Source organism: Hyperolius riggenbachi, chromosome 5 (genome assembly GCF_040937935.1).
Source record: "Hyperolius riggenbachi isolate aHypRig1 chromosome 5, aHypRig1.pri, whole genome shotgun sequence".
In the NCBI taxonomy this organism is placed as follows: Eukaryota; Metazoa; Chordata; class Amphibia; order Anura; family Hyperoliidae; genus Hyperolius; species Hyperolius riggenbachi.
In genome coordinates, this window is record NC_090650.1 from 99,513,316 (window position 1) to 100,073,430 (window position 560,115).

Here is a 560,115-nt window from a genome sequence, read left to right on the forward strand (position 1 = left end):
GAACTCGTAGAAGCACCTTACCCAGGTGCCTCTCTACTTTTAACGATTTAATTGTACTTTTGTGAGCGACCGATCTCACCATACTTACCTATAGGGACTGTCCTCTTGGAGTGAGTGAATCTCACAGAATCGGAAGCAGGAAAAGAGGGTGCCAGGGGCTAGTGGACGAAAAAGGCGCCGCCATAGACTCTAATGCATTTATCGTTAATACGGCACCCAAAGCAGAAAAAAGGGCGCCCGATAAATATCATTAACAACATTAGAACAAGTTTTAGAAATTTTTTAAAAAACTTGCAATATTATACTTTTTGTCATATTATATCGTTTGTACAGATTTTACATTATCAAATATGTTATCGCTTCTATGTGTGTAAGGCTATTTGTGCAGGTGGGGTGGTTAGGGTTAGGCACCATCGAGGGGGTGGTTAGGGTTAGGCACCACCAGCGAGGTCTAAGGGTTAGGCACTACTAAGAGGGTGATTAGGGGTAGGCACCCCCGGGGGGGGGGGTTAAGGTTAGGCACCACCAGGATGGTGGTTAGGGTTAGGCACCACCAGGGGAAGATTCTATGTGAGAGTAAGGCTAGGTTAAGCTGTATTGTTGAATTATGTACATGATTTTTAATGTTAATATCTTTCCCTTTCATCTCCCGTCTGTTTTAAAACGGTATTTATCGTTAACCAATTTCATTAACAATGTTTATCATTATTGAGATTTCGTTATCCACCAGCACCAATTTGTTATCCAGCCAGGCCCTTTTTTCCTTGCACCCTTTTTTCATGCACCCCTCTGATCTGTAGCTACAGCCCATCTCTGTGCAAAATATAAAACTTTACCTGTGGGTAAAAAAGTTTATCCCCCCCCCCCCAAACATGTGATTGGGAGTCTTCAAGGATGTCTGCCTGACCGATAACAGACTGGCTTCCATTCCCTTCTCCGAGGGAGAGTGCAAGTCTGATCAAACCGATTCAACTGATGGGAAATTGAAGACAAAGATACCGTTAAACAGTTGTTAAAATTCACCAAGATTCACTTTTATTCTAAATTGTTAGGAGCTGCATATGATCTCTTACATTGTAAGGCAATCTTTCAAATTGACTTTACATACAAGGACCATTATCACTAACAAATTGTAAAATGTAAAATATGCATGTAAGCATATAGTAAGTACATCTATCCCAGAGTAAAATGCACTAGAAATTACTTTTTTCTATGTTGCTGTCAATTACAGTAGGTTGAAAAAAAAATATTTACAAGAGCATTCTGTGGTAAGGACCTTATACAAAATGATGACAAGCCTGCCGAGTGCCTACTCACATACACACTATGCTGGAAGTAAGTCTGTGCCATTGCTGTCCAGGAAATTATTTTGAAAATGGAGGACTACCAGTGAATCCCCCACGAAGCTGCCACATAGTTAGCGGTGAATCGCGACGGTATTCGGACGGTGTCCATGCTCCACATCTCCCTGCGACTTGTATCTGTGGGTAAGCACCAGTGTTCCTGCCGTATTCACCACACCGTTTGCACTTTCTGCACTTTTCTTATGCATCTTTGCACACTTTTTTCTCCCTAAAAACAGGACTTTACACACATTGATACATTTGTATTTATTGCTTATTTTGCACAGTATATTTATATGCACTTTATGTACAGGGTTCTGGTGTGACCTTATATTCACCATCCATGTTGATGGGGTCATTTGGAACAGTGTTCAGTTCCTTATGGCCATTTATTGTATAACCTTGTATGTGATATGGGAACTCGGCCATTTGGCTGATATTTATTGTTATTTATGTACATTGGTGTTAGAGTTCCCTTACATGGCACTCCTTGCTATTGTTTTTAAGTGTTTTTATCCCCTTTTTTGTGAATAAAGATGAATTTATAATATTTCTGGAGTGGTGTTGGTCTTTGAGGGAACCTCTGTTCTTGGGTTGTGAGTGCTCTTGGATTGTTTTTTGACCCTTTAGTTTTCATTGGTTTCTATCCTTAGCATTGTCCTCAGCAGTTTAAGGGCATGTTTAATTTGCTTGAGGTCATGGGTGAGGGCGTTTGCCTTGGTCATTAAAGAATATTAGACCTTTTGCCCTTCAGAACCACAGTATGATTTGGGTCATTGTCTATATGTACTGTGATACTCTATTTTATCAGTTTTGCAGCACAACTCACTTGCAGCACAACTTACTTGCTTATTCTTTCAGCTGTGATCTCATCAATGAACACTAGGGACCCAGCAACAATGGCAGCCATACATGTCCATGCCACAACACTGCCTCTGCCACATATCTCAGATCAGGCCCCTGGGCTTTATTCAATTCTCTTTTTCTCCTATTTTTTCTCCTAGGTGGTATTTTCACACCTCAATAAAATACATTTGAAGCCACCAGTAAGCAAGAAAATACTCAAAATAATTTTGACAATACATTTTCACCTACTTTTTGGAACTTTTTCAATTGCAGGGTGCTAAAAAGTTATTTTAAACAGAAGATAAAAAAATTATCTCTGAGGAGAAAACCTAGAGAAGAAAAAGTGAATTGGACAAAGGGTCATAATGTACAGGGCCGGTTTGAGCAACAATGGGGCCCCAGGGCAAAATAAACCTGGCCCCCCCCCCCCCCAACAGATACCCCGGAACAAAAATCGGCATTAGGGGACCTTTTTTGCAGCTGGTATAGTCAGGGTGTGAAGTCCCAATCGGTCAGAGCTCCACATTCTGGCTAACCCAGCCTGCATGGGGGACAAGGGGTTAAAAAGTTTCAGGAGGGGGGACCCCACATAATTTAAAAAAAAAAAATTCCCACACTCTAAACATAAAATAAAATTGGGAAAAAAAGGAAAAAATGCCAGGGATCTTCATACAGCCATATTGCGGCTGTATAGCGATCCCTGGCCAAAGCGCTGCGGCTGCGTATAGACCCCCAGGAAATCCCGTCAGGAAATTTATTGCGCTTTCGTTTGATGCATGTAAAATTACACTACCGTTAGGCTTGCTACTAAAAGTGACATTTACCGCATTTAAAAGTATACTTTTTTCCTTTGAAACTTTAAAATCGATTTTCTCAAAAACTATAAGGTCTTTTTGAAAAATTGTTTTTTCTTCTTATTCCTAATGATCTCCTTAACATATCCTGCAAATTTAGGGTTTCTAGCATTTAAGGTGGATTTGCTATTAACCATTAAAGTTGGCAGGTTTTTAAATGTGTATTTTTTTTCCTTTGAAACTTTAAAATCGATTTTCTCAAAAACTATAAGGCCGATTTGAAATTTTTTTTCCTCTTGTAGCCACTGGGGGCCCCTACAAGCTCTGGGGCCCTGTGGCAACTGCCTCCTTTGCCTCTATGGTAGCGGCGGCCCTGATAATGTAGTATGCTTTAAATCATGAGCTTGAATTTTTCCATGGACTTCGTTTCCCATCATTCTGGCACCTGGTGATCTTGATTTAATCTGTCCAAAGAATGCTGTTCCAGAAGTGAGCAGCTATTTTTGGATTTTAAACTCAGACAAAGAAGAAAGGAGTTGAACAAAAACGCTTGCCTAAAATAAGAATGGGGTTTAACAAGAGAATAACAATGTGCATCTGCTACATTATGAGGAATAGTAGTGAGCTTCTAGACATCAAACAGGGTGTTTTAAAATGCTACAATTGTATTAACGCATCAATTTAAAAACTTTCCAAATATCTAATAAGAGATTTCATCTATAACAGCAGAGAATATCCACTGTATTTATATCTAGGACCATGGCAATGGCATTTACAACTACAAAGTTCTAAACTGACAGTGACATAAATGATCCATAATGGATAGTAATTTAATAATGGCTATATCATGAAAAAAAAATCCTTCCAAGGTGTTAACATGAAATAGTGACAACAAATTTTAAAATATATTTTATACAATTATACAATAAAAGACAAAGACCAGTAAAATCATAGTTTGTATCCTTGCAGGCTAGTCGGACGCATGTTTTGGCGTATTAAAAAATGCTTCCTCAGAAGCTTTAAGAGAGGTCATTAAATTCACATTAAGAAAACACCCTTTGAAGAACGTCAGCCAGTGCCACAACATATAGTTTCAACCTAAACAGGAACTTTAACCAAGGACTGAACATCATTTCAACCAGTAGCTGATACACCTTTTCCTACGAGAAATATTTACCTTTTCTCAAGTAGATCATCAGGGACATCTGTATGGCTGTTATTGTGGTGAAACCCCTCCCGCAGCGTGATGTCATGGCCATGGTCAGGGGCGTAGCAATAGGGGTTGCAGAGGTAGCGACCGCATCGGGGCCCTTGGGCCAAAGGAGCCCCATGGGGCCCTTCCTAAACCAAAGTATAAGCTGTTTATTGGTCCTGTGTTGGTAATGATCACTTCTATAGATGCTTTGAATGGTAGTAATCATTAACACGCTGTTCCCCATCCCGTCTGGCACCTCTGACACTGTAGATGACCTTGGCAGGTTTTGTTGCGCCGTATCAATTGCTACGTATAGAGTTCTTGGGGGGCCCCAATGTAAAACTCGCACCGGGCCCCCGAGATTCATAGCTACGCCACTGGCCATGGTCATGACATTTTCCTGTCTGTGAACCTTGTTGCATTGTGGGAAATAATGGCTGTTTCCAACTGCCAAGCAAGCAGTATCTCCCTGTGGATCAAACATGAATAAATAACATGGCTAACATCAATTTTTTTCTTGACCTCTCTTTTATTTTTTAACTTCTCCCTTTGCAATGTTTTATTTTTTTCCCCTACTACTATTTTTTAGTAAAGTTCCTCTTTAATTCCTTTCTAACTGCTCTGACCATGATATCTTAAATATTTTGCCTCAACATAATAAATTATGTGATGACATCCTAAAGCTGGCCAAGTTTCAATTGTGATTGTTCAATGGCACTTTAGATCCAATACAATTGCTGTATCATGGCAAAATAAAACTGACAAGTTACCAATTGAGTACTTTTGATCATTTTTGATCAATGTGATGCCATGGGCAGTTTTCTAAAGCTTCTGCAGCACGGTAGCCTAGGGGCACAAATAGGTGCACCTGCACATACAGATAAATATACACACATACAGTACGTCATATTTACAACTGCACATACACACAGACATACACTTCACAAAGTCATTCACTCACAAAGCACCAGCAAATAATCAGTTGAATGATATGGGTTCTACCTCACCTGCCACTGACAGCCCAGAACATGCCCTGCCTCCTCACCACACACTGCCTATTCTGCTCTTACCTCTGGCTCACAGGATCAGGAGCCAGTGAAATTGACTGTTGATCGTTACCACCTGTTCCTCTGTCCTGTGCCTCGGGTTTCCATGGCTTCTGGAACAGAGAGGGCTATATGGAGGGGCACCAGTCTACCTAATTCTGGGGATGTAGACTACAAAATATCTGGTCTGGGGCACGCCACACACCAGGCTAGCATATTCCGATTTGGTGGGGGGAGCAGTTTAGGCTACGTATTTCTGATATCTGAGGGGCGTCTTGCTAATTAATTCTGACATTTGGGGTAAATGACTTAATACTGATATCTTTAGTCACACGGCTGATATCTGGCTTGTGGTAGGCAGATGGTACCTTTCACTAAATTTAATAAAAACAGCGATATTTTTAATTAAAACTGCTATCTTGCCTATGGCTCCATTTTATCTTAATCTTTTTCTGACAAACACACATACATGCACACACAAATATACACACAAACATGCACAGAAGGATACATACACAAACACGCAGACACACACACACACACACACACACACATAAATAAATACACACACTGACAAACATACAGAGAAAGAGGCAAAAACAAACACGCATACATATACACACAGACACACTCACACATAAATACATACACAAACACACACGCACAAACAGAACACATACAAGCATACACAGAAAGATACATGCACAAATACGCATACATTACACACAAGCACACATACAGAAACACAAATACAGACATACACATTTACATACACAAACACTCATACATACATACAAACACAGACACACATACACAGAAGCATATATACAAAAACACACATGTAGACACAAAAACACGCATACATACACATATAGACACGCACACATTCTGACACCCATGTATAGTGTTTAAAAGAGAGTCCTGTGTGACAGAAATGAAGATGGGAAAATGATGATAGCTCAGCAAATTATTGTTGAGGATTTCTGCATTTAACCTTTAAAATGAGCATAGAAGCAAATCTCACCCTCAACCTCCCTCCCTTTTTCTTACTAGAAGGATGTTGATGAGGAAAATCACAGTGAGCCTTTTTTTTTTTACAAGAAAGGTCTACAGCTGCTGCAAAGCCTCTTGGGAAGCACCAATCATAGGGCTGCTGCAAGATAATAGGACAGCAGTAGAGGTTTCCTCTCCCCATGTCTCTCAGTGAGGATTGCTGCTGCTTTGATTTACTGATAGTTTGATATCTGGGTCAGTGGGAGGCAGACACATTTTGTCAGTCAGCCTCTAGACTGCCTGCTCACAGTGACTTCTGTGGTCACATCCAGTCAACGAGCACAGAGACATGAATATGTAGTTTGTATTTCAGAGCACACTGAACACAGTGCTTCACTTATAAAGTCATGCTTTTTTTCATGAAAACAGACCCTCAACATGAGAAAAAAGTACTAGGCACAATACCTCACACTTCTGGACAATAGTTCTGGGTCTCCATAGCCTAATCTGTGTGCCCACTATCACAAGCCCTATGTATAGAGCCATCCATGTCCCAGCTGTCCCTCCCTACTTTGGAATGACCACTAATTCAGCAGAATTTCAATTTCAGATCAAAAATCAGCTTTCCATGGCAGAAATCGGTATGTGGATATTGGAATTCCTCGGAAATGCCGCATTACCAAGATTCACAAGGCTCAGAAGCATTGGACCAATCAGAACATCAGTATTGTGCAGTGGAAATGAGATTACTGCAGAAATTTTAGGCCAGTCAGAAACTAGGAAGCATTAGGCCAATCAGAGAAGGCAGACGTTTACTGCTGTTGCCATTTGGATATGTGGATTCCGCACAATAGCGTACATCCGCTGAAAGAAAATTTCTGAAAAAAAAATCATTTTTACAGTTAACTAACTTCATTGACAAAAATAACATTCTGCAGAAATCGGTAATCATAATGACCCTTCTGGGCAAGCAGAATTCTGTCAGAATCGTCAATCACCATTTCTGACCATCCCTAATGCAGATTCATATTCTATGTCAGGTTCTGATTGTGTGTCTCCTGTTTGTAATATACACCCATTTCTGAATTATTGTCTGATTATTATATAACATTGGCCTCAATTCTGGTAGGGTTATCAAAACATTACCTCATGTGAGGTAATTTACCTCATGAGGTAATGACATTCAGCAATTCTGGTAGATTTTAGTCATGTTTTACCTATGAGGTAAATTATGAGGTAATTCATGAGGTAATTTGCATTAATATTACCAAAATAGCTATTCTCATGGAAATTAGGGGGCATGTTAGCACATAATTTACCGATCAATGTAAGACCTGCCAGCACCTGGGGTAAAGTCAATGTGTATGCATTTTGTAGTTTTTAGTGGAGTTCCCATTTTTAGGCTGTGTAAAGAATAGTAGAAATAAAACTCCAAATATTTACTGGATTTTTTTTTTTTTTATAAGCGATGCCTATAAATATACTTTTCATAGGTTGCTACATAATCATATACACCTTCCCCCATCAAAAAAAAAAACGTATGGAAGACAATTAAAGACTACTATTATTTATTTACTGCATGCTTGCCGCTGAAATATCTCCTGTTTTACCCCGCTTTATGCATTTACCTCATGTTTTAACTCATGTTTTACCTCATGTTCGGAAATGGAGAAAAATCTTTTAGAATTGCTAAAAAGAGAGAAAAAAGAGGAAAAACCTCATGAGGTATTTTACTTACAAAAAAATATTTACCTCACAGAGCTACCAGAATTGAGGCCATATGATATGTTGGCACATCTTAGAAATGAAAACAAAGAATAATAATAATTCCAGTTAACTAAAAAAATAGATATCCTGAACAATTTTCTTTCTGCTATGAGTTGTTACAGGCCTTCTCCAGGTCAGTTAGTGGGATGTTTGTGGCCTTGGAGACTTGGTAGACTCTTCTTGCTCCTGCAATTCGGATGTGTGACAAATTAATGCTTTGCTTAGGGCCCTTTCTCACTGAGACCGTTGGGTTGCATCACAATGGACAATATCACTGCATTGCAATGTAATGCAATGAGACATTCCAAATCGAGTGCAGTGCAGCCAGTTCCAATGCAGTAACGCACAGCGTGCCTGAGTAACGTATGCATTTACAGTGGCAGTGAGGTATACCTTCAATGTACTGTTTCATTGCCTCACTGTATGGTCCCACTGCAGCGGTAATGCGCGATGATACGCCGATGACACACAGCTATACCTGTCCTTCAAACCTGGTGCAACAGACCCTACTCCAAAAATAAATTCTTGCTTAGCCGAGCTACCGGCGTGGATGAATGATAACAGGTTGAAACTGAATGCTGACAAAACTGTGGTACTTTTTGTCCAAAGCCAGCGCTCGCCATCAAAACAGCTCTATCCTAAATCAACACCAAACAGCATTGGGAATTCAGACAAACAGCTCCAACCTTGTGCGCAGCCTTGGTGTGCTAATCGATGGGGAATTGAGTTTCAGAAACCAAATTTCATCCGTAGTCAAATCTTCCTACTTTCATCTAAAGAACATTGCAAAAATTAAACATCTGATTCCCCCAGAGGATCTTCCAACCTTAGTTCACACATTCATGACATCACGGCTGGACTACTGCAATGCCCTTTATGCAGGCCTTCCCAAAAAGGACCTGCTCCGCCTGCAATTAGGGCAGAATGCTGCTGCCAGATTGAAAACAAACCAGCCTCGCCACTGTCACATTACACCGATCCTTCGCTCACTGCACTGGCTACCAGTAGAATGGAGAATACTCTTCAAGATCGGACTGCTGACATTCAAATCACTGCACAACTTGGGCCCTGGATACATGAAGGACCTGCTGAAGCTGCACCACACCCCTCACAACCTCAGATCAGCAGGATCCATAAACTTGGTCACCCCCAGAGTGCACCTCAAATCCTCTGGAGACAGAGCTTTCTGTCATGCTGCCCCTACTCTTTGGAACTTCCTACCACACCTAGTAAAGACAGCCTCATCCCTGAAGTTATTCAAACCCAGACTGAAAAGCCACCTGTTTAGCCTGGCTTTTCCGGACTTATAGAATTCTTCCTCTGTACCACGATTTACCAATCAACCAATAATTGGTCTGAGCCATGCTTATGCGCTTTGAGTCCTACGGGAGAAAAGTGCTTTACAAATGTTATTTGTTGTTGTTGTTGTTCGTCTACACTGGGTTGTGATGAAGCATCAATAGGAGATGAAGGTGGGGAGAGTAGCGCTAGAGAGCAAGACAGGTGGAAAAAGAGGGACTCTAGCTTTCACTAAGAAACAAAATCTGCTTTGCCTTGGGACTGTTCCCTTGGCAGTTACATCTAAGGCAGGGACCACGCTTGCTAAAAAGCTCCTGCAATTTTGAATGATGCCAAATTGCACATCATTTTCATCTATGGGACATGTGCATTTCTTAGAGAGATTTTTGATCTTACTTACGTTATTCCCATTCATTTAAAGAACTCCCTGCAGCATAATTTTGCACACCACAATTGCAATTCCTAGATGCAGATGTCAGCAGCTGATGGTGGGTGATGTGCGCATTAAAATGAGCACCATAAGTGAGAAATCGTTTGTGAAAAACTGCAGTCCTTTTTTACAGACACAAGTGTGGTCCCTGCCTTGTGAGCTGCAGGAGGTATCTCAAGGTTCTTGTAAGTACCGTACTAGATTTTCTTATGCGATCTAGAGATCTACAAGCTAGTGAGATCATGACTGCTGGGGACTAAGACACATGATCAGGATAACATAATCTGGATGTGGCTTAGGTCTAATGCTACGTACACACATGCGACAACGATCGTTCGTTGAGAACGACGAACAAACTTTTAATTGATGAAAGAACGACCTAAGTAAAGTTAGTTTTTAAATGTGTGTAACGATCTGATCGTTAGAACGAACGTTACATCACGTAAAGAAACTATTGCGCTTGCGCATAAAAATGAGAAGTTTCATGGAGAAATAGCGAAATGCGCATGTCAAGCCTAGTACGAACGACCGTTTCCAACGATGTACTACTTTTGCAAACGATCGTCGTTGGAAAAAATCCGCCCAGCTAGATCGTTCGTTTTTAACGATCTAGCTCGTCCATCGTTAGACTTAATGATCGTTGGTTGCTTTTTTTTTAAACGATCGTCGCTTGAAACGATCGGGGAACGATCGTTTCAAACGACTATAGTCGCATGTGTGTACGCACCTTTAGGCTTGGTTCACACATACAGTAAATCTGTACATTTCCAGTACAATCCAGTCCTGTCAGTTTTGCATCCGTTTTCTATCAGTTGCACCTGACAGGATTGGAACTGTACAACTTTTATGTGTGAACACAACCATACAGGTTATGTTCTGGGGGTTTGTTTGTAAGTTTAAATTATTTGTAAGTTCAGTCCCATGTTAAGCATGGTGAGATGTGGATAAATAGTTTATTCTGACGACTGTTTTCAACTTGCTTTTAATTTGTTATAAACTATACTGTAACAAGCAACAACAAAAATAAGTAATAAAAAACACTCATGTACATTTTGAATATGGAGACAATTTTGTTTGTATGGATGAAAAATCGTAACTCGAGCCATTTGTAAGTAGGGGACTACCTGTGTATATAGATTACTCACATTGCAACTGAATTTGTTGATGTGGATGTTTGGGTCTTCAAAGCTTTAAAGGGGATACTCAGTATATAAACGATCATAAATTTAGTCATAGTTTGTTTATTATAAACATTTTATTCCAACATCTTAAAAAAAGAGCAGAGATACAGACACATTTAATGTGTAAAATACAAAATGAATGCACCATATTGGTTATTCCATAGCATATTCAATGTATTGCACCTTACATTCCCAATTCAGGTATGTTAATTCACCTGTCTTGTGTTAAATATATTTTTATTAAAACATTTCTTTACCTAGGAGCAGAAGAATCCACCCATCTCAATTGAGTAGGGAAGGCATTAAATGTCTGTCTACAGTTCAACTGGGAGGTTACAAATCATATACTGTATAACACATATGTTTTGTAAAAATATATTTTTTTTTAAATTAGACATGGGGAAGATAAGACTTTCTGGGCATTCTGTACTCCAAATAATACACTGTCATTGTGGCTGCAAAGATGTTAAATTTGAAAATTCTGTCAGTATGATAAAGTGATAACCGTAGACTGAAATTGACATTATTATTTATGCATTGATTAATGCTATTGCTGTTACACTTTCAAAGATCACATAAAAAACTATAGACTGCTTCCAATATTTGAAGCCCCTTTTTTCACATGTTCAGAATATTGCTAAATTTCTCCAAGTCAGAATAAGGATGCTGCTGGTGTGATATCAATGAATACATTCTGTTTTGACAGCAGCACTGTACTTCTTCATTGTGCTCCTAGGCCAGATGGCAATGGAATCATTTACTTCACCTTGTTGTGCTTAATTACTACAATCAACACACTATTTTCCAAATTAATCATAACAAAGTAATTTCATTAGTAACGCAGCAGGCTGTTGAATTATTAGCATCATAACAGGTTCACAAACAATTAAACTTTATTTGAACCTTAGAAATTTGCAGGGTGGAACACTTAGGCAAGGAAGCGCAGTGCACACAGTACACAACATCACCATGACACTGACATTTAAATATACCGCATTTGCTGGATATAACTGAGAAAGTTTTTTCCCTTTATTTCTGTAAAATGTGGAAAAACATAATAACAACGAATTACAACAGTTTAATAACAAATAAAATGCTCAAGAGATTTATGTTCAGTATTTTTCGGGGCTTTCACATTGAAGGAAGGAGTTAGATTCTGAAACGGTTTGTGCTTGGTCACGTTTAGGATTAACAGATAAAATCGGAAGTCATAAACCATGTTGGGGAGGGGGACTGGAAATTAAAAAGTGAACCAAAGGTCAGGCTAGAGAGACAATCAGTTGGTGAAGGACTCCCTCTCCTGGGCATCACAAGTAAAAGATAAACATAGATTTTTGGTAGGGGAACTACATTTCCTTTTAACTATGCACCTATAAAATAAAATAATAGGGTGGGGGGATGTTAAAAAAAAGACAGACTCACATTTCTATCAACCATCTGCCATCTGCTGGTCATCACGTGCATCAATGGAAAACATATCTCAACCTGCTATGTGTAAAACAGGAGTTTAAACAATTTTAACACCCACAGTTCAAACTAGATAATCATTTACTGTAATATATGTTTTGTAATGCAAATTACACATTTAATAAACGACCACTGACATTATTACAGTGTGCACAAGAAATAATTTTATTGTTTTTCAAAATCAAACATCCCAAACGTAAATAGAATGAGTGCGTTTACCCATCATACCACATCAACATGATTATCCTTCACACTTAATTAAATTAACAGAACAATAAAAACTGCCATAACACACAGTAAACATGCAGATGTGGGAATGACAATGTATACTGTATGGGAGGTACTGTTATAAACATTAGGCAACTGATGTCTGTAGGACATAATAAATAAATGATGCAAGTTGGTTGACAAGGCTTGTAAAACTTACAACCAAAGAACTAAAGTTAAGTGCTTGGTGAATCTTAAATCATTCTGAACTACCTAGGTTTAGGGCAGCATTCAGATAATAACTATATCTGAGATTGAGTATTTGCTGGGCACTAACAAAAATGTACTTAAAGGAAATCTGTATAGAATTTGGATTAATTTTTACAGTTTATTTTATAGGTTTAGTGCTAAAAATGTGTTTTTAAAAATATTTTTTATAATCTAAAGCAGAAAAATATTAAGTACTACTAAGATAAGCTTTATATTTTTATGGCACACCTCCTGTTGGTTTCATTAGTGAACTTTGTAAGTTTGAAAAGGTTCTGCTGTACTGCTGTGTATGGTTGATAACAATACAGCTTAATTGTTAGTTACCAAACAAGCACACTTGGCTTTTCTAACATTATAGATATTTCTCTGATTTAATAGATGAACGAGACACTTCTCTTAAAATTTTGCCAGCCAAAGAAGTCCTGAAAAAAATGACATCTTTATTTGTAATATTTGATATGCTCCTAATAAAAATCCTTCAAAGTATTTGGAAATATATTTTTGGGTAATAAACACAGTAAATGAAACAAATGTGCTAAAAACACAATCAATTCCCTTTAACAAATGTGGTAAAAGTGATTAAAAAAAGAGAGTGCATAAAGTGAATTTCTGCTTTTGTTAAAAAATATTATAATTAATGTTTAAATACAAACACAGGGAAAAGTCTTCCTTAGAATTAGCAATGACCAAACACTGTTTGAACAGAATATATTGTCTATAAAAAGGTGTGTAGATGATTATAAAATATGACAAACATAGGCGACTTTATCAATAGGTACCGTTTTATGCAATATGCTATAGGAGTCTGTCATATTTTGTATACTTCTAAGTTTCACACATTTTATTAAAAAATAATAATACAAAAACTATTCTTCACAAACTAAATAAAATATTCCAGGCTTTGAATGATAACTTTGTGCTGTATGCACTTTGTGTGCATTGTTTCCCATAAAAGACGGTTCCTGGTGAGGAGAAAAAAAACGGATAAAATTGATGTGAATGCAGAGAAACAGATGCAATTGGTTTATCGAAAAGATCGCAGTGTCCAAGACAGAAATTAATTATAATGTTTGATTGAAGGCAATATACATAGCAAGCTGAGGAAGAGATAAGCTCACCGCTCTGACATTGCAATGTGGGATTCTATTGCATGCAGACAACTAATGGAGCAGTATTAATTAAGGCGTAAAAGCTATTTTTTGCAACAGTCCTTAAGTTAATATAACAGCAGCAGAGGTTTTAGGAAGGAAATGCTTATAAAACAGAGAACAGGAGAACACATGAGCCATTATGGTAGATTGGATTAAAATGTACTTACCCAGGCCTCTCAAATATCATACATCTCCATTATGAACGCTGCAGGCACCAGGCCAATGGATCCCTTCATTTCTCCTACCCACCAGCCATATCTTTCGTACTCCTAATTCAAAACAATAAGCTGGATTAACCTTTTGCCTAGCACAAATGTAATATCATTTAATGCAACGCTACTTTTAAATGTTTCTGCCCTATGTTTGGTCTGCTAATAAGGCCTGTTTGAGACATGTTCGGAGGCACCTTTTTACTCCGCTATTGTTAGATAAATTCCAGCAGTGACTGCACAGGGGCAAACGCAAAACAGTCCACATTAACAATGTTTCTTATCACAAATATTATTATTAGTATCATTACAGCACACATTAGCATACATTACATCTTTCATAGATGTCAATGCCGTGTTTAAATTTTGCTTATCCACCGCTCTTATGCTTCCGTATAATTGCAATACTATTTTGGAAGACTGCGGCTGGTAAAAAAATTACAGTGAAACGCAATGAGATGTATGGGCTGGTCTATGTTTTATTAGTATTTACAGACAAACATACACAAAAGTATAAAGAAACTGTAAAAATACAATTCACAGGAGACACAAAACATACTCAAAACATCTGTGAGTACACAAAGGGTTTGACAATTCACAAACTAGTAAGCTGCCAACAGGACACAATGAACCATGAAATAAAAAAGTGACTGGATATATATATATATATATATATATATATATATATATATATATATATGTGTATATATATATATCTATATATATCTATATATATCTATATATACACACACACACACACACACACACACACACACACACAAACAAACAAACACGCAAATACACACATACACACACACAGTGTATCCGTATTGCGTTGTTGATCTATGCGTGAATCTATCCATGCATTTCATTAAAAATATATTTCATTAATAAATACTTAACTTAAAGTGGACCTGAACTCTTGCACAGGTCACAAGTGACATTCAAAAATGCACCCTGTATGTATTCAGAGAATTTAGCCAGTCTAATTCCTCCTCATCTGTGACTAAGCAGATATTATAATTTGATCCCTCAACTATGTCAGCTCCTGCCACGGCAGAGATCTAATTGGTAAACACAGGATGTAAACATTATGTCTGCTACCATGAAAGCCAGAAGTAAAAACACTGCAGATTTATTGACGGATATGTATCAGCTGTAACAAAGTAATGTTTTTCTTTAAAGGTTATTATGCTGCTCCTTATCTTTAGAGCAGAGAGGAAGTTCTGAGTTTAGGTCCACTTTAAATACTTGTCATTGCACTCAAAGCATCAGGTTTTATGGGCTCATGTTTGTTGTGTAAATACTTGAAATGGAAGCCCATGCATGCTTGACAAATACAAACAACACAGTTGTCATAAGTGAACTCTATTGTACTGCATCCTTTGTGGTTTCCATAAAAGTCATTGGTCCATTTCTCTTTTTCTCCTATGTTTTCTTCTAGGTGATATTTTCACATTATAAATTAAATTCCTTTTAAGCCACCAACAAGCAAGTTATTTTCAACAGAAGATAAACTTATCTCCTAGGAGAAACTCGGGACAAAAAGGGAATTGGATCAGGCCCATTGTAGTGCTCATTTTTGCGATTTTGCAAAAGCCCAGTATTTACATTTTACACACTCATACAGCTCTGACACTCTTGTTGCTGTGCTTTATAGAGAACAATGGTCAAACCATAACACTTACTGATTCCCAAAGGGTATCACAATCAAAAACCGCTATCACAGCAGAGACCTGTTTTTTTATTAAACCTTATGAAATGTTTTTGGTTTGTGGAAAAATAGAGCTGTGCCATGTTAGCCTGGAAAAATCTGTATAAAAATATGCATGAAGAAGGATCGTTAAATCTCTGAAAATTTGTACTTTTTAATCATCACATTACAGCATTTTACTTTTTGTTGTTGTGTAAAAGAAACTGGAGCAGCTAAAAGAAACACAAAACAAGAAAACCCTAAAAAAAAATCTGTGCATATGGTATCTATGGTGAGCTGCAAGGCCAGAGTCCAAACCATGTAAATAGTCAATTATTATTGACTAGAACTAAATACAATACAAAAGAAATGTTTGTGACCAACCAGTATTCGCCCTAAGTTTGGCCTAAATACATCACTGAAAATGTTTCCTATTTATCAGGTGTTTTATTGTTACTGTTCACTTGTTATTATTGATTTATAAAGCACCAACATATTCTGTGGCGCTGTACAGAGTAAGAAATTAAACATGCAATATATAATAATACAATGGGGTGAGAGAGCCTTGCCCCTGCAAGCTTCCAAACTTTGCCACTAAAAATGTGGGGTTTTCACTGTTTCACATCAATTGCTGTTTTATTATTATTATAAGTCCTATTTTCTACAAATTTGCACCAAACTGTCAGACTACACAAAAACTACGCTCACACCCTATGCAACTGTTATAGATGCTGAATGAAGTCCAATACAGAGAGACAAATTGACCTCAATTAGCTTACCGGTGCTAATCAGCAGCGATGTGACTCTCACCTCCATTATTAGCACCTTTCGGGGAATCAAATGTATGTACTTTTACATTTTCTTCCAAGAACAAATGAATGAAGACATTTTTGAAAAGATATTTTATGGGTTTTTACAGAGTTTCTGCCATCAACAAAACAAATGTGCTTGTCCTGTAGCAAGTCAGTAATCAGACGATGTATCTGCTAAGTGTGTTGGTGGATTGTCACTCTGGATAAATGTTACATTATGAAACATGATTCGCTGTGGGTGCAGACATGGTGCATATTGATCTGCATTGTCCAGACAGAGAGCAATGGTTAGAGCGCCAGTACTGAGCAGTTGTCATGCTATTTTCTGTTCTAGTGCAGGGACTGAAAAACTTTCTTTCAGATTTGGCCCTCTCTATAGCAACATGATAGCAAATTACCGTGAACCACAGACAATTTACTTTATATTTACTGATGTAACTGAATACCACTACTGTGTTTGCAAATTAATCATACATCTCAACTAAGAATGAGTATACAGTATTCATTACTTAATAAACTAAATGAATAAACTACTAAATACTGTTATAAACCTGAATTAGATCAAAGCTATAAAAGATTATACAACAACCCTAGTAGGCCATTGTCCAAGGGGTACCCAGTGTGCCAAACTCATAGGTATTTCAGTTTAGATGCCAAAGCCCCAGGTAAGTGGATAAAGTGTGGTAATTTTCCCTTTGTTGGCAATACAGGGTGCTCATATTGGCATCTACATGGGGTGGAGAATTGGCTCTGGGTACGGAAACTCAACTGTAGACAATGGAATGTGAGTATTGGTTAGACTTAAGTATTGGTAAGGAGGGTTAAGGACACGGAATAGTGAAGGGATGAGCCAGCAAGATTTGTAAGTTTCATCTTGCAGTGAATCAGGCTTTCTTGCTTACCGAAGCTTTCCACGAGAGGCCCAGTGATTTGCCATGCGTATGCTTTCTCAGCAAATGAGCATGGGCAAAATTTCCGCTGAAAGGGTGGAGTGGGTGTCTATTGAGCAAATCATTTGCTCTCAGGATACACAGCAAAGCTCAGCAGCCAATGAGAAGAGATCCCACCACAGGCAGGTAAAAAGGGGGAGGAGGGAGGGGTTTTTCACTCCATCTTGCGTTGTCTGTGTGATAGCAACTAGAGACACAGACAAGGAGAGAAGTGTATGCTCCAGGTAGTGAGAGCTTGTAATCTGGTCTGTTTTCCAACTTAGACCTGTGATTAATAGGGTGTAATGCGTGCAGAACTGTTCTTTGTAGGATTAATTGTGTGCTGAAGTGGTTAGGTAGAATTGTGTGTAGTTACATTACTTACACAAGCTTGTTAGCTATCTAGACTGTATTGCCTGCAACTGAGAAAATTGTTAGCTATAGGATTTATTCAGTGTAGATTTGCATAGGCCAGAACTGTATGGACAGCAAGGTATATGTAGTCTCCATAGTCCAGCTTGTTTTTGCTAGCTTTTCTGCACCTAGTACTGAGAAACTAATTGTCACCTATAGCATTCCTTCAGTGTTGACTAAGTAATTTAGGTAGAACTGTGTGTAGAACTAGGTAGGTACTGTACTACTACTGCAGGGTATGTGCTGCAGGGAAGTGTATGTACATTTCAGCAGCAGAGAAGGGTTGAGGTAAACCTTCTCTGAAACTAAACTTTGGAAACAAAGCCTCAGATCTAATTCATAGAATTTAAGTTATGTCACCGAACATTCAGTAAATTATCAGTATCAACATCATTAGATGCACAAGCTACTGCTTAGCTGCTCTGCATTGTACTGTCATCTCAGAAAGTTCCCAGAATAACTTTTCCCAGCAACAATTACTGAAAGTAGCTGAACACTTTAAAGAGGACCTGTAGTGAAAATAACATAATGAATAAAATGGCTTAGTCTTTACAATATTTACTTAATGATTATTTAGACAGTGTTTGCCCATTGTAAAATCTTTCCTCACACTGATTTACCATACATTCGTAAACTTATCACTGGCAGTGAAATCTTTATTTCTGCCTGGTAATCTCTGCATAATGTTCGTTTACCGAGAGTTCTATGCGCAGAGGGAGATATTGCTTGCTTGGCAGTTGGAAAAAAAGCCCTTATTACCCACAATGCAACAAGGTTCACGGACAGCAAACTGTCAGGACCATGGTCATGACATCACACTGTGGGAAGGGTTACAGCACAATATCAGCCACACAGACCCCCCCCCCGATCTATTCGAGAAAAAGATAAAGATTTCTAGTAGGAAAGGGGTATCAGCTACTGATTTGGATGAAGTTCAATCCTGGGTTGAAGTTCATCTTTAAAGCAATTCTATGAGAAATCTGAGCAATAGAGCCTGGCCATATGAAGAAAAGAATGCATAATTAGAAGCTATTGGCAGTTAACACTGCTTGTAAAATAATCACCAGTTCCACGTGTTTGTAGCTAAAGTGGAACAAAAGTGAACAGAGCTCCTCACCTATTATATTCAGGGCTGATTCTCACTATGTATGGTATAGTAGGATACACAGTACTGTCCAGTATCCTGGTTCATCAGAAGGTTTCAGACAAGTATGTGGAGCTATTGGGTAAGTTGCTGACCTTCTATGCCAGAAGAGACTTCATCTGCAGCTGGATGGGTAATGGTCTGTCGGCTAGCTTGGCTGAAAGTAATAAATCACATCTTTCCCCTTTAAAAACTCACCGACAAGAATACAAACTGTCCTTGAAAGTATTGCAAACAAACCAAAAAGGCTGTACAGGTAAATGAACCGCCACACTTGGTCCGTAAGGACTGAACCTATTTGTACCAAATTGTGGTTTATATGTACAACATGTAAAAGTCACAACTTTATTCAACGCGGTTAAAAGTGTATTATATACAGTGCAGTGTCAACTCGACATGTTTCACCCTAAACGTGCTTCGTCAGGGGTAAATACCACTGCCGCAAAATAAACAGTTGATGAGGAAAGGATCAGTGGAGTAATGGCCCATACTCACGGGCTACAATTGTCGCCGCAACGCGCCACGTGTTGCGGCGACAGGTCACCCGTGAGTATGAGGCGTTGCACGGGCGCACACCCCGAGCCGGCCCTCATCGCTGATGTCGCCAGGCGATTGGCGCGGTCAATCGCCTGGCAACTCCGCCGCAACTGTCGCTAGTCCATGTGAGTATGTGGACTAGCGACAGCAACATAATTGAAAATAGACAGCGCTTCCGGCGAGGGGGAGGAACGTCGGCGACAGCTTCCGTCGCACAGCTGTTCCCTCTTCCGCGTGTTTACGTGGAGGGACCTGGCGACGAGCTGTCGCCGGCCTGACGCGCACACGCTCACATGTGCTGGCGACAGGCCACTTATGTAGCCCGTGAGCATGGGCCATAAGTGTGTCTCCTGACAGATATCCCCCTTTCCGCTCCTCATATTCCCATTTTTTCCCAGACATTTCAGACACCTTTACAGCTACGCATTTTGCGCCCAAGTACCTGGTGAGACAGTCATGTTAAGACATTTATTTTTGCTGCCCTTATCTAGGATTTGCAACCTGTTAACTGCTGGTGGTAAGAATAATGTCAAATGACAATCTCAAATAAATACGAAAAAGAATGTTTGTAACCTCTAACATATTTTTACCACATTTTCTTTTGTATCTATGTTTAATAAGAAAAAGTTCAATAACATTTTGCTCTTAAAAAAACGTGACATAGGAAACAATATCTGATATTTCCATTAGTGACGTTGAAATAGCCCCACAGACCCCACAGGGTCGGTATGGGTGCTATAATGGCCCCCTACTTCTCCTATTCTAAGTAAGTGCAGTGAAGCAGTGTAATATTTACCGGCTTCAGTGCTGTATCATGTCTCCTCTTGTAGCATGCCCACCTCCCTGTACATGTCACGTGATCCGGAGCTGGACATGCGATATAAAGCATGTGGTTGTCTGGAAAAAGAGGAGACCTAATGCAGCATTGGATCAGGTAAGTATAACACTCTTCCACTGCATGTACCCTGCAAGGTAGTGAGAGGGTGTTGGGGAGGGGGTGGGATGAATGTTTATGTTAGTGGTCATGTGTGCAGGGGGGCTGGACAGTTTTCCTTGAGGGCCCGAGGTGGGTTGTTATTATGCCCCTGATTTCTGCTAACGTCTTATGCTGCAATGCATTTAAGTAACATGCTGCTGTATGCACTTCGGAGTCACAATGGACAGCACTGCAGGTAACCGGAATGAATGAGGTGATTGTTACAACAAGCAACACTAGGATCAGGGCTGGTGCTTCCATAGAGGCAAAGGGGGCAATTGCCTCAGGGCCCCAGAGCCTGTACAGGCCCCCAAGGTGTGTCCCCTCCCCTCCAGCTATGGTGACCCCATACATGCCTGCAGGAAACGTGGAAGAGAGGCGCTGTGGGGAGGAGTCTGTGTAGAGTGTAGACCATGGTTCTGTGTCCTGTGTCCCACCTGGGCTAGGTAAGACCCCGCTGTGAGTACACTCTGCGTTTGTAAGGGAAAGGATGGGAGGAATAATGGGGTCCCCAACTTTTAGGGACATATGATGGACACCTAATGATTTTGTGGGGCTGGGAGTGTGGTGGGATGGGTCCTGGGAGTCGGCTCGGAGGCTGCGGGGGGGGGGGGCACTGCTGGGGGGACCCCCCAAGTTACTTTTGCCCCAGGGCCCCATTGTGGCTAGAACCAGCCCTGACTAGGATGTCCCAAACAGGGACATAGGCAGCAATAACAACTGGCATATGTTCTCTGTTACTATATCCAAATCTAAAAAAATAAATGCTTTGATTTGAGATTCACTTTAAGACCAATTTGGTCAGAAGTCAGCTAATCGCCTTATTAGACAAAGGTGTAAACTACTGTGTCATCAAAGAAAAGGTCTTATAAATAATAATAATTAAAAAAAAAAACCTTTCTAATCATTCTTCCTAAGCAAGAAATAGTGTGGTAAAGATAGCAAGTGCAGGTGTGCTAGAATTCAAGGAATGTTTGCTGGAGGTGGATGATTTAGTGCAGAGGCACATTGCCTGGAGCCGGCTGCTACACATTTACTTGATCTTAGAAAGCAAAGCAGAGAGTACTGAAGAACGCCTGCCCATAAATTGTGAGCAGCAGACATGTGATCCCAGGTTTATGGCATGCCACAGAACATCTGGCCAGTGGGTGCTTCTCTGTTTCTTATTTGTTATACACTCAGGCATGTAACATCACTGATCAGAAATCCTGTCCACAATGCATATTGGCATACGTGATAACATCGCATGCTGCAGAAGGCATGTGTGCACCTAAAATTCTTACAAAGGCTAATAATGCTGTAATGCCAAATTTACTATTCTACTAAAGATTTAAAGTATTACAGAAATCTTTGCTGAGTAATGACATAACCACTAGGGGGCAGGAGATCTTTATTTACAAAGGAACCAGATGCTTTGACTACAATCCACACATTTATTAAATTTCTTACTTAAAACCTTTGTCTGTCTCACTTTGACATTACCAGTTCAGTGTGATCACTTTTATGCTACATTCAATAGATATATTTTATAATACTGGGGCCCACTAGAAATCGCAGATCACAATCAAAATCATTTAAGCGATTTTGTAGAGATTTTTGCAGTGTTTTCCAAAGACATTTCTGGTGACTGCAGCATTTTTGAATGTAAACCATTTATATAATCATTGCAATTCGTGATTTCCATAAGCGCCAGACATTGTGAGTAAAGCAAGTGGTTTTTGGTAGTAAAAGCGCAGCAAAATCTCTTTTTACAGTGAGTGAAAAGCGATTTTGTGGCATTCCTATACTGTGTATTGAAGTGCAAACACTCCAGAAATGCTGCAGGCGCCGCAATTGTGATGGTGGGAAATCACTACTGTGGGATCACCTCCATTGCCTTTCATTACCTGGAGCTCTTGGAATCGCTGGCGATTCTAAACTGCTGCTGAAGCCTTCTAGTGGGCCCCAGGTGTGAAGGTTATTGTACTGTAGTATTTCAAGTAAGAATGGAATGGTCATGTCTATGTTTTTATTTTCATTAATTTTTATTTGAATTGATTGACATTTATTGTAATTAACCTCCTTGGTGGTAATCCTGAGCTAGGGTATGGGCGGAAAACCGCAGCTCAGAGCGGTAACCCCGACCTGTGCTCAGGGGTAGCCGCCGGAGGCTGTGTGCAGAGAAATGCGCGCAGCGGGCATTTCTACATACCTCCCAGGGGATCGCGACGTCAGCCTCCATTCTTCTTCCGCTCATCCGAGGCTCTGCTTTGCCTGGTGAGATGATGACAGCCCCCAAGCTCACTTTGGGGTTGCAGCGCCATCCTGGAAGATGGAGGGAAAACTGCAGCGCTGGAACCAGGGAGGTGAGTCATTGCTGGAACTGTTCCAGATCTCCCTGGCAGCATGAATTTTTCCATGTTTTAGGGTCTGAAAAGGTGCAAAAAAATTGCACCCTATTTAGATCCTAAAATCCGGAAAGAATCATAACGCCAAGGGGGTTAATATTTCCATTAACAGGGCTAGCGCTTCTATTAAGACAAGGGATGCAATTGCCCCAGGGCCCCAAGTGCTTCTAAGGCCCTCAACCTCCCCCTTAACTTTTCTGTGCCCCCCCCCACCGGAATGTTGACCGGCCCCATGCTGACCTCCCCCTTAGTTGTTATCCGCTGAGTGCACGATATCTGCTATCGGGGTCCCTGCACGATAGCAGCATTGTATTTCACCTGTCCCGGCTGCTCTGTTCATGCTGCACCCCCATCTTCATCCCATTGCCTGTGTCTTGTGACCAGGCGCATGTCATGTGTAACAGTGTAATACAATGCTGCCATCGTACAGGGGCCCCGATAGCTGATTTCATGCACTCAGCAGCACGGAACAATTAAAGTAGAGGTTGGGGATCTGGCAGTGCGTGTGTGTGTGTGTGTGTGTGGGGGGGGGGGGGGCGGTGCACCCCCAGCAAGCACAGAAACGTTAAGGGGATATCGTGGTGGGCAGCAGATGGCTGATTGCAGAATTTGCAAGCAGAGGGGAGTCAGGGGATGGTGGCCCCAGGTTACCTTTGCCCTGCCCATTAACATAAGACTTGTGGTAGTTCATATTGGACCATATCACCCATACAGGGGAATGCTGCGGAGTGAACTGGTATTTACAATCGGTATTACAAATAGAAAAATGTAACTGTTCCTTCAAAGCTTATTTTTTCTGTATTTTCCTACTACTAGCTACCCTTTTTTATATATTTTAACTTCACAAGGGGAATAAACATTTTTTTGCAGCATAGCATATACTAATATTAACCCTTTGAATCAATTTTATTTTGGTTATGCTGTACAATATTGTAACATTATGTTATAATGATACTGTGTAATAATACCGGTAATAATAATGGTGAAGTTTTCTTGCAGTGTTGTGTGCAGTGCAGGATTAGTGCTTGTGCGGGTGCCAATTAAACGGAGAAAGTCTTGCCAAAATTAACTTTTGCAAAATGCTGCATTTTTTTTGTAAATGAACCTGAAGTGAGAAGCATATGGTGGCTGCCATATTTATTTCCTTTTAAATGTTGCCAGCTCACTGGCAATCCTGCTGATCTCCTTGGCTGCAGTAGTGTCTGAATCACACCTGAAACAAGCATGCAGCATAGGTCTCAGAGCACCTGATCTGCATGATTGTTCAGGTGAAGTGGTAGGCTGGGTGCACACATAACAGAGCGTGAAAGGTTGTGTTTTCTGTCACGTTCGGGTTTTTTGCGTGCGTTTTAACTGTGTTTGCGTTTTTTCTGCAGATGCGTTTTTCAAGCATTTTGCATGCATTTTTTGCATTGCGTTTGGCATTTACAAAACGCATATATGCGTTTTGTATGCGTTTTTCAATTGCGTTTTATGCTAAACACTAGGAAGACCACTGGAAGCGGATATACATCAGAATTTTTTTTTATAAGAACGCATATAAAAACAGATGGAAAACGTATTGACTTTCATTGTGTGCGTTTTTGAATATTATGCAACAAAACCTGCGTTTTAAAAAATGCATGTTTGAAAGCGCATAGAAAACGCATATGCGGTTTTTATGCGTTTAGACTTCCATTAGCGGCAAAAATGCAGCGTTTTCCACAACGCTTGTGTTTCTGCTAAGTGTGCACCTAGGCTTAGAGGCAGAGGATCAGCAGGACAGCCGGGCAATTCGCAATATTTGAGAGGAAATCAACAAGTCAGCCTCCATATTCCTCTCACTTCAGATATCCTTTAAATGAATATCCTCCATTTTTGACTAACATTTCTAATGAACATCAGAGTACAAAGGGTTAAATATGCACAACTTGTGTAATTGGGCTTTGCCGTTTAGCACCGCCTCTAAGCCAGTCCGTTTAGGTGTCTTGGGATTTGAACACAGTTGCTCATGTATGTGAATAATTGTTTATGCCTGTTCTTGCTACTATGGGGTGATTTAGCAGATTGTGATGTTCAGTGTTAAGCCTCATCTACACGCGTAGATGACGCTGGAATCCAACGGCTCGATTGGCCGCCGGATCGCCTCTTCCGCGTACCCGCCGCGTACCCACTTGACGCGCGTGAGTCGGAATCGATCCGCCCTCGTCCCCGCCCGGCGCCGCTTATCTTCCGCTCGATTCCCTGCCATTGTCCCCTTGTGGGGAATGAGCAGGGAATCGGCGGTGGCAAGATCCACCCTGTCGGATCTTATCAATCGAGCCGCATCAGCGACTCGATTGATAAGTAACATCGGAGCGTCATCTACGCGTGTAGATGAGGCTTTAGAGCAGATCTGTTCTAGAAAAGCTCCTGTGGGTGTGGGCCTGTAAAGCTGGCCACTAATGGTCCAATTTGTAGCGAAAAATCGTTCGAGCGATCAGAAATTCTGATCGGATTGGTTGTAAATAATCTCCATTGGTGGTCACAATCGATTATGAACGAGTGAAAAAAATGTCGCCCGAATGATTTTTCGTCGAACGAAAATTTGGATTTTCTTGGCGGTCGTGATAGATAGGATGCAATGATCGGTTAGTTGATGGTGTAGTGAACGATTTTTCGTCCGATCAGAATTTCTGATCGCTCTAACGATTTTTCGCTAGAAATTGGACCGTTAGTGGCCACCTTTAGAAAATGTAAGAAGAATATTTCAAGCAATCTCCAAAAGGCATTATCTTTAGGAGCAGGAATTAGGCTATTGCTTGCTTACATTTGCGATTTACACCAATAAGTACAAAACTGCAAGAACAGACATCTGATGTATAGTAACATAGCATGGTTGTAACTTTACAAATACGAAAAAAAAATCAACATTTAGACCATATTCACAAAAAACATGGCAAAGTTGCGATACACAGAGAGCGCATGGCCATTTTGCGATTACTTACAGTGATAAGGTAGTGTGCAATGCACAATTAATGCAACCCACATTATCTAGGCAATGCTAGGATAACATGTGCACTTTCATAGCACACTAACAACGCTTGCGCTACCTAAGTCATGTTATGGTTAGGTAAAGGGTTGTGCTAATTGTGCAGTGCATGCTAGCTGGTCACTGCACATGGCAACTTGATCTGTTTTTATGAATATGAGCATTAGGCCCTTCCCCTTAGGCTTTTCCCCCAAAGGGCATGTTTAGTGATTTTCGATAACAGGAAATGCAGTGCCACTTATTTATTAAAGAGAAACCGTAACCAAAAATTTAACTTCATCCCAATCAGTAGCTGATACCACCTTTCCCATGAGAAAACTTTTCCTTTTCACAAACGGATCATCAGGGGGTCTGTATGGCTGATATTGTGGTGAAACCCCTCCCACAGTGTGATGTCAGGACCATGGTCCTGACAGTTTCCTGTCTGTGAACCTTGTTGCATTGTGGGAAATAACAGCTGTTTACAGCTTTCTCCAAATGCCAAAAAGCAAGCAGCATCTCCTTCTACTCACATCACCTACCAGCAGTAAACATTTCACCAATCACCATGTGATAAATGTCAGAATGTAAATCAGGGAGAAAGATTTTACAATGGGCAATCACTGACTAAATCATTTATACATAATTATTGTAAAAATGAAGCACTTTTTTATTACATTGTTTTCACTGGATTTCCTCTTTAAGTGCTACTCCCGGTGGAGTAATAATGGCCTATACTCACGGGCTACTTTCGTTGCTTGTCGCTAGCACACGGGAGCGTGTGCGCGACAGTTCGGCGACAGCTCGTCGCCAGGTCCCTCCGCATAAACATGCGGAAGAGGGATTAGTGCAGCGACGGAAGCTGTCGCCGACGTTCCTCCCCCCTGCCGGAAGCGCCGTGCTCTGGCTATTGGTTGCTGTCGCTAGTCGGCATACACACGCGGACTAGCGACAGTTGCGGCGAAGTTGCGGCGGCACTGTCGCCATGCGATGGACCGCCGCCAATTGCCTGGCGACAGCAGCGACGAGCGACAGTTCGGGGTGCGCGCCTCATACTCACGGGCGACCTGTCGCCGCAACACACGCGCGCCACGTGGTTGCAGCAACATATGTAGCCCGTGAGTATGGGCCATTACAGTAGAGGTTGCATCGACTGTAATTGCACCAGGGTCCACCTAGCTCCCTCATTCAGTTGCAGTATTAGCTTTCATTGCTGCTGTCATGGTATTGATCACATTTATATAGTACATGCTGTGAATATAAGTGGTTATCATTAGCAAACGTTCCCCCCTTCCACAAAATCAGATTTTAGCAGTGTGTGTTCTGCATTTTTTACAGTTACAGTTTTAGAAGGGCCCAGTGTAAAATCCACACTTTGGCACATGGCTATGTAACTACATCACTGGCTACTACTGCTACCCCATGGCAAATATAGCCTGGTTTTAGACTTGCCACCTGCAGCCTCAAACGCCAAGCGTATCCATGTATTCCTCCATGTCATCAATCCTCTTGCATCGATGGCAAGGGAATTGACTTCCTCTGGGTTTAGTAGAAAGTATTTGTGACTTCCTTGTCATTATGTGTGCAGATAAGGGGCAACACCATTGTGTTTGTCCCTCCTTTACTTTGGTGATTATGGTTAAGTTTGTCTTTGTACTGTATGTTCCAAACAGATCAACATTAGTTTGATTTTGCCAAATACCCTTTCCTTGAACAGGTCCATAGCTGGTACTCGGCACTTTTTCTTCCCAGCAGGCACGGCCTGGTTACACTTCTTTGTGAGAGCCCAGGTTTTGCCAGTGTAGGTAACAAAAGGACAATTAATGGTTTTGTATGTAACTTCTTCACTGCCTCTTGACAGGAGGTGTGAACACAGAAGGTGTAGACTACAATAGCTTCTATTACCAGAACTTATACATGCTTGTGTCTCAGATTTCCTTTGGTGATAATACAGTTCTTTGAAGATTGCCACTCTTTCATACTCTTCACTATCAACAACAAGAGGTTCTCATGTCATGTCACTGCAATCGATCATTACAGTGTATTATGTTTTTACAGCTCTCATGTATAATTCGCCTTGATAGGAAGCTTCCATCAGTTGAATAAGACTTTCAAACAAATTTCCAGTGTTTCTGCTTAACAGGTCTATATTATCAGTAGAAGGCAGGTATTGTGAAGTCCGATTTAGTAATGACTCACCTGGGTGTATTCCAATCCTTCAAATTATTCTTTCTAGTAAGAGGTTAAAAAGTATACAGGACCTTTATACAGGTGTCATTTTATATCCCTGAATCTCCTTAGAGCAAGCCTGTAGTGGCTGGAGAACATAAAGTTAGATACATTCCTAGATAGAGGGAAGCCTGAGGATGGTCCAGAGTCCAGAGGCTTCCAATGTCCTCCATAACACCACAGCTGCTGGCCAGGACCTTCTGACAGTTTGAGGTCACGTTCCCCTTCGTGAACCAGCATGGCTGCACAGCGCTTACACAAGTACGGGCGCCCCTGAGAAGTAGTATGGAGCTGCTTGTGGTTGAGCTGCATCGTCTTAACGAGCAGGCGCTGCTGTACTTGCACTAATACATGGTAGGGAACGCAGCCTTGAGAACATAGCTTGTCAGATTTGTGCAGCGTGTCCAAACGTGGCAACAGTGGGGGTTGAGCCTCAGGATTATGCAGAAGCTTACATCTACCTTGATAAGTATCTAACTTTTTGTTCCCAGTTCAGTTTCACTTTAAATTCAAGGTACAGCTCATTCTGCACTTTTACTTAACATCTGGAATAGTATAATGTTATTCTGGTGTTGTAGTGAATAGCACTCTAACCAAGGTTTCTAGTTTGATCTTTTATGTTCTGCTTGTAGATTTTCTCTGGCACTCTAATTTCCACCCACATTCCAAAAAGATACAGATAAATTCATTGGGTTACCCAAACATCAGCCTTAAACTTTGATGGACATTGGACTATGGATGGGCTTAAATTCTGAGCTCTTCTGGGAGACAGTTAGTGGCAAAATAAGATACTCTGTAAAGGGCTGTCGAGGATGTGAGCTCTATATAAATACTAAATACATGAAATTAAAATTCTAATGAGTCTAGACAAATCAACAGGTATGCTTAGTTCTTCGAAGGTATCATTATCTCCAGGCTTTTTTTTACCCTTCTTTCTTTTCCTTTCTTTTCTTTCATTTGCTCTGCGGTTGTTCATGGACTTTACTTTGGTAAGGACTCTTTAGTCCTACAAACAGTAAGACAATAAAGAGAATCTGTGACTCTATTTAATAAAAAAAACCTGATACTTACCTCGGGAGGGGAAGCCTCTGGATCCTAATGAAGCTCCTCCTCAGCCAGCCTGATTCAGGGCTGGCACCCCGAACAATCCAAAACAATAATTATAACAGTGCCTGCCTGCACGGGTGCACTACTGGCTTGTGGCTTTCCGCTCAGCCTCTGGTGGAAATAGCTGAGCCCAATCAGGTCTTCTCTACTGCGCAGGCGCAGAAGGCTCGCACCTGTGCAGTAGAGGGAGTTGATCAGGCTCAGCTATTTCCACTGGAGCCTGAGTGGAAAGCCGTTAGTGTGCCTGCGCGCAAGTCCTTGTCGCTGAGTACTCGGGGGTCCCACCGCTGGAACAGGACTTAAGGGGAGGATGAGGGAAGCCTCTTAGGATCCAGAGGCTTCCCCCTGCCGAGGTAAGTACCCCCTAGGGGCACTTTTTGTCACTTCAGGGTCACTTTAAGGTCTTTTTGTGTTGAACCCTGACTCCCAGAATGATATTGGGGAGACAGTATTTTAAGTTTTATATGTTATTTTTTTCAAACGTTAAGTTTAGTAGGTATTATTACAGTTTAAAGAGAACCTGAGGTGGCTTCTAAGAATCCAATTAGCATACAGAGGCTGGGTCTGCATATAATACCCAGCCTCTGTTGCTATACGGTTTCCCCAGTCTCCCCCCACGCTCTGCTGTGCCCCCATAAATCAATCACCGTGCTTGCAGCACGCAGCGTGTCGCCAGCCGGCTGTTTACATGTGAAGTGTCAGTCTGCCGCTCCCCGCCTCCTGCATAGCACCGGTCCCCGCCCACGTCCCTTCTCTCCAATCAGCGGGGAGGGAAGGGACGCGGGCGGGGACCGGTGCTATGGCGGAGGCGGGGCAGCAGCAGACTGACACTTCACATGTAAACAGCCGTCGCTAGCACGGCGATTGATTTATGGGGCATAGCAGAGCGCAGGGGGGAGACTGGGGGAGACGGTATAGCAACAGAGGCTGGGTATTATATGCAGACCCAGCCTCTGTATGCTAATTGGATTCTGAGAACCCACCTCGGGTCCTCTTTAAAGTCTTATGATATCCAGCACATAAAGCTAGAATGCTGCTGGCAATTGTATTTATTTTATTATAGTAATACTTGACTGTAAGACTGTATGCCAGAAATCATGCATTGTGTGTCCCCAGCATAACGTAGTTTAGGAGCTCTGGGCCTCAGTCCGAGTTTTACATTGGGCCCCCTCTAGCGTTCTCTACATACAGTAATTGATATGAAGCACCAAAGTCTGCCAAGGACAGCTGCAGAGTCAGAGAGGTGTAAGAAGGGGCAGAGAACAGTCAATTCATGGTTACAACGAATCAAAGAACATTTAGAGGTGATTATTACCAGCTGAGCACCAATAAAGAGTTAATAAAGGAATTGAAGGAGGGTCGCTCTAGTCCCCTCTAGTTCAAGGGTCCTGGTGCGGTTGCTACTCGCTACCTCTGCATTACGGATGATCGGAAATTACTGTTGGAATGAAAATTTCCCGATCGGAAATCGGTAATCACCATTCGGCAAGTAATTTATGCAGAAATACGATTTACCACAACTCGGTTAATTTAGTTCAAAGAACGCAGAAGCATTGAACCAATCAGAGAATGCTAATTCGGAAAATCAGAAATACTCAGTGGTATTGGACCAATAAGAAAATATGGTGATTTACTGCAAAAATTGAAAAATGGTGGAAATTTTAGACCAATCAGAAGACTCTAAAAATACTCTGTAGTATCCGAGTCTTGTGATTGGCTATAATTACCGCAGCAATCTGATTTTCGCAGACAGAGTCTGCATTCTCTGATTGGTCCAATGCTTTCGAGTTGAAAGTATTAGGCCAATTAAAGTAACAATTTAGAAGTCTTGGAAAGTCAGAAATCGGATTACCATCGGTATGCCGCGGTATCGGTAATCCAAATTTTTGGAAATCGGAATTTACGCGGAATCAGAAATCGACATTTCCAACCATTCCTACTCTGCATCCCCTATTGCTGCGCCACTCCCCATTATAAACCAGTAATGGCCACATTAATTTATGAAAACCTAGTGATCTGTTTCACTACAGTTGATTCTGGAATCCAACTACTACCAACACATTGAACACATGCAGTATTTAGGATTGCATCATTATTTGTGTCATGTGATTTTCATTCATAACTTTTACTATTAAAACAAACATGTCGTTTTAAGTCCCTGGCCTTGACAAAGGAAGACTGATTTATGACAGTATCGGTTTAGGGCTCTTCAGGGCTAGTTGAAACAAAACCTTGTACATGTGAAAGAGATCTATCTTCTGCAGACTTGTCTGACAGCACATAATTGTGCAGATTTACTCCTGTGGATGTTTATGTCCATAATGTATTTGGTTACTTTTTATGAGCTTTTCTGATTTAGGAGTAACTTTACAGCAAAATTCACAGTTACCTCTACTTAGTGTGCTGCATGCGCCTCTTACAAATATATGTTATTAGTTAATCTCAGCATCAAGTAGGGCCAAGTAATTTGTTGCCCTTGGGAACTGATCTATGTTTAACGCTTCTCACATGCCTGTAGTTTCAAAATATTATTATTATTTAGCATTTATATAGCACCGACATCTTCCACAGCGCTGTTCAGAGTACATTGGGCATGATTCACAAAGCTTTTTCACCTGTATTCCTCTGTTTCACCTTGTCTGTGTTACATTTTGAAGCTCCCAAAGAGCAAAAATATAATTAAAGGAATACTATCGATACCCAAGTATTCTAAAATGACAGTGTGCAAATAATGTCTAAGTAGCTGTGTAAACATTTTCCTACTTTTCATGTTAAATATCAGAGGCAAAATCTGTAATTTATTGAGGGTAGGATTTAGCTATATTGGGACAAATCAATTGCAGAAGGGGTGTCTGCTTCAATGCACAGCCAGAGTTGCATATCAGACTACAGAAAGCAAATATCTAACATATCAAACTCTGAAAGCAAAAACCGTATGAAAAAGCTGTGAGAATTAGTTACATTTCCTCTGCTCTCTTCAGACAGGTCAGTCAGAAACACAGGACACAGAAGCTGCAGCTGTTGGGAGCTCTCTCTCTCTGTCACACACAGAGCTACACATAGAGTTAACTGATCAAGTGTGAGGGGAATTTCCCCTCTCCTCATGGCTCAGTCAGCCGTCAGTTTTGGCATCAGTAAACTTTGAATGTATTTTGATAACAGTAAACAAAGAAGTTGCTACTAAAATGTACACACCAGTACTTAGCAGCACTTCCCAAACAATTCCTGTGTCAATTGAAAAAAATATGTGAATCGATAGTATTCCTTTAAGGTAAGAAAGTAATATTTAAATCAGGGACAACTTACATTGAGTAATTATTTTGTTTGTAAATGTGCTGAAAGGTTATTTTTATTAATTAGGTGATAAGTTGTGTATGAGAAGTTTTGTGAATGGAGCCCATTGTCTTGTTACTAACTGTCCCTCAGAGGGGCTCACAATCTAATTCCTACATTTAGTTCTATGTCTATATTGTGTAGTGTATGTATTGTAGATTGCATGTTTTTGGGATGTACTGATGAAGATCAACCAGTCTGAAACAGTCTGTATGCATTCTGGATTACTATGGCTCTGTACAATTAACAAGCTGATACATCATTGCATTCAAGCTGTTCTGGAGGTGCATTTAGCTTTCAGAAGTGGCGTAGCAATAGGGGTTGCAGAGGTAGTGACCGCATCGGGGCCCTTCCTCAACCAAAGTATAAGCTGTTTATTGGTCCTGGGGTGGTAATAATCACATCTATAGATGCTTTGAGTAGTAGTAATCATTAACACACTGTTCCCCATCCCCTTCTTGCACCTCTAATACTGACCTTGACAGGTTTCGTTGCGCCATATCAAGTGTTACGTATAGAGTGCATGGGGGGCCCAATGTAAAACTCGCACCAGAGCCCAAAGCTCCATAGCTACGACACTGGCTTTCAGGGAAAAAACAAGATGATTTGCATATTCAGCATTGATGCATCCGGGGAGGTATCATATGCTCAGCCCAACCTGAATAATCTCAAATGTCTTCTGTTTTAAAAAGGCAAAATTCTGTCCTTACAAAGAAGGCATCCATCCATAACCACTGGTTTATAGCCATACAATTCAATGTGCAGATAGTTGTTTTAAACAAAATAGACAGGAAGTTTGTTTGATTGGTCCAGTTTCATAATGCATACAGTTTACATGAAGTCAGGGCCAGATTTAAAGGGGACCTAAACTGAGAGAGATATGGGTGTTTCCTTTTAAACAATACCAGTTGCCTGACAGTCCTGTTGATCTCTTTAGCTGCAATAGAGGCTGAATCAAAGACCTGAAACAAGCATGCAGCTAATCCAGTCTGACTTCAGTCAGAGCACCTGATCTGTATGTTTGTTCATGGGCTGTGGCTGAAAGTATTAGAGAGACAAGATCAAAAGGAGAGTCAGGCAACTGGTATTATTTTAAAAGGAAAAATCCATATCCTTCTCAGTTTAGGTTCCCTTTAAGGCAAGGCCACATTGGCCAAGGCCTATGGCAGCACAGGATCAACAGTGGTTGGGCAGCAGGCTATACTGGGTTGGGGGGCCTGAAGGGTCACCTGGTTACCTACACTGGAAGAGGGGGGGGTCATTAGGCTATTTATACGTAAGAAGAAGTGTCATCTGTCTTCTTATACTAAAGGGAAGGGGTCATCAGTCTACCTATACTGGAGGGGAGAGGCGGGTCATCAGGCTATCTATTCATAAGGGGGAGTGTCATCTTGCTTCTTATACTAAAAGGAAGGGGGAGAGGTCATCAGTCTACCTATACTGGAGGGAAGGGGCGGGTCATCAGGCTATCAAAACTGGAGGGGCGGAAGGGTTATCTGGCTACCTGTACTGGAGGTGGGGTGTCATCTGGCTGTCTATACTAGAGGGAAGGGGCAACGGGCTACCTATACTAGAGGAGGCAGCTACCAACAGCGGCCTTGGGCGGTAAAGAGTACAAATCCAGCATGAAGTCGAAATTATTTGCATCTCATTAACCATTTTTGAAGCTAAAAAAGCACAGGTACCTCCTATTTTCCTATTTGAGGAAGACAAAACTAGTTGGAGTAGCTTATTCAACGGTGGAGCATTTGGGTACCATGTTACCCTCTTCCAAAATCCTAGTGATTCTGATTCAAGAAAAATGATTGGTTACCCTGTATCATCACAATTCAAAAACAGAGTTGTACGTGTAATATGTTTTTAAAAAGATAAACTTGACACAACAATGCTATAATATACTTTCCATTCTACGCAATATTAAAAAGTCTACAGGGATGCAAAATTTCTCTGCAGAATTAAAGCATTGTACTCCTTTTAGGGGAAACAGCCGAGAGATTTATAGCGATCAGCAGGCAGAGGTTAAAATGTGCCCAAATGCCCCTGCAGCTTTGAAGGATGGCAATGCATGCTGTGCCAGAGGCTTATATACACTCATGTAACAGCCAGTAACTCTATAAGGTGAAGGCAGAGGGACATACATACTTGAGCATTTTTCAAGAAAAACACACATCTTTCATGAACTAAGACAACATCCCCCAAAAATGAATCTACTCATACAGGGCTAATATTACAAATAGGCTGCTTTAGATTTGTTAAATAAATACCATATGAATCCGCCCGTTTGGCCTTTAATAAAAACTTCATAAATGTTTACAAAAGCCGCGGCCGCTGACAAAATGTTTTTATTAAGCTAAAAATAATTTAGCCAACTTAATGTACAGATTATATATGTTACATTTATCTGTAAACAATGTCTGGATGAATTATGTACACGTAATACACACTAAATACATTCCTTATCAGCGGCGGCGTTTCGCATGGACGCGGTGAACACTACCGCGGTGGAGGCCAAATAATGTATTTGCAAAAAAAATAAAAATGTAAGGGGTTTTAAGTGGCCGTTCCCCAGCAAATTCTTCATGTGACTTAGAGGCTCATTTATCAACTGCACATAGTCTGTTCCCGGCTATTCCCTTCTGCATTGTATATTGTACTGAATAGGAACGCGTCATGCGCTCTGTCAGAAATCTTGCTGATGCATTCAACCTTAAGCGTGCAATAATTGCTTGTAACAACTTATCAACAACATGGTTTTGTCATGATTCATTTCTGCACATGGCTGACACTTGATAGGGAACTATAGCCAATTCCAAAGAAAGAAACGTACTTCCGCGTTTTTGCCACTAGATGGTGTAGAACATAACGTAATGCACCAAAAAGAATGTTTAGCTCGCACCACTGAAAACCTCACTTAAAGTGGACTTGAATTCTTGCATGGTACAAAAGGAAGACAGAGAAATCACCCTGTATGTATTTAGCGAGTTCAGCTTGTATAATTCCCAGTCATCTGTGAGTAATCACCACTGTCAGTTGATCGCTCAGCTGCGTCAGCTCAGGAATCTTCTCTACCAAAACAGAGCAGCCAATTTGTAAACACAGGATGTTAACAATATGTCTGCTTCCATGGAAGAAGGAAGAAGACACACTGCAGATTTATTGCAGGATTTGTATCAGCTGTAACAAAGAAATGTTTTTCTTGAAGCCTCTTTCACAGTAGGACGTTGCGTTTTGATGCGACGTTAACGTCACAACGCAAATTACAACGCACCACCCAAAAAAAGTCGCAAAGCAACTTATCGTCGCATACAGTAGAGCATACAGGCAATGAAAAGTATGCTTCCAAGTCATTACTGAGCATGTGCAAACAGCCTAACACAGCTAATAACGTGTATAACACACAGCATGCAGCACTTTCTAATAACGCTACACGTTGCACACAAACGCAACGTGTGCGCTGTGAATGTCGCACAGACTTAATATTGCTGTGGATTAGTCCGCGTTGAAACTTGGTATAACGTGCAACTTTAACGTCGCACTGTGAAAGAGACCTGAAAGGTTATTATACTGTTGCACATCTTTTAGAGCAGAAAGGAAGTTCTGAGTTCAGGTCCGCTTTAAAGTGTACCCAAGGCGACATAAACTGGGTTTATTTAGTCTAGAGAAAAGACGCCTTAGAGGAGATCTAATTAACATGTATAAATACATCAGAGGGCAATATAATAGCCGGGCGGATGAGCTTTTTGTCCCTAGGCCTTCTCAAAGGACTAGAGGACATGAGCTGCGCATGGAGGAAAAACGTTTTAGCCATTTATTTAGGAAAGGGTTCTTTACAGTAAGAGTGATTAAGATGTGGAATGCATTGCCACAGGAAGTCGTTATGGCAAACTCTATACCTGCATTTAAAGGGGGCTTAGATGCTTTCCTTGCGTTGAAAGACATCCATGGCTACAATTACTAGGTAATGCCTAATGATGTTGATCCAGGGATTTTATCTGATTGCCATCTGGAGTCGGGAAGGAATTTTTCCCTTTAGGGTCTAATTGGACCATGCCTTGTAAGGGTTTTTTCGCCTTCCTCTGGATCAACAGGGATATGTGAGGGAGCAGGCTGGTGTTGTACTTTATACTGGTTGAACTCGATGGACGTATGTCTTTTTTCAACCAAAATAACTATGTAACTATGTGACATGATGAGATAAACATGTGTTTGTACAGTGCCAAACATATGAATAACCAGGCTGTTTTACTTGTTTTGTTTTGCTGCCTGAAAGAGTTAATTTTTTAAGGCTGGAAGTGACAGCTTCTGTCTTGTCGGTCCCTTGTCAGGAATATAGTAAACATAACTGATAAGCAATTTTTCTACATATTTCATGTTTCTACATATTTCTGAGAGCAGAGGGAGAGAGAAAGGGGTCAATATAGTTTGTGTTTTTCATTTGGGGACACGTAATAGACTGCAACTGAGCAGAGACAACAAAACATTCAATCTACTTTCTATATGTTTAAATATAAAATAAAATCCTGGGATGTCTAAAAAGGTCATTTTTAGGAGTAGGAGGATAAATACAATTGTTTATCTGATCAGTTTATTTTCACCTCGGATTCACTTTAAGTTTTGATGAATAGCATTTAGGTGCATTCATTGTAATAATGGTTATACATCTTTACAGAGCTAAGCTTTGGTATGGCTCTATAAGATTGGGGTTCGAGTGGGCTAGTACTACTTAATGCCCAGATAGCTTATGGTGATTCAAAACCATTAGGAAAGTGCATAGACATGCAAATTTGATTGGCCAATCACTGGGCAATCTTACCACCTCCATGTAGTGTTTGGGCTAACAGATTTTGAACACTATGAACAGATTGTGTAAGTATGCTCTCATACTACATGGAAGTGGAAAAAATGGCCTTTAATTGGCCAATCAAATTTGGATGGTTGTATGCTCCCTGAAGCCTGGTACAAAAATCAAATTTCGATTGGCCAATTTTACTACTCACAAGTAGTATGAGAGCTTACCTACACAATATAGTCATAGTATAAAAAACTGGATATGTGTACCTGGCTTAAGCCTGGTACACACTTTCAATTATGGTTGGCCAATCACTGACCAATTTTCCCACCTTCCTGTAGTATCAGGGTTTACCTACACAATACTACATGGAGGTGGTAAAATGAATCAGTGATGGCAATCATAATTGAAAGTGTGTACCAGGCTTTAAGTTACCTTTTAAAGAGACCAAAAAGCCCTCTTGCTAAAAAAGCTATGCTATCTACAGGTAGTCCCCGACTTATGAACGCCCGAGTTACGAACGACCCGCCGATACGAACGGCATGGATTCTGTGTTTCCATGGGAACAAGTCAAATGTTTTTTTTCAAATTGGACTTTTTGAGAAAACCGATTTGAAAAAATTCAAAGAAAAAATGGCTTTTAAACTTGTATAAGCAGGTACAGAGAGCAGAGGTGACACAGAGGGGGACACTGGAGGCACAGAGGAGGTACAGGGGACAGAGATGACACAGTGTTCCGACTTAAGAACAGATTCAGGTTAAGAATGAACCTACAGTCCCTATCTCGTTCGTTAACCAGGGACTACCAGGGCAGCACGGTGGCATAGTGGTTAGCGCTCTCCCCTTGCAGCGCTGGGTCCCCGGTTCATATCCCAGCCAGGTCAACATCTGCAAGGAGTTTGTATGTTCTCCCCGTGTATGCGTGAGTTTCCTCTGGGCACTGCGGTTTCCTCCCACATCCCAAAAACATACAGATAAGTTAATTGGCTTCCCCCCCCCCCCCCCCCGTGCTAGACCGGGGCCGGCGGCGGGGAACGGCAGATCGGAGGAGGACGGTGTGGGACATAACAGCTACAGGGGGCTGATAGAAGCCCCAGGTAAGTGGTGGTTTTTATCCACAGGAAGCCCCTACAGAATCCCTTTAAGGCCCATGACAATTATGCAATTTTACTGATATTGCATAACATCGTTTCACAAAAATCAATTAACCGGTTTTAAGATGTACGCCACCCCCGGCGATCGCTGTTTTTGAACGTCCGCCATGTCCGATTTAATCACATAGGATCGTTCTGATCCTTATTGACTTTCGTGGGTTTTGGTGTGATCATTTAACAATCGTTTAAATGATTGTTCATTTACACCAACACCAACGATGCTTGCAGATTCCACCAGATGGACGGGGAAATTATCGTTTTGTCGGCAGAGATCCCCGATCCATCTGGCCGTGATCTGCCTGTGGGTATTTAGATTCAGACTCGGTACTTAAAGTTTTGTTGCTTCTTATTATGTAAATTAGGTTAATACCTTACGCCAGTGTCCTGTTAGTTGCGTAGCATAACTATGCCTTTTCGCACCACTGATAACTATGACATGTGTCATTGTTCCTTTCCCCACCGATGACCAGGGTCAGATTTACCATAAGGCACTGTAGGCACATGCCTACAGGCGCATGATGATGGAAAGGCAGCTTACTCCCCTCCCCGAGTGCCTCCCTCCCTCCTTCCCTATGCAGAGTCCTAAACAGAGCGTAAATGAGAGGTTACTCACTCAACTCTCGGCATTCCACTGATGGGATCTCCCATCAGTAGCTACTTAATACTGAGGGTACCTCTGGCTACCTAATACAAAGGGACACCTTTAGCTATGACAGGCAAGGGAAGTAAGGGAGAAGTGACAGCTGGGACAGTCAGCACACTTGCAGTGCGGTTCAGTGGTGGTTTGCAGGTTCATGGAGGGTGAAGTCTAAGGTGACAGGACATCTGTGCCTATAGGCTCCGGTGAGGTAAATTCGGACCTGCTGATAACTATGACATAACTGTGCCTGCCCTCACCACTGATAAGTACGACATGCTAAGGTGGAGGAACAGCTCTAAACAGTTCTGACTGTAAAGAGAATTAGAAACCATAAATAATCATTCCGTTTCTTTGAAAGCATTCTTGTTTTCCTGAAGTCACATCGGGTTTATGTAGCGTGATAGATCACGTATATAACAATTTAGATGTAGTCTTTCATGCACTGATTTAATAGCACGGCACAACACTATTATTAACCTCTTTTACCTCCTCCAATTCATAACTGCATTTACAGCACATGGTGTAGTTATAGTTTATGATGCAACCTTTGTTTCCTTATCTGGCATGTAAAATATTCTCTTACTTAACACTAGGCCCTGGGGAATGGAGCTATGCGCTCATAAATTTCTCTTTTTGTGTAGAAAATAATGCACCCCTCACAGCAATTTTACAAAGACAATAAAAGTGAGGAGATCAATACCCATATAAAAACGCTACATTTTGATAATATTTATACAGGTAAGGTAACTCTCATCTTTATGAATGATTGCATACATTAGCATTTGCATTCACCTGTCCATTGATGGGTGGAGTTTGTAAGGTAAATGCGCAGTGTTGTTTTGGCACACCTGTCCGCCAAGCGTACCTCCTCCTCTTCCACTGGGGGTGCTTGTACCCCGTGACCCGGCCGAATGTACGTGACGGGAATACAGGGAAGAGAAGTCACAGAACACAGGAGGAGTGCGCCAGCCAGGAGGTGAGCAAAAACTACACTGCAGTGCTCACCATGGGTCCAGGGGGTACACATTAACACATAACATATGGGGGGAGATCAGCTGGGGATTCGTCGATGGTTGGGAAATTGAACGCTGCTACCACTGCACACCCAACTGAGTGATTTTGAATAAGATTTTTCCAGCATGTTGGATTGATTAGAACGAACGATTAGGCAGCCACATTGCAGCATCCATCTCTGACAGATTCAATCATGATAACATTGGCAGATCAATGACGAAAATCTAGTAATCTATGGGCACCTCTAGAGATTGACCCATATGAACAGACATTGATAGGCAGCAAACACTGATAGGCAGACTTGAAGCATGGAAATGGCAGCACCATAGGCTTCAATGATAATAGCCACGATTAGCAGCAATAGGTGGAAATTGAGGCGCCCAATAAAATAATAGGTGCCTGGGCTGCACTAGTGGCTCCCCATTAGTATTGTGGCAGTAAGGCTGTGTACCAACCTGCAGATCACGGCCAGATGGATTGTGTAAACAATCGACAGTGAAAAGTCAATGAGGAACAGAATGATTCTCTAGAATACAAAGGATCTCTGCGGGTGGTGTGCGTTGTAAAAAATCGTTTAACTAACTTTTGATAAACAATGTTGTGTAACATTGCAAAAAAATCGTTCAATGCGCCAAAAACAGCACCGATTGGTCAGAATGCTGAGGTTTATGATGTGATTGTATTGTGCATTTCGGAGGTAGTTAGGGCACACACTGACAGGTGGCCATCACATTGTGACAGGGTGCAGTGATTGACTGCTTGATGGGCACCACAGCGTACGCTGTATTGAGATGCAGCCCGAGATTTGCCTGTTTTTTTCATTAATCTTACAGATCATATAAACTTCGTCTGTGAGATCCTCTTTGTATAAATCTTTAATTTTTATTATCTTTTTTTTTCATGGTTCAAGAGCGCTGAGCTGCTATTATAGCTGTATTTTCTAGTTAACCTTACCCCTGTTGTTGAGAAGTTTTATGTTTACAGCTCTTACTGTTGTACTGAGCTAAAATTACAGAGAGGTTGTATTCTTGCTGCCTGTCTGAATGGTCTCTCGATTTTCTGCTTATTCCCATCAGTGAGCGCTGCCATTGGAAGAAGAATGAGGAAAGTCTGAAGGCTATATACTGTATATACCACCTTCTCAGCATAGTGTGCTCCATGCAGGGGCGTAACTAGAGGGAGGCAGACCCTGCAATCGCATGGGGGCCCAGAGCTGGGTGGGGGGCGCCCAACTACTAACCTTCCCTTCCTCTGATACAGGAGAATATACTTCAGATCAGGTGTTTTGTGGCTACACTTGTTATGGGTGTGATGATGATGATGGCCACACTTGTTTTATGACCCTTGTGAGATGGGCCCCAGGACGAAAACGGCATCAAGGGGAGGCAAGGGAAGGGGTGTGACTATAGGGGGATCTCAAAGTTTCTGTGAATTGTGGTTACGCCACTGGCTCGATGCATTTTTTACCAGGTAGAAACAAACCCTTTTTACCAGATATTTAGGGGAATTATTATGCCCTGCTAAATTCCGTTAGGGGACATTAACTCATGATTGGCTGCTGTCTTTGGACAAGAACAAATACAAATTTCTTTACTTGAATCTCTGATTTTTTTTAAACTAGGAATTAACTCTTTTCTTTTACCATAAAGACACAGACAGTGTTGGCAGCAGCCTGTATGCTCCTTACACTGCGGAATAATGAGGAGAGAATAAACCTGTGAAAGCATCTGTTCCCTTCCAGCACACATGACCACTATGATCACAGCAATCTGATCACATGACTTGTAAAGCAGCTGTGCTTGTGGTAGCTTTGGGACTCGCCTATGGTGCAGCAGTGGGTGTCATAGCGATAATGTGGCATAGGCAGTGATTGGCTGCAGTAAGGGCCAGATCACACTAACGGACTGTTTTCCAGAGAGGTTGGCAGCACAACAACATCAAGACGATGGACTCTTTCTTAACCTTCCTGGCATGTAAGCCCGAGCTGAGCTCGGGCTATGCCGCGCAGGAGGATTTCTCAGGCCCTGCTGGGCTGATTTCCATAATTTTTTTTTTTTGCTACACGCAGCTAGCACTTTGCTAGCTGCGTGTGCACTCCGATCGCCGCTGCGCTGCACCGATTATCCGCCGCTCGCCACGCCGCCCCCCCCCCCCCCAGACCCCGTGTGCTGCCTGGCCAATCAGTGCCAGGCAGCGCTGAGGGGTGGATCGGGACTCCCTTTGACATCACGACGTAATTCAGAACGGGATTTCCGGACGGGCTTGATCGCCGGTGGCTGTCATGTAGCTAGCGCTAGGCTAGCTACATGTTTAAAAAAAATGTAAAAAAAATAGTGCTGCGCTGCCCCCTGGCGGTTTTAATTAACCACCAGGAGGGTAGGACTCGTGAGGGGAGATAAAAAAAAATTTTTTTTTACTTACCTGGGGCTTCTTTCAGTCCCCACAAGTGTCCCTCGCCACAGACTTCCTCTGTGTCCCGCTGGCAGCTTCTGAAGATCACTGACCCCTGGATAGGTCGGCATCTTTTGCGCATTTGCAGTCTTGCACCCACACACATTTGTTCAATGTTTCCTCAATTATGAAAAAAATGATTAAAAACCCTGAAAAATTGCTTGGGTCTGTACATAAAGAAGATGACAATCTACCCTACACCATTCAATTTTCATAAAAATTGATCTGAAAAATCCACCACTCCCAATCTTCTTTTATCGAAGACAAACTGAAAGTTTGATCAGATTTCTCGAACTAATGAAAAAAAAAAAAAAAGCTTTTAATTTCTCTGTACAACTGATCGTTTTTATCAAATAGCTGTCAAATTGGATCATTTTATGGTATCATGTGTGGCCACCTTTAGGAGCACAGTCACACAATGCATTTCCAATGGATACAGGAATGTCTGTAGTGATATTGCTAATTCGTTGGTAGGGGATGCATACGCATATCCAAGAATATGGCACACTCCAGATGGTTCAGCATGGTGTGACCCCATGTTAGCTGCATGGCATTTTAATAATAAACTGTGGAACACAGCAGACATTTGTGCACCATTTTAATATTCTAGCAAAGTAGTTAAGTATATTTTCTTAAATTTGGAGCCTGGTCAATAATGCAATATTATTAGATTTAAAGCGACACTGAAGCGGAAAAAAAAATGTATGATATAATGTGTATGTGTAGTAAAGCTAAGAAATAAAACACTAGGAACAGAGACATAAGAAATATGTTGTTTCCAGTACAGGAAGAGTTAAGAAACTCCAGTTGTTATCTATGCAAAAGAGCCATTGAGCTCCCTGACTTTCAAAGTCGCAGAGAGCTCTGTCTTCTGAAGCTTGTTATGTCAATTGTCAGTCATTGTATTTTCTTTTTCTTTGCAGAGAAGGTGTTCAAAAGTTCACTGGCCTCTGTAAAATCTCTGTAAAATCATTTAGAATGCTGAGTAGTGTGTATTCTGAATATATTGGAGAATGATGCAATGTTATAAAAAAAACATAACTATAACTGAACATAAAAAAATGAGAATATCTTATCCGTACTACACAACTAGTGTTGGGCGAACACCTAGATGTTCGGGTTCGAGAACGTTCGCCGAACATCGCCGCGATGTTCGGGTGTTCGCGCCGAACTCCGAACATAATGGAAGTCAAAGGGGATCCGAACTTTCGTGCTTTGTAAAGCTTCCTTACATGCTACATACCCCAAATTAGCAGGGTATGTGCACCTTGGGAGTGGGTACAAGAGGAAAAAAAATATTTGAAAAAGAGCTTATAGTTTTTGAGAAAATTGATTCTAAAGTTTCAAAGGAAAAACTGTCTTTTAAATGTGGAAAATGTCATGTTTCTTTGCACAGGTAACATGCTTTTTTTCGCCATGCAGTCATAAATGTAATACAGAGAAGAGGTTCCACGAAAAGGGACCGGTAACGCTAACCCAGCACCAGCAGCAGCACACGTGATGGAACAGGAGGAGGTGCAGGAGGAGAAGGCCACGCTTTGTGAGACACAACAACCCAGGCCTTGCATGAGGACAAGAAGCATGCGGATAGCATGCTTTGTACCGCCATGCAGTCATAAATGTAATAAAGATAAGTGGTTCAATAAACAGGGACCACGCGGCAACGCTAACCCAGCAGCAGCAGACGTGATGGAACAGGAGGAGGCGCAGGAGGAGAAGGCCACGCTTTGTGAGACACAACAACCCAGGCCTTGCATGAGGACAAGAAGCGTGCGGATAGCATGCTTTGTACCGCCATGCAGTCATAAATGTAATAAAGATAAGTGGTTCAATAAACAGGGACCATGCGGCAACGCTAACCCAGCAGCAGCAGACGTGATGGAACAGGAGGAGGCGCAGGAGGAGAAGGCCACGCTTTGTGAGACACAACAACCCAGGCCTTGCATGAGGACAAGAAGCGTGCGGATAGCATGCTTTGTACCGCCATGCAGTCATAAATGTAATAAAGATAAGTGGTTCAATAAACAGGGACCACGCGGCAACGCTAACCCAGCAGCAGCAGACGTGATGGAACAGGAGGAGGCGCAGGAGGAGAAGGCCACGCTTTGTGAGACACAACAACCCAGGCCTTGCATGAGGACAAGAAGCATGCGGATAGCATGCTTTGTACCGCCATGCAGTCATAAATGTAATAAAGATAAGTGGTTCAATAAACAGGGACCACGCGGCAACGCTAACCCAGCAGCAGCAGACGTGATGGAACAGGAGGAGGCGCAGGAGGAGAAGGCCACGCTTTGTGAGACACAACAACCCAGGCCTTGCATGAGGACAAGAAGCGTGCGGATAGCATGCTTTGTACCACCATGCAGTCATAAATGTAATAAAGATAAGTGGTTCAATAAACAGGGACCACGCGGCAATGCTAACCCAGCAGCAGCACACGTGATGGAACAGGAGGAGGCGCAGGAGGAGAAGGCCACGCTTTGTGAGACACAACAACCCAGGCCTTGCATGAGGACAAGAAGCATGCGGATAGCATGCTTTGTACCGCCATGCAGTCATAAATGTAATAAAGATAAGTGGTTCAATAAACAGGGACCACGCGGCAACGCTAACCCAGCAGCAGCAGACGTGATGGAACAGGAGGAGGCGCAGGAGGAGAAGGCCACGCTTTGTGAGACACAACAACCCAGGCCTTGCATGAGGACAAGAAGCGTGCGGATAGCATGCTTTGTACCGCCATGCAGTCATAAATGTAATAAAGATAAGTGGTTCAATAAACAGGGACCACGCGGCAACGCTAACCCAGCAGCAGCAGACGTGATGGAACAGGAGGAGGCGCAGGAGGAGAAGGCCACGCTTTGTGAGACACAACAACCCAGGCCTTGCATGAGGACAAGAAGCATGCGGATAGCATGCTTTGTACCGCCATGCAGTCATAAATGTAATAAAGATAAGTGGTTCAATAAACAGGGACCACGCGGCAACGCTAACCCAGCAGCAGCAGACGTGATGGAACAGGAGGAGGCGCAGGAGGAGAAGGCCACGCTTTGTGAGACACAACAACCCAGGCCTTGCATGAGGACAAGAAGCATGCGGATAGCATGCTTTGTACCGCCATGCAGTCATAAATGTAATAAAGATAAGAGGTTCCATAAACAGGGAGGGACCGGCAACGCTAACCCAGCAGCAGCAGCAGCAGCACACGTGATGGAACAGGAGCAGGCGCAGGAGGAGAAGGCCATGCTTTTTGAGACACAACAACCCAGGCCTTGCATGAGGACAAAAAGCATGCGGATATAGCAGCAATGCTTTTTGCCGCCATGCAGTCATAAATGTAATACAGATGAGAGGTTCAATAAACAGGGACCAGAAACGCTACACCATCCCAGATGTTCATTGGTCATGTTACTTGGTTGGGGTCCTGGAGTGTTGCGTAGTCATTTCCAATCCAGGATTGATTCATTTTAATTTGAGTCAGACGGTCTGCATTTTCTGTGGAGAGGCGGATACGCCGATCTGTGACGATGCCTCCGGCAGCACTGAAACAGCGTTCCGACATAACGCTGGCTGCCGGGCAAGCCAGCACCTCTATTGCGTACATTGCCAGTTCGTGCCAGGTGTCTAGCTTCGATACCCAATAGTTGAAGGGTGCAGATGGATTGTTCGACACAGCTACGTCATCTGACATGTAGTCCTTGACCATCTTCTCCAGGCGATCGGTGTTGGAGGTGGATCTGCACGCTTCCTGTTCAGTGGGCTGCTGCTGCATGGGTGTCAGAAAATTTTCCCACTCCAAGGACACTGCCGATACCATTCCCTTTTGGGCACTAGCTGCGGCTTGCGTTGTTTGCTGCCCTCCTGGTCGTCCTGGGTTTGCGGAAGTCAGTCTGTCGGCGTACAACTGGCTAGAGGAGGGGGAGGATGTCAATCTCCTCTCTAAAGTCTCCACAAGGGCCTGCTGGTATTCTTCCATTTTGACCTGTCTGACTCTTCCTTCAAGCAGTTTTGGAACATTGTGTTTGTACCGTGGATCCAGAAGGGTATAAACCCAGTAATTGGTGTTGTCCAGAATGCGCACAATGCGTGGGTCGCGTTCAATGCAGTCTAGCATGAATTGAGCCATGTGTGCCAGAGTCCTACCAGAATCCTCATCATCCTCTTGTGAGCGTTGTGATAGTTGTTGTGATGCATCATAGTCGTCACCTTCCTCCTGGTCTGCTTCTGCTGACCATTCGCGCTGAATTGTGGAAGTCCAACGTGCACCGCTCTGGCCCTTGTCAGTGGTGGCAGGAAATTCCTGCTCCAACTCCAGCTGTTCCTCCTCCTCTTCTTCGTCATAGCTGCTGGGGCCAGCGTTCCCTGAGGCGGATGGCCTGATGTTGGTACCATCACGCTGATCGTTTTCTCCTTCAGATTCCCCCAGTTGCATCATGACAGCTGTTTCCTTGATTTTCAACATTGACCTCTTCAGTAAACACAGCAGTGGTATGGTAATGCTGACTGAAGAGTTGTCACTGCTCACAAGCAACGTGGATTGCTCAAAATTTTGGAGGACTTGGCAGAGGTCCAACATGTTGGCCCAATCGGATCCACAGAAGCTTGGCAGCTGTCCGGATGCGCCTCGGTACTGCGCCGTCATGTACTGGACCACTGCACTCTTCTGCTCGCAAAAGCGTGCTAGCATGTGCAGCGTAGAATTCCAGCGCGTAGGGACATCACACAGCAAGCGATGGTGGGGGAGATTGAAGCGCTCCTGCATCTTGGCGAGTGCCCCCGAAGCAGTACTGGAATTTCTACAATGTTTGGCCACTCGACGCACCTTCAACAGAAGATCGGCCACGCCTGGGTATGTCCTCAGGAACCGCTGAACTACAAGGTTCATCACGTGCGCCAGGCAAGGGATGTGTGTCAGCTTAGCCAACCTTAAAGCGCGAATGAGATTACTCCCATTATCACACACAACCATGCCCGGTTTCAGGTCCAGCGGTGCCAGCCACAAATCCGTCTGTTCCTTTATTCCCTTCCAAATTTCCTCCCCTGTGTGCTGCTTATCCCCAAGGCAGATCAGCTTCAGCAACGCTTGCTGACGCATGCCAACAGCTGTGCTGCACTGCTTCCACGATCCTACTGCTGCTGGGTTAGCGTTTCCGGATGAGGTACAGCTTTGAGATGCGTTGGAGGAGAAGGAGTCAGAGAGGAAGGTGCTGCTGTTGTTATCCAGTGGGAGGGACGGCGGTGCAGCTGTTTGCGGCGTGGGCAACACCCGCGCCGTAGCAGGTGAGGAATCGCTGCCAGGCTCCACAAGGTTCACCCAGTGCGCGGTAAGGGAGATGTATCGACCCTGGCCGAACGCACTCGTCCAGGTGTCAGTGGTGAGGTGAACCTTGCAGGCAACGGCATTCTTCAAGCTTCGGGTTATTTTGCTGACCACGTGCTCATGCAACTCAGGCACTGCAGAGCGCGCAAAGTGGTAGCGGCTGGGAACCACGTAACGTGGGATGGCCACTGACATCATGCCCTTGAAGCTGTTTGTCTCCACCACTCGATATGGCAGCATTTCGCAGGCCAGAAGCTTGGCTATGCTGGCTGTTACTGCCACGGCCCGGGGGTCATTTGCTGGCAATTTCCTCTTGCGCTCAAACATCTCCGACACAGACAACTGAACCGTAGCGCTGCACACGGAAGGGCTGTTGGTTGTTGTGTTTGATGAACACTGGGAGACCTCAAGAGCACTACTCCGGAAAGTGACAGTGTCAGCGTCGTCTGATGTTTGTGAATGTTGTGAACCACGCAATGGCTGGGCTACCGCTGCTGCTGAGGCGGGTCTGGTGGTGAGTCTGGTGAACCCAAGGGAGGCAGTGTTGCTGGTACCCTGTCCTGCCGAGTTTGCCCACAGAGTGGGATGTTTGGATAGCATGTGGCGGCTCATGCTGGTGGTGGAGAGGTTGTTAATACTTTTCCCCCTGCTCAGGCGGGTCTTGCACACCTTGCAAATCGCCATGGTAACATCCTCAGTGCAGTCTTCAAAGAAAGCCCAGACTTTGGAGCACCTGCCTTGCTGGCGATTTCTGTTTGCTCCTCTTTTGCCTCTCACTTGAACTTCCACGCTTGTGGTGCCTGAAATTGCGCGCCGCCTACCTTGTGGTACAAGGCGAACTCGTGCAGCAGTGGGTTCTTCAACAGACTCATCTGTGCTGCTGCTACGACGGCGATGTTCTCGTTCACAAACAAAATCTGGGTCTCTGTCCACATTGTCCATACCCTCCTCTTCCATCTCCTCAAACTCGTCATATGTCATTGTGGGGGGCCGCCGCCGTGGAGTAGAGCTCCCCAGAACAACCTCTGCGCAGCTCACTCCAACGTCGTCTTCCAGATCTTGTCGGCCGACCTCCTGCAATTGCAACCCCTCCTGCCCAACTTGCTCTGGGATTTGGGTTTCCGAGTCCTCCTCGGACTCGCCTTGTATTTCAGTGCGCGGTGCATTTCCCACAGTTAATGGTTGTGAATCCGGGCACAACATTTCTGGCTGTTCCTCCATTGACCTTTGAAAGGTGGAAGTTTGTTGGGCTGGGAATAGCTCCTGCGAATACCCCATTGTGTCCTGAGGTAATTCATCGGACTGGTTATCTGGCAGTTGTGTGCGTGGTGTCGCTGCCGGTTGTGTCAGCTTTGTGCCCACTGGCTCCTTGTAACTGGCTGAGGACTCGGACCTCGTGCGTGATGTGCTGGTGCTGCTTAACCCACTGCTGGACGCTTGAGAGGTCATCCAAGTAATTATCTGGTCCTGTTCTTTTGGATCTGTGAGGGTTGTTGTCCTGGACAACATGAGCGGTATTGAGTGGGTTTTCTTGGGTGCTCCCCTGTGGCCTGTACGTGAACCGTCAGGGGAAACACCTCTTCCCTTGCCCCTTCCTCTTTCACCGGATTTCTTCCTCATTTCACTTATCCTTACAGTACACGCTGACTGGCAGCAGTACAGTGGCAGTACAGAAATGCTATACAGTACCACTATTCCCAGCAGCGACACAGAGCACAATGCTATACAGTGGCGGGTGAGCGGTGTACCACTATTCCCAGCAGCGACACAGAGCACAATGCTATACAGTGGCGGGTGAGCGGTGTACTACTCTTCCCAGGCCCAGCAGACACAGAGTGGAAGTAAACACAATGCTATATAGTCTGGCTGAGCCGTGTACACAGAGTGGCAGTACACACAATGCTATATAGTCTGGCTGAGCGGTGTACACAGAGTGGCAGTACACACAATGCTATATAGTCAGGCTGAGCCGTGTACACAGAGTGGCAGTAAACACAATGCTATATATAGCGTGGCTGAGCGAGGTGCACAGTGGCAGTACACACAATGCTATATAGTCAGGCTAAGCCGTGTACACAGAGTGTCAGAAAACACAATGCTATATATAGCGTGGCTGAGCGAGGTGCACAGTGGCAGTACACACAATGATATATAGTCAGGCTGAGCCATGTACACAGAGTGTCAGTAAACAATGGTATATAGTCTGGCTGAGCGGTGTACACAGAGTGTCAGTAAACAATGGTATATAGTCTGGCTGAGCGGTGTACACAGAGTGGCAGTAAACACAATGCTATATATAGCGTGGCTGAGCGAGGTGCACAGTGGCAGTACACACAATGCTATATAGTCAGGCTGAGCCGTGTACACAGAGTGGCAGTACACACAATGCTATATAGTCTGGCTGAGCGGTGTACACAGAGTGGCAGTACACACAATGCTATATAGCCTGGCTGAGCCGTGTACACAGAGTGGCAGTACACACAATGCTATATAGTCTGGCTGAGCGGTGTACACAGAGTGGCAGTAAACACAATGCTATATATAGCGTGGCTGAGCGAGGTGCACAGTGGCAGTACACACAATGCTATATAGTCAGGCTGAGCCGTGTACACAGAGTGGCAGTACACACAATGCTATATAGTCTGGCTGAGCGGTGTACACAGAGTGGCAGTACACACAATGCTATATAGTCTGGCTGAGCCGTGTACACAAAGTGGCAGTACACACAATGCTATATAGTCTGGCTGAGCCGTGTACACAGAGTGGCAGTAAACACAATGCTATATATAGCGTGGCTGAGCGAGGTGCACAGTGGCAGTACACACAATGCTATATAGTCTGGCTGAGCCGTGTACACAGAGTGGCAGTAAACACAATGCTATATATAGCGTGGCTGAGCGAGGTACACAGTGGCAGTACACACAATGCTATATAGTCTGGCTGAGCCGTGTACACAGAGTGGCAGTAAACACAATGCTATATATAGCGTGGCTGAGCGAGGTGCACAGTGGCAGTACACACAATGCTATATAGTCAGGCTAAGCCGTGTACACAGAGTGTCAGAAAACACAATGCTATATATAGCGTGGCTGAGCGAGGTACACAGTGGCAGTAAACAATGCTATATATAGTGTGGCTGAGCGAGCGGTGTACTACTGTTCCCAGCAGCGACACACAATGACTGGGGGGGACCCTGGCTAGCGTGGCTGGAGAGCGAACTACCCTGCCTGCCTACCCAAAGCTAAACCCACAGACAAATGGCGGAGATATGACGTGGTTCGGGTATTTATTTACCCGAACCACGTGACCGTTCGGCCAATCAGAGCGCGTTCGGGCCCGAACCACGTGACCCGTTCGGCCAATCACAGCGCTAGCCGAACGTTCGGGGAACGTTCGGCCATGTGCTCTTAGTTCGGCCATGTGGCCGAACGGTTTGGCCGAGCACCGTCAGGTGTTCGGCCGAACTCGAACATCACCCGAACAGGGTGAAGTTCTGCAGAACCCGAACAGTGGCGAACACTGTTCGCCCAACACTATACACAACCAATTCATTATATCATATTTTTTTTTTTTGTCATTCAGTGTCTCTTTATGCAAAATGCCATCTACAGTAAACAGTAAATGTCAGCTGCATGCATGCGTGTAGTGGCGCCACCTAATGAGTTGGGTGCCACTGATAGTAAAAATATTGGTAATCTGTTCTCACCAATATTTTTCTGCCGCCCTCCATTCTCACACTAACTGCCCACCGCTGCACGCACAAACTATTCAACGCTGGAGGGGAGCGCAGACGGGAGAGCCCGAGGTGAGGGGGTGGGGGACCGTCCCCCCTCCCCGCCAAAGTGCAGCATGGCTTTCCCCTCATGCTGCGACCCCTCCAGCCCCCAAAAACGGCCCCAAGCGGGCCCCGGGGGGGGGGGGGGTTGAGCTGCTCAGTATTTCTGCAGGGAAGCCCGTTGGGACCTTGTCACGCCCCTGCCCTTATATATCTGTGTGGGGATCTGCATCTGCCTCTGTTCCCCACTGCTGCTACACAGGTACCTCCTCTCCAACCCATAATGAGCATGCAGGTCAGGTGATTTGACTCTGGTCTGAATATTCCTCACCTGTTCAGGGTTTGCTGCTTTTCATGGGTGATCTGCCGACACACAGAGCCTTTATTGTAACGCCCATTTCACACTTCTTGCTTTCTGTTGCAATGCGATTTTTCTTTGATCGCAATGCAACGATTACAAAAAATGGCATCGCACCTTAAAGAACTTCAGCCTAATCAAACATATTGTCATTAAGTTACATTAGTTATGTTAATTAACCCATTCGCGTTCCGTCGTTTTCACTTGAGCAATGTTCACCTCCCATTCATTAGCCTATAACTTTATCACTACTTATCACAATGAACTGATCTATATCTTGTTTTTTCCGCCAACAATTAGGCTTTCTTTGGGGGGTACATTTTGCTAAGAGCCACTTTACTGTAAATGCATTTTAACAGGAAGAATACGAAAAAAACTGAAAAAATTCATTATTTCTCAGTTTTCAGCTATAAGTTTTAAAATAATACATGCCTCCATAATTAAAACTCACGTCTTCTATATGCCCATATGTCCCGGTTATTACACCGTTAAAAATATGTCCCTATCACAATGTATGGCGACAATATTTTATTTGGAAATAAAGGTGCATTTTTTCTGTTTTGCATCTATCACTATTTACAAGTTTAAAATAGAAAAAAATATAGAAATATTCCATCTTTACATTGATATTTAAAAAGTTTAGACCTTTAGGTAAATATTTACATGTTTTTTTTTTATTGTAATGTATTTTTTTTTTTATATTAAACATTTTATTTGGGTAGTTTTGGGAGGGTGGGATGTAAACAATAGATTTATAATGTAAATGTGTGTTTGAGTTTTATTTTTTTTTACTTTTAGTTGTAGTTTTACTTTTTGGCCACAAGATGCCATGAGTTTGTTTACATGACGTCACTCTAAGCGTAACATACGCTTAGAGAGACGCATGAGGGACGCTACAGCCAGAAAAAGCGAAGCTTCCAAGCTTTTTCAGCGGGGGAGAGGAATCAGTGATCGGGCACCATAGCCCGATTCACTGATTGCCTGGCTAACGAACCGCGGCCAGGAGCGCGCATGAACGCGCGCAATCGGCCGCGGGAGCGCACATGGTTCCTGGACGTAGTTTCTATGTCCAGGAACTAAAATAGGTTAAAATAGATAGGTAATAATCTCTTAATCTCTGTTTTAATAGAACAGGCAAATGTTTGTGATTTCATGAGGGCAGCCATCTTTTTGGTTGAAAGAAGGTGACAGGGAGCATGAGACACAGTTCCAACTGACCTGGGTCCTGATCACCCCTCCCAGTTTCTAGGCAACAAGAACAACATCAGAAAACCCATCATGCTTTGTACAGCATCAGGGGAAAAATGCCCGGGCAATTTTCTTTTACGGGGCGGAGCTTAGCTTCTGTGCAGCTAAAAATGTGGCTTTGGTAAGAAAAACAAAGTTCTGATGCTGTGAAACTGTTAAAGAAACACCAAGCCTTTTCAGTGCTGCTGAGTAGATTTTTAGTCCGAAGGTTCACTTTAAGCAGGAGTGTATAGTGAGGTTTACATTATCATGAAAATAAGACTCATTGGCAGTGCTTCATCCTGTATTGCAGGAGTATTTCTTGCATAGCCCCGGCAGCAGGTGTCGTATCGCACCCAATAGTGCTAACATTGTTTCTGTGTTGCTATATGCAGATTTTGTGTGACACAGTGGCATAAGTGTGAAAGGCGCATACAGCATGTTAATGGTTACTTTGGCTCTTTGTGCACTTTTTTTCTATTTCAGAAAAAAATATTTTTAATCATTTCATATTGTACTTGTTTTAAAAGCTCAGTCAAAAGTCATGTTTACTTTTTCAGTTGAATGTTTTGCTACTTTTCCATGCTGCTGATTTTAACCGCAGTTCATGGATGTTATTGAAATTATCCTCATTCTTAAAATGTAGAAATCATTATTACCCCAAAAATGTCTGCTAGATCAGTGTGCTGCTAATTTCAGAGTCTCCTGTGAGGATGTGGAATACAGACTTGTCTTCCTCTCATGTTTCTCTTCCATCTCACCAGGGTTGTTGTTTTTTTTAAGCTTTAAGAATTTTTTCTTAATTTGGATACATTTATATTACAGATTTCAAAAATCATGAAAGGTAAGATAGCATAAAAGGACAGTGTGTGTTAAGACAAAAAAATAAAATAAAATAAACTATATACCGTCACTCTCCAAAATAAAAATAAATACATCAATAGACAATGGTCAGTGTGAGAGTATAACTGGAACAAACCTGAAAAATCTGCTATTTTTAATAGCTATAACTTTACACTAACCTCTGTACACAAGCTAGACAGACCTCAGCTGGCTTGAGGTTCCTTTCACACTGTGCAGGTTGTATTGCGATTAGATATGGACAGTGCACTTATATAGTATAACACAGGGAAGAATATAGTACAATGAAAGTATGCTTCACTGCCACACGCTTAAGGCACAGCTGCTGGGCGTTACTGTGTCGGAACCCAACGCACCACAATCGATGTGAAAGCACCAAAGGAATATTATTGCAACGTGTTGAGATGTTGTCCAGTGCGTCTGAAGGGGACCTTAGCGGCATCTCATCTGTAAATCTGGTGTGTGTACAGGTATTCCATGACCTTGCTTAAAGAAAACCTGAGACAAAAATCATCTCAGGTTTTATACTCACCTTGGGCTTCCTCCAGCCCCTTTGAGGCTGCTCGGCCTCTCCCCAGGCTGCTCTTGACCCCTGCTGGATGGCCCAGTACTCTGGCCGAGTTGCGCTTCGTGGTACATGTGTGGTCCAGAATTGATCTGCACCCACGCAGTAAGTACGGGGAAGTGCAACTCAAAGTATGAGGCCACCTAGCAGGGAAGAGCAGCGGCCTGGGGAGACAGTGAGGGACCGAGCAGCCTCAAGCGGGCTGGAGGAAGCCCCAGGTGAGTATAATACCTAAGACGACTTTCATTTCAGGTTCACTTTAAAGGTTCAAGATGCTGGTTCTCTAAGCAACACTGTCTAACACTGTCAGGATAAGGGCAGTGCTCTCAAGCTTATTCTCCCCATCGGAAGCCGCTCTATCGTGCACTTCCCCATCGTCCCTTTTCCCCTTCCCATTGTACAGTACATACCCCTCAGTTATGGCCTAGAAACGTGTCTGTATGGCACTTTCCCCCCTCCCCATGTCACCCTAACGATCGAGCCACAATCGTTATGACTAAAGCTCAACACACACCATACAATCTTGGTTGTACAGATTTACCAAATCTATGTAGTATAAGGGCCAACAGATTGAAAATACCTTTAATGATTGATTGGATAAGCTCTTATACTACATGAAAGTGGTAAGATTGAACAACCAAGATTGTATGGTGTGTGTTGAGCCTTACACTGATGGTGCGTGTGTACATATCGTAGACTCACAAGCGGTAAGGAGTCAAGAAAAGTGCTTACACAAGATATAACAGCTCTAACCTGTTTAATTAAAAGACGACTAAAGCAGAAATCGGAATCCAGCAAGAGAAAAGGGGAATGTTGTATAGAAATTACTGCATCAAAATACCAGGAAACAGTGAAACCATTTCCAAGACTGAAAAGTTGTTGGATATTAGTCTGGCCACATGGAAAGCTATACTGTGTGATTTATGTGACTGGAAATACACTAGCAGAGCCCCAAACTCTCATGGTGAAGATATTAATTTATAGTTTACATTAATTTATAGGTCCCAAAGTTCTCTACAATCTCTCTCCCCTGTACATCACTTCCATAGCTTCCAGATACCACCCCAAACGCAACCTCTGCTCTGCACACAACTGTCTTCTGTCATCCTCTAGAATCACCTCCTCACATTCACGTATACAAGATTTCTCAGGAGTCTTACCCTTCCTCTGGAATACTTTTCCAAAACACATCCATCTCTCTCCAACCCTAGAAATATTTAAGTGCACTTTAGGGACATTCCCCTTTAACCAGCCAAGTTGTGGTCCTTATTAAATATAACCTAAAAACACACAGCCTCTAAGTAAACATATTGTATACTACCCCCACCCCTTGTTTCTTCCCAGCTCACAAGGGCAGGGCTCTCTCACCGTTTTGTGTCTTGGAATTTGCAATACATTTTTCTCATCATGTTCATTTGTCACTATAGTTACTATGTCTACCAATTCTGTATTATGTCCATTTTGTGCATACAATTGTCTATTATTAATTATCTAGAAGATACTGTGCTCCACTGGAACAATATCGATCACACTTATTTTCAGGGGATCGCAGCAATGATTAGGGCCACTCCACCCTTAAATAGAACTATATCCACAAACAACCACTGCGCTTACTTGTACCCTGCAACAAGATCAAAGAATGCACATAGTGCCCAGTACTGTTTGCAACTGGCTACAATGGACACCCCGTGCCGCACTCCAGGGGGTAGTGCCACCACCAGGATAAAGGTAAACTTTCAGCTCCCCCTTTGTGGGTGCACTCACCAGAAGCACGTCTTGTTGTTTTGCATGTCACATCCACCTCTATTATCCAGCCAGCTAAGGAGTAGGGACATCAGATAGCAATAAAATCCATTTATTTAAAACCTTTTCAGTTTAAAATGCAGGCTTACAGGCTTTTCCGTCACCGCTCCTACCGCGGATATTATAGAGCAACACGGACACCTCTGCCTACAGCTTCCTTCTCTGACGTCAGCGCGCCTCCAACTCCGCCCTACGCGTTTTGTCACGCTCCGTGACTCATTCAGGGGCTGGAGGTTGCAGTCAACGTCAGACTAATATACGCACACCGCGCCTCCTCCTCTCCGAGTCCTGCCCGCCGCACCGCCCTCTACCTGTTGCTAGGTAGTGTTGGGCGAACAGTGTTCGCCACTGTTCGGGTTCTGCAGAACATCACCCTGTTCGGGTGATGTTCGGGTTTCGGCCGAACACCTGATGGTGTTCGGCCAAACTGTTCGGCCATATGGCCGAACTAAGAGCGCATGGCCGAACGTTACCCGAACGTTCGGCTAGCGCTGTGATTGGCCGAACGGGTCACGTGTAGTGTTGGGCGAACATCTAGATGTTCGGGTTCGGGCCGAACATGGCCGAACTCCGAACATAATGGAAGTCAATGGGGACCCGAACTTTCGTGCTTTGTAAAGCCTCCTTACATGCTACATACCCCAAATTTACAGGGTATGTGCACCTTGGGAGTGGGTACAAGAGGAAACAAAAATTTAGCAAAAAGAGCTTATAGTTTTTGAGAAAATCGATTTTAAAGTTTCAAAGGGAAAACTGTCTTTTAAATGCGGGAAATGTCTGTTTTCTTTGCACAGGTAACATGCTTTTTGTCGGCATGCAGTCATAAATGTAATACATATAAGAGGTTCCAGGAAAAGGGACCGGTAACGCTAACCCAGCAGCAGCACACGTGATGGAACAAGAGGAGGGTGGCGCAGGAGGAGAAGGCCACGCTTTGAGACACAACAACCCAGGCCTTGCATGAGGACAAGAAGCGTGCGGATAGCAATTTGCATTTTGTCGCCATGCAGTCATAAATGTAATACAGATGAGAGGTTCAATAAACAGGGACCGGAAACGCTAACCCATCACAGATGTTCATTGTTCATGTTACTTGGTTGGGGTCCGGGAGTGTTGCGTAGTCGTTTCCAATCCAGGATTGATTCATTTTAATTTGAGTCAGACGGTCTGCATTTTCTGTGGAGAGGCGGATACGCCGCCGATCTGTGACGATGCCTCCGGCAGCACTGAAACAGCGTTCCGACATAACGCTGGCTGCCGGGCAAGCCAGCACCTCTATTGCGTACATTGCCAGTTTGTGCCAGGTGTCTAGCTTCGATACCCAATAGTTGAAGGGTGCAGATGGATTGTTCAACACAGCTACGCCATCTGACATGTAGTCCTTGACCATCTTCTCCAGGCGATCGGTGTTGGAGGTGGATCTGCACGCTTGCTGTTCTGTGTGCTGCTGCATGGGTGTCAGAAAATTTTCCCACTCCAAGGACGCTGCCGATACCATTCCCTTTTGGGCACTAGCTGCGGCTTGTGTTGTTTGCTGCCCTCCTGGTCGTCCTGGGTTTGCGGAAGTCAGTCTGTCGGCGTACAACTGGCTAGAGGAGGGGGAGGATGTCAATCTCCTCTCTAAAGTCTCCACAAGGGCCTGCTGGTATTCTTCCATTTTGACCTGTCTGGCTCTTTCTTCAAGCAGTTTTGGAACATTGTGTTTGTACCGTGGATCCAGAAGGGTATAAACCCAGTAATTGGTGTTGTCCAGAATGAGCACAATGCGTGGGTCGCGTTCAATGCAGTCCTAGGCCGAAGAGGTCATAGCCTAGGGTCACAAAACCTGTTTATTGGGCAATTTCAATGGTGGCGAGTCTGACGTACATAAATCGCAGCAATGGCCGTTAGCAACGTCTGAATCTCACGAAATGTCTCATGCAGGTAGAAGACATATTGTTAGACTTGGGCTCCAAAGATGGGTTCCCTACATCTCTGCAAACCAGAGTTACAGGGCTCCAAATTTGGTAAAATCCCCCATAGGCTTTCATTGGGCCTCCTATTTACAGTTCCAAAATCTCACATCTTTTCAAAGGGCAATTACTCAGCAGTGGCAAATTTTCTAGCATTGTAGGGACCCTTAGGGGGAACATGACTGGTGAGTTTCGGGCCCCTAGACCAAAGAGGTCATAGCCTAGGGTCACAAAAACCTGTTTATTGGGGCTATTTCAATGGTAGTGATGGTGACGTACATAAATCGCAGCAATGGCCGTTAGCAAAGTCTGAATCTCACGAAATGTCTCATGCAGGTAGAAGACATATTGTTAGACTTGGATTCCAAAGATGGGGTCCCTACATCTCTGCAAACCAGAGTTACAGGGGTCCAAAATTGGTAAAATCCCCCATAGGATTTCATTGGCTCCCTATTTCACTTTCCAAAATCTCACATCTTTTCAAAGGGCAATGGCTCAGCAGTACCAAATTTTCTAGCATTGTAGGGACCCTTAGGGGGAACATGACTGGTGAGTTTCGGGCCCCTAGGCCGAAGAGGTCATAGCCTAGGGTCACAAAAACCTGTTTATTGGGGCTATTTCAATGGTAGTGATGGTGACGTACATAAATCGCAGCAATGGCCGTTAGCAAAGTCTGAATCTCACGAAATGTCTCATGCAGGTAGAAGACATATTGTTAGACTTGGATTCCAAAGATGGGGTCCCTACATCTCTGCAAACCAGAGTTACAGGGGTCCAAAATTGGTAAAATCCCCCATAGGATTTCATTGGCTCCCTATTTCACTTTCCAAAATCTCACATCTTTTCAAAGGGCAATGGCTCAGCAGTACCAAATTTTCTAGCATTGTAGGGACCCTTAGGGGGAACATGACTGGTGAGTTTCGGGCCCCTAGGCCGAAGAGGTCATAGCCTAGGGTCACAAAAACCTGTTTATTGGGGCTATTTCAATGGTAGTGATGGTGACGTACATAAATCGCAGCAATGGCCGTTAGCAAAGTCTGAATCTCACGAAATGTCTCATGCAGGTAGAAGACATATTGTTAGACTTGGATTCCAAAGATGGGGTCCCTACATCTCTGCAAACCAGAGTTACAGGGGTCCAAAATTGGTAAAATCCCCCATAGGATTTCATTGGCTCCCTATTTCACTTTCCAAAATCTCACATCTTTTCAAAGGGCAATGGCTCAGCAGTACCAAATTTTCTAGCATTGTAGGGACCCTTAGGGGGAACATGACTGGTGAGTTTCGGGCCCCTAGGCCGAAGAGGTCATAGCCTAGGGTCACAAAAACCTGTTTATTGGGGCTATTTCAATGGTAGTGATGGTGACGTACATAAATCGCAGCAATGGCCGTTAGCAAAGTCTGAATCTCACGAAATGTCTCATGCAGGTAGAAGACATATTGTTAGACTTGGATTCCAAAGATGGGGTCCCTACATCTCTGCAAACCAGAGTTACAGGGGTCCAAAATTGGTAAAATCCCCCATAGGATTTCATTGGCTCCCTATTTCACTTTCCAAAATCTCACATCTTTTCAAAGGGCAATGGCTCAGCAGTACCAAATTTTCTAGCATTGTAGGGACCCTTAGGGGGAACATGACTGGTGAGTTTCGGGCCCCTAGGCCGAAGAGGTCATAGCCTAGGGTCACAAAAACCTGTTTATTGGGGCTATTTCAATGGTAGTGATGGTGACGTACATAAATCGCAGCAATGGCCGTTAGCAAAGTCTGAATCTCACGAAATGTCTCATGCAGGTAGAAGACATATTGTTAGACTTGGATTCCAAAGATGGGGTCCCTACATCTCTGCAAACCAGAGTTACAGGGGTCCAAAATTGGTAAAATCCCCCATAGGATTTCATTGGCTCCCTATTTCACTTTCCAAAATCTCACATCTTTTCAAAGGGCAATGGCTCAGCAGTACCAAATTTTCTAGCATTGTAGGGACCCTTAGGGGGAACATGACTGGTGAGTTTCGGGCCCCTAGGCCGAAGAGGTCATAGCCTAGGGTCACAAAAACCTGTTTATTGGGGCTATTTCAATGGTAGTGATGGTGACGTACATAAATCGCAGCAATGGCCGTTAGCAAAGTCTGAATCTCACGAAATGTCTCATGCAGGTAGAAGACATATTGTTAGACTTGGATTCCAAAGATGGGGTCCCTACATCTCTGCAAACCAGAGTTACAGGGGTCCAAAATTGGTAAAATCCCCCATAGGATTTCATTGGCTCCCTATTTCACTTTCCAAAATCTCACATCTTTTCAAAGGGCAATGGCTCAGCAGTACCAAATTTTCTAGCATTGTAGGGACCCTTAGGGGGAACATGACTGGTGAGTTTCGGGCCCCTAGGCCGAAGAGGTCATAGCCTAGGGTCACAAAAACCTGTTTATTGGGGCTATTTCAATGGTGATTTTTATTGTAAAAAATATATACAAATTTACAGTACAATAAATAATATAAATGAAAATGAAAATATAGTGACCAAAAATGACCACACAAATCAAAGAAATCACATACATCTGCATAAACATAAACCTTTTACACAAAAATATGTACAAAACTCATAAAGTCAAAAATGACTATAATGCATTTTCGCATATTCTCTTATATACAAAGGGACTTTTACGCCCAACATAAGAAACCAACTTCTCATATCGCAAACAATTATTTCCAAAAACAACCCTATGTCCAAAAGGACATCCACAAGGAAGCATAAATCCTGAACAGGAGAACCATGCATTTGCTACATCTATACGACGCAAGACTAGACGACATAAACCACCACCCTACACCAACCCACTAGTGACCAAACACCAGACATATAACAAGATGTAGTCATGCAGCAACCCACTCACACCAGGAAGGGTAACACACACGAGACAAAAATAATCAAAACTGTAACAAGACAAAACAAAGAACCCCCAAGTAAGCTGGAGGGAAGACTTCAGTTATGTCTGCGGCCGAACATAAAAAATATTGAGAAAATAGTCAAAATCTAAGCAGGGTGAGTTAAGGAGATAGAAAGCCCACCCAGGAGAGACATGGATGAGCTAAGGAGGCCCGACATTCTGCCAAGCAAGAATCCAAGCACTCCTGCCCAACCTACGCCTCTCCGAGCACTGAATCCTGGACACCTCACCAAGAACATTGTTCACCACCACCTGGACAGGGATGGATTTTTGTCTAATAATTAACTGACACCGTGCCAACCATGTGTGCTGTCTAATGGCTAAACTGACTAAATATAAAGTGCATAAATCATAACCCTGGTAGGACCTGAATACTCCATATGCCCACTCAGCGTAACTCAGACGCTCCAGAAAAGGGATACCTAGGATCCCACCCACCTGTTTACACACCTCTATATTAAAGGGACAATGAAGTAAAAAGTGGTCCATGGATTCCTCGACACCACCACACTCCTCACGAGGACATCCACGTGTATCCACATTCAAGTACTTAACATTGCTCCTAACATAGAGCTTGCCATGGAAGGAAAGCCAAGCAATATCCCACAATTTATTTGGAATGCGTGGGGAATTAATCATCCTCAAACCCTCTTCCAATTGCACGCCTGGGCAGTCTCTTAAGTCCAGTGAGACATGAAAATGAGAATCTATCACTCGTTTCGTTAGGTCACGCCTCCCGACCGATCTGACATCCTCCACCGTCAAACCCCACTGTCTCAATTTTTTCAAACACGTGACAACATAGACCGGGAGATAGTCCTGACGAGACCCCAGACTTTTCACTGAGCCACCGCTTTCCCAACTCGTGAGCGAAGTCCCGAACCATGCCCGGAAAATGCCTACCCAACCAGGTGGGTCCTCTGCAAGCATGCTACCAAGATTGTGTTTAATAAACAGCAGAGAAAAGAAAACAATTGGATTGACCATGTCTAGGCCACCTTCCCGTCTGGTTTTGTAGGTGATGTTCCTGCGCATAATGTTTAATCTGTTTCCCCAGAGCATCTGAAAAAACAGACCACAGATCCTCGTGTACAGAGATTGGGGCAAAATTGCGACATAGCTGACGTAAAGCAATATTGGAACCAGATGACTCTTGATCAGGTCCACCTTTTCCCTGAAGGTCAAAGACCAATTCTTCCAGCGTGCTACTTTGGCGTCGACATCATCTAGCCTACACACCCAATTTTGATGGCCGTAATCGCCAGGACCAAATTCGATGCCAAGAATCTTGATTTTCTGTTGAGGCACGGGAAAGGAGCCAGGAAGCTCGAAGCTCTCACCATCATTCCCCATCCAGAAAATTTCACACTTGTCTGGATTGACTTGTGACCCTGATGCCTTTGAGTACAGCGCAATCTCCGAGACCACTACCTCCGCCTCCTCTGTCCCAGAAACTATCACCGTCACATCATCGGCATAGGCCACAACCTTTAGGGGAGGCACATCAGAAATGCCCACAGGAACTCCACTGAGCGCACTGCTCTCTAGCCTTCTTACGAAGGGGTCGATCGCGAATACGTACAGGAGGGAGCTCAGCGGACACCCCTGACGCACTCCAGAACAAACCTTGAAAGATTCGCCAACCCAGCCATTTATAAGCATGAAACTCTCCGCCTCTTTGTACAAAATGCGAAGCCAATCAACAAACCTTTCCTGTAGGCCATACACACAAAGTAGTCGCCATAAGTACTCATGGTTGACACGATCAAAAGCCTTAGACTGATCCAATGCCAGCAAGTACTTTCCCCAACCCTCAGCCCTGCATCGTTCCAGGACTTCCCGGACAGACAAAAGTGCTGAGAAAGTGCCTCTACCTGAAATCGAGCAGTGCTGGTGGTGGGAAAGCAGGGATGTCACCTGGGATAGACGCCAGAATAATATTTTTGCCAGAATCTTTCTGTCGATGTTGAGAAGGCTGATGGGACGCCAATTCTCAATCATCTCAGGATCTTTGCCTTTAGACAGGAGAATGACCGCTGACTTTCTCATGGAGGGTGGTAAGTCACCTTCAGCAAGACACTGATTAAACATATCTGCCAATTGAGGTGCCAGAAAGGTCTTGAAAGCTTTGTAAAACTCGGCTGTCAGACCATCTGGACCCGGAGACTTTTTGGGCGTGAGACTATCAATGGCTCTCACTACTTCTTCAGCGGTGATTGCTTCTGTCAGGCTTATGTCAGAAACATCTGCATTCCCCAGACCTGGAGTTGAGACTAGAAAGGTCTCCATTCCTGCCTGGTCAATCGGCTTGCTCCCAAGCAAATCAGCATAAAAATCTCTAGCGATGGATAGGATTCCGTGCCTGGATTTTTTCACAGAACCCGATCCATCTCTGAGCCCAGTAACCGTTTTAAGGGCTGCACCTTGTCTGCAGTTCTGATAGGGATCAGGCGAGTGGTATTTGCCATAATCCCTCTCTAAATACAGAGAGGTCAGACGGTCATATTGCTGTTGCTTGAGTTGGGCCCTGACCTCAGAGATCTCCCCCTGATCTCCGTTCTCCGAGACAAGGATCTCAAGCTTTCTTCTCAGTTGCTGGTAAGCAATATTTCTACCAATCTGTTTCTTCCTGGCTAGGCCCTTGAAAAGTCTGATGACACGACTTTTGACCACCTCCCACCACTCTGACCTGTTGTCAAAGCATTCCAGGATAGTGATCTGTGCCTGAAAAAATTCCTCAACAGACTGTCTCACATTCTCTTCCAACAGCAGGGACGAATTTAACTTCCAGGTACCCCTACCCCTGGAAGGAGCACAGGACGCACCCAGATCCACCGACAGAATACAGTGATCCGAGAATTCCACTGCCTGGACCCTAGGGGCTGAAGCAGTGCAATTCTCTGTAACAAAAAATCTATCTATTCTACTCTGCCTTCCTGGCCGCTGAAAAGTGAACCCAGTGAGGCCTGGTGAATGCTGAACATGAACATCCACCAGACCCGCCTCTTTAACTATCTTATTTAAGAAAATGCTATCAGGACGCAACCGAGTGTTGGTACCTTCCCTGTCCATTACCCTGACAATGGTGTTAAAATCACCACCAAACACAATCGGTTGCGTCGTAAAAAGGAACGGCCTGATCGCTGTGAAAAGACGTCTCCTCTCCCAATAAGTCTGTGGTGCATACACATTAATTAACCTGAGGTTCTGTCCTCTCACAACAACGTCTAGTACCAGACATCTCCCCATCTCTACCTCAATTACTCGCCGGCAAGTTACCATTTCAGTTCTGAAAAGCACTGCCACACCACTGTAAGGCTCGGCCGCAAGAGACCAATAGCTCGGACCGGATCTCCAGTCCCTCCTGGCTAGATGGATATCAGCCAAGGAGGTGAGCCTAGTCTCCTGCAAAAACAAAATGTCAGCATCAAAACTACTGAGAAAAAATAAGGCCAAGTTACGAGCTCTTACTGATTTAATACTGGCGACGTTAATGGTCGCCAGTTTAAGTGGTGGGGAAACAGCCATTTGAGTAATTGAAATAGCGTCACTCCAACTTACTTCACACAGTACAAAAAGGAAAAAAAAAACAATCCACGTAGACAACATTTAGGATGTATTCTCCTGCCCAAACTCCTCTGCCTCCATACTTTCCTCAGAAAGTGAGTTTCCCTGCTCACTACTTAAGGCACCAAACCTATTTGCCAGTTGATGAATGAGCCTTTTGGTTGCCACCTCACTTTTCTTTTGCACACGCCTATCTTTTAGTGTTTTGGGCCTCCGCTTTTTTACATTCTGAAGTCTCTCCTCCAGATACTTTAAGTCATCTGGATGAAGAGACTCCAGATCCAGCTGTATTCTTTCTTCCCTTCCTACAGAAAGGGAAGCTGCCGTTTTTCCTGATCCAGAGGGTTGGGCAGGGGAGTGTGTAGAAATTGGGAATACATCGGGAGGAAGGGGGGGAGGTGGATCTGGGATGGGGAGTGAAACAGGAGGGGGGGACAAGGATGGGAGAAGGATTGGGGAAGGATTGGGATTGGGTTGGGAAACCCTCGGAGATGACTGAGTTTCGACCTCTAAACCCCCTTTAGCTGCGACTTGAGATTTTTCTCTTCTCGGAACCTTTTTCTGGATCCTATCTGGCGGGGGACTATCTCTTGAATTTTTCAGAGATCGGGGCTTAGACTGCTCTTGGAAAGTACCCGCTCCCTCAGACTCATTCACAGTGCGGCGTTTTCCCCTGACTCTCTTCACTACTTGCCATGCAGTTTCAGGGGCCCCACCAGATGGTATGCTGTCAGAGGAAGGGACTGTTACAGAATCTTTACATGACACAGACACAGGGTTTGATATACCGGGAATAGGTACTGGCGGAGCAGACTGGGAATTGGACTGTGAGGAAAGGGGCTGAGGGGATAACACAAGAGGTAGGTTGGAAACATATGACTGTATCCCCTCCTCCTCCATTTTTGACAGTAGGGCCTCCTTTACTGAGTCAGGCAGATTTGACCAGGAATTTGGACACACGCTACAAGGGTGCCCAAAACTATGGCATAGGTTACATTTGATAGTATTACAATCTTTTGCGTCGTGTCCAAATTCCTGGCACAAACCACAACGAGGCTGCTTGCAGCCATAACTGTAGTGTCCCCTCCCTCCACAACGGTTACAGATCCTGGGCTGACCTGGATAAAAAACGGTAATCTTATCTCTGCCCAACAGGGCCGTACGAGGAACGTGCAAGTAAGTACCGTTCTTATATTTCATTTTAATGGAGACCTCGTAACCTCCCCACCAGATATCCAGGTCATCCAGGACCCTCTGAGGAGAGGACACTACATCAACATAGTGAGAGAGCCAGAGGACAATATCCTGCACTGGAATGGACTCGTTTGTCACCATGACGTTAGCCTTCCTCACCAGGGGCTGACCAGATATATATGAGGCCACAAAGTGCTTCCATTCTGATCTCCTTTTCTCCTTTTCTTCCATAAAAAATTCTTGGCCCCCTGATGTAAGAAAACTAACGTCATAGTACTCGGGGGGGTCACCAGGAGCAATGATGGCATATATGTCCTGGGCTTTCACACCCGTGCCCAAGAGGAGACGGGCGAAATCCTGTTTGTTGGGAATACGTGATTCCCCCGTCCATTTCAGCCTAACCACATTTCTCCTCCCCCCAGACACGGGTGCGTCATCCCCCTGTTCCAAGGGAGCGGGCACTCTCTTCCCACCAAGTCGCCCCCCACCCATTTGACCCATGGCCTGAGCATATGATGGAGTTTTGGGCATTTGGGCTTTAGGCTCAGCTACCGGTTCACCACCTCTGACAATGGAAACTAAACCGGGCATGGAAGATGAGGTGGACATAGTTCGGATAGACGGGTGACATTCACCCCTGCTGCTAATAACTTCCATAAACATCTCCTTACCCTCTTTATTATAACAGAATATGACCTCATTCCTTATTAGGAACGAGAAATCTCCTGCTTCAAAACTGGCTTGTTTGCCTAGGTTAGTATCACCTGCTCCAACAGATGCAATTTTGCTTAAATTTGCATTTCCATGAATGGGCAAAAATTCTAACAATTTACAGGTTTCTGTTTCTAGCACATACATCAAATCTGGTTCAACAATGTAACGTTTGTTACCTGCAATAAAATCACCAATAATCTTTATACTCATCGTTTCTGGTTCAAACACTGTACCTTTAACATTACTATTACTATTTTCTCGTGCTACTGCTTCTGCCACAGAACGATTAGAAGCACTTGGGCATCCACTCGATTCTATAGGATTATTTATATCAGGCACAACCACCGAGATATCCTCTACCACATGATGTACATTTGTTACAGAAATGTCAACCTGATCTTTATCCACCACTTCAACCTTACTTCCTATCAGCACTTCACCAAAAATAGTATCAACCTTTTTCACCGTTATATCACTTGCAGATCCATTTGCTATTGCCATATCATTACATTTATCTTCTACCAGGGATCCACTGGCCCCTGTTGTCATAATACCAGATTCATCTGTCATAGAAACAATGCAATCATCTTTCTTATTATGAGTCTGTACATTTTTGTTAGCAGTATCTGTACTTGGTACTAAAGGTGTAGCAATAACTGAATCCAAGCCACCGCTACTCACCTCCATTACAGCCATATGACTAGCCTCCTTATCATTATTTATATCAGTGGACTGTCTTTCACTGCTGTTGTTTGCTGCAGTGTCTATTTTACCTGCTGTTGTCTCGTTGTCACCTGGAAAGTTCCTCTTATTCCTGCCCTGCAGCAACACCGAGTCATCAGGCTGCAGCGTGACATCCCCCTTGTCTGTGGAAATTTCCTGGCCACATGGTCTCTCAGCGTCCCTCTCCACTGCCTCAGACACTGGAGGTATGTCACCTGATTCCCCGCGCTCAGCAACCACCATGTCCTGTCGGAAAGCCGCTGAAGCGCGTGGGGGAGATGCTGGAACGCACGCCGGAGTTCCGCTGACGTCACTTCCGGTGACGTCACTTCCGGTTTTCGCTCCTGTCGTTCCACCCTGGCTCAGTGCAGCGGCAAGCTGCCTCACAATACCAACAGACTTCCTTACGTAGCTGGACTTTCTCCTGCCGCCTGCATTGCTTCCCTTCTTCCTTCTTTTCCTTGCAGTAACTTTGCTTTGCATGCTTTTAGTTGTAGCCTGCGAAGCCTCAGACTCTTCCACCTCCATTTCTATTTGGTCTGTAGACACATCAGGCACATCTGTGCCTATGGAATTTTCCACACCAACACTTTCTTTTGCTGCCAGTTCGTCTGTCTTTTCAAGGTGAATTCTTTCAACTTCTCTTTGATTAACACAGTTATTTTTATCTCCCTTATCCATTTTAGCAAGGTTTTTGGTTTCACTGGAGACTTTATCAGTTCTTGTTTTTCCACCATCAATCTCCGCATGCACATCTGCTTTAACAAGCATGGTGCGAGAAATTTTTGTAATTTCAGCCAGCTCGTCACTTTTTTTGATTTCTTTATCATTCTTCTTGGTGTCTTTCTCTGTTGCCGTCACTGTCACCACCTCCTGCCCACTTCGGGTATCACTGGGTCTTCTGCCCTCAACCTTACCTGCGGGTCTTATGGATTGGGTAAGTGTAGGTTTCACAGCTACTGGTCTAATGCTTTTCACCGCATCTTCCACCACAGCATCTGCAGACATTTGGCGAAATCTCGCAGCATTTTGGCGGGTTTCTCGAAAAGGCCCACCTTTCCTCTCCAACTCCGAAACCACTCTCCATTGGTTTGCTACCTTCTTTTGCAGCTCGACTGTCACCGGGTCATCTACCAGGAATTCTGGCCTCCATTTGACTCCAAAGCGGTGGATCCTCTGCTTTAACTGTAAGCATAGCTGGTCGTACTGATCAGTGTGGAACTTAATCAGTTTATTCCAGGCTACCACATCCGCAACAACATCATGGGTTCCTCCATCACAAGTGCTCTCCCCTTCCCCTAGGTAAGATAGGTCAGGGGGGGTATGAGCCGACTGCTCCATGGCTGGAAGCAGTCGGTTAGAAGTAGGGAGGCCCCTGCAGGCCAGGCCTGAGCAGGGACCTCTAGTAGTCCAAAGTACCCAGAAAACCTCCTCTCAAGCTGGGCCAGGTATAAGCCAGCAATAGGGTCTGGAAGTCCACAGGAGCTCTGGTACGCACAACCTCTCAGTTCGGGCCCCTAGGCCGAAGAGGTCATAGCCTAGGGTCACAAAAACCTGTTTATTGGGGCTATTTCAATGGTAGTGATGGTGACGTACATAAATCGCAGCAATGGCCGTTAGCAAAGTCTGAATCTCACGAAATGTCTCATGCAGGTAGAAGACATATTGTTAGACTTGGATTCCAAAGATGGGGTCCCTACATCTCTGCAAACCAGAGTTACAGGGGTCCAAAATTGGTAAAATCCCCCATAGGATTTCATTGGCTCCCTATTTCACTTTCCAAAATCTCACATCTTTTCAAAGGGCAATGGCTCAGCAGTACCAAATTTTCTAGCATTGTAGGGACCCTTAGGGGGAACATGACTGGTGAGTTTCGGGCCCCTAGGCCGAAGAGGTCATAGCCTAGGGTCACAAAAACCTGTTTATTGGGGCTATTTCAATGGTAGTGATGGTGACGTACATAAATCGCAGCAATGGCCGTTAGCAAAGTCTGAATCTCACGAAATGTCTCATGCAGGTAGAAGACATATTGTTAGACTTGGATTCCAAAGATGGGGTCCCTACATCTCTGCAAACCAGAGTTACAGGGGTCCAAAATTGGTAAAATCCCCCATAGGATTTCATTGGCTCCCTATTTCACTTTCCAAAATCTCACATCTTTTCAAAGGGCAATGGCTCAGCAGTACCAAATTTTCTAGCATTGTAGGGACCCTTAGGGGGAACATGACTGGTGAGTTTCGGGCCCCTAGGCCGAAGAGGTCATAGCCTAGGGTCACAAAAACCTGTTTATTGGGGCTATTTCAATGGTAGTGATGGTGACGTACATAAATCGCAGCAATGGCCGTTAGCAAAGTCTGAATCTCACGAAATGTCTCATGCAGGTAGAAGACATATTGTTAGACTTGGATTCCAAAGATGGGGTCCCTACATCTCTGCAAACCAGAGTTACAGGGGTCCAAAATTGGTAAAATCCCCCATAGGATTTCATTGGCTCCCTATTTCACTTTCCAAAATCTCACATCTTTTCAAAGGGCAATGGCTCAGCAGTACCAAATTTTCTAGCATTGTAGGGACCCTTAGGGGGAACATGACTGGTGAGTTGCGGGCCCCTAGGCCGAAGAGGTCATAGCCTAGGGTCACAAAAACCTGTTTATTGGGGCTATTTCAATGGTAGTGATGGTGACGTACATAAATCGCAGCAATGGCCGTTAGCAAAGTCTGAATCTCACGAAATGTCTCATGCAGGTAGAAGACATATTGTTAGACTTGGATTCCAAAGATGGGGTCCCTACATCTCTGCAAACCAGAGTTACAGGGGTCCAAAATTGGTAAAATCCCCCATAGGATTTCATTGGCTCCCTATTTCACTTTCCAAAATCTCACATCTTTTCAAAGGGCAATGGCTCAGCAGTACCAAATTTTCTAGCATTGTAGGGACCCTTAGGGGGAACATGACTGGTGAGTTTCGGGCCCCTAGGCCGAAGAGGTCATAGCCTAGGGTCACAAAAACCTGTTTATTGGGGCTATTTCAATGGTAGTGATGGTGACGTACATAAATCGCAGCAATGGCCGTTAGCAAAGTCTGAATCTCACGAAATGTCTCATGCAGGTAGAAGACATATTGTTAGACTTGGATTCCAAAGATGGGGTCCCTACATCTCTGCAAACCAGAGTTACAGGGGTCCAAAATTGGTAAAATCCCCCATAGGATTTCATTGGCTCCCTATTTCACTTTCCAAAATCTCACATCTTTTCAAAGGGCAATGGCTCAGCAGTACCAAATTTTCTAGCATTGTAGGGACCCTTAGGGGGAACATGACTGGTGAGTTTCGGGCCCCTAGGCCGAAGAGGTCATAGCCTAGGGTCACAAAAACCTGTTTATTGGGGCTATTTCAATGGTAGTGATGGTGACGTACATAAATCGCAGCAATGGCCGTTAGCAAAGTCTGAATCTCACGAAATGTCTCATGCAGGTAGAAGACATATTGTTAGACTTGGATTCCAAAGATGGGGTCCCTACATCTCTGCAAACCAGAGTTACAGGGGTCCAAAATTGGTAAAAATCCCCCATAGGATTTCATTGGCTCCCTATTTCACTTTCCAAAATCTCACATCTTTTCAAAGGGCAATGGCTCAGCAGTACCAAATTTTCTAGCATTGTAGGGACCCTTAGGGGGAACATGACTGGTGAGTTTCGGGCCCCTAGGCCGAAGAGGTCATAGCCTAGGGTCACAAAAACCTGTTTATTTGGGCTATTTCAATGGTAGTGATGGTGGCGTACATAAATCTCAGCCATGGCCGTTAGCAACGTCTGAATCTCACGAAATGTCTCATGCAGGTAGAAGACATATTGTTAGACTTAGATTCCAAAGATGGGGTCCCTACATCTCTGCAAACCAGAGTTACAGGGGTCCAAAATTGGTAAAATCCCCCATAGGCTTTCATTGGGCCTCCTATTTACCGTTCCAAAATCTCACACCATTTCAAAGGGCAATGGCTCAGCAGTGGCAAAACTCACCTGTCATGATCCCCCTAAGGGTCCCTACAATGCTAGAAAATTTGGTACTGCTGAGCCATTGCCCTTTGAAAAGATGTGAGATTTTGGAAAGTGAAATAGGGAGCCAATGAAATCCTATGGGGGATTTTACCAATTTTGGACCCCTGTAACTCTGGTTTGCAGAGATGTAGGGACCCCATCTTTGGAATCCAAGTCTAACAATATGTCTTCTACCTGCATGAGACATTTCGTGAGATTCAGACTTTGCTAACGGCCATTGCTGCGATTTATGTACGTCACCATCACTACCATTGAAATAGCCCCAATAAACAGGTTTTTGTGACCCTAGGCTATGACCTCTTCGGCCTAGGGGCCCGAAACTCACCAGTCATGTTCCCCCTAAGGGTCCCTACAATGCTAGAAAATTTGGTACTGCTGAGCCATTGCCCTTTGAAAAGATGTGAGATTTTGGAAAGTGAAATAGGGAGCCAATGAAATCCTATGGGGGATTTTACCAATTTTGGACCCCTGTAACTCTGGTTTGCAGAGATGTAGGGACCCCATCTTTGGAATCCAAGTCTAACAATATGTCTTCTACCTGCATGAGACATTTCGTGAGATTCAGACTTTGCTAACGGCCATTGCTGCGATTTATGTACGTCACCATCACTACCATTGAAATAGCCCCAATAAACAGGTTTTTGTGACCCTAGGCTATGACCTCTTCGGCCTAGGGGCCCGAAACTCACCAGTCATGTTCCCCCTAAGGGTCCCTACAATGCTAGAAAATTTGGTACTGCTGAGCCATTGCCCTTTGAAAAGATGTGAGATTTTGGAAAGTGAAATAGGGAGCCAATGAAATCCTATGGGGGATTTTACCAATTTTGGACCCCTGTAACTCTGGTTTGCAGAGATGTAGGGACCCCATCTTTGGAATCCAAGTCTAACAATATGTCTTCTACCTGCATGAGACATTTCGTGAGATTCAGACTTTGCTAACGGCCATTGCTGCGATTTATGTACGTCACCATCACTACCATTGAAATAGCCCCAATAAACAGGTTTTTGTGACCCTAGGCTATGACCTCTTTGGCCTAGGGGCCCGAAACTCACCAGTCATGTTCCCCCTAAGGGTCCCTACAATGCTAGAAAATTTGCCACTGCTGAGTAATTGCCCTTTGAAAAGATGTGAGATTTTGGAACTGTAAATAGGAGGCCCAATGAAAGCCTATGGGGGATTTTACCAAATTTGGAGCCCTGTAACTCTGGTTTGCAGAGATGTAGGGAACCCATCTTTGGAGCCCAAGTCTAACAATATGTCTTCTACCTGCATGAGACATTTCATGAGATTCAGACGTTGCTAACGGCCATTGCTGCGATTTATGTACGTCAGACTCGCCACCATTGAAATTGCCCAATAAACAGGTTTTGTGACCCTAGGCTATGACCTCTTCGGCCTAGGACTGCATTGAACGCGACCCACGCATTGTGCGCATTCTGGACAACACCAATTACTGGGTTTATACCCTTCTGGATCCACGGTACAAACACAATGTTCCAAAACTGCTTGAAGAAAGAGCCAGACAGGTCAAAATGGAAGAATACCAGCAGGCCCTTGTGGAGACTTTAGAGAGGAGATTGACATCCTCCCCCTCCTCTAGCCAGTTGTACGCCGACAGACTGACTTCCGCAAACCCAGGACGACCAGGAGGGCAGCAAACAACACAAGCCGCAGCTAGTGCCCAAAAGGGAATGGTATCGGCAGCGTCCTTGGAGTGGGAAAATTTTCTGACACCCATGCAGCAGCACACAGAACAGCAAGCGTGCAGATCCACCTCCAACACCGATCGCCTGGAGAAGATGGTCAAGGACTACATGTCAGATGGCGTAGCTGTGTTGAACAATCCATCTGCACCCTTCAACTATTGGGTATCGAAGCTAGACACCTGGCACAAACTGGCAATGTACGCAATAGAGGTGCTGGCTTGCCCGGCAGCCAGCGTTATGTCGGAACGCTGTTTCAGTGCTGCCGGAGGCATCGTCACAGATCGGCGGCGTATCCGCCTCTCCACAGAAAATGCAGACCGTCTGACTCAAATTAAAATGAATCAATCCTGGATTGGAAACGACTACGCAACACTCCCGGCCCCCAACCAAGTAACATGAACAATGAACATCTGTGATGGGTTAGCGTTTCCGGTCCCTGTTTATTGAACCTCTCATCTGTATTACATTTATGACTGCATGGCGACAAAATGCAAATTGCTATCCGCACGCTTCTTGTCCTCATGCAAGGCCTGGGTTGTTGTGTCTCAAAGCGTGGCCTTCTCCTCCTGCGCCACCCTCCTCTTGTTCCATCACGTGTGCTGCTGCTGGGTTAGCGTTACCGGTCCCTTTTCCTGGAACCTCTTATATGTATTACATTTATGACTGCATGCCGACAAAAAGCATGTTACCTGTGCAAAGAAAACAGACATTTCCCGCATTTAAAAGACAGTTTTCCCTTTGAAACTTTAAAATCGATTTTCTCAAAAACTATAAGCTCTTTTTGCTAAAAAAATTTTTCCTCTTGTACCCACTCCCAAGGTGCACATACCCTGTAAATTTGGGGTATGTAGCATGTAAGGAGGCTTTACAAAGCACAAAAGTTCGGGTCCCCATTGACTTCCATTATGTTCGGAGTTCGGGTCGAACACCCGAACATCGCGGCCATGTTCGGCCTGTTCGGCCCGAACCCGAACATCTAGATGTTCGCCCAACACTATTGCTAGGCAGTCTCAAAAGCGTGCTGGCTATAATATCCCGCGGTGTACATCACTATACATTCTGCGCACATATCAAGGCTCCTTTCATGGAAGAATTAACAATTCCCTCCCCTCCCCTCATAGTACATAGATTTCTGCATATAACACAGATTAATATTAATTCATATATCAATATCCCATTACTAATTACACCTATAGTGAATTCATCTAACACCATTATTATATCTATAACCTCAATCGCTATAGGCAATTACTACCTACATTTAAAGTAACCTCACAGGCTCACAAGTGCCACACTACTCTATATATATATATATATATATATATATATATATATATATATATATATATATATATATACACGAAGCAGACACTACACTGCTTCCCAAACAATACCTCTATACCCCTTCACTTTTTCATCGATAATGCCCACTTTGTCTGTGCTCTACCCTTAACTTTTAAAGACCCCCTTACCATTTAATGTTACAGTGGGCTAATTAAATGCCCACTGCATAATTTCCTCAGTGTATACCCACATTGTAAGCCTTATCACCCCATTATAACAATGGACTAGCCACTGCCCACTGCATAATTCCTCAGTGCAACAACTCACTATACTCTATACCTTTACAAGTGTACTATAGTGTCTAATTAGAATATTCCCTTCAACATCCCAACCTCCCCTCAATAACCATTAATAACCACACGTTACTTATAACATTTGTGTACCACCTATTTAGATGGTTATAAAACTAATATCAGTGCCAAAAATTCCACTATATCTATCACATCATCTCACAATCAATAATATTATGCCCCCCTACACCTTAGATACACATCTTATTGCAACTAACAATTAATATACCACAATTTCTTATTCATTGGAAATGTAACAATTAATGTCCAACTCAATATTGAGTCGTCTCGGAGCAAGAGTCCCCAACCTATATATCAATTCCAAGAGAGACGGAATCCATTGTTATAATGGGGTGATAAGGGGTATAATGTGGGTATACACTGAGGAAATTATGCAATGGGCATTTAATTAGCCCACTGTAACATTAAATGGTAAGGGGGTCTTTAAAAGTTAAGGGTAGAGCACAGACAAAGTGGGCATTATTGATGAAAAAGTGAAGGGGTATAGAGGTATTATTTGGGAAGCAGTGTAGTGTCTGCTTCGTGTATATATATATATATATATATATATATATATATATATAGAGAGAGAGAGAGAGAGAGTAGTGTGGCAGTTGTGAGCCTGTGAGGTCACTTTAAATGTAGGTAGTAATTGCCTATAGCGATTGAGGTTATAGATATAATAATGGTGTTAGATGAATTCACTATAGGTGTAATTAGTAATGGGATATTGATATATGAATTAATATTAATCTGTGTTATATGCAGAAATCTATGTACTATGAGGGGAGGGGAGGGAATTGTTAATTCTTCCATGAAAGGAGCCTTGATATGTGCGCAGAATGTATAGTGATGTACACCGCGGGATATTATAGCCAGCACGCTTTTGAGACTGCCTAGCAACAGGTAGAGGGCGGTGCGGCGGGCAGGACTCGGAGTGGAGGAGGCGCGGTGTGCGTATATTAGTCTGACGTTGACTGCAACCTCCAGCCCCTGAATGAGTCACGGAGCGTGACGAAACACGTAGGGCGGAGTCGGAGGCGCGCTGACGTCAGAGAAGGAAGCTGTAGGCAGAGGTGTCCGTGTTGCTCTATAATATCCGCGGTAGGAGCGGTGACGGAAAAGCCTGTAAGCCTGCATTTTAAACTGAAAAGGTTTTAAATAAATGGATTTTATTGCTATCTGATGTCCCTACTCCTTAGCTGGCTGGATAATAGAGGTGGATGTGACATGCAAAACAACAAGACGTGCTTCTGGTGAGTGCACCCACAAAGGGGGAGCTGAAAGTTTACCTTTATCCTGGTGGTGGCACTACCCCCTGGAGTGCGGCACGGGGTGTCCATTGTAGCCAGTTGCAAACAGTACTGGGCACTATGTGCATTCTTTGATCTTGTTGCAGGGTACAAGTAAGCGCAGTGGTTGTTTGTGGATAAAATTGTCTATTATTATGTACCCCATGTTTGTTTCTTACTCTGTACAGTGCCATAAAATGTATTTATAAATCAATGACAATATTATAATAATGTATGCAATTCTTGTTTTTGTGTGTATTGTTTTTATCTATCATGTATATACGCAAATATAAGTCGACTTTGTGTATAAATAAACCCAAATATTTGGCCCTCTTAAGCTGCATTTTTTGATGACTCAAGTCAATTATTATTATTATTATTTAGCTCCCGGAGACACGAGCGGGAGTGCGCATTATTCGTCTTGTTAGACGAATAATTGCCCGGTGCCGGCAGCAAGGAACGAGTGATTGGAGGAGGACGGTGCGGGACAAGACAGCTACAGGGGACTAATAGAAGCCCCAGGTAAGGTCTGTTTATGTTTATTGAAGCACTCCACAGAACCCCTTTAAGGACTTAAAGAGAAACTCCGACCAAGAATTGAACTTTTTCCCAATCAGTAGCTGATACCCCCTTTTACATGAGAAATCTACTGGTATTCCTTTTGACAAACAGACCATCAGGGGGTGCTGTATGGCTGATATTGTGGTGAAACCCATCTCACAAAGAAATTCTGAGTACGTACTCTTGGCAGTTTCCTGTCTGTGAACCTTGCTGCATTGTGGGAAATAGCTGTTTACAGCTGTTTTCAACTGCCACTAAATCATGCAGCAGCTACATCACCTGCCCACAGTAAAATGTCACCATTTAATAAATGTCAGAATGTAAATCAGGGATTTAAAAGATTTTACAATGGGCAAACACTGACTAAATCATTTATACATAATTATTGTAATAATGAAGCACTTTTTTTTACTACATTAGTTTCACTGGAGTTCCTCTTTAAGTCCTCAAATGCAGTTCCCTGTGGCTCCCAAGTGTAGCTATTAACACAGCCAGTAACAGCAGAATTGTGCCTTATAATACTGCATGACAAAAAAGGGGGAAGGGGCTGACTGTGAGTCAAATAAAATATGAGTACTGCTCAACCAGCAGTATTAAACATTTTACCATATTATATATTGTTTTCAAAAAAGCTATTAAAACTGCCAAAAGTGCAGGGTAAATACAGAGACACACAGGCAATAATGGGTGCAAAAAGCCCTAAACACAGCTCCAGCATATAGAGGTGCACCTGTAGATTAAAGCGTACCATGCATTTACCCTGCACTTTTGAAACTTTTATTAGTTGTACTTTTAATAAAACCACTGTCCTTCCATTCTACTGTGTCCCTGTGTCAGTTGTACCTGGTGCGCATGTGCGGCACGCAGGCAGACTTCGGATAACAGTGGGGGATGGGTGTGCGCGGGTCTTGAGCATGCACTTGTTGAAGGGGGCGCGGCCTTTTCACTAGTATGCAATACCATTTTATCTATCCAGCAACATATAGTGGTAGACTGCTCTGTCTGCACTGACTCGGTCAGACAGTTTGTTTACCAGCAGTGCTGACAGGAAGACACGCTAATGGGGAATGGCACTGTGTGAAGGGGCGGGGTTTAGTAGTGCAAATTGTCACAGTAGAACCTGCACTTTACAGCACTATAAGTCAGAAATTTAGGTCTGACCCGTGTATAAGTCACCAACCAGGAATTACTTTAACAAGTCAAACCTTAATTTCTAGACTTATAGTCGAGTATATGTGGTATATGCACTTGTTTTTAATTTTCCTGTTCCTGTCCGCCACCTTTTCAGGCTCCATTTTCCAGCTTAGGTGTCCTATACCTAGTGGCTTCACAGATAATATACAGACAGCTAATATGTCAACAGGCAAATTGGCTGCTAGAATTAGCATAACATTCTGCCAAAGAATTATGATAATAATAGTAATTAAAAATAAGTAGTAAAGTGATATAATAAAAGTGTCTAGAGAAGATATGTAAGTGGATTGGAGGTGATTGAACCCAGGCATTTTTTCATTTTGATGCCAGTTTAATTAACAATCAGAATGTCAGGAAGTGTATGCAAAATGACAGCAATTACAACATTTCCTATCATAACATTTATGCTACTGTAGCATTCTTCTTCTTTCCCTAGAACAAATGATGGCTTCTTGGAGCTGCCAGACAGGCAGTTACTGAATCTTCTCTTCTTCAGTTCTTTGTTAATTAAGTTCCCTGCATAAGTGGACAGTGCCAAAGTCTTGCACAAAGCTCTGGACAATTGTCTTGTCATGTTATTAAGATTTAGTAAAGCCCTCACTCAGCACAACACAAACTACCAGGGGTGACAGAAGGGAACTGTGTGGCTCTGGCCCTGGACAAAGATTTGTAATCATCATTATCCTTCCCAAAAGCACCAATGGTCCGTCCACACTGTACATGTGTTATGCTGCATCATCTGCCACAGTCCCAAGCATCCTTGTAAGATGTAATTCCAAAAACCATCAAAAATGTAGCAGCTTAATCAATATAATTCACTAGCTAAAACCACACAGGAATTTGGACATTATTTGGGAGGACCACTACAATAAGGACACCTAGCATTATTATTTTGGCTTTATATAGCTCCTGCATCCTCCATGGCGCTGTATAATGGAGAATACAAAGAGAAGACATGATTTACATTAGTGATGGTCAAGTAAATGCAAATAACTTTGAGTTGCTGTAAATTTATGCACATTTTTATGAACATGTATGCAGCTTGAAAATTAACCAATCCTGCTGAGGAAAAATTCGATTGGTTCATTTTCAAGCTGCATAAAATTGCATAAAAAATTGCATAAATTTGCATCAACGTGAAGTTATTTGCATCTACTTGACCATCACTAGTTTACATGATTGATCAAAGCAGCGATGCATCGTACATGGAGTGGTAAAATATGAGAAAGGTGATCTAGTGCACTATAATGGTTGCGCTAAAATTTGAGGACATTATTATTATTATTATTTATTGTATTTATAAAGCACCAACATATGTACTGAGGAGTACTATAATATAGGTACCACTTATTATTTCTAATAAACTTTATTTATAAAGTGCCGTACAATACATAGGGAAGACACAACAACAACAAAACATTTGTAAAGCGGTTTTCTCCTGTAAGACTCAAAGCACATAAGCTTGTCTCAGTTCAGTACATAGCGATGTTGAATGGGGGAAAAGTTATGTGATCATAAATGCCAGACGAAACAGGTGGATTTTCTGTTTTGATTTAAATTTGTCCAGGGTTGGAGCTGTCTTTACTAAGTTTGGCAAGGCATTCCAAAGGGTAGGGGCAGCATGACAGAAAGCTCTTTAATTGGATACTGGGGGTAGTCAAGTTATTGGATCTTTTTGATCTGAGGTTATGGGAGGTGAGATGCAGTTACAACAAATCCTTCAGGTATCTGGGGCATAGGTCGTGTAGGGATTTGAATGTTAGCATGCTAATTTTGAAAAGGATTCTTCATTTTATGGGTAGTCAATGTAGTGAGCAAAGGATTGCTGTTATGTGGCAATGGAGTAAGTCTTGCGGCAGCACTCTGTACTAGCTGTAGGCAGTGTAGGTCTTTATTTGGAAGGCCTGCATAGAGGGCATTGCAATAATCCTGCCGTGATGTGATGAAGGCCTGAATAGGGTTGGAAGATCCTCCGAAGGAATTAGGAGCTTCATTTTTGCAATATTCCTTAGGTGAAAGAGGTAATGTTTCACAATAGCTGAAATTTGATTTCTGAAGTTTAATTCCCCATCAACCAGTAAACCCAAGGTTCACACAGTGTCGGAGCTAGTAGTAAGGCCTGAGTTCTCTACCCTCAGTGGTGTTGACATTACAGCGTTAGATAATTACAGAGTCACCGAGTCCAAAGGGTGGTGGAGGAGAAGAGCACATGGGGAGGGTGGCCCTGCCAAATAGGCTTACAATCTAAGGAGTGGGGGAAAGGGACACATAAGGGGGGTGGAGTGTAAATCCAAGGGAGAGGATGGGGCCATGAAGATAGCGGGTAAGCATTGGTGAACAAATAGGCCTTTGAAGCGGTATAAAACCCTGACATGACATTCAATAAAAACCTGTTCTCCTACTTTTTATATGCCATACGGTTATCATACTTGCTTTTGTGCATAAGTATTATTAAGTGTATTAAGTATACTTTTTTTTGCTTAGAGAGCTGACTTTGCATTTTATTCATAACTGGTTTTTTTTTCATCTTGAAATATAAGCAAAAATACTCGGAGATGTATGAAGGGGAGGTATGTTGGATGCTCTATGATGTGGAAGGTAATAATGGGTATGGCACTACAGAGAGCTTATAATAGGGCGCAGCACTATTTACTATTTGGGGAGCACTATAGTGAGAACATCACTATGATAGAGAGCACTATAATGGGAATACAGCTAAGATGGAGAAAAGTATAATAGGATAGCACTATAATCAACATAAAGGGAATACTTTCTTGAGTAACACTATAATCAGAACACTATGATGGTGAACACTATGATGGGGACACTGCTGGGATGGAGAGAGCACTATACTGGTATACTGTAATCCCGAGGACTATAAAGGTAGTACTATAATGTGAGCCCCATATAATGAAGACACGATAATAGGACATTTTTAAATGACATCTGCAGTAGACAGTACAGCGAACTAACTAAAAACAACACTGAGCCATATATGAAAATAACAGAATTGGACATAATGATAGGAATGCCCATTATTGAGTGTTTCTTTAGTTCTTCTGTAAAATATTTTGAATTATCAACAGTAAAATGTTTTTTGTTTTTTTTTCTGATTTAGCGTAATATTTACAAATAATACTTTAATTTTATTGAGATTATTCATCAGAGGTAACTTTAGGATGGGCGGGAGAGAAATTTTCTTTTTTGGCAGTGAGAGGTATTTAACCCAGAATCTGCCCTGCTGGGAGTCTTGTTTACATATGCTAATGAAGCTCTGGAGCTGGCTCTGCACTAATCCAGACCATCTCTAGCTGCATTAATCTCTGTGCCTGTACTTATCTCCAGAGGAGGCCAATATCAGAGAAGCACAGCTAGAGGAGAGGTGGTGGACAATTAACAAAGTCTTCACATTTAAGGTGCGCACACACCTTTGATGGATGTTGCATGTTGGGTAACAGAACTCGATCTCCTTGGGCGACATCACTGGGCTGCACAGACGAGTGTCAGATGTGTAGCTGATGATGTGCTTTGTTGCTATGCAGGGAGGCGGAGGAACAACAGAGCGGTGTGTACGTGAGGTCACGTGGTGGGGGGAGTTGATCCGCTGGGTGGATCGCTTGCAGGTTGGGGTCGGGAGCCGCTGTACACATGCCTGGATATCTTAACTTTAACCAGATATGTGTACGAGCCTTCAGGCAGGGCAGTTTTATACAGGCAATTAGACACAACCAGATAAATTACATTTAAAATGCATTCTGCTGGTCTACCCAATCACAGGCTAGCAATAGTGTACACACTCACAATTAGGACAGCCTCTGCAGACTTCAGGGGTAACGTGTATTAATGCTAGAGTCCCGACCTAGACGGCCCTGACTGGCTGCCGGACTAGAACTCTCTAACTTTAGTGCCAGCCTTTTGGACCTGTTTGTACAAGGGCCAAATGCGTAGCGAATCTGTAGTGGTTCCCTGCAGGCGAGTCAAATGGATAAACGATGCCATGGATAGGCAATTCTGAACGGCATGCTGCAAATTCCCCCAGCATGGACTCGAATCTCTATAGCTGTGCATGCCACAGTTAACTGACTCAGATCGCTTGGCTTCCTGACATACTGCAATAGTTTGCTCCAATTACTGCCTGATGAAGCAGGATTGAACCTGCGAAACACGATACATTGTGGAGTATATGAATAAAGCTACCTGTTGACAAAAATCAACAGAATTGTGTCTAGTTTGGGGAGGAAAGTCCACCACTACCTCCTCTTTTAAACGTTTTTTAATACATTTTATACTTGTACTGGCGCCTCTGTTCCAAATTACAGTTCCAATGTGTACTCACATCACGGTCCTTGCCAGCGTGCGTCCTGCAAAATGCAAGCCAGCTCAGTGGAAACCGGTCCCTAGGGTCAGAGACTATAGCATAGTATTTATGTATTGCAGTTTTTAAATATGAATTACTGGATCTAATAAAAACAATTATATCACTGGTGCATCAGCGGTCATGTGACCAAAATGCCTAGTGCTTTCATGACGTGACTGGAGCCTGGTGCTATGCTGTCTGTAGAAAATGGGAAGGATTTTGAATTTCAGGAGCATTTATTTTAAGTGAGAGTTATGCTATGATCGCACTGGGGTATTATGGGACGTTGCATCGGACAGTATAATTGCATTGTTAACACGGTAAAATTATATTGCATTGGTTCATTCACACTGATGCGTCAGTGATACGTTGGTTTATCACTAGTAGATAAACCTATAAGCTAGACTTATTTTGAGTCAGTGGCCTTTAGTTCTATTTGTTCTTTTGTGATTATTCAGAAAACCACAAGGGGAAATCAGGGAAGAGAGAGGGAGAGATGGAGAGAGATGGGGAGATCAAGGGAAAAATAAAAAGAGAGGTGTCTGCACAGGAGATTATTTTGACAAGCCCCTCCCACTCATGTCCTGTGACTAGTGATGAGCACAAATTTTGCATAGTCGTAATTATGCATCGTAATTCGCAATTACGATGCAAAATTTGGGGAAAATTTGTAATAAATTTTACATGTAAACATAATCCATCCATAATTTTGCGTAATTTATGCAAAATTTTGCATAATTTTGTGCCGAATTTGGCAGTTAAAAGCATAGCCCCCATACATGCTATCAACACCAAAATTGCCACGTATGTTAAGAGGAATGCTGAGAATAAGTAAAAAAGAAGGAATTTTTCAAAAAAATTGGTTTTAAAAATGCAAAGAAAACATGGTTTTTAACCATTCCTGCCGCCTGGACGTGATTGTCACATCCAGGCGGCTGCTGCTTTGCTGTTGCGCACGTCTGCGCGCTCCCGCGTGCACCTGTGCCGCCCCCGTTAGCCCGGAGATCAATGAACAGTTACCATTCAGTGATCTAAGTCCCCGGCACAAAAACCGACGGCTTCTCATCAGAGGCTGCGGTCCTTCTGATAAAAAAAAAAGTTTCCTGTACTCCTTATGCTTCCTGGAAGTGAGAGCGTTCACTTCCAGGACCGAAAAAAAATTTGGGACTGTAAAACTACATCCACATACATTTTTTATTAAATAAACACATATTATTACATTTAAAATCAACTGTTTACCTCCTACACCAGAAATTACCCAAATCAAATTTTTTAAGAGGGAAGAAAAAAATTACAATTAAAAAAAAAACATAAATAGTTACCTAAGGGTCTGAACTTTTTAATATGCATGTGAAGAGGGTGTATTGCTATATTTTTTAATTATAAGCTTGTAAATAGTGATGGATGCAAAACTGAAGTATACACCTTTATTTCCAAATAAAATATTGGCGCCATACATTGTGGTAGGGACATAATTTAAATGGTGTGATAACCGGGACAAATGGGCAAATAAAACACATAGGTTTTAATTATGGTAGCATGCATTATTTTAAAGCTATAATGGCAGAAAACTGAGAAATAATGATTTTTTTTCAATTTTTTTCTTCTTATTCCTGTTAAAATGCATTTTGAAAAAAAATAATTCTTAGCAAAATGTACCACCCAAAGAAAGCCTAATTGGTGGGGGAACAAACAAGATATAGATCAATTCATTGTGAATTAGTGATAAAGTTATTGGCGAATGAATGGGAGGTGAAAATTGCTCTGATGCATAAGGTGAAAAATACCCACGGGCTGTAATGGTCAAACTGTCATTTTTTGGAGTTTAAGAACCCTTTTTTCCTTGCATTTTTCCAATCGATTTTATACAAGGTCTTTTTGAAAAATTATTTTTTTGACTTGTTCCCAGTATTCTCTTTAACTTATGTAGCAATGTTGGTGTCAATAGCATGTATGGGGGTTATGCAGTTCACTACTAAACTCGACACAAAATTATGCAAAAATTACGCGAAATTACGAATGTGTATACGAAATCACTTGAATATACAAATCGTAATTACGTATAGGTGTAATTGCGAAAATTTACATTGAATTTTGGGTAATCGTAATTAGCTGATTACGATCATCACTACCTGTGACCTCTGGTGAATCCCCACCAACCACTTATCTTCATTTACAGCGAATGGTTGGATATCTTCATGGGATGTGATGTGCTTTGCCCACTACAGGACCCAGAAAAAAACACTGCTGCACATCAAGTTTCTTTATACAAAGAAAACTTTAACCCTTTATTAACCTCCTTAGCGTTACTGGACGAGCTGAGCTCATCCAGTAACGCCGGAGGGCACCGCTCAGGCCCTGGTGGGCCGATTTGAATATTTTTTTTTTTTAAACACGCAGCTAGCACTTTGCTAGCTGCGTGTTTCTCCGCTCGCCACCGCTCGCCGCCAATCCGCCGCTACCCGCTGCGTAATAGGGTCCCCCACCCCTAGACCCCATGCGCAGCTTGGCCAATCAGTGCCAGGCAGTGCTGAGGGGTGGATCGGGACTCCCTGTGACGTCACGATGTCGATGACATCATTCCATTCATCCCCATGGCGATGGGGAAAGCCCTGAAGGAAATCCCGTTCAGAACGAGATTTCCTGATGGGCATGATCGCCGGCGGCGATCGGAAGGGAGGGTATGATTCAGCAGGGGGGGGGTATCATGTAGCTAGCGCTAGGCTAGCTACATGATTAAAAAAGAAAATTAGGTTAAAAAAAAACATAATCAGAACGCCAGGGAGGTTAATCCGTTTAGGTTTCTCGTTATGAAGAGCTGTGATGTGCAGTGAAGAGCAGAGATTTATAAACGGACCCCTTGGCCTAAGCGCACACCGTAGATTTTTTGTTTCCAAAATAATCATCCAGGACGATGTAAACTAATGTTAGTGACCTTCCCTTTAGTGACTGGCCAGGGTGGAAAACCCATGGCCAATACTATTGTTGTGCACAGAATTCACAGTCTTCTCCACCACTCTATAGAACAAGAATACTCTGCTCTACCTGGAGCCAAGTAGCATTTCTGTACAGTTATCAAGGATAAAATGTCACCCAAAACAATCAGATATTATTGTTTTGGGAAACAAAAATCTGAAATTCGTATGTAGTTTTAGTCTCCTTTACTATATCCTGCATGCTTGCCTTATACATAATAGGAAGAGCATGAGCACTGGAAGAGATCCCATGGCCATAAAAATTAAAAACTGCTGGTTTTTATTATATAACTAAAAAAAATCTATTGCCATAAATAACAAAAGCATATAAATTCCAAACTATTCCCACAGTCAGTTATATAAAGATCAGATACATAAAGTGCCTTATAAACACTCAGAAGTTCATATGTCAGTAGATACGACTAGGCCTGACAGTCGACATGCCACTGCTGTTACTCGGAAATGTACTCCTTTATATATATGGATTTCATTACTGAAGGTCATACATTGCTGAAACGACCTACATGATGTTTATTTAATTCCTACTTACACAAATAGTTTTTTGCAGATCTGCACATTACAGAGGATGGCAAGAAAAATTAGCTAAAGGATAACACTGAGTGGATACTGTTGATAGATCGGGGATTATTGGAGAAGCAAACTGTGGCGACACAACATGTCATTGCTAATACAGACACTGTAATTAATGGGCGTCCTATTGTGGGATCTGGCACATGGCAGCGAACATGGTAGAAGTATGTGGAGTTGATGTCACTTTATTGTAGGAAGTAAACCACTTTGAAGATCACACAGTCATATTTCATAAATCACAGTCACGACGGCATTGAAGGGAGAATCACAGGCAAAAGCCAACATGTTGTTCACAATGAACATTTGACGGTTCTCGAGTGTTTACCTAGTACATTCTTTGTTCAATGGGAAATGAAGAGGGTTCATTCCCTTCAGCTAAAGTTCGGCACAGTAATCTAATAGCCATGCAACTTATTTTATCAGAAAATGTGATCCGCCAGAGCTGTTATGTTGTATTATTTGGCCAGGGACTTTTTTGTCAGTTGCCAAGCTAAAATTATTTGGTCAACTGAGATGGTCAATAAGGGCTGGGGCACACCCAAAAAGCACTAGCGTAATCGTTTCTCTAAGTGATTCTAGGCATGTACCTAGCGATTTTCTAGTTAAGCCTAGTGCTTTTTGGAGCGTTTTGGTGTAGCAATTTTTTATTTTTTGTACGGTAGAGCTGGAAGTGTACAGCTTTTTGTAAAAAAAAGCTTGGAAATTCGCTCTGTTCTAGCGCTTTTTAGAGCGATTTTCCAGTTTCCTATACTAAACATTGAGGCTGAATCGCCTCAGAAATGCTGCAGGACCCGCGTTTACGTTTGAGAAAAAAAATCACATTGCTCTGGTGTGATCCATCCCATTCAACTACATTAGCCAAGCGCTTTTCAAAGCGGGTCTATGAGCCGGAAGGCGCGCAACAGAACACCCGGTAAGCTTTATTTTTAAAAAACTCATTCCCCCCCCCCCCCCAAATCGCGTTTGAAAAGTGATTTAAAGATCCAAAAGTGATTTTGCAGCCCTCGTATCTTTTATTATGGGGTGCAATTGCTCCCAAAATGCTGCAGGACCCGCAATTGCGATTTGCCCTACTTTTAATCAATGAAATGGGTACCCCTCAATAAATTTGCTTTGGCAAAACCTTTTTTGGTATCGCCAGTGATTGTCGGCAAACCGAAAAACCTATCAAAAGCACTAAAGTGTGTCCCTGGCCTACAGACCTAGTACTGTACACCATCTTGGTTAATATCCCTGAATCCGGTTGAAGACTGAGAATCTGCATGCAGTCAATGGTAACAAGGTCTCAGTATTATTATTATTATTATTTAGATAGAGCCAACATCTTTTGCAGTGCTGTACAAGGTATATTGTCTTGTCACCTAACTGCCCCTCAGAGGGGCTCACAATATAATTTCTACCATAGTCACATGTCTATGTATGTATCATGCAGTGTATGTATCGTAGTCTAGGGGCAATTTTAAGGAGAAGCTAATTAACTTATCTGTATGTTTTTGGGATATGTTTTCAGCATAGCTATGTTCACTATACTATTTTGATTCGGGGAATAAGACACAGTTAAAATGATGCCATTTAATGGTTACCCAGCTATGGTATTATTTTTACAATATCTTTGTTTCCCTACCAACATAATTCTCCGGGTTGACAAGGTGCTTGTCTAACATGGTACATAAAACATTTACTTTTGCAGCTTAGGCTGTACTAATCATTTGTTAATGTATTATTACACATATGTAATACTAAAGCAGTAGACATTGTTTAACAAGTAAAAAAAAGAAGTCTGCGTCTGGCGAAGCGGTCTTATGTGACCTTTTTTGTGTTCCCCGTTTGAGAAAAAAAATGTAATCAGTATCATCTACTCTGAAAGGGAAGCTAAAACATAACATAGAGCACAGAGATAGGCATTGGTGGGCATCTCATAATAATGGTTCACTTTCCAGGCTTTAGATTGGGCTCGAGCCAAATCCGAAGGCATAAACACACTTTTAACTTGATTCCTGTTATTAGGCTCTGTTTGCAAATGTGATTGTGTTTCATAGACAAAGGCATTCATTACTGCGTCTGTGAGGACAATTTCTGTGAGAGACAGACGTTTAGGTAGCACATGCAGTACAGATGAGGATGCCAAGCACGCCCTTGTGGCATTTATCACACAACAGCAGTGCACAGCCACTTTTTATGACAAAACAGTGCGTTAGTGCAATCATGTAACCTACCCGGCTGAGAATGTATATGACATCACCGTGTTTAAAGGAGAGTTCATCAGGGTGATCCGCTGTGCAGTCCCATAATCCTCTGTAATAATTGCCATAATCTGTCTCTTTTGCTGCAGGAAACAAGAAACAAATGATCAAAGTTCACATACTAAAGACATATTAACTAAACACACAATAAGGAGCAGTGACGTCACATCTACATTAGTCATGCAATCTATACTTGCTGCGGTGAGTCTGTAGAATAGAAAGCAAGGCCGAGACATGGTGTTGTGCAGCACATAGCAAAACAAACAATTTAAATAAGCTGCCCTGATTAACTCTTTAACATGTAACATGTAACATGAAATTTAACATGTAATTCAGAAAGATCAAGCTGAGTGGATAGAATGCTGGAGCAAGGTTGCCAGATACTCCAAGTTGGGCTCAAAAAAGAAAAAAAAGTGGGCTAACAGATCCGCGGGGCTGAGCAGTTCAGGTAGCCGCAAAAAACGCCGCTCCCAGCTGCTCCTGTGGGCCGCAATGGCTCACTTTCACTTGCGTGACCTCTGGGTCACAGCACTGCACTGAGAGACTGTGCTGTCTCATAGCGTGCAGGAAGGCAGGAGAGCGGCAGGGGGTGTGGCCAAGGAGAGCTGCTCAATGGCAGCTCAGGAAACCCTGAAGTAACGCCCCTGGCGGGCGTTTTAAACAAGGAATTCCTCTCCCCTGTGTTTACTTCCGAGTTAGCGACAAATCCTGTCACTAAACTCGGGGGGCTATAGCGCGGCGGTGGGGGGGCAGAAAGTGTCGGTTGGGGGGCACAGCCATGTCATTAGGCAGAGGACATGGCTCTGTGTACCATCTGCCCCCGAAAATCCACCTCAGGATCTCTTTAAAGCCTATGGCCATCTCATAATTTTGTCCGCGATTCTTCTTACAACCGGGAATTTTTCTGCAATCTCACAACGTGGGTATGAGTGCGCGATTAGGCGGAAGACACTTTGCGATGTGTAGGGATAATGACCATCACAGCGGGTTGGATCTTTAAGATCCCATGCAAAGTCCTGAGATCATTTCCACTCTCGTTTGCGTCTGTTGTGTGCCATCGGGTGTTCCCTTTGCAGGTAGATGGATTGGGGAGCGCTCGTCGTTGGGTGGACGTTGCTGTGATCCATCTTCCTGCTTCTTCAGGTGAGTATTGAGCTTTAAACCTCGAATTGCTTTGAATAGCTTATAGATGTACTGATGAGGTGGTATATGGTCCCCTCTAGACTGTCTAAATGATCAACGTCAGATTCTTGATGTTTTATGGATGTGGATGGGAGAGCACATTGTAACACATTTAGTGGTCATGTCATCAATTTTGGCATCGTACAATCCCGATTTCATGTGGCTATTAGAAAGGATCCTTGGGCTGTGCTATTTCATGGCAATATACTGTAGATTCGCTAACAGAGAATCAATTCAAACTGGCATCCTATTTGTTTTTAGCAGCAAATATGAATCAGTTCAAGAATCGGAAGAAGACCCCATTCAACTTCTCCATAGTTAAGGCTAGGAAGAATTTATTTTCAATATTAATTTATAACTTATTTAGTCAGTGGTTTCCTATTGTAAAACACATTGGGCAGGATTCACAAAGCTTTTTCACCTGCTTCCCTCTGTTTTCACCTTGTCTATGTTACTTTTTTAAGCTCCCAAAGCACATAAATATAATATAATTAGGTAAGGTAAGAAAAGTAATATTGAAATTAAGTTAATCAGGAACAACTTGCTGTGAGTGATTATTTTGCTTGTAAATGTGCTGAAAGGTTATTTTTATCAATTAAGTGATAAATAAGTCATTTATGAGAAGTTTTATGAATGGAGTCCAATAGAGAAATATTTGCGCGCTCCGTGTTACAACCAGGACTAAAGTATATTCTGCCCAAAATGAATCAGTTCTCCAATGCCAGTGTCAGACAATGGAGGGAGGAAAGGCAGCATCCAGTGCAGCTCTCTCAGTGGTGGGATTGATAGGTGTCTGTCTCAGAAAAAGGAGAGAGAAGAGAGCGCCTCTATGGTGGAATACCGTTAATGCAGTTTGCAAATTGCAAAAGAAATGCACGTACAAGATTGCAAAAATTTGCAAGCATAACTAATATGCCCAATGTTCCACTCCTTGGATGTCAACCGTGGCCCTGGTCTCTGATGAAGCATGCGAACAGCTGTCAGGCCGTTCACACTGTACTGTTTTGTCATTTACTGGGGATGTAAATAAAATGGTGATGTGCTTTTGAAGCTTGGACTGGTGCTGGATTTCCTCTTTTGTCTACTTACCGCATTGAATAATTGATTAAACAGAGGGACAGCTATACATCAAAATAACACCAGGTGCTGCTAAATTAGGTATCTTGTGCCAAGCACCCCACTTCTCTACTGTGGTGCTTTTTATGAAGGAGTGATAAACGTTCTTCTGAATACTAGCTTCGAAGTTCCAGGCTCCTTTGGGATGGACATATGTACTGTATATATGGAGCTAAGTGTGACCATTTTCACACTAACTCTCATCCCCCTGGGCTGGTTCACACTATGACTTTGAGTATCTGAAAATGCCAGGAATCACTCAACAAAATCACTCACAAAAGAGCTTAGCGCTTTTGATTTGTAGTGTGGACTAAGCCGTACTCTGGATTTCCTATAAAATTAGTTTGCTTGTGTTTTAACGGGAAACCCTATTTCCTAATTATATTTGTCTAAAAGGGGAACTATGACTCATGATAATATACTGAATATATTAGGCCTTACTATCATCACAGTAAAAATCTTTTTGTGCAAAGCTGCAATAAGTAAATATTGGATTTATAAAGCTTAACGAAGAGTGTGTGTGTGTGTGTTTGTGGGGGGGGGGGGGGGGGGGGGAGACATAAGGGATCACCTTAGGAAAAAAGCACAGAGACAACAGGAGCCCAATAGCACAATATGTCACTATTAACTGGAATAAATGAATCAACAACATGAAATATACTCACAAAGGTGAGTTGCAGTGAGGAACAACCGACCACTTGAAGCAGGTGGAGAGAATCAACCCTCGGGTAATCGGGTAATCCAGTATTATCCGGATGGGAGTAAGTCACACTTGAAAAGATGTATTAAATCAGCTAGTGGCCACTCCACTGCTGACTAAAAACACAAGCCATCCCCCCAAAAAAACAGGGGGAGGTAGAAAACTCACCACAAACAAGGGTGAAGAGGCGCCCAGGATAAATAAAACTTTGTTAAGAACACAATGGGAGGTGGCCTACCTTCCCAATGACATTAGACATTTATTTAGGAATGGGTTCTTTACAGTAAGAGTGATTAAGGTGGTGAACGCATTGCCACAGAAAGTAGTTATGTCAAATTCTATATCTGCATTTAAAGGGGGCTCAGGTGCTTTTCTTGCGTTGAAAGACATTCATGGCTATAATTACTAGGTAATGCCCAGTGGTGTTGATCCAGGGATTTTATCTGATTGCCATCTGGAGTCGGGAAGGAATTTTTCCCTTTTTGGGGCTAATTTGACCATGCCTTGTAAGGGTTTTTGTCTTCCTCTGGATCAACAGGGATATGTGAGGGAGCAGGCTGGTGTCATACTTTATTTTCTGGTTGAACTCGATGGACGTATGTCTTTTTTCAACCCAGATAACTACAGTGGGATGTGAAAGTTTGGGCAACCTTGTTAATCGTCATGCTTTTCCTGTACAAATCGTTGGTTGTTACGATAAAAATGTCAGTTAAATATATCATATAGGAGACATGCACAGTGATATTTGAAAAGTGAAATGAAATTTATTGGATTCACAGAAGGTGTGCAATAACTGTTTAAACAAAATTAGGCAGGTGCATAAATTTGGACACCACAAAAAAGAAATGAAATCAATATTTAGTATTTCCTCCTTTTTCAGAAATTACAGCCTCTAAATGCTTCCTGTAGGTTCCAATGAGAGTCTGAATTCTGGTTGAAGGTATTTTGGACCATTCCTCTTTACAAAACATCTCTAGTTCATTTGGATTTAATAGCTTCCGAGCATGGACAGCTCTTTAACTCATACCTCAGATTTTCAATTATATTCAGGACTGGGGACTGCATGAATGCGTTAGTGAATTTTGAGCAGTGTTTAGGGTCGTTGTCTTGTTGAAAGATCCAGCCCGGCGCAGCTTTAGCTTTGTCACTTATTCCTGGACATTGGTCTCCAGAATCCCTGCTGATACTGACTGGAATCCATGCGTCCCTCAACTTTGACAAGATTCCCAGTCCCTGCACTGGCCACACAGTCCCACAGCATGATGGAACCACCACCATATTTTACTGTAGGTAGCAGGTGTTTTTCTTGGAATGCTGTGTTATTTTTCCTCCATGCATAACCCCCATTGATATGGCCAAATAACTCAATTATAGTTTCATCAGTCCACAGCACCTTATTCCAAAATGAAGCTGGCTTGTCCAAATGTGCTTTAGCATACCTCAAGCGGCTCTGTTTGTGCTGTGGGCGGATAAAAGGCTTCCCCTGCATCACTCTCGCATACAGCATCTCCTTGTGTAAGGTGCGCCTAACAATGCACAGTGACTCCATCTGCAGAAAGATGATGTTGTAGGTCTTTGGTGCTGGTCTGTTGGTTGACTGACTGTTCTCACCATTCAGCTCTTCTGTTTATCCGAGATTTTTCTTGGTCTGCCACTTGGAGCCTTAAAGTGAACCTCTGGGCTAAAAATCTACTCAGCAGAACTGGAAAGGCTTGGTGTTTCTTTAATAGTTTCACAGCATCAAAACTTTGTTTTTCTTACCAAAGCATCATTTTTAGCTGCATTTTTACCTAAGCTCCACCCATCAAAGAAAAAAAGGGCTTTTTTTCCCTGATGCTGTGCAGAGCATGATGGGATTCCCTATGTTGTTATTCACGTTGCCTAGCAACTGGGAGAGGTGCTCAGGACACAGGACAGTTGGAACTGTGTCTCATGCTCCCTGTCACCTCATTTCAACCAAAAAGATGGCTGCCATCATGAAATCAAGATTATATTACCTATCTATTTTAATTAACATAACTAATGTAACTTAATGACCGTATGTTTGTTTAGGCTGGAGTTCCTCTTTAACTTGAACTGAGCCTGTGGTCTTCCATTTCCTCAATATGTTCCTAACTGGAAACAGACAGCTGAAATCTCTGAGACAGCTTTCTGTATCCTTCCCCTAAACCATGATGGTAAACAATCTTTATCTTCAGGTCATTTGAGAGTTGTTTTGAGACCCCCATGTTGCCACTCTTTAGAGAAAATTGAAAGAGGGTAGACTTACAATTGACCCCCCTAACTACTCTTTCTCATAAATGGATTCACCTGTGTATATAAGTCAGGTGTCACTGAGCTTACCAACCCAGTTTGAGTTCCAATAATTAGTTCTAAAGGTTTTGGAATCAATAAAATGACAACAGTGTCCAAATTTATGCACCTGCCTAATTTTATTTAAACAATTATTGCGCACTTTCTGTAAATCCAATAAACGTCATTTCACTTCTCAAATATCACTGTGTGTGTCTCCTATATGATATATTTAACTGACATTTTTTATTGTAACAACCAATGATTTATACAGGAAAATAATGACGATTAACAAGGTTGAGCAAACTTTTGCATCCCACTGTATGTAACTAACAAGGATAAACAATAAAGATTTCTATTTTGCCCAGGCAACCTGTCTCACTGGTACTCGTTTGTACTGAAGAGTGTGGATCTGGATTTGGAGTGGGTGCTTCTGGTTTGGGATGCTGCACCTTGGAAGTGACTGTGGTGCTTGAGCGGTGTTCTTGAACACTGTACAGAATGATGGCTTGTATATGTCAGGGCTCGTGCAACCATTTGTACATGCACATCTCTGAAAGTTTAGCAAATCCATTGCACTACAGAATAATATAATCATTTTTTCTCCATTCACATATTGTATTAGGTAATTCCTTTTTGGGCAACATTCCACGTAAAGACAACAGACAATCAGCATTTGCTTGCAAGCATAACGTTGCAACAACAGAGCGACAATGACTGCAGAGCTAAAACTGCCATACACACCATTAACTGATTGATGAGTTAGCACTCATTCCCTCACCGGCAGGATAATATATGGATCCCCTCGCCCCTGCTATCTCACTGTTACTAGCACAATTCCGCATGAAAAACACCATTATATTATTCTTGTGACGAGAAAGGAAAATGTGCGTTTCGGACCACGATGAGTTAATGCATAAATGGGAGACTGGCATTAATTTGAAAAATAATCTACATGCCAAATATTTTGACAAGATACCATGTGTTTGACAATGCGCTGTGCATGTAAATAGCATCGTTTGATGTTGATGGAGGCATAAATACAGGCAAGGCTGTACCGCCAATCTATGGTTGTTATATGATCTTTGAACAGCAGGTCTTGTGGATTCCACGGCACTTTACAACTGAAATGTACATATCATTAGCAAATTTTCAGCATAATGCATAACTCAAGGATTGATTGCATTAATGCCACTTTATTACGTGCTAAAAAAAACCAAAACACTGTGGTCAGGTTGAATACATATTGTGGTATTTTAAAACATCTGGGGTCATATGCAATTCACTTTTTCTCCTAAGTTTTCTCCTAGGTGAAATGTTTATATCTTAGTAATAAAAAGCAAGAAAATACTCAGAATAATTTTGATAGTACCGTATTTTTTCTCCTAAATTTTAGTACTTTTTCAATTGCAGGGTGCTGAAAAATTAGTTAAAACAGAAGATAAAAAATGATTTCCCCGGAGAAAACTTTGGAGATAAAGGGCCTGATTCACAAAGCGGTGCAAACACTTTGCACGCCAGTGAAAAGCCCTTTATCACGCCTAAACTCAGTTTAGGCGTGATAAGAAGAAACTCGCGCGAAATTCCCGGGTGCAAAGTTTTGCGCGCGCGCAGCCGCGCAGCGCGAAGCGCCCATTAAACCCTACGGATGCTGCGCGCGGAATTGCACGATTGCGCGCGCAAAGTTTTGCACACGGGACTTTGCGCGCGATAAAGAGCACAAAGCGGTGCTAACTCAGCGGTGCAAAGGTTATCACGCCTAAAGTCTTTTAGGCGTGATAACTGAGTTATCACCGCTTTGTGAATCAGGCCCAAAGTGAATTGCATAACGGCCCTGGAGAGAAACATTTAATCTAAGGAAGGCCATGTACTGGTAGGTTGATTTGGCAAAGCAGGTAATTTGGGTAGCAGCACTAGGGTAATATGGCCGCTGCATAGAATGCAATGTTAATTGTGGCTATAGTGGTGCCCAGGGGTAATTTGGATGCAATGGAAACCTGATAAAAATATCGTAATTACACAGCCGGCACCCATGTATTTAGCAAAGTGGATATCAGCGAGGTTATGGGTGTCAAGGCTGCCCAATAAATATATTGTAATTTGGCAGCTGGTGCCTCGGAATTTAGCAGCAAAGGCAGTGTGGATAGCGGGGTGGGGGTGCATTTGCTCAGTAAACCACCTGTACTCTTGGTAAATATGGCTCATCTGATTAGAGTCTGAAGTTTTGAATCAGGATGATATTGGCTAACTTAGAGGCAAAAAAAAAGCTTTCAGCTAATAAGCCTTCTTCAGACTTAGTTCCTGTATACTGACAAGATAACATAAATAAATTCATTAGATGCCTTAATTACAACATCAGGAGGGTCTCACAGGGATGCTAAAACTGTGTCCCTGTAAGCAGAAATGTGTGGGCACGCGCAGTATGTACATACATTGATTGTTTAGTTGGTCGGTGTGCAGAGAAGACAAGTCGTTTCAACAACTTGTTAAGTCCGCAGTTGTGTCCGCGGTCGTGTCGTGTACTTTTTTGGCGTGTGTACTTTAGACTTAGACTTTAGAAAACTACAGAGGATTATGTCGAGTAGTTTGAGGTGTAGTCAACCATCAGCACTGGTGAGCAGGGATGCTCACAAATTCAAATTCGGATGAAATTCGAATAGGGTTATTCGAATTTCATCCTGCTAATTGCAGCACCTGTGCGGGTGGGCGAGGGGGGGTTAATCTTACCCCATCAGCCGTCTGCTACGCTCGTCCCTTGGCGCCTCCCACTTTGCGTTCCAATCTAGGGGTCACGTGATTACAAACACTTCCTCCTTCCGGGTTGAAGGAGGAAGTGTATAGTCACGTGAATTTCAACTGAATTCGAATTTGTGAGCATCCCTGCTGGCGAGGAACTGGGGAAATAACTGAATGAATGTGTTCAATAAAATAAACATGCCTGGACTGCAATAGATGACTTTTACTTCAAAATTAAAATATCATACAAATTATACTAATAATGGGCACGACTAATCATGGAATGTAAACTACTTAGTATCCCCTATCAGAAGTCAAAATTATATTATATTATTATTATTATACTAGTAAAAAGGCTCACCCGTCAAAAAACGGAAGCTAGGCCACGGCTGCTAGCGCCCCCCGCAGTTCGTGCACAGACGCGTCCCGATTGCCCATCCCCCACCCATCGCTGTCCAAAGTATATGCACGCAGGGAGATGCTTGTTTGGCAGTTGGAAAAAGCTGTTATTTCCCACAATGCAATGAGGTTAACAGACAGCAAACTGTCAGGTCTGGAAGCAGGGAAACAGGGACACAGGGACAGGACGCAGTGACACTTAGGTATTATTATGTAGGATTATATTCAGCGTTACTTTTTAGTAAGAGGGCTTTTCAGACTCTTTTAGCCCTTTATACTTTCCTAGTGGTTCTGGGTCACCATGAGCTATCTGGGTGTTCTGCAGTGAGGGTAATAGGACTCCTCTTTCCTAATTAGAGTTGTAGAGATTAGAGCACTAATTTGTGACATATGCCAAGCATACTCATAGGACTGGCATGCACATGCCTATACATAGTGGATCTTTTGTCAGTCATATTATAAGCTGATCCCATTACATGTATATATAGATTGGTATGAAGGGTCTATAATTGTGAGCAGTAACAAGCAATGATGGAAGGAAATACTTCTCAGCTGGTATTCCTTACAATTAAGAGGTTGAAATATGGAAGCCACTGACCGTAGTCATTCATCATCCTTCAATCACTTAGAAAGTGAAATGAGGAGCCGGCTTATTAGGTGTGAACAACTTTCTGTTGATTTTCTTGCTCAGCTGTTATAAAATCACCCCAAATAACTTTATCAGCTAGAGCAAATATTTTAATAGAAAAAGTGAATTAATTATATTTGCTGTATGAACAGAAATTATTATTCCCCTTGGTTACGGCTAAATAGACTGATAGGTCATTTTACTCCACAACCACTGTCCATTGGCTGTGGTGGCCACATAGCTCCATGTGCACCATGAATGAAGGAGCGCAATGGTGCAGTATCGTTAGGTATAGGGAGGATAAACGTATATAAATATATATTCACAAAGGTGTGTTGCAGTTCGTGCAACCACCGTATAGGCCAGCAGGGAATTAACCGTCCCTGCTTTGTACTCCAGGTCCTGCTGGATACTAGATGATCACTCTACTGTAGTACGATAGACTTTCCAAAAACAACTGCAAAGCTATTTCCTCCCAAAAAGTTCTGACTGGTATTGGGTAAGGTGGAGACGCCCTCTATGAATTCTATTTTAGTGAGTTTTTTGTTTTTAATTATAAATAAAAAAGAGATGTCATCACTGGAAAAAAAAGTTGATTCAAAAAACAATCTGATGGTCAGATTATTTTTTGAATAAACTATTATTCAGTTCAATTGGTGTCTATGACATCTGGAGAGGTAAGTGATTACGTCTCTCTTTTTTGTTTATAATTTAAGAAAAAAAAACTAAAATAGAACACATTAAGGGCGCCTTCAGCCTACCCAGTACCAGACTGCCATTTAGGAAATGCTTAGGAAAACAAAGAAAATCCTAAGAATCTTCCAGAAGGAGATGGACTATTCCAAATCCTGTTGGTTCTGCTGGATTTAAACTGCTTTTTTTTGCTGTAGTGGCCCTTTAACACTAAGCAAATACACATATTAAAAAAAACAAGTTTGGTCTGAATCTTCCCTGCCTAAAGATGCAGCCCCAACCTGCAGTATGTTGTACTATATTGCTAATACTCTCATCCCCCCAGTCCCCACAGCAATAGCAGGGAATGTTTCTTTCAACAAAAAAGTCCTAGCTAGCTAACTAATGTTGTCATTAAAGAACAAGTGACACACAGTGACAGTACCATAGATAAATACTAGTTCTACTTACATAACAGATGTATTGCACTGTCCATGTTATGATTTCTATTAATTTTATAAAGGAAAAGCTGAGATTCATATTCTATACAGTTTCCATCTTGGTTAACTTTGACCTCCTGACATCATTTCCTACCTCACTCTTTTTTTCTCCTCTTGCTAATGGTGTATTCATTACCTGCCCTCCTCCAAGAGTCTTCAGACAGTCCCACTGAGGTCTATACTAGGAAGTGCACTGTCTTATGTCATTAGAAGGAGGGGGAACTAAAGGGAAGAGGAGGAATATATTATAGATAAAAAGACCCCCAGCATGCAACTGTTTGGCAATGGCAATTAAAGGGCCAGTGCTCCTAAGGTATGTTATAACTCCAAACTATAACAGCAGGAAAAGTTTTGAATGCAGGATTAGCATATGTATCACTTAATACACTCAGACCAGCTGCTGTTGAAATTTGATTTGATTTGGTGACAATCCCACTTTAACAACATTATGTGGGTAGCTAGATTCACTTCCACTTTATCATGGCTGCTGGAAGGCCACATTTCTCCTCTTTTATAGGGACAATGTGTGGTCAAATACCAGTAGTAAACCTCCCAACCATAGTGGCTCACCGACTCCTCTTGTTCTTCCTGGTGACTGATTGGTGAGCCAGGGCATTAAGAATGGTAGTCCACCAAGTAATAGAATAGATTTAAAATAAATTGTACTATCAGATGAAGTCTGCTAATAGCACGGTCCTGTTTGCACAGCTTGGACATTTCCATAGAAAAAACAACTAAAGATTTCAGGGAATATAGAAAAATATTTTACAAAAGTTAGGGCCTGATTCACAAAGCTTATCTGTTAAATTATTTCACCTAATTTATTAACTCACAATGTATCTCTCCTTAAATGTCTTAACTCATGATTTACCTCTCCTTATCTAACTTAACTCAATGTTTAGCTCTCCTTATTTGACATAACTCACGATTCAACTCACCTTATTTGACATAACTCATGATTTAGCTCTCCTTATTTGACATAATTCATGGTTTAGCTCTCCTTATTTGACATAACTCATGGTTTAGCTCTTCTTATTTGACATAATTCATGGTTTAGCTCTCCTTATTTGACATAACTCATGGTTTAGCTCTCCTTATTTGCCATAACTCATGGTTTAGCTCTCCTTATTTGCCATAACTCATGGTTTAGCTCTCCTTATTTGACATAATTCATGGTTTAGCTCTCCTTATTTGACGTAACTCATGGTTTAGCTCTCCTTATTTGACATAACTCATGGTTTAGCTCTCCTTATTTGACATAATTCATGATTTAGCTTTCCTTATTTGACATAACTCATGGTTTAGCTCTCCTTATTTGACATAACTCATGATTTAGCTCACCTTATTTGACATAACTCATGGTTTAGCTCTCCATATTTGACATAACTCATGGTTTAGCTCTCCTCATTTGATATAACTCATGGTTTAGCTCTCCATATTTGACATAACTCATGGTTTAGCTCTCCTTATTTGACATAATTCATGATTTAGCTTTCCTTATTTGACATAACTCATGGTTTAGCTCTCCTTATTTGACATAACTCATGGTTTAGCTCTCCTTATTTGACATAACTCATGGTTTAGCTCTCCTTATTTGACATAACTCATGATTTAGCTCACCTTATTTGACATAACTCATGGTTTAGCTCTCCTTATTTGACATAACTCATGGTTAAGCTCTCCATATTTGACATAATTCGTGATTTAGCTTTCCTTATTTGACATAACTCATGGTTTAGCTCTCCTTATTTGACATAACTCATGGTTTAGCTCTCCATATTTGACATAACTCATGGTTTAGCTCTCCATATTTGACATAATTCGTGATTTAGCTTTCCTTATTTGACATAACTCATGGTTTAGCTCTCCTTATTTGACATAACTCATGGTTTAGCTCTCCTTATTTGACATAACTCATGATTTAGCTCACCTTATTTGACATAACTCATGGTTTAGCTCTCCATATTTGACATAACTCATGGTTTAGCTCTCCATATTTGACATAACTCATGGTTTAGCTCTCCTTATCTATTTATCTTATGAATGATCTCTCCTTATTTGTTTATATTATGCATTAGCACTCCTTACAGTTAAGGTGAAAAATACATTTGTGAATTTAATTGGGAATTAACCCCAAAGTGTCCTCTGTGATTGTGACAAAGATGGTTATATGTATACAGTTAAAATTAACATTTTTCCACGAAAGATGTCCTTTAAGGAGACACCAAAACAACATATAGTAGAAAGGAATATATTATTCAGGAAAGCACTTCATATCCCAGATCTACATATTGCTACACTGTATGTAACCCCGCCCTCTCAGTGGTGTTTAGCCAAGACTATGATGTCATGAAGTCTTCTTCTCCCAGTGCACTCTGCGAGAACAGGTGTTGTTTCTTCTCACTTCAGAACACACATAAAACAAACATTTTACTGTGATACACCTACCAGCAGTAAATATGTTGCTACTTCTGATGAATGTAAAAATGTAAATCAGGCTGACAAAGATTTGTCAATGGGCAAACACTGACTAAATCATTTCTAAAGTAATATTGTGAAAATTAGCAATTGTATTAATTAAGATATATTCAGTCAAGTTCCTCTTTAAAGGGAGCCTGGAGTGAGAGTGATATGGAGGCTGCCATATTAATAACTTGCAAATCATACCAGTCCTCCTGATCCTGTGTCTCTAATACTTTTAGCCATAGACTTTGAAAAAGCATGCAGCAGATTAGGTACTTTTATCCAGTAAAACCTGAGTCAGCTGAGTCAGACATATGCTGGTTCCGGGGTTTTGACTCTTCTTATGCCAGAAGATCAACAAGGCTGCCAGGCAACTGGCATTGATTACAAGGAATAAATATATTCATATCCCTCTCATCCCATGTACCCAGAATATGAATTGTGTTCTTTTTATTATTAGAAAGAGGCTAAAAAGTATGTACTATTTATACCATTTCACCTGCCATCCTGCAGATCAGTTTAATGCTATTTTGAATCTCAGTGTTGAGGATTACAATATCATAGAAAAAAACAAAAACATTTCACTGGGAATTTGGTAGACAGACAGTCATACCGTTCAGACTGACAGAGAATAGAAAGCAAAGCAAACATTTTCCAGAGCTGCAGCCTGTCACACTATTTTCTGCACAATGATTCTGGCGGCCTGCAATGGTGACACGCTGTACACTGTGATGTGCTGTTTCCTCTCTGAAAAACATAAAGCCAACCTAAACACTTACGGCAACCTGTTTCTGCTTTCCTGTGCGGACCCTGAAATCAGCCTTTTGTTTCCTGTCCACATGTCATACCAGCAAAGGAACGGAAAGCAGCTTCCTGATGTCGGTCGCCATGTCCACCCTTCTCCTGACAGGAGGGGTGAAGTGATGTATGCAGCACGTACAGCTGAAGGGGTGACCCAGACTGCATTTCCTTACAGGACATGGTAAAGATAGGACCCCCATGCTTATGCTGCCCAGAGGTGCTAAGTCCTGATAAGAACCACATCGTCTTCAGTTCCTTTGTCATGTAATGTCTGCTGTACTCAATTCCAATACATTCATGTAAAACTTAACCAAATATTGATTTATTTATTTATTAAAATGGATCTGAAATCTGAAACGGTACAGAAACTTTTTTACTTAAAATGGATCTGAACTCTTTCACAGGACAGAAGGAAAACATAGATAAATGCACCCTGTATGTATTTAGAGAGTGTAGCCTGTCTAATGCCCCCTCATCTGTGACTATTCACCACCATAATTGGATCTCTCGCCTGTGTCAGCTCAGGAATCTCCTCTGCCATGTCAGAGCAGCTAATTAGTAAACACAGGATGTTAACAATATGTTGGCTTCCATGAAAGCAGGAAGTAGACTCTGCAGATTTTTTTTGCAGTCTTTGTATCAGCTGTAACAAAGGAATGTTTTTCTTCAAAGGTTATTATGCTGTTGCTTATCTTTTACAGCACAGAGGAAGTTCAGGTCCTCTTTAATCAGTTGGCGTGTTCATATCTCATGCAAATTTTCTCATATGGGGAAAAAGCCTGTTGCATCTATTCGAAGTAGGCGAGCGTTTTCTCTATTTATACATTAGCTGCTGAGGAAAGACACAGGTCCACTTTAAGTGAAGTAACAGACTTAAGACCAGTAAAAGAAACAAGTAGCTTTTCTTTCAGAAATTCCATGGTTCTTGTGCGTAAATTAGGTCACAACTTTGCTGAGTGAAGGCAGGTCCTGGTGACTTTTAGGAGGTTTAAGGCTTTGCTCACATCTAAAATAGCAACCACTGAGGCCAGCATTTCGCGCTTTTGTGAGTGCTTCCCCCCCCTCCCCCGGTGCTTACCTGCGCGCTACAATTTTTTTGTAAAGCGACTTTCTAAGTGATTTTGCAGAGCGAGTTTGTTTTTTCACTTCCTGACGTCAGCCAGGAAGTGAACTCTTTCATCCGGAAATGAACAAATACAATGTATTTATTCATGAAAGCGCGAACGCAGTCGCCGCAAAAAACGGTTTTGTGAGCGTTTTTCCTATAACTTCCATTGTAGGAAAATCGCCCTAAAAATGGTACAGGCAGCGCTTTGCTGAACGGAAAGCAGACGAAACGCGCTGATATGAACTGTCCCATAAGGATTCATTGCACAATCGTTTTTAGGGCGATTTTTAAAATCGCCGGCACTAAAAAATAGGCGAAAACATCCTAGGAGTGAACAAGCCCTAAAAGTGTGTTTCTGAATAGCAACCTCTAGTGGCAAGAGAGAGCAGGGCCCATATGAAATTCACTTTTTCCCCTGAGTTTAGTCCTAGGAAATATGTGAAAAAGTACTATACAAATTATTTTGAGTATTTTTTGTTTGTAAATTGTATAAAAGGCATTTTAGTGACAAGGTGAGAAAATATCAGCTAGGAAAAAAAGTGAATTGCATATGGGCCCCGCAGCAGATTTCTATCAACAAATCTGTTGCAAGCTATAGTGCTGCATTCCTGCAGAAAAGATACCCAGCTGTATAGTTAAAAGAACGCAAGGTGGGGCAGTAAATTAAGAAAAGATTAATGCTACCTGATCCAGGGGGCTAGGCGGATCAGGTAGCTGCAATCCCCGCGGCTCTCCTCCGCTCCATTTGCCTGCATCCCCTTCCTTTCGGTTTCGCGAGCCCTGAGATCACGACGCTGGAAGAGCTGCTCTCATAGAGCAGCATGCAGGGAGGAGCGGGAGCAGCAGGGGGCGTGGCGGGGAGAGAGCGAGCTGCCCAATGGCAGCTTTGGAAGGCCTGCAGGAACACTCCTAGTCGGCATTTAAGCAGGCAACAACTCTCTCCTCCCTTACCCTTTGGAATAGCGACAATCATTGTCATTAATTTTGGGGGCTATAGCGTGGCGGTGGGGGGGAAGAGAGCGGTGTGGGGGGGGGCATAGAGGCATGTCCTGCAGCTGGGAACATGCTTCTGTGTCCCTTCTGACCACTCCCCCCCCCCCCCCCCCCCCCCCCGCACGCCGTGAGCATTCTTTAAGGCTCTGTCCATATAGAAATTGAGGTATTGATAAGGTAGTATCATCAACCTTACTTATACATCTATAATAGCTGCTCTCCAAACTGAGCCGTGGACTATGGCTGGTTCCCTCTTAGGCCCAGTGCACACCAACAACCTCTAGCAGATCTGCAAGACGCTAGAGGTTTTTGAAGCAGATTTCAGAGCAATTCTAGGCATGTTTACTAAACATGCCTAACATTTTTTGGAGCGTTTTTGTGTAGCAGATGTCATATTTTGTTACAGAAAAGCTGTTACTGAACAGCTTCTATAACAAAAACGCCACTTTCCTATACATTAACATTGAGGTAGAAACACCTTAGAAATTCAAAAAATGCTGCAGCCCCCGAGTTTGCGTTTGTGGAAAAAAACAACCGCTCTGGTGTGCACCATCCCATTCACTTTTATTAGCCAAGCGGTTTTCCCCCTGCAAGCGTTTTAAAAAACGCTCCAGAACCGCTCTGGTGTGCTCCAGCCCATGCAAAGGGAGTTGGAGGATATTAACTATGTTGACCCCACCCGCTTCCCCAGGTGAATACACTCTGATCTCTGTATTGCTGCAGAGGTCTGATTGTAACACCAGAGGGCAGCATGCCTGTACATCCACTACCCAGCAATGTAGGCAGAAGCAGCAGGCAAGCTATTTGTTTTTAAACTAAAATGTTTTAACTCTATTGAGTTACACTTTTTTATTATTATTGTTATTGATTTATAAAGCACCAACATATTTCGTGGCACTGTACAAAGTAAGAAACAAACATGAGGTACATAATAATACAGACAATGGTGTACACCAATCTACAAGATACATAATTAGTGACAAAATACAAAACATGATACAGCATACAGAATACAAAATATAGAATTGGTAATGACAGTGATAAAAGTAACATGATGAGTAAAATGTATAATGATTTCCAAGACACAAAAGGGTAGAGAGCCCTGCCCTTGCGAGCTTACAATCTAAAGGGAAGAGGGGGAAACAAGAGGAGGGGTAGTATACGATACAATATATAGAGGCAGTGTGTTTTAAGATACCTAGTAGGAGTGCAATTTGGTCTTTAAGCCCTGCAAAATATTCACTTACCCATGTTGCATTCAGTTGTGTTTGCACGGGATCCTAATCATTAATATATTCCACTGGCCTCATTTCTCTGTAACTGTGCTACATTTTCCTCATCCTGCTTCACAACACAAAGGCACGCATTGTATCTGAAGCTGTCATAACAGCAGACCACAATAGTTTATATATTGTGTTACACGTGTACTTTATACTGTCATAATGACAAACTACAACTGAGTTTATTTTCTGCAGCAGATGTTAAATGAAGTCATAGGTACAGTTGTCAGTATTTTAGTGTACAGGCCTGTCAGAAAATGTTTGGCTTTAGAAAAAGGTGTTACCTATAGCAACTAATCAGATTTCAGCCGTTATTTTTCTTATGCAGTTTTTTTTTAAAACAATATATTTCTATAACACACCCTATTTAATAAAAAAAAAAAAGAAGACTGATGTAATGAAAAAAAAGTCTCCTGCACTCTCTTCCCTTCTGGCTGTCAGGAAAACGCCCCGCTCACCTGCCCACTGCCCCCATATACTGAAGGATAAATGAGGGTGGGTAACAGAGTATGGTCATCTTTCCCAGAATGCACCAAGAGAAAGAGAGTGAGCAACCAATGGCAAGCTCCTCCCCATAGAGAACAAAAGGGTGTCATTGCAAAGATTAAACATCTGATTCCCGCAGAGGATCTTCCAACCCTAGCCCACGTCTTCATCACATCACGGCTGGAGTACTGCAATGCCCTTTATGCTGGCCTCCCCAAAAAGGACCCACACCACCTGCAATTAGTGCCGAATGCTGCTGCCAGATTGCTAACAAACCAGCCTCGCCACTGTCACATTACACCGATCCTTCGCTCACTGCACTGGCTACCAGTAGAATGGAGATTATTCTTCAAGATTGGACAGCTGACATTCAAATCCCTGCACAATCTGGGCCCTGGATACATGAAGGACTTGCTGAAGCTGCACCACACCTCCCACAACCTCAGATCAGCAAGTTCTATAAACCTGGTCACTCCCAGAGTGCACCTCAAAAAATCTGGAGATAGAGCCTTCTGTCATGCTGCCCCTACTCTTTGGAACTCCCTGCCACACCCAGTAAAGACAGCACCACCCCTGAAGCTATTCAAATCCAGACTGAAAAGCCACCTGTTTAGCCTGGCAGTTCCGAACTTATAGAATTCTTCCTCTGTACCACGATGGTCTGAGCCATGCTTATGCGCTTTGAGTCCTATGGGAGAAAAGCGCTTTACAAATGTTATTTGTTGTTGTTGTGTCATTGATGTAATGACACCCTAAGGGCCTGTACACACTGCTGCACTTGCGCTGCATGTTTAAAATAGCATGCAATTTTTAAATCGGAAAGCCTCCATGAACATAGAAAAATCACATCGCACCAGTGTGTACAGGTCTTCACGATTTTCATCATTTTTTAAAAGACCTTGTGATTAAAAAGTGCATGTAATTTTAAAATCGCAGTTCAAGCGCACACCCCCTAAGTGTACAGGCCCTAACACAGGAGAGTGGATATGCTGCCATGTTGCCCTATTAGGTTAGGTAGATTTTCATCTTATTTCATGACAAGAATGGCTAAGCATCATCCACAAGTCTAATATAACATTACTGCTAAAGCTTTTACTGTCCAATAGTGACATTGGTTGAACAAAAAAAGTAATATAATTAAGGTTTGAGGGTGGCTTTGTTATAAAAAAGGATGTCATTTTGGTGTATTAGTAGTTAAAGAGAACCCGAGGTGGGTTCTAAGAACGCTAATTGCACACAGAGGCTGGGTCTGCATATACTGCCCAGCCTCTGTTGTTATACTGATCCCACCACAGGCCCCCCCTGCGCTCTGCTTACCCCCCATAAATCATACACTGAGCTGTCGACACACAGCGAGTCGCAGCCAGCTGTTTACCTTCCATCTGTCACTCTCACTGCTCCCCCGCCTCCTCCATAGCTCCGGTCCCCGCCCGCGTCCCTTACTTCCAATCAGCGGGGAGGGAAGGGACGCGGGCGGGGACCGGCGCAATGGAGGAGGTGGGGGAGCGGCGAGAGTGACAGAAGGTAAACAGTCGGCTGCGTGTTGACAGCTCGGCGTATGATTTATGGGGGGCACAGCAGAGTGCAGGGGGGCCTGTAGAGGGGATCAGTATAGCAACAGAGGCTGGGCAGGTTATTCAGACCCAGCCTCTGTGTGCTAATTCGCATTCTTAGAACCCACCTCGGATTATCTTTACAGCAAAACAGAACTGAAAATAAACTTCTAAGATAATGAACTGTAAGTGTAGTACCAATAGTACTAATGGTAAATAGAACTTTCCTGGAGTCTCATATTGTATATTCAGTTTAAAGAGACTCTGAAGCGAGAATAAATCTCGCTTCAGAGCTCATAGTTAGCAGGGGCACGTGTGCCCCTGCTAAACCGCCGCTATAGCGCCGCTAAAAGGGGGTCCCTTCACCCCCAAACCCCCCACTGCGACACTTGGTCGCAGACTTGGTCGCAGACTTGGTCGCTCCTGGAGACAGGGCTAACGGCTGCAGCCCTGCCTCCAGTCGCGTCTATCAGCGGCGCATCGCCGCCTCTCCCCCGCCCCTCTCAGTGAAGGAAGACTGAGAGGGACGGGGGAGAGGCGGAGATACGCGCTGACAGATGCACGTGGGGCAGGGCTGCGGCGGTTAGCCCTGCCCCAACCAAGAAGCGCTCCCCCCGCTGAAACGAGGGGATTTGGGGATGAAGGGACCCCCGTTAAGCCGCCGGATAGCGACGGTTTAGCAGGGGCACATCTATGAGGTCTGAAGCGAGATTTATTCTCGCTTCAGACTCTCTTTAAGGACAGTATATCTAAAGTGAATTCTAAGCAGCAGTTCTGACAGTCTAATGTAAAATCAACTTCATTCTACTTCATTAAGCTGTAAAACAAAGAAATAATAGCTGTTTAAACTTCACAGCCCTGTCTTATTATTAGCGGTATTTACTCATCAAAACAGAGGTGTATTACCATCTGTTTACTTTTCAGGAGAGTTGGAGCTGCATTTGACAGCTGTCTCATTTGCATAGATAGAAGCATTGTTTTTAATTCTTGCAATGCAAAAAACAAAACAAAACAGGAACCTCAGACAAATTACTAGTGGAACTAGTACTACATGTACCCATGTTTATCTCATCATGACACATCATGTATGCTTTAAAGCTACATACACAATAACAACCGCCATGGCTGAGAATCGGGAGTCAGACTAGCTTGTGTAAAGTGGCCACATGACATCTGCTACAGCATTCCAGATCTTTAGCAATCCCCGAAGCCAGGACACCACAGGATCACATTGTTTCCACACCCCCTCCCAGGAATTTGCTCTGGCACACCTCGCCTTAGCAACAAATGTGCTGCTAGCTTGGACACTAATGACGCATCTGTACAGCGTCAGTAGGGCTTTTTTGCCCGACAGGTATTGCTACACAATCCCTCAGGCAACAGAGGTCTCATGAAGATCCATCTCTGTGTAAAGGGGCAAACTACTGCACAGATAGTACTGCATAGATATTAACATTAATGGTGTGGCAAAATATCCTCCCTGCATGCGTGGTGTCTTTCCTTCACCAGTCTCCAGTTTACAAATCAGGTCTGTGCCAGGAGCTGGTCCTCTTTTTTTTGTAAATGGAATGTTCTCCACTATAATCTTATGCAATGAAGATATGCATGACCAACATTTAAACAGGCTGCAGATCAATTAGTGGTCTTAGGTTTATCTGATTTTTATCACAGAAGACAGAACTGCAGGTCGATTGTCAGAGCCTGTGTCAAGTTGACCTTTTCACAGACGTCTACATTGCCAGTCCCCTGGGCTACTTGTTGTCCCCTGTCAGCCTTTGAATGGCACTAGTCTGTTCTGCTCAAGCACAAAGTATACACAGATGTCTATATTACATTCTCATAGGTGTGACAGCGACTGCATGTTGTATCTATAAACTGTCCTTTAGCCGTGACACTTCCTCAATGATGATAAGCTAATTTATGCAACTAAATCTCCTTTGTGCAGAAATGAAAGCTAATTGAGTCATTACAAAGTAATTCAGGAAGGAATGCCTTGTATAAACGGGCTTACTTAAGAAATCCTTCTCCAGTGTGTTCCCTGCATCCTAAATGGTTCTAAGTAGCTTAGCTGCCACCGAACATTCAGCCCAAAACAAACAACTTTTCAAGATGTGAATAAATTACACACGGACAAATTAACACAACATTTTAATTACCAGAGACGTTGCTTGCAGGAGGCTGGCTTATGGGCGCCTTGACTGGTTTGGGGATCTCCGGCGGTGCATTTTCACTTTCCTCTGAAATAAAGAATGGATGGTTTTACTTGGATCGCAAATGAGGTTCACAGTCCACAACATCTGAAGTGATCGTGTCAGACATTCATGGCACAATAAAAAAACACACTATGTATACAAGGTAAACTTATAACAATAATGGGCTAATAGCTTTGAGATGTTTACGGTTGTTTAAGAAACTTCAATATTCAACGTCCTCAAAAGCAATCTATACAAAGGAGGGGAAGTCAGTTACACAACAGGTAAATGTACAAACAGCTGCAACGCAAACATTTTCACAACGACCTGCCAATAGGACTTAATCTGTGACTCTCGTGGTGACAGATTGGTTGGCTTCCTTTGCCTCATCAATCTTTGGCCTTCCTTGGAAAACTGTCAGCAAGACTGACAACTTTCAAAAAAATGGAAACCACAAACTTATTTCACGTGGCTTCAAGGAGGAGGCAACGTCTCTGGTTATTTGGAATCAATGATCTGCAGATAATCATGATAGAAAGTCAAAAGCATTACAAAAAGCTGCAAGGCAAAGCAAATAGCGATACTGCAGTGAATGCCAGTTGTCAAGTCGTGCCTCTTCCAGCTCCATACTGCTCCAGGTATTATATACACATACAAAACTACGGTAGATATTGTATAAGTATTATATACATAGTACTTGCTATGTTTGGGCAATGGTGTAAAATAATGTATAATAGATACAAATAAAAATAGATAAAATAGATAAATACATAAAATAATAAATACTACAATGCAAATTACATAAACCAAGATTTTAAGTGATATTCCACCTGTGTTAAAAAATCAATGTGGAAAACAAAATCTGGTGATTTTATAATTTAACGTTATTAAAAATGATCGTTCCTCTTCAGTTAGCTACCAGTTCTACATGTCTAATATGGCCATTTATTTGAAACTGCAATTACTGTATATACTCGCATATAAGCCGACCCATGTATAAGCCGAGGTACCAACTTTTTCCTCAGAAACCAGGAAAAAGTGATTGACTCACGTATAAGCCTCTCCCCAAAATAGCCCCCTCTACATTAGCCACATGTTCCCCCAGTACAAGTCAGCCCCCCTGCCCATAGCCAGATGTGCCCCAGAATCATACAACTGTGCCTCAAGAAGCCACTAGATCGCTTCATAGATATGAGACAAACAGCGACTGCCACTGTCTTGAGCAGCACACTCTGCACACCATATTGCAAGGTATTGGGGGCATGGACACAGCAGGACACAAGCTGGTAAGAGCAGGCTCACTAGTGCACAATCCTTACGCTCCTCTGCCATTAACAATACCTGCTCCACCATCTGTTTTTCTCCACTGACTTGTATATAAGCCGAGGGGGTAACAATTCAGCACATTTTTATGCTGAAAAATTAGGCTTTTACGCCACTATATACAGTATTTTCCAATCACGAGATCTTGGAGACAGGAAAGTACATTCTGCTTAATAACAACTGTAGTAACTCCTATTTCCCTGCATGTAAAGTAAATAGCTGCAAAGAGCAGGAAGCATTGCAGCTTCAGAGCAATCAACGGCAATAATCAGAAAAATGACAAACCTAAGAACTAGGTATTGTGCAAGCAACTGTGTGGTCCCTGTTTACCAATGTTTGATGAATACACCCAGTTGTTACTAGGAATTGTTTTATAAGTAAATAGCCTTCCATGTTTGTTGAGTAGTCTCCAAATGCCAAGCTGAAGAAGCAGGTGATTTGGGCGCGCGGCTTGGCACATGTCTAATTGGCAGCACAACTGAGTATCAGTAATCGGGCACCTGATGCAGAAGTAGCAACTGATTGGCTACATAACTAGATGGTTGAATACTGCAGTATATAGGTTTGCCTAGAGCAGCGGATCGGCTTCAGATAGCGGGCGCTGGAGGGGGACGTTAGACAACACAAAAATGTTTTTACATTGTGCTTTTCAAAGCTCTTGAGCTGCAGCCACTAGGTCACACTCAGTAGGAAGTAGCAGCATTAGGGAATCTAGCCCAAGGACTCCTTGCTAAATAGGTACTGGCTTACTGAACAGGAAAAGCTGAGATTTGAACCCAGGTTAGGTTTAGGTGTTCATTTTAGGCACTAGGAGGGGAAATGAGGTTTAGGCATTAGGTAGGGTGGGGGTTGTTTTAGGCACTAGGAGGGTGTATTAGGGTTATGCATTAGGTGGGGGGTGTCATTTTAGGCATTAGGAGGGGGATTAGATTTAAGCATTAGGTGAGGGCTTGTTTTAGGCACTGGAAGGGGTGATTAGGTTTAGGCATTAGATGTGTGTGTGTGTGTATGTGTGTGTGTGTGTGGGGGTGTTCTTTTAGGCATTGGAAGGGGGATTAGATTTCAGCATTAGATGGGGGCTTGTTTTAGGCACTAGAAGGGGTGATTAGGTTTAGGCATTAGGTGAGTGTGTGTGTGTGTGTGTGGGGGGGTTCCTTTTAGTCATTGTGAGGGGGATTACATTTAAGCATTAGTTAGTTGTGGGGGGTAGTTTTAGGCACTAGGGGGGGCGATTAGGTTTAGGCATTAGGTGGAGGAGGCTCATTTAGGACAAAGGAGGGGGATTAGGTATAGAAAAAGATGGGGAGATTCATTTTAGGTTCTAGGAGGGGGATTAGGTATGGAAATAAGTTGGTAGGGTTCAATTTAGGCACTAGGAGTGGGGATTAGGTTTCGTCATTAGGTGGAGGGGGCTCATTTTATGCCCTAGGAGGGCTGATTAGATATAGAAACAAAGTGGAGACTTTCATTTTAGGCACTAGGAGGGGGGATTAGGTTTAGAAACAAGGTGGGGAGGTTCATTTTAGTCACTAGGGAGAGGGTTCAAGTGAGAATGGACACTGGGATTGTCAATAACAACATTTATATTACTAATATTCTTACTACCGGCAACTCCTGTGCACCCAACTCATGCAGTGGTTCAATGAATGTCTGTGTGTACCTTGAGGAACCTACTAAAGTCCAGGCACACAGTCTTGGATCTCCAAGTTCCCTGTATAGTTGATGGTAAGTCATAGTACGTTTAATGACAACTTTATGCCAGTGCCACACACAAAGTAGCTTACACAGGTATTGTCTGGTTAGGCTTCATATAGGTGTTTGTGAGTGTGTGTTTGTGCGTGCGTGATCCTGCTGTGACATGTAAATGAAAACAACTCTTAATGCACAGATGGTTGTGGGGTTTTTCATCAAATAGTTTCCATGGAAATTATACTAACAATCTGTAAGATACTTGCAAAAAAGCAGCTTGTATTTACATGCCTCTCAACTGCAACGTGTAACTCGTCACTTATTATTCAGTGCACACAATCACCATAGCCAAATGGATACAAGCTGCCGACAATACAAACAGGGTACATACCGTATGTGTCTATATACTGTATACATGGTTGGGAAGGTAGGGAAGTGTTAAATGGGTGGGGAGAGTAGGGGATCTCCTAAATATACTTTTATTGCATAATTTACTGTCGGCTGTGCAGTTAACCACTTGAGGACCTAGGGCTTTCTACCCCTTAAGGACCGGCCACTTTTTTTCCATTCAGACCACTGCAGCTTTCACGGTTTATTGCTCGCTCATACAACCTACCACCTAAATGAATTTTGGCTCCTTTTCTTGTCACTAATAAAGCTTTCTTTTGATGCTATTTGATTGCTCCTGCGATTTTTACTTTTTATTATATTCATCAAAAAAGACATGAATTTTGGCAAAAAAATGATTTTTTTAACTTTCTGTGCTGACATTTTTCAAATAAAGTAAAATTTCTGTATACATGCAGCGCGAAAAATGTGGACAAACATGTTTTTGATAAAAAAAAAACCATTCAGTGTATATTTATTGGTTTGGGTAAAAGTTATAGCGTTTACAAACTATGGTGCAAAAAGTGAATTTTCCCATTTTCAAGCATCTCTGACTTTTCTGACCCCCTGTCATGTTTCATGAGGGGCTAGAATTCCAGGATAGTATAAATACCCCCCAAATGACCCCATTTTGGAAAGAAGACATCCCAAAGTATTCACTGAGAGGCATAGTGAGTTCATAGAAGATATTATTTTTTGTCACAAGTAAGCGGAAAATGACACTTTGTGAGAAAAAAAAAAAAAAAGTTTCCATTTCTTCTAACTTGCGACAAAAAAAAATGAAATCTGCCACGGACTCACCATGCCCCTCTCTGAATACCTTGAAGGGTCTACTTTCCAAAATGGGTCATTTGTGGGGTGTGTTTACTGTCCTGACATTTTGGGGGGTGCTAAATTGTAAGCACCCCTGTAAAGCCTAAAGGTGCTCATTGGACTTTGGACCCCTTAGCGCAGTTAGGCTGCAAAAAAGTGCCACACATGTGGTATTGCCGTACTCAGGAGAAGTAGTATAATGTGTTTTGGGGTGTATTTTTACACATACCCATGCTGGGTGGGAGAAATATCTCTGTAAATGACAATTTGTTAATTTTTTTTACACACAATTGTCCATTTACAGAGATCTTTCTCCCACTCAGCATGGGTATGTGTAAAAATACACCACAAAACACATTATACTACTTCTCCTGAGTACGGCGATACCACATGTGTGGCACTTTTTTGCACCCTAACTGCGCTAAAGGGTCCAAAGTCCAATGAGTACCTTTAGGATTTCACAGGTCATTTTGAGAAATTTCGTTTCAAGTCTACTCCTCACGGTTTAGGGCCCCTAAAATGCCAGGGCAGTATAGGAACCCCACAAATGACCCTATTTTAGAAAGAAGACACCCCAAGGTATTCCGTTAGGAGTATGGTGAGTTCATAGAAGATTTTATTTTTTGTCAAAAGTTAGCGGAAAATGACACTTTGTGAAAAAACACAATTAAAATCAATTTCCGCTAACTTGTGACAAAAAATAAAATCTTCTATGAACTCGCCATACTACTAACGGAATACCTTGGGGTGTCTTCTTTCTAAAATGGGGTCATTTGTGGGGTTCCTATACTGCCCTGGCATTTTAGGGGCCCTAAACCGTGAGGAGTAGTCTTGAAACGAAATTTCTCAAAATGACCTGTAAAATCCTAAAGGTACTCATTGGACTTTGGGCCCTTTAGCGCAGTTAGGGTGCAAAAAAGTGCCACACATGTGGTATCGCCATACTCGGGAGAAGTAGTACAATGTGTTTTGGGGTGTATTTTTACACATACCCATGCTGGGTGGGAGAAATACCTCTGTAAATGGACAATTGTGTGTAAAAAAATCAAAAGATTGTCATTTACAGAGGTATTTCTCCCACCCAGCATGGGTATGTGTAAAAATACACCCCAAAACACATTATACTACTTTTCCTGAGTACGGCGGTACCACATGTGTGACACTTTTTTGCAGCCTAGGTGCGCTAAGGGGCCCAACGTCCTATTCACAGGTCATTTTGAGGCATTTGTTTTCTAGACTACTCCTCGCGGTTTAGGGCCCCTAAAATGCCAGGGCAGTATAGGAACCCCACAAGTGACCCCATTTTAGAAAGAAGACACCCCAAGGTATTCTGTTAGGAGTATGGTGAGTTCATAGAAGATTTTATTTTTTGTCAAAAGTTAGCGGAAAGTGACACTTTGTGGAAAAAAACCAATAAAAATCAATTTCCGCTAACTTTTGACAAAAAATAAAATCTTCTATGAACTCGGCATACACCTAACAGAATACCTTGGGGTGTCTTTTTTTCTAAAATGGGGTCACTTGTGGGGTTCCTATACCGCCCTGGCATTTTACGGGCCCAAAACCGTGAGTAGTCTGGAAACCAACTGTCTCAAAATGACTGTTCAGGGGTATAAGCATCTGCAAATTTTGATGACAGGTGGTCTATGAGGGGGCGAATTTTGTGGAACCGGTCATAAGCAGGGTGGCCTTTTAGATGACAGGTTGTATTGGGCCTGATCTGATGGATAGGAGTGCTAGGGGGGTGACAGGAGGTGATTGATGGGTGTCTCAGGGGGTGGTTAGAGGGGAAAATAGATGCAATCAATGCACTGGGGAGGTGATCGGAAGGGGGTCTGAGGGGGATCTGAGGGTTTGGCCGAGTGATCAGGAGCCCACACGGGGCAAATTAGGGCCTGATCTGATGGGTAGGTGTGCTAGGGGGTGACAGGAGGTGATTGATGGGTGTCTCAAGGTGTGATTAGAGGGGGGAATAGATGCAAGCAATGCACTGGCGAGGTGATCAGGGCTGGGGTCTGAGGGCATTCTGAGGGTGTGGGCGGGTGATTGAGTGCCCTAGGGGCAGATAGGGGTCTAATCTGATAGGTAGCAGTGACAGGGGGTGATTGATGGGTAATTAGTGGGTGTTTAGGGTAGAGAACAGATGTAAACACTGCACTTGGGAGGTGATCGGACGTCGGATCTGCGAGCGATCTATTGGTGTGGGTGGGTGATCAGATTGCCCGCAAGGGGCAGGTTAGGGGCTGATTGATGGGTGGCAGTGACAGCGGGTGATTGATGGGTGGCAGTGACAGGGGGTGATTGATGGGTGGCAGTGACAGGGGGTGATTGATGGGTGATTGATAGGTGATTGACAGGTAATCAGTGGGTTATTACAGGGGAGAACAGATGTAAATATTGCACTGGCGAATTGATAAGGGGGGGTCTGAGGGTAATCTGAGCGAGTAGGCGGGTGATTGGGTGCCCGCAAGGGGCAGATTAGGGTCTGATCTGATGGGTAACAGTGACAGGTGGTGATAGGGGGTGATTTATGGGTGATTGATGGGTAATTAGTGGGTGTTTAGAGAGTAAACGCTGCGCTTGGGTGGTGATCTGATGTCGCATCTGCGGGCGATCTATTGGTGTGGGTGGGTAATCAGATTGCCCGCAAGGGGCAGGTTAGGGGCTGATTGTTGGGTGGCAGTGACAGGGGGTGACAGGGGGTGATTGATGGGTGATAGGTGATTGGCAGGTGATTGACAGGTGATCAGTGGGTTATTACAGGGAAGGATAGATGTAAATAATGCCCTGGCGAATTGATAAGGGGGGGTCTGAGGGTAATCTGAGCGTGTAGGCGGGTGATTGGGTGCCCGCAAGGGGCAGATTAGGGTCTGATCTGATAGGTAACAGTGATAGGGGGTGATTGATGGGTAATTAGTGGGTGTTTAGAGAAGATAACAGATGTAAACAATACATTTGGGAGGTAATCTGACGGCGGGTTTGCGGGCGATCTAATGGTGTGGGTGGGTGATCAGATTGCCCGCAAGGGGCAGGTTAGGGGCTGATTGATGGGTGGCAGTGACAGGGGGTGACAGGGGGTGATTGATGGGTGATAGGTGATTGGCAGGTGATTGACAGGTGATCAGTGGGTTATTACAGGGAAGAACAGATGTAATGAATGCACTGGTGAATTGATAAGGGGGGGTCTGAGGGCAATCTGAGCGTGTGGGCGGGTGATTGGGTGCCCGCAAGGGGCAGATTAGGGTCTGATCTGATAGGTAAAAGTGACAGGTGGTGATAGGGGGTGATTGATGGGTGATTGATGGGTAATTAGTGTGTGTTTAGAGGAGAGAATAGATGTAAACAATGGATTTGGGAGGTGATCTGATGTCGGATCTGCGGGCGATCTATTGGTGTGGGGGGGTGATCAGATTGCCCGCAAGGGGCAGGTTAGGGGCTGATTGATGGGTGGCAGTGACAGGGGGTGATTGATGGGTGATTGACGGGTGATTGACAGGTGATTGACAGGTGATTGACAGGTGATCAGGGGGGATAGATGCATACAGTACATTGGGGGGGGTGGTCTGGGGGGGGGTCTGGGGAGAATCTGGGGGGTTGGGGGGTGATCAGGAGGGAGCAGGGGGCAGGGGGGGGTATTAAAAAAAATAGCATTGACAGATAGTGACAGGGAGTGATTGATGGGTGATTAGGGGGGTGATTGGGTGCAAACAGGGGTCTGGGGGGTGGGCAGGGGGGGGGTCTGATGGGTGCTGTGGGCGATCTGGGGCGGGGGGGGGGGAGAAAATCAGTGTGCTTGGTGCAGACTAGGGTGGCTGCAGCCTGCCCTGGTGGTCCCTCGGACACTGGGACCACCAGGGCAGGAGGCAGCCTGTATAATACACTTTGTAAACATTACAAAGTGTATTATACACTTTGTATGCGGCGATCGTCGGGTTAACATCCCGCCGGCGCTTCCGTATGGCCGGCGGGATGTTGCGGCGAGTGAGCGGCGACAGGCGGAGGCGGAGGATCGCGTCACGGATGACGCGATCGCTCCGCCCATGCCCAAACAAGGACCGCCGCATTTTGTCAATACGGCGGTCCTTGCGGCGTCTGCTTCCCGGCCGCCATTTGTCTATACGGCGGTCGGGAAGTAGTTAAAGATGACGTAACGCACACAACAACACTACAATAGCACAGGCGGATAATAGCATGCTCCCACAGATCATTTGGCAAGCACAAGGGCAGCAGAGGTTTAAGGTGGCCATACATCTAGCGATTTTGCGGCCCAATCGACCATCCAATTCGATAATTTTATCAAGTTGGATCCAAATCATTGCCCAGCAGGTATGCCTGATCGATGATTTGACCGATTTTGGGCCGAAATCAGCAGAATGTATCGATAGAGCAAGCTGGGAAATCTCAGGCCGCCAAATGGGTGTGAGGCCGTAATGGCGTAATAGCGATGACCGATGAATGCAACGGAAACACTGTTCTGCTGTCACCCCAAATGTTAATATGCCCCCTGGTGCCTGTGCATTAAAAATTCTCACATGCGTGCTATATGTAGCAGCCATGTGTGGAACAAATGGAGAAGTAGGACAGCTGGACACTCACGATAGCTGGACAGGTGAGAGATTTTATTGCATGGGCACCAGAGGGGGGAACAGTGGCAGAGGTGGCAGATGTGCCATCATGAGACCGATTCCCAAGAGATTTCTTGAACAGATCCTAAGTTTAACATAGGTTCCATTGACATGTTTATTGATCTGTTAAAGGGATACTGTAGGGGGGGTCGGGGGAAAATGAGCTGAACTTACTCGGGGCTTCTAATGGTCCCCCGCAGACATCCTGTGTTGGCGCAGACACTCCCCAATGCTCCGGCCCCGCCTCCGGTTCACTTCTGGAATTTCTGACTTTAAAGTCTGCGTTGCCGTGTCCTCGCTCCCGCTGATGTCACCAGGAGTGTACTGCGCAGACACAGACCATACTGGGCCTGCGCTGTGCGCTCTTGATGACATCAGCGGGATCGAGGACACGGCAATGCAGGCGCAGTGGTTTTCTGATTTTAAAGTCAGAAATTCCAGAAGTGAACCGGAGGCAGGGCCAGAGCATCGGTGAGTGGCAGCGCGGGCACAAGATGTCTGTGGGGGACCGTTAGAAGCCCCGGGTAAGTTCAGCTCATTTTCCCCCGACCTCCTACAGTATCCCTTTAAGGTTTGTTCCAAGAAATGAACCATTCTGATGTCTAGTAGGAACCAGCTCTTAGGGCTTGTACCCACGGCGTGAGTTTTGTGGTGATTTTTTTGGCGACATGTGACTTTTACCATGACCAGTAAGAGTTTTTTGCAATTTTGCGACATGGGTACGTTTGCGTGATGGCTTTCACAGTGCACGCTTATTACAACCGTCACAATGGATCACATTGTATAGAACTATTGTTTGCGCCTGCCTGGTGCCACTGCTTCTTCCCGCGATAGAAGGTGGATTGTGGAATGCTTGTTCATCGGGTCGCATTGCTGTAGGTTCCCTGATCCATCTTCTGGTGAGTATGTAGATTCAGGCATCACCCAGAGATTTATATCACCCAGGTGACCAACTGGAATGCAGTACTCAGTCCAGCCAAGTGCTCTCAGAGCTTACAGACTTTGCTGGTTTCTCAGGAGGAGAAGACTGAAGTCAGGCAATATTTCCCAATCTGTTAAACTATATCTACTCTGCCTATAGGAGTTGTCCAGCACTGACAGCATTGCACTTACTAACATGAGATAATCACATCATCTGTTCAAAAGAGCAGAAAGCCGACTTGTGGTATGGATTACTGTTTTGTTGATTTTTTTTGCAGTGTTATTAGACATGCCAGTATGTATTATTGTGCCATTTGGTGTTGCAAACAGATAAATGGCCTGCTTCCTCTGTAGTAAGACTGATACTGGTGCTAAGAAAAATATTTAGGGAGTTGAAGCTCCACAGAGTTTATCTTAAGCAAGAATCTGAAGATCACAAGGAACTCACAACCTGTTTTATCTCAGTGTGTGATGGCTACTGAAGAGCAACATTTATAAAGCTCAGTGGTGTATGAGATAGGATTGTTCTAATAAGAAATGCTACATTCCCGCAGATTATCACAGCCAGGTACAAAGGGCAAATAGTCAAGCTATAGAATGCAAGCAAAAGCTTGATAAAGTGTCAGCATATTATACAGTGATGTACATAAAGTAATTCTTTAAGCATATAATGTATGTTATAAAAGCAGTTAATGTTAGATCTTAAAGCACACCTGAAGTGGAGATAAAATATTTATCTCAGAATGGCCCCAAATACTTACATTTCCCATGTGTTTCTTTCTGGGTGTTAAGGTGCACATTAAAGGCTGAGTCACACTACAAGAGCTTTTTAAACGCCAAATATTTTAAAAGCTCTTGCTAATGCAATCCTATGGGAGAATTTTACAAAATCACATCGCTCCAGTGTGAACATTCACATAAATCACAAGTGTTTAGAAAAGCTCTCCTAGTGTAAATGAGCCCTTAAAGCCAATGGGAATGCCTGTTTAGATAAAAAAAAGTCAGATACTCACCTAAGGAGAGGGAAGGCTCAGCTCCTAATGAGCTTTCCCTCTCCTCTCCCGGTGCCCTCCGTGCTGCGCTGCTCCCCCGTTCAAATCCCCCGCCGGGGGGAATTCGGAAGTCTTCGGGAGCCGAGTCCTCCCGAAGACAGGACGGCTCCATACTGCGCATGTGCATTTCCAAAGCCTCCCTTCGGCAGGGAAACGGCAGTATTTGACCGAAACGTCGAATACCGCTACGGGGGAGCCAGTGCAACAGCGGGGACCGTGAGAGGAGAGGGTATGCTCTATGGGACTCAGAGCCTCCCTCTCCTTAGGTGGGTATCTGACTTTTTTATTTAAATATGGGTTCCCATTCACTTTAAGGTATAATAGATTCCTCAGATGCGATAATTCAGATTTTTATGATCAAATTGTACAGAAAACAAGAGAAATAACATTTATATTGCGCATTTCTCCTGGTGGACACGAAGCACTTGAGCTAAAGCCACTAGTAGGCAATAGCAGTGTTAGGGAGTCACTATCCAACCACTGCATTTTATGATTGTATCTGAAGATAAAAAATGCCTGTTTATGGGAATAAGTGATAATTACCCTCCAATTACTTATGATCCTGCAAATCTGATAGAATGATCGCGTCTGGGGGAAATATTGTACCGTTTACGGGCACCTTTAGTATAGTGGAGTAATCTCCTTGACCTGGATGCTGTGCCAGCCTCCGCCCCTCTGTGCCAGCAGTGGGATGTCATCCTTGTCCATCTTTCCCTCACCGCATGAATGGTCTGACTGGTAAGAGGACAGTACTAGGCAAAGATTGACATCACATTATATTACAGTGAGGTAGAGGCTGTATTCCTCTATTAAGGAGGCCACTAACAATACAATTTTTAGCAAAAAATCGTTTGAATGATTAGATAATTCTGATCGGCAGAAAAATCGTTCACTACACCTTCAACGAACCAATCTTTGCTTCCAATCTATTACAACCAACAAGAAAATCAAAATTTTGGTTTGAAGAAAATCCATTCGGACAACTGTTTTTATAATCATTCTTAATTGATTGTGCCCATCAACGAAGATTATTTACAACTAATCCGATTTGAATTTCTGATCACACAAGCGATTTTTCGCTAGAAATTGGACCATTAGTGGCCACCTTTATATGGGGCTATACTTAGTTTGATATGCTTGCCTCCACTTCAAACGCACATCGCAGTGCATTGCATCGCACTGCTTTGCTAGACATTAGACATGCATCTGTGTCCCATTTGCCCTCCCTGGCCGCCTTGGATACACTTTAAGCAGTGGTCACATACCTTTGTGCCATCTTTGGAAAATGTGCCTGACCAAGAAATGAGAAGGTTCTGTCAACAACCAGGGACAGCATTTTCCCGTTTTATCTGTCTCTCAGGACACTGATAGAAACTAATATCTGAATTCCATGTTCCTCTATCCTGATCTTAACACCTGGATAGCAAAATGTATCACGGAAATGATGATGTAGACCTCCCGGTCAATCAACACTCTGCAATAAAAAACACCATCTGGGTCTGGGTGTATCAGGGGAAGGGGGTGGAGAGAGAAAGAGAGAGAGCGGGGAGCCTCCCTCAGGGCGTGTCAGCAAAATAAAGGCACCAGGAAATTTGGGTGTCGGGTAATAGTAGAATATCCATGACATCTGATGATCATCTACTATTTTACAGCGGTAATTCCAATAGCAAAATATCGGTAAATGTTACCAATACTTTACTACAGCTAAACCTCACTCTCAAATAGAACCCTTCACCTACAATGCCTAACCCTAATCAACCTCCCTGACATACATAGGACAAGACTAGCCAACTCACGTAGAGACCTGGCGTTCATTAACCAAGAACTAGTTTGGTTAGTCTGCCCAGTGTGTGGATGAATGTTCTTTTAGCTGATTTGTTTCATTCTCTCCTGTCACTTGAAGAAACCATCATGTGGCCTTCATGCCATATGCAAATGTATTATTTAACTATGTCCTGCTCAAGTATATTAGGGTAGTGGCTTTTCAGAAAGAGATCAGAGTTTTAAGCAGGACTGAAGGCTTCAATGGGTGCCAAGTAAACCTTTCTTTTAAATGCATATTGTCAGGCGTATTTTGTCCATGCCAAACATACTATTGTATTAGATTGTATTCATTAAATATTTGTAAAATTGCCATGTGCAGGGAGTGCTTGGCAATTGTATTATTATCTACACTGACTAAGTAGTTGGGGTAAGTAACAATAAAAGTGCAGTGCTACCTGCGCATGGCAATTTAACCTATATAATTGACTATGGATAGGCAGTAATTCCAAATAATATCTATGACATGGCTACAAAAGAAGTCAGAAATTCTTATTATAGTTTGTTTAAAAAGTTAGAGAACCCTCTGTACAGAGCACACCCAGATATAATTTAAATATACAGCTGAATGCCTATGTTTGGTAATGTTGTAAAGGTTAAAACTAGTTTTTACAATATACATAAATGTATTTTAGCACTTGCCCTACATTTCGTAGGTTGAATAATGTTAGTGCTTTAGATAGCATGGAATATAATTTAATGTCTGCATAATATATGGTTTGGAAATGCCAATGACCCCTTGAAATTGTCAGGAGCAAAGAGTTTCTAAATAAAGTGAAAGGAAGGAAAACATGGCATTCAGGGCAGAGATATGCAATTTTATGGTCAAACATCAGATCCATTAATTATCAAGAATATTGTTACACCTGCGATTCCAGAGAATAAATACGAGACTTACATCCAGACATTACACTTAATCGTCAGGATTAAGATTTCGTGATAGTATCATCTAAGTGTTACTTTTACATACCAGTTTTAAATGAGATTTGTATTACAGTATATCATACTTAATATTGAGCTTACATGTTACTGATAATGCAGTTCTTAATAGCTAAATATTTAAATTAGATCCGGTGGTTCTATTTTTTTATGTGCACTTAGGCACAACTGGATGTAGCATTGTTATAATAACTGCTTAAATCCAGTGCCATTATGAATGTGTATTCTAAAGTAATTATTATTCATTTCCTTCTGCAATAAAAAAAATCTATGCTTTCTTTCTAAAAAAAACTTTACTAGCAATGCCCTTTGTTGGCTTCGTTTCATTGATGATGTCTTTTGCGTGTGGAGGGGGTCACATTCGAGCTTACAACAATTTGTTGATAACCTTCATGAGCAATGTCCAGCTATTAGACTCACTATACATAGTGATTGCCGGGAGGTGAGCTTTTTGGATACAATGGTGTGTGTCACAGAGGGTAGGTTGGGCATAGACCTCTACATTAAACCTACGGACACCAATTCAACATTGTGTTTTGACAGCTTCCACCCGGCTGCCACTAAACGTTCTATTCCAGTAAGTCAGTTTCAGAGAATTAGTAGGATAGTAGAAAATGAACAACTTAGAGAACAACGATTAGATGAGATTAGATGAGATGCAGGACAGGTTTATTAAGAGACAGTATCCACAGCGAGTGCTTAGTAGAGCTAGGACCAATGTGGGAACAAATAGGAGTCAACATATTCGTCGTAGACTAAACAACTCTAAGAGAGTACCATTTGTGAGCCAATACAGTGTATATAGCGATGCAGTGGCGGGCATCATACGCAGCAATTGGAATATTCTTAAAACTGCTTTTCCACATATTGAAGAGTTTCAGAGCTGTCCACTGATGTCATACAAACGTGCCCCAACACTACGGGATAAATTGGTGCGGGCGGATATGGGCACCCAGAGGGGTGGGGGTGCTCTTTCGGCTCGACCCAACGGCACCTATCCCTGTTTAAATTGTGTCCATTGCCACAGTGTTATTAAAGGTGACTACGTTTCACATCCCCATTCGGGTGCTAGGTTTGGCATCGGTGGACAGTTCGATTGCAACTCACGTTACGTTGTTTATGCATTAAAGTGCCCGTGTGGTCTTCTCTATATTGGGCAGACCACACAACCCATGAAAGTTAGACTATCAGCACATAAGAGTACTATTAGAAATCATGCTAATGAATTGGCAGTTCCTTCCCATTTTAGTCATGCTAATCATTCTGTTAGCCAGTTGAGGTTCCAAATATTAGAGCAAGTTCAGCCACCTAGACGTGGGGGTGATAGAATTAAAAAATTATTATATAGGGAGGCTATCTGGATACGCAGACTTGATACACTTGAACCTAGAGGCATGAATAGGGAATATGATATGATGCCATTTATATAGTAACATTTATTTATTTTTGCTGTCTTCTTATTTTATTTTATTTTTGCATTGCTGCATATGATGCCTCATAGCACTGAGCTATGTATTGATCTGTGGTGTAGTGATCATATACTTTCTCTTTCTCTTTTTCTTAGATGTTTCCCTTAGATGGATTTCCGCTGTACGCTGCTGCAACTGAGGTAGACAGCGCCGTGCGCGCTGGCTGTGGACGCCTAGATGGTTGCCTGGTGACGGTGGGAGGGGCGGACTTCGTTCGCCCTTCACACATGTCACATGACGCTGCCCATAGGCGGAGCTTTTTCCGTCTTACGGAGCGCTGTCCCCCATCAGGTCCGCTCTTCTTAGGGGCGGTACCTGATGTGATGCCATCTGGGGAGTTGCGCCCGTATTGGTCGGCGTCCGTGAGCGGCCTTCTGGGCTCCACCCCCGTGCGTCGCACGGCTGACTGTCCGTGAGTGCTCTGCTATTGGAGCACAAGCTTGTGCATATTAAGTAGCAGTTCCCCATAAGGTCCGCGTGGCGGACGTAAGGGGATTGGTCGCTAAATTGCGACTGTGCAAAGCTGATTGGCCAATTTTGAGATTAAGCTGTATATATATTGCAACATGTTATGTGTTTCCTTAGATGCTGGTAATACTTGATAAAGGAGGCTAGTCCTCCGAAACGTTGTAACTATGCCAGTACCTTGCTATTAAAGTGAAAGAGCAAATCATTGATGGTGCCGGATTTCATCTTTATACTAAAAAAAAAAAAATCACACAAACGTCTTTTTAGCATCACACTATAATGACCGTCACGGCAGATCGGATCCTTAAAGGGATACTGAGCAAAAACACAATCTGCACTTACCTGGGGTTTCCTCCAGCCCACTGTAGACTGGGAGGTCCCCAGCGTCCTCCTGGCTCCTCTCCCGGTCCCGTTGGCGGCTTCATTAATCGGCGACTTCAGCCTGAAGTCGCCAGTACAAGTCTCCGCTGCGCACAATATGCGTCACCACGCCGGCCGCTACGTGTCATCACACCGGCCGCTGTGTGTCATCACACTGGCCGGGATGAGAGTCCTGCGCTTGTGCACATGCGCAGGACTCTCCCACCAGCCAGCATGATGATGTGTAGCAGCCGGCGTGATGATGTGCGGCGGAGACTTGTACTGGTGACCTTAGGCCACGCCGGGGGACCTCGCGGCCTACGGTAGGGGTCATGGGTGTGATGAATACAAGGGTGGAGAGTCCAAGCTTTTGTCATCACAGAGGGGTATAAGAATCAATGGGATCTATGATCCCAGGTTGGGAAACTTTATGTATGTCAATGATAATTATGAGATACATTTTGGAATTATACTTTGTTTATTATAGAGTCACTTGACTCTTGTTCCATGACTGAAAAATGGTGCATGACTGCCAATAGTTGGTGTATTGCCAATACATTTGCTATCTCCTATAACTTCTGAGGTCAACTTAGAAAGGAAGCAGCATTTGAGAAGAGAGTACTGCTATTCACAAACAATGCCATCTTTACTATTCAAAGACACAACAACAGCCACTTTATGATGTACTCTTGGTCATGACATCACAACACAGTGTCAGGTGTAATAAACATATATAAATCATCTAACCAGCAAGTGAACTCACGCACACCTGCCTCAAACATGCTTCCTGGGTCTCACAAGGTCCATCCTGCAAAATAGCATGCAGGGAGAAAAAAGACATGCACAAGCCCTACTGGCACCTACACAGTATGGCCACACTCGTACACATATAGGAGCTTAGCTGAAATAATATATTCTACTAGCTGTTGTCAAAAAAGTCTGGAGGGTCCCAGCGGTGCATTGATGTGGTCCCAGCACTGGGGGCATTGGGGAAGCCTTCTGGATTATCTAGAGGCTACCCACTGCTGTGGTAAGTATCTAACGTTGACCTTTTTTTCCTCGGTAATCTTTAATACAGTGGTGTGAAAAACTATTTGCCCCCTTCCTGATTTCTTATTCTTTTGCATGTTTGTCACACTTAAATGTTTCTGCTCATCAAAAACCGTTAACTATTAGTCAAAGATAACATAATTGAACACAAAATGCAGTTTTAAATGATGGTTTTTATTATTTAGTGAGGAAAAAAAACTCAAAACCTACATGGCCCTGTGTGAAAAAGTGATTGCCCCCTTTGTTATAACTGTGATAACTGTGGTTTATCACACCTGAGTTCAATTTCTGTAGTCACCCCCAGGCCTGATTACTGCCACACCTGTTTCAATCAAGAAATCACTTAAATAGGAGCTATCTGACACAGAGAAGTAGACCAAAAGCACCTCAAAAGCTAGACATCATGCCAAGATCCAAAGAAATTCAGGAACAAATGAGAACAAAAGTACTGTAATTGAGATATATCAGTCTGGTAAAGGTTATAAAGCCATTTCTAAAGCTTTGGGACTCCAGCGAACCACAGTGAGAGCCATTATCCACAAATGGCAAAAACATGGAACAGTGATAAACCTTCCCAGGAGTGGCTGGCCGACCAAAATTACCCCAAGAGCGCAGAGAAAACTCATCCGAGAGGCCACAAAAGGCCCCAGGACAACATCTAAAGAACTGCAGGCCTCACTTGCCTCAATTAAGGTCAGTGTTCACAACTCCACCATAAGAAAGAGACTGGGCGAAAACGGCCTGCATGGCAGATATCCAAGGCGCAAACCACTTTTAAGCAAAAAGAACATTAAGGCTTGTCTCAATTTTGCTAAAAAAACATCTCAATGATTGCCAAGACTTGTGGGAAAATACCTTGTGGACCGCCGAGACAAAAGTTGAAGTTTTTGGAAGGTGCGTGTCCTGTTAAATTTGTCGTAGAAGTAACACAGCATTTCAGCAAAAGAACAGCATACCAACAGTAAAATATGGTGGTGGTAGTGTGATGGTCTGGGGTTGTTTTGCTGCTTCAGGACCTGGAAGGCTTGCTGTGATAGATGGAACCATGAATTCTACTGTCTACCAAAAAATCCTGAAGGAGAATGTCCGGCCATCTGTTCGTCAACTCAAGCTGAAGCGATCTTGGGTGCTGCAGCAGGACAATGACCCAAAAGACACCAGCAAATCCACCTCTGAATGGCTGAAGAAAAACAAAATGAAGACTTTGGAGTGGCCTAGTCAAAGCCCTGACCTGAATCCTATTGAGATGTTGTGGCATGACCTTAAAAAGGCAGTTCATGCTAGAAAACCCTCAAATAAAGCTAAATTACAACAATTCTGCAAAGATGAGTGGGCCAAAATTCCTCCAGAGTGCTGTAAAAGACTTGTTGCAAGTTATCGCAAACGCTTGATTGCAGTTATTGCTGCTAAGGGTGGCCCAACCAGTTATTAGGTTCAGGGGGCAATTTCTTTTTCACACAGGGCCATGTAGGTTTTGAGTTTTTTTTCTCACTAAATAATAAAAACCCTCATTTAAAACTGCATTTTGTGTTCAATTATGTTATCTTTAACTAATAGTTAATGGTTTTTGATGAGCAGGAACATTTTAGTGTGTGAGAATTTCAAGATCAGTCTTATGGCAAATTGGAACGAATTGCTTACTGAACATTTTATAGAAGTGTCCAGCTAAGATTACTTTGTGTTTTTGATTTACTTAAAGTTGCCAGCTGATCTCCAACACATTTTTGTGAAATTGCACTGAAGCAAAACCCCCTACAGGCTATCATCACGAAACTTGCTTGCTAGGTATCTTAGGAAGAACAGTGGGAACTAAACAAATATATTTCAAAAAGACCTTGTAGTTTTTTGAGAAAATCAATTTATTTATTAAAATAATTTTTTTTAAATGTGGTAAAATTACAGATAGTGTAAACCTTACCCACAGAGTATAGAAAATGAAGTGCAAAGTGTGGGAAATGCAGTGCAGAGCGTGGGAAAGGATGTGCAGAGTGTGGGGAAGGGTGTCTAGAGTATGTGAAAAGGTGTGCAAAGAATGGAAAATTATGTGCAGAGTGTGGGAAATTATGTTAAAAATGTGTGTGTTTTGAGGGGGCGGGGGAGGGGGGTATGAGTGGAGTGTGGAATGTTGTGCAGTAGTGTACAAACTAAACAGCAAACCCAGCAAATCCACTGCTTATATGTACAGATGCAATACCTAAGGTTAAATTATATGTCATTTAATCGCATTTAAAAAACTATTTTCCTAACATAGATTTTCTCAAAAACTACAAGGTCTTTTTCAATAATTTTGTTTTTTACTTGTTTTCACTATTTTCCTTAACATACATAAAGTTGGTACCATTGGCTTCAATTTGATTCACGAAACTGTTTAGACAAAAATTTAAGAATTTAAGAAACCACCAAAAGATTGCGGACATTTTCCTAAAAACGTCAGCCACCTTCTCGTCCATCCTTGCTCAGTACCACAGCAAAATGTTATTTTAACAACTTAAAAAAAAAATCTGTTATTTGAACATTCTAAAAGCAATTTTCTCAAAAATAGTCTTTTTGGAAAAAAATGTTTTTATATGTTCTTTCTAGCCATTACTGACAATGTAAAATGGTGGAATTTTGCAGATTTCTACAAAAATGTAGTGGAATTTTGCACCAAATTCAGAATTACTAGGTGAAACAATAAAATAATTGAGAGTTTAAAGACGTGACATACTGTAGAATGTAGTTAATCTATTCAGGATGGCCACTGTCATGTATGATACGGAAGTCGAGGCAATTATCGATTCCGTATCGTTCTGCGAAGTAGAGCAGAATGTCAGTTCTGTTTTAAATGTACAGCAGATGTCTTTTTTCCCTTCACTCTGAATTAGAGCCCCTCACCTCTCCACTTCCTTACTAGTTATTCACACATAGGTGCTACGACCAAATGCTTGCCATGGAGTAGCTTCAGCAGAATGAGCAGATAGCGATCTTTTGGTTCCCTCTCAAAAACTTCCCTCTGAAATGCTGCATCAGAACAATAGTGAGATCCCATTTATTGATAATTCAAGATGTGGTTATCGCAGACAAAAGACAAATATATTTCCTGGTTCCTAAAAATCAGCCTACTAGCTCACCCAATTTATAGCAGTCTAGTGGCTCTGGAAACAAAGTTATTCGGCATTCGCTGAGCGCACGTTACCCTACTGGTATTTGGTGTCAGTTGATCAAACATCGGCCGCAGGTTGCAAATCTGCCCTCGGATTCGCTGTGCGCCAATCCAGACAGAAATGGCACAGATTATTGTGTCAATCTGGACTTGTACAAACTCCTGCCTATCCTGCTCTGCAGGAGGTAAAAACCGCCCATGTTTTACTAAAGCCAGCCCCAAAACTCAGATGGTATAAAAGCAGGGCTGTGGGGTCGGAGTCGGGGTCGGGGCAATTTTGGGTGCCTTGAGTCGGAGTCGGGAAAAAATGCACCGACTCCTAATGAATTTAAACTGTAATTAAAATAGAAAATATGATAAAATGTTCTATTTCTCAGATAATAGTCATCATAAATAATTTATACATACAGTAATAGCTGTGCTTAGTCCACAAAAATGAAATAAACCAATCAAAATTAGTTACTTGTGCTGCTTCAATAAAGCAGTCCCCGTATTTTTAAAGTCAGATATACACATCTGATTGTGACTGTATATATGATGTGTACACAGGAATCTCTTATATATACGAAATAATATCTATGCTGTAAGTATAAAGCCTGATGTGTAGCCGTGTCACTAATAGAGATGGTCAATGAGATGGAAATAATTCTGCGTTGATTCTGATTTTTGCTCATGAAATCAAATCATTTGATATGTTGTTAAAATTTGGTTTGGTGACTACGAATTAAATGGTACCTGAAAAGGATGAAAAGAAAAGTTTCTTCCAGCCCCCTTCAGGCTAATCAGTCTCTTGCTGTCCACCTCCCCCACCTGGATCTTCTTCTATGAGTCCTGGTAATTCAGCCAGTCAGCGCAGTTCGGCCGCATGCCGCTTCCACAGCCAGGAGCGTTCTGCACCTGCGCAACAGTGCTGCACAGGTTTAGTACGCTCCCGGCGGCGGAGTGTGTGCATGCACTACACCAGACTGGCTCAAGTACCTGGACTCATAGCAGAAGATCCAGGTGGTGGAGGAGGACAGCGAGGGACTGATTAGCCTGAAGGGAACTGGAGGAAGCCCCAGGTATGTATAAAACTTTAATTTCATCTGTCTCAGGTTTACTTTGTTACACAGTAGTACTATACTCTACAAATGCACTCTCCACAGAGCTGCAGGGAATCCACTGAGAATGTTGTGCACATTGAACACAGAGGTGTTGTCTATCACCCATAAACCTGGTTCAGATTGTGCATGAAGAATGTATAATAGAGGAAGAATCTCCTTATTCCCCTGCAGAGTACCTGCACATCACTCTTACATGTACCCACAGTTACATTGCCTAGGGCCTGATAGATGTTCTTTGTTCCGGCCTGTACCTTTTACAAGTACTCGTACCAAGGACTAGTTTTAGTCTAAAGGGAATAGATATAGTAGTCTCCATATCCTTCTCACTTCAGTTGTCTTTTAAAATTCCTAACCGTTGGCAGTTAAGAGACGAATTTCATGTTACATACTTTCAATCAACAAGATTGTAATATGCAAATTAGAGGAGTCGGAGTCAAGGAGTCGGAGGAATCCTAAACTGAGGAGTCGGAGTCGGTGGATTTTTGTACCGGCTCCACAGCCCTGTATAAAAGTTTGGGCAGAACCGACCCCTCCCAGTTCTCCAAATTCCACCGACCAGAAACTGTCCTAGAGCTGAAAGAGCCTGAGGTGAGAGGTCCAGGCCCACCTGCACTCCCCTCCAGGTATCGCATGCTGGCTTTGGGGCCCCGGCCAGTGGGAGAGGTCCGGGACCCCTGGCCATCGTGCGAACCAATCGTGTGTTTTTAAATGTTTTCTTTCAGCTCTAGGACATGGCGGACAGGTGAGCGGTTAGGGAGGGACCCCTGTGGGAGGGATGCCTGCACGGGGGCAGTTCCTGCTAGCGACGCAATCTTGTGATGGCGTCCAACTGAAGCCTCCCACCTGAATGCTAATGGCTGCTAGATGTGGTATGGCAGGTAAAGGGTGTATGACAGTGCATCCTGATTGGCTGACGAGCACCTGCTGACCACTTAAATGTAGCTGGATGCATGTACTGCTGTGTTCTATTGCTTGTGTGTTGAATTTAGCATTCAGTATGGAACCGGTGTTGGTGGGTTTTCTGGATGTGAGAGGTCCAGAGCCTGGGTGTGAGAGGTCCAGGCCCACCTGCACTCCCCTCCAGGTATCGCATGCTGGCCTTGGGGCCCCGGCCAGTGGGAGAGGTCCGGGGCCCCTGGCCATCGTGCGAACCAATCGTGTGTTTTTATCAAACTAAAACCCTTGTAAAAAAAAATGAAAATGACGGTACCGTATTTAAAAAAATAAATAGTTACATTAGGGACTTTTTTTCTACTATGTATGGCATGAGGTTATATTACTTTTATATTTCTGCATTCAGTGGAAAGATGCATGGTGATGTCATTACAGAAGTACAAGATGTAGGCTCTACTATTTTTTAAAATCTGCATAATAATGTATTGCACTCTTGTACAGTGTGTGCCTTTCGTGAGTCCTAAAAATGGGATTATAATCGCTTTCTACTTCATCCTTGATGAATCATTTTATGCCTCTAGTTAAACGTATGGCCAGCTCTCCAACTTACTGGTCTAAAAAAATGATCAAGATATAAATAAAGTAAGTTTAACTTATTTTTGTATATTTTAGCTCAATGACATACTGAAATAGAACAGAGCTGAGTGCTTTATCCTCCAAATAGTACAAAAATGTGAAGCATCTACAAGCTGTGCTTAATTTCAAAACGTAATTCCCTCTGTATACACAGAGACATGGAGATTTACACAGAATGGTTAGGTAACTGCGGTTACTGTACACTGATATAAACTTGGCTCACTTGAAGCCAGTGCCTGAGAAGGTAATTTATAGAACATGACCAGTGAGGGACGGTCATCTCACTCTCGTACACTTTAGAGAACGGAAATACAGTTCTTGGCAGCTTCTACAGGAAAAGTCTGGCTCCCAGATGCTTCTTTCTATCCCTCAGTCGCTGAAACATAGTTTACACAACAGACTTTTTATACTTACTGCTCGGGAGACCAGCAGGCAAAGAGGACTAAGTGAATTAAATGCAATGCTGTGTTTAAAACAAAAATTGCTAACCCATCATTTTCATTTTAAGCAATTAAATATAGAAGTCAAGTGTTTTATAGATGTGGTTTGTTGTAGTCATAATATACCCTCTGCACTGCTTTCTTCTTTTACAGGGTGAATGGGAAGCTTTGGTTTGATTGTTTTTTTTTTCGGTTTTTTTTATTAATTTGGACTGGTGTCTTTTTCTTAGTCCCCTACTAAAGAACAATGTAATACCAAACCTCGTGCTTAAGTGCTATGTGGATTAAAGTCCTCTAACCCACAGTTCCCCAACCATGTCCTCAAGGCCCACCAACAGTGCCTGTTTTGCAGAAAACCACAAACATGCACAGGTGGGGTAATTAGTGCCTCAGCAGAGCTGATTAACCACCTGTGTGGATTTCCACAAAACATGCACTGTTGGTGGGCCTTGAGGAAAGGGTTGGGGAACACTGCTCTAACCGATATCAAGCCTTACGGTCCATACCATTGGGGTACTTGGGGAGACAATAAGCTTTTGCCACAAGGAGGTGGAGTAGGTGTCAAGGGTGACATATAGTGGAATCTTGAAGCACCGGTATCTCTCATCCCTTACTATAAAGAGTTAAATATAAATAACACATCAACGCCTTAAAAAATAACCTGTTTTAAAAAATAATGAATTTTTTCTAGGTTCTTTCAGGGTTGCCAACTCATCCCTTTAAATACTGACACATCTAAGTTATACAGGTTATGGGGCTTCTCACAGATAATCAGTGCCTAAACTGCATCTAACTAGCCACAAGACATGTATAATTCATAAGCGTCCGTATTTAAAGGGATAAGTTGGCAACACTGAGGTCCTTACCACCAGGGCAGACCTTAACCCCATCCCAATAAGCTATGCAGGAGGAATCACAGTGGCCATACTGGTAATGTATGCTTGTAAAACAAAAAGAGAGATCGTGAGCCCACAATAGTGTAGTATTTGTGTAGTGTGGGTGAGACAAATTGGGTGTGAATAAATACTTACAAAGATGGGTTACCTCCAATGCAACCACTGTATAGGCAGGTGGGGAGATTAGACCCAACCCCACTCGGGTTAAGAATAAGATGTCACTCTCTGTAGATCAGTAAATAGAGGGCAACACCCTTCCACCAGGGGTGGACAGCTCGTAGCTGATAGAACGGAACAGAGGTGCCAGGACAAATAAAATACACTAAATACTGTTTAGAAATAAGAGGTAAGGGTGGACTTCCCTCCCCGCTGAATTGTCTGTATCAGGAAAAAAAAAACTTTATTGTATACTTCAGATACAGACAATTCGAGTCATCAATGGGGAGGTAAGTCCCCCACTACCTCCCATTTTTAAACAGTTTCTAGTGTATTTGATTCTTCCCAGCACCTCTGTTTCAACTATACTGGTAATGTAATTAACCATTTATTCTGAGTATTTTGTGTAGAATACATACAACAAAAAATATTTTGTAGAATCATTAATACAAACTTTTATTTCTGCCTGTGTCATTTGGAGTTTCCAAGTACCAATCAGAAAATACAAGAATGGTGTGAGGGATGAAGCAGAACTTCTGAGTACTTTAGGTACTGAGGACCACATGTATCAGCATCGGCATACCAAGCAGTAAGTATCAAAATATAAGTAGGTCAACAAGGTCAGAAGAGTTTTAGGTTCAAAGGGCTTAGTCTGAAGGTCACTAGGTCTCGCCAGGGATGGTTAAGGTTAAACTAGGTATATGGATTAAGTTTAGAGGAAACAAGGGTAAGATTTTAGTTCTAGTTGTTGTTAATTTGATTTAATTGGATTAGGCAAGGGTGGTGGGTAGGACTAAGCATAGTAAAGGGTGACAATTAGATGTAGGACCAGGGAAAAGGTAAGTGGGGTTTAGTGGTTGGCTAGATACATGGGGAGCTAGGGAGTGGTTGGATACCTCACAGAACTTCTAATACAGTGTATTGACAGAAATCTTAATTCAAATAGCCAGACATTCATACTGGGTGCCTAATAATAGATATGCCTTGACAGAACCTTCCCACATACCTATTATTTCATAATATAAGCATGTAATATCCTATTGTCGAAGCAGGTGGTTTTGGCGCCTGGCGCTCTGCTCCCAATATCAGCAATGTAATGCTACGTGGGGCGGGTAAGGGTAATTCAGGGATCCGGCGGTTGCTAGACCCCGAATTACATCTTTTAACAACTCGGAGAGGGAATAGTATTTAACGCCACCGGTGAGTTTTGCGGCAGCAGAGAGAGCAGTCATTCAGCTCTCCCTGCGCCCAACTCACTGGCGATGCGCACATTCGTAAGCCTTATTTTTATTTACAGTAAGAAAAAGGTGTAGGTCTTTGATAGACAATAATTTCCTCCTTTTATACACTCATGGAAGTACTGTATAATATGTCCTTACTGCATACATGCAGGAAATGCATTTTTCTAAGTACCTCAGCTCTCAGCCAAAGCTGGGGGGCAACCAAGATCACAAGTCTATTTGAAGAAAGCTATAGAGACATGATATTGCTTCATCCTTCCTGTTACTGCCTTTAAATCAACCGGTTCTAGAATGGTGTTATAGGTTAAACTAAAAGATGTCAGGTTTGATGGAAACAATCACAAGAAACATATTCATACTGGATCAAAAGGTCCATTAAAACCAGGTACTGTCATAAATATTATAAAAGACATCAGTGATGTTTAACTAACATCATGTCCTGATGAATGAGCTGCTCCTGGGTTAAAGTTTTTTTGTTACTGATTAATAAGTGGCGTGTTTTATTATGAGTACCTGGTGTTAAATTCTGAGGTGCCCTTGACACACTGAGCATCACAAGTGGCTTGGCCATAATGTTTCATTCATGTCAACAAATATTAATTATAATCCTCACATTGAATGGTGTTCTTAGCTTGTCCGCATCATTCTTAACAATTCCCATATCTATCAAAAGTGGCTGGAAAAGCCAATAACGGTGGCAACGAGGAACATGATGGAGAGTAAAGTAACACGATATTCCACATTAAGGTGAAATTCCACTTGCATAAAAAATGCTATAAATGTATTAATTGTAGACAAGTCTTTTGTAAGTCAAAGTAATTAAAAAATATATCTTTGCATCTCAATATTTCAACCAGCTATGGGTTTGTAAAATTGTCAGAAATTAAACTTTTCCCTTCTTTGTAACCATGACAACTGGGCCACAAATCGTCCGGCATGAGTAAAGGCCTGTACCCACCACGCAATTTTCCCAATGACTGGTGATTTTTCTGAGCACTGAGCGCCCGCTTCTGCGATACAGGCACGCTATCATGCGAACGACGTTTAGCGATGCTCGCTGATAACGACCGTCAAGGCGGATCGGATCTTTAAGATCCCTGACGACTCTGCACAAAGTACCGTGGTCACTTGACTTCCCTTTCGTGCCTGTCGTCTAACGTGGTGTAAAATCGTGAGCAGGAAGAGAAGTCGTTTAACGCTCGTCGTCAAGGGGACATCGCTGGACCCGTCGCGTGGTGAGTACTCAGCTTAATAATCTGTACAGCAGAACAACTGCACAGATTTTATGCCATGTCCTCTTCCACTAGCAGCAGGGTCACTGTAGAGTGGCTGGTTGTGTTAACCAACCTCTTACATGTGTGTTCGATTATACACCAATGGCAGATCAGATCAAGTCCTCTATCTTGAGAGAATATTAGGAGCAACAATACCATGAAGTCCAAAGAATACACCAGACAGGTCAGGGATCAAGTTATTGAGCAATTTAAAGCAGGCTTAGGCTACAAAAAGATTTCCAAAGCCTTGAACATCCCACGGAGCACTGTTCAAATGATCATTCAGAAATGGAACGTGTATGGCACAACTGTAAACCTACCAAAACAAGGCCGTCCACCTAAACTCACAGGCCGAACAAGGAGAGCGCTGATCAGAAATGCAGTCAAAAGGCCCATGGTGACTCTGGACGAACTGCAGAGATCTACAGCTCAGGTGGGGGAATCTGTCCATAGGACAACTATTAGTCATGCACTGCACAAAATTGGCCTTTATGGAAGAGTGGCATGAAGAAAGCCATTGTTAACAGAAAAGCATAAGAAGTCCCATTTTCAGATTGCCACAAGCCATGTGGGGGACACAGCAAACATGTGGAAGAAGATGCTCTGGTCAGATGAGACCAAAAAATAACTTTTTGGCCAAAATGCAAAACGCTATGTGTGGTGGAAAACTAACACTGCACATCACTCTGAACACACCATCCCCACTGTCAAATATGGTGGTGGCAGCATCATGCTCTGGGGGTGCTTCTCTTCAGCAGGGACAGGGAAGCTGGTCAGAGTTGATGGGAAGATGGATGGAGCCAAATACAGGGCAAACTTGGAAGAAAACCTCTTGGAGTCTGCAAAAGACTTGAGACTAGGGCAGAGGTTCACCTTCTAGCAGGACAACGACCCTAAACATAAAGCCAGGGCAACAATGGAATGGTTTAAAACAAAACATATCCATGTGTTAGAATGGCCCAGTCAAAGTCCAGATCTAAATCCAATCGAAAATCTGTGGCAAGATCTAAAAACTGCTGTTTACAAACGCTGTCCCATCTAATCTGACTGAGCTGGAGCTGTTTTGCAAAGAAGAATGGGCAAGGATTTTAGTCTCTAGATGTGCAAAGCTGGTAGAGACATACCCTAAAAGACTGGCAGCTGTAATTGCAGCAAAATGGTGTTCTACAAAGTATTGACTCAGGGGGGCTGAATAATTACGCACACCCCACTTTGCAGTTATTTATTTGTAAAAAAAATTTGGAATCATGTATGATTTCCGTTCCACTTCTCACATGTACACCACTTTGTATTGGTCTTTCACATGGAATTCCAATAAAATTGATTCATTTGTGGCAGTAATGTAACAAACTGTGGAAAACTTCAAGGGGCCGAATACTTTTGCAAGCCACTGTATAAATGTAGCTCAAAAGATCACTAGCTAGGCCAAGAACCAGCGTACTGATTAGTATCAAGGCCAGTGAACGACTGAGAGCTCTGGCCTTAAATACACAATAGACAATTCCCAAAACCACTCCCCGATTGGGAGCCCCTCCTGCATAGTGATGTCACCTGGTGACATCACCTTCAGATCCGCCTCCTTAGCCTATAAGGTACAACAGATCTCGCGTGTGTCCATTTAGGCGCACTGCGCACGCGTGCGCTCGGATTTACCGACGCACGGGTACTGGGGACGCCGCCGGAGGATGACAGCGTGGAAACTCTATCACCTGCACGGATCCTGCCAGAGACGCTGCGGGACCTGCCGCTGGAAGGTAAGATTGTTACAGCATCGCTACTCAGGACTAGGAAAAGAATGTTTGTGCCTCTAGTTGAGCTTCATGTCACCTATTAGCGATGTACTATTTCTCCAACCACAGCAAATTTTAGCAACCGTTATCCAAAATGTGCTGAGGGATCAAGCAATGTGTGGCCATGTTCCTGGTAAAATTTCTGCAATGTAAGCAAATATATGTCACTGATGACTAAATCAAGGTGACTGATTTTACTTTTGCAGAATGCAATGAGCATTATAGGACAAGGGTTGCTATTTAATATACAATGTTTCCAGGAAGGCTTTAGTACTAGCATAGGATGACAGATCCACTGGTTCATGGAAGTCATTATATTAGAGTAGGTAAGGGACTGAGAATTCCCATAAGCGCTGATCCTTTTCATTATAATGGCTTCATTTGTGTCATTATCTAAAACTGGTTGGGCTATATTCTGAAATATAAATACCTAGCGTTTATCAAGAATATTTTATTAATCCAATACAGTCTTTTTGATACCTCTGATAGTTCTCTGCTTATCTTATTTATATGAATCACAGTGATGTACTGGATACAGATGTCAGCTAATTAAGCACACGAATATGCAAGTAGCACCAATCTGACAGTAGCACGATGTGCCCACTATGAGAGGGTCTGCCCTTAGCAGGATTCAGCCATACAATTGTTACAGTGTGGCAATGTCAGTGATAATGAAATAGCAGTAGTTACCACATCCACTATGGTGCAAAACAAAGTCTCAAGATCCTCCTAAAGACATGCAGTATTCCTCTCAGGTAGTCAACTCTGCAGTCACCTAGTCACTTGACGCCAAAACGTCGGTAATTGGAGAGTGGGCACTTATACACTATTCCAAATGTGGTTTTACGTGTACTTTGTATGCACAATACGCTTTTTACTTCTGAAGGGTCCCTGTCACAAGAGCCCACAATGTGAGTATTGTATGTGAGTATTGTAAGTTTTATCCATCTGTATGCAATAAAAGGGCACATTCTATTTGATTAGATATTTGACTGTCGTTTTGCTTCTTCCTCTGGTGATGGTCACCTTGTATATCATGCTTTTTGTCGTTGTGAGCACTGGGTGACTGCAGAGTTGACTCCCTGAAAGGTATACTGCACAACTTTAGTGCTGAGGATCTTGAGACAGTGATAATGAAATGACATTCATTTAAAACATTCACTTGCAAACAGAAACTTGCAATGATCTACAGTGAGTCTCCACTCAAATTTTTCCATGACTGGATTCACACAATATTGGAGCCATACAGCGTCCATATTGACAAATGTGCTGTATCTGTGTCAGGGTCCTTTACAGTGTTCCCCAACCCTGTCCCCAACCCTGTCCTCAAGGCCCACCAGCAGTGCATATATTGTGGAAATCCACTAAGGCAATTCATCAGCTCTGGTGCAAGAGTTATTAAGATGTGGAAGGCATTGCCACAGGAAGTAGTTATGGCAAATTCTATACCTGCATTTAAAGGGGGCTTAGATGCTTTCCTTGCTTTGAAAGACATCCATGGCTACAATTACTAGGTAATGCCCAGTGATATAGATCCAGGGATTTTATCTGATTGCCATCTGGAGTCGGGAAGGATTTTTTCCCTTTTGGGGGTAATTGGACCATGCCTTGTAAGGGTTTTTTGCCTTCCTCTGGATCAACAGGGCTATGTGAGGGAGCAGGCAGGTGTTGTACTTTGTTCTCTGGTTGAACTCGATTGACGTATGTCTCTTTTCAACCCTATGTAAGGCCCAGTGCACACCAAAACCGTTAGCAGATCCGCAATACGCTAGCGGTTTTGGGAGCTGATTTCAGAGCGATTCTAGGTATGTTTAGAGAGGTTTTCTAAACATACCTAGCGGTTTTGGGTGCGTTTTTGTGTAGCAGATTACACATATTGTTACAGTAAAAGCTGTTACTGAACAGCTTCTGTAACAAAAATGCCTGGCAAACCGCTCTGAAGTAGCGTTTTCAGAGCGGTTTGCGTTTTTCCTATACTTTACATTGAGGACGAAACGCTTCCGAAATCCGCAAACGCGCAGCAGGAGGCGCGTTTGCGGCTTGGCAAAAACCTCAAACCGCCGGTGTGCACCATCCCATTGCAATACATTAGCCAAGCGTTTTTCCAGGCGGATGCGGCCGGCTGATCGCTCCAAAAACCGCTCGGTGTGCACTAGGCCTATCTAATTACCTTACCTGGGAATGTTTGTGGTTTTCTGCAAACATGTACTGTTGGTGGGCCTTGAGGACAGAGTTGGGGAACTCTGCTTTACAGGGCATGCAGCCAGAGCTCCCAACTGTCACTTTGTTGGAGGGACAGTCAGATGTCCTTTCAGTTATATCTGAGAGTAACTGATTAAAGGACACCAGAGGCGAAAATAAACAAATAAAATAAACAATTGTATCTATCTTCCTTCTCCTAAAAATGACTTTTTAAGGTATTCCTCAGTTTTATTTTATGTTTAAATCTACTTTTTAAGTTTTAACGTTTTTTTTTTTTTTGCTCAAGTATGCCAGAGCTAAAATCTATGAACTATTGTCCCTTTTTATCTCTTTCCTGCTCTCAGAAGCCCTTTTCTGCTAGGAAAGTGTTTTATAGTTGGAATTTCTTATCAGTGAGGGTCACACTGTAGTCACTTCCTGTCTAAGTCAAGACTGAGTCAGCCACTTACATACCTGATATTTAACTCTTTTAGGCAGAGAAAGAAAAAAAGGAACACGGTATAGTTATTTGTGTGCTAGGCACTGTACATAACCATGTCTATCTCCTGTCTATCTATCTCATCATGTCACATGTCACCTCGGGTATCCTGTACGTGTATATGGGGCCTTAGGGTGTAGTGAGGGCGGGACTAGGAGTGTGGCAGGGGCATGTCTTAAAGATGTCCCTCTGTTATCTTAAACATTCTGGGAGTTATGCCTGCAGCCATTCAGGAATGCTGTGGGACATCAAAAAATAGTGCTATAGGGGAGGAGACCACCAAAAAATAATAAATATGAATCCATAGCATACTATACCACCCCGAGATCCACAAATTGGGCAACATTCAGGGAGTGTTTGAGCTTCGCTGATGATTGGAATCCTGTTTATGTAATCCAGATCATTATAGTCACTGGTAAGACACAAGGGGGTTGATTCACTAATAGACGTTAATATTGAAGTGCACAGACAGAGCTACATGACAATATAAGTAACGTATTTTTCGGACTATAAAACGCTCCTGACCATAAGACGCATCTAGATTTACAGGACAAAAACCAGGGGGAAAAAAATATGCTAAACCTGGTGCATCCATGATGCAGGGACATCTTGAGGATTATGCCCCTTTGTACCTCATGCCCCCTTGTACCTCTTGTGTCCTCTTCTGTCTCCCTTGTGTCCTCCTCTGTCCCCTCTGTGTCTGCCTCTGTCCTCCTCTATGCCCCTTTGTGTCCCCCTTGTGTCCTCCTCTATGCCCCTTTGTGCCCCAGTGTCCTCCTCTGCATGGGCACAGTACAGTAAGTCTTTGCAGCGGGTTGGAGGTTCGTATTGGCAGGCGTTTACAACTCAGGAACTCCCTGCATTTGGACTATAAGACGCAGTGACTTTTTTACCTCACTTTTTGGGGAGAAAAAGTGAGTCTTATAGTCCAAAAAATACAGTACTTACATAGAGTGACCAGACGTCCCAGATTCGGGGTCCGCTGTCCCAGGCAGCATGAGGTCCCGGGAAATGTCCCGCTTTCAGCAGCGGGACGTCCCGGCCTCGGGACTCTGGTCACTGTATCCTCATGAACTGGCAGCGGCGTCTATAGACGCCGTGCCAGTTCATTGCCCGCAGCCCCGATCCAGCCTCCTTATTGTCTTCCGGTGTTCCGACACCGGCAGGCGAGCAGGGCTACGGCAAGATGGCTGCCGGAGCCCTGTACTGGAGACTATTTGTGTCTCCAGTACAGGGCTTTGTGCGCCATCTTGCCGTAGCCCTGTCAGCGCAGGAGACGAGCAGGAGGAAGGTGGTCCCGGGAGCAGCGTGCCAGAGGCCGGAGACTTCTGCCAGGTGAGTAAATGCTTTCTTTTCCAGGTGAAATGTTTGCCCGCATTGCGTTTATTTTCTGGTGCAATGTTTGCCCGCATTGCGTTTCTTTTCTGGTGAAATGTTTGCCCGCATTGCGTTTATTTTCTGGTGCAATGTTTGCCCGCATTGCGTTTCTTTTCTGGTGAAATGTTTGCCCGCATTGCGTTTCTTTACTGGGGAAATGTTTGCCTGCATTGCGTTTTTTTTCTGGGGAAATGTTTGTCCGCATTGCGTTAATGTTCTGGTGAAATGTTTGCCCGCATTGCGTTTTCTTTTCTGGTGAAATGTTTGCCCGCATTGCGTTTCCTTCCAGGTGAAATGTTTGCCCGCATTGTGTTTATTTTTTGGTGAAATGTTTGCCCGCATTGCGTTTCTTTTCTGGTGAAATGTTTGCCCGCATTGCGTTTCTTTTCTTGTGAAATGCTTGCCTGCATTGCGTTTCTTTTCTGGTGAATTGTTTGCCCGCATTGCGTTTATTTTCTGGTGAAATGTTTGCCCACATTGCGTTTATTTTCTGGTGAAATGTTTGCCCGCATTGCGTTTATTTTCTGGTGAAATGTTTGCCCGCATTGCGTTTATTTTGTACTGACATGTTGCCCGCATTGCGTTTATTTTGTACTGACATGTTGCCCGCATTGCGTTTATTTTGTACTGACATGTTTGCCCGCATTGCGTTTATTTTGTACTGACATGTTGCCCGCATTGCGTTTATTTTATACTGACATTTTGCCCGCATTGCGTTTATTTTGTGCTGACATGTTGCCCATTACGTTTATTTTCTGGTGTCCGGGGTAACTGTTACTGCATTTATTATTTAATGGTCATAGATGGCTATGTTTGCTGCTTTGTGGTTACGGTATACTATTAGCATCACACAGTTTCTGCACACCCATGATGCAAAGTCTCGTTTGTCCACATCATGGCGTAAACACTGCTTTCTTATGCCTCACTGTTACATCATTACTTTAGCTCCGCCCATACAATGTCATGTCCACGCACACCTTTGGTCACCCCCCCCCGCGCTCCCCGTACCAGGTTGGACCCACAAAAATCTGGTCACTCTATACTTACACCTGCAGAATACCACTCATTGTCCAGTTAGGGGCATAGTCTGTACAAACATGGGTAACTGGAGTATTAATATAGTAATGTATGCTACACGACTGAACCGTGTTATATAACTCCACCTTAGCTGAAGCAAGCCAAACAAGCATCAACTTTCCTGCTTATTTCACAGCAGATTCGATCACCCTGATCAAAGCTGCCAGAAATCTTTTGCAAAAACATGTTCGATTGAATCAGTTGTGATTGGAATTATTGATCAGGCAGCATGGAAAATGTATGTCGCTTAGAGGCGGGGTAGGAGAGGTGGTCGTTTGATGGATCATAGCATTGGTCTGCATTGAACAGTGCAATGGTGCAGTTCGATTGATTTTTAATAGATTGATGAAATATATTGAAAATCGATGTACTGTGTTTGGTAGGAATCAATTAAAGCAGATTCTAATTAGAGAGCGAGTGATTGGTTTGCCGTATTGTATGTGTGGGGAGGAGATTGACGAAGCAGGTGGTGCTCTACCTCCTATGAGGCATGTAAGGGTAATTAAGGGTTCCAGCGATTGCCGGACCCCGAATTACTCCTCCCTCCTAATTGCTACAACTCGGAGGGGGAATAGTATTTAACTCCTCCAGGGATTTGAGCAGCAGCAGGGGGAGGCGTCATTTGGCTCATCCTGCATCCAGCTCACCACCAGCGTACTAATACGTACGCTGGTATCCAAAGGTCAAGGAAGTTCCATCTTTGACTTTTGCCACCAAGAAGATTTATGTTCAGCTTTTGTGGCAGTTTACTTCATTTACTATATGGTGCCATCACAAGAACAAGAGATACTGTAACTGAAAATCTCTCCAATGGAGAAGCAAAAAACAATGAAAAAGTCTGGGTTGGAGTTCTACTTTAGCGACTTTTCTATCACAGGTTATTTCCTCTTAAAAATCAAAGCAATTTTCACAATTCTTGTGCCTCCCATTCATTCACCAATAACTTTATCGCTACTTACTGTATCACACGTAAATGATCTATATATGGTTTTTGCGGGACAAACTAGGCTTTCTTTGGGTGGTACTTTTTGCTAAGAATTATTTTGCCCTATTTTAAAGAAAATAAGAAAAAACTATTGAAAAAAAATCATTATTTCTCAGTTTTCAGCCATTATAGTTTGAAAATAAAAAGTGCTACTGTAGATAAAACCTACATATTTTATTTGCCAATTGTCCTGGTTATTACAACACTTAAATTAAATTATGTCCCTAGTACTATGTATGATGACAATATTTTATTTGGAAATAAAGGTGTATTTTTCTGTCTTGTGTTTTTTTTTTTATACTTTATCAATAATTACCAGTCCTTAATTGTAAAAATAATAGTAAGATCGCCTCATGACATACATATTAAAAAAGTTGAGTCCCTAAGGTAACTATTTATGTATTTTTTTTAAATGCTGTATACTTTGCGTGTGTATGTTTACTTTCATTTATATGAATGATCACTGGCTTCTTGCTGATGCCAATGATCAATCATTCACAGGTAGTTTGATCGGCTTTGGGAACACGTTTCCATTCACCAATCAGAACTTGACAGGACAGCAACGGGGGATGCGCATGCGACTAAAACAAGACAGTGCTAATATTCACCCCTAATCCCGAAGTGAAGTTTACAGAGGCATATACTGTGTATGTATATATATATATATATATATATATATATATATATATATATATATCTGTACCAAGGACTCAGAACTGCTTAAATACTGTATTCTCAGACATCATTTTTGATTGTTAATTTTCTCTTTCAAGTTTTTTTTTAAGGGGAAGATGATCTGAAATGAGATTACCTGGAAGTTCTTCATATATATCATCATTTTCCTCTTCAAAAGAATTATCACCAAGTCCAGGGGAGGAGCGAGAAGGTTCTGGCTGGTTCACATCATCATACAGCTCTTCACCTGAAAAACAAAAATCCCATTCTATTAATAAAGTAGATCAGTTTAAAGCTGCTGCATCATTTGCAATGGAACATAGAAAATGATAGCTGCTTCCCAGAAAAATCACATTCTGGGTGTTACTTTCCTTTTTGAAAATTAAACTTAGTTGATGCTGGCATCTATGTAAATAATCTTCTGTCTTCCTTCTAATTTTGATCAATCAGGCCAACTGGCAGTGTTTGGCACACACTAGACAGCAATGCAGACAACAAAAGATCTACCAACTTTAGTTCATGCCTTCATTACCTTCCGACTGGACTACTGCAATGCTCTCTACACTGGCCTTCCAAAAAAGGTCTTATACCGCCTACAGCTGATACAGAATACTGCTGCCAGACTGCTAACCAACCAATCAACCCCGTCACTGCCACATAACGCCAGTCCTGCACTCCCTTCACTGGCTACCTATAGAATGGAGGGTCCTATTCAAGATCGGCCTACTGACATTTAAATCCCTGAATAATCTGGGCCCTGGATATATGAAAGATATGTTGCAGCTGCGTAGCAATCCCCGCATTCTCAGATCCACAGGTTCTAATAATCTAGTCATACCCAGAGTCCACTTGGAAACTTTTGGTCCCAGAGCCTTCTGTCATGCTGCCCCTACGTTTTGGAACTCCTTACATCAACAGATCAGGACAGCTCCATCCCTGGACGTGTTTAAATCCAGACTGAAAACCCACCTGTTCAGTTTGGCATTTGCAGAAATATAACTTTTGTTGTGTGAATACTTCACCCTACTACGAATTACTGAATCTGAGAGAGCCTAAGCGCTTTGAGTCCTACGGGAGAAAAGTACTATAGAAATGTTATTGTATTGTATTGTATTGTAACATAGATGGCCACAGTGGAACTGATGTACGATGTTCTGTTTCTGTGCATTCTTTTTTGAGTGACTGCTGTAATAAGCATGTCATACTGTAGATAGCATGCTACCTATGACATGTCTGGAGGTCCGGTGTCTGGAAAAGTCAGTAAAGTGGACCTGAACTCTTGTACAGCACACAATGAAAAGTCTTTATTTCACATATAGTTGCTGAAGAAATTCACTTCTCTGTGTTCTGCATTTGTTTAGGGAGATAAATGTGCCTAATTTCGTATTATCAGCAACTGTGAATAAACTGCAGGAGAGTTCTGTCAAGGCCATATAGTAAACACTGAGGCTTAACCCTTTCAGTGCCTTCTAGAAGAGCGAAACCAAGTAAAACTTCAATTTTTTTTAGGCTTTCCATAAACTGTAATGGGGATTTTTTTCCCTTAAAGGTTATCGTGCTGTGGCTTATCTTTTAGAGCAGAGAGGAAGTTCAGAGTTTAGTTTTACTTTAGCGTTGGAACTAATGCTTTGGATACCATAGTCTGTTTGCCCATTGTGGTCTGTTGCAAACAACGGACAGATTTGCCCTCCAGTGTGAACCTAGCCTTATTATTTACACACTGGTAGGGCTGTTCTAAGCTGGTAGGTTCCTATTATATACAAAACTATTTGATAGAGGACTCAGTATACACAGACTAATTACTTGTGGGCTTCCTAAAAAGTGGAACTATGTGTGGCCTGCTAAAGGGGTAGTGCGAACCCAAACACATGCCCCAAAAAACTGTGATGTGGCATTGTTCCTAAGTCAGACTAGATGTAAGTGCAATGACTCAAGCAGCATTTCACATTCATATTCATTTGCTACAAAGCACACCATACTCATCTGAAGGACTGTGGCAGCAGCTGTGGCAACATTTCAGCAAAAAAAAGAAAAAAGAAAAGAAAAAGAAAGTAAATAGTTGATGACTTTGCACCCACATTTCTGCACTCACACTGGATTTCTTAGTGGTCTTTAAGGATGCTCATTCCGATTCTGCAGAAATGAAATGTCTGCTCGGAAGAACTCGGAAGCATTCTTCTGCAAAAATCGGATAAGCGCTGTAATTTTAGACCAAGCCCAAGACTGATTTTCCGTTTTTCCGATTTCTGTTTTTCATTTTTTTTTTTACTTTTTTGCATGCAAAAAATTACTAATATAATACTCCTCAGATATCAGAAAAACGGAAATCAGAAAACGGAAAATGGCATTGGAGGAAATCAGAATTTGGGCAGAATCAGAAGTGGCCATTTCCGACCATCCCTAGCGGTCTTGACATCACTCTGGTCCTCCAGCCAGGCCTGTCACTACTCGGGTCCCCCTGCCATATGGAGTTGCGGTGTAGAGTATACAGGGAGAACATTGTCGCTGTATACCTAACACTCATTCAAGCCGCCAGGTCTATTCTGTCTATCTGCTGCTCACCTGTGGGATCCCCTCTTCTGTCTAGCTTCACTGTGGGAGCCCCTCTCTGATGCCATTATTTAGCCACATTGAGGACAAGAGCAGTGGTAAGCCTGACCTACAATGTGGCTTATCGATATATTAGGCAGCAGAAGACACTAGCGGTGCATGGAGGACACATGGGTGGACAGTGGCTGACAAGAGGTGACCAGCAGGGCTGGGCCGAGGCAGAGGCAAGAGAGGCTCCAGCCTCAGGGCGCAGTGTAGGAGGGGGCACACAACTCACTCAGCTATTATCGCTGCACAGAGAATTTAAATGTGTGCATTAAACACCAAGTGAACACCTGACATAACTGGCTGAGCAAATTTGGCCTAATTGGCTATTCATGAGGCAATGCTCATGCAAATATGCATTTGCTTTCGCACGCCAACTATTGCAGGGTCCATTGAACCAATGCCGCAAAGCGGTTTGCCCTGCGGGAATTAGTTCATGCTATACAGCACTATCCAGGAGCGCCTCGGGGAGGCTTCCCAATGCCCCCATACAACCGGGGGACCGCGGGGTCCCAGGCGCTCTCACTGCCTGGGAACCACAGCAGCACCCCGGAGGGGGGAGGCTGGGTGGCGCAGGCGGCCCCCCCAAGCGTGGCCAGCGCCGGGGAGAGCCATCCGCACCTTTCACCTCCCAATATTTAAAAACAGGCACTTACCTTAACATCCATTGCGTTCTGCTGCTGAGCATAGCTTGGGTGCAACACATTTGAAGAGGAAAGGAATGAGGCATGGGTCGCACCGAGCCAATCAGGCCAAATTTGCCAATCAGGCCAAATTTGCTCAGCCAGGTGTCAGGTGTTCACTTGGTGTTTAATGCACACATTTAAATTCTCTGTGCAGCGATTTGTGAATTTCTTTCCCTTGGAGGCGGGTGGCGGATGGCTCATTCCAGGTAGTGTGAGTCCTGGAGTGGGCTGTCAGTGCCTGTCCTCCACCCCCCTTGGAGTGCAGTGTGTGAGCCAGCCCTGAGCTCCAAAGCTCGGTGCGACCCATGCTTCATTCCTTTCCTTTTCAAATGTGTTGCACCCAAGCTATGCTCAGCAGCAGAACGCAATGGACGTCAAGGTAAGTGCCTGTTTTTAAATATTGGGAGGTGAAAGGTGCGGATGGCTCTCCCCGGCGCTGGCCACGCTTGGGGGGGCCCCCTGCGCCACCCGGCCTCCCCCTCCGGGGTGCTGCTGTGGTTCCCAGGCAGTGAGAGCGCCTGGGACCCCGCGGTCCCCCGGTTGTATGGGGGCATTGGGAAGCCTCCCCGAGGCGCTCCTGGATAGTGCTGTATAGCATGAACTAATTCCCGCAGGGCAAACCGCTTTGCGGCATTGGTTCAATGGACCCTGCATTAGTTGGCATGCGAAAGCAGATGCATATTTGCATGAGCATTGCCTCATGAATAGCCAATCAGGCCAAATTTGCTCAGCCAGTTGTGTCAGGTGTTCACTTGGTGTTTAATGCACACATTTAAATTCTCTGTGCAGTCACTCAGCTATTATTCCCCTATCGTGTTTGAAGCAGAGAGAAATAAGAAAAGGAGATACATGGCTGAAACTGCAAGCCAGATAACTAGAGAATAAGGTGTTGGGGGCCCTGGGGTGCTTATTAGTCTAATAGCAATCAGTGTGTCATGGCTCTGGGGTGGGAGGGATGGGGGGCACAGCCTTGAGTGCTGGATGACCTTGTCCCGGCTCTGTGACCCAGCAGCTTCAATTGGGAAAGACAGCTTTACTAATCCTACTATCCCAATTTCCACTCCCCCAGCAACATCTACTGTGCACTCCATAGGTATTAGCTAAGAATTTTACGTCTCCAAATGTCATTTTATATCAAATCCCAGCTTACATGGGCCTATAAATCTTGGTTTATATTCAGGTACATGTAGTACATGAAGTCACTTTCACATGTCCAAGTTGTCCATAATGAATCTAATTGTGTGAACAGATTTTAAAGTGAACCTCCGGACTAAAAATCTACTCAGCAGAACTGAAAAGGCTTGGCGTTTCTTTAACAGTTTCGCAGCGTCAGAACTTTGTTTTTCTTACCAAAGCATCATTTTTAGCTGCATTTGTACCTAAGCTCCACCCATCAAATAAAAAAAGCCTGGGCTTTTTTCCCTGATGCTGTGCAGAGCATGATGGGATTTCCTATGTTGTTATTCACGTTGCCTAGCAACTGGGAGAGGTGCTCAGGACACAGGACAGTTGGAACTGTGTCTCATGCTCCCTGTCACCCAAAAAGATGGCTGCCATCATGAAATCAAACATTTGCCTGTTCTTTGAAAACAGTGTGGGTAAGAGATTATATTACCTATCTATTTTAATTAACATAACTAATGTAACTTAATGACAGTATGTTTGTTTAGGCTGGAGTTCCTCTTTAAGCTAAATGTGTCCCTCTATTGAAGAAAGTCATTCCCAAAAATCGCCCACCCTCAGTTCTGTGTTAGCACTGACAGGATTTCAGTGAAAACGTGTAAATTCAAGTATAATGACTTCAAGAATTTTATAACAGGAACATATGAAATCTGGCCTTAAAACCACAGAAGCCCAAACAGCACCCCTACCCATAATGCAATATTTCAGAATGGGGGGGGGGGGCAGAGCTGTGCAATCACTCCTGTTTACCTGTGTGAATCAGGGATGTAGCCTGAGCCACTGGTGTGCAGCACACCTATATGCCATAGTTATGCAAAATCATTCATCCAAGCTACATATATCTGTTCCAGGGTATTTTCCACTCAAGATACGTACTCTGTATGTGGAAAGCCTTGGAGAGTTGTTAGAGGGCTCCACATTATGAAGATCCAGGACCACCATGATTATATGTAGCAGATAAAAAGGAATCTAAAAGCTCTCTACTAAAAGACTGCGAAGTACATTATTAACCTCCTTGAAAGAGAAGGTAATTCAAAATACTGCAAAGTACAATCTTACCTCCTTGAAAGAGAAGGTAAGTACATGTTATCAGTTTATTGTTGTCTAAAACGTAACAACTAGCATGCATCCCTCCCTGAAGTGCTACAGTCTTAAAGTGAACCTGAGGTGAAATTAAACTGACGAGCTAAACAATTGTATCTATCCTCCTACTGCTAAAAATTACTTTTTTTTTAAAGATATCTCATGTCTTTATTTTATGCTTAAATAAATACAGGGTAGATTTAATTTTTTGTTTTATGGTCTCTGCTCAATGGCAGTATATTAAGTGTCCCAGAACTAAAATACATGAACTATTGACTTTTTTATCTCTCCTCTGCAGTCAGAAGTTGCTCTCTGCAGGATAAAAGTTGTATGGCTGTAATTCCTTATCAGTGAGGGTTACCCTATAATCTGACAAGGTACTGTGCATACACGTTTATTTTATCATGTCAAATATCACATTCGGTACCCTTTAAAGGGACTCCGAGCTCAGAAAAAAAAGGAAAGTTGTACTCACCATGGGCTTTTTCCAGCCCAGTGCTGGTTGGGAGGTCCCACGCCGGCGTCCTGGCTCCTCTTCTTCACCCCGCTCCGGAATGGCTGGCAGACCGCAGCCCGGGCGACACTCTCCCGAGTGTCGGGCTGCTTCTTCCGCATATGACGCGGATTACGTCACACGCCGGCCGCCTCGCGTCATCACGGCGGCCGGCGTGAAAGTACTGCGCATGCGCGAACAAAGCGCGCATGCGCAGTACTTTCACGCCGGCCGCCGTGATGACGCGAGGCGGCCGGCGTGTGACGTAATCCGCGTCATATGCGGAAGGAGCAGCCCGACACTCGGGAGAGTGTCGCCCGGGCTGCGGCCTGTCAGCCATTCCGGAGCGGGGTGAAGAAGAGGAGCCAGGACGCCGGCGTGGGACCTCCCGACCAGCACTGGGCTGGAAAAAGCCCCTGGTGAGTACAACTTTCCTTTTTTTTCTGAGCTCGGAGTCCCTTTAAGATGCATAGGGTGGTATATGTGTAACAAGGAGTAGCGACTACAAATAATAATTACTCTCTATTTTATACTGTTTTATTTTGTAACTTTTTTTTTCTAGAAGAATTTTGGGTTTATTTCAGTTCACTACATAAAATCCTGGTGAACTTGCGTCACGGTATATTAACTGGGTACCCCCTATCATAGCGGACAATAAGTTATTATAAAAGACTAGAAATCATTCATCTCTCATATATAGTGTAAAGCATATTCAACATGTTGCCAAACTTCATAGTCATTACATATGAGTTATTCTATAGGCAGACCATGTAACCATGGTTGCAGTGAACGCACTTTTCAGCAATCACGACTAATTGCAGACTGAACCGCCAATGTAATATCTAATCACAATAAAACACATCTGAACTGAGAGGGATATAAAAGCTGACATGTTTATTTCCTTTTAAACAAATCAGGTTGCTTGGCTGTCCTGCTAAACCTCTGTCTCTTAGCCATAGACCCCAAACAAGCAGGCCAATCAGGTGTTTCTAACTAAAGGTTGCCACTAACGATCCACTTTCTAACGAAAAATTGTTTGAGTGATCAGATAATTATGATCGGAAGTAAAATATCGTAATATATTGTTCACTATACCATCAACTAGCCAATCTTTGCTTCCTATTCATCACAACCAACAAGAAAATCCAAGTTTTGGTTCGACCAAAATCCAATCGGACGACTGTTTTTATAATCGTTTATAATCGATTGTGCCCATCAACGTAGATTATTTACCACCAATCCGATCACATCCGATCAGAATTATCTGATTGTTTAAACGTTTTTTAGCTGTAAATTTGACCGTTAGCAGCCACACTGGATTAGCCACATGCTTGCTTGTGAGTCACACACTCCTGCAGCTAAAGAGATAAACAGGGCTGCCAGGCAACCGGTATTGTTTAAAAGGAATAAATATGGCAGCCACCATATCCCTCTCAGTTCAGGTGTACTTTGAATTGCTAATTTGTCTTTTATGGCAAATATATTATTTTTTAAATCATTTTGTAGTTTTATGTAAATGTAAAACACTTACCTTGTAAGGAAATAATTGTGCTCACCCAGTCATCTGCCTCCTTGGGGGTCGATGCTGCAAACTGTAAGAAAGCAATGGGAAGCAAAGCTAGTTTGCCAACTGAAAAAAAGAATCTAGCATTCATGTCATTCCCACATGGAAACATTAACAATTCTTCACGTGTCGACTGATACTTTTCCGTGCAAGGATGCTTCTTATAATGTACAGTTAATTTTGACAAATTTACGTAATTGGAGCAGAGGATGATGGATTTGAAACTGTGATCAGCAGCTGGCAGCTGTGAAGAAAAAAGCTGCTTCTCTTCATCAATGTCAGAGCTGGAACTGATGAAGGAAATTTGCCCTTGACAATTAGGAGACACCCGTGAATATCTTTAGACTGCTGGGTATAGTTTTCTTAAAAATGTGCTTGTCAGACGCCAACACGTTACCTGACAACTTAATTAAATGATTTTCAAATGCAATTTCAGATCTTTAAAATGTGTTAAAGTTGCATTCTGTATTGATGTCGGCATGATAGGGCGTTGAAATGCTCCGCTGATAGGAGTGCTTGGCCTTCATTCAGTGATGCCCCTGGTGCCCGCGCTGTGATGCCGCATTCAAGTTGTACTCAAGATGTTCCTATTGATAAATCTACACTTTTCTGCTTGGGGATTCTATTTTTTAACATGTCAAACAAAACTGATAGCACTAAAATATAAAAATAATAACATCAAAACACCAAAAACTTGTATGTAGAGATAAGCTTTTTTCTTCCAAATTTGAATCTGTAATATTATTTTATTTATCCATTTTCATACAAGGGTATATGTGATCTGCATAAAGCCAAACTCACAGAAAAAATATTTTGCAGGTTTTGTGAGATTGTTTGTAAAGGTGAGTCCTGTGTTATATATGGTGGAATGTGGATACATGATTTACTTTTAGACAACTCTGGATTTGGACATAGTGTATAAACTATGTTCTTGGTTGTAGTCAATGTGCTTCTAAAGAGAAACCGTAACCAAGAATTAAACTTCATCCCAATCAGTAGTTGATATCCCCTTTCCCATAAGAAATATTTTCCTTTTCTCAAACGGATCATCATGGGTCTGCTATGGCTAATATTGTGGTGAAACCCCTCCCACAGTGTGATGTCAGGACCATGGTCCTGACAGTTTCCTGTTTGAGAAACTCATTGCATTGTGGGAAATAGCTGTTTACAGCTGTTTCCAACTGCCAAAAAAGCATGCAGCATCTCCTTCCACGGACATCACCTGCCAGCAGTAAAAATGTCGCCATGTGATAAATGTCAGAATATAAATCAGGGAGAGGAAAGATTTTACGATGGGCAAACACTGACTGAATCATTTATACATAATTATTGTAAAATGAAGCACTTTTCGATTACATTATTTTTACTGCAGTTCCTCTTTAAAGTGTTTTAAACTAATTATAACAGTTAAAGTGGGGACATTTATCATGAGTGTCCGAGAACAAAATATTGGTAGGTTTTTAGAAATCCCTGCAGAACTGTCTCAGTCATCTTATGAAATCAGCTAATAGTGCAGTTTCCTTCTTAAACTGCTGTAAAATAGGAGGAGGTATGAAGATTTCCCAGACAGTGCAGTGTGTGAGGGAAATTGCTGTTGCTGAGGTAACCAATACATCTGCTGTATTGATACTGGCAGGCTCTGAGTGAGGAATTCAGCAGGGGGGAGGAGCACTTCACAAATCATGTCTAGTCTACACTGCACAATCTGTAGAAGTGCTATTAAGCAGCCGCTTCCAATACCTGGCCTGGACATTTTGCCAAAAGAAAAAATTAATTACTGATTGTCTTGTTTTTGGGTGCCTTCTACCCTGCTGGGAAATGTGTATCGTTTAAAAGGAAAAAAATATGGCAGCCTTCTTATTCCACTCACTTCAAGTATCCTTTAAAGTCTTACCAAAATCAAATGACGGCTAAAAAGATGGTACTACTGATGTGGTGAAAATAAGTCTTTCTATATCACTGCATAAATGATATATGGGGGTGATAATGCCTATGAGATGGTGCTGAACTAGCCAGCACTACCTAATGCAGGAATCGTTGGTTGTAGGTTTAGTAGAATTTTCCAGTGAACCCTGGAAACCTGGCCGGTTACACACTCAAAACGTGCAGGAGAACGGCTCCTGCAGGCGTTGCGGCGTGTCGTCGGAATCTGCGGTGCGACGCTGAGTAGCGGTGGTAGTAGTTAATTTACCCGAAGGGGAAGCGCCGATTCCTGACGATAAAATGCGCTGGGATGCGTTGTACCGCAACGCATCGAAACGCAGCGTCAGGTGTGAAAGGTAAAAGGAAAGTCTATGGACTTTCCTTTTACCTTGGTTAACGCAAAGTATAGACTTTGCGTTAAAACGCCAAAAGAGGGCTCTGGTGCGAAAGAGCCCTTTGGACTAGAAGTTGGAGGCAGCAATAAAGACTTCAAGTGTTACATTAGTTAGTTGGTCCTGTGGGGGTTCTCCCAAATGGGGATACAAACATTAATAACTCCAAAATAGGTAGGTTCTAACCCCTTTCCATACTATTAGAACTAAAATATTTTTCCAAGAGTTGGACTTGAAAATCATGGTAATACTGCCTTGCACAGACGGTACACCACAGTATTACCCTTATTTCCATCTGTAAGTATTGCGAGTTACGCTATTAGCGTGGCCCACGGTACTCGAATAGCACGCTGTTGCTACGGTAACACACGTTACTAACAGTAATGCTTATTTGTAACGCATGTTACCATAGCCATGGTCATGCTACTCGAGTACAGCAGGTCGTTCTAATAGCATAACTCTCAGTACCTTCAACCGGAAATAAGGGTAATGCTGCTGTGTGCTCAGGCCCGGATTTACATAACAGGAGCCTATAGGCACAAATGTCCTGGCACCTCAGATTTCTCCCTCCACGCACCTACAAACCCCCACCGAAAGGCACCGCAAGTGTGCTGGCTGTCCCAGCTGTCACTTCTCCCTTACTTCCCTTGCCCGTCATAGGTAGCTACAGGTGTCCCTTAACATTACGCAGCCAGAACTACCCTCAATATTAAGTAGCTAGAGGTGCCCCCAAGTATTAGGTAGCTAGAAGAACCTCAATATTAAGTAGCTAGAGGTGCCCCCAAGTATTAGGTAGCTGGAGGAACCTCAATATTAAGTAGCTAGAGGTGCCAACAAGTATTAGGTAGCTGGAGGAACCTCAATATTAAGGAGCTAGATGTGTCCCCAAGTATTAGGTAGCTAGAAGAACCTCAATATGAAGGAGCTAGATGTGTCCCCAAGTATTAGGTAGCTGGAGGAACCTCAATATTAAGGAGCTAGATGTGTCCCCAAGTATTAGGTAGCTGGAGGAACCTCAATATTAAGTAGCTAGAGGTGCCCCCAAGTATTAGGTAGCTGGAGGAACCTCAATATTAAGTAGCTAGAGGTGCCCCCAAGTATTAGGTAGCTGGAGGAACCTCAATATTAAGGAGCTAGATGTGTCCCCAAGTATTAGGTAGCTAGAAGAACCTCAATATTAAGGAGCTAGATGTGTCCCCAAGTATTAGGTAGCTGGAGGAACATCAGTATTAAGTAGCTAGAGGTGCCCCTGACTGAAGAGAAATCTCGTCAGTGTAATGCCAATAGCCGGATGAGTAAAATGAGTAACCACTATGCTCTCATCAGGATTCTGCATAAAGAAGAAGGGTGAGAGACACTCTGGGAGGGGAGGAATGAGCCGCCTTTCCATCACCAGGCGCCTGTAGGCATGTGCCTACAGTGCCTTATGGTAAATCCGTCTCTGAGTGCTCTGTCTGTGCATGGCAGTATTACCGCGATTATGTTAATCAACCCCCATGCCCATTGCATCACAATGGACAATGATATTCCCATGAGGCTATCACATTGCTTGTGGTGCGGCCTGTTCCATCAGGATATTGCATAACATGTAGTGAATTTACAGTGGCAGCAAAGCATACTTTCATGATATGTATGCCTCTCTGTATGGTTGCAATGCTACTGTGCACGCCACTTTTTGGCTCCATTGCGTTGCGATCTTATCACAATGCAACGTGCACAGTGAGAACGGCAACTGAGTCATTGCTCATTGCGCTACCTCACATATAGATTTTAGGAACAGTCTATAGATTGTTATAGAAAATGCACAATAACAAACAAACCAGCACAAACTTGAAAACTATAGCAATATGACTTTCAGGTCAGTGGCGTAGCTAGAGATCATGGGGCCCCATAGCAAAACTTTCACGGGGCCCTCAGATGGAGGCACTCCTATGCAATGCGACTACCCCTACTCTATGGATAAGAGTTCATTTGGCAATTTACATCATCATGCAATCAAAACTGCACATAGTTCATTGGCAACGAGACAGCGAGCTTGATTCACAAAACAGTGCTAACCGTTAGCACGCTGTGAAAAGTGGTTCGCGTGAAATTTTGCGTGATAACGGTTATCGCGCACACAAATTTCTGTTAGCGCGCCAATGCACATTTTTCACACGTTAATGATCGCGCTCGGGTGATAAATTCACGTTACCGCAAGAACGCAAACATTAATGCACTAAAAATTTGCGTTGACGCACGCACACAATTAACCGTTTTTCGCACAAAAACGTTTTTCACGTTAAAACGCGTGAAAAGCATTGCTAACAGCCATGCTAACAGCACCGTTTTGTGAATCAAGAGCAAAGTCTGAGGGTGGAGAAACACAAAAAAGGTAATGGTGAATACATTAAGTACACTCTGGGCCCCCTATGCTCCTGGGTCCCATAGCAGCTGCTATGGCTATTGCTAGTCCCCTATTTAAGGTTTGCGTTTGCAACCATAACTCTAAATACTTAATTGCTAAAAATCCATTCTAGCACTCTTTTTAGGGCTCTTTCACACCAAGACGTTGCGTTTGATGCGACGTTAAGGTCGCATAACGTGCCCCTAACGCAATGCATGTTAGTGTTGAAGTTGGACGTTATATTGAACTGCGTTATGCATCTCTTGATGCGTACTTTTTGACGCATACTGATAGAACGAAAACGGCGCATGCGGCACATTTAAAAAAAAAAACATACATTACTGAGCATGTGAAAACATTCTAACGCAGCTAAATACGAGTATAACGCACAGCATGCTGAACTTTCATTTAACGTGCAGCGTTATACTCCAACGCAACGTGGGCACTGTGAACAGCCCATTGATTTTTCATTACTGTGAGTTGTTCTGCGTTACAGGCTGCTCTAACGTGCAGCTGTAACGTCCTAATGTGAAAGCAGCCTAAAGGTGGAATATGTGGACTTTGGATTTTATGTCTTAATATGCATATACACGAAGGCTCAGTGCAGATATGTCTTGCGGTGCCGTTTCAAACCAAATGTTCCTCTTTCCTGACACAGCCTGTAAAACAGCTTTATCAACGTAATTTATACAGAAGCACAAAAAGTACAACCTGATAGACACGTTTATCAGGAGCGTAGACTTCGAAACAGCAATCTTTCTTTGCGTCCTTGCGGAGAGTATTATTCAGCCTGGCGCTGTATCCATCCAGAGAAAATTCACCTTTCTGCTGTTTGTCTGCGGAAGATAAAAGAAGAGGAGCACCAAGTTAATTCTCCCGTGGCTGCCTGGGAAATGGCATCCCTGCCTAGAGCTTTTAGGGAATCTCTGTAGAATTCCAGTCAGCAGACTGATGGTAGTCGCATGCAGATGCTGTGGGTTCATGGAGGCCTCTCTCTTTGCTTAGAGAGGCCCAGCTGTTGCTATGTACCGTTCCTATGTAAATAAGCACGGGGCCACATTCATTATCAGGCACATTCACTGCGAGTTTGTGCGCCATGATGCCCAGAAGAGAACAAATAAAATGATCGCCATGATGCCAATGGCGTTTTTATAAAGGAAAACGTGGTTCAGACCTTGGCATAACATCTGTGCCATCTGCGAGGAGGCATACTATCAATGTCAGGCAGAGACAATCCTTTAATCAGATATATTGATATATATCTAGAGTGCAGATGGGCATCACAGTGTACGGCACCAGCAAATCAGCCTAGTGGGGCGGAGGCCAAGCTTTCATTAATGGTACTTACAATTACGGTCACAATGGAGGACTTCCAGTATAATCTATTATTATAGTTTAATAATGGATTGGAACATTCAACAGTGTTTTAAAGGGGAAAACTTTAATTCAGTTTGTGTACACCTGTATTGAGAGAAATATGTAGGTTCCCACTGTTTTTACATCTTTCTAATTTCAGAAGCTCTTTGTTCTTAAAGACTAGCCACTGCATGATAATCTTTATGAGAGAAAAAAAATCTTCATTACAGTTTATAAAAATCCTAACAACAACCTGAAGTTTTACTAGGTTTCACTTTCGTTGGGAGCACTGAAAGGGTTAAAGTGTACCTGAGACCAAAAAAAAACCGCTCTGGATTTATACTTACCTAAGGTTTCCTATAGCTTCCTTGAGGCCATTCGATACCTCACTATCTCCCTGTGCCATCCTGGTTCCCTGGTCTGGCCCCCACTGGGTGGCCTGGTACTTTGACAAGCAGGTACATAACGCCCCTTGCTATGAAAGCGTGCATTTGGCTGGGCTGCTCATGCGCAATGAAGTGTGACTCGGTCAGAGAACCGGGCTGCCCAGCGCGGGGCTGTAATGACCCAGGGAGATGGCAAGGGACCAAGTGGCCTCAGGGGAGCTGGGGGAAGGTACACTTTAAGCCTCAGTGTTTACTGTATGCCAGAGCTGCCTTGGCAGAGCTCTCCCGCAGTCTATTCACAGTTGTGGATAACAGCTATTTAGACACTTTGAAACACAGAACAAAAAGAAGTGAATTCTTCAGCAACCATGTGTGGGATAAAAACATTTCAATGTGTGCCGTGTAAAAGACAAGGCACAAAACATTTATATTGCGCTTTTCCCATGGCGGACTCAAAGCACCAGAGCTGCAGCCACTAGGACGCACTCTACAGGCAGTAGCAGTGTTAGGAAGTCTTGCCCAGGGTCTTCTACTGAATAGGTGCAGGCTTAGTGAACAGGAAGAATTTCTAACCCTGGTCTCCTGTGTCAGAAGCAGAGGCCTTAACCATAACATTATCCAGCCACTACAGCTCCTATGGCGAGTCCCATGTGATGGGGTGAGGTAGTGGCCTTTCTATTGGGGACCAAAGAGTGTGAAGCCTCTCTGAGGGACAGTTAAGTGACAAGACAATATACTCTGTACAGCGCTGCAGCAGATGTCGGTGCTATATAAATACTAAATAATCATAATGAGCACATAGAAAATGAGGGAGAAGTCAGAACAACAATCAATTCCCATTCCTCTCTTATATCCGTCTGAACTTAGCCTGCGAGTGTGGTGAGGGAGCTGTAGCCCTGTTAGAGGGACACTGTAGTGACAACAGTGACCACAATGAGGGCACTACAACTATTACAATACTTCATGCTAAGAGCTGGATATGGTTATCATTGGTGTCTGTCCCTCAATTGTAAAACATTATCGGTTCCACAGTTAGGTCTACAGAGCTTTGCCTGAGACATGTTCCTTCGCCTCACACTATGCAATATGGACATGTACTGCAGAGAACACATTGTTCCATTGCTGTGTTACAATGATTAGACAGGAGCACTTTGCCGCTGTCTTGACAGAAATCTTACACATGTTCTGTGAAGCTGGACTCACTAGCTCATACATTAGTGTCACCCTGGGATTAAGGAGTTAGATTTTTACTGGATAGGAACAATAAAATCCCTTTGAACAACATACCTTTGTCACTTCCATAATAGTAGAAGATGAATTTGCTTATTACACACCAACGTTTCTGCCAGTCGGCCGCAAAAAAGTTGTGATCTGAAAGAAAAAGACATGATCCAGATTGTAAGTAGGCTGCTTTATACCTAATGTCTAAATATGAGATTAGATATTTGAAGGCTATGTTAGACGGCCTTTGTGCTGTACCTCACAGTGGGTGAATGCACAAAACTGCATTAAAGAGAACCTGAGACGAATGGAACATAAGGATTTATACTCCAAGTAAGTAAAAATGGTACATACAGCAAGTAGTTAAAAAGGGTGCCACATAGATAACAATGTTATTAGCGGCTTTTGCTGTCCCCACAGGATAAGGGTGCACAATATTTTTTAACGACGATAGGAAGTCTCAATTTGAAAATCATATAAAAATTAATATAACAGCAACAGGAGGTCTCAATACGAAAATCATATAGACAAAATCTCCATATGATTGCTCTTAATAGATTGCGACAAACTCCCAAAGAACCTCCAACCAACTATTTGCCATATTATACTAAGCGCTCTACAGCTAATAACCATTAAATGGAAGATTCAAGATCAGTTTGATATTGCACAAATCATAGCTATTACTCAAGCTAATTTGCTCATGGAAAAAAAATAAGGATAAGGCTTTATCTGCCACATGAAAATTTTACCCTCCCTAACTCTTGGCTCTCTACACACCCTCCATAAAGAATGTACCTCTCTGATAGTTCCTTACCAAGAAGTTTTGAATCAGGATGATACCATTTATTGACTAACTTAGAGATGGATAAACAGTGATAGTTCCTTAAACAGGCCTAGAAGCAAGGTTTATCAGATATCTTTTTTCTTTTCTGACTTTTCCCAAGTGGCAGGGGCGTAGCAATAGGGGTTGCAGAGGTAGCGACCGTAGCGGGGCCCTTGGGCCAGAGGGGCCCCGAAGGGCCCTTCCTCAACTACACTATTAGCTCTCTATTGGTCCTGTGCTCATAATAATCACTTCTATAGATACTTTGAATAGTGGTAATCATGGCCGGCCTTTGACCTGAGCGACCGGAGCGGTCGCTCAGGGCGCCAGCTTACAAGGGCGCACAGTATAGTGTCGCCGCTCTGCCGCCCGCTCTGCCTCTGTCTCTCCCTGCCGTCTGTCTGTAATTAGAGTGGGACTACAACAAAATGGCCGCCGATGTCCACAAATGCGGACATCGGCGGCCATTTTCTTGTAGTCCCGCTCCAATTACAGATAGAGAGGAGGCGGGGAGAAGCGGGGAGAAGCAGGGAGAGAAGAGTGACGTCGCCGCTGGAAGTCTGCAACGTGGATGACAGGTGAGTAATTCTCCGCCTGCTATCCACAGACACTATCTGGAGGGGGAGCGCAGAAACTAACTGAGCAGAAACTGGGGGCAACTAATACAATACAAATACTAAATAATAATAATAACTATACTAGCTACATAAGCTGGCGAAACTACTACCTATTCTGGGGGCAACTATACTAGCTACATCTACTGGGGCAACTATACTATGCTTGGTTACTTATACAAAGGGCACCTACACACTGACTTCCTATACTGGGGGCACCTATAGCTGTTTACCTATACAGAGATCACCTACACCTGACTTCCTGTACTGGGGACACCTATGCCTGGTTACCTATACAGAGGGGACCTACACCTGACTTCATATACTGGGGGCACCTATAGCTGGCTACCTATACTGAGGGCACTCTAACCTGGCTACCTATACTGGGGACACCTATGCCTAGTTACCTATACAGATGGGACCTACACCTGACTTCATATACTGGGGGCACCTATAGCTGGCTACCTATACTTAGGGCACTTTAACCTGGCTACCTATACTGAGGGCACTTATGCCTGGTTACTTGCACAGAGGGGACCTACACCTGACTTCATATACTGGGAGCACCTATAGCTGGCTACCTATACTTAGGGCACTTTAACCTGGCTACCTATACTGAGGGCACTTATGCCTGGTTACTTATACAGAGGGGACCTACACCTGACTTCATATACTGGGGGCACCTATAGCTGGCTACCTATACTAAGGGCACGTTTGCCTGGTTACCTATACAGAGGGGACCTACACCTGACTTCCTATACTGAGGGGCCTTTCCCTGGCTACATATACTGAGGGCACCTACACCTGGCTACCTATACTGGAGGCACCTACACTTGGCTATCTATGGGGGGGGGGTACCTACACCTAACTTCCTATACTGGGGGCATCTATGCTTGGCTACCCATATTTAGGACAACTGTGTGTGTAGGATGACGGGGGGGGGGGGGGCGCCAAATTCAGGTTTCGCTCAGGGCGCCGTGAAACCTAAGGCCGGCCCTGGTGGTAATCATTAACAAACTGTTCCCCATCCCCTTCTTGCACCTCTGACACTGTAGATGCCATTGGCAGGTTTTGGTGCGCCTTATCAATTGTTATGTATAGAGTGCTTGGGGGGCCCCATTGTAAAACTTGCATCGGGGCCCACAGCTTCTTAGCTACGCCACTGCCAAGTGGTGTCAATTGCGCTCACTATAAATACTTTGTGAATACAGTAACTCTACTATTTTGGTGGAAACCTTAATCAGTACCACAATATATGGTTTCATTTTTGTTTGTTTTTGTTCCTTTGTTATAGTCTGTATCCTTTACGTTCCGTTGTATTTGAATGCTCATCCAGTTGGCTTCTCAGGCGAGCCAATAAATCTATGATTGATGTGTGTAAACCAAATCTGGTGGTGGCCTAGTTCCTATGGCCATCTGGTTCCGCCGGATTTTCCTAGACCTTTGCTCCTGCCTGTCTGCCCTTTGGGTTGTGTAAATGTCAGTTAAGGGGCAATCCAAGTATTCGATGTCAAGTAACTAATGTTATTTCACTATTGTACACTGAGCTTTATTCTTATGTATGTTATCAGACTCTTAAGCTTGCCTTGTTGTACACATGTATGTTTTTCATTATCTATTTTCACTAAAATACTTATTGATGAAAAAAAATCTCCATACGAAAATCATATGGAGATTCAAAAATCAGCAATAGGACGTCTCAATAGGAAAATCATACAGTTGAAGTCTCCTGGTGCCTAAATTGTCTTGCAATGCCCTTCACCGTGGCTTTATGGTAGGTTAGGCATTGGTAGAGGGAGAGTTAAGGGCGGCCATACACTTATAGATTTGCAGCAGTTTCGACCATCAGATAGATTTCTGGCAGATGTCTGTCAAGTACAATCTGACAGGAATCTATCTGATGTGTGCCACACACTAGGAACAGATTTCCAATAGATTTCAGAATTTAATCTATTGGAAATGGATCTAAATGCATTATTGCACCATTAGATTCAATGCAACTCTATGGGCCATCGATCTGTTGCCAGCAGCAGATCGACCTAGGTTTTCAATCCTGTCAGATAGATCAAATCGATCGAAATGAGCCGCAAATCGATCGAATGGGGAATTCTATAGAATCAATCGATCGATCGATGGCTGAAATCAACCAGTGTATGGGCCCCTTTAGACATTGGTAGAGGGAGGGTTCTGTGTGAGAGCATGGTTAGGTTAGGTCATATTAAAATATTGATAAAGATGACCGATATATTACTATCAGAATTAAGTAGTAGAATATAGAAAATTTTACTGATATTCTACTAGCGGCAATATCCAGCGCCCTTTTTTCATAGGCAGCTTTATTACATGTTTGCTTTATACTTACCTGGGGCTTCCACCAGCCCCCTGTAGACCATCTGCTCAATCACACTCCTCCCAGTCCACTCCATTCTCCCACACTCTAGCCCAGTAAATTCACGATTGTCTAAGTCGCAGGTCACACCTGGGGGTGCACACATACCCAGGAGAACGCAGGGGATCGGGAGGACAGCGATTGATCAGACGGCTTATAAGGGCTTGGAGGAAGACCCAGGTAAGTATAAATCCTTATGTTCTATTCATCTCTGATTCTCTTTAATGAGCTGGATAGTGTACTGGTTAAGGGCTCTGGCTCTGACACAGGAGACCTGGGTTCGAATCTCGGCTCTGCCTGTTCAGTAAGCCTGCACTTATTCAGTAGGAGACCTTGGGCAAGTCTCCCTAACAGTGCTACTGCCTATACAGCGCATCATAGTGGCTGCAGCTCTGGCGCTTTGAGTCCACCAGGAGAAAAGCGCAATATAAATGCTCTGTGTTTGTTGTTTGTTTGTTTAATAATGTGCCTAAAGTCTAACCCCACGATGAGGAGAGCGTAATGCAATACCTTACATGCAATGCATTACACTCTACTCATTGCGTGTAAGACTTTACTCATGCTTAATGCTGTTTAGTACATACAACCCATAGTGTGCAACTTGCACATGGTAAAACTAATCCATCATACAATGCCTAGAAATACTACTTCTACAAAAGCAACCTGATGCTGGTTTGCAGCCTGATTCGTGCTACACATTCCTTTTATTCATTCCGGACTTTTAATATCACACATGGATATAAACCCAGTGGTATGGTCAGACCACCACACCATCCACTTCTCTCTGACAGCACCAGCGATAAAACACAGAGGGAAATAACTCATAAAATACCGTTCACTGAAAGATGTCTCACCCCAGCACGTTCAGAATATCCTCAACTTCGACGCATTAACCAATCATTGCGCAGACCCAGACTCCATGGTCCTGATTTACAACCATGCAGTGTCATCTGCCTATGACGCCCTCGCTCCAGTTCGCATCAAACGATCTACACCACTTCACCATGCACGGTGGTTTGACAGCTCACTAAAGGACCTAAAGAAAGAAGTGCGCAGACTAGAAAGGAAGTGGCGAAAATCTCAGAATTCAAAAGATAAACACACCCTTGTCTCTCACCGCGAAAGCTACCAAAATGCGATCACCAAGAAAAAATCCTCCTACCTATCACAGGAGATCGCAAAGGCCGCCAACAGACCAGCCCAACTATTCCGCACAGTTGATAGACTATGTAATCCATCCTGTCTAAAACCCACTATAACTCCCTCAAAGGAGCTATGTGAGAAATTTGCCTGCTACTTTGCTGACAAAGTATCTTCTATTCGGTCTCTCATTCAGTCCACAGCACCCAAGACTCATGCAACTAATGGAAATAGCTGCAAAAACAACCTAACACCCTGGACTGATTTCAAAAGTATTAGTGAGGAAGAGATCTCAGACACCCTCTGTCGTCTCCGCCAGACAACCTGCGACCTGGACCCTGGACCAACTAAACATATGCTGAAATGCCCTGACCTGCTTGGTCCAGCATTTCACAAAATAGTAAATTGCTCTCTGCAAGCAGGGAGGTTTCCTACCTCTCTAAAAGAAGGAATCATCAAGCCCCTTCTCAAAAAACCTTCCATGGATCCAGATGCTATGAGCAGCTACAGACCTGTCTCCAACCTCCCCTTCTTAGGTAAAGTTATTGAAAAGGCTGTCTATCTGCAACTTGAAACTAGGCTGTCAGTAAACAACATCCTGGACCCTCTACAATCTGGCTTTAAGAAACACCACAGCTGTGAAACAGCCCTCATCCAAGTCTGCAACGATCTGCTCATGGCAAGGGACAGAGGGGAATGCTCCATCCTAATCCTGTTGGATCTCTCAGCTGCTTTTGATACAGTTGACCATGAAATCCTGCTTAACAGACTGCAGGAGTACTGTGGCATCAGTGGATCAGTCCTCCAGTGGTTCAGATCATTCCTGACTGACAGAACACAGAGAGTATCCCTAGGACCTATAATGTCCAAACCTGCACCTCTACAATTCGGAGTGCCACAAGGATCAATCCTATCCCCTCTGCTGTTTGCAATCTACATGTTGCCACTCGGTACACTTATCCAACGACATGGCCTGACGTACCACTGCTACGCCGATGACACACAGCTATACCTGTCCTTCAAACCTGGTGGAACAGACCCTACCCCAAAAATAAACTCTTGCTTAGCTGAGCTTCAGGCATGGATGAATGATAACTGGTTGAAACTGAATGCTGACAAAACTGAGGTCCTGTTTGTCCAAAGCCAGTGCTCGCCATCAAAACAGCTCTATCCTAAAGCAACACCAATCAGGATTGGGAATTCAGACATAAACAGCTCCAACCTTGTGCGTAGCCTTGGCGTACTAATCGATGGGGAATTGAGTTTCAGAAACCAAATTTCATCTGTAGTTAAATCTTCCTTCTTTCATCTGAAGAACATTGCAAAGATTAAACATCTGATTCCCCCAGAGGATCTTCAAACCCTAGTCCACGCCTTCATCACATCACGGCTGGACTACTGCAATGCCCTTTATGCTGGCCTCCCCAAAAAAGACCTGCGTCGCCTGCAATTAGTGCAGAATGCTGCTGCCAGATTGCTAACAAACCAGCCTCGCCACTGTCACATTACACCGATCCTTCGCTCACTGCACTGGCTACCAGTAGAATGGAGAATACTCTTCAAGATTGGACTGCTGACATTCAAATCCCTGCACAATCTGGGCCCTGGATACATGAAGGACTTGCTGAAGCTGCACCACACCTCTCACAACCTCAGATCAGCAAGTTCTATAAACTTGGTCACTCCCAGAGTGCACCTCAAAAAATCTGGAGACAGAGCCTTCTGTCATGCTGCCCCTACTCCTTGGAACTCCCTACCACACCCAGTAAAGACAGCACCATCCCTGGAGCTATTCAAATCCAGACTGAAAAGCCACCTGTTTAGCCTGGCATTTCCAGATTTATAAAATTCTTCCCCTGTACCACGATGGTCGGAGCCATGCTTATGCGCTTTGAGTCCCACGGGAGAAAAGCGCTTTACAAATGTTATTTGTTGTTGTTGTTGTTGTTGTTGTTTATAACAAAGTCATCCGTAAATTTCTTGTCCTCCCCCAACGAAAGGCCAGACGAAGGCTGCAAAGCCGAAAACTTGCTTATTCTTATTCTTTTTAGTTAGCCAATAAATGGTATCATCGTGATTTAAAACTTCTTGCTTTTACTGATGGCTAACACGGTACAATACCCTACTGCTACTACCCAACGAAAGAAGGCATAATGTTGAGTCTTTGAAACCGCAGTGCATGTGCAAAACCACCAGATGTGTATGGAGTATGCTGGGAAACATCTGCAGTACAATTCAATACAAATCAATACAAATGAAGTCCCCAGCCAGAGCACTATCTGCAAGGAGTTTGTATTTTCTCCTCATGTATGCGTGGGTTTCCTCTGAGCACCCTGGTTTCCTCCCACACCTTAAAAACATACAGATAAGTTACTTGGCTTTCCCCTAAATTGGCCCTGGACTACAATTGACATATGACTATGGTAGGGATTAGATTATGAGCTCCTCTAAAGGACAGTTAGTGACAAGACTATGTACTCTGTACAGCACTACGGAAGTATATATGTATGTATATACATTTTAAATAATGATAATGCTTTGCTCCAGAGGACTGTTTATGTTCTGATGAATATTTAAAACAGTCACCAGCTCCGTTTTAAACATTTCAATTATTTTAGCAAAGTTTATTTTAGGTCCTTTAAGTAACATGGTACACAAAGTAAATCAGTGGGTTAATTAATGCAGTTTTATAAGTGAATAAAAAGTGTCAACATATGACCTGTGTCAATGTGGAATGTCCTGAGAAACTAGCAGAAAGCTTTTCCTCAGTGTGTTCCACAATTTCCCTTGGTTGTTGGGCTGCATACTACGGAACAGAGCCTCGCCCCTCCCATTCAGCTGATTGGTTACATGTTGGGAAGGAGGATCAAATAGCTACAAGGGTCTTGACATTTGCGAATGAATGATTTTTCCTCAAGACTGTAAAAATCTTTTTTAATACAAATTATTAAAGAAAAAAGACACTATTAGGAAATTTACAAACCTTTCCTGCGTTTTTCCAAATATCCCGCTTTTGTAGACAAAAGGTCCTGAGCAGCAACTGCCTGATTTCCTAGAAAATTAAGAAAAAAAATATGTTAATATCAGTGGCTACCAGTGATGTGCAGGCTATTGCAAAATAGAAAGTTAGCAATGTAGGAAACAGGAGCGTCGCTAGCCCCAAAGCTCAGTGGCACGTGCCATGGATCTAATCTGGGGTGCTCCAGATGTCTCCCAGGCAGAGTCAGAGCTGTGGAGCCTCTATGGTGGCATGCTGGAAGCTGTGGTGCCTCAATGGCGGCATACTGAGAGCTGTGATGCATCAATGGAAGGTACAGTTGTGCTCAAAATTATTCAACCCCCACTGAAATTGAGCGTTTTGGCCAGTTTGACATTGATTTTGATCATCTCAGTCATCTTGTTTACAATTAAATCAAAGAGGCACTTGTAAGTCAGACAAATATAACATAACATTTATAATGAAATAACCACAAATGTATTTTCTGTGCTCATATCATTATCAGTTTTATTCAACACGCAAGTGACATTCATTCTTAGTACTTAGTACACCATACTTTTCCAGTTATAACAGCTTTTAAACCTAAAGCATAGCTTGACAACAGTGTCTTGCAATGATCTACGGGTATCTTAGCCCATTCTTCATGGACAAAAGCCTCCAGTTCAGTCACATTCTTAGGCTTGCGCGCTGCAACTGCTTTCTTTAAGTCCCACCAGAGGTTATCAATCGGATTTAAGTCTGGTGAGTGTGATGGCCACTCCAAAATGTTCCAGCCTTTAATCTGCAACCGTGCTCTAGTGGACTTGAAGGTATGCTTGGGATCATTGTCCTTTTGAAAGGTCCAACGCCTCCCAAGCCTCAGGTTTGTGACGGACTGCATCACATTTTCATCCAATATCTCCTGGTACTGAAGAGAATTCATGGTACCTTGTACACGCTGAAGCTTTCCTGTACCTGCAGAAGCCAAACATCCCCAAAGCATGATTGACCCCCCGCCATGCTTCACAGTAGGCAAGGTGTTCTTTTCTTCATAGGCCTTGTTCTTCCTCCTCCAAACATAGCGTTGATCCATGGGCCAAAACAGTTCTAATTTTGTTTCATCAGTCCACAGAACACTATGCCAAAACGTTTGTTTTATTTCTATCAGATTCGATTAGAGATAAAAATTGTCTCTTTGTCGAATCTGCCCATAATCTTTAGGTCTATGGGCACCTTAAGGCCCCTTTCAGAGGGGAGTTTGTATGGTGTGCTTGCCGAGTAGTTCAGCATCCTGTCTGCCCAACCACGAGCACACCGTTTGGGAGAAATTAATCCAGTCACTAATGTAGTGCTTACTGCATTTTTCCTGCATTTGGAATTAGGCTAAATAAACGGGAGCACACAAAAATCCCATTTAAAAATGTTTCTCATTAGGAATCGCAACCAGGCCCCTGATCACATCTATGATTGTGTCAAAACACTCATTTAAAACAAGTAAAAATCGTGATCCCAGCTCACCACAATTGCGATCACAATTTTCAGTGTGGAAGGGCGCTTTGTGGGTATCAGGCAAATCAGGCACATGCTGCTTCTGGACAAATTGGGCGTTGCCATAGACTTTAGTTTAAAATATCGGCAAGCCAGCACCAAAAAGGAAATTAGGGCATCAGTTTACGCCCCAATAATTATAGTTTTTTGTGCATTTGTTCTCTGGTTTTAAGTCATCGGCAAAGTGGAAATTTAAATGTCAGACGGCACACGGTAATTATAGATTTTTCGCTTTTGTGCAGGAGAGGCGTCAGGAAGGGGGTTTGTGCAGGGGGCTGGTTAGGGTTAGGCCCCACCCAGAGGGTCTTATGGTTAGGCACCACCAGGGGGGGGGCTTAGGTTTAGGCACCACCAGGAGGGGTCTTAGGCTTAGGCACCACCGGGGGGATCTTAGGGTTAGGCACTGCCATAGGGGGTTAGGGTTAGGCATCAGTAGTACAGTACAGGATTCTGTGTGAGAGTAGGGTAAGGTGTAGCTATTGTAAACTATCGGTAACAATTACCAATAATTTACTAACGAAAATTAACACTTTAAATAGTAGAGTATCGGTAAATTTACCAATATTCTACTATCGCCACTGCACCTGCATACGATTTTCCATGCCGCCCAAAATTCACGTGCACCCTTTGTGGGAGTATGAGTGCAATTTTGGATCACTTTTTTCTACCATGCATGTGTCAGATTGGACTATTATTGATTTTTTTAAGGGCTGCGCAGCCTCAGTATTAGATTCATGTGCACATGAGTTACAGCTCCATTGGAAGTATTTGTGGGTATTGATTAAGGTGGTTCCAAGGTTGGGGGCGGTAGGAGATGGGACAGTTTGCGGATGTGTTTTTATATACAGTAAATATATATTTTTCTGCAAGTGGTAAATAAAGTTTTGTACTTTTACATTAAATACATCTGTATTCAATCGGGCCACACCTCTCCCATATTCTATCTCAATAGGTTTTTCCCCTTTGTGGACTTATCTTAATTGCTAGCTAAACCCAAGCTCCATTAAACTCCTGCACATGGTAGAAAATAGATTCACGACAAATATGACAGTCATGTATGACTTCTTAAGTGAAAAAAATGTTGGTACTTCATCAATATGCTTAGCACTTTAATCACAATATAACAAATAGTTCTTCACTTTGTGGAAATGTTTTACAAAAAAGTTATCACAAAATGACAGCTAGGAAGAAAAAAATAGACGGGCGGTTCAGCAAGGTCTTCAGGACACATCATCTAAATTAGCCTTATTACGAGAAGCTGTAGCAGTAAAATAAGAAATACAATGAAAACATCGTAATTCGGGAGCCATTTTTTAACTCGGCAAGACAGTAGCTGCAAAATGAGCATCGGGGAGATTAATCTTTCTTAATAACCTGTGCCAAGAACGAGAAAATGCACTCTGCTCCAAAGGGTCTATCAGATATTTTGAATATTGCGCTGACTGGGTTTCCGTCAAGTGGGAGCGGACGTACTGTGACATTTCCTGCTTTTAACACTGCACAAACATATCTTTAATGTTAACAGATAACAATACAGTATCATTGTCTCTGTTAACAGCAAAGATGCCCTTTTGGTGACAACTGTCTGGATTTTTTTCCGCTTTGTTTTGCTTTGACGTATCCTAGCCTGCTGAAAAGTTACTTCACATTGCTTGCAAGACAGTGCACACACTCCAATCATGTTGTCAAAACTCCCCAATACGTTTACTTTATATTCAAATGAATGTGGATGTTTTTCTAAATGTCTTAGGTTTTTTGTACGTAAGTGAATCTAATTAACTAATACTTTTTTTTCTCTGTCTATAATGAATAATTTCTGGAACTGCTGGACTTCGTGACCATGCCATTTCCTTAAAGAGAATCTGTACTGTGAAAATCTTACTTAAATAATTGTACCAGCCTGTTTGTTGTCTTCTCCTAGCCCCCTCTGTGACATTTTTTGCCGCTCCCCGCTGCTATCTTGGTGATAAAATCACTGTTTTATTCATTGTTTTTGTAAACAACGAAGATGGCTGCCAAACAGGATATACATCATCAGAGCAGGTGCCCGTTTGCAGTGGCTCCTCTCCAGCCTGACTTGATTGCTGGAATGTTACTCCACTTGTTGCCTTAGCTGCTTGTCTGGGCTTTGAACTCATCTTTCTGCACTTACGGCTGTTCACAAGGTCACAGCTCCGTGAGCCTCACAGACAGGCTGGCTGTGAGCAGAGACCTTGCCTGTGACTCATACACACAGCACACAGGAGAGCATAGGGGGGCGTGGAGGGGGCATGCATAACTTCTCCCTATCACAGCAGAGGCAGCACATTCCTCCCTGGGTCGACAAAGCTTGACAAAGAAAAGAAGATTAGATACATTACAGAGACAGTGCAACTAGAAAAGGCTGCAGTAACCCAGACCTGATTAGAACAGGTATAGAAACTTACAGGATCGAAGAAATAAGGCTGAAAATTTTGTTTCAGAGACTCTTCAAAACCCAAGTAATTCCAAAATATTTTGAAACTGCTTTTTGGCTTTATATGTCCTTGCTAGATACTTATGTAGGGTGAGCTACTGTGGTTACATTGATTTATTGTTTGTTAAAGTGTATATGAGGGGAAAACAGTTAAAATATATACTTACCTAGGTGATCTATAATCTCTTCAGGTACACTCTTTATTGCGTCCCGCCTCCCCTCCATCTTGCAGCTGTAGCTCCATTCGTAGCTGCAATTGGGACCAGTCGGAGCTTGGGGCATGTGCAGTCCAGTCTGTGCAAAAACAGGTAAAAATGGTGCAGGGAGAGCTTCCACTAAAAAATGGCCCCACAATGAACATGGCCTAGGGGCCGTTATTTATCGATAAAGATGTCGCGAACATAGAATTTTCTGTTCACGAACTTCCGCAAAATGTGCGCGAACAGGCGAATTTGGCGAACTGCCATAGACTTCAATGGGCAAGCACATTTTAAAACATACAGAGACTGTTTCTGGTCACAAAAGTGATGAAAAAGTTGTTTCAAGGGGTCTAACATCTGGATAGGGGCATGCCGGAGGGGGATCCATGCTAAAAGTCTAACCAAAAATTACGGAGTTAACGTAAAGTCGGGTTTTAAACCCTAATGGGCAGAAATCACATTATGCACAGCTCTGGGTGTCAGTGGGCTGTCGAGTGTCACACACAGAGAAATGCAATAGTACTATCAGAATACAGTGAAATAATAATGCATTGGAGTGGTTCTGTGCTGCAACTTAATGAGGCAACAGCATTAGTGTGCACACTGCTCTGGGTGTCAGTGGGTTGTGGAGTGTCACACACAATAAAAACACAGGAGACCCATGTGCTAGCCTTCAAAAGGGCTGTTTGGAGCGCTTTCACAGCAAGTAAGGAACAAGAACAGGCCTACCTAATACTTTCCCTACCTATCTGCAGCAAGTCTGACCCTGCTCTCACTAACAGTCAGCAGCCAGCAGAGAATTAATCCAATATGGCCACCACAACTGCTTTTTGATAGGGGGGTGGGGACGGAAATCGGCCTGTAGTTTATGGGCAGCTTCAAGCAAGAGATAAATTTATCTCTAATCAGATTTGATTAGAGATAAATTTGTCTCTTTGCTGAATCTGCCCATAATCATGAGGTCTATGGCCACCTTTAGGCATTGGGGAGGTTATGGTTGGGTACCACCAGGTGGGAGCTTAGGGTTAGGCACCATCACTGGGATTTTAGTGTTAGGCACCACTAGTGGGGTCTTAGGGTAAGCACCATCAAAGAGGTCTCAGGGTAAGGTATCTGTATGAGAGTAGGGTTCAGTTAGGTCATAGTAAAATATCTGCAAACTTTACCAATATTTTAGAATATGAATTAAGTAGTATAATATTGGTAATTTTACAGATATTATATTGGCTATTGCTTGCGCCATGTTTTAATGGGTGCCTTTATTAAATATATGCTTCATTCTTCTATGACTGATTCTCTCTCACTCTGTATAAGCAGATTAGTCAAGGAACTGTGAGTCAGTGACCTACATAGCCTGAACCTACAAAGAGGAAGCATAGCATGTAACAGAGGAAGATCTTCCTAATTATGTGAAAGTGTGGTTGGAAACCTCCATGGCAAAGCAGCAGACTCATATGCAGGGGAAAGAATGATGGACTAGTTTGCAGTCTGTGTCCATCTCTTCCCCAGGTCACACTGATTCCATCCATGATGAATTGGCTTCTATTCAGGCTTTTAGGATTGATCATACAGTCATTTCTTCCTCAGTAAATAAGGTAACTTTGTTAGTGCCTGCACATAAAAGTTTTATTAATTCAGCAGAGCATTATGTGTCAAAAATGTCCAAAACATGCGCATTAAATCCAAATGTCATGTGTCTACACATTGCATGACATTTTCATAAATCGATCTTTTCCTCCCTGCTAAATATCACGTTTATTGCAGTAATTGCAGTCCATCCTCTAGACAAACATATACATAAACAAAGGCAGAGGGGCTTTAAATGCATCCAGTCCCACCACTCTGTGCATCGGAAAGGGGGAAATCTGCCAGAGTAGAAAAAAAAATGTCATGGCTTGACAGAGCATTAAATAGTACAGATGTTCCTTAATATAACTCCATAAGTTTGTGTAAGGCCCATGTGCACAGTACTGTCTATAGGGATCACGCTGTCATAACATGGATTAATGTCCATAAATTACAAGTTGAGTACACAGTAAGCACAAATACAAAATTAAACATCATACATAGTATAATTTGTGAGACGTGGGTAAAGATGATTGTATTTTAATGTACCACAACAGCATAGATGTGACTAAGTATATTCTACATTAAAGTAGATGTCAAGGACAAATATAAATTTGTTTCTGTCTGCAATGCCACAACTGGCATGATTACTGAACCTTATACAATAAAGCTTGGTTTCATGTGCAGTAACAAGGATGTGTGTGGCTTAAAGGGAACCAAGCGCCACTTTTTTTCTGCAGTTTTGCCTGTTTTCTAATAGCCATAGAAGCTTCTATGTTTTCCCCTCCCATTCTAGCTGCATTTATTTATCTGGGGACAGGTGTGAAGATACCATCTGTGACTTCTTTAAACTCTTTAAAGGTGCGTACACACAAACTACAGAAGCCAACGACGGGTCCGTCAGACCCTCCCGCTGGGCGGACTTTCAGTAGACAGTAGTGCGTGTGTACGCACTGTCAGCGGACTGATAAGGCTGATCCTGAACCCGCCGACAGTACGTACACACGCACTACTGTCTGCTGAAAGTCTGCCCAGCGGGAGAGTCTGACAGACCCGTCGTTGGCTTCTGTAGTGCGTGTGTACGTACCTTAAAGCACAGTGTCTTATCTCCCCCCTCCCCTTCCTCCTGGCTGATGAAAGCTTTTGTTTGCTTTTTGCTAATGCATACAATAAAATAATGACATCAGTTCTTATCTGCCTGAAATTTTTCCAGTCAGGCAGGCCTTGGAAGTAGGGTAATAAAATGTTCAGCTACTTTTTCAAATTAAAAAAAGAATAGATAAAATTTAAGGTTTTTTTTAATAATTAGCCACATTGTTGTTGTGCTACTGAAATGCCCTGGTTGCTAAAAATGGTGCTGGGTTCACTTTAAGAGAGACCCATAGCCAGCAAATCACAGCATGAGGCGGGCTTGAATAATAATTTTCATAGTGTAAAATCTCTATAGCAAATTAAATATCATTGCCATCTACTTATAGGAAAACAATCAAACCTTTGACTGAGAGGACAGTAAAGCTGCATGCAGACACTCAATCAGTGTTGACTTTAAAGCATAACTGAGCCGAGGCAAAGCATCCTAAGCTAAGCACAGAGGTATGTTCATGCTGGTTCCCCATACCGATGCATTGTCCATTCCTCTTCTCGTTATCCCCGGTCCACGTAATCTGAAAAATCTGACTCTCAGCTAAAGTCACATTTTCAGACAGGAAGAGGCAGACTTGCTGCAAAGTTCCCTCCTACAGGGGCGTATCTGGGTAATATAGAGCCTATAGCAAATAATGAAATTGCACCCTCACCCCCGTCAAGAAAGCATCCTTCTCGCATACATGTGTTATGGTTGCCTGTGTTTTTTAGCTCGGGATATTGCTGAAGTTACTTTTTTGGAAATCTCTTCTTATACCCTCTCTGTCCTTTTTTTATAACATTGAGCCAAGTGCAATCTACATACATAAATTAAGTAGCCATGTTCCCCAGATAACAGAACTAATCTTATTTCAGGTCTGAGTAACGGGGAGGCACGTGGGCAGGCATGGCAGTGCAACACAAGAGCAGGCATGGTGCCCATGGTTCTGTGGTGTCCATGGCATGAGTGTTGCCTGCACCCCTCTAGATACGCCTCTGTCCTCCTATCACCACCCATTCCCTCCTTTTAAGGTGATTGGGGGTGGGGAGAGGAGGGAATGGGAGGGTGATAGGAAGGAACGAAACTTAAATTTTTCAGGAAGTGACTATGGGGACCGGGGGAACAAGGAGAGGAACGAACAATGCACAGAAGAAGTATGTGGAACCAGCATGAACATATCTCTGTGTTCACCTTAGGTAGATTTGCCTCGGATCATGTATACCTTAACAGTTGTTGCTCGATTGACTGTTTGGATGACACTGCGGGGAAAAAGCACTGTACAGACATGCTACTCTTCTACAGCCGAACAGTGTGTTCTTCTCTATAAAGAGGGGAGGAGGGACAACAGATAATGCAAAACAGATTGGCAGAGCAGGGTATGCAGGAAAATAAGGCAAACATTAGGGTTGTTTGAGCTTTTTTCTAGAATATGTAAATTGTATTTGGACCCAAACACAAATACTCCTGAACAACAAGGGTACATTAAAAAAGAAAACATTTCAAAGTATACAGAACAAGATATTTTTTTTAAAAAAAAACGGTCCTCTGTATAAAGAATATTGATATAGGAATCTACAGTATTGATCTATTCAGGCAATGTTGATTAGATCATTTTCCCTAAAACATTAGTAGATTCTATTTCTAGGTTTCATGGCCGTGTTTTCAAATAACTTTTTCAATAGTTGTTCAAAATATGCTAGAAACCAACATACCTACTTATATTCATAGTGGACATACCTTTAAAGTGAGCCTGAGGTGAAAATAAACGGATAAGATAAACAGTTATATTTATCCTCCTACTCCTAGAAATGACTTTGTTAAGTAGCCCAGGGTTTTCTTTTGTATTTAAATATTCACAAAGTAGGTTGAATGTTTTAGGGTCTCTAATCAGTTGCAGCATATTAAAGCAGTATAAAACCCTGACATAATATTCAATAAATACATGTTTTCCTGCTTTTTATATGCCATACGGTTATCATATTTGCTTTTGTGCCTAAGTATTGTTATTCATTTAGAAATGACAAGTTCCCAAAGTACAGTTTTTTTGCTCTGAGCGCTGCCTTTGCATTCTATTCATAATTGATGTTGTTAATTTTGAATTTTGAGCAGAAATGCTTTCTGAATGGCTGTCTGTGTTCAGGAGAGTTTGTACAGTCAGAGAATGTGTCACATTCCTCACTTGATACAATTAAGCAAACACAAGATAACATTATCTCCAGTTCGATTGCTCCAGCTTTCTCTGCAGGGAACTTGTAAGTTCTGTGTTTAACTAATTGAATGTTGTTCTAGTAAAACAAAAATGGTGGTAGTATATAATATGCTGTAAATAATCTTTTAGAGCAAAGAAGAAATGCTGGGTTTCATTCCGCTTTAAGTGTCCCAGAGTTAGAAAAGGGTCAATAGTTCATGTATTTTATCTCTTGCTGCCCTCAGGAGTTGTATTCTGCCAGGAAAACTTTTATGGCTATAATTTGCTTATTAGTGATGATTACTATATTCCTAACAAGCTACAAACAAGACAGAAGCTGTCACTTCCATGCTTAGAAATTAACTCTTTCAGGCAATAAAAATAAAACAAGTTAAACAGCCTGGTTATTAATATGCTTTGCACTCTACATACACGTTTGTCTCATCATGTCACATATCGCCTCAGGTACATTAAGGAACCAGACCTGGGATGGTGGGGAAAGATGGCGTGAGGGATATTCTATTGCATTCAGTTAAACCCTCATTATTCTCATAGCTGTTGATCCAACTCAAATTTTTCTTTGATACCAAAAATGGACAACAAGAACTGTTATAGTCTCAATGCCACAGATGAAGGAATGTGAAAAAATTACAGATTTCTACATAGCTTCAGTAATTTCTCTGTAACTGCGAATGGCCTTCAGACACATTCCTTTTTTGGCAGGCAAAATTGTACAAAGTCAGGTTAACAGTTTTTGAATGTTATATGAATAAACCTTTTTGAGGGATACATCAGGAGAGAGAGTGAGGGCCGGTTCACATTACAAACGCGGATGGCCACGCATGCGGAACGCAACGCGTACGAACGCACGCCATCCGCGTTTGTATGCATTGCGTGGCTGATCCCATCACTGAAAAGTGAATGGGACAGCCGCGCGTTTTTACAAAATCTGCGTGCAGCATGCGTTCCCGGACCGCACAGGTCCGGAACGCATGCAGTGTGAACATCAGACAGTGCACTCTATGCACTGTCTGATGTCGTGCGTGTCGGCCTCCTGCACGCGTTTCCAAAACGCGGCTGGAAACGCGTGCAGTCTGAACGGGCCCTGAAAATAAGCCATGACCCCTGCTCAATAAAACCTCTCTGGTGAGGACAGCTGTACATGTGTTTACATATCATTACCATAGCAACAAACAATGTATTACAGCAAAATTAAGCCTAAACAATTATGACCCAATCAGCATCTATGATAGTATGGCCCACCCACCAGAGATTCCAAGAAAATTCTGTGAAATTTACACATAACTCTTTTGAGCTTTTCTGAACAAACTAAACCGACAAAATTTCAGATGAAAGGTCTATATACATTTGATGGATTTGCCCTTTTGTGCCTATTGAATAGGTGTGTACATATACAAATCCTAGTTTATTAAAGCTTGAAGGCAGCTGGGTTGACAACTGTAGACTTTGTCTGAGCAAGCAGTGCCAGAACCTGAGAAATATTAAACATGAAAAGACTAAATAGAAATAAAAGCTCTTCTAGACCATATGTTGTGGATTGGACATGAATGTGTAAAATGTCAGTTGTAGATAATAGAGTAGGACCATTGATAAGATGACATTTCTGGCCCAGTCTGCAAAAGTGGACTTATTACCTTCAATAAAAAAGTGCATGAATAGTTGAATGTCATATGTCAGTATACTGTGTGCCAACAATATTCTTCTGTCAAGCAACAGTGTATAACGTTAGAAAAAGGTAGCCTTGGAGTTTCCATTATATGGCTGCCCCCATCGTAGAGGAGTCACAGCAAACATCAGGGATTATTTCCCTCTACATTTATGTTACATTTCTTAAAGTAAACCTGAACTGATAATTAATTATATGTGCAGTACTAATAGTAAATATAGTAAGTATAGTAAAATAATATAGTTTACAAGAATCTCATATTGATTTTTTTTTTCAGTTTAAGGGCTGAATTTCTAAGACTGAATTCTAAACATCAGCCATGTCAGCATGACAGGGGCGTTGCTAGCCCCAAAGATCAGTGGCACATGCCCCTATTCTGAGGTGCCCCGGATGTCCCCCAGGCAGCGGGCGCAGTACTCACCTCTGCTCGCTTGGTCTCTAGGTTCTGCAGACATCTTCTCTTCCGGGCTTCTCCCCTTAGTGTCTGAGATTAAATCAGGTGCTAAAGTTCCTAGCGTTTGATTCTCAGATGCCAGGGGGGGAATTACCAGCTACACAATAAGGTGGTCATGGGGGAGGAACAGTGAGGACACACACAACTATGCATGCTACCTATGTAGGCTCCAGGCATCACAGCTTCCAGCATGTCACAACACCCAACATACTCCACCGAGGTACCACAGCACCCAGCATGGCACCACATAGCACCCAGAATGTCCCATATGTTTAAGTGACACTGCTTATTTATGTGATATGCTGCATAATATTTTTTCTGTATTAATGGAGAGGGGGGCTTCATCCAACATTTTGCTGGGCAGGCCTACTTACACCACTGTTAAGTTCAAGTAAATTTGGCCCCAACCATGACCACACCCACATTCTGGTGCATGGCCACACCTATTTTTTGACTGGAGTGCCCTGGATCTCATAGGATCCTAGCAACGCCCCTGCAGCATGACCTAAAATTTGATTAGTTCAACTGAAGAAGAAAAGAAATATCGGTAATAGCCTTGTGAACTCTCAGATAATTAGACGTGTTTGTTTTTTGTCTAATTTTCAGGATAGCCAGGGCTGCATTTGACTGCCTTATTTGCATAAATAAAAGTACAGGTTTATTAACTCTTGAATGAAAGAAAATAAATAAAAAGGGATCTCAGACAAGTTCATAGTGGGACAAGTACTATATGTCACCTGTCAGTTCGGGGATGCATTTAATTTGGTCTTTTCCGCAAGTTTGATTTTAAACTTTTCCTAAGATAGTATAGGTTTACCTTAAAGAGGAACTTCAGCCTAAACAAACATACTGTCATTAAGTCACATTGGTTATGTTAATTAAAATAGATAGGTAACATAATCTCTTACCCACCCTGTTTTAAAAGAACAGGCAAATGTCTGTGATTTCATGGGGGCAGCCATCTTTTTGGTTGAAAGGAGGTGACAGGGAGCATGAGACACAGTTCCAACTGTGCTGTGTCCTGATCACCCCTCCCAGCTGTGTGCTCTAGGCTTCAAATCTCAAATTCAAAATAAAAAAAAAACAAATTTGCGCCAAAACAGCAGAAGGAGAACAACAACATCAGCAATCCCATCATGCTTTGCACAGCATCAGGGGGGAAATGCACAGGCAGATTTCTTTGATGGGGCGGAGCTTAGCTTCTGTGCAGCTAAAAATGAGGCATGGGTAAGAAAAACAAAGTTCTGATGCTGTGAAACTGCTAAAGAAACACCAAGCCTTTTCAGTTCTGCTGAGGAGATTTTTATTCTAGAGGTTCAATTTAAGTCTTAAATTATTATTATTTAGTTTTTTGTTTAAGCTTTTCATTGCCACTATTTTTATTTCACTAATCCAAGCAAAAGTCCAATACAGGCACGCTGAACAGACTATCCCAGGCTGTCTAACACGTCAGTAGGCAAAGCCAAAGTTTGAACACAGATTAGCCTTGAAGGAGGAAAAATAAAAATAAAACATAACTTTTGATGAAAGATGAGAAAAAACGTAGTAGCGCTGCTAACAAATACTAGTTTGGTGACAAAACAGTGGAAGATGATACTAATGAATAATAATATCCTCAACTAACATTACAAGGGATAAATTCACTACTCTCACTGCACTGATATATACAAAATACACTCCCCTACATAAACAACAAACCCAAAGTTTCGCCAAACTCACCCTGGAGAACTATAAAATGGCATGACTTCAAGCAAGACAGGTAAGACATTTGCCTTTTGCTTTATTTCCACATAATTAGAGTGAGCCGTAGTTAACTCATAGAAATCCATCTCAGCTTGGCATGGTAATAATACAAGCACTTATTTACAAGAGTTTAGTGAGCCAATGGTATTTTCCGTCATTAAGTCTGCAAAAACAAAACACAAAATAAAGCCACGCCCCTATGACTGCAGTCCTTGATGGAGGTTATGCATTAAACTGAAGATTTCAGCGTAATGTTGGTAGAAATGTGGGCATTGGGCAATGATGAAAACATTTCCAAGTGTCTTGCATCTACTAGGAGGAGCTAACCTGCTGCCTCCATTAGGAGGTTGTGGTTGTCTACATAACACATCCAATATAAAAAATGAGCCTGTAGTGGTTTCCTTCTCATGGGACTCAAAGTGCCCAATTACAAGTTTTCTCCTAGCAGATAATTTTTCATCTTCTGTTTAAAATTACTTTTGCACTCTGTAATTGAAAAAGTACCAAAAAGTAGATGAAAAGGTAGTGTCAAAATTCTTCTTCTTGCTTGCTTGTAGCTTAAAAGGCATTTTATTTATAATGTGAAAATATCACGTAGGAGAAAACTAGAGAAAAAGTGAATTGTATAGGGCCCAAAGTGTCAAAAGCCCGGTGGCAGGCAAACAGATACTGTAACTGAAATGATCTCTTTACAGTGCATTGCAGTTGTATCCTTGATGTATGCCACACAACTTGCTATGATTGTTTTAATGAAAAATGGTCATAACTTCAAATCACGAAGTCCCCTAGCAAAACTTTGTCAGCCCCCCCCCCCCCCCCCCCAATTCACACCCCTTGCCTAAGTGGTGACCATCACAGTCTAGGGCCCAACTTTCAAGGGTTATAAAAAAAAATGTAGCTGTCGTTATCTTCACACACAAAGCAAGTGTAGCAATAAAATCAGCTGATCTAGAGGATGGACCCCAGTACCAGATGGAGGGTAGATTAGTAGTTGGGAACCCCCACAGCTCTGCCCCCCCTGTGATCACAGGGGCTGCTCTCCCCCTGATGACAAACAAAATATGCCATACTGACCGCCCACTGCAGGGTTCCATAACCAATAGATATCAATGTCTGCCTAATAAAGAACAAATGAAGTGAGAGGGATTCATTTTTTGAATAAAACTTGTTGTAAACCTTGTAGCTAGCACTAGGCTAGCTACCTGTGTCCCCCAAGTCCCTCCGCACCTCTCTGATACCCCTAATCGCCGGCGCTTATATTTATCCAGCCGCGGTCCCGCAAGAGCCGCAGCCTCCCCAATCAGCTTCAGTTGTCGCCATGGCGACGATCGGACATGACGTCTAACGTCATCGACGTCATGCCCAGTCCCGATCCTTCCCATAGTGAAGTCTGGAGGTGATTGGTGAGGCTGCGCTATCGCGGGATCTGGGGGGTGGTACGTATAATGGCGGCGATCGGGGGGGGATTGGAGCAGAGCAGAGGGACTTGGGGGACACAGGTAGCTAGCCTAGTGCTAGCTACAAGTTTTACAAGTTTTATTCAAAAAATTTCTCCTGGGGCCATATAATCCTCTGCGGCGGCTACCCCGAGTGTAGGTCGTGGTTTTTGCCAGGAAGGTTAAACAATGCAGATTGTTTGGCTGTACTGCTGATCCTCGGTCTCTAATACATTTAGCCATAGACCCCAAACAAGCATGCAGCAGATCAGGGGTTTCTGGCATTATTGCCAGATCTGACAAAATTAGCTGCATACTTGCTTCTGGTGTGATTCAGACAGTACTGCAGCCAAATAAACCTGCAGGGCTGCCAGGCAACCGGTATTGTTTTAAAGGAAATCAATATGGCAGCCACCTATTCTTCTAACGTCAGGTGTACTTTAAAAGTGGCAGCAATCCTTCATTACAACCAATCAGATTTTAGCCGAAATTCTCAAGACTGGCATAGAGAATGAAATCACATTTAATTCGAGATTTTTTACACACAAACAGCAATTTTACTTTATTTTTTCTCCTCAGGCTGAACATCTGTACATGAATCTGTTAGGTAGATTTTTTTCCCCTTTGCTGAAAATTGCTACATTCTCCCCTTTCAAACTTAAGAAATCATGTGTAACATTACAGCTCAAAAATGTAGAAATGTACGCTTTGCCCTAACGGAGTCATTTATCATATAATATATCTGTCTATTTCAATAATACTCATGACAGGAACATTGGTGTGAATGATGAAAACTTCAGCCAGCACCCAGTCCTGCAAGTGGGAGCTGTTTCATCTTCTTTCAGAGTAGCAAATCAGTAATCAATATTTGTAAAAGCAAGCTAATCCTTTGTAAAATCACTGCTGCAGTGACTTAAATTTGCTCAATCTACACAGTTAATCCCTCTTCATCTGCTTGATCCCTTTATTTATTCTAACCACTTACAATACAAGCTATGTCAGATTAATGTATCTCTGTGTGCTACATGCCATTTGACAGCTCACACAGCTTATTGATGTCAAGGTAATCTTTGTAAACATTGCCCTACACTTAGGCCTTCCTTCCTTTGCGTCAGCCTGGTTATATTGAAAGTTTACAAACAAGCAAGCTTTGAGAATAGCATGCTCTATAAAGGAACAACTTCACTTTCTATTTTGGGGAGAAGAGTATGGAACTTAGATGTTTTCCGAGCTCGGGGTCTAAACTTTCATTCTTTGATGTAATTAGGGTGGTCATATTTTGGCATGAGCAGAGCTGGGCGTAAAGCGATGAGCCAAAAAAGCACTTTTACAAGGATACTTCTAATGCTGGGTACACATGAGGCACAAATGTCTGCTTGCAACTGCAGACAAGCGACAAAAAAAAAAAAAAAAGCAGCTACAGTTTGTCGCCAGGTCCCTCTGTGCAGCAGCCGTACACACGGCGCACAGAGGGACAGAGATGCGGCGGAAGCTGTCGCTGTTAGTTGCGTCCCACAGCCAGGAAGCTCCCTCCTGGCTGTGGGTAGCTGTCGCTAGTCCGCACAAACACACGCACGGTACGCGTGGCGGACTAGCGACAGTTGCAGAGACAGCCTGGAGACCTCTGAGGGACCTCAGATACTACAGGGAACTGGAAGAAGCCCTAGGTAAGAAGCCCTAGGTAAGTAAAATTCAACTTTTTTACCCCGCTTTAGTTGTCATTTAAGTCCATGCCGAACTCCTAGGCAGGCCACTTCTGTGGCACTACACTGACAAAAGTTCAATCGCACAGCGACTGCTTTCTCCAGCGACAGTCCGGGGCACGCGCCTCATACACACGGGGGGACCTGTTGCCGCAACATGCGCGTGCCACGTTTGCGGCGACAATTGTGCCCCGCGTGTATGAGCCATTACAGAACTTTACCATTTTTTGGCTTATGCCTGTACAGACCACTGCAGATAAAGCAAATATATTTAAGTATCAAAGTCACCAATACTAAGGAGCACGTTTACATGAAGAGTGTATCCTTACATACCAAATATCTCCTTTTCTTCTACACCAGGGGTGTCCAAACATTTTGGACCAAGAGCTATATAACCATTCTTGATATAGCTAGGGGCCGAACTTGCAAAATTAAACAAATTTTTTTCTGATTGCCGCAAGAGGTACAGTATGTCTATTATATTTTGTCAAATTCAACATTTCCTCAGGAAATAAGCCATATACAATGTGTGCTGTCACCATGTCCCCTTCAGTGGCAGTTACTAATGAGTGGCTGCTGTTGCTGACATAGTGGTGGCTGCTGATGGCATAGTTGTGGCTACTGCTGGCATAAGTGGCTACCCAGTACTTATCCAGTCCAGACCCATGTCTCTGTTGTTCTTCCCCCTCTGCTTTTCCTCCTCTTCAATCAAGACTTCTGCAGCCATCTTCCTGGGTCCCATAGTAATCACTTCAGGACTACAAAAATGCCAGATATATTTACCAGTGGATACTGAGTGTACACTCTGGTGGTCATATCTTTGTAGTCTAATAGTAATTCCTATGGGACTACAGGAGAGCGAGGAGGATGGGGGGGGGGGGGGGGGGGGGTACAGGTTGGCTCTAAGAATTGATGCATGTAGCACCGCAGCACGGTCTATTGGCCCAAAATCTCTTTGAGGGCCATTGGAAAAAGACTCTGGGGGTCACGTTTTGGCCTTCGGCCAGACTTTGGACATCTCTGTTCTAGAGGCTCTCTTTTACTCTTTGACAGTGTAGTGCCACAGAAGTGGCCTACCTAGGAGTTCGGCATGGACTTAAACGACAACAGGGTAGAAAAGTTGAATTTTACTTACCTAGGGCTTCTTCGAGTTCCCTGTAGTATCTGAGGTCCCTCAGAGGTCTCCGGGTTTCCTCAGTTCTGCTGCTGTCACCCCCACAGACTATGGCACATGTGGTCCAATTTTTTCCAAGCATAAGGGCCCATTTCCACTAGCAGGATGATGGCATCCAGCCGTGGGTACTTCCGGATGTCTTACGAAAGCCCGGATGCAGCTTCCTATTAGAACTAAGGGGAATCAGATACGTTTTGCGAGAATCGGCAGCATGCATCTGATTATTTTCCAGGGTGGCATCGCGAATGAAAATTCGCAGTCAATGGTAACTACTCCACTGGCTTACATTGGTTTCAGTTTGGATCATCGCATCGCGACTAGTGGAAACGGGCCCTAAAGTTTGTAAATAAAAGACAGCCCAGTAAATTGCAAGAGCTCCCCTGTCCAGGTAGTATTGCAACTCTGGAGAAGTATCATCTGCAATAATAAAAAATCTGACACACCCACATATGAGTACATCTAGAAAGGGCGCCATGGTAATTTGGGCGCCAGAGATAGCTGCTATTAAAATATCGGTAAAACTACCAATATTTTACTTGGGCAGTGGTAATTTCTATAGAATCACAAAATCCATTGATATTTAACACTAAACCTAACCTTACTCTCACACTAACCCTCCCTCTATCGATGCCTAACACTAACCTATTCCCGGCGCAACTTCCACTGATATCAGTGTTGCCTTTGCAGTTAAATACTCCCTCTCTTCCATTGTTTCTCAGGTGCTGGCTGCCTAATCCCGATTGGGCACCCGCAGTGTCCAAATTACCTGCTTCGCCCAGTTGTGCCTTTGCTGACAGGAAGGCTGAGCTATGCATGTAGCTGTCTCTTCAGATAAAACCAAGGTCACAAATTTGAAATAATGTTAACTGAGTGGACTGTTTTTTGTCTTTTTGTTTTTTATCAACAAGCATGGAATTTCAACCAATTTTGCTTATATAAGCATGTTTGCAGTAAGCTGAAATCTAACTGGTTGCTCTTAACCTCATAAGAAATAATTTATTTCCTTTTCTCACCCTAACTTGCCCCTTTCTGTATAATCTTTAAGAACAAATAAGCAGGGAAAAAATAAAGTACCCCTAGTTTATAAATGCAGCTTATACACTGAACATTGATGTTCTCCTTCATTAGATGAATTGTATTGTGTTTAAAGCATTAGAACAGGAATTGTGATTTTAGGTCAATGTACCTATCAAGTTTGTTACACTCATTAGTGTTAAAAATGCTAGAAAGCTGTAATAAATAAATAAGGCATGTCAATACGATTTATGCGGAGAAGCAATATTGATGTAAACAGCCACATATAATTAAAGCAATATTTGTTTTAATGCTACTTTCATAAAAGGGTTTATTTAATTGGTGGGGACAGCGACAGCACTTTGAGTCATTGATTGCTAACTGGAAACCTACAGCAATAAATGAAAGCCGTGTAGAAATAAAATATGTTTGTACTTTAGTTGAACTTTTCAAGTTGGAAAAAAAGTAATTTGTAGAATAATTTAGCGCAGCATTGCATCAAACCACTATGGAAGTTCTCTGATTGATGGAGCTCCAGTATGCCCAGTCAAAGCTATTGACTGTTGGTGCCGATCAAGGACATAATGCACAATGAGACGCAGTGGTGGAATCTGGATAGAAAAAACCCTGAATTTGAAGGTTGTTTACTTTTAAAAGATTCTTCATGGGTGATTTAATATACCCCTAATCAATAATGGAAATAGTTGCATTATTGATTTTGCCCCGTTTACCAAGTTTTGCACAGTAGGGCCAGCACCATTGATTACACATGGCTGATGGAATGGCGTCTGTCAGCCAGGGTCTCTGTCTTCCATCTGCACTCTGAAAAGAGCCCATATGACCAGTAAAAAGAATCTGCATTCATGCTCATTAACCTCTGCGGCTAAAAAGAACCGATACAGTGCTAAGAAAATGTTAGAAGTAAAAAGACCCAGTTGAAGAAAAACTCCATGTGATTGCCCCTTGAGCTGCCATGTTGGTTATTCTCTTGATTTTTAAGCTATCCTGGCATCTATAGTTACCTGCTGCAGATGACATCACTCCTCTGCAGAGCTCCTGGGAAGAGGACTTAGGCAGGGTTCATAATGAAAGTCAATGGGAATTCACATGCAATGTGCAAATGTATGCTGCAAGATGCAAGTTCTTTCACGAATGCAAAAACGCAGAGAATTTCGTGAATTTTAGCAGACTTTCAGTGGATGTGCGGCAAACTTGTTTTCGCACATTCACAATTCACATGCGAATTTTAAGAAGTGTGAGGCCTGCAGTCCCCGTTTTGAATCCCAGCCAGGGCACTATCTACATGGAGTTTGTATGTTCTCTGTGTCTGTGTGGGTTTCCTCCAGGCAAACAAGTTTATTCCTACATCCAAAAATCATACAGATAAGTTGATTGGCTTCCCGCTAAAATTGGTAAGTAGCAAAATAAGTGTCATCCCTTAGGGGGTGCCACGTATCAAAAATTGCTTCAACAGTCAAAAAGAAAAACATCCCCCCAACCCACTAAAAACATTTAAAACCAGGCTGCGAAGCGCTCCATACACCACTCACACTTACACTCATGCCAAACCACACGCTAGAAAGATTTTGGTGCTGTATAGGTACTGGATAATAATAATAATAATAAATGTTCTAGCAATGATCTAAAATATATTCTAACCGCTTAGTTATCAAAGTGCTAAAATGTTACTCTTTTTTGAGTGAAATAAGGCTTCTGCAGCTATGAATCCTGTCTTACAGTTCTGATCACATGACTAGAAGTTGATGGAGTAAGTGAGTTAGCTTCATCCTTAGTGGGCAGGGCTACTGCTTGGTTTGTACCATCTTGTTGTTCAGACTGAAAGGGGTAGAGCACAGACTGAATCCCTCTGAGATGACTGCAGCACACAGCAGTGGCAGTGTATAGAGCAGGTAGTGGCCAGTGACCGACTAAGGACTTGTAAAGTGAATTCAATGACATCAGATAATCAAGCTGGAAGCTGCTTATACACAAAAAAAAAAATAATTCTGCAACTAAATGTGTATATAAAGCTAGAAAACCATTTCTGCGTGTAGTGGCATTTTAAAGATTTTCTTCCAGTAAGGCAAAGTACTGTACCAAAAAACTGCAGGGCTGGTAATCTTCTCTTGAAGATTAGCCTTTTTAAAATAATGTTGGTATAGTGTAAAAGTAATTGTAGACACCACAGCTGAGTTTCCATCTATAGGAGAACAACTGCCAAATAATTGGAATGGTAACTAGTGATAAAAAGAAAACAGTACAAAAATGGTGAAGTGCCATTTACCACCCTTATCTGCACAGGAAACTGGCATGGAGAGCACTGCTCAAGTCCACACGGGATTGCCTTGGACAGCACTGATTGACTAGTAATTGCTGCTAGCTTAGTGATGTAAGTAGCAATATCAGAAAATGCTAGGGCCATTGAAGCTGACATCTAAAGAGCGTGCTTTGGTTACCACTGTTAACTGACAATATAATTGTTGAGAGGTCTATCAGGCTTCTATATGATGGATAATTAAAACATATTTCTGTTATGTTTAATCTGGAAAAATACTGGGCTTTCTTAAACCATATTGTGCAGAAGCTAGGCTTGAGCTCTTCTGCCTCTGCTTTGGGTAGGAAGGATGGCTTTGCAGACCTCTATCCTGATCCACTATTTTAAAAAATCTACCCTGATATCACAAAAAGTACTCATTCCTATATAAAGTCAAGCAGGCAAGATAAAAGAGGCGTTGTAGCAACATATAATAAAAATGCAGTAAAGTATTCAGGATTACCACTATTACAGTAAAAAATAAATAATAATTCATTACATTATTTTCACTACAGTTCTTTTTTAAAATAAGAATCCTTTAGTAAAAGGAGTATGGAAACCGCCTGTGCTACTTAATTTTTCATGAAAAAAGCAAATTGCCAGGCTGTCAGGCTATTTAGCTTTCATGGAGTTTTCTGGGCCATTGATTCAGAATATATTAAAGGCAACAGCTATGCAACAGCTACTTTTTTATAGCAGGAGGCTAAGAATGAAACCCTATTTATTTGTAACACTAGGTTTCTTTTAATAGGCTGCAGAACAAAGTTATACAAATGTCAAATGTCGGAATTTCTGTGCAGGTGCGAAAAAGATCAGTAGCTCTTTCACATCATTGATTTTTTTTTTCTCATTCTTTTAAGTTTAGTGGTCCTTTAAATCTATAGCTGGAAAAGAAAGCCAAGCACAGCTCAAAAATTGTATACATCAAAGGAAATTGCATCATGACTGCTCTTCCTGACCCCAGAGGAGTGACTCCTCTTACACAGTTATCGTTATATCCTACTGTTTATGTTATCCCAAGTGAGCTTCAAAAGTGGAGGAAATAAACATTGTTTCAGGATGTAACTTACCACCAGTTCCGTGGCCTCATATGATAAAAACTCAACATTCATCATCTAGGTTTATATTTTTGCAGTTAGTGTAAGCTGACAGGTTGAAAGTTACATTCCTCTATCTGGAGTAAAAAGCAATACGGATGAGGGGGTGTTAGGACTGGAGTAGATAATATTTATGGTGAAGCTGTGTCAGGCGTTCTTTATTGATCTTTCTCAATCAATTCTGCAGAGGATATGGGCAAGTTCACACCTAGCTAGGTGAATCCCAGCTTTCACAACAAAGAATTTACACTGATATTGCTGCTATGGTATCCCTGCTACTTGTGATGATCAACTGGTTAACTAGATCCTAGGTTCTCAACATATGATCCATATACCCTAGAGGGATCATATGGTGTGGTGGACTCTTGGGGTACCTGTTCTTACCACAGTCAATCCATTCTAGTATGTTCTGAGATTAAACAAATGAACTCTTTTGAGTTGATGAAAATCATAAATAAATGTCTGAAAAGCATTTATTTTCAGAAAATACAAAAGCACTACATCCAATGTGATAAAAATATACTGTATATATGTGCACAAACAAAATCAGTGTAGTGATTCTTCAATATCACCAATAATAGATAAAATAATAAACCAATCTTTATTATCACCTACATTATATTAGCAATAAATATAAACAAATAAATATGCTCATGTAGGCTAGATGGGTCGCTAGTGTACTGGGTTGTTTTCCCCTTAAATGACAAACTCCAAAATATTCACTTCTACGCTCCAAGCACCGGTGAATAGAAAACATGTATTAGCACAAGTCAAAAAACGTCCAAAGTGTTCAGTTCTAAAAGTCTTCATGTGAATCCAGGAAACCGTAAACTCCCAAATGGAATCAGATTCACCTTCTGCTAAGATCTCTGTTGGATAGGTCCAGCCAAGCAGCTGGGATCTTACAATGTGTCCCTCCCCCAACCTTGTGGCAGCTTTATAATGAGGTAAAATAATAAACTCTCCATAGCGTGATAGAGTTAAAACCAAATATCCTTTAATTTGTAAAATACACTCACACATTTCAAGGTATTGTATTGCACATAGAAGCCCATATGCAATTTGTTTTTTCTCCTGAGCTTTCTCCTAGGTGATATTTTTAACTTGTAAATAAAATGCTCTTTAAACCCCCAAGCAAGAAAATATTTAAAATAGTTTTGATAATACTCCTTTACCTCATTTTTGGTACCTTTTCAATTGCTGAGTACTAGAAAGTTAATTTAATAGAAAATAAAAAATAATCTCCTAGGAGAAAACTCAGGTGAAAAACTTAATTGCATACAGGCCAGAGGGCCATATGCAATTGCCTTTTTCTCATGAGTTTTCTCCTAGGTGATATTTTAACAACTTGTCATAAGATGCCTTTTAAGCCACCAGCAAGCAAGAAAATACTCAGAATACATTTGATAGTACTTTTTCACCAACATTTGGGTAGATTTGCAATAGTAAAATGCTGAAAAGTAGGTTTAAAGTGAAGCTGAAAATTATCTCCTAGGAGATAACTCAGGTGTAAAAGACAGTTGCATATGGCCCATATGCCCATATGCAATTAACTTTTTCTCCTGATTTTACTCCATGGTGATATTTTTAAATGTGTCAATAAAATGCATTTTAAGCCATCAGAAAGCAAGAAAATGCTCAAAATAATTTTGATAGTCCTTTTTTATTTACTTTTTGGTACTTTTTTAGTTGAAAAGTGCTGGAAAATTATTTTAATTTGAAGATAAAAAAATATCTCCTAGGAGAAAACTCAGGTGAAAAAGTGAATTGCATATGGCCCATAGGGCCATATGCAATTCACTTTTTCACCTGTGTTTTCTCCTAGGTGATATTTTTAAACTTGTAAATAAAATGCCTTTTAAGCCCCCAGAAGGCAAGAAAATGATTAAAATAATTTTGATAGTACTTTTTCACCAACTTTTTGGTACTTTTTTAGTTGAAAAGTACTGGAAAGTTATTTAAAATCAAAGATGAAAATGTATCTCCTAGGTGAAAACTCAGGTGAAAAAGAGAATTGCATATGGCCCATAGTCTCTTAGCGAGTGCCCCTGCTGATTCAGGAGTATATGATAAAACATGTTGGATGGAGCTTTTGTGCTAATTAGGAGTAGCCACATTACACAAGAGAGTTAGCATGGAATGGGATGGACGCCAGCCAGACACCTACCCAGGAGACGCACAGCCTGTCACTCAATATAGTATAATAATATTGAAAAATGCTGGATTAGAGGTCAACATAATCTTCCCTCTATCTCGGAAGCCAGACCCAAGTTGTTCCCCATTTTAGGGGGAAAGGGAACTTGATTTATACGAATCTCTACTTTTCACAATATCTACATTTTGGCCAAGTTAGGTAGATATTCTTCAATGGGCTCTGGTGATATAAACACGGACAGATCGATGTCTCATTGTCTGTGGCCCTTAGTGCCACAGATTTCATTAGAGTTAAAGGAACTGTATTAAAATTAAAGAATGCGTAGGTCAAGGTCTTACAGCTGCTCACCACTTGTGAACTACGAGTCCACACCTCCTTGTAGACACATGAGGCAGATTTATCAAAACCAGTGGCAGGAATAATGGGGCAAAACTAGTCTTAAAGAAGTGGAGGTATGGAGTAGATACAGACGCGTCTTAGTACTTAAAGTGGGATGAAACTCCATAGAAACTGAAAAAAGAACATCCAATAAGAAATTATTTATTTAGCTTACCTATCCTGTTGTTTTTAGTGTTCACTGTCAAATTTAAGAGAAATGTGATATGAAAAAAGAAAATAATATTTCTGCTGGTTTCCATGATCTATAGTGTTTCTCTGTGATGACAAAAGTGTCATTACTTCTGCCCTTTTTTTTAACCCAGCTCAGTGTTAATGTACTGCCTATTTTAGAGATTACTGTCCCTCCAACAGCAAACATCATTCAGATAATTGAATTACATCACTGTGTAAACTAATCAAAAGGGGGGAGGGGGATTCAATTACCTTCTGGTCATAGTGTCCTTATCATATCTGAAATGGGAACTTTCTGTTATTTGCATACTGAGACAAGCTTGTTACTATAGCTAAAAAAAAAAGACTTCCCACAATCCTGTTGGCACTGCACAGTTTGGCACAGTTCAGCAAAAGCTCAAAGACCAGGTAAAAAAAAAAGATAAGGGACATATAGGGACCTATTTTAGAAAGAACATGGTTTAAATATATATTTGGGCCACTAAATATTTTTAGGCAATTGCAATTTTTCTTTTTGGATGTTACAGTCCCCTTTAATCTGGGCATTTGCTCCATCTTTAAAGCACTCTAATCATTATTGCACCGTTTTCACTATAATGCAAGTATCCTGGCAAAGTCTGGCATTTATTTATTTATTTTTGTGTGCAACATGATTACGCTTCTTTGATCCACAAACCAGCTGACTTCAGAGAGGAGAGGAAATTATTTGTGTTTGCCAAATATATTTGGCCTGTGAAACAGGTATTCTGTCTACCACTTTGCTTCTATAAACTGTTTATATTCATCTGATTGCTAATAGAGTATGCTTGTCCTATTTTGGGGTTAGCTGGACTCATAACTTTTTGACCCTTAAGTATATAATATCTCCTCAACACTAAAATCAAATGAGAAAAGTAAAATACAAAATCATACAAATAAGTTAATTGCCTTCAGACTACAATAGGGATACAAGGCTATGATTATGATTAGATTGTGAGCTTCTCTGAGGAACACTTACTGACTAAATACTCTGTAAAGTGCTGTGGAAGATATCAGCACTTTATTACATACACACTAGCAATAATAATAATAATAATAATAATAATAATAATAATAATAAAAAAATGACCAAATAACTTAAAGAGAAACTGTGACCAAGAATTGAACTTCATCCCAATCAGTAGCTGATACCTCCTTTTACATGAGAAATCTATTCCTTTTCACAAACGGATCATCGGAGGTCTCTGTATGGCTGATATTGTGGTAAAACCCCTCCCACAAGAAACTCTGAGGACCATGGTACTCCTAGCAGATTCCTGTCTGTGAACCTTGTTGAATTGTGGGAAATAGCTGTTTACAGTTGTTTCCAACTGCCAAAACTGCCAAGCAGCAGCTACATCACCTGCCAGCAGTAAAATGTCCCCATGTGATAAATGTCAGTATGTAAATCAGGGATTTAAAAGATTTTACAATTGGCAAACACTTACTAAATCATTTATACGCAATTATTGTAAAAATAAAGCACTTTTTAAAATTACATTATATTCACTAGAGTTCTTCTTTAACTTGGTGATTCGTACTATGCATGAACTAGATTTTTTATGGTACTTACTCTTGTCTATATTACACTCTGTACAGAGCCACGTAAAATGGTACAATTCAATAATAATTCAATAACTGGAGGCAGTGCATGGATGATAGAGGCAGACAAGGGGGGATTTCTGGAAAGGTCATAAAGCTTAGTCGGTGGTTGCCCATGGGGTCAGCTTGCCAAGTAAAAGTGGTTGCTGAACATGAAAGAGAAACCTGCAAATGGAAAAGGGAGGCTTCAAATGTGTGGGGGACAACCAAACATACTGTAGATGCTACACATAATAAGGGGCTATGCATAGTGTGAGAGCAACAAGAAATGTGGCCTAAAGATGAAAAACAGATAAATTGGCCCAAGACCATGATGGACATATGCTGATGGTAGGGATTAGATTGTGAGCTGACATGAATGTATATACTCCTTACAGCACTACAGACGATGCCAGCACTATATAAAAAATACTAAATAGTAAAAAAAAATAATAATAAATAAAGCTAAGAACAGACTTTCAATTCATGTTATCAGGGATTGGGGCTCAATTCCTTGGGCAACAGATCATGGCAGAGTTCTATACAAACGTCCCAATAGCCTATAGAGCTCCTGTTGCTATAAAGGGGGGCAGAGGGACAGCGAGTGTGCATGACGAAGCATTGTAGCTTGCTAAAGATCTGGCACGCCGGATTCATAGGTAAAGTTGGGTGGCTGTTGTACACATACGCACTAGATGCACGCACAATCCTCAAAGACGCAGTCTGTATAAGCTGCCTCGCCCGAGTATAATCTGTTGTGTGTATAGCTTTATTATTGCTGCAATGGACCCAATCCTGAGGGTGATGTGTAAGGTTGTGATGGGGAAAAGAGGAGAGACAATGGTGTTGTGTACTTCAGAGCAGGCAGGGTAAGGAGGGGAACATTGTACTCGGCCTTTTTACCTACATTGCTAGACCTTTGAACAAGCTCAAGGACACCTGTAATTTTGCCGGAAGGACATGAGAGGGACCCCGAATGGGTGAGTTCAGTCTAGAAGGTGTAAAAGGCTTCTGCGTGCCCCTATAGTATACAGCACATAGGGGGTAGCTCACTATGACATCTGTGCCTCAGGTGCTAAAAGGTCTTGTCCCAGCACTGACAAAATTACATGGGACATAAGTAAAAATTTGCACAAGGGCTATGAAATTTGTTTACATGCTTTTGGAAGTAGCAAAACTGCCCTGAGTCTTCATGCAAAATATGTACCAAAGTACAGCAAAGTCCCCGTTATCCAGAGCTGGAAGTCTCAACTGACCGGCATGCCTAATGGATAACAGGGACTACAGGTTTTTTTTTTTTTGGGGGGGGGGGGGGGGTTGGGAAGGTCTGGAGGCCTTTCAAGTACTTACCGAGCCTCCAGCGATGTCTAGCAGCCTTTCTGCAGTTCCTAGGGGCTTTCGCGTTGCCATGCGCGGAAGCTGGTGTGTCGCAGGTCAGGTGACACGCCGACTTGTGTGCACGGAGGATGCCCAAACGCCATAGTAGCCCACTGGGAGCTACAGGAAGGCTGCCAGACGTCGCTGGAGGCTTGGTAAGTATTATGGTGGGAGGATCTGTGCTTTTTCATTCAGTTGCTCAGCTCAAGCAACCGGCAAGCACATGTATCTGGCATCAGGTGATCCCCGCCAGTGCTGGACATTGGGGACTCTGCTGTACTACTCTGCCTCATAAGTGATTGTAACCTTATTCCCGCAGCACTCCTCCTCATGTGTTCCTCTCCGCCACCATATAGACTCAGTGACTCGCCAGCTATATTCATTCCTACATTGCATTCTGCGCACCATAGTGTACTGTTACAAAACTATTTTGTGTACTGTTGTTTACCACTGTTAAGTCTCCATGTAACATTGTTTAATGTTGTAATGTCTCCCCTAGATTGTGTACAGACGTGTGTAATAGGTTTGCGCTCTGTAAATTAAGTTTAATAATAATTATTAGTGATAGCATCCATTTCACTCAAATAGTTCCCTTAAAAAGACACAGAAGTGAAAATAAACGTATGAGATAATGAATTATATGTGTAGTATGGATGACAAATACAGTAGAACAATAGTAGCACACAAAATAGTCTCATATTTTTATTTTCAGTTTTTATAACTTTATTTATCATTATCAGATTGCATTAGATTGTCACTGTTGCTTTTAAGAATCTACACTCTGCTTTGTTCAGCTGAAAGGGATACAGAACAAATGACCCTTCAAGGTTTCCTGCTTGAAGGGTCATTCTTATTTCATTGTTTCTGGACTGTTTTGGCTTCTATTCACTATTCAGGAAACTGGTCTGAATACTACAAGCTGTTCGAAAAGCTCAATTCCATACATAGCAACTCAAGTTTTTTTAATACTTGATGTACTTGAAAACAGAAAGGTACTTCTGATAATTTCTTAGTAGGGATAGTACTATATGTTCATCTCATGTCACTTCAGATAGGCTTTAATACAAAATCATGAAATTTGGTGATCCAGCTAGTCAGACAGGATGGACATAACACAAATATTCATAATTCTAGTGTCTGGTGATAGCTTTTAGTTCAGCTCTCCTGATGTTTGCCTTTATTTTCAAAACTCCTGTAAAAGTATAGCACGTGAGTTCTTTCTTGCTTGCTGTGGCATGCACACAGTTCTGTTGCATAACTGTACTGTACAAGGCCCACGGTGATGGAACAGCAATACTTTCTATTATGTTTCCAGTTCCTGCCAACACCATGAATGAAAATGAAACTTTATGGGTAGCTGGACAAATCACAGAAATTACAGTTACCCTTCTATTCATTAACTAGCCAAAATGACATTGCCAGCAGCCAGGTGTCTCCTGAAAACCGGAACAGATTGCATGCTTAGTGCTATGTCATATAATTAATTTACTTTCAATCTAAATGCTAATTGATTTGTTTATCTACTCCGAATATTTTCCTCTTTAGAACTCTAAAAAAATATAATAATAATATTCCTCATTACTATTGTCCAGAAAAGGGGCTTACGAGGGAAAAGGATGGATAAATGAAATGGCAATTGAAGTGGCTATAATACGAAATTGTTCCTTATTTAAGAAACCAGACTCAACCTACATAATCTCTAGTGATTTTGCTTTAATTTAATTGCCACAGGATATCGCTTATGTGTTGCACTGTAGCAAATGATCACTGACGCAGTTCGCTCTGACCCTTGCCTCTCCCCCATAATTCACTGCATTGCTGAGCTATGATCGTATATATTTGCATGCTTAGCCTCAGAATATTATTTATGTTTGCATAAAAATATCTAAAAAAGTGCATGTCTTTTATTAATCGTGGCCAAATCAGACAATTTAACCATCTGTCAACTGGCCGGGGTTCAGCTAGCATGCGTCTGTAGTTTTAGGTCTAATTGTGTTTAATGGTACACTAATTATTTCAATTGGGAATAATTTTGTACAGTCAAAGTTGACTCATTTTATAAACTGGAAGATCCACAGCCATAAATTGGCAGGTATCATCCTTCATTTCTCCTAAGCGCCGTGCCAAAGGGGAATAAGTATATGGTTGCTCTGTGACCAAATGTCATGCGCTGGGCAGAAACATTGATCCTGGCTATTAATCACTCTGCAAGCCCTCCCAGTAATCAAAGGGCACAGCTGCAGTGATATATAACCAGTGTCAGAGCAGAAAGCCCTTTACAAGACGGCATGCCTACCAACTGATTTCCAGTATGTTCTACAGCGCGCACACTAGCCAGACCAAAGTGCCCAGGCTAATTAATCACCGCATCTAACCGTTCATACTATCATTAAACACCTTTATTGGCTGAATTACCAGAGGAGTCGTAGCCCCCTAATTACTTAGGTCTGAAAGCCCGCTCACCTGGATACAAAATGCTGCCTATTACCTGCGGTCTAGCAGCATGCCCTCTCATTCTCTCCTCAATAAAAAGCTTACTGACCCAGCGATGAACTTGCATCTAGGAGAAAATTGGATACGGTTGTGACTGATCTCAGAGCTGGCTCGCATCAACTGATCAAGACAGAAGCACAACGCAACAATATCAACCTGTCTAAATCTAATAAGACTTAAAAGGGCCCGCACCTAGAGACAGCAAGCGCGCAGCCATTCCCAGTTGTGCTGACATTCTGTTATTTTTGGAACCTCCCATGCAGGCCTTCAGAAATAAACAGCTCCACACAACACATTAGCTGCAAAATTAGACCCTGTGAGCCTTGCCTGTGAACACACAACAGAGGCCTTGCAACCTCTTTAAGAAGAGACACGGGTTAAGTATGTTTTATGATGTTGTTTGCTGCTGATAAATGATTTGTATGTTGTTGTGTGTAAAAGGCTTTATATACAGTGTTAATATGTAAAAACTGTACAGATAGGATGCCACTGAATTGCACTGGGAATTTCACATTTTTGCCCTGAGAAGATCCCACTGGAGCAGATCTAGGAATGGTGAGGAGACTTTCAGGCAGATCTGGGACAGGATGGAGGCATTAGATATCCCAGTCGGCCTTAGAATGTCTTGTGCTCCCCATGAGTGCCTGGAGTGTATGAGAAGACAATGGGAAGGTTGAACAGGCCTGCTCAACCTACTGCCATCCTGACCCCTACTAACTTCATTGTGCATCCTTTTTACCCGTACAGGAATTTTAATGAGAATTTTACATGTGTCTAACAATCATTACTTGGGAAACGGATGTGTACATATTTTTTCTGCATCGCACCACATGCGAAAATTTGCTTCATGCTACCAAAATGCACATAATCTGGCAGCATTTTCGTCAAAATACACATGATATGGCAGCATTTTTCCAGCAGGATACCCCCTTCCCTCCCATATAGGTAGCCAGGGTGCCCCCTCACCTAAAGGTAGCCATAATGCCCCCTCCTATACAGGTAGTGAGGGTGCCCCTCTCCTCCCCTCCCACAGTAAACAGGTATCCAGAGAGGGCTTCCCCCCGCCCATTCTTTCTTGGCGAATGTACCTCACTTCAGCAGCAGGGGTAGTACAGGCATTTGCAGGGAACTCACCTTCCAGAATCCACACGCTGCCTCCATCTTCTTCCTCCTAGGCATCCATTACCTTGGTAACAGCGCCCCCTGTGATGACATAAGCGCATGTCATTACAGGTGGCGCTGTTAGCAATGCAACGGACCCACTGTGCCCACCTGTCGATACGGTTCGCAAGTATTATCAGCACACCATAGGTTACAGCACACACTTTATTGTGCCAGTTTCCACAATATGGTCCAACAATTGTTTCGGGGGACACACAGGGTTCCCCTTTATCAAGGCATGTGGTTGATTATGCCTTGATAAAGGGGGATCCTGTGTAGTGTGCTGTAACCTATGGTGTGCTGATAATACTTGAGAACTATTCTGATGTGTGGTACTGCCTATACCACTTTATCTAGCACCCAGAACTATTGATGGTGTTCCTGACTTTATCTGTGGGGTCACCTGTCAATACGGTCACCTGCCCCAATCAATCAGTGCTAGCATTTGTGTCCTATTTAGACCTATTTAGGAGTAGGACTACAGATACAACTGCTTATCTTATAAGTTTATTTTCATTTCAGGTTTGCTTTAAAGAGAACCCGAGGTGGGGTTCTGACAATGCTATCCGCATACAGAGGCTGCCTATACACCCCAGCCTCTGTTGCTATCCAGATCCCCCCTAAGCCCCCCCTGCGCTCTGCTATCCCCCATAAATGAGGGCTGTGTTTACCTTTGTACAGTCAGTCTCGGCGCTCCCCCCGCCTCCTGCATAGTTCCGGTCCCCACCCGCGTCCCTTCCCTCCAATCAGCAGGGAAAGAAGGGACGTGGGCGGAGACCGGAGCTATGCAGGAGGCGGGGGGAGCGCCGAGACTGACAGTACATAGCTAAACACAGCCCACTTTGACACGCTGCGTGTCGACAGCGCAGCTGTGATTTATGGGGGATAGCAGAGCGCGGAGGGGGGGGGGGTTAGGGGGGATCTGGATAGCAACAGAGGCTGGGCAGTATAGGCAGACCCAGCCTCTGCATGCGGATAGCATTGTCAGAACCCCACCTCCGGTTCTCTTTATTAAGTGGGATTTTCTTGAAAGCAGATGATCCAGTTTGGGTCTTCTGAAGCCTGAAACAATATTCACTCTTTTTGTACCAGACAGAGATTTGAACTCCTCCATAGCACTCTGCTGCTACATGACCTCATGCTACAAGTTGAATACTACATTACCTATGTGACAGAGGATTTTGCTCCAGACCCCACATGTTTCCTCACACGTTACGCAGCAAGACCCGCTTCTCCAGAGGTGAGTAAAATACATTCCCAAGTTATCTAAGCTGAATCAGGATTGGTTTCTCCCATTAATTTCCTGGCGCCTCATCCTCACTAAGTTATAAGTCATCTCATTTAAAGAGACTCTGAAGCCTCTTTAAAAAATCAGTTTTTAGCTCTTATGCTCGACCTAAAACGCTGCTACCCCGCAGCTGAACGAGGGGTTTATCACCTTCAAATCCTAGGGCAAAAATCCACTACTTTCTTGGTTGTGGATTTTGCTGCCCAGGGAGGCAGAGCTTACCGCTGTAGCTCTGCCTCCATTTGCGTCAATCCAACCCTGGATCTCCGCCTCTCCCCTGCCCCTCTCAGTGAAAGAAGACTGAGAGGGGCGGGGAGAGGCAGCGATCAGCGGGGATTGATGCTAGGAGAGGCAGAGCTACTGCTGAAAGCTCTGCCTCCTCCAGGAAATGCTCCCCCGTTTTTGCCCTGGGGATTTAAGGGTGATAAAACCCTCGTTCAGTCACGGGATATCAGCGTTTTAGGTCGGGCATAGATCCTTAACATAAATAAGACCTTAAAACTGATTTTTAAAGAGGCTTCAGAGTCTCTTTAAAGAGACACTGAAGCAAAAAAAATGTTTATATAATGAATTGATTGTTTAGTACTGATAATTACTAGAACATTAGTAGCAAAGAAAGTAGTCTCATATTTTTATTTTCAGTTATATAGTATTTTTTGTAACATTGCTTCATTCTCTAATATTTGCAGTTTACACACTACTCAGCATTCTAAAGGATTTTACATAGCAAGCTAGTGAACTTTTGAACTGTCCGCTACAGAGAAAAGTGAAAATACAATGACTGACAGTTGAGATAACAAGCTTCAGAACACAGCTCTCTGCGACTTTCAAAGTCATGGAGCTCAATGGCTCTTTTGCATAGTTAACAACTGGAGTTTCTTAACTCTTCCTGTACTGGAAACAATATTAGACTTATGTCTCCGCTCCTAATGTTTTATCTCTTAGCTGTACTACTCATGCAAATCATTATTACTTTAATATTGCTGATATTTCAATTCTGGCACAGTTTGCCACAAGTGTGCTTGGTTTCAGATGCTGTCAAAATAGAGTTTATATGGTGCAATTAGCTATACCCTTAAAGGGGTTCTCTTGACCTTTTAAAAAACAGAAAAAAACAAAACCTCCCACTTACCTGGGGCTATCGGCCCCCTGCAGCTGGAATGTCCCACGCCGTCCTCTTCAGCTGCATCGTTCCCGCTGCCAGCATCGGTGTAACAATTTGTCTAAGTGTGGCTGCGCAGCCATAGACGAAAAACCTTGTACCGCGCCTGAGCAGTAAGCTCCCGCTGAGAGCCCGTGCCACGGCCGCGCAGCTGCACTTCTAATCGTCTAGTTAGACGAATAATTACATCAGTGCCGGCGAACGGCGCATCGGAAGAGGAGGGCGCGGGACATTCCAGCTGCAGGGGGCCAATAGAAGCCCCAGGTAATTGGCAGTTTTTGTTTTTAAAAAGGTCAAGAGAACCCCTTTAAAGCTAGTTTCGATTGTACCCTTTATATTTTGAGACTATCTAGTCTATATTTTTGATAACCCCATGTTTCCTGTTCACAAGTGACTGCAATGAAAAATCAGGTTTGATGATTCTTTAATAAAAATTTATTGAAACTGAATCCGGATTAAATTTTGTATTTTCAGTGCCCTTACTGGCTTCCAGGCATCTTTTTGAAAATACCCTCTGCAACAAGTGAGTGATCTATAAATATTGTGCACAGGTACAATAAGTGTGATAGAGGATTTTAGCTTAGCCCTGCTAACCATAGGGTAGCAGTGATTCCCTCTTAATCGTGGCAAATCAATATTCTATCTGATTTCCCATTTTCCCTGCCCCGGCCAATGCATAAACTCCAATTTGAAATGATCTTTCTAGAATGCAGTGTACGCTTAGAGAATCAAATGAAGATATACTGCAGGTTTTAATGTTCTTTTTGAGAGATCCAATGAAATTTAGAACCTGGGTACGTCTAAAATATTCATAACAAGGAAACCATATTTGTTAATTGAACTAGTCTATTATATATTATTTGGCTGGAGTTTATTAAATGAAGTTAAACCCAGTAGGAAGGGTGGATTTGCAAATACCTTGGCATGGAGAGCGTGCGCTGGCGACTGAACTTGAATTGTATTCTTCTCTATAAAAGTCAAATAGAGTGCGCAAAAGGAAATGTGCTTTTTAAGGAGTTGTGAATTGCTGCACTTGGCAGCTGCCCAGGAATATCTGTATTTTTTTTTTACTTATGCTATCTCAGCTACTGTTCATGCAACACTATGAAGTGTTTGGTCATTACTAATGGCTATTGTGGGTCTTTTTATTCCCTGATGAATGTAAAGACTTGTTTAGGGATTTTTTGTTTGGTTAATAAAATGTAGGACCCTGATTGATGGAGGCAAGGATACTGAGGACAACATTAGGCTCCAGGTTTTTACATGCATGATGTAGAGGTTGTTACATTTTTGTGCCAGCTACTGCTTCCAGGTCACAATAGGTTTGTGAGTTAGTAAAGGGGTCCTAAAAGCAAAGCAGGGATTTTGGGCAGCCAGCTAGTAATTTCGGCACTGCGTAGGCCGCAACTTTATAGCCGAACTCAGGCTAGCAGCGGGGCGCTCAATAGACAAGACACAGAACATTTATATCACGCTTTTCTCCTGGCAGACTCAAAGCGACAGAGCTTCAGCCACTAGGGCACGCTCTATAGGCAGTAGCAGTGTTATGGAGTTTTGCCCAAGTTCTCCTGCTGAATAAGTGCTGGCTTACTGAACAGGAAGAGCCAAGATTAAAACCCAGGTCTCCTGTGTCAGTAGCAGAGCCCCTAACCATTACACTATCCAGCCACTACACACTATCCAGCCACTACTACAATTCCTCTGGTTTAGGCAAAAATGGGCTCTCAGCGTAACGGTGTAGGCAAAATAGGCTCTCTGCTATATTATGGCCAAGTGGTAGGAGGTTACGTTTTGTACAAGTAGAGGTCGGTGCTTAGAGGTAGGGAGGGAGGTTAGTGTTAGGAGTAGGGAGGAAGGTTAGTGTTAGGAGTAGAGAGGGAGGTTAGTGTTAGTAATAGGGAGGGAGGTTAGTGTTAGGAGTAGGGAGGGAGGTTAGTGTTAGGAGTAGGGAGGGAGGTTAGTGTTAGGAGTAGGGAGGGAGGTTAGTGTTAGGAGTAGAGAGGGAGGTTAGAGTTATGAATAGGGAGGGAGGTTAGTGTTATGAGTAGGGAGGGAGGTCAGTGTTAGGAGTAGGGAGGGAGGTTAGTGTTAGGAGTAGGGAGGGAGGTTAGTGTTAGGAGTAAGGAGGGAGGTTAGTGTTAGGAGTAGGTGAGGGAAGGATAGTGTTAGAACTATGTTAGTTTATTACAGATATTCTTCTATCGGTACCAGGCACAGAAATTCTCAGGCAACATTTTTAAATATATGCCTTAAAAGACTTCTTCAGCCGTAAACTTGCTGCAAGTAGTTAATTCATAGAAAAATGAATTTTCTTATCAGTTTTGTGAAGTAATAAATAAGAGGATATTTTACCAACACAAAATTCTTTGTGTTGCTCAGCATTATAATAGAACATTTTCAGATAGGACTAGTTAAATATTGTTGTTTCCAATGTCGTTATCGAGACATTTCATATGCTGAGTAAACTGCTGCATTGTTTCTGCAGCATTGTTAAGTTCTCCCTACAGCTAATGCCTGACACATAAGCTGGCATATTTTACATCTCCAGCTTGACATATTAGCACATTTAACTAGAACACTCTGCATGGGAGATTGAGTGGCCTCATGGGAGTGGCTTGGATATTGATCACTGACATAATGGCAGCATCTGTAAACTGATACTGCCACATAGGAGAGAGGTATCTTAATAGTTACAATAAAATTATGCTTATACAGTATACCAGACAATGTAACTCTACACTGGCTTGTTACAAAATGGCTAAAAGTAAACATTATTCTGCAACGCTAAAAAGTATGTAGTAAAGCCTTTGATTGCCGCTGGGATGGAAGGAAATTCTAAACATACAAACAATAGAATTGCACATAAAGTTGGATTTAAAAGGGAAGTCAGACATACCAGCATGAAATGTCTATCCTCAAGGTATATTATTGTAATTATTATTAATGATAATAATGTCGATGATGATGATTTATCAATACCCTCAAAAGTGTCAAAATCATCTGTGTCATTGTACAAATATACTGTATTTATTCACAATTAAGTCATACAGACTAACAAGGGCACTAGAGATAACATATCTATCAAAAATGATTACTATGTAACTCAGCACCCCACCTCCAGTGTAGAAAAGGTGCCAGCAGACAGAAGGTCATGTGACTATACCTGTACACACTGTGAGAAAAGCGTACTCACAGGCAATTTTCTACCATATTTTTACATGGTAATAGGTAGTGGATACTTGTGCAGCAGAGATGGCTCAGCCTTGGAGAACTCATGGAGAAGCACATGATTAGTTTGATCAGCTGATAGATTTGTAAGCCTCTGATTTGCTGTGATGACTTCCTGGTTTAACACATGATCATGACCAGCAAATCAGAGCCTTACAAATCTATCAGCTGATCAAACTGATCATGTGCTTCTCCATGAGTTCTCCTAGGCTGGGCCATCCCTACTGTGCAGAGTGACATCCAATGATTATCCAATCAAACTGAGAAACTGTGTGAATGCAGCTTAACGGTCACATAGGAAGCACACAGTGAGATTTATTTCTTTATCAGGACAAGTGCAATTAAAATTGGAGCAAAAGTAAACCAGTTGCCATTCGGATTGCAGATGTTAGGCTTAGTAGAGAGAGGCCAATATTCTCTTATGATCTGATTGGATTGTCTTGGAGTTAGATGTGGCACCTGCAGAGAACTGATCAGAAATAACCGTAAAGGTGCAAAGTAATGGTACAATTTTGAGTGAACAATCATGTTTTTGATAAAACTATTTAGATTGAAAGAAGAGATCATATTTAATCACTTGACACCACTAAATTTCCTTGCACTGGAATCCTCTGCATGGGCCATATCAGAATATAGTTACATTTCTGAAACATGAGCAAGTCATCGGGTGTACAACTGCAATTATGCGCACACACCCCCCCCCCCCCCTCAAAAAAAGGAAATTGCAAATCCAAATTGCTGTACAAATCACTAGTATTACATTTAAAATCACCAGAAATTGCTCCAGAAAAATACTGCTGAAATCAAAACAAAAAAAGTCTCACAAAATTGCAATAGTCATTTCTAGTGGGCTCTAGGGATGATCACAGATATGCAAATTGTTCCGAGTTGATGCTAATTTGTGCAAATATATACAGCTTCAAAATGGACCAATCAATTTAAACCTGGGTTTAAATTGATTGGTCCGTTTTCAAACTGCATACATTTGCATAAAAATTTGCATAATTTTGAAAAATGTGCATCTCATCCCTAGTGGGTTCAAGCCCTAACTTCCCAAGCCTGATATGATCCTGGTGGAAATTATTTTTGCCACTTCACAAGAGACATTTTGTAAAATATCCAGTACAGGTCACTGGTTCACCTATTCTCATCAATGTTCTCTTCCATTAGTAGTCAATTCTCATCTGTATTGTGTCTTTTTTTTTGCTCAGGTGTTTGTCATATTCATTTGTACTTAATCTCTCAGCTGATTCTTTTGTATAACCCATAGATCTGAAACTATTCCTTGTATGCGGGAGCTGGGAGGATCTCTCATTTCCCACAATGCATAACTACCAGGACCCCTGAAAAATGGCTAAATCATGCTAAACATACAGGCACTAAAAACGAGCAATAATCGCGAATTACATAAGTTCACATTTATAAGAACATTCATTATGGGTGAATGAAAAATTAAAAGCAATTAACTATAGCTTAAGGGAAATTTATCAAACTAATCTGTGACCTCGTGGCCCCAGAGTAATTAAGGAGGTTTTTCAGCAAAGGCTTGGAGAACAGAAAAGGTGTCTCAGCCACTAAGAAATAATGTACCCCACTGCTGAACATAAAAGCATTTATCAAAATAACAAAAATAAATGTACTCATTATACTATTGTTATTTATAAAGGGGCCAAAATATTTCACTACGGTACACTGAACAATAAATAATAAGAGGTACAAATGTCAACCTTCTACAGCGGTGACTTCCAAGCAGAAAAACCTGGGTAGCGGTAGCAAAGGTTTATTAATTTGTTATTAGGGGAGATTAGAGGACAATCCTGTACCTTAAATATCATAAGCAAGCTTACTATGCAGGTGGTGGGAGAACATGGGATACAATGAGGTCTATTCACTAACTAAAGGTCCATACACACATCCAATTTTTATCTGCAGATGACTGGCCAATTTTACCCCTGTCATGCAGTATGAAGGCCGACATATTTTGAATATTAAAGCTGTGTACACACAAGATAAATCTTTGAAAAGTGAAAGATCAAAGATAAATTGAACGGGAATCACAAGCACAAATCGCGGAGAATAGTGAGATTTGGCCCACTAAAACGCGATCGCAATTGTCAGGAAAGCGCAAGTGTGAACTAGCCCTTTAGATTTATAGGTGAAGCCACTTCATGCCCGCTTACCTTTTAGAACATTCATGAATGCCAGGGAGGGAGGAAGTGTTGAGTCTGGTATGCCAGAACTGCTTTCTAATGCTGGGCATACACAGCTTGATTCTGCCACTCGACTCTTTTGCTCGATCGTTTAGCCGCTCGATTCCGCAGTCAATTCTTATCTTCCACTATTTTTCTTATCTTTTTCCATTCACTTCAATCCAGAATCGAGCAGCAAAACGATCGGGCGGGAGTTCAGAAATGTTGGAAATTATCTATCGAGCCATCTTAGTGGCTCAAAATTGAGCCATGTATTCCCAGCATAATAGGTGCACCAAAACTCTGGAGTTTGTAGTAGTGCGAATATCCTTATGCAACTCACATGACATCAGGTGAAAATGTTTTTTCCTTAGCCTCCTGGAATGTAAGAGGCTTCAGTAGTAAGTTTAAGCATTGCTCTAGTATTTGACTACTGTATTAAAAAATACATAAACCACATGTGTGTCTTCTACATGAAGCAATCATACTGGTTGCTGTATATTAACTGTTAAAAACCTTTGGGTGGGATACCACTACCATTCCACTTATTCTACATATGCAACGGTTCCTGTACTAATTCTAAAGCATATGTCATTTTAACTGTTAGATCTAAAACTGGATCCTCATGGCAGATTATTTATGTACAGTACGTCTTCAATTAACTCCATATGGTATTATTGGAATTTACCTCCCACCCCTTGCACACATATTCTCTCCAATGTTATGAAACTGGCGGCGCAGTGTGTGCCAACCAAACTGCATATTACAGAAAATATTCATCTTTATGTGTCAGGAGAGGATAGGATTCATGAAGAGGGTCAGGTAAGTTATAATTTAAGTAAGTGGACATAAGCTTTTGATCTGAGGAAACATAAATATCCTAATGTGAACTTCTACACTTGCTACTCTGCCACACACAAGTCTATGCCACTCATAGACTTTGGGGGCAATTTGTTAAAGTGGAGAAAGTGAAGTGTGGTCCGGGTGTTAGTCGAGGAGTAGAAATGCAGACATCAAACACTGCATTCCGGTAATACCTTTAATGACTAACTGTACACGGATTACTGCAAGCTTTACAAACTTTAAGTTTCTTCTTCAGCCATTATACAGAATTGGGTCTAAACTGTAAGGTTCTGAAACAGTTCTGTGTAATGCCTGAAGAAGAAACTTAAAGTTTAGAACTCTTGCAAGACACCATGTACAGTTAGTCATTAAAGATATTACCGGAATTAACACTTGCTAAAGTGGGAGATAGTACATTGCGGATTCTCACTTTACAGCTGCCTCAATAGCCTAAGCCAGGCTTTCTCAACCAGGGTTCCTTGAGTACTCTGCAGGGGTTCCTTGGCATTTTTCCAATCGTGGGGGAAGTATTATAGAGCACATTATAATAGGGGGTACTGTAACAAGAAGCACTAAATTGGGGGCTTAGGAGACAATAGAATGAGTGACAGTGTAATAGGGGTTAGTGAAATAAACAGCCACGCATAGTTTTAAAGACCATGGCCTCAATTCACAGAGCTTTATCAAACACTTTATCAAACGTTTGATAATTTTCCTCATGGGTAAAATCTAATTTTGAATTCACTAAGGTGTTATAGATTTATTGATCATTTCATCGATAAAACATTTGATAAATCTATAACATCTTAGTGAATTCAAAAGTAGATTTTACCCATAAGGTAAATTATCAAACGCTTGATAAAGTGTTTGATAAAGCTCCGTGAATTGAGGCCCATGCCTCCTGCAAAATAAATGCAGGGGTTCCTTGAGATCAAAACATTTTTGCAGGAGTTCCTTGAGATTCAAAAGTTAGTTGCAGGGTTCCTCCAGTGTAAAAAGGTTGGGAAAGGCTGGCCTGAGCAGTAAGTAAGATACAGGTGAAATTGTGAACTATTTGATTAATCGTGTGTGTGTGTATGTATGTGTGTGTGTATGTGTGTGTATGTGTGTGTATGTATGTGTGTGTGTATGTGTGTGTATGTGAGTGTGTGTGAGAGTGTGTATGTGTGTGTGAGAGTGTGTATGTGTGTGTGAGTGTGTGTGTGCTTAACATGTTATCAACCAATTTTCCAGTCTTTTTCAATGTTTGATCTTTCCAGCTGTATACCATTTATTTTATATGGCGCTTTGCCGTTATCACGTTCAAGGTGCATGACCTTTATCAACATTAAAATTCATCTGCCATATGCCCATATAGTGATGCTGTCAAAAGTAATGTCACTATTCTGCTTTGTGTTGATTTTTCTTCATAATTTTGTATCATTGTAACGATTGTGGAATTCTCTCCGTGATCAGCGCACAAGACGTGCGCTGACACTGCGGAAATCCTCCACAAGCGTGTAATTTGCGGGAACCCAGCAAAAGGTGCAATGCACCTGTAGAGGGAAATCCCTGTCGACAGATGGAGCTGTGGAGTGCAGAGGAACGGCCCCTCTGCCCTACCACACACGCCAGACAGGAATTGCACGAAGGGAAGAAACGCAGGGCAAGATAGCCCTGAAAGAGAAAGAGCACAGGGACAGATTGTATGTGTGTGCACCAAACTAGTCGCCCACCCGCGACGGTGCACACACAACAGCAGATATGAAACAGGAACGCAATCGCGAGAGAGGCAATTGCCAGAGGTGACACAAGGCTACAGCAAGGCAGAGCACGAGAGTAGCAAAGGCACAGCAAATCATACAATAAGGAGACAAGGAAAATAACAAACGCTAGCTAAACGCGAACACCGCACTCATTCGCAACAGTGCACGCGTTTATGCGCGGTCTCTGTGTGTTAAGCACAACAGAGACAAGCACGCCTAACTAACCACGGACAGACAAACATAAAACAGAGGATGCGAGCGCTTGCTTAACGGTTACCTCACCGAGCCTTCAGCAAGCGTTCATAGCAGACAAGACAGATACACGAAAACAGGAACAAGCGAGAGATAGGATCCACAGCACTAGCGAAAAGAGGCCAGTGCGATCCAGGGAGACAGAACTGAAGGATGCACAGCACTAGCGCAAAGCGAGTGCGATCCAGGCAGACAGAACAGAAGGATCCACAGCACTAGCGCAAGAGGCTAGTGCGATCCAGGAAGACAGAACAGAAGGGGCTACCAGTAACAACCGCTGTTCAGGTTAGCACCCAGACACACAGAACGATTTCCTGTCGACCACCGCTGGGACAGGACAATCGCAACAGACAAACAAAACAGATAAGCAATCCTAACTGCACTAGGGAAACCTGCCTAGTGCAGTCCCAGGAATTACTCTAAGCTAATCCTCAAACAATGAGCAAGGCTGACACTCTCCGCAGTGTTTCACAGGAACTAATCCTTATGACCAGCAAAGGACTCTGGGAAACATAGCTCTTTATACTGCCAGTCATCAAAAGAGGCAGGTAGGAGATTTGCATAACGAGTGTATGCAAATTCCCCAGCAGCAGAACAGACCAGAAACTTGTAATGGAAAAACAGGTCTCTCTTGCAGAGACCTGCAGCCCACAGACTAGGGGAATGGTCAAACAGCTGTCTGCCAGTGCATCCAGCCTGGCGGATCATTACAATCATCTGCAAAGAAGGCAACATTACTCTGTATGCCATGCACTAGGATTGGACCTAGTACTGCCCCTTGCGGAACCCCACTGCTAACAGTTCCCCATTTTCAGTATGATCCATATACCACCATTCTTTGGCTTCTGTCCCTTTAAGGACATCCAAGGTGAAAATAAACTGATGAGAAAATCAATTGTATCTATCCTCCTTCTCCTAAAATGACTTTTTAAGCTATCATACAGTTTTATTTTATATTTAGTTTTTAAAGTGGATCTGAGATGAAACACTAACTATAACAAGTAACTTGTGTATATATCTTATCTAAAGTTTAGATAGTTTACACAGCAAATCTAGCTGCAAACAGCTTTAATAGAATTAGAATATTTCTTCCTGTGATACAATGACAGCAGCCATGTTGTTTGTAAACATTACACAGAGGCAGGCTTATCTGCATCTTGAGCAAAGAAAACTAATCCCCTCTCCTCCTCCCTCCTCCCCTCTGCCTCAGAAATCTCTGGCTAGTAATACCTCCCCCTCCTCCTGCCCATACTGAGCTCCCATGAGCCCTTGCTACTGTCTGAAAGTGCCTTTGCTCTCTGAAAACCTTTGGGAGTGGCTTATTTAGTTTATAGGGAATTAGAGCATTCAAACAAAAACAAAAAAGTATTTGGCTTGAGGAATGCCTTATAAACAATAGGAAAGGAACACAATTATGCAATGAGTAAAAGTTCATCTCGGATCCACTTTAAGTTTTCACTGTTTCATTGTCTCTGCTCAATGACACCTTTATTAAAGCATGCCATAGCTCATATTTATGAATTATTGACCCTTTTTATCTATTTTCTGCTCTCAGAAGCCATTTACTGACAGGAAAATGTTTTATGGATGTAATTACTTATCAGTGAGGGTTATGTTATAGTCTGACCCAGTCCAACCCGGTCCTGACCTGGACAGAAACTGTAACTTTTATACCTGATGTTTAACTCTTTCAGGCAGAGAAAGAAAAAAGGAACACAGCATAGTTATGTGTGTGCTAGACACTGTACATACACATGTCTATCTCATCACGTCACATGTCACCTCGGTTGTCCTTTAACCAGCTCTCTATCATAAACACACATTATAGCCTAATCCCTGCATCCTCAGCTTCTGCATCAGGCTATTCAGGGGAATTGTGTCATAAGCCTTTGCAAAGTCTATGTATGCTACAACTATTGCTTTCCCAAGGTCTTAATTCGCAATCACTTTATAAAAGCTAAGCATGTTGGTCAGACAAGACATGTCTATATCATTTCATATTGTGTCCCTTTTCCGAACGATTTTCCGATCGTTTTTCTTATCAATTTCCATTCACTTCTATGAGAAATTGATCAGAAAAATGATCCAAAAAAAGATCGGACTTGTCGGAAATTATCTATCGAAACCATATATTTGCCAAAATATCTCATGGTGTATTCCCAGCATTAAAACACCTTCAAACAGTTTACACACAACTGATGAGAAGACGCTTACAGGTCTATAGTTTGCTGATTCTGCAGTTCACACTATTACTCTTTATATATTATTTTTTCTTTCCAATGGGAAAAAGATCATGGCTGAACTGGCCAGAAAGAAATCATATCTTGGATGGCCATCATAATCTTGGCCAGACAGAAGCGTTGGTGACTCACATCACCTGTCACCTCAGTTATATTTATAATCTGCCAGACAAGGAAACCTCCTTAGTGCCCGAGGGACTTGCAATTATATCTTGTATGCTTAGCTGTTAAAAGTGTCACCGTTAAATCTACTCTGCTATTATTGTTTACAATGTTGCTTTACTACATATGACTAAGATAAATGTGACGTTTTTAACCTTTAATGTGGATCAACAGCAAACAAAACCAGTGATGCTTTACTGAACTAGTTGTCTTTATTATTGTGCATATTTCATTTTTTGGACCTAGCCTTAGGATGTCAATACTAAACTGCACTTGTACTGATAAAACAAATTCGTAGAAAGAATCAGTGTGTAAAAATAGATAGAATTTGCACCTAAGTCTTACAAGATGGAGTTTTTGCATCCTTTGGAGTTACAAAATCTAAACTGAACTTTAGACCTCCCATAATTGTTTGTTGCCATAGTAACACAATGATGGGTTATACAAGTTTGGGTGTAAAAAAACTGTATTCTCATTCAAAAAAGCAAAAGTGACCCCATATTTCTATGCAACTTGACCTCTTAAGTGATGGTGCTTACTAGTAAAAGTTAGACTTTGCCAGTATAGATGGGTTTAAAGATAACATCGCAAACAGGCATTTGTAGAAACTCAAATCCAAAGCCTTGTACACACATACAGTGCAAGGCATGTAGTCCATCGAAGATCAGTACCAAATTCCTCGGACGACATGGCTGGACCAAGGCTGGCAGATGGATCATTAGCCTGCAAACTAGTGAAGTGTTCTGATCAGATGTGGGGGCGGAGTTGTTTGCTCGTGGCATTATTCAGTGGGCCAATGCTCTTGCAATCTCAGAGGGGGATCGCTGGACGAGCAGCTGAGAGGTGTAGGGGCTGCTGTACACAAGCTGGATAGTCAGCAGAGGTGGTCATTATCGACTTCTGAAGTGTTTCTAAAATGTGACACAAACCCCCCTCCTTATTCCTAACACTAATGCCCTAGGTTCCAAGCTATCAAAGCACTAAACTGACATAAGCAGTAGAGTTGGGCCGAACGGTTCGCCTGCGAACGGTTCCATGCGAACTTCAGTGGTTCGCGTTCGCGTCCCGCAGGCGAACCTTTGCGGAAGTTCGGTTCGCCCCATAATGCACATGGAGGGTCAACTTTGACCCTCTACATCACAGTCAGCAGGCCCAGTGTAGCCAATTAGGCTACACTAGCCCCTGGAGCCCCACCCCCCCTTATATAAGGCAGGCAGCGGCGGCCATTACGGTCACTCGTGTGCTGCCTGCGTTAGTGAGAGTAGGGCGAGCTGCTGCAGACTGTCTCTCAGGGAAAGATTAGTTAGGCTTAACTTGTTCCTGTCTGGCTGCATACCTGTTCTGTGAACCCACCACTGCATACCTGTGCTGTGAACCCACCACTGCATACCTGTGCTGTGAACCCACCACTGCATACCTGTGCTGTGAACCCACCACTGCATACCTGTGCTGTGAACCCACCACTGCATACCTGTGCTGTGAACCCACCACTGCATACCTGTTCAGTGAACCTGCCACTGCATACCTGTTCTGTTCAGTGGACCCGCCACTGTATACCTGTTCATTGAACCCACCACTGCATACCTGTGCTGTGAACCCACCACTGCATACCTGTTCTGTGAACCCACCACTGCATACCTGTTCAGTGAACCCGCCACTGCATACCTGTTCTGTTCAGTGGACCCGCCACTGTATACCTGTTCAGTGAACCCGCCACTGCATACCTGTTCTGTTCAGTGGACCCGCCACTGTATACCTGTTCAGTGAACCCGCCACTGCATACCTGTTGTGTTCAGTGAACCTGCCACTGCATACCTGTTCTGTGAACCCGCCACTGTATACCTGTTCTGTTTAGTGAACCCGCCACTGTATACCTGTTCTGTTTAGTGATCCCGCCACTGCATACCTGTTCTGTTCAGTGGACCCGCCACTGTATACCTGTTCAGTAAACCCGCCACTGCATACCTGTTGTGTTCAGTGAACCTGCCACTGCATACCTGTTCTGTGAACCCGCCACTGTATACCTGTTCTGTTTAGTGAACCCGCCACTGTATACCTGTTCTGTTTAGTGAACCCACCACTGTATACCTGTTCTGTTTAGTGAACCCGCCACTGCATACCTGTTCTGTTCAGTGGACCCGACACTGTATACCTGTTCAGTGAACCCGCCACTGCATACCTGTTGTGTTCAGTGAACCTGCCACTGCATACCTGTTCTGTGAACCCGCCACTGTATACCTGTTCTGTTTAGTGAACCCGCCACTGTATACCTGTTCTGTTTAGTGAACCCGCCACTGTATACCTGTTCTGTTTAGTGAACCCGCCACTGCATACCTGTTCTGTTCAGTGGACCCGCCACTGTATACCTGTTCAGTGAACCCGCCACTGCATACCTGTTGTGTTCAGTGAACCTGCCACTGCATACCTGTTCTGTGAACCCGCCACTGTATACCTGTTCTGTTTAGTGAACCCGCCACTGTATACCTGTTCTGTTTAGTGAACCCACCACTGCATACCTGTTCTGTTCAGTGGACCCGCCACTGTATACCTGTTCAGTGAACCCGCCACTGCATACCTGTTGTGTTCAGTGAACCTGCCACTGCATACCTGTTCTGTGAACCCGCCACTGTATACCTGTTCTGTTTAGTGAACCCGCCACTGTATACCTGTTCTGTTTAGTGAACCCGCCACTGCATACCTGTTCTGTTCAGTGGACCCGCCACTGTATACCTGTTCAGTGAACCCGCCACTGCATACCTGTTGTGTTCAGTGAACCTGCCACTGCATACCTGTTCTGTGAACCCGCCACTGTATACCTGTTCTGTTTAGTGAACCCGCCACTGTATACCTGTTCTGTTTAGTGAACCCGCCACTGCATACCTGTTCTGTTCAGTGGACCCGCCACTGTATACCTGTTCAGTGAACCCGCCACTGCATACCTGTTCTGTTTAGTGAACCCGCCACTGTATACCTGTTCTGTTTAGTGAACCCGCCACTGCATACCTGTTCTGTTCAGTGGACCCGCCACTGTATACCTGTTCAGTGAACCCGCCACTGTATACCTGTTCTGTTTAGTGAACCCGCCACTGCATACCTGTTCTGTTCAGTGGACCCGCCACTGTATACCTGTTCAGTGAACCCGCCACTGTATACCTGTTCTGTTTAGTGAACCCGCCACTGCATACCTGTTCTGTTCAGTGGACCCGCCACTGTATACCTGTTCAGTGAACCCGCCACTGCATACCTGTTGTGTTCAGTGAACCTGACACTGCATACCTGTTCTGTGAACCCGCCACTGTATACCTGTTCTGTTTAGTGAACCCGCCACTGTATACCTGTTCTGTTTAGTGAACCCGCCACTGTATACCTGTTCTGTTTAGTGAACCCGCCACTGCATACCTGTTCTGTTCAGTGGACCCGCCACTGTATACCTGTTCAGTGAACCCGCCACTGCATACCTGTTGTGTTCAGTGAACCTGCCACTGCATACCTGTTCTGTGAACCCGCCACTGTATACCTGTTCTGTTTAGTGAACCCGCCACTGTATACCTGTTCTGTTTAGTGAACCCGCCACTGCATACCTGTTCTGTTCAGTGGACCCGCCACTGTATACCTGTTCAGTGAACCCGCCACTGCATACCTGTTGTGTTCAGTGAACCTGCCACTGCATATCTGTTCTGTGAACCCGCCACTGTATACCTGTTCTGTTTAGTGAACCCACCGCATCAGTGCGCATACCTGTGCAGTTAAGTGAACCCACCTACCTACGTGAGTGCACGCAGTGTGATATACCACTCCGTGCATACCCGATATGGACAAAACAGGTAGAGGAAGAGGTAGTGCCAGAGCCAGAGGAAGGCCACCCGGCAGGTCTGCGCGAGGTCGTGTAAATGTAATTTCGTGTGGACCTGGCCCACAGTACAGTGCTCGGAAGAAGGCCCGTCCCATCATCTCCCAAGATTGTCAGGACGTGGTTGAGTATTTAGCGACACAGAACACCTCATCTTGCTCAGCCACCAGCGCTACTACTAGCACCACTTCCGCTGCATTTGACACTTCGCAAGAATTATTTAGTGTTGAAATCACTGATGCACAGCCATTGTTGTTACAGCCAGATGAATTTTCACCAGCTAATATGTCTGAGTTACGCGGCAACACTATGGATGTAACGTGTCAGGAGGATGAAGGACCTACTGATGGTGCAAGTTTGGAGGCAAGCGAAGCTGGGCAGGATGACTACGATGATGACGGTAATAGGGATCCTCTGTATGTTCCCAATAGAGGAGATGAAGAGGGGGACAGTTCAGAGGGGGAGTCAGAGAGTAGTAGGAGGAGAGAAGTTGCTGAAAGAAGCTGGGGCAGCTCTTCGTCAGAAACAGCTGGTGGCAGAGTCCGGCACCATGTATCGCCACCTATGTACAGCCAGCCAACTTGCCCTTCAGCATCAGCTGCTGAGGTCCCCATAGTGCCCACATCCCAGGGTGGCTCAGCGGTGTGGAAATTTTTTAATGTGTGTGCCTCAGATCGGACCAAAGCCATCTGTTCGCTCTGCCAACAAAAATTGAGCCGTGGAAATGCCAACACTCACGTAGGGACAAGTGCCTTACGAAGGCACCTGGAGAAAAGGCACAAACAGCAATGGGATGGCCACCTGAGCAAAAGCAGCAGCAGCACACAAAAGCAAAGCCACCCTCCTTCTCCTCTTCCTCCTCCATCAGGTGCATTACCTGCTTCTGCCGCTTTCTCCCTTCCACCTTCACAGGCACCCTCCTCCACTCCGCCTCTGCCCTTGAGCGGTTCCTGCTCCTCTGCCCACAGCAGCAGTCAGGTGTCCGTGAAGGAAATGTTTGAGCGGAAGAAGCCAATTTCAGCCAGTCACCCCCTTGCCCGGCGTCTGACAGCTGGCGTGGCGGAACTGTTAGCTCGGCAGCTGTTACCATACCGGCTGGTGGACTCTGAGGCCTTCCGTAAATTTGTGGCCATCGGAACACCGCAGTGGAAGATGCCAGGCCGCACTTATTTTTCGAGAAAGGCCATACCCCAACTGCACCGTGAAGTTGAGAGGCAAGTGGTGTCATCTCTTGCGAAGAGCGTTGGGTCAAGGGTACACCTGACCACGGATGCCTGGTCTGCCACGCACGGGCAGGGCCGCTACATTACCTACACAGCCCATTGGGTGAACCTGGTGGTGAACGATGGCAAGCAGGGCGCAGCGGACCAAATTGTGACACCTCCACGGCTTGCAGGCAGGCCTCCTGCCACCTCCTCTCCTCCTGCTACATGCTCTTCGCTGTCCTCCTCCTCCTTGGCTGAGTGGCAGTTCTCCTCTCCAGCTACACAGCCCCAGCTCCGCAGGGCCTATGCTGCATGCCAGGTACGACGCTGTCACGTCATCTTAGACATGTCTTGTCTCAAAGCGGAGAGTCACACTGGAGCAGCTCTCCTGGCTGCTCTTGAGAAACAGGTGGATGAGTGGCTGACCCCGCACCACCTGGAGATAGGCAACGTGGTGTGCGACAACGGCAGCAATCTGCTTGCCGCTTTGCATATGGGGAAGCTGACACACATACCCTGCATGGCACATGTCATGAATCTAGTGGTTCAAAGATTTGTGGCAAAGTACCCTGGCTTAGCGAATGTCCTGAAGCAGGCCAGGAAGTTCTGTGGGCATTTGAGGCGGTCTTACACAGCCATGGCACGCTTTGCGGAAATTTAGCGCAAAAACAACATGCCGGTGAGACGCCTCATTTGCGATAGCCCGATTCGCTGGAACTCGACCCTGCTCATGTTCTCCCGCCTGCTAGAACAGAAGAAAGCCGTGACCCACTACCTCTACAACTACAGTAGAATGAAACAGTCTGGGAAGATGGGGATGTTCTGGCCCGACAACTGGACACTGATGGAAAATGCATGCAGGCTCATGCGGCCGTTTGAGGAGGTGACCAACCTGGTGAGCCGCAGTGAGGGCACCATCAGCGACTTAATTCCCTACGCTTACTTCTTGGAGCGTGCTGTGCGTAGAGTGGCGGATGAAGCTGTGAATGAGCGTGACCAGGAACCGTTACGGCAGGAACAGGCATGGGACCAATTTTCATCAGACCCAGCTGTTTCCTCAACACCTGCGGCAGCACAGAGGGGGGAGGAGGAGGAAGAAGAGAAGTCGTGTGCAGAAGACGAGTCAGACTCAGAGGATGATGAGCAAGGTGTTTCTTTGGGGGAGGAGGAGGAGGAGGGGACAGCGGCAGGAGAACAACCTCAGCAGGCATCGCAAGGGGCTTGTGCTGCTCAACCTTCCCGTGGTATTGTTCGCGGCTGGGGGGAGGAGGTTGACTTACCTGACGTCACTGAGGAAGAGCAAGAGGAGATGGAGGGTACTGGATCCGACTTTGTGCAGATGACGTCTTTTATGCTGTCCTGCCTGTTGAGGGACCCCCGTATAAAAAACCTCAAGGGGAATGAGCTGTACTGGGTGGCCACACTACTAGACCCTCGGTACAGGCACAAAGTGGCGGACCTGTTACCAACTCACCGGAAGGTGGAAAGGATGCAGCACATGCAGAACCAGCTGTCAACTATGCTTTACAATGCCTTTAAGGGTGATGTGACGGCACAACGCCAGCAAGGTACCACTGCCACTAATCCTCCTCCCGTGTCCACGCAGTCAAAGACAGGACGCTCCAGCGATCTCATGGTGATCTCGGACATGCGGACGTTCTTTAGTCCAACGCCTCGCCGTAGCCCTTCCGGATCCACCCTCCACCAACGCCTGGAACGGCAGGTAGCCGACTACCTGGCCTTAAGTGTGGATGTAGACACTGCTGTGAACAGCGATGAGGAACCCTTGAACTACTGGGTGCGCAGGCTTGACCTGTGGCCAGAGCTGTCCCAATTTGCCATCCAACTTCTCTTCTGCCCTGCCGCAAGCGTCCTGTCAGAAAGGACCTTCAGCGCAGCTGGAGGCATTGTCACAGAGAAGAGAAGTCGCCTAAGTCACAAAAGTGTTAAGTACCTCACCTTTATCAAAATGAATGAGGCATGGATCCCGGAGGGCTGCTGCCCGCCCCAAGACTAAGTCAGTCCCCGCACACACAGCATCTCTGCCTGCACGCCGTGTGACTGGCTGCCTGGCCTGCCCCAAGAAGACTAAGTCGCTCCCAGTCCCTCCACACAGCATGTCTGCCTGCAGGCCGCTTGACTACCTTCGCCGCCACCACCAACAGGGTCCGGGACTCCAGGCGGATTGCTGAATTTTTTAGGCCGCTGCTAGCCGCGGCCGCTGTAATAATTTTTCTGGTGCGTGTACATGACTGCCTAATTTTTCTGGCTGCACTGCGGGCAGCTGCAACAACAAAAGAAAAGGCATGTACATGCGCCCATTCCCCTTCGTGATCATTACCTTGCCGTGGTGAAGGGGCTTGCGTATCACAATGAAGCAATGACCGGCGCCTAGATGAGTGTCTCGGGGGGCACACCCATGATAATAAGGTCGTTGCCTCATTGTGGTCAGACCAAATTTGATCAGCTGGACAGTCACTGTTCTGTCATTCAGCTACATCAGCCAGGCGACCATATGGGCTGTAAAGCCACCAAAACCTGCACTCTCGCCATGGTGCGCACCAGTCCAGCACGGCCGTCACTACACAAACAGCTGTTTGCGCTGCGTTACACGGTGAGTTTGGTGTGTCAGTGTGAAGCCGTACCTTAATTACACTACCTGATTGATGTATACACATGCAAGATGTTTGAAAGCACTTTAGGCCTGTCATTTAGCATTCAATGTGATTTCTGCCCTTAAAACGCTGCTTTGCGTCAAATCCAGATTTTTCCCGGGGACTTTTGGCATGTATCCCACTCCGCCATGCCCCCCTCCCGGTGATAGACCCCTTGAAACATCTTTTCCATCACTTTTGTGGCCAGCATAATTATTTTTTTTTTTCAAAGTTCGCATCCCCATTGAAGTCTATTGCGGTTCGCGAACTTTAACGCGAACCGAACCTTCCGCGGAAGTTCGCGAACCAGGTTCGCGAACCTAAAATCGGAGGTTCGGCCCAACTCTAATAAGCAGTAGCCAAAGTACTAGCCAATCTGCTAACACTAGTGGATAAGCTAGTGTCGGGCAACCAACTCACCACCTCAGCGCTTGATAAGCGCTATTAACATTAACACCAGCTGCAGCCGGCACCCAAATGAACTGCTATGCCTACATGGAATTATTTTTTCAATGTACTGTGTAAAGCACTATGGAAAATGGGTCAGTGCCACATAACTGTATAACAATTATAATAATAATCTACTTAATCACTTTGAAATCCAGGAAGTACAAACTGATGTGTCGCTACTTGTTTTCTTGACAGCATGTTAAGGTTTTGTATTGACAAGTGGACTTCAAGAGAAGTGAAACTGACCAAAAAACGCCACGACTGGAAGGAAAGCATAATTGTGGTAAAACTTAATATGAAAAGCTGTTTGTTCAGCCATTCTGTGCTGTCCCCATTATGTCCATAGACTCAGACATGCCTCAGTCACCTGAGATAGGTGTGAATTAACAACTCTTTAAAGAGTTAATGAAGTATTTCTGGTCCCCATTGTGTCTCATAGACAAAAAACATCAACACAAGTCTGTGTACTTAGAGGGTGGGAGAATAGAGGTCTGTTTCGACAAATTCTTTTCATATTGTGCTCCGGATACTTTGTTTTAACAAACCTCAAAAACAAACATGATTCAGGGCACATTTCATCACTGTCTACCTGAATGAGAAATCCCTGCCTGCATGTCACCGAGCAGGTTTCCTCGCGGAGGGGTCTATCTAGGTATATTTATATAAACTCACCATTTCCCATATAAATACTGCACCAATTCAAAAGCGGATGCTAGGCAATCCATCAGACAACCTCTAACAAACAGCAAACTATTGCAATTGTTTTACCCTTCGGAGAAGGTGGGGGCCGGCAGGGAAGGAGAAGAAGAAGAAAAATGACCTCAATATGGGATGGAAGTGAACGCGCTGTTTGAAGTTCTACTGAAGTGAAGTGCTTTATAACAATTAACTGAGTTTGGAAAAAGCCAGTGTCGCTGCAATCTAGGGGAAATTATATCATTAGAGGCAATGCTACATTTAACTGAAAGGGTCCTTTCGGAAGGGAAAAAGAAAAAAAAGAGGAGATGATCACGAAACTAGTATGGCAAATCCGCACATATTAACAAATTAAAAGACTGAAATGGCTATATCAAGTTCCTTCGAATACATCAACAAAATTAAAGGCTGCTCTTTCCTCGGAATATGCATTTCAGGAAGAATTATGGCCCGGAGACAATTTGTATACTTTTGAAATACTGTTCCCACTCCATTACATCATTTGTAGTGCTACTTAAACCAACATATTTATTTAGCTATATTCTGTACTGGTGCATTTTTTAATGTTAGGCCATTAGTCAAAGTTGTTTTTTTTTTCGTAAACACTTCAACGAGCCAAGGGAAATTAATTATGAAGACAAATGCTGACTATTCGATGTGGAGGCTTAAATGATCAGGAATTTTAAACGTGTATGTATGACACAAGGGAGCTCACTGACTATGGCGCATTGACATGCAGCAGGTACAGAAGTGTTTTAGGATGGACAGGTGGCATTTTCTTTACAAAGGGTGCAGGGGAAATCGTGCTATGCACACAATGACTGATTAGGTTTCTCTGTTTTGTGAAGGTGGTTTAGGAAATGCAAGTGGTTGGCTATAACTTCAAGGCATTGCTGCAGTGGTGTTATTAAGAATGATATGGCTACAGAAGCATAGAGTCCCCAATATGTTATCTTGCAAAAATACTTTATAATATTCTGTATATTGCTAACCACTTTCTGTTAACAGTTTTGGGAGGATCACTGTACAGACAAGTTGTTCAGCTTCTGGCAATTAGTGTGTTCTGCTCTATGATGATGGTGGTGGTGGGGGGGGGGGCACTTTGAGACACTTAACGAAGCAATACCTTCCATTGAAGTTCCCGAAGGGAATCACAGACATCAGGGTCCCTGTGATCTGACCAGATGGTTCACTAATTTGGAGGTCACCAACACCAGGTGACCCATCAATACACTTTACACTTCGGTCCAAAATGATCACAAACAATCCTTTTGACTTAGGGAAATCTAGAATGCGTATGTAGCTTTAAGTTCTCTGCAATCTGCCCCTTCCACACATCTCCACACTAGGATACCACCCCAAGCACAGCCTAGGTACAGAACCTTCTCCTATACTCTACTAGAATAATTTCCTCTTGTTTGCACATGCAGAACTTCTCTCCAGCTTCTCCTCTGCTCTGGAATTCTCCTACAAGTTACATTTGTCATTCTCTCTGCAAACTGAAAAGGGGCATAACACAATACAAAAATTGTTCCAACAGATGACATTACTAATAGACAGAGGCAAGTCCCCCAGCTCCCAGTACAGCATTGCTGGGTGCTGTCATTTTATGTAAATAGTACATAATTAAATTAATTTGTAAGTGTTGCAGTTTAGAAGACAAAGCTCTTCTGTGGTTACTAGAGATGGCCCGAACCTCCGATTTTTGGTTAACGAACCGGGTTCGCGAACCTCCTGCGAAAGTTCGGTTCACGCGAACTTTCGCGAACCGCAATAGACTTCAATGGGAAGGCAAACTTTGAAAACTAGAAAAATGTATGTTGGCCACAAAAGTGATGGAAAAGATGTTTCAAGGGGTCTAACACCTGGAGGGGGGCATGGCGGAGTGGGATATACGTCCCCGGGAAAAATCCAGATTGGACGCAAAGCAGCGTTTTAAGGGCAGAAATCAAATTGAATGCTAAATTGCAGGCCTAAAGTGCTTTAAAACATATTGCATGTGTATACATCAATCAGGGAGTGTAATTACTGCTTCACACTGACACACCAAACTCACTGTGTAACGCACCGCAAACAGCTGTTTGCGTAGTGGCGGCCGTGCTGGACTGGTGCGCACCATGGCCAGAGTGCAGGCCGTGGCGGTTTTCAAGCCCATATGGTCGCCCGGCTGTGGTAGCTCAATGATAGAACAACAGTGACTGTCCAGCTGATCAAATTTGGTCTGTCAACAATGAAGCAACGACCTTATTATCTTTGGTGTGCCACCCCCCCGAGACACTTATATAGCTGGCGGTCATTGCTTCATTGTAATACGCAAGCCCCTTCACCATGGCAAGGTTATGATCACGAAGGGGAATGGGCACATGAACATACCTTTTTGTTTTGTTGTTGCAGCTGCACTGCAGCCAGAAAAATTATGCAGGCATGTACACGCACCACAAAAATCATTATAGCGGCCGCTGCTAGCAGCGGCCTTAAAAATTCAGGAATCCGCCTGGAGTCCTGGACCCTGTTGGTGGTGGAGGAGAAGGCAGTCAATCGGCCGGCGGGCAGATATGCTGTGTGGGGAGCGACTTAGTCTTGGGGCAGGCAGTCACACGGTGTGCAGGCAGAGATGCTGTGTGTGGGGACTGACTTAGTCTTCGGGCAGGCCTGAACTGCTTTGCAGACCAGGCATCCGTGGTCAGATGGACTCTTGAGCCAACGTTGTGTGCCAGAGATGCCTTTTAACATCACGGTACAGTTTAGGTATCACCTTTTTTGAGAAAAAATTGCAGCCTGGTATCTTCCACTGCGGTGTGTGGCTTTGCTTTTGTGTGCTGCTTTTCCTCAGGTAGTGATCCTATTGCAGTTTGTGCTTTGTAATCATGTGCCTTCGTAAGGTAGTTGTCCCTACGTGGGTCTTGGTCTTTCCACAGCTCAGTTTTCGGTGGCAGAGAGTACAGATGGCATTGCTCTCATCTGAGGCAGACACACAAAAAAATGTCCAGACCGCTGACCGTGAACCCTGGGGTAATGGCACTTTGGTGGTGGCGGCCGACTGAGTGTTAAGTGGGGTGCTAGAATCAGAGCAGGAGGAGGAAGATATGTCACGCTTCCTTGCGGAAGCTGAGAAATATGAGGTGTTCTGTGTTAAATAGTCAACTAAGTCCTGACAATATTGGGGGTTGATGGCACGTGCCTACTTCTGAACACTGTACTTTGGTCGAGGGCCGCACGACACCACGACCTCGAACAGACCTGCCAGGTGGCCTGCCTCTGCCTTTTGTTTTGTCCATATTGGGGGGGATGAAGTGAAAAGTATGCACTGACTTGACTTATACAATGTGCAGTCACACAGCTGCAGTTAACAGGTATGCACGGAGTGGTATATCACACTGCATGCACTCACATAGGTAGGTGGGTGCACTGAACACAACAGGTAGGTATATGCAGTAATGGGTATTACAATGTGCACCTGTCGCACACAGACAGGTAGCGGACACTCACAGTGACACTGCGTGCGCTCAGCTCTCGTAGGTAGGTGGGTGCACTGTGAACAACAGGTAGGTAGGTATATGCAGTACTGGGTATTACAATGTGCACCTGTTAAACACACAGGTAGTCACTGAATGTGCTGGGCCTGGCAGTGGCACACACACAGTATTAATTATCAAGGCTGTCTATGCAACACAAGTGTCAGTGGGACACACAGGGGAAAAAAATAGATTACAAGAACAAGATTAGCTCTCAAAAGAGCTGTTGTGGGGGGCTATTTTAGCAATAAAAATCAGCAAGGAGAAAGCTAACAAGCCTACAAGAGCCTAACTAATCTTTCCCTATGAGAGTCTGCAGCAGCAGCAGCAGCTGTCCCTTCTCTATTTACTGCAGGCACAGGTGAGTAAAATGGCCAGCGATGCCTGCCTTTTATAAGGGGGGTATAGCTCCAGGAGGGAATGTAGTGTAGCCTGATTGGCTACAATGTGCCTGCTGACTGTGATGTAGAGGGTCAAAGTTGACCCTAATGGTGCATTATGGGGGTGAACCGAACTTCCGCAAAAGTTTGCGGTTCTCCGCGATCACGAACCCCCGGAAGTTCGCCGGCAACCATTCACCGGCAAACCGTTCGGGCCATCTCTAGTGGTTACAATTAGCTGATCAGGTACTGAATTTTGCAGAAACAAAAGGTGTGTGCATACATTAGTTTAAACTAGAGACAGCTGAGTTCCGCAGCTTCTGCTGAGAATCTACAGTGTGTACAACCATCCTAATATGTCACCAAGAGATCCAGAGTGCTGGATCATCTTAGCCAAGCACAGTTTCCCTCCTTACCCCTTCTAACAAGAACCACTTTATTGTACTCCATGCCATCATTTCACCTCACCCTTCCATAGCAACAGAATGGGCCATATCCTATTCAAGGTGATAAGTAGCTTGCAGATGCGAGCTACTTATCACCTTGCCATCGCGCGAGGATTACCGGCAAATCCTATTGCCCATATCCTTCGCGCGATGGCCGATCGTTAGGGAGCATTACTCAGGCGAAAGCCTGAGCGATGCTCCCTTTTACCGAGCGATGGGGAGTGAGGTTTACGCTGTGGTGCTGTCCATCAGCACCACGGCCTCACTCCCCACACATGCGCACTCGCCCGCCGAACATCGCCGACATCTTCCGCCGCAGCATCTGGGGGTCTCCTTTAATAAGGAGACCCCCAGAGCTCCCCGTCGGGTCGCCGCACAGTTTAGAAGCCCCCGCGCAGCTCTGCCGGGCTCCCCTCTCATACGTACCGCCGCCGATCACCCGCCGCCTCTCGCCGCAAAATCCGTCACGTAATTACAGTGTATCTAACACTGTAATTACTGTGCGCATAGAAGGAGCCCGGGCAAAGCATCTTTGAATCTGCAGCCGGGCTCCCCATTTGTCCGCTGTCTGAGCCATTTTATTGGTTCAGACAGCAGACCAATGGGGAGCCCGGCTGCAGATTCAAAGATGCTTTGCCCGGGCTCCTTCTATGCGCACAGTAATTACAGTGTTAGATACACTGTAATTACGTGACGGATTTTGCGGCGAGAGGCGGCGGGTGATCGGCGGCGGTACGTATGAGAGGGGAGCCCGGCAGAGCTGCGCGGGGGCTTCTAAACTGTGCGGCGACCCGACGGGGAGCTCTGGGGGTCTCCTTATTAAAGGAGACCCCCAGATGCTGCGGCGACGACGTGCGTTAGCTAGTTTAGACCTGCTTTTTGCAGGTCTAAGCTAACGCTCATGTCTGCCGGGAAGCATCGCTTCCCGGAGACATGATAAGGGTAATTGGATTCTGTGTTAAGAACTCGCTGGGCGATTATATCGCCCAAGCGAGTTCTTTTCCGCCTGGGGGGGTCTAAAGTTTATTTAGATTAGGCGATGCCCCCATCGCCTAAGTTAAGAACTCGCCAGTGCTTAGCGCTGGCGAGTTCAGCAATAGAATATGGCCCAATGTGTTGTAAGGCTGTAGCCTCAAAACGCATCTGTACAGCACTGAGCACCAAACTGTTTGCTTGAGAGATCAATTCACTTTTGCTGCAGGTGACAATCATTGTGCATGTGTACATGACCAAACTGTGCAGTTGACAAGACTGAACAAACATACAGCTAAGTTAACATGCCTTATCAGAGTAGCATAGTGAGTGCTATGAACCCGCAGATGCTCAGGGCAGGACGAGTGGAGCTCTCGTCATTGCCAATTAGCAGGCATAAGTTTGTTATGCTACTCTGATAAGGCGTGTTAACTTTGATAAGGCGTGTTAACTTTGATAAAGCGTGCTATTTGTCTTAGTGAATGAAGCCCATAGTGTTCAAGGAATACAGTGTTCACTTAGCTGCCTGCAGTATTACACGATTGTTAACGCTCTCAGCGTTCCCGGCAAAGTGAAACTAAAGTGAAAGGCAAACTCTGTTAACCCGCTCAGTAACTTTTCAGGAAGAGTTTGTTTATAAAGGTAATTATGGTGTAGCTACCTTCTGACTACAGTTCCACATTAAAACACATTGTTAAAACTTACCTCTTTAAGCAAGTGTATATAATGTAAGCTAAGATGTTTCCTTCAGCCACTGACCAGGCTCTGCTTCCCACAGAATCCGACAGGGGAATTCACAGGCACCATATACTGGATATAGCTCATTCCTTCCATAAACGTCTAGATTGTAAGCTCTTATTAGCAAGGCTTTTTTCTCTAATTGATTCTTGTAATTGCTGTATGCTTTAGCTGGTTAATTTTTTTCAGTCATTAATTTGAATTTATACCGTGCACATAGATTATCCACTGGACTTAAAAGAGCAAGTCAAGAAGTTAATAATTATTATTATAATTATTGATTTAAAGGCACCAACACATTTTGTGGTGCTGTGCAGAGAGAAACAAACATGGGGTACATAATACAGACAATACACAAATTATAGACGTTGGCACATAATACAGAATTGGTAAACTTCATAGTAATCACAATGAACAAAATGTATAGCAATTTCCAAGACACAAAAGGGAGAGAAAGCGGAGTTTGCGAGCTTACAATCTAAATTCATGATATTAAAAGATACTTGAGGTGAGAGGAATGTGGAGGCTGTCATATTTATTTCCTTTTAGGGCCCGTTTCCACTATAGCGTTGCGAAATCGCCGGCGAATCACCGCAGGCAAATCGCATGCGTGTGCGATTCCGCATGCGTTTTTTTCCGCGATTTCGCATGCGATTTCGCATAGGTAAGGCTGTATGCGATTTTAACCATGTCACTGCCTGTGTGAATTAACATGGGTACCTATGCGAAATCGCATGCGAAATCGCGGCAAAAAACGCATGGGGAAAACGCATGCGATTTCCCTATTAAATACATTGCGTGCGATTCGCCTGCATTCCACACGCAGGCGAATTCTGAGGGCCCTACCCTGCAGATTTTTTCTGCACAGAAAAACATGCGGGGAAACGCACAAGTGGAAACAGTCCCATCCACTTGTACTGACTGTGCGAATCCGCATGCGGGCAACGCATGCGGATTCGCGATAGTGGAAATGGGCCCTTAAACAATACCAGTTGCCTGGCAGTCCTGCTGATCTGTGCTGTGAACTCCACTGTGCTGCCCTAGAGATATCCAAGAGTCTCCCACGAAGAGATGGACTAGTCCAAAACCTGACAGACCTGTCATTTTTTTCTCTACCTACTGTAAGTGACAGCAGCATAGGAAAAGTGCAATTGATAGTTAATTTTTCTTTGGGAGAAATGTACATTTCTGCAGTCCGCAGAAGTAGGGTAATAAAAGCCTCTGCTAAACTTTTAAATGTAAAAAAAGAAGAGATAAAATTGAAGTTTCTTCTTAATAATGAGCCCCATTGTTAGCACACATGTTTTATGTGCTATTGAGAGGGATACTAAAAAATGGTGCTTGGTTTCCATTAACTTGACCCTAGACTGTGATGAACACATCAGATTGTGATGCCTGCAGAGGGGCAGTAAGTGACATGAATTTCTCAATCTACTATGAACTGCTCTGTGTAAAATGTGTCAGCACTATATAAATGCCCATTAATGCATAATAAATACAGACGGGTATCAATGCTGCCAGATTAATTGGCTGTCTGCCACCAAAACAAATGTTTCTGACTGTGGTGGGCACATTAGATTGTGAGCCCCACTGAGGGTCAGCTAGTGACGTAAATCAAACAGTGTACTCTGTAAAGAGATGGGGAAAATGTGGCAGCACCATATAAATGTACAGTAATAATGACTGCAAAGAAGAGCAATTGGAGCTTACTGTCATTTTTTGGAAATTCATATCTAGCTGCAAGCAAGCTGATATGGAAAGAAAATGTGTTATATTATTAAACTGCAAACAGACTCGGGCAGCTATAGCACATTTTTAATGAAAGTATAATTTCCATTTAAATTCAGAGCACTTCCATTGCTAGACCCCAGGAAATCTACCTTCAACAGTGTGAAAAGTGTGCGCCCCACAAATATTAGCAAGAGAAAATATCTTTTTTTCCCCCAAATTTTAATTTTGCTTTGGTTGTAAGCAAAATGCTGCTGTTTCAAAGTCACAGCAAAACAATAGGAGGCTTGTGTGACTGACAAAGTTTGATGCAAAACATTTAGCGCTATGGATAAGAAACAGCATAGTAAAACTGCAGAAAGGCATGTGGTGTGTTTATGGGCATTACAATAGAGCCTTAACCCTGCGGGGATTAACATGGGATGATGGCACAAACAGTCTGGAATTTTATGGCTGCTTGGACATCTTTATCAGATATTCACTGTTCACTGAGAGGAAGCCATGTGTGACATGGGCTGCAAAGGCAGCACTTGCTGTACAGATGCACACGCCACAAAGCAGTGTAATTAAAAATTCACACTGTGGATGATGCACACATTGTATACTGGAGCTTCCTTAAAATATTTATCATCAGGTGAATTTATCCTATTCTGTATTTCTAAAGGAGATAACGGTATTCTCAAAGAAAGGTCAACATTAGTTTATTTATTTATTTAAGTATTTATATAGCGCCAACATATTACACAGCGCTGTACAGGGTATATTGTCTTGTCACTTAACTGTCCCTCAGAGGGGCTCACAATCTAGTCACAATCTAGTTGAAAGTAAAGCAGTATGCAGAGATATATGTACAGTATATATTCTCTTATATTATCACATTTATATAGCACTTACACATCTCGCAGAGCTTTCCAGAGAACACTAAAGGTTCCCATACATCTATCGGCTTGGTGGACGATCAACCATCCAATTATTATTATCGAATCAGAAAAAGAATGGTGCCGCCAAGTGCACGCCTGATCCACAGTGCAACCAATTTCGGGCTGAGCATGTGAATCGGACATGCTGCAAGATGTCGCGTCATCATGGTCGATCAAGTGCATAGCGGTAGCAGCGAATGATATTGGGAGGAGCGCCGAATGCGACGTAACCCCTGGCGCTATTTTGTCTCATGTCCCATGTGCCCTCCCGGTGCCCAGTGCACTGTACATTACCTGTACGTGGCAGCCGCTGGCTCTGGGCTCCATCCTCTGTACATACACGTGCCCCACGTGGTTGCCAGAGTAACGTGGGAGCGTGTGTGACATCACACACATGCCACGTGCACGCCGGCAAGCAGCTTATTGAATTTAGGACACTGGTCCTTATTCAAGTCACCTTTACGCCTAAGTTTTCTCCTAAACTATATTTTCACACTTTATTAATACAATGCCTATCAAGCCACCAGCAACCAGGAATAATTTTGGACAGTACCTTTTCACCTACTGCGGGGCACTTTTTCAATTCCAGAGTACTGAAACGTTATTTTAAACAGAAGATGAAAAAGAATCTCCTAAAAAAAAGTTTAGGAGAAAAAGGGAAATGAACAATGGCAGTCTCTTAGGCCCCATTCACACTAGAGCGTTTTGCCGCGATTTGGGCAAAATGCTCATACGCTAGCGCTTCTTAAAAGCGCTAGCGTAATGAAACCCTATGGGCCCGTTCTTACTTGGACGATTTGCGCTAATCGCCGCAAATCGCCCAAAAACGCCAAACGCAAACTGCACCATTTTCAGGCGTTTTCCAGGCGATCGCGTTTCAGTGCTATAGAAGCGCAAAAGGTGATCGCGCCAAAATAGCCGCACTGTTCAGTGATTTTTCCGGGTGAAATCGCGGAAAAATCACTCCTGCAAAACGCCAGCAAAAATTGCCGGCGTTTTGAAAACGCAGGTGTGAATAGAGCCTCAGATTATATTAGTACATAAGAGAAATTTCAGTAGAGATGTCAATTGTGTGCATATCATTTGCTACCTTATAGAAGACAATTTTTATGATGTGCAGACCAGGTTTTCCTGGATCACTTATATTCTCTGGTCTTCTCCATCTCAGTAGTCCCTTAGTAAACTAACCTTCCTCTGCCTCCCATCAGTACTCTCTAGGGGTGGCGGCTGTAACTACTAGTAGAATAGTGTGTTTAACTGCTGTAAAAATATAAAATATAAGTTGTTCTTGTGTTCTTCAGAGGCCTGCGATTATTGCCCCTTGTAGGGCCTCTTCTGCCTTTTTACAGATAGAAATAACCAAGACTGTATATGTCCATTGGTAGGCCTTAAGGTGGCGACACACGATGCAATAAAATGATCCGATTTTGCGGTAATTCGATAAAAACGATTGGATCTCCCGAAAAAATCTAAAGCTTTTTATTCCATTCGACTGAAAAATCTGATTGGATTTCCCGTTTTCTTCGATTTTTATCAATCCGGAATGCCAGATATTTTTCTTCAATCTTTCTATAGATTGTATGGTGTGTGTTAGATTGCCAATTTATTAATATACCCACCCTAGCAATTTTGTCAGAAAATCCAATTATTTTTATCATAATTGGGGAAAAAATTGAACATAGGTGTGTGGTACATTGGTCATATTTTTGAAATGTTACAATCAGTCAGAAAAATGTATTGCAATTCTTAAATTGAACAGATATTTAAAAAATTGTATGGTGTGTGGCCACCTTTAGTTTACCCAAAGGAGTTTGGCTTTCGGGCACTCTCCCATCATATATGTGTAGGAAAGTGGCCTTAATTCTGCATCCCTGCTCTGTTTCTATTTCTAATATCAGCATCCATTCTGTCTTGTTATACTGTAGGTTAGGTCATGCCTTTCATATGTTCATTTAAGAGGTTGCATAAGTGAATGATCATGCTAAAACTCTTCAATTTACAAGCAGACAAATAAACTGTATATATATATATATATATATATATATATATATATATATATATATATATATATATTTACATAAGGAATTTATAACATAATAAAACCATATTGCTTGGAGCAGACACAGGACCAGGCATGTTAGGAGGGAGTCTAAGGATGCTTAAGTTTATGTAACATACAACCATTCAGAGAATTTGTGGAATTCACTATGGCTTCCTTTAGGTTCACACGAGGGAAAATAAGATAAGATATATATTTTTTAATATTTACTCTGATGTATGTATGTTTCGGACATAAACAGAGATCAGCTGAACTAATATAAATACAAGCTTTTCAGGAATGGATTCTGTAATTGGTAGGCTTGATGGCCCTTTTAACTTTGGCAGTCTAGCCTGAGCATGTAATGGTTTTTCCAGCACAGATCCACATTTCCAGCACTGAGGAATCTAGTGACCGATGTCTTCTCACTGAGAAGGTCCTAAACATTTAGGAGGTGCCCCAGAGAAGGAGTCACTGACAGACCTAATGATAAAAATCTTCTAAGAATTCTAAAGGTCCGTACACACGCCGGACTGGAGGCAACGGCGGGTTCGTCGTCACCTCCCGCTGGGTGGGCGTTCCAACGACAGTCCGGCGTGTGTACGCACTGTCGGCGGACTGATACGGCTGCTTCTGAGCGATCAGTCCGGCGGATTGCTCAGAAACAGCCGTATCAGTCCGCCGACAGTGCGTACACACGCCAGACTGTCGTTGGAACGCCCACCCAGCGGGAGGTGACGACGGACCCGTCGTTGCATCCAGTCCGGCATGTGTACGGACCTTAAGTCTGACTATAGGTAACAGTTGGTAGATGGATTGATGGGCTACCATTCAGTGTAGAGCCAACCAACCATAGCTGTGGGTTCTAAAAAAAAGGAGCAGGAGCATGCTTTAATCCTCTGTATATACACCTGGATCAGCACTGGCTGGCTTCCCAATGTGCCGTCATCGCCCCCCATGCAGAGCTCCAATTTGTAGAATGCCAATGGGTGCAGGGTGGGCATATGAGCATGTACATATGCAATCGGCATGGGAGACTTGGGCGCAGGATACAGCCAGTATGGCTTATCCTGCTGCTGCACAAGTCCCAGCGACATTAAGTACTATTCCCCCTCTAGGTCCACATGGATAGTGGGGAATGATATTCGGCTTCCAGCTATTGCTGGAGGGGAGGCGGAATTATAGTGTTTTAAAATGTAACTTCTGCTCCGTCTTCAGATGGCACCGAAGTTGCTCAGTGTGCGCTTCAATCTCCTGCACTGTTGTTACAGCACTCGATATGAGCAAGCTTTGGCATGTACCTGTTCTCACTCTGGTTTGCTTCCTCTAGTGTCACGTGCAACTTTTGAACTGACCACTAGAGCTCAGGGTGCACTGCCATGTGACTGCAGAGAACCCAGAGCTCTTGTGGCCACTTTGGAAAGCTGCATGGGACACTAGAGCAAGCCAGTTGGAGTCACGACAGACCCTACATGCTTAAGCACACTCTGAATTGCCCTCTGCATACGGCGGGGGGGGGGCGCACATATCACCCACAGTATATCTCCTGCGGATATTTCGAGCCCCCCACTTTACATCCAAAATGTTGGTGTCAAAAAGTTGGCCTATCTGCAGTATAAGTCTGCCAAGAGCTGTAGGTTGGCCTGAGATGGAGCCATTACATTGCTTCAGAAATGTTCAACAGTGTAACTGACTTTTCTGCAGACAGCATGCAGAACAAAATCAACTAAGTACATTTACATGTAGCTATATCTAAGGGTGAGATAATATAACTATACAACCAAGCCAAGTACACGCTCCCATTCCTAAAACAGAAAGTATCAGCTTTACACAAGCAAGGAGTAACCATCATAAAGCATCACTTTGGAGTATGTAAATCATTCCCTTATGACCCATAAATGACAGGCATACATCCACAAATGCTGCTTTATAGCACACTTATGGCCAGTTAATTTCACAGAGCAACATAACTAGAGAAGAACAATTTATTAAGCAGAAATTCTCAAAGATAACGTACAGCAAAGCAATTGATTGATTTAATCAGTAGCAGTAGAGTGTTGGACCGTGTTAGCCATCAGTAAAAGAAAGACGTTTTAAATCAGGATGATACCATTTATTGGCTAACTTAAACAAGAGAAAAGGCAGCAATACACTGGTCGATTGCCACCAGATCGACCTCCAGATAGATCCCTCTCTGATTGAATCTGATCAGAGAGGGATCTAATGGCTGCCCCTACACTGCACACAGATTTTGAATCGATTTCAGCATGAAATCGATTCACAACCTGTCGAACTGCCCCTGCCGCCTGCTCACCACCCCTGCTCCCCGGCCAGCCGCAATACATTACCTGTCCACCAGCGCGAGTCCCCGAGTCCCAGCAGTCTCATTTCTTCCAGCATACTCCTCCATCTTTGCTTCACTTCCTGTCCCGTCCTGTAACAAGCAGATAATTCAAACAGTAGTGCACGCTCTACTGTTTGAACTTCTCTTTCTCACAGGACAGTACAGGAAGTGAGGAGAAGATGCCGGAAGAAGTGAGAGACTGCAGGGACCCGGGAACTTGCACCGGCCGGACAGGTGATGTATTGCTGCATCGGTCATCACCGTATCTAACGCCGCTAATGACGCGCTCCCAACCCGCCAAAGATCGAGGGAAATTTTCCGCCTGGGCAGATTGACGGAATCGATCGATTTAGGATGGAAATTGTGTTTCCGTGTTTCCGTTATCTATTTCACAGCAGATTTGATCACAGTAATCGAATCTGCTGTCTATCAGCGGGACATTGCGTTAGTGTATGGGCACCTTAAGCTTTCGACTATTAAGCCTCTCCGTCAGACTGAATCCTGTATATATATTGTAATGATCCGCTCAGCTGGATGCACTGGCAGACAGCTGTTTGACCATTCCTCTAGTCTGTGGGCTGCAGGTCTCTGCAAGAGAGACCTGTCTTTCCATTACAAGTTCCTGGTCTGTTCTGCTGCTGAGGAATTTGCATACACTCGTTATGCAAATCCCCTACCTGCCTCCTTTGATGACTGGCAGTATAAAGAGCTATGTTTCCCAGAGTCCTTTGCTGGTCATAAGGGTTAGTCCTGTGGAACACTCTTGGAGTGTCAGCCTTGCTCATTGTTTGTAAGATTAGTTTAGAGTAATTCCTGGAACTGCACTAGGCAGATTCCCTAGGATTGCATATCTGTTTTATTTGTCTGTTGTGATTTTTCTGTCCCAGCGGTGGTTGACAGGAAGTCATTTTCATCTTTGTTCTTGGAGTATAGCTGGAGCAGCGGTTGCTACCAGCTATCTCCTCTAATCTGTCTTGCCTGGATCGCACTCGCCTTGCGCTAGTGCTGTGGATCCGTCTCTCTCACTTATTCCTGTTTTCGTGTATCTGTCTTGTCTGCTACGAACGCTTGCTGGAGGCTCGGTGAGGTAACCGTTAAGCAAGCGCTCGCGTTCTCTGTTTCATGTTTGTCTGTCGGTGGTTAGTTAGGCGTGCTTGTCTCTGTTGTGCTTAACACGTGGAGGCCGCGCATAAACGCGTGCACTGTTGCGAATGAGTGCGGTGTTCGCATTTAGCTAGCGTTTCTTATTTTCCTTATCTTCTCATTGTATCATTTGCTGTGCCTTTGCTACTCTCGTGCTCTGCCTTGCTGTAGCCATGTGTCACCTCGGGCAATCGCATCTCTCGCGATTGCATTCCTACTTCATATCTGCTGTTGTGTATGCACCGTCGCGGGTTGGCGACTAGTTTGGTGCACACACATACAATCTGTCCCTGTGCTCATTCTCTTTCGCAATCGCTTCTCTTGCGATTGCGTTCTCACTTGGTTTCCTTTGTTGTGTGTCCACCGTCGCAGGGTGGCGGCTAGATTGGTGGACATACATACATTCCTCATCTGTGCTTATTCGGTCTTGTGTCGCTGTTAGCAATCGTCATCTCTGGCGATTGCCTTCTCACTTTGTCTTCATGGTTGTGTGTTCATTGTCGCAGGGTGGCGACTAGTTTGGTGGACACACATACCCTCTGTCGCTTTGATCTCTCTCTTTCAGGGCTATCTTGCCCTGCGTTTTTTCCCTTCGTGCAATTCCTGTCTGGCATGTGTGGCAGGGCAGAGGAGCTGTTCCTCTGCACTCCACAGCTCCACCTATCGACAGGAATTTCCCTCTACAGGTGCATTGCACCTTTTGCTGGGTTCCCTCAAATTACACGCTTGTGGAGGATTTCCGCAGTGTCAGCGCACGTCTTGTGCGCTGATCACGGAGAGAATTCCACAATCGTTACATATATATATATATATGTATATATATATATATATATATATATATATATATATATATAATCAATAATCATACAGGATTCAATCTGATGAAGGCGCAATAGCTAAAAGCGTACTCTTATATATGTTTACGTTAGCCAATAAATGGTATCATCCTGAATCAGAACTTCTTGATTTAATCAGGTGACTGATTTGTGAGTCTCTTGAATGAATGTAAGACCTCAGACCCACTAGCAGCGCCTTTTTAAGCGCTAGTGATTTGCAAAGCGCTTTCCTAAGCGCTCACAAGCACTTAGGAAAGGCTTAGAAAAGCGCTGCTAGTGGGTTCCAGGCCTAAGTAGTTATTTCATTGTTTCTCATTTCTGCTTAATTTGTAGGCTAAAATAGTGTTAGAATTAAGGCAAACCACATGATCATGACCAGCCACTCAGAAACTAAGGCTGGTTTCACATGGGAAGCTGAACTGCGCGCTGGTTGAGTAATTAAGTCAACCCTCTTTTGGCCAAGAGAACCTTCTGGCAGCTATTTAAAGAGACTCTGTAACATTCAAAAGATCCCCTGGGGGGTACTCACCTCGGGTGGGGGAAGCCTCCGGATCCTAATGAGGCTTCCCACGCCGTCCTCTGTCCCACGGGGGTCTCTCCGCAGCCCTCCGAACAGCCGGCGACTGTGCCGACTGTCATTTCAATATTTACCTTTGCTGGCTCCAGCGGGGGCGCTGTGGCGGCTTTCCATTCCGAACTACACGGAAATACCCGATCTCATTCGGGTCCGCTCTACTGCGCAGGCGCAGGAAACTTGCGCCTGCGCAGTAGAGCGGACCCGACGGCGATCGGGTATTTCCGTGTAGTTCGGAGCCGACAGCCGTCAGAGCGCCTGCGCAGGAGCCAGGAAGGTAAATATTGACGTCACCGGTGCCCGGACTCCACGGAGGGCTGCAGCGAGACCCCTGACGGATGGAGGACGGCGTGGGAAGCCTCATTAGGATCCGGAGGCTTCCCCCACCCGAGGTGAGTACCCCCCAGGGGATCTTTTTATGTTACAGTTCCTCTTTAAAGCAGCCAATATGACCATGTGAAAGGGGTCTTACAAATTAATTCACTCAACAAATCAGTCACATGACTCTGCATGAATTCTCCTCATACTCATTTACTAATGTTCTCCTGAGTTGGAAAACAGATAGGAATATCATTTTTTTTAAAAAAAAAATTAGAAATACATTGTTATTATTGTGCAAACATTTGCAAACCTCGCCAGGGACACAGCAGAAAGGTAAATACCTTAACTGTTGTGTGACTGAATTCTTATGCACCCAGCCATGGTTAGATATATTATCTTGCTGTGGGTGCCTGCTTAAAATGACTACAGCACAAATTCTAAGCAACTAACCCTCGCTATATTCTGCTATTATTATTATTTAGTACTTATATAGCGCCAACATCTTACATCTTAGCTGTACAGAGTATATATAGTCTTGTCACTTAACTGTCTCTCATAGGGGCTCACAATCTAATCCCTACCATAGTCTTCCTTACATGTATGTATTGTGTAGTGTATGTATTGTAGTCTAGGGCCAATTTTTTTGGTATGTGGGAGGAAACCGGAGTGCCCGGAGGAAACCCACACAGACACGGGGAGAACATACAAACTCTTTCCAGATGTTGACCTGGCTGGGATTCAAACTGTGGACCCATCGCTGCAAGGCGAGAGTGCTAACCACTACGCCACCGTGCTGCTATAAACCAGACAAGGGCTGCAAACATTTGCCAATTAGTAGCACACAATTTAAAAAAAAATCACATTTATCTGATTTAATGGAATCTCTTGGCTCTTAAGCTGGGTACCCCTAGAAGATGGATTAGGAAACCTATGGTGACGCAATGAATGATCATTCCTCGATCCATGTTCTACCATGGGAACAAATGGTGGGCACAAATGATCATTCAAATGATCGTGGTACTTTGTGAGGGAGTCTATGGGTTATTTAGTTTCAATTTTGAATAGCATCTGCAAATGTCTAATACATAGTGCTAAACTACAATTGTTTCCTAAATGCTTGCCGTGTGCAGAAAAAAGCAAACTACTGTTTTGTTTTCCACAATGCAAGCACGAAAATGAAAATGCAAACGGACAAAAATCATGAATACATTGAATTTGCTGTGCTTTGTGTACGATGCTAAGTGTAAAAATGGCCACAATTTTCCTTATTGCGTACCCAGCCTCAAGGCTCCTTCCCATTGATCATGAAGGTCTTTGAACAATGGAAATTTAAGTTAAGAAAATGAATACAATATTGGCAAAATAGTAACTGAAGATGATAATAACGATGATGATACTTTATTATTTTTTTTTTATTTATACTTTCATATATATATATATATATATATATATATATATATATATATATATATATATATATATATATATATATATATATATATATATATATATATATATATTCTGATTAAGCTGCCCAAATGCTTTTTAAAGAATGTAGTTAGGATTATTGAAAAGCAATCTTACTGAATATAACTAACAATATTCATTTATACATACAAGTCAGTGTGTATCCATTGTAAAATTTGACATCACCCTAATTTTTGTTCTTACATTTTTCAGGGATGCTGGCAACTTGACTGCTGGCAAGGTGAGTCTCTGTGGAATGTTGTTTTTCCCTTGGTAAAGTGATTAGGAACACTAAATGATATCCCAGAATGCTCTAGGGGAGAAGTCTGCTTGAAATTATAGCCTAGGCTAAACATCAATGGGAGGGAGGGGTTACATACCAATATACAGGAGTATATACTGTAAATATAAAAAGCATTTGTGAAGATAAAAATCAGTATAAAAAAGTAAATATAGGTATACTGAATAATTTATTACATTCTACTATATATCATTAGGGTTCCTCTTTTTGGAGGATAATAAAAGACACCATAGTGCATATGTAACCCTGATCAGGGACTAACAAGACTGTTAGAGCATTGTGGCAGAGAATTCTGGAATTCTGGGTAAATCTTAACTATACAAAGATAAGGTTGGATTGGGTCTTTTTATGGAAAAAAACCAAAACATTATCCTACAATGCCGAGAAAGAAAGTCTGCATGTGTTCTTGGAAACTTTTCTTAATTGCACTAATTTATGATGCCCATACATGGTACAACTTTTTTTTATTAGATAATTTCATTTGATTATTCCATTAGATCGAATCTAAAGATTATTCTAACATGTCCGATTGAATTTTTATTGAAAAAATTGGCTAATTCTTGATCGAAAAAAAAAAAGAATCTTTTTGACCTTCATTCGATTTGATCATTTTGGTCGAATAAATGGAAAAATTGTATGTTTTTTTTAACTGTGCATGGGCACCATTACAAGAGATTGTTTTTGATTAAAGCTATCCATTGATCTAACCAATAAAAATTCCTTCCTTCCTGCAGACAGTGACTTTAGGATATGAGAAAATAAAAGGGGGTATTTTAAGAATCTGGAATTAACCCAGTAAAAAAATAAGATAAGAAATGCTTGATTAGAGAGTGCATCGAATTAACTATTATAACTCTTATTTAAATAATCAAGGTAAAATTGATGGACATTGAAGCAACGTATTAAAAAAATCCCTATATCTAAACTATAATTCATTTTTACCAAACAAAAAAAACAATGAATCATTTCTTTATGCATTGTGTGACATGTAAAAATGATACAGGAACAACAACTGAACTGTAAACTAAAATTATTCATAAGAAAATATTTAAGCCTTAGCGTTAGCAACTACTGGACCCCAGAATGATCCAATAAATTATCATCCGACATGGTTTTAAATTATTGGCAATGTGAACGGTAGTGTTCTCCCCAGAATTTTTTTTCCAGCCGTGTGGCATGAAAAAGTAGCCGGGTGGCATGAAAACGTAGCCAGGTGGCATGAAAAAGTAGCCGGGTGGTGTAAGATGAGAGATTGCAGGGCTAACGCTTCTCTGCACAATTCTGCTTACAGCAGAGAAGGAGGTGAGCCAATTACAGCCGGGTTCTCACCAAAATTAGCTGGGTGGAGCACCCGGCTAAAAGAGCCTGGGAGAATGCTGGAAAAGAGTACAGATACCTCACTGCATTTGATTGTAAGTTTTTGGCGGGGTCTCACCCCCCCCCCCCCCTTCCCCTGTTGTGTCCCTCTTGATTTTGTGACCCCACCAATGACACCCTTCCCATGCACTAACTCAGACTTGAATTGCTGAGTCTCTGTGAAATTACAAGTTCATGTATCTCATACTGATTCAACATATGCCTTATTTTGTTTGATGGGAGTGGGGGGTTGTGGCGGGGGGTGTTGGTAGCTTGTGAGCCGAAAAAGTGTGTGCAGCCCTGCCCTAGACTATATATTTTTTGAAAGCAGAGAAACTGTAAGATTAAAATACAGTATTGTCAATTAAGTATATCACATAACAATCGCATTGATATTTATTACATTTACATTTTCATAAAAATATAGTAAAATCCCTACTGGTGCTCACAAAAACAACGCTCTTCCCCATTTTCCCACTAAATATAAAACATGAGACTGTGTTAGGGCTTGTTCACACTATCAGCTCATTTTTTGCTGATTTTTTTTAAAGAGGAGCTGTTAGGTATAAGGTCTCAGAGAAAATAAACACATATATCAGTAGCTAAATATTGGCTACACTTACATTACATATGCATTTCACTGTCCACGTTTGTAATTCACAGAATTTTTATATAGTATTTGCAGAGAATGATGCTCCTGACAGCTCATGGCAGGTTCCATGTTTGTCTGTCTCCTATGAAGCCAATTGTGTCGTCATGTCCTCCCTGCTTCCTGATGATTCCACTCACAAAAAAGCTTGTAATGAATAACACTACTGTGCAGTGAATATTAACCACTTAAGGACCAGGGGATTTTCAGGATATCGGTGCTGCGTGGGCTCTCAAGCCCGCAGCACCGATCAGCATTGCACCAGGGCGATCAGACTTCCCCCCTTTTTACCCCACTAGGGGGATATCCTGCTGGGGGGTCTGATCGCTGCCGGCTATTTGCGCTTGGCGGGGGGGCTCTTCGAAGCCCCCCTCCGCAGCGATTTCCGCCCTCCCTCTACTTCCTCCCCTCTCCCTCTTCCTGTGTGATGCGCAGGACGGATATCTGTCCTGCGCTGGATAGGATAGGCTTTAGCCTATCAGATGCCGGCAATCCCCGGCCAACCAGAGGCCAGGGATCGCCGATCTCCGTGACGGCGCTGCTGCGCAGCAGCGCCGTATGATGTAAACAGCGGGGATTTCTTCCCTGCGTGTTTACATTATGCGTGCGAGCCGCGATCGGCTGTTCACGGAGACACCCTCCGTGAACTGGCATGGAAAGGCCGCTCGTTCGAGCGGCCGTTTCCATGCTATACCACTAACGACCCGCCGACGCCTATCGGCGTTAGGTGGTCGTTAAGTGGTTAATTAGCCATGTGGCTAGGAACAATAGCGGACTCCTGCAGTGTACTCTGTCCGGAGATTTATCAGTGCTGTGAGCTGGGCTGCATTACATGCTGTTGTAACTTGAGCCTGTAACTTCTCACCAGCAGCCGAGGGGAGGGCCCCAGAATGCTTTGCTGTATGGTATGCGGCCTCTCATCCTTTTTAAGGGTGTGAGAAAACGCGGAAGCACCGCCGCATGCACTTCTGGCAAAGCGGCGGATTCCGCGTTCAGCGTGGCCACTGATGTATGTGCTCACTCGTCTTCGTGTCTGCCTGAACGCGGAGGAACCGCCGCATGCGCTGGCGGCATGACGGCGGATTCCGCGTGCAGCACAACGGGCATTTCACAGCAGGGTTCCGGTGTGGCTGGGAGCTGTAGTCCACATAGGTTTAGGTGGACGCGCGCGCGTGCTGAGAGGAAGAGCTTTATACCAGTCAGTGGGGGATCAGCTGACCAGGCTGGTCAGCTGACGCCAGAAACGGTTTCCATTGGTCCAGCACTTGGGGGAGGCGCTGGAGAGCGCTGAACTATATATACTGGTGGCTGGGCATTTGCTGGTTGTCTGCCATTGCAATCACTACGTGGTAGCACTCAGACCTTGTCTGTATCTGTGTTATTAGACCAGTTTCCAAAGGTGTTGATGGCCAAGGATCTCACACCTTAGTCTAGGAATTCTGTACCATCTGTATTATTTGTATTATCTAGTCTAGTTCCTGGAGTGTGAGAATCTTGGAGCTCACACTCAAGTCTAGGCATTGTTGATTATCTGTTATGACTTTCTGCATTCCTGACCATTCTCCTGATCTCTGATTTTGTACCTTTGTCTTTCTGATTCTCTGTTGCCAATACTCGGCTAGTCCCTGGATTCTGAATCTGCCTACTGTCTCTGTACCTTATCTGTCCGTGTGTTAACGACCTGGCTTGTCCGACCTCGAGAACTATCTCTCCTGTTAGGAGATAGTTCACAGATCTGTCAGTGACACTTCTCTTGGTGTCACTCACGTTCTGTCCTTCCCACTCGCTGTCTGACTCCTCCCCCGGGAGAGTTCAGTCTACGGAAGGAACCAGTTGCCAAGCAGGATTCCTATCTGCTCTTGCACCTGCCTTCAGGGTGTGCTCCTCAAAGTATTACTGTTGCACCAAAACACTCTAGTCACTCAGGTATCCAGAGGTTAGAGATATATCTGATTATCGGTGATACTGCAGATCATCAATAATCTGGTATACATCTGCATTCTCGGTGATTCTGCAGATCACCGGCAATCAGATCCTCTCTGTGTTACACCGATCGTTACAAAGGGCTTGGGAATACAGAGCCTTGCTGTCAGCACACATCAAAAGTAAAAGAGATTTTTAACTTCAGTATTGCCTTTTTGGCTTCCTTCTAAACTGTTTAACACAGGAGAATAGAGGTTTAAATTAGCTTTTGCAGCCTGACAGTTACTCTTTAAGCACTGGCGATTTTGCAAATCACTCTAAATAGCGCTCGTGTAATGATTTCCTATGATATTGTTCATATGTGAGTGTTTCGATTTTATTACAATCGCAAAAGTGCTCTACATGTACCATTTTCTGAGCGTTTTGACTCAATGGAAGGTGTAGGGGAATCGCAAAGCGCTTGAAAAAGTGCTTTGTATAGTGATTTCCCAAGTGCTTTGATAAATAAATACAGTGTATTTAATCATTTCCGGTTCAAAGAGGTCACTTCCTGAATGATGTCAGGAAGTGAAAAAATCCATCGCTCCCCCAAAACGCCCAAAAAAGCACTTTTCTAAGCGCAAATTGCAGGGAAAAGTTCTTTAAAAAAATCACAGTATACAATACAATACAATAACATTTGTAAAGCGCTTTTCTCCCATAGGACTCAAAGCGCATAGTTGTGTCTCAGATCAATACAGGGTTGCAGGCTGAACTGTGTTACAGAGGAGATAGTCAGATGTTCATAAATGACTGAAGAGGTGGGTTTTCAGTTTAGACTTAATGCTTCCAGGGATGGGGCTGTCCTAATTGCGTGTGGCAGGGAGTTCCAAAGTTTAGGGGCAGCATGACAGAAGGCTCTGTCTCCAAAGGTTTTGAGGTGGACTCTGGGGTGACCAAGGTGTTACATCCTTTTCATCTAAGATTGTGGGGGGGGGGGTGATGCAGCTGCAGCAAGTACTTCAGGTATCCAGGGCCCAGACTGTGCAAGGATTTGAATGTCAGTAAGCCAATCTTAAACAAAATTCTCCATTTTATCGGTAGCCAGTGGAGTGAACACAGGGTTGGTGTTATGTGGCAATGATGGTTGGTTCGTTAACAGCCTTGCGGCGGCATTCTGTACTAATTGCAGGCGGCGTAGATCTTTCTTATGAAGACCTGGCGATAGCGCTGGCGATTTATAATGTGAACAGGGCCTTACAGTTTAGCAAATAAAAAAATAAAAAAGTAAAACTTTTGGTCCTAAAATTATTTTCTTCATATATAAAGGTATGTACAATAAAGTCTAGTTTCTGGTTGCTTGAGAACTCAAAGCAACCCGGGCCTAAATGTAACACTAACTTCCGCTTTACAGAGCAAGCTCAGAGCAGCGCTCAATGGAAACCACTTACAAGAGCTCCAGCTCTCTTCACTTCCTGCAGTTCCCAGCTGTACCCCTCTATATGTTCCTGATGCGTCACGTAGCTCGATGAGGCTCAGTTGACACATTGGGAGCCGGACAAAGATGAGGCAGAGCAGCCATCAGCTGTAGAAGGAAAAAGGACCAGTGCCAGGAGCTTTTGAAAACGAGCAAGGCACGCCCCCATAGCTCCTCCCTGCTGACAGCCGGTTCATTGAGAATGCCGATTGGTCCCTAACCCTGACTTCACTGTATTCTCTGTCCATGGGTACTAATTAGTCTATGAGTGTCAGTGTATGGTCAACTCCTTGATGCTCCCCCTCCCCCCCCCCCCTCCCCGATGATCTGTTTGAGAAAAGGTAAAGATTTCTCCTGGGAAAGGGAATATTGTATACTGATTGGGAAAGAGTTCTATCCTGAGTTAAATTTCCTCTTTAAAGGGACCTGAGATGGGGGATTACCAATAAAACATACATACCTGGGACTTCCTCCAGCATGATTTCTCCCATGGTGTCCTCTTCTCCTTCTCTATTTGCAATTGGCCCTGGAAAGTCATTAGGTTGGGGGCCAACTGCCACGTTCATGCTGCCTGGAGCGCTCGGCACCTGCGCAGTACTACAGCGCAGGCGCAGAACTCTCCCGGCAATGGGAGCTGAGACAGGGGACTGCGCCTGGCCGGACTGTCACTGCGCATGCGCCAACTGGCCCAAACTGACGGATTTTCCGGGGTCATTTGTGAGCCAATGGAGAGGGAGAAGAGGCCCCTGTGGCAGCGATCAGACTGGAGCGGGCTGGAGGAAGCCCCAGGTATGTATATTTTATTGGTAATCGCCCATTTCAGGTACACTTTAAGAAGTGGGAGCCATTGAGCAGTTTTTTGGGTGCTACAAAGCAGTTTTTTGGGTGCTACAAACACCCAAGTTTTTTGGGTGCTACAGCAGTTTTTTGGGTGCTACAAACAAATGTGAATTGGTTGCAACTGTTTCAAACACCCATGCAAGTAGAAAATATGTTTAATGGTTTCAAATGCCTAATTTCATTCACACTCTAGGGTACAGTTATGCAGGAGATTTAAATTTCACATCATGTGCTTTGAGTCCTATGGGAGAAAAATGCTTTACAAATGTTATTGTATTATATTATTATTATTATTATTATTATTATCAAGAGATATAACTGTTTAAAATCAGAATATTGCAAAGTAAACAATTAATCTTGCTTGCGTAGTTAAGGTCTTATAAAATCCCTTTTTTTAGTGCTACTGCAAGAGTTTTTTAGAGATTGCTTGGAGGTTAGTCTGGCGTTTGGAGGATTACAAAATTGGAAATGGCTGTATGAATGTTGGATTGGTGTGGCTCTGTAAAATGTATAAGCTATAGGCCCACTATACACCAGTGATTCTGGATGTGTGCCTGGCTGCTAGAGGCATAAATAGATGATTTACATATCATATTAAGCAGTGATGCATCATGGGAAACCTTACTTGCTTAGTTAAACTATAGTAAAATACCTTCTGTTTTGAGAGTTCAAAATCCTATTTGGCATAGTGTTTTTTTAGTAAGAGGACTTTTTTGGTCGCTTTAGGCTTCTTATAACTTGCTAGTGCTCCTGGCTCATCATGAGCTACATGGGCAGCCCATGGTACCGGTCCAAGCCTTATTCCATAGGGTCATATCAATCCATTCCTTGCACTGATGAAGACCAGACTGTACAATTTATAAGCTATAGGCCCAATGCACACCAGCGGATGTGTGCCTAGATTTTAGGAGCATAGACTATGTGCATACAGTATGTAGCGGTGCTGTATCAAAGGAGGCATTACTTGATACCTTAAATCTGTATAATAGCAAATAGCTTCTGTTTTAAGAAGGTAAAATCATATTTAAGATTTTTTGTTAGTAAGATGGCTTTTTGGTTTCTTTAAAGTGGGATTAAACTCCCTGAGCTAAAATTTAAGTACCTACTCTTAGGTACATAAAATAGTATTTTAAAAGCATTCCCTGTGTTAAAATGTTTAGTTTCAAGACTGAAAGTAGTAAAAGTTTGCTCAGGATAGAAGGTCTCTGCCTGGTCTCTTCACACTGCTCCCCCTCCCTCTTCTGCTTAAGTGACTCAGCCAGTCCCAGAGCAATGTGCCTATTCAGCAGAGGAGGAGAAGCAGAGTAGGTTTAGGGAGTTTAAGCCCACGTTAAGTCCCTCCAACCTTCTACTGGTACTGGGTCACCATGAGCTATCTGGGTATTCTGTGAGATTAGTCCCATGAGATTAACCCTGAGCTGCACAAGCAAGATTGATTGATTAAAGATTGATTCATTGACATCACACTCACACATCTACGTATATGCCGGCAAAAAACCTGGGGCGCATGTATGTGAATAGAGGAAGGACCCACCGGCGGACACCGACAGGTAAAGTATGTGCACAAGGGGCAAATTTTACACTGGGGGGATAGCACCGGGGATTCCATCACATTGTCTCTCGTTCCAATATCGCACGCTGTTTCTACCGTGCACCCAAACAAGCATATCGGCCCTACATCTTACAGCATGATCGATGGATACATGCGACCACATTTGGCCCGAAATTGGTTGCATCTTTGATCATGCTCTTGGCAGCACCAATTTTCATCCAATTCGATTATAATAATTGAATTGGGTGGTCAATCGGCCGCCAAGTCGCCTGATGTATGACCACCTTAAGATCAAGTGATTTAACTGCTAGTAGACATTTGTTTTATTTCTAATACACTGATATTAAATGAGGCAGTTGAAACCAAAAGGTTAAAATTCTTCATCCCAAGCCATAAAATTCACCACAATAGCCCTTGGGTCAGTGATTTTTCACCTGAAGTAGAGCCTTTCCCATCCCCTATTCATTTCAACCAGGAGTTCTCTCTAAATGCAATAGCCCTTCAAACAGGAACAATAATAACAGTACACACAGCATGCAGTACCGTCCGCTCGATTTGGCAAGCAACAAAAAAATATTTTGTCAGATAAAATTGATGAAGTTGAGTCAGTGTCCATCAATACTACTAGTATTACAGATATGATCTTTGCTATCATATTATTTTACTATAAGTTAAATGCAAATACATTCAAAAACAAATGAAAACACAAGACTGCCTCTGCCCTTTCCCCCAATGGCCAGTCTTATCTGTCTGTGTCTGAACTTTCCATCAAGACAGTCTGCTAATTCAGCCTGATGCCATAAAGCCATAAAACAGTTTTTTCCCCTTTCCAGAGCCGGATCCTGAGATGCCATAAAACTCAGCTATCAGGATCCTCCTGCCTTGTCCCTTGCTGGAAGGGCTGTAAATACCTCTATCTTCAATAAAAGGGAGACAGGTTTTCCCATCTTCCAGACTCATTTCCTGTGGGAATTGTCTTGTTGTAAATCCCAGTGACACATCATGTTTACATTTACATTTTCATCAGGCCAGCCTCAGCCTCCACATAAGAAACCTCACAAAGGCAGCCTCAGGTTAAAATCAAGCTAATCCTTTTATATTAGGGAATTATTTAAATTAATATTGTGTCAAAAGGATCTGGTTAGTAAAATAAAATCTAAAGGAAATCTCGGCACGAACGCGCTCCATTGATTCTCCCCTTTCACGTTTAATATTCTTCTCTTTGCTAAAAAATGATGCTTAACTCTGGGCCCGCGATACGGTGAGCCCCTTTTGTCCGCCAATCCACAATAACGTATTATTCCGCCATCACAAAAGGAAATCTTTTGGAGGCAGTAGAGATCTATGTGTTGTGCAAATGCAAACGCTTAGGATATGAATACGCCTCGGTTTTTAATCAAATAGCCAAATTCAGGATGCTGCTGGCTTTCGGGCTTGTAGCAAATTCCACCAGCCACAAACTTAGAAACAGTCCTGCATTATTTGTTGCTGACCGCTGGCTGAACCCGGTCCTGATGAGCACCATTACCATTAGCTACTTCTCAGTGTATTCCATCAACCAATGGCAAGAGCGGCATGCTGCAGCCCCAGCTACAAGGAATTGATCAAACAGTGTAATGAGACTATTTCTTCACCGAGGTTATTTTAAATGAATATAAATATTTTCTTTCTACATAATTTGCCGCAAAAAGGTCACTGAACTCCCTCTGAGTCACATGAAAAATGGGTGCAGCATCTCCTTTTAAATCTTGGAGCTGAGAAGCTCACAACAAAAAAAATAAAATAAAGGCAATCACGGGCGTTTTGGAATACACTGGGTGCATAAATCCTAACGAGCGCTGATGCTGGGTAATTAAAGGTAGCTGCTGCTTTGCTACATCTTTAGATTGCAGCTTGCAAGCTGATGTGAAATCTCCAAAACCTTGCGTTTGGATCTGGGCACGTCAATAATAAATAAAGCCTTTGACAACTGAATAGGCTGAGCATTAAATATGCATCTCAGACACAACTGGGAAATTACAGCAGAAGGATGTGGGATGAATTTAAACTTTCCTTTTTTTTTTTTTTTTTTTGTAGCTCAGATCTGACATATTGTTCTCCCAATTTACGTTCGCCAAATAAAAGACTTCAACAACATTTAAACAGTGGGAGATGAACATTTTCTGCGATATTAGTCAGCTCCTTGACTTAGACAATGGTTATTACCCCATAATAATACTAATGAGGAGTAACAATATTTAATTAATATTTGGAAGCTAGAGGGAATTCTATCTGTATAAATGACATCTCGCTCAGCTTCTGCTAAAATTAAGCATTTTATATTTTTTTTATATCTGGTTTAAAGTTGAGCTCCAGGTTTCCTTGTAATACTAGCAAAGTGTTGATGTCGTCTCCTTTTTCCAGTGATTAAGTTAGTTTAATGATATGGTGTCCATAGTTCTGACTCTGTAAGATCGTACCCCATAAACAGGTATGTAGTCCCGTGCTTTCTTTCGGTGGCCCATATGCAATTCACTTTCTCTCTTGACTTTATATTCATCCTCTATTTATAATAACCTTTCAGCACTCAACAATCAAAAAGTAGTATTTACTTTTTAGTATAGTAGGATTTTCTTGCTTGCTGGTGGCTTCAAAGGTATTTTATTGACTCAACTCAGGAGCTGATTGCATATGGGCATAAGGGTGGCGTAGTGGTTAGCGCTCTTGCCTTGCACCACTGGGTCCCCAGTTTGAATCCCAGCCAAGGCAATATCTGCATGGAGTTTGTATGTTCTCCACGTGTCTGTGTGGGTTTCCTTTGGGCACACCGGTTTCCTCCTGCTTCCCAAAAACATACAGATAAGGTAATTGGCTTTCCTAAATTGGCCCTAGACTATGATACATACACTACACGATACATACACTACAGGATACATACATAGACATAGGACTATGTTAGGGATTAGATTGTGAGCCTCTCTGAGGGACAGTTAAGTGATAAGACTATATATACCCTGTAAAGCACTACGGAGGATGTCAACACTATATAAATACTAAATAATAATAATAATATGGGCCAGTGAGTCTGTGTGCTTGTCTAGAGGCGACTGGTACTCCTAGGAGAATTTTTCCTCCAAGGATGAATCATGGAAAGCTTGTGAACAATTAACAGGTGACTGGTTTGTACCTCTCTGATTGGCTGGTGATGACCCTGTGATTACGTCTCAATTTTGTTTCCTGGTAGGTTCATCATCATCAGTTAGTCAGAGAATTACAAACTAATTACAAACTAATTATCTGATAAACTGATAATGTGTTTCTCCATGGATTTTCCTTGCAAGAGCACTTCTCCATAGAAAGCTGATTATTCATCTCTGTTTGACATCCATATGTTGTTGAGAGTGCACTTTTGCCCCAGTTGTATTCTGGGAGTATTTCCCTCTGTGTATAAACAAGTATAAACATGTAAGTAGGTCACTCTAGCAGTGCCCACCTACAGAGCACAGTACTCAACATGAGCTTATAGTTAAGTTATTTAGGCGACCCAAGCTTCTGTTTGAGGTCTGTATGTGAAATGAGTTTGTAGTTGAGATCTGTATGTGGTCTGAGCTTGTAGTTGAGATTTGTATATAACTTGAGCTTGTGGTTGAGATCTGTATGTGGTCTGAGCTTCTAGTTAAGATTTGTATGTGACTTGAGTTAGTGCTTGAGATCTGTATATGATCTGAACTTCTAGTTAAGTTCTCTACATCAGGGGTCCCCAACCATTTTCGGCCCTGGGACCGCTATCCAGCTTTCTGCCTCATCACAGCAGCCGCAGGGCGCACTGCTGTGAAGCACACTAACACGCATGAAGGCAGAGAGGAAGCGGCCGCCAGCTAAGATAACAGCAGCAGCGGCCGCGAGGGGGAGGTGGGGGCAAAAGCCTAGACCCGCGGACCACCCGCAAATGGCCCACGGACCACCAGTGGGCCACGGCCCTGGGACTGAGTCTGAGACCGGGGACTGAGTCTACATGACCTGAACTTCTAGTTGAGATCTTTATGTGACCTAAACTTCATATTGAGGTATGTATTTGACATGAGCTTCTAGTTGAGATCTGTAAGTGATTTGAACTTCTAGATGAGATATGTATGTGATTTAAGCATGTTGTTGAGATCAACATATGAGACATTTTGTTTAAGAAGTATAGTGGTACCTGCCCGGAATGGTGGGCTATAGGAGGATTTCGGAAGCACTGGAACCATCCAGGAGCTTCCTTTCACTGAGGTAAGTCTAACATTTTTCGTAAGTCACTTAATTTGTCTTTTAAAGCAGAGCTTCAGGCATTAAACTAAAAATCACCTACAGAAAAAAAAAACAGATAGTCCTTCCTGCCCAAGAAGGCTCAGGATGGTCTCTAGCCCTCTCCTACTTTACTTTGCAGGTTTTTCCCCAAAAGAATTTTGGAGGAGGAAGAAGAAGAAGAAGGTCAACTTCCCACTCCTCCTTTTCATAGTCCCGGTGACTGGAGGTGGTATATGACGTAAGAGGTACTTGTGAAATACTTCATGCCACCTTGCAATGAATACTCCTCCAAAGTAAAGAGGGCCAGGGACCATCATGAGCTTTTCCCATGAGATACATTTTTTTTACTACAGTATTTACATTTCATGCTCATAGTTCTACTTTATATGTTAGATTTCAGTTCTAAAAAGCACAGTACCATTAGCTAAATTAGCTAATAAGATCTTTTGTGTGTGATATAAAACTTATGGTAAATAATTTACTGACAACATGCATACAAACAAACCCTCTAGATCCGATTATTGGAACTACCAACATATTGTTAAGTTATAGGTGGGATCCACAACATGTGAAATAAATCATACATAAATAGTGAGAGATCAGAATGGAATGCGCTTGTTTTCAGGCTTCAAAGGAGTACTGTGCCAGAAACATATTCCACTGTGTTGACGTGTCGCACATATATTATACACATTCAGTAGGTAGCAAGTAAAAAACCATAAGGCGATGAGAAGTCAAAATTTTAGTTAAGGAGCAACTAAACTAAAAAATATATTGTGCACTCCCTACCCCATCACACATCATTTCCCCACTCTTCCCTTGCAGCTCCAGTGCCCGAATTCAAATCTGAGCCAGGACACGATTGGCATAGAAATTGTATGTGGTACCTGTTTGCATGGGTTTCCTCCTGGTACTCAGGTTTCTTCCCACATCCCCAAAAACACCCACTGATAAATTGATAAGTTAAAAATGAAACCATAAGACAATGACTGACTATAATAAGGATTAGATTGTGAGCTCCACTGAGGGACAGTTTGGGCATTACTATATACACTATGTAAGGGCCTGTACACACTGAAAAACGCAGGCAAAAACGCAAGCGCATGCGTTTTTAAAGTGCCTGTAGTTTTAAAAACGCATGCGCTTTTGCCTGCGTTTTTTGTGCGTTTGCGTTTTTCTTGTAATTGCTGATTGGCTAAAGAATCCTTTGTTTTTTTTCTAGTTTACATTTCAACAGGAATCAGGACATTGCAGAGTCTTCTGGGATACTGACTTCTGAAAAACGCAGGCAAAAACGCAAGCGCATGCGTTTTTAATGCGTTTTTCATGCGCTGCGCTTTAAAGTGATGCAGAATATGTTAACATTATATTAATACATAATAATTAATAGCTCCAGTGCAATATTTTAAAATGTTAAAATCATAAGCCAGGTAAACAGATTTTAAAATTACCTGCAATAACAAATAAACCAAAAGGATATTTCTATTTAATGCACTGTGGAGTTCTCCTTTAAGAACCTTGCTATGAAGAAATCTTACTTAACCAGACATTACATGCTATGTGAATGACTAGAGCCTGTTGTTGTACACTGATGTATGATTGAACTGCTTCCTATAGATTTTACCACATTCTCACGTTCTGCTTCATAATTTGAAATGGATTCATACACAGAGGAAGGGAATACCTGTGACTAATTTTGCTTGCTCATTGAGCAATTAATTTGCACCATTACACTGTGAACTCTGGTTATTTGTTATTAAATAATAAAGTATGAGGGTCCTTTAACACATGCACATTTCCTTGCAATACCATCGCAATGGATGGTGCAGAAAAGTACATACAGTACATAGAAAGTAGGCTATACTGCCCCTGTTAACACGCACACACACTGTCCCGTAAACACACAGCATTAGGATTTCACAGGGACAATGTAAAGGTATTACATGTTATCTTCTGACGAACAATAATCTACCTGAATACCACGCTAGAGGCTATGTGATACAATACACAACAGACCTAGTAGGTAACAGGCTAGGGTCATACACGTTAGATCAGATGGCTGCGGTAAAGTGGACTAGACAGAATCAGAGTCGGTAACAGGCTAGGGTCATACACGTTAGATCTGATGGCTGCGGTACAATGAACTAGGCGGAATCGGAGTCGGTAACAGGCTAAGGTCATACACGTTAGATCAGATGGCTGCGGTACAAAGGACTAGGCAAGAGAATGGTCAGTAAAGCTAAGGTCATATCTATGTCAGTCTGGCAGTCGCATTGAAATACAATATTTGAGTAATGAAAGTCGCATTGAAATACAATAAGTTTATCACAGAGTGACAAAGTGCCCAGCAAAACCAGCGTACTGATTGCTATCACGAGCAACTAGAGTCTGCAGCAAGGGAGTTTAACCACTTAAGGACCAGGGCTTTCTGCAGTGATCGGTGCTGCGTGGGCTCTCCAGCCCGCAGCACCGATCAGGATTAAACCTTGGCGATCAGACTTCCCCCCTTTTTTCCCCACTAGGGGGATGTCCTGCTGGGAGGGTCTGATCGCCGCCGGCTGTTTGTGATCTGCGGGGGGGCTCTTCAAAGCCCCCCTCCGCAGCGTTTTCGGCGCTCCCTGCCTTCCCGTCCCTCCCGCTCCCTCCATGGGCTGCGCAGGACAGATATCCGTCCTGCGCATTGAAGGATAGGCTTCAGCCTATCATATGCCGGCGATCCCTGGCCAATCAGAGGCCGGGGATCGCCGATCTATGCCACGGCGCTGCTGCGCAGCAGCGCCGTATGATGTAAACAGCGGGGATTTTTCCCCCGCGTGTTTACATTTCGCTGGCGAGCCGCGGACGGCGGCTCTCTGGCTGTTCATGGAGACAGCCTCCGTGAACTGGCATGGAAATGCTATACCACTAACTACCCGCCGACGCCTATCGGCGTTAGGCGCAGACAGCAAGGAACATAGACCAACCCCCAATCAGAGCAGCACACAGAACCCAGCTGACCAAAGACAATCTCCTAGCAAGGTGTCAGCTGACAAACATGTCAGCTGACTCTAATTACACATGGCCCGTCTGAGAGTATAAGAACCTCTCAGAGACGCGCGCGTTCACCTGGGGAGACTGGAGGAGCGTTCAGCCACGACCGCAGGGGATGCCGCTGCAAGAAGGAGACTGCAAAGGTCTGTCTCCAGAGCTGGCTGCGATCTCGCTGGAGCCACTGACTGGTAAGATCATTACACTGCCTTTACTTTGTAGATGAGTAGATAGTCATGCTTCTGAGGAGAACTTTATACTCTATTTAAAGCAAACCTATAGGGTCTTAGGGGGAAAAAAAGTTAGCTATTCACCGTAGTAGAGCAAGTGAAGTGTGGTCTGGTGTTAGTCGAGGAGCAGAAATACAGACATCAAGCCAACAAAAGTTGATTCCGGTGATACCATTAATGTACAGTCATTAAAGGTATCACTGGAATCAACATTTGTTGCTTTGATAGCTGCATTTCTGCACCGTAGTAGAAGGAAGCCTCATCTTAAACCACACTGCCGCTGGCGGGAACCCCCTCCTAGTTCACAGCCATGCTCCCTTCTTGTGTGAAATGACCCTTCTGCAGGTAAAACTTCTTTCTTAAAATTTGGATCACATGAGCAGAAACAGCCAAACAGAGTGGTTTTGTTTCACTTGTTAGAATTGCATCATCCATCTCTTTAGGGGTAAGTCACAGGCTAAATCGCTGAAAAGATTGCAGCCTGTAGCAGTGACAGTCTTCAGCACAGGAAGTGGCCAGTGTCCGGGCTTCTGACCAAGTACTTTAAAAGTCATACATAGCTCCCAACCATCCCACTTTTGAAGGGACAGTCCCTCTTTGGGAACCCTGTCCCTCTTTCTTCCTCACTTCTCCCTCTTTCAGGACTGATGTACAGATCTATGTATATATATGTATTTTTCAGCTGAACATGTGTTTAACTAACTCTAAAATGTATTACCATTATTTAAACTGATATATTTCTTATTTTCACGTGTTAATATAAAGGGAAATGAACCAGGACAGAAAGAGTGAATAATATTTATGGTATGCATGACTAGGGGTGTGACGGGGGTGTGATTAGGGATGTGGCTTAATGGACATCCAAAGTGAAAATAAATTGATGAGAAAAACAATTTTATCTTTCCTTCTTCTAAAAATGACCTTTTTTAAGCTATCCCACATTTTTATGTTTATATTTAAATCTAGTTTTTAAGTTTTTACTGTTTCATTGTCTCTGCTCAATTACACTTTCATTGAAGTATGTCCATAGCCGGGTTTACAACTCACAGGCCCATAGGCACAGGGATTCTGGTGTCCTAAACTCCACCCCTGAACACAGGCCACACCCCACAAGCAAAAATATACTGAACTCTAATCCCTCCCTTATGTCACTAACTGCCCAAAGAATCTTACACTCTAATCACTGTCTCATATCATCCTTAGTGACATGAGACAAGGATTAGGGTGTAAGTGCCTGAGGTTAGTGATATGTGGCAGGGATAAGACTGTAAACTCCTGAGGTCAGTAATCTGAGGAGGAGGGGCCACCTCTCACACATAAGGCACCTCTAGGCACGTTCCTACAGTGCCTTATGGAAAATCCAGCCCTGAGTATGCCAGAGCTCAAATCTATGAATTATTGACCCTTTTTATCTCTTTTCTGCTTTCAGAAGCCATTTACTGACAGGAAAGTGTTTTATGGCTGTAATTACTTTTCAGTGAGGGTTATGGTATAGTCTGACCCAGACTGACCCGATCCCGACCCGGACAGAAACTGTCACTTGCATACCTGATGTTTAAGTCTTTCAGGCAGAGAAAGAAAAAAAAGGAACACAACATAGTTATTTGGGTGCTTGGCACTGTACATATAAATGTCTATCTCATCACGTCGCGTCACCTCGGTTGTCCTTTAAGTGTCCCTCTTTCTTATCTCTAAAAGTTGGGAGGTATGGTTATATATCTGACATCTGATAATCAAGGAGCTTCAAAATAGACAAAAACGAGCTCTGCAACTAAGTGACTGCACAGGCCTAGGAAAACCTTAAAGCCTGGAGTGAGACTTTAGATGTAAAAAAGAATAAAGGAAATGTGTTTACTAGTGCGGGTTGCCCTTTTTCTCGCTGTGTAACTCTGTGTATACAGTCAGTATGCACCTTGTACAGAACAGATGCATGGGGATGTGCTGTTTCCCACAATCTGCTGTCCCAAGAGACCAAAGAGGAGAATGGATTGCTGGCCAAACTCTAACAGTCCCAGCCGTCACTGCCCTGCCTGTTAACCCGCTCAGTAGTGAGTGAGCAGCTGCACTGTTCCATGTCATCTGTGTGCCTCCTTTGTATATAAATGCACAGCTAGTGTCAGAGACCTTTACCAGGTTAGCGTAGCAGGAAAACATCTTAGAGTACACATCTGTATCTTGTTTTTATATCGCTGCATTATTCCATACTTTCCCACAAGCCTGCATGCTATTTATTTCATGCCCAATGGCCACTTACCATGTGATTTATTGACACTTTTTAGAGGCTGCATTTTAGCCAAAAAGGGTAAAAAAGAGGATCAATTATCTCTGTAGTGGCACAATGTTTTTAAAGGGCCGATCTCTGTACGTTCCCTAACAAGTGCATTTCCACCCAAGCCATTCATCCTATAAATGGTCACACTGAGCGGTTTTATGGAGCTATGGCTCATACCAAGTGCATATATATGAATTGTTACAGCTACGCTGACATAAAGAACGGCACTAGAGATCACCTGGGAAGCTGCGAGGAAGAGGGACGGCCCTGTAGGCAGAAAACTGTGCAGAAAAACATTTCCATCAGCAATCGTCTCTCATCCTGCTTTTTACTTTTTTTTCTAATGAATTTCACTTTAGTGCTAATAACATTTCACAGTATTGTTCTCTGTTCATAGTCTGGCCATAGTGAATCACATAAATAATGATGTAATGCATTATGTAACATCTCACCGATTTTGGCCTCAATTCAATAAGCAGTTTAGACTATTATTATTATTATTATTTAGTATTTATATAGCGCCGACATATTACGCAGCGCTGTACAGTGTATATATATATATCTTGTCACTAACTGTCCCTCAAAGAGCTCACAATCTAATCCCTACCATTGCCATATGTCTATATAATGTAGTGTAAGTATTGTAGTCTAGGGCCAATTTTTAGGGGGAGCCAATTAACTTATCCGTATGTTTTTGGAATGTGGGAAGAAACCGGAGTGCCCGGAGGAAACCCACGCAGACACGGAGAGAACATACAAACTCTTTGCAGATAGTGCCCTGGCTGTGATTTGAACCATGGACCCAGCGCTGCAAGACGAGAGAGCTAACCACTACGCCACCGTGCTGCCCGATAGACTAGTCTATTGATGGTTTTTAGTCTACTGATGGTTTGGTCAGTGGCATCAAAGGGGAATTCACTATTACCAAATGTTTTAGTCCTGTTTTTAGACCTGGTCTAAACCATTTGCTACTTAGGTGGGTAAAGCAGGGGAAATTATCAAAATATGCAATTCACAAACACCTAGCTATGACTAATATCCTTCTCCTTTGATGAGCTCTCTTCTGCATACAATTAAACTCCTGCATAATTAATTCAGAAGGTTCCATCCTCACATCTAAAATACCTCACAGAATTACTTTACCTACAGAAATCAGCTGGTCTAATCTCTGTCAGAAAAAGTGGGCGTGGTTACTCCTTGTTTGCCTTTGTGCATTGGGTAATTACTGAAAGTTAGATCAGGTCTAAAAACAGGTCTAAAACATTGCACCAAACCATCAGTAGACTGAAAACCATCTGTAGACTAGTCTAAACTGCTTAGTGAATTGGAGGCCATTGTTTCAGTTATCGCAACTGAATTTACCATAAAGCCCATTTACACTACATGCAAATGAGTGTACATTTTCTGCTCATAGATTCGTATTGTAATGTATTTCATTGAGTTTCTACTTTATCCAGAAATCGCATGTAGAAAAAATCTGGACAGCAATGCTACAATTTTTAGGCTATCGCGTGGTGTTTTTATGTGATGTTTCCATTAACGTTTTGCCACGTTTTCGTGTGTTTTTTCACATATGAAAAAAGAGATGAAAAAACACAAAAATAAGTGAAAGAAAATCAAAAGATGCAAACGCATGCAATTTCACATATGCATGCGAATTCATGTCCAGAAAATAGCATGCGAATTTGCATGCTTGTCGTGGAAACAGGTCCTAAAACCCTTTCTTTAATGGGTGTTACAGTTGTGTAGCTCTCTTGCCTTGCAGAACTGGTGCCCCAGGTGTGAATAATGACCAGGAAACTATCTGCACTTTTTTTTGTATTTCCAACAGACACTTGGATTTTCTCCCACATGCTAAGAAAATGATGAGGTAAATCGTTTCTCCTGAAAAAAAAACAAAATAACCAGATTATACTAAAAGGCACAAACACACATGTCCAATTTTGATTGGCCAATCACTGACCAATTTTGCCACCTCCATGTAGTATGAGGATCAACAAACTTTAAAGTCTATGATCAGATTCTGTAATTAAGCTCTCATACTACATGGAAGAAGTAACATTAGCCACTCACCAGCCAATCAAAATTGGAGGTGTGTACTAGACTCCAATTTTGATTGCTCAATCAATGACCAGTTTTACCACCTCCACGTAGAATGAGAGTTTACCTACACAATCTGTTCATAGTATTCATTATCTGTTGAGCTTCATTGACATGGGGGTAGTAAAACTGGCCAATCAAAATTGAGGGTGTTGATGCAGACTAGAGTAAAAAAATATCGGCACTAGATGGGCCTGGCAGCCTATGGTGGGGTCCTGGTGAACAACTCACTGTGCATCCCGGCAAAACGTTCCACAAAAAAACAGAAGAGAGGCAAGATCCAGGCACCAGATGCGTTGCAAATACCACCATTTTATTTCATCCCACCAAACAGATACAAATCACGGCTGGTCTGACAGCTGTTTCGCAAAAGAAGCAAGTGTTTTTTGCGAAACAGCTGTCAGATCAGCCATGATTTGTATCTATTTGGTGGGATGAAATAAAGTGGTGGTATTTGCAACACACTCTAGTGCCTGGATCTTGCCTCTCTTCTGTTTTTTTTGTAAAATTGAGGGTGTGTACCAGGCTTTAAGCCTGATACATACATCCAATTTTACCACCTCCATGTAGTTTGAGGGCCAACAGATTTTGAATACTATGAACAGATTGTGTAGCTAAGCTCTCATGCTACCTGTAAGTGGTAAAATTGACCAATCACTGGCCAATCAATATTGGATGTGTGTACCAGGCTTAAGCCGAGGTTGGCGTTAGTGGCTGCCTTGGCCGAGAATCCAGCATGTGTACAAGTGTCCCCCTAAACTCAATGAAAGATCTGGATCTTTAAATTGATAAAAACCCCTGAGTGCATTGTTCCCCTTTTTACCCCTATCGCTGAAAGCTATATCTCGAAATTGTCATCCGAGACCTGGGTGAGAACCGCAGGGCAATGCAGGTGGAGGTGGCTGCAGAGAACTCTAGTAGATTTCATGCTGAAATCTATTGGACGTTTGTGTGCATATCTTTAGCAGCAACAGATCCCTCTCCAATCAGATTGATTAAATCTGCTGCCCCATCTGCCCATCTATAGGCACCTTTAGTGTAAGAAAGTGTGAGTAATTTATCAGTGCCATACAGGAAGTGCACCTGAACAGTGCAGGTTTAACACTGCCAGGCAAGATCAGGAAATTCAATTCTTGATAGTATTGGTCAGGTGCTGTACTTAAAGCGGAATGAAACCCAGCATTTCTACTTTGCTCTAATAGATTTATAACAAAACTGGACTAAATACTGTACGTGGCTTCCAACTCACGGACACCCGTGTACAGCCGACACAGACATAAATAAATACACATATACTCATGTGCGGTATATGCAGCATTATACAACTGACTGCAGATAATTAAGCTATGTAATTATATGAGTATATATATATATAGAGAGAGAGAGAAATGTGCACATCACTATACAAGTACATTATGCCTGCATAGTGTGCAGTTCCATTCATCTGTCAGTGATTACAGCAAGTAGGAAACCTTGGGCAGAGCAGCACACAGGAAGTGGTGTTGAACTGCCTCAAGCGACACAAGTGTACGCAAGAGACCAGCGTATACACGTTTATACCGCCAGTAGACTAGCGACAGTTCCTGTGACAAAGGTAGCTGGTGATTGATCAGTTCAATCGCCTGGCAAAAACCTGGACTAGCGATGGTTCGTGGCGCGCGCCTTGTACAAACTGTCGCTGCAACACGCGCGCGCCCTGTGTTGCTTCAGACAATTGTGCCTTGTGTGTATGGGCCTTAAGACTACCCTGGTGGTGCCTAACCCTAAGACCCCCTAGGTGGTGCATAACCCTAAGACCCCCCAGGTAGTGCCTAACCCTAAGACCCCCCAGGTGGTGCCTAATCCTAACCTCCCCTGTACCCTGGAAATCAAAAATCTCGGTTATAAAAGGGTGCCCTTTTGTAGCAGAATCAAAAACCTTGTAGCCTAAAACCTTGTAGCTGAATAAAAAATATGGGCTACAAAGGGGTGCCCTACTGTAGCCGAAAACCTTGTAGCTGAAAAAAAAATATGGGCTACAAAAGGGCGCCTACTTGTAGCCTATAACAAAACTCGGGAGCCTTTTTAACCACCTTGTAGCCCATATTTGCAGAAATAACACTGATGTCTATGGAGGCGCCCTTTTCATACAGGCAGCTCAGGAGCCCTTTTCAATGGATCCCCTAAAAAGAGTTTTGTTTAGAGTTAGGCTTTAAGAAGCAATAATGTTCTTTATAATAAATATATCTATGTCTATTACAGTATATAACCCATTACTTTTCCTCTGCTCTGTGTTAGTGAACCAGATATGATATTTGCCCTGATGAAGTACTGTTCAAATTCAGAACGACAGACCTCTGACAAAAGTCAAATCAAAGGAAGTCAGACACACCATTATCATTGAGCAATGTGGATGGTTTACGCAATGTGTCTCTTCTACTAATGTAAATTTGTCTTCATTGAACTATGAAGACTTAATATTGAACAATCATTGGTCTCCTGATGGCCCTGTTAATATTGTCAGCCAGTAAGGCAGAACTTTGTCTTGGGATTCTGTAACGGGCGAGAAAAGAGAGTGGAATTTTGGAAACAGTAAATTCGGGCGCCTGAGGCTAGTGGACAAATCGGGCGCCGCCATTCACTCCTATAATAAATATCGTTTAATGGGCGCCCGATAGGAAAAAAGGGCGCCGGAGAAAATTAACGTTTTAAAAGCGGCGCCCGGAGACTTAATGTTTTATTACTGTTTCTCATGATTACACATTATTTAATGATTTATACATTTTTAAATTTTATTTTTAAACGAAAAACAGTACAATATTTTTTTTCAAACATTATTTTTAAACGAAAAACAGTACATTTTTTTTATATCATTATTTTTAAACGAAAAAACCAACAGGGGGGTCTTAAGTTTAGGCACCAACAGGGGGGTCTTAGGTTTAGGCACCAACAGGGGGTCTTAGGTTTAGGCACCAAAAGGGGGGTCTTAGGTTTAGGCACCAACAGGGGGGTCTTAGGTTTAGGCACCAACAGGGGGTCTTAGGTTTAGGCACCAACAGGGGGGTCCTAGGTTTAGGCACCAACAGGGGGGTCTTAGGTTTAGGCACTAACAGGGGGGTCTTAGGTTTAGGCACCAACAGGGGGGTCTTAGGTTTAGGCACTAACAGGGGGGTCTAGGGGTTAGGGGTAGGTACAGAGAGGGTTACTTAGTAATTTTTTTTTTTTAAACGTTATTATACGGTTCACTATTTAAACGAAAGATTAACGTTTTTACAATTGCCGATTTAATGCACATTATTTAATGATTTATAACTTTAAAAAACATTAATTTTAAACGAAAAACTGTACAATATTTTTTTAAACGTTATCCATGCTTATCGTTAAAAACCCGGCGCCCTTTTTTCCCAGCGCCCCTTTTTAACGTACGCTGGAATTTTAGCCATTATGAACACATTTCCAACTTCTTTGAAAAAAATGTCTTTAATTTGGAAACAAACAACGGCCGTCACATGACCACCACTGCTCTTTGGGATCTAATTTTTGAAGTCATGCTATCTTCTGGTTGGGGAGTCATAGTCAAGCTGCTGCTCACCACCCATCTCATTCAGGACACGGGAGGGGCATGGTTGTTATGCCAATAAATCCATTTCCAGTAAAAGTCTATGTAGGTGGGTGGAGTAACAATAACAATAACAATATTTATATAGCGCTTTTCTCCCTGGAGACTCAAAGCGCTGTAGCCAGTAGGAGTCTAATGTGCATGAATAAACATTACTTTTTCCATTAAATAATGATTTGTCTTTCTGAGAAGGTAAGAAATTACGCTTCTCATATATACAACATCTAGTAGTATCATATCATCAAGGGCACCTCCACCAGTGTTTTTTAGTATAGTCCATACCCATTAGCGTTTTTTTAGTCACAAGGAACTTTAGTCCACACAACTAATCCAGAAGACCAACAGACCTGGAACACCAAGCAGGGATGGTTATACAGTGGGTTGCCAAAGTATTTGGCCCCCTTGAAGTTTTCCACATTTTGTTACATTACTACCACAAACATGCATCAATTTTATTGGAATTCCACGTGAAAGACCAATACAAAGTGGTGAACATGTGAGAAGTGGATCGAAAATCATACATCATTCCAAACATTTTTTACAAATAAATAACTGCACTTACAGCTGCCAGTCTTTTAGAGTATGTCTCTACCAGCTCTCTCTAGAGACTGAAATCCTTGCCCATTCTTCTTTGCAAAACAGCTCCAGCTCAGTCAGATTGGATGGACAGCGTTTGTGAACAGCAGTTTTCAGATCTTGCCACAGATTCTCGATTGGATTTAGATCTGGACTTTGACTGGGCCGTTCTAACACATAGATATGTTTTGTTTTAAACCATTCCATTGTTGACCTGGCTTTATGTTTAGGGTCATTGTCCTGCTGGAAGGTGAACCTCCACCCCAGTCTCAAGTCTTTTGCAGTCTCCAAGAGGTTTTCTTCCAAGTTTGCCCTGTATTTGGCTCCATCCATCTTCCCATCAACTCTGACCAGCTTCCCTGTCCCTGCTGAAGAGATGCACCCCCCGAGCATGATGCTGCCACCACCATATTTGACAGTGGGGATGGTGTGTTGAGAGTGATGTGCAGTGTTCGTTTTCTGCCACACATAGCGTTTTGCATTTTGGCCAAAAAGTTCCATTTTGGTCTTATCTGACCAGAGCACCTTCTTCCACACGGTTCCTGTGTCCCCCACATGGCTTGTGGCAAACTGCAAGCGGGACTTCTTATGCTTTCTGTTAACAATGCCTTTCTTCTTGCCACTCTTCCATAAAGGCCAACTTTGTACAGTGCATGACTAATAGTTGTCCTATGGACAGAGTCTCCCACCTGAGCTGTAGATCTCTGCAGCTTGTCCAGAGTCACCATGAGCCTCTTGACTGCATTTCTGATCAGCGCTCTCCTTGTTCGGCCTGTGAGTTTAGGTGGATGGCCTTGTCTTGGTAGGTTTACAGTTGTGCCATACTCCTTCCATTTCTGAATGATCGCTTGGGATGTTTAAGGCTTTGGAAAACTTTTTGTAGCCTAAGTCTGCTTTAAATTTCTTAATAATGTGATCCCTGACCTGTCTTGGTCCTGTCTTGGACCTGTCTTGTGTGTTCTTTGGACTTCACTGTGTTGTTGCTCCCAATATTCTCTTAGACAACCTCTGAGGCCCTCACAGAGCAGCTGTATTTGTACTGACATTAGATTACACACAGGTGCACTCTATTTAGTCATTAGCACTCATCAGGCAATGCCTATAGGCAACTGACTGCACTCAGATCAAAGGGGGCCGAATAATTATGCACACACCACTTTGCAGTTATTTATTTGTAAAAAATGTTTGGAATCATGTATGATTTTCGTTCCACTTCTCATGTGTACACCATTTTGTGTTGGTCTTTCATGTGGAATTCCAATAAAATTGATTCATGTTTGTGGCAGTAATATGACAAAATGTGGAAATCTTCAAGGGGGCCGAATACTTTTGCAACCCACTGTATTCCTGCAGGTTCAGATGGTGGTTGCAAGTTTTGCAACACACCCTTGTGAGTATAATACTTATACATGTATGCTTACATTCCTTTGTCTAACCATACTGCACCATTGGGCTCCTGGTCTCCATCATTCACAGAGACTTGAAGGTTATAGGTAACCATCAAAGATCAAAACTTTTTCTATCCAGTAGGAGGTGAGAGTAAAATTGTTAATACTCTGCATATAAAAATCATGGGGGAACAACAAGAACCAGTGGCCATTGCAACACCACCGATGTGTCTTTGTATTTTGAGGCTGGACAGGGGCTTTAAAATATGTATCACACATAACATGATTAATGTGGACTATTCCACTTCAGACAAGACTGCCATGCACATTGTGGCACCCATTAAGAGCCTGGCAGTCTGAGCCACACCCACAACTCTCCAATCAAGCACTAGCAGCAGCATCAACCTGAGATTCATTTAGTGGTGAATTTTGATAAAGTGTATACAGAAAAGACTAGGTGGTGCTGCAGATTTTCCTAAAGCTGTTTTGTTTCTTTCTGTCGATATCCTCACAAAACATGAACTGATATAGTAATCGAGGAGCACTGGACATGATTTTTCACTTTATTAATACTTTTTGATATGAACTTATAAAATTAGCATACAAAACGGGGAGGGTGGTCCTTTAAATAGTCATAAGTATTGCACAAACCATACACACTGTCTTCCACACACCTTTTATGCACGTTGCTAAGCTATCTGGTAACCCTTCAAAAAACTGCAGTAGTGCATACCGTACATAAAAAAAGTTGTAAAAATTTAAGATAAAAATATATATCCTAAAAATATAGCAAATATATAAAACTATTAGTCCATGATATCTTATACCAGTCTCCAGTGGCGTAGCTAAGGAGCTGTGGGCCCCGATGCAAGTTTTACATTGGGGCCCCCCTAAGCACTCTATACATAACAATTGATACGGTGCTCCAAAACCTGCCAATGGCAACTACAGTGTCAGTGGTGCAAGAAGGGGATGGGGAACAGCTTGTTAATGATTACCACTAATCAAAGCATCTATAGAAGTGATTATTATGAGCACAGGACCAATAGAGAGCTAATACTGTAGTTGAGGGAGGGTGCTTCGGGGCCCCTCTGGCCCAAGGGCCCCGATGCGGTCGCTACCCCTGCACCCCCTATTGCTACGCCCCTGCCAGTCTCCGAATGTAATACTGTCTCTGAATAAGTTCTCTGCCCAAATGATGTCTCCTACATGTTATCAACCAAAATTAATGGGTTATTGTCAATTTAAAAGTCGTTTCTTATTGCTCCTTCACAGTGGCTGACAAAGCCAACGATGGGCCCCTGTGCAAAATAAATGAAGCGGGCCCCATGTGAGTGGGCGTGGTCATAACAGATCATGATTGCATCCAAACAATGCCGATAAGATAGAAGTACATGAACCTAGGTCACTTTCTGTAGACACTGTATTAATGTAGCACCATTTTACACTTGTATATGACTGGGGTATAAGTTATTATCACTGTTTCTCTTGAGTTTCAAAGAGAAAAACACAGAGAATAGCCTAGAGGATAATCTGCCCCTATCTGGTGCAATTGCATGGGCCCTAGAGGACATGGGGCCCCTGTGCGGCTGCACGGGCCTATGTCCGCCTCTGCTCCTTCATATGATAGCCTCACATACAGATACTGTTCATATCAAGTGCCATAAGCACTTGAACACATAGTTGCTGGCCGGGACTCTGCTATAAGTTGAAAGGCTTGCAAGGGCAAAGTCCATTGCCAGAAATCGTAAGTCTACTCGGTACAGGAGGTTCATTAGGCATAAGGAAAATTGTGTATGGCACTTAATATGAACTTGATAAGGTGGATTACACTGACATAGCTGTGAATATCCTGATGTTTCCTATATCTCCCCTCTGAACCTCTTTAAGGTTTCAAGGTATCTGAGAAAGCTCTATTGCATGACCCAGCTGTTACTGAGATGGGAGTGACTACTCTGAAATAAAGCTTAAAGCATACCTAAATTAAAAATTACAGTTTGCTTTAAACCTAATAAGTTGCCAAGATATATAAAATCACACATGATAAAGTATATAGCAAACAGAAATTAAATAGGCTGCTGCTGGTTTCATGTCTTTTCTTTGTGCTACAGTTTGTGAAAGGAGAAGTAATTTGATCCAGCCAGGCAGACAGACAGCAGGGGAGGGATGAGCAGGGGAGTTAACCAAGCTGAAGAGGTGGGCACAATGCTTTCAGCTTCAGGAGGAATAAAGAAGTGCTACATACAGATATAAGTGTAAGTCTGTTCTATCCATTATGATGTACCAGATGTAAACTCTATATGTTCAGCTAACTGTACACAGTGCCTAGACTACATATATGTATTGCTATTCAAACCTTTTTTTGGCTGGAGGTGGTCTTTAAGGAGACACTGTAAACTCAAAACGTTCCCCTGGGGGGGGTACTCACCTCGGGTGGGGGAAGCCTCAGGATCCTAATGAGGCTTCCTACGCCATCCTCTGTCCCACGGAGGTCTCGCTGCAGCCCTCCAAACAGCCGCCCGACAGACCCGACTGTTTGTTCAATATTTACCTTTGCAGGCTCCAGCGGGGGTGCTGTGGCGGCTTTCGGCTCCGAAGTAGACGGAAATGCCCGATCTCAGTCGGGTCCGCTCTACTGCGCAGTAGAGCAGACCCGACGGCGATCGAGTATTTCCACCTATTTCGGTGCCGAAAGCCGCAACAGCACCTGCGCAGGAGCCGGGAAGGTAAATATTTACATCGCCGCTGTACGGAGGGCTGCAGCGAGACCCCCGAGGGACAGAGGACGGCGTGGGAAGCCTCATTAGGATCCTGAGGCTTCCCCCTCCCGAGGTGAGTACCCCCCAGGGGAATTTTTGATGTTACAGATTTTCTTAAAGGTATGTACACACAATTACTGTAACATCAGTATTTGATCCCTCTGGCAGAAATTTGCAAGATATGGGTAAGAAGGGGAACAATGCCCTCGGCCTGTGCTTGGCTGAGATGATCTGGCCCTCCAGGTTTCTTGAAAATGCATCAGGAAGGATAGTGGCTGCCATACAAATGCCAAGAACCATATAGCCTGTGTATGAGGCTTTACTGTGCCAGGATCCCTACTATCGGGAGAATTACTCCACTTTGTGGAATGAATGTGTCACTGTAGTTAATCAATTAAGATGTAGGGCTGCAACAGGATGCAATTAATTTTACTTACACTTTATATGCTATTTAGACAAACTGAAACTCAGCTAAGTTCCAGCGCATTGCCCAGCTGGATGCTTTTAACTTTCAGGCTGCTGCCAATTCAGACTCACTCTGCTGAGTTCCAGCTTGATGTCCAGCCAGACTCTGTAAAATACCAATCTGCTGCTCAGTCATATTCTACCAAGTTCCAGCCTGCTGTGCAGTCATACTCAGCCAAACTCAAGTCTGCTGTCCAGGCAGCCAAGTTTCAGCCTGCCAAGCTGCCCAACTAGACTCTATTTACATTCAACCCAAGCAGGTAACTTCTGCCCAACCTCACCGGATGAGTTTTGCTGCTCCTACCCAGCTTGACAAGATGACTTCTGCTACTGCTGCCCAATCTCACCAGATAGCTTTTGCTGCCCCTGCTGCTGCTTCCCTAGCTCACCAGGAGACGTCTGCCACTCCTGCCTAGCCAAAGCTATTGCTCCTGCTGCTTCTTCTCTGCTTTACCCAATGACTTCTAAAAGACAAAAACGTATATAGCGCTTTTCTCCTGGCGGACTCAAAGCGCCAGAGCTGCAGCCACTAGAACGCGCTCTATAGGCAGTAGCAGTGTTAGGGAGACTTGCCTAAGGCCTCCTGCTGAATAGGTGCTGGCTTACTGAACAGGCAGAGCCGAGATTTGAACCCTGGTCTCCCATGTCAGAGGCAAAGCCCTTAACCATTACACTATCCAGCCACACTACTGCTCCTGCCTAGTCCTACCAGATGGCTTTTGCTATTGTTGTTTATCCTTACCAGATGCTTCTCTCCAGCATTTCCAGATTTTTTCCCTTACCTATTTACAGCCTCATCTCTTGACATCAGCTGCTCCTGCCCAGATTCACCAGAAGCCTCCTGCTACATCTACCCAGCTTCACCAGATGACTCCTGCTGCTCCTCCCAACCTCTGCCACAGTTTGAGCATCACTGCCAATGCAGTCCAAGTCCATGCAGGCCCTGCAATGTGTTTGCACAATGGTGCAATTACTAGTTTAGAAACACACAAAAGCATTAGGCTTGCTTGAAGCATATCGGGTGGAGGGAAGACAGAAAACAGAAAACATCTAGTACATGTACAAATCTCAAGTTTACCATTTTTTCCTTCTTGTTTGCTGCACATGTACTATATTTTAGAAGATGGATAACCAAATTAATTTATAGTATTTTACAATGAATATAGCATGTAACATTTCTGGGGAAAAACACACTGGGGATTAGGGTGATCAATGAGTTGCTAATAATTTTGAGTTGATGCAAGTTTTATATTAATTTTATGCAACTTTATGTACATTAAAATCAAATGCAGTAGCTGATGATCTTGAGTGGTCCAAATTTAATCAACGTGCAAAAATCAACAGAAAATTTGCATCAACTCATAAGTATTTGTACCTCTAGTAGCTAGGCGCTAGTATACTCAGATAGAAGATTTGTATAGCTTGTTTTGTGCAGTGATCCATGTGCTTATTGAATTTTTCCGAAATGTAAAATGTCACTGCATGCTACCTGCATGAGAGAGTCCAGCCACACACAAGCCATGAATGAATCACAGCTAGTCAAGCCAAACATTCACTGCTGGGAAGCTGAGATACGGGTCACAAGTTTTACACTCGGCAGACATTAGATATCACATAATCGCCCTAAGTTACTATTAAAGTAGGTGAAGCACTATGAATCAGCTTCAGCCTCGTGCCATTTCAAGGGTTTAAGTAGGCTTTAGGAGTCTTAGGGAAATGTGAGATGTCTCACTTAAAGTGCTGCATCTCCCATTATGCTGCAGGCAATGGTGCTGCTTTCTTCGTTACCAGAATACCCTAGATGTGACCAGGCATGTGGAGTCGGAGTCGAGGAATGAAGCAATTTTGGGTACCTGGAGTCGGAGTCAGTGGTTTCAATAAACTGAGGAGTCGGATGGTTTTTGAACCAAATCCAAAGCCTTTGTAGAAATTAGACTAAGGAGTTGGAGTCGAGGAGTTGGAGCAATTTTGGGTACCTGGAGTCGGTGGTTTCATAAACGGAGGAGTCGGAGTCGGATGATGTTTGTATCGACTCCACATCCCTGGGTGTGACATTAAACTAGGCCGAGTAATTATAAAACACAGACACATCATTCATGCAGCAGAGTGTGAAAATAGAGCGTAAATGGATGTAGTATGCGTTCCTTGCAGACATAGGAGGACTGGGACCTTTTGGCCTGGGGGGAAAACACAAACTAGAGGCCCATGTTCATGACAGCCTCAGCCCAAATGGTCCCCCCACACACACTTACTGTATATCCAAAGAGGGACTGTCCCTTCAAAAGAGGGAGAGTTGGGAGCTATGAAGGTAAGAGAGCAGAGGTTTTTTTCCCACAGTCCCTCCAGGCAAGCCTCTGCTCTGCATCATGCTGTGTATATTTACTTTTCCGCCCTCTAATTGCTAATTGGGCTTTTATTTCCCTCAGCCAACCTAGTTCATATTGGCTTATACAATAACCCGAATGCAGCAGGCCATGCCCCAGCCCTAAATCATGAAATAAGAGGCAGCCTGGGGGGAAATCTCCCCCTTCCCCCCTGGCCAGTCCTCCTCTGCTTGCAGAATATCCGGGTTACCGCAGTATATTTCCATTGTTGTGTCTTTCCTATTGTTGATTTCTGCTGCCTGTGTTTTGCCGGCACATAAGCTTTACTGTTTAAGAGAATTACAGTAGAGTCCCGGTTAACCGGAACTCAGGCATCCAGCTGTCTCAACTAACCGGCATGCCTGGCGGGGCAGTATGGGGGCATTCCTACTACAATTTGCAGAGTAGTGTGCAGTAGAGATGGCCTGAACGGTTCACCGGCGAACGGTTCCCGGCGAACTTCCGGGATTCGCGATCGCAGAGAACCGCAAACTTTTTCGGAAGTTCGGTTCGCCCCCATAGTGCATCATGAGGGTCAACTTTGACCCTCTACATCACAGTCAGCTGGCACATTGTAGCCAATCAGGCTACACTCCCTCCTGGAGCCATTCCCCCCCTTATAAAAGGCAGGCAGCGTCAGGCATTGGACTCACTCGTGTGCCTGCAGTAATTAGAGAAGGGAGAGCTGCTGTGCAGACTCACATAGGGAAAGGTTAGTTAGGCTCTTGTAGGCTTCTTAGCTTGCTCCTTGCTGATTCTTATTGCTAAAAAAGCACCCCTCAACAGCTTTTTTGAGAGCTAATCTTGTTCTTGCGATCTATTTTTTTTTTTTTTGTGTGTGTGTGTGGCCCACTTGCATTATATACAGCCCTGTCAGTCGGTCGTAGCTGGCCTTTGGCCCCTTGGTGGTATAATTACTGCTGTGCCAGGTGCACATTATAATACCCATCACTGCATATACCTACTACCTGTTGTTCACTTCAGTGCACCCACCTACCTACGTGAGCGCACGCAGTCTCACTGTGCCTGTCCGGTACCTGTCTGTGTGTGACAGGTGCACATTGTAATACCCATTACTGCATATACCTACCTGTTGTTCACAGTGCACCCACCTACCTACGTGAGTGCACACAGTGTGATATACCACTCTGTGCATACCTGTTAACTGCACCTGTGTGACTGCATATTGTATTAGTCAAGTCAGTGCATGCCTTTCACTTCATCCCCCCCCCGATATGGACAAAACGGACAAAACAGGTAGAGGTAGACCCAGAGGAAGGCCACTCGGCAGGTCTGTGCGAGGTCGTGCTGATGTGATTTCGTGCGGCCCTGGACCAAAGTACAGTGCTCAGAAGAAGGCATGTTCCATCAACTCCCAAGATTGTCAGGACGTGGTTGACTATTTAACACAGAACAGCTCATCTTCCGCAACCACCAGCACTACTCCAAGTACCACATCCACTACATTTGACAGTTCGCAGGAGAAATCACTGATGCACAGCCATTATTGTTACAACCAGATGAAGGCGCTAAGCAAGTTACACCACCTCATATGTCTGTGTTAGGCAACACTGTAATCATAACTAGAGATGTCGCGAACCTCCGATTTTCGGTTCGCGAACTTCCGCGGAAGGTTCGGTTCGCGAACCGCAATAGAATTCAATGGGGAGGCGAACTTTGAAAAATAGAAAATGCTAAGGCACACTAACCTCAGATAAGGCACACTGACCTCAGATAAGGAACACTGACCTCATAAGGTTAGCGCTGTAGTTTGTGCCCACTAAGTGATAAGGCACACTAACCGGCTTAGCCCTGGTTAGTGAATCAAGGCCATTGAATGCTAAATTGCAGGCCTAAAGTGCTTTCAAACATCTTGCATGTGTATGCATCAATCAGGGAGTGTAATTAGAATACTGCTTCACACTGACACACCAAACTCACTGTGTAACGCACCGCAAACAGGTATTTGCGTAGTGACGGCCGTGCTGGACCGGTGCGCAACATGGCCAGAGTGCAGGCCGTGGCAGTTTTCCAGCCCATATGGTCGCCGGGCTGTGGTAGCTCAATGATAGAACAACAGTGACTGTCAAGCTGATCAAATTTGGTCTGTCCACAATGAAGCAACGACCTTATTATCTTCTTGTATGTAGGTAGGCATAGGTAGGAGTCCCAGTATAGGTAGGTAGGTGCCTCAGTAGTTAGCTAGGCATAGGTGGGAGACCCAGTATAGGTAGGTAAGCATAGTTAGGAGACCCAGTATAGGTAGGTAAGCATAGGTAGGAGTCCCAGTATAGGTAGGTAAGCATAGGTAGGAGTCCCAGTATAGGTAGGTAGGTGCCTCAGTAGTTAGCTAGGCATAGGTAGGAGACCCAGTATAGGTAGGTAGGCATAAGTAGGAGACCCAGTATAGGTAGGTAGGCATAGGTAGGAGACCCAGTATAGGTAGGTAAGCATAGGTAGGAGTCCCAGTATAGGTAGGTAGGTGCCTCAGTAGTTAGCTAGGCATAGGTAGGAGACCCAGTATAGGTAGGTAGGCATAGGTAGGAGCCCCTGTATAGGTAGGTAAGCATAGGTAGGAGTCCCAGTATAGGTAGGTAGGCGCCTCAGTAGTTAGCTAGGCATAGGTAGGAGACCCAGTATAGGTAGGTAGGCATAGGTAGGAGTCCCAGTATAGGTAGGTAGGCATAGGTAGGTGTCCCAGTAGTTAGCTAGGCATAGGTAGGAGTCCCAGCATAGGTAGGTAGGCATATGTAGGTCCCCTAGTATAGGTAGGTGTCCCTGTATAGGTAAGTAGGTGCCCCAGTAGTTAGGTAGGCATAGGTAGGTGTCCCAGTATAGATAGTTAGGCAGGGCCAGGCTGGCACAGTAATAACAATTACCAAGGTCCAGCTGCAACAGATAGGGCTGTATAATGTCAGTGTCAGTGAGCAACACACACAAAAAAAAAAAACACATGAGGAAAACATTAGCTCTCAAAAGAGCTGTTGAGGGGTGCTATTTTAGCAATAACAATCAGCCAGGAGCAAGCCAAGAGCCTAACTAATCTTTCCCATGGAGAAAAAATCTGCAGCAGCTCTCCCTAGTCTGTCTATTTGCAGCAGGCACACGAGTGAGTGTCATGGCCAGCGAGCCTGCCTTATATAGGGGGGGGCTCCAGGGCGTAGTGTAGCCTGAATGGCTACAATGTGCCTGCTGACTGTGATGCAGAGGGTCAAAGTTGACCCTCATAGTGCATTATGGGGCGAATTGAACTTCCGCAAAAGTTGGCTTGGTCCAGCCGAACGTGAACCCCCAAAGTTCGCCTGGAACCGTTCGCCGGCGAACCGTTCGCTACATCTCTAGACATAACGTGTGAGGAGGAGGATGATGAAGTACCTGCTGTTGGTGCAGTTTTGGAGGTGTCTGAGGCAAGCGAAGCTGGGCAGGATGATTATGATGATATGGATGCCACGTATGTTCCCAATAGAGGAGATGAACAGGGGGACAGTTCAGAGGGGGAGTCAGAGAGGAGTAGGAGGAGACGAGTTCCTGAAAGAAGCAGGGGGAGCTCGTCATCAGAAACAGCTGGTGGCAGTGTCCGGCGCCATGTATCGCCACCTATGGACAGCCAGCCAACATGCCCTTCAACATCAGCTGCTGATGCCACCATAGTGCCATCACCCCAGGGAGGCTCAGCGGTTTGGAAATTTTTTAGTGTGTCTGCCTTAGATCAGAGCAATGCCATCTGTTCTCTCTGCCTCCAAAAATTGAGCCGTGGAAAGGCCAACACCCGTGTAGGGACAACTGCCTTTCGAAGGAACATGCAGAAATGGCACAAACTGCAATGGGAAGAGCATCAGAGGAAAAGCAGCAAACAAAAGAAAATCCACCCTCCATCTCCTCATCAGGTGCAGCATCTTCAGCCGCCTTCTCCCTTGCACTTTCACAGCCACCCTTCTCCACTCTGCCTCTGACCTTGAGCGGTTCCTGCTCCTCTGCCCACAGCAGCCATGTGTCTGTGAAGGAAATCTTTGAGCGGAAGAAGCCAATTTCTGCCAGTCACCCCCTTGCCCGGCGTCTGACAGCTGGCTTGGCAGAACTGTTAGCTCGCCAGCTGTTACCATACCAGCTGGTGGACTCTGAGGCCTTCCGTAAATTTGTGGCCATTGGGACAACGCAGTGGAAGATGCCAAGCCGCAATTATTTCTATAAAAAGGCGATACCCAAACTGTACCGTGAAGTTGAGAGGCAAGTGGTGTCATCTCTGGCACACAGCGTTGGGTCAAGGGTCCACCTGACCATGAATGCTTGGTCTGCCAAGCACGGTCAGGGCAGGTACATTACTTACACAGCCCATTGGGTCAACCGATGCCATCGGTCACTGGTGACCGATGGCAAGCAGGGAGTACGTGGCTGTGCAGCGGACCAATTTGTGACACCTCCACAGCTTGCAGGCAGGCCTCCTGCCACCTCCTCTCCTCCAGCTACATCCTCTTCCCTGTCGTCATCCTCCTCCTCCTTGGCTGAGTGGCAGTTCAACTCTACTGGTGCTGCCATCTCCTCTCCAGCTACACAGCCCCAGCTACCCGGGGCCTATGCTGCATGCCAGGTACGACGGTGTCATGCCATCTTAGACATGTCTTGACTCAAAGCGGAGAGTCACACTGGACCAGCTCTCCTGGCTGCTCTTAACAAACAGGTGGATCAGTGGCTGACCCCGCACCAGCTGGAGATCGGCAACGTGGTGTGTGACAACGGCAGCAATCTCATTTGCGCTTTGAATTTGGGAAAGCTGACACATGTAACCTGCATGGCATATGTGCTGAATCTAGTCATTCAGAGATTTGTGTCAAAGTACCCAGGGTTAGAGGACATCCTGAAGCAGGCCAGGAAGTTGTGTGGGCATTTCAGGCGGTCTTACACAGCTATGGCACGCTTTGCAGACATTCAGCGGAGAAAAAAGTTGCCGGTAAAACGCCTGATTTGCGATAGCCTGACTCGCTGGAATTCAACCCTCCTTTTGTTCTCTCGCCTGCTAGAACAGGAGAAAGCTGTCACCCAGTACCTCTACAACTACAGTAGAAGGACACAGTCTGGGGAGATGGGGATGTTCTGGCCCAACAACTGGACACTGATGCGAAATGCATGCAGGCTCATGCGGCAGTTTGAGGAGGTGACCAACCTGGTGAGTCACAGTGAAGGCACCATCAGCGACTTGATCCCATACGCTTACTTCCTGGAGCGTGCCGTGCGTAGAGTGGTGGATCAAGCTGTGGAGGAGCGTGAACAGGAACAGTTACGGGAGGAAGCGTTGTGGGATAAATTCTCATCAGAACCAGATGTTTCCTCAACACCTGCGGCAGCACAGAGGGGAGAGGAGGAAGAGTCGTGTGTGGAAGAGGAGTCAGACTCGGATGATGAGGAAGCTGTTTCTTTGGAGGAAGAGGCGGCAGCAGAAGAACAACCGCAGCAGACGTCGCAGGGGGCTATTGTTCGTGGCTGGGGGAGGTGGAGGACTTACCTGACGTCACTGAGGAATATCAAGAGGAGATGGATAGTACGTCTGGATCCAACTTTGTGCAGATGGCGTCTTTCATGCTGTCCAGCCTGTTGGGGAACCCCCGTATAAAAAAACTCAAGGGAATGAGCTGTACTGGGTGGAAACGCTACTAGACCCTCGGTATAGGCACAAAGTGGCGGACATGTTACTAACTCACCTGAAGGCAGAAAGGATGCAGCACTTGCAGAACAAGCTGGCAACTATGCTTTAAAATGCGTTTAAGGGTGATGTCACAGCACAACGCAATAAAGGTACCACTGCCAATAATCCTTCTCTCATGTCCACGCAGGCAAAGACAGGATGCTCCAGCGATCTCATGGTGATGTCAGACATGCGAACATTCTTTAATACAAAGCCTCGCCTTAGCCCTTCCGGATCCAGCCTCCACCAACGCCTGGACCAGCAGGTAGCCGACTACCTGGCCTTAAGTGTGGATGTAGACACTGTGAGCAGCGATGAACCCTTGGACTACTGGGTGCGCAGGCTTGACCTGTGGCCAGAGCTGTCCCAATTTGCCATCCAACTTCTGTCTTGCCCTGCCTCAAGTGTCCTGTCAGAAAGGACCTTCAGCGCAGCTGGAGGCATTGTCACTAAGAAGAGAAGTTGCCTAAGTCACAAAAGTGTTCAGTACCTCACCTTTATCAAAATGAATGAGGCATGGATCCCGGAGGGCTACTGCCCACCCCAAGACGGGTCAGTCAAGTCAGTCCCCACACACAGCATCTCTGCCTGCACGCCGTGTGTCTGCCTGCCCCAAGATTAAGTCACTCCCCACACAGCACCTCTGCCCGCAGGCCGCTTGACTGCCTTCTCCGCCACCACCAACAGTGTCCAGGACTCCAGGTTGATTCCTGAATTCTTAAAGCCGCTGCTAGCAGCGGCCACTATAATAATTTTTCTGGTGCGTGTACATGCCTGCCTAATTTTTTTGGCTGCAGCTGCAACAACAAAACAAAAGGCATGTACATGCGCCAATTCCCCCTCGTTATCATTACCTTGCCACGGTGAAGGGGCTTGCGTATCACAATGAAGCAATTACCGACAGCTATATGAGTGTCTGGGGGGCGGGGGGAACCCCCATATAGATAATAAGGTTGTTGCTTCATTATGGACAGGCCAAATTTGATCAGCTGGACAGTCACTGTTTTATCATTGAGCTACTACAGGCCGGCGACCATATGGGCTGGAAAACTGCCACCGCCTGCACTCTCGCCATGGTGTGACCAGTCCAGCACGGCCGTCACAACACAAACAGCTGTTTGCAGTGCGTTACACAGTGAGTTTGGTGTGTCAGTGTGAAGCAGTACTCTAATTACACTCCCTGATTGATGTATACACATGCAAGAAGTTTTAAAGCACTTTAGGCCTACAATTTAGCATTCAATGGCCTTGATTCACTAACCGGCGCTAAGCCGGTTAGTGTGCCTTATCACTTAGTGGGCACAAACTACAGCGCTAACCTTATGAGGTTAGTGTTCCTTATCTGAGGTTAGTGTGCCTTATCTGAGGTTAGTGTGCCTTACCTGAACTTAGTGCCCCTTAAGTAGCTTTGTGCACACTAAAAGATGCACAAAGCTACATCGCGCACTGCACTGCGCACAGCACGCGCAGCGTAATGCGCCGATCTTTGCCCACGGTGCGACAATACCGTTGCACCCGCTGTACTGTACATGATGCGGCCTTAAGATCGCATAGGATGCGACCTAAACGGCTCATCATATACAGTATAGCGGGTGCGACAATATCGTGTGCGCAGTGCAGTGAGCGATGTAGCTTAGTACATCTTTTAGTGTGCACAAAGCTACTTAAGGGGCACTAAGTTTAGATAAGGCACACTAACTTCAGATAAGGCACATTAACCTCAGATAAGGCATACTAACCCGCTTAGCGCCGGTTAGTGAATCAAGGCCAATGTGATTTCTGCCCTTAAAACGCTGCTTTGCGTCAAATCCAGATTTTTCCCCGGGACTTTTGGCGTCTATCCCACTCCGCCATGCCCCCCTCCAGGTGTTAGACCCCTTGAAACATCTTTTCCATCACTTTTTTGGCCAGCATAAGTGTTTTTAGTTTTCAAAGTTCGCCTCCCCATTGAAGTCTATTGCGGTTCGCGAAAGTTCGCACAAACCGAACTTTGGCGGAAGTTCGCGAACCCGGTTCGCGAAATGAAAATTGGTGGTTCGGGCCATCTCTAGTGTGCAGCGGTAGAGACTTACAAATTCTCCATGCGCCCGTCTCCCTGTAGCTCCCAGAGGCTTTGCGGCATCCTCTTATGGCTCCTCAGCTTGTCAGCTGACTCGCATTGGGTCACGTGACACATGCACGGAGGACGTTGCAAAGCCTCTGGGAGCTACAGGAGAGAAGATGACTGGTGCCCGTAAATTGCTACCGCTGCGCAATACTCTGCCTTTAATCAATGCGGGGAGGTTAGTACTATATTTAACGCCTGTTGCTTGACTTCTCAAACAACCGGCAAGCACACATATTCTGCATCAGGCAATCCCTGCCTGTGCCGGATGCATGAGACTCTACAGTCGTTTTTATATTTTATTTGTACAATATATGCTTCAGTCCATCCAGATTAGAGAGGATAACTGAGATACAATTTTTTTGACGTAACAAAGTTTGTTAAAATTTTTATGCAGCTTGTAAGTGGACCAGTCAGAGTTTCCAGCAACTGAATTAATTGGACCAATTCCATGTTACACACCTCTCGCATCAAGTAAGAAAAAATTATAATTCATTCATCATTGTTATACCAGATGTATTTAGGGGTGCATTCAGACTAAAGTGAACCAGAGACGATGCACCCTAATATATTTTACCATATATATCAGTGGGAACATTTGAGAAAACACCCACCATGCTCTCTGCTTCATCCTTCACTGCTCATGATTCCTGAGCAAAGCCCAACTGAATGCTCAGTTGGGGATTTTATCAGGGCTGCTAACATGCAGGCTGAGCAGTGAAGGATGAAACACAGAGCAGGGTAGGTGTTTTCTCCAATGTTCCCACTGATATATATATGGTAAAATACATGAGGGTGCTTCATCTCTGGTTCACTTAAAGGGACTCTGAGCTCTAAAAATAAATGAAAATGGTACTCACCTAGGGCTTTCTCCAGCCAACTGTAGGTCGGGAGGTCTCTCGGCGTCCTCCTGGCTCTTCTCCCGGTCCTTCCACCGCACACCGCACCGGGGACACCCGCGCCGGGTATTGGGCTCCCACTTCCTGAACGAGAAGGCTCTTAGTCATTACGCCGGCCGCTGTGCGTCATCACGGCCGCCGGCGTGACAGTACTGCACATGTGCGATTTGACCGCGCATGCGCAGTACTGTCATACCAGCCGCCGTGATGACGCGCAGCGGCCGGCGTAATGACGAAGAGCGTCCCCGTTCAGGAAGTGGGAGCTCGACACCCAGCCCAGGTGTCGGCAGTGCGGTATGCGGCGGAGGGACCGGGAGAGGAGCCAGGACCACGCCGGGGGACCTCCCGACCTATATTAGCGCTGCGTAATATGCTGGTGCTTTATAAATACAATAAATACAATAAATAATGATAATAATAATATGGTGGGCTGCAGAAAGCCCCAGGTGAGTACCATTTTTGTTTATTTTTAGAGCTCAGAGTCCCTTTAAGCACACTGCGATTTGCTCTGTTGCTGTATCTGAATGCACAGCTGATACAATTGTATGGGCAGTTGTATAACTCCGTTAGAGTAATGTGTTCCAATACAATGCACTGTTCCTACAGTGCATTTCTGTGTGTGGAAATACATGTGTTCTAAAGCAACTGACCATGCTACAAAACTGCCATAATTCTGGAAAGGCCATGAAGGTGCGGATCTTGAGTGCCTGCTGCCTAAGGGGGTGGTTGGACATGGAAGAGCGGTTGCTGCATATAGGAATGGATGCTAATGCAATAAGGAAGCACATTAAGAGTCTTCAAATGGGAGGAACACATGACAGAGGGTGGCTGTTTACCAAGAAAGCTGCACAAGTGGGGGCTGCACATAGAAGAGCAGCCACAATCCTAGGAGTGGAGAAATCATAAATATGGCCTTGCTATGAAACAAGGTGCACTTCTTTTTATTGTGTGTTGTGTTATAGGGACACTTAAGTCAAACAAAAAAAATGAGTTTTACTCACCTGGGGCTTCCAATAGCCCCCTGAAGGTGTCCGGTGCCCTCGCCGTCTCCCTCCGATCCTCCTGGCCCCGCCGGCAGCCACTTCCTGTTTCGGTGACAGGAGCTGACAGGCTGGGGACGCGAGTGATTCTTCGCGTTCCTGGCCACAATAGCGCCATCTATGCTGCTATAGCATATATCATATACCATATAGCAGCATAGAGGGTGCTAATGTGCCTGGGAACGCGAAGAATCACTAGCGTCCCCAGCCTGTCAGCTCCTGTCACCGAAACAGGAAGTGGCTGCCGGCAGGGCCAGGAGGATTGGAGGGAGAAGGCGAGGGCATCGGACAGCTGCAGGGGGCTATTGGAAGCCCTAGGTGAGTAAAACTCATTTTTTTTGTTTGACTTAAGTGTCCCTTTATGCCAGCTTTGTAGCTTCGCTTGGGCATTATGCAACACAAGTACCCATACCTCTAGCGTTTTTTGGCAGCCAATCGACCAATAGATAGATCTATTTCTGATCCAAACTGGTCAGACAGAGATCTATTATCAGAGATCTGTAAACCGCAGGCCGATTCCCGACAGATTTTAGCATTAAATCCTTGCGATGTCGCCTCCCTGCCCCCGGTCACTGCACCCCCAACCCCGGGTGTACATGTACCTGATTTTTTCTTTTCTTTTGTGGAGCAAGGTGTAAAATCTTCCAAATGATAGTAGGCCTGCTAAGAACTCAGTCATTTACTCCTGTTAATTGCCTGAAGAAGTAGGTGAAATACATGCGAAACATGTCGTACTGTTGTGGCGTATACAATAAAATTTTGCCTGAATTAGACAATTTGTGTCTTCAATGGGGAGGCAAGACCACCACTACCTCTCGCTTTTAAAAGTTTTTAAAATGTTTTTAGTGAATCATTCTTCCTGGCACCCCTGTTTTGTCCTATTACCTAAAGTTTGTCCACACTTAGTGGAGGGGTATAACCGCCTATTTTCCGATCTACAGAGAGTGACTTTTAAACCCGAGTGGGTTCGGGTTTATTCTCCCCATCTGCCATGCAGTGTTTGCCTTAGCGGTAACCCTTCCTTTTGAGTATACATTGATTTTATTCTATGTAATGTGACTCCAATATACTACAGGTAGTCCTCGGTTAACGAACGAGATGGGGTCTGTAGGTTCGTTCTTAACCTGAATCTGTTCTTAAGTCTAAACATTGTGCCATCTCTGTCCCCTGTACCTCCTCTGTGCCCCCCGTGTCCCCCTCTGTGTCACCTCTGCCCTTTGTACCTGTTTATATAAGTTTTAAAGCCATTTTTCTTTTTTTTAAATCCATTTTCTTAAAAACTTCAAGTCCAATTTGAAAAAAAAAATGTTGGCTTGTTCCTATGGAAACAGAGAATCCATGCCTTTCGTATCGGCGGGTCGTTCGTAAGTCGGACGTTCGTAAGTCGGGGACAACCTATACACTATTGTGGGCTCTCGATTTCCTTTTTACAAATAAACTAATATTGATCACACAGCATACTGTATCTGATTGCCGATTTACCGATGTACTGTGAGAGCCAAAATCAGGTTAAAGTGTTTAGCAAGACTTTTATATTCAGTAATACTGCACAAAGGCTTCACAGTGGGGTGCATGCAAGGTAAGTATAACACAAGTAGAGGAAATACATTTATCAGGGAAAACTATGATGTAGCTATACTGAAATTATCTCTGAAAACTCACTTAATAGTTGGGTAAACAGCAGCACAGAGTTTCAGGTTTTAGATTGCCCACTAGTTTGCCTCCAGGGTAATAAATTGTATGTCTTCCTTTGCTTGTTAAACACTGATTTTACCAACATGTGCTTTTTTTCTTTGACAGATCTCCACCCCTAGGCCTCACCCACTCTCTCCACATGGATCCTTGTTAAGGGGTCTGCCTGACCTTTACAGAATTAACCCTTTCTTGTTGTCTATGTTACCAAATCCTGGTCATTTCCTGCCACACCAGATGCAGAGAAAATGTTTTAGAGCAGACAAATCTTTATACAGTAAGTTCTACACGTCCTATAGAAGGACGAGTCACATTTTAGAGTCAAATTCTTCTGCATTCTTTATGAAGATTTAACTGATTTAACGCGAAGCGGTGCGTGCAAAACTTTATGCGCAAAAACTTTTACGTGTGCTAAAATAGCACGCGATCCACCCTAGTTTGCACGTGCAAAGCTTTTAGGCGTGTTAACTATATTAGCACGCTTTAGTGAATCAAGCCCAAGAAACCTTCAATATCTCTTTTACTTCCCTTTGCCATTTAGAAATGATATAGAATCAGTTGTTATATATTTTTTTCTGTCGTTTGCTATTAGTCTTGTTATCTTTTATAGTTGCTATGCCGATAAAAAACATTTAAACAAAAAACATCTCTGTCTCTTCTTTAATGTTTATGTAATGTATGGGTTTTATTTATATAAATGCACTGCTGAAATAGTAAAAAATGTCACAACGATATGTAAAACCACAAAATGATTTCACTGCTATTTTAAAAATAAATAAATTAAAATACTGAGTATTTTCTGGTATCCTTTTGTTTATGGTGATGATGACCATTGTAAGTATGCATTTCCACGCCTAAATATTTCCGCAATAAAAGATAAATTATCCTCTTAGACTTCTCCCTGGGTTACTGTCATTTTATGGTAATATATTCCCACCAACTTGATTATTAGCTGGCTATAGTGGAACCTTCCATTTAGGTGGAAAGCTTTTTTCATACTGGGGATGTAGCTACTCAGTGCAGAATCGATCAGGGAACTGCTCTCCGAGTCGCACTGTAATCATGCATATTCACAAGACTGAGTGATCAGTGTTTTCAGAGCAGCCATGGACGTTTGCAATTTCACCCTAACTGTTCGCATCTGATCAGCATGGAAAACCACTCTGCCAGGATGGGGTCGCCTACTATTAACATCCTGGTACACTAAGACTATTGGTAGATCGAATACAGATGTCTTGGATAGTCCGACTGGGTCAGACTGGGTCTCGGAAGTGTAAGGGCCCATTAACACTAGGGATTGCAAAATCGCAATTTGCAATTATTTTTCAATGTACATTTTTGAGATTTTTGCACAATCCCGATTCATGCTTATTTTAACATTGCAATCTCGATTGCTCTAAAAATCAGGAAAAAATGCTGCATGCACCGTTTCTGCGTTAACCACAAATCGCCACGGTTCATGGCAGTGAGATTACTGCCACTACGTACGCCAGTGATTTTGCGATCCACAGTGAATGCCTGCAAATCGCCCTAGTGTCAATAGGCCCTAGTAACAATAACAATAATATTTATATAGCGCTTTTCTCCCTGGGGACTCGCGTTGTGACCCTGCATTATGCAGTCTCAAAGGCTAGGGAAAAGAGGTGAGTTTTTAGCCTTTTTTTAAAGCTGTCCAGAGAAGGAGCCTCTCGTACTGATTGTGGAAGTGAGTTCCATAGAGTAGGGGCTGCATAGGAAAAGGCCCGAGCACCAAATGTTAAGTGTATCCTGGGAATAACCAGCTTCATCTTGTTGGCAGAGCGGAGGGTGCGTGGAGGGGCATAAAGTTCCAATAGATCCGCTATGTATTTGGGTCCCATGTGGTGTAATGGGGTATCTATGCTGCTGGCTGATTGAATTAATATTTAATATTCTTTCTGTCGGCATTTCAGTAAGAATTAAAATTGCAGCTAGTGCAGATTTCCGAATAGAAAGGTTTAGTCTGGGTGATCAGGCAGCTTCACACGTTCATATAACTATAACATTATTTTAGGTCTACTTTATTTTGTTAAATGACAGATATAATCTTTAATTAATTACAAGGGGTTGAAATCTATAAATAGTGACGTATATCGTACACGTGATCCCAAATTAACTGCCAAAAGAAACAATGAAAGGCGAATAAAACCCTAAATTCTGGTTATTTTACGATGAGCTCTTTTATTTAAGATTCCACTTCTTCCTGGCTTAATGACTTCCCTTGAGGTACAGAAGAAATGTAAATGAATTACATCAATAGACATATGTTGGGTGCTATTCTGCAGTTCCTGATGAAGTGGTTAAGTAGGGCGTAATGCGTATGGCCTTCATATTTTTCCACCAGCCTGCTGTTTTTTTCAAGTTATTTGCATCCACAGCTTATTTTTGCATAAACTAAAAGACGTACGTACTCTTTCATGGAAACTACTCGTATAGCTCTGTCTCTAGTATTGCCATGAAAACAGCAGTAAAGCAGGACCATCATACTGCAATGCAAAGCAGGAAGCATACATGCCGTATGTAATAAGGTAATAGATTTTTTTGTGTGGTTTGCAGTGAAGTAAGTCCCACGCCCAAATCCAACTGAGACACTATCTGCATGGAGTTTGTAGCCCCCATGTTTGTGTGGGTTTTTAAGCTTCCCTCGCCTCCATTAAAACCGCAGAAGGGGGTTCATTGGCTTCCACAAAACTCAGCCCTATCCTGTAGAAGCGATATTCGACAGTGAGCCCTACTATGTGACCCTGGGACACAGGAGGGCGATCGGCTCTCATAGGATGAAGCTGGCTGGGGAAGGGAGGGGTTGAAGAAAAAAAATAGTAAAAATATTTTTTTTTAAAAAAGAACATAAATATTTATAAAAAAAAATACCCTGTGGGAGCAATCAGACCCCACCAACAGAGAGCTCTGTTGGTGGGGAGAAAAAGGGGGGGGGGATCACTTGTGTGCCAAGATGTGCGGCCCTGAAGCGAGTCCTTAAAGCTGCAGTAGCCCAATTTAAGAAAAATGGCCTGGTCTTTAGGGGGGTTTAACACCATGGTCCTCAAGTGTTCAGAATTTGCTACAGAAACTGGGTACAAATGTGATAAATAAACACACACACATATATGTTTGTTGTTGTTTCATTCAGTCCCATACTGGTATGTCCTGAGCCAAAGGAGGAGGCAAAAAAGTGTTTGCCATATATTTAGAAAAGGGCTCTTTACAGTGAGAGCTGTTAAAATGTGGAATATTCTACCACAGGACGTAATGACATGAGAAATTCTATAACTGCATTTAAAGGAGGGTTGGATGCTTTCCATGCATTGAAGTACATATACGGCTATAATTAGTCGGTAACCCCTGGCAAAGTTGATCCAGGGATTTTATATGACTGCCACCTGGAGTCGGGAAGGATTTTTTCCCCTTAAAGGTTAATTGGCTCAAGCCTTTTAAGGGTTTTTTTTTTTGCTTTCCCCTGGATCATGTGGGATATGTGAAAGTGCAAGAGAGAAAAGTACCTAATGCTTACTTACCGTATTTACTTATTTTTATGGTTGGATTTGATGGGCGGATGTCTTTTTTCAAACAAAGGAACTATGTAACATATTTACTGGGTTATCCACTGTTATTACTGATTCTTTACACATTAAATTCACAAGACATCTATAAATCTACAAATGGAGACTCAACTCTCTCTTGAAACAAACACTCAAGTTGTGCCCTCTGACATATATATGTGTAGCTACATAGATAAATGACATCATACACACATATAGGAATCACAATGAAATAAACATACACTGAAATGAATCCTTAAAACGGAATTCAGTGCAATCGGACTGCAGCGACAAATCCTCCCTAGGAACAGTATGTATTTAGGGAGTGATGATGCAGTTTTAACCCTTGAAAAGCACCTGAACTGAAAGGTCTAACAGGCAGTTGCCTGTCTCAAATTATGTGTCTCTTACACCTCCCTCTGTGAATTCTCCTCTCATCATAAGCAAATACATCACGTAATTAAAGTCATTGCACTGGGACAAGGATAACTAATGGCAAGTAGAAAGGACATTTGTTTCTATAAAAGATTAAACTTCCCGGAAGATAAAGGATCTAGTTACACTGCTGTGCATTGTAGTCTCTAACTTTATTACTATTGACAAGGCGGCTGCTGTTGGCCTTATTGATATAGTGCAATAATATGAATCCCTAGATGTGCAACAGTATCATTTTCCTACACTATTACTAGTTTATTTGTGGGGATCTTTACTCCTTTTTTTTATTTTCACTGTAAATTTCAATAGCTCTTCTGATGCTCCACCGATGCTGCCAGTCTTGCAGTCACTAGCTAAAACTAGCTCAAATGTTTTTCTAATAATATTAATTTAAATATATCTGCAGATACAACTCTGTATGCTTAACATTAAAAAAGTCACCACAATAAAACCAGTAGTCACCTATCTGAAATCATCTTTATTTTCTGGTTATAATAGGCTACGCTTATAGTGTATTAACCTTGCCTCCAACTGCATCTGTAAAGGGTTTATGACAGCGATTATAATGCTCAGCATATATTTTCAAAAGCCTTAATGTGGATAAGCTTTAAGAAGTAGTTCAAATCATATTCCCAAAATACTTATAGGCTACCCAGCTTCCCTCACAAATTTCCCGAGACTATTATCGAGACACTATATTATCAGCATGTTTAAGGTACAGGGAGTGATGTCATAGGCGCAATGTGGTCCTGAGAAGCACTGTGCAAAAAGTGTCGGCACTCTATAAGTAAGCAAAATTAATAAATGCATTTTGTTTAATGAGTTTGTTGTCTACATATTTTTAATATCATTTTAATTACATCATTTATTTTTTTTGTTCTGTTCTTGTGTCCATTTCAACACAGAATATCAGAATATCAATAATACTTGTGTAACTTTTGAAATCTGTGAATAGGTCAAGTAGTTCATGCATGAATAAATTATTAGGGGAAAAAAGGTCGCTCACCAAAAATCAATTATCTCATCTCCGACTGCATGAAGCAGTTGATCACCATTCAAATAACTGTTATTAATGAAAATATATGACTACAGAAGGTAGTCAAATCCATGATCATTCTAGTCCTCTATTGATATCCCATTAATATAAAACATTAAAGTCTTATGTCAAACTCAGTTTCAGCTCTATGTCAGATGTGTACATTATGCGTGATGTTAAGTGTGTGTGTGTGTGTGTGTGTGTGTGTGTGTGTGTGTGTGTGTGTGTGTGTGTGTGTGTGTGTGTGTGTCTGTGTGTGTGTATAGTGTGTGTGTGTGTGTGTGTGTGTGTCTATGTGTATGTGTTAATTTTTATTCTTTGCAAGTCTTCTTATATCCCTCCTAAACTGTGATAGTTTGTATATGCAATTGAGCCAAGCCATCAGTGAAGTAGAATGTGCTGCCTTTCATTAGGAGATATAACGTATTTGACTTTTCTACCGTACCTAATAATCCATAAAGAAACACAAACACATATGGCTTTAGGGAATATCTAGAAAATTAGGTGGCCATTGGGGAACCGGGTGAACTTTTGAACCTGAGGAACAGTGAAGGAGGAAATATTAGTGAGAACAAGAGATCCCTAATGCATTCAGAAATACAGGGATGTGACCTTTTTGGTACCTTGGAAATTGCATTAGCATTATGAAAAATACTTATGTTAGCATTCATAATCTATCAGTTTAGATACTTTTGGTGATGCGAACCAAAAAGCAGTAAGGGAGAAGGAGAAAATAAAAGCAGCATTTACCAGAAGACCTTTTCGTGACCTAGGCTAATCTTGTTTCACTCTCTGCTAGACCTGCCTGATATACCTTTTAATAGAAAGTTTAGGCATGGAGGAATAAATGCCAGTTTCTGGTGAGATTAGCAGTTCTGTAATTAAAATACACTTTAAAATGAATTGGCAACATAGTTATAATGATTTAGGAGCACATTTTATTACACGGAGTTAAAACAGTGTATATAATGGTTGCAATAATAATATTGCAAGACTCATCAAATTCCAATTTTACAGCAGTCTTGCAGTATATTATAAGGCACCGTTTCTGTCTATAATTTTTGCATGGGCTGAATGTCTTGCTTTACATACTGGGCTATAACATAGTATAAAAAAAACACTGCGCACCTAGCCAGAGCCACATTCTAATTACAGTAAGCAAAATATCAGTTAACTTGTGACTGGTTGTCCAGGTAACACTAGCTCATCAGTCTTTGCTCCATAGTCTGGTCACAAGTAACACTTTTAAGCAGGTGTTTCATTCAATATACTATGCGTAGATGTCATAGTTTATAATAACATTATAATACATTTTCAACACATTACACAATATTAGGCACTCAGTGCCGTTTTCTTCATTTTCAAATTGTTCTTAAACCTCCAGCCTCCTCCTCGGTCGAACATAATCAGCAAGTACACAGGGATTCATTTTTGTTTAGCCATTGAGTAATAGTCTTTTAAAATAAACTAGCTTTATATTTCTAACTAAACTAAATCAAATTTGGACATAACAAGATGGAATATACTAAATGATCCCAAATATAGGGGTGAAGTCCTGAGGATGATAGACTAGGCCTCTCTGAATCGCTGAGCAGTGTATTTATTACACATGCATGCAGTTCACTTATCCCTGCTCTGCAACAGACATAATTTTATACCCCATAAAGGCAATTTATGTATCCAACGGGAATGATCTGGATAACATAAAACCTTGAGTGCTGTGTTGCAGGAAGCATATTTTAGTTTGCCAATTGTACTCCGAGACAGAGAGGCCCCGCTTGATCATCATATCATGTCACAAAGCATTACTCATTCATAACTTTATAACCAACTTATAATGCCTCTACTCGATGCATGTAATTAAATCGTGAAAGTATACATACAATGCCCAGGGAAGTTATTGCAAAACGGCATTTGCTAAAGTCTCCTAAATAGTTCTACATGTACAGCCTCCTCATTTACTGACATTTACAAAAGAGACAAATAAGATGTCAGTACAATGACTTTCTTTAGCAAAGTAGTATTCTTGATTGGCTTAGTTGTAAATAAATAACTATAGCTTACTACTTGTCAGGCTGCAATTCTGAATTCTTTAAAAAAAACTGTGCATTTTTTTATTAATATGCACCTGGAGCATATTTTCATTGGAGATGGTCATCATGTATAAGTACCATGGCGTATTTTAACTATACACTGCATATAAGAGGCCGCATTCCATTAAAAAAGTTTCAAGAACATTCCCCAGACGGTTTATTGCCTGGCTGTATTGTTGCACTTTTTTGTGTGTCTCAACACTAAATAATCAAGATGAATACTGTTATTATTATTATTATTGATTTATTAAGTGTCAACATATATAGTCATAATGAAATAGCATTTTTTTAAATGTAAAAAGAATACTAAAAACAAAAAAAAACATTTTTTTTGTGTTAAAAATTAACATAAGTTTTAAATGTTTTCCGTAACTGTTTGTTTTAATTTCCACATAACCTAATATTCTGTAAAATATTTTATAAGAGTAATTTTCTGTAAGTGATCTGGAGAAACAATTATTATTTCTGCCTTATTTATTGTGGTTGTAAATATTGTCAACTCTTCTAAATTTTCCTTGCTTTAGCAATTAAATTATTACATTCTTTAATTTTCATTTTTTATGCTTTAATGTTTGCAGTTCCTTTTTTCTCTTTTATATTTAACAGAAATGAGAATGATTACTGAAAACATAAACGTGATTTTATAATAAAAAAAAAATTAATAGCTGTCAGCAAGCTTTTATTGATTTAATTCTTTATTAACTTATGCAGGGAAATTACATAGAACCAGATGTGAAAAAGCCACAAAGTTAGCCAAAACAAACAGAGTGAACTATACATATTTCGAAAAAATAATGAAATAAGAAATACTTTTCCACAACGGCAAATAAAAACCACTAGAGGGAGCTCTTCAGTTCCTAACTGAAGGAAAGGAAATTACTTTGATCAAAGCTGATGCATTTTATCTCTTTTTCTGGAACGCTGTATTTTATTTCTTGGAATCCCGTTGCACTCGTTTGTGAAACGACAGCCATATACCAGCAAATAAATAAGAACTTACCTTCTGACTCATCATCCTTATCACGATCGGAGGTTAGAGAAGTAGAATCAGGAGGAATAGGAAACCCCTCATCATCCAGGTCCTCAGACTCTCCTGTAACCAAAAAAAAGAAAAAAATTACTACAACTTGTACTGGCTGTTTGTTAATAAAATAAATTGGCCTTCATCTATATATACATCATTTGGTAAAGGATTTTTCAATACTCGTGTGAAATAAACTTTGACAGATACTAACCTGCTATATATATTTTGGTAACTGTTGAATTTTTGTTGCCTAAAGCAATGACGTAGCTATTACCACAATTTGGGGTATGAGTGAGTTTATGAGTAATATCTGCCAGCTGACAAGATTCCATGCTGCCCTCCCTGTCATTAGTATTGTGTTTGGACTAAGGGCCAGTACATACAGGCATCAAATCCTGGCATTCAGTGTCTATTGCACCTACTGAGAACTCATTACTGGCTACAGCAGATAAACTGTTCTGGAGTCAACAATCCAGTAAACAAAGGATGGAGAATTCAGATAGCAAGGATTGCTTGGATCAGAATTTAATGTAGCAACAATCAACATTATGCTTGCCGCTCGGTGGAATTACCTTGTAATTTTGCAAAAATCTTCATATAGAACACTTATGCAAATTTGTAACAAGCATAATGCTATTGAGGAAAAGACTAGGGAGTGCAGACGTTCTATTCCTCCAGTAATGATGGCTTTAGTACATTTTGGAAAGTGTGGAGCTCCATTAAAGAGACTCTGTAACAAAATTTTCATTCTTATTTCTTCTATCCTATAAGTTCCTATACCTGTTCTAATGTGCTCTGTCTAACTGCAGCCTTTCCTAGTTGCACAGTGGCTGTATTATCTCTGTTATATGGGCTAATCTTCTCTCCTCTGTCGGGCTCAGGCAGTCAGGCTGGAATGTGCTGTGCTGCTTGTGATTGGATAGAAGCTATACACACCCTCTCCAGGCCCCCTGCACACTCTGTATGACTCACACACTGAGCTACTCTCAGCCTATCACTTCCTATGTCTTTTGTTTGTAAACACTGCATAAAAATGGCAATTACAAGCCAGGATTGCAGCAGGGAGTGGCAGAAACAGGACAGAGGGGCCCAGTAGAACATAATGAATAGAATGGTATGCTTTATTGTAAGAATTTTAGAGTACAGATTCTCTTTAAAAAGATTCCCTTTGCTTTGGATAGAACAAAGAAGGATTACAACATCTGTTTTTGTTTTTTTATTCTGTCTAGTTTCCAGTTAGGAAGATTACCCTACACTTCCTGTTTTTTTTTTTTGTTTTTTTTTAAAACAACATTTTTATTTTATATCCCAACATGTGTGCAGACAGGAGATGGTACATCGCAGCTGGAACATACAGATCCATTACAGAGACATGTATCGCGTATAAGCATTTCTCATAGTAAACGTATGTACATTCCTTAGTTACAGCATTAGTATTAATTCCATTTCCTGTCACCCCTCCCTTCCCCTCCCTTGAGTCCCCCTCCCCTTTCTGTCACCTCTGAGAGCAGATCATTTACCATTTTAACCTTTACGTAATATCGAGGCGGCCCAGAGAACCCTTCAGGTGCTCCGTGAGGTACCACTTGGTGTATTTGAAGTGATCCATTAATGTTCTTATCTCATCATTTGTAAATGTAGCCAGGATGAATCTACACTTCCTGTTTTACTTATAAAAGCAGGAAGTGAGGTAAATTATCTTAAAAGGAAACACATACAAAATCATTAATACAAATGTTTAAAGTATTTCAACATCTGTGAGGCTTTTATTGTTGTCAGTTGTCCCATTTGCAGGGCAATATACAGCAGAACATACTGAAAAATGTTCTGATCTGGTGAAACAGACAGCAATAAGATCACAACAAATGTTCTAACCATTGCACACTCTATATAAATGGAACTGGAGTTACAATATATCTCAAGGCCGCTTCTGTTGTTGTCTAGTATTCTTCTTTACTTTCTTCCCATTATTGTAAAAGATTCCCTGAATTTTAATTGATTGGGAGGACATATGTAACTTACCGGTACTTATTTGTTAATTTTTTTGTGCTTCAGATGTTACCAGTTGTAAAATAATATATTCTATACCATGCTTTTGTACCCTTTTTAAGATTTTTTATCCATCAAAAGTCATTTTTAAAAAGCCTTTAATGTTTAAAGGGAACCTAAAGGGAAAGTAATGTGGCCTCATAATTTCCCTCTTTGACTACTGCAATGCCCTTCTGTCTGGTCTCCCTATGACCCGAATGGCCCCGCTGCAGTCCATCATAAATGTGGTAACCAGAATTATCCACTCCTCCCATCGCTCCACCATGGTGGCTCCCCTCTGTGAATCTCCCCACTGGCTTCCTATCCAGTCCAGAATCAGATTCAAGATACTCTGTCTGGCCTACACATCTCTCCGCAAAACCTGCCCAACCTACATTTCCGATCTTACTCAGAGGTACATACCTGGCCGCTCACTCCGCTCCCTCAATGAACTTCGCCTGACTGCCCCCCGCATCAATGAATCCCGTGCATGCCTCCAGGACTTCTCAAGAGCTGCTCCAACACTATGGAACGCCCTACCTCCCCCCATTAGGGTTTCCCCCTCCTTAAACATCTTCAAGAAGGAAAAAACACATATATCCAGGCACATCGCCTCTAGTTAGGACATTTAAATAAGTTATTAAGGAAAGGGAGGTGCTAAAGGGTTTGTGGCCAGAAAAATAGCAAAAAGTATTAACCCTTTGCACACTCGCATGCAAATTTTCAAACAAATGCATTCACAGATTCACTCTTCCAGGCACCACTGTTATCCCTACAGCTAAGTTAAAAGCCGGGATCTTAGTTCACAAAGGAATGCATTGTTTTGCTTAGTCACCTACACTGCGCAGAAGTACCCAGGTAAACGTAGGTGTCCTAACTCTGGCGCTGTAACATGCATAGTGCAGACATGCAAACATTCATTGCATCTAACCTATCTAGGGATTAGGAGCACACATCCTGACGTCCTCTCCTGGGACAGATAGCGCACCGTACTAATCGCACAAGGGAGCTAACGTAATGTATCCACGTGCACTGTGCACATACATCAGCATAAGCTGTGTGCATGCTGACAAAAAACACAGACAGGGAAGGAGGGAGTGCCCTGGATTAAAACACTGGCCACTAGGGTCAGGAACAAGGAAAGAAAACACATATATCCAGGCACATCGTCTCTAGTTAGGACATTTACAGTGGCTTGCAAAAGTATTCGGCCCCCTTGAAGTTTACCACATTTTGTCATATTACTGCCACAAACATTAATCAATTTTATTGGAATTCCACTTGAAAGACCAATACAAAGTGGTGTACACATGAGAAGTGGATTGAAAATCATACATCATTCCAAACATTTTTTACAAATAAATAACTGCAAAGTGGGGTGTGCGTAATTATTCGGCCCCCTGAGTCAATACTTTGTAGAACCACCTTTTGCTGCAATTACAGCTGCCAGTCTTTTAGGGTATGTCTCTACCAGCTTTGCACATCTAGAGACTGAAATCCTTGCCCATTCTTCTTTGCAAAACAGCTCCAGATCAGTCAGATTAGATGGACAGCGTTTGTGAACAGTAGTTTTCAGATCTTGCCACAGATTCTCGATTGGATTTAGATCTGGACTTTGACTGGGCCATTCTAACACATAGATATGTTTTGTTTTAAACCATTCCATTGTTGCTCTGGCTTTATGTTGAGGGTCATTGTCCTGATGGAAGGTGAACCTCCGCCCCAGTCCCAAGTCTTTTGCAGTCTCCAAGAGGTTTTGTTCCAAGTTTGCCCTGTATGTGGCTCCATCCATCTTCCCATCAACTCTGACCAGCTTCCCTGTCCCTGCTGAAGAGATGCACCCCCCGAGCATGATGCTGCCACCACCATATTTGACAGTGGGGATGGTGTGTTCAGAGTGATGTGCAGTGTTAGTTTTCCGCCACACATAGCGTTTTGCATTTTGGCCAAAAAGTTCCATTTTGGTCTCATCTGACCAGAGCACCTTCTTCCACATGTTTGCTGTGTCCCCCACATGGCTTGTGGCAAACTGCAAACGGGACTTCTTATGCTTTCTGTTAACAATGCCTTTCTTCTTGCCACTCTTCCATAAAGGCCAACTTTGTACAGTGCATGACTAATAGTTGTCCTATGGACAGAGTCTCCCACCTGAGCTGTAGATCTCTGCAGCTCGCCCAGAGTCACCATGGGCCTCTTGACTGCATTTCTGATCAGCGCTCTCCTTGTTCGGCCTGTGGGTTTAGGTGGATGGCCTTGTCTTGGTAGGTTTACAGTTGTGCCATACTCCTTACATTTCTGAATGATCGCTTAAACAGTGCTCCGTGGGATGTTCAAGGCTTTGGAAATCTTTTTGTAGCCTAAGCCTGCTTTAAATTCCTAAATAACTTGGTCCCTGACCTGTCTTGTGTGTTCTTTGGACTTCATGGTGTTGTTGCTCCCAATATTCTCTTAGACAACCTCTGAGACCCTCACAGAGCAGCTGTATTTGTACTGACATTAGATTACACACGGGTGCACTCTATTTAGTCATTAGCACTCATCAGGCAATGTCTATAGGCAATTGACTGCACTCAAATCAAAGAGGGCCCGAATAATTATGCACACACCTCTTTGCAGTTATTTATTTGTAAGAAATGTTTGGAATCATGTATGATTTTCGTTCCACTTCTCATGTGTACACCACTTTGTATTGGTCTTTCATGTGAAATTCCAATAAAATTGATTCATGTTTGTGGCAGTAATGTGACAAAATGTGGAAAACTTCAAGGGGGCCGAATACTTTTGCAACCCACTGTAAATAAGTTATTAAGGAAAGTCACTATCTGTCCCAGGAGAGGACGTCAGGATGTGTGCTCCTAATCCCTTGATAGGTTTGATGCAATGAACGTTTGTATGTCTGCACTATGCATGTTACAGGGCCAGAGTTAAGACACCTCTGTTTACTTGGGTACTTCTGCACAGTGTAGGTGACTAAGCAAGAGAATGCATTCTTCTGTGAACTAAGACCCCGGCTTTTAACTCAGGTGGGGTCTTAGCCCAATAGGCGGCCTGTCACTTGACCCCTTTCTCTTTATAAGTTATTTGTTTCTTTCCTTATATAGTGCTATAAGTAGCTTTAATAAAGGAGTTGTCCTTTTTTTGTTTTGTCCTTTTTCTGCCTGCTCTCTGTTTTTGTGTGTGTGTGTGTGTGGGGGGGGGGGGGGGGGGGGGGGTTCATACAATGATGTAAACTATAGCTTAACAAAGGAGAGGGTCCATGAAGCTCTTATCACATTTGGGCCTTATGCTGAGGAGCGGAGTGTGAAAATAAGAAAAGGAAGCGGAAAAAAAAAAGTTTTCCTCCCTAGAATTGGCCATAAACTATGGTATGCTATGATAGAGACTTGAAAGTATGCCTATGGTAGGGATTACATTGTAAACCACTGAGTAGACATGGTCAATGAGTAGCAAATAATTCCAGCTTGCATTCAAATTGTGTGCAGCTTGGAACTGAGACAATAAAAATCGACAGGCAGTTAATTTTCCTCAATTCCAAGCTGCACATGCAAGGCATAATAATTTGCATTTCATGTTCACCTCTACTTCTGATGGACAGTTAGTAACACTATGTACTGTAAGAACCACTACGGAATGGCAGGGTTACAAGCTGAAGAGGGCTACCAGTGGTGTCAGCCAGGATAGAGAGGGCTACCAGGGGTGTCAGCCAGGATAGACAGGGCTACCAGAGGTGTCAGCCAGGATAGAGAGGGCTACCAGGGGTGTCAGCCAGGATAGAGAGGGCTACCAGGGGTGTCAGCCAGGATAGAGAGGGCTACCAGGGGTGTCAGCCAGGATAGAGAGGGCTGCCAGGGGTGTCAGCCAGGATAGAGAGGGCTGCCAGGGGTGTCAGCCAGGATAGAGAGGGCTACCAGGGGTGTCAGCCAGGATAGAGAGAGCTACCAGGGGTGTCAGCCAGGATAAAGAGGGCTACCAGAGGTGTTACCCAGGATAGAGAGGGCTATAAGGGGTGTCAGCCAGGATAGAGAGGGCTACCAGGGGTGTCAGCCAGGATAGAGAGGGCTACCAGGGGTGTCAGCCAGGATAGAGAGGGCTACCAGGGGTGTCAGCCAGGATAGGCAGGGCTACCAGGGGTGTCACCCAGGATAGAGAGGGCTACCAGGGGTGTCAGCCAGGATAGAGAAGGCTACCAGGGGTGTCAGCCAGGATAGAGAGGGCTACCAGGGGTGTCAGCCAGGATAAAGAGGGCTACCAGAGGTGTTACCCAGGAAAGAGAGGGCCACCAGGGGTGTCAGCCAGGATAGAGAGGGCTACCAGGGGTGTCAGCCAGGATAGAGAGGGCTACCAGGGGTGTCAGCCAGGATAGAGAGGGCTACCAGGGGTGTCAGCCAGGATAGAGAGGGCTACCAGAGGTGTCACCCAGGATAGAGAGGGCTATAAGGGGTGTCAGCCAGGATAGAGAGGGCTACCAGAGGTGTCAGCCAGGATAGAGAGGGCTACCAGAGGTGTCAGCCAGGATAGAGAGGGCTACCAGAGGTGTCAGCCAGGATAGAGAGGGCTACCAGAGGTGTCAGCCAGGATAGAGAGGGCTACCAGAGGTGTCAGCCAGGATAGAGAGGGCTACCAGAGGTGTCAGCCAGGATAGAGAGGGCTACCAGAGGTGTCAGCCAGGATAGAGAGGGCTACCAGGGGTGTCAGCCAGGATAGAGAGGGCTACCAGGGGTGTCAGCCAGGATAGAGAGGGCTACCAGGGGTGTCAGCCAGGATAGAGAGGGCTACCAGAGGTGTCACCCAGGATAGAGAGGGCTACCAAGGGTGTCACCCAGGATAGCGAGGCATATCAGGGGTGTCAGCCAGGATAAAGAGGGGTACCAGGGGTATCAGCCAGGATAGAGAGGGCTACCAAGGGTGTCACCCAGGATAGCGAGGCATATCAGGGGTGTCAGCCAGGATAGAGAGGGTTACCAGAGGTGTCAGCCAGGATAGAGAGGGCTACCAGGTGTGTCAGCCAGGATAGAGAGGGATATCAGAGGTGTCAGCCAGGATAGAGAGGGCTATAAGGGGTGTCAGCCAGGATAAAGAGGGCTACCAGAGGTGTCAGCCAGGATGGAGAGGGCTATCAGAGGTGTCAGCCAGGATAGAGAGGGCTACCAGAGGTGTCAGCCAGGATAGAGAGGGCTACCAGGGGTGTCAGCCAGGATAGAGAGGGCTATAAGGGGTGTCAGCCAGGACAGAGAGGGCTACCAGGGGTGTCAGCCAGGATAAAGAGGGGTACCAGGGGTATCAGCCAGGATAGAGAGGGCTACCAAGGGTGTCACCCAGGATAGCGAGGCATATCAGGGGTGTCAGCCAGGATAGAGAGGGTTACCAGAGGTGTCAGCCAGGATAGAGAGGGCTACCAGGAGTGTCAGCCAGGATAGAGAGGGATATCAGAGGTGTCAGCCAGGATAGAGAGGGCTATAAGAGGTGTCAGCCAGGATAGAGAGGGCTACCAGGTGTGTCAGCCAGGATAGAGAGGGATATCAGAGGTGTCAGCCAGGATAGAGAGGGCTATAAGGGGTGTCAGCCAGGATAAAGAGGGCTACCAGGGGTGTCAGCCAGGATAGAGAGGGCTACCAGAGGTGTCAGCCAGGATGGAGAGGGCTATCAGAGGTGTCAGCCAGGATAGAGAGGGCTACCAGAGGTGTCAGCCAGGATAGAGAGGGCTACCAGGGGTGTCAGCCAGGATAGAGAGGGCTATAAGGGGTGTCAGCCAGGATAGAGAGGGCTACCAGGGGTGTCAGCCAGGATAAAGAGGGGTACCAGGGGTATCAGCCAGGATAGAGAGGGCTACCAAGGGTGTCACCCAGGATAGCGAGGCATATCAGGGGTGTCAGCCAGGATAGAGAGGGTTACCAGAGGTGTCAGCCAGGATAGAGAGGGCTACCAGGTGTGTCAGCCAGGATAAAGAGGGCTACCAGAGGTGTCAGCCAGGATAGAGAGGGCTACCAGGGGTGTCAGCCAGGATAGAGAGGGCTACCAGGGGTGTCAGCCAGGATAGAGAGGGCTACCAGGAGTGTCAGCCAGGATAGAGAGGGATATCAGAGGTGTCAGCCAGGATAGAGAGGGCTATAAGAGGTGTCAGCCAGGATAGAGAGGGCTACCAGGTGTGTCAGCCAGGATAGAGAGGGATATCAGAGGTGTCAGCCAGGATAGAGAGGGCTATAAGGGGTGTCAGCCAGGATAAAGAGGGCTACCAGGGGTGTCAGCCAGGATAGAGAGGGCTACCAGAGGTGTCAGCCAGGATAGAGAGGGCTACCAGGGGTGTCAGCCAGGATAGAGAGGGCTACCAAGGGTGTCACCCAGGATAGAGAGGGATATCAGGGGTGTCAGCCAGGATAGAGAGGGATATCAGGGGTGTCTGTCAGCCAGGATAGAGAGGGATATCAGGGGTGTCAGCCAGGATAGAGAGGGATATCAGGGGTGTCTGTCAGCCAGGATAGAGAGGGCTACCAGGGGTGCCAGCCAGGATAGAGAGGGCTACCAAGGGTGTCAGCCAGGATAGAGAGGGATATCAGGGGTGTCAGCCAGGATAGAGAGGGATATCAGGGGTGTCTGTCAGCCAGGATAGAGAGGGATATCAGGGGTGTCTGTCAGCCAGGATAGAGAGGGATATCAGGGGTGTCTGTCAGCCAGGATAGAGAGGGATATCAGGGGTGTCAGCCAGGATAGAGAGGGATATCAGGGGTGTCAGCCAGGATAGAGAGTAGGGTTGCAACGGTATGAAAATTCACGGTATGATAACCGTCAAAAAAAATACCACGGTATGACGGTATTACGGTATACGGTATTGCGCAATTATTCTCATTACAATTACCCTTATAAAAATGAGAAAAGGTCAACGTTGAACAAACTCTTCTTTATTAAACCATTAATGGTTAGGGTCCTCCTGTCATGCTTGAAATATTTACTCTTCTAAATGTCAAAAAAAACAATACCATAAGTAAATCTCATTCTCCCGTGTCACATGACTGCCTATGGCAGAGAGGGCAGATAATAAGGCCATTTGAAAGCACAGTAGGTTAATATGTCTGCTTCCATGAATCAGGAAGTAGAAACTGTGCAGATTTATTTTAGGATTTGTATCAGCTGTAGCAAAGAAATAAATTGCTGTTGCATATCTTTGAGCAGAGAGGAGGACGTTTTGAGTTCAGGTCCACTTCAAAAATGCTGGTGGTACACTTTACTATACACCTTAAAGTGTACCAGAGATGAAGCATAGTGAAAGTTTTATATATACCTGCGGCTTCCTCCAGCCCCATCATGCGCACAGATCCCTCCCACGCTGCCATCCTCAGCTTTTTCTATTGCTGGTATTGAGTACGGTAACTTGAGCCAGTCGCGGCCAGTCTGAGCATGCGCAGTGCGTTCTCTACAGCGGAGAATAATACTACGCAGGCGTAGTACTATTTTCTGCAAGAGATGGAGGGAGCGCACTGCGCATGCGTAAAACTGGCCGCGACTGGCCGAAGTTACTGGACTCAGTAACAGCGATAGAAAAGGCTGAGGATGGCAGCGTGGGAGGGATCTGTGCGCATAATGGGTTGGAGGAAGCCGCAGTTATGTATAAAACTTTCACTATGCTGCGTCTCTGGTTTCCTTTAAAGGATACCAGAGCTGAAAAATAAAATGCAAATGGGTGGAGCGGACATGAAAAGCAGTGTTGCTGTGTGAGAGGTGCTGTGTTTGTATGAATGCAGCTAGTGTATATATGTATGGCATGTGTGTGTGATGTCTGCCTGATGGATGTCTGGCTGATGGATGTCTGCCAGCCGGATGGATGGATGTCTGCCTGCCGGATGGATGGATGTCTGCCTGCCGGATTGGTGTGTGTGTGTTTTGTGTGATGTCTGCCTGATGTACGTTCGTTTGTGTGAGGTCACGTGTCCTCATGCCCACCGCTCCCCCCTGTTCTACTCTGTCCCCCTACTTTTTAAAGAAATCGTCCGCAGTGGCTTAGCACAGGACATCACCTAAATCTGGTGTCATAAGCTTCAGCTCCTCAAGTGCAGTGCATCTCTCACTCCTTCTCCCGGGGCGGGCGGCATACTCATTTTCATGGGGGAGGAGAGCTGGACATTCCTTTGAACACTGATCTGTATCAGTGTTTATGTCAGCTTTGCAGGGGGGGGGGGGGGGGCAGGGGGCTGCGTGCATCTAGCAGGAGGGAGGACGGGCTGTAGCCTTTTCTCATTTGCCGTATTTATTTAGCAGGAATGACCTGGTGACTCCCCCTCTGCCTTTGTGGTACAGTCCACAATAAAAAGAAACCACAAGCAGATACATTGCCGGGGAAATAGATCTCGGTGTGCGCTCCAGCCGTGGCCGCGTCATCACAGGACGCGCATCACCACCCAGCTCCTGCACTCATGTCGGCAAGCCTCCCGCAATCAGAAACTAGCTTTGGGAGCTTGCCTTCGTTACAAAGGGAGACACAGAGCAGGACAATGCCGGAGCAGTGGCGGGGATGCGGAAATACAGCAAAAACCGGTATTTCCCAAAAGTGATTACCGTGATTACCGTGCTTAGTAAAACCGTGGTATACCGTAATACCGGTAAATCGCGGCAACCCTAATAGAGAGGGCTATAAGGGGTGTCAGCCAGGATAAAGAGGGCTACCAGGGGTGTCAGCCAGGATAGAGAGGGCTACCAGGGGTGTCAGCCAGGATAGAGAGGGCTACCAGGGGTGTCAGCCAGGATAGAGAGGGCTACCAGGGGTGTTAGCTAGGATGGAGAGGTTAATACAATCCTCGTCAATCGACAATCATTTCGGGGGCCACACAGGGTCTTCCTTTGTCAAGTTATAACAGACAGAAAATAATATTGTCAAAGGGGGAGCCTGTGTTGTCCTGAAATGATCATCGATGGACAAGGATTGCATGTGCATATCTGGACAATAAAATTATTGAACCTGTTGACTGTGTGCGGAATCTCATGAATACTTTTTGGATTGTTACGAATCAACTCCAGCACCTGACTATTGCCCTAAAGTAAACCCGAGATGAATGGGGGAATGATACAAACCTGGGGCTTCCTCCAGCCCCCTTCCAGGCTTATTGCTCCCTCGCCATCCTCCTCTACCTCCTGGTTCTTCTGCAATTGACCCCAGAAAGTCTTCTTATCTGGGGCCAACTGCGCATGTGTGGCCTGGACACACGCTCACCCTTGTCGCTCTCCAGTGCCCGGGAGTGTTTTGGCCCAGACTGGAGGACTTTTTGGGGCCAGATGCAGAATAACCAGGAGGTGGAGGAGGATGGTGAGGAAGTGATAAGCCTGAAGGGTGTGAAATCTTTCTGACCTCTATTATTTACACACTAGCTTCAAATAGAGGCTGTTGCCACCATGGATTGCCCAAAGGCTACAGATGCAGAGCAAAGAGATATTAAATAAAATAATAATGTATTCCAAATTAGAAGAAGACCTAAAGAAGGCGTAACTAGAAATCACTGGGCCCCCCTGCAAAACTTTGGATGGGCCCCCTTCCGCCAAACCCGCACGCTGAGGGCCCTTTTACACTCAGTTGCTCTCAGTTAAAACATAAAGAAAACTGATTTTCAAAGTAATGCTTTGTTTTCCTATGGCACAGTTTACACTTAACGTGTTTTAACTGAAATCTTTTTCACAATGAACGGCTATGGAAGAAACGCGTACTAACGCATACTAACGCGTTCCAACTGATTAAGTGTAAATGGGCCCTTACAGAAAACCAACAGACTAATGTGCTCCAGGCCTCAACTTACTACACTCACTCTGTCCTCCTATGGAGCAGAGCTGGCTCTGCAGATTTCCCCAGCATCACTACAGTACAGAGCACTTAGGGAGGGGGTGGAGAGGTTGGGGCTGGGTGTTGTACACAAGACCCTGCTGCACACTGAATAGGGACTGTCTACAAATCTTTGCCTGAAAAACTTTGTATGATTCCTTATCAGTGGCTGAGCAGATGCAGTCATTAGAACAATTGTGCAGAGAGAAGAAAGTTTTTTCTCTCCTAGCCCTTAGTTGTCAGTCTCTTAATACGGGCCCCCTATGGCTTCTGGGCCCCCCTGCGGCTACATCCCTTGCATGGTCTATTGTTACGCCCCTGGCCTAAAGTAAGTTGCTAACAAACTGAAATATGTGACTTGCCAGGGAATATCACAAGATTGTTGGTGCTCACCCCCTGTGGTTCACCAATCCACAAATGTAACAAACAATATAAATGCTGCAAGGAAGGCACTCTTGCTTGGCAATATATCATATAGTGTACATAAAACAGTACTCAAATGCTTTCCAGCTCCATGCTCTTTCTCAGGTGTATAATAAATGAAGTGAAAAGGTGCATTCATAAACAGTGTCACATGACCCCACTCCTCTCCGGGCAACTCCCTTACCTGGCCTTAACCCTAAGTTATACAAAAGACTATTAAAGGGAACTCCACATATCATGTCTACCCAACAGGCAACCAAGAAAGAAGAGTAATTTTCCATACACATACAATTTCCATAAATGTTCTTTATTTTATAAATTGATGCAATCCTGAAAAAAAATCGGTTAACTTATAAATTAATAAAGTGAATCTCTTACAATATATTTAACTTATTAGATCAAAACTATAGCCATTTGTTACTTGCAATTACACGCCTCCAGGGCCGGAGCTACCATAGGAAAAAATGGGCAATTGCCCCAGGGCCCCAGAGCCTGTAGGGGCCCCCAAGTTGTCCATCCCCATCTTAACTGTTGCTCCCCAGGGACTCTGCAGAGTCTGTTAAGTTGGGAGGTGATTGGGGGAGGGTCAGCAGCCAGCTCAGGGGCCCAGGAGGGAGATTTGGCTGCAACAAAGGACCTCTAATAACGCTTTTTGGTCGGGGGTGTCTGTTGGGGGGGCCCCCAGGCTAATCTTGCCCTAGGGCCCAATTGTTACTTGAACCGGCCCTGCGCGCCTCCCATATGCAAAAAAAGGCAAGAAGGAAAACTATATGAAAAATGTATAGGTCATATTTTCATTCATCCCTCTGGGTGATCCTGTGGATCCATCATGTTTCTTTTCTCAATAGTAAAGTGCACCTGTCTAACCCTCCTCTTGGGACTGGTAAATGATCCAGCACACAACACCACCATAACTGTGAGGCGGCGTTTCTGCACTCAACAGGGGTATCGATATTAGTATCTGCTGGTATAAGATTTGCGATGCTTCTCTTGTGTTTCCCATTCTTACTCTAACATGTGGTGGTTTTACCCACATGTGGTTTTATGTATCTGGGTAAAAGCACCTATTGAGAAAAGAAACACGATAAAGTCATAAGTTGCAATGTGTTGCACTCAGAGGAATTAATGAAAATATGAGCTGTATGTTTTTCTTATAATTTGCTTTCTTTTTTCCCCAAAATTATGAAGGTGTAATTTTCAGTTAATAAACCACACCACTGTATACGGGTGTTACATAAGTTCTGGTTCATCATGAGCTTTACACATCATTGCATTCCAGCGGTTCTGGAGGTGTGTAGCTATCGTCCCCGCTTAAAACAGAAGGTATTTGCAATAATTCTGGTTGGAGTGAGCTTTGAGGTGTCCCACAATGCATCACTGCTGAATATGCAAATCATCTGTTTGTTGTCCCTAACAAAGAGATGATTTGCATATTCAGCAGTGATGCATTGTGGGACACCTCAAAGCTCACTCCAACCAGAATTATTGCAAATACCTTATGTTTTAAGAGTACAAACTTCTGTTTTGCATAGCATTTTAGTAAAGAGGCATTTTGGTCCCTTTCAACCCCTTGCACACTTCTGGAAGTTCTGGTTCACCATGAGCTTGCTGGGCAATCTGTAACTCTGGGTTTTTCAAGTCCTACCCCACAGACCAATATTAATACATACCATGCACTGATGAGGATAAACCAATCCAAAACATGTATGCATGTTGAATTACTTTGGCTCTGTAATATTAACAAGCTGACACATCATTGCATTCCAGCAGATCTGGAGGTGTTTAGCTATCAGGGACAACAAAGGATGATTTGCATATTCAGCAGTGATGCACTGTGGGACACCTCAGAGCTCACTCCAACCTGAGTTATTGCAAGTACCTTCTGTTTTAAGAAGGCAAACTTCTGTTTTGCATAGATTTTATTAATGGTGGTCCCACTAAACATCACATTGGTATACTATACGCAACATAGGTACCCGCTAGGGCAGGGGTGCCCAATAGGTCGATCGCGATCTACCGGTAGATCGCGACCGCCTGATCGGTAGATCGCGGCCTCTTGGCTGCGTCCCTTTGAATTTAGCAGCCAGCAGCTGTATATCGCAGTTTCTGCTGCTGGCCGCTGGAGGAGAGAGCCTGGCCAATCAGGGGAGGGGAGGAGAGAGCCTGGCCAATCAGGGGAGGAGAGGCGCGCAGCCAATCAGGAGAGGAGAGGCGCGCAGCCAATCAGGAGAGGAGAGGCGCGCAGCCATTCAGGAGAGGAGAGGCGCGCAGCCATCCAGGAGAGGAGAGGCGCGCAGCCAATCGGGACTCGGAGAGGCGCGCAGCCAATCGGGTGGAGAGGCGGAAAACTTCCGAGTTCCGACTCCACTCACACTGCCCACCGGAGCCAGGCCTGAAGACCTGGACGCCATCGGCCCTATATCCAGGTAACCTATACTGAAGGGACCTATACCCGGCTAACCTATACTGAAGGGACCTATACTCAGCTAACCTATACTGAAGGGACCTATACCCGGCTAACCTGTACTGAAGGGACCTATACCCTGCTAACCTATACTGGAGGGACCTATACCCTGCTAACCTATACTGAAGGGACCTATACCCGGCTAACCTATACTGAAGGGATCTATACCCTGCTAACCTATACTGAAGGGACCTTTACCCAGCTAACCTATACTGAAGGGACCTATACCCTGCTAACCTATACTGAAGGGACCTATACTCGGCTAAACTATACTGAAGGGACCTATACCCGGCTAAACTATACTGAAGGGACCTATACCCGGCTAGCCTATACTGAAGGGACCTATACCTAACTACATTTTGGGGGGGGGGGGGGCAGGTGCATTTGAAACATCGGTAGATCTCCTGGCCTCGGCGAATTTTAAAGTAGCTCGCGATCCGAAAAAGTGTGGGCACCCCTGCGCTAGGGCAACGTGTAATAATTTACTGCCAAAGAAGAGATAGACCGTAGAACAGGCTTAGAGAACAAGGACTGGGAGGAGTCTCCTGATGATGTGTAAAAGGTACCCCCCTGTGTCAGAGACAGGCTGACAAACATCTAAAGTGTATCATGTCTATCTTATTCCTGCAAAGATACAGTACACAGTTCTCTGAGAATTATCCTTTGGGCTGCCCTCGGTGCAAAGATGCAGATGCCTATTTTGTACATCTCATGTGGTCCTGCCCCCCTATCTATGACTATTGGAAACAGGTAGTAGCTTTCCTTCATGATCGCATGGACTGTCCAATTCTATTAGACCCCAAAGTTGGTCTTTTGGACCTTTTTATCAGATGATGATATGCACACATGTGAGAAAACATTTATTTCAAAATGTTGCTATACAAGGGCGTAACTAGGCTGTATGGGGCCCTTGTGAAAACTTTGTGAGGCCCCATGCTACAAAACCTTGCCCATACCCCCTCATCCCCCCACCCCCCCAGAATCTGGCACCCCTTAATGAGAGCAGCAGTGTAGTGTACACATATCTCATGGCCTTATGGAGGAACACTTGTGCACACTGCCACACTACAGAGTGAGCAGAGAGAGTGAGGCCACGGTGAAATAAGTATGTGCCCGCTGCACTGCATAAATGGGTAGGGAGTGTGGCCAGGCCTGGTACGCCCATGATGTCAAGTGAGGCGACTTCCTTAGACGGCAGAAGTCTGGGGGCAGCACCAGGTAGAAACAGGAAGTTGCGCAAAAGGTGGATCAGCGCAACACCAGGCCGCCTCCGAATGGCCTTCATCAGAGATGCGCTGAGCCCCCCCAGGAACTACAAACGCACCTTGAACCCCAACAGAAGCATGGCTGTTAAGTGGGAGCAGCTGACCAAAAACAAATTAAATTAAGACATAGCAAGGAAATGAAGGAGGCGGCCTGATGTTGCGCTGATCCACCTTTTGCGCAATTTACAATTTTCGATTTTACTTGATTAGCCGCACCCAGGCTATGCATATACATAGGTTAGGATTTAGTTAGTGTTAGGCCCCTCCCATGGAGGATTGACTTCTTTGCAGTGGGAGGGACGAGTACTTAATAGGTTGCATGCAGGCTGTTACAGGAAGCCAACATCCTCCAGTGGTAGACAGGTCATGTGTATGCTCGGTGTGTATTTTATCCCACAAGTGGGGCTTGCACTCTTTTGCAGGTAGGCACGTGCCTGTTTTTAAGTAGCGCTGTTCATTTCCTTGCTATATAGAAACAGGAAGTGAAGAGAGTGCCTGGTCAACCTATACGAGGGGCAATTGTACCTGGCTAACCTATACTGCGGGCATCTGTACCTAGCTACGATTACTGGGGGCACCTATACCTGGCTACCTACCTATATTGATGGTGTTTTGGGGGGTGCTCACCGCAGCTATAACGTGCGGTGCTCAGTGTTCTCCCCAGGCTCTTTTTGCCAGGTGCTCCACCCGGATAGATTTGGTGACCACCCGGCTGTCATCGGCTCACCTCTTCACCTCCTCCTATGCTGTAAGCAGAGTTGCCCTGCATTTTCATCTTGACCCACCTGGCTACTTTTCCATGCCACTCGGCTACTTTTCCATGCCACCCGGCTGGAAAAAAATTCTGGGGTGAACACTGGGTGCTAATTGTCAGGTGCTGTGCAATCTTTCCAATTCAGGGGTGGGGGGAGGCGCATCCTCACAAGTTTGCCTCAGGCAGCAAAAAGTCTAGAACTGGACCTGAGTGTGACAGATGCCAACGCTGTTACAATGACACTTCTGTAATTGTTTTACTCTATCTCACAACACTTTGTATTTCAATAAACCTAATTTTAATTAAAAAAAAAACTAAAACAAAAAAAACGGTGGGATCATTCTCTCTGTGTGTGACAGTATTAGTTCAGTACTATAAGTTTGATTAACGCAGAGTACTAATTTTTTTAAATATTGGTAGTTGAACAAAGCTATCATGTTTCTGCTTCATAATTCACAAATCACCTATTTATTTTTGTGCTGTCTGCTAAAGCATTTTAAAAGTGTTATGCTGCAGCTGGTAATGATATATATGGAATATTATGTATCATCCAGGAAAGTCACCCTGTGGCACAATTCCATCTTGTAAACACGGACAGTTGTGTTTACACGTCATAATTGAACTCGGTCATCATTTTCATCTTGCTCCCGATACATCTGGCTAGTCATGAATGCAAACAAAACAATTATATGGACAGGTTTTTCTACTTTTGCTTACCTAGGTTGCACCGGGACAAGGTTTGTCATCATTTTCTAGCTATTTAAATGGGGCTGCCATTAGCTTTATTCTAATAATGCTAAAAATTTGGCAATAAAATAGGATGGAAAACAGAAGCCAAGAAAACTAAAAAAAAAAAAATGATGGGGCAAAGATGACCTTGTCACAAAGAAATGATAGTAATAATGATAATAGTTATATGTGCTGACCCTTTTTCCGCAGTTTTTTACAAAAAAAGTTTTAATTCCCAGCACTAGGTGGCCATACATCTCTTTGATTAGACGGTCAATCAACCCTTTGATTCCATAAATACGAACACTTTTTACGAACTGAGCATATGCAGAACCCTGCTGGCCATGGGAGCACAATCGATGCTGGATGCATGCGCAGCAGCCTGTGAAAGGGCTTAGTTGGGCAGCTTTCAGAGGAGAATAGCAGCGGGATGCAGAGGATTGGGAAGACAGTAAGGGACCTGAAGGACTACAGGGGGTGGGAAGAAGCCCCAGGTAAGTTACACTGAACACCTTAGTTTTACTTAAAGAGACCAGAAAGTGTAAAAAAATTATGATATAATGATTGGTATGTGTAGTACAGCTAAGAAAACATTAGGAGCAGAGACAGAAGTCTAATATAGTTTCCAGTACAGGAAGAGTTAAGAAACTCCAGTTGTTAACTATGCTAAAAAACCATTGAGCTCCACGACTTTGAAAGTCGCAGAGAACTCTGTCTTCTGAAGCTTGTTATCTCAACTGTCAGTCATTGTATTTTCTTTTTTCCCTGTAGAGGACAGTTCAAAAGTTCACTAGCCTGCTCTGTAAAATCCTTTAGAATGCTGAGTAGTGTGTAAACTGCAAATATTACATAATGATGCAATGTTATAAAAAAAAATGATATAACTGAAAATAAAAATATGAGATTTTTTTTTTTGCTACTAATGTTCTAGTAATTATCCGTACTACACAACAATTCATTACATCATTATTTTTTTCTACTACAGTGTCTTTTTAAGGTTCCTTTTAACTAAAGTCCCAGAACTCGACTACTGAAGTTGCCACCTCTTCCTTCGCTCTTTCTTCCTTCTCAGACTCTAATAATTTTATGTAATGTCTAGGATACCAGATTCGTGGACATCAGGTCTCATGAGAAGCATAAAACTCAGTTTCAAGCCTCTCATGAGACCTGATATCCAAGAATCTGGCATTCTAGAAGTGACAACTTTTTGTCATCTGGATTGTAAATGCTGCCATGCAGATTGTAAGTTATCAATTACATATATATGCAAATCAAGGTGCTGAAAAAAAAACATGGAAGTTTAGTTGTGTTGTCAGAAGAATTGATTTTGCTCTTGCTTTGTTTTACGGGTTTCATTATGCGCTGCACTTAGGCCCGGTTCACATTAGCGGTTGTTTGCCAAACGGACCGGATGACCTGACCGGATCCGGACCGGATCCGGATCGGAACCGTACGGTTCTGATCCGGATCCGATCCGGATCCGGTCAGGTTGCATCAGGTGGTAATCAGGATGCGATCCGGATCCGTTTGGCAAAGTTAACGTAAAAAAAAAAAAAAAATGTTGGGGTCTGGGAGGTCAGCAGAAGGGGGACCTGTGGAATCAGGCCCTCTGCTGTTTAGCACTCACCTCCACCTCCGACATGCTGCCAACATCCTGCCAACACCTCCAGCTCGTGCTGCTCCACTCCAAAATGCTTGCCCATGTGTCCCCAGCCAATATCGCCGCAAAAATCCGCATAGGAAGTGGGGTAGAACATCCGGATTTCTCAGCCAGTGTGTTGTGCGGCCTCCGGTTCCCATTTGTTTGTATTGGCCGGATGGTGCAGTCCGGCTCCGCCCCGGATACGGCTGCCGGAGGGGCCGGATGAAAAAATAGCGCATGTTGGAACGGAGGCCGGAGTCCGGATCCGGCCCGGATCCGGTCCGGCTCCGGTTCTGCAGAACGGACCCATGTGAACGGACGCATAGGCTTTAATTGCTATGCCGTGCGTCCGTTCCGTCCGTTCTGCAGGCGGTGCGGCTCCGGCACGGCGATTCCGGAGGGCCACCGCAAGTGTGAACCGGGCCTTAATGTTGGTTAGGCCTCTTGGACTCTGAAGAGTGATGCAATGGTGCACCCTGTATCTTTCCAGGGAATTTTTCTCATCCTTTCGTATGAATTGTCATCAAACTTGCTAATTCCCGTAATAAACATCAGTTTGCTTTGTAAAGCAAACTTTTCTTTACTGTTTAAAGTTGAGTGCTGTGAGAATGAGCTAAAATTTTCAAAACCACATGTAAAATGCACCACACCACATGAAACCCGCACTTAAATGTTCATCAAAACCACAAGTACATTAAAGTGAATGGCACACACAAATCTTACCATATACTGGTAGGAGAACGCCAGAAGAATAAAAGTGCATAACATTTTTTAAAAAATTGCTGGGAGGAAGTGGTGGACTTACCTTCGTAAATCAGACACAAACAAATCTTACCATAACCCTAACAACTAAGACATGGGGGAAGGTAGATGCAGCAACTTAGGAAAAAAAAACTAGACAAAAACCATTGCACCAATAGAAAAGGTATTGGAATGGTAGCATGTCTTTTAAGGCGCCCATAAACAGTACAATTTTTCCATCAGATGCAACCTTTTGCCGTAATTTTTACAGTCTGTACAGATTGTACAAAAAATTGTGCAGTGTGTTGAAAATCTACGTAAAACAATTCTATGGTCAACTGGAACAGAAAATTAAGTCAATCTGAAACTTGGATTTTACGATCATATCTGAAGGGAGAAAATGCACTAAATGACCCATTTATGGGAATAATAATTACCTTCTGATTACTTTCAAACGCAAAAAATGCATCAAAAGATTGCATCTCATGAAAAAATTGTATTGTTAATGGGCACCTTTAGATTTGCATTACTGTCTGTGTCTGTGTTGACAAGATGATCCACACATTATCCAGCCAAATAATAGAGACAACCTCTACAACAGTGACAGAGACAGCTAATAAAAACATATGTATTATGGGAAAGGTTTAGAAGGCTTAGAAGCTTTGTTGGATATTTATTACTGTCGCTTACATCTATAAACAGCAACAAGAAAGGCCTTATTTAGGAAAGGGACAAAGGTGTGCAATCCCTGGTATTAGACTGTGATCACCAAAAAAGCCAGGATTGTCAGTTTGTTTAACAAAAATCCTGTCTGTCAGCCAGCCACAGCACACCAAAATCAGACATCAAGAGTTAACCAAGCCCCCGGAAGCCCTACTTTGTCTCTCCTGATTGAAGTGAAGCTTCGAAAATAATACAATGCAATAGAATAACATTTGTAAAGCACTTTTCTCCCATAGGACTCAACGCGCATAGATATGTCCCTTCCAGTTTGCTTACAGAGCAAACAGGTCTACCGATGATGCGATCAATATCTGCCTGAAGCTCATAAATGACCACCTTGACAGTCCGGACACGTATGCCAAAATACTACTCCTAGATTTCAGCTCAGCCTTTAACACCATCTGCCCAAGCATTCTCCAACGGGACCTAGCTGCACTTGGAGTCCACCCAAGTCTACAACATTGGATCACAGACTTTCTTACCAACAGGTCCCAAGTTGTCAGACTGGGCGATATCCACTCTCAAGCAGCGACCACGAACACCGGAGCCCCCCAAGGCTGCGTCCTGTCACCACTGCTGTTCTCCCTATACACAAACAACTGCAGATCGGAGGCAGACTCTGTCAAGGTCATCAAGTTCGCCGATGACACCACCATCGTGGGCCTTGTCACCAAGGACAATGTCCAGGAGTACCGTCAGCAGGTGGAGAGAATTTGCAACTGGAGTAAGGAGAACAGGCTGGTGCTAAACACTGCTAAGACTGTTGAGTTAATCATCGACTTCAGGAAGTCCGCTCCCACCCCACCTCCAATCTACATCGGCGGCAGTGAGGTAACCAGAGTGCCCTGCGCCCGGCTTCTGGGCACTACCATCTCCAGTGACCTTAGCTGAAAGCCCAACATCACTGTCACCCAACAGAAAGCCCAGCAGAGGCTCTTCTTCCTCCGCCAGCTGAGAAAGTTCGGCATGACTCAAGAAATTCTAACCAGATTTTACTCCGCCACCATTGAGTCGATCCTCTGCTCTTCCATCTTGGTGTGGTATGCTGGCGCCACTGTTGACGACAAGGACAAACTACAGAGAGTCATCAGGTCAGCAGAGAGGATCATTGGGTGCCCCCTCCCCTCACTTGCCCTACTACACAACAAGAGACTCAGATCCAGGGCACTGAGGATTGCAAGTGATCCCTCACACCCAGGCCACCGCTACTTCAACCTTCTGCCCTTGGGCCGGAGGCTACGGGCCATATCCACTAAGACCATGAGACACAAGAACTCGTTCTTCCCTTCGGCAGTCGGTCTCCTTAATTCCCTCCACATTCTACCATCAAAGCAAGCCACAACGAGCGGTGACGCTAGCTGCGCTATGGCTGACCAGTCAACCAGCCCATAAGACTAACTACTTACTAACTACTAGACATCTCAGTGACACACTGGGAACGTGTTGTATATGACAATGTATTGTTAACCTGATGCCTGTTGTTCACTGCTGTCTCTCTCTATGTACTCTTCCTGAGCTATTTGTACTGTGCCAAAAACAATTCAGGGCATGACCCTTCATGCTTGGCGAAATAAACTTGATTCTGATTCTGATTCTGATTAATACAGGATTGCAGGCTGGACTGTGTTACAAAGGAAATAGTCAGGTGTTCGTAAAATGCCAGGCTAAACAGGTGGCTTTTCAGTTTGGACATAAATGCTTTCAGGGATGGAGATGTCCTGATTGGGTGGGGCAGGGAGTTCCAAAGTGTAAGGGAAGTATGACAGAAGGCTCTGTCTCCAAAGGTTTTTCCGATAGACTCTGGAGGTGACCAACTTATTAGATCCTTTTGATCTAAGATTGTGGCAGGTGTGCTGCAGCTGGAAAAATCCTTCAAGCATCCATGCCCCAGTTTAAGCAAGGATTTGAATATCAATAAACCAATTTTAAATAGAATTCTCCAGTTTATGGGTAGCCATAATAAATGTCAGGCAAAGCTGTATACTAACAATATATTGTGTAGGTGCATCACAAAGTCCTACCTAATAAAACCAGTCCCTGCGTACTCCTGTCCCTGTGTCCTTGGGTCCGTGCTTTTTGCTACTGCGCATGTGCGCAGCACAGACAGCCATTAGGACAGGAGGACGGGGCCAGTTAGCCGGGTGGGCGTGTGGGCATGTGCGCGGGCGGACGGGTGTGCGCGCTTACGCACTGACATGAGGCGGCGTAATGTCAAATTTGTTCTTACACCAATGTAGTAAGTTGACGTGCAGGAATCCACTCTGGAGCAGCAAGCAATATGTAATGGAACTTCAAGATCCGCACCGTCAAAATAGTATCTTTATTAAGTATAAAAATTAAAACATGATAAAATAGCATGGGTCAGAGATGACGCACAGGCGTTTCCGAAACGGTGCGGATTTTGAAGTTCCCTGACATGAGGCGGCGGCAGCGGTGAAAGACAGACCTAGAGCCTGTTTTTAAACGGGCTTAGGTCTACTAGTGTAACCATATATTTTGTATAGAGGATCTGTACCTTCACCTTTGTGGGTCATTTGGGTCTGCATATTTGGGTTTGGATAGAGCTACATGTTGGTGAGCGCCTTACTTTATAGGTTATGCCAGCCTGGTTGTGGGAGTAAAGAATCAAAGAAGCTTAAAAAAAAAAGGGTTGGAAGCACAGCTCAAAAAGTGTGATAGTTCACAACTGTGCCACTCCACTGGCAACTCAGCCCAATGCTTAGGTGATTGCACTGATCCTAAGGCAAGAGGTGCATACCATTATGGATTACACTAAATATAAGGATTTTAAAATGTTCAAGACAAGACAGATAGAATTTATATTGCGCCTTTCTCCTGGCTGACGCTAGGCTGACTCTAGGCGCTCTCAGTAGGCAGTCGTGGTGTTAGGGAGTGTGGCCCAAGGACTTCTTACTGAATAGGTGCCGAATTCAAGATGGATAATATTATCTAGTTATCTAGAAGCTAATTTCAGTGACTCCCCCCCCCCCCCCCCCCCCTTCTTTTCTACAGAAAGATGTAAAATAGATTTATCATCCATGGCAAATAAATATCCAGCTTTGGCAAAAGTTCCTCCTTCACACCCGAGCTCTGACTCTTCTTAGCTTAAATGTTATGCATTTACTTGAATGAACTAAGAGCAACCTTTCTAAGTTCTGGACCAGCAATGTGGGGCTGATTCCTCATCCATCTTTGTCTAAACGCACCTAATATCTGTTACTTGTATTTTGCCAAGCAATGCTGTGATTGAAGTTTATGAGCATTATAATTAGGAACATTACACACTAATCAGACATTGAAATGAAATGTATGTTCAAAAGAATGCTTAGAGCCCCATTAGTTCACAGTCATTCTATTACAATCAGAAGTATTGTCAGTGGTGCCTTGAGCTTGTGCCAACGACAACAGCATAAATTCTGCGTCTCATTTCTGTGATCATAAAATTAATGATCAGTTTAAAAATACTTCTTTGTAAAAAGTTATGGCATAAGAGAAATGTGGAGATCTCAGCTAGAGGCACTGAAGGGCAATTACATCTTCACAGCTTTAAATATCTTTTGTTCTCATTGAGTGCACTATGCCGAGCTGTGACAAAAGTGTTACTACCCGGAAGAAACAGGTGGAGACAACAGCCTTGGTCTATCCGCCTATGAGTATTGTTTATGCCAAGATTTTTACTATCTGATTTATTATGCATTTGTTTACTTCCTCTATTTACAACCTGTCACTGCTCTTTTATAAACACAGGTACTTCCTTTATCTCAAATAGTATATGCGTGTAGCCTAGGCTGTTTACCGTAGCTACATAGCCTTCTCCTCCCAGTGCACTCTGGGAGACCGGGTGTTGTTTCTGCTCACTTTGGAACACACAACAAATATTCCAAAGTGATACACCTGTCAGCAGTAAAGATTTTATCACCCGTGATAAATTTAACAATGTGAATCGGGATGAGGAAAGATTTTACAATTGGGAAAAAATGAATAAATAGCTTATAAATGATCATTGTAGGTAATTTTATTCATCAACCTATGTTCAGTAAAGTTCCTAAACAAAATGCCTTGTCTATAATTTTTTTATAAATTGGGGACCGTGCTTACAGGCTGACACTGATAGGTCTAGTTTCTTGCACTAGCATTGTGTGGCATATAGGCACTAATCCAATTCATTTTTCCCTTAAGTTTTCTCCTGGGTGATATTTTCACATTATAAATAAAATTCCTTTAACCATTCTGCGACCGCCTAACGCATGATGGCGGCCACAGAGTGTCTCTCTCGTTCCTCGATCATGCCATATGGCGTGATCTCGCAAGGAGCGAGATTAGACGGGAGCTCGCACTCGCACAACCGCGCTCTCCCGTCAGACAACACAGCGGGGCACATCAATCAGCCTGCCAGTGGCTGATCAGTGCTGGCAGACTGCGATCTTGATTTACATTAGAGAATGTATTTATATAGCGCTCACATCTAATGCAGTGCTGCACAGAGGATACGCTTGTCACTTAACTGTCCCTCTGATGGGCTCACAATCTAATTCCTGACATAGGCCTCAATTCACTAAGATCATGCTGTAGAAAATGAGGCAAGAGAAAACTTGCCACCACACAGTGAGAGAGTTATCTTATCTCTTCATTCCTTAAGTTACCTCCTCTGTAGTTCAGTTACCTCCTCTGTATTTAAGTTAACTCCTCTGTAGTTCAGTTACCTACTCTGTATTTAAGTTACCGCCTCTGTAGTTCAGTTACCTACTCAGTATTTAAGTTACCTCCTCTGTAGTTCAGTTACCTCCTCTGTATTTAAGTTACCTCCTCTGTAGTTCAGTTACCTACTCTGTATTTAAGTTACCTCCTCTGTAGTTCAGTTACCTCCTCTGTATTTAAGTTACCTCCTCTGTAGTTATTTTCACACGCAGTTAATTAACAGCCTGTCTTTAACTTTAGAATTCTGGAGTTATTTTAAGGATTGAAGAGTTAACTTAAAGACAGAAGAGTTAACTTTAGGTTTGCCTGAGGTAAAATGTTTCCTGAATACACATGCCTTATCACCATGGTGATCACTCTAGAAATGTTATTAAAGACAGGAGATAAGCTTAGTGAATTGAGGCCATTGTCATATGACTATGTATATGTAGTGTAGAGTATGTGTAGTGTATAGTGTAATTTAGGGGAGAGGGGGGGGTTAAAAAATGTAAATATTTCACTCTTTTTTAATAACCAGCAATCAATCGCAGCAGCAATCAAAATACTACCAAAAGAAAGCACTATTTGTGGGAAGAAAAGGAGGTAAAATTCATTTAGGTGCTACGTTGTATGACCCAGCAATAAACTGTTAAAGTTGTGAAGTGCTGAATTGTAAAAAAAAATGGCCTGGTCATTAGGGGGTATAAACCTCTGGTCTTGAAGTGGTTAAAGCCATCAGCAAGCAAGAAAATACTAATAATTTTGATAGTACTTTTTCACTTACTTTTTGGTAGTTTTTCAATTGCAGTTTTGATAATTTTCAAAAGCTATTGTAAACAGAAGATAAATATCTCCTAGGAGAAAACTTAGGAGAAAAAGTGAGTTGGATAGTATCCTGGGTGGGAGTAAAGCCTGGAATCCCAGTATTTAAAGTGATAGCGTTAGCTCCTTGGCTACTGTACTACTGTTAAAACGGGGGGGGGGGGTTTAACATAGTATCTGTACACTATGGTAAACTGACACCTGAAGCGAGCATGAAAAATTATTTCAGGCATTATTTATCCTGCATGAATATCATTACAGATTGTCTCCAGCTACACTTCAAGTTGCATAAAAGATTTAGAGAAAAGCATTATTTCATCATTCTTTGAATTACATGTACAATACAGTAGTGTGGATTACCCAATGAACAACTCTTTAATAATGTTGGAAGTTATATTGCAAACAAAATCTTGTTTGAGTGCTCCCCACGCTACTGTAACATTAGCAGAGGCTTCTTGGGGAGCACAAATACCCAGATCTGTTTGCTCCACTTAGGGCTGGTTCAGACGGACGTTTGCAGAGCGTTTACTGCCAGCGTTCGGGGCTTGGCGTTAAACGCTCCCATTCAAGTGAATGGGAGCGTTTGTACCAAGCTTTTACGCGCGTTTGCACAAACGCGGCGTTCGGGTCCCGATTTTCACTGGCGTTCAAGGAGCCCCTGGAAGCTACATGTTGCTTCCAGGGGCGGTTAACCGCGACGGGTAATGTCCCTCTAGGGGAAGAAAAAACGCGACCGCATCCGAACGCAATGCGAACGCTGCTGAAAGCCTGAACGCATCACGAACGCAACGCCAAGGAACGCGACGCCTCCAAACGTCCGTCTGAACCAGCCCTTACAAAGACAACTCTACAGAATTGTTTTAGCCAGTTCTATGCCTGCGTGCTTTACCCTGCACTGCCATACTGACCTCCACAGCACTGAAGGGGGTGAACACAATGCATGAGCCAGTATGTTTGCCTTTCACACTCTATGCTTAATAGCAAAGCTTTGACATTCTGGTAGGGTTTTGATATTGCAGCTGCAGCTCCTCTGACAAGTTCTGACACATTTATCTACAACTTTTGCTGCACAGTATTAATAGGGCATAACACAACGAGCAAAACCTATGCCAAAACAACTGATTTATGCAACAAAAAATAGGTATGATTTGATTTTTTTATAGCAATGTAGCTTTGTTATTAGCAGCTGTATAAGTGATATATATAAGTGGCTCCACCCACCATTCTGAGCAGATGCAGTTTTTTCCTTGGGCATGTGCTGCAAGTAATAAACCTGCCCATGCCCTAGACTATGATGGGCATATGATTTTAGTAGGGATTAGATTGTGAGCTCCTCTTAGGGACAGTTAGTGACATGACTAAACTCTGTTTAACAGTGTGGAAGATGCAAGTGCAATATAAATAATAAAAGAATAATAAGAAAAGGCACATAAAAAATCACGCTTTTCTCCTGGCAGACTCAAAGCGCTTCAGGGCTGCAGCCACTTAGGGCATGCAGGATCATTAGGAGGTCTTGCCCAAAGACTCCTTACTGTTTTACGTACTGGTTTGTGCTAGGATTCAGTCCCTGGTCAAAGACTCAAACCCTACATAAAAGGCAACACTTTTAACCAGTCGGCTATGAAGCATTATCATATGGTTCTTCAATTAGGTATGTGTACTTCAAGGGATACTCTTGCTGGGCTTAGCGAGTACTTGAACCTGTACCAATCAATTCATTATAGCACACATTTTGAGTTAAAAGAAAAAAATATATCATACATAAACTTCAGGGAGCATTTGGTAAACATCCTGCTTCATATAGGGGTACAGTCTGTGAAAATGTTGAGAAACAGTTATATAACACACTGCAACAATGCCCTTTAACCACTTCAGACTTCAGTGTATTTTCACCTTATGCATCGAGCAATTTTCACATTTCAGCGCGCCTCCCATTAATTTGCTGATAACTTTACCACTACCTATCACAATTAAATGCATCTTGTTTTTTCTGCCACCAATTAGGCTTTCTTTGGGTGGTACCTTTTGCTAAGAATTATTTTATTCTAATGGGAATATTAACCACTTGCCGACCGCACACTCATACCGTGCGGCAGCAAAGTGGTAGATGGAGGACCAGCAACGCAGATCTGCGTCGCCAGGTGCCTCCCTAATTAATCAGGAAAGGCCGCTCGCGTGAGCGGCCGTTTCCTGTTAGATCACGGAGCGGGTCTCCGTGAATAGCCTGCGAGCCGCTAATCGCGGCTCTCAGACTAAATGTAAACGCAGGAGACGTATGTCTCCTTTGTTTACATTGAACGGCCGGCTAATCAGCGGCCGGGGATCGCCGCCATGTGACAGGGGACATCCTGTCACAGGCTGCACAGGACGGATAGCGTCCTGTGCAGCGCGGATCACCAGGGGGGAGAGGTAGGAGAGGGAGGGGGGTATTTGCCGCAGAGGAGGGCTTTGAGGTGCCCCCCCGCAACATGCCTGCCGACCGGAGCGATCAGACCCCCCCCTGCACATCATCCCCATAGGGGGGGAAAAAGGGGGGGCGATCTGATCGCTCTGCATGCCACCTGATCTGTGCTGGGGGCTGCAGAGCCCACCCAGCACAGATTACAAAAAACAGCGCTGGTCCTTAACCACTTCACCACTGAGGGGTTTTACCCCCTGAGCACCAGAGCAATTTTCACCTTTCAGCGCTCCTTCCATTCATTCGTCTATAACTTTATCATTACTTATCGCAATGAAATGAACTATATCTTGTTTTTTTCCGCCACCAATTAGGCTTTCTTTAGGTGGGACATTATGCCAAGAATTATTTTTTTCTAAATGTGTTTTAATGGGAAAATAGGAAAATTGTGGGGAAAAAAATAATTATTTTTCAGTTTTCGGCCATTATAGTTTTTAAAAAATGCATGCTACTGTAATTAAAACCCATGAAATGTATTTGCCCTTTTGTCCCGGTTATAAAACCATTTAAATTATGTCCCTATCACAATGTTTGGCGCCAATATTTTATTTGGAAATAAAGGTGCATTTTTTTCATTTTTGCGTCCATCCCTAATTACAAGCCCATAGTTTATAAAGTAACAGTGTTATACCCTCTTGACATAAATATTTAAAAAGTTCAGTCCCTAAGGTAACTATTTATGTATTTTTTTTAATTGTAAATTTTTTAATTTTTTTTTAATTACAAAAAAAAAAAAAAAATGGGGAGTGTGGGAGGTAATGAGTTAATTTTATGTGTAAAAGTCATTTATTTGTATGTGAAAAATGTGTAGGGTGTAGTTTACTATTTGGCCACAAGATGGCCACAGTAACTTTTTGTTTTAATGCGACCTCCAAGCTTCCTTCCGGAAGCTTGGAGGAAGTATAATGAGGCTGGACACGTGAGTTTTTTCTCACAATGATCGCGCTGCCCATAGGAGAGCAGCGGATCATTGCGGGGCTTAGATCAACGAACGGGAATGGATTTTCCCGTTCATTGATCTCTGGGCGAGCGGGCGGCGGCGTGTTTACTAGCGGCGGGCGGCGTGTTTACGAGCGGGAGCGCGGACAGCGTCGGGAACGCGGAAAGTACGTATTTCTCCGTCCCTGGTTGTTAAAGGATGGAAAAAGGGGCAGAGAAATACGTACGCGCGGGGGTAAAGTGGTTAAGGGGGGGGTAAAGGCTGGGTCCTCAAGTGGTTAAGAAAAAAATTTAAAACAATTCATTATTTCTCAGTTTTCAGCCATTATAATTTTAAAATAATACATGCTACCATAATTAAAACCCACATATTTTATTTGCCCATTTGTCCTGTTTATTACACAATTTAAATTATGTCCCTATCACTATGTATGGCACCAATATTTTATTTGGAAATAAAAGGTCTTAGTGAGATTGTGAGCCACTCTGAGGGACAATTAAGTGACAAGACTATGTACTCTGTGCAGAGCAGCTGAAGAGGTTGGTGATACATAGATACTAAATAATAATGTAGCAGCATGGTGGAGTCTTGCCCAAAGACTGCTTACTGGATAGGTACTGGCTTCAGCCAGGTTTCAAACCCTGACCTCCTTTGTCAGAGGCAGCCCTTATGCTGGGTACACACGATGCGTTTTTCCGGTCGATTTTCCGTCTTATAGATTTCCGATCCAATTTTCCGTACGATTTTCGATTTGATCCTCTTATCTTTTCTTATCTATTTCCATTCACTTCTATGAGAAAAATGATCGAAAATAAGATTGGACATGTCGGAAATTATCTATCTAACACAAAATTGTATTGTGTGTACCTTTAACAAGTACAATATCCAGCTACCTAATGGGGATAAAGACCAATCTATGAACTGTATGGTCTTCTGGAGTTGGAGGTGAATTGAACATTGCTGATCCTGACTGTGTTGAGCATGCAGATGAGTGTGGTTTGTATTTCCACTTGTTCTCTTCAGGCCTCTACCACAGCTGACTGCTATTCTGTACTCTCTGACACATCAAACAAGAATAGATTTTCACAGGTCAGTATAGGAGTGTGAAAAGCCTCCAGCCTTGCCGGTTGCTAGCAGAGTATGTCTGGTGGAATATAACAAATGGAATTGATTTAGGCATCAGCATGTTCTTCCACCAGTTAACCCCCCAATTTACCTTCCACTGGGCCTCATTTATCATAGTCTTTGACTTGAGAACTGACCATTTTCCTCATATCAACCAATGAGAGCCAAATCCACCCTGGAAAATGACATCTGGAGGATGAACGGGAGAATCTGGATTTATCAGGCATTACAGGCAGATCTTATTTCAGATGTTTTGATAAAAAAGGTTTTAGAGTTCTCCTGAGTAATAATCTTACCAAATATTTAGTGATCACTGCGTGGCCACCAGATATACAGCATATTGTACAAAGCTATTATGCAACACTGACAGAGAATACAGAACACATATTTTAATGAATGCAATAGCTCTCAAAAGCCCAAGAATAAACTTTGGTGATAATTAGTCACCTCTATAAATACATACGCCTTCCCCCTATATATTGAGGGTGGGCCGTGGCATTAAAAAGCAAAAACGCTCCACTCAAAACTCTAGTACCAATGTTAAAAAAAAAATAGTAAATAAGGCCCCATTCCCACTTTTTGCCGGCGATTTTTGCCGGCGTTTTGAAGGAGTGATTTAATCACTGGACAGTGCAGCAATTTCTCCACGATCGCGTTTATCGCTTCTATAGCACTGAAACGTGATCGCCAGGAAATCGCCTGAAAATGGTGCAGGCTACGCATTTGTGTTTCGCGATTTGCACTAATCGCCGGAAATCGCCCAAGTTAGAATGGGCCCATAGGGTTTTATTACACTAGTGCTTTCAGAAGCGCTAGCGTTTGAGCGTTTTTGCCGAAATCTCTGGCAAAACGCTCTAGTGTGAATGGGCCCTAAACAAGGCCTCTCAGAGTGCAAAAAACGGCAATAACTTTATTAAAAAATACAAGGGAGGTCGATCTCCAGTCAGTCCAGCTTTTGCATGTCTGCAAGTTTTAATTGCTTTAGCATTGAATGTTGAAGTAACTGTTGTGGTTTTTTCAATAACGTTATTGCCATTTTTGCACTCCGGGAGGCCTTGTTCACTACGTTTTTTTTGAAAAATTAATACAAAACACATAAATTATATAAATGCACATGTAAACATAATTATAAAATCCTATTCCAAGAAAAAACTCTTAATTTTAGCTTTAGCTATTGTGGAGTATAGAGCGAACTCAGTGGGGGTACTAGGGCCACATCAGTCAGATCTTAGGCAGGAGGTCCAGTTGACCTTTTTGATGCACTCTCCTAAACAAACAGCTAACTGTACTTTGTAGAAGTATAGCTTCCCTTTAAGGCCCAACTATAGAATAAAAATATATTTTAATTTTGGATAGTGTGAAAAGTGGTACGATAAGCAAGGGATTATGGGACTGTGGTTAATTACTAGTGAAGAGTTAGGATAGAGAGAAAAATAGGTAAACAAGTTAGAAGAGGTAGCTTTTCAGGAAAACAATTTATTTCAATGTCTCTGAGGTTAGGGAGTAGGGTGGTGTTTACATTGGGCGGGGATGTTAGGGTTGAGTATTAGATAGGGAGTTGGGCTGACGGAAGGCTAAAGGTGGCCATACACTGGCCCGATTTGCGCCCGTTTCGACAGCAGATTCGATCACTGGGATCGAATCTGCTGCCAATCGTTCACACTACACGCCGAATTTCGATCCATTCCGTCCGATCCCGTCGATCGTGCCGTGCGGAAAATAACCGTCGATCGCCCGCGGGTAAAGAGCGCATCGCTAGCGGCGTTCGAGTGCCCGACGACCGACGCAATAGAGCCGCATACATTACCTGCTCCGCCGGCGCGACTCCCGTGTCTCCGCTCTTCTTCTCCGTCTCCGCTCTGGTCTCCGGCATGCTTCCCTTCTTCCTGTCCCGGCAGGAAGTTTAAACAGTAGAGGGCGCTCTACTGTTTAAACTTCCCCCAGACAGGAAGAAGGGAAGCATGCCAGGGACCAGAGCAGACCAGAGCGGAGACGGAGAAGAAGAGCGGTGACCGGGGCAGTCGCACCAGCGGAGCAGGTAATGTATGCGGGCGGGGGGAGCGGCGGCAGTACCACCACAACAGATTGTGATCGGTTTCAGGCTGAAATCGGTTCACAATCTGTTTGCAGTAAAGGTAGCCATACGATCCCTCTCTGATCAGATTCGATCAGATAGGGATCTGTCTGTTGGTCGAATCTGATGGCAAATCGACCAGTGTATGGCTACCTTAAGATTAGGCATTCAGAAGGAGAAGGGGAACTTTTTGGATTATATTCGAGTTAGCTGTTGTTCCTGCAGAGAGTAGCAGCAGATAAGCAATAATTTACAGGTAAGTCTGGCTGCAGGATTAATGGTGGATTGTGGAGGTGAGAGTCTACTTATTGGAATACCATATAGAAGGATGATGCACTAATTGATAATGATGGCATGGGATCAGAGTTTGGTATCCCAAGGAGTGAGAAAGGAGTGTATTTTGGAAATGTTGCCCAGTGGCAGGACCTGAATATATTCCTAATGTGGGCAGTAAAGGAAATAGAGGAATTTAATGCTAACCTTGCCTATATGCCATAAGTGAGTTTTGAAGGTGAGGAACGGAAATGATTAGGAATTCAGCTTTATCCACACAGTCAATGGGGTGCAAATAATTCAGGATTATGGAATAATCAAATTCCACTTATCTGTGTTCACAATGATATGTTTGCAGTGTGAAAATATTTTCAGTGCATAGTGAGGCAGGTCAGTGAGTGAAAGATACATTTTGGTGTCCTTTTCCTTTTGGCTTCAATTCAAAAAGCATTACCTTTGCGTAAAACGCTACGTTTTTGACGTTAATGGAAGTCTATGGGCCGCAGGAAAAAACACATAAAAACCGCATATGCATTTTTGATGCGTGCATTTTTGAAAACACAGGTTTTATTGCATAATATTCAAAAACGCATCAAAAACGCACATAATGAAAGTCAATGGGAACGCACTGGTATGCGTTTTTCATGCGTTTTCCATGCGTTTTTATATGCGTTTTCCCCCAAAAAATAGTTTTATGATATATTTCCGCTTCCTGTTGTCTTCCTAGTGATTTACATAAATGCAAATATAAAAACACATGAATAACGCAGCATATGCGTTTTGTATATGCAAACCAAAAACGTATTGAAACACACGCAAAACGCTTGAAAAAAAGCATCTGCGATTAAAAAAAAAGGCAAACGCACCAACGCAGCCTTTCATGTTATGTTATGGGTGCACCCAGCCTTAGTGAAATGTCATTTCACTTAGGCTGTTGAAATGTTATTGCATTGACAGACAGCAGAGAGCCAATAAGAAGAGCCCCCGCTTCTCAACCCATTTGATCCGATACACTTGTGGATGGGACTTCAGAATGGCAGAGCAGGAAAAGGAGACATTTAAAGTGGTCTAACACCCAGCATTTCAACTTTGCTTTAAAAGATTGCTTACAGCTTAGAAACTATTATGCCAGATTTTTTTTTTTTAGCAGAAATTCACTGAATGGGTTAAACATGACATTTTAGTGTTGCATTTAGCTAGAAATCCTCCCCCGTGCTGAGGTTAATGGCCCATACTCACGGGCTACAAATGTCGCCCGTGAGTGCGTTGCACAGGCGCGCACCCCAAACCGTCGCTCGTCGCTGATGTCGCCGAGCGATTGAACCGCTCAATCACCTGGCGACAGTCGCTGCTGCAACTCCGCCGCAACTGTCGCTAGTCTGCGTGAGTACGCGGACTAGCGACAGCAACAAGATTGTAATCCATTGGGCTTCCGGCGGGGGGAGGCGCAACAGCGACAGCTTCCGCCGCATCAGTTGCCAGGCCCCTCCGCCGTGTGTATGCGGAGGGACCTGGCGACGAGCTGTTGCCGGTCTGTCGCGCACACGCTCACGTGTGCTGGCGACAGGCCACTTTTGTCCCTCATGAGTATGGGCCATTAGATACTAATGTATCTATTTACAATGTAAATAAACAAACACCTCTCTGAGGGCTGGAACCCACAGGAGCGCTTTTGGCAGCGTTTTGGCAGCACTGCGATACGCTAGCAGTTTGCCAAAACGCTGGGCTAATGTTAATGGATGGGGCAACTTCCACAGGAGCGTTTGCGTTTCCCAGAAACGCAAACGCAGGACCTGCAGCATTTTGGGAGCGTTAGCGCTTCAATGTAAAGTATTGAAACGCTAGCAGAAACGCTCAGCAAAACCTAAACTGAGCGGTTTTGCTAGCGTTTTGCAATTAAGCACACTGTAACAAAATGAAAAATAATTCACAGGACCAATCAGGATAAAAACGCAAAACGCTAGGCACCCGCTGGGGAAAAAAATACAATGTTGCAAAACACGACCAAAAACGCGCATGAATCCGCTTGCAAACCGCTCAGACAAAACGCTAGCGGTTGCGTTTTGCGTTTGCGGTTTTCAGTGGGTTCCAGGCCTGAGAGAGCACAGAGGGCTTCCCAGACAGGCTTTTCAGAGGTCTATTTGCATTCCAAACAAAGATACATTTGTATCTAAACCTCAGCACGGATTTCTAGCTAAATGCAAAACTAAAATGTCATGTTTAACCCAATCAGTGAATTTCTGCTTAAAAAAAAAATCTGGCATAATAGTTTCTAAGCTGTAAGCAATCTTTTAAAGCAAAATTGAAATGCTGGGTGTTAGACCGCTTTAAAGAAGCTTTTCTGCATCACTTTAGATGTGGAGATCTGTATAGTGATACACAGAAGAGAGATATCTAGTGGCATGTAAGCATATGTAAAGTGATGAAGGAAGCCATTTCTTGTCTAACAAGCTGTCACGGGACCCAGAAACAGCTAGTGGAGACCAGTCCTCACAGCTTGCTGCAGAAACCTACTCCACTTTCCACTACAAACTGAACAGGGCTTAGTGAGGCCTGGTGCACACCAAAAACTGCTAGCTGATCCGCAAAATGCTAGCAGATTTTGCGCTTTTTCTTCTTTTTCTGTAGCGTTTCAGCTAGCATTTTGCGGTTTTGTGAAGCGTTTTTGGTGTAGTAGATTTCATGTATTGTTACAGTAAAGCTGTTACTGAACAGCTACTGTAACAAAAAACGCCTGCAAAACCGCTCTGAAGTGCCGTTTTTCAGAGCGGTTTGCGTTTTTCCTATACTTAACATTGAGGCAGAAACGCATCCGCAATCCAAAATCTGCAGCAGCCCGGGAGTATGCGTTTCTGCAAAACGCCTCCCGCTCTGGCGTGCACCAGCCCATTGAAATACATTACCCTAGCGGATCCGCACCCGCAAGCGGATCGCAAACCGCAGCAGAACCGCTCTGGTGTGCACTAGGCCTGAGTTAAAGGGAAGGTTCAGGGAGGGTGGGTAAAAAATAAAAATCAAATTTCACTTACCTGGGGCTTCCTCCAGCCCGTGGCAGGCAGGAGGTGCCCTCGCCGCCGCTCCGCAGGCTCCCGGTTGTCTCCGGTGGCCGACCCGACCTGGCCGGCTGCCAGGTCGGGCTCTTCTACGCTCCAAGGCCCGGAACTTCTGCGTCCCACGCCGGCGCTCTGACGTCATCGGACGTCCTCCGGGCTCTACTGCACAGGCGCAGAACTACTGCGCATGCGCAGTAGAGCCCGGAGGACGTCCGATGACGTCAGCGCGCCGGCGTGGGACGCAGAAGTTCCGGGCCTTGGAGCGCAGAAGAGCACGACCTGGCAGCCGGCCTGGTCAGGTCGGGTCGGCCACCGGAGACCACCGGGAGCCTGCGGAGCGGCGGCGAGGGCACCGCCTGCCTGCCACGGGCTGGAGGAAGCCCCAGGTAAGTGGAATTTGATTTTTATTTTTTACCCACCCTCCCTGAACCTTTCCTTTAAAGCAACATTTTATGGTAAATTACTGAACATCTACTGCACCTGCATATAGAACAGGAGAAGGCAGGTAGCAAATGGGGAGCAACACATGGAAGAGGATAGCAGCTGTCCAAAGGATATGAACATGAGGGAGAGGGGCTGCTGTAAATGGCTGTTACACAACCGACAGGAGAAAAGTGCTATACAAATATTAGGATTATTATTGATGGGCATTTGGAATGAGTGATCATATTAAAGAACACCTGAAGTGAGAGGGATATGAGGGCTGCCATATTTATTTCCTTTGAAACAATACCAGTTGCCTGGCTATCCTGCTGATCCTCTGCCTCTAATACTTTTAGCCACAGACCCTGAACAAGCATGCAGCAGATCAGGTGTTTCTGACATTGTTGTCAGATCTGACAAGATTAGCTGCATGCTTGGATCTGGTGTGATTCAGACACTACTGCAGCCAAATAGATCAGCAGGGCTGCCAGGCAACATGTATTGTTAAAAAGGAAATCAGTTTGGCAGCCTCTATATACTTCTTGCTTCAGGTTCCCTTTAATAAGATCTGCAAGAGAGAGTGGAGACCCACAAAAATCTAGCATGCAGGTCAGGAGTAAAAGCCTCTTAGAGCAATAGAATTAAGAAAATTCCTTAACCCCCTTGGCGGTATGAAAAATACCGCCAGGGGGCAGCGCAGCAGTTTTTTTTTAATTATTTTTTTTTAAAATCATGTAGCGAGCCGAGGGCTCGCTACATGATAGCCGCTGCTCAGCGGCATCCCCCCAGCCCCGCCGATCGCCTCCGGCGATAGGCGATCAGGAAATCCCGTTCAAAGAACGGGATTTCCTGGAGGGCTTCCCCCCGTGCCATGGCGACGGGGCGGAATGACGTCACCGACGTCAGGGACGTCGGGACGTCATTGGGAGACCAGATCCACCCCTCGGCGCTGCCTGGCACTGATTGGCCAGGCAGCGCTCGGGGTCTGGGGGGGGGGGGGGGCGCGCGCCGCACCGGATAGCGGCGATCGGGGTGCTGGCGCAGCTAGCAAAGTGCTAGCTGCGTCCAGCAAAAAAAAAATTAAGTAAATCGGCCCAGCAGGGCCTTAGCGGCACCCTCCGGCGGCTTACCCCGTGTCACACACGGGGTTACCGCTAAGGAGGTTAAAGGACAACCGAGGTGATGTGTGACATGATGAGATAGACATGTGTATGAACAGTGCCAAGCACACAAACAACTATGCTGTGTTCCTTTTTTTCTTTCTCTACCTAAAAAAAGAGTTAAAAATCAGGTATGCAAGTGACAGTTTCCATCTGGGTCGGACTTGGTCAGACTATAGCGTAACCCTCACTGACAAGGAATTACAGTCATAAAATACTTTCCTGTCAGTAAATGGCTTCTGAGAGCAGGAAAGAGACAAAAAGGGTCAATAATTCATAGATTTGAGCTCTGGCATTCTTCAATGAATGTGCCATTGAGCAGAGACGATGAAACAGTAACAACCTAAAAACTAGATTTAAATATAAAATAAAACTGCAAGATATCTAAAAAAGGTCATTTTTAGGAGAAGGAGGATGTATACAGTGTTTTTCTCATCAGTTTATTTTCACCTTGGATGTCCTTTAAAGCAGTTCTCTAATACTGGAAAACTTTGACTTTTGAGGAGCTCATCGAATTCATTCCCAATCTCTATTTCCAACTAAGGCTATGTCGTGTTTTAATGAACCACAAGATAATGTTGTACGTGGAGTTCCCAGTTACAGTGAAGAAACTACATTACATCACCTTATCCTAAACGATTAATGTCAATTTACAAGTTGTCTAAGGAAATGTTTTACAGCATTAGTCTTCCTGATCTCTCCAGCTGTTAGCAGGCCTGGGCCCTAGCACTGCGCACAGTAATACACATGTGTGATGTGCATGCTGCTTTGTAGGAGAATAATTTGGCATCACTTAGCTTCACGGAATGGCAATCTTAGAAGATATCCCGCTGTTTATATGAGGTGAGTGAACTGTCAGTACTCTCTTATGTTATCAGGTGGTGCTGGAATGCCTTGCATTAGGCCCTCTGGAATCTGTGTCAGGAGGCGCTAAATATCACTTTATGTTTCTGGATACTTTGATCACAGCCTGCGAGGCAATGCCAGAATTTGCTATCCAGAAACCACGTTGCGCTCCAATAATCAGGGAAGAAACGTATTGCACAACTACAAGGCTTTTCCTGGTACCTGTAAAATACACAGGAACTGATGTGACCATGTGTTAACATTGCATCCCTTATTTATTTCCATTATATGAACTGTACGCTTTCACATTCTTGTTGGATTATAGGAAACTATGGTTTAAACTAGCGATGTCAATCTCTCAGCAAAAGTTTTATGTCACTGTAGTAACAGGAATATGGAGGCTGCCATATTTATATCCTTTAATACAACGCCAGTTGCCTGGCTGCAGTAGTGACTGAACAACACCAGAAACAAGCATGCAGATCTGACAATGATGTCAGAAACACCGGATCTGCTGCATGCTTGTTCATGGTCTATGGCTTAGTATTAGAGGCAGAGGGTCACAAGGATTGCCAGGCAACTAGTATTGCTTAAAAGGAAATAAATATGGCAGCCTCCATATCCCTCTCACTACAGTTCTCATTTAATTCTAATTGCACAAAAACTGGTTTGCTAAAGTAATCTTTTAAAAACACTCCTGAACTGAAACAAAAATAGACACGGAAGCCATACCTGGGTTTTCTTTAGTGTCCTTATATACTGATGGGCCCCTTAGTTTTGCAGGCCTCCTCATGTCTTGGAGCTATACTCTACATTCACTGCTGAAGGCATATGCTCTGTGCAATCTGTGTGCACTCTTTGGGCTGGTGCACACCAGAGCAGTTCTGAAGCGTTTTTCAAAACGCTTGCAGGGGGAAAACCGCTTAGCTAATGAAAGTGAATGGGCTGGTGCACACCAGAGAGGTACGTTTTTTCCACAAACGCAAACTCGGGGGCTGCAGCATTTTTTAGATTTCTGAGGCGTTTCTGCCTCAATGTAAAGTATAGGAAAAACGCAAACTGCTCTGAAAAACGCTAGTTCAGAGCGGTTTTCCAGGCATTTTTGTTACAAAAGCTGTTCAGTAACAGCTTTTACTGTAACAATATTTGTAATCTGCTACACAAAAACGCTCCAAAAAACGCTAGGCATGTTTAGAAAACCTCTCTGGACATGCCTAGAATTGCTCTGAAATCTGCTTCAAAAACCTCTAGCGTTTTGCAGATCTGCTAGAGGTTTTTGTTGTGCACTGGGCCTTTGAGTGCGCTCCCCCACAGCTGTGTGCAAGAGCCTCGACCAGAAACGTCCAGGACATGCGCAATTACAAATATTTCCAAACCGCACATGCCCAGTACTATCTGGGAGACTGCCAGACATCGCTGGAACCTCGGTAAGTATTTCAGGGGAGAGATTTGTGCTATTTTGTCTGGTTGCTCAAGCAACCGGCAAGCACATGTACTGTATACTGGAGACTTTGTTGTACATAGCTAAACTCCTGTATTTACATATAGCCTGTCTGAACAGCACACCCCAGCACAGTTCAGATAGGCATGACAGCTCAAATTACAGTGGCTCATTACTTCCAGATAAGGGAGCATTAGACAGGATGTTATCTGTAAATACATTGATTTAAGGCCCAAACACACGTCGGATTTCCGCGTACGACGGGTCGTTTAAAGTCCCGTCGTTCACCCGCTAAATCGGGCGTGTGTACAGACTATCGTTCGCTTGATAAGAGTGAGTTTGAGCGATAGTCTGTACACACGCCCGATTTAGCGGGCGAACAACGGAACGACGGGACGTTCAAACGACCCGTTGTTCGCGGAAATCCGACGGGTGTATGGGCCATAGTCTGATCAAATTGCTTATCATTTTCCTCATCCTTTGTGGGCCCAAATGATTATTTATGATTAGACGCTATGGTTGGATCGGATGGTCTTTCGTTCGGGAAATTTGACCTGCTTTGGACTAGCCCAGCTCCGCATGGGTGATTCTTAGGGTTTTCTTTATTTTCAAAAGCGCTTCATGATTGTCAGTTACTCAGTCCAACTGCCAAAATAGTGTGCAAACAGGTAGGAGGTGGCCTGTATCTTTGTATAGATCCTTTCCAGGGAGTACTTTTGTAAAGAATAAATTAAATACTAAAAATCCCCCATAAAGAGATGGACTAGTCAAAAACCTGTCAGTTCTGTCAGATTTCTACTAACTATTGTAAGTGACAGCAACATAAGAGAAAAGTAATTTATTGCACATTTTACTCTGGAAGAAAACATACCGTATTTTCGGACCATAAGACGCTCCGGACCATAAGACGCACCTAGGTTTAGAGGACAAAAACCAGGAAAAATAATATATACTAAACCTGGTGCATCCATGGTGCAGGGGCATCTTGTGGATCTTCTTTCTCCCTTAATTATTATGTGTCCCTGTGTCCCCTTTGTACTTTTTGTGTCTCCTTTCTGTCCTCTTCTGCCCTGCTTGTGGCCTTCTCTGTCCCCATGTCCTCATATGTGCTCTCTGTGTCTTTATCTCTGCCCCCTGTGTCCTTATATGTGCCTGATGTGTTCTTATCTCTGCCCCCTGTTACCTTATATGTGCCCCTGTGTCCTTATAGCTGTGCCCAGTGTCCTCATAGCTGTGCCCCAAGTGTCCTTATAGCTGTGCCCCCAGTGTCCTTATAGCTGCCCATGTCCTTATAGCTTAGCCCAGTGTCCTTATAGCTGTGCCCAGTGTCCTTATAGCTGTGCCCAGTGTCCTTATAGCTGTGCCCAGTGTCCTTATAGCTGTGCCCAGTGTCCTTATAGCTGCCCATGTCCTTATAGCTTTGCCCAGTGTCATTATCTGTGCCTCCCAGTGTCCTTATAGCTGTGCCCCCACAGTGTCCTTATATGTGCCCCCAGTGTCCGTATAGCGCTGCCCCCCAGTGTCCGTATATATCTGTGTATCTGTACCCCGTGTTCTTATTTGTGCCCCCGGGGTTCTCATGTCCGCTTCCCTGAGCCCGTCCCTAATCCACTCTGTCTAGGCTGCCTTTTGTGTGGCGTGAGGCTTACCCCATGACGCCGCTGTGAGTATCGGTAATCCTCGTTGTAATGACGCTGACTCGGGGTCCGCGCTGGCAAGCAAAGTATTTCCCTCTTCACTTCCGCATACGTCACTAATGCGGAAGTGAAGAGGGAAATACTTTGCTTGCCAGCGCGGACCCCGAGTCAGCGTCATTACAACGAGGATTACCGATACTCACAGCGGCGTCATGGGGTAAGCCTCACGCCACACAAAAGGCAGCCTGGACAGAGGGGATTAGGGACAGGCTCAGGGAAGCGGACATGAGAACCCCGGGGGCACAAATAAGAACACGGGGTACAGATACACAGATATACGGACACTGGGGGCCAGACTATATGGGCACAGGCTTATTAGGCTACTCATATTTGCATAAGCAGCCAGGATGAGCCGGGGAATGTAAAAACGCCTGGGGACGTTGCCGACAATCAGATCGGAATGTTCCACTACCGCTTCTTAAGGGGAGGCAGGTCTGTATTGGTACATTCGGACCATAAGACGCACCAATATTTTCCCCCTCTCTTTGGGGGAAAAAAAAGTGCGTCTTATGGTCCGAAAAATACGGTACTTCTAATTTGTGTAATGATCTGCTCTGCTGTCTGCACAGGCAGACAGCTTTTTGACCATTTTGTAGGTCTGAGTGCTGCAGGTCCCTGGAAAGGAGACCTGTCTTCACTCTGCAACTTGCTGAGCTGCTGCTCTGGTGAGGAATTTGCATCCACTTGGCATGCAAATTGCTTATCTGCTTCCTTTGATGGCTTGCAGTATAAATACCATTTCCTCCCAGAATCCCTTGCTGGTCATAAAGGTTTGATCCTGATAGACTTACCTTGAGTCTCAGCCCTCTGCATATTGTTTGCTAAGATTATCTTAGAATAATCCTTGGGAGTGCACTAGCATTCCTTCTAGCGTAGTTAGGTTGTTATTTATCTGTATTGCCTAGTTCTGTCTTATCTGTTGCGATTGTCTTGTCGCCAGCGGCGGTCGACAGGAAATCGTTCTGTCTGTTGGGATCGCATTCGCCCTAGCGGTAGAGGCGGTGGTTCCTTCTGTATTCTGCGTTAGGGGTGCAAGGCAGAGCAGCGGTTGCTACTGGTAGCCCCATCTGTCTGTCTGTTTAGATCGCATTCGCCCTAGCGGTAGTGGCGGTGGTTCCTTCTGTACTCTGCCTTAGGGGTGAAAGCCAGAGCAGCGGTTGCTACTGGTTGCTCCATGTGTCTGTCTGTCTGGATCGCATTCGCCCTAGCGGTAGTGGCGGTGGTTCCTTCTGTACTCTGTCTGGAAGTGTAGGCCAGAGCTGCAGTTGCTACTGGTTACTCCTTCTATCTGTCTTGTCTGGATCGAACGCTTGCTGTAGTCTCGATGAGGTATCCGTTTAGCAAGCGTTCGCGTTCTCTTTGTTTTTCGTGTTTCTTTGGTTAGTCAGGGTTGGTACGCTTTGTCGCTATTGCGCTTCTCGTGTGGCGACCGTGCTGTGCTTGCGCTTTGTCACTATTGCGCTTAACGTGTGGGGACCGCGTGTAGTTAGTCCTGTCTGTTCCTTTGCTCTGTCTTAGTTGTGTGTTCACCGTCGCTGGGTGGCGACTAGATTGGTGGACACACATACATTCTGTCGCTGTGCTCACTCTCTCTCTATAAGGGCTATCTTGCCCTGCATTGCTGCAATTCGTACAATTCCCATTGGCATCTGTGGCAGTGCCGAGGGGTTGCTCCTCTGCACTCCACAGCTCCATCTGCTGGGGTGAATTTCCCTCTACAGGTGCATTGCACCAAAGCTGGGTTCTGTTGTTTCATACGCTTGTGGAGGATTTCCGCAGTAGTTGTGCGCTGACCTCGGAAATATTTCCCCAATCGTTACAATTTGTACGTGTCTACGTGTATTTTCAATTTGACATTTTTTCGTGGTAGTGGTCCTTTAATTTCATATCATTTTTTGTTAGTGTAAACAAGCAGTATTGCATACAATTCCCAACCTTTATTACCCTACAATAAAGCATTTGTTCCCCATGCAGAGTGTCACCAGGAAGTGATTGCATGTTCCTGTAGCAGGACACACTTACACACACAGCAGATGCACACACACGCAATCACATGGGTAACTTGTTTGAAACCTCTTTAAATTAGTTTGACAGCCCAGAGATTCTGTGTGACTCACTAACTAAAAGAGGAAATTCATTTCACAAGAATTCTGTGTATACAATACACTAGTTGTGGTAGGAAATCCTCTTCTGGAATGTTTACTACATACCTATTCATTGCCCATACTGCTATTCAGTTATGTGAAGCATACCGCTGCATAACAGCGGAGAAGAAAACTATTTTACTTATTTTCTTCGTATCCATACTTGGCAAAAACAAGTCTGCCGCCTGAGTGTACTGAAGACTGACCTTGATCACTTCACCATTCAAAGTACATGACAGCAGGAAGAGCTTTCAGAGATATCCAGCAAGACAGTGACCCTGTTCTGACCTGACAAGAGGTGGCTCCTGGCACCATGATGTCTTCATAAGTGGGGGCAAAAGCAAAAGGTGCAAGGGGATCATAAACCACTTTTATTGCACAAAGGCCCCCTACAGCCTCCCTACCTTCTGAGATGGTCCAGAGACACCATTCAGTGCAAAATATTTGGTCAAAATATTATACAACAAACACTAGTCTGCTTATGCTTACCTCTCCATCAGTTTCGATAAGGAGCCCTTCGTTGCACAGCTTTGCATGGACATGGGCAATGCACACTTGAGAAGTTCCATTTGTGCACTTCTGCACGCGAACAGCTCCAGGACGATAACGAACAAAGGTTAGAGTGGTGCAACACAGAGAACCCCATCCAAACCGATGGTAGGTAAGTATAAGCACCTTAGAATTAAAGAGGAACTCCAGTGAAAATAAAGTAATAAAAAAGTGCTTCATTTTTTCAATAATTATGTATAAATGATTTAGTCTGTATTTGGCCATTGTAAAATCTTCCCTCCACTGATGAGCATATTGTTGTGCAGGGAGTGGGAGTTACACTGCATTGAGTGAGAGCACTATCCACATACAGCACAGAGAAATATTGTGGAACATTCTGAGTTTATGGAAACAGTATTACCCTATGTTAAAGGTTTTTTTCTAGGACTATTGACATTTTACTTGAGGATTTGAGCACTGCCATTGATCCACCTGACGACTGGGGTGGATAAAAATCTGGTGAGCATTTAAGGAGAGGGGGTATGGGTGCATCAGTTTGGCACTAACCCACACAATTCACAGGCGCACGTTTTGGTGGTGTACTGTATAACAATATTAACTGCCTGAACGGTATCACCCTATGTGGAGATTTGTATCATTTTATAGGAATGGCGATTAAAACAGTGCTTTGATTACTGAATTTCCCGCAGCAACCTCAAGAGTGGATGAAATATTCTGATTGAAACTTCGAGGACTCTTTGTAAGACAGTCTGTTTAAATTTTGCCCAAACAACACTACTACTACAATCTACAAGGAAATCGATTGTCGGATGGAACTCACAATTAATAGGCAATTAGACCATAGTGCAAAATTGAGTATACATTTATGGGGGCTTTTCTATTATTTGTTGCTAAGCAGTTTCCAGTTCTTCTTACATCACATTGGTTGTTAATTTGCACATACAAAGTGCAATGACGAATCAAAATGTATCAGTATATCCAACTACTCAGTTACCAATAATATGATTGTTTTAATGGTTATTTTCAATTAGCCTGCAGAAGGAGTTACTTCCAATCCTCTGCCAATCCGATCATGTGACTTAATCTTTCGTGAGAGAGATCCTGTGTACCACGCCCTAGGCAGGCCGCCCTGTAAATAAATAGGCTCATTCATATCTAATGCAAATTCTCTCATGTGGGGAAAAAAGTCTGTTGCATCTATTCAGAGAAAGTGGGCATTTTCTCTATTATTTACATTAGCTGCTGTGGAAAAACACACATTTTTTTTCGCATAATAGCATGCATGGGATACAAAAAAATGCATGTGAACGTACATGTGCATTTCGTGCACATGCGAGGATGAGCCCCTGCCTTTAAAATGTAACAAAGACAAATAACATTTATATCATGCTTTTCTCCTGGCGGACTCAAAGCGCCAGAGCAGCAGCCACTAGGACGCGCTCTATAGGCAGTAGCAGTGTTAGGAAGACTTGCCAAAGGTCTACTACTGAACAGGTGCTGGCTTAGGGCTGCACGATTTTCCGGTTTTAAACCGAAACCGCAGTTCCTGTGAAGACGATCTGGGGATCGTCAGTGTCCGGCGGTTTTCGGTTTTTAGTGCCCGCTGTGCCCGTGCTTGGCCGCATGGTCCGCCTACCGCTACGCGCTGAGGAGAGACGCCGTAGTGCATATTCCATATGTTAACTCGCCGCCCGGCTCATTAGCATTCATGAATATGCACTGCTTCTGTCAGTGGATCCGCCCCCCGCTGCCCGGCTCATAAGAGTCCCGTACGCCGCACATTAGAAGTAGTACCGCACGCACATTGTTAAGCCGAGGGGTCATCATAGAGGGCTTCAGGCTTTACAAATGTGCATTGCCTGAAATGCAATGCGAATTCACAGCAAAATTTTCTGACACAGAGCCCGCCATAGCTAGGCTCCTGACCCCGCCCCCTGCTAAAGCTTGTTTTGAGAAAAAAATCGTGAATAAATCAAAATCTCAATTTCTAAGAGAAAAATCGCAATTTCGATTTTTACCCAAAATCGTGCAGCCCTATGCTGGCTTACTGAGCAGGAAGAGCTGCAATGTGAACCCTGGTCTCCTGTGTCAGAGGCAGAGCCCTTAACCATTACACCATCCAGCCACCTACAATTCTGTATCTCATAATACAAGTGTGCACCCTGACAAACATGCGCTGTGATGTGCTTAGCTTTTGCCTCCAATCAGTCATGTGCACAAAAGTCAGGCTATAACAACAACATTTGTAAAAGGCATTCCTCCAGTAGGACTGAAAGCACATGGCATGTCTTAGACCAGTAATTGGTAGCAGGGTGGAATATGGATTATGTTACAGAGGAAAAAGCTATATATTTCTACTACTTAATAATCTCTTTGGTCTTCTGTGTGCACACATGCAAGCAGCTGAAACAGCAATGTACAAATGTACTCTGGTGTCTAAAGAGTTAACTATCAGATGCAGGAAATACAGTCCCAGGGGGAAAAAAAGTTGAGAATGAACCTGCAGTGTCATTCTCTGACAGCAGGGTGTGCTATGATCCTCATTTCTGTGCATTCTGCTCCAAAGCCTACATTCACTGGGAATAAACAGCACAATAGTGAAGTAAACTTTGTGTTACCTTTATCGTAAAAGTCTTGTGGGTAGCTAGGAAAAAAAAGAAAGAAAGAAAATGCATAAGTTAAAGTGCTTTCTGTACATTAGAGGAACATGGGTGAATAATTATACTCTATACACATCTTGTTTCCATCTATTCCTTTAGATTATAAACTCACAAGGGCAGGACTCTCATCTTTTGTGTCTTAGAATATAATGTTATGCATTTTATTCATCATGTTACTTTTGTCACTGTAATTACCAATTCTGTAGTTTGTATCAATTCTGTATTTTATACCAACTCTGTATTTTGTATATTGGTGTATATCATTGTCTGTATTTTGTACCCCATGATTGTTTCTTACTTTGTACAGCCCCGTGGAATATGTTGGAGCTGCCTTTATAAATCAATAATAATATTAATTTAGGGTTGATTAAATAGGAATAGTAGTCAAAATAACGTCATGAATTTTTTTTTTTTTTTTTTTTTTTTTTACAATATTAACTTATAAATGATTTATAAGTGATTTATAATTTATCAGTGTCTGTCCATTGTAAAGCATTTCCTCACCCTGATTTACATTCTGACATTTATCACAAGTGGCAACATCTTTAGTACTGTCAGGTGATCTCTATGGAATGTTAATTTACTGTGAGTTCTAAAGCCAGTAGAAATGATCTCTGGTCTCCCAGAATTCCTTGATAGGAAGAATTCTGCATAATAGACAGCCCAGGCTAAGAGTGCATACACACATCAAACCATAGTCTTTGGAAAATGAAAGATCACAGACCAATTTTACCCCCTTCCATGTAGTATGAGAGCATACTCTATTCTACACAGTCTATTCCAGTGATGGCTAACCTTGGCACTCCAGCTGTGACAAAACTACAAATCCCATCATGCCTCTGCCTTCCTGAGTTATGCTTAGAGCTGTCAGAGTATTACAATGGCTCAAGGGACTTGTAGTTCCACCACAGCTGGAGTGCCAAGGTTAGCCATCATTGGTCTATTCTATTGAGCTGAACTCCCCCATCAGATAAAACTCTTTGCAAGATGCTGCACACAAAGATGCTGCACACATTCAAAAGATCAGTATCTGCAAAAGATCTGTTCCTGCAAAAGATCCGTTCCTGCAAAATGCATTCATAGTCTATGATATCTGCAGATCACCATACACACCTTGTTTAACTCACGTTCATCTGCAGATCAGATCCACCAGGATGGATTTTCAGATCTGCAGATGATTGTCTGATCTGCAGATGATGAGTGTCAGTTAAACAAGGTGTGTATGATGATCTGCAGATCTCATAGACTATGAATGCAATTTGCAGGAATGGATCTTTGGCAGTAACAGATCTTTTGCAGATACTGATCTTTTGTGTCTGTACAGCATCTTTGTGTGCAGCATCTTGCAAAGATTTTTATCTGATGAGGAGTTCAGCTCAATAGAATAGCCTGTGTAGAGTATGGCTCTCATACTACATGAAGGGTGGTAAGATTGGTCTGTGATCTTTCATTTTCCAAAGACTATGGTCTGATGTGTGTATGTGGCCTTAAGCCTCAGTGGGAGGGTGGGGCTACATACCAATATACAGCAATATATAGATATAGGAAGTGTTTTTGATGCTCACGCCAGCCAGGATATTTAGCATCATTTACTGCATTTTACTATATGTCGTTATAGTTCGTCTATAACTGAAGATGTGTGCAGTGATGTGAAGATTAGTGTAGTGAAGATCACCTTCTATCTTCTTTAGTAACTTGCTTGTACTGTGATCATTATGTAACTGTGTAACAGTTGAAAGGTTTCAGCAGCCGTCATATATGTGGTAAACCGAACAGACCAGTCTATAACACTATTCCATAAAAAGAGTTCCCATGTCATTTAGTGAGTCTTTTTTATGAGGACTATATATTTCAATAACTGTATTTTACTTTTTTATTTTAGTGCCACTGTAAGCTATTAAAAAAGTGCAACTGAACATTATTTACAATCAAAGTTCAACTGGAGGTTAAGGCACTAATGATGTGGGGCTAATTTTAAAAAAAAAATCTGGTAACTGCAATCATTTTTCTCTTTTATGGGTTTCTCCACCTGTCACTGCCACCTCTGCATGTCTGAGTGAGCCTGGAGTTTCATTTTGGCCTCTACCATGACTTTGTAGCTATGCCATTCATACTCAGCCAAGCTGAGGGTCAACTGCCTATGAAGACATAGCACACAACATAGCAGCTTCCCGCAGAAGACATGAGGAGGGACAAAATGCATTCAGCTGAGACAATAAGGCACACCGGAACTCTCGGCCACACATCAGGGAGATTGTACACACTCTAGATTCTCCCTACACTTACATGTGTACTGGCCTTTAAAGGACAACTGTAGTGAGAGGTATATGGAGGCTGCCATCTTTACTTCCTTTTAAAGAGAACCCGAGGTGGGTTCTAAGAACGCTATTAGCACACAGAGGCTGGGTCTGCATACAATACCCAGCCTCTGTTGCTATACAGCGTCCCTCCAGGGCCCCCCTGCGCTCTGCTTGCCCCCATAAATCATACGCTGTGCTAAGCGACACGCAGAATGTCGATAGCTGGCTGTTTATATCCGCCCATCAATCTTGCCGCTCCTCTGCCTCCTCTAGGTCGCCGCTCCCTGCCTACATCCGTTCCCTCCAATCAGCGGGGAGGGAACGGACGGGGGCGGGGAGCGACGACCTAGAGGAGGCGGGGGAGCGGCGAGATTGATGGACAGATATAAACAGCCGGCTGGCGACACACTGCGTGTTGCCAGCACAGCATTTTATTTATGGGGGGCAGAGCAGAGCACGGGGGGCCCTGGAGGGACGCTGTATAGCAACAGAGGCTGGGTATTGTATGCAGACCCAGCCTCTGTGTGCTAATAGAGTTCTTAGAACCAGAAGTAATACCAGTTGCCTCGCTTCCCTGCTGCTCCACTGCCTCTAATGCTTTTAGCCATAGACCCTGAACAAGCATGCAAATCAGATGTTTCTGATATTATTGTCAGACCTGACAAGATTAGCTGCATGCTTGTTTCTGGTAGGATTTAGATATTATAACAGCCAAATAGATCAGGGCTGCCTGGCAACTGGTATTGTATAGGAGGAAATAAATATGGCAGCCTCCATATACTTCTTACTACAGTTGTCCTTTAAAGCATACCTGAACTTAGAGGGGTATGGAGGCTGACGTATTTATTTCCCTTCCAACAATGCATGCCTGGCTGTCCTGCTAAGTCTCTACCTCTTAAAGGGGTTCTCTGGTATGTTTAATAAAGATAAAACTGACACTTACCTGGGGCTTCTATCGACCCCCTGCAGCAATAATGTCCTGCACCGTCCTCCTCCAATGCTCCGTTCCCCGTTGCCGGTAACCTTAATTATTTTTCTAACTAGATGAATAGAACTGCGGCTGCCCGGCCATGGCCACACGCGTGCTCGTTCCCACGCGCGTCATCAGGAGCCCACTGCGCAAGCACAGTACGAAGTTTTCTTGTACTGCGCCTGCACAGTAAGCTCCCGATGATGCACGGGAGCGAGCACCCGCGCAGCCGCAGTTATATTCGTCTAGTTAGATGACTAATTAGCAGGTTAACGGCGGTGGGAAACAGAGCATCGGAGGAGCACGGGGCGGGACATTACAGCTGCAGGGGGCTGATAGAAGCCCCAGGTTAAGTGTCAGTTTTAGCTTTTTAAACATACCAGAGAACCCCTTTAAGCTACATACTCACCTCACGATGCAGGAAGATGGATCCAGCGATGTCTCCCTATCGACGAGCGTTCCCCTGATCCATCTTCCTCCATCTTCCAGCCAGCAGGTATGTGCGATGTTACATGATGTGCACGAACAAGACGTCAAACGATCGTGTTACTTTGCGCAGGAGTCTTCGGGGACTTAAAAGATCCGATCCGCCATGGCGGTCGTTATCATCGCATGGCGCTAAGCAAAATTTGGGTGATCGTGTGCCTGTACCCACATCATGAGATCATGGAAACGACCGCTCGTCCCTCAAAAAAAAAAAATTGCTGGTCGTCAGGAAAATCGCGAGAAAGGTTAAGGCTTTAATACTTTTAGCCATAGACCATGAACAAGCGTTCCGATCAAGTATTTCTGACTGAAGTCTGACTAGATTAGCTGCATGCTTGTTTCAGGTGTGATCTAGACACTTTTGCAGCCAAAAAGATCAGCATTATGCCAGGAAACTGGAATTGTTTAAAAGGAAATAAACATGGCAGCCTCCATATCACTCTCAGGTCAGGTGTACGTTCAAGGCACATACCCACAATGCAATTTTTTCCAAACAATTTTTCACGGTTTTTTTCCATGATATCATGCAACATCTTTTAACAAAAATTAGTAAAATGATGTATCATGATGCACGTGGTGCACAGCAATCGTTTGTTTTTGAATGACCACCATATGAGTTAAATCCCAGAGGATTGTTCCGATCGTCATTGACTTTTGTGGGTTTTGACGCGATCGTTCATTTATAGTTCATTTACGATGCCGCAAACGACACTTGCAGATTCAGCCAGTTGAATTGGGGAACAATAGATAGTCAGCGGAGATCCCTGATCCATCTGACCGTGATCTGCCCGTGGGTACTTAGGCTGGGTTCACTTTTACTGCAACATACATTAGCATATAACCACTGCCTTTCTTTGCATTGCAGTGTTGACTTCATTCAACAACACTGAACAAAGCAGCACAAAGAAATAAACAGACACGCATGCAATAGTGAGTTTAAACAATGCAATTGCAATGCATTTCAATGGGAACATCAGTCATTGATTTCCATGCAATATCTTATGCATTCACAGGGTGTATTGCAAAAAGTCACATACAGTGGCATTTAGATTTTATCCACTTAAGTTTTCTTTATTAGATTAGCACACACACACATATATGAAAGAGCTGTGTGCTCAGACCAGGCGTCAACTGACATATATACTGGCTGCCTCACGTCTATTGACTAATTAAAATGGCATAGCATTTGCATATTGCATCTGCTTGCGAGAATGTGCAGGGCCTCAAACTACCTCACTGCTGTATCCTGCAGGAGTTATCCCACACAAAATTATTTGCATTTCAACAGGGGTGCTGTGTGTAGGCCTCCCCATGTCCCCAATAAATGGGGACGCAGCGCAGACACCCCCACAGAGCACCTCACTGCCCAGGAGTGCTGTGACTGCCCCTTGGTGGGGGGGGGGGGAGCAGAGAAATGCATATGGCACCCCCTTCCCCCTCAAAGTCCAGGGAGCACCATCCAAGTTGCTCCCCAAAGGATAGAATCCTTACTTTGCCCAGCTGCAAGTGCATAATGCATGTCCTGAAAGGGAACACACCAATGGTGGGGCGAAGGGGGGGGGGGGGGGGGGTTAGCAGACAAGTCCTTCAAGTGCTGCCACCGCTGAGTGAACCATTTGCATACATGTATATATATATACTATATGCAATAAACCAAATATTGCAGATCAATGTTAACGCAAATGGCATAGGATTTGTCAAGCATTACACATGATGTCCTGTATTGGATGCGCTGTTGATGCCACTGTTCTTGTTTCAGGGTGATATTGGAGTGTCCATTTGTCAGGAGCCGAGTGACATGTTTGTTCAAGTGACAACTCTAATGTGTAAAATGTTACATAAATGATATTTGGCCATTTTGCTGGAACTGTAAAATTAGCATTAGGTCAATCAATATGTGTGTACATCTGATCTGTATGTGTCATGAATAATGTCAGAAACTGGATAATGTTGACATGTAGATAATGGATGATTGGAATTAATTATCGTGTTTGGGAGCCACATTCATGACAGGGAGCCGGAGCCCAGTACAGATGTCTGGATGAGCGGGATAGAGTTTGTACTGAGCTTGTTTGTGTTTCTGTTAAACACCACAACACAGTAATGAATTCAAATAATACAGTGTCACTGGTCTATCTCTACAGAGTTTGCCAGCAAACACACAGCACTGAGCCTAAAATATTAAACGTGTTTGAAATGGGGGTCTGTGCTGTCCATAGAAAAGTAGTTACTTCACTTTGCTGGTAAACTTGGAGAACTGGAATCTAATAGATTTTTTAAGCGCAACAAAGAAGATTGCTGTGTAAACGTGTGTGATATCACTTTAGTACCATTTCCCAAGACTAATTTACTTTGAGTGTAATAGTTCAAACTGCTGTCATTGTTAATTTACAAAAACTGTAAAGCATATATACTTACTTGAGTTTAACATCTTTTATTTTCTTTATTAGGTTGTCTTTCTTCTCTTTAGCCTTTTTTGATAAACTTTCTCCTTTTAATACATCTGATAGGTATGTTTCCAGTTCTAGAAGGCAAAGAGAATAATTAGCCAACATCATAGAAAGAAATATTTATTTTTAGTTTATTGATCATTTAAATTGAACTGTGGAATCAGTCTACGCCGACAACATTTTCAAGGAACAGGTCATATCAGGTATATACAAGCTAATCCTTAATTCTATGCGTAGACAGTTAAAATGACATGTTGTGCACTGTGCTATACAGACTTGTATACTGATAGCAGAGGCATATCCAACACTTGTCAGATGCTTTCTTCACTGGTTTGGGAACAGAGTAAGTAGAATGTACTCCGCATCTGTGGCTCTCTAACTCTGATGCGGCGCAGATTCTACACCGTGGTGTACCGTGACGGTCCTGAACTGACCGCTGCTCCTGGAGGAAGTCATCTGTGGCTCTCTAACTCTGATGCGGCGTAGATTCTACACCGTGGTGTACCGTGACGGTCCTGAACTGACCGCTGCTCCTGGAGGAAGTCATCTGTGGCTCTCTAACTCTGATGCGGCGTAGATTCTACACCGTGGTGTACCGTGACGGTCCTGAACTGACCGCTGCTCCTGGAGGAAGTCATCTGTGGCTCTCTAACTCTGATGCATGTAGATTCTACACCGTGGTGTACCGTGATGGTCCTGAACTGACCGCTTCTCCTGGAGGAAGTCATCTGTGGCTCTCTAACTCTGATGCATGTAGATTGTACACCGTGGTGTACCGTGATGGTCCTGAACTGACCGCTTCTCCTGGAGGAAGTCATCTGTGGCTCTCTAACTCTGATGCATGTAGATTGTACACCGTGGTGTACCGTGATGGTCCTGAACTGACCGCTTCTCCTGGAGGAAGTCATCTGTGGCTCTCTAACTCTGATGCATGTAGATTGTACACCGTGGTGTACCGTGATGGTCCTGAACTGACCGCTTCTCCTGGAGGAAGTAAACTTGTCTGTCAAGTGACAGCCGAGCTTCCTCCTATCGGTAAGGAGCCAGTTTTATTAGCTCCTTAGCAGGTGATATCCCAGTGAGCCAATCACGGAACGGCGACATTAAAACAAAGCTCTGGTCCTTAAAGGAGGAGTCACAGATACGATCGTAACTGGTTTAGTTATAATCACAAGTTGTATTCCTCAATGCAGTGGATTGATTAAGGTGCCCACTAATGATACAATCTTTTTAGTACAATCTTAAAGTCAATGGGAACTGTTGGCTTAAAAAAAGTCAGATACTTACCTAAGGAGAGTTAAGGCTCTGGGTCCTATAGAGCCTTCCCTCTCCTCTACCGGTGTCTGTTCCAACTCAGGATCCCCCGTAGCAGCATTCGACCAATTCGGTCAAATGCTGCTACCTTCGCGGACGAAGGGAGGCTTCGTGAAGTCTTCGGGAGCCGGGTGCTCCCAAAGATGGGCCGCTCCAAACTGCGCATGCGCGAGCGCCCTCTATCGCGTAAACACAGTATGGAGCCACCCATCTTCAGGAGGACTTGGCTCCCAAAGACTTCCGAAGTACTCCGCGGCGGGGGATTTGAACGGCGAATGAAGTGCTGCACGGAGGGCACAGGGAGTGGAGAGGGGAGGCTATATAGGACCCAGAGCCTTCCCTCTCCTTAGGTACGTATCTGAATTTTTTTTAGGTGACGGATCCCATTTACTTTAATTACCATTTCTATGTAATATGACTCATTAAAACAGGTGTGTGTGTGTGTGTGTGTGTGTGTATGGGGGGGGGGGGGGTGGAGTACAACTGGGCATTTCTAGGAAACAACAATTCCTAAAATCCCATGAAAGGAGGGGGTGCGGTGCTGTAACCACTGCTGACATAGCAAGAGTTAAACCTTGAGCAAAAACATGCAAGACCTGTTCATTAACAGCAGTTCATTAATATTTATTATGCCACCCTCCTTCACAGTATTATTAGAGTGTGTGAATCCGTGAATCCGTTCAGGAGACACATGCAAAGAGGAGGAGTTCACCAACAAATGATGCACCTTAGGGTGGATAACAGCTCAATTAGGGAACTTGCCCTGCTATTTTCTTAGACTCGTCATTGAATAAGCACACGGCTCAGAGAGACTCCTTCATAGCTGAGGGAATTGTACAATTCATCATCATAGCACCGTATTCCAGGAAGCCAGCAAAGACAGAATTTGCCCTGTTTTTTCCCATATGGAATTTTTAAAGCATTTTCAAAATGTCATGCTCCTTTTATCTTCCACCACATTTTCAGCTTTTTCTGCATAGTTTGTTTATGATGATAATAGCTGGAGTTTAGGTTAAGACTAAGCAAGCTTTTGTAGACCTTTTTGTTATCCTAGAAGCCAAAATGATACCAGACAATAGCAGCTAGATAGACAAAAAAATGTGATGTACTGCATATCACCTGATGTGGGGGTTTATGCACTAACCGCTGGTATTATTGCTGCTCAGGCAGCGAATGGCAATATTACTGTTACTACTGCCAGCAGTGTACTGTGCAATACGCTATTAATATAGCCCTATGTTATATGACTCACGCGAGCGCTGCTACAGTAATGTGCATTACGCAAATAGTGTAACACGAGTTACCATAGCACCACTCACATTATGCAAGTAGCGTAAGGCGCATTACCATAGCAACGCACTACTACATCATGAACTGTGAGTCGTGCTAATAGTGTCACGCATGCTACACTGGTATAGTATTGGCAATATTATAGGCGGTTAATGCATCAACCCCTAGGTCACAAGTAATAATCCGAACATTTGTATAGCGCTTTACTCCTGTTGAACTCAAAGCTCTCAACTATTTAGGTAAAAGAGGTGCCCTGGTATATAATAAAAAATTTAAAAACTGTTTAAAAGCGAAAAGGTAATGAGGTAGCTTACCTCAATAATGACAAAATCTTTGTAACAACAAAAGATTTTATTAGTGAAAGCACAGGCAATGCGTTTGGCGGGTCCAAGCCTAAGCTGAATTTATCATTTAGTTTGGCACTGCTATTGGCCTGAGGAAGCGGGCTTGGACCCACGAAACGCATTGCCTGTGCTTTCATCTTTTTACCTAAATAGTGCATCGAATACCCCCACATGCCACCCGTCTGAGGGGTGGAGACAGAGTATCCGTGGTCTTACCACGGTAGAGATCTGTCTCCTTTCTTTTCGTAAGGAGTGCGACCACATCCAGGTCCCCGGTGACCCGATCCGACAGCCCCCCCCCCCCCGCCCCCCAGGTGGAGTCGGGTTTATTGTCTCCCCCTGCTTCCTGAGGTCGGTTGTCCCTCTGCAACCTACCTTTGTGAGTAGTTTTTTACTTCTACATTTACCAACTTATGTTGACATACTACACCATTGGGCTCCCCCTTTCTTGTCTCCTGTGTATTTTTCTAGAGGGTGTTTTAACACCCAAACCAAACCACATCAAAGCTCTCAAGAGCTGCAGCCACTGGGACGCACTCAAGAAGCCACCCTGCAGTGTTAGGGAGTTTTGCCTTAAACTCCTTACTGAATAGGTACACCCTGGCCAGGATTCGAACCCTGGTGTCCCATGTCAAAGGCGGTGCCCTTAACCAGTACTAAGTACACTATCCAGTCACAAGTAATCTGTAAATACGGAAATCCTACAGCTGTCATGGCCATGGTCTATCTTTACAAAGGTATATAAAGATAGACATAGAAATGTCATGGAAGCATCCCATGAAGAGCTGTTTTCTGCTACATACATCACTTGAGATGTTCGGAATTGCAAACATTCTGAATCTGATGAAATTCGGAAATTTCACACCAAATTCCGAAGATTCCACATTGTTATGTATTGTGAATACATTTTTACAAACATATGTACACAATATATTACAATTCCACTTAGAATTTTTGCTTATAACTTTCACATTCACATCTCTTGAGCCTGCTCACTAAGCATTTTTCACTATTTTTCACACAAAATGTGTGAGCTCATTCCATATCCATCACTAGATTATGTGGTGTTAGTGTTGGTATCCAGTGGCATAGCAGTGGAGGATGCAAAGGCTGAGATCACTCTGGACCTCAAGGACAAGAGGACCCATCTAGGGACCTCCAAAAGCTAAAGAATTACAGTATATTCTGGCGTATAAGACTACTTTTTAACCCTTGAAAATCATCTGAAAAGTTAGGGGTCGTCTTATACGCCGGGTGTCATTGATGCCAGGTGATACGCCCTATCCTGTTACCGTCTCTCAGATCTCGCTGCTGTGGACTGTAGTGAAGCGGCGCAGGCGCACATGAGCGAGATCTGAGAGGCAGAGGAGGAGGTAAATAGGATACAAGGGTGGGCCAGAAGGGTGAAAGCGGTGTGTTTTGTGGGCACAGCACAATCTATTCTTCAATACAGCTCTGTTAAACAGGGAGAGCTGGCCAATCCACTTATGGAGAGGGAGAGTTGACCAATCCAACCAGTCAGTCGCCTATATACTGTTATATACTGGGTACCACATACAGTACAACACCAGTATCTGTTCATACATAGCACCAGTATATGATGTTTTTTTTATTTATTTGGAGTGCATTGGAAGAGGGGTAGTCTTATATAGCGAGTATATCCCAAACTCTATATTTTAACTGGAAAAGTTGGGGGGTCGTCTTATACACCCAGTCGTCTTATACGCCGGAATATACGGTATATGATTTGTATGAATAATGGTACAGTATAATCTCACTATAGTAAACTCCAAAGTACCAGGAAAAGTGGTTTACTATCCACATCAGCCTATCTGGATGAACATTCTCGTCCAGATAGGCTGCACATGCTCCCGCGGGCGCGCACGCTCCCATGTGCACTCCCGCCGCTGGTCGTTTCGTTAGCCCAGCGATCAATGAATGGGATTATAGTCATCATAGTCGCTAGCGATTGCAATAGCTTTTTGCACTTTCCAGTGGGTTCCAGGCCTTAGACTGTAAGATCTTTTGGCCAGGGCCCTCTTCCCCTTTTGTCTCACAATACTGTGTAATTGGTGAGCATACCTTCCAGCCGCCCCCCTGCCCCCCCATCACCACCCACCACCACCACCGTGTAATGCTGGGAATACACGTTACGTTTTTCACATTTGATTCGCCGCACAATCTATTAGCCATTCGACTCTCTGCTCAATTCCCTTATCTTCCGCACATTTCTCTTATCGTTTTTCCATTCACTTCTATGAGAAATCGAGTGGAACAGACTCGAGCGGAAAATCGGACATTTCGGAATTTTATAATCGAAGGCATCTATCTGAACGATTCTTCGGAAAAAACGTAACGTGTATTTCCAGCATAACAGTGCTGTTAATCTGTTCACTGCATTAGCTGTCATCAACTCTTGTCTTGTATTAACTGTTGTATTGTATAATTTGTATTGTTATACCCTGTATGCTGTCGTACAGCGCCACGGAAGATGCTGGCGCTATATAAATCATTAATAATAATAATAAACAGTGACTGACATAAGCTAAATTATAATTCTAGCTTGTGTTAATACAAGCACCCCCTGATTTACATAAAGGAACATAAGGTCACAGTTAAACCAGCACAGGAATCAAGTTAACCAGGAAAGTCTAGCTTAGATAAGAAAGGAAAAGTATCAAAAATGTAAGGGTGACATTCCTTCCACATAAAGATAGCAATATTTGTATAGCTACTGTTTTCCTTAACAATCCTGCCTGGCTGGGCTCCCTCCAGAGAGAAAACATACTGCCAAACTTAAAGGCACTGCTAACACAAGCACGGAGGGATCAGAGCAGAGATAAGTGATAAGGCACCATTTACAAATTACTTAGTGTCAATTACAGAGAGAAATGATTTGTGAAAAGTGAGATAAAACATACCACAAGCACTTGGGTAAAATACAGCTGAGGAAAAAGCTTTAGAATGAAATAGGATGATCGCCTCTGACAATCTTAACTGCTCAGATAAACTGCTTATGGCTAATGTGTATGTTTATATAGTGATGAATACTCAGGCAGATAATCGCAGGTGGGAATTTTAAAGGTGAAGCCAGAGAACTGGAATGCGGCTTGAAAAACCGATAGACTGCAATATTTTGTAAATAGACAGTCAAGCAAAAGATCCAGAAAACTGCAAATGACAACGAGAATTCAGCTGAAGCATGTAAAATGTCTACAGCGTAAAGTAACCCTGTCACGTTCTGAACCAAAATAAGCCAAGGCCTGTACTACATAGGGTATATTTACTACATACTATAGATATTCTTATTTATCAGAACCAGTGCCCATATATATGCAGATGTGGCATAAAAAAGTAGCCAGGTGGGGCGAGATGAGAGAATGCAGGGCCGGTGCTTCTGTAAGCAACTATGCTTACAGCTATGAGAAGGAGGTGAGCCAATGACAGCCCGGCACTTGCCAAAACTAGCTGGGTGGAGCACCCGGCTAAAAAAGCCTGTGGAGAACACTGAGATAGGTAAACTGTTCATTAAGTCATTTCTGAAATGACTAAACAACCAGCTTTTGCTTACTAAGGCCCCTTGCACACAAGGTCACACCGCGGTATGCTTCCCCACCGCAAGGGCCATGCAAGTCTATGGAGACATTGGAGACATGCACAGTTCACACAATGTAACGCAGTGTGCCTCGAGTATCAAAATCTTTGTAATTCCGATGCATGGTCTGCAGCGCGTTACCGCATGATCCGTGCCTACCACATGGATTATGCAGTAATGCAAGTCAATAGGAGATGCAGGCAGTGTGCACTATGGCAGCACGGTGTGATGCGGCACACTTGCACAGACCGACAGGGAACCCAGTGACGTACTTCATGCCCAGCAGAGGGCAGGGCTATGCATATGACCCCGTCTCCACACAGTGTCCCAGAGTCATATGAAGCCTGATGCATTGCAAATTTCAAGCGTAAAACCGGCATGAATAATAGTCACAACTCTCCCTCAGTGTTCCCAGTAGCTTATCATGTGACTTTCCTTACAGATACAGCAGGCCATATTGTGTACGTAGTGGCTGGATAGTGTACTGGTTATGACAGGGGAGACCAGGGTTCAAATCCTGGCTAGGGTCAGTACCTATTCAGTAAGGAGTTCAAGGCAAGACTCCATAACACTGCAGGGTGGCCTCTTGAACGAGTCCTTATTAGCTGCAGCTCTTGAGCGCTTTGAGTCCGACAAGAGAAAAGCGCTATACAAATGTTTGGATTATTATTACCATAAAAGGACAGGGTGTTCAAACACCCATTTCTGGTGTCCTCTCCCCCTATATCACTGCTGCTGCTGCACGCTAATGGTCTAAAGCAGAGGAACCCAGCAGAGAAGTGGAGCCGCTGCATAGCTGCTTACTTATCCATGGGCTTCTTCAGCTGAAAGTTGTGCCCTTATATCCATAACCGGGCCAATACCTTAATGTGACATCACCCATGTGATGGCCTGGAGGTGGGTACTGATGAGGGCTGAAGCTTCCTACTGACATCTCCAGTTCCCTGCAGAGTTACTGAACTTTCTAGGAAACATAATGTAAGCAATGAGGCAGCACTTGTGTTTTGGGGCACACTATGAAGGTGCTGGAATACATATGAGGGTGCTGGAAGAGGAAAAACTATTGTAGGGGCACAATATGAAGGACATAATGAGGGAGAACTCTATGAAAAGGAACTATGATGAGGATGGCACCACAAGGGGGAACACTGAGCAGCTACTATGCCAGGAAACACTATATAAGAGGACACTAAGGGAGGGCATAAAGAAGGGGAGACACAGATATGAGACAAACAGTGACTAATAAAAATGTCCAATATAAATAACGAACAAATAAAGACAAGATGAACAACAATGCCTTCACAGTGAATTAGTCCCAGAAAATGGCTAGCAAACCAAAATGCTAAACTATCTAACTAAATACATTGGAAGATATAAGGAATGTATATAGACAACCAAGTAAAACAAGACAAAAGCAGGATCACAAAAAGGTCAGGAACAGAACTTGCGAACAGACTTGGAGACAACACGTCAATGGCTTATTTAGCAGTGAGCTTGTGTTGAAGCAAGCAGAGAGGTATAAAACATATTTCAGGTGTAGCCCTTCCTCTGCCTGAAACATGTAGTGTATCTTGTTGCTTGTATTGAAGCAAGCAGAGAGGTACACAACCTCAGGAAGAAGGGCTATGTCTGAAACATGTAGTGTAGCTTGTTGCTTGTATTGAAGCAAGCAGAGAGGTACACAACCTCAGGAAGAAGGGCTATGTCTGAAACATGTAGTGTAGCTTGTTGCTTGTTTTGAAGCAAGCAGAGAGGTGCACAACCTCTGGATGAAGGGCTATGTCTGAAACATGTAGTGTAGCTTGTTGCTTGCTTCAAAACAAACTTATTGCGAAACCATTGGTCTGTTTGCTTGCTCTATCAGTGTTCTCCCCAGGCTCTTTTAGCCGGGTGCTCCACCCGGCTAGTTTTGGTGAGCACCCGGCTGTCATCGGCTCACCTCCTCCTATGCTGTAAGCAGAGTTGTGCATAGAAGCACCAGCCCTGCATTCTCTCATCTCATCCCACCATGCTACGTTTTCATGCCACTCGGCTACTATTTCATGACACCCAGCTGGAAAAAATTTCTGGGGAGAACACTTTCTATAAATTCGCAGGAGTGGTGAACCTGCGAGAGTCTGTCGCTGGTGAACTGTGTCTAGAGTCAAGGACCAGTGTGTGCTGTGGTGGGTACAACTTCTTTCATACAGGAACAGATGTCAGGAGTTAGGCAGGGGTCACACTTGCAGTCGCTGGATAGCGTACTGGTTCAAGTGTACCAGAGACGACGAAACTTAAAGGTGTTAGGGCCTGTTTCCACTACACGCAGATTGGATGCAGAATGGATGCAGAAAAACTGACTCCAATGCAGTGGCATAGCTATGGAGCTGTGGGCCCCGATGCAAGTTTTACAATGGGGCCCCCCCAGCACTCTATACATAACAATTGATACCACGCACCAAAACCTGCCAATGGCAACTACAGTGTCAGAGGTGCAAGAAGGGGATGGGAAACAGTTTGTTAATGATTACCACAATTCAAACCAATAGAGACTTAATACTGTAGTTGAGGGAGGGCCCTTCGGGGCCCCACTGGCCTAAGGGCCCCGATGCGGTCGCAACCTCTGCTAACCCTATTGCTAGCCCCTGCCCCAATGAATGCCTATGGGCCTGTCAGGGCAGTTTCTAGGCTAAAATGCACCCAGGGCGAGGTTGTAAAAATTGCGCCCCCCCGCGAAGCCAGGTATAGGTGCCCACAGTATAGGCTAGCCAGGTCTAGTTGCACTCAATATAGGTCCCCCCAGTATATGTAGCCAGGAATAGGTACCCCAGTTTAGGTAGCCAGCTATAGTTCCCCCAGTATAGGTAGCCAGGCATAGGTGCCCCAGTATAGTTGCCCCCAGTATAGGTTAGCCAGGTAGGTGCCTCCAGTATAGGTAGCCAGTATAGTTGCCCACAGTATAGGTTAGATAGGGAGGCGCCCCCGGTATAAGTTAGATAGGTAGGTGTCCCCAGTACAGGTTAGCTAGGTGGGTGCCTCTAATATAGGTAGCCAGAATAGTTGCTCCCAGCATAGGTTAGATAGGTAGGTGCCCTCAGTATAGGTTAGTTAGGTAGGTGCCTCTAATATAGGTAGCCAGTATAGTTGCCACCAGTATAGGCTAGGTAGGTAGGTAGGTGCCCCCAATACAGGTTAGATAAGTAGGTGCCCCCAGTATAGGTTAGCTAGGTAGCTGCCCCCCAGTATAGGTTAGATTGGTAGCTGCCCCCCAGTATAGGTTAGATTGGTAGCTGCCCCCCAGTATAGGTTAGATTAGGTAGGTGCCTGCCAGTATAGGTTAGATAGGTAGCTGCCCCCCAGTACAGGTTAGATTAGGTAGCTGACCCCCAATATAGGTTAGATTTGGTAGCTGCCCCACAGTATAGGGTAGGTAAGTAGGTAGGTAGGTCCCCTCATCCCCCATAATGGAGGGGGGAGCCGCAGCCGCGGGGAGGGCAGCCGACCTCTCCCTCCCTTCCTTTCCCCAGGCCGCCCTCCGTGCTCCCCCCTCAGATGCAGAGTGATTGCAGCAGGGAAGCGCTGTAAAAAGTAACTCACCTCCCTGGTTCCAATCGCCGATCACTCACTTGCCACCGGTCTCCTGCTCTGCATAGACGCGTATACACATGCTAAACAGGAAGCAGCGTGTGTATACCCGGCTATGCAGAGAGGAGACCAGCGGCTAGTGAGTGATCGGCGATTGGAACCAGGGAGGTGAGTAGCTATTTACAGAGCTTCCCTGCTGCAATCACTCTGCACTCGGAGGGGGAAGCACGGAGGGCGGCCCGGGGAGAGGAAAGGAGGGAGAGGTGGGGCTGCCCTCCCCGCGGCTGCGGCTCCCCCCTCCATTACAGCGCCCACCTCCCAATAGCGATCAGGCCGACCGCACGGCCTCTAGAAACGGGCCTGTTTCCACTAAACGTGATTTTTCTGATGCAGATTTTCCTATAGGCATTCATTGGAGTCAGTTTTTCTGCATCCAATCTGCATCCAATCTGCGTGTAGTGGAAACAGGCCCTTATACATACCTGGGGCGTGCTCCAGCCCCATATGCACAGATCGCTCCCACACCGCCGTCCTCAGTCTTCTCCATCTTCATTAACGGGTCCCGTAAGTTCAGCCAGTTGTGGCTAGTCTGTGCAAGCACATATGCATCAAGAGGAAAAACTATGGCGAGTTGGCCCTATGAGGAGAAAGAATGGGAGGGCACTATGGTGAGGTGGAACACTATAAGGTAGCACAAATTGGAGACACTATGAGGAAAAAGGACCCAGCAACAAACTTGGCAGCAACAGTGTACAGTCACAATGCAGTCAGAAGAAAAGATTTAGCTTAGAATGATTTTCTATCATGTAAACATTGCTCCCACACCTCTACCATTATCATCATCGGTAGAACACAATTTGTAAACACTGCCTATTAATTTTCACTTTAAGGTGTTTCCTTGTATGCATTGCGGGCAATCCAAGTGGTGCTGCATGCTCTACGATCTTCCCCAATGCTGTTGCGATCCAATTCATTTGTAATGAATGGAATTGCACCACAACTGTACAGTAATGGATGTAACCATGTGTTGCAATTCTGCAGTGAATCACAAAGCATGAATGGAAACAACAGAAAAAGCAATCTGGGCACTTTCTGATGTCCCTGTAGATCGCATTGCCTAAAACGCAGTTGTAATAGTAGAAGTGAGGCCTAACAGGGACAGGTATCTGTGGTTTAGGTTTGAGTACTACTACAAATACATAAAAGTTAATTTTTGCCCAGTATTACTGTTATGATCGCTTCTGCAGCGTTTACTGCTGACTGCACTGGTATTGCAAACCAAGCAGTTCTAATGTCATTACATGCATTTGCTTGCATAGTTTGGTTTGCACTTAAACTAGTTGCTGATTCCATCTGCAGTCGCTCTGAAGTTTATGACAGTTTAATATGCTTTTGTGTAAACAAACATTGTCTGCTGCAGTGGAGGGGCGGTCCCTTTCCTGCAGGCTGCATATCATTGTCTGCCTTTTCCTGCTATCAGCCTGTGATTAATTACCATTCACTTGTGTGGGAATCTGCAGGTCTGCTAACATTGGATGACCTCAGTATAAAGAACTGCTTCCTGCAATGCCTCATGGGCTATCATAGTTTCAGACTCTATCTGTTACTCTGCTCGTGCCCCACCTCGTTCCTGGTCCGTGTGGACTGCGCTGACTCCTGCGAAGGGGTCAGCGAGTCCTCCTAGTTCTGCTCTTGTTCTAGAAGTTGCTACTTGCTTGTCTTGTGTCATATATTGGTTCATCGCCAATATATACGCATACTCGCGCATTTTGTTATTTTCCTTGTATTCGTGTTACGTTAATATATCAGTGTCGCTGATATATACGTACACGAACTGTTTATTTCCTGTGTTCAGCTAGTCAGTTTTCCAGCACGTTTTGGTAGTTTGCGCGTATCGTGAACACCCGTGCTGAGCTAGTTATCCTGTTCCTGGTCCTGTTTGTGGATTGCGTTCATCTCTGCGAAGAGATAACGAATCCTTCTGAATCCTGTTCCTGGTCCTGTTTGTGGATTGCGTTCATCTCTGCGAAGAGATAGCGAATCCTTCTGAGTCCTGTTCCCTGTATTACTTCAGTCTTAGTCAGAGTTCCTGCTTATGTCATATATCGGTTCATTGCCAATATATACATATGTTAGTCAGACGTTACGAATAGTTTCATTGATAGCTGTAATTGTAATACGCTAGGAAAACATACTTATTGTATATTTATCTGTGTTACGTTCATCTATCTCGATCCTGCTATTTCCTGTCTCTCCTGTCCTGTCTTTGTGAGGCACGCCATCGCCGCAACGCATTGGCTGCCTCATTCCAGTCTGTCTGGTTTTGGACGCTTGCTGTCGCTAAGTAATCGCTAGCTAGCAAGCGTTCATTCTGTCTACCTGTCCTGATCTCCTCAGTCCTGGTTTATGCGCTCAGCGCTACCTTGCGCTGAGACGTTATTACGAAAGTGTTTGTGGCTGTTCAGATCTGCACCGGCTCTGTGCACCACAATCTCCTATTGGAGTCAGTCCTCTCCTCCACTAAACTGGGGATATCCTGATCCCTTGTGCTGGTGTGTGTACCTCCTTCACGTCAGCTTATGTGTTGTATGCTGACTGTGGAGATTACACCCCCAAGCTTAACAATTACACTTAGTTTGTTTACATGACATTAGACATGCAGGTTTCTGTTTGTGGTGGGATAGACAGTAATTTTATATTTACAAAGGGGTAATTTATAAAGCTGAAACAGACTGGTGCTGTATACCTTATTTGGGATCTGTTCATTACAATGCTTCACCGAAAGAAACATCATCTCCAGTCTCTTCTTGTGATTGAAGATAGCTTTTTTGAACAAGCTCCTACAGCAGCTGTGGCTTACACTTCCAGTGCCAGCCTCTTATGGGTTGTTCAGTGTCACATGATGTTGAATATGTCATGTGACCTAGTCGACCAATGATGACAGGCTCAGTGAAGAAATAGCCATGATTAGAGGCTTGTTGACTGAGGGGCCAGCCCCTGAAGGTGAGGATCTTGTCTTTTCTGGTAACTGTACCTCGGTGGCCCCGCCCCTAGTCATATAGCGTCTACTTCCTTTTAGGTGGTGTAGTACAAGTATAGTACTATTTGTTGCACAGAGAGGAGAAGCATAGAGAAATCACAGTTCCTCAAGGATTACAAGTGACCAGCAGGAAATAACAGTTCTATGAATATAAAACTATGGTAAATTAGGTAATGTGAAAGGTTGAAGTTGGACATTTATTTTGAAGCTGGGGGAGGGAGAGGATTATAGTGCTGTCTGTGTCCCCACTGTAGGAATTTCTGCACATTCCTGTCCCTGAGACCTCTATGCAGTGCTGAGAAGGCAATAAAAACGTAGGGGATAATCCATACATCTAGCTTTGATGGTCAAATTTGACCAAGAGACAAATCTCTAATCGAATCTGAGAGGGATCTGTAGGCTGCCCACACACCTCAGGCTTATTCCTGATCTATTTTATCCGACCTGACGGATGTTTAATGTGCACAGTGCACTATACATTACCAGATATACATTACCTGTCCGTGGTCTCGCTTGCTCTGGGCTCCCACCGCTGTCCATACATCAGATGTCAAACATGCACCCACGTTACTAGGCAACCACGTGGCGTGCGTGTACGGACAGTGGAGGGAACTCGGAGCAAACGAGGCCGTGGACAGGTAATGTATAGAGTACACCGGGCCTCAGGTGTACATTAGGGCGGACAGCATTGAGGGTTTCGCCGCTTCTCCCCATATCGCTCGCCATGCACCCGATTGAGCAAGTCGGCCCTACACCTGGCAGCATGTCCGACTGATTAATTCGACTAATATTTGAAATTGGTTGCATTGTTGGTCGGGCATGCACTTGGCGGCATCGATTTTCATCATTATAACCATCAAATCGGATGGCTTATGATGTATGGCCTCTTTTAGGCTAGTTTCACACCAGGACGTTGCGTTTTAGGGGACGTTATGGTCGCATAACGTGCCCCTAACGCAACGCCTGGTGCTCTCTAAGGTGGACGTCAGAGTGAGCCGCGTTGTGCAGCTCACTCTGGCGTCCGTGATGCGTACTCTTGTGCGCATGCGGCATCACGTTGTCCCGCCGGCCAATCGCTGCACAGAGTGGCCGCTCCAGGAAGTAAACACTGCACGTCACTGAGTGCAGTGAATATTAATTAGCCATGTGCCTGGCCGCTCTCCGCTCCTCCCCAACGTTACTGAGCATGTGCAAGCAGTCTAACGCGGCTCTGCCGCTTAGAAAGTACTGCATGCAGTACGTTGTCTGGTGGTTCAGCGTTACTATGTAACGCAACGTGGGCACTGTGAACAGCCCATTGATTTTTCATTGCTGTGCGGTGGGGTGCGTTACAGACTGCCCTAACGTGCGCCTGTAACGTCCCACTGTGAAACCAGCCTAACCGTTCCACACACTAGCAAACAATGTTTTTATATATCTATCACTTTTCCACAGATGAACTAACTTCCTGTCTAAACAGGAAGTGAGGGGAAAATCTAACAGATATTGACACTGAACAAAAACTAAAAAGACTTTCTAACCTGTTTCTACCTTTCCCACGACTATATTTAAAAAAAAATCCCAGAACTGGGGTTCAAGTTGCAGATTTGGTATACATTGAATTTTGAAAAATGACTGAAGCAGGTATACGCTGTGGTATAGGCATGGAATAGGCATAGTTTAGATAGCTAGCAAGTACAGTAGGTTCTTCAGTCTCATAAATAGCGCAGATGAACTTGCCAGTTCATGATTTCATGTAACAGCTGAGGAATTTCAGTTATGAGGAAAGACTTGTTACACCTGAGAAGCCTCTGGATGCTAGATTGCTTTCCCTGCTGTTATATATTTATCAGTAACTAAAAACCTTCCAATGTCTGTGCCTTGGGGTAGCAAGAAAAGAGGTTACAGTTGTAGCAAGTTATTTTTCGGAAAGCATTCACTTATGACACCTGACCTACATGATTCACAGAGGGTTTCAAATCAATAGACATCCAGGGAAATGCCATAGATAGGCTGATTTATGAAATGTATATAAAGTTGAGAAAATTGACAACAGCAGCTTCAGCACGGACTAAACGTAGGAGTCCAGCTGCTGCTCATTTCGTTGTCGTCTGTGAGGTAAGCCACCTCATTTTTGTTATTTTATTGATTTTAGAGTATTTTATAGAAATTGGGCGCCTCTTTACCACTTCTCTGCTATATTCCCCCCACTTGCCTGGGTGGGGAACCTTACGCACCTGAACCAAGGTGGGATCCCACCACCTGTGGTAATCAAGGTACGCAGGATCTTTTTACTAAGAGAGCGACCAGACCCAGGATTGCTGGTATACCTGAGTGGAGTCAGGTTTAAACACTCCACTTGCTTGAAGCGGTCGGTTGCCCCGTGTGCAACCCACCTTTGTGAGTACCCCTTTTTCAGAAGTTTTTTTGAACACCTATTTATTGAGACATACTGCACCATTTGGGCTCCCGTTGTCTTTGTGTTTTTTCTCCTCTAGTACTGTAGCCTTTTTTACATGTACACCATGCAGTCCTACATTCTGTGATGCACAGCAAGTTAGCCTGACAGTCTAACAATTGCCATAACCAAAGAAGATTGCCATACTTTAAAGCTGTAAGAGTGGCAGCAGTTTGAAAATGTTACCTGTCAAAGCCAGTGGAGAGTGGGATCACTTATAAAAGCACAATCACACCACACCAACAGAGGCATTGCTAGCCCAAAAAATCAATGGCACGTGCCACGGATTTATTCTGGGGTGCCCTGGATGACTCCTAGGCCGAGTCAGGCAGTGGGTGGAAGTACTCACCTTTGGCCGCTTCGTCTCCAGATTCTGTAGATATCTTCTCTTCTGGGCTTCTTCCCCTAGTGCCTGAGAATGAATCAGACTCTAGAGCTCCTAGTATCTGACAGAGGCGTTCCTAGGGTCCTTGGAGATTGGGGGCACCTGTGGGCACAAGGCGGGGGTGGCAAAAATGGGCGTGGCCATACAGTGAGTGGGCGTGGCCATGGGTGGCGCCAAATGTACATGAACTGAGCAGCGGTGTAAGCTACACATAACGGGCCTGCCCATCAAAATATTGGATGGAGCCCCCTGTAAGTGGGCCAACAGACAATGCATTTGATAGAGCTAAAATTGGCTAATCAAAATTGTATGTGTGTACCAGGCTTTACAGCTAATACTGTACATACTGAAAGTAGCAGGGATCAGCATACAATACAGCTGGTTTAAAATCAGCAAAACGGCACAAAGTAACACCTTATACTGTACACCAGTGGTCCTCAAACTAAGGCCCGGGGGCCGAATGTGGCCCCCCGAGGGATTTTTACTGGCCCCCAAACACAAAATGTAAAACTTATAGATGTGGCCCACTGCTCCTTTAAATAACGGCGGCACACATATAGAATAGCAGTGCTGGCATCACCCATCCACATACTGTCGAAGCCAGCGAGCAGTCATTCGCTGGCTTCAAATTCTGCATCAGGTGACACTGCTGTCCTACTGGATGGCAGGTTGTCACCTGGGTATGCTTCACTGTCTGGTGTGATGTTCTTCGGGCCCCACATGACTGAATGACTGCTGCTGGGAGTTCTCCTCCGGGCATGATTGAGGGGAATCAATACCTAGATTCAATGTAAAGTTTTTCAACATATGTTCCGGCCCCCCAGCAGTCTGAAGTATGTTGACCCGGCCCTTGACCAAAAAAGTTTGGGGATACCTGCTGTACACACTGGAGGTAGATCAGCACACAGTGCAGGCACTAGAGAACAGCTTATACTGTACATACTGTAGGCAGCAGAGATCAGCACACTGCAGCTAGCGCGCCGAAAAATATCAGGGTTACATTGTGCGGCGCGCCGCACCAAAAAATGGGTATGGCCATGGACCAGAATGTGGGTGTGGTCACGGGTGGAGACAAATTTCCATGAACTTAGCAATGTGGGCATTAGATTAGGACAGTGGGGGCGAACCTTTTGGAGGCTGAGTGCCCAAACTGCAACCCAAAAGTCACTTATCTATCGCAAAGTGGCAACAGCAATTTAAACTAAATACTGTACAAACGTTTTAACTCATACATGAACATTATGGAAAATCCAAGTTGAAAATAAACTGTGAAGATAAACAATTTCATCCATCCTACTCCTGAAAAAATGTATTCATTTTTTTTAGAACCTCCCAGTTTTATTTTCTGTTTTAAAAAGCTAAAAAAGTACGGTAGTTTTAATGCTATTGTCTCATATGATGATGATTCAGCTTTTCCCATAGTCTCGCAGTTAGCAATCATGTGACCCCCAACAAGACAAATTCAGCAATCATGAGGCCCCTATCAAGACAAATTCAGCAATCATGAGGCCCTCAACATGACAAATTCAGCAATCGTGAGGCCCCAACAAGACAAATTCAGCAATCATGAGGCCCCCAACCAATCATGAGGATCCTGTAACGTTTGCGGAATCGTTTCCGTGGTCAGCGCACCAGACGTGTGCTGACGCGGCGGAAATCCTCCACAAACGTGTAATTTGGAGAACCCAGGTTAGGTGCAATGCACCAGTAGAGGGCCATTCCCACCAGCAGATGGAGCTGTGGAGTGCAGATGAGCACAGCCTCTGCACGGCCACAGATGCCAGATGGGAATTGTACAGATAAGGCAAAGTAGGGCATGATAGCCCTCTAAGAGAGAACACAGAGACAGACTAAATGTGTGTTCCCCAATCTAGTCGCCACCCAGCGACGGTGAACACACATCCGCAGAAACAAAGCGGGAACGGAATCGCAGGAGAGAGGCGATTGCCAGAAGTGACACAAGGCTGAACAGAACAGAGCAAGAGAGTAGCAAAGGCACAGCAAACAACAATGAGATGATAAGGAAAATAACAAACGCTATCTAAACGCGAACACCGCACACATTCGCAACAGCGAACGCGTTTCTGCACGATCACCGCGCGTTAGGCGCCCAGTGATAAGCGTGCCACCCTAACTGACCAATGGCACACAAACACGAAATAGAGAACGCGAACGCTTGCTAAATGGTTACCTCACCGAGCCTACAGCAAGAGTTCGTGACAGACAGACAGACAGGTGGGGCTGCCAGTAGCAACCGCTGCTCTGGCTAGCACCCCTAAGGCAGAGATACAGAAGGAGGCACTGCCACTACCACTAGGGCAAGTGCGATCCAGACAGATAAACAGAAGGGGCTACCAGTAGCAACCGCTGCTCTGGTTAACACCCCAAAGGCTGAGATACAGAAGGAGGCACTGCCACTACCACTAGGGCAAGTGCGATCCAGACAGATAGAGCAGCCAGCAGCAACCGCAGCTCTGGCCTACACTCCCAGACAGACAGAACGATTCCCTGTTGACCACCGCTGGCGACAAGGCAATCAAGACACAAGACTGTACAGGCAAAACAGATAATACAATCCGACTGCACTAGAGGGAATGCCTACTACAGTTCCAAGAATTACTCTAAGATAATCTTTAACAAACAGGCAAGGCTGACACTCTAGGAGTGTTTAGCAGTAACAAACCATTAAGATTACCAGCAAAGGATTCTGAGAGAACATGGTATTTATATTGCCAGCCTTCAAAGGAGGCAGCTAGGCAATCTGCATAACAAATATATGCAAATTCCTCAGCAGCAGAGCAGGTCTGAAACTTGCAAAGCAAAGACAGGTCTCTTTTCCAGAGACCTGCAGCCCTCAGACTTAAAGAGTAACTGTCAGGCTGCAGAAGCTAATTTAAACCTCTGTTCTCCTGTGTTAAACAGTTTAGAAGGAAGCCATAAAGCAATTAGTGAAGATAAAAATCTCAGTTACCTTTGATGTGTGCTTATCAGAAAGGCTGTTTTAGAACCATAAGGACGCAAGCCGCATACTAAACTGCAAAGCATTCTGGGGCCCTCCCCTCGGCTGCTAATGAGACGGTACAGGAGCTTCTAATCAGTCCAGCGTAAATCTCCGGGGCAGAGTACACTGCAGGAGTCAGCTATTGTTCCTAGCCACATGGCTCATTAATATTCACTGCACACTGTGTTGTTCAAGTAGGAGCTTATCTGTGATCAGGAAGCAGGCAGGACATGACGACACATTTGACAGAAAAACATGGAGCCTGCCATGAGCTGTCAGGAGCATCTATCTCTGCATATACTATATACAAATTCTGTGAAATCCAAACGTGGACAGTGAAATGCATATGTAATGTAAGTACAGCCAATCTTTAGCTACTGATATATGTGTTTATTTTCTCTGAGACCTTATACCTAACAGCTCCTCTTTAAGGAATGGTCAAACAGCTGTCTGTCTGTGCAGACAGTTGAGCGGATCATTACAGCCCCCAACAAGACAAATTCAGCAATTATGAGGCCCCCAACATGACAAATTCAGCAAACGTGAGGCCCCCAACAGGGGCAACGCCAGGGGGGTGCAAGGGGGTGCTCGAGCACCCCCTAGAATTGTCCAAGCACCCCCAAAGCACCCCCTGGAGTGAACTGACTTCAGGCGTCTAAAAGACGCCAAGTCAGTTCACAGCGGCAGCCCGAAGCAGCAGAGCAGGGCTACGGTAAGATGGCCGCCCGGAGCCCTGTTCTGCAGACTTCGAGTCTGCAGTGCATGGCTTCGGGCGGCCATTTTCCCGTAGCCCTGCTCTCTGCATGCAGGCAGGAAGTCTCGTCGTGACGTCGGGAAGGAAGAGGATCGTGGGCGCGCGGGCGCTGCGCGCCACAATGAGGTCGGGACTCGGGACAGGAGGTCGGGAAAGAAGGTCTTCTGGCTGTAGGTGAGTAAATGGGTTTTTCTTTTCTTTTTCAGGTGATGCTGATTGTGCATATTGGGGTCATATCTGCTACGGATTGTGCATATTGGGGTCATATCTGCTACGGATTGTGCATATTGGGGTCATATCTGCTACGGATTGTGCATATTGGGGTCATATCTGCTACGGATTGTGCATATTGGGGTCATATCTGCTACGGATTGTGCATATTGGGGTCATATCTGCTACGAATTGTGCATATTGGGGTCATTTCTGCTACCGATTGTGCATATTGGGGTCATTTCTGCTACCGATTGTGCATATTGGGGTCATTTCTGCTACCGATTGTGCATATTGGGGTCATTTCTGCTACCGATTGTGCATATTGGGGTCATTTCTGCTACCGATTGTGCATATTGGGGTCATTTCTGCTACCGATTGTGCATATTGGGGTCATTTCTGCTACCGATTGTGCATATTGGGGTCATATCTGCTACGGATTGTGCATATTGGGGTCATATCTGCTACGGATTGTGCATATTGGGGTCATATCTGCTACGGATTGTGCATATTGGAGTCATATCTGCTACCGATTGTGCATATTGGGGTCATATCTGCTACCGATTGTGCATATTGGGGTCATATCTGCTACCGATTGTGCATATTGGGGTCATATCTGCTACCGATTGTGCATATTGGGGTCATATCTGCTACCGATTGTGCATATTGGGGTCATATCTGATAACGATTGTGCATATTGGGGTCATATCTGCTACCGATTGTGCATATTGGGGTCATATCTGCTACCGATTGTGCATATTGGGGTCATATCTGCTACCGATTGTGCATATTGGGGCCATATCTGATAACGATTGTGCATATTGGGGCCATATCTGATAACGATTGTGCATATTGGGACCATATCTGCTACCGATTGTGCATATTGGGACCATATCTGCTACCGATTGTGCATATTGGGACCATATCTGCTACCGATTGTGCATATTGGGACCATATCTGCTACCGATTGTGCATATTGGGGCCATATCTGCTACCGATTGTGCATATTGGGGCCATATCTGCTACCGATTGTGCATATTGGGGCCATATCTGCTACCGATTGTGCATATTGGGGCCATATCTGCTGCCGATTGTGCATATTGGGGCCATATCTGCTACCGATTGTGCATATTGGGGCCATATCTGCTACCGATTGTGCATATTGGGGCCATATCTGCTACCGATTGTGCATATTGGGGCCATATCTGCTACCGATTGTGCATATTGGGGCCATATCTGCTACCGATTGTGCATATTGGGGCCATATCTGCTACCGATTGTGCATATTGGGGCCATATCTGCTACCGATTGTGCATATTGGGGCCATATCTGCTACCGATTGTGCATATTGGGGTCATATCTGCTACCGATTGTGCATATTGGGGTCATATCTGATAACGATTGTGCATATTGGGGTCATTGGACGTTTTTTGTTAAAATCTGCTCACATTACGTGTATTTTCTTGAGAAAACCTGCACAATTATGTGAATTTTCTGGGAAAAGGGTCACCAAAACTTGGGCCCTCTGTCTTTGCGTTGCACTTTTAAAGGGAACCCGAGGTGAGAATAATATTGAGGCTGCCATATTTATCTCCCTTTAACCACTTCAGCCTACAGCTTCGAAAATCTTATGCATCCAAGCAATGTTCACCTCCCATTCATTCGCTAATAACTTTATCGCTACTTATCAAAATTAATTGATCTATATCTCGTTTTTTCCGCCACTAATTAGGCTTTCTTTAGGTAGTACATTTTGCTAAGAGCCACTTTACTGTAAATACATTTTAACAGGAAGATTAAGATAGAAATGGAAAAAAAAACATTATTTCTCAGTTTTTAGCCATTATAGTTTAAAATTAATACATGCTACAGTAATTAAAACCCATGCATTTTATGTGCCCATTTGTCCCGCTTATTACACCATTTAAATTACGTCCCTATCACAATTTATGGCGCCGATATTTTATTTAGAAATAAAGGTGCATTTTTTCAATTTGCGTCGATCACTATTTACAAGCTTATAATTTTAAAAAATGTAATAAGATACTCTCTTGACATGTATATTTAAAAAGTTCAGACCCTTAGGTAACTATTTATGTAGTTTTTTTTTTTTTAATTGTAATTTTTTTTATTATTTTTTTTAATACAAAAATGTATTTGGGTAATTTTAGTTTGGGAGGTAAATAGCCAATTTTAGATGTAAAATAATGTATTTTTTATTCAATACAGGTATGTGGGTGCAGTTTACTATTTGGCCACAAGATGGCCACATTCAAAAAGTTCCTAGATGCGAACGATGTCGCATCTAGGAACTAAAATGAAGAGAAGTTGTTTCCTGGGGGCAGAAATACCACGCTCTCTGATGAGAAAGCGTCGGTATTTCTGCCGGGGACTTGGATCGGTGAATGGGAATTATATTCCCATTCACTGATCGGGGGGGCAGCGGGAGGTAGCGGGGGCGCGCGCGGGCGCGCGCCCGATCGCGCGCAACACACGGCTGCAGCACCACTGCCTATCTGGATGGATATATGCGTCCAGATATGGCGAAGTGGTTAAGCAATACCAGTTGCCTGGCTGCCGTGCTGGTCCTCTGCCTCTTATTCTTTCAACCATAGACCCTGAACAAGCATGCAGCAGGTCAGGGGTTTCTGACAATATTGTCAGAACTGACAAGATTAGCTGCATGGCTTGTTTCTGGTGTAATTCAGTTCACTACTACAGCCAAATAGATCAGCAGGGCTGCCAGGCAACTAGTATTGTTTAAAAGGAAATAAATATGGCAGCCACCATATCACTCTCACCCTGGGTTCACTTTAAATTACAGTTAGCCCCGCCCTCATCCGGTCATGACCACGCCCATTTTTTCGCCGCGGTGCGCTTCGCGCGCCGCAGGTTGTAGCCACACCCATTTTTTGCCGCGGCGCGCTTTGCGCGCCGCAGGTCGTCAGCTCCCCCGGAAATTGGTCCAGCACCTGCATAGCACCCCCTAAAAAAATTTCCTGGAGCCGCCACTGGTCATGAGGCACATATATAGACAGCATTTCACATAAATAGGCAGAATGCCCCCTTAATATGGTAGACACCTCTCACCTGGCTTCTGAATTCTCCTCTACTGGCTGCTGTGCCTGGCAATATTGTTTTTGGCTGGATTGGGGATGATATGTGGGCTGAAAGGCCTGGCAGTGATGCTTTGGCCTGGCTGGCGGTGATGCTGTGGCCGGGTTGGCTGGCGGTGATGCTGTGACCTGGCTGGCGGTAATGCTGGGCTGTGCTTGGCTGGTTGAAGTAAATGCTGGCCTGACTGGTGGTGATGCTGTGGCCTTTTTGACAGTGAATCTGGGCTGGTTAGCTGGTGGTGATGCTGGGCTGGCCTGGCCTGGATAATTTAGGTAGCACCAGGAGTCCCCCAGTTTAGGTAGTGACAGGAGCCCCCCAGTTCAGGTAGTGACAGGAGCCCCCCAGTTCAGGCAGTGACAGGAGCCCCCCAGCTCATTTAGTGACAGGAGCCCCCCAGTGTATGTAGTGACAGGTGCCCCCCAGTTCAGGTAGTGACAGGGACCCCCCAGTGTATGTAGTGACAGGAGCCCCCAGTTTAGGAAGAGACCGGAGCCCCCCCAGTTTAGGTAGTGACAGGGACCCCCAGGTTAGGTAGTGAGTGACAGGCGCCCCCCAGCTCATTTAGTGACAGGAGCCCCCCAGTGTATGTAGTGACAGGGACCCTCAGGTTAGATAGTGAGTGACAGGCGCCCCCCAGGTTAGGTAGTGAGTGACAGGGACCCCCAGGTTAGGTAGTGAGTGACAGGGACCCCCAGGTTAGGTAGCAAGTGACAGGCGCCCCCCAGGTTAGGTAGTGAGTGACAGGTGCCCCCCAGATTAAGTAGTGAGTGACAGGTGCCCCCCAGGTTAGGAAGTGACAGGAGCCCCCCGGGTTAGTTAGTGAGTGACAGGGACCTTCAGGTTAGGTAGTGAGTGACAGGGACCCCCAGGTTAGATAGTGAGTGACAGGGACCCCCAGGTTAAGTAGTGAGTGACAGGGACCCCCAGGTTAGGAAGTGAGTGACAGGGACCCTCAGTTAGGTAGTGACAGGCGCCCCCTTACCTTGACAGCTAGCGTGCCCCCATCCCCTTCCCCTGGGCCCGCTCAGGGCCATTTTTGGGGTCTGGAGGGGTCGCAGTATGAGGGGAGAGCTTGGTAGCACGTCGGTGGGGAGGGGGGACGGTCCTCCCCTCCCTCACCTCGGGCGTTCCCCTCTGCGCTCCCCTCCCAGCATTGAATACAGCGTATGCAGGCGACGGGTTTTAACCATTCTCGCAGACACATCACAACAGATTCAGTGTGAAGTAAATGAGAAAAGAAGCTCCTCTGTGTCTCCTTGGAACTCTGCCTGTGTATTGTTGGTCTCAGTTCCTGTATTGATGCAGCTACACTTTTTTTGTTGTTTAGATATTTAAGAAATGAAAGCCCAGGGTAATTTCTATAAACTCTTTGGCTTATTATTGATCCAGTTTCATAGTTAAATCGTTAGCTGTCTGCAAGCTTTATGAAATATTCATAGAACCAATGTGAGTACAAGTACAGTGGCTTATGTGAAAAGTTCCATTTGTGGGGATATATAGATGGACCTGGGACTCCTAGGCTATGAGAGTGGCTTCAACACATCCTGGGAACAACCAAGGCCGAGATCTATACTTCTTCTACCCCTAGGCCAAGTATGTTGTGGCTCCCCGTCTATGTGCAGCAGCTCCCCACTCATTGCATGTGTAGCCCCGCCTTCCATGTGTTATAGCCATGTACTGCAGCATTTCTCTTTCAAGTACAGCTCCCTTATCCATCACCTTCCCTTTTCATGTATTGCTTTATTTGCAGCCTTCCTTTTCATATGTAGCAACCCCTATTTCACGTCCAGGTGCCCCATTGATCTGCAGCCACCCAAGGCCCGGGCGTTTGTGGCCTTTCCAGAAATCCAGCCCTGGGACCAACACCAGAGCTTTCTGTCCAGGAGAGTACAGTGCTATGTGCAGCTAAACCACTGAACTCTCTTTAGGCCCGGGGACCACTAGAGCTGTTTGTTCTCTCCAGGAATCCCCAACAATTCCGAAAGCGAGCAATAGACTAATGAAAGCCTATAGCAGTGATTTCATAGGAGGATTGCCATTTTCCCCAAAAAATCTTTTTTTAAACTTCATATCTATCAAATACCACAGTGATACTCCCTCTCTGATTAAAAGGCAAAAACATAATGAAAAGAGAGTATAAGGATACTGAAAATAAATAGATTAAAACCCCCATCCTAATGCAAACTGGCAGAAGAAGATGGACACAAGACATCTCTAAAATAGGGGCCTAGCCTCTGTATCCTCTGAGTTCGGAGTCCCAAGGGAGACCCTGAGGTTGAGGAATACAGTTATCAAAGTTTGTGTGTGTACATGTGTGTATGTGTGCGTGTGTGTGTGTGTGTGTGTGTGTGTGTGTGTGTGTGTGTGTGTGTGTGTGTGTGTGTGTGTGTGTGTGTGTGTCTATGTGTGTGTGTGTGTGTGTGTGTGTGTGTGTGTGTGTGTGTGTGTGTATATATATGTGTGTACCCTATACTGGCTCTGATCTGGTTTGACTATAGTTATGCTTTTAATCATACCTATCAGACTTTATATTATATGCAGGGCCACACTTAGCTCTAAACACAAGCCTAGAGGTGAAAGTGTACTGAGAGGCGGCTGTCAGGAACTAGCACTCAAGATCCTGGAGCTGCCCTGATGCCACTAACTTGAAGCATAGAGAGCTGGATGGGCAGTCTGGATACTCATACAGCCCACCCATCTGCCTCTATATGCTTCGTCAGCAGTGACCAGCCTGTGCATGTAGCATAAAGAGCTGTGTGGTGGGATCATGGAAGTAAATCAGGCCCTAATTACAGTATACAGCTTTCACATTCTGTTCACTGGCTGAGATGACCTTACAGCAGATATCATACAGAGGATTTGAGGTTTAACTTAGCATGATGTTCTATTTTAAAACAACATTTATCAGTTTCCTGTTTGTGTTTTTACACTTCATTTGGTTGAATATAGTGCTGCTAACTGTACTTACAGTAAGATATGCTTCTTGTCACAATGCTAAGGCTACCTGGGCAATTGATGATGGAAATGTAAAATGGGCTTCAGGTAGACATAAAGTACTTGATGGCCATCAGATAGATTCCCTCTGATCAAATCTGGTCTGTTCTATTAGCTGGCCACACACTGGACACAGCTTTCCAATAGATTACAGCATGAAACCTATTGGAAATCTACATTACTATACCACTGCCGCCTCCGTCTGCCAGACTCCCCGATGTAATGTGTAACGCGCGCCACCCCCACCTCTTCCTTCCAGATGAGCCTGCAGCACCCTGAGCAGCCCGGGGTATTCATTACATGGGGCGAGACCACCCAAGGGTCTATTGGTCAGCGGAAAACCGCCACTTCCTACACACACATGACCAAACCCTTTCAAGCTTGAGAAACCATAATGACAGATAGCAAAATGTAAAGATGTATTCAAATACAATGACCAGATTTTTCTTGGCTCAACCTGGGACGGAGGGAGGAAGGGGGGTGCTAGTGCAACACACGATGCATGCCGCGCCAAAAAATGGGCGTGTCCATGACCACGGTAGGAAAATGGATGTGTCCGTGACATGGTGTGGGCGGAGCGAACTGCAATGTAACTCTGAGGCAGTGGCCCAGAGTTTCCTCTCAAAACACAATAGGCAATGTGACCCTAAAGGTAATAAGGCAATGTTCACCAAACACACAAGAAAGCAGTGTTCCCACAATGATGTGGTGAAGTAAGAGATTTGCATCATGGATGTCAGTCCATGCAGGGCCGGCGCTACCATAGAGGCAAAGGAGGCAGCTGCCCCAGGGCCCCAGAGCTTGTAGGGGCCCCCAGTGGCTACAAGAGGAAAAAAAAATTCAAATCGGCCTTATAGTTTTTGAGAAAATCGATTTTAAAGTTTCAAAGGAAAAAAAATACACATTTAAAAACCTGCCGACTTTAATGGTTAATAGCAAATCCACCTTAAATGCTAGAAACCCAAAATTTGCAGGATATGTTAAGGAGATCATTAGGAATAAGAGGAAAAAACAATTTTTCAAAAAGACTTTATAGTTTTTGAGAAAATCGATTTTAAAGTTTCGAAGGAAAAAAGTATACTTTTAAATGCTGTAAATGTCATTTTTAGAAAGCACACCTAACGGTAGTGTAATTTTACATGCATCAAACGAAAGCGCAATAAATTTCCTGATGGGGTTTCCCGGGGGGGCTATACGCAGCCGCAGCGCTTTGGCCAGGGATCGCTATACAGCCGCAATATGGCTGTATGAAGATCCCTGGCATTTTTTCCTATTTTCCCATATTTTTTTTTATGTTTAGAGTGTGGGAATTTTAAAAAAAAAATATGTGGGGTCCCCCTTCCTGAAACTTTTTAACCCCTTGTCCCCCATGCAGGCTGGGATAGCCAGAATGTGGAGCTCCGACCGATTGGGACTTCACACCCTGACTATACCAGCTGCACAAAAGGTCCCCTAATGCCGATTTTGTTCTGGGGTATATGTTGGGGGGCCCCCCCAGGTTTATTTTGCCCTGGGGCCCCATTGTTGCTTAAACCGGCCCTGAGTCCATGACATAACTATGAACTCTGTAAAGTGCTGCAGAAAATGCAAGTGCTACATAAATACATAATAATGATATGGCGGGACATTAGACTTTGACTATGGCCAGGATTAGATTGTAAGCTCCACCAAGGACATGACTACATTCTCTGTAAAGTGCTGCCTTAGAAACCAGTGCTATATAAATACATAATAATATCATAGGACACTAAACTATTACTATGGTGAAATTAGATTGTCTGCGAAATCTGTAGAAACTGTTGATGCTACAGTATTAGCATACCATTTAATAATCAAGAGCCCCCAACATGCCAAATGCTGCAACAATAACCCCAAAGTTTCAAATGCAGTCTCATCAAATAATAACTGCAGCAACCGTTACCTCTGATACATGAATTGCAATAACCGTTACCTCTGACACATGAAATGTAGCAAAAAATGATTACTCCGACTCTGCAAATGGTAAATGAGGCAAACATTACCTCATGCGGCCACAGAGTCTCACGCTTGGGACACCCAGCGGCCAAAGGTGGGACATAACCTGGGACACATTGCAGCCTGGGACGGGACCCTGAACCTGGGACGTGTCCCAGGCAAAACGGGACGTCTGGTCAGGGTAATTCAAATTACCCATTTTTACCTAATTATGCTTGTTTCATCATCAGAAACACATTTTATATCTATACAGCAGAGTCTCGGTTATCCGGCATTGATGCCGGATAAGTGTGCTTTTTGGTAGCTAGAGACTCAATATTAAAAATAGGCTTAGCTAAAACAGTACTATGCCTCACTCTATATACATACCATTAAATGTTAAAGTACAGTAATTGAAAGTATATTAACCTTGGGGGAGTCGTGGAACCCAGCCGTCTTTAAGCACAGCAGAGCCCACCAACAGCCTAAGAATTCGGCTTTCACCACTGCGAGTACTGCCGGTTGGTTGATTCTGCTGGTTAGTTGAGTTCCGGGAAAACGGGACTCTACATATAGTATATTGTCACCGTCACACAGCCTTTTGCCCCAGAGCACCTCAGGAGATCAGATGATTTTCCTTCTCATTTCAGTGTTAAGAAAAAAAATTCCACAGTGATTCCCCTCGGATATGTTCTCGCTGCTCATAATTCATCTCCTTAGCGACCTGACCAGAGTGACCTTTGACCCAGAGGTAGTTTTGATGGCGCATGCACAGTAAGAAATGTTGGCCTGCACGATCTCTGCATGCCATCACAGAACTGGAAGCACAGTCTCCAATATGTTCCCTCTGCATGTAATTCATCCCCTTAGCAGCCCAAACAGAATGTGGCGGCGCGGCGACCTCTGACCCGGAGGTAGCTTTGCCGCCGCATTCGCAGTAAGACATTTTCCGCTCTCAGACTGCGCTCCCAGTTCTGTGACAGCATACAGAGATCGTGAGAGAATTGTAGGCACGTCTGAAAGATGAAAATTTGTCACTGCACATGCGCCAGCAAAAATAACTCCAGGTCAGAGGTCGCTAACACACTCTGGTCAGGCCCCTAAGGAGATCAAATATCAGCAGCGGCAACCAAAATTTTTAGGCCAAGGGCCATATCACCATTCTTAGGAGTGGTAGGAGGCTGAACTAGCAAAATTATGCACATTTTTTGGTGATTGTCATTAGGTACACTATGCTCGTTACTTCTCGTCAAATAAAACATTTTTATGGGAAATAACCCATATACCATGCAGTGTTCTCCCCAGGCTCTTTTAGCCGGGTGCTCCACCCGGCTAGATTTGGTGACCACCCGGCTGTCATCGGCTCACCTCCTCACCTCCTCCTATGCTGTAAGCAGAGTTGCCCTGCATTTCCATCTCAACCCACCCGGCTACTTTTTCATGCCACCCGGCTACTATTTCATGCCACCCGGCTGGGAAAAAATTCTGGGGAGAACACTGCCATGTGCAGTTAGCACAGTGGTAGCTGCTAATCAGTTGCTGTTACTGCTGGCCCATGAATGTGGTATTGCAGCTACGGCCTACAGGCCACATGGAATTAACAACTGTATACAGCTTTGAGGGCCACCAGAAATGGCTTGGCTCCGGGGCCGGTCTTTGGACATGCCTGCTTTAACCTAAACGCAATTCAAACACAGGAAAAATGCTGCATGCACTGCATTTGTGTTTGGGGGAAAATCATATTGCACCAGTAGTAAAAAGCACCATGATTACTGTGTTAATCATGGAGCCCTTGCAGTTGTGAAATCATGTGTGATCCTAACAGCCTCGTTTCTATGGGCTTACAAAGCGTGCAATCGCCTGTGGCGCCGGATTGAGTGACAGGAAGGGAGCGCAGCGGCAGAGGGAGCGGGCATAGCTTGTTATAACTCACCTTCTTTCCGCCAATCCCCCGCAGCCTGAATCTCCTTCCTTTTTCGGCGTCACTGTTACCAATGCGACAGACGCCGGGAAAGGAAGGAGATTGAGGCTGCGGGGGATTGAGGTGAGTTATAACTATCTATGCCCGCTCCCCCCTCTGCTGCAGGGCACCTACCTATCTAATCTTAATGGTGGACACCTACCTATATAATCTATACTGCAGTTACCTACCTATCTAACCTATACTAAAGGCACCTACCTATCAAACCTATACTGGGGCACTTACCTATCTAACCTATACTGCGGGGCACCTACCTATCTAACCTATACTAAAGGCACCTACCTATCTAACCTATACTGGGGGCATCTACCTATCTAACCTATACTGCAGGCACCTACCTATCTAACCTATACTGCAGGCACCTACCTATCTAACCCATACATGTGGCAACACGATTTTTTACACCCTCGCCCTGTGGGCAATTTAGCCTAGAAACTGCTCTGGATCCTAACAATGGATACAATTTGGCCAGTGGAAAAAACCCGTTACTAGTATAACCACAAAATGGTAATTTCCATTCAGGCTGGTTTTACACATATTTTTTGCGTTGTGATGCTCCTGCTGCATCGCAAAAATTGCATATGAACATGGTCATATGCATAGCGCTACCCCAGCCCCCCACCTCCACCCCGCTCAGTGATGATCTCCAAGCTCGACAGGAAGTGTGTCACTGGGAATTCCCCTCCATCCATGCATGTGCACTGCGACACACCGCGCTCAGCTCTTTACACTACGTGCGTTGCCCACTAATTTCAGTTACAGCAGGTGACAGGCTTTAAGCGCAGTTCCTTCGGTAACATACTGCAGCCCTTGCGTCGGATTGGATACTTACGGTGCACCGCAACGGACTGCAATAAGTGTGCAAGGCAAGCGTGCATTGCTTTTGCGACCCCTTGCGGTAAAATAGGGTTTTAGTAGGGGTCTATACAGGCAAGTTAGAAAATGAAGGCTTGTACACAAATTCCTGCTCTGAACAACATCCGTTTCATCCACCTCTTATTTAATGTTATTACAAATGCTGCAACCAACATTGTTTTACCCAAAATAACCTATAATCAGTAAATTCCATGAGGTATAGAGAGTGGAAGGCCTTTCATAATCTTCAGAAAAACAAAGAATATTCATTCACAGCTGTTATCAGTGTAATAGGCTCTTGGTATTTACTGTCAACATGATATCACTACTTTCTGATGGGTACTTGGAAAACAAAACAAAATCAGAACATTATATCTTTCTAATAACATGTTCGTCAACCATCCATTACAGTATTAAAATAGCAATTCAATATTATTATTTTTTTATGCCAATCCTATTTATAAAAAATAGTGTAAGTCCATTTTTTTTTTACCATGTATAAAAAAGGCTGCAGTCTCTCCTTATCCTGGCATTGCAAGGCTCTTTGCCAGCACAGTATAATCACTTATGCTATTTAACCAGATTAATTAAAAATGATTAGTATTACAGTACTGCATTGCATGTTTATACAGCCTTGATGGAAGCAGTAAATTTGGGCGGCCATAGGTGCCCATACAAATACCGTTAGCACTTTTGCTATAAACGAGATCTAGCGTTTTTAGCTACAAATTATATTTAGCTTTTTTGCAGTGGGGGCAGTTAAGGTTAGGCGTCTGTGAGATGGGTTTTAGGTTAGGCATAGGGGATTAAGGTTAGGCGTGGAGGAGGGTGTCTTAAAGTGTAACTGGCGGGCATAAAATCAAAAAATCCATTCTTTATTTTTATCTGATAAACAAGTAGTAAGGATGCTAACCAGGCAATCCAAAATTAAAAATCACTATTACTTTTCTTTAAATGATCATTCCCCGGTTTCCCTGGCTCTTATTTGATACATCTGCCTCACAAAGGAAGTTGCAGGGCATGCTGGGTTGTCTTTTTTTGCTTCTTTACTTCCCCTCAGACTTAACTAATGCATCCTGATTGACTGAAGCCTCTTTCCCTCCTGTCTTCCCCTCCCACACCTATGTTCATCTCTGAATGACCAATATTTCTTATGTTGAGACAATGCACTTACTATAGCAGAGCTGGGTGGGAGTGCCTGAAGACTGGGAGAAGGGCGGACAATGCATAAAAAATCAGGCAGAGGAGAGTAAGGGAGGAAATGACATCAGGATTGACTTCAAGGTAGACACAGTTAAAATGGAGAATCCTAAGAAGGATTTTCTCTTTTTTTACTATCGAAAAATCACTAAAATCAAAATGTGGACAGTGCAATACATATGTTCTATAAGTAGAGCAAGTATCTATCTACTTATATATGTGGGGGGGGGGGGCTGAGAATAGTATGGCTGACAGCTCCTCTTTAGCTACTAAATGACCACTCCATGCCAATTAGTGTGAATGCAGCGGCAGCCCCAGGACTGCCTAACGCCAATTGGCGCATAGTCCTGCACTCCGTCATCAGTCTCCCTGCGGTGATCCCCGCTAGGAGACTGTTAGATGGCGAAACCGCCGTCTATTTACCAGGGCTGTGGAGTCGGTACAATAATCTTCCGACTCCTCAGTTTATGAAACCACGACTCCAACTCCGACTCCAGGTAACCAAAATGGCCCCGACTCCGACTCCTCGACTCTGACTCCTTAGTCTAATATTTAACAGGGCTTTGGATTTTGTACAAAAATCACCCGACTCCGACTCCCGACTCTGACTTCTCAGTTCATGAAACCATGACTCTGACTCCAACTCCGACTCCGGGTGCCCAAAATTGCCCCGACTCCTCGACTCTGACTCCGACTCCACAGCCCTGCTATTTACATTGTACAGCACTGTGATCTATGGCAGCGCTGTACTGGGGACAGCTGTGATGCTTGGCTGTCCCTTGGGGAGGCACAGAGATCGATCAGCTCTCATAGGCTGATGTATAAAAAAAACACACTGCAGCAGCGATCAGAGCCCATCAACAGAAAGCTCTGTTAGTGGGCAGAAAAGGGGGGGGGGGATTCATATGCGTGTTGACGTATACGGCTTTGTAGCAAGCTATTAAAGCTGCAGAGGCCTAATTTGTAAAAAAAATAGCCTGGTCACTGGGGGAGAGGGGAGTCTGTGGTTAAGGTTAAGCTCAGTGGTTGAGGTTAGGCATTAGAGGGGGATGTTTAGGGTTAGACATCATGGGGGGTGGTTAGGTTTAGGCATAGGAAGAGGGAGGGTTAGGGTTAGGTCTAGCCGTAGTAAAATATCGGTATCATTTACCTATATTTTACTGTCTTAAATTGCTCTTCATAGTAGTAGAATATTAGTAAATTTACCAATTTTCTACTAGCCGATATTTCTGACGCCCAAATTTCTGAGCTTACCTGCACTGACATCTTCTGCTTACAGAGCCTATTGTGTGTCACTAACTGTCCCGCAGAAGAGTTCATAATCTAATCACTACCATAGTCATAGTCTATGTTTGTATCAAAGACTAAGACCACTTTCAGGTGGAACTACCGTATTTGTATGTTTTGGGATGTGGGAGGATACCAGACTTCCCGCAGGCAGTCCTAGCTCAGATATGAGCCCGGGGCACTGGCTCTCTAAGGTGATAGTGCTATCCACCACATCACAGTGTGCTGTGTGCCAGAAAGTGGATGTGGTAGTGATGGGTCATGGGGCAGAGCCAAATGTACATGAAGCCAGCTTCACATAATTCAAAGACAGAGGGCCTTCCTAGTAAAACAATGGATAAAGCCCATTCATCTTTAATTAAAAAAGGCCCTAGTTATCATAGAAAAAGCATGAGATGTACGAATATAGTCCTCACCTTCTAAGATATATAATCTAGCAGAATCCGAACATAACAATCAGGCAGTATATTACCTCAAAATAGAGAACTCACCAGTGTGTGCAACAGACATTCCAAGTAGCAGCATGATCCTCAAGAAACACAATTAACTAGTGTGTCAGCTCTAGTCCACATAATTAGGCAGAATTTTCTCCAAACATTAAAAAGTATATGTAGAGCTATTACCAAAATCATAATAATTAGGCAGAGATTATTTTTCCCCAATAAAAATCATAATTAGGCAGGCCCACCACCACCGCCAAAGACGGTGACCCAAACATAATTAGGCAGAGGCCCCCATAAAATCTCCAAACGTAAATAAATACATGGTGCCTAATTATAATTAGGGATTCAGGGGAGCGGTGCCTATTAATGCATGAGGATTTAAGGACACTGCATATTTATGTATGTGTATTTAGGGGGACTGCGCCTATTTATGTTTTGGGGATTTAAGGAGTGGGGCTCTGCACAAAAAAATGTTTGCATATTTAGGGGTGACAGCTTTATTTTGCTTGAGGATTTAAGGGAGGGACCTTGATTTATCATTTTTGGGTATTTAGGGATAAAGCCCCTTATTAAATCCGACCCCCAGCATAACAAGGCAGAGTCCCCAGTAAACAGAATAAGGCACAGAAACCTCTTTAAATCCCCAAACATAACTAGGCAAAGCTCTCCACCAAACATATTTAGGCAAATCTGAGTCCCCCTCCCATCTTCAAAGATAATTAGCCCCTGCGAGTGATCATTTCAGTGGATATACTGTAATTTGCAAGTGTACACATAAGCCAAGGTGTAACTGCAAGGGAAGTAGCCCTTGTAGCGGGGGGGGGGGGGGGGGGGGGGTTCGAGGCCCATGCACAGGGCCATGGAGATCCCAACTGCTCACCCTCCCTCCAATACAGTGCCTCGCCCTCCACAGCAACTGCAGTCATGTAAAAAAGTCAGGTTTTGGAAAACAGAAAAGGAATTTTTCTAAATTCCCCCCTCAGGAATCTCCAGGTCCCTCCATCAGCCTGAAGCCCTGATGGGCTCTCAGTCAGGAGGGGGGTGGGACTTCAGCTGACAGAACATTGACTTTCACCTTTAAGAAGGGGGGGAGAATTTCAGACTGACAGTGTCAGTTGCTAAGGATCAATTATCGGCTTATCCTGATGTACATAAGGTATGCAATAACAACATACTGTCAAAAAATAGTAAAATTTCATAAGCCAACACAGAGCGCTAACTATAATGCTCATGTTAAAGCGGGCCTGGACTCAGAACTTCCTCTCTGCTTTAAAAGATAAGCAACAGCATAATAACCTTTAAAGTAAAAACATTTCTTTGTTACCGCTGATACAAATCCTGCTATAAATCTGCAGTGTGTCTACTTCCTGCTTTCATGGAAGCAAACATAGGGTTAACATCCTGTGTTTACAAATTAGCTGCTCTGCCGTGGCAGAGGAGATTCCCGAGCTGACACAGCTGAGATCAAATTACGGTGGTGATTAGTCACAGATAAGGGGGGATTAGACAGGCTAAACTCTAAATACATACAGGGTGCATTTCTCTATGTTTTCCTGCTGTCCTGTGCAAGAGTTCAGGTCCACTTTAAGTGTTGTGCAAGGCATATAACTAGTGATATTTTCTCATGTAAAAGAAGGAAGTAGAGAAGAGTTGACTAGAGAGAAAGTTATACACTGTACAGTCCGATCCCCGGTGCTCCTCCCTATGTGTGTTACCTGCAATAATATTCCTTACGTCCTCAGGTAGTAACTGATTCATGGTGAAGGGCCAGTTGCTTCTACACAATGGGATATCTCAGAGTCCTGGAAGCAGCAATGGAGCTTGTAGCTGCTACTGTGTGTATGAAAACAGGGAAGTAAAAGGCACAGAGGAAGACAGAAAAGCCTTCTGTGTGTGTTTGTTCTGTTTAAGGAAGTAACTGGACAAATCAGCCGGTCGGTCCTCTTCTCCTCCCCCAGGCCAAAAGCACACAATTGTGTAATGATAGGCTTATGGTGTATTTTCTCTGATGCAACAATGAATGAAAAGAGCAGCTCCCTGTGTGTTTTACACCAATGCCACAGTATACAGCTGTGTAACCAGCAAAGCCGCACTAATTCCTGCTAGTGGACCTACACAGGTTATGGAAACTTTCAGCAGATGTATTCCCTTTATTGAATCAGCTTGAAAGCTATTTATTGCAAGACAAATTGCACTAAATCAAAGAGGGAAGCAGTGGTGTAGCTACAGAGCCATGGGCACCAGTGCAAAGTTTATGCTGGGCCCGCGTAGCGTATCGCACAATACAGAACACCAAAGCCGGCTTTCCAAGGACAGCCACTGTGTAAGAAAAATAGGTAAGCAGAGGAAAAGGATTGGTTTTAACCACTTCAGCTTACCTCCCAACTTTTTGAGATGAGAAAGAGGGACACTTAAGCCACGCCCCTGCCACGGGATCAGTTGAAAAGGGCTCCATATAATATAAATATTAAGTGGGCGCTTTTGGGCTTGCTTTAGGGGTGCAGCTGCCGGATCTGGTCCAACATGACATCCCCCTATGTGGATGAAAGTGTCAGACAAATTCCGACATCTTGATCCCCTCCTGCTCCACGCAGCAGCCAGTATTAACAGAATTACGTTGGCGTGTGCAAGGGGGCAGAGTTAGAGTGTGGTATTTAGATTTATTTTTACTTAATAGCAGACAACTCCCCATACATTTTAGGCATACAGGTCCTAAGCCTCCAATCTATTATATTACTGTATCATGAATGCAAGATAAGAGTCCATGACTCTCTTCTAGAAGCAGCACACATCAGCTGGATCACATGTCTGCCCCAGAAACAGCACTGACCCTGGGAGATGGCCAATGGTAGCCTCCAGCAAGCATGCAATATCGTGACGGTTCCTACAGAACAGTGGCATCCTAGTGCTATTAACCTAAGGAAGGGCTCCGCCCGAAACATGTCGTGTGTGTGCCTCTGCATGCTTTAATACAGTTTTTCTACTGAAGCCATTTGTGTGCCGTCTCCAATTTTTGCATTGTACCACGGTTTTGCAGGAGTGGCGTACCTGCAGGAGGTGAGCACCGGCACGGAGGTCTGTCTATCAGACCTGGAAAGGTGTGTGATGAGAGAATATTTGAAGATAGTGCTATTCTTACCATAATCTGACCTCCACATCCTATCCATAGGCTTACACAAATGAATAATATTTCATAAACCTGATAACTGTCTGAAAAGAAACGCTCATATGAGCAGTGTGAGGTCATTGTGGCCTCCAGAATTGAGCCGCTGCTCTACAGGAGGTCTCCTTCCTGTACACAGTCACAGTACAAGTGCACAGGATGTCTCATGCCTTATTTCCACTGAAGAATTCCAGCAACATTTCTGTTCAGCAGGATTCTGTGTTGTTGCAGCTGTGAGACATTTAGTACTATCTGCAATATTTGATTTGTGCCACTTTGCGTTTAAAAGGCAAAAGTGAAGACTAGTGAAGACAAGACCTGCTGAAAGTTATGAGTTATAACAAGTGATGAGAAAAATAATTCATTTCTTGGAAAACTGGCCAAACATCAAGTACAAAATGAGCATGTTTGTCAGCTTCCAATTCATGTTTACTTACTAAAGTGTATGATCATAAATGTAATAAATGGCTTTTTGAAGCACTGGCATTGAGATTCAGTGGTTTCCTCAATAGTCATTGACACATACACTAAAAAAAAGCCGATGTCACAGTTAAACATCCTGTGTGAGTCTGAAAACATGAACTAGACAACAAATAAAACACAATGACAATCTCCCGTTACATGTGTACAGCTTGCTAATTGCATCATGTTATAACCCTATCCTACAACAACCCTAACATTTGTATAGCCCTTTTCTCCTGTTGGACTCAAAGCACTCAAGAGCTGCAGCCACTGGGACGTGGCTCAAGAGGCTACCCTGCAATGTTAGGATCTTGCCCAAGGACTCCTTACTGAATAAGTACCCTAGCCAGGATTCAAACCCTGTTCACTCAGCCCAAAGGCAGAACCCTTAACCAGTACACTATTTTAATTTCTTCCTGAAGTAGAATCACAGTCTGGGGTGATGTACAGTAAAAACCTATTCCCCTACTTTTTTTTTTTTTTGCTGGTATAATAATCCCACCTGCCTTTGACTCAAAGTAATGTCACTTTTAAGCAGACATGCACATAGATGCACAAGCACAGTGTTTTGTCCACCGTCCATTGCACTGTGGAGTTACAGCACATTCTTTTCATCAAATCACCCCCAATGTCGTCTAAGGCTCCACACTATAAGCGCTTTTGTGAGCGCTTGTGATTGCTGAGAGCTTTTTCCCATTCACTTTCATTAAAATCACAGGAAAAATCACGTAAAATTCACATAAAATACACAAAATATATAAAAGAAAGATTTGACGTGATTTTTACGATGAGTTTAATGAAAATGGAAAAAAAGCTCAACAAGTGCTCAGCAAGCGCTCAGCAATCACAAGCGCTCACAAAAGCGCTTATAGTGTGTATACAGCCTTAGAGGATGGAAAATGTACATACAGAGTTCATGTCCATTGAGAATCCCATGCCAAGGACACAGGAGATCCGATCACAGGATGGGGACAGCCATGACCGGATGATAGATCACAGATATAGGAGTAGAAGTGTCAGACAAAAGGATATGCAGCAGTGCAGGGTGTTTTTTTAGGCAGCAGAGAAAAAAATAAGAAAATTAATGCATTTGTAAACAATAGACAACCAAGGGTGTTCACAGATCCAAAGGTGTAAATAGTGCAATTGTGGGAGGAAGCGGGTGTCCAGTGGGGATTGGGGTTCAGACTTCTTACTCCCCTGTGTTCCCCCAGAAGCCACCACTCACATAGCTCCTAACCTTTGGAGCTAGCAAAAGGGACACTTAGGCCTCTTGCACACTGCAAGCAATTCAGATTCCGCTTTTTAATCAGTTTTTACCTCCGTTTCAGATTCAGATTTGCAGTGTGCAAGGAGCAAACTGCAAATCTGAATCTGAATCGGAAGTAAAAACAGATTAAAAAGCGGAATCTGAATTGCTTGCAGTGTGCAAGAGGCCTAAAGGTGGCCACTAACGGTCCAATTTCTAGCGAAAAATCGTATGAGCGATCAGAAATTCTGATCAGATTGGTTGTAAATAATCTCCATTGATGGGCACAATCGAATATGAACGATTATAAAAATAGTCGTTCCAATTGGATTTTGGTAAAACCAAAATTTGGATTTTCTTGTTGGTTGTGATAGATAGGAAGCAAAGATTGGTTCGTTGATGGTGTAGTGAACAATTTTTTCGTCTGATCAGAATTATCCGATCGCTTGAACGATTTTTCGCTACAAATTGGACCGTTAGCGGGCATCATTAAGACCTAACTCTGCATCCTCCTACACAGTTCCATGGTTTCTAGTGCTTCCCCCCCTCCCTTCCCAATATAGCTTTCCTGGTGGTGTTTAGTGCTGCACCCCACCCTCTCCAATAAAGCTTCTCTGGTTGTTTTTGTGCTCCAAGTACTCCCCCCCCCTCCCCCCTGTGCTTTCCCAGCCCAGTCTTTCATGCAGAGTAATGGGTGCAGAGGTAGTCATGCTTCTCTTACTTCCCCTGTCAGGCCTCAACGCTCTATGTCCTCCTCTCACCGCTCACCTCTCGCTGCTCACCTCTTGCTCTATTGGCTGCCATTTTAAGATCGAGGGGGGTGATGGGGGAGCACAGGATAGTGCTGGGACATGGGGGGTTTTCATGGGACCATACATCCCATCCTATACATCCCAGTCCTACATCCCAGTCCTATGCAAATTGGGATGGTTGGAGGGTATGCACTCATCCTTTCCTTCATTAGCAGATAAATGCAGTGTAGAGACTGGAATCTTACCTCCATCAGTTCCAAGCCCTCTCCATTCTGCAGCCTCAAGCTGACTTCTGCCTCATGGTCCTGAGTCAAGGTACGGTATTCTTATACATTGAAATAATAATTTAATATTATGGTTGTGATTTCTTCTGGCTCGGGGAAAGTATTCCACTCCAACTAGCTGTCAGGTATGTAAACTGTCTTCCTTTGTGTGCCTGCACTACTCACAATACCTAGCAGTGAATCTTTTCAGATTTATCACAGGAAAAGGCTGAAAGATGTCTGGTTACAGTCTAGAGCCACTAGATGTCATGTAACATCAGTGAGCACTCAGTAGATGAATAAGATGAGTAGTGTCTACATCCACCACCCATAAATAAATACACTCTTAAACTATGGCCGTACCTCACCCAGAAATAGACAGTTATACTATGATTATACCTTTTCTACATGGGTATTTCTGGAAGTCCTCATCCATATGGAATTGATAAATAGCAAAGTATACTGTCCCTCATCTTTAAACCATGTGAACCATGAAGGATGATCTGCTATGTTCACCCAGTACTGACAACCTAAAGTTCATTTCATCTTACCCTGTACACCTTCAGCTCACATGAATTTAGATTGCCAGGAAATAAAGTAACCTCTTTCTGTTTTACTACTGATTGTTGGAATCCAAGATAACATCACATCCATTATGAATAGAAGGAATTCCTGCCAGAAAAGTCCACACCAAACAGTGATGATCACGTGACAATATGGTAGGCTATGCCATAATGTCCTGGGGCTGCAGCAACTGCCAACTGGCTTCCATTTTCCAGATGCTATTGCAATCCAGTTCAAAAATGCTTTATTGGCAGGACCAAATTTAGCATTGCCAAAGCAAAACATTAGCGTTAGCATGGGAGGGGTTGGTTGTAGGATTATAGGCATAGCACCTTAGATCAGTGCTGTGGGGAGGAGGAGAAGGACATTGAACAGCAGCAACATCCTAGAAGGTGGAGAAGGGTGTCTATAAACAGTGGGATCTCTGACATCTGGGCATTCTTTTACACCTCAGCTTGTGACACCAAGGGCATTTTTACAACCTTTTTGCCTAGTGACAATGTTGAGATAACAGACCACCAACAGGAAGTACTTTACTGGGATACCTGTGGGTCTGTGTGTGTGTGTGTGTGTGTGTGTGTGTGTGTGTGTGTGTGTGTGTGTGTGTGTGTGTGTGTGTGTGGTGTGCGTGCGTGCGTGCGTGCGTGCGTGTGTGGTGTGTGTGTGTGTGTGTGCATGATGAACCACGCTCCCACCGTGCACGCTGCCTGTGTCGCCCATTGACTTGTATTACTGCATGATAAGCTGTGGTGTCTAAACAAAGCTTAACTAGTACTCAGGGCCGGTCCGCCCATGAGGCTGGGTGAAACATTTGCCTCAGGCGGCGCTTCTGGGGGGGCGGCACCCGCCTGTCCATGTGTCCAGGGGGCCGGCCGCCGAGCTGGAGGAGTATCGGGCAAGAAGGGGGTATTGGGCGTAGCGGCGGGAGTGGAGTTGGACCCCCTCCCTCGCCTGGGTCCCCCGATCTGCGCTCCCCCTCCAGCTGTAAAAAGTTAAATAGCAGCCGCTACTAGTGAGAGGCAACGGGCGGGGATCACTCACCTCTTCTGCGTTCCAGCGTGCGCTCCACTGACGTCACTTCCTGCAACACCGTCCACTTACAATACAGTGGGCAGCATTGCAGGAAGTGACGACAGTGAAACGCACGCTGGAACGTGGAAGAGGTGAGTGATCCTGGCTCGTTGCCTCTTACTAGTAGCGGCTGCTACTTAACTTTTTAAAGCTGGAGGGGGAGTGCAGATCAAGGGACCCAGGCGAGGGAGGGGGGGGTCCAACCCCCCTCCCCGCCGCTTTGCCCAATACCCCCTTCCTGCCCGCTACCCCCTCCAGGTCGGTGCCCCCCCCCCCCCCTCGGCTTGAGGAGGAAGGAGGGGGAGCGGCAATTTTTTCTAAGTTTGCCTCAGGCGGCAAAAAGTCTAGGGCCGGCCCTGCTAGTACTAAATGGTTAAAAGTGCCATTACTGTTGGGACCACTAGCCCACAGCTGGGAATATTGGGGAAACTACTAGGCTGTCAGGGAATTTAATACTGTGGGGGATTAGTGTCATTATTCTTTATCGTTCCTAATGTTTACTGTAATACATTTGTTATCTTACATATATTGCAGTCATATATAAGATTCATAGCTTTTCAACTGCAAGTTTATTTGAATTTTTGTAATTAACATCTGCTCAATAAAATATTTTATGATGAATAAATACTGTGGGGGAGATGGTGGAAGCACTAGGCCACCACCACTGAGAATACTGTGGTGAGACCACAATAAATGTGTCCTTGCCGTAAACCAGCAAAGCTGTAGAAATGCACAGGGAGAAATACATTTTACTTCCTGTTGTTCCAGACTTATGTTCAGTTAACACTGTGCTGGGATGGCAGTGTATCCATACAGTGCGATACACTGTTCACTCTAGCAGTCCATGGTGGTGTCCCATAGTGGCAACCTAGGCCTAACAGGTCTCCCCAGGTTTCCCCTAACTTGTGCTCCCGGGGCCCCTGTAAAGTTTTTGGCTGCATAGTAACTCACCTGTCCCTCCTGCTCCATTAGTGTGTGCGCTCTTGCTTTCATTCTCACCTGGCCGCATCTTCTCAGTAATCTGGCGCATGTCATTATGTAAAAACATGCGCCGGATCAGTGAGAAGAGGCTCCCCAGTGACGATGAAAGTGAGAGTGCACGAAATAAACGGAGCAGCACCCCCGCCAAGACAGATAAGTTGCTATGCTGCCAAAAACTCTGTGCTCGAGGCCCGGCGGAGCACAATACAGTTGAGGGTTCCAAGGGGGGGGGGGAGAATTCCTACCTGGCAAGAGTTGTCAGGGTACACTTTTGTAGCTAGAATCGGCCCTGATCTTTGTTGGCCAACAGCACAGCAAAGCTTTGCGCACTGTGGACAGTTGACATCAACCAGCGCTTCCCTCTTTTGCACCTTTTGATAGATATGAACTATTTATCTTTTTCCTTTTCATATTTCCCTCTTTCTGCAGCAGCATATGTGGCTCATATGTGACCAGATTTATTCAGCTAATCTTTGACTTCAGAACATATGAAGCATCATAAATCATTCGTCCACAAGTGTTTTCAAAACCATTTTTACGCTTCCTCTGCTTCCAGGCACTTCCCAGCAAGGATTCTCTCTTTGATAATCATGATCAGATGTGTCACATTAATAAAACTGAAAACTGTCCCAGCGATAAAGTTTGAAGATCTTTTGGCTTTGTGGTCTGGTGGACATACTGGAACAATTACAGCTGCAAAGTGTGAAGCCTCCATTTTTATTGCACCCACCCTTATAGGATATCCTATGAACATTACTCCATTCAGTGTTAAAAAGGACCACAAACTTATGAAAGTTCTAATATCTATATATTCATGTGTTGCCTATTAGTGTCCCGGAATATCTGGAATCATCTAGGATATACATTGATATTGGTTGGCTGCAAAAGGAAAGCTTCATAGCTGAGCACTGTACTGGAGATATTAAATTCTGCAAAGCATTTGTTTTCAATAATGTGGTGTCTTCCATAAACTCGGGCTAAGAGATCTTAAAATATCTTCTATACTTGTTTTCACTAATGTTTCTGTCAAAATCCATTTAGGTGGTCTTATTGCCGTTAAAGTTCAAATTACACCCAGACTGAAGACTATGTTGAGGAATTTTATATAGATCAGGTTATCTGGTAAGTCCAGAGATCTTTGCCATTTGTCCACAAGTCGGTCAACAGGAATGAATTATGTGGAAATGTCAATTGTTACAATGCACAATTTGTAGCTACTGTATTTATAATTGAAAGGCAGGGCACAGAGTGTGACGGGGGGGGGGGGGGGGGGGCCTTTTTATATAACCACGCCAGAGAAACTGAGGAGCGCGTGAGTTTGCCCAGCATGAGTTTGTCAGTTAGGGAGAGCAGGGCAAAGGCATAGACCATCTCTTATTTATTTTCACACTACCTGACACGGCTTCCCCTACTATGGGTTACAGTTACAAAGGTCTGTCAGCGTTAGTTCAGGGGACAGACGGAAACAGGGAACAGTGACATATGGATATTTAAAAATCAAGACAGAAAATAAAAAAATGCACTGTGAAACTTTTGTGTGGTTTGTATAATTACTGTGGGGGTGATTAAAAATTATATGTTTCGCGATAGTGGTCCTTTAAGGGGGCAGAGACTGCTGGTACAAAACAGGTTAATACATAGAAAAACATTTTGAAAAAACATTTTTTTCTTCTTAGCTACAGTATTAAGCTTATCTAATGCTGCGCATACACGCTACGTTTTAGTACCGTGTATCGAGCCGCTGGCTCGATTCCGGCGCGTCCCCGCTTGTCCCCGTGGCCACCCGGATCGAATCCCACTCGTCCCCGCGGGCACTTCTTATCTTCTGCTCGTTTTTTCCTATTGTCCTGCCCGCCGGTATCGAGTGGGGAATCTATCCGGCGGGGTATCAGACACGTCGGAAATTATCAATCAAGCCATCAGCGGCTCAATACATGGTACTAAAACGTACCGTGTATTCCCAGCATAAGCATTCAAATAGCCAAAATCTTCCTATGGATAAGATAAGGACTCTATGACCAAAGGAAGGGGATTTGCTGTGCTGTGCTGTGCTGTTTGTTGTGGGAGGGACAAAAAGCTGAGGCAGTGGGGAAAGGAAATAACACAGAGCTGGGATGAAAAACAAAAAGAAAGAAAAGGGCAGAAGTGATGTCACTTTTGGCATCACAGAGAAATGGTAAAGATGAAAACCAGCAGAAATATTATTTATCTTATTATCATTTTCATATCACATTTGTCCTAAACCTGACAGTGAACACTAAAAAGAACAGGGCAGGTAAGGGCCCGTTTTCACTAGGAGCGGTGCGATGTGGCTACATAGCCGCATTGCACCGCACCGCGGGTGTCCTGAAACACATGCAAGCCAATGGAAGAGTTTCCACTGCGTGCATGTTGTGCGGAGCGACCCGAGAATCTGCAGCATGCTGCAGATTTTCGCACGGCCGCATCCGCCCACAGCCGCGTCCCATCTCCTCCATTGGCTTCCGCATCGGGAGATGCGGAAGTGACGCGGGCGGCGGTGGAAGTGATGCGATGCGGCTAGGTAGCCACATTTCCATCACTTTAGTAGTGGAAACCATCCCTAAGCTAAATTACTTTATTTATTTCAGTTGATTTGGAGTTGTATCCCTCTTTAACTGTCAGTTCAACAGACAAACAGCAACAATGTATGATGATCCTAGAATCCTATATGCAAATCTTACTGCTAGCAAGTGACAATTCTCATCAAAAATTAGCAGGATAGCCAGGCAATTTGTATGGCAATTTGTATTGTTTAGAAGGAAATACATATGTCAGCCTCCATATTCCTCTCACTTCTGGTCCCCTTTAAGAGCTGTAATACATATCATGTATACCTGTCATCTCACTGCTTGATTCTCTATATATTCCTATGAAGGATCCAGCAGGGGGTGCACCATAACAATAAGAACAGTAGCACTGTACCTGCACTAGACTTGCAGCAAGCTGCATCGCTTGTCATGTTACTCCACTTAATCTGATTCAACAGATCAGTGGTTTGCATTATTCATTGCTAATAAAGTGGTTGATTGGAGACCATACCACTAAATTCTCAGATCTGAAACATACAAAACCAGTAATAGTTGGAACAAGCTGCTTAGTGCGGCAACCAATCAGATTTCAGACATGAAATCTGGTTATTTCCTATACTCCATTCTGACTCATTTTCATAGATCTTACCATGGTGAGATGGTTGTCATTGTCTTTGTTTTCAAACAGGACATATAGTATCCCTGATTAATTCCTCTGTTTATCCACCTTTTCAGTTCAGTGGAAAAAAAAAGTTCATCTGTAGGCCTGGATTTCCATATTTCTGCAGCAGGAGAGTCAGAGGAGCCATTAAATTAGCCATGCCTATCCGCCTGCTCTGACATCTGTATAATACCAACCATCTATTCTTCCTTCCAGCCAAAGGACAATGACAGACACCTCACAGGGCATGGTGGGACCTGTAGCTGCGTAACAGCTGGATAAACTGTAGCCCAAACTAACCAGGAGAGGATCAGTTTTTAATCAAACCAGTGTTGCATCTGTGATTTGCTTTATTCTCGGTCCTCCACACGTGTTTCCAATGTGTTTTAACAAGTACAAAACACATTTTTTTGCAAGTATTCAAGCACAGTGGGCACTGAACAGGCAATGCCCCGCCCCCCGTGGCAGCGCCATCCCTTCCCCTACACACACACAGCACCGCAGACGACTGCCTGGTGGATCAGGCGCCCCTGAGCAGCTCCTTACACAAGTTTCAATATTGTAAGTAGCTCATGGAGCAGCTTACCCGTTACGCTGCTTGCATTGCCCAATGCAGCCAGTCATACTAAATTTCCTATCTTTTCAGTCCACATCAAAAGAAACAATTTGATTGCTACAAACTCCAACCAGGGCCGGTTCTAGACTTTTTGCCACCTGAATCAATACTTTGTGAGGATGCCCCCCTCACCTCGACGTGTGTGCAAAGACAGACCAGAGAGGCAAGGCAAATCGGACTGTTCAGGGCCGTGCTAAGGCAGAGGCGAGAGAGGATTTAGCCTCAGGGCGCAGTGTAGGAGGGGGCGCACAACTTACTCAGCTATCATACCCCTATTGTGTTTGAAATAGAGAGAAATAAGAAAAGGGGATACATGGCAGTGATTGCAAGCCAGATAACTAGAGATTAAGGTGTTGAGGGGGATGGGGGCCCTGGGGCACCTCTTAGTCTAATAGCAATCGGTGTGTGACGGCTGGGGTGGGAGGGATGGAGGGGCGCACTTTAGTGTCTCAGCCTTGGGTGCTGGAGGTCCTTGTCCCAGCTCTGGGACTGTGCATTGCAGGCACTGACACTACGCTTACCTCCCTCTGCTTCCTCCAAGACAGCATCTCCTCCCTGCTGGCCAGCAGCCTCTTAGCTCTGGGATTATTAGCCCATACATGGAGTTCTGCTTCTTCTCTCGCGGCACCTCATGTGACCCGGCAGCATGTAACAGGTCACATAAGGCACCACTGTAGCCATGGATACAGGACACTGGATGGGTAGATAGAGATCCCATCACTGGAACGCTGCGAGCAGGTGAGTAAAGTGGCGCTGCGCCTCTAAGGAAGGGGAGAGGGGGACATCTGGGGAGGGGAACCGCCTCTTGCCGCCCTCTAATTTTGTTACCCCCCTGAAGCACGTGATTTGCATTGCTTCATGGAAGAACCACAATCATTTTATAATGTATGCTAAGGTTTGTTTTTATTTTATATCTTTAGTAAATGCACCAACCCAACATCACTTTCTCTGCTTAAAAGGTCATGCAAAGGGCATGCTTAGCTATGTTGCCTCTTTATCCTATTAGACGTGACATGAAGTTAGCCAGGCCATTAATAAATCATGCCCTAACAAGGAGGTGTAAATGTGTTTTTATTGCTTACTGTATGACTCCCGTCCAAATCAGACTTTCTCCTAAACGGAGGAATCACGCTTCCTAAGGTCTGATGACAGAAGAATTATAAACTGTCTCTTTCTATTTCAGCCCCCAGACCTTTCTATGAAGGCACACATGGTTTCACTTACTCCTGCAATTACTTCCCAGTTGCTTTTAAAATTAATCAAGAAATCTTAAGAAGCAAATATGGCTTCGAGCCTTTCCCAGGGGGCATTGTTAGGCACATATAGCATGGTTTCCCCTTTTGGACATTTGCGTGATATACAGTGTAACCAGCTCGCTGAAATTTACAACCAGGAATTTTTCTAACCTCAGAATGTGCTGTTTCCCCAGTCCAAGTTTGACACATGCTATTTAGTCTCTGAACATGCAGTGTGGTTAGGACCAGTTAGGGAATTATTGTGATGAAATCTAGATGGGACGTATTTCTCGCTATGATGATACATGATCATCCAGCGCTTCAATGCTCCGTACTGTTAAACTTTGTCAGATCAACTTGCTAAATGGGAAAAATTGCTGAGGAATTTATTTTGGATGTAGGCTAGCAGATTATTAAACAATATCACCATTTGTTTGGTTAATGTTATAGGTATTCCTGTGACTATTTATCATTCAGTGGTCTTGCAAAAATAATACATCCATGGAACAATAACTAAGTGAAATCAAAATTTGCTAAAATTGCTTACTCCTATTTTAAATAGTTGTAATGTTAAAGGGTACCTGAAGGGAAAAAAAGTGTCCAGAATCGCACCGCAGTGTAAATTGGACAGCAAGCCATTAAAGAGATAGTCGGGCTTCCCCGTATTGAAAGTTCAGTTCCAGCTTCCCCACACTCATAGGTTTCTGTATTTTCAAATTAGAGGTTTCTGTATTTTCAAATTAGACATTAAGTTACCTTCACCTTGGGCACCTGAGGGACTCAAAAAATGTATAGATGTACTGGGCGATTTTTCATAGAAAAAAAGCATCTCTGAACCATATATAGCTCTTCGTACCTTAAAGAGAACCTGTACTGAGTAAAATTATTTAAAATAAACACATAAGGTAACTTCAGATGAACATTACATAGTTACCTTGCCATCAGTTCCTCTCAGAAGCTCACCATTTTCTTCTGAAAATGATCCCTTCCAGTTCTGACAACATTTTGTCAGAACTGAAATATATCAGTTGCTATCAGTTGTATATCGGTTGCTGTCAGTTACAGCTGAGAGGAGAACTGATGTGTCCATATTTCCCTATGGCTCAAGTGGGCGATATTACAGTTTAACTGTGTGCTGACCAGGAAGCTGTTATGGGGTAATGGCCATTTTCAAAATGGAGGACGGAAAATTCCATTGATCGCAGTGGACAAACAGGACACAGAAGAGGAGAGAGAGATTGAGGAGCAGACTACACAGCAGGTAAGTATGAGTTGTGTATAGTTATTTTGACTTTTAATTTTCACTACAGGTTTTCTTTAAGGACCGGGGATGGTTTCCAAGATCTGTGCTGCGTGGGCTCTCCAGCCCACAGCACAGATCATATAACAGGCAGGGCGATCAGACTTCCCCCCTTTTTCCCCACTAGGGGGATTTCCTGCTGGGGGGGGGTCTGATTGCCGCCGGCTATCAGTGTGTGGCGGGGGGGGGGCTCCTCAAAGCCCCCCTCCGCATCGATTATCCGCCTCGCTCCCTTTCCCTCTCTCCCCTCCTTCCTATGGGCGGCACAGGATGGCGATCCGTCCTGCGCCGCCTCTGATAGGCTTCAGCCTATCAAATGGCGGCTATCCCCGACCAATCAGAGGCCGGGGATCGCCTATCTCCTTTACGGCACTGCTGCGCAGCAGCGCCGTATGATGTAAACACAGGGGATTTCTTCCCCGCGTGTTTACATTTAGCCTGCGAGCCACTATCGGAGGCTCGCAGGCTGTTCACGGAGACACCCTCCGTGAACTGACATGGGGTTTCCATGTAATTCCACTTATGACCTGTCGTCGCCTATCGGCGTTAGGCAGTCGTTAAGTGGTTACCTGAGGCGGCGCAGAGAGGGCAGGTGGGACACAGAGACATGTTTCCTGGTTCCTAACATGCCTCTGTATCCCTTATCTAAAGCTTCCTGCCCCCCCCCCCCTTGCGCCGCACAGTCACACCCCGAAATTGCAGACATGCAGCTTGTTCGCAATCTCGTGGGGGAAGGGGCATCCTTTGCAGGAGGCACTGCTCCAAAAATGCCCACTCTGGGCATCACAAATTCCCCCTCCCTCCTCTCACTGGCCCTTCTCCGCCTATCCCCCGCCTGTTCCCCACCCGTTTCCCGCCTTACTGAGCTCTGTGCTTCTCCGATGAGAGCACAGAGGAATGCAGCGCCGTGACCCCTCAAACTGAAACGTAAGCCATTACAGGCTTCAGGGGATCAGGGAGCAGCGGAATGGATGCTACCTGATCCGGCTTGCCCCTCGGATCAGAGAATATGTTTTTTATACCAAAAAATTCAACTCGGATTCTCTTTAAAGGGACATCGAGCACATCTCATGGGCATGCCTTTAAGACTCCGACCAGTACTGCAAAGTACTTAAAGATGCATACCTTTCTGTAGCTTGTGCTCTTTCATTTGAATCGCCATTCTACACCAAATAGTTTTCGTTCGATTTCAATTTAAAAATTGCAGCTGCCATCTTGGCTATGTTATAACTTCTGGGTCACCCCTGCCTTCTCTGTTAGAGAAGTGCATCACTGAATGAAGCAGGAAGAGGAAGTGACACGCATGGCCATTGCAAGAGGCTCCTCCAGAGGGGTCATAGCATGACTTTGTTGGAAGTCGTCTGGCTTAAAGGCATGCCCATGAGAGGTGCTCAGAGTCCCTTTAAACATCTAAATTACTGGGTCAAGGTCTTAGCAAGTAATTCTATGGATCTGATAAAGGGGATAGAGGAAAGGTGAAACACTGTGAGAAGGGTAATCACAGGTGAACAATGGTGAGAGATGTAGCTTAAAATAGTTCTCAAAGGGTATTATGCATTTAATTTTAAGAATCCCCTTCCAGGGTTTAAATATTTGACACCCTGTCCTAAATGTGGGGATCCTTCCTCAAACCTTCAATCATCTCTAATGGCAATGCCAAAAGATATAGCTGAAAGTATGGAAGACATGCTCTACCACTTCTTCACTTCAGGGGGAAATTACCCCATGGGTAGTTTTGTTCCATTGCTTGGACCCCTCGACCTCTTAGAAGAATGTCACTCTGCAAATGAAAAATTACCAAAAAGTAGGTGAAAAAGTGAAGTAAAAAATATTCTGAGTATTTTCAGGCTTGCTGGTGGCTTAAAAGGCATTTGTGATAAGATGTGAACATATCACCTAGAAAAAAAACTTAGGAGAAAAAGTGAACTGGATCAGGCCCTTCATAAAGAACTAAAGGACATGATCTGCGCATGGATGAAAAATGTTTTAGCCATTTATTTAGGAAAGGGTTCTTTACAGTAAGAGTCATTAAGATGTGGAATGCATTGCCACAGGAAGTAGTTATGGCAAATTCTATATCTGCATTTAAAGGGGGCTTAGATGCTTTCCTTGCATTGAAAGACATCCATGGCTATAATTACTAGGTAATGCCCAGTAGTGTTGATCCAGGGATTTTATCTGATTGCTATCCCGATTGGAGACGGGAAGGAATTTTTTTCCCTTCTGGGGCTAATTGGACCATGCCTTGTAAGGGTTTTTCATCTTCCTCTGGATCAACAGGGATATGGGAGGGAGGAGGCTGGTGTTGTACTGTACTTTGTTTTCTGGTTGAACTCAATGGACGTATGTCTTTTTTCAACCCAAATAACTATGTAACTACTGTATAATATAATATAATATAATTTGAGAAAAATGGTTATGTGTTGGCTTTTGTATGACCCCTGTTGGATTGTCAGGTCTTTTTTGTTTACAAAAGACCAAGAAATGGAAAAATCTGGAGATTGCGTTTACGGTGCTAATCTAAGGTGTGATGTACAAAACTAATGTGTTTTTCATGCTGTTTTATGTATGCTTTGCTGATGTATCTCATTATCATTTATGTCAACGTGTATGTGCACAGTTGGGGTGAAGCATACTTTTCATTGCCTGTGTGCTTCTCTGTACCCTACACAATGAAAACATAATGTGCAGCGCTTGTCTCGAACTGCTACGTTCCTGCTGTCACAGGGAATGCAACAGCCCCCGTGAACGTGGTCTAATAGTTAGAATCCCCCAGGTCAGGATCTAAAAATCTTAATGTGACTCTTTTAATTTAAGTTTGGATAGCATGACATTTTTATTACGGTACTTACTGTGTCCTGACTGTATGGCCTGATAAGAAGGACATAGAAAGCGTCAAATAAAACTTTTTAAAGACTGTGGAGGCATTGAAACAACACTGTTGATCATCACTGTTGATCATTTTCTATCCCCAGCTGTATGGAAACATAGAGGCCTTAGGGTGGTAACAGGGCCCTGACCTTGAGCGACTGCAGCTTAAGGGAGCACCTGGTCAAGAAAAAGTAATGGTACAGAGAGCACATGGCAATTTCACCATTACTAGTGCTGGGGGGGGTGTTGGCGCCACAATCATTACTGTGGTAACACATGCTTTCCTGCATGTTATCATAGCAACATGCATTACCAAGGCACTAGTAACAGTAAATCGGTCGTCATGCGCACCCAATCAAGCCCTTGCGACTGAGATTTTCCAGCAGACTGGATCGATCCTTTTGACTAACGTCAGCCAGTAACCGATTAAAAGATTGATTGGCCGGCACTGATTCTCTTCCGATTCAATAAAATTATCAAATCGGAAGATTGATCGCCTGCAAAATCAATTAATGTATGGGCACCCTAAAAAGACTGTAATTCAGACAATTAAAAGAACTACTTGTTTAGCTTTTAAAAACTGGGAGATGCTAAAAAGGAGCAGGAAGATAGATACAATTATTTATCTCATCAGTTTATTTTCAGTTAGTTCAGGTTTGCTTTAAAGTGCTGCATAATATTTCAGCGCTATAAATGTGGTAGTTAGTAGACGAATAGTTAGAGGCAGCACCCAACCATCTAGATGCGACTAGTGTTGGGCGAACATCTAGATGTTCGGGTTCGGGCCGAACAGGCCGAACATGGCCGCGATGTTCGGGTGTTCGACCCGAACTCCGAACATAATGGAAGTCAATGGGGACCCGAACTTTTGTGCTTTGTAAAGCCTCCTTACATGCTACATACCCCAAATTTACAGGGTATGTGCACCTTGGGAGTGGGTACAAGAGGGAAAAACATTTTAGCAAAAAGAGCTTATAGTTTTTGAGAAAATCGATTTTAAAGTTTCAAAGGGAAAACTGTCTTTTAAATGCGGGAAATGTCTGTTTTCTTTGCACAGGTAACATGCTTTTTGTCGGCATGCAAACATAAATGTAATACATATAAGAGGTTCCAGGAAAAGGGACCGGTAACGCTAACCCAGCAGCAGCACACGTGATGGAACAGGAGGAGGGTGGCGCAGGAGGAGAAGGCCACGCTTTGAGACACAACAACCCAGGCCTTGCATGAGGACAAGAAGCGTGCGGATAGCATGCTTTGTACCGCCATGCAGTCATAAATGTAATAAAGATAAGTGGTTCAACAAACAGGGACCACGCGGCAACGCTAACCCAGCAGCAGCAGACGTGATGGAACAGGAGGAGGCGCAGGAGGAGAAGGCCACGCTTTGTGAGACACAACAACCCAGGCCTTGCATGAGGACAAGAAGCGTGCGGATAGCATGCTTTGTACCGCCATGCAGTCATAAATGTAATAAAGATAAGAGGTTCCATAAACAGGGAGCGGCAATGCTAACTCAGCAGCAGCAGCACACGTGATGGAACCGGAGGAGGCGCAGGAGGAGAAGGCCACGCTTTGTGAGACACAACAACCCAGGCCTTGCATGAGGACAAGAAGCGTGCGGATAGCATGCTTTGTACCGCCATGCAGTCATAAATGTAATAAAGATAAGTGGTTCAATAAACAGGGACCACGCGGCAACGCTAACCCAGCAGCAGCAGACGTGATGGAACAGGAGGAGGCGCAGGAGGAGAAGGCCACGCTTTGTGAGACACAACAACCCAGGCCTTGCATGAGGACAAAAAGCGTGCGGATAGCATGCTTTGTACCGCCATGCAGTCATAAATGTAATAAAGATAAGAGGTTCCATAAACAGGGACCGGCAACGCTAACCCAGCAGCAGCAGCACACGTGATGGAACAGGAGGAGGCGCAGGAGGAGAAGGCCACGCTTTGTGAGACACAACAACCCAGGCCTTGCATGAGGACAAAAAGCGTGCGGATATAGCAGCAATGCTTTTTGCCGCCATGCAGTCATAAATGTAATACAGATGAGAGGTTCAATAAACAGGGACCAGAAACGCTAAACCATCCCAGATGTTCATTGGTCATGTTACTTGGTTGGGGTCCTGGAGTGTTGCGTAGTCGTTTCCAATCCAGGATTGATTCATTTTAATTTGAGTCAGACGGTCTGCATTTTCTGTGGAGAGGCGGATACGCCGATCTGTGACGATGCCTCCGGCAGCACTGAAACAGCGTTCCGACATAACGCTGGCTGCCGGGCAAGCCAGCACCTCTATTGCGTACATTGCCAGTTCGTGCCAGGTGTCTAGCTTCATGCCTGGTTTCAGGTCCAGCGGTGCCAGCCACAAATCCGTCTGTTCCTTTATTCCCCTCCAAATTTCCTCCCCTGTGTGCTGCTTATCCCCAAGGCAGATCAGCTTCAGCAACGCTTGTTGACGCATGCCAACAGCTGTGCTGCACTGCTTCCACGATCCTACTGCTGCTGGTGCTGGGTTAGCGTTTCCGGATGAGGTACAGCTTTGAGATGCGTTGGAGGAGAAGGAGTCAGAGAGGTAGGTGCTGCTGTTGTTATCCAGTGGGAGGGACGGCGGTGCAGCTGTTTGCGGCGTGGGCAACACCCGCGCCGTAGCAGGTGAGGAATCGCTGCCAGGCTCCACAAGGTTCACCCAGTGCGCGGTAAGGGAGATGTATCGACCCTGGCCGAACGCACTCGTCCAGGTGTCAGTGGTGAGGTGAACCTTGCAGGCAACGGCATTCTTCAAGCTTCGGGTTATTTAGCTGACCACGTGCTCATGCAACTCAGGCACTGCAGAGCGCGCAAAGTGGTAGCGGCTGGGAACCACGTAACGTGGGATGGCCACTGACATCATGCCCTTGAAGCTGTTTGTCTCCACCACTCGATATGGCAGCATTTCGCAGGCCAGAAGCTTGGCTATGCTGGCTGGCTGTTACTGCCACGGCCCGGGGGTCATTTGCTGGCAATTTCCTCTTGCGCTCAAACATCTCAGAGACAGACAACTCAACCGTAGGGCTGCACACCGAAGGGCTGTTGGTTGTTGTGTTTGATGAACACTGGGAGACCTCAAGAGCACTAGTCCGGAAAGTGACAGTGTCAGCATCGTCTGATGTTTGTGAATGTTGTGAACCACGCAATGGCTGGTCTACTGCTGCTGCTGAGGCGGGGCTGGTGAGTCTGGTGAACCCAAGGGAGGCAGTGTTGCTGGTGGTACCCTGTCCTGCCGCGTTTGCCCACAGAGTGGGATGTTTGGATAGAATGTGGCGGCTCATGCTGGTGGTGGAGAGGTTGTTAATACTTTTCCCCCTGCTCAGGCGGGTCTTGCACACCTTGCAAATCGCCATGGTAACATCCTCAGTGCAGTCTTCAAAGAAAGCCCAGACTTTAACTGGCTGAGGACTCGGACCTCGTGCGTGATGTGCTGGTGCTGCTTAACCCACTGCTGGATGCTTGAGAGGTCATCCAAGTAATTATCTGGTCCTGTTCTTTTGGATCTGTGAGGGTTGTTGTCCTGGACAACATGGGCGGTATTGAGTGGGTTTTCTTGGGTGCTCCCCTGTGGCCTGTACGTGAACCGTCAGGGGAAACACCTCTTCCCTTGCCCCTCCCTCTTTCACCGGATTTCTTCCTCATTTCACTTATCCTTAAAGTACACGCTGACTGGCAGCAGTACAGTGGCAGTACAGAAATGCTATACAGTGGTGGGTGAGCGGTGTACCACTATTGTCAGCAGCGACACAGAGCACAATGCTATACAGTGGCGGGTGAGCGGTGTACTACTGTTCCCAGCAGACACAGAGTGGAAGTAAACACAATGCTATATAGTGTGGCTAAGCCGTGTACACAGAGTGGCATTAAACACAATGCTATATAGTCTGCTATATAGTCACCGAACAGGGTGATGTTCTGCAGAACCCGAACAGTGGCAAACACTGTTCGCCCAACACTACTGGGAGGGAACGCAGATTTTAGTACCTAAACACACGATACAACATGTTTTCCGGGGTCGGACTCTGAGGCACATACAGATGGTCCTGATCATCATCCTCATCATACAACTCTTATCCTGAGTCTGACCCACCCACCACCTCTGCCACCCCAACATCCCCAGACACAGACCCCTCATCGTCCTCAACATTAACTTGGGATGCTGGCCTGAGCCAGACCTCCTCCTCCACATCAGGCCCCATCATCTCCTCAATGGCAGCCCTCATTAATCGCTCTGGCGACGGACCGATGGACACAACGTTCTCCTCCGGGGAGGGCTGCTGCTGACCACTGGCTGCTGGGGTGGATGTTATAGCTTGCGTGGGGCGTTGGCTGTTGCTGTTGTTGGGAGTGCTGCTCACAGCGGAGGTCTCTGGGGAACTCATGTTGAGCTCATATAGTGGTTGACGGTGAGTGGAGTATTACTGATCCCAGCAATATACACACTGACTGGCAGAGTACGCAATGCTATATAGTGTGGCTGAGCGGTGTACACAGAGTGGCAGTAAACACAATGCTATATAGTCTGGCTGAGCGAGCGGTGTACTACTGTTCCCAGCAGAATCAGAGTGGCAGTAAACAATGGTATATAGTCTGGCTGAGCAGTGTACACAGAGTGTCAGTAAACAATGGTATATAGTCTGGCTGAGCCGTGTACACAGAGTGTCAGTAAACAATGCAATATAGTCTGGCTGAGCGGTGTACACAGAGTGTCAGTAAACAATGCAATATAGTCTGGCTGAGCGGTGTACACAGAGTGTCAGTAAACAATGCTATATAATCTGTCTGAGCGGTGTACACAGAGTGTCAGTAAACAATGGTATATAGTCTGGCTAAGCGGTGTACACAGAGTGTCAGTAAACAATGGTATATAGTCTGGCTGAGCGGTGTACACAGAGTGTCAGTAAACAATGGTATATAGTCTGGCTGAGCGGTGTACACAGAGTGTGAGTAAACAATGGTATATAGTCTGGCTGAGCGGTGTACACAGAGTGTCAGTAAACAATGGTATATAGTCTGGCTGAGCGGTGTACACAGAGTGTCAGTAAACAATGGTATATAGTCTGGCTGAGCGGTGTACACAGAGTGTCAGTAAACAATGGTATATAGTCTGGCTGAGCGGTGTACACAGAGTGTCAGTAAACAATGGTATATAGTCTGGCTGAGCGATGTACACAGAGTGTCAGTAAACAATGGTATATAGTCTGGCTGAGCGGTGTACACAGAGTGTCAGTAAACAATGGTATATAGTCTGGCTGAGCGGTGTACACAGAGTGGCAGTAAACAATGGTATATAGTCTGGCTGAGCGGTGTACACAGAGTGTCAGTAACCAATGGTATATAGTCTGGCTGAGCGGTGTACACAGAGTGTCAGTAAACAATGGTATATAGTCTGGCTGAGCGGTGTACACAGAGTGTCAGTAAACAATGGTATATAGTCTGGCTGAGCGGTGTACACAGAGTGTCAGTAATCAATGGTATATAGTCTGGCTGAGCGGTGTACACAGAGTGGCAGTAAACACAATGCTATATATAGCGTGGCTGAGCGAGGTGCACAGTGGCAGTACACACAATGCTATATAGTCAGGCTAAGCCGTGTACACAGAGTGTCAGAAAACACAATGCTATATATAGCGTGGCTGAGCGAAGTGCACAGTGGCAGTACACACAATGCTATATAGTCAGGCTAAGCCGTGTACACAGAGTGTCAGAAAACACAATGCTATATATAGCGTGGCTGAGCGAGGTACACAGTGGCAGTACACCACAATGCTATATATAGCGTGGCTGAGCGAGGTGCACAGTGGCAGTACACACAATGCTATATAGTCAGGCTAAGCCGTGTACACAGAGTGTCAGAAAACACAATGCTATATATAGCGTGGCTGAGCGAGGTACACAGTGGCAGTACACACAATGCTATATAGTCTGGCTGAGCCGTGTACACAGAGTGGCAGTAAACACAATGCTATATATAGCGTGGCTGAGCGAGGTGCACAGTGGCAGTACACACAATGCTATATAGTCAGGCTAAGCCGTGTACACAGAGTGTCAGAAAACACAATGCTATATATAGCGTGGCTGAGCGAGGTACACAGTGGCAGTAAACAATGCTATATATAGTGTGGCTGAGCGAGCGGTGTACTACTGTTCCCAGCAGCGACACACAATGACTGGGGGGGACCCTGGCTAGCGTGGCTGGAGAGCGAACTACCCTGCCTGCCTACCCAAAGCTAAACCCACAGACAAATGGCGGAGATATGACGTGGTTCGGGTATTTATTTACCCGAACCACGTGACCGTTCGGCCAATCAGAGCGCGTTCGGGCCCGAACCACGTGACCCGTTCGGCCAATCACAGCGCTAGCCGAACGTTCGGGGAACGTTCGGCCATGCGCTCTTAGTTCGGCCGAGCACCGTCAGGTGTTCGGCCGAACTCGAACATCACCCGAACAGGGTGATGTTCTGCAGAACCCGAACAGTGGCGAACACTGTTCGCCCAACACTAGATGCGACGTGCTATTGCTCGTTGTCCCTCTGTCTCCAGGAACAGCAAGTAGAAATTCCAAGAGAAGAGACCCAGCACCGTTTCCAAGTGTATTATAAGCTCTTTTATTTATTTAAAGCATTAGAAAGACAAAAAGGGCAAATCTGTGTGACGTTTCGAGAGGCGACTCCTCTCTTTCTCAAGCTGACAAGCCCTCTGAATACATGAAACACAATGAGCCTTAAATAGTCCTTGCTCCACTAGGGAGCCAATCAGAATGGTCTGGACACCCTGTCAGCAACCAATTAGGTTAATCTGGTGGAGGACCTGATGGGGAACTACATCTATTTATACACTCCAATCATTTTAAAATGGCCACTGGAGGGCCGACCAATGAGGGTAGAGCATGTTCTGAATAGAAAAAACGTCATTCAACCGTCACGCGGAAATCCGCATTGAAAATCCGCATGTGGGTAAATTCAATGCGTATGCGTAAAAACGTACGCGTAAAAACATGTTTCAATCCAATTACCACGCGGAAATCTGCATTGGAGATCCGCATATGGTTAAAGTCAATGCGTATGCGTACAAACGTACGCGTAAAAACCCGGAAGCAAAAAATCGTCTAAGCCATAGACGTTTCAATCCAATCGCCTATACCGGTTACGCATTAAACTTATCTCTTCATATTAAAAAGTGTACATGCTCCTAACCCTAATAGGAATGAGTGTCAACAATATATAGTAAGAAAATCTGAAAAAAGGAAAAAAGTTGAGGCGGACTCCAGTCTGGGAGGGTGAGATGTGATTATTGTCTTTGTTGCCATGTTCGGTGTCTGGCCGCCGCTGTGGGTGGCCGCCAGACACCTAGCGTTATTTTTGTCACTTTTTTCCTTTTTTCCGATTTCTCTTACTATATATTGTTGACACTCATTCCTATTAGGGTTAGGAGCATGTACACTTTTTAAAATGAAGAGATAAATTTAATGCGTAACCGGTATAGGCGATTGGATTGAAACGTCTATGGCTTAAACGATTTTTTGCTTCCGGGTTTTTACGCGTAAAAACCTGGAAGCAAAAAATCATCTAAGCCATAGCCGTTTCAATCCAAGTAAGAGAAATCTGAAAAAAGTAAAAAAATTACAAAAATAACGCTAGGTGTCTGGCGGCCACCCACAGCGGCGGCCAGACAACGAACATCGCAACAAAGACAATAATCACATCTCACCCTCCCAGACTGGAGTCCGCCTCAACTTTTTTCCTTTTTTCAGATTTCTCTTACTATATATTGTTGACACTAATTCCTATTAGGGTTAGGAGCATGTACACTTTTTAATATGAAGAGATAAGTTTAATGCGTAACCGGTATAGGCGATTGGATTGAAACGTCTATGACTTAGACGATTTTTTGCTTCCGGGTTTTTACGCGTACGTTTGTACGCATACGCATTGACTTTAACCATATGCGGATCTCCAATGCAGATTTCCGCGTGGTAATTGGATTGAAACATGTTTTTACGCGTACGTTTTTACGCATACGCATTGAATTTACCCACATGCGGATTTTCAATGCGGATTTCCGCTTGACGGTTGAATGACGTTTTTTCTATTCAGAACATGCTCTACCCTCATTGGTCGGCCCTCCAGTGGCCATTTTAAAATGATTGGAGTGTATAAATAGATGTAGTTCCCCATCAGGTCCTCCACCAGATGGGAGGGCCTACAAGCAGGAACTTAACCTAATTGGTTGATGACAGGGCGTCCAGACCATTCTGATTGGCTCCCTAGTGGAGCAAGGACTATTTAAGGCTGATTGTGTTTCATGTATTCAGAGGGCTTGTCAGCTTGAGAAAGAGAGGAGTCGCTTCTCGAAACGTCGCACAGATTTGCCCTTTTTGTCTTTCTGATGCTTTAAATAAATAAAAGAGCTTATAATACACTTGAAGACGGTGCTGGGTCTCTTCTCTTGGAAGCGCTATAAATGTGAGCAAATTATTTTAGCGAGCTTCCTTCTCAAAGCAATTTGAAGTCATGTGATTATTTTCATTGCCTCGTTAATAGAGCATTAACATTTTATTTCCGAAGGTGTTTTCCTAGGTCTACATAACATGGTAAATACGGCTTGCTACATGTTCGGCGGTAGAAGCCAAGGTTATTGTGTATTTATCGAATTCATTGGACAGTTTCCCAAGAGAGAAATGAAAATGTGTACTGGTTTAATTACTGCTACAATAATCCTACCAAGCAGATTCAGCACCATTAATAGGTATAAACAAAGCCGTGGTTTGCCAAAATCACAAAAATAGAGCTCTTTTATTTAGTGAGGGTGTCGGCTGACTTACTGTATATACTCAAGTATAAGTCTAGAAATTTAAGTCTGATTCACTTCATAAAAGTATAGGGGTGGACTTATACATGACAAGAGCGGGCAGCACACACCAGGGTCAATACAGAGGGTTCTGAATACCACATTGGGTGGGAAGCGAATACGCCGAAAGGGGGTTGTAAGTGGATTAGGACCCTCCAGAAGTAAGTGTAACCTCTTGTACCTGGTCTGCCTTTTATCCAGAAATAAACAAGAATCTTACAAAACCACTGAGAGCATGCCTGTTTTTATCTTGTTGCACCTTGAGTGCATATACAGGTGGTGATACAGTGGAGAGAGACACACCAGTAAGAAGCATTTAGAATAACTAATCTGCGCTGTGACCTATCACATCATTACTATCTATTTGGATACAAGGATCAATCCTCACACAGCTGCAAAGTTGTTGACCTTGCTGCTTACCCAGTTGGGGCGCCTCAGTTAAGCGTACCACATTATACATGAGTCACAGGCAACACTGAGCACACTGAGTTATCTGTGTACTAATAGTGACATTCCCATTTGCTGCAATTTACCCTGTGGTAAGTGATACTTTGAGGAAAGGAAATGCCAAGAAAACACAGGTCTGAAAGTTCTGGCCACAACAATTAACAAGGAAAGGGGCAGGGGGAAATACTGGGCTGCACAGAAGGTAGTGAATAATTACAGCACTTCGTGGTCTGGAGGAGGTTTTAGTTGCACTTAAGAGACAGGAGGGGTTAATGGCTGCAATACTGTATGCAGCACAGTCATTAACCCCTCTTGAGCCCCAAGTGCAGCCATTAACTTTGCTGGGTAGACTTATACTTGAGTCTATAAAAAATTCCAGCTTAAGAGGGTTGAATTTTGGAGTCGACTTATACACAAGTTTGACTTGCATGGTATATTACTGCTCAGCTCATTGCTGAAAACTATGTAAAGATCATGCTATACCTAATTTATGGCCTAACACCAACCTTCATACTATGCCTTAAAGGATACATGAAGTATTGCAGCTTTACTTACCTGTCGCTTCTTCCAGCCCCTAGAAGTTTCTGTGTCCCTCGGCTCAGTTCTGCAGTCATCCAGTCGTCAGCTGTCCCATCTGTAGTGGCTACCGACCCGGCTGGACCAGGGAACCTAATCACAGTAAACGGCACCATGAACAAATAAAAATACATGAGGATTCTCAATGACAACATCAGGCAGTCTGCAGAGAAACTTGGCCTTGGGCACCAGTGGACATTTCAGTATGACAATGACCAAAAGCACACAGCTAAAGGGGTGAAGAAATGGTTAGCGGACAAAAACATTAACGTTTTGGAGTGGCCCAGCCTCTCCGGACTTGACTCCTGAGTCCTGACTTGAATCCATTTGAGAATCTATGGAGGGAGTTAAAGATCAGGGTGATGGCAAGAAGACCCTCCAACCTGAAAGGTTTGGAGCTCATTGCTAAAGATAAATGGGCAAAAATACCTGTAGAGACATGCAAAAAGCTGGTCTGCAATTATACGAAGCAATTTAATTGCTGTAATAGCTAATAAAGGCTTTTCTATTGATTATTGAGAAGGGTATGAATTTTGGACTGGACACTTTTTGCTCAAATGTAAATAAAAGCTGAGGATTTTTTTCCCCCACAATAATACTTCTTGAACATAGTCTTATTATCTTTTGGGAGACACCTAAATCATTTCCCGTCAAAAAATTACTTGCTGGTTGAATAAAAGTAACTTTAAGTCAAAATTTTCCCGGGGTATGAATAATTATGGGCAGCGCTGTATATATGTAACAGTTGGGTGCTGCAACTCAGACATCTGATTATTAGGTGATCTGCAGTATCACCAATAATACAGACACTATACCTGATTATGTGGTGATCTGCAGTATCACCAATAATACAGACACTATACCTGATTATGTGGTGATCTGCAGAATCACGAATAATGCGAGTATAGCTGGTCAAGATACTGAGAGAGTTGTGTATTGGTGCAACCGTAACTTTATTAGTATTGAGAGGCCTTACCAGAGGAGCTGGTAAGGTCCTAAAAGTATACTGAATGTATAAAATAGCACAGACCTTTCCAGAGGACTGGAATAGGTACAAACAGAAAGAGAATAGAAATATACAGACCAGTCCTTCACCAGAGGAGCTGGTAAGGTACTAGTGGAGTGAGTGACTGTATAGACTTGATCAGACCTTTCCAGTGGAGCTGGAAAGATGCTATCAGTCACTAATAGAGCAATAAGAGACTATCTCACCAGAGAAGCTGGCGAGCCAATAGTGCCTCACCAGTGGCGAGGGCCCACTGGTGAGTAGAAGGTCAGACAGGCCAAGTTCGGCAACAGAGAGGTAGTATCAGTACAGAATCGTAAGGCAGAAGGATAACGAGTAGACAGGCATAGGTTCAGCAACTAGTCAGATAGGCAGAAGTACATAAACGCTAACCAGAAAGCAAGGTCAGAGATATAGCCAGAATCATACACAGGTAATCAAATACAATTAACAATTCCTAGTCTTGGTGTGAAGTCCTTGGTTTCAACACCTGGCACTAGTCTAAGGTCTGAGCGCTTACACAAAGTATTCACGACAGCAGACAGGGAATGAATAAAGACTGGAGGCTTATGAAGAGGAGGTACGCTTCCAGCCACTCCCACCACGGAATCCGCCAATCCAAGCGGCGAGAGTCACCAGTGATGTCAGCCGACCGGCAGGTCAACTGACACGCCTTCTGCCCGCATAAAGGTCCTGTCTCCGCGCGCGCCCGTGCGAGACAGACACCCTATGAGCTGGAGACAACACCGTTCCCGGCGTGCTAGACGCCAAAGGAACGGATAACACTTGAGAACCAGAGAGAGTGGTGGCTGCAGACACCCCCTGCGAGTCAGCAGCCGCCATATCCATGCTTGTTACAGTACCCCCCCTTCTAGGCGTGGACTCCGGACACGCACCACCCAGCCTATCTGGATGCAACCTATGAAACTCCTCCCTGAGTTCCTCCGCATGCATGCAAGAGACTGGCACCCACGATCTTTCCTCTGCACCATACCCCCGCCAATGGACCAAGTACTGTACAGAATTGTGCACCAGTCGGTAGTCCAATATCTGTTCTATCTCGTATTCTGGTTCCCCATTAACTACCACAGGGGGGGGGGGGGGGGGGGAGTGAAGTCCACATATACAGCAGGCTTCAAGAGAGACAAATGAAAAGTTCTACCACCCCTGAAACTGGGTGGGAGCGAGACAACATAGGCAACGCTGTTGACCTTTTTGGAAATGGGGTACGGTCCTATAAATTTAGGAACTAACTTGAAAGAAGGCTGTCTCAAGGTCAGATGTCAAGTAGAAACCCACACCAAATTGCCTGGTGTGAATTCCCACTCCTGTGATCGTTTCCTATCCGTTTGTTTCTTTTGGGTAGCAAAAGCTCTCTTTAAATTCTCATTCACCATTCCCCAAATTTTCTTCAAAGTCCTCTGCCATTGTTCCAAACCTGGAAATGGTGAGGACACCACTGGTAGTGGTGAGAATTTCGGTGATCTCCCCGTAACAATCTGAAAGGGAGAAAATCCCGAAGAGGCACATTTCAAGTTATTATGAGCAAACTCAGCATAAGGCAAGAATTTGGCCCAATCTGTCTGGGTCTCAGCCACGTAACATCTCAAGAATTGCTCTAGCGACTGGTTGACCCTTTCGGTCTGGCCGTTTGTCTGTGGGTGGTAGCCGGAGGAAAATGATAACTTCATTCCCAAATGATGACAGAACGCTCTCCAAAACCGAGAAATGAACTGGACTCCCCTATCAGACACCACACTTTCTGGAATCCCATGCAGTCTAAAAATGTGGTGTATAAAGAGCTCTGCCAGCTCCTGGGCAGTGGGGAGTCCGTTCAAGGGAATGAAGTGGGCCATCTTGCTAAACCTGTCGACTACCACCCATATGACTGTCTTACCATCCGAGCTAGGCAATTCACCCACGAAATCCATGGACACATGGGTCCACGGTTGTTCAGGCACTGGGAGTGGCTGCAAAGTGCCCACAGGAGCCCTCCGGGATGCCTTACTCCTAGCACAGACGGAACAACTGCTCACAAAGTCTTTGCAATCTGAGACTATTGAGGGCCACCAGACACAGCGGTCCAACAACTCCTGTGTGCGGGCAATCCCGGGGTGACCAGCATTCTTATGGGCATGAAAAGCATGAAGAATCTTGAATCTGAACTGTAATGGTACAAAGAGAACCCCCTCTGGCTTCCCCTCTGGGACTTCCTGCTGGAATGGGCTTAACGTAGATACCCAATCCACCCAGGTATCTATCTCATGGGGTTCAGAGGTAGGCTCAGAGGTTCCCTTCACTTGGGCTTCAGTGGCGGCTATGGTAACCTTCTTCAAACAATGATGATGGCAGTAAGGAGACCAGTTTAATAACTGTCTGGAACTCCAGTCAATCTAAAGAGAATGTTTCTTTAGCCATGGCATACCCAAAATGACAGTGGAGGTGGACATCTTAAGTACCAGAAATTGTATCTGCTCCTTATGCAGGACCCCAATTCGACACAACAACATAGGAGTCTGAGAAATGGTCTGGTTAATAAGTAGTGGAGAATCATCCACAGCCGTAATCCTGACCTGATGTCCCACAGAAGTCAACGGAAAACCAAACTGATTGGCAAAATCTTGTGACATTACATTAACCGCTGAACACGAATCTGTGAATGCCTGGGTGGAGTGAGCTTGTCCCTCCCAGGCAATAGAGCACGGGAGCAATACACGTTTGTTGTTTAGAGGTAAGTCTGGATCGCCTAGGGTAGTACCTCCAGCTACTCCTAGGCGTTAGAGTTTTCCGCCTTCTTGGGACAAGCAGAAACTATATGCCCTTTGTCGGCACAATACAGACACAATTTCTCCAACCGTCTTCTGTTTCTCTCGACCTCAGAATTTGCATTGGCTCGTCAGATGGTGGAGAGGAAGGCATAGGAGCAGAAAATGTACCTGAAGCAAATCTTCCTAAAACCTTAGTCCGAGTTTGCTTCTGGTAGCGAACTCGCCTGTCAATTTTTATAGCTAACGATATGGCCTCATCCAATGATTTGGGCTCGGGGTGACCCAACATGAGATCAGCTACTGCATCAGATAACCCTGATAGAAAGCAATCTAGAAGTGCATACTGCCCCCACCTGGCTGATACTGCCCATCTCCTAAATTCAGCTGCGTAAGTTTCCACGGGATTGTGCCCCTGCCTAAGGGTTTTAAGTCTCCGCTCTGACGTCGCTGCTAAATCGGGATTATCGTAAATCACTGCCATAGCTTTAAAGAATTCTACAACTGAGGTCAAAGCCTCATGCCCCGTAGGGAGGCTGTAGGCCCAGGACTGAGAATCACCAGATAATAAAGTCTTGATAAATGTGACACTCTGTCCCTGAGGAGACTGGCCGTAGCTCAAAATATGATAAACACCTGTATCTAAAATTTCGAAAATCAGAGGGATGCCCTGAGAATTTTTCAGGAGGAGGCACCCTGGGTTCTATGATTTGAGGAGAGGACACTTGTGCATTCGGATCTTTCAAACGGTTAACTGTTTGAATCAGTTAGTCAATCTGGTTCTGTTGCATGTTAACCGTTTTAATGAGTTCATTAACATTGGTAGCCAACAGATCCACCCGACTGCACAGTGTCTCCATAATTTTTCTGGTCTGCTGTTCTGTAACAGTTGGGTGCTGCAACTCAGACGTCTGATTATTAGGTGATCTGCAGTATCACCAATAATACAGACACTATACCTGATTATGTGGTGATCTGCAGAATCACCAATAATGCGAGTATAGCTGGTCAAGATACTGAGAGAGTTGTGTATTGGTGCAACCGTAACTTTATTAGTATTGAGAGGCCTTACCAGAGTAGCTGGTAAGGTCCTAACAGTATATTGAATGCATAAAATAGCACAGACCTTTCCAGAGGACTGGAATAGGTACAAACTGAAAGAGAATAGAAATATACAGACTAGTCCTTTACCAGAGGAGCTGGTAAGGTACTAGTGGAGTGAGTGACTGTATAGACTTGATCAGACCTTTCTGCTATCAGTCACTAATAGAGCAATAAGAGACTATCTCACCAGAGAAGCTGGCGAGCCAATAGTGCCTCACCAGTGGCGAGGGCCCACTGGTGAGTAGAAGGTCAGACAGGCCAAGTTCGGCAACAGAGAGGTAGTATCAGTACAGAATCGTAAGGCAGAAAGATAACGAGTAGACAGGCAAAGGTTCAGCAACTAGTCAGATAGGCAGAAGTACATAAACGCTAAGCAGAAACAAGGTCAGAGATATAGCCAGAATCATACACAGGTAATCAAATACAATTAACAATTCCAAGTCTTGGTGTGAAGTCCTTGGTTTCAACACCTGGCACTAGTCTAAGGTCTGCAAATACAATATAACAATAATCCTAGTCTTGGTGTGAAGTCCTTGGTTTCAACACCTGGCACTAGTCTAAGGTCTGAGCGCTTACACAAAGTATTCACGACAGCAGACAGGGAATGAATGAAGACTGGAGGCTTATGAAACGGAGGTACGCTTCCAGCCACTCCCACCACGGAATCCGCCAATCCAAGCGGCGAGAGTCGCCAGTGACGTCTGCCGACCCCATGAGCTGGAGACAACACCGTTCCCGGCGTGCTAGACGCCAAGGTAACGGATAACACTTGAGAGCCAGGGAGAGAGGCGGCTGCAGACACCCCCTGCGAGTCAGCAGCCGCCATATCCATGCTTGTTACAATATACTTGTTATAAATACCATGTAATAAAGTTTGCAGAGGTAAGGGTGTCCATATATTGTTCGATTTTTGGCATCGATATCCGTTATTTCTATCATAACAATCGAATCTGGCAGAGATCAATGCCAAAACATGTCCAACCGATCAATTGTTTCGATCAATTTCCAGTCAATTGGGTTGAAACAATCGATGCTGGAAAAATGTTGTGTGAAAGGGCTCAATGGGGTGCGTTGCGGTCACAGCATTCAATTTCCAGACAACCGATAGGCCCAAAGTTGGTCTCCTACTGAGTGTATGTGAATCCCCTGGGCCCTAGGTGACTGTTGCTGGCTGACCGGTCACAGCAGTGCGACTCCACGCCTCCCCTGTGTCCGGTGCCTTTTGGTATTGCCACCACAAGCGACTGTACCACATGACACTGCAGCATGCAGTGACGTCACCACATGTGGTGGTGTCAAGGGGTACAGGTGCTCATAACCAAAAGTTTTAGAAGAGGCGGCACACCACTGGCTGCAAAGATGTGTGTATTTCAGAACAGATGGACTACATATTACAGACACACAGGTCTTTCAGAAGAGGCGGCACACCACTGGCTGCAAAGATGCATGTATTTCAGAAGAGAAGCACTACATGTTATGGACATGCAGGTCTTTCAGCAGGTTCATGCCCTGATAAAGGACCTGCGTTTCCATAACATGTAATGCTTCTGTTCTGAAATAGACGCATCTTTGCAACCAGTGGTGTGCCACATCTTCTTAGACTTTTGGTTGTATCCAGGACCGTGTGAGCAATCTGGTCGAGGCCTGGCACCAGCAAACCCCAGGACACAGTATATCTGGGCTGCTGCTTCATTGGAATTTCACATTGGAGTACAGGTGCTTACGGTGGCAATACAAAAAGATGCCAGGAGGTGGAGAGGCAAACCAGAGTAACAGGTGAGCCTGCAACACTCACCATATAAGGGGAGAAATGGCCCAGCAGACGGAAGCGGCAGTGCTCGGCTGATTTCCAATCAATTTCATTCTAGAAATCTGACATAACTGAGATTTTGGACTAGCCCATCTTCTCATTGGGGGTTTGTAGGTTTTTTTCTATTTTTAAAAGCACTTAATGAATGTCAGTTGCTCCGCCCAATTGCCAAAAAAGTGTGCCGTGAGCAGGGAGGCTGGCCAGTATCTTTGTATAAATCTTTTTCAGGGAATGTCTTTATAAAGCAGGGGTCAGGAATCTTTTTGGCTGAGAGAGCCATAAACGCAACATATTTTAAAATGTAATTCTGTGAGAGCCATACAATATGTTTCAAACTGGGACAGTGCACATGCGCAGCCATGGAGAGGTGTACAGAGTTGATTCTCTGGGCAGCGGAAGTGTCAGACACGTCTTCAGCTTCTCTTGGATTTCAGCAACATCAGCAATTTCCCTGAGGGCCAGACAGGAGAAATACCGACTAACAGCTTGTACAATCAGCTAGCTGACTTGGGGGTTGATTCACTCTGAAGGACAAGATCACCGCACTCTGGCCCAATAGCCTACTTGTCAAGTGACAGACAGCCTATTGGGTCAATCAAAGTGCGGGGATCTCGTCATACAAAGTTACTGGACCTGACTGGGTCCAGGGTGGGTCATTTGGAGTGGCCGTTAGGTTTTTTTTTTGGGGGGGGGGCAAATAAGTTAGTAGTGCATGCTACAGCAGTAGCGGGCCTACTTTGAAAATTTTACTTGCGCTGACACTCTAAGCTGCTCTTCTTGAGCAGTATAGCTTAGTGTATTAACCTCTAACTGCGAGCCAGATGTAGCCATCAAAAGAGCCACATCTGGCTCCCGAGCCATAGGTTCCCTACCCCTGTTATAAAGCATAAAGTCCATGCTGAGAATCCCCCATGAAGAGATGGACTAACCCTAAACCTGGCGGTAATGTCAGATTTCTACTACTTACTGTAAGTGACAGCAACATAGGAGAAAAGTAATGTATGGCTCATTTTACTCTGGAAAAATGTACTTCTCATTTATATGTGTTTAAGCACTTTCCGCCTGCGTCACGCCAATGGGTGTGGCCGCGGCGGCAGCCCCAGGACCGCCTAACGCCAATTGGCGTAAAGTCCTGGGGCTCTGTTTTGCAGGAGGTCGCGCACACGCTGCGCGCGCATCTCCTGCTTGGGGGGCAGAAATCCGCCCCGCCTTCAGTCTCCGAGCGGCTATCGCCGCTCGGGAGACTGTTAGACGGCGTGATCGCCATCTATTTGTATGGTGCAGCGCTGCGATCAGCAGCAGCGCTGCACTGGGGACAGCCGTGTCACACGGCTGTCCCCCTGGGGGACAAGAGAGCGATCGACTCTCATAGGGTGAAGCCTATGAGAGCTGATCACCATGATTGGCTGGCTGGGGGGAGGGAGGGAGCGAGGGAGGGTACGGGTTTAAAGGAACAGGGTTTTTTGTTTTTTTTAAAGACACAAACAAATATTGATAAAAGAAAAAATAAACATGGGGGGAGCGATCAGACCCCACCAACAGAGATCTCTGTTGGTGGGGAGAAAAGGGGGGGAATCACTTGTGTGCTGTGTTGTGTGTCCCTGCAGCTTGGCCTTAAAGCTGCAGTGGCACATTTTACTGAAAATGACCTGGTCACTAGGGGGGTTTAGCCCTGCAGTCCTCAAGAAGTTAAAATGTTAAGATTTTCGCGAAGGTTCCTCTTTAATGCTGTAGGTGGAATATAACCAGGGGCGTCACTAGCCCTATTTTGAGAGGGGCCCGTGCCCCCAATATGTCCTGGTGTGCCCCCAATGTATTTTCAGGGGTGCCCGCCGCAGCTGTCCCCGCTGCCAGAAAGCCAGCAACATCAGACCTCGATCAACGGGCGACCAGATAGAGCGGGCGCTAGGACTTAGCGGACACCGCTGATATGCGGAAGTGACATCACTTCCGCATATACAGCGTGGTGCGCCCGCTTTTACTGGTCGGGTTGCCCACTGATCGAGGTCTGACACGCTGCTGGCTGCGAGGTGAGGGGGGCGCCTGTCACTCACTACCTAACGGTGGGGGGCGCCTGTCACTCACTACCTAACTGGGGGTCCCTGTCACTCACTACCTAACGGGGGGAGGGGTTTGTCACTCACTACCTAACGGGGGGGGGCGCCTGTCACTCACTACCTAACTGGGGGTCCCTGTCACTCACTACCTAACCTGGGGGTGCCTGTCACTCACTACCTAATTGAGGGTCCCTGTCACTCACTACCTAACCTGGGGGGCACCTGTCACTCACTACCTAACCTGGGGGGTGCCTGTCACTCACTACCTAACTGGGGGTCCCTGTCACTCACTACCTAACCTGGGGGGCGCCTGTCACTCACTACCTAACCTGGGGGGCACCTGTTACTTTCTAACCTGGGAGTCCCTGTCACTCACTACCTAAACTGGGGGGCACCTGTCACTTCCTAACCTGGGGGTCCCTGCCACTCACTACCTAACTGGGGGTCCCTGTCACTCACTACCTAACCTGGGGGGGGCACCTGTCACTCACTACCTAACCTGGGGGTCCCTGTCACTCACTACCTAACTGGGGGTCCCTGTCACTCACTACCTAACCTGGGGGCGCCTGTCACTCACTACCTAACTCGGGGTCCCTGTCACTCACTACCTAACTGGAGGTCCCTGTCACTCACTACCTAACTGGGGGTCCCTGTCATTCACTACCTAACTGGGGGTCCCTGTCACTCACTACCTAACCTGGGGGCGCCTGTCACTCACTACCTAACTGGGGCTCCCTGTCACTCACTACCTAACCAGGGGGGCGCCTGTCACTCACTACCTAACTGGGGGTCCCTGTCATTCACTACCTAACCTAGGAGGTGCCTGTCACTCACTACCTAACCTGGGGGTCCCTGTCACTCACTACCTAACCTGGGGGTCCCTGTCACTCTCTACCTAACCTGGCGGTCCCTGTCACTCACTACCTAACTGGGGGGTGCCTGTCTCTACCTAAACTGGGGGCTCCTGTCACTACATACACTGGGGGGTCCCTGTCACTACCTGAACTGGGGGGCACCTGTCACTACATACACTGGGGGGCTCCTGTCACTACCTGAACTGGGGTGCTCCTGTCACTACCTAAACTGGGGGACTACTGGCGCTACCTTAACTAGGGGGCACCTGTCACTACCTAAACTATCCAGGCCAGCCAGCCCAGCATCACCACCAGCCAACCAGCCCAGAATCACTGTCAAAAAGGCCACAGCATCACCACCAGTCAGGCCAGCATTTACTTCAACCAGCCAAGCACAGCCCAGCATTACTGCCAGCCAGGTCACAGCATCACCGCCAGCCAACCCAGCCCCAGCATCGCCCACAGCATCACTGCCAGCCAACCCGGCCACAGCATCACCGCCAGCCAGGCCACAGCATCACTGCCAGGCCTTTCAGCCCACACATCATCCCCAATCCAGCCAAAAACAGTATTGCCAGGCACAGCAGCCAGTAGAGGAGAATTTAGAAGCCAGGTGAGAGGTGTCTACCATATCAAGGGGGCATTCTGCTTATTTATGTGAAATGCTGTCTATTTATGTGCCTCATGACTGCTGAATTTGTCTTGTTGGGGGCCTCATGATTGCTGAATTTGTCTTGTTGGGGACCTCATGATTGCTGAATTTGTCTTGTTGGGGGCCTCATGATTTGTTGGGGCCTCAAGATTGCTGAATTTGTCTTGTTGGGGGCCTCATGATTGCTGAATTTGTCTTGTTGGGGGCCTCACGATTGCTGAATTTGTCATGTTGGGGGCCTCATGATTGCTGAATTTGTCTTGTTGGGGGCCTCATGATTTCTGAATTTTTCTTGATAGGGGCCTCATGATTGCTGAATTTGTCTTGCTGGGGGTCACATGATTGCTTACTGTGAGACTATGGGAAAAGCTGAATCATCATCATATGACACAATAGCATTAAACCTACTTTTTTAGCTTTTTAAAACAGAAAATAAAACTGGGAGGTTCTAAAAAAATAAATAATTTTTTTCAGGAGTAGGATGGATGAAATTGTTTATTTTCACAGTTTATTTTCAACTTGGATTTTCCATAATGTTCATGTATGTGTTAAAATGTTTGTACAGCATTTAGTTTAAATTTCTGTTGCCACTTTGCGATAGATAAGTGACTTTTGGGTTGCAGTTTGGGCACTCGGCCTCCAAAAAGTTTGCCACCATTGCTAAATTCATGTACATTTGTCTCCACCCATGACTACACCCACATTCTGGTCCATGGCCACACCTATTTTTTGGCCGCACAACGTAACCCTCATATTTTTCGGCAAGCTAGCTGCAGTGTGCTGATATCTGCTGCCTACAGTATGTACAGTATAAGCTGTTCTCTAGTGCCTGCACTGTGTGCTGATCTACCTCCAGTGTGTACAGTATAAGGTGTTACTCTGTGCCTTTACTGATTGTAAACCAGCTGTATTGTATGCTGATCCCTACTACTTTCAGTATGTACAGTATTAGCTGTAAAGCCTGGTACACACATATAATTTTGATTAGCCAATTTTAGCTCTGTTCATCAAATTCATTGTCTGTTGGCCTACTTACTGCATGGGGTGGTAAAATTGGTCAGTGATTGACCAATCAAAATTGTATGTGCGTATACATCTTCGATCTATGCCTATACTGATTGTAAATTATCTAAATAAAGGACAGGGTCTCCATCCAGTATTTAGATGGGCAGGCCCGTTATCTGTAGCTTACACCACTGCTAAGTTCATGTATGTTTGGCCCCACCCATGACCACGCACACTCACTGCATGACCACGCCAATTTTTTGCCCCCCAACTAGTGCCCACAGGTGCCCCCGATCTCCAAGGACCCTAGGAACACCCCTGAATATAACTGATTTCAACATCATACATCGATACATCACACTATGAAATCATGTTATCAGTGCCCCAGTCTAGGTGCTGCAGACTGCAGAATACATATTCCCAAAGAAAACCCAACCACCCTAACCCAACTTGTTTTGTCTTTCCACCATACAGGTACAACAATTAAGTGCTATAGAAGGGTGGTACAATGAAAATTATGTCTACTCAAGTCTGCTTCACTCTGCTTGACGTTGACTTTCAATTCTCTGAATGGATGATTTATATTGGACTCTACAGCTAAAGCACAGCTGCAGATGAAGGTTGGTGCTTTCAGCACTAGAATTACAGATAGAATAAACTGTTCAATCAAAACCAGCAAAATAATAAAATCCTAAAATAATAAATAAGGATTTAACCTACATAGTTTGGTGATTCTTTTTGTTTTAATTTGATGTATGGTAGTACTATCTACGTTTTCCTGCTGCATTTCTGTAGCGTCTTTAAATAAAATCGATGACATCCTTGACATTCATCCATGTGTATTACAGAAAGGCCATTTCTTATTAATGCAGAAAAAAAGCTTCCGATATAATCTTTCTAAACATCCCACATTACATTTTTAAACATAAAAACGGTGATTAGTAGTCAAGTAATCTCTTATGTCAACAGCAATAGAGAGAATGTAAACAGAACTATCACCAGCTCCACGCACCTTGTGCTAAGGACCAGAAATGTACTTGAAACAATAGTCTTTCATAAGTCAACCTTTGGAAAGAAATAATAGCAATTTAATCCCCAATTAAAATAATCAATAGAGTGGAATTAGCGTAAACACAAAGTAAATAAATCAACTCCGTTTGCCCTAAATCTCTTTTTCACTGAATTGTTGAAATTCCAACTAATATGATTTTGCGAAACAGGAAAAAAGGGCACGGGATCCTTTACGGAAAAATCAGCGCCACCATAAGGGCCTATGATAAAATCCACATTTAGCGGCATTAGGGGGGCATTTGGGAGCATGGTGGCGGCTGTTAGCGGGCGCCTAATTTTACAATTTGGACTGCAAATTGCAGCTTTGCGGAAGCCACGATTTGCGGCTATGAAGGTAAATGGCTTACAGATAACTATATTGCTGATATTATATTGCGGATAACTATATTGCGGCATTGCATAAAAGGCGCGGAGTATAGTTATCTGCAAGTCATTTCCGCTAGCCTGTGCTGAAAAAATGTCCCATCTTGCTGGTAATTAGGTGCCCCTGGGCGCCCAAATTTACCTTCGCACAGCCATTTCATACATAATGCAAGCCTCTTCTCCCAGGTGCAGTAAGTGCAGTGGAAACTGCCACTTAGTACACAGCATAGCTATGCTGTATGTATATGCTTCCATGCTATATATGGTATTCACTTTATTTTTTTGCACTAGTACATTTTCTGTAGCACTCTGCAGAAGGCATTGAACCAGTAATCTACTCCCTTGCAGTCTAATGTCCTAAAATCGTATGGACCCAACTTGGATGGAGCCAGTTAACCTATAAGTATGTCTTTAGGATGCTGTAGGAAACCAGAATACTTGGGAGAGTCCCACAAATGGGAAAAAAACACAAGCTTGAAGCTTTTATCTTTATCAAGTCAATGGGTTTACTGCAATGACAAATTCAGTCCACTGGGGGCAGACATACTACACATCTGTACTGAAGCTGACTCTGCTTACAGTGAAATTCCATGTTGTTTCAGAAATAAAAAACTGTAGTGATAGATTTCAGTGGTAACAAGTAATTTTGTGATTTAGTGTTGTTAAAAATTATTTAGTGCTCCGTTTAAAATACAGATTGCCCAGTTAGACTCAAACCACATGATTATTCATACGTTGCGTAATGACAGCAGATGCATTGTTACCCTCCATGGCGTGAACCCCTAGCTCCCAGTGTCTCCATTGTGTCAATTTCATACATACTTGCATTGCTATTATAACACATCCAACTTTTATCTGGTGTCTGGAAAGATTGTGAAGGTTGGATTTTGTGTTCTGTCATTGAAGTGAACACATCGGACACTCGACAGAACCAACATTTCAGTGCAGGTCTGAATGGATCCTATGTTTTTTAAACAGTAAAAGTTTATGAAAGCCTGTCAGGACTACACACGAAAGGTATCCTATGTTGAACATAAGATCCTTCAACATGTCTGTTGTGCTCTGTTTCACAAATCTGACTCTCTTAGGTTCAACTGTGAACCGAGCCTTGTGCTGGGGACACACAAAGCTTTTTTTCCGACGATTTTCCGTCCAATCGATTTCTGATTCGATTATCTTTTCTTATCTATTTTCATTCATTTCTATGAGAAATCGATCAGAAAAATGATCGAAAATAACATTGGACATGTCGGAATTTAGCTATCAAACCATCTATCTAACACAAAATTGTATGGTGTGTACCTAGAATCACATCCTTCACGCTGAGCATACATGGCTCGATTTTGCCGCTCGATTCTCCCGCTTGATCGATTCCCCGCTCAATTTCGCAGGCGATTCTCTTATCGTCCACTAGTTTTTCTTATCTTTTTGCATTGTCAGATCGGCACATGATCTTCTGTTGTCCTCCTCTAGAATCAACTCCTCATATTCACGTTTACAAGACTTCGCACGCGCTTCACCCCTCCTCTGGAATGCCCTCCCACAACACATCCGTCACTCGCCAACCTTTGTTACCTTTAAACGCTCTCTAAAAACACACTTGTTCCGACAAGCATATGCTCTACCTTAGGCCACTTCCCTTTGCACTAAGACCAAATTGCACTCCTACTAGGTATCCTAAAACACAAAGCCTCTATATATTTGCTGCATACTACCCCTCCTCCTGTCCCCCCCCCTCCCCCATTCCCTTGAGATTGTAAGCTCGCAAGGGCAGGGCTCTCTCCCCCTTTTGTGTCTTGGTAACCATTAAACATTTTATTCATCATGTTAATTTTATCACTGTCATTACCAATTCGATAATTTATATTTTGTATCATTCTTTGTATTTTGTCACTAATTATGTAGCTTGTATATTGGTGTACACCATTGTCTGTATTATTATGTACCCCATGTTTGTTTCTTACTTTGTACAGCGCCATGGAATATGTTGGCGCTTTATAAATCAATAATAATAATAATTGTCCTCAATACAGAATCAAGCAGCGAAACGATAGGGCGGGATATCGGACGTGTCGGAAATTATCTATCGAGCCATCTAAATGGCTCAGAATCGAGCCGTGTATTCCCAAGAATTTAAACTCTGGAGAAGTACTCCAGACTTTGTACTAATCTGTACTAACTTCAGGAGACGCCCACCCCCTCTCCACCCAATTCTCATAAGGGATACCGAAGTCTCCAGGGTCCCCGGCGTTCGGTTCCTCGGCACAACCATCACTAAGGACCTAAAATGGGGGCAGAACTCCACCATAACCCAGAAAAAGGCACAGCAGAGGTTATTTTTCTTGCGCTAACTGAGAAAATTTGGCATCCCACGCGAGTTGCTCAGGAGCTTTTACACTGCCACTGTGGAGTCCATTCTTTGCTCATCCCTCATCGTCTGGTACGCAGGGGCATCTGCTAGCGATAAGTACAAACTCCACAGAGTAATCAGCACTGCAGAAAAGATCATCGGACTGCCTCTGCCACCCCTCGATCTCCTCCACACGGCCAGAATGAGGTTGAGGGCCACCAAGATCTCGACTGACCCCGCCCACCCGGGCAGTTGGTTCTTCAAGTTCCTTCCACTGGGCCGCCGCTACAGGGCTGTCCCCACCAGAACCACCAGACGCTGGAGTACCTTCTTCCCCCAAGCGGTACTTCAACTGAACTCAAACCTTACACGATAGCTTGTGTTTTTCTTTCATGCACATTTCCCCTGATTGATTGTATGCCTCACGATGTTCACGTTTATGTTCATGTTATGTAGCCCATCCTGAGCCGTATGTATGTAGGTCTTATGTTTGTATGTACAAACTCCATGCCATGTGCTCCAAAAACAATTCCGGGTATGTCTCTGGCATACTTGGCGAATAAAGCTGATTCTGATTCTAATTAAAAAAAAGTTCTTAGTCTCTTCCATGAGGATACCTAGCCGCAATGGAAGAGTCTAGTACGGAACACTCTGCGCGCAAACTGTCTTTGGAAGCCAACATCCTCCATTTTGTTGCATCTGTTTTGAATGCAAGCTGTGCAACCTGCCTATATTTAGGCTCTGCACATCCATGCAGTTGTTCATTCAGATGCAGCTTTAGCCTACTTTGTGAAGCGCTGCCATTTCTACTGTCTTTGGAACAGGAGAGAAAACAAACATTCCGGAACAATGCATCTGACAGCATTAAAGATGAATGTAAATCAAGGTGAAGGAAGATTTCACAATGGGTAAACACTAAATAATTTATAAAGTAATATTGTAAAAAAATAAACAATTTTATTCATTACATTATTTTAAGTCCAGTTTCTTTTTAACTTGTCAGTTCCAATTTGCCCAGGTGCAATTGTTTAATTGAATCGAAATGACCATCAGGCTAGTTTTGCAGTGGAACGTTATTGTCCTGCGTTAATAAAGTCGCATTACGCAGTGTTTCCGATGCTGAAATGAGGATTATTTTTTACTTTGTACAGTGCCGCAGAATATGTTGGCGCTGTATAAGTCAATAATAATAATGTAAGGGTGGGCAACCTGAATAATTGACTACATTCTACAATACAGTATGTCACTTTTTAAGAAGAATTGATTAACTTAAGTCCTTCTGATCGGAGGGCTGCGCATGACAACAAAACAACTTAACTTGCAGTCTTCACCACTGGGAATAGGAGGCACGGATCTACACAGCTCTGATCATGTGCGTAGCCTGGGAGTTCTAATTGATGGGGATTTAAACTTCAGAACTCAAATTTCTGCTGTGGTGAAATCATCCTATTTTCACCTGAAGAACATTGCAAAAATCAAGCACCTCATTCCCCCAGAAGATCTGCCAACCTTAGTCCATGCCTTCATCACATCCCGACTGGACTACTGCAATGCTTTTTACACTGGCCTTCCAAAAAAGGTCTTGTACCGCCTACAGCTGATACAGAATACTGCTGCCAGACTGCTAACCAACCAACCACATCACTGCCACATAACGCCACTCCTGCACTCCCTTCACTGGCTACCTATAGAATGGAGGGTCCTATAAAGATCGGCCTACTGACATTTAAATCCCTGAATAATCTGGGCCCTGGATACATGAAAGATATGTTGCAGCTGCGTAGCAATCCCCGCATTCTCAGATCCACAGGTTCTAATAATCTAGTCATACCCAGAGTCCACTTGGTAACTTTTGGTCCCAGAGCCTTTTGTCATGCTGCCCCTACGTTTTGGAACTCCTTACCTCAACAGATCAGCACAGCTCCATCCCTGGCCGTGTTTAAATCCAGACTGAAAACACACCTGTTCAGTTTGGCATTTGCAGAAATTATTATTATTATTATTATTTAGTATTTATATAGCGCCGACATATTATGCAGCGCTGTACAGTGTATATATATATATATATTGTCTTGTCACTAACTGTCCCTCAAAGGAGCTCACAATCTAATCCCTACCATTACCATATGTCTATATTATGTAGTGTAAGTACTGTAGTCTAGGGCCAATTTTTAGGGGAGCCAATTAACTTATCTGTATGTTTTTGGAATGTGGGAGGAAACCGGAGTGCTCGGAGGAAACCCACGTAGACACGAAGAGAACATACAAACTCTTTGCAGATAGTGCCCTGGCTGGGATTCGAACCAGGGACCCAGTGCTGCAAGGCGAGAGCGCTAACCACTACGCCCCCGTGCTGCCTTTAACTTTTGTTGTGTGAATACTTCATCCTACTACCAATTACTGAATCTGAGAGAGCCTAAGCGCTTTGAGTCCTATGGGAGAAAAGCGCTATAGAAATGTTATTGTATTGTATTGTATTATTTCAGTTCAGTGCAGTCCTTTTATCCAATGGAAAAAAACAGAAAATGTATATCCAATTAAACCAATGTTTTACAAAGATTTCATTAAAAGCTTTATGTGTGTGCCCAGCATATTGTTTCTATGTGTGTATCGAGCATATTGTTTATGTTTTATTTATTTATTTTATCAGATAAGGGTTTTGCATGTCATAATACGGTACATAGGATGTTTAGTATACTGTAGGATTTATTCATGTAAATCTGTTTATTCCACCTTTTACATTTCATCATGCTTGAAACATTTTATAAATCTTTATTCTTTTGGAACTTGAACGAAATGCCTAAATCCCGCATTGTGGCACCTCTGACAAACTAGTCCATCTGACAGGCATCAGGGACCTGAAGCCGACTTCAAGGGAAAAAATGTGGTAATCATTCAATCTTCATTGGATTTCTATGACAGAGCAATCAAATTCTGCAGAACCTGGCATAAGCATATCATTATCAGGACCTGCCTTAGCATTTCTTAGCTGATCGCAGATGCGCTGGTCCTTAGTGGCTCCCGTGTTTTTGGCACTGTTTGTAGTTATTTGACCTTTTCTGAGTGGATAATCCACACAAAAAGCCCTAATTACTTCCCCAACTTTAAGCAGCCAGGCAGGGTGAGTAATCAATGATACTGATTTAAGTATTGCACAATCAGATGCCTCTGGTCTTTAAAGGAAAAATCTTTCCATTGACCCAAGTCATCTATAGGACAATAGCAAGCGTTAAACTTTGTATAGCATCATATTCAGATCAGACAACCTCGTATTTCATTGTGTAAATTATAGAGCTGATCAGGTCAACTTTAGTAAAGTGCGTAGCTCATCTTTGTTTAGTAGGAAATCTAAAATATTTGCTGACAGGAAGAAAACAAACCTGTTATGTTTCAATATATTCCACAATATTGGAAGATTTCAAATAAAATAACTATATTCTAAAAAGTAGCAATATATTATTTATATAGCACTGACATTTTTCACAGCACTTTACTGATTACCGTATTTTTTGGACTATAAGACACACTTTTTCTCTCCCAAAAGTGGGGGTGAAAAAGTAAGTGTGTCTTATAGTCCGAATGTATTATTTTGAGTTGACCTGCGCCATGTATTTAAAAAGTATTGTCCTCCGTCTCCCCTCCATTCCTGTGTCCTCCTCTCTGTGTCTCTGTGGGTGTAGCAAGGGTGAAGTGGGGAAAGAGGAAAGGATCCTTTTTTACTTACAGCTTCCCGGATTATTGTGGTGGTGGAGTGCGCCGCGGATCACGTGGGTCCGTGAAGGAATGAGCATGACCATCAGCTTACTTCCTTCATCTCCGTGTCCTCCTCCCTGTGTCTCTGGCTCCCCGTTCCTCTGTTGCGCTGCTCTCGGTCCCCATGTCCACATATATACAGTATACGCATAGTAGTCACGCCGCCATCAATAGCAAGAAGTCACGCAGGTTGGGGTTTCATCTTTCAATCAGGCGAGGGGGCGATGCCCCAGACCGTCAATCACACAGCTCATTGCTCCCTTCACTGTGTAGTGATTGTCCCCCAATGATGGAGCTGTGGTCCTGCCTTCGAGACCAATGGGTCCTGCTAAAAAAGAAGGGAGCAATGAACTGTGTGATTGGCGAGCTGGGGCAACGCCCCCTCGCCTGATTGGAAGATGGTACCCAAACCTGCGTGATTCCTCAGTTTATGAAACGACAGACTCCGACTCCAGGTACCCAAAATTGCTCCAACTCCTAAACTCCAACTCCTTAGTCTAATATTTATCAGGGCTGTGGAGTTGGTACAAGAAAACATCCAACTCTGACTTTCAGTGTTATGACAGGGATGAACAGAAACTACGCTAGTGCGAATTTACGCATCGTAGTTCGCATCTACGCATCGTAGTTCGTAGGCGAAGTTTCAAAACTACGCTTACAATTTTACGCGTAGCAAAGTAAAATTTACGTTACGCGTAGTTTACTCCTCTACGTGTAGTTCACAAGTGTATTGCGAAGTAAACTACGAATGCGTTATTCGCGTCTATTTTTCCGCGTACGATTGTATGCTTACAAAATTACGCATTGGAAAGGGGAATGTACGCATAGAAGAGGTCCTGGTACAAGCTTTTAAAGAGGAATTAATGCGTACATTTTTCCGCATAATGGCATAAGCGTCCGCATGCACTACGTTTTGCGTATTTTAACGCATAGTCTACAAAATGCATATGAAGCGATTATTTGATTTCAAAGCCGTAGTTTGGCGAAGCGTAAATGCGTAAAACTACGCGTAGTTCCAGCGTAGCGAAGTTGGCTGACTACGACCAACCCTGCGTTATGAAACCACCGACTCCGACTCCAGGTACCAAAAGTTACTCCAACTCCTCAACTCTGACTCCACAGCCCTGAATCTATCCTTCCTTGAAACCAGGGGCATAGCTAGAAATGACTGGGCCCCATAGCAAAAAATTTTATGGCAGTGATGCTGTGGCTGGGTTGGCTGGTGGTGATGCTGGGCTGTGCTTGGCTGGTTGAAGTAAATGCTGGCCTGACTGGTGGTGATGCTGTGGCCTTTTTGACTGTGATTCTGGGCTGGTTGGCTGGTGGTTATGCTGGGCTGGCTGGCCTGGATAGTTTAGGTAGTGACAGGTGCCCCCTAGTTAAGGTAGCGCCAGGAGTCCCCAAGTTTAGGTAGTGACAGGAGCCCCTCCAGTTCAGGCAGTGACAGGAGCCCCCCAGTTCAGGCAGTGACAGGAGCCCCCCAGTTCAGGCAGTGACGGGAGCCCCCCAGTGTAAGTAATGACAGGTGACCCCCAGTGTAAGTAGTGACAGGTGATCCCCAGTGTAAGTAGTGAAAGGTGACCCACAGTTCAGGTAGTGACAGGGACCCCCCAGTTCAGGTAGTGACAGGGACCCCAAGTGTATGTAGTGGCAGGAGCCCCCAGTTTAGGTAGTGAGTGACAGGGACTCCCAGTTAGGTAGTGATGGACCCCCAGGTTAGGTAGTAAGTGACAGGGACCCCCAGGTTAGGTAGTGAGTGACAGGGACCCGCAGTTAGGTAGTGAGTGACAGGGACCCCCAGGTTAGGTTGTGAGCGACAGGGACCCCCAGTTAGGTAGTAAATGACAGGGACCCCCAGTTAGGTAGTGAGTGACAGGGACCCACAGTTAGGTAGTGAGTGACAGGGACCCCCAGGTTAGGTTGTGAGCGACAGGGACCCCCAGGTTAGGTTGTGAGCGACAGGGACCCCCAGGTTAGGTTGTGAGCGACAGGGACCTCCCAGGTTAGGTTGTGAGCGACAGGGACCCCCAGTTAGGTAGTAAGTGACAGGGACCCCCAGTTAGGTAGTGAGTGACAGGGACCCACAGTGAGGTAGTGAGTGACAGGGACCCCCAGGTCAGGTTGTGAGCGACAGGGACCCCCAGTTAGGTAGTAAATGACAGGGACCCCAGTTAGGTAGTGAGTGACAGGGACCCACAGTTAGGTAGTGAGTGACAGGGACCCCCAGGTTAGGTTGTGAGTGACAGGGACCCCCAGGTTAGGTTGTGAGCAACAGGGACCTCTCAGGTTAGGTTGTGAGCGACAGGGACCCCCAGTTAGGTAGTGACTGACAGGGACCTCAGGTTAGGCTGTGAGCGACAGGGACCCCCAGGTTAGGTTGTGAGTGACAGGCGCCCCTCCAGGTTAGGTTGTGAGTGACAGGGACCTCCAGGTTAGGTTGTGAGTGACAGGGACCCCCCAGGTTAGGTTGTGAGTGACAGGGACCCCCAGGTTAGGTTGTGAGTGACAGGCGCCCCCCCCCCCCAGTTAAGTAGTGAGTGACAGGCGCTCCCCAGGTTAGGTTGTGAGTGACAGGGACCCCCAGGTTAGGTTGTGAGTGACAGAGCCCCCCAGGTTAGGTTGTGACAGTCGCCCCCCAGTTAAGTAGTGAGTGACAGGCGCCCCCCAGGTTAGGTAGTGAGTGACAGGCAGCACCCCCCAGGTTAGGCCGCCCCTCCCCCCGGGCCCGCTCAGGGCCGTTTTGAGGGCTGGAGGGGTCGCAGCATGAGGAGAGAGCTTGGTGGCACGTCGGTGGGGAGGGGGGAAGGGCCCCCCCCTCCCTCACCTCGGGCTCTCCCCTCTGCGCTCTCCCCTTCAGCAGCGGCAGATACATACCTTCCGTGCGCTCCACCGATGCGTCTCTCTCTAGCCTCTGACGCGACTTCCGGTATAAACAGGAAGTCGCGTCAGAGGCTAGAGAGAGACGCATCGGTGGAGCGCACGGAAGGTATGTATCTGCCGCCCCTGCCCCGCCACCTCCTCCTGCATACAATCTTTGCTTAATGCTGAAGGGGAGAGCGCAGAGGGGAGAGCCCGAGGTGAAGGAGGGGGGGGCCTTTCCCCCCTCCCCACCGACGTACCACCAAGCTCTCTCCTCATGCTGTAACCCCTCCAGCACCTAGCGGGGCATCCTGCTGCGGGCCCCCTGCGACGTAGGGGCCCCATAGCAACGCTATGGTTGCTATAGCAATTGTATGCCCCTGCTTGAAACCAAAGTGAACAAAAAAGTAAAACATCCAGGTTAGCTGTGAAAATGTATTTGAAATCCCAAATACTAAAGCCTCAATACTGCTAAAATACCAAATACGGTGGAGCAGTGCTTTTCAGTGCTGCTAGATTTGGGCGCAGCCGGCGCCTCCATAGACTACAATAGGAATCATTCCTATTGCAGCGCTCAGTGAGTAACGTCGGCTCCGTCAGAAGACGGAGCCGAGGTTGCTTAAAAACATAATAATTCGGCCTCCAGCAATCGCTGGAAGCCAAATTATTTCATTCCCCCACTATCCATGGCGGCCTGGAGGGGGAATAGTAATTAAATCGGCCCGGACTTGTGCAGAAGCAGGATCAGCCATATACCGCTGTATCCTGCGCCCAAGTCTACCGGCGCCGATTTCAAATGTACTCTAAATGTCCAGATACAGTAACAGTGCAGTTTAGTGCCCCCAACTCCATGTGATTCATAAACTATAATGATCTCATGTACTGTCTACACAATGAAGCTAGGAAGTACACCAGGGAGCAAGGCTTCTGCCAGTCAGAACGGAGCCTCTGACATTACAGTCACTTCCATTGTCCCAGCTTCATGACCAGAAGCCACACCCACTGGTCTACCTCATAGATTATGTGTGCAGACAGAAAATTACATTACTTTTGGCACAGTCTTCTTCTGGTACCCCAGAGACTCCTTCTTTATGTCTTGGAGCTCAACTAATATGATCATGCATACATTTATACATGAGGCAGGGTTACATTGGTCACCTCGCTGATTCTAACCATGCTGAATGTATCAATGTACATGCATCCAACACAGGAGAGGACTGGGTCCTTTTGGCCTGGGGGGAAAACACAAACTAAAGGCCCGTTTTCACGGCAGCCCCAGCCCAAATGACATCACACAGGTGCAACATGTGCTATATGCCGGTAGTCACGTGGGAAATCCAGCAATGACACTCGAGGGACAGCGTGACAGGTAAAGTATAAATGCACTGGCACCGGGGGTACACAATACATTTTGAGTTACAACAGGGGGGGGGGGGGGTTTCTATCTCTTACACAAGTCCTGCAAGCAGCCTTTCTGGAGTCTAGGGACTGTCTGCAAGCAGCCCTTCTGGAGTCTAGGGACTGTCTGCAAGCAGCCCTTCTGGAGTCTAGGGACTGTCTGCAAGCAGCCCTTCTGGAGTCTAGGGACTGTCTGCAAGCAGCCCTTCTGGAGTCTAGGGACTGTCTGCAAGCAGCCCTTCTGGAGTCTAGGGAATGTCTGCAAGCAGCCCTTCTGGAGTCTAGGGACTGTCGAAAACTTTTCAACCTAGACAATATCTTTTCCTGCAGTATTCATGGCAGCATACAAATCCCTATGCTGCCATGACTACAGCAGGAAAGGAAAATTACCGGTAGGTAAGTATACAATTTTCCGTTATGTAGCTGTGCACATGCAGTTAACAATGGTGAGAGACCAGACAGATTTTTTTCCCACGGACCCTGCAGGCAAGTCTCTGCTCTGTATCATGCTGTGTATATTTACTAGCTTGCCCACCCTGCAATTGCTCTGTAGTTGGGCGTTTATTTCCCTCATTCAGCCTAGTGTTTCACATTGCCTTATACAAAAAACAGAATTCACCAGGCACAGTGCCAGCCCTAAATCATTAAATGAGGCAACCTGGGGGGAAATCTCCCCCCTTCCCCCCTGGCCAGTCCTCCCCTGATCCAACATGATTACATCTGTTGAGCTTTAAAATTAAAAAAGGAAAACGTTGATCAGTGAAAGTAGAAGAAGACTCCAGTGAAGTTTAGAAGACTAAAGAGGTCTGTGCTGCAATCAATAATAATCCTAACATTTGTATAGCACTTTCCTCCTGTTGGATTCAAAGGGATTGAGAGCTGCAGCCACAAAGGGCGCATTTAGTAGGTCACCCTACATTGCCTAAGGTCTCCTTACTGAATAGGTACTGGCTTACTGACTAGAAAGAGCCCAGATTCAAACTCTGGTTTCCTGCGTCAGAGGTGGCGCCCTAAGCAACTGCAATCAAGATAAGAAGATTATGCACGCAAGATGGCAGATGCTGGGAATACACCATGATATTTTTTAGCAGATAGATGGCTCGATAGATAACATCTGACAGGTCGGATCTGATTTTAGGGCTCGTTTCCACTGTTGCGGTGCGGAATCGCCTTGATTCCACCGCGGACGAAATGCGGATGCGTTTCTGCATGCGGTTTTCCCCGCGATTTCGCATGGCTAACAAGCAGGCGAATTTAACCATGTCACTGCCTGTGTAAATTGCCATACCATTACATGCGAAATCGCACGCGGAATCGCGGGGAAAACCGCATGACAAAGCCGCATGCGATTTCCCTATTAAATACATTGCTAGCGATTCGCCCGCATTCCTGCAGCACACAAAATCTGACGGCTCAGTGCCTGCATGCGGATTCGCTATAGTGGAAACGAGCCGTTTTTCTGATCTATTTTCCTCTCATAGAAGTGAATGAAAATCGATCCAAAAAACGATCGGTAAGTAAATCTGCCAAGAAAACTTGTCAAAATGAGAAGATGTTTCAATCAAGATGAAGCTGGGGGGTCGCAGAATGAAGAATGTCACAAACGTAGCATAGTTGCAAGAAAGTATGCTGGCTGAAACTGCTTCGGGTACAAGTGGGCAGGGCCGGTTCTAGAAACAATGGGGCCCTCGGGCAAAATTACCCCCGGGGCCCCCAATAGACACCCCCCAATCAAAAATCGGCAGTAGTGACCCTTTGTTGCAGCCAAATATTCACCCAAGGACCCTGAGGCAGGGACTGACACCGCCTGGCTCAGCCAAAGACTCTACAGGGGCACCTAGGAACAACAGTTAAGTTGGGGGGAGACACCTTGGGGGCCCCTACAGGCTCTGGGGCCCTGGGGCAATTGCCCCCTTTGCCCCTATGGTAGCGCCGGCCCTGCAAGTGGGCTGAGCCAGATCCAATGTGGTTTAACATTTTTGTTTGGTAAACTCAAGTTATGTTATCATAATTCTGCTTAATAACACATTCATATTGACATGTCTCAAAAGTGCACCATGTACCAAGTATGTTGCAAGAATTTTGCAGAAATAGGTGTGCCTTTTATTTATCGATCAAAGTACTACAGCATAATACTGTGTGCCTTCCAATTTCATTTATTTTCCTTCTGTGCTTTTGACGTGCCTTGTACATTTATTACTTTTATGGACATCAGACTGCTAGCCTTGTGTGTCAGCAGGAGAACTCTGCCAGAGAGTTTTTAGTCTTTGTAGCCTCTTGTAGTCTTGCAATGTCCTGCATAGTAACATCATCCCGGGAGATGTCAGATCATCATACACTGTAAGTGTCAATAGTACAAGATGTTGTTTGAGAATTCTGCGCTGACATTCATGTTAACACTCCTCTTTTAATGTACTGTATATTCCTGCGTATAAGACTACTTTTTAACCCTTGAAAATCTTCTGAAAAGTTGGGGGTCGTCTTATACGCCGGGTGTCATTTGATGCAAGGTGATACGCCCTATCCTGTTACCGCCTCTCAGATCTCCCTGCTGAGGGAGCGCAATCTATCCTTCCATACCGCTCCTATAAACAGGTAGATAAGGAAAGCTGACCAATCTGCTTAAGGAGAGTTGACCAATGCAACAAGTCAATTGACTATATACTGATATATATATTAGGTAATGCATACAGTACAGCACCAGTATCTGTTCATACACAGCACCAGTATATGATTTTCAATTTGGTGTGCGTTGGAAGAGGGGTAGTCTTATATGGCAAGTATATCCCAAACTCTATATTTTAATTGGAAAAGTTGGGGGGGTCGTCTTATACGCCCAGTCGTCTTATACGCCGGAATATACAGTATTTTTTATTTCTGTACATTTCTTGCATTACTATACTTGACATCTCAGTTGTTACTGTTGCTTAATGGTGCTGTTTATGTTGTTATTACAACATAATAATCATCACTGATTATATTTTAAATCTCCTTCAAATTGCTTTATTATATCTCCTTCAAATTGCTATATACAATCGGAAAGTAATATAGATTTAATAAATTATATGTGTTTATAATAAATTATAAACTTATGATATAATGAATTGTATATGTGTAGTACACAGTTAAGAAACAGAAAATTAGTAGCACAGGAACCAGTCTCATATTGTTTCCAGTAAAGGAAGAGTTAGGAAACTGCACTTGTTTCTTTGCTACTAATGCACAATAAGGGAAAGAGGCGCCCTGATTTGAATAAAAGCTTTTAAAACCAGTTTAAAAACGAAAAAGAAAAATGAGGTATCTTACCTCAATGACGAAATCTCTGTAATTTTACAAAAGAGCCTCCCTATGCTACCTGATTTCTGTCATTTGGCACTGCATTGGCCTGAGGAAGCGGGGTCAGACCCGCGAAACGCGTTGCTTGTGCTCAAATAAAAATCTTTTGTAAATTTACAGAGATTTCGTCATTGAGGTAAGATACCTCATTTTTCTTTTTCGTTTTTAAACTGGTTTTAAAAGCTTTTATTCAAATCAGGGTGCCTCTTTCCCTTATTGTGCATAGTTATACCCCCGTACATATTTGTCCGAGGGGTGGTGACAGAACACCTGTTTTACCACGGTTGATGTTTTGTCCATCCTTTATCGTCTAAGAGAGCGACCGCAACCAGGTCCGTCCAGGACCACCCCAAGTGGAGCAATGGTAAAGTTCAAAACGCTCTACCCCCTCAAATCAAACCAGCAGGTGCAGGACCAGGAAAGCCAAGCCAATACTCAGATATGCATAGAAGGATCCGCAGACCAAGTGCTGGTAGAAAAATGCTGGTGTTCTTTATTCAAAAGATTCCACATGACATGGCAATAAAAACACAAGGTTCAACTAATTTATTGAGATCCAAAATTGTGCGAAACAGATCGAAATGGTTAGAAGGGGCAAATGATAAGCCTCTGGATAGCAGTTTGACCTGATCAGGAGAGAGGGTGTAACTGGAAAGGTTGACTACATTGTGTGTAGAGGGCTCACTATTAGAAACTACCTGGTACCTCGACTTACTGTGTTTGCGCCCTGCTCGTCTAACACGTTTCTTTTTTGTTTTCGTTTCTTGGTTCTGTTTGGTTTCCTCTGTGTCCTGTAGTAAGATGGCTGGGAGATGGGAACCCCTGACGTTTGGAGAGGAGGAGGGTCCCCTATCTGATGGGTAGTATTGGGAAAAATGGACTGTAAGTTCCTGCGATTTGAATCAGGGGCCTCGGAGGTATCTGATTGAGAGCCTGAGGTGTCAAGGGAACTAAAGCTCACATTTTTCTTAGGAGTGAACTTTTTCAGGATGGACTTGGGAGACCTGTAAAAAGACTCCCATCTCCCCCATTCGTAAACTACATTGCGGTTGTAATCATTGGTGTCTCTGAGGAATTTGACTCGTTTTGTCTCCATGATGATAGTTTCAAGTTTACTAATGTTGTTCTTGAGTTTACAATTAAGTTCATCATAGAGGCTCAGGGAGTCAAACTTCCTCAGATCCTGACTGGTTTTGTCAATCTGCAGCTTGAGGTCTATTAACTTTTGTTCTTCATACGAGACTATAAGTCTCATGAGCTGCAGAGAACAATCAGTCAGGATCTGATTCCACTCTATGACAAATTTGTCTGAATAGATTGTGGTAGGAATTTTTTTTTTTTATTCTTAAACCCCTAGGAATAATGCCTTTACTAATGTAATGTTTTAAGCTAGTGACGTCCCACCAGAGACGCACCTCCTTATCCATCAAACACTCCAATGTAGTACATAGGGAATGTAACGTAAGTTCCGGTTGCAGGCTAGCTGCATTACTGTCACCTGAAAAAACTGACATAAACTTATTTTTACGGTCAGAATCTTGCAAAAGGTCACCAAAAGTATTTAAATTGATATTGGGATCAAAATTGCAGCTAGATGCACTGACAGTGTCAGTCTGTCTAGAAGATACCTCTGAAGAGCTGAGAGCTATTTCATTATACACAGTGTCGTTAGAAGACAGGTCAGCATCTACATTAACAGGTGGATCAGGTGACTGTGCAGCTTCAACAGTCTGGGTAGACAAAATGTGATCAGTGGATGGCAAAGAATACCCAGAGTTGATATTGGAAGACATAGGTAAAACACCACCCTGCATTGACACAGACGGATGGTCCTGATATTGACCAAAGTACATGGGCCTGTGTGAAAAACCAGCAGAGTGTCCCAACCACCCCAAGTGGAGTCGGGTTTATGGTCTCCACCTGCTTCCTGTGGTCGGTTGCCCCTTGCAACCCTCCTTTATGAGTAGCTCTTTCAATCAATTAATTTCTCCACATACCTATTATTGACATACTGCACTATCGGGCTCCCTCTTTTGTCTCCTGTATTTTTTCCATAGGGTGCCAAGACACCCTAACCACACTTTACTACTAATGTTCTATTTATTATAAGTACTACACATACAATTCATTATATCATATGTTTTTTTCCGCTTTCGTGTCACTTTAATACAACAGAATGCTGCTACACAGATCATTCAGGAAAGGTAAAAAACATAAACAACAATAAAGTAGCAAAATATCCCATTCACATGCACAATCATTCACTAAACTATGCAAATCATACTGGATAGAATTCACTTACCTGTTAGGCTGTGTGGTCTGGAGAAGGGCAGCAGGCTAGGATTCTCAGTCACTTGGCATTGGTGTCTGCTAACCTGAGGTTCATTATCCAGCATGCACTTTTAAGTGATCCTGAAGTGAGAGGTATATGGAGGCTGCCATATCTGTTTCATTTTAGCAATACCAGTTGCCTGGCAGTCCTGTTGATCTTATGGCTTCAGTAGTGTCCGAGTCACCACCCTGAAACAAGCATGTGGCTACTCATGGGCCACATGGCCAGAGCACGTGATCTGCATGCTTGTTCAGAGTCTATGGATAAACACGGGAGACACGGGGTCAGGGGGACAGCCAGGCAACTTTCATTATTGAAAAGGAAATAAATATGGCAGCCTCCATACCCCACTCACCTCAGGTTCCCTTTAATTATTTATTAAGTTCTATTTATTCATTATAATTGTATACAAAATATTGTGGTCACAGGGCAATAATAATCACAGGCCTGATCCAAACACTTGCCAAAGTGATGTGTAAGTGCTGGTGGCTGCTTGGTGTTTGGAGCTATAAGGACCAGCCTGTGATTCTTATTTCCTTGGAAAAGGGGTTCTGTGTGACCACGAAACCTTGAATACGATTATATTGCATCAATAAAACTTCATAAATATGAGTGATTTCTCAGTTTTTCTTGTCATAGGTCATATGGATGCCAACCACCTTCCAGCATTCAGCACCCATCTATAACTTGGCTAATATAACAGTGTGCAAACATGTGTTATCACCAAACTGACATACAAATGTTTTATTGCAAATTAAACACAGAAGACTGCATGTAAGCTAGAGCTAAGATAGTATAAAGCTCCAGCCTTTCTTAACAAGATAAACTCAGCAATCCTAACATTGTGCTGGCGACTAGAGATGGGCCGAACCTCTGATTTTAGGTTCGCGAACCTCCGCGGAAGGTTCGGTTCGCAGAAAAGTTCGCGAACCACAATAGACTTCAATGGGGATGCGAACTTTGAAAAATAGAAAAAATTATGCTGGCCACAAAAGTGATGGAAAAGATGTTTCAAGGGGTCTAACACCTGGAGGGGGGCATGGCGGAGTGGGATACATGCCCAAAGTCCCAGGGAAAAATCTGGATGTGACGCAAAGCAGCGTTTTAAGGGCAGAAATCACATTGAATGCTAAATTGCAGGCCTAAAGTGCTTTCAAACATCTTGCATGTGTATACATCAATCAGGGAGTGTAATTAGAGTTCTGCTTCACACTGACACACCAAACTCACTGTGTAACGCACCGCAAACAGCTGTGCTGGACTGATGCGCAACATGGCCAGAGTGCAGGCCGTGGCAGTTTTCCAGCCCATATGGTCGCCCGGCTGTGGTAGCTCAATGATAGAACAACAGTGACTGTCCAGCTGATCAAATTTGGTCTGTCCACAATGAAGCAACGACCTTATTATCTTCTTGTATGTAGGTAGGCATAGGTAGGAGTCCCAGTATAGGTAGGTAGGCATAGGTAGGAGCCTCAGTAGTTAGCTAGGCATAGGTAGGAGTCCCAGTATAGGTAGGTAGGCATAGGTAGGTGCCTCAGTAGTTAGCTAGGCATAGGTAGGAGTCCCAGTATAGGTAGGTAGGCATAGGTAGGTGCCTCAGTAGTTAGCTAGGCATAGGTAGGAGTCCCAGTATAGGTAGGTAGGCATATGTAGGTGCCTCAGTAGTTAGTTAGACATAGGTAGGAGACCCAGTATAGGTAGGTAGGTGTTCCAGTAGTTAGCTATTCATAGGTAGGAGACCCACTATAGGTAGGTAGGCATAGGTAGGTCCCCTAGTATAGGTAGGTAGGTAGGCGTCCCCGTATAGGTAAGTAGGTGCCCCAGTAGTTAGGTAGGCATAGGTAGGTGTCCCAGTATAGATAGTTAGGCAGGGCCTGGCTGGCACAGTAATAACAATTACCAAGGTCCAGCTGCAACAGATAGGGCTGTATAATGTCAGTGTCAGTGAGCAACACACACAAAAAAACACATCAGGAAAACATTAGCTCTCAAAAGAGCTGTTGAGGGGTGCTATTTTAGCAATAACAATCAGCCAGGAGCAAGCCAATAGCCTAACTAATCTTTCCCTAGGAGAAAAAATCTGCAGCAGCTCTCCCTAGTCTGTCTATTTGCAGCAGGCACACGAGTGAGTGTCATGGCCAGCGAGCCTGCCTTATATAAGGGGGGGTGGGGCTCCAGGGCTTAGTGTAGCCTGAATGGCTACAATGTGCCTGCTGACTGTGATGCAGAGGGTCAAAGTTGACCCTCATAGTGCATTTTGGGGAGAATCGAACTTCCGCAATAGTTCGCCTGGTCCAGGCGAACGCGAACCCCCAAAGTTCGCCTGGAACCATTCGCTGGCGAACCGTTCTGCCCATCTCTACTGGCGCCATAGGCACAATGCTTCAGATTTGGTGGAAATGTAATTACATTAATAACTTCTGGTCCAAAGTCTGCCTTTTAATAAGTGACAGCATTCTCTGTTGACAACTCGTCAGAATACTTCTTGCTAAATGTCTTGCCTATTATTATTATTATAAGTTTATGTAGCGCCAGCATCTTTTGTGGTGCTGTACAACAGGATACAGCGTACAATAATACAAAATAAACAATCCAACAGTTAACAGTTGCCTATCACCATTGGTAAGATCCGTAAATGTCTCATCTACCATATGCTTAATGCATCTAGATTGTGGCGGTCCCAACAAACTCCCTGAATCATAGATCGGGGGATCTCCGCCAACGAAAGATCGTTCCCTGATCCATCTGGCCTGATCTTAGAGCATCCTTTGTGGCTGGAAAAAAAAAAACTATCACAGAAACTATTGTTTCTGCAATCACACTAATTACTGCGGGAGTCTATGGGGATATGAATGATTGCTTGTTCAGTGACATGATGGTCGAATTGTTGCCTGTAAAAATGAGAATTTATTGTGCAAAAAAATCATCTTTTGTGAAAAATGTCTCCGCAAAAATTGTGTCACAAGTATGGTCTTTTGGTCGGATGCTGCAAGATCTCAAAGCCACATGCTCTTGCTTTATCAACTACAACTTGAGATGAGTGAGCTGCTGCTTTGTCAATCTGCCTCAGTCTTTTCCATCTTACACTTCAGTCACTTCTGCCACAATTTGTAATAGAAATAAAGGATACAATGAGCTGATATTCTCAACATCATGTACTTAGGGACCAATGATGACACTGACAAAATGTCATCAATATACCATAATAAGTTCTGGGTGATAAATGAAACTTTACGATACTCTTTTGCATAGCACTGTTTGGCCAAATTATAGAAGCAATGTTTCGTTTCCAGGGTATTATGCCTGCACTTGCTTGCAACAAGAACTTTATGTTATTTTGTAAGATCAATGCGGTTTTATCTGCAGTTGTCTGTTAGCAATATGTACTCATGTCAATCACGCCATCTGTAGCTATAGCATTTCCTTTCTTGTTTTTAAGTGTTGAAACAAAATACTGTGAATTTAAAGTGGGTAACTGCAGTCTACAGTTTGTACTTTTAGGCAGCTGGCAGAAATAATGATGGATTGATGAAGAATTCCATAATGGCTACACCCAGTACAATGACAGTACTTGCAGACAAGCCATGAACTGGGAGTCCATCCAATCAGCTTTGGAAAGAAAACCTAAAACACCCCAGATGCATGAACTGTATGGAAATAAAGTGCATGGATGTATTACCTTCTCTAAGGGCTTTGGTAATTTTAATGGGCCTAGAATCATATTAAATTGCTAATGTGCATAGGAGACATTCATTTACATTTGTGAAGGTCAGTTTCTATGTTATGGATTTTCCAGCAAGTGGTACAGTCTCTACTGGTGATAATGATTATGTCTGATAGTGACACATGCTCCTTACTGCTCACAAGAGCAGCCTACATGCTATACTGTGGCAGATGATTCTAAAGCTGAATACTCACCTGACAACCCAGGAAGATGGATCCCAGTGACCTCCCCCGATGATGAGCATTTTCCGATCCATCTACCTTCGGGCAGCTATGCGCAATGTCACATGATGGTACATGACAAGCGCAAACAGGAAGTCAAGCGATCACAGTACTTTGCTCGGAGTCATTGGGGATCTTAAAGGAGTTGTAATGCAAATTTAAATAAAATAAACGCTACTTACCGGGGGCTTCCTCCAGCCCCAAGCTCCCATGACCTCCCTCGCCGCATCTCTGCGCGCAGCCGTTTGCCGGAGCTCCGACCCGGTCCCCGGCGATGACGTCAGAGCGACCTGGAGGTCGCTCTGAGTCTGTACTGCGCCTGCGCGATCGGCACTGTCAATCACTGCCACGTGGGCCGGAGCGGACTGCGCAGGCGCAGTAGTTCTGCGCCTGCGCAGTCCGCTCCGGCCCATGTGGCGGTGATTGACAGCGCCGATCGCGCAGGCGCAGTACAGAGCGACCTGGAGGTCGCTCTGACGTCATCGCCGGGGACCGGGTCGGAGCTCCGGCAAACGGCTGCGCGCAGAGATGCGGCGAGGGAGGTCATGGGAGCTTGGGGCTGGAGGAAGCCCCCAGTAAGTAGCGTTTATTTTATTTAAATTTGCCTTACAACTCCTTTAAGGCTGGTTTCACAATGTAAATTGGCGTTTTCGCCTGCCGCACCGCATTGCACCGCCAAAAACAGGCCTTCAGGGAACACCGTCTTAGTACACCGTGTTCCCTGTCTGGCATTAGGCCAAGCAGGAAGTGAAGCGCGTGTGTGATCACTTCCTGCTTCTGTATGCAGAAGTGCACTGAAGCATATTGTAAAAATACGCTTCCGCACATGCACACCGCGACGTTGCAAAGCAGTTTTAAAAAACCCTGTGTTGCCATAGACTAACATGACTTCCAGGCCGACGCAGATTGCTGCAGGAGCCGCGTGGTAACGTAGTTCTGCGCTAGCGTTAAATTGGGCACTTCTGGCGCAGCGCACTGCAGCGTGGAAAGTATGAATTTTTCCATAGACTTCCATTAGGCTGCAGTAGCACCGCACCACCCTAGTGTGAAAGGGCCCGTCCACCGTGACAGTCATTATCACAGCACATCACCAAATGTTGTTATCGTAATCGCACACCAGTACCCACGTTGCGAGATCACAGAAATGATCACTCGTCATTTCAAAAATCTCTGGTCATCGTAAAAATCGGCGGAAAAATTGTGTAGTGCTTACGAGCTCATGAGGTCTATAAAGATTGTGTAACTTGCAAGTTTTTGAAGCCTTCTAAGATTAGTGTCCAGAAGCAGAAACGTGTGTGGACTCCTATTCACCAGTGCACAGGTGCCCCAATGCTTGGATCCCGCCCACGCTTCTTCCTCACTACGTCAGACGTACTTCTGCCAAGGACAGCAGCACATAAGATGCAGTGAGGAGGAAGCGTGGTACCAGGAAGTGAACGCCCGGAGACAGCGGAGGTAGGGAGATGGGGATAGCGGGACACTGCAAATATCAATTAGCTACAGGGCCCTGGGAGACACCATCTCTTCTGACACACTTACTCCATGGCATTCAGGAGTCTGTAAGTGCTCAATCAGCGCAGTCATTTGCACTTTACATTGATTATATTGTACGATGGTCTGTTTTATGTTTTTATTGAGAATTAAAGAGTTGTTATATTAAACTTCAATGAGCTACTAGTATATTTCGGATGTATGGAGTCACAAATGTGAGCATGTTTTGCACCGGCACAAAGGGGGCAGTGTGTGTTAGAACTCTTGTGGCAGTATTAGGCTAGGTCCACAGTTGTCCACTGCAGATCGGATCTGTTTGAAACGGATTCGATTTGGTAATTTTTTTTTTTCTCCATTCTTCCTGTTTATTCATATATTTGCAGTATATGTTTCCAGTCCGTGTAAATGTATGCCCAGCCGTGGGGGGGGGGGGGGGGGGGGGGGGGGGAAGGGCGCCGAACTGGAGGGGAAATCAGCCAGGACGGGTCGACAGCGGTTGGTGGGAAGGGGGGGTCGCCTCCCTCCCCGTCCCCGCTCCCCCTCCAGCTATTTGTACAAAAGTTGTTAAAATGTAATGAAGGCAGCGAGCGGGGAACCTTATCTTCTTTACTTGCGTTCCACCGCTCACCGCTTGACTTCCTGCAATGTCACCCTGTATACTTCGGAGGGTGGCATTGCAGGAAGTGATGCGGCGAGCGGAGGTAGTTAAGGTAAGGTTCCGCGCTCGCTGCCTACATTACACTTTAACAACTTTTAACAACTTTTGCGCAAATAGCTGGAGGGGGAGGAACACGGAAGGGGGACCCAAGTGAGGGAGGGGGGGGATGATCCCCCTCCCCGCCGACCGCTGTCACCCCATCCTGGCTGCTTTCCCCTCCAGCATGGCAGCCCCCTCCCCACCCATAGGCTGGAACACAGAAAACGGATCCGTTTCTGTGTCAATAGCTGTCTGTGTAGAGGGGGATCCATTTCCCTATTCATTTTCACTACCCCTCTCTGTATCCGGCTCCATGTGCGGTCCGTGAAAATCATGCAAACGCGGACCGTCCGCTCATTTTACAACACGGATCCCCCTGAACGCAGGAGGATCCATTTTAATTTAAGTGAAGAGGGCTGCTATTTTTAACATTGGTATCCGTGGGTCCGGTTTGAAACCAGAGCCACAGATACGTTTTTAGAGGCCACGGATACGTTTTTAGAACAAATGTGAACCTACTGTTACGCTATGTATGGAATGGTTTTATAGGTTTTATACTGGTTAGGAATAGATCTGGATAGTGCAGCAGATGTATTCACAGTATAATTTTTGAAGGTTTAAATCTCCTGCCCCCCACTCGGTGGCCGCATTCTGTTAGGCGCCACTGAGACGGGGGCTAACTATGAAAACACTGGTGGGGTGGTCACAAAGCTCCAGACTTTTTTGGTAAGACTTTGGGTAAAAACTGTCACAGCAGTTTTGCCAATGGAGGGCCAAGGTTTAAAAATAATGCCCATTTCCTAGTGAACTGGTGAGTTATTCACCTGTTTGATCACTGATAAAGTGTTAGGAGGAGTAAGTTAATTATAAGGTGTAATTTACTGTAGGTACTCTGTGCCCATACACTCGTCAGATTGGCAGCAGATGGATAAGAAATGCATCTGATGACCTATCTGATGTGTTTTTAGAACATTTTTTACCAGGATAGAATTCCAATAGATTTCAGTTTGATATCTATTGAAATTCGATCTGATGGCATTTTTTTGCCATCAGATTTCCATTAAGGCCAATGCAAAATGATAAGCAATCTCATCAGATCGACCTAAATTTTCCACCCTGCCAGTTCGATGGAAATCCATCGAAATCGATCGAAATCGTCCATCGATCGGTCGATTGGCCAACCGATTTGCGATCGATCGATCTGGATTGATCTGTCGGCCAGAAAATCGGCTGAGTGTATGGGCCCCTAAGTTAAGGATCCAATCAATCCTTAAATTGCTTAATGAATACTAAATGGTTTATCAAGGTGATAAGAATCCTTGTTAAAGAAAGGAGACACCTTTGGTGAATTGTGGCCAATGTCTATTTCCATCCTCCATTCCATTAACTCTAGCAAAGAGAGAATGAAGTAATGTCCAGAAGAAGAAATTAGAGCTGCTGTTTTCAAAGTGCCATAGCCAGTGACTTTCAGCAGTGCATACCATCACTGGATCTATGCACCGGGAGACAAGTGTCAGCTTGAGTGGAGGTGAGCATGCGTCACTGTTTCCTCAGATATGTGCCTACAATTTAGAGTTCTACTTTAATTCTGTGTAATAAGTGTTCAGAATTCAGGGGGAAAAAACACAGACACCATTGGAATAGGATAATCCAAGCATTAGGTGGCAACTTAGAAATGAAAGCCACTTTAAAAAAAAATATGGTCCGTTTAAAAGTTTTCATAATCATGGCAAGTAGATGTTTTCATGTTTTCTAAGTGATGTCTCAATGAGGTCCAGATGTAAAAAAAGAATAGTAATTTTCTGTCCATTTTCTTCTCATCTGTTTTTGAGGATGAAAGTGCTGGAAGCAAGTCTTAACAAGGCCTGACAGAATTTCTCACTCTTGCGGAGGTTCTCATTCTCACCTGCTGTGCCTTGCAGGATGACTATGTGAATAGACTGACTGGAGGCTCACTGGAAAAGCTACAACCACTCACAATCTGCCCTTCAGCTAAGCATAAGCTTAAAGCTGTCCACTAACGTTCCAATTTCTAGCGAAAAATCATTCGAGTGATCAGAAATCCTGATCGGAAGTGAAATATTGTAGTACATTTTTCACTACACCATCAACGAACCAATCTTTGCTTCCTATCTATCACAACCAACAAGAAAATCCAAATTTTGGTTCAACAAAAATTCATTTGGACAACATTTTTTTCACTTGTTCATAATTGATTGTGTCCACCAATGGAGATTATTTACAACCAATCCGATCAGAACTTCTGGTCGCTCTAACGATTTTTCGCTAGAAATTGGACCGTTAGTGGCCACCTTTACTTATCTGCTCTTACTGATGTATTAAGGTGTCCATACATCAGGCGACTTGGCAGCCGAACAACCATCCAATTCGATTATTATAATCTAATTGGATGAAAATCAGTGCTTCCAAGTGCATGCCAGACCGACAAAGCGACCAATTTCGGGATGGAAATTGGTCGCACGGACGATCGCGCATGCTGCAAGATGTCGGGCCGAAGTTGGTGGGTCAGATGTGCGGTGGTACGAGAACGAGCGATGAAATGACGAAACAAAATAGTCCCTTCAAACAAAGCAAATAGCTTCAAAATCCTTCTGAAGCTATTTGGCCATATTGCTGTGCACTTGTCACTAATGATGGGCCAATTCTTGTTCATGGGGATCCATGACACTGTATAGTAGAGAGGGATTCTGCAGCTATTTGCTACTCTTGGAAGGTGGAGAAGAATTCCCCAGCGTTTCGTTACACTGTGCTGGGGGAGAATGGTTGTCAGATCTCGTGGGCTCAGCGATTTCTAAAGTAGCTCGCGTGCCGAAAAATTGCTCTATGGCTTAAACAAACTTTTAGTCTTGTGCCTGTTCTGGTCATCTGATTGTTGCTACAAAGAATCTGCCCTCTAAAGAGTCATACTACCGTACTGTTTATTCTTTCTTATAAATTGTAATTTTGCTAGTTAGGTTTGCAAATAACCATTTCTTCCTTCTAGGAATAGCTAGCAGGAGACTCTTTCCTCCCTTCAAATCGAAATAGTGGTGGCATTGAAATTACCCAATTTCCAGCATGAAATGGATATTTTTATTTTACCAATTGTACCTAGCTACAATCGAGATTGTACATGCATGGGCACCATCAACTAATCTTAACTATTTACTGTGCACACAGTGGATTTGCCTCCAGAAGTCTGTAGTGCATGAGACCTGCATTGCAACTGTGGCCTAGTAATACTGGATCAGTGGGTTGGCAGTGTTGGTCTTTTGCAGCATGGAATGTACCAGGGCATGCTGGGCCATTTTAGCACAATTTCTGATATAGGAAACTTCCGGTGTAGTAAACCACCCTTCCTGGTCTCTTGGAGTTTCCTATAACGAGATTATACTGTATTTAGATATGTGACTGGAGCATTTAAAGGGCCACTATCACAAAAATCATAAAATTTCAAATACATCAAAACACATACAAATAAGAAGTACATTTTTTCCACAGTAAAATGAGCTAAAACGTATTTTTTGGACTATAAGACGCTCCGGACTATAAGACGCACCTAGATTCAGAGGACAAAAACCATGGAAAAAACCATGGTCCTTCCCCCCCCCCCCCCCCCCAAGCTGTCTATCTAAACTACACTGCCCAGCTAAACTAACCCCTGCTGCCCCACTAGCTACACTACACTAACCCCTGCTGCCCCCACAACCTACACTAAGCTGCACTGACCCCACAACCTACACTAAGCTGCACTGACCCCATAAGCTGCACTGACCCCACAACCTACACTAAGCTGCACTAACCCCATAAGCTGCACTGACCCCACAACCTACACTAAGCTGCACTGACCCCATAACCTGCACTAAGCTGCACTGACCCCATAAGCTGCACTGACCCCACAACCTACACTAAGCTACACTGACCCCACAACCTACACTAAGCTACAGTGACCCCACAACCCACACTAAGCTGCACTGACCCCACAACCTACACTAAGCTACACTGACCCCACAACCTACACTAAGCTACACTGACCCCACAAGCTACACTGACCCCACAAGCTACACTGACCCCACAAGCTACACTGACCCCAAAACCTACACTGACCCCAAAACCTACACTAGTCTGCACTGACCCCACAACCTACACTGACCCCACAGTACAATTACCGGCAGTGGAAGGGCTGCTGTGTGCTGTTGGTCCGGACAGAGATTGAAGCAGCCTTCATTGTGATCAGTCCAGGTCTCCGATCAGCGTGGGGTCTCAGCTGCTGTGAACTGCGGTGGTGGGGCTGGATCCACTTCAGGAGATCAGCTGGAGCTGCCCTTGTGGTTCGTCTGGGTCACAGGCAGCTCCACAGGAATATCGGCCGGGATTCTGGTAGGGGGAATCCTTTGGCTCCATCCGCTGGAGCTGCCCACGTGGTGCGCCAGCTAACAGGCATTGGTCCGGTCCCGGCGGGGGAATCATCAGCGTTGGTGATGCTGGAACCACGTGGTGTAACTAAGATCTGCCGGGGTCTCGGCAGGGGGAATCCATCTTGGCGGTGGAGGAGCTGGAGCCACGTGGGCCATCCGGTGTAGCTGCCCACTTAGTGCGCTCGGTAACGGGCATTGGCCGGGGTCTCGGCGGGGGGAATCCTTATTGGCGGTGGAGGAGCTGGAGCCACGTGGGCCATCCGGTGTAGCCGCCCACTTAGTGCGCCCGGTAACAGGCATCGGTCGGGGTCTCGGCGGGCGGAATCCTTCTTGGCGGTGGAGGAGCTGGAGTCACGTGGGCCATCCCCTTTAGCTGCACAGGCATCGACTGGGGTCTCGGCGGGGGAATCCTCAGCGCTAGTGAACCCGAAGCCCTGCTGGAGTCACGAGGACCATCTGGAACTGCGGTAACAGGCAGCAGCAGCGGCGGCAAAGAAACAATGTCAGCGGTGGTGGAGCTGCAGATGTGTTGCGTTGCCACCTAACAAGCGAGCACAGGGCATCCAGGGAGCCCAAGTGCCGCTCATCATCCACATGGAAGCCGATAAAAGCCAGAGCACCTAGGAGCCCGCTTCATCTCAATCTGGAGAAATAAAAAGCAGGATGCAGGACTAGGAGCCACGGCTGGATAGGTAAAGGCTTCCGCTACGTCCTGCACCTGCCTGTGGGGGACAACTTTTCGGACTATAAGACGCAGGAACTTTTCCCCCCCACTTTTAGGGGAGAAAAAGTGCGTCTTATAGTCCGAAAAATACGGTACTTTTCTCTTCTGCTCCTTATCATTTACATTAGGTATTAAAAATCGTCCAAACCTCACTGGTTTTGTACTAGCCCCTCTCCTTATCGGTGGTTCCCACGGTTTTCTTTATTTTCAAATCCCCTTAGTGAATGGTAGTTGCTCCGTCCAACTGCCAAAATAGTGTGCAGTGAGCAGGGAGGCTGGCCAGCATCTTTGCATAAATCCTGTTCAAGGAGTGTCTTTATAAAGAATAAAGGTCATGCTGAAAATCCCCCATGAAGAGATGGACTAGTTCAAAACATCAGTTCTGTCAGATACCTACTAACTACTGTAAGTGACAGCAACATAGGAGAAAAGTAATTTATAGCTCATTTTACTCTGGACAGAAAAATTTACGTCTTATTGTTATGTGTTTACATATATTTTAAATGATACAATTTTTCGCACGAGTGGTCCATTAACTTACAAAGAACCTTTTTTTTAAATTTCTTTTTACAAAAGCAGATCCTTCCAAGAACTGGTGCAAGGAACAGCACAGTGGTTGCTTTGTATGATATATGATTGCATCTGCTGCATCATACATACATTATACATTGGTTATTACATGTGGTGAAGGACCACACGCTTTAGTCAGTGCTGGGCCGAAATTACGCATGAGCGTAATTACGCATCGTAATTCAATGTAAATTTACGCGTAAGCCCTACGCGTAAATTACGGTCTTACGCGTAATTATTTACGCGTAAGCAGTAGAGTGGTGTCGTAATTACACTGTCTACCGTAATTGCTAAGTATGCGTAATTTTACGAACACTTACGCGTAATTTTATGCGTAATTACTAACGTAAAAACTCCCTTTTTCTAAGAGTAGCCAATCAGTCAACATCCTAAGCAACCAATAGTATCTTCTCCCGCCCTTCAGTATAAGCGTACGTTTTGACGCATACGAATGATATGTACGCAATAACTGTCACATTGACGGCTATTGCGTACATATCGTCCGTATGCGTAAAAAAATACGCATTAATGGGTATTACAGCACTACGCGTAACATCGTAGTGTAAGCGCCTACATTACGGTATCCTTACGCGTAACTGCGTAAGTTTACGCGTAATTACAGTGATGTACCGTAGATTATTTTCTACGCCGTAACCGTAATTGCGTAATGCGTAATAGCGTAAAATTACGCGTAATGATCCGTAAGCGTAGATTTTTCCATTACGACCAGCACTGGCTTTAGTTCCAGAGTTTAAAATAGCTGCAATCATTGTGTAAGCCAGCAAGGAGAAATGATCAGTGTGTGTAATATGTGGTGGCAGAAGACAGAAAAAACTATTTTCCTCTATCTTCCTTTTTTTTTTATAAATAGCTGCATTAATATATTAAGACATTAGCCCATATGCAGCTAACTTGTTTCCTGAGATGTCTCCCAGGATATGTATTTTCATACTATTTGCAAAATAACTTTTTAGCACTTATCAGTAGAAAAAAAATTACCAAAAGGCAGGGGGAAAACTAATATCATAATAATAATTATCATCATCATCAATAACTTTATTGCTTGCTGTGGGCTGGAATCATTTTTTCATTTTTTATTAAGAAGGTGTGAAACCATTTCTTGTGAGAATAAATTGAATATAGGCCTGTATGTTAGAACATATTTACATATCTCTTCATTCATAAATATGTCTATTCAATTTGAGACTTACAATTCATTTTTTTAAACATTTAAAAAAATTTGACCAATGTCTCACACACAGGTGTTCAACAATTATAATAAAAATATTAAAAGTAAATAAAATTGCTGTAGTCTATAGATCAAGAAATTGACAATCTATCCTACACTATGCAATGGTCATGAAAACGGGAAATTAAATCACATTTCTCACTCGAATCAAAAATAAACAAAACATTTTTTTTGTTCAACCAATTGTTTTTATAGAACTGAGGTGAAATTAAATATTTTTGTTGTATCATTTGTGGCCACCTTCAAGCCTGGTACACACATCCAGTTTAAATGGCCAATAAATTACCAATTTACAAATCTCCATGTAGCATGAGGGCCAAGGGATATTGAATACTATAAATATAGATTATTGTGTAGGTATACTCTTATTTTACATAGCAGTGGTAAAATTGAACAATGAATATTGCATGTTTGTACCAGGCTTTTGACACAGAACATTTATATTGCGTTTTTCTTAGTGTTGAGCTGAAATGTGCATAATTTCATGTTTCCATAATTGCGGACACAAATTTTGCCACTACGTTGCGAATTCGTAATTTTTTAATTGCCTTACAAATAGTAATTCAGAATTCCGTAAACGAAATTTCCATCACGTAATTTTGCGTTTTGGCGCAAATTCGTGTTTAACCACTTGAGGACTGCAGTGTTAACCCTCGTAAAGACCAGGCCCTTTTTCATGATATTGGCCACTGCAGCTTTAAGGCCATGCTGCAGGGTCGTACAACTCAGCACACAAGTGATTCCCCCCCCCCTTTTCTCCCCACCAACAGAGTTCTCTGTTGGTGGGGTCTGATCGCGCCCCCCCCCCCCATGTGTTTTTTTTAAAATAAATATTTATTTGATTATTTTTACCATTTACTTCTTTATTTTTTATTTTTCCCCGCTCTTTCCCTCCCTCCCAGTGTTGCCAACTCATCCCTTTAATTACTGACACATATGAATTACACAGGTTTCGTGGCTAGGTAGATGCAGTTAAGGCACTGATTGTGTGTAAGTAGCCCCAGTACCTGTATAACTTAGATGTGTCAGTAATTAAAGGGATGAGTTGGCAACACTGCTCCCTCCCTCTAGCCAATCAGCGTGAGCGGCTGTCATAGGCTTCAGCTTATGACAGTGGATCACTTCCGCACTGACAGAGGGGACAGCCGTGTCACACGGCTGTCCCCAGTACAGTGCTGCTGCAGATCGCAGCACTGTACAAAGTAATTAGACAGCGGTTTTGCCGTCTAACAGTCTCCCGAGCGGTGTCTAACAGTCTCCCGAGGCCGCTGGGAGACTGAAGGCGGCCTCCTTCCAAGCCTCCTTCCAAGAAGGAGATGCGCGCGCAATCTCCTGCTAGCCCCATAGACGTCCGTTCCCACCAATCGGCGTGGATCGGTCCTGGGGCTGCCGCACTGCTCACGCCAATTGGCGTGGAGCAGTCAGCAAGAAGTTAACGCGAAATTTCGTGTTTTCTATAGAAACAGTTATTTTAATTACGAAAATTGAATAATTTTGTTTTTAATAGTAATTATGCAAATTTAAGCAATTGATAAACTCAGGAAATTCACTTATTGATTGCAATTACTGACGATGAAAAGGCCCCTGCCCATGCTGTCTCTTTAAATGTCTTAGAAGTGGCTGCAGGTAGAGCCTCCTGATACATGTGCTCTTTGCCGAGGTGCACTTAGCGGTCATGCATGTGAATCACTTGGCTTTGGGCCTTGAAATATCTGATAATGCAGAGGTCCCTGCAGGTGCTTTAGCTTTAAATGTGTTAGGAGACTCTACCTGCAGCCACTTCTAAGATAGGTGATCTTTGCCAAGGTGTACTTAGCGGTCATGCATGCAGAGACACTTGATTTTGGGCCTTGCAATATCTGATAATGCAAAGGTCCCTGCACGTGTTGTCACTTTAAATGTAACAGGAGGCTCTGGACTGGAGCACAATTTCGAGAACAGCTGAATTTAGACGTTAAACACAAAATTCCAATTTGTTTACGTTACGAAAACGATCGTAATTACGAAAAACGATAGTAATTACAAAATTCCACATAAACGCACAATTTCGTGTAATTTCACAAACTTACGAATTTTCAATTATGGCAATAATCATAATTTTGCGTAATCATAGTTAGGTCATTATGCTCATTACTAGCTTTTCTCCTGGCGGACTCAAAGCGCCAGAGATGCAGCCACTAGGGCCTGCTATATAGGCAGTAGCAGTATTAGGGAGTCTTGCCCAAGGTCTCCTACTGAATAGGTGTTGGTTTACTGAACAGGAAAATTTGAGCCCTGTGTCTGAACCAGAGCCCTTAACCATCACACTATCCAGCCACTGACTGAGAATGTGCATTATTAGTTTATTTAATTGCTGCTAGTGTATTCATGTTATAATTTATAAGGTGGTCATACACTGGTCGATTTGCCATCAGATTCGACCAACAGATAGATCCTCTCTGATCGAATGTGATCAGAGAGGGATTGTATGGCCATCTTTACTGCAAACAGATTGTAAATCGATTTCAGCCTGAAACCGATCACAATCTGTGGAGCTGCCTCCCCCCCCCCCCCCCCCCCTGTAACATTACCTGTTCCGGCCGGCGCGAGTCACCGCTGTCTTCTTCTCCGCTCCGCTCCAGACCGTTCCTGCAGCTACTGAACTTCCTGTCCAGGGGAAGTTTAAACAGTAGAGGGCGCTCTACTGTTTAAACTTCCTCCCGGGACAGAAAGTTCTGTGTAGCTGCAGGAACGGTCTGGAGCAGAGCGGAGAAGAAGACATCGGTGACTCGCGCCGGCCGGAACAGGTAATGTATACCCGCTGCATTGCGTTGGTCGTCTGGCATTTGAACGCCGCTATCGACGCACTCCCGACTAGTGTTGGGCGAACATCTAGATGTTCGGGTTCGGGCCGAACAGGCCGAACATGGCCGCGATGTTCGGGTGTTCGACCCGAACTCCGAACATAATGGAAGTCAATGGGGACCCGAACTTTTGTGCTTTGTAAAGCCTCCTTACATGCTACATACCCCAAGTTTACAGGGTATGTGCACCTTGGGAGTGGGTACAAGAGGAAAAAAAATTTAGCAAAAAGAGCTTATAATTTTTGAGAAAATCGATTTTAAAGTTTCAAAGGGAAAACTGTCTTTTAAATGCGGGAAATGTCTGTTTTTTTTGCACAGGTAACATGCTTTTTGTCGGCATGCAGTCATAAATGTAATACATATAAGAGGTTCCAGGAAAAGGGACCGGTAACGCTAACCCAGCAGCAGCACACGTGATGGAACAGGAGGAGGGTGGCGCAGGAGGAGAAGGCCACGCTTTGAGACACAACAACCCAGGCCTTGCATGAGGACAAGAAGCGTGCGGATAGCAATTTGCATTTTGTCGCCATGCAGTCATAAATGTAATACAGATGAGAGGTTCAATAAACAGGGACCGGAAACACTAACCCATCACAGATGTTCATTGTTCATGTTACTTGGTTGGGGTCCGGGAGTGTTGCGTAGTCGTTTCCAATCCAGGATTGATTCATTTTAATTTGAGTCAGACGGTCTGCATTTTCTGTGGAGAGGCGGATACGCCGCCGATCTGTGACGATGCCTCCGGCAGCACTGAAACAGCGTTCCGACATAACGCTGGCTGCCGGGCAAGCCAGCACCTCTATTGCGTACATTGCCAGTTTGTGCCAGGTGTCTAGCTTCGATACCCAATAGTTGAAGAGTGCAGATGGATTGTTCAACACAGCTACGCCATCTGACATGTAGTCCTTGACCATCTTCTCCAGGCGATCGGTGTTGGAGGTGGATCTGCATGCTTGCTGTTCTGTGTGCTGCTGCATGGGTGTCAGAAAATTTTCCCACTCCAAGGACACTGCCGATACCATTCCCTTTTGGGCACTAGCTGCGGCTTGTGTTGTTTGCTGCCCTCCTGGTCGTCCTGGGTTTGCGGAAGTCAGTCTGTCGGCGTACAACTGGCTAGAGGAGGGGGAGGATGTCAATCTCCTCTCTAAAGTCTCCACAAGGGCCTGCTGGTATTCTTCCATTTTGACCTGTCTGGCTCTTTCTTCAAGCAGTTTTGGAACATTGTGTTTGTACCGTGGATCCAGAAGGGTATAAACCCAGTAATTGGTGTTGTCCAGAATGCGCACAATGCGTGGGTCGCGTTCAATGCAGTCCTAGGCCGAAGAGGTCATAGCCTAGGGTCACAAAACCTGTTTATTTGGGCAATTTCAATGGTGGCGAGTCTGACGTACATAAATCGCAGCAATGGCCGTTAGCAACGTCTGAATCTCACGAAATGTCTCATGCAGGTAGAAGACATATTGTTAGACTTGGGCTCCAAAGATGGGTTCCCTACATCTCTGCAAACCAGAGTTACAGGGCTCCAAATTTGGTAAAATCACCTATAGGCTTTAATTGGGCCTCCTATTTACAGTTCCAAAATCTCACATCTTTTCAAAGGGCAATTACTCAGCAGTGGCAAATTTTCTAGCATTGTAGGGACCCTTAGGGGGAACATGACTGGTGAGTTTCGGGCCCCTAGGCCAAAGAGGTCATAGCCTAGGGTCACAAAAACCTGTTTATTTGGGCTATTTCAATGGTAGTGATGGTGACGTACATAAATCGCAGCAATGGCCGTTAGCAAAGTCTGAATCTCACGAAATGACTCATGCAGGTAGAAGACATATTGTTAGACTTGGATTCCAAAGATGGGGTCCCTACATCTCTGCAAACCAGAGTTACAGGGGTCCAAAATTGGTAAAATCCCCCATAGGATTTCATTGCCTCCCTATTTCACTTTCCAAAATCTCACATCTTTTCAAAGGGCAATGGCTCAGCAGTACCAAATTTTCTAGCATTGTAGGGACCCTTAGGGGGAACATGACTGGTGAGTTTCAGGCCCCTAGGCCGAAGAGGTCATAGCCTAGGGTCACAAAAACCTGTTTATTTGGGCTATTTCAATGGTAGTGATGGTGGCGTACATAAATCGCAGCAATGGCCGTTAGCAACGTTTGAATCTCACGAAATGTCTCATGCAGGTAGAAGACATATTGTTAGACTTGGATTCCAAAGATGGGGTCCCTACATCTCTGCAAACCAGAGTTACAGGGGTCCAAAATTGGTAAAATCCCCCATAGGATTTCATTGCCTCCCTATTTCACTTTCCAAAATCTCACATCTTTTCAAAGGGCAATGGCTCAGCAGTACCAAATTTTCTAGCATTGTAGGGACCCTTAGGGGGAACATGACTGGTGAGTTTCGGGGCCCTAGGACGAAGAGGTCATAGCCTAGGGTCACAAAAACCTGTTTATTTGGGCTATTTCAATGGTAGTGATGGTGGCGTACATAAATCGCAGCAATGGCCGTTAGCAACGTTTGAATCTCACGAAATGTCTCATGCAGGTAGAAGACATATTGTTAGACTTGGATTCCAAAGATGGGGTCCCTACATCTCTGCAAACCAGAGTTACAGGGGTCCAAAATTGGTAAAATCCCCCATAGGATTTCATTGCCTCCCTATTTCACTTTCCAAAATCTCACATCTTTTCAAAGGGCAATGGCTCAGCAGTACCAAATTTTCTAGCATTGTAGGGACCCTTAGGGGGAACATGACTGGTGAGTTTCGGGCCCCTAGGCCGAAGAGGTCATAGCCTAGGGTCACAAAAACCTGTTTATTTGGGCTATTTCAATGGTAGTGATGGTGGCGTACATAAATCGCAGCAATGGCCGTTAGCAACGTCTGAATCTCACGAAATGTCTCATGCAGGTAGAAGACATATTGTTAGACTTGGATTCCAAAGATGGGGTCCCTACATCTCTGCAAACCAGAGTTACAGGGGTCCAAAATTGGTAAAATCCCCCATAGGATTTCATTGCCTCCCTATTTCACTTTCCAAAATCTCACATCTTTTCAAAGGGCAATGGCTCAGCAGTACCAAATTTTCTAGCATTGTAGGGACCCTTAGGGGGAACATGACTGGTGAGTTTCGGGCCCCTAGGCCGAAGAGGTCATAGCCTAGGGTCACAAAAACCTGTTTATTTGGGCTATTTCAATGGTAGTGATGGTGGCGTACATAAATCTCAGCCATGGCCGTTAGCAACGTCTGAATCTCACGAAATGTCTCATGCAGGTAGAAGACATATTGTTAGACTTGGATTCCAAAGATGGGGTCCCTACATCTCTGCAAACCAGAGTTACAGGGGTCCAAAATTGGTAAAATCCCCCATAGGCTTTCATTGGGCCTCCTATTTACCGTTCCAAAATCTCACACCATTTCAAAGGGCAATGGCTCAGCAGTGGCAAAACTCACCAGTCATGTTCCCCCTAAGGGTCCCTACAATGCTAGAAAATTTGATACTGCTGAGCCATTGCCCTTTGAAAAGATGTGAGATTTTGGAAAGTGAAATAGGGAGGCAATGAAATCCTATGGGGGATTTTACCAATTTTGGACCCCTGTAACTCTGGTTTGCAGAGATGTAGGGACCCCATCTTTGGAATCCAAGTCTAACAATATATCTTCTACCTGCATGAGACATTTCGTGAGATTCAGACGTTGCTAACGGCCATTGCTGCGATTTATGTACGCCACCATCACTACCATTGAAATAGCCCAAATAAACAGGTTTTTGTGACCCTAGGCACCTCTTCGGCCTAGGGGCCTAGGGGCCCGAAACTCACCAGTCATGTTCCCCCTAAGGGTCCCTACAATGCTAGAAAATTTGGTACTGCTGAGCCATTGCCCTTTGAAAAGATGTGAGATTTTGGAAAGTGAAATAGGGAGGCAATGAAATCCTATGGGGGATTTTACCAATTTTGGACCCCTGTAACTCTGGTTTGCAGAGATGTAGGGACCCCATCTTTGGAATCCAAGTCTAACAATATGTCTTCTACCTGCATGAGACATTTCGTGAGATTCAGACTTTGCTAACGGCCATTGCTGCGATTTATGTACGTCACCATCACTACCATTGAAATAGCCCAAATAAACAGGTTTTTGTGACCCTAGGCTATGACCTCTTCGGCCTAGGGGCCCGAAACGCACCAGTCATGTTCCCCCTAAGGGTCTCTACAATGCTAGAAAATTTGGTACTGCTGAGCCATTGCCCTTTGAAAAGATGTGAGATTTTGGAAAGTGAAATAGGGAGGCAATGAAATCCTATGGGGGATTTTACCAATTTTGGACCCCTGTAACTCTGGTTTGCAGAGATGTAGGGACCCCATCTTTGGAATCCAAGTCTAACAATATGTCTTCTACCTGCATGAGTCATTTCGTGAGATTCAGACTTTGCTAACGGCCATTGCTGCGATTTATGTACGTCACCATCACTACCATTGAAATAGCCCAAATAAACAGGTTTTTGTGACCCTAGGCTATGACCTCTTCGGCCTAGGGGCCCGAAACTCACCAGTCATGTTCCCCCTAAGGGTCCCTACAATGCTAGAAAATTTGGTACTGCTGAGCCATTGCCCTTTGAAAAGATGTGAGATTTTGGAAAGTGAAATAGGGAGGCAATGAAATCCTATGGGGGATTTTACCAATTTTGGACCCCTGTAACTCTGGTTTGCAGAGATGTAGGGACCCCATCTTTGGAATCCAAGTCTAACAATATGTCTTCTACCTGCATGAGACATTTCGTGAGATTCAGACGTTGCTAACGGCCATTGCTGCGATTTATGTACGCCACCATCACGACCATTGAAATAGCCCAAATAAATAGGTTTTTGTGACCCTAGGCTATGACCTCTTCGGCCTAGGGGCCCGAAACTCACCAGTCATGTTCCCCCTAAGGGTCCATACAATGCTAGAAAATTTGGTACTGCTGAGCCATTGCCCTTTGAAAAAATGTGAGATTTTGGAAAGTGAAATAGGGAGGCAATGAAATCCTATGGGGGATTTTACCAATTTTGGACCCCTGTAACTCTGGTTTGCAGAGATGTAGGGACCCCATCTTTGGAATCCAAGTCTAACAATATGTCTTCTACCTGCATGAGACATTTCGTGAGATTCAGACTTTGCTAACGGCCATTGCTGCGATTTATGTACGTCACCATCACTACCATTGAAATAGCCCAAATAAACAGGTTTTTGTGACCCTAGGCTATGACCTCTTTGGCCTAGGGGCCCGAAACTCACCAGTCATGTTCCCCCTAAGGGTCCCTACAATGCTAGAAAATTTGCCACTGCTGAGTAATTGCCCTTTGAAAAGATGTGAGATTTTGGAACTGTAAATAGGAGGCCCAATGAAAGCCTATGGGTGATTTTACCAAATTTGGAGCCCTGTAACTCTGGTTTGCAGAGATGTAGGGACCCATCTTTGGAGCCCAAGTCTAACAATATGTCTTCTACCTGCATGAGACATTTCGTGAGATTCAGACGTTGCTAACGGCCATTGCTGCGATTTATGTACGTCAGACTCGCCACCATTGAAATTGCCCAAATAAACAGGTTTTGTGACCCTAGGCTATGACCTCTTCGGCCTAGGACTGCATTGAACGCGACCCACGCATTGTGCGCATTCTGGACAACACCAATTACTGGGTTTATACCCTTCTGGATCCACGGTACAAACACAATGTTCCAAAACTGCTTGAAGAAAGAGCCAGACAGGTCAAAATGGAAGAATACCAGCAGGCCCTTGTGGATACTTTAGAGAGGAGATTGACATCCTCCCCCTCCTCTAGCCAGTTGTACGCCGACAGACTGACTTCCGCAAACCCAGGACGACCAGGATGGCAGCAAACAACACAAGCCGCAGCTAGTGCCCAAAAGGGAATGGTATCGGCAGTGTCCTTGGAGTGGGAAAATTTTCTGACACCCATGCAGCAGCACACAGAACAGCAAGTGTGCAGATCCACCTCCAACACCGATCGCCTGGAGAAGATGGTCAAGGACTACATGTCAGATGGCGTAGCTGTGTTGAACAATCCATCTGCACCCTTCAACTATTGGGTATCGAAGCTAGACACCTGGCACAAACTGGCAATGTACGCAATAGAGGTGCTGGCTTGCCCGGCAGCCAGCGTTATGTCGGAACGCTGTTTCAGTGCTGCCGGAGGCATCGTCACAGATCGGCGGCGTATCCGCCTCTCCACAGAAAATGCAGACCGTCTGACTCAAATTAAAATGAATCAATCCTGGATTGGAAACGACTACGCAACACTCCCGGACCCCAACCAAGTAACATGAACAATGAACATCTGTGATGGGTTAGCGTTTCCGGTCCCTGTTTATTGAACCTCTCATCTGTATTACATTTATGACTGCATGGCGACAAAATGCAAATTGCTATCCGCACGCTTCTTGTCCTCATGCAAGGCCTGGGTTGTTGTGTCTCAAAGCGTGGCCTTCTCCTCCTGCTCCACCCTCCTCCTGTTCCATCACGTGTGCTGCTGCTGGGTTAGCGTTACCGGTCCCTTTTCCTGGAACCTCTTATATGTATTACATTTATGACTGCATGCCGACAAAAAGCATGTTACCTGTGCAAAGAAAACAGACATTTCCCGCATTTAAAAGACAGTTTGTTAAAAACCCTCCCTGTACCTATCCCTAACCCCTAGACCCCCTGTTGGTGCCTAAACCTAAGACCCCCCAGTTGGTGCCTAAACCTAAGACCCCCCTATTGGTGCCTAAACCTTAGACCCCCCTGTTGGTGCCTAAACCTAAGACCCCCCTATTGGTGCCTAAACCTAAGACCCCCCTGTTGGTGCCTAAACCTAAGACCCCCCTATTGGTGCCTAAACCTAAGACCCCCCTGTTGGTGCCTAAACCTAAGACCCCCCAGTTGGTGCCTAAACCTAAGACCCCCCTGTTGGTGCCTAAACCTAAGACCCCCCAGTTGGTGCCTAAACCTAAGACCCCCCTGTTGGTGCCTAAACCTAAGACCCCCCTGGTGGTGCCTAAACCTAAGACCCCCTATGGATAATAATGTTTTACAGATATTAATAAATAAAAAATGTAAATAAAAAAATTTAATTTTTTTTTTGTGTGGATAATAATGTTTTAGAAATGTTTTAGAAATAGTGATTTAGTATCTTTATAAACGTTATTCGTCACGGGCTCATTTTGTAAAGTTAAATCATCACAAACATAGTTATAAATCCTTAAAAATCTCCGGGCGCCGTTTGTTAAAACATTAATAATCTCCAGCGCCTTTTTTTCCCTGTTCGGCGCCCATTAAACGATATTTATAATGGGAGTGAATGGGGCGCCCTTTTTGTCCACTTTTTGTCTCATGCGCACAAATCTGCTGCTTCCGGTTGTCCTCACTGCTAAACAGCTCACAGTTTGGCAAAGTGTTTATTACAAAAGTACATGAATCCACTTTCACAAACTAAAACCTTTATTATTGAAGTAAGCCGACTATTGTGAAAAGCTAAACACGAATATTTCACAATAAAGTACTTTCAAGCTGAATTTTAGCAAGACTTTTACACTGCTGACAGATTATGGCCTTGGGAGGAAACAGCAGAAGATGGCTCCAAGCAACTACACAAATATACATGTTTGTTTATGATAACAGGTCATCCAGGTAAGGAATGCACATTGCAGTTCACATTATGCCAGCAGCAATGCTTTCCTGGGGGCTGCTGGGAGTAGAGAGTTAAAAATAGAAAACTCACTGCCGTTTTCTAAAACATGTTGCGCATAAAATAAAAGAGATTGGTATAATATAAACAACTATTTATCCGGTTTCTTTAGGCCCTTTTTACACTTGCAATGTAAATCTGCGTTGCGTTAACCTATTTTACCACAGGGTAACGCAATGTTAATGCAAGGTAATGGGATCTAGCACACTTACCGCATTGCATTGCGGCGGAAGTGCCGACCCGCTGCCGAACCGCTGCAAAGTCAAAAGCGCATTACTGGCCGACGCAGCGGTGATGGAAGTAACATAAGTCAATAGGTGACACATACATTTTAAAAATGTTGGTGGCAGCAAAGTGGCGCTCATGTGTGGAGTGACAGAAATACGATGGGGTAAAACCAGGAATCCCAGTGACGTACTTCCTGACCAGCAAGCAGCAGGGAGTCTGTCACTGGGCAAGGGGTGTGTGTGGGGGGGTGGTGCTATGCCTTTGACCCTGTCGGTGCACTCTACCGCAGGGTCATTTGTTAGTCATTACACCGCAAACACACTTTTTAAGTGTAAAACTGGCCTCAAGTAAGAGCAAAGAGCAGATATGTACAAAGTGCATTAACCAAGATAGTGGCATGGAAGACCAGGGTCAGTACCTATTAAGTAAGGCATTTGAGGCAAGATTTCCTAACACTGCAGGGTGGCCTCTTGAGAGCGTGTCCCAGTGGTTGCAGCTCTTGAGTACTTTGAGTCGAGGAGAAAAACGCTATACAAATGTTCGGATAATTATTACCAGGGCGGTTTTTAGGCTAAATTGCACCCAGAGCGAGGGTGTAAAGATCACGCCCTCCCCCCACCCCCCGTGGAGCCATGTATAGGTGCCCACAGTATAGGTTAGCCAGGTCTAGTTGCCCCCAGTATCGTTAGCCAACTACTGGTCCCCTCCCAGTATAGGTAGCCAGGCAAAGTTGCCCCCAGTATAGTTTAGCTAATAGGTTCCTTGCCTCCAGTATAGGGTAGCCCATATAGTTGCCTCCAGTATAGGGTAGATAGGTAAGTGCCCCCAGTATAGGTTAGCTAGGTAGGTGCCTCCAGTATAGGGTATCCCGTATAGTTGCCACCAGTATCGGTTAGATAGGTAGGTGCCCCAGAATAGGTTAGCTAGGTAGGTGCCTCCAGTATAGGCTAACCCGTATAGTTGACACCAGTATAGGTTAGATAGGTAAGTGCCCCCAGTATAGGTTAGCTAGGTAGGTGCCTCCAGTATAGGGTAGCCCGTATAGTTGACTCCAGTATAGGTTAGATAGGTAGGTGCCCCCAGTATAGGTTAGCTAGGTAGGTACCTCCAGTATAGGTTAGTTAGGTAGGTGCCTCCAGTATAGGCTAACCCAATATAGTTGCCACCAGTATAGGTTAGCTAGGTAGGTGCCCCCAGTATAGGTTAGCTAGGTAGGTGCCTCCAATGTCGGTAGTCAGTATAGTTGCCCCAAGTATAGCTTAGATAGTTAGGTGCTCCCAGTATAGGTTAGATAGGAAGGTGCCCAGAGTATAGATTAAATAGGTAGGTGCCTCCAGTATAGGTTAGATAGGTAGGTGCCCGCAGTATAGGTAGCTAGGTAGGTGCCCCGAGTATAGCTTAGATAGGTAGGTGCCCCGAGTATAGGTAAGCTAGGTAGGTGCCCAGAATATAGGAACAGCGGAGGGGGGAAGGGGGAATAGTGTAGTTACAACTCACCTTCCTTCTGTGATCCCCCGCAGCCTCTATCTCCTTCCTGTCCCAGGCGTCTGTTGCATTGTTCACATCGCCCCCTGTGATGACATGCAGTCACATTATCACAGTAGTTGCTGTTACCAATGTGACAGATGCTTGGGAAAGGAAGAAGATAGAGGCTGCGAGGATCATAGCAGGTGAGTTGTAACTACACTATGGCCACCCCTCTCCCCCCCCCCCCCCCATGCGCCCCCCACCCCTCCTGGCACTCAATCCGGCACCCTGGGTGATTGCACTATTTTTACATCCATGGAAACAGGGCTGATTATTACTATTAACCTATGGCACCAGATTTAATACCATTAGGTTGTATATTTCAGGAAACACGCCACCACCCCACCTCCACTTTAATCCGTATTCATGGCGAGGAAATTGAAAGAGTCCCACGTGTCCGTCTTCTGGGAACAACCATCTCCAACGACCAGAGATGGAAGACCAACACCGCCTGCACACAGAAAAAAGCACAGCAGAGGCTATTCTTTCTCCACCAACTGAAGAAGTTCGGCATGGGCCAAAAACTTCTGAAGAGCTTCTACTCCGCCACAACTGAGTCTGTCCTCTGTTCCTGCATCCTGGGCGGTTTGCCAGCTCCTCTGCCAGCGACAGATACAAACTACAGAGGGTCATCAGATCAGTGGAGCAGATCATCGGGAAACCACTTCCCACTCTAGATTTCTTCTGCTACTCCAGGCTGTGCTCCAAAGCTTTGATGATCGCCAATGATCCCTCACACCCAGGCCACCGCTTCTTCAGACGACTCCCTTTAGGCCAGAGGTATCAGTCCATCTCTACCAGGACCTCAAGACACAGGAACAGCTTCTTCCCCTCAGCTGTCAACCTTCTAAACTCCCTCCATGCACCCCCCACCCCACCCCCTCAGTGCCGTCCCACCACCACCACCACCACCAGCTTTGGTCAAACAACATCATGCTGCACTGATGCACATTGTAAATAGTGGCACTCTAGAGCTTAAGCCAATTTGTCATTATCAACGTTTTTTGAGAATTATGCCAATTTTTTATGAACTGATGTGTTTTTCGTGTATTATGATTTTCGGTGTTCGGTGTTCCGTTCCTTGATGTATTCTGTGTGTCCTATCCTGTAACTTGAATTCTGTACGTGCCAAGCCCAATACTGGGCATGACCCAGGTGTGCTTGGCGAAATAAAGATTCTGATTCTTAATCATTGAAAAATAAATTGTGATTAGTTATAAGGGGCCTGATGCAAGAATGTCAGGTACATTTTCCATGTGCAAACAGCGCATAGTACACACGCTAAGGGAGCAACGGCAGTTACATTATTACTGCCAGGCGCATTGCCAGAGTAATGTGTGCATTGATATGGTGCAGTATGCCATGCATCACCATAGCAATGTGCATTTTACGCCAGTAAACGGCATGGTGCTAATAGTGTAAAGGTGCGCTGCTCCCCTAATGTTGGTATCAGTAAAATGGCTATGTGTTGCTTCCGCACTGCAAATTTACTGGACATTAGTGCAATAATGGTGATTGGTGTTGATTGTACTGGGTAATTTTGCTTTCGTGAATTCTCCCATAATCACCGTAGTTACGATTCTGATCATAGTTGCAGTTTCATGGTTAATCTTAATGGAAACAGTAAATTTGGGCGCCTGAGGCTAGTGGACAAATCGGGCGCCGCCATTCACTCCTATAATAAATATCGTTTAATGGGCGCCCGATAGGAAAAAAGGGCGCCGGTGAAAAATAACGTTTTAAAAGCGGCGCCCGGAGACTTAAATGTTTTATTACTGCTTCTCATGATTACACATTATTTAATGATTTATACATTTTTAAATATTATTTTTAAACGAAAAACAGTACAATATTTTTTTTCAAACATTATTTTTAAACGAAAAACAGTACATTTTTTTTTTTACATTATTTTTAAACGAAAAAACCAACAGGGGGGTCTTAGGTTTAGGCACCAACAGGGGGGTCTTAGGTTTAGGCACCAACAGGAGGGATCTTAGGTTTAGGCACCAACAGGGGGTCTTAGGTTTAGGCACCAAAAGGGGGGTCTTAGGTTTAGGCACCAACAGGGGGGTCTTAGGTTCAGGTACCAACAGGGGGGTCTTAGGTTTAGGCACCAACAGGGGGGTCTTAGGTTTAGGCACCAACAGGGGGGTCTTAGGTTTAGGCACCAACAGGGGGGGTCTTAGGTTTAGGCACTAACAGGGGGGTCTAGGGGTTAGGGGTAGGTACAGGGAGGGTTACTTAGGCACCAACAGGGGGGGTCTTAGGTTTAGGCATCAACAGGGGGGTCTAGGGGTTAGGGGTAGGTACAGGGAGGGTTAGTTAGTAATTTATTTTTTTTAACGTTATTATACGTTTCAGTATTTAAATGAAAGATTAACGTTTTTACAATTGCCGATTTAATGCACATTATTTAATGATTTATAACTTTAAAAAACATTAATTTTAAACGAAATACAGTACAATACATTTTTAAACGTTATCCATGCTTATCGTTAAAAACCCGGCGCCCTTTTTTCCCAGCGCCCCTTTTTAACGTACGCACATGTTGCGTAATTTTTGCAAGGTAGACAAAATTAATGGAATCCACTAACATGTGGGCATGAGATAGCACATTTTCATACATGAAAAAACACACAAATGCATTGAGGTCTGTGGGCATGGCAGTTATATTTTTGCAAAATTACAAATCATCAATCAGCGCAATTAGGCATCATAATTATGGTTATGTGCAAAATAATAAAAATAATAATAATAATAATAATAATAATATGCATACATAATTATGGTTTTGAAATAGTTAGAAATGTCACATTATGATTTTACATTGAAATTGATTTTTGCAGCAAAATGACCACTATGCGAAATTCAAGCTCATTACTAATGGTGATTCTTCCTGAGATTGTGTGGGTATCTTTCTGGCTTTTCTCCAAAACCTAAAAACATAGTAGTAGATGAATGAGTTCCCTGGTAAAAGGGGTCATAAGGTGCGTACACACACACAATTATTGTCACCTGCAGAAGTCAGGACAATTTCTCAGGCTACAGTTCGGGGCTTCGTTCTGTACATAAGTGACACTACAAAAACTCTACAAAAAAGGGTAGTAGTCAGGGCCGGCCTTAGGTTTCAAAGCGCCCTGAGCAGAACCAGATTTTGGTGCCCCCCCCCCCCAAATTCATCCTCTTCGCGTGTGAGCGCACCACACACATACACTAATGGGGGGGGGGGGGGGGGATCTGCTGCCTAAATACACTAAAAGGGGATCTGCGACTGTAAGACTAGTAGCCTAAGCCTATATACACTAAAGGGGGGATCTGCCTACAGTAAAGGTTAGATAGGTAGCTGCCACCAGTATAGATTAGATAGGTAGCTGCCCCCAGTATAGATTAGATAGGTAGCTGCTGCCCCCAGTATAGATTAGATAAGTAGCTGCCCCCCCCCCCAGTATAGGTTAGATAGGTAGCTGCCCCCAGTATAGATTAGATAGGTAGCTGCCCCCAGTATAGATTAGATAGGTAGCTGCTGCCCCCAGTATAGATTAGATAGGTAGCTGCTGCCCCCAGTATAGATTAGATAGGTAGCTGTCCCCCCAGTATAGATTAGATAGGTAGCTGCCCCCCCAGTATAGATTAGATAGGTAGCTGCCCCCCCCCAGTATAGGTTAGATAGGTAGCTGCCCCCCCCCAGTATACGTTAGATAGGTAGGTTCCCCCAGTACAGTATAGATAGGCAGCTGCCCCCAGTATAGGTTAGATAGGTAGCTGCCCCCAGTATAGGTTAGATAGGTAGCTGCCCCCCCAGTATAGGTTAGATAGGTAGGTGCCCCCAGTATAGATTAGATAGGTAGCTGCCCCCCCCCCCCCCAGTATAGGTTAGGTAGGTAGGTGCCCCCAGTATAGATTAGATAGGTAGCTGCCTGCCCAGTATAGGTTAGATAGGTAGGTGCCCCCAGTATAGATTAGATAGGTAGCTGCCCCCCCAGTACAGGTTAGATAGGTAGCTGCCCCCCCCCCCCAGTATAGGTTAGATAGGTAGCTGCCCCCCCCCCCCCCCAGTATAGGTTAGATAGATAGGTGCCCCCAGTATAGATTAGATAGGTAGGTGCCCCCAGTATATATTAGATAGGTAGCTGCCCCCCCAGTATAGGCTAGATAGGTAGGTGCCCCCAGTATAGATTAGATAGGTAGGTGCCCCAAGTATAGATTAGATAGGTAGCTGCCACCCAGTATAGATTAGATAGGTAGCTGCCCCCCCAGTATAGGCTAGATAGGTAGGTGCCTCCAGTATAGATTAGGTAGGTAGGTGCCCCCCCTCCCCTCATAGTGGAGGGGGAGCCGCGGGGAGGGCAGCCCGACCTCTCCCTCCCTTCCTCTCCGGGCCACCCTCCGTGCTCCCTCCTCCGATGCAGACAGCATAGCCAGAGAGAACATCTCACCTCCCTGGTTCCGATCGCCGGCGCCTCTCACGGTGTATCACTTGTCGCTGGTCTCCTCTTGTACATTGTCACTGATACACAGTAAACTTCCTGCTAAGAGTTTAAAACTCACAGAAAGTTAGCGGATGCAGAAAGTTAGCGGATGCAGAAAGTTAGCGGATGCAGAAAGCTAGCGGATGCACATAACACCTCAGGGGCATAGCAATAGCCATAGCAGCCATAGCATCTACTATGGGGCACTGGAGCAGACGGGACCCAGCTTGTACCGGATGTGTTCACTATTAACTTTCCTTTGCTTCTCCACCCTCTGACTTTGTCTCTTAACCCAAGGACTATACACAGTGTATACACAGGAATGTAAATTGCCCAATCAACTCATATCCATAGGGTAGGGGTAAGTGGCATTACTCAAGAGTGCCTAGTTCTGAGGGCCCCATGAAAATTTTGCTTTGGGGCCCCATAATTTCTAGTTACATCATTGTATCACCTCAAAAAAACGAGATGTGCACACACAGGTAAACCCCTCACCCAGCGGCAAGGCCAGTCTCACTGAAGGGTCCCTGTGCTAACACATACAATGAGCGTATCCACAATTGGACACATATCTGATAGTATATAAAGCCTGAGATCATTCTGAGTGTTTATACTTATACAGGAGAAGTAAACACCTCAACTGCCATCCCTGGTACCATTGGGCAAAATTACATTTTATGACAGACCATATACAACTAGGGTGGATGTTCTACAAGAACACCACAAGGTCAGTGCTGGGCCGAAATTACGCATGAGCGTAATTACGCATCGTAATTCAATGTAAATTTACGCGTAACTTACGGTTTTACGCGTAATTATTTACGCGTAAGCAGTAAAGTGGTATCGTAATTACACTGTCTACCGTAATTGCTAGGTATGCGTAATTTTATGAACACTTACGCGAAATTTTACGCGTAATTACTAAGGTAAAAACTCCCCTTTTCTAAGAGTAGCCAATCAGTCAACATCTTAAGCAACCAATAGTATCTTCTCCCGCCCTTCAGTATAAGTGTACGTTTTGACACATACGAATGATATGTACGCAATAACTGTCACATTGACGGCTATTGCGTGCATATCGTCCGTATGCGTCAAAAAATACGCATTAATGGGTATTACGGCAAGCGCCTACATTACGGTATCCTTACGCGTAACTTTGTAAGTTTACGCGTAATTACAGTGATGTACCGTAGATAATTTCCTACGCCGTAACCATAATTGCGTAATGCGTAATAGCCTAAAATAGCCTAAAATTACGCGTAATGATCCGTAAGCGTAGATTTTTCCATTACGACCAGCACTGCACAAGGTTGAGTGCTGCCACTAGCAGATGCTCTAGGCCACAGGTGTCAAACTCCAGCCCTTGAGGGCCATGTCCATGACAGTATTTAGGATGGACTGAGAAATTGAGAAATGTCTTCTACTTGATGAACCATGCATTTCTTGATTCAGTCCCACCAATTAATTTGAGCTGTGCCAAAAATATGTGAGGACCTCAGCCCTTGAGGACTGGAGTTTTACAACCGTGCTAAAGCTTTTGTCTTAACCACCCTGGCGTTCTGATTAAATCGCCAGGGTGGCTGCGGGAGGGTTTTTTTTAAATAAAAAAAAAACTATTTCATGCAGCCAACTGAAAGTTGGCTGCATGAAAGCCCACTAGAGGGCGCTCCGGAGGCGATCTTCCGATCGCCTCCGGCGCCCAGAATAAACAAGGAAGGCCGCAATGAGCGGCCTTCCTTGTTTTGCTTATATCGTCGCCATAGCGACGAGCGGAGTGACGTCATCGACGTCAGCCGACGTCGTGACGTCAGCCGCCTCCGATCCAGCCCTTAGCGCTGGCCGGAACTTTTTGTTCCGGCTACGCTGGGCTCAGGCGGCTGGGGGGACCCTCTTTCGCCGCTGCTCGCGGCGAATCGCCGCAGAGCGGCGGCGATCAGGCAGCACACGCGGCTGGCAAAGTGCCGGCTGCGTGTGCTGCTTTTTATTTCATTGAAATCGGCCCAGCAGGGCCTGAGCGGCAGCCGCTGGCGGTGTTGGACGAGCTGAGCTCGTCCAGACCGCTCAGCTGGTTAATATCTTAATCCCAGTCAGGGCACTATCTGCAAAGAGTTTGTATGTTCTCCTTGTGGGCGTGGGTTTCCTCTGGGCACTCCAGTTTCCTCCCACATCCCAAGATAAATTAATTGGCTTCCCCCCAAATTGGCCCTAGACTACAATACATATACCACAAGATACATACATAGACATATATGACTATGGGGATTAGATTGTGAGCCCTTCTGAGGGACAGTTAAGTGACAAGACAATATACTTTGTACAGAGCTGCGGGGGATGTCTCTATAAAAATACTAAATAATAATAATAAAATAATAATACCTTTTATTATCTCATGTGTGTTGTCCACTGAGTCTGAACCCATAATATGATACACTAATGCTGGGAATACACAAAGGGCTTGATTCACAAAAGGGTGCTAACTTACTTAGCACGCCTAATAGCCCCTTAGCACGCCTAAAGCACTTAAGGATGCGCAAAGTTTCGATCATTAAGTTTGCACTTAACGCGCAAAGTTTAGCGGTGCGTGCGAAACGGCGCGACTATAACATTGCACCGGGTGCCCCTTAAACGTCGCACCGGGTGCGCCTGAACCGTCATTTCACGCGCACCGCGCAGATGTAAACTTTGCGTGCAATCAATAAAAGCTTTGGGTGTGCTAACTGCTTAGCACCCTAGTTAGTTTTGAGTGTGGAGTCGCACTTGCTTGGCTTCCATCAATTTCAGATGGTCAGGTGTGCAGATCTAATAGTCCCGGACACCATGGGACTCAAACTGTGGCAAATGAAGAAAAAGATCCGCACCACCTTCAGAAAAGCTTAGTCTGTTTTATTGGAAAAAAACATACAAATTTAAAAAGAACTTTAAGGCAGGACAGTCCACTGTTTCGGGCTCCTGCCCATCTTCATGCTGCCTAGTTCTGAAGTAACATACAAAAAACACCAACATATATACAGAGAAACAACCAATCATTGAGTATATACTAATTAGAGGACCTGATGGGAAACAGCCTATTTACATATCTATTGGGAGACTAGATATGTAAATAGGCTGTTTCCCATCAGGTCCTCTAATTAGTATATACTCAATGATTGGTTGTTTCTCTGTATATATGTTGGTGTTTTTTGTATGTTACTTCAGAACTAGGCAGCATGAAGATGGGCAGGAGCCCGAAACAGTGGACTGTCCTGCCTTAAAGTTCTTTTTAAATTTGTATGTTTTTTTCCAATAAAACAGACTAAGCTTTTCTGAAGGTGGTGCGGATCTTTTTCTTCATTTGCCATAGCACCCTAGTTAGCACGCCCAAAGCTTTTAGGCGTGCTAACTAAGTTAGCAACCTTTTGTGAATCAAGCCCAATGAGTTTTTTCAGCGGATTTTTCAGATCGTTTTTCTGCTCGATTTCCATTCACTTCTATGAGAAAATTGATCAGAAAAACGATCAAAATCAGATTGGACCTGTAGGCAATTATCTATTCAGCCATGTATCTGCCCAAAAAAACTCATGGGGCTTGATTCACAAAAGAGTGCTAACTGTTAGCACTGACGTCTTCGCGCAAATTTTGCGCACGATCGCAAATCTTCACGCGCAATGAAACGTTTTCACGCGCAAACATGCATTTTCATGCGAAATTGTTATCGGTTGCGTGCGAAAACTTTTAATTGCGCGCAAACGCAAAAATGCGCGCGAAAACGGCCGTGCTAACACTTAGCACTCTTTTGTGAATCAAGCCCATGGTGTATTACCAGCATAAGAGGGGTGGCAGCCATCATCTTAACTCCCTCTGAATTCTCTAATTTCAATTTGCTATTATTTATACACAAGATATGCTAACATTTGCTGTCAGGACTAGTGTGTATGAAACACATACTTCCTGCTCACCTCTTCCACCCAAGTTATCATAATGCCACTTGTTCTTTATTAAATGAGAGATAAATATATAATGAATACTTGCCAACCAGTAGATGATCTGAGTGTCTTTAGCAGGGCCGGATTTCTGGAAAGGCCAGAAAGGCCACGGCCTAGGGCGATAAAATCAGATAAGATAAGAAGGGCGGCATGACTTGGAGAGATAAGAGGTTATATGTCAAAGTAAATCATCTCTTCTGTTCCCGCAGCGCAGCCAGGCAGCGTCCTGCTCTGCACTAATAGCTGATTTCCAGAGTTCCCCAATCCTTGCTTCTCTCTCACTTCCTGATGTGTTATGACAATCAACATCTGCTGTCACCTCACCTGATGATCCATTCCTCTTATCATGATCATACAAGTTGATGTGAGAAATACCAGGGATTTACATTACGAAGCAGATAGAACTAAGTTCCACTGAGTTTTAGTGCAGGCATTCACAGACATCAGTGAACTCTGCTAATGTCTTCACTTTCTCCTTTGCAGCTGTGACACTGACCCCAGCAGCTCTAAATTACACTTTCTTATCTCTAGTCTACTTACATTTATGGCTTTAGGGTTTTTTTTCTTCCTAGCCAGCAGTGGTCTCAGTTAATTCTTTCCTGACTCATTTTCTGTCCTTCAATTCCTACCATCTATGAGAGGAATAAAAATGCTGTTTGCTTTACTTTCATTGCTAAACTGTCACTGTCACCTGAGCTGTTACTACCTCTATGCTAGTGTGTATGGTTTGGCATCTTTCTCCTTTCCTGTAGCAGTAAAGCATTGTACCATCTTAGCCATCAGCGAAAGCAGAGAGTTTTGAAACAGGATGATACCATTTATTGGCTTAAAAGAAAAAAAGTAATCTTTCAGTGAATAAGCCTTCTTAAGTCTTTGTTCCTGTATACTGTCAATATGTTAGAGCACACCACCAAATGTACTTTCAACATTCAAAAGAGATGCATACATTTTTCAAATATAAATAAATATAATTCAGATACTTTAAAGTGGAGCTGAACTCTTGCACAGGACAGAAGGAAAACATAGAAAAATCGACCTTGTATTTTTTTAGAGAGCCTGTGTAATTCCCCCTCATCTGTGTCTAATCTGACGTTGTAATTTGATCTCTCCCATGTCCCCTGACTGCCACAACATCTAAGCTCATTTGAAAGCACAGGATGTTAACAATATGTCTGCTTCCATGAAAGCAGGAAGTAGACACTGCCGATTTATTGCAGGATTTGTATCAGCTGTAACAAAGAAATGTTTTTTTTAAGGTTATTATGTTATTGTGTATCTTTTGAAGCAGAGAGGAAGTTCTGAATTCAAGTCCGCTCTAATTACAACCAAACATCCAAAGTGGGTATTGACAGGATGTTTGCTACATACCTGTTCTCTGTTTCTCTCCATTGAGCTGTCCTGTCACCTGTTTGTGGCTCTAAATGCAGGCAGTCGCAGAGGACAAAGAAGCAGCGCATGCTCTGGCCACTTGCGACTTGCGCAAGTTTTCTGCTCCTGCCCAGATGTGCACAGCAACCAACGCCAGTATAGTGTTATGCATTCTTGACAAGTACATTATTGGCTGCTGTGCACATTCGAGCAGGAGCACAAATTGCAGGAATTATTGAGCAGACAGAGCATCCTCTGATCCTTGGCTGAATGGGAGGTAAAGCAGCACAACTGAAATGGGCCCATTCAAACCAATGATCAATAGTCAGAGTGTCGAACAGAATGATTTTTGGTGTTGGTGGTGGTGGCGGGGCGGGGGGGTAGGTCGATGACAGCAGGCCTAGGGCACTGGAAAGTACAAATCCGGCCCTAGTCTTTAGACATACAGAACATGTGATGTGTGGCATTCTTAACAAGTCAATTAATTAAACAGAAGATGTGGCCATGTCACAGTGAAGGAACAGCATGTGCTAGGGGACAGCATGTACAAATATTTCACATTACCTGCGAGTTGTACAGTTCATGTCACAGATGTCACTATGGCACGGTTGCGTGACAATTCGGTAAGTTGTGCTGTGCAAAATCTATATATATATCTAGAAAGCATTTAAAGGGATCCTTAACTGTAGAAAAAAAAGGGAGAAGGGGGTTTAACTTACCTGAAGCTTCTACCCGCCCTCTACAGCCGCCCGGTATCCACACTGTTACTAAGTGTCCCTCCAGTCCCCCGCAGCGATCCTTTTCCGGCCTGCCAACTGGCGAGTCGACAAACCACTGGGCATGCGTGGCCAAGGCAGTCCTTGATGGCGCTCCCATGGGCATTTTTTCATACTACGCATAGTGTTGGGCGAACAGTGTTCGCCACTGTTCGGGTTCTGCAGAACATCACCCTGTTCGGGTGATGTTCGAGTTCGGCCGAACACCTGATGGTGCTCGGCCAAACCGTTCGGCCGCATGGCCGAACTAAGAGCGCATGGCCGAACGTTCCCCGAACGTTCGGCTAGCGCTGTGATTGGCCGAACGGGTCACGTGGTTCGGAGCCGAACGCGCTCTGATTGGCCGAACGATCACGTGGTTCGGGTAAATAAATACCCGAACCACGTCATATCTCCGCCATTTGTCTGTGGGTTTAGCTTTGGGTAGGCAGGCAGGGTAGTTCGCTCTCCAGCCACGCTAGCCAGGGTCCCCCCCAGTCATTGTGTGTCGCTGCTGGGAACAGTAGTACACCGCTCGCTCAGCCACACTATATATAGCATTGTTTACTGCCACTGTGTACCTCGCTCAGCCACACTATATATAGCATTGTGTTTACTGTCACTCTGTGTACACGGCTCAGCCAGACTATATAGCATTGTGTGTACTGCCACTGTGTACCTCGCTCAGCCACGCTATATATAGCATTGTGTTTACTGCCACTCTGTGTACACCGCTCAGCCAGACTATATAGCATTGTGTGTACTGCCACTCTGTGTACACGGCTCAGCCAGACTATATAGCATTGTGTGTACTGCCACTCTGTGTACACCGCTCAGCCAGACTATATAGCATTGTGTGTACTGCCACTCTGTGTACACGGCTCAGCCAGACTATATAGCATTGTGTGTACTGCCACTCTGTGTACACCGCTCAGCCAGACTATATAGCATTGTTTACTGCCACTCTGTGTACACGGCTCAGCCAGACTATATAGCATTGTTTACTGCCACTCTGTGTACACCGCTCAGCCAGACTATATAGCATTGTGTGTACTGCCACTCTGTGTACACCGCTCAGCCAGACTATATAGCATTGCGTACTCTGCCAGTCAGTGTGTATATTGCTGGGATCAGTAATACTCCACTCACCGCCAACCACTATATGAGCTCACCATGAGTTCCTCAGAGACCTCCGCTGTGAGCAGCACTCCCAACAACAGCAACAGCCAACGCCCCACGCAAGCTATAACATCCACCCCAGCAGCCAGTGGTCAGCAGCAGCCCTCCCCGGAGGAGAACGTTGTGTCCATCGGTCCGTCACCAGAGCGATTAATGAGGGCTGCCATTGAGGAGATGATGGGGCCTGATGTGGAGGAGGAGGTCTGGCTCAGGCCAGCATCCCAAGTTAAAGTTGAGGACGATGAGGGGTCTGTGTCTGGGGATGTTGGGGTGGCAGAGGTGGTGGGTGGGTCAGACTCAGGAGAAGAGTTGTATGATGACGATGATGATCGGGACCATCTGTATGTGCCTCAGAGTCCGACCCCGGAAAACATGTTGTATCGTGTGTTTAGGTACTAAAATCTGCGTTTCCACTTCCCAGTACTGCCCGCAGTGCCCGGGTCCACGGATCCATATAATTTTTTGGGCAGCACTATCAAACTGTGGTACTATGAGTGAGTTGCCATGGTCCTTCTGTGCTGCCTGTCACACTCACCGTCTGTCTGCAGATGGATTGTTCAACACAGCTACGCCATCTGACATGTAGTCCTGGACCTTGACCATCTTCTCCAGGCGATTGGTGTTGGAGGACGTGGAACTGCCCGATTGCTGTTCTGTGGGCTGCTGCATGGGTGTCAGAAAATGTTCCCACTCCAAGGACACTGCCAATACCATTCCCTTTTCGGCACTAGCAGCAGCTTGTGTTCTTTGCTGCCCTCCTGGTCCTCCTGGGTTTGCTGAAGTCAGTCTGTCGGCATACAACTGGCTAGACTGGCTAGAATGTCAATCTCCTCTCTAAAGTCTCCATCCTCAAGGGCCTGCTGGAATTGTTCCATTTTTGACCTGTCTGACACTTTCTTCAATCAGTTTTTTAACATTGTGTTTGTATAAACTGGGTATAAACCCAGTAATTGGTGTTGTCCAGATTCCAGAATAATGAATAATAATGAATAGTGAATAATGCGCGGGCTGCGTTCAATGCAGTCTAGCATGAATTGAGCCATGTGTGCCATAGCGTCCTGCCAGACTCCTCTGTCTTCATGTTCTTGTGAGCGTTGTGATTGTTGTGATGCACCATATTCGTCACCAGCATCACTTTCTTCCTCTTCTGCTGTCCATTCCCGCTAAATTGTGGAAGTCCAACGTGCACCGCTCTGTCCCTCGGCAGTGGGGGCATCCAATTCCTGCTCCAACTCCAGCTGTTCCTCGTCCTGTTCTTTGTCATAGCTGGGACCAGCGTTTCCTGAGGCAGGTTGCCTGATGTTGGTATCATCACGCTGATCGTTTTCATCTTCAGAATCCCCCACTTGCATCATGCCAGCGGTTTCCATCTTCAACATTGATTTCTTCAGTAAACACAGCAGTGGTATTGTAATGCTGACTGTAGAGTTGTCACTGCTCAGTCACGCAACGTGGATTGCTCAAAATTTTGGAGGACTTGGCAGAGATCCAACATGGTGGCCCAATCAGATCCACAGAAGCTTGGTAGCTAGCTGCTGGAATGCGCCTCGGCACTGCGCAAAAGCGTGCTAGCATGTGCAGCGTAGAATTCCAGCGCGTAGGGAGGGACATCACCCAGTGAGCGATGGTGCGCTAGATTAAAGCGCTCCTGCATCTCTTGGTGAGTCCTTCAGAAGCGGTACTGGACTTTTAACAATGTTTTTTTTTTTTTCCCTTCAACAGAAGATCTGCCACGTTGGAGTGAGGAGGACGCCGCCGACCCCGACACCAAGCTGAACCCCGGCGAACTCCAAGCAGAGGATCTTCAGGAACCCTCAAGGCTTTGAGCAAGCTGAGGAGGATCAGCAGTCCCGACGAGACCTCTCCTCATATGCGACTGAGTGCAGTGGAGCTCCCCAGAACAACCTCTCAGTTGTCACTTTGTCACTGGTCACTTTGTCACTTTGTCATTTTGTCACTTGTCACTTTGTCACTTGTCACTTTGTCACTTTGTCACTTGTCACTTTGTCATTTTGTGACTTGTCACTTTGTCACTTTGTCACTTGTCACTTTGTCATTTTGTCATTTTGTCACTTGTCACTTGTCACTTTGTCATTTTGTCACTTTGTCACTTTGTCACTGGTCACTTTGTCACTTTTCACTTGGTCACTTGTCACTTGGTCACTTGGTCACTTGTCCAGATGATCTCGGTACACCTCCTGCGATTCAAATTCCTGCACACATTGCTCTGGGATTTGGGTGTGATGAATGATGCATCTAATTTGCCACCGGAGGCAATTAAGGCCTTCAAAACATTGAAAGCAGCTTTCTGTTCCGCCCCCAATTTGCGTCATGTTGAGTTGTTGACGTCATGTTCATCCTCGGCCTCGCCTTGCATTTCAGTGCGAGGTGCATTTTCCACAGAAAAAGGTTGTGAATCCGGGCACAACATTTGTGGCTGTTCCATTGACCTTTCACAGGTAGAAGATTGTGGGGGTGGGAATAGCTCCTCCGAATAGCCCATTGTGTCCTGAAAACTACTCATTGCATTGCTTTGCGCACACATTTTTTTGTCCTCATGCAAGGCCTGAGTTGCACCTGAAAGCGTGGCCTTCTCCTCCTGCGCCTCCTCCTGTTCCATCACGTCTGCTGCTGCTGGGTTAGCGTTGACGCCCGGTCCCTGTTTATTGAACCTCTTATCTTTATTACATTTATGACTGCATGGCGGTAAAAAGCATGCTATCCGCACGCTTCTTGTCCTCATGCAAGGCCTGGGTTGTTGTGTCTCAAAAAGCATGGCCTTCTCCTCCTGCGCCTGCTCCTGTTCCATCACGTGTGCTGCTGCTGCTGCTGGGTTAGCGTTACCGGTCCCTTTTCCTGGAACCTCTTCTCTGTATTACATTTATGACTGCATGGCGACAAAAAGCATGTTACCTGTGCAAAGAAACATGACATTTTCCACATTTAAAAGACAGTTTTTCCTTTAAAACTTTACAATCGATTTTCTCAAAAACTATAAGCTCTTTTTCAAATATTTTTTTTCCTCTTGTACCCACTCCCAAGGTGCACATACCCTGCTAATTTGGGGTATGTAGCATGTAAGGAAGCTTTACAAAGCACGAAAGTTCGGGTCCCCATTGACTTCCATTATGTTCGGAGTTCGGCGCGAACACCCGAACATCGTGGCGATGTTCGGCGAACGTTCGCGAACCCGAACATCTAGGTGTTCGCCCAACACTAACTACGCATACACAGAGCGATCCCATCCACGGGACCGTGATTATAAGGCCGCGCATTAGAACAAATGAGGGTGCTGCAGGGGGTCGGGAGGATTGGTTTGTCCTGGCATGGGGCACAGGGTGGCTGCAGGGGGCTAGCTGAAGCCCCAGGTAAGTTTAAACTCTTTTTTTATATACAGTTATGGTTCACTTTAAACATAATTATACTATGAAAAAGTACTTGTTTATTTCATTAGTTGACTATATTTTATCACGGTGGATAAGTAGCTGGTGCTTTTGTTTTCTGGGGGAGAAAGTTTTTCAGTTTCACCAAAATGTTATTTGTACCATGCAAGCAATTTACACTATACACAAGAAAATGGGGAAAGAAAAAACAAACAAAAACCTTGCCACTAGATAGGTCACTAAATATAACACAAGGCCAACAATCCTCTCTACTAAGGGCCTATTTTCACTAGTGCTGAATCTGGCACAAGTCTGCAGAGTTTCACCGCAGGCGGGAGGGGCGGGGAAACTCTGCCTTTCTATCCTATGGCTGTGCTGTCCAGATCGCAGTTTGGGGTTAATTTGGACAGCATGCTGCAGTTTTATGCAGCACACAGCCAAACCACTACAGTCATGCATGGCACGGCTTAGCGATTTGGGCTGCACAGCAGAACGGGAGCCGCGGCCCTTTCTGATTCCCAGTGGAAACCGGCCCTTAGTGCAAACCTAACATTTGTCCCTAAAAAACATTATTGCTAATCAGCACAAAATCCAAATACCTCTTCATTAGTCAGTCAATGACACATGGTTCCTACAGCAGGACTCTCAAGCTTTTTATCTCACCTGAGCATCTTTGTCAGAGAGAACACCATATCTTGGAGTCTTGAATCTTACCCTCCTTCCTTTTTGACATACAGGATCACCATCAGTAGTTGCAGGCAGTACTTAAAGAGAGTTTGAAGCCAATTAAATAACCTCTTTTTCTTGTACAATTAACTTAAGCATTAATATCAAAGCTGATTTGCCTCATCCCCGCGGCAGAACAAGATATTTATCCCCCCAAATCCCGCGGCAAAATTCCCTGACTTTGCAGGTTGTAGATTTTGCTGCCCGGGGGAGGCAGAGCTTTGCGCTGTAGCTCTGCTTTCAGTCCAGTCAATCTCCGCCGAGCTCTGCCTCTCCCCGCCCCTCTCAGTGAAAGAAGACTGGGTGGGGAGAGGCGGAGATTGACTGGAGCAGAGACAGAGCTACTGCGCAATGCTCTACCTCTTCCAGGAAGCAAAATTCTGCAATAGCAGAATTTAGCCCCGGGGATTTCGGGGAATAAATACCTCGTTGTGCCGCAGGAGTGCAGCAAATCAACTTTGATCTTAATGCTCAAGTTAACTGTACAAGAAAAAGAGGTAATTTATTTGGCTTCAGACTCTCTTTAACTTCAGCACTGCTTCCAGGATAAGTAAGACTTTTAAGTGTTGCATGTATAGAGGCCTAAGGAGGCCACTGAAATGTACCCAGGATAGAGCCCAGAAAATCTTTGTAGTGACATGATATACATGTTTGAAGCACAACAAGCTAAGGATTCTTTTGTCAAGCACCCACTATCTACCACCAGTCATAAATAAACAAATGTAAACAAATACACAGGGTTCTAAGCCTCTGGTAGCAGAAAACCGTGTGCTCACTGCATGTCTGTAAACTTTCCATGCTGCAACTCAGGAGCAGGGAGTGAGGTCAGCCGCTAGAATAAATAATGAGCACTTGGTAAGCTTTGTATTAATTCTGTACATAGAAAACCTCAAGTGGTTAGCAGCAGTTTAGAGAAGATGAAATAAAGTGACTGCACCATCCATCTGATTGTACCCTTAAAAGAAGGCTGAAATTACATGAAATGGAGGCTGCAGTATTGCTATCCCAGTTAAGGCCTAATTCGCATAAATATAAATAACAGTCATTCACATCAATGGTCTGCCTCCACCATACATTTCCCATTTGGATTTCATGCCGAGGTTCACATGGCGATTACCAGTAAGAGAAACGATGCAGGTGTAAGAATAGCATATGCTTGAGGACTGCTGAACATTTGCCAGGCATTTAAAGTGGACCTGAACTTTTGCACAAGACATAAGGAAAACAAAGAGAAATCCACCCTGTATGCATTTAGAGAGTTTAACCTCTCTAATTCCTCCTCATCTGTGACAAGTCACAAGTTGTAATTTGATCTCTCAGCTGTGTCAGCTCAGGAATCTTAGCAGCCTCGGCAGAGCAGCTAATTTGTAAGCAAAGGATGTTAACCCTATGGCCTCAATTCACTAAGATCATGCTGGAGATAATAAGGCAAGAGAAAACTTACCTCCACACAGTGAGAGAGTAATCTTATCTCTTCATTCCTTAAGTTACCTCCTCTGTAGTTAATTTACCTCCTCTGTAGTTATTTTCACACGCAGTTAATTAACAGCCTGTGTTTAACTCTGGAGTTATTTTAAGGATTGGAGAGTTAAGTTAAAGACAGAAAAGTTAACTTTAGGCTTGCCTGAGGTAAAAGGTTTCCTGAATACTACATGCCTTATCACCATGGTAACAACTCTAGAAGAGTTATTAAAGACAGGAGATAAGCTTAGTGAATTGAGGCCTATGTCTGCTTCCATGAAAGCTGGAAGTAGACACACTGCAGATTTATTGCAGATTTTCTATCAAAATAATGTTTTTATGTTATTATTCTGTTGCTTATCTTTTAGAGCAGAGAGGAATTCTGAGTTCAGATCCACATTAAGTGCGAGGAGAGGAGGTGAGGTGGGCCGATGGACCACCAGGTAAGTTGAGAAAACAATACTCTCAGCCAGTACTAGGCCGAATAGATCCGATGGACTGATCACTGGCCAAGGCATCATAAGGAATTGCAGGCCACTGTACACACCCTAGATTTTTAGCAGAGGTGATCTTTATTGGCCACCTCAGCTGAGTTTCATCTATCGTGTGTATGAGGCTGAGGTTTATGACTGTGATATAAATTGTATTGTGAGCTCTTCTGAGAGACAGTTAGTGACATGACTACGGACTCTGTAAAGTGTTGTGGAGGATGACAGTGGCAGTGCTATATAAATACAACATACTTCTCCCCTCTGCGAAGCCCTACACTGGCTCCCTATCAGCTTCAGGATCAGTTTTAAGGTTTTGTGCCTTACCTACAAATCTGTGCACAAGCCCTGCCCAACCTACATTTCTGAGCTCGTCAACAGATATATACCTGCCCGTCCCCTCCGGTCCTCCAATGTTCTCCACCTGACCTCCCCACGCATTTCTCATTCCCATGCACGCTTACAAGATTTCTCAAGAGCTGCCCCCACCCTATGGAACTCCCTTCCACTCCCCCTCAGACTCGCTCCTTCCTTCAAAACCTTCAAGCAAGCCCTCAAAACACATTTCTTTAAAATAGCCTACCCCACATCTACCACACTCTAACTCTCTGTCAATCACCCTTTCCACAGTCCTACCTTATGTGTCCCCCCGCCCTTTAGATTGTAAGCCTTGGCAGGGCCTCCCGCTTCCCTTAGTTTGTCCTTCTTAATTTTACTACCCCAGCAATTACACCCTTCTCATGGACTAACTCGTACTTGTTTTGCCGGTCTCTGTAAACCGCATTTTATACCCTGATTGTATGTATAACCTTGTGCTATGTTGTATAACCGTTTGCTACCTCTCTGTCTGTCACCCCTTGTTGCAATGTATGTATCCCTATTTATTGTCCAGCGCTGCGTAATATGTTGGCGCTTTATAAATACAATAAATAATAATAATATGAGTAACAATATGTTAATTGTATCAGAGGGCAGAAAATAGGCAGCTGCACTTTCACTGACCTCCTCTAGAGGCAGCAACACTGAGCAATTGAAATTACTTTCAGCAAGAAGTGTTCATGTGCAGAACTATAGCAAAACTCTCCAAGTCAGAAAGTATATTAAAAGTTGTTCGGTTCAAGTTCAGAGGTGTGTCAATATACATTTTCGACGCACTGCATAGTCTTTGCATGTGCTGCTACACAGCACTACTTGTGAAAGATTAGTACAGAAAGTAATGGTAGATAAGTATTCATAATAGTGTAATTGATACTTCACAAGTAAGATCCTTTATGGTGGTTTCTGCATCTCTATCAGGTCTGATTAAGAAAAACAAATCTCTAGAACCATAATAGGAAGGTCATTAGTGGACTAGAGAATCTGGCATATAACAAAGCACAGAGATATAAAGCACAGGAAAAAAAAGATGAACATGGAAAACTATAAACAGCTAAACGTAATCTTTGCCTTTTTGCCATGATCGTGATGTGATCATATGTAATTCAAGGGTGCCTGAGGTGGCATGTGACATGATAAATTAAACATGTGTAGGTACAGTCCCAATTCTATTTACATTTAGCCTACCTGTCCTAAATCTGTCCACAAAACCTGTCGAACCTACATTTCCGATCTTACTCAGAGGTACACACCTAACCGCTCACTCTGCTCCTCCAATGAACTTTGCCTGACTGCCCCTCGCATCACCCAGCCCCATGCATGCCTCCAGGACTTCTCAAGAGCTTCTCCAACACTATGAAACTTCCTACCCTCCACCCATTAGGGCAGCCCCCTCCTTCAACATCTTCAAGAAGGCCCTCAAAACTCACCTTTTCACTCTGGCCTACCACCCCTCACAAGTGCTCTAAACCAGCAGCTGAACTCTGGTCCCTACCTTTCGTGTCCCTACCTCTCCCTCTAGATTGTAAGTCTTCTGGCAGGGTCCTCCTCCTTTTGTGTCCTACCTGATCATGCTCCTCCATTACTGTGCACCCATGCTATGGATTTGAGTGAACTCAACTTTCCTAATCTGCATGCTCCCATCCAGTGACTAAGCATTACCTTGTACTCATACTGTGCTGCGTAATCTGGTTTTTCTTGTATTCCTATATTGTCGTATTGCTGTATGTCACCCCTAAATATTGTCTGTAACCTAAACTAATGTCCAGCGCTGCGTAATATGTTGGCGCTTTATAAATACAATAAATAAATAATAAATGATACTTTTTCTCACTGTAAAGGTTAAGAATTCAGGACTCTAAATCACAGCTTGACTATCTAGCCCAACTGTAGTATAATTCTCATTGATAACAAATTAGATATTATGAAAACCCTAAGACTCTGGAATATCGGTAATGCGTAATTTCCATGGAATTCTGAATTCTGCATACTGATTTCCATCGTGAATAAGCCCTAAGCAGTGATACAGCCGCAATATACAGAATCCACAGACTCCATGCTTCATTGAAATGAATAAGGTAAAATTTGGACAGTAGTCTTTTAATGAGAGCCTACTGTTGGGTTTGCTGGAAAAGCCAGTTCTGGTCATAGTTATCTAGCTACAACATCTAGACTCTTGCCCTGAACACAACTACCGCATTGGAGGCTGCTGCTAGGACAGGATAATATGCATGAAAAAAAAGAGAATGATCTACTTGCTTTACTGTAGCTGCAATCATTGGTAGTGGCTGGATAGTGTAATGGTTAAAGGGGAACTTCAGCCTAAACAAACATACTGTCATTAGGTTACATTAGTTCTGTTATTTAGAATAGATAGGTAATAATCTCTTACCCACCCTGTTTTAAAAGAACAGGCAAATGTTTGTGATTTCATGGGGGCAGCCATCTTTTTCATGGGGGCAGCCATCTTTTTGGTTGAAAGGAGGAGACATGGAGCATGAGACACAGTTCCAACTGCCCTGTGTCCTGATCAACCCTCCCAGGTGTGCGCGCTAGGCTTCACATCTCAAATTCAATATTTAAAAAAAAAAATGTGCACCAAAACAGCAGAACAACATCAGAAATCCCATCCTGCTTTTCACAGCATCAGGGAAAAAATGCCCGGGCAGTTTTCTTTTGTGCAGCTAAAAATGAGATTTGAGTAAGAAAAACAAAGTTGTGATGTTGTGAAACTGTTAAAGAAACACCAAGCCTTTTCAGTGCTGCTGAGTAGATTTTTATTCTGGAGGTTCACTTTAAGGGCTCTGCCTCTGACACAGGAGATCTGGGTTCAAATCTTGGCTCTGCCTGTTCAGTAAGCCAGCACCTATTCAGTAGGAGACCTTGGGCAATTCTCCCTAACACGGCTACTGCCTATAGTCCTAGGGGCTGCAGCTCTGGTGCTTTGAGTCCTCCAGGAGAAAAGCGCGATATAAATGTTCTGTGTTTGTTTGGTATAGCTTACAGTCAGAACAATATAAAGCAGACATTCTCAGAATGAGTTCTATTATTTCTTATTTCTACAAGTACTTGGAAAATATTTTCTAACTCTGGCCTTTTACAATGACCTAGAACAGCAATCAGTGTGACAGCTTCTGTACATTATAATGAGACCAATTACACACTGTAGTGTGTGAAGAATGAAAATTGAAAGGGTGTGACAGGTATTTCCAGTGCTTGAAGTGGCTTCTGAAATAACACCTGTCTCATCCCTGTGTAAATAACAACAGAAAAAGTAGTTCTGAGTAATTTACATTAGAAAAAATTGGAGTTGTAACTTCTGTTGTAGTAGAAACCACTAATTAGGACTTTTGGGTCAAATGTGAGCTCTCAGTAAAAAAACAAAAACAAATCATAAAGCATAAATTACATAGGCTAAATTACCACTAGGGACAAGCAGGCGAGAGCTAAATTCAGTTTTGAACCAGTGTGTAAGTGTGTTAACTTATGTATGTTGCCATCTCTTGCCAATGTGCTGCACTCTGCTTTCCATCATCCCAATACTTCCACCTTCACAGCCAGAAGTTCTGCTATGAAGGCCGAAGTGTTGGAAAGTTGGAGAGCAGCGTGCAGCGCATAAGCGGGAGGCAGGGAAATAGATAAGAATGAGAATGAGAATCAGAATCACTTTATTTCGCCAAGCATGACTGGGTCAAGCCCGGAATTGGGTTTGGCACAATGGAGCAGTACATAGGGAGAAAGGCAGGAAATTTTTTTTTTAGAATAACAGTAAACACACAAATATACACTCAGCATCAGATATACATATAGCTCTGTATTCATCTTTCAAAGGCACACTGCTGAAGTCTATCGCTCCAATGCAGGTGGTAGGGCGCTGATAGAGGGTTGTAGAATGTTAAGTGAGTTCAGGAGGCTGACAGCCATAGGGAAGAAAGAGTTCTTGTGTCTGGTGGTCTTGGTGGGGATGGCCCGGAGTCTCCGACCCAGTGGAAGTGGGGTGAAAAAACAGTGGCCTGGGTGAGAGAGGTCACCAGCAATCCTCAGAGCCCTGGCTCACAGTCTTGTGTTATACAGGTGGTCAAGTGGGGGCAGAGGTCTCCCAACGATTCTCTCCCCCGACCTGATGATCTTCTGTAGTTTGTGCCTGTCAATGGTGGTGGCTTCCGCATACCAGACCAAGATGGCGGAGGAGAGGATCGATTCAATGGTGGCAGTGTAAAACAATGTTAGGATCGAACTTCCGCAGTTGGCGGAGGAATAAGAGTCTCTGCTGGGCTTTCCTTTGGGTTGACGTGATGTTGACCCTCCAACTGAGATCGCTGGAGATGGTGGTGCCCAGCAGGCGAGCGCAGGGTACTCTGGCCACCTCGGTGCCATCAATGTAGATGGGAGGTGGGGTAGGAGCCGACTTCCTAAAGTCAATTATAAGTTGCATGGTTTTGGCCGTGTTGAGCACCAGGCTGTTCTCCTTGCACCAGTGGCATAGTCTTTCCACCTGCTGCTGGTAATCCTGGATGTTGTCCTTGGTGACGAGGCCAACAATGGTGGTGTCATCCGCAAATTTGATGACTTTGACAGACTCTACCGTGGATCTGCAATCATTAGTGTAAAGGGAGAAGAGCAGCGGGCACAGGACGCAGCCCTGGGGTGCCCCTGTGTTGGTTATCACTTCTCGTGAGTAGATGTCCCCCAGCCTGACAACTTGGGATCTGTTGGAGAGAAAGTCAGTGATCCATAGACGTAGGGTTGAGTGGACCCCAAGTGTGGCCAGAACATTCTGGAGGGTGCATGGGCATATAGTGTTAAATGCGGAGCTGAAGTCTAATAGCAGTACTCTGGCATACGCATCCTTCCTGTCTAGATGGTTGTAGACGTATTCCAGACAGATGTTTTGAGCATCGTCAGTGGACCTATTTGCCCTGTAGGCAAACTGGAGTGGGTCTAGTAGGGGCAAGGTGGAAAGCTTGAGGGTGGATAAGACCACTCTCTCTAGGGACTTCATGATAACAGACGTCAGGGCCACAGGCCTGTAGTTGTTGAGGTCGGAGATGCCTTGTTTCTTAGGAACCGGAATGATGGTGAACCTCTTGAAGCACGCAGGGACTCTGCCCTCTGTCAGTGACCTCCTGAAGATGGCGGAGAGGATGGGAGCAAGTTGCTCCGAACAGGTTTTGAGGCAGGCTGGGGACCTGAGGCTTTCCTGGCATTAAGCGTGGACAGGAGGTGCCGAACGTCTGCCTCCCTCACTTCCAGAGAGAGTGAGTCCTCACTTGGGTCGCTGTGCGCGGGGGCAGGGGGGGGAGAAGGAGGTGGTGGGTGCCCCCCAGGCTCAGACTGCCTTTCAAACCTGTAGTAGAATTTGCTTAGTTCCTCAGCTAATTCAGGGCTGGGTGTAGCATGTTGCGGGGGAGGCTTGTAGTTGGTGGCAGCCTTTAGCCCTTGCCAAACAGCTCGTGAGTTGTTCGAGCGCAGGTTCTGCTTCATCCTCTAAGCAAACTCCTTTTTTGCGGCTCTCAGCTCTCGCTTCAGAGCGTTCCTTGCCTTCTTGTATTCCTCCTGGTTTCCCGCCTTGTGAGCCGCCTCTTTACGTTTCCGCAGTAGCTGTAGCCTGTTGGAGAACCACGGTTTGTTTTTTGGGTAGACCTTGAAGGATTGCCTAATTTGGCATTTCCCTGTCTCTGATTTTAAAACAAAATCATGCTTTGCTTCATGTCTGATGTTTGTACTGCAGTTCTGTATAGTTGAAAAACAGATATCAACTCCCTCTAGCTGTTAGTAGAAGGGGACCAAGATCACCAACATTTTTGACTCTTCAGTGTATACTGTGCCTATAGGGGCCCGCGCAGGGGTGTAACTACAAATCCTGCAAAAATTGGATTAGGACCCCCTTGGGTTAACCATCTCTGCCACAGCCGATGCTCGCTCACACCCCAATACAGTTTTACTTTTTTTTTAAAACTGTTCTCACTCATCTCTACTTACCACTACTCGGTGTATGTTGTGAACAGTTTTGGTGTAGCTGGAGGTGTAGCTACTGGTGATGCAGCCCTGGGAGACTATTGGGTAAAAGGGGTTAAGAACCCAAGGGGGTCCTTATCCATATTTTGCAGGATTTGTAGTTACCCCCCTGCGTGGGCCCCTATGGGCACAGTATACACAGAAGAGTCAAAAATGTTGGTGATCTTGGTCACCTTCTACTAACAGCTAGAGGGAGTTGATATCTGTTTTTCAACTATTCAGAGCTGCAGTACAAACATCGGACATGAAGCAAAGCATGATTTTGTTTTAAAATCAGAAACAGGGAAATGCCAAATTAGACAAAAGTGCACAGACACAATATACACAAATATTGCTGTGTTCCGCAGTATCTGTAAAACTTGGCACCATGGTGGAGCGCTTTGTATCTGACCACCACTGTCAATACAACAACTGTTTTTCACCCACAACAGCACTGACAGTTCCCATAAGTCGAATAACAGTATGCCCACAGGGCCATGTTTTAAAGACTTCAAAAGTGATTGGAAGGTGGTGAGTGACACTTCATAATGTTTGTTAAAGCAGACCCAAAAAACTTCCTCTCTGCTCTAAAAGATATGCAACAGCATAATAAACTTTAAAGAAAAACATTTCTTTGTTACAGCTTCCAGAACTCGTGCAATACATCTGCAGAGTGTCTACTGCCTGCTTTCATGGAAGCAGACAAATGGTTAACATCCTGTGTTTACCTATTAGCTGTGTCTGCTGAGGACCGACTTTTTGTGCTGACACAGCTAAGAGATGAAATTACACTGGTGATATCTTGTAAATGAGGGGTAATTTGATAGGCTCTTCTCTCTAAATACACACAGGGTGCATTTCTCTTTGTTTTCCTTGTGTCCAGTGCAAAAGTTCAAGTCCACTTTAAGTAATCTGGAAGGAGAGAAAAATGTTCTTGTGTGGGTATGGGCTTTTAAAATAATGGGAAGGTCCACAAAAGTAAATAGTAATTTACTTATGTTACACAATGACAATAAAGTACTTGGATCTTGAATAGAAAGTTATGCCACACACAATTTTCAAGCCCTATGTACACTTTTTGTGTTGCGTTGAGTTGCATTGCGTTGCATCCCATTTGCCAAATGGCATGTAACGCAACTCAACGCAACGCAGTACCCGCGGCTGGGAGCGATGGGCGCATGCATGTGATGTCACACGCATGCGCCGAACGCTTCTGGCCTGCGGGTTCCATATTGTTGTACGCATCGGTTGCGTGAAGCCCGTCCAGAAGGACGCAATGCTTCCCAACCCAGCCGTCCAGAAGACGGGTTCATTCCAGCTACAGGAGCTGGCAGAGAGGAGAACGGTGAGCATCAGGATAGCTCTCTATACATGCTTGCTCCCCCTGTTTCTCATATTTTTTGGGGCTCTGGTATCCTTTAAAGGACATCCGAGGTGAAAAAAAAATTATGAGAGAAACAATTGTATTTATCCTCCTTCTCCTAAAAAGGACTTTTTTTTAGCTATCCTACAGTTTTATTTTATATTTAAATCTAATTTTTAAGTTTTTACTGTTTCATGTCCTTTTCTCAATGACACATTCATGGAAGTATGCCAGAGCTAAAATCTATAAACTATTTTCCCTTTTTATCTCTTTCCTGCTCTCAGAAGCCATTTTCTGCCTGGAAAGTGTTACATACATGTTTTATGGCTGTAGTTTCTTATCAGTGAGGGTTAAGGTCCGTACACACACCGGACTGGAGGCAACGACGGGTCCATCGTCACCTCCCGCTGGGTGGGCGTTCCAACTACAGTCCGGCGTGTGTACGCACTGTCGGCGGACTGATACGGCTGTTTGGCAGATCGCTCAGAAACAGTGCGTACACACGCCGGACTGTCGTTGGAACGCCCACCCAGCGGGAGGTGACGACGGACCCGTCGTTGCCTCCAGTCCGGCGTGTGTACGGACCTTTACACTATAGTCTGACTCGGTCCCGACCTGGACAGCAACTGTAACGTGCATACCTGATTTTTTTTAAACTTTCAGGCAGAGAAAGTAAAAAAGGAATATAGCCTAGTTCTTTGTGCGCTTGGCACTGTATGTACACATGTGTATCTCATCATGACACATGTCATCTCGGGTGTCCTTTAAGTAGGTAAAATAGTATTTGTGAGCTTTACAATGTAAAGCCCAATATACACGATACGATTCTTTATAAGATTCGATTACGATTCTATTTACAATCCGATTAAATCCGACAAAGAATCATATCGTGTAGATTGGGCTTAAGGTATATGGCACTGTCTATCAAGCAAGGTGGCAAGAAAACAAAAACAGAGTCCTTAAAAACAGAGTCTGTTTTGATCTCATCACGCGAATGGTGTGCACCTCTGGAAAAGCTAGTCATTTTCACGAAAGGTATTCTATGTTCGTATTATACTCAGTTACTATTGTTATTTGACTGAGCAGCTTTAAGTAAGTCTTTGCTTAAGGCAGCAACCCAATTTGTACTTAAATCATTATTTGTCAGGTGTAATGCATGTCCATTACTGTTACCAAACCGGTATAAAAAATGAAAACCAGCCCAAGAATCTTCTGAAGAAAGCACTCAGGTCTGTTGACAGAACCATCTACCAAGGAAACAAAAGAAACAAATTGTCATCTCTATTACCTTCTTTGCTTTAGCCTTGAGTTACATGTATTACTACAGATTACCTGCATTACATTGTAGGCTATGGAAACTGATACCTTAAAGGATACCTGGAGTGAGAGGGATATTGAGGCTGACATATTTATTTCCATTTAAACAATGCCAGTTGCCTGGCAGTCCTGCTGAACTTTCAGTAATTATATCAGTAATAAATCAGTAATTTCTGAATAACCCACCTGAAACAAGCATGCAGCAAATCCAAACTTCAGTTGAACATCTGTTCAGGGTCTATAGCTAAAAGTATTAGAAGCAGAGTAGCAGCAGGGCAGCCAGGCAATTTGCATTGTTTAAAAGGATATCAGAAGTGGTAAGCCGATCCACCAAAGTAAGTCCAAAGGTCTCGGTTAGTATATTAAAGCTCAACTAAGCTTCCTTTTATCGGTCAATCCACAAACTGACAATTGTTTTGGGTCATCATATTAAAGTGGAATATAACCCTGCATTTCAACTTTGCTCTAAAACATTATTTACAGCATATTATATGCAACCAGCATTTTTTTTTTTTACTAGACCAGCATTGGAAGGGTTAAACACAGAGGTTTAAAGTTCCGTGGAGAGATATGCAGAAGTTCAGATAGATACATTTAACTAAATAGAATGTAACAAGTGAGAAATGTTACACACTCTTTGGCTGTCCTCCAGCTCCTTCTCAGTCAGAGAGAGTGAGTCAAATTTCACAGTAAGATACATTTATGTAAACAAAATGTATCTATGTAAGCTTCGGATGCGTCTGCAGTTCTCTCCAGGAACTTTAAAGCTCTGTGTAACCCTTCCAATGCTGGTCTAGTAAAAAAAAAAATGCTGGTTGCATATAATATACTGTAAATAATGTTTCAGAGCAAAGTTGAAATGCTCCTGATGAAGGGCGGAGCCCGTAACATGTAGTGTGTATCGACATGCAATAAATTTGAACGCAAGTTCATGCCTGTGGAGTGCCTCTTTCTACTGAATCTAACACATTGAGGACACATGGACGAAGCAGGTAACTTCGGGGCGCGGCGCTCAGCGTCAAGCGCCGAACCTGGGCACAGTAATAGCAGCAATACTATGATGCACGGGACGTGTAAGAGTAATTTAGGAATCCGGTGATCACCAAACCTGAATTACATCTCCCTCCGAATTGCTACAACTCAGAGGAGGAATAGTATTTAACGGTGCCGGGGACTTTAGCGGCAGCAAGGAGAGCTGTCATTTGGCTCTCCCAGCGCCCAACTCACTGGCAGCTCAATAATACATACGCCACATGGAGACAATAAAGTGTATGCAAGTAAGTATTAAAGGGAAACTGAAGTAAGAGGTATATAGAGGCTGCCATATTTATTTCCTTTTAATCAAGACCAGTTGCCTGGCAACCCTGCTGGTCTATTAATCTGCAGTAGTATCTGAATAACACCAGAAACAAGCATGCAGCTAGTCTTGTCAGATCTGACTTTAAAGTCTGAAACACCTGATCTGCTGCATGCTTGTTCAGGGGCTATGGCTAATACTGTAGTATTAGAGGCAGAGGATCAGCAGGGCTGCCAGGCAACTGGTATTGCTTAAAAGGAAATAAACATGGCAGCCTCCATATACCTCTCTCTTCAGTTCCCCTTTAAAGGATTTTTTGTTCATATAATGTTTCTTGTGAAAACACTTTAAATTTTGATTCCATAATAAACATTCTAAAGGATGAACAGAATGGAAGAAACAAATGTTTTCAGACTCTCTCCTTATATCATCTGGACTGCGGAGGGACTGTGTCTGATAATTGCCCTTGTATGCATGCATACATATTAGGGATTACAATACAAGTTAAAGCCTCCATTGCAGTCACCGACATAACTCCCCCATCATCTGATACCCATTGGAATCCAGCCATTTAATAACCACAGCTAGCTGCTTTCTTAAGTGTTTATATTGAAAATCAATCTGTTCAATCAATAAAGAAAAACACAACATACAATGTTATCTAGCTTATATTGTTCCATTTAAATTATTTAAACAAAATTCTGCAATTACAGTCTAGCATGCAATACTTACAGTAATTATTTACAATTAATGCCTAATTATTTTGGATTCAAGTATATGGAAGCCACATATTACCATGTAATTGATGCCTGCAGTTGAATTTCCCATGACAGCCTAGGCTTCTGCAGTTTTCTATATTGCCATGTTTGCGTTATGCCAGTGTCTGTGTTTTTCACATCTGAAATCGGCTCCTATCGGGCACTTAGTAACAAAAAACAATGTCCAAAGACTAGACACCCACTTACAATTGTAAAACCTAGCTTTTATTGGGTATCAAAAAGTGCAGGTGCAAAACAAAACACAGTGCTGCCTGCCAGAGATGGGGTTTGAGAACTTGCATGAGAAAAAACCATACATACAGGGCACTGTACTCTGCCACAGAGGCTGCACTCTCCAATGGGGGCTTCATCTCAGTCACACACTCACATCAAACAACAGGACCGGGGGAGGGTCCTCTCCCCATCCTGCAACTTCTGTGTCCTCCCCACCTCCCTCCCTACATTTCACATCATTCGAGGCCCACCCTATCAGCCTCTACCATCCCCTCCCAGCCACACTTTCTCGACAACCTTGCCTCCTGGCTCCCGCACATCCTCTCCTCTGACCTACCCCACCATCTCGCTTGGGGATTTCAACATTCCCATCAATGAACCCAACAACTCTGTAGTGACCCAGCTACTCACCATAGCCAACTCCCTTGGCCTAGTACAACACACCAACACCCCCACTCACTCTGCAGGTCACACCCTTACCCTTGTACTAAATCCACCACCATTACAGACCTTGACATCGCACCCCTTCCCGCCCTCAGACCACCACCTTCTCACCTTCAATTTCCTCACAGAAGGCACCAAACTACCCGCCCACCCACCTGGTCCAACTCCCACTGCAATCTGGATTTTGGCCTGCCCAATCAACCGAAACAGCTCTCACCAAAGTGGCCTCACCTTAGCTAAAGCCACTGAAACTAAACCTGGACAAAACGGAATTTATGATATTCCCAACCCTCACAAAGTCCTGCAACTTCCACCTCCGCAGCATCTTCAACAACCACGTTGCCTGACCTCTGCCACCACCAAACTCCTCATCCATGCCCTCATAATTGTCTGCCTTGACTACTGCAATGCCCATCTGGCTGGTCTCCCTATAACCCGAATTGCCCTGCTGCAGTCTGTCATGAATGCGACAGACAGAATTATCTACTCCACCACGATGGCTTCACTCTGTGAATCCCTCCACTGACTTCCTATCAGATTCAAGATACTGTGTCTGGCCTACAAATCTGTCCACAACACCTGCCCAACTTACATTTCCAATCTTACACAGATGTACACACCTAGCCACTCATTTCGCTCCTCCAATGAACTTTGCCTGACCGCTCCCCGCATCACCCAGTCCCATGCATGCCTCCAGGACTTCTCAAGAGCTTCTCCAACACTATGGAACTCCCTACTCCCCCCCCCCCCCCCTTCAACATCTTCAAGAAGTCCCTCAAAATGCACCTTTTTGCTCTAGCCTACTCCCCCCTCACTGGTACTCTAAACCCGTTGCTTAATTCTGGTCCCCTAACTTTTGTTTCCTACCTCTCCCTCTAGATTGTAAGCCTTCGACAGGGTAGTCCTCTTTGTGTCTCCTACCTGTTCACGCACCTCCATTAACGTACACCCATCCTATGGATCTAAGTGAACTCAACTTGCCTAATCTCCATACTCCCATCCAGTGACTGACTAAGCATTACTTTGTACTCATACTATGCTGCGTGATCTGGTTTGCATGTATTCCTGTATTGTCTTATTGCTGTATGTCACCCCTAAATATTGTCTGCAACCTTAACTTATGTCCAGCGCTGCATAATATGTTGGCGCTTTATAAATACAATAAATAAATACATAAATAAAACAAGGGTTGGGGATTGACAGCATCAGTCACAGATTTCACTACGCAGATAGATGCAATGCACTGCTTTGAACAGTGGTCCTATCCAATCAGTGCACCTGAAATATGATGAGGGACTAAACAGAGATGGATTAAGATGAAATGGGGCCCTAGTCAAGTAGCAGCATTGGCTACTGGTTGGGACTATGGTGGGGTCTGTTGCAGGCTGAAGGAAGCTGTAAGTTTTTTTAGAGTATGCCCTTTTCTCATAGATGGTTGGTTTAGCTGCCCATCAGTCTCTGCAGTTGCTGTGTAATACAACCAAATGGGAGAGTCCATAAAAGCAGTTGGACATGGCAATTAGGAATGAATTGTGAAATTTGCACATTTGCTTTGCCTTTTAGATCTTTCAGCCCCTTACACACTCTAATGGCCCATACTCACGGGCTACAATTGTTGCCGTAACACGCGGCACGCGGCGGGGGGAGGAAGAACGTCGGCGACAGCTTCCATCGCGCCGCTGGTCCCTCTTCCGCGTGTGTACGCGGAGGGACCTGGCGAGGAGCTGTCGCCGGCCTGTCGCCCACACGCTCACGTGTGCTGGCGACAGTGCCTGTGAGTTGCCCGTGAGTATGGGCCATAATGCCCCATACTCACGGGCAACATTTCTGGCCTGTCGCTAGCACACGGGAGCGTGTGCGCGACAGACCGGCGACAGCTCGATCGCCAGGCCCCTCCGCATACACACGGTGGAGGGACCTGGCAACTGACGCGAAGGAAGCTGTCGCTGAAGTTTCCCCCCCGCCGGAAGCTCAGGGTATTCCCTGCTGGTTGCTGTCGCTAGTCCGCATACTCACGCGGACTAGCGACAGTTGCGGCGGCAATTGTCGCCAGGCGATTGACCGCGCCAATCGCCTGGCGACAGCAGCGACGAGCGACAGTTTGGGGTGCACGCCCGTGAAACGCCTCATACTCGTGTTGCGCGACAATTGTAGCCCGTGAGTATGGGCCATTAGGAGTTCTGGTTCACCTTGAGCTTGCTGGGTAATCTGTAACTCTTTGTCTGAGAATACATTTTCACAGAGTTGCTTAGATTTTTGTTAAATTTTTTATTCACCAATGACATATTATCTTCCAATGACTTCATTACACCTTTGTGGAAATCGATATTTGCTAAGAAGTGCAACAAAGTTTCACAAAGAAGTAATCTTTGCAAAAAACAAGCATATTTTTGTAAAAGAAAATTACTATATTTACTTGAGCCCCGTTTCCATTAGTGCTGGTGCCTGCCTCTATGACTACTTATCCGAATCTCTATGGGGTATTTGGATGCAGTATGTGGTCCCCACTGTCTGTTGTACAAATCTCCCAAAGGCTTCAGCCCTCATCAGGCAGACTTTGGAAGTGATGAATGTAGAAACTGGAAGAGAACCGGCACTGCATCAAATGCTGCTTTATTAGTCTTCAAACTTTAAAATATATGTTGAACCAGGCAAAGCTTAGTCACATACACAGATTGAAAGGTGTTGCTAAATGCACATACCCTTGCGGGTGAAAGCTTGGTGATTGGAGCGTTGGGTGCTGGAGCCTGAGGACCGTTTCGCGCGAGGTCGCGCTTCTACGGAAGCTGGTTCAACATGTGTTTTAGAGTTTGAAAACTAATAAAGCAGCATTTGAAGCAGTGCTGGTTCTCTTCTCCACAGGATGTCTGCGGGGGGGGGGGGGGGGGGGGTTGCAAGAAGCTGTAATAATGTTAAAACACTACCTCATACAAGTGGCAGTTGGTTCAGGAGACAGCATTAACCACTCCCTTTTCTGCTAGGATAATGCTGTGGGGCTACAACAATAAGTCTTCCAGATTTCTAAAACAATATTAGTATATTTGTAAGCTTTATTTTGTAAAAGTTCTAAAAAAAATCCTAGGAGTTTGTGATTTCTATTCAAGTTAGGTAGAGAGGTCAGATGGTATTCAGCTCGGCAGTGAATAATCTGTCAACCATTATCATTATTATTTAGTATTTAGATAGCGCCGACATCTTCTGCAGCGAAGTACAGAGTACATTGTCTTGTCATCTTGTCAACCATCATTGAAAGATAGCTCAACTTGGCCAAGTGTGGCTATTCATCTCTCTGGAGCGGGCCTAGGGAGGAGGAGATAAGAAGGGGATGCCCTGCTGTGGGGTTGTTCAATAGTAACAACATGCAAATATTCAGATCAGGTTGATCTAACATTTGTTGTATTTGTAATTTAAAGCATAAAGTAATTATGTATTATTAATGTGGCTTTATACGGAGCTGACATCTTGCGCAGCACTTTACAGAATATATATTCCGGTCACTAACTCCCAGTCTAATCCCAACTACAGGTATAGTCTTATGATCCTATCATAAACTAAGGTCTGTATAGGGATAACCAATTAACTTATCTGTATTTTTATAGGATAAAATCAATGCAAACACAGGGAGAATACAAAACTCCATGCAGGTAGTGTCCTAGCTCAGATATAAACTCTGCTATCAACTACTTCACCGTGTCACCCAATACTTGTGTTAGCCTACAATAAATCTAAATGCTCTGCATACTGTAGTCCACTATTATTCCCATCGCATTGGCAGAGCGTTCACGGTTAGAGCAGGGTAATGGGGGGGGGGGGGGAAGCGCGCAGCCGTAGGACTTAACGGTCTGAGTAGCGGATAATCCAGGTGGCGCAGGATGAAGGTGAAGGGACCGATCAGCCTGAAGGGTGCTGGAGGAATTTTTTATATCGCCCCCATCTCAGGTACACTTTAAAGGATACCCGAAGTGACATAAGACATGTTGAGACATATGTATGTACAGTGCCTAGCACACAAATAACTATGCTGTGTTCCTTTTTTTCTTTCTCTGCCTGAAAGAGTTAAATATCAGGTATGTAAGTGGCTGACTCAATCCTGACTCAGACAGGAAGTGACTACAGTGTGACCCTCACTGATAAAAAATTCCAACTATATAACACTTTCCTAGCAGAAAATGGCTTCTGAGAGCAAGAAAGAGATAAAAAGGGTAATTTCTTATCAGTGAGGGTCACACTGTAGTCACTTCCTGTCTGAGTCAGGACTGAGTCAGCCACTTACATACCTGATATTTAAGTCTTTCAGGCAGAGAAAGAGAAAAAGCAACACAGCATAGTTATTTGTGTGCTAGGCACTGTACACATCCATGTCTATCTCATCATGTCACATGTCACTTCGGGTATCCTTTAATGTTGTCTGTGCATCCACTTGAGAAATTATCCCTCAACTGCTCTGGCAGGAAGTAGAGAAATCTATCCAACAGGCACAGCTACTCATAAAACTCTACTCTACAGTGGGGATGAGTCAGAAATGTGAGGAAATCTCCCCAATTGAAACACAGACAGCCTTAAAAGCCCCCCAAAAATGTTGCTAATTTCCACACAATCCAAAGCTAAAGTAACATTTGTTTTCAGAGTGTGGCTTGGAAATGAGACCTTTGAAGTATGGGAGTGATGTCTGACCATGCGTAATTTGCATTTATATGGCCCCACGCTGAGTATGAAAATGCGCATGGCACTGAGTTTTCATAAATCTGCTAGTGGAATCCCTGTCACTTCCTTGTGGATCAAAGACATGAACTTATGACCTTGGAAATCAGAGCACTGGTGAACATACTGCATTATCTGCTGTACATGGGTAGCTGTTGGCCTCTTACACAGCCTCAGCTTAATCATCTAAAAAACATGAAAAAATGCTAAGTTACAGCACTGTCAGCATAGGTAAAAAGTGTCATTCCATCAGAATTCTGGGTGAATTTGTCTTTAGTAAATAGGTGCAAGAAAAAGCATTCCAGGAGTACAGATGCCCTGCTGATACCCTTTTCACTAAGTTCAACTCTTTTCAAGAGAATGCTCAGAGCCTTCAACACTGTCACTAACCTGCATTTCCTGTTGACCTCTGCGGTAAGGTTAAAGCTGACTATCAGGCTGCTGGAGTGTCTGCTGGTGTGAAGGGAAGTGGTGAGAGGTATATATTTGCTGTTTGCTGATCCAAGAAAAGGAGAATTGTTTTGGCAATCCATAAATGTAGCAGCCTGCCACCTAATGTGACCTTCTTGTGGGAAATGCTTATCTGAAGTTGGTGCCTTTTATTTGAGCATGTGCAAACAATGTATGAGAAAGGACAAAAAAACAGTATATTTATTTGTGGTTGGAAAAAAATGTTCTAGTGTTATTTTATGCATTTATATGTCAATGTTATTATAAACATTTGTAGTAGCATATTGATGTATAGCACTGACATATTCAACTGCATTTTGCAGAGTACATCATTGAGCCACTGCTCCTCAAAAACTCTCACAGTCTGCCGTGCTAAATAAAATTTTGCCGTCTTAAAGTTCACCTGAGAATAATAAAAAAAAAATGTATACATACCTGGGGCTTTCTCCTGCCCCCTCCGGGCTGTTTGCTCCCTTGCCATCCTCCTGGGCCACCTCGATCCTCCGCTAGCCAGCCCAGTAGTTCCTCCAGTCGGGGTGAGTGGGCTTATGCACAGTCTGGCCCCGTGCTCACCCCATCACGCTCCTTCTACCAGGAGCATTCTGTGCCTGCACAGTAGAAATGCGCAGGTGCAGAACCCTCCCGATGACGGGAGTACTATGGGGGCATGCGCGCACCGACTGAAGGTCTTAAAGGGCCAGCTAGCGGAGGATCGAGGCTGCTCAGGAGAACGGCAAGGGAGCGAGAAGCCTTCAGGTTGAAAGATGAAATGGGGTCCTAGGCAAGATAGCAGTTTTTAGTGATGGTCAAGTAGATGCAAATAACTTCTAGTTTTTATGCAGATTTATTCAGCTTGAAATTGAACCAATCAAAACCTGCTGAGGTAAAATTCAATTGGTTCATTTTCAAGCTGTGTAAATTTGCATAAAAATTGCATAAATGTGCATCAACTTGAAGGTTTTTGCATCTGTTTGACCATCACTAGCAGTTTTTGCCCACCACTGATGGTCACCTGGCTTTTTTTAATAAGATTTGGTGGCTCTAGCATCCACCAGGCCCGTAGACTCTCTCCAGGCCCTAGGCAGCTGCCTAGGTTTACCTTGTGGATAATCTGGCTCTGTATGTGCCTCTGAACACCAGGCACAGCTATACTGAGCCTACAGCTTAAACATTTTGGTGACAGTCATCAATGGCTTCGGCAGTCAAAAGCTAATTTTGGGAGAACAAGTTAACTTATGAGTATTGGGGAGGAAACCAGTGTGACCAGAGGAAACTCACAACTTGCCCAAACATGGGGAAAACATACAAACTCCATGCAGGTAATGTCCTAACCAAGATTCAAATCTAGGACTCACTAAGCCTTAGAGTGCTATCTACTAGGTCACCATGCCACACGAGCCCTAGTACACCCTTCTTTCTAAATGTTGGTAAAGGTGAATAAGAGACTACATCACACAATTTTCACATTTAATAAAGTGTTTCCAAGAAATTCCCTAGGTTTAAGTTAGTCACATGACTAGGCATCGGTGCATAAATTATAGAGCTGTCTGCTGGCCTTGCTCACCTCCTCCTGCTCCCTTCTATCTTCACATGAAGACTGAGGTGCAATCTCCCAGCTCCTCCCTAACAACCTTCTCTGGGTGATAATAGGTTTGGGGGAGGAGTTTGGTCCTGTTTCCACTGACTTTGAGTTCGGCACCGTTGCACGTGCACAAAAGTAAAGTCTATTGAATTAAAAAATTAAGCCTGCATCATTTTTTGGTATATCGCATCTGAATCCCCATTGCCGTCTTGCAGATGGACATGGCACTTCAGAGGAAAGGGGCATCAGGGGTTAGAATATCTGTACACAAGTGTAGTTAAGTAATATAAAATACACAGGCCAGCAGGGCTTTGAAGGAAGTGGAGTAATTTACACAAAACATAAAGTGAAAGAAATCTAGAGGCTGACATATTTTTCCTATGTTAAAATTGAGTAGCAAAGGAAGCATGTCGCGGCCAGAATGTACTGGGAACACCTGACCTGCAAAACTGTCAGTGATTCGGAAATTAACAAAAGCAGAGGATCAACACAGCAGACAGGCAAGTAGTATATTTTCAAAATGTATGATGTTATGTATACTTTAAAATGGACTACATGTGAAAATGGCCTAATCAAATCCCACCAAGGGGAAATTTGTTTGGTCCATTTTCCATCTGCATAAATTTGCTTACAAAATGTGCATATTCCTGCATCAACCCCTCAAGTGCACACAATTTACTTTTACTTTCGTGTATGAAAATCATTATCACATCCCCTCCGGTTCAAACAATTCTCCTGCAGCTGATCTGCAGTTCATTTACTTTTTTACGTATAATATTATCATTAGACCAGGTGAAATGCTTGCGCAGAATCTGATGATGCAATCCAAAATTCATTCTTCCTAATAGCCATTCAAATCCTGAAGACAAATGTTATTGAAGGGATTGATTCAGTTGAAATTCATTCAAAAGCCATAAAAGTTTCTGTATAATAAAAATAATGATAATGACCCTTGTGTTTATGAGTCAAGCTTTGAAAGACGTTTATACAGCAGATTTGTGCATAGATATGCATGTTTATGATACAGGACGCCCCAGAGCTGTTCTTATCTTGTACTTTGTGTGTTGAGCTTCTAGGAAAAATCAGACTGATGCACATTTTTCACTTCCAGGAAAACTGCTTGACAAGTCTGTTCTTTTCCAAGTTTTGCATGGGCTGATCTCCGCCGGACAGTTTTTTCGCCATGTATCGGGGGCATATCTATAGTTATTATAGCTATGGAGCCCAGGAACAACAAAGGGGCCTCATTTTTCCCTAAATGCCTTTTTCAATTTGTGTCCTTCCATCTTCTTACTGTAGAACATTTGGTGGAGCTCAGGTTGTGGGACACAGTATTTGTGCAATGAAATCAATGGATATACACAGATTCACTGTCTGTTGGTAAACTGTACTGAGCATAAAAGTGTTAATTGCTAATACACCGATGGAATGGGGAGTAGAGTGATTATATGTTACCATTTCCACTCTCACCTATGGAAAAAGGGTGAAGGAAGGACAGCACAACTCAAAGTATACTTGATAGAGAGTACCCCATAAAATATGTTCTGTTGTCCTCATTAAAGGGACACTTAAGTCAAACAAAAAAAACGAGTTTTACTCACCTAGGGTTTGCAATAGCCCCCTGCAGCTGTCCGGTGCCCTCGCCGTCTCCCTCCGATCCTCCTGGCCCCGCCGGCAGCCACTTCCTGTTTCGGTGACAGGAGCTGACAGGCTGGGGACGCGAGTGATTCTTTGCATTCCCAGACACATTAGCACCCTCTATGCTGCTATATGGTATATGATATATGCTATAGCAGCATAGATGGCGCTATTGTGGCCAGGAACGCGAAGAATCACTCGTGTTCCCCAGCCTGTCAGCTCCTGTCACAAAAACAGGAAGTGGTTGCCGGCGGGGCCAGGAGGATCGGAGGGAGATGGCGAGGGCACCGGACAGCTCCAGCGGGCTATTGGAAGCCCCAGGTCATTTTTTTTTTTTGACTTAAGTATCCCTTTAAGATGGAACCACACTCAGATACATCCTTTCTATGCAATCAACAACGTACCAGCAGGTTAAAAGTAGCCATCATTGGGGCAGGAGAAATCAGTAGTTAACCCTTCACACAAAGTAGCCGCTACCACATATTTTAATGTAAACGCGCAACTTTGGTGATTATACTGTGAGCAGTTTCTTTATTAATGTGAAAGCAATTAATATTTTGGACATGCTTTGTTTGAAAGTGCCATGTGAAGTAAGGGTAACACTAAGTGCTTTTATACGTACAACAGTGGTGAGCTGAAGCTGATAACTTTAGCCTGCAATTCACTTTGGACTATTCAAAGAATACTCACCTTCTCCACTTCTCATGAGTAAATGGGAGAGGCTGTGCCTCAGCATCCTTAATGTTTGCTCTCTGTAGCCTCCTCCACTAACTTTTCCTCAGGAGGCCACTATGGCCACTCTATTTTTCCTGTACGTCCTAGTGTGCATGAGGGCAGGTATGATGACATCATGGCACACTGCATGACCAAAGGCTGACAGGGTGGTTTGACCATTCATAGGATGGTTCTGAGCACCTTCAGGTGTTTTAAGGGTTGCGTAGGGGTGCAGCCACGTGGGATGAGTAGGAGGGGCCAACACAGCTTTGAGATCAGAGTCTCTCTGTGACATTGGCACCTGAAGAGGGACAGATCCAGGGGGAAGAGCTATGGAATAAAATTATTTTTAGAATATAATCATGTATTTTTGCATTTTAACTATAAACATCCTTCTTATTTAGCAACAAAGGTAAGTAAGCAGGATTAGGATAAAAAGCAATGGGAGATCAAGATCCAAGCCCCTTATATAGTGGCATAGTAATAGGGGATGCAAAGGTTGCAACCGCACCGGGACAACTAGACCAGAGGGGCTCAAAAGGGGCCCACTTTTATCCATCTTATTAGCTTTTTTAATTGGTGCTATGCTGGTAATGAACACCTCTACAGTATATGTGCATTGGATAGTGGTAATTCTTAACAAACTGTTCCTTTACTCTAAAGCTATGTACTCACCTCACAATGCATGGTGATGGATCCAGCAACGTCTCCCTGACGACGAGCACTCCCCCGATTCATCTTTCTTCATCTTCTGGCCGGCGGGAATGCACGATGTTACACGACGGGTGTGAACGAGACTTCAAGCGATCGTGATACTTTGTTCGGAAGTCATCAGGGATCTTAAAGATCAGATCCACTGTGACGGTCATTATTTCTGTGCAATTCCAAACGACGTTTGCGTGATTGTGCACCTGTACTCACGTCATGAGATTGAGTAAACGACCACTCGTTGCTCCAAAAATTGCCGGTTATCAGAATTATGGTTGGAAAAATCACAAGGTGGGTACGGGCCTTAAATACACATCTCTGACACTGAAACTGTCCTTGGTAGTTTTTGGGGCTCTATATCAATACACTGCTCCATGTAAAACTTGCACTGGGGCCCCACGCTCCTTAGTTACACCACTGAGTAATTAAAGGACATCCAAGGTGACATATGACATGATGATATAGACATGTGTATTTACAGTGCCAAGCATACGAATAACTATGCTGCTTTGCTTTTTTTATTTCTCTGCCAGAAAGAGTTAAAAATTAGGTATGCAATTGACAATTTCTGTCACCGGGTCGGACTATTTTGTAATCCTCACTGATAAGGAATTGCAGCCATATAACACTTTCTTGGCAGTAAATGGTTTCTGAGAGTAGGAAAGAGATAAAAAGGGTCAATAGTTCACAGATTTTAGCTCTGGCATACTGCAATAAATGTGTCATTTTAAACAGGCCATGAAACAGTAAAAACTTAAAAAGTAGATTTATATATAAAATAAAACTATGAGATAATTACAAATTTCATTTTTAGAAGGAGGATAGATACAATTGTTCATCTCATTAGTTAATTTTCATTTCGGATGTCCTTTAAACAACTGTTAAATACGTAGGGTCCTACAGATAATAATAAAAAGATGACATCATTTGTTAACAATTTGCAGATCAAGGCACACAATTTCAGTGTCATACAGTTCATGGTGTAGAACTAATGAAGGCCAGCGATGCATTGATTTCACCTACCTGCTGCAGATCAAGCACAATCTTTGCGACTGACAATGATAATGTCTGTTTAAGTGTAATGTCAAACATGATATTCTTTTGGGTCAATTTCTTTTAGCGGTCAAATCAACATTTGGTAAAGGTCAAGCAGGAATGGTGGCAATTAGCCTTGCATATCATTTACATGCCAGTCAAGATCCAAATACAAACCAGGGAACACCCTCGGAATACAGTGCAGTGAATATAAGCTGTGAGGTCTGTTAGGAAGGCTGAATGAGGGAGTGCTGTTTTGTTACAGAACCCCGCTCAGGGAGACAAGCATAATGTCTTGTTGTGTTTATTTTGTACTTTGCAGTCAGCATATCGGTGTCAGTGTTCCAGCTCTGTTTTATGTGCTTCTGTTTGTGATTTGGCAATGTCAGAATAGGATTGCAGGAGTTTTAGAGAACACACTGAACTGAGGACGGAGCGTGTCCATGCAGTCTATCTTTATGTAAATATCCCAGGATTACTGTATACAACATACCCAGGAAATATGTGTGTCCCTTATTATGTTGCAACAGCACATGAGCGTTGAGGGTGTATTCCAAGCAAACAGCTAAATACACACTAAAAATTTATATTGTATATTCTGGCGTATAAGACTACTTTTTAACCCTTGAAAATCTTCTGAAACGTCAGGGGTCGTCTTATATGCCAGGTGTCATTGATGCGGGGTGATACCCCCTACTCTGTTACCGCCTCTCAGATCTCACTGCTGAGCACTGTAGTGAAGCGGTGCAGACGTTCATGTGTGAGATGTGAGATGCAGAGAAGGAGGTAAATAGGATACAAGGGTGGGCCAGAAGGGTGAAAGTGGCGTGGCTTATATACTGGGTACAACATACAGTACAGCACCAGTATCTGTTCATACATAGCACCATTATATAGGATGTTTTTTAATTTTATTTGGTGTGCGTTGGGTAGTCTTATACGGCAAGTATATACCAAACGCTATATTTTAACTGGAAAAGTTGGGGGATCGTCTTATACGCCCGGTTGTCTTATACGCCGGAAAATACAGTATGTATGTAACCTATCTTACCTGGCAGAGGGAAGTGTAATGGTTAAAGAGTAACTGTCAGGCTGCAAAAGCTAATTTAAACCTCTATTCTCCTGTGTTAAACAGTTTAGAAGGAAGCCAAAAAGGCAATACTGAAATTAAAAATCTCTCTTACTTTTGATGTGTGCTGAACAGCAAGGCTGTTATTCCCAAGCTCTTAAAAGTACGAGAGGCCGCAAAACATACTGCAAAGCATTCTGGGGCTGCTTCTTCCCACCTTGGGTCCTCCCCTCGGCTGCTAGTGAGAAGTTACAGGCTCAAGTTACAGCAGCTTGTAACTCAGCCCAGCTCACAGCACTGAAAAATCATGGCATATGTTCCGTTAGAGTATACTGCATGAGTCCGCTATTGTTCCTAGCCACATGGCTAATTAATATTCACTGCACAGTAGTGTTGTCCATCATGTACCATTAGGATCTTTTTTGTGAGTCGAATTATCAGGAAGCAGGGAGGACATGACGACACAATTGGCTTCATAGGAGACAGACAAACATGGAACCTGCCATGAGCTGTCAGGAGCATCATTCTCTGCAAATACTATATAAAAATTCTGTGAAATCCAAACGTGGACAGTGAAATGCATATGTAATGTAAGTACAGCCAATATTTAGCTACTGATATATGTGTTTTTTTTCTCTGAGACCTTATACCTAACAGCTCCTCTTTAAAGTGCACCTGTACTGAGAACTTCCTCTCTGCTCTAAAAGATAAGCAACAACATAATAACCTTTAAAGAATAACCTTTCTTTGTTAGAGCTGATATAAATCCTACATTAAATCTGCAGTGTGTCTACTAACTGCTTTCATGGAAGCAGACATATTGTTAACATCCTGTGAATCTGATTCTGATTCTGTTTACAAGTTAGCTGCTCTGCCGTGGCAGATGAGATTCCTGAGCTGACACAGGTGAGAGATCAAATTACAGATGTAATTAAGTCACAGATGAGGGGGATTTAGACAGGGTAAACTGTCTAAATACATACAGGGTGCATTTCTCTATGTTTTCAGTAAAACTGATGGTAACCGTGGGAAACATTTCCATAAAGTGCCCATACAACTATCGACTTGACGGCTGATCATTCATCCGATTTAATAATTACTATCGAATCAGATGAAAATCGGTTCCACCAAGTGCATGCCCGATCGACGATGCGACCAATTCCATGCGGAGCATGTCGGCTGGATTGGACATGCTGAGAGATTTTGGGCCGCCATGGTCGATCGGGTGCGCGGCAGTAACTCCGAGCTATAACAGGATGAGTGACAAAGGCAACAAAACCCCTGACACTCTCCCCCCTAATGTTCAATATGCCCCTCCCCATCCGGGGGCCACTGGGCTCCATCCTCCATCCATACGCATGCCCTAAGTGGTTGCCGGAGTAACATGGGCACGTGTGTGACATCATGCGCGATTATTTGGAAGGCTATAACGTAATAAATGCATAATTGCATCCGCTGGCCTTCCATAAATAATACCTCAATTCACAAAAACAAAAATTATGCATTATGGACTTGATGACATAAATATGTTTCACTTTTTGAAAGCATTTCATTAAAAAATAATAATCTAAGCAGTATAACTGCATCTTCCCTTCCATGTAAGATACATTAAAGTGAAAAGATCAGCAGATACTGAGATACTGCTAACAGTAAATTATATTTTTGCTGTAAACAGGAGTTTTGTAAAGTCTTTCCAAATATTTTCTTAAACACGGTGCTTCAGCATCTTGATATTGGCGGAAAGGGTTTTAATATGCAAGGCAAGATGTAGGGTGTTAGCTGATCCAAATGCCAGTCTATAGATTTGAAAGACTAAAGATCACATCACGGGGAGGTTGACAGAAGTGACACTTTGCAAAGTGCCAATGATTTATGCCAATGTCTGACTCGATGATACTGTTATAGACAGCACTGTCATTACACAGTCTCCGGGGCTTCAGGCTACATTTATAGTGCACAAATTATAGGTGAGGCCAGTGATCGAAGCCCAGATTCAGCTTCCTATGGACAAACACTTTCCAACAACTATTTTTGTATTTTATATTTATTGTATCTCCTCTTCTTTTCTACTCTTTATATCTAAACCATCAACACAAGCATACTAATAAGCACAGTTTAATAAAGTTTTTGAGTATAAAAAGCCTGAGCAAATGTTCGTACTTTGCTCTTTGCTTGTGACCTTTGTGAAGAACAATGACCCAATCAATTGCCTGCAATGTGTTGCCATGTAGGTGACACAAGGGGTTGATTAACCAGTTAAGAACCACATAGGACCCCAACACTGCTTGTCAGGCAAAGGCTAAAGGTATAATCGCTTTCAAGACCTCTTTATCAGAAGGACTGCATGGAGGGCAACTATTTTTTCTAGTGAGATGGAAGCAGATGTCACCTATGTGAGTGTGGAAAGATGTGCAGATATCTCATAAAAAAAACAAGACCATTTATAAATGGTGGATCTGCTGATGGTTAGATTAAGCTATGGATAAATTTATACTATACAGGTATGTGGTCCTTTGGACAGAATAATTGGCATCTGGTGGCAAATCTTCATTGGATAACATTGCCTGTACCTAAAACCACTGCTTCAATAATAATTGCTCTGGTCAAAATGTTTGCTTGAATTGCATTTTAAATGGCCAATTTTATTGTAAGCTGCACGCTAGGCAAGAGTCATATATGATGAAAATTACTGTATATAAACCAATCCTGGTCTACTCTCAATGACCCAATAGAATCCTTCCGGCATGGCTATACAGCTAAATGGGAGTCTGATCTTGGGGGTAGAAAAACTAAGGAGGAGTGGGAGGGGACCTGGAAAACTATACCCATACTATTAATTTGGCAATTGTGGAGTCAGCCTACAAAGTTTCTCGATTGAGGCACCTTTCCGATACAAACTCTGTCCTCTGTTTTAGGGGATGTGGTGATACAGGTGACATGTTACACACCTTTTCATCTTGTACGATGCTCACCAGGTTCTGTTCTAGGAGCTTTCGGCTGTTCCAGTCATTGTTTGGGGTTTTTATTTCTAAAGGATCCCTGGTCAGCGCACCCGATTTGTCTCGTTTGAAGAGGTGAAAGGCAGAGTGTTTTCATTCATGATCCAAGAACGAATGGCAGCTACTTTGGAAAATAAGATAGATTGGCCACCTGGCATATGGCAATTCCTGATGGTAGGAGCCGTGTTCACATTTTGAGGCCTTAATGTGTTATGCACTGTTATTTTGAATGAGACGCTTGGAGCGAGAATAATAAGGCTCTCTTTTCTGTATCTAATTGATTGTTTCCAGTTCATGTGCCATACCTTTGTTTTATACTGGTCTGTGACCAGTTATGCTTGTTAACACCTTTTACTCAAAAAAACAAAACAAAAACCTCAATAAACATTTTGAAACAGAAACCAAACCTGGTAGCAGGATCTCCTGTGAGAAGACATTTTTGACTCCTGTAGCTCTCAAGAGATCACATGATCACCCAAGCAGCAACTGGAAGCACTGACGGAAGTAGGGAAGGGGTCTTTAACTCAGAATGCAGAAGCTGATTGGTTAGTCATTTTCAGATATGACATAATCAACAGACTACTTAACATGCAGACAAATATAATTTAACAATTTGATATTGTGTGTTTCAAGGCTAAGGTTAGAGGAGTTTTTGTATACTTTCTTGACATAGATGTATACCCTCGGTTTATAAAATAGCCTGCAGATAGGCAAACTGGCAAGTGGTTTTATTGCATGTTATAACTAGCCACTTTCTGGGGTTGTCAACCTAAAGCAAACCTGTTAGGGTTTGTTTAGAATTAATTTAAATACTTATCTGGGGGGGGAGGGGTTAAGCCTTTAGTTCTCAAAGAGGCTTCCCACATCCTCATCAGGTAGGCAGATCCAGCTACAAGACCCTCTTGGGCTCTGCCAGAAAAAGCCAAGCTCGATCAAGTCTGTGCTACTGTGCAGGCAACTTGTGCATTAAAGAGAGTCTGAAGTGAGAATAAATCTCGCTTCAGACCTCATAGATAGCAGGGGCATGGGTGCCCCTGCTAAAACGCCGTTATTCCGCGGCTTAACGGGGGTCCCTTCACCCCCATATCCCCCTCCGTGCAGCCGGGGAGCGCTTCCGCATTGGGGCAGGGCTAACCGCCGCAGCCCTGCCTCATGCGCGTCTATCAGACGCGTACCTCCGCCTCTCCCCCGCCCCTCTCAGTCTTCCTTCACTGAGAGGGGCGGGGGAGAGGCGGCGATGCTCGTCTGATAGACGCGACTAGAGGCAGGGCTGCAGCCGTTAGCCCTGCCTCCAGGAAGAAGAAATTTACGACCAAGTTTTGCGGGGGTGGGTTTGGGGGTGAGGGGACCCCCGTTTATCCGCGGGATAGCGGCGTTTTAGCAGGGGCACACATGCCCCTGCTAACTATGAGCTCTGAAGCGAGATTTATTCTCGCTTCAGAGTCTCTCTAATAGTATCTTAGGCCCAATCCAGCCTGGCTTTTTCCTAAGAAAGCCGAGCGGTTCCATGCTAGTGCGTATGCCCAAGCTCTCTCTCGGGGGTCCCAGTGCTGGAAAGGGAAAGCGGAGGAGGACGAAGGTAGCCTCTTTTGGATCCAGAGGCTTCCCCCTCCTAAGGTGACTCAGCAGGGACACTTTCTTTCCCTTCAGGTACATTTTATGGTTGAACTAGTGACAGCAGTTTGTAACGTGAAAGTTTGCTGATCAGTAAATGTTATTCGTGTGACCATGCTCAGTCATAGAGGCCAATAAATCGCTTGGTAAATAACAATGACGACAGTTGCAGTCCTGTGGTTGATATTGAGAAATGTAGTCTTGTGCCAATATATATACATGATTAGATTAGTGATTTATTACTGAATGTTCTGTCTGACACACCTCCTCATATTTGAACCTGCATTAGTAAACATATTCTATAAAAGATGTTCCTATAGGCAGGCTAAGCAGTAGTACCAGCACTTCTGACTTGTTTACATTAGAAGATGGAAATGCATTCAATAGTACATCATCTTATAAAATGCTTGAGATTTGTTTCAAAGAAAAGCAATCTTGTGAGTGTAATCATAAGCATGTAAATGGAAAAACATTGTATATTAAGCAGGCAGCATATGTTAATGAAAGTTCTGAGCGCAGCTCATATATGGGTCATCTAAACAACAACAACAAATAACATTTGTAAAGCGATTATCTCCCGTAGGACTCAAAGTGCATAAGCATGGCTCAGACCAGTAATTGGTTGATTGGTAAATCGTGGTACAGAGGAAGAATTCTATAAGTCCAAAAATATCAGGCTAAACAGGTGGCTTTTCGGTCTGGATTTGAATAACTCCAGGGAAGGGGCTGTCTTTACTGGGTATGGTAGGGAGTTCCAAAGAGTAGGGGCAGCATGACAGAAAGCTCTGTCTCCAAAGGTCCTGAGATGCACCCTGGGAGTGACCAAGTTTATGGAACCTGCTGATCTGAGGTTGTGGGAGGTGTGGTGCAGCTTCAGCAAGTCCTTCATGTATCCTGGGCCCAAATTGTGCAGTGATTTGAATGTAAGCAATCATTAATCTTGAAGAGTATTCTCCATTTTACTGGTAGCCAGTGCAGTGATCGAAGGATCGGTGTAATGTGACAGTGGTCGATGTTGGTTTGTTATCAATCTCGCAGCAGCATTTTGCACTAATCGCAGGTGGTGCAGGTCCTTGTTTGTGAGGCCTGCATAAAGGCATTGCAGTAGTCCAGCCGTGATGTGATGAAGGCATGAACTGGGGTTGGAAGATCCCCTGGGAGATTGAGATGTTTAATTTTTGCAATGTTCTTCAGATGAAAGTAGGAAGGAAGTAGGAATATTTTATTTCTGAAACTCAATTCCCCATCGATTAGCACACCAAGGCTGCGCACAAGATTGGAGCTGTTTATGTCTGAATTCCCAATCCTGATTGGTGTTGATTTAGAATAGAGCTGTTTTGATGGCGAACGCTGGCTTTGGACAACAAGGACCTCAGTTTTGTCAGCACACAGTTTCAATCAGTTGTCAATCATCCACGCCTGTAGCTCAGCTAAGCAAGCAAGCAAGCAATTTATTTTCGGAGTAGGGTCTGTTCCACCAGGTGGATCTAAAATTGATACTTGTCAAAGTGAAAACAAGGTGAAAAAATAAACAATTTAATCTATTCTCTTATGCCTAAAAATGACTTTTAGACGTCCTGCAGTATAATGTTATGTTTAAAAACTTTAAAAGTAGATTAAGGGCTCGTTCAAACTAGAAATCGCAAAACGCTAGCAATTACCGCTAGCGTTTTGCAGGAATGATTTTTCCACGATAAACACGGAAAAATCACTGGACAAATTAGCGTTTTGGGAACACTGCCATAGACTAGTTTTTTAAAAACGCTAGCGGTTTGCAGTTAGCGGGAATCAAGCGATTCTCGCTTAGGTGTGAATGCGGCCTTATTGTTTTGTCTCAGCTCAATTAAACAGTCTGTCTCTGTGTCTAGGGGTGTAAAATATATAACCTATTGACCTTTTTTTCCTATCGCAAAGTAATTTATGACTGTATTTCCTTAGGCAGGGAACACACTTGACTATTTTCATGTGCGTTTTCTGCACAGAAAAACGGAGAACTCATGTTAATCAATGGGCTAGTTCACACAATGCGTTTTTCGTGCGCAGAAAAAAAACTGACATTCTGCATGATGACTTTGCACATTTTGTCAGTATTCTCTATCAATTACATTAGCTGTTGTGTTAAAGGACTTCCGAGGCCAAAAACAAGAAAATGACACTATATCTTTTTAATATCTGAATCCACGGAGGACGTCCAGCGCGTCCTCCGCACCGTACTGCCGTCATTGCAGCCCTTTTCGTTCCCCCATGGCTCGGCCTGACCCCACTGAACGGGTCGCATGTATTCCACAAGTAAGATGGCCGCCGCCTTGAGCCGCGGCTGCGCAGTACGCTTTGCCACGAGTGCGACTGCGCAGCCTTTAGCCCGCCTCCCGTACCCAGTACGCGGCGGGAGGCGGGCTAAAGCGTACTGCGCAGCCGCGGCTCAAGGTGGCGGCCATCTTACTTGTGGAATACATGCGACCCGTTCAGTGGGGTCGGGCCGAGCCATGGGGGAACGAAAAGGGCTGCAATGACGGCGGTACGGTGCGGAGGACGCGCTGGACGTCCTCAATGGATTCAGATATTAAAAAGGTATAGTGTCATTTTCTTTTTTTTGGCCTCGGAAGTCCTTTAAGGTGGCCACTAACAGTCCAATTTCAAGCGAAAAATTGTTAGAGTGGTCAGAAATTCTGATCAGATTGGTTGTAAATAATCTCCATTGATGGTCACAATCGATTATGAACGATTACAAAAAAAATCGTCCAAATGGATTTTTGTCAAACCAAAATTTGGATTTTCTTGATTGGTTGTGATAGATAGAAAGCAAAGATTGGTTCGTTGATGGAGTAGTGAACAATTTTTCTTCCGATCAGAATTTGTGATTGCTCAAACGATTTTTCGCTAGAAATTGGACCATTAGTGGCCACCCTTAGTGTTTTTCTGCATAGAAACACACTTGGGGCTTGATTCACAAAAGAGTGGTAACTGATAGCACAGCCGTGAAAAAGTTATCGTTTCACGTGAAAATCCGCGAAAACACGAAAATGCACGTGAAAACGGTTGTGCTATCAGTTAGCACTTTTTTGTGAATCAAGCCCTTGGTGTGCAGAAAACGAATAAAGAAAACAGACATCCATGGCTACAATTACTAGGTAATGCCCAGTGATGTTGATGCAGGGATTTTAACTGATTGCCATCCGGAGTCGGGAAGGAATTTTTTCCCTTTTGAGCTGATTGGACCATGCCTTGTAAGGGTTTTTCGCCTTCCTCTGGATCAACAGAGATATGTGAGGCAGCAAAACCAGTGTTTTTAAAAACGCAGGGTTGAAAACGCATATAAAACGCATATGCAGTTTTTTATATGCGTTTTTTTCCTGCGGCCCATAGACTTCAATTAGCGGCAAGAATGCTGCGTTTTACGCAACGCTAGCTTCTGCTGTGTGTGCATCCAGCCTCGGTTGCATAGTAGAATATTAACTCTTTCAGGCAGAGAAAGAAGAAAAGCATCACAGCATATTTATTTGTGTGCTAGCACATGTCTATCTCATCGTGTCACGTGTCACTTAAGGTTCCCTATAAAGCAGAACTGTAAATTCCCTGAAAACAAACTGTTTCACTTCCCTGGGGCTTACGAAGCTGCACTGTGGAGGGGGAATAGAAGATCGTGCAGGACCGGCGATGGACAGGACGGCTGCTGGGGGCTTGGGGAGGCCCCAGGTAAGTGAAACCGTTTGTTTTTCAGGGAATTTACAGTTCCGCTTTAAACATTTTGAAATACTTTAACCCTTTCCAACCCTATGTCGGACTACGATCACTTAAGGCCCATACACATGTCGGATTTCCGCGAACGACGGGTCGTTTGAACGTCCCGTTGTTCCGTCGTTCGCCCGCTAAATCGGGCGTGTGTACAGACTATTGTTCGCTTGATAAGAGTGAGTTTGAGCGATTCGCCCGGCGGATCGCTCAAACTCACTCTTATCAAGCGAACGATAGTCTGTACACACGCCCGATTTAGCGGGCGAACAACGGAACGACGGGACGTTCAAACGACCCGTCGTTCGCGGAAATCCGACGTGTGTATGGGCCTTTAGAGTTTATCTTGTTTCTCCCACATATTAACTAGCATCCCTGTGAGACCCTCCTGTAATAAAGGCATCCAATGACATTTATTTATGTTTGCAGAACTATCTATCTCCTTTTAATGTCCAGTGTATATAAGCTGTGTGTTCTATGTCAGTATTCAGGACTTAAGTCTGAGGAAGGCTTCACAGCCAAAAGCTTACTACTTTTCTTCTAAGTTAGCCAATAAATGGTATCAAATCCTGATTCAAAACTTCTGTCTTGACTGATGGCTAACACAGTACAATGTTCTACTGCTACTTCAAATGTAAGGAAAAGCAGCCTATGAATGACTACCTGTATATTGCACAATATCTGGGAAGATTGAGAGAAGTGAGAGTAACGATCTGCAGATTCCTCACTCATGCAGCAGGTTTGACTATTTAGCTTGCAGGCACTGGAGGATTAAATCATTTTGCTCTAAAGAGGATTATGTTAAGCTTACATCTTGTTTAAAATACCAGAAGCAAACATGGTATTAAATGTAAATGATAGCAGAAAAGTCTCATAATGAATAGTCATGCTGTCACACAGAGCATTACAGGAAAACTATTAGTGCGCTGAATACACACACATTGTAAGATTGACAATACATTTTGGGCAAAACTGACGGAAACTAACTGAAGCAGAAATATAGATTCATAAGGGAGAATTTGTTATATTTCCGCTTTTTTCTTCTTCCAACTCGCAGACTGCTTACAGGTGCCATTTATATGTGTTAGGCGGGGTACTCACGAATGGTGCTGGCAGTTAGTGAATGTTCAGTTAAATATCCTGCCAACCACCCAATGCGATCGTTGGCATAGGAAATGAACTGCAACAGTACAGAGAGCAGTGACTGAGAAATAACAGTTTTATTAGCTATCACTCAGCCGCTGCCTGGGCATTTACAAGGTTTGCAGCTATATTGTTTGCCACCTTAGGCCAAATGCCTTGTACCATCTAGTACCACCCTTCTAAAGCTCTATAGGCATGCCAGATGAAATTCAGCCGAGGTGGCCAATAATGACCGCATCTGCCGAGAATCCAGCGCGTGTGTGTGTGGCAGCCCCCGACACTTCTAGAACACTCTGCCAGCAATCCGTTCTGGTGGATTGCTTCAACCAAGCTCCGGGCCCCACTCGCCCATATCCTGAGAGACTTCACTTCCACGCCACTCTGTCAGGCCTTCCCTCCCGCATAGCAACTGTACGCAGCTTGCAGGCTACCAACCTTTCTGTCAGCCTCAAGGACTGTAGTGGAAGGGAATTTCTGATGCTTTCTAAAGTCTTGTACACAAGCTAGGCTGTTCTCGGGTGAGGCAGATGGTCAAGGTCGTCTGGGCCATTCTGAAGCAGAATGCATCCCTTAGCTGTTGGGTAGTGACACATCTGTACAGCTCTGAGGACCTGCAGTGTTACCTGTAGGATTAAGTTTGATCCTGGCAAGTGACACAAATTGTACATGTGTACGTTCCTTTGAGGTGCATACACATGCACAATAAGCTTTGCCCATCAGAGTTGAGTTTGATCCCATAGGTGCGTGAGAGGAGGGCTGTACGTCACTCAGGTGCACAGGTTACTATAATTATTATTTTGTACATGTCTGATTTTTCCATCAAGAAGTTTGAGAGGTTTGACCTCCATTTAGCTACCTGAAATGAATGTGCAACATCCCATTATTTTTCATTTTTTACTTACATCCTGCCACACGTTGTCTACCACTGACCAGTCACTTTTGCAGGGAACTCTAAAAGGGTTAAGCCTCAGTGTTTACTGTATGCCAGAGCTGCCTCGGCAGACTTCCTGCAGTCTATTCACAGTTGCTGGTAAGAACTAATTTGACACTTTGATCTAATCTTTGAAACACATAGACATAAATTGTTCAGCAACTATATGTGGAATGAAGACATTTCATTGTGCGCTGTGCAATAGTTCGGGTCAACTTTAAATTTACCTTCGGTTAAACTTTAATTTTGCTCCTAGGCTTACTCCCGGTCTCCTCTCCATACAGCAGAAGTCGTAGGGGTGTCACACACAGTGTTTGTAGGACGATTGTTCTAATACTTGCCCGGCTGTCCTGCTGATCTAGTACACTATTCAGCCCACTGAAAAGTGCACTGGTTAAGGGCTCTGCCTCCACATCTCTCTTACTTCAGGTGTCTTTTAAGCCTTGGACACGCTGATGGTTTTTAGCTAAAGCAGCCAGTCAGGGCTGTCTCTGCTGAGAATCTAGCATTACCCCTCCTGGCAGAAGACACTCCATTGTGCACCATGCCGTTGTCCCTCCTCTCTCCACCATAGCAATAAAATGTAATGCAAGGCTGTAGCCTCCCTACACATCTGTACTGCATTTGACCCTGAACTATCACCTGAGAGGTTGAATCCCAATACCTGTGGGTGACACTCTTTGTGCATGTGTACACACCTTTAAAGGGATTCTTAAGCCTAGAAAAAAAATCATTTTTACTCACCTGGGGCTTCTACCAGCCCCCTGTAGCTGTCCCGTGCCCTCGCAGTTACTCTCGGATCCTCCTGTTCCCTGCCGCCAGCTACTTTCGATTTTGGCCAACAGGCTCATTGCACCTGCGCAGGCCTGGCCACGTGTCTCCTTCTTCATGGTCCCATCTGCAATTACACTTTTGCAGACGGGAGCACTAAGAAGACAACGCGTCGCCAGGCCTGTTGGGCCAGTTGGCGAATTGAAAGTAGCTGGCAGCGGGGGACAGGTGGATCCGGGAGTGACTGTGAGGGCACAGGACAGCAGCAGGGGGCTGGTAGAAGCCCCAGTTGAATAAAAATATTTTTTGTTTTCTAGGCTTAAGTGTCCTTTTAAAGCAGGCAAAATGATTGTGATTGCAGAATGTTATATGCAGTGGTAAATTGCAACCTATGAAAAATGATGATTTAACGTTCAATCCTACGAGATTATTTTTTACTTTATTCTGGTTCTTCTTCTGTTCAATAAAAATGTAAGTTTAGGACTGCTGTACAGCAGATTCAGATTGAAGAGGCCACATTTGTGCTCATAGTCTATATTGTAAACTTTCCTTTAGGAGAGACCATCATCATGATGCTGCTGATCTGCACAGTCCAATCAGCATGCTCTGACTTCTTTGTGTTTTCTGAAGAGTTTAGAAGAAAATGTCAGGCCAGGTAGCTGGTTGTGCTCTATGCTTGTGCATGAACTACAACTTGGGCAGAACCATGAATTTTCCATTAGTTATTTGTTGTATGCTGGCTGTGTGCTGTCTGTGTATTTAGCTGCTTTGTATTGAGTTCAGCTTGAAAAAAATAAATAAAAAAGCAAGTAGAGTTCTTGAAAATTTTCAATACCTCAGGGCAGCATTTGGTATTTCCCAGCATTCGGATTCTGTTTCTGAAATGTCACCTAGATTGGCACTGTTAAACTTTACAGGCTACGGCGCTTGTGAATATTTTTAAGCTTTAAATAAGTTTTGTTATGCCATTTTTTTCCGTATTTTAGAATTTAAATGACATTTTGCAGGATTTAGGAACCCTTAATGAAAAGAAAAGACTGTTGAAGGTCAGTATTTACATATTGATCCTGTTATAAGTTTAAACATGTAATTAAGTTTGTTGTTATTGAATTTCGGTTCATAACCAATGTGTTAGTCATAGTTGCACCTTCACAGGCAATGCGGGTGAAATGAAGTGTGAGTGGCAGGCATTTGTAGCCTGAGACACAATGATAATGCCAGGGACTATCCCAATAGCAATGAGATCATGCCTTACACACACACACACACACACACCCACACACGCACGCACGCACGCACGCACGCACGCACGCACACACACACACACACACACACACACACACACTGCTTAGGTTTAGCACAGTATATTTCTTTATCAGGCTGGATAGTGTAATGGTTAAGGGCGCTGCCTCTGACACAGGAGACCAGGGTTCAAATCTTGGCTCTCCCTGTACAGTAAACCAGCATCTATTTAGTAGGAGACCCCCTAACGCTGCTACTGTCTATAGAGCATGTCCTAATGGCTGCTTTGAGTCTACCAGGAGAAAAGTGCAATATAAATTTTATTTGTCAAAGAAGGGTCAGAATATTGTATTGAGCGGCATATATTTCATAAAAATAACTTAAAGAGAACCCAAGGTGGGTTCTAAGAATCCAATTAGCATACAGAGGCTGGGTCTGCATAAAATACCCAGCCTCTGTTGCTATACCGTTTCCCCCCTGCGCTTTGCTATGCCCCATAAATGTTTACATGTGAAGTGTCAGTCTGCCTCTCCCCCGCCTCCTCCATAGCACCGGTCCCCTTCCTGTGTCCCTTCCCTCCCTGCTGTCGCCAGCACCGCGATTGATTTATGGGGGACAGCAGAGCGCAGAGGTGGGCCGGGGGGAAACAGTATAGCAACAGAGGCTGGTCATTGTATGCAGAACCAGCCTCTGTATGCTAATTGGATTCTTAGAACCCACCTCGGGTTCTCTTTAAAGTGCACAAAAGGGGATGCACACAAGCAATGTGAACGGGTTCTATTGATTAACCCTCCTGGCGGTATATTAAAAACCGCTAGGGGGCAGCGCAGCCGTTTTTTTGATTTATTTATTTTTTTAAATCATGTAGCGAGCCTAGGGCTCGCTACATGATAGCCGCTGCTCAGCGGCATCCCCCCAGCCCCGCCGATCGCCTCCGGCGATAGGCGATCAGGAAATCCCATTCAAAGAACGGGATTTCCTGCAGGGCTTCCCCCGTCGCCATGGCGACGGGGCGGGATGACGTCACCGACGTCATGGACGTCGTGACGTCTAAGGGAGTCCCGATCCACCCCTTGCCGCTGCCTGGCGCTGATAGGCCAGGCAGCGCAGGGGTCTAGGGGCGGGGGCTGTGTTGCGACGCGGATAGCGGCGATCGAGAGCGGGGCGGCGGCGATCGCAGTGCTGACGCAGCTAGCAAAGTGCTAGCTGCGTTCAGCAAAAAAAAAATTACTCAAATCGGCCCAGCAGGGCCTGAGAAAACCTCCTGCGCGGCTTACCCCGAACTACGTTCAGGGTTACCGCCAGGAAGGTTAACAGACCATTTTTATTGCCAATGTGAACTGTGCCTTAAAGAGGAACTGTAGCCAAGAATTGAACTTCATCCCAGTCAGTAGCTAATACCCATTTTCCCATGAGAAATCTACCTTTTCTCGAATAGATCATCAGGGGGGTCTGTATGGCTAATATCGTGGTGAAACCCCTCCCACGGTGTGATGTCAGGACTTAGGTCCTGACATCACACTGTGGGAGCCTCGTTGCATAGTGGGAAATAACAGCTGTTTCCAACTGCCAAGCAACCAGAATCTCCTTCTGTGCATATTTATATCTATAAATAAACAACCTTTTAACTTATCTATCGCATTGTTAGAGGGTGTGGCTATAAATAATGGCAATTGGTGCTGTCTGTATTTTTTCATGTTTAATATACAATACAATACAATAACATTTCTATAGCGCTTTTCTCCCATAGGACTCAAAGCGCTTAGGCTCTCTCAGATTCAGTAATTAGTAGGATGAAGTATTCACACAACAGAAGTTATATTTCTGCAAATGCCAAACTGAACAGGTGGGTTTTCAGTCTGGATTTAAACACGTCCAGGGATGGAGCTGTCCTGATCTGTTGAGGTAAGGAGTTCCAAAACGTAGGGGCAGCATGACAGAAGGCTCTGGGACCAAAAGTTTCCAAGTGGACTCTGGGTATGACTAGATTATTAGAACCTGTTGATCTTAGAATGCGGGGAATTTGCTACGCAGCTGCAACATATCTTTCATGTATCTAGGGCCTAAATTATTCAGGGATTTAAATGTCGGTAGGCCGATCTTGAATAGGACTCTCCATTCTATAGGTAGCCAGTGAAGGGAGTGCAGGACTGGCGTTATGTGGCAGTGACGGGGTTGGTTGGTTAGCAGTCTGGCAGCAGTATTCTGTATCAGCTGTAGTCGGTACAAGACCTTTTTTGGAAGGCCAGTGTAGAGAGCATTGCAGTAGTCCAGTCGGGATGTGATGAAGGCGTGGACTAAGGTTGGCAGATCTTCTGGGGGTATGAGGTGCTTGATTTTTGCAATGTTCTTCAGGTGAAAATAGGATGATTTCACCACAGCAGAGATTTGAGTTCTGAAGTTTAAATCCCAATCAATTAGAACTCCCAGGCTACGCACATGATCAGAGCTGCGCAGATCCGTGCCTCCTATTCCCAGTGGTGAAGACTGCAAGTTAAGTTGTTTTGTTATCATGCTCTGCCCTCCTATCAGAAGGACTTCAGTTTTGTCTGCATTTAGTTTCAGCCAGTTGTCATTTACCAGCAGTAAAGATGATTAACCACTTTAGCCCCAGCGGTGCGGATTTCTCCGCCCCTTTTTCCACCCTGTTAACACCAAGGGACGGAGAAATCCACACCTGATGCCGCTGTCCGCGATCCCGCTCGCTCGTCCGCGCGCCTCCGCGCTCGTGCACGCCGCCGCCCGCTCGCCCGGAGATCAATGAATGGGAAAAATCTTTCCCGTTCGTTGACCTAAGCCCCCCGCAATGATCAGCTGCTTCTACGAGAAGCAGCGCGATCATTGTGGAAAAAAAAGTTTCCCAGCCTCCCTGAACTTCCTGCAAGCGTACTTCCTGTACACTTGCAGGTCGCATAAACAAAAACTTAGTGGCCAAATAGTAAAACTACGCCCTAAAGCATTTTTCATATACAAATATATTAGTTATACACTAAAAATTAACTCATTACCTCCTACACTCCCCAATTTTTTTTTGTAATTAAAAAAAAACCAAAAACATTACAATTAAAAAAAATACATAAATGGTTACCTTAGGGACTGAACTTTTTAAATATTTATGTTAAAAGGGTATAACACTGTCACTTTATAAACTATGGGCTTGTAATTAGGGATGGATGCAAAACTGAAAAAAATGCACCTTTATTTCCAAATAAAATATTGGCGCCAAACATTGTGATAGGGACATAATTTAAACGGTTTTATAACCGGGACAAAAAGCAAATACATTTCATGGGTTTTAATTACAGTAGCATGCATTATTTAAAAACTATAATGGCCGAAAACTGAAAAAAAATTTCCCACATTTTTTCCTATTTTCCCATTAAAACACATTTAGAATAAAATAATTCTTGGCATAATGTCCCACCTAAAGAAAGCCTGATTGGTGGCGAAAAGAACAAGATATAGTTCATTTCATTGTGATAAGTAATTATAAAGTTATAGACGAATGAATGGAAGGAGCGCTGAAAGGTGAAAGTTGCTCTGGTGCTCAAGGGGTAAAACCCCTCAGTTGTGAAGTGGTTAAGTACAGGAAGATTGTGAGTCAAACAATATGAACAAATTACATGGCAAATATCAATCATTTATTGATCTCTTTTATATTTTTTAACTTCTCGCTTTGCAATGTATTGATTTATTTTTTTCCCCTTTTGCTAAAGTTCCTCTTTTACCAACAGGGGACACAGAAAGCCATGCCAGTGATCTAATCCTTCCTAAGCCTATCCACATATTACAGGAAAGTTGGAGCTCTATTGAAACATAACATATGCATTAGCTTCCTCTACCTCTTAAAAGATAAAATGATCCTTTATACAAGATACAGGGCCTTACTCAATTAAAGAAAACCAGAGACGAACGACCTAATAGATTTATACATACCTGGGGCTTCCTCCAACCCCATCCTCATGGATCACTCCCACGCTGCCAGTCAGGACCAGTTGACACAAGCGCAGTGTGCTTCCTCCGTACTGCGCAGGCGCCTGCGTAAAGCAGGCGCCACTGCCAACGAGACGTAGTCCCTGTGGATGCATACAACTAGCCGCGTCCGGCGGAAGTGACGGGACCCGGTACCGGCGATAGAGGCAGCGGAGGACGGCAGCGTGGGAGCAATCCATGAGGATGGGGCTGGAGGAAGCCCCAGGCAGGGCAGGCGCTTCCATAGAGGCAAAGGGGGCAATTGCCTCAGGGCCCCAGAGCCTGTACGGGCCCCCAAGGTGTGAGTCCCCTCCCCTCCAGCTATGGTGACCCCATACATGCCTGCAGGAAACGAGGAAGAGGGGTGCTGTGGGGAGGAGTCCGTGTAGAGTGTAGACCATGGTTTTGTATCCTGTGTCCTACCTGGATTAGGTAAGACCCTGCTGTGAAAAAACTCCGCGTTTGTAAGGGAAAGGATGGGAGGAATAATGGGGTCCCTAACTATTAGGGACATATGATGGACACCTAATGATTTTGTGGGGCTGGGAGTGTGGTGGGATGGGTCCTGGGAGTCGGCTCGGAGGCTGTGGGGGGGGGGGGCATTGCTGGGGGGGACCCCCCAAGTTCCTTTTGCCCCGGGGCCCCATCGTAGCTATAACCGGCCCTGGCCCCAGGTATGTATAAAATCTTTTTTCATTTTCCGTCTCTGGCCGTCTCTGGTTCCCTTTAACTTCTTCTCCTAAGTTTCCTCCCAGGAGGTCATTTTTAACTCTCTATAAATTAAAAAAGTGCCAAAAAGTAGGCTGTCAAGATTATTTTCTTGCCTGTTGTTGGCTTAAAAGGCATTTCATTGATACGGTGTGAAAATATCACCTAGGAGAAAACTTGGAAGAAAAGGTGAATTGAATATGGGCCCCAGAATTTTTTTTTCATTTTATGAATTCAGGATTTGCACAAAATCTATTGCCAAAGACGTACTTTTCTAACCATGAACGTCAATACATTGTAAAAGCACTGCAATGTTATTTACAGATAGTACTATTATTAGGTGGAGTACATGTAGCACTTAAAGGAAACTGAAGTGAGAGGGATATGGAGGCTGACATATGTATTTATTTTTAAACAATACTAGTTGCTTGGCAGTCCTGCTGATCCACTGCCTCAAATACTTTTATAGTAACTGAACAAACATGCAGATTAGATGTTTCTGACAAACATCTGACAAGATTAGCCACATGCTTGTTTCATGTGTGTGATTATTATTATTTAGTATTTATATAACGCCGACATATTCCGCAGCGCTGTACAGAGTATATATTGTCTTGTCACTTAACTGTCCCTCTGAGGAGCTCACAATCTAATCCCTACCATAGTACTATGTCTATGTATGTATTGTGTAGTGCCTGTATCGTAGTCTAGGGCCAATTTTTTTTTTTGTAGGGGGAAGCCAATTTACTTATCTGTATGGTTTTTTTGGGGATGTGGGAGAAAACCGGAGTACCCAGAGGAAACCCATGCAGACACAGAAAGAACATACAAACTCCTTGCAGATGTTGACCTGGCTGGGATTCGAACCGGGGACCCAGCGTTGCAAGGCAAGAGCGCTAACCACTACGCCACAGTGATTCAGACACAGCTGCAGCCAAAGAGATTGTTTAAAAGGAAATAAATATGGCCTCCATATACTTCTCATTTCAGGTTACCTTTAATCTGACTTTACAAGGTATGTCAAAGTATCTCAGTTGGAGTTTTTTAGATATTGTTGCTGTCAGTGTGAAGCTAACACTAGCTACTCATTCAATGGAAAATAAAATGGCACAGCCCTATGTAAAACAAGTTATTCTCGTTTTGCTATCAGTTTATAAAAGGGGAATGTATCGATTTCATGCCTTTGGCATTTGCCTTAAAAAATAAACTGTTACAATTATTTTCCGTGTTTGTCTTCCTTTGAACAGTCTTCCGGTATTATAGTACTAACTTTCTTAAAGAAAAACTTCAACTAACCCGTTTAACTCCTTTAAAGCACCATGAAATTGTGCCCAGGTTAGGCATGAAAACATTAAATCCAGCTCCGCCTCCGCACCTGCCTGGGGCTTTCCCAGCGTTTATCTGCTCTGTACATCTCGCTAGAGGGGAACTCCTGCACCTGGATTGGGGTCTTTATAGTACTTCTCACTCAGAGTAACGGCAACACTACTACAGAACACCTGCTCATCTCATACCTTCCAACCTTCTGATATAAGGAAGGATGCCTTTTATAATAAGCATATTTGGGTCCTCCAAAGCAAGGGAAAATGATTTCAGTAGTTTTGGTGCTCGTGGTTGCTTACCGGACAACAGCCAGATGTTGTCGGCACTCGTGGAGGTTATCCGCTGATGAATGTTACCAGCAGTGGTGGAAGTTATCAGTGGGCGTTTGGCTGGAAATATCAGTACTGGCAGAAGTTATCAGTGGAAGGTAGTGTAGGCATCCAAGAGAACACAATGAAAGGTGTTCATCAGGAAGTCAAAGTGCTAATTAAATGGGTTAAGTCTGGGATGCATTACTGTAGCGTTTCAGCGCTTTGCTGATTGCTACAATGTACCTATGGCACCATTTTCACTGAAGCAATAACGGTTTGTATAGCTAAGGCACAGGGGCATAACTGCAAATCATGGGGATCACCAGCAAAATTTTTGATGCAACCCCCACTCCTCCCCCCTCACCTTCCCCACTGCCTTTTCACTAATAACAAATGTAGCCTCAAAAACACCTGATCTGAAGGATGGACCCCCTTATTGGAGGCAATGAAGTAGTAGTTGGGGCCTTCCTTACAGCTCTGGGCCGCAGGGGCTGCTTCTTTGTAGTTACGTCCCTACTAAGACATATTTCAGCATGGTAAAAAGAGAACTTAACATCTCTAATATCTGTTGAGAAATCACATCACTGGAATAGTAAAAGCAAAAATAAAAAAAATCCATTAATAAGTGAAAAAGAATGTGTAGGTACAAAAGGCAAACTGCTCTGACTTTAGAGAACAGGTCTGTTCACATGATATGGTCAGGGCCCAATTGTTAATGGAAAGGTTTTGCCAATGCCTGAAAGGAGAAAGGAGGGGGGGAGAGAAAGGCGGATGGGAAGCCTTGCTGAATATAGACTTTACATAAGGTGCGAAGTCTTACATGGCAAACTGCAATTCATGAAAAGGGAATTGTCTAAGCTTGATCAGAACACCTGGCATACAAACAGGTTTGGTAACATCAGCTATGCTGAGGAAGCACTTCTTTGAAAATATATAATGCCAACAGCTAGCATATAGATTTAATAAGTATTTATAAAAAAGTCAACTTTATTGCTCCAAGAACGGTTTTCCCTCCTCATTATCTTCAACACTCACTTTTTCGCTCACTTCAAGGGAAGAAAAAAGTTGCACAACTACTGGTCAAAAGAGACTTTCCCCATTTCTAGTGACTTAGATATGAATGCATACAGATGCTGTGCAGTCTTGGTGGTCGAGTTGGTGCCTCAACCTCATTTCCATCTTTCAAACTTATCAAAAGTCCTACCAGGGGAAAGAAGGAGGAGAAGACATCTTGATTGTTAATCAGAGATTGTTTCTTCTTTAAAGAGGAACTCCAGTGAAAATAATGTAGTAAAAAAAGTGCTTCATTTTTTACCATAATTATGTATAAATGATTTAGTCAGTGTTTGCTCATTGTAAAATCTTTCCTCTCCCAGATTAACATTCTGACATTTATTACATGGTGACATTGTTACTGTGGGCAGGTTATTTAGCTGTTTCTAGTTGCTCTGTCTGTTAGACAGCTAATAACAGCTATTTCCTGTCTCTGAACATTGTTACATTGTAGCAGTTTGCCAGCAGTACCGCGGTCTTCAGAGCCTCTTGTGGGAGGGGTTTCAGCACAAAATCAGTCACACAGCGCCCCCTGATGGTCTGTTTGTGAAAATCATTGTCTTTCTCATGTAAAATGGGGTATCAGCTACTGATTGGGAAAAAGTTCAATTCTTGGTTGGAGTTTCTCTTTAAAAGAGCTAGCCAAATACCGGTTCATGGAGGCCAGCCCATGGCACAGAAAGGGGGGAGAGCCCAATAAGTCTTTGAACTGTCTTTTATATTTCAACAAATTACAAATGTGAATATGACAACCCTTTTTTAATATATGCTGGACTACGCCATGTTTTGCTAATATTCTTATTGATGGAAATAGTGTTACAGAAGGTGGATTCTAAAATGGAGGGGAACTAATCTCTAATATTTCCAAGGTGCTTTTAGACTTATTTATAGCTTATGGGTCTATGAATTTGGTGAGTTCCATTTGATTTACATGTAGTGATGGCGTTTATCTATTTTAGTCGCTGGAGAGTGTTGTTTGTCACTGGATGGCATATTGGGGACGTTTTTTGTCTTGTAAATAGAAAACCATAGCAGATGAATAAATCGGTCATATTTAAAGGATTGGCGGACTACGAAGAAAGAGTCTATGGTGGGCAGTCCATTGCTCATTGCGCTACTCTATTTTTATTGATCGTACTGTTCTAAATATTTAGAATTAGTGTGCTGCCATTATATTCTTTATACATTGTCAGCGCAGTAATTTGTTGCTTTTGTCAAGTTAGCATGTTGAAAGCATTTTATCAGCATTTGTTGACTTCCTGTGATAAAAGTCACTTCTGGACATCAGAAGAAGGCCAGGAAATACCACAAAAAGCCATACTACCAGTGATTTCTAAGGTCTCTTTCAGATGGGAAGCTGAACTGTGGGCTTGTTGGGAAGTCGCCCACAATATTATTCAGGTGCAATTTAAATGCAGCCAAATGGCAGCGGTTGTAACACTATGCGTGTCAGTGCGTGATACACGGTAGCACTATTCGATGGCAGAAAACTGCGAAACAGCTGAGACTGCACTCATATGTGACTCCATGGGGGAGGGGCCGCCTGTCTACCACCAGTAACTAACAACCGGCCAGCCGATGCATGAGAGCAGTTTACAGGCTTGTCAGCTGCCCATCTGAAAAACGCCTTGTCTGAAGCAACAGAAAGGTTACATGCATCTGCTTTCTAGTGCTACGATAGTGTACATAGGGGCTGGATAGTGTAATTGTTAAGGGCTCTGCCTCTGACACAGATGACCTGGGTTTGAATCTCGGCTCTGCCTGTTCAGTAAGCAAGCACCTATTCAGTAGGAGACCTTGGGCAAGTCTCCCTAACACTGCTACTCCCTATAGAGCGCGTCCTAGTGGCTGCAGCTCTGGCGCTTTTAGTCCGCCAGGAGAAAAGCGCAATATAAATGTTCTGTGTTTGTGTCAATGCAACACCAACCAATGGCTGCCCCATTTAATTTCTTAATTTCTTATTGAGTATTTATATAGCGCTGACATATGACACATCGCTGTACAGCGTATATTGTTTTGTCACTAACTGTCCCTCAGAGAGGCTCACAATCTAATCCCTACCATAGTCATATGTCTATGTATGTATCGTGTAGTGCATGTATCACAGTCTAGGGCCAATTTAGGGGGAAGCCTAAACTTATCTGAATGTTTTGGGGATGTGGGAGGAAACCAGAGTGCTCAGAGGAAACCTATACAGACAGGGGGAGACCATACAAACTCCTTGCAGATGTTGACCTGGCTGGGATTCGAACTGGGGACCCAGCACTGCAAGGCGAGAGCGCCAACCACTATGCCACCATGCTGCCCAGGTGAACTGGTTTTGATTTTTGTCACAAATGTATTATTGGAGAAATGACAAAAGCCAGGAATGTACCCATGCAAATGAGCCAAATGCCAAAAGCAGCTACCCAGGGAGGAGGTGAGAGAATTAAAGCGGTATAAAACCCTGACATAATATCCAATAAAAACATGTTTTCCTACTTTTTATATGCCATACGGTTAGCATATTTGCTTTTGTGCATAATTATTATTATTCATTTAGAAATTATACGTTCCCAAAGTACACTTTTTTTTTTACTATGAGAGCTGACTTTGCATTTTATTCATAACTGCTTTATTCATCATCTAACTTAAGCATAAATGCTTTCTGATGCTTTCTGATTGTCTCACTGTCTTTAGGAGACCTGGCACTGTCAGAGAAGGCTTTGTTTACATTCCTCACTTGATACAATTAAACACAAGATAACATTATCTACAACTTTGGATGTGTCCAGCTCTGCTGGCAGGGAAGCTCTAAGGCCTGTGTTAACCCTTTGAATGCTGTTCTAGTAAAAAAAAATGCTCGTTGTACATAATATGCTGTAAACAATCTATTAGAGCAAAGTAGAAATGCTGAGTTTTATTCCACTTTAAGTAAGAACAAAGCAGGAATGAGTATTAAAGGGGATTTGTTGCAGAATATCTTGCTGATTAGCCTCCTCACACTGTTTTCCACACATTTTGTGTTTAGGTTGCAAATTTTAGCCATCTTCTTCTGGTTATTCAGTCAGGTTTTAAACAGAGGTCAGTAACTGGGTATATAAATGAGACAGATGCATGGCTTTACCCTAATCTATATGCCTTCATTGTGAATGGGTGACAAGTATGCATTAAAGCAAGTCCTATTTCTGTGCCTGCTTTTATAGAGCAGCGAGGGGAAGCTGAGTTCATGAACTCCTTCATGCTGTCTCCACACAGAATAGGGCAGAACTGAATTTTCACATGTGCAGCTGCAGAAAGGTGTTTTTCAAAGGCAGAATATTCGGTATGTACATGTGCACACATGCTGTGTCCTTTGATTGACTGCGCAGCGTCGCTCACCTGGTAAAAGACAGGGCAAACTCGGGATAACCCTCACAGTTGCTGAGACAACTTGTGTTGCATTTTGCTGTTTGCCTAAAATAACTTTATTTGACGAAAGACATTATAACCTGTTTACTTTGGTTCATAGAAGCTGAGGAGATCAAAGCAAGAAGTGCTTGTGAAAGGAAAGTGAAAATGGCAGTTAGCTGATATGTTGGAAAAAACATCTGAAGAAAGAGTCATTGGTGTAATCTATAGTTGGTTCCTCATTATTCTATTACATTGCACAAATAACAGTGCACATATGCAGAGCAGTTGTTCTGATTAATTTTTTTTTATATATTTAATTTTTGCCAGCCAGTGTCAGTTGGGAGGTATATACAATGCAATATAATACAATACAATAACATTTGTAAAACGCTTTTCTCCCATAGGACTCAAAGCGCATAGATATGTCTCTGATCAATACAGGGGTGCAGGGTGGAGAGAGTAGTCGGGTGTTCATAAATGCCAGACTAAACAGGGGGGTTTTCAGTTTTGACTTTTATGCTTCCAGGGATGGATCTGTCCTGATTTGATGTGGAAGGGAGTTCTAATGTGTAGGGGCAGCATGACAAAAGGCTCTGTCGCCAAAGGTTTTGCGGTGGATTCTGGGGGTGACCAAGTTATTAGAGCCTTTTGATCAACTGTAAGATTGTGGGCCACTGATTATATTTCAGATCACTAAGATGTCATTGGCCCAATAGGATAGTAAGGTTAGTGTGAGAGCATGGTTTATGTTGGGGATAGTGTTAATCTCACACACAATACAATTTTTAATATTTCTTATTAATTTGAGAATTACTATCTATTTGCTAATTGATTGTTACACTTGAATAATCTGACCAAAGTACATGTTGAATTTTTTTCCCAGTTATAAAAAAAATGATTGAAAACTTTGAAAAAAAAATGCTTGCGTCTATAGACCAAGAAACTGATCATCCATCCACCACCATTTCATTTTTCATAAAAATTGAGCAGAAAAATTGGTCACTTCCGGTCGACTTTTGATAAAAATGGAAAAGTGGCTGTGGGCATGGGCAGTAGCAGATACTAAAAACAAACATGAAAACTGCCCTAGAGTATTTTAGCTGCAGGAAGACATGAGGAGATAGCTTGCAATGAAAGTAATGTCTCTTCTACCATTTATGCATGCTTGGAATGGCTGTGACTTGCAGCCAGCTTAGTACAGAGAGGAGGTTATGCGTGGTCATTTGTCACCCGGTTACTGATGGCCTGCTTTCCCATGTAGCTGGTTCCAATCTAAGGAGTAGGTGGAGCGCTTGCTGCGGGGTGCTGGTATCACTTCTCACACCCACAGATGTATTGCACCAGCCGGTTTTTCTGTATGCAGGTGTTAAGCAATCATACTTCTTTACAGTTTTGCATCTTCTGTATTATCTGATGACTCAGGAACTCTTTCACATCACATGATCTGCAAGAGAAAGATTGATCCCTGGCATATGCATAGTCCTTAGATCAGATACATAGCCAGCAGACTGAATTTTACACTACCTACTCAACACTATTATCACTGATTGTCCTCTAAATCCAGAAAACTTGTGCACATAAGGGTTGATAAGTCAATGAGATGCCTGCGTCATTGTTTCTTCCAGAGTAACACATCCACACATTACTTCCTGTTTAGCGTACTTATAATGTCAAATAGTAAAATTACACCTACATTCATGTTTTTTAAAAGATCCACCATTACATTTAAAATTAATCCCTTAGCTCACACCCTCTCCCATAGTTACCTAAATAAATTGTAAGGATCGGTGTCAGCACACAGAGAGAATCTGTTTATTGGTGATCTGCAGTATCACCAATAATACAGATGTCACCTGATTATTGATGATCTGCAGAATCACCTAGCAGACGATTACTGCCAACAAGTGCGACTAACCTCCGGCAGGGGCGCCTCTAGGCATAGGCAGTACAGGCCATTGCCTGGAGTGCCATTGGTCCTGGGGGGGCGCCATGTTGCTGGATTAAGCACCGCCCACAAATTAAGCCCCACCCCATGGGTGTTCTATTGCTTCTGCTGCATCTACTTAGCGTAAGTTGCAGGCAGCTGCCACCTCTGTGCCTTGTGCATCCTTCTTTCCCCCTTTGTGCCTCCTTCTGTTTCTTTTGTGCCTCCTTCTGTCTCCATGTGCCTCCTTCAGTCCCCCTGTGCCACCTCTTGCTCCTCCTGTGCCCCTTTGTGCCTCCTTTGCCTTTATTTGTCCCCTTGTGCTACCTCTGCCCCGTTTCTCCTTCTGTCCTCCTGTCTCCATGTGCCACCTCTGTCCCCTGTGCCTTCCTCTGCCCCCTTGTGTCTCCCAGTGGCTTTCTGCCTCCCTCTGTCTCCTTCTGTCTCTCTGTGCCTCCTTCTGTGCCCCTTTGTGCCTTTTTCTGTCTCCCTGTTGCTCCTTCTGTCCCCCTTCTGTCTCCCCTTGTGCCTCCTGTCTCCATGTGCCTCTTCAGTCCCCATGTGTCTCCTCTATCCCCTGCGCCTTCTTCTGTCTTCCTGTGGCTCTTTTTGTCGTCCTCTGCCTCCTGTCTCCCTGTGCCACCTTACATCCCTCTCTTCTGTCCCCCTTTTGTGCCTCCTTCTGTCCCCCTTTTGTGCATACTTCTTTCCCCCTTTGTGCCTCCTACTGTCTCCATGTGCTTCCTTCTGCCTTCCTTTGTGCTTTTTTCTGTCCCTCATTGTGCCTCCTTCTGTTCCCCTTTGTGCCTCAATCTGTCCCCATTGTGCTGCCTCCTGCCCCACTTTGTGCCTCCCTCTGTCCTCTTTTGTGCCTTCTCCTGGCCCTCATGCCTTTTTCTGTCCCACTGTACCTCCCGTTGCTCCTGTGCCTCCTTGTGTCCCCATTGTGCCTCCTTCTGTCCCCCTGTGTGCCTCCTTTAGTCCACTTGTGACTCTTCCTGTCCTCCTTTGTGACTCCTTGTGTCCCCCTTTGTGACTCCTTGTGTCCCCGTTTGTGACTCCTTCTTACCTGCTTACAGAGGCGCCTGGTTCACCAGGCTGACCAGGCAGTCACAAGTGCTGTACAGAGGGTGGACCGTGGCCACCCCCTCCCCCGCCAGATGGTGTGTCCCCAGGTGGTGAACTGGCTTCCTGCGCCTAACAGACAGCCCATAAGCTCAATTCTGCAGCCTGCGGAGTCTCTGAGTTCCAGCAGGCAGAGCTGGGCTATAGGGAAATGGTGTACGAAGCCCTGCACTGGAGACTATTTGTGTCTCCAGTGCAAGGCCTCAGGTGCAATTTACCTGTAGCCCTGCTCTGCTTGTCAGCACGGGAGTTTTGCTGCCTGAGTTGCTGCACGAAGATCATCGGGGGAGCTGCTGCGTGCCGGAGGGAGGCCGGGAGAGGAATCTTCTGCAGCCGAGTAAACTTTTTTTTCTTATAGGTGCAGGCAGGTATCAGGGGCTATTAGGGGGAACTAATGGGAAGGGGGGGAGAGGAGTCATGCCTATGTGTATTTTCTGGTGACACGCTGCCCACATTACGTGTATTTTCTGGTGAAACGCTGCCTGCATTGCATATTTTCTGGTGAAACGCTGCTGCATTTACATGTATTTTCTGGTGAAACGCTGCCACAATAAGTGTAATTTCTGGTGAGAGGCTGCTGTATTACGATTATTTTCTAGTGAACCACTGCTACATTACAATTATATTACAATTATTTTCATGGTAGGGGGGCACCACGGGGTGGGAGGGTGCCACAGGTTTTCTCGCCTGGAGTGGCAAAATGGCTAGAGGCGCCCCTGACCTCCGGACACCTAACACAGTGAATAACAATGACAACAGTAATGATTTCACAAGATTGTGGAAATATCCACCACACGGCGATTCCTCAGAGGTGTGGTTACCTCTGAATGGGAACCCCGTGTGTGAGGTCCTCAGTCCAGGCAAAGAGAGGAATCTCAGCCTCTGGCAGTAATCGTCTGCTAGGGCAGGCGTCTCGGAGAGGCAAGCCTCAGAGATAACCCTACAGTGGGAGACGTTCCACTGAAGGGAGAAAGGTCAGACGAGCAAAGGTTCGGCAACAAAGAAGGCGGCAGCAGTACAGAAACAGAAGGCTGATTCAGAGTCGTTAAGCAGGCAGGGTCGGCAACTTGAATCAGATAGGCAGAAGTACAAGAGCGATAAGAGTAAAGAGAAGTCAGGGAAAGCCAAGGTCAAAACACAGGTAAATATACAAATACAATCGTAATCTAAGGTGTGACTTCCTTGGTATTAACACCTGGGAAACTGGACTAAGGTCTGAGCGCTAACACAATGTGTATTCACGACAGCAGACAAGGAGCAACTGACATCCAGTTCCTTAAATGCTGAGAGTTACTCAGCCAGCCCGCCCAGAAGCCCAGCCAATCCGGAGACCCCCTGAGGTCAGCTGACTGGAGAGTCAGCTGACCCTCCTACGTAGGAGGTAAAAGTCCTGCCGCCTCGCGCGCATGACCCTCTGCCTCTGAGCACCAGAGAGGTCAGGCCCCAGGTCAGCGCACGAACGCGCACCAAAATCCACTGGCTGAGTCGTGGGACCCGCCGCCATGTCGCCAGCAGCGGCGGCGGCGTCCCCCCTGCTCTGTGCCGGCGGCTCCGCATGTGTGGCGGAAACCGCTGGCTGGGAAGCAGAGACCGCCGCCATGCTGCCCAGCATGGCAGCGGTATCTCCGCTAACCCTGACATAAATTGTATGCAAAAAAAAATAAAGATAAAAAAATGTAAATATTTACCTTAGGTACTGAACTTTTTTTAATATGATTGTCAAAAGGGTATATTAATGTTATTTATGAAATGATGGGCTTGTAATTAGCGATGGATGCAAAATAAATAAAATATTGGCTTCATACATTGTACTAGGGAAATATTTTAAATGTTTTAATAACCAGGACAAATGGGCAAATAAAATGTGTGGATTTTAATTATGGAAGCATGTGTTATTTTAAAAATATATTGGCTGAAAACTGAGAAAAAATGAATTATTTTCTTTTTTTTATTTTCCCCAATAAAATGCATTTAGAATAAAATAATTCTTAGCAAAATGTACCATCCAAAGAAAGCCTAACTGGTGGTGAAAAAAACAAGATATAGGCCTCAATTCACTAACCTTAACTCCTGTCTTTAATAACTCTTCTGAGCTGTTTTACAGTTATCACCATGGTGATATAATTGTGATAACTGTAAAACAGCTCAGAAGAGTTATTAAAGACAGGAGTTAAGCTTAGTGAATTGAGGCCATAGATTGTTTAACCACTTTACCACCACGGTACGTGTATCTACGCTCCTTTTAACATCCTTTCCCCACCAGGAGCGTAGATGCACGCGCTCCCGCTGCTGACCGTGCTCCCGCTCGCTCGTGCGGAGATCAATGAATTGGAAACACCGTTCCCGTTTGTTGATCTAAGCCCCCCAGCAATGATCGCCTGCTTCTATGAGAAGCAGAGCAATCATTGTGAAAAAAAGAAGTTTCCCAGCCTCCTAACACTTCCTGTAAGCGTACTTCCTATGCTTACAGGATGCATGCACAAAAAATTACAAATAGTAAAACTACACCCAAAAACATTTTTCATATACAAATACATAGGTTTACATTATAAATTAACTCATTACCTCCCACACTTCCCAATTATTTTTTTCCATAAATAGTTACCTTAGGGACTGAACTCTTTAAATATTTATGTCAAGGGGGTATAATACTGTCACTTTATAAACTATGGGCTTGTAATTAGGATGGATGCAAAACTGAAAAAAAAAATGCACCTTTATTTCCAAATAAAATATTGGCGCCAAACATTGTGATAGGGACATAATTTAAACGGTGTAATAACTGGGACAAATGGGCAAATTTCATGGATTTTAATTACAGTAGCATGCATTATTTAAAAACTATAATGGCAGAAAACTGAAAAAGGTACTTATCCGTTAGCCAAGCGCATCCGGCAGGTGGCGCTAATTACTATTCCCCCTCCAGGCCGCCATGGATAGTAGGGAAAGATGTAACTCTGGTGGAGTTTTGTCGCCACCTGCCGGATGCGCCCGGCTAACGGATAAGTACCTTTTTCAGTTTTCTGCCATTATAGTTTTTAAATAATGCATGCTACTGTAATTAAAATCCATGAAATTTGCCCATTTGTCCCAGTTATTACACCGTTTAAATTATGTCCCTATCACCCTGAAAAATAATGGGTTTTTTTCACCCCACATTTTTTCCTATTTTCCCATTAAACCACATTTAGCATAAAATAATTCTTGGCATAATGTCCCACCTAAAGAAAGCCTAATTGGTGGCGGAAAAATAAGATATAGTTCATTTCATTGCGATAAGTGATGATAAAGTTATAGATGAATGAATGGAAGGAGCGCTGAAAGGTGAAAATTGCTCTGGTGCTCCAGCGGTAAAACCCCTCAGTGGTGAAGTAGTTAAGATCACTATTGACTTCTGTATAGACAAAAACAGGAATCTGCTTGTTTTGTTGATTAAATCAAAAAAAGTGTGGCCACACTAACATATAACTATGGAAGTGATTAAGCATTCGTAGGGCGCTGAGGGACAATTAGTGACAAGACTATCGTATATAAACTCTGTAAAGCAATGCGGAAGACGTTGGCGCTATATAAATAGTAAATAATAAAAAGTGGGCCATACACCGTTCAACCTTCAAAATATTTTTTCCTGATTAATATTTTGATCAATGCCTAGATCAAGAATCCATGTCTTTCATCGATCATAAGGATTCTATACAATGATTCTAAAATGCTTTGATATCATGATTAGATTAGATTACCCAGTTGAATAAATAAAAAAAATTGAACCACTAAATCAACAGCAAGTGATGATCAACAATAAAAACATTTCATGCTCTCTCTTCAAATCAATTTTAGTGTGCTTTATTGCTTACATTTAAATTTGAAATATTTGACTCCATCACTTACACATCTGCTTGTTTGAATTAGCTAGTGTGTGGTGACACTAACGTATGACTATGGAAGTGATTAGGCATTTTGTAAGACACTGAGAGAAGATGATAATCTGTTAATTGGTGGCATCAGGTATCCTTTTTTTATTTTGCAAAAACTACAGCATTTTTTCAAAAGTTTTTTTTTTCATGCAAAAGTCATTTAAAATGATGTAATAATAAATGCATGTAAAAAACTGTACAGCAACTGGGGTTTTAATGTTTACAACAACCATGCCTGTCCAGCAGTGCAAAATACACAGGGGAGAGAGAATGGGGAAATAACCAACTTGGCTAACTGCATTGGTTGGACAGGATTATGCCGTTCTGCTGATTAGCAAGTAATTTCTTCTCTTGTGGCTATTTACTCTGCTTATACCCTCCAATGCAAATGTTAACATTCAACAATATGTAGCATTAAAACTGTTCTGAAAAGTTACTATGAAAAAAACTTGGCTTGGAAGTGAAATATTTCATCAATAAAAGGGAGGGGGAAGAATATGAAACCTCCACATATTTGGAAGCAGTCACAAAGAGTGCATGTAGCACCAGGTGTGCTAATCTCCCCACACATCTCCTGCCTGTAGAGTAGATTGGATCACAAAACTGTATCACTGTCAGACTGTTGACCTGTCCTTATCACTGTTGACTTGCAGTTGGCAGGTATAGCCCATGTATGCTGGCAGCAGTTCCTCCTAGTATGGTGTGTTGTAAAGATGACTATGCAGAAGTGATGCACTGAAAAGCTTCAAAAAAAGGAGAAAGGGTATATCACTGATACTGTAATTGCACCAATATCTGTGACCTAATTTGTCAGATCTTGCTAGATGCGGTGGGCCAAGTCACACACACAGGTTACATGTGTTTCTACCAGCTCTGCCTGCCCATGCTATTATGAATTCCTGGAATGCAGGGGAGTCTTGAAGTTTTCCAAAATTGTCTTTATGAGCAAATATCCTTGAAATTAAAAACAATAGGCCATATCCAATTACAAAACTGGCCAGCGATAAGCACTGGTGGTTTTTTTAAATTAGGCGATGGGAGCATCGCCTAATTCAATTAGATGTAACACCCCCTCCCCGGGCGGTAAATAATTTGCTTGGATGATAATATCGCCCAGCGAGTTCTTTAAACTCTATCCAATTACATTTTGCATGCTGCCGTCAGACATGAGTGTTAGCTTAGACCTGCAAAGAGCAGGTCTAAACCAGCTAACGCATGTGTTGTGCCGCTGCATCTGGCGGTCTTCTTTTAATAAGAAGACACCTAGAGCTCTCCATCGGGGCCCCACATATCCCCAAAGCTCCCCGTAGCTGAGCCGGACACCCCTGTCAATTTACCTATCAGCCATAGTGAACACACGCCGTACCTCACCGCAAGTCCCAACACTGTAATTATTGCAGAGCCCCGGCAAGGCATCTTTGACGCTCCTGCCGGGGCTCCCCGTTGGTCCACTGTCTGGACCATTTTTCGTTGCATTTTTCTCCTACGTGTGGTAAGCAGAAATGTCAGTTGATCTCTTCTGCTCCTCTGGGGCAGGATTCTGTGTGACATCATAGCCTAAGCTAAACATCACTGGGAGGCAGTGGCATCGCTGGGGCCTTTGATCTATGGCACCACCCCTGTACCTGTTGCCATGGTGACCCGGATCAGATTGAGCGGCAGGAGGGGGCACTGGGATGAGCGGCGGGGGAGCGGGCATAGTGTAGTTAAAAACTCACCTTCCGTTCCGATCCGCACAGGCACAGCCTCCATCTTCTTCCTACTTCCTCCCTCGGTGTCCGTCGCCTTGGTTACAGTGCCCCCTGTGATGACGTGACCGATGTTGTCACGGGAGGCGCTGTTACCAATGCGACGGACGCCAGGACAGGAAGTAGGAAGAAGATGGAGGCTGTGCCTGCGTCGATCGAAAGGGGAGTTTTTAACTATGCTATGCCCGCTTCCCCGACGCTCCGCCCAGCGCCCCGCCTCCTTACTCGGGGCACCTTCCTATCCAACCTATATTGGGGGAAGCTACCAATCTAACCTACACTGGAGTCACCTACCCACCTATCTAACCTATACTGGAGGTACCTACCAATCTAACCTACACTGGAGTCACCTACCTATCTAACCTATACTGGGGGAACATACCTATCTAACCTAAACAATGAGTGTCTATCTCTCTCTCTATCTATCTATCTATCTATCTATCTATCTATCTATCTATCTATCTATCTATCTATCTATCTATGTATCTAACCTATACTGGGGGCGCCTACCTATCTAACCTATACGGGGGGAACCTACCTATCTAACCTACACTGCAGGCACCTACCTATATAACCTATATTGGGGGAAGCTACCTATCTAACCTATACTGGAGGCACCTACCTATCTAACCTATACTGGGGGCACCTACCTATTTACAGCCAATCAAAGCCCCAGGGCCCCAGCAAAGTGCAGCCCCCAGCAAAGCAAACCCCCCAGCCTAGCAAAGCCTCCTGGTCCCAGCCCAGCAAAGCATACAGCCAAGCAAAGCCTAGTAAAGCCCCCAGCCCAGCAAAGCCCCCCAAAATGCCCCCAGCAAATTGCCCAGCCCAGCAAAGCCCCCAGCAAATCACCTAGCAAAGCTAGGCCAGCTCAACATCACCGCCAGCTAAGCTGGCACAGCATCACTGCCAGCAATGCCAGCACAGCATCACCACCAGCCAGGCCAGCACAGCATAGCATAGCATAACCACCAGCCAGGCAACCCACATAACCGCCAGACGAGTACAGCACACAGGCCAGCCAGCCGAAGACAAGAAAGAATCCAGGTGAGGGGCTTATTTATGTGAAATACTGCCTATTGAATATATTTCAGTTACGCCACTGCTATGTTCATGTGCATTTGGCCCCACCTATGACCACACCCACTTTCCGCAGCATGACCACGTCCATTTATCATTCCTTCTTGGTGCCCAGGGGTGCCCCGGATCTCTCAGGAACCTAGAAACACCCCTGCTGGGAGGCCAGGAAACATACTATTAAACAGCAATATATAGATATAAGAGTTGTTTGTGATGACGAAACCAGAATAATTAACAAAAAAATAGGTACCCCTATGGGTATCCTGAATAACTTTTGTAATTTATGCTATGAGTTGTCGTAGGTCCTCTTTAAAGTGAGCCTCCGGACTAAAAATCTACTCAGCAGAACTGAAAAGGCTTGGTGTTTCTTTAACAGTTTCACAGCATCAGAACTTTGTTTTTCTTAACAAAGCATCATTTTTTAGCTGCATTTTTAGCTAAGCTCCACCCATCAAAGAAAATTGCCCGGGCTTTTTTTCCCTGATGCTGTGCAAAGCATGATGGGATTTCCTATGTTGTTATTCACCTTTCCTAGCAACTGGGAGGGGTGATCAGCACACAGGACAGTTGGAACTGTGTCTCATGCTCCCTGTCACTTCCTTTCAACCAAAAAGATGGCTGCCCTCATGAAATCAAACATTTGCCTGTTCTTTTAAAACAGGGTAGGTAAGAGATTATATTACCTATCTATTTTAATTAACATAACTAATGTAACTTAATGACAGTATGTTTGTTTAGGCTGAAGTTCCTCTTTAAGAACTAATGCTGGATACACACCATGCGTTTCCAAATGCGTCCGTCGATTCGATGATTTCCTACCATTTCCGAACGAATTGCGATGATTTTTAGGTCGATTGCCATGTAAAGTATGGCAAATCGACCTAACGATCCATCGAAGCTTGAATCGGACATGTCGGAAATAATCGAATCGATGCGTATCGACAGACGCATCGAACGCGGAAACACATGGTGTGTATCCACCAAACTAACACTTAAAAAAATCACCTAGAACTAATAGAAGTTAGCATATTCCTTTTTAGTGAAAAATGACTATGGCCTGTTTTTATAAGATATGGTAGAATAAAATGGGGTCACCTGAGTAATTTATGATAATAGGATTAGGTCTAGACAGGAATCTTTATAGCCAAATGAGATCTTTACTGTAAGTGTATCATATTACGTAGAAGTCCATGGTAGCAAAGGGTCTTTATAGGATCGATCTGCTCTAAGTAAAAATCTTTCTATAAACATCATCAGCCAGATTTTAAATATTTCATTTGAATTGCCATGCTTGTTATTTCTGGATCACCATCAAATCTTTAATCTGCCGATGAAGTTATCGTTTGTCATTTATGGGCTGAGGTAAACGGCTTTCACCATAAATAAAACAAACATGACAAATTAAATAAACCTGAGGTTTAAAGTATTTCAATTTAGGCAGATCAATGCTGTTACTCAAATTATTGCTATTTAATTATTTTGGAGAGGGCTACAGCCGAATGGTTTTTTGTCCATATATTGTAAGACGGAACAAGATGGAACACTGAGGGCACTGAAAGCAAACCTGAAGTGAAAATAAACTGATGAGAAAAATAAATGTATCTTTAGTTCTAATTCTGAAGAGGGCATTTCTGTAGTCCCATAGACTTATTTTGTATTTAAAGGGGCACTGTGGCAAAAAATTGTAAAATGTAAAATATGTGCAACCATAAACAAATAAGAAGTATGTTTTTTCCAGAGTAAAATGAACCATAAATTACTTTTCTCCTATGTTGCTGTCACTTCCAGTAGGTAGTAGAAATCTGACAGAAGCAACAGGTTTTGGACTAGTCCATCTCTTCACGGGGGGATTCTCAGGGATTTATTTATTTTCAAAAGCACTTCCTGAATGGCAGGCTCTCTGTCCAACTGCCAAAAAACTGTTTAGCGAGCAGGGAAGCTGGCCAGCATCATTTTTTAAATCTTTTTTTAGGGAATATTTTTATGAAGAATAAAAGCCTTGCTGAGAATCCCCTATGAAGAAATGGACTAGTCCAAAACGCTTCTGACAGATTTCTACTACCTACTGTAAGTGACAGCAACATAGGAGAAAAGTAATGTATGGCTCCTTTTACTCTGTATAAAACGTATTTCTTATTTGTCTATGTTTGCACATATTTTAAATTTTACAATTTTTCGCCATAGTGCCCCTTTAAAGTGTACCAGAGACGAGCGATATTAAAGATTTTTTACTTCCTCCGGCACTATAAGCACGGATGCATTCTTCGCCCTCCTCCCGAGTGCCTCTGTTAAGCTCCAGTATTTGGCTCAGTGTTGTCAGCAGGGGGCCTTCTGCGCCTGCGCGGACCTTCTCCGCAAGCGCAGAAGACCCCGGCTGACGTCACTCAGTCAGACTGGGCCCGATTGAGCCGCATATCGGAGCTGATTGCCACTTAACGGAGGCACACAGGAAGACAGCGAGGGATGCATTCATGTTTATGGGGCTGTTTATGTGGCTGGAGGAAGCTCCGGGTAAGTATGAACTCTTAAGCAACCAGAATTACACATATCAGGCAGTCCCCGCCTGTGTTGGATAACAGAAGCTCTGCTGTACATTGAAGTGCAACCCATTCAATTAGAAGTTGTAAAAATTTTGCCTTAATGAATGATGTAGCATGTAACAATTCAGATTTGCTAATCTAATTACAATGTATCTCAAGACAAGAGCTTGTAGCTGAATTGTAGCATAAGGTGGCCCTAGAAAGTATATACCTTATGTTTTCTGATTTCATTTTTTACCTTAAATAAAACATACATTGTAAATTAAACGTGGTAGGTATGTTGAGTAAATTAAATGGCGATAACCCTTCAGAAATTAATTTTATTCCAGATTAAGTGACAAACAACAAAAGGGGTGAAAATATTTGCAGAATCCTATATGTTTTGTAAATTAATTTTTTTTCTAGTTTAATAGAGAATAAAATTTAGCATTTCTGCATTGTCTTCTAGCTGTGTGGTCACTAGATGAGACATATTCTCCCGGAGGGCTACATCACAAAATGGTAAAAAAAAAATCTGTTGCATAATGTATTATAATAACAAAATGTCCATCCTTAAAGCGCACCTGAAGATCGTAAAAAAAACAGTTTCACTTACCTGGGACTTCTGGCAGCCCCCTGCAGCCGTCCTGTGCCCGTGACATTGCCAAACGATCCTCTGGTCCCCCACCATGGCTCACTTTAGTTCTCACCGACTTGCAAGTCAACGCCCACTGCACACATCCTTGTATGTGTTCCTGTGGCAGGGAGCGTCCTATGCAGGGGCAGTACATGAAAATCTCTAATGCGCCCGTGCAGCACGCTCTCGGCAACAGGATCGCGAACGAGGATGCACACAGCCTGGGCCACACAGGCGCAGTGGACGGCGACTGCCAGAACCGAAAGTGAGCTGTGACAGGTGACCGGTGGATCATTTGGTAACTTTGCGTGCACAGGGCGGCTGCAGGGGACAGGTAAGTGAAACACTTACTTTTTTTTTTTTTTACTATCTTCAGGTTTCCTTTAAATGGTCTAAAGAAAAAAATGATGTCATAACTAGCAAATTTTATTTCTGACTTGCAACAGTTTCTAAACTGTCTGAGGGTACATTTGAAAGACTTCTATCTGTCACCTGTTTTCCAAATGTGACGTTTGCCCCAGATCTGTCCTGATAACATGTCAGAGAAGAACTCGTTCAGGAGCTAAATGTTTTGCTGCTCCTATTGAAAATTGTGTTTTTCTTCTTCTTTTCTTTATATCAGACTTCAGCCTCTTCGCTGTGTGTTGAAATATCTTTACCTAAGGATAATTATCATTTGCTTATCTTAAACCTGTCACCCGGTCTAATTTCTATAACTAAATTCACCTTCTGGCAAGTGACTCTGCGGCTGTCAATCTGTCCTCACTCCAAGCCAAGGTATTTGCTGCAAACTGAATTCAGGTGTGTTCAGGGGATGAAATCTTTCTGTAATCATCTCCGCCTGCTGCAAGTGAGTTCTCTTTCCTCCAGTATTGTGCTAATGCTCAACTACGCCTATTGCTACAACTTAGGTTAAGGCTTACTGACTTATAAGTGGAAATCATTTATTATTAACATAAGTATATGTTCTCCTAGAGATTTTTGGGTTCCAGATGAAAAGTTTTTTCATCAACAAAAGCACTGCTGACTTTTATTACATTTTGTTATAGTTTTGTAATTGATTGTAGTGTACATGTCGTACAGTTTTCCTCTACAGTTTGCTTTGATCTCTGCAAAATAGTTTTGACATGTGTTGGACGCAGTGAAAGATTTGGCAGTAGCCTGAAGGTGAATCGTACAAGGTGGCTTTTAGCTCCTGGTGTACTGATCCAACATGTACATACGTAAAACATTCTCTGCTGTTAACAGGCAGGTCACAATAGACAATTTCACACCAATCCTTTTTCTCTAATTATAATCTGAAGAGGGACTCTAGTCATAGAAATGGGGAGGTACAGTTTTTAGCATTGGCAACATGGGCGTAACAATTACACCTGCGATCCCTGCCATAGCAGGCGGGCCCGGAGGCTTTAGGGACCCCTCCTCCTCCCTCTCCACAATCGCACCCAATTACCAAGAAAACCTCCTCATACGCTTACAAAAACCGTCCCTGCCACCTCCTCCCGCTATGCTGGCTAGCAGGAGCATCTGTAATGTTTTCCTGCTTCCAGAGGCTGCTTCACAGCAGAACACTTTCTGCTGCCATTCCTCCGCTCCTGATCACATGACCTGCATCAGGTTCAGGGACCAAGGGTGCCCCATGCTATCAGGGGGCCCTATTAAGTATAGTTACGCTCCTAATTGGAAATATAAAATCAATAGATTATCAGGTCCAGCAAATGTTGTCTAATGACTGCGGTATACTAGTCATATGTTGTGGTGTCTAATCCGCAACTATGCCACATAAGCATAAAATTAATCCTGTTCAAGACTGGCCTACTAACATTCTTAACCTTGCCCAATTTAGGTCCTGCTATGTGAAGGCTTTGCTGCAAGTACTCCACACTTCCCCCAACCTTTCATCAACAGGATCTTAAGGGGCCCGTACACTTACCGATTTTCCCTCCGATATACAGCCGATTCGATAACTGTGATCAAATCGGCTGTGAAATAGTTGCGCAAACACGCAAATTGATCGTTCCCGTCGATTTCCGGCGTTTCTGTCCGTGAGGAAGATTTCGCTCGATCGCCGGTGCGTCAGGAGTGCGTCGATAGTGACGTTCGAAAGCCCGACGACCAACGCTAGCAGCAATACATTACCTGATCCGGCTGTCACTGCTGCTTCTTCTCCGCGCTAGGCTCCGAGTCCGGCAGGCTTCACTTCTTCCTGTCCCGCCAGGAAGTTTAAACAGTAGAGTGCCCTCTACTCTTTAAACTTCCCCGGGCAGGAAGTACAGTGAAGCTGGAGCTCATAGTGGAGAAGAAGACAGCGGAGACCGGGGCACTCGCGCCGGCCGGATTAGGTAATGCATGCGGTGGCCCGGGGGGCGGCAGCAGCGGCAGCTTCACAGATGGCAAATCGAATCTGTTTGCAGTAAAGGCAGCCATACGATCCCTCTCTGATCAGAATCGATCAGAGAGGGATCTATCTGTTGGTCGATCTGATGGCAAATCGACCAGTGTATGGCCACCTTTATAATGTGGTCATCTCCAGAGTTCAGTTCCAAGGCCTTTGGAACCAGTGCCTTTTGTTATGCTGCTCCTAAGGAACTTCTTACCACACTCAATCAGCACAGCTATGTTCCTTCATCCAGGTGTTGAAATCCATATAGAAAGGCCATCTGTTTAGTCTAGACATGCAGCTTTTTCCTCTAACATGATCCACCTTGCCACTAATTACTGGTCTGAGGCATGTTGTATGCATTGAATCCTATAGGAGAGATGTTGTTACTGGTATCACCCTGCAACACTTAAACTCGGCCATTGCTAGCTTCACTTCTGGTTGAACACAAATGTAAGGTTTTGTGAATTATGGGCTTCTCTTTAATAGGCAATGACTGTTGCCAGCTGCTGTCTTGCTCGAAATAGTATGATGAATATCATAAATTGATGGTGATGCAATAGACAATTGCTAGTGACATTGGTTTAAAAACATTAGCACTGATTTACCTGCTACCGGAAGTTTCTGGTCTGAGATCCTCCTCTGCTCTCTATAGAGCAAACTGAAGTTCTTCGGCCAAGCTGTGTAGTCCAGCTTCTGGAGCTGTGAGAATGCACCCGGTTCTCTGAGAAAACCCAATTGTGCCTGCATGTCTCACCAATATTATATGTTTACAACTGGATTAAAGAGGGACTTTACTGAAAGATAGTAGTAGTGTGAAAAACAAATAAATAGCAAAGTGAGAAGTTAAAAAATGTGAAGATAGATCAAGAAATGATTGATATTCCCCATGTAATTTGTTCATGTTGCTTGATCCTCTACAAACCTGCAGTTAACCCTCTTTACTGCTCGCAAACAAGAAAAACAAACAAACAGCACCAACTGCCATTATCTATAAAGCTTCATACACACGGGTTACAACTGTCGCCACAACGAACCGTCGCTAGTCAGAGCTGTCGCCAGGTGATTGGCGTGGCTAGTTGCCGGCAAAAGCTGTTGCCGCAACTTCGCCGCAACTGTCGCTAGTCCGCCACGCGTACTGTGTGTGTATGCGGACTAGCGACAGCAACCCATAGACCATGGACGGAGCTTCCAGCGGGGGGGAGGAACCTTCGGCCACAGCTTCCGCCGCATCTCTGTCCCTCTGTGCGCCGTGTGTACGGCTGCTGCATACGTCCCCGGTGTGCTAGCGACAAGCTACAGCGGTACCCTGTGTGTACCCAGCTTTAACACACTCTCTGACAGTGTGAAAGGCTAAAGGTTGTTTTTTTTTTAATACAGGTATATGTATATGCACAGAGGAAGATACTACTTGCTTGGCAGTTGGAAACAGCCATTACTTCCCACAATGCAATGAGGTTCACAGACAGGAAGCCCTGATATCAGCCATCCAGATGTTCCTATTCAAGGAAAGGTAGTTATTTCTCAGGGGAAAGGGGGTATCGGCTACTGACTGGGATGTTAAGTCCTGAGTTAAAGCTCCTCTTTAAAGTGTAAACAGCATGTAAAATGTTCCTCACTTAGGTTTAACTCTAATTACTGAAATGGAACAATGTTGCTTTTAATGAAACATAGCTGAAACCCAAACATTGGGGCATATTCTCTAAATAACGGTAATATTGCCATGCGCAGGTAGTGCACTGTAATTTAACTGTCTTGACTTGTCTGCAGCTTTTGATACCATGGATCATGGAATATTAATTCCGCGATTGAAGAAATACTGCAGCCTAAAGGGTGCTGTTCTTATCTCGTTTTTAGTCCTTCCTGTCTGGCAGGGCTCAGCAAGTGTGCCTGGGTACCCACTACTCTAATACAGTGTCACTTGCTTTTGGAGTTCCACAGGGTTCTGTGCAATCACCATTGCACTTTGCAGTCTACACGCTCCCAGTGGGCAAAATAGTCCAAACTATGGCCTAGAATACCATTCTTACACAGACGACACACAACTGTATCAGTCCTTAAAGCCTGGCACACAAGCCCCATCAATATCCATCAATGCCTGTCTAGTGGAATTACAAAGCGGAATGAACACCAGCTGGTTGAGGCTGGACTCTGACAAAACAGAGGTGTTGGTGGCAGGCAGTCCACACATAGTTGACAAAGTCCAAAAGCCTCCCCACTTCAAAATAGCAATTGGAGGAGATGCCATGCAGTATAATGGGTTGATGTCGCACCCCCACCCCCATGGCTCACACATCTATGTAGTACTGTAAACTCTTCACTCTCTTGGTTGCCAGTAAAATGGAGGATTAATTTTAAGATCTGTGTGCTGATATTCAAGCTCTAAACCACATTGAGCCCAAGTACATAGTGGATCTATTTATTGAAACTATATGCCCCTTCATGCACCCTCTGTTCTGCAAATAAGTCAAACTTGGTTATTCCGAGGATCCACATAAAAACATTTAGTGCTCGGGCCTTTTCCTATACAGCCCTTACTCTATGGAACTCACTTCCACAATCAGTGCGAGAGGCTCCTTCTCTAGACAGCTTTAAGAAAAAGCTAAAATACAACCTCGTTTCCCGAGCCTTTGAGACTGCAGAATGCATCATCATTATTAACTGATACTTATACAGTTTACATCGTGTCCATTAGTGCATCCCACATTACCTAGGTAACGCGCATGTTGCTAGGGTACCGTGCAATATGCTATTTGCTAATTGCGCTGTGTACACTGCGTAAGAAATGTAAATACCACAAAACATTACTTTTATTTCAATTGGATAACAACAAAGAATCCATTAGGAACTTATGGGTAGCAATGTACTTTCAGGGATGCATATTGGCCCATGCGACCCAAGCAGCCGCTTGAGGCCTCAGCCTCAACAGGGACCTCCCATGCTGCTAGAGGCACCCTGTCTGTGACTAGTATGCCTGCTGCTGCCTCCTCAACACACACACAGACCTTAGATCAGCAGCAACAAGAACAGAGGAAGAAGCGGTGCAATAATCACTGCAGGTGCGGAAGTGATGTCATTGCCCACTTTTTGCATTTGAAGTGTGCTGCGTGGTTACTGTGTGCTGCTCTCCTTTTTCTGGTCACTGCAGGTCTGTGAGTGCTGGGGATAGGGAGGCAACATGAAGCTACTGTATATACCCCCCACTGACACCAATGCCCTAAACAGTGGGATAGACACCTTTGGCTACCTATACTGGGGGTGACTATCTATACTGGAGGGACACTTTGGCTATTTATACTGGGGGTGGCCACCTTTACTGGAGATTGCACCTTTGGCTGCCTACTTATACTGGAGTGATTTTTTTTTTTGGGGGGGGGGCAGCTTTTGCAACCTGTTATTGCAGAAGGGGCCACTGATTGATGGGGAGGAACAGAAATTATGTGCCACTTGGGGCCACAAAAACCTTAGCATTACCCTTGTATACTTTAGAATTGTTTAGACATCATGTTATACTTTTCATATAGTGAAGCTGCTGAAGTTGGTAGCGCTAAGCTTTTTATAGAGGAGGTAGTGGGGTGGTGTATGAAACTTATTTTTTATTTGGCATTGTTCTGTAGCAGCCCCTCCAGCAGATATTGCCCTAGGTAACCGTCTGTTTTGCCAGTGCCACCTGTAGAAGTAGAGATGAGAATTTTGACTGTCTGTTAATAGCACTTGTGCAAGCCTGTCCAACATGAAAGACCGTCGGTACCCAACTGCAGTTGCCTCCCACCATGAAGGCAGAAACAAGAAACACCCGTTTCCAAGATGCTGCTTGGGTCTCTGATACCAGGTGAAGCTCCTCAAAATTAACAATGCCATTTGCTGATCATCAGTACAAGGTATGGGTTTGTATTGTTCAGGTCCATTCTATAATACACAATCAAGTTTAGAGAACATAAGTTAACGTACACCTTAAAAAATGATCCCCATACTTTTATCCATGAACTTATTTCAGTTTATAGATGTGATTATTATTGTGTTTTTGAAACATTTGCTATGTGTTTGACTTCCGTGGCTTGTTTATAAAGGTGCAGTATAGTTAGTTGACATTCCTGTTTAATTATTTATGTGTGGGCAGAATAGTTTCTGTTAAGGTTTAACATACACACTTTGCCTGAAGCAAGAATGTACAGTGATATGTAAAAAAGTAACTTGACAGTGCTTGCCTGGAAAGAAGCTGCTTTATGTTAGTCCAAATTCTGAAACCACATATCTGTCCTCTATAACATTACCTGTAGTGCTGCAGAATTAGAAGACGATCAACAAATAGGCATCTACTTAAAAAGAGTGTATAAAAACAGGAGTTTATGGATAGTTGGAAGTGCTGGTATACTCCCACTTTAGAATATTAAAATGATAATTGTACCAATAGGGATGGTTGGTTGTACATACTGTAACACTAGGAGGGTTATGTGTTCTAGCTGTGTCACTAGAATGATTGGGTGTCCCGGCTATGCAACCAGGAGGATTGGATGTGTTAGCTGTACCACTAGGGATAGTTGAGAGTACTGGCTGTACCACTGGGAAGGGTGAGTGTGCTGGCTGTAAGACTAGGAAGGGTGAGTGTGCTGGGTGTACCACTAGGGATAGTTGAGAGTGCTGGTTGTACCACTAGGGATAGTTGAGAGTGCTGGTTGTACCACTATGGATAGTTGAGAGTGCTGGTTGTACCACTAGGGATAGTTGAGAGTGCTGGTTGTACCACTATGGAGAGTTGAGAGTGCTGGCTGTACCACTATGGAGAGTTGAGAGTGCTGGCTGTACCACTTGGAAGGGTGAGTGTGCTGGGTGTTCCACAAGGGATTGTTGGATGTACTGGGTGTACTTCTATGGATGGTTGGAAGTATTGGCTGTACCACAATAAATAGTTGGCTATATTGGCTATATTGCTAGGGATAGTTGGGAGAGATAATCGAAGTACTAAGGATAGTTGAGTGTGTTCTTTGTACCACTAGGCATGGTTGGGATTTCTTGCTGTATTTTCTGGGATGGGTGGGTTTGCTGTCTGATCCACTAAGAATCGATGTGTTGTTTACGGTTGGAACTAGTTCTGGCTTTCCAGTACAGCTAGAATGGTTTAGTGTGTTAGCTCCACTACTAGGAATAGATAGGGGTACTAGCTGTTTCACTAGGGATGATTGGGTGTGTTGGGTGCACCACTATGGATGGTTGAGAGGGTTGCCTGCCCCAGTAGAGATGGTTGGGAATGCTGGCTGAAGCACTAGAAATGGTTGGATGGAATTTTGGTCTAATGTAAGTGTCAAATATATCCCCCAGTTGTTTATTGAGTTGTATGCAACTTAGAGATGAGTTCAGAATGCCAAGACACTTATTTTATAGATAATTTCACCCTAGACATGGTGTAAAAGCTTAGATCAGTTTATTAGTTTTCAATCTGGTTCCATCAGAGCTGGAGAAAATAGACAAGACAAGACAAGACAAATAACATTTATATTGCGCTTTTCTCCTTGCGGACTCAAAGCGCCAGAGCAGAGCAGCAGCCACTAGGGCGCGCTCTATTGGCAGTAGCAGTGTAAGGGAGACTTGCCAAAGGTCTCCTACTGAATTAGTGCTGGCTTACTGAACAGGCAGAGCTGAGATTCGAACCCTGGTCTCCTGTGTCAGAGGCAGAGCCCTTAACCATTACACCATCAGCCAACTGCATATATAATAGCTTTACAGCAAGACCAGTCTAGGTTGATCTCACAGTTTTACACTGCCTTGCTCATGCAAAGCCAAAAAGACAAGTGTTTTACTTCTCTTAAAGTGAGCTCAAAGTGAACCAAGCACAATTTTTAGCACACAGGGAATCTCAATAGCACATCTAATATGCATGCAAACAATGTGGCTCATTAATAAAACTTCAATTTGTGCATTCTTTTTACATTTAAAAGTTTAGCAGAGGGTTTTATTACCCTACTTCCGAGGCCTGGCCGGTCGCAAAAGTTTCAGGCAGAAAAGGACTGATGTAATTATTCAATTGCACATATTAGTAGGGAGCAAACAAATATTGCAAATAGCAAACAGATATTGGAGTCTGTGCATCAAAGAGTTTAGAGAAGTCACAGAAGCTGTCTTCTTACCTTTCCATGGATAAATAATGGGCAGCTAAAAGGGGAGGTGGGAACATGGCAGTTCCTATAGCTATTAGAAACCAGGAAATAAAAGTGTGTCGTGTTCCCTTTAAAACCCGATTCAAGAAACAAATAATTTCTCCTTTTGTTGTAGGTACTCAGGTGCAACTAAACTACCACTGTATGTAAACCACACAGCCTAGCAAAGCAGTGATGGAAATCAACTCTGCCAAATTCCCAGCATCGTATTCAAATGAGTCAAGCATCAAGACAGGGCTGAGCACATGCTATATTAATAAACTGTGTTGTCGGCACTAGGCAGCTGGCTAAGCACAGATTTTTAGAAATCAATGTCTCACAAATAAAACCTTGTTATGTGCATATGCCAGGTTCCGTTCCTAGAGGCCAGAATCTCATTACCTTACAGATCATGGAAGACAAAACATTTATTTGGACTTTTCTCTTGGCATACTCAAAGCACCAGAACTGCAGCCACTTAGGGGGACCAGGATCATTAGAGAGCTTTGCCCAAAGACGTGTTTCTGTTTTACTTGCTGGTGTGAACCAGGATTCATTGACCCTGGTCAACGGCTCAAACCCTACATCAAAGGCAACTGCCCAACCAGTACACTACCCAGCTGACCCTTGGAAAATGAGTAAAGAAGCACTCTTTTTTCACAGAGATACTGAAGCCCCTTGCCTGACACCACCAGATTATTTGAGGAAGCCAGTTAAACTAATGAAACATGCCAGATTAAAGTCTATTAATTGCCATACACTTGTCCGCTGGTCATTTCTGAAGGTACATTTTCTTTTAATACCTCATCCACCATGTGTCTGCAACAATCCCCACCCCTTATCAACCATAAAGGGACAACTTTGCTTTTATAGCAAAGAGCATTTTTTTTAAAAGAGTGGCTGGTCTGGCCATAAGAGGAACAAGAAAGGTCCAAGCTTCAGTCTTCCCTATATAAAAATACAACAGTTGCCAAAAACTTCTTTTTTTTCATCTAACTTCCTTCTTTTTATCTTATACCCAAGAATAATACACCAGGTTGTTTTTCCAATTTTGTGTCAGCTCTCCAGGTCCCTACATGGCAGTACTTGGATTAGGGGTTAGTAGTCTTGCTTTGCAGCTTTGATGTTCTAAATTCAAATGAAGACAAAAACACCATCTGCATGGATTTCCTCCAGGTATTCCAGTGTAAGGACGTACCAGCATGTTTACAGGCATGTAAGGAATGCCTAAAGTGTATATGAGTATGGTAGGAATAATTGACTATGGCCATAGCAGTGCCCATAGTAACCACAGCAACTGCTGTAAAGCACAGGATTAGAGGGGGTCACTCTTACCCTAAAATATTCATTGGTTTTTAATGTGCTGCATATACCGTATGGTCACCAGACGCTGACGCAGTTTGTGGTAAGCACACAGGCAGAACCTCTGGTGGGGAGAAACTATGCACCTCAGTGTCCATGCATTGTACGTACTGTGCATTCTATAACCATACATTGCTTGCTATATCCATTCATACCCATCAGAGAAGAGAGATGGACTGTGTCATTTTTCTTGTGTGGTTAGTTGTGGGAACCATATCACAATTTTCTGTGGGACCCTATCATTTCTATTTATTATTATTTATGTTGCCCTTAGAGAAGAGGCTGATATGGATTTTTGCTGCACAGGTAGTCCCCGACTTACGAACGACCCACCGATATGAACGGCATAGATTCTGTTTAAAAACTTCGATTTTAAAAAATTCTAATTAAAAATGTGTAACGATCGGTGTAACACAGAGAGGATCTGATTACCGGTGATCTGCAGTATCACCGAGAATACAGATATATACCCGATTATTGATGATCTGCAGTATCACGGATAATCAGATATATCTCTAACCTCTGGACACCTGAGTAATATGACTGTTTGGTGCAACAGTAATACTTTGAGGAGGGTCCCCGTAAAGGGGATATAAGGCAGTATGGGATACTGCCTGAAGGACAGGCTCCTTCCTCGGCCTGAGGCTCCCAAAGGGGGGGGAGTCAGGCTGAGTGAAGGAAGGACCAGAGTGTGAGTGACACCAAGGGTGGGGTGTCACTGACAGATCTGTGAACTATCTCTAAACACAGGAGATAGTTCTCGAGGTCGGACTAGCCAGGTCGGCAACAGACAGACAGATAAGGTACAAAGACAGAAGGCTGATTCGGTGTCCAAGACAGGCAGGGTTTGGCAACGTGATATCAGATATGCGTGGTACCGAATCAGAAAGCAGAGGAATGGTCAGGAAAGCAGAAGGTCATAACAGATAATATACAATGCCTAGTCTCGGTGTGAGCTCCGTGATCATCAACACCCTGGAACTAGTCTGAAGAATAACAGAATGATCATACAAGTCCCTAATCTGGGTGTGAGGTCCGTGATCATCAACACCCTGGAACTAGTCTGACGTATAACAGGTTGGTAACACAAGTCCCTAATCTGAGTGTGAGCTCCTGCATCATCAACACCCTGGAACTACTCTGAAGTATAACAGAGATATAACACAAGTCCCTAATCTGGGTGTGAGCTCCTGGATCATCAACACCCTGGAACTAGTCTGAAGTATAACAGAGATATAACCCAAGTCCCTAATCTGGGTGTGAGGTCCGTGATCATCAACACCCTGGAACTAGTCTGAAGTATAACAGAGATATAACACAAGTCCCTAATCTGGGTGTGAGGTCCGTGATCATCAACACCCTGGAACTAGTCTGAAGTATAACAGAGATATAACACAAGTCCCTAATCTGGGTGTGAGGTCCGTGATCATCAACACCCTGGAACTAGTCTGAAGTATAACAGAGATATAACACAGAATCTGACAAAAGGTCTGAGTGCTTCCACGTAGTGATCGCAACGGCAGACAACCAGAGAATGACCAGCACCCAGTATATATAGCAAAGCGCTCTCCAGCGCCTCCCCTAAGTGCTGGACCAATGGGAACTGGTTGAATGGTCAGCTGACTCCCTTCTGGCTGTCATAAAAGTTCTGCCTCTCTGCGCGCGCGCGTCTTTCTGAACCTGTGTGGACTATCAGTCCCAGCCACACCAGACATGTGTTGCAAATCACCTGCCATGCTGGACGCGGAATCCGCCGCACCACTATCACGGCATGTGGCGGTTCCTCCGCGTTCGGCCATCTTAATGGATGTAGGCCTATGCGTGCAAACCGCCACGTTGGACGCGGAATCAGCCGCCCCGTTCTGAGTACACGTGGCGGCTTTTCCGCGTTTCCTCACAAAATGGCTTTTAAACTTGTATAAGCAGGTACAGAGGACAGGGGTGACACAGAGGGGGATACTGGAGGCACAGGTGTGCACAGAGGAGGTACAGGGGACAGAGATGGCACAGTGTTCCAACTTATGAACAGATTCAGGTTAAGAATAAACCTACAGTCCCTATCTCGTTTGTTAACCGGGAGCTACCTGTATTCTCTGCCATAAGCTATATACTATGCTGGCACTTTACAAATACAGGGGGAAAATGCAAAATAGTCACTAGTAAAATTTATCCAGCATGCACAATGGTTCTCACACATTTAAAGAGAACCTGAAGTTAGAGGTATATGGAGGCAGCCATATTTATTCAGCCATCTATTCATATTTTGGCTTATAATTAAATATTAAAGAGACACTGATATAATGATTTGTATATGTAGTACAGTTAAGAAATAAAACATTAGGAGCAGAGACATACGTCTAATATTGTTTCCAGTACAGGAAGAGTTAAGAAACTCCAGTTGATATCTATGCGAAAGAGCCATATCCAAGACTTTCAGGGAGCTCTGTCTTCTGAAGCTTATTATCTCAAGGGTGTGTCACTGTATTGTTTTTTCTTCTGCAGAGGACAGTTCAAAAGTTCACTGGCCTGCTCTGTAAAATCATTTAGAATGCTGAATAGTGAGTCAACTGCAAATATTAGAGAATGATGCAATGTTATAAAAAAAAAACGATACAACTGAAAATAAAAATATGAGAATATTTTCTTTTCTTCCAATGTTCTGGTAATTGTCACAATTCATTATTCATTATATCATTTTTTTCACTTCAGTGTCTAAAGAGGAACAGTAGTGAAAATAACAAAATTAATGGATATCCGCCTGGATACGCACGCTTTCACCACTCCAACACGGAAGACGGAAAATACCAGCGCTGAGACGGGGAAATACCAGCGCTGAGACGGGGAAACCTGGAGGGTGTTCATACCGGTTGAGCCGGTTATGTGAGATGTGCTTTTATACTTTATCTTTTTGGTACGCATATTTTTAATGGGGGTTAGACCCATATTAAAGGAAGATTTTATGCCATGAAAGGCGAACTTTTATGCTTTATTCTAGTTATCTGCTGCAGCGTTTGGTTACGTGCCTGATTATCAAGCAGTGATCTGGTGAGCAGGGGATTGAAGGGGGGAGTGTGACCCCCGTTCCTGCATGCGGTGTTTTTTATCCTGAACACAGTGTGTGTGATATTATGCACAGGGTGTACAAGTGTTTTGGGTTTACCCGCTATGTGCCTGCCTCTTCCCGAAACAGGTCTTCATAACACTGCATAGGAATTAACTCCAGAAGCGCTGCTGTGAAATGCATAAAATACGTATATACTTATTGTCCCCAAGCTGTCTGTATTATACTTTGTACAGTGCCAAGAAATATGATGGTGCTGTATAAATAAAATAATAATAAAGTCTACATATAGCTCGCAAGTGCTGGGCTCTGTCAACCTTTTGTATCTTGGAATTTGTTATTCATTTTGTGTCTTGAAACTTGTTATACATTTTATTCCTCATGTTACATTTGCCACTGTTATTACCAATTCTATATTTTGTACCAGTGTCTAGATTTGGCCTGCACTATTATGTACCCCATGTTTGTTTCTTACTTTGTACAGCAGCATGGCATATGTTGGCGCTTTACAAATCAATAACAATAATAATACAGTAGCTAACATCATAATAATAATAGGATCAAATATTTTGTGAAAAAATGATAGTGTGTTCCCTTTGTGGATCACGCCCTTTACAGATGACCTATGCTTCCTCTTCCTTTGCTCCATCAATTTGCACAACTGTACATAGTAAGCTTGTACAGCATCCCATCTAAACACACTTTCCTTTTTGAAGATCCCCAGGATGCATTACAAAATCCCCTTGATCCTTGTCCTTTTAATAGGTTTAAGTGTCTCACAACCAGCTGAGCTTCAGGTCATGCACAGGTCAAGCCTGTTGGAGATGACTGTCAGTAGACCACCTGACCAAAGACACAGATGCACCCCCCACTACTAGAGGAACAACAACAAAAACCTTTAATTTGGAATCTGTAACCATGCAGTCTATCTGCAGAACATTTCCATCAGTTACCACGTTTATGATCGGCAATATATACAATGCAGTCTAACTATAACAATTCCTTGAGTTACATAATATTTAGGGAAGCAGAAAGGGTAATTGCTATTGATATGAATGGGGACTATAAAAGTATACTACGTAATCCGTATGTAACCCAAATTAAAATATACTGAGCCCATTATCATACAAGCAAAGGCCAGTGTTTATTACAGCTGTAAACAATGACTAAATGTCAATAAAACGGCATGTGTGCATTAAACTTTAATAATGTTTCCTGTTAATTGTTGCGGTGCTTAACATTTGCCCATCAAAAACATAACTGTATGTAAATTTTATCATGAGCTTTTAAAAAATGTTCCCAGCGGACGGAGGAATGTTAGTGCTGGCACTGAAGGCACTGCGGCACTGTAGAGCTTGCAATAATTGTTCTTCTGTTAACAAGAAGGCACTCGGAAAGCCGGATGAAGCAGAATTTCGGTTTTGTTTAGCTGTGGATATTTTAATAAGGTTTCAAGAGATTAAATAGTGCTGAGGCTGTTAAGTTAAGGCTTCCCTGGCATGGTGTGGCATGAAGAAGGTGTTTGCTGAATGACTCTCTCAGTTCATTGTGCATAACAGGAAACTCTACATCACTGAGACCAGCCACGAAGACCTGACCATAAACCAAAAAATAGGAGTCTACAAAATCCTTGGGGTTTTATTAAAAATATACACAAAATCCATAAACTAAATCGATCTGCCATGTTACTGTCTACAGCCAAATACATTAGATAATGTTTGAGCCATGCAAAGTTACGTACACAATTTCCATATATAGTTATTTCTGGGACCGAGCTTTGTGCAGATAGTGCTCAGCAGCCTGTTCTATTTTATTTAAAGAGGAAAAGGGGCATCTGAGAGGTACCCTGCTGCAAGCAATACAATAGAAGAACAACAGGAGTTGTAAGTGTCCAGGGGAAGGGGCATTGGGAGCTACCTACCCTCCTGCCCTAGTTAGGGCTAAAGGTATAATCCTCATGAAAAGCATTTGTCCTTTTCCTAAAGCCTGGCAGGGATTGGGGTCCAATGCTAAAGGTTATTACGATGGAGAGGTTGGAGGGACGATGCATGGTGCATGACAAAGCAGCTTTCCGTAGGCGGGTTGAGCAAGGAGAACAATGCGCTCAGAGGTTCTTGGGCATAAGAGATCGCTAAAGATCCGTCATGCCTGTACAAATGCTAGATCAGGGGTCTCAAACTGGCGGCCCGCGGGCCATTTGAGGCCCTCGATGCAATATTTTGTGGCCCACGCCGGCAAAAGCTTCCTTATAGTTCGCTTCAGTGCTCCCAAGTAATCCGCCGCATCCCCGCCACTAAACGAGGGCTGCAGAGCCCCCAAATCGCCCGGGGGGCAATCCGCCGGCATTTCCTGGAAGGGACAGAGCTTTCAGCTTCACCTCTGCCCCTCCTGATGTCAATCGCAGCGCATCGCCGCCTCTGCCCGCCACTCTCACTCTTCCTTCACAGAGAGGGGCGGCGATGCGCCGCGATTGACGTCAGGAGGGGCAGAGCTGAAGCTGAAAGCTCTGCCCCTCCCAGGAAATGCCGGAGGATTGCCCCCCGGGCGATTTGGGGTGGGGACTCGGCGGATTACTTGTAATGGGAGCACTGAAGCGAACTATAAGGTAAAATTATGCAAAATAGTTCGCTTCAGTGTGAATTTGATTTTGAAATAAAAATCAATGCAAGGGGGCGGCGGGAGCTGCTGATTGACTTTTGTGAAATCCCTTATGCGGCCCAGCCTCATCCTGACTTTGCCTCCTGCGGCCCCCAGGTAAATTGAGTTTGAGACCCCTGTGCTAGATACTCACTAGATACTCATCCTAGGCGGTCTTTACCTGCCGACGAGTTTAATGTAGCATGACTATGTAGCATTAGACAATCCTAAGGATCATTCTGTGAGTGTTGTCCTTGTTTTTGCTTGTTCTGTTTTTTTGTCCTTTGTAACCTTTTTAGATTTTTAGGTAGATAGTAGAAAAAAATCACCTACTTTGCAGAGCCAGGCACTCTGTATCCAGTACACTTAGAGTCGTGCTGTCCTTACATTCCCCTTTTTCCATAGGTGAGAGTGGAAATGGTGACATATAATCACTCTCTATTCCCCATTCCAAAGGTGTATTATGTATCTTTTTTAGGTTATATGTAAGGGGTAAAAGAAAAAAAATCACAAATCACCCATTTGGGATGGCTAGATAACACCCAAGTTACAGATTACCCAGCATAAAGAAGGACACAGCACTCAAAGACCCGTACGCAGCAACAAGCTGTATTGGAGCTAGTGGACACACTACATGTTTTGGGCATAGCCCTCTGAGGCAGAGCTCCACCTGAAACATGTAGTGTGCCCACTAGCTCCAATACAGTTTGTTGCTGCATACAGCTCTTTGAGTGTCATGTCCTTCTTTGTGCTGTTACTATTGGACTTACAGGAGTGGTGTACCTGTAGGATGCTGGCTGGCTGGATAGTTACCAGTTTTTTTCCCGAGGTTGGAAATTTTCTCTTTGGTTCTGTGGTTACAGATTACTCAGCAAGCTCATAGTGAACCAGAACTCCTAGGAGTTTCTAAGGGGCTGAAAGAGATCAAACAGCCTCCTTACTAAAATGCTGTGCACAGTAAAGCAGAATTTTGCCTTCTTAAAACAGAAGGTTTTTGTGATTATCCGGGTTGGCGTGAACATTTCTCTCAGTGCATCACTGAATACGCAGATCATCCCTTTGTGGTCTGTGACAGCTAAACACACCTCCAGAACTGCTGGAATGCAACAATGTGTCAGCTTGTTCTAGAATCTAATGAGTATCTAGCATGTGTAAAGGCATGCCGGACCTTTAGCTAGCCCTTACGCCCCAGCGCCTCTGAGCACACTGTTCTCCTTGCTCACCTCGCATGCGGGTAGCTGTATAGTAATGCTTCATGTGTCATCTCTCCAACCTCTCCATAGTAATAGGCTAGCCTGTAGCATCGGGCCCCAAACACGAAGGATTCACCCCAATCACTGCAAGGTGACAGTGCTTGTATGTGTATATGAGGCTTTAGGAGCCTTATTGACTCTGTAATATCAACAAACTGACACAATATTGCATTCCAGCGGTTCTGGAGGTGTGTTTAGCTATTATGGACAACAGAGGGATAATTTGCATATTCAGCAATGATGTACTGTGGGAGGCCTCAAATGCTCACTCCAACCTGGATAATCGCAAATACCTTCTGTTTTAAGCAGATAGCACCAGCAACCATCAAATCAGTTACCTCCCACTCTTTTGACAGTACACAGGTGAGGATAAAGGTGGCCATACACGATACAATAAAAACACTTGATTTTCCTGTTTTTTCCGATCTAAATGATCAAAGCGAATGAAAGTAGAAAATACTTTTTTTTTTCGATCAAGAAATTCGAACGATTATCCAGTTTTTTCGAGATAAATCTGATCGGACATGCTGGAAAAATCTTTCTATTCGATCTAATGGAATAATCAAACTAAATTATCTAATAAAAAAAAATGAAAAATTGTACCACGTATCGGCACCTTAAGTCTCTTGTCCTCTAACATTTGGGCAAGCAGGCCTTCCAAAGCAATGGAGGAATCTGGCCAACGTGAATTTTCTTAGCTGATTGCTGCTATTCTTTCAGATACGGGAGTCTGTCAACTCCTTCCCTCCTCCATAGCGATGAATAGACATAGTTGGCTCAGCTGAGGGTGTTTGTACATAGCTGAATCATCAGCTGGTTAGTGTATCATGAGGGCCACTGAATGTTGCCTGACAGCCCTTGCAAGCCTGTACCCTATGTAAGCTGTGCACAGGCTTTAGATAACAGTCAGGGCATGCAAAAAAAATGATCCAGATATTATTTCCAGCATGCAGGGAGTACAGGCAGGCATGCGTGGCACTGCTAGGCTGCATGTACTACACAATGAATAGTGGAGATATACTGTGAAGATCACTGTGAAGGAACACAGCAGTAAGTTGCTGCAAAAATCCAACTGACTGCTATCTTCCCAATCCCAAGGAGGTTCAGGAGAAGAATTTAGGGAAGCCAACACAAATCTAAAACTAGCAGGGGCGTAACAATAGACCCTGCAAGGGATTCAGCTGCAGGGGGGCCCAGAAGCCACAGGGGACCCCATGAAGCGGAGAAGTTTCTTTTCCCTGTCCTGAGAGACCGACAACTAAGGGCACAGAGAAAAAAAAGCGTTCTGCTCTCTGCACAATTGTTTGAATGACTGCATCTGCTGAGCCACTGATAACGAATCATACAAAGTTTTGTAGACAAAGATTTGTAGACAGTCCCTAGTCAGTGTTCAGCAAGGTCTTGTGTACAGAGCCCTGCCCCCAGTCTCTCCACCCTCTTCCCAAGTGCTCTGTACTGTAGTGATGCTGGAGAAGTCTGCAGAGCCAGTTCTGCTCCATCAGAGGTGGACAGAGTGAGTGTAATAAGCTGAGGTTGGGGGAGCACACTCATCTGTAGGTTTTCTGTGTGTGTTTTCTGCACACCATGTGTGTCTGTATGTGTGAAAACATGCATGTTTTATCACAGAAGCTGATGTGATTGATAGAGAAAATGTCTGCAGTGCTTTACTGCTGTCTGTTTTATCTGCATGAGGAGAACACATTCAAGTGTGCACTAGCCAATTGAATAACATTGGTTCTCAATTTACATGTGCAGAAAGCGAGGGGGGAGGGGGGCCCATCCAAACTCTCGCAGGGGGGCCCAGTAAGTTCTAGTTACACCCCTGGCAGTAGAGTATTGTACTGTGTTAGCTATCAGAAAAACTGTCAACCAAAATGATCACATTTATACAGAAATCTGTGCAAAGCTTTATTTATACAGGCATGAAGCTTTAGTCTTTATAGGGCTGCAGCAGCTGTTTGAAGTCTATGGGCTATATCAGGGCTGGGCAAAGTTTGAGCGGCCTGGTTACAGGCTGTGGACTGCAGGCCACATTCCTCTCCTCCATATTCACCGTGCGTATGGACCAGATACAGCCCACGGGACATAGCTTGCCCAGCGTTGGGCTATATTCACAAATCTTCAGCAAATTTGCAGTATGTAAGGAGTGCCTGGCAATTTTACTGTTACTTACACTGACTTGCATAGCACAAATTACTCCAGCAATGTTAACGCTACCTCGGTAACGTGGGCTGCGCTTATTGCGTGATGGCCTCTGTAGTTGGCAAGTAAGTAACAGTAAAACTCTACCGGAGTTTAGTGAAAATGGCCCTACAGTATATTCTGAATGACTTTCACCAAACCCTAATGAAGTCACAGTTATTGGATTGTAGCAATGGGAATGCACTGGAGTTTGATACACATATTTTTGTTGGACATCGCACAGAAGGAATGAAGTAACTCTTCCCTATCTCTTGTATAAGCCTCAGGCTAACTGCATAATCATACGATGATTTCAGAATAATATACCTCAAAAACTGAACTACAGCAACGAGAAACAAAGGGGTGTGTGCAATAAGCTGTAGTAAGCAGAATTATGTGAGTAAAATCTTATGCATGATAAGCAGAGCATAATACATCGCATGTAATGAATTGCATTCTGCTTTACTCATCATGCAATAAGACCCCAAAGTTCCTAATGACAAATGTGTGTAGTATCTACACCACTTACACAGTATATTCTACAATACTGGGAGATTTATTCTGTGTAACGCTAGTCTGAGGGCACAATAGGGGTAAAGAGGCAGCCAGATTTGGATAAAACTAGGTTAAAATCAGTAAAAATGAAAAATGCTGTGAGATGGCTTACCTCAATAACGGCAGTCTCATAACACAACCAAGTTTATTTTGCACAGGCAATGCGCTTCATGAGTGCCAAATAGCAGTAGCCGCAGGGTCGGATTTACCATAAGGCACTGTAGGCACGTGCCTACAGGCGCCTGATGATAAAAAGGCGGCTCACTATCCTCCCTCCGTCCTTCCCTATGTAGAGTCCCGAGCGAATTGTGAGGAGCGTTACTCACCCAGCTCTTGGTATTCCATTGACAAGAACTCCCTTCAGTTGGGGGGCATGTCTGGCTACTTAATACTGAGGATAGCTCTGGCTACATAATTCTTAGGGGCACCTGTAGCTACCTATGATGGGCAAGGGAAGTAAGGGAGAAGTGACAGCTGGGCCAGCCAGCACATTTGTGGTCTGGTTCAGTGGAGGTTTGTAGGATCATGGAGGACAAGGTCCTCCGTGCCTATAGGCTCCAGTCATGTAAATCCGGGCCTGAGTAGCCTGATAGTAATGAGCGCCTCATTACTATCTGGCTACTGCTATTTGTCACTTGTATTGGCCTGAGGAAGTGGACTCAGGCCCGTGAAGCGCGTTGCCTGTGCAATATAACCCCCATCCCTTAGAGGTTGGTGGGGACCTTTTTGGTGGCTTACACCACTGTGACAACCCATTCCTTTTACCAAGGAGAGCGACCGCATCCAGTTTTGCTGGACATCCCGAGTGGAGTCGGGTTTATTGTCTCCACCTGCTCCAAGTGGTTGGTTGCCCCTGCTGCAACACACCTCTGTGAGTAGCTTTTTATTTGATAATCTCACATCCATCCTATATAATGATTTGCAAGTGTCTCTGCATCCCATGTCCGTGTGTGTGTGTGTGTGTGTGTGTGTGTGTGTGTGTGTGTGTGTGTGTGTGTGTGTGTGTGTGTGTGTGTGTGTGTGTGTGTGTGCGTGTGCGTGTGCGTGTGCGTGCGTGCGTGCGTGCGTGCGTGCGTGCGTGCGCGTGCGTGTGTGTGTGTGTGTGCAGTGCAGTTTCTAGGCTAAATTGCACCCAGGGCGAGGGTGTAAAAATTGCGCCCCCCCACCCCACCCTGTGGACTCGGGAACCTTACTCTTTAGGAACAGAAACACAGCCACAGGTCACAAGTAGATCTGCCTGCTTTCTACTGATCAGCCGCTCACCCAGGAGGAAGCAGGAAAACACCCAGGCGAGGAGAGCCCGGAAAGCTGACTCCTCCATGGCTGCCACGCACTCACAGCCTGCAGTACCGCTACAAGACATCAGGTGTCATCACGCGGTGGTGACGTGATGACAACTTGAAGTCTGACGCAGGCAGCCTAGGAGGAGTCAAAGAAGGTAATCGCATTGGTAATCTTCTTTCTTCTTCCATTTGGCTGCACCGTGCGTCACCAGCTCCCTAGCGGTAATGTCCTTCTGCCTGCGCCCCCCTTCATCTACTTGCTGGTCTGCGCCCAGTGCGGTCGCCCTGCCCGCACTGCCCAAGAAACGGCCCTGTGTGTGTGTCCCTGCTTCCAGACTTGACAGTTTGCTTTCTGTGAATCTCATTGCATTGTGGCAAATAACAGCTTTTTCCAACTGCCAAGCAAGCAACATCTCCCTGTGTGCATATACTGCAGACAGCAGTGGAGGACGGGCAAGTGGGATGCATCTGTGCTTGCGTTCCGGGGGGGGGGGGAAGGGGGGGGGCTGTGGCCTAGCGCACATTTTTTACTGGGCGGGCTTTTTTACTAGTTTATTTATTATACACATTTATTTATTATAAACATACTGCGCTATCTGGGCTCCCGTTGTCTCTGTGTCTTTTCTTTTAGGGTGACAAGACAGCCCTTCCCCCCACTAGTCTGAGGGGTTCATAGACATTTGTGTAAACTGTAGATAGTCAATTCACTAGGATCGCTCAGATACAGTCTCAACTAGGGATGATCTAACCAATGATTAATCTTCCTAATAGCGTATGACTTTACACTTCACATTGCAATGCACGATGAATTGTAGATCAATCCAAATATATCAATCATACTTCATATTTATTACTGCTCATGGAATAGAAAAGTATGGTGTCAGTGACTGGTCCAGTCTACGTCTTTTACTGCAACTAGGAATTTTTTAGACAGACCCACTATTCAGAAATGATCATGCAATTGTAAGAAAGCGTGCTGTACACAGATTTGATCAAAATGATTGCTCTAGCCTAAAACTGACTGGTTCAATCATCCTGTATATGTGGTTGTATTAAGAAAGAAAATCTCATAACATATTTAAATTGTATCTGAACAGAGATAATAAAAGGACTTACTCACCTAAGAAGAGGAAAGGTTCTGGATCTCACAGAGCCTTCCCGGTCCTCTCTGTGCCCCCTCATTCCACCACCGGGCCTCCCATTGAAGTTATCCTAAAACACACTGCCTTTATATATTTTATCGTATACTACCCCTCCTCTTGTTTCCCCCCTTTCCCTTTAGATTGTAAGCTTGCAAGGGCAGGGCTCTCTCCCCTTTTGTGTCTTGGAAATCATTGTACATTTTATTCATCATGTTATTTTTATCATTGTCATTACCACTTCTGTATTTTGTATTCTGTATGCTGTATCATTTTTTGTATTTTGTCACTAATTATGTATCTTGTATATTAGTGTACACCATTGTCTGTATTATGTACCCCATGTTTATTTCTTACTTTGTACAGCGCCACGGAATATGTTGGCGCTTTATAAATCAATAATAATAATAATCCTACTAGAACGTTAGAATATGCCTTTAGTGGTCCTTGGTAGGCTTCAGGAAGTACTCGCATTCACAAGTGCTTTCAAAGACAAACAGATCCATACCAAGTGCATGCTTACACATGCGCCAAAATAATGGCGCCATATGTGCCACTACTTTCAGTTCAGGTTAATGGCGCTATATGCGCCATTATTTTCAGTTCGGGTTCAAATAAAAATCCTAATCTTATTTTTGTAGCTATCTGTTCCCCACTGTAAACACTGAAAATGATGTTCTGGTTGATTGATTGGTTGGATGATTGGTTGGTTGGTTGGTTGGTTGGTTGGTTGGTTGAACAAAAAAATAATGCATTCATTTAAATACATGGTTTATTAACTAAGAAACTAATATTTTATGGGACAGTAAATATTAATTTCCTCACAGAATCTGATGTCACCTAATGTGCCCCATAATTATTATACAGTACCCAGAAAGTTCTACAATCTCCAAAGGAGTAGCAATAGGGGGTGCAGAGGTTGCAACTGCATCTGGGCCCTTGGGTCAGAGGGGGCCTCCTTCAACGACAGTATTAGCTCTTTATTGGTCCTGTGGCGGGAATAATCTATAGATGCCTTGAATAGTAGTAATCATTAACAAGCTGTACCCCATCCCCTCCTTACACCTCAGACACTGTGGTTGTCCTTGGCAAGTTTTGGTGTGCCGTATCAATTTTTATGTATAGAGTGCTTGGGGGGCCCAATGTAACACTTGCACTGGGGCCCATAGCTCCTTAGCTACGCCACTGCCAATCTCAGATTCTGCTTCTTGCAATACACAATACCCAGTGTAATGCAGCTAATCAATTTTACATATATAATTTCAATCTAATCCTTTTTTAACAAAACAACAACTGCTTTGTATTATGTCTAGAGAAAACAGAGTACAGTAAACATCTTAGTTTAGAGGTTAAAATGAATGCATCGTTATTGACTTTGCCTTGTTTAATCAGCTGCCAGACTCCCATGAATAATGCAGACCAGTACCCTAGTCAGTCAGCTAAATGACAAACTTATCCTGGTGAATTGAACATGCAGAATTCTAAGTGATGGCTACATGAACTATCTGCTCAATGTCTGAGCAGAATGCTGCAGTCAAGCAAATAGCTTCCCTCGACATTGCCTAGGATATTAAAGGGAACCTGTTGAAAGAAGGATACAAAGGCTGCCATATATACTTGCTTTAGGGTTTTTTTCCGTATACACGATTCCACGTTAGCTCTTTTTGTATTATTTTTTGAATGCACATTTGTGTGCATCTTAAGGAACATTTGCATTGTGTTTTTTCTGTGAATATCAATGAAGCTATTTTCCATGACAATGCATCTAACTCCAAAACTGCAATTTTTCATGCAAAACGCACATTTTTATGCAGATGTTATGCATTTCCATTGACTTGCATTGAAACATGAATTGCACATTGCACACGAAAAAACCCTGCCATCTGAATTTTAACCACAGAAAATTCAGAAATGCAAATTCGCACAAAATCTGAAATACAGTGTGATGCCAATGAGATACATTACATCCGTAGCCAACACGTTTCTGCAATTTCAGTACGTGGGAGCTCTGCCTTAAAAAGTGCCGCCAGTATGGCATTTCATGCTGCTCCATAATACCGTTAACATAAACCTGTAAGAAGAAGAAAAAAGTAGAGGGGGGCCTCTGGCTCGTGCACGGAGGAAAAGCCATGCATCATGCTACTGTGCAGGCCCAGACAGAACTCATGCAGAAGCAATGCAACCAAGATTGTACATGGATGGGAGTGTGGCTGCAACAACATATTCAACAAGGTTTGTCGAATATGTTCAGAGTGTTCCAGCACTGGAATGGTGGGGTTGAAGAGGATGTGGGAAGCCCCTAGACCAGGGCTTTTCAATGTTTTCACTCATTGTACCACTTTTATCACCTGAAAAATTTGAAGTACCACCAGTGTGCCAGCACAATAGATCTGACCAGATCAGGCTCGGCTGTTTCCAGAGGAGCCCGAGTGGAGAGCCGCTACCGCGCATACACTCACACCAACAAGGAGATCTTCGAGGGGTTCCAGCGCTGGAACCCCCCTACTGAAACATATTTTTGGATGGATATTTGGCCATTGATGCCCCTCCGCCATGCCACTGTCCAGGGTTTTGGACATTTTTGCTCACCTTTTTTAAAGAAATTGTGGTTGCACAGATGCCCTGACTGAAGGAAAAAAATTCCCCTGCCATTTAAGTTAAAGGAGATAGCCACGAATGTGCAGTTTGCGAATTTTTGCGGTAAAATTAGTGAAAGGTCCGCAAAAGTTTGTTTGCAAAGTTGGTCTAACCAACTGTATGAGGCTTCTTGCACACTGCATGCATTTCCGATTCCAA

The 560,115-nt window shown here is 43.9% G+C and overlaps 1 protein-coding gene and 3 long non-coding RNA genes across 4 annotated transcripts; 3 read left to right on the forward strand and 1 right to left on the reverse strand.

Moving 5' to 3' along the window:
- Nucleotides 1–12,499: 12,499 nt before the first annotated feature.
- Nucleotides 12,500–377,862, reverse strand: SKAP2 (src kinase associated phosphoprotein 2). The gene is made up of 13 exons (XM_068236049.1): nt 377,689–377,862; nt 342,178–342,283; nt 335,962–335,987; nt 289,109–289,201; nt 168,015–168,083; nt 160,132–160,215; nt 157,814–157,938; nt 152,369–152,429; nt 144,935–145,045; nt 109,480–109,560; nt 88,388–88,497; nt 14,157–14,258; nt 12,500–13,800 (listed from the first exon to the last, which is right to left on the reverse strand). The coding sequence occupies exons 1-12, from the start codon at nt 377,729–377,731 to the stop codon at nt 14,166–14,168; spliced, it is 1,002 nt and encodes a 333-aa protein (XP_068092150.1). The 5' UTR covers nt 377,732–377,862; the 3' UTR covers nt 12,500–13,800; nt 14,157–14,165.
- On the forward strand, nt 96,955–102,260 carry LOC137518341 (uncharacterized). Its single transcript, XR_011020794.1, has 2 exons — nt 96,955–97,042; nt 101,954–102,260. It is a non-coding gene; the product is annotated as an uncharacterized lncRNA (long non-coding RNA).
- On the forward strand, nt 150,260–202,028 carry LOC137518342 (uncharacterized). The gene is made up of 3 exons (XR_011020795.1): nt 150,260–150,336; nt 200,158–200,305; nt 201,990–202,028. It is a non-coding gene; the product is annotated as an uncharacterized lncRNA (long non-coding RNA).
- On the forward strand, nt 355,270–415,477 carry LOC137518343 (uncharacterized). Its single transcript, XR_011020796.1, has 3 exons — nt 355,270–355,319; nt 385,520–385,600; nt 415,338–415,477. It is a non-coding gene; the product is annotated as an uncharacterized lncRNA (long non-coding RNA).
- The last annotated feature ends 144,638 nt before the right edge of the window (nt 415,478–560,115 follow it).

Excerpts from the sequence above, each read along its gene's own strand:
- SKAP2 (XM_068236049.1), bottom strand. The coding sequence starts at position 377,731 with ATGAATCAGTTACTACCTGAGGACGTAAGGAATATTATTGCAG. Across the intron at positions 160,216-168,014 it reads TTTGGAAAAACGCAGGAAAG|ATCACAACTTTTTTGCGGCC; the intron begins GTTTGTAAATTT and ends TTTTTCTTTCAG. Across the intron at positions 145,046-152,368 it reads CACAATTATTTCCTTACAAG|GTGAAGAGCTGTATGATGAT; the intron begins GTAAGTGTTTTA and ends TTTGTTTTTCAG.